The 465223-nt window shown below is 44.0% G+C and overlaps 4 protein-coding genes across 12 annotated transcripts; 2 read left to right on the forward strand and 2 right to left on the reverse strand.

The window, feature by feature from the left end:
- Window positions 1–9160: 9160 nt before the first annotated feature.
- On the reverse strand, window positions 9161–60486 carry UBE2J2 (ubiquitin conjugating enzyme E2 J2). 3 transcript variants are annotated; one of them, XM_040325840.1, is made up of 8 exons: window positions 60355–60486; window positions 38523–38587; window positions 35943–36073; window positions 29182–29222; window positions 26165–26267; window positions 21500–21638; window positions 12966–13046; window positions 9161–10151 (listed from the first exon to the last, which is right to left on the reverse strand). In XM_040325840.1, the coding sequence occupies exons 3-8, from the start codon at window positions 36071–36073 to the stop codon at window positions 9867–9869; spliced, it is 780 nt and encodes a 259-aa protein (XP_040181774.1). In that variant the 5' UTR covers window positions 38523–38587; window positions 60355–60486; the 3' UTR covers window positions 9161–9866. The 3 variants fall into 3 exon arrangements, with proteins under 3 accessions (XP_040181774.1, XP_040181773.1, XP_040181775.1); XM_040325839.1 differs by lacking the exon at window positions 60355–60486 and adding an exon at window positions 48001–48110; XM_040325841.1 differs by lacking the exons at window positions 38523–38587; window positions 60355–60486 and adding an exon at window positions 48001–48111.
- A 12789-nt stretch (window positions 60487–73275) lies between these two features.
- On the forward strand, window positions 73276–107729 carry SCNN1D (sodium channel epithelial 1 subunit delta). Its single transcript, XM_040325842.1, has 13 exons — window positions 73276–73351; window positions 78887–79205; window positions 84251–84506; window positions 86876–87063; window positions 89672–89778; window positions 93131–93294; window positions 95545–95643; window positions 96549–96666; window positions 99006–99084; window positions 99458–99515; window positions 102344–102399; window positions 104543–104618; window positions 106812–107729. The coding sequence occupies exons 2-13, from the start codon at window positions 78901–78903 to the stop codon at window positions 107100–107102; spliced, it is 1797 nt and encodes a 598-aa protein (XP_040181776.1). The 5' UTR covers window positions 73276–73351; window positions 78887–78900; the 3' UTR covers window positions 107103–107729.
- Window positions 107730–146057: 38328 nt separating this feature from the next.
- LOC120915389 (phospholipase A2 homolog otoconin-22-like) lies at window positions 146058–153314 on the forward strand. Its single transcript, XM_040325843.1, has 4 exons — window positions 146058–146166; window positions 148012–148156; window positions 150586–150695; window positions 151517–153314. The coding sequence occupies exons 1-4, from the start codon at window positions 146127–146129 to the stop codon at window positions 151663–151665; spliced, it is 444 nt and encodes a 147-aa protein (XP_040181777.1). The 5' UTR covers window positions 146058–146126; the 3' UTR covers window positions 151666–153314.
- A 16711-nt stretch (window positions 153315–170025) lies between these two features.
- On the reverse strand, window positions 170026–441750 carry ACAP3 (ArfGAP with coiled-coil, ankyrin repeat and PH domains 3). 7 transcript variants are annotated; one of them, XM_040325845.1, is made up of 26 exons: window positions 441366–441750; window positions 309729–309786; window positions 298751–298870; window positions 297682–297735; window positions 277367–277425; window positions 269361–269544; window positions 267600–267644; window positions 261362–261457; window positions 260631–260705; window positions 255113–255124; window positions 230435–230547; window positions 227100–227151; window positions 226526–226626; window positions 222212–222323; window positions 221268–221476; window positions 220246–220315; window positions 219079–219173; window positions 215146–215357; window positions 213070–213168; window positions 204040–204141; window positions 200778–200870; window positions 198296–198516; window positions 191422–191531; window positions 190182–190292; window positions 188745–188806; window positions 170026–170875 (listed from the first exon to the last, which is right to left on the reverse strand). In XM_040325845.1, exons 1-26 carry the CDS (start codon window positions 441410–441412, stop codon window positions 170769–170771), a joined length of 2619 nt encoding a protein of 872 aa, XP_040181779.1. In that variant the 5' UTR covers window positions 441413–441750; the 3' UTR covers window positions 170026–170768. The 7 variants fall into 7 exon arrangements, with proteins under 7 accessions (XP_040181779.1, XP_040181783.1, XP_040181781.1 ...); XM_040325849.1 differs by lacking the exon at window positions 204040–204141 and having other exon boundaries at window positions 441366–441749; XM_040325847.1 differs by lacking the exon at window positions 204040–204141 and having other exon boundaries at window positions 200778–200882; window positions 441366–441749.
- Between the last annotated feature and the right edge of the window lie 23473 nt (window positions 441751–465223).

Genomic DNA, 465223 nt, shown 5'->3' on the forward strand with positions numbered 1-465223 from the left:
CTCCCATGGTTGAGACCCAGGTTCTTTCATTCTATTACTAGGGTAGGACCCACTAATTCGGGGTACTTTGTCGCAGTAAGTGGGCTTAGCACTATATGACTATATAGTGTGACCAAACCCCCGTATTTTTGAATATGTTCAGGTGTTTTTAACTAGCCTTGCAGGATAAATGTCATTTTTGCATGTGTGCGCTATAATCTGTTTTGGTCCTAAAAAAGGTCTGGCGGTCTCGTCGGACACCATTTCTAGGTGGATCAGACAAGTCGGGCTCCAGTCCTATGCCCTAAAGGGGCGGGTGCCTCCCTTTCAGGTCACGGCGCATTCGACCAGGGCGATTGGTGCCTCTTGGGCTTTCCGTCACCAAGCGTCTGTCTTACAGATTTGTAAGGCGGCGACCTGGTCGTCAATCCACACCTTCTTAAAATGTTATAAGGTGGATGTGAGTGCATCTTCGGATGCCTCCTTTGGCCGCAAGGTTTTACAGGCGGCAGTTTAAGGTTGAAGTTCCTCCGTTGAGGAACTCTGGTTTGTTTGGGGTGAAGCTTGGTTTGCTGTGTTTTTTCCCACCCCTCGAAATTTTTGACACTGCTTGGGGACGTCCCTAAGGTCAATGCTGCTGTGTCCATCCATGAACGAAAGAGAAAATAGGATTTTTGTACTCACCGTAAAATCCATTTCTCTGAGTTCATGGACGGACACAGCACCCACCCCTTCTTTGTTTGTACTGCTTGTCTACGAACTGAGGCTGGATGCTTCTAGAGAGTGGGATCTACCATGGGGGACACGCCCCCATGGGAGGTGCTGTACTGAAAAGTGTTTTTAACACTAAAAGTGCTGTTTTTTTCTGCCTAGTCTCTCCTAGAGAAAAGGTACATAACCCTAAGGTCAATGCTGCTGTGTCCGTCCATGAACTCAGAGAAATTGATTTTACGGTGAGTACAAAAATCCTATTTTCTCAGAATATTAAAGCATGGATGCTTGTTTTGAATGTTAAAAGTGAAAGTGTTTGGTGCTCATATTTAGCGTAGTGTCACTTTAACTTGTGATTTCTTAAAGCCTCAGTGGATAGACTTTTCCCCTATAGGGGGATAAACATGAGACCAGTTGTAGGAACGTTGCCATGATTGCAATTGTCTTTCTGTGCAGGCAAAATCCAGAGACCAGGCGACAGAGCAGCGGGAAAAGTACGGCATTCTCGAACCCCCAGAGCCTAAACGCAGGAAGATGTATGACAACACAGCTGTGTAAGTATCCATGACGTGATGGGTGTGTGCGGATTTTTTCTATGCAGCTTTGTGCGCATATCTAAATGTTTTTTTTCCCTACCGCAGGAACTACGAGCAGCCAACCAAGGATGGCATTGACCACAGTAACATTGGAAACAAAATGCTCTATCCGGGCGCCAGATCGCATTGGCGACAAATTGTGGCCCGCGCCTGCCAGTAGTTGAGGCCGCGGCTTTGCGGCCTCAATTACCGGCCGCCGCGATCGCATCCTGTGTCTCCGTGCGCCCCCACCTCGCGCGGCAGGTCCGCGACGGCCGGTAATTGAGGCCGCGGTTTTGCGGCCTTGTGAAGTCCCAAGCTCTTCGGAAGCTTCTGTAAGCTGGCGCCATCTGGTGGTGGCCGTTGGCATTACATTATATTGGCATTGCAGCAATTTTAATGTGTGTAATTTTTCACTATTTTCACTGCCATCTCCTTCCCTCTAATTAGAACCCCCAAACATTATATATATTTTTTATTCTAACACCCTAGAGAATAAAATGGCGATCGTTGCAATACTTTCTGTCACGCCGTATTTGTGCAGCGGTCTTACAAGCACACTTTTTTGGGAAAAAAATATACTTTTCAAATATACTCTCCATAAAGAGTACCTGTCACACACATTCCTATTACAAGGGATGTTTACATTCCTTGTAATAGGAATAAAAGTGATAATAAAAAAATTAAAATTTTTTTTTTTTTTTTAACGCCCCTGTCCCCAGTAGCTCGCGTGCAGAAGCAAGCGCACACGCAAGTCCCGCCGACATATGTAAACGCCGTTTAAACCACATATGTGAGGTATCGCCGCGTGCGTTAGAGTGCCAGCAACAATTCTAGCACTAGATCTCCTCTGTAAATCTAAACTGGTAACCTGTAAAAAATTTCAAAGCGTTGCCTATGGAGATTTTTTTAAGTACCGAAGTTTGGCATCATTCCATGAGTGTGCGCAATTTTACAGCGTGACATGTTAGGTATCTATTTACTCGGTGTAACATCATCTTTCATATTTTACAAAAAACTTGGGCTAACTTTACGGTTTTGTTATTTTTTTAATTCATGAAACAATTTTTTTCCAAAAAAAGGCGTTTGAAAAATTATTGCACAAATACCGTGCAAGATAAAACGTTTCAATGACCGTCGTTTTATTCCCTAGGGTGTCTGCTAAAAAAATATATAATGTTTGGGGGTTCTGCGTAATTTTCTAGCAAAAAAATTATGATTTGTACATGTAGGAGAGAAGTGCCAGAATAGGCCGGGTATGGATGTGTGTATAAAAGCCCTGTATGGAATTAAAGGGGTTGTAAAGGTTCCATTTTTTTCCCCTAAATAGCTTCCTTTACCCTAGTGCAGTCCTCCTTCACTTACCTCATCCTTCAATTTTGCTTTTAAATGTCCTTATTTCTTCTGAGAAATCCTCACTTCCTGTTCTGTCTGTAACTCCACACAGTAATGCAAGGCTTTCTCCCTGGTGTGGAGTACCATGCTCGCCCCCCTCCCTTTGAGGGGGCGAGCAGAAGAGTCAGGATGCTCTCTACGTTGCAGATAGAGAAAAGGAGCTTTGTGTTAGTGGGTGTCCTGACTTTCCTGCTTGCCCCCTCAAGGGATTTCTCAGAAGAAATAAAGGACATTTAAAAGCATAATGAAGGATGAGGTAAGTGAAAGAGGACTGCACTAAGGTAAAGGAAGCTATTTAGGGGGGAAAAAAATTGTACCTTTACAACCCCTTTAACCACTTCCCGCCCGGTCAATGTACAATTGACGTCCGGGAAGTGGTTGTGAAATCCTGACTGGACGTCTATTGACGTCCTGCAGGATTTCATGCCGGGTCGCGCAGCGCGACGATCTGTGATGCGGGGTGTCAGTCTGACACCCTGCATCTCTGATCTCGGTAAAGAGCCTCTATTTACATCGTGATCAGCCGTGTCCAATCACGGCTGATCACGATGTAAACAGGAAGAGCCGTTGACCGGCTCTTCCTCACTCGCGTCTGACAGACGCAAGTAGAGGAGAGCCGATCGGTGGCTCTCCTGATGGGGGGGGTTCGCGCTGAACAATCAGCGCAGCCCCCCCTCGGATCCCCACACTGGACCACCAGGGAGTGCCCCCCGGAGCACAAATAGATAAAAAAATAATAAAATAAATAATACAAGCGATGCCAATCAGTGCCCACACATGGGCACTGACTGGCAACATGGGCACTGACTAATGATGTCCAGCAATGCCCTCAGTGTCCATCAGTGCCACCTCTTAGTGACCAGTGCCCATTTGTGCCACCCATAAGTGCCCATCAGTGCCACCCATATGTGCCGATTAACAGAATTTTTTTTAAAAAAAATCTTCAAAAAATTTGGTCTTTTTTTAGTTGTTGCGCAAAAAATAAAAATCGCAGAGGTGATCAAATACCACCAAAAAAAATCTCTATTTGTGGGAACAAAATGATAAAAATGTCATTTGGGTACAGTGTAGCATGACCGCACAATTGTCATTTAAATTGCGACAGTGCTGAAAGCTGAAAATTGGCTTGGGCGGGAAGGTGCGCAAGTGCCCGGTATGGAAGTGGTTAAGTCACATAATCCAAAAATGTAGAATCACGGATCTGCACAGCTGACCGGCAATGACTTGGAGACTTATTCCACTCCATACTATCCCTGACTAAAGCAGACCTAAGTTTACAGTTTAGGTCAGCTTTACTTGCATCTATGTTACCATGGAAACACACTATGGAACTGTACTCACTGTGGTCCCATCAGGTGGGTCCTTGTAAAAATTGGCAAGTTATGGAATTCCAATTTATGGCCCCACTTACCTCTCAGTGAATCTTTCTTCAGTGTTGGCATTCCCCCTTGTAAAGCCAATCGCTGCCATCTTCTCCCGGTTTCCTTCCTAGTCCGCAGTCTTCTTTCTCTGCCTTTGAGTGGCCATAGATAATGCTTACACATTACAGGAGTGTACACTGAGCTGCACATCCGCGGCAGTCAGCATACAGTTGAAAAAAAAAAAAAAAAAGATCTTATGACAGTCGCTTCTGCCATAAAAGCTTACAGTAACAGCTATACATTTTTTTAAATTGCAATTAGTTTTGATTTAAGACTGAACTACAGACTTGCCTTCAGACTTGCACAGTTGTACAGGCTCCTCTCTAATCCTGAAATTGCTTAAAGTGGAGTACCACCCATAAATATAACATTACATCAGTAGTTTTAAAAAAATGTCATTAGTCCTTTAAGATTTTTTTTTTTTTTTTTTTTTTCAGATGCCTTCAAAGTGTTGTTGCTAGGCAGAATAATTAATCTTCCCTCTTCCTGCACCTAGGTGCTTAAGCTTCCTAACCTACACCGCACAGACTCCTGGAAATGTAGTGGGTGTAACTTTCCAAGAGTCTGTGCACTCCCCAGTCTCGAAGAATCATGTGACTTGGGACAGTACAGGTGCTGAAACCTGATCTGAAACCTATTACACTGCTTGTGCAGCACTGAGCATGTGCAAGATCTGCAAGGATGAAATCCAGGAAGTCATACAGTCTGGCTTCATGATGCCCACACTTAAGATGGCCCCAGTCAATTTCTATTTTCTGAAGTGTCTAAATGCTGTAGCAACCTAACAAAACGGACCTTAGTTTACAGACTAACTTTACTAGAATACATTAAGCTTGTGTATTACAGGGGTATTTATATTTAAAAAGTGAAATTGTGGCCGGAACTCCGCTTTATTCGGATGTCACAGCACAATGTGAGCCCATCATAGTGTTTATTAGACGCTACAGCAAATTAAGTAGAGCCAGCCTCATTTCCGGGCTGGAGGACATTTAGCATCATCTAGCCTTTTCTTCCCAGCCTAAATGCTGATATGGGGAGGGAAATGTATACCAGAGAAGGCAAAATATAAGCAGATTATTCTTTAGCTTTAACAAAAACTTGTGCAAAGAAAAAAAGGTTTGTTTTTCATTTCCTATACATCTCCAGCATATAGTTTCCTTTCCTTCAGTCCACTCCTGCTCTATTCATGTTCCAGTTCTGCCAGGTATGGAGGAGAAAGTGACAAGGGCCATCATGTGTCCACCACTTGCGAGTCACTTGAGTAGCCCACCACCAGGGCCGCCATCAGGGGGGTACAGGCAGTACACCTGTAAGGGGCCCGGATGGCAACCCCCCTTTTTTTATTTATTTTTTATAAAAAAAAAAATGTAATATATTTTTTTTTTATTATATATTTTTTTTATTTAATATATATATATATTATTATTATTATTATTATTATTAAAGGGCCCAGAGGTCCCCAGGGCCCCGGATGGCAACCCCCCTTTTTTTATATAAAAAAAAAGATAATTTTTTTATTTTTATATATATATATATATATATATATATATTTTTTTTTTTTTATTAAAGGGCTCAGAGGTCCCCAGGGCCCCATGTGGCAAACCCCCTTTTTGCATGAACGCAAACCTGTTTGGCTCTTCATTGCAAAGTAGAGATTCACTTTAGCCTAGTGTATGGGGACTGCAAGATTAACTTCATGGTGTGCGATAGACAAAAACTAAACATCGACCAGGTGTACAATATATTGTCAAAAGTATTGGGACACCTGTCTTTATACACACATGAACTTTAAAGGCATCCCAATCTTAGTCCATAGGGTTCAATATGAAATTGGCCCACCCTTTGCAGCTATAACAGCTTCTGAGAAGGCTTTCCACAAGGTTTAGGAGCGGGTCTATGGGAAGGTTTGACCATTACTCCACCACAAACTCGCTCATCCGTGTCTTTATGGACCTTGCTTTGGTGGGTAGTCAGGTTTGAAACAGAAAGGAGCCATCTCCAAAATGTTCCCACAAAGTTGGGAGCATGCAGTTGTCCAAAATGTCTTGGTAAGCCGATGCCTTAAGAGGTCTCTTCACTGGAACCAAGCCCAACCCCTGAAAAAGAACCCCACACCATAATCCCCCCCCCCCCCCCCCTCCACCGAATGATTTGGACCAGCACACAAAGCAAGGTCCAAAAAGACATGGGGCCAGATTCAGATAGATCAGCGGATCTTTAGATCCGCGTAATCTATCTGATTTAAGATCCGCCGCCGCAAGTTTTAGAGGCAAGTGGGTAATTCACAAATCACTTACCTCCAAACTTGCGGCGGCGGATCGTAATTCCTCCGGCGGAATTCAAATTCCGTAGCTAGGAGGAGGGTGCTATTCAAATCAGGCGCGTCCCCGCGCCGATCGAATAGCGCATGCGCCGTCTGGAAATTTTCCCAGCGGGCATTGCTCCAAATGACGTCACAACGACGTCACTGGTTTCGACGCTTACGTAAACGACGTCCATCTGTATTCGCAAACGACGTAAAAAATTCAAATTTCGTCACGGGAACGACGGCCATACTTAACATTGGCTGCGCCTCATAGAAGCAGGGGTAACTATGCGCCGGGAAAACCCTTACGTAAACGTTGTAAAAACACTGCGTCGGGCCCGCGTACGTTCATAACACAGTTATACCTGTCGGATCTTAGGCATATCTATGCGTAACTGATTCTATGAATCAGTCGCATAGATACGACCGGCCTAACTCTGAGATACACCGTCGTATCGCTCTCTGAATCTGGCCCATGGAGTCCTGACCTCAACCCGATAGAACACTTTTGGGATGAATTAGAGCAGAGACTGTGAGCCAGGCCTTCTCGTTCAACATCAGGGTATGACCACACAAATGTGCTTCTGGAAGAATGGTCAAACATTCCCATAGACACACTCCTAAACCTTGTGGACAGCCTTCCCAGAGGAGTTGAAGCGGTTATAGCTGCAAAGGTTGGGCCAACTCAATAGTGAACCCTAAGGACTAGGATGCTTTTAAAGTGCGTGTAAAGGCAAGTGTCACAATACTTTTGACAATATAGTGCATCTTTGGTCCTGAAGTACATTTGCGATCAAAAATAAAAATGTAAAATATATTGTAGCTTTAAAGTCCTTGAGTGTGTGTGGGCCCAATTAATTTTTTTTTTTTAGGCTTTTCTTTCTTTATTTTCACCTGGTGATGCTGCACCGACACTTCCTGTCCGGGAATGACTACACCAACTCACTCCACTCCAACTATTGAGAGGGACATGGTGGCCTCTCAGGCCAGACTTCAAATAGGTCTGATTTTGTTCTTCCCATTTCTGTGCAATAGTGATGATTAGTACTTAAAGGGTCACTAAAGGAATTTTTTTTTTAGCTAAATAGCTTCCTTTACCTTACTGCAGTCCTGGTTTCATGTCCTCATTGTTTCGTTTTTGCTTTGATGTTGCTGTAATTCCTCTCTGTTCTGGACACTTCCTGGTTGTCTGTTTCCTGATCACCACAGTACTGGGAGATTTCTCACTGTGGTGACTAATCAAGGAGGTGCGATTACTGTGTGTCTAAAACCCCTCAGCACCAATCCAGTTTCATTTTACAAACCATCACTGCCCTATATTGGCTCTTTGTCTCTGTACATCAGAGAACCAGGAAACAACAGCAAAAACGAAACTAATTATATGATTGGTTATCTATTTTTAAAGGGAATCAGTTAAAGCGGGAGTTCACCCGAAAAAATTTTTTAACATTAGATTGATGCTCATTTTGTCAAGGGGAATCGGGTAGTTTTTTAAAAATCGAAGCAGTACTTACCGTTTTAGAGAGCGATCTTCTCCGCTGCTTCCGGGTATGATCTTCGGGACTGGGCGTTCCTATTTGATTGACAGGCTTACGACGGTCGCATACATCGCGTCACGAGTAGCCGAAAGAAGCCAAACGTTGGTGCGGCTCTATACGGCGCCTGCGCACCGACATTCGGAAAATCGTGACGCGATGTATGCGACCGTCGGAAGCCTGTCAATCAAATAGGAACGCCAAGTCCCGCAGCCCATACCCAGAAGCGGCGAAGATCGCTCTCTAAAACGGTAAGTACGGCTTCGATTTAAAAAAAACTACCCGATTCCCCTTGACAAAATGAGCATCAATCTAATGTTAAAAATTAACTTTTCGGGTGAACCTCCACTTTAACTATTATGTCTCTATACCCTGTAAACAGTCATTTCAGCAAAAAAAATGTTTTCCTTTAGTGACCCTTTAACAGAAGAAACACAATATATTATTTTATGCTTCCAGTTTAGCTCACAGGAAGTACCGTATTTATCGCCATATAACGCGCACCCCAATTTTAGGAGGGAAGTTTCAGGAAAAAAACATTTTAAATAAAGAACTTTGAAACCCCCATCATTGCAGCCTCGCCAGTGTCAGATCCCTGCTGTCTCCGAGGGAAGAGGAGGAACGAGTGCCGCTGAACCAGAGCCGCGATCTTATGTGTACCGGGCGCTCCGTGCCGCTGAATTACAGAGCCGCGATCTTCTGTGTACCGGGCGCTCCGTGCCGCTGAATTACAGAGCCGCGATCTTCTGTGTACCGGGCGCTCCGTGCCGCTGAATTACAGAGCCGCGATACCCTGTGTACCGGGCGCTCCGTCACCCACAGCCACGCCTCCCGGCCCCGCTCATATGATAGACAGTTGCCCAATGCGGGGCCAGGAGGCGTGGCTGTGAGTGGCCCAGCAGATCGCGGCTCTGTAATTCAGCGGCACTCGTCCCTCCTCTTACCTCGGAGACGGCATGGATCAGCGTATAACCCCTGATTTTCCCCCTATTTTCAGGGGGAAAAAGTGCGCGTTATACCCGGATAAATACGGTAACCTGGAAACTGCATGTCCAACATGATTAGGAGGTTTTTCTGTACTTGCTAAATATGTTCTTAGCCTGAAAAACAACAAAAGTAATGCACACACCGAAGGACAGTTATGCTGCAATATAATACATTGATGTTCTTAGATTTAATTATCCTTTAAATCTCTACCTGATCAATGGGTCATGCAGGTAAGTACCATTCAAATATTCAAAAGTTTCCTACGTTCAATCTCACTGAATGAACCTTTTAATATCCACTTCTAAACGGGATATAAATCAAGTGATACAATCATTCCATAGTTGATTTTAAAATTTTACCTCACTTTCAGAGCTAAAACTTACACACTAAAACAGGAAAAATAAAATAAAAAAACAGGACATGTGAAAATGTCAACATTAAACTTTCAGACTTTATCACCGGATAGCCGACGTACAAAACTGGACCAATCTTTTTGGAGCCTGTATGCTGGAATGGAACAGACTGTCTATACAGCAGATGACAGGCCCACATCTCATCGCGGATCCAGTACAGAGAACATAGCCCTCTCCCTGACAGCTTTTAAAGAAGAGCTTGAGGAAATTCATTGGATTAAAGCAGATGTTGGAAATGAAGACGCCCGGCTGATTCAAGCACCAGAGGCTGCAGTGAACATAGTACAGGGTCTCTTTTTAGTTTGCAGTCATGGAAAATACACAACCACTCATCTCATGTTCTAAAAAAGAAAATATATATATGTATATATATAATAATAAACCCATGAGCCAACTGATATATCACTTTGCACAACTGTAGCACAAATAGAAATGACCCGAGCGTGGTGCTGAGCGAGTCCGTCTTCTCCTAGCAGTTCATTTGCTCTTTCCCGACTATTGCTAGTTTGGTCTCAGATTCTTCTTGATGCCCCTGGTAAATCTCATCATTCCTGGGCTATGCTTCTTAGTACATACTTGACTGTGTAGGCGAAGGCTGCAAATCCCACTATGACAAAGACATTGGCCAGGGCACCCCCTAAAAGTCCATGGTTACGGTTTGGCTGTTGTAGACCGGGGTGATTTGCTGCTGCCAAGGGGGCATGGCCGTTCAAGAGTGGGGCTCCGTTCTGACCAAAGTGGGCTTCTGTGTCTGGCACTACGTCTGGGAGAGGAAGGGACTGTGGCCGGTTGGTTAGTTCTTCTTGTGCGCGCTGCTTCTTCTTTATTTCCTAACAAAGCACAAAAACTGTCAAACAGGCAAAACAAAGGGGAGAAATAATCACACAATGCAAGGAAAGTGGCTATGGCCACTACTCAGAACATTTTTTTTTTTTTTTCAACTGATCAATTGGCATGGTTTACGTTTTTCATGATGCAGAACTGTTGGTTTCCGATGTTGGGGCTCAGGAGGTGCATAGGCTGCTGTATAGGTTAGTGCAGTGTTAAAAGATTAAAGTGGATGTAAACCCACTCTCATCCTTTCTAAACTACTGCCATAGTGCTGATCTATAAGGCTATACATGCCTCCTGCATGTATCCTTACCTGTCAAATGTTTCCCCTCTGTCTGTTATAGGAACTGAAAAACTGCAGATTCTGTGGGTGGGTCTGTTGTCTAGAGCTCTGTGGGTGGAGTCTATAACCTGTCACTCACAGCAAGGGGGCGGAATGGACTAAGGTTTTTCTCTGTAAGTTCGTTTGATTTTAAGGGACAATAAAAGGAGGATTGCTCAGAGCTGGATTAATTCTGTGTGGCAAGACTGGGCACAGATGATAGGAAATCTGATACTGTACGTTGTGACATCAAAAAATGTTCAGGTTTACATCCACTTCAAGTAGGTTAGTATTAGGCTGGCAGTCAAAAGGTTTCTATCCTGAATGCAATTTTTCCACATTCAGGAGGGGAGGTTCCCCCAATCGCAGCAGCTCCTAAATTTTGGTAAAAGCCTAGGTGTACATTGACACATAGGCTTTTATAGAGTTGAGTTTAGGAGCTTTGCCAAAAAAAAAAAAGCCAAAAGCTCCCAAAATCAAGATTAGGAGCTGTAGTGTACATGAAGCGTTAGGGTCAGGAGCTTAGGGGGGGGGGGGGGGGGGGGGGAGGGGGAGGGTTGAGTTTACTCTAGCAGAGCTGTCTCTGAGGCTGTTAGATCGTTTTTCTGTGTGTGAGAAGTGCACTTCTCCTGGAGGAAGCATGTTCTGAACTTCTGCCCCAATCTCTGCTACATCTCAGTCCCTACAGATTACCTGCCCACCAAAACACAGGCTAAGCCTCCTCTCCTGTATTACCACCGAATGTGTCTGTGTACTGCTGTTGAACTACAAGTCCCAGCATGCCAGGAGATGGGGGCAGCAGCAGTGTGTTCAATTATGCTGATTTATAGATGAAAAGTGTGTATACTGTGTGTGTGTATGTATATGCTTAATGTGTCTGTGTGTATACTGTGTGTGTCTGCCTGTATACTGGGTCTGTATACTGTGTATGTCTGTATACTGTGTGTGCGTGTGTGTGTCCGTGTTTGTATATTGTGTCTGTATACTGTGTCCGTGTTTGTATATTGTGTCTGTATACTGCGTGTGTGTGTGTCTGTATACTGTGTGTGTCTCCGTGTTTGTATATTGTGTCTGTATACTGTGTCCGTGTTTGTATATTGTGTCTGTATACTGTGTGTGTCCGTGTATGTATACTGTGTCCGTGTCTGTATACTGTGTCTGTATACTGTGTGTTTCCGTGTTTGTATATTGTGTCTGTATACTGTGTGTGTCCGTGTATGTATACTGTGTCCGTGTCTGTATACTGTGTCTGTATACTGTGTGTTTCCGTGTTTGTATATTGTGTCTGTATACTGTGTGTGTGTGTCCATGTCTGTATACTGTGTGTCCATGTTTGTGTATAGTGTGTGTGTGTGTGTGTGTGTGTGTCCGTGTCTGTATACTGTGTGTGTCCGTATACCGTGTCTGTATACTGTGTGTGTCCGTGTCTGTATACTGTGTCTGTATACTGTGTGTGTGTCACTGTGTGTGTCTGTATACTGTGTGTGTCCGTGTTTGTATATTGTGTCTGTATACTGTGTGTGTCCGTGTTTGTATATTGTGTCTGTATACTGTGTGTGTCCGTGTTTGTATATTGTGTCTGTATACTGTGTGTGTCCGTGTTTGTATATTGTGTCTGTATACTGTGTCTGTATACTGTGTGTGTCCGTGTTTGTATATTGTGTCTGTATACTGTGTGTGTGTGTCCGTGTTTGTATATTGTGTCTGTATACTGTGTGTGTCCGTGTTTGTATATTGTGTCTGTATACTGTGTTTGTATATTGTGTCTGTATACTGTGTGTGTCCGTGTTTGTATATTGTCTGTATACTGGGTTTGTATACTGTGTGTTTGTCTGTGTGTATACTGTGTCTGCATACTGTGTCCGTATATTGTATCTGTATACTGTCTCTGTATCATGACATCATGGCACCCATCAAGCATGGCCTTTAATCACATGCCTAAATGCCAACCACAGCAGTTCACTATTCAGCTGGCTCCATGACTCACTTGTGCAGTTTGGAGGCGGCAACAAGTGGGTTTTTAAAGCCTTTACCTGCCAGCTGCCTGCCACACTAAGGTGCAAAGGTGTGTGTAAAGGGACACCGATAAAAGGTGACACACTGGGGGGGGGGGGGGGGGTGCCACTGTTGGGGCTCTGCTGTAAGGGGAGATTCTGATGTAAGGGGGGACTGACCCTGCGGCCTGTGATGTATAGGGAGAATGTTGGGACTTTGATGTAAGGGAGGACTCTGATGTGAACATGGTGCTCATCCTGACTGCTATACTCTATATGTTGTTTTGTTTGTTACTCCTGACCCACATACTCTGTACATTACATTGTACATAGACCTGACCAAGGTGTTGTCTCAACAGTTGCTGGTTTTAATTGAAGGGGTTGTAAAATCTTGTTTTTTTATTTATTTTTAAATAACAAGCATGCAGCTTGCTGGGGGGCCCCATAATCTCCTATTGCCCGGGGGCCCCATGAGTTGTCAGTCCACCCCTGCTTACCTCAACTACTTCTGGAAACAGCTCACAAAAAACTTTATCTTTCAAGTTAAACGCTAAACTTTGTGCTGCAAGTTGTCGTTTCTGTGAAGACAAGCAGAAAGAAAATATATCATCTTGCAAATTATGCATTTTATGTGGCCAAAATGCTCCATTGTTAAAAAAAATATATTTTTTATATATCAAATAAGTTTACTAAAAACATTCAAAACAATCAAAACCATGTATGAACAGCCATAAATCAAAGTGTTCAATCACCAAAGTATTTGGAGACTCAATCTTAACAATCAGATACTTATGCCATACCTAAACCACATTAGAGTTGATAAAGCCTCACCCCCTCTCAATCAGCAGTTGAGCATTAAAGCGGGGGTTCACCCTATTAAAAAATTTTAGCATAAAATTCGGCATCGTAGCGCGAGCTACAGTATGCCGGTCTTACATTTTTTATCCCCGTACCCACTGTGCTATTGTACATTGAAGATTCCGGGGAATGGGCGTTCCAATGGAGAGAGAAGGTGATTGACGGCCGACCCTGGCACGTCACGCTTCTCCGGAAATAGCCGAAATAGGCTTGGCTCTTCACGGCGCCTGCGCATAGCCTGTGCACAGGCGCCGTGAAGAGCCGAGACCTACTCCGGCTGTCTTCGGGGAGCGTGACGTGCCAGAGCCGGCTGTCAATCATCCTCCCTCTCCATAGGCACGCCCATTCCCCGCGGGAGTCGGAATCTTCAATGTGCAATAGCACAGTGAGTACGGGGATAAAAAAATACAGATAGGCATACTGTAGCTCGCGCTACTATGCCGAATGTAATGCTAGACTGATGTTAAAGCGGTGGTTCCCCCTTAAAAACAACATTTTTTTATTCCACTGCCCCCCCACATTCCATCACGATTAATGCTCTTAATATTTTTTTCCTGCTGTACATACCTTAGTACAGCATCTTCACCCGTCCATCCGGGTTGCGAGTCCCGCGGGTGTGGGCGTTCCTCACAGGCTGTTGATTGACGTTTTGCCCAAAAACGAGCTCTCCCCCCGTCGCGTAAGCCGCGTCACGATTGGCGAAAGGAGCCGAATGGCGATGCGCATGCGCAGTATAGCGCCGACTCGCCGTTCGGCTCCTTTCGCCAACCGTGACTCGGCTTACGCGACGGGGGGAGAGCTCGTTTTTGGGGAAAACGTCAATCAACAGCCTGTGAGGAACGCCCACTCCCGCGGGACTCGCAACCCGGATGCACGGGTGAAGATGCTGTACTAAGGTATGTACAGCAGGAAAAAAATATTAAGAGCATTAATCGTGATGGAATGTGGGGGGGCAGTGGAATAAAAAAATGTTGTTTTTAAGGGGGAACCACCGCTTTAAGGAGGGTGAACCACCGCTTTAAGATGGCTCATATATTTTGCTTACTAAGATTTGTAAAGGAGTTACCAAAAATAGTTAAATACAAAAAAGTGTAGTGGATGCTTGGAATAGAATTCCAGCAGAATTAGTGAGTCAGTCAACACTAAGTAGATTTAAACTTGCTTGGGACAAACATAGGTCTAGCCTAGTGTTTCTCAAGGCGCCCCAACAGGTCATGTTTTTAGAGACTTTCCATTATTTTGCACAGGTGATTTGATCAGTTTCACTGCCTTAGTAATGACCACATCCTTGCATCCGAGGCAAATTCTGAAAACATGACCTGTTGGGGAGCCTTGAGGACTGGAGTTGAGAAACACTGGTCTATACTCGGACAAAAAAATATATAATAATAATATACATACATAAATCTTACATTGTAAGCTCCGACAAGCAGGGCCCTCTGATACCTCCTGTATCGATTTGTATTGTAACTGTACTGTTTAAGGTTGTAAAGCGCTGCACAAACTGTTGGCCCCTCTATAAATCCTGTATATATATATATATATATATATATATATATATATATATATATATATATATATATATATATATATATATATATATATATATATATATATATATATAAATAAAACTTGATAGACTACTGTACCTTTTTTCTGCCATCACTCTTCTATAAAAAGAGTTGGGGGACATGTCAGGACCACGCTACATAAAATAACTATGAAAATAAAGCAAGCCTACCACCAGCAAATTACCCAAAGTACCCAGGTCATCTGTAATCTCAGATCAGAATATATTGGGTTGACTTGGGAGAACTAATGACCTTAAAGCGGTGGTTCACCCTAAAAACGACTTTCCCCTATTACACTGCCCCCCCACATTGCAATACGATTATGCCTTTAATTTTTTTTTTGCTGCTGTACATACCTGGGTACAGCTATTCACCCGTGTCCTCCGGGTTGCGAGTCCCGCGGGAATGGGCGTTCCTAACATGGCGGTGATTGACGTTTTGACAAAAAAAACGAGCTCCCCCCCGTCGCGTAAGCCGCGTCACGACTGGCGAAAGGAGCCGAACGGCGATGCGCAGGCGCAGTATAGCGCCGACTCGCCGTTCGGCTCCTTTCGCCAATCGTGACGCGGCTTACGCGACGGAGGGAGCTCGTTTTTTTGTCAAAACGTCAATCACCGCCATGTTAGGAACGCCCACTCCCGCGGGACTCGCAACCCGGAGGACACGGGTGAATAGCTGTACCCAGGTATGTACAGCAGCAAAAAAAAAAATTATAGGCATAATCGTATTGTAATGTGGGGGGGCAGTGTAATAGGCAGGGCTGTGGAGTCGGAGTCGAGGAGTCGGAGTCGGGGGAAATTTTGGGTACCTGGAGTCGGAGTCGGCAAACAATGCACCGACTCCGACTCCTACTAAATTTAGATTGGAATTAAAAAAAAAAAAAGCAAGTTTAAATGTCCCAATTCACAAAAAGTTATAATTAATGACTTCTCTACTGTAAGAATAAAGACCAATGCATGCAGTGCCTCACGTAACCGCAAAACGAACACGTTAAGTGACCGTGAAGAAGCATGCTTTTCATGTGCTTCACTATATGGCACGCAACGCACAATTAGGAGCTGCAATACTTCTACTTTCCATAGTGTTGTGTTCTGCTTTTACAGGGAACGCATGTTAGAGAACCAGTAAGTGTCCAAATAAAAAAATTCCAACAGGAGTTTTATAAAGCACTAAAAGAAGTTGAAAAGTATGATCGCTCATCAAAACTTACTGTTGAAGAAGCCATCCTTGTTTATCCAGAGATCGTTAGTGATGTGGCCAGAATAGTTACTGCAATGCCACCCACCCAAGTCAGTGTCGAAAGATTATTTTCAGCCCTAAAAATAATAAAGTCTGACTTAAGAGCCTCTATGAAAGAGGATCTGGCAGAGGCAATTCTCTTCCTTAGAACTCTACATTGAATTGATTTGCATTTGCTAAGCCTATAACTACATTTCAAGATTAATATAAACCATTTCTAGGTTTTGCAGATTTTGTTTTTGGTTCATTATAGATAAGCTTTCTTTTTGTTCTAAAACAACCAAATAATGTGGTTTGTATTTTTGAACTGGTAAAGATCCTGTTCCTGATGTTTATGCCTGCTGCTACTATCCAGTCACTTGATTGTTTTCATTGTGTTTGTCTTTTGCAATACAGTAGACTGTTGGCTTCCCAGCCAGTAGTCCTGTGGTAGGTTGCGTTTCTTTCCCTCAAGGAATGTATAAAATACATTCGCATATTAATACAGAGGAGTCGGAGTCGGAACATTTATCTACCGACTCCACAGCCCTGGTAATAGGGGAAAGTCGTTTTTAGGGTGAACTACCGCTTTAACTTTTAACTGCAATACTGAAATGTACATTAGTTCTCATTGTACTATTGGGACGCCACCTTTTTTTATTGTCTTATATACACTTGAAAAAATTAACAACTTGTTGATAAAAAAAAAAAAAGAATCTCCTCTTGGTAATTAAAAGGGTTGTAAGCCCTCATGGTTTTTCACCTTAATGCATTCTATGCATTAACTGCTTGCCGACCGATGCACGCCGATATACGTTGGCACAATTGTAGCAGTGGGCAAATGGACGTACCTGTACATCCCCCTTAAATTGTAGCATTGTGGGGGCGCACGCCGCATGCTCTGGGAGCGTGCCTGCGGGTCCTGCGAACTCGAGGTCTGCTGGGGGCCCGCAATCATGTCACCGAGCAGCAGAATGGGGAGATACCTATGTTAACAAGGCATTTCCCTGTTCTGCCTAGCAACATGACAGGGATCCACTGCTCTCTGTCATTGGGAGCGGTAATCTCCGTCATGTTGTTGTGAAACCGTCCCCCCTACAGTTAGAATCACTCCCTAGGACACACACAACCCCTTGATCGCCCCCTAGTGTTTAACCCCTTCCCCGCCAGTTTCATTTACACAGTAATCATTACATTTTTATAGCTGGGACGATGGTCCCAAAATAGTGTAAAAAGTCTCCGATGTGCCTGCCGCAATGTCACATTTTCTTATTTTTTTTTCTTCATTTGGTGTGTAGGACACTCTGGTTTGCTAAGGACTTATTGGACTATCAGGTGGTGTGAAATTAAATAACAAGTAGTAAAATAAAAAGGTGTTGTCATGGAATGTGAAGGGGATAGGGGGGAAAAGACCAGCAGTTTTTGAAGCAATCGAGTTTTATAAACCTGAAATATTTTTGCAGGAGACCCATTTCGGGCGAGAGGACACAACACTCTTTGAAAGATCAAGATTTTCATATCAAATTCACGCTGTATATTCTACACATTCTCATGAAGTTAGTGTATTGGTCTCTCGCTCAATTCAGTTTTTATGTAAACAGAATTGTAAGGATCCGGAAGGTTGTTACATTGTGTTATGGTGTTCACTAAATGATAAAAAAACTTTATGCTGGTGAATGTCTATGTCCCTCCTCCCTATAATGACGAAGTGTTGAAAAATGTCTTTAGGAAAATGGTGCAATGGCAACTTTAGTCATGAGAGGGACAATTATCTTCTCCACCTTGGAAAATGAATCCACAGTGGCCGTCATTGATGTCGGAGGAGGATATGATACAAATACAGCTGATAGAATAAGAAAATAAAAATAAGGACTCAACATCTTCATTAGTAGTTTGGGACACTATGAAGGCTTACCCTACAGTGTAGGGCCTACACGGAGTAATGATTAAAGAATTTGTAAAATTAAGAGCTCATCAAGACAGTGAGAGGAAGTAATACAAATGGTGAATTAAACAGAGCAGGACTATATCACGGACCCTACAGAAGAAAGACTTTTAGCATGGCAGGAGGCCCAAAACATTTATAAAAAACTTTATTTTTAACCAAAGCAAAGAATAGTAATTTTTTTCAAATTCAATAACACTAGGAGATGGCTGTGATAGCTCAAGTGCAAGAGGGCCCGATGGCTATCGCAGCAGTTAAAGATGCAAAAAGGGTTCGTGAAGTAGGATACAAGGAGTATCCAAAATATATTTGTTAATTTCTATACCTCACTATAGGAGTCTAAGGTGTCAAAGTTAACGAATCAAGCTAAACAATTTTTGGATAAATTGGAACTTTCAAAAAACTTAAACCAACAAAAAAAGAGAATTTCTTGATATTCCCATATCCCTGGAAGAGCTACAACAGGCAGCTGGACAGAGCCATAATAACAAAGCGCTAGAGATGGACGGACTACTGACGGAAATTTATAAAAAAAAATTGTAAGATCCTGTTACCTGAACTATTGGAATGTTTACCAACGTAGCTGGGGGGCTGGCGATTCCCCATCCTAAAAATTATTTATTTCTTAGCCTCACAGCTACAAAATTTTGGAGTGTCAAATTCTGATCCTATACAGGGTCTGTTGCTATCAGTATACGACGAATATTCACTAATTTCTTTACTGTAAACTAAAACTCAATTGTCCGATAAAAGTTTTATAAACGGGCAAATTTGTTTTTGATAAAGTATGTCAGGAAAAGAAAAACATTAAGAAAATAAAGGGCTAGTCGATACATACTCCAATATGGTACAGCAGTAGTTATGGGGAATTTATGAAATCGGAAGAATATGAGATGTGGAGGCTTAACTTATATGGTACAATTATTTTTAGGAAAATGTGATGAAAACCTTTGATTTAAGAATTTCCGACAACAAATGTTGGCTGTGCATGCTCTCAAATTTTCCGACTCATGTGTTCCGTTGGATCATCCGATTGTGTGTACACAAATCCATTGGACCAAAGTACAAACACGCATGCTCCTTACCAATGATAAACATCAGACAATAGCAGAAGTTGTCCAAAGGGTGGCATTAAAGAGCTGAAAAAACACGTGGTTTGGTGTTCTGCCGTGTGTATGCATACCAAGTTCACAGCCAACGCCCCTTCAGACAAAAAAAAAAACAAATGGATGGAAGTCCGATCGTGTGTATGAGGCTTAAGTTTTACTTTAACCACTTGCCGACGGCTGGACGTCTAAAGACATCCTGGGCTTTGTGGTGGTATATCTGAATGATGGGCGCAGCTACAGGCATCATTCAGATATTGCCGTTTTCAGCCGGCGATTCTCTACACCATAAGAACGATCATAGCGGCTGGTCAGCCGCTTCATCGTTCTTACGGGCGGCAAGAGGTGATGTCCCCCCCCCTTCCCGTCGCCCTCTCGTGCTTCTACCGACTCACCTCTGCGATCAGTGAGTGGGTGAAAGGATCCGCCGGCCCCGGATGTCCACCATAGAGATTTCCGGCGGACCAGATGGTCACCGAAGTCTCTGTGATCGGAGGCCGGGCAGGATGTTATGACGTCACGCCCGGCCTCTGCATTCAAAAAAGCGTTGCCGCCTCGGCTGGGAAGCCAGGATCGTTTTTTTTTTTCAGGCTTCCCAGCCTAGAGGTGAGATGTGGGGTCTTATTGACCCCATGTCTCACTGTAAAGAGGACCTGTCATGCCATATTCCTATTACAAGAGATGTTTACATTCCTTGTAATAGTAATAAAAGTGATATTTTTTTTTTTTTTAAAGTGTCAAATTAAAAAAAGTAAATAAAATTAAACAATAAAAAAATAAATTAAAGTGCCCCTGTCCTCGCATTCAGAAATTAACGCATACCTAAGTCCCGCCCACATATGAAAACGGTGTTGAAACCACACAGGTGTTGCTGCGAACGTTAGAGCGAGAGAAATAATTCTAGCCCAAGACCTCCTCTGTAACTCAAATCATGCAACATGTAAAAAAATTTAAAGCATCGCCTATGGGGATTTAGAAGTATCGACGTTTGGCACCATTGCACGAATGTGTGAAATTTTGAAGCGTGACATGTTAGGTATCTATTTAGTCAGCGTAACTTCATCTTTTACATTGTGCAAAAAAATTGTGCTAACCTTACTGGGTTTTTTCTTTTTTTTTTTAAAGCATAAAACTGTTTTTTTGCCCCCAAAAAAACGTGTTTGAAAAATGTTGCAATGACCGCCATTGTATTCTCTAGGGTCTCTGCTAAAAAAACATATACAATGTTTGAGGGTTCTAATACAATTTTACATGTAGGAGAGGAATGTCAGAATTGGCCTGGTTAATGCAGCAGAAAAAAAAAAAAAGAGGTCTCCCGATTCACCTGAATTTGAAATGCATCCTGCAAGACAATGCTAGAAGGGGTGAGTGGGACAAAGCTTCTCCTGCAAGTAATTTCGAAAATGCGAGCTTCTGCAGAAACAGCAATGTGCCTTCTATCTAAAAGGCTGTGGCCAGAGCTCGGTGTGACTTCACTGATTGGGCTATCAGTGCTGCCAACATCTAAAGCAGCTACAGCGGCAACAAGGATGATACCGCTAGAGATTTCACTACAGAAGAAAAAAATAAATAGTTTCAACCCATCAGTGAAAAGTACCCATCTATTGGTTCTACTAGTAGTCTAAACCAGTGTTTCTCAACTCCAGTCCTCGAGGCGCCCCAACAGGTCATGTTTTCAGGCTTTCCATTATTTTGCACAGGTGATTTCATCAGTTTCACTGCCTTAATAAACTACCACAGCCGTTTCAACTGAGGGAAATCCTGAAAACATGACCTGTTGGTGCGCCTTGAGGACTGGAGTTGAGAAACACTGGTCTAAACAACAGGTATTTACAGAATGTTTTAGGGGGATACCAAGAAAAACACAGCCAGGACTTATTGGTAGGGGCAGCCTACAAAATGTTACAGGGGGTACCAAGAATAGATGTATCATTATAAGCAGCCTACATCACACACACATCCATCACTTATTTTTCCACTTTAGTGCAAAAATACACACAAATGTAAAAAGGGGGAAATGTTAAGGGCTAGCCTGCCCATTGTTTTTTGCACCGCCACTCACTGAAAAGTCATCAAGAACTCTACTGTCTGACAACCAGCAGAAACAACCTGCCCTTCTGTATGATTATGCAGTCCCAACAAGCTAGCCTTCTTGGGTGGTAGTGGGTCTTTACCCTGCCTATCTCCTACAAGTGTCACTGCAAGCAACAAACGGACATTAGGTTCCAAAGGAGTATTCCAGGGAAGCAAATCACACTTCTCCAACCTCAGAACTACAATAACATTTAACTACAGATCCCCTTTATCTTAACTCTGTAATCACACACACTTACAGTAAAATCGGAGGTCTCTATGCTACCCAGGGTGGGTCCTTTCTCCACCATAAAGCTGAGTAGACCTGTGAGTATTGTTGATACCGACCATGCTGGATTCCATGTGTCTGGGTGGAAGTCTGTGATCGAAAGGCAGAGTCTGCAGAAGGCAAGGGAAAAATACATCAGGATGCCGACATGGTAATTAAATGCTAGAACCATTGCGTTTTTTCAATCTTAAAATTACAAAAAAACATTGAAAACATTGTACATTTCTTGGGTTTGGCCTGAAACGAACAATATGTACTTTAACTGCAAACGTTCAGCTTTAATTTGAGGGCATTTACATCCAAATCAGGTAAACGGTGTAGGAATTACAACAGTTTGTATATGTGCCTCCCACTTTTTAAGGGACCAAAAGAAATGGGACAATTGGCTGCTCAGCTGTTCCATGGCCAGGTGTGTGTTATATTCCCTCATTATCCCATTTACAAGGAGCCGTTAAAAGATCCAGAGATCCAGAGATCATTTCAGGTGTGCCATTTGCATTTGGAATCTGTTGCGGTCAACTCTTAATATGAGATCCAAAGAGCTGTCACTTTCAGTGAAGCAAAACATCATTAGGCTGAAAAAACAAAACAAACCCACAAGAGATAACACAAACATTAGGTGTTGCCAAATCAACTGTTTGGAACACCAAAAGACCCGGAAGACCATGAAAAACAACTGTGGATGACCGAAGAATTCTTTACCTGGTGAAGAAAACACCCTTCACAACAGTTGGCCAGATCAAGAACACTCTCCAGGGGGTAGGTGTATGTGTGTATGTATGTCAAAGTCAACATTCAAGAGAAGACTTTGCCAGAGTGAATACAGAGGGTTCACCACAAGATGTAAACCATTGGTGAGCCTCAAAAACAGGAAGGCCAGATTAGAGTTTGCCAAACAACATCTAAAAAAACATTCACAGTTCTGGAACAACATCCTATGGACAGATGAGACCAAGATCAACTTGTACCAGAGTGATGGGAAGAGAAGAGTATGGAGAAGGAAAGCAACTGTTCATGATCCAAAGCATACCACCTCATCAGTGAAGCATGGTGGTGGTAGTGTCATGGCGTGGGCATGTATGGCTGCCAATGGAACTGGTTCTCTTGTATTTATTGATGTGACTGACAAAAGCAGCAGGATGAATTCTGAAGTGTTTCTGGCAATATTATTATCTGCTCATATTCAGCCAAATGCTTCAGAACTCATTGGACGGCGCTTCACAGTGCAGATGGACAATGACCCGAAGCATACTGCGAAAGCAACCAAAGAGTTTAAGGCCTGGTTCACACTGGTACGATTTGAGATGTCAAATCGCATCTCAAATCGGCGGCATTGGCACCGTCCTAATCGGTGCGACGCCGCATCTGCGGCGCTGCACCGATTTCAAAAACTAGTTTCTGTACTACTTTTCGCGATTTTGGGCCGCGATTTACATTGACATCTGCACAGATGTCTCTGAAATCGCGGCCGAAATCAGGACTGCCAGCGGGAGTGAAATCATGCAAGTTCAGCTGAACTCGCACAGCTTCACTCCCGCAGCCCAGTGTGAACCTGGGCTAAGGGAAATAAGTGGAATGTTATGCAATGGCCAAGTCAATCACCCGACCTGAATCTGATTGAGCATGCATTTCACTTGCTGAAGACAAAACTGAAGGAAAATGCCCCAAGAACAAGCAGGAACTGAAGACAGTTGCAGTAGAGGCCTGGCAGATTATCACCAGTGATGAAACCCAGCGTTTGGTGATGTCTATGCGTTCCAGACATCAGCCTGTAATTGACTGCAAAGGATTTGCAACCAAGTATTAAAAAGTGAAAGTTTGATTTAGGATTGTTAATTTGTCCCATTACTTTTGTTCTCTTAAAAAGTGTGAGGCACATATACAAACTGTTAATTCTTACACCGCTCACCTGATTTGGATGTAAATACTCTCAAATTAAAGCTGAAAGTCTGCAGTTAAAGCACATCTTGTTTGTTTCATTTCAAATCCATTGTGGTGGTGTATAAAGCCAAAAATATTTAAATTGTGTCGATGTCCCAATATTTATGGACCTGACTGTATGTCTGCATAACAAAATATGATCCAACAACTCCTCCACACTTGCTTGTCATTTGTGTTTGGCATTTTAGTAGCTACCCCAGACATACTGGGTAGGTGCTGCTGGACCTTGAATCAAGATATACTGGGGGACACCACACGTCAAAGACTACGATTCACAACCTTGCCGGGGAACAACTTGGGATATTGAGTTTAAAAAAAAAATGTATGTGTATAAAAGGGAGAGAGGAGAGAGCGTATGCAGCCTCCACTGACAACCACGGTCACTGATAATTCCTGTGAGGATTGATAGTGTCAACCAATAAAAAAGGGAAAAGGAGGTGGAGCACCCGATTTTAGCCACTAAAACTAGGTGTAAATATCAGAAATATAGTGTATATCTCCCGATGATAGCGCTCTTATAGTGTGTTCACCAATTGGAATTATACCTCATCTATGGGTAAGGGAACCTTATAACAGGATATATGATCTTCCTCATTTTGGGGTTCGCCAGTAAAGCCAGACCCGCATACCCTGTATAGTGTAGATGTCCCCACAGCTTATCCCCATAAGCTGTGGGTTCATCTATACCATACATAGAATACCCATGATTAAGTCACGTGACGAGTGACGATGCGCGTGGAGGGGGGAGGCTACAGTGACGGACCATCGGATGTCTATCCCGAGTGAGGAGTCCACTTAAACTGACCGGCAACATACCCTGTCTATAACATAAGCGAGGATACGTGAGTGCACTAAGTGCAGCCTTTATCCACTTCTATATGGTACAATATTGCGCTATGTTTCCTTTCCTCCTCTTTTGCATGTGACTGAATGAAACTGGAAACATCTGATCGCTGCTGGAGGTTGTTGTAACCTGATCACATTGAAGTGAGAGCTTGGCAATTAGGGAAGGATCACTGCAGACTGACTGATTCAATCATCAGGACTTTTTCATGATCTACTCACATATATTAAGAGTTTCTTCACCAGGTTTTTTTGCTTGATTGTATATGTACGATTCACATTGCACATGAGTTAATACGAGCGCATCAGTTTTTATTCATTTCTCCCATGATGATCCACGTGGCTGCACGTTTTATCTCTTCACTGTTTTTCCATATGTTTCATTGATGGACATTCTTTTTTCCTTTTTTATATGTGGGACTTATTAGCACATTCACTTCACTTATTTTGTTTATAGATTATCACTGTTTTCAGTATAGTGATCACGTATGAACTCAGCGAGACATCACTGTCTCTCCTCAATCACTAGCGCTACATTTTTATAATATATATATATATATATAATCTTCTCAATCTTTGTTGTGTAGCAGCTTCCTCTTTTTTTTTTTTTTTTTTTATTTCTTTAGATTTTTTTTGTACATATCATATAATCATTGCCTCATGATATGCCCATAGAGACCGCTTTTTCTTTGGGAAATATTCTGAAACCTTACATACAGTTTACTGAAGTGTCATGCAGTGGCCATACTGTCTCCCAACATCAAGCAGCAAGGGATTTTAGAACACAAACGTCTCTTCAACAAGCAGAATGCCTGTACAGTTATGTCATTTGTTATCATATCTTTCCTACATCGTAATGCTTTGTAGAGACATGGACTATTGACCTCTTTGAATGGCTATATTTAGGGTTTTCTACAATTTTTTAAAGTGTATTTACAGTAAAAAATAAATAAATTCTGGAGCCTTGAATAGAAGAAGAAGAGCAAGGTTAAATCATCTGTCAGGTTATATTTTTGCTGCTTATGTCCCCCATCAGAGATATTTTCCTTCACTTTCTGTATCAAAGACGGAACAGGAAGAGAGAGGAAAGCTCTATAAACTGAGGGTAAACCCCTTCCCAAACAGCTCCCATATTGAAGACTTTCCCTCACCTATTTTTCTGTCCCAGTGACAGTGGTCAAATGACAATTAGGCCCGGCTCACACTGATGCGCTCTGAATTTGGTCAGTTTTTTTGTCCATTCTGAGGTGCGAATTTACTGCGATTTTAAAGCAAATTTCAGGAGTGGGACATAGCTGTGATTAATGTTCTAGCCAATGAAATCATAGTGTAAAAAAATAAAAAAAGGTGTTAACTTCCCGTGTACTCCGTTTTTTTGTGGAGAATCGCATGGTGAAATTCGCACATGTGTGAACCATCACTGCGATTCCAGAACGACTTACAATGATGTCTATGGAGACTAAATTTGCAACGCAGCGCAGTAAAGTCAGACAAGACCCTTTTTTTTTTTTTTAATCGCATCGCATTCGTAGAGGAATTGCAATGCATGTATGTGAACGTCCGTCATTGAAAACAATGACTTTAGGGATGATATGCGAATTCAAAGTGTTTTTGACGCATCACATTCGTTATGAACTCACACGAGTGTGAACCGGGCCTTAGAGAGGAGAATCTGTGGAGTGGAGTCACAGTTAGAAATAAAAACCTGACGGCTTGTAATCCTCCTCCACTTTATTAAAAAAAAAATACATTTTAACACCCTATTTTATAATCAGGCCAGAGCTCTTTTATGACAGTTTCTATGAACTCATCCCCTGACAGTGTGATGTTAAAAAAAAAAAAGGATTCTTACCGTGTGTTGCATTTAAACCGTCCATTAGGAGTGATCATATAAATACTAGGTGGTTTAAAAGGAAATTCTCTTGGAAATATTAGTTTCCCATGGTAGTAACCACCTGCAAGAAAGATAATACATACTTTAATTAGAAGACAAAAACATCTCAGCTGCACAATAAAAAAAAAGTCTCTATATTAAGACAAAGCAATCAAAAAGACATTAAAGAGCACCTATCCTAGATCAAATCAGGAAAAACTGACATTCAGCTCTCTTTGTTCTGTGCAACACAGAGTTATTTAAAGCACAGTCCACCTTTTGGAAAAATGTAGCAGAGTGCACCAATAATAATACAATTTTTGCTTGCAGTAGCATGCTTTGCAGGCCTGAAATCAGTGTGATGTGGGTGCAATGCACAGGCTCTTGCATTGTGTACCCCCAGCTCCGGGACTGTACGGCAAACAGCCATTACTACCTTGCTGCTAGAATTCTCTACTCAGTCCTTGTGTTACGGGTGTAGAGAAGACTTGCAGTATTTTCATCTGAAATCTCTGTGAATGGATGATGCAGTTGAGTGGGAAGAATGAAGAAACAAGAAGCAACCTAAGATTCTGGTAAGGAGTGAATGGCATTGCGATTCTGGGAATGGTGTATGGTACCATGCATTATATAACACTCTTGATAAAATAAAAATATGAAACATGGTCAATAAGGCTGAGTTTAATCCTGATCTTTCTCTAACATGCAGAAGTAATTCAAGGAAAGCAGTTATAAGACAATAGGACTTGCTGTCATGCTGATCCTACGGCTTCAGTACAGAGACAATGCACCAAAACAGGAGGTAACAAATTCTGACTTGTCTCAGACTTGCATTTGCTACATGCTTGTTCTAGGTCTCAGACTGAAAAGTATTCAAAAGAGAGGGACCTATTTTAATGTGCATACAACGCGTGGTGACACCGCGAATGCACTAGTGAGTAATGTGCCAACGCCCCGAAATAACGATATTTGAGGAAAGGACTAATAAATTGGGCTTTAAGGGCACACAATACCAAAAGATGTAGAAAACTAGAGATTTATTTAGTATGAAATATCATAAAAGTGGAATGACATAAAATCAAAAGAGAATAGGTCAGCAACTAATACCACAACTGTGATTACAACACTATACAATAGTGTATAGTATTGTATAGTGTTGTAATCACAGTTGTGGTATTAGTTGCTGACCTATTCTCTTTTGATTTTATGTCATTCCACTTTTATGATATTTCATACTAAATAAATCTCTAGTTTTCTACATCTTTTGGTATTGTGTGCCCTTAAAGCCCAATTTATTAGTCCTTTCCTGAAAAGTATTTAAACCAAACACGGCCAGGCAACTAGCATTTTGAGAAGGAGACTAAAAACTCATAACAGATGTGCTTTTTCTTCCTCTCTCCTGTAAACATCTAATAAGGCAGTCCACAGATGAGTCCGCTTTCTTCATTAAGGCCCCTTTCACACTTGGGCGACCTGAAAGTCGCCTGACTTGAAGCAATGCCTGTGTAATCTTGAGGTCCTTTGGACCTCAAGTCGTGCAGGGACTACGTTGAAGTTGCACAGATATAAAAACGGTACCCATTGGAAATAATGGGGTACGACTTGTCATATGACTTTGCAGTCCCAAGACGCAGGACAAGTCGCACAAGGGTGAAGGGGGCCTTAAACAGCAGGTTGAAGTGAATTTTTTTTCAATTGTTAGAACAATTATAATCATCTTCAGTATTATTTATGATTTATTATTGTTCATTCATTGGAATTTTTCCACATGCGCATATATATATATATATATATATATATATATATATATATATATATATATATATATATATATATATATATATATATATATATATATATACACATACATATACACACACACACACACACACACATACATGTGGAAAAATTCCAATGAATGAATAATAATAAATCATAAATAATACTGAAGATGATTATAATTGTATATATGATATATGATGACCCATCACAATTATATATATATTGTGATGGGTCATCCCGTGTAGTGGGTTGCTTTGGTTTGTTTTGTTGTTTTTTTGGGAAGTTATTCATCGTCTTTGTAGCCCCCCCCTTATTTTATGCTTGCCTTGATCTGCATTGGTATTCGAGTGCTCTGGTGGGGGAGGGTGCTCAATGCTCCTGCAACATTTGCTTTGTTTACCGCTGACCGTTTATTTCGGACCGAGAGGTATTTATAGAGACTGTGAAAAAGATGACGTCAATCTCGAAATATGCCCTGCGTGCAGACTCCAGCAGTGCCGATCTGGTCAGAGGGGAGGATCCCGGCGGTAGTTTCCAGCTTTCCCCAGCTCAGGGTACCGATCCTCTCCTCTTTCTTGGAGTGCGGGCTTACAGCCCCAGCACGGACTTGCTGCACAGCTTCGCTATAGCTCAAGTTTGAGTAAAACAACTCTAGTCTTAATAAATTCCTTTTAATTTACCATAATGCCCTATGGGTTTTTCAGTCTCTCTCTCTCTCCCCCCACCTTCCCTGCTTTTGAAAGGAAAAAAAACTGACTCGATCACCCCATCCACACACTTGATGTGGATGAGAGAATCCTCCCGGCTGAGCCATTGTATTCCGACAGCGGGCACACTGCAGGCTATAGCCCGCAAAGCTGGTAGAACAGGAAAATATTACAAGGCACGATGTACAGAAGTCAATAAGTAGATCGACTTCTGTACAACTTCACTGCCCATACATGAATTGAAAATGTGGCCAGAACCTTCTAAACGGCCTAAATGTCCATCTATGTATGGACGGCTGAAAACATTCCAACCCAACTTGTTCAAAGCCCTCCCCTAATTCCAGGAGAGACGGGGACTGGGGGACTAGATCGGACCAAGGCAGATCCAGATAATCACTAAATAGTGATTTTTACTGTAATGCAGAATGTAAGCTGCCAACTACTATACTGGTATACTTCTCATTATGGCTATGAAATAAACATAAAATATTACAATCCTCATCTCACCTTCATAAGGGGTCATCTCGGGTCCTCGAACCACGTAGTGCCTAAAGAAATTAATAGAAATAATGAGTCTGAACCCAGGGTTTACTTTTCTTAATTCTTCATCTTATAAACTGGTCAAAATTTAGATGTTTAATGGAATTTTCTGTTGGAGAGTAATGTGAACATACAAATATAGATACTGAACTTTTATTTCCAGACCATCATCCTATTATTCTTTGGTTTTGTGTGTATACTCTCCTTGGCTGAAACTGTGCTCATTATCGTGTGCAAACCATGGCACTACCTGCTTGGAGATTACATGTTCACCCTGTGCAGGTTTCCTCCAGGTACTCCGGTTTCCTCCAAAAGATATGCTGGAAGGTTAAGTGGCTCCTGTCTAAATTGGGCCTAATATGTGTATGTATGAATGCGAGTTAGGTACCTCAGAGAGTGCAAGTTATTTGAGGGCAGGGACTGATGTGAATGTACAGTAATACAATATAGTAAAATAAATAAATAATAATAATAATAATAATAATAATAATAATAATAATATATATTTTATATAAGCTCAATAAATATTCACACACACAGTATATGTTTAGTGCTGTGTATATTGCAAATGTATGTTTACACACCTTTAAATAAAGATTTATTAAAACTAAAATAATAAAATAATGAGTCATAGTTAAAAAAAACACCAACATAAAAACTAAAAAAAAAAAAAAAAAAAAAAAAGAAGAAGAAATAGCTGCCGATGACATTCAAAACTATGTATATGAAGCACTAGAGAATTAAAGGGAAATCTCTGCAAACAGAAATGTTGACTGCAGGAAAAAAAAAACCCCAGAAATACCAAATATTAAGCTTTCCTTCCGATAGAAAAGTCTTGGCTGGAGCTCCTCTTCAAATATCTTCAGATTTAAATTGACCAAAGCCATTCCACCTACTACCCAGTCTAAAACAAACTGTGCATGGAGGCTGTTGTAAGCTGTGTATTGCCCCCCTCTCTCATTTCACAGCTCTTTAGGAATCGGTAGATATCAGCTGTGAAAACTGTGTATAAAAATAAATTTCTCCTTCATGAGTCAGTGTTCTCTCTGTCCGGAAAAAAATATGTCACCCTCCCACCCCTCCTTAAAGCAGAGTTCCACCCAAAAGTGGAACTTCCGCTTTAAGCACTCCTCGCCCCCTGACATGCCACATTTGGCATGTAATGTTTTTTCTTTTTAGTGGGACTTTCTGTCCCACTTCCTCCTTCCGGGTCCTAGGCTGCCTAGGCGACTCCTCCTGTCGCCTTAGGCGGCCCCTCCCTGCCAGTGATCTTCTGGGACACAACACAGGTCCCAGAAGATCACTGGCCAATAGCAATTTTTTTTTAATGACCCTATAAAGTCTAAAAGCATTGCAACTGTTATCAGTGGATTGTGGATGCAATGCCAGGCTCCTGCAGACAGATCCTCCAGCTCTATGTCCATAAGGAGGTACAGGCTTCCAGGTAGAGAGCTGGAGGAAGTGTCAATAAACTAAGAGTGCAGTGATCCATGTACTTGTGTTTGACTGAGAACTACAAGTTCCTCTCTTGTGTTGGCAGACCGAACCTGCAGAGTATTTATTCAGGAATCCCTGTAAATAATGCTGCTGTGTGGGTGAAACCCTGTATAGCTGTGCAAATGTCAAAAGTGACAGCCGCTGCGGGAAAGAACATTCCCTGTAGGCTGTCATGGATGAAAAGGGGGGTCCAATCTGCACCATGTTACACCATTAATACAGACATAAGATGGTCTTAAAGGTAATGTTAGCCTTTGATCTTTAAAGCTGAAGCTCAATACACAGCCCAAGATTATGATCATAGGTGCTATCTAGGCACAAATTAACCAATTTAAAGCACACCAAGATGAGCCTGCACTGCAAAAAAAAAAAAAAAAAAAAAAAAAAAGAAGGTCGAGCAATTTGAAACCCGATCCTTCTATCCAGCAAGAATCACAAGACGAAATGCCTCGGCTCCCGGATTTGTAAACAGCAGCACAAAAGAAAGAAAAAAAAAAGAAAAACACGTAACAAATTTAGAAAGTAACCAGACAGGAGAGCTGGGAAGAGCCGACGCTGACCGGACAAGAAGCTGCAACACAATAAATAGAGCGGTCAGACAAGCCAACAGTCACAACTGTTTGTGAGAGGTAAACAAACCTCACACACACACACACACGGCCTTTGAGATTGTTTGCGCCACGTGTGAGTATACATGCAACTGTTCTCTGGCCTTCTCACAGCCATAAGACGACCGACATGCTGCATACCAAACTATGTAATGATAGAGGCGCTCCTCTGCCATGTTATTAAAGCGGTTCTCCACCCTAAAGTGGAGTCCCGCTGATCGAAACCCTCCCCCCCTCCGGTGTCACATTTGACACCTTTCAGGGGGGAGGGGGGTGCAGACACCTGTCTAAAGACAGGTATTTGCACCCACTTCCGGCCACACGATACGGGCGAAAGACGGGCATTCCGTCACATCCCGTCTGTCGCCCATTGTGTGCTGGGAACACTCGGCTTCCAGCACACAGCATGTGAGCCAATCGGCGGGCGCAGCGCGACTCGCGCATGCGCCGTAGGGAACCGGGCAGTGAAGCCGCAGCGCTTCACTTCCTGGTTCCCTCAGCGTGGATGGCGGGGGGAGCAGCAGAGTGACGAGCGATCGCTCGTGCTCTGCTGCGATCGGCGCTGGACTCCAGGACAGGTAAGTGTCCTAATATTAAAAGGTCAGCAGCTGCAGTATTTGTAGCTGCTGGCTTTTAATATTTTGTTCCCATGGCACATCCGCTTTAACTAAAAAGGCAAAAAAAGGGTGGATATAAATCAATGTTTTTTGTTTTTTTTTTAAATCAGATTTTTTTTTTTGATTATCAAATTTATTTGAATAAAATGCTTTTGGAATAAAAAAAAAATCTATCTAAAAGATAGTTTTCTATTTAAGATACATTAATAATTTTGTTTATTCAGCATGAAATAGAGCTTAGTTATGTAGCATGAGGCTGTATATTCTGCAATATTTACATTTTTGGGCAAACTCATTCAATGAAGAAAAGCTCTACAAGCTGAGATAACATGCACTGCATTGATGCATTCACACAATTTCACAGTAACCATGAAATAAAACAAAGTTCAGGAATATACATTTATCCCATTGTTTTGCAAATCTATGTACATTACAAAGTGTGTGATTGAATCGGTTCTGATATCGCCGTTTTACTAACCTGACATCTTATTATTCTAAATAGGAAACTTTTGTTTTGTTTGCAAATATTAAAGATTTTAACTACCAGCAAGAATAGGTCCTTCCATTTAATGAGCACCTGACATTTCAGATCCATCATGGCAGCGCCTGTTAGCGGGCATCCACTCACCTGCTGCCGCCACAACCCTCACCTTGTGGTGTCACTGCCGCATCACCAGCTGTCCCATTAAAGTGAACAGGAGTGTCAGCGAGTTAAAAAGCGGTTCAGAGGAGGAGACAGAGATGACAGTTGCTCTTTAAAAATTAGGATTTAAAATCAATACTTTTTTACTAGCGATTTAAATCACGATTTAAATTGTGATTTAAAGCGACTTGATTTATCCACTTCGTACCGGGGGTGGACGTCCATGGACATCCTTGACTTTGAGCTGGGATATCTGAATGATGCCTGCAGCTATAGGCATCATTCAGATATCATCTTTTAGAGCCGGCGATTCTGTGCGCCATAAAAACGATCATATCGGCAGTTCCGCCGATTGATCATTCTTACGGGCGGCGAGAGGGGACATCCCCCTCCTCCCACCAGTGTTTCTGCCGACTCAACCTTTCTCTTTTAAGCAATTCTAAAAAGGGAAAAGAACGCCCACTAACTGTCCCTAAACACTTACCTGACTCCTGCCACCATTTCGGTGCGGTCTCCTCCTCCAGCCCCGCTCCCCTCACTTCCTGGCACAATCATTGAGGCGCCGGTACGAGCAGACAGGCGGGGAGGAGGTTAGAGACACACAGACACAGAAGAGCAGGGCTGCGAATGAGAGAGGCACGTACTCCGACAACGGTGCTCAGCAGCCCTGATATATCGTAGTCAGTGTACAGCCAGGTTTTTTTAGGTGTTACAGGGGCCAAATGACACAGCACAAGCACTGTGCTGTATAACATAGTTTAAGGGGACAGGATCTGTTTATTTTTTGGGGGGGTTAACAAATGCTTTAATGACAATATCTGCAAACAAAGACAGAACATAATCTTATGTCAACACTGTCGGCTCAACACTACTTTTTGAACAAAGAAAGGACGGTGGGACTTTAAATGAAGCAGTTCACAGGTGGGAAGTAAAAATTAAAATAATCAAGTTTAATGTATATATAAAACATTGATGTATTAATGTATGAAAGGTGACATGTGCCAGTGCACACGGTACAACCTACATGGACATATACATATAACAATAGACATAATTCATTAAACAATAAAAGGAATTATAATCATGAAGTAAATACAGATGTAAATTCAGCATCACATGACAACAGCCGGCTCGAGCTGGAGGCGGTGGCGCTAGTTGTGGGCGGTTTCATTACCACCCAGGCTGTGGCCCCGCCCCATGCACTGCCTGGGAAACGTGACATCGGTGGTGAGCTCAGACACGTGCGGGACGCATTTAAGGCGTCTTCCCGGATCCGGCGCCCATTTCCACCTACATCTGCAAACGCCATAGCTTTGACAAGCTCCTGCCTCCAGTATATTTAAGGTAATACTCGTGATCTTAGCACCAAGGTCACCCTTTACACTTATTCCCATTATCTTGGTGAATCCGAATTGGACATACTCTACTCTCTAGTTACCCACTCACTACCTGTAATAACCACTGACTGCGATGTGGAGATGTTTGGCTTGTGCTCCATGGATGATGCCGATGTGTGTTCACGCTGTGCTGGATTCCTCACCACCCCAGCTCCTGGAAGAGACACACACCCCCCCTGGTCCTTTTCCCATACCGTGCCCTGGTGTGATATACATTGCAAGTACCTGAATTGACATATTGTCTTTTCCGGTGCACCTAGTCAATACTTTGACGCAATCATACTTTAATATTTCAGATGTCCCTAGCATCCGCCCCTGAGGAAGCGTTTTCACAGAAACACGTCGGGCACCAAGGATGCAGTTATCTGCTTCAATAAGACGACACTCTCTTATACTTTTTATGATTCATACGATTTTATACCTCCACATCATGTTGTCATGTGTTGCTGAATTTACATCTATATTTAATTTACGATTATAATCCCTTTTATTGTTTAATGAATTATGTCTATTGTTATATGTATATGTCCATGTAGGTTGTACCGTGTGCACTGGCACATGTCACCTTTCATACATTTAGTAAATCAATATTTTATATATACAGTAAACTTGATTATTTTCATTTTTACTCCCCACCTGAACTGCTTCATTTAAAGCCCCACCGGGATGGAAGCACTTCCACATGCTTCATTTAAAGTCCCACCAACCTCCTCTTGTCATATAAAATTTTAGAAGGCCAATACATTAGTCATCCATAAAAGACATTCTAGGATACATGTCGTTGCTGGCCAGAAAAGGTGAAATAAGAAGTGGGTAACATGCCCTTATACTTTAAGTATACAAGGGCAATTAGCTACACATTCATGTTATTGGAAAGAATTCCCTGCAGTTTTATTTAGGCTGATGGCAATGCGCTGACTCAGGCTCCTGTTTGCCCAAAGTCACTCAAAATAGTTGGTGCCTGACAGAATCTATACATATATAAACCTTTATTGCCACATATGTTTCAATCCATAGTGATAGCTCCCCTTACGCGTTTCAGTCTTAGTCATAGCTTCATAGCAGATTTTGGATATTACAAGAAAAAATGCTTTCCTAACTAGTCCCTGCTTATGCAGCTATGCAGAGAAATATATGAATAAAGGACAACCGTAGATTTCTATGAACATTTAGTAAAGGAAAAACGCTAATGTAAGCATTTCTATGAGGCACATATACAAAATGTGATATAATGACACATAATAAATAGATGCATTTCATATAAAACTGTCTGCCGACAGCACCTAGTAACTTTTTTTTTTTTGGCAAGGGATGCTAGAGGTGCCTGGTTTCCTGACATCATAAGCAGTACCTTGAAAAAGTTTTTGTGGCCAGTACATGTCTCCAGCCTTCTGCCAATAAAAAGGCACAAAGCAGTCAGCAGAATAGCAACCAGGCAAAGGAGAGCACAAAGGATCCAGCAGAGAGCAGACAATAGCCAAAAGCGCTGAAAGGTAGTCACAGGATATTGACAATGAAATATGCCAGGAAATGATGCATCCAGCATGATGAGCCACCCTAAACCAATGATGGCGAACCTTGGCACCCCAGATGTTCTTGAACTACATTTCCCATGATGCTCAACTACACTGCAGAGTGCATGAGCATCATGGGAAACGTAGTTCCAAAACATCTGGGGTGCCAAGGTTCGCCATCACTGCTCAGGATCAATGGTCAGGGGTAGGAACATACACCCAATAATAAAAGTCTAGTAAGTTATGAGGTTCTCACAATACCAGACTACTAGCAGCAAAGTGGAAGGAGGGTGGCCTGGTGCACAATAGCTATACCTACATGGGAAAAAAAAGTACTATTGTGCTGCATACATTTTATGCCTTTATTTGTAGTTTGGATTAGGGACATACCTTTACCCGGGAGCAAAACAGCCAAACTAGGCTGGAAGAGCAATTTATCTTGAAAAACTCACCATTCCAAAATATTTGAAGGGAGGGGTTCAGCGCAGATATAAGGCACTGGGTCTTTTTTGATGCGCAGGTAGTCTTGCTTTAACCGTTGTGTTGCAGTTGTTGGTGCTCTTTTATTACTGTTGCTGCTCATCTGTTAAAAAATAAATAAAATAAAATAAAAAGTTAAACGTATACTTGAACATCTTTGTACCATAATTGCATTTTCTTTTTTTTTGCAGTTTTATTTTGTGGTCAGGTTACCACTAATGTTTAGTGTCCTATACTCGCAGTGCTGCTGGATACTGTACAAATGACAGTTTCATTCATGCCAGATATTAGTCAGTGCTTAGGGCTTGTTCACACGTTTCTAGCGCTTAACAAATGCCCTATGGGTAGCTTTTGATGAGCGTTAAAGCACGATAAAAACCGCTCCACAAACGCATAGTCCTTTACAGTTAATAAACTAAACTTAAACACCCCGGAACTGCCTGCCACGGCGTTTGCAAAGTGTTACCATAGACTTGAATGAGAAGCATTGAAAGGCTTCAAACGCCTTCTGACTCAACATGAGGCCTCAATTCTGAAGGGACGCAATGCTAATGCTTCATATTTTGATCGTGTGAATAGCACTGTGTGCTGCATATTGTATCATTTGCATAGGCATTTGAGGGGCAATGCAATGCCTCTCAAACACCTGCTTTTAATGCCAGTGTGAACTTAGCCTTAGAGTCATGGCTATAATATAGTGAAGGATCATGTTCACTCTCCCCTCATCCATTCTCGCAAATAGTGTTTATTCTTTTTTATTAAAGGGGTTGTAAAGGTTCGGTTTTTATTTTCTAAATGGGTTCCTTTAAAGTGGTTGTAAACCCATTACAACCATTTTAACCTACAGGTAAGTCTAGATTAAGGCTTACCTGTAGGTGCAACAAATACCTCCTAAACCTACACGGTTTAAGAGACATTTGCAAAAGAAAGACACCGATGTCTGTAGACAACGGCGCGCAGGTGCACGGAGTGTGCTTTTATTAACGGCGTTCATGCAGTTAGTGGCGGCACGTCATTGCGGCTCCGGCCAGTCACAGCAATGGCTCGTGGAGAGATGGCGCCAACGGAGGAGGTGACCGAGCACCGCTGCGGGGGCTTCGATCTCAGATAAGTACTTCATAATGAGCTAATATGCTATGCATACTAGCTCATTATGCCTTTGCCTTGCAGGGTGTTTTTTTTTTTTTAAGAGGGTTTACTTCCTCTTTAATACAGTGCATTGTTGGTTAACTAACCTTTTCCTTCGAATTATCTTCTAAATGTTTTTTTCCTTTGTCTGAAATTCTCACTTCCTGTTCCTCCTCAGTAAGCTGTTCTGGCTGACTAACCACCGCTCGGATGATGGTGGAAAGCTTACTGAGGAGAAACAGGAAGTGAGAAATTCAGACAAAGAAAAAAAAGGGAAATCGAAGGAAAAGGTAAGTGAACCAACACTAGCTTAAAAGGAACCCATTTAGAAAATAAAACAAACTTTTACAACCCCTTTAACTACCTCGTGTCCAGAGAATAATGTTGAGCCATCCTGTCGTTTACCAGGCCCTTCTCTCCCTTTGTCCATGAGCAGATTGCCTTGTATTTTGTGAAAAGAATACATGCCTCTTTGAAAATGGCTGAGGGGAGAGTGAACAATGCAATTCCAGTCACAGCGCCGGTGTTCTGTCAAGAAGTGCCCCCCATCGAAACAGTGCCCCCGCATGCGTAAGGACGGAGCCGCACTCCAGCCGAGTTGCCGATCAGCTGGTGTGACGTTCCAGGGCGCAAACGCACATCGTAGGAGGTATATCTTGATGGGAGATACCATTTCACTGCACAATTGAAACCTATACAAACAGTGGGGGGAGACTGTAGTTCTCACATTGTGCCTCGCTGTTAGCCGCCCTCCAGCAGCAGCAATGCACAATCTGACAACCAGCTGTTTGTATAGGTTTAAATTGTGCCTTTGAATTGCTATCTCCCATCGAGAGATACCACTTACGATGTGCGCATGAACCATGGTTACATCAGCCCCAGCTGATCGGCAAGTCAGTGGTTGCGTTATGGACGTACAGGGCCGCCATCAGGGGGAGGTACAGGCATTACACCTGTAAGGGGCCCCAAAATTTGTGATGGCTGCCCTGTGGACGTATGGCGCATGCCGCCGTTCATCCCGGGCATTATTCGATGGGGGGGCACTTCGACAGAACACCAGAAGTTAAATATTTTACATCATTTCTCTTTTGGAGTTCCATTTTAAAAAGGAAAAAAAATGGCTGTTCGCTTTTTTTTTTTTTTTTGTGGTCCTAGCCATACGAATCTGATCCCAGCTATCACGTTTCCATTTTTTAAAATGTGGCATATACCCCCGTTTTCAAAAAAACAAGCCATGTATAATTTAACATTATTACTATTTCTTGTGATATATTTTGTATTCTGCTGATATTTTGATACAAATCACAAATACTAAATTCAAATCTCACAAGAGTGTGAAAAGCAGGATAAAAGTGCAGTAAAAGGAGCAAACAGAAAGAAAAATGAGAAAAACTAAAAAGTAAACAAAATAAAACATCACATACTGTTGTGAAACTGGATCAGAAGTCAGGCAAATCCCAAGACTTCCATGTACAGTCATTCACCACCTCTGAAAAACACAACAATGTGGTCAGATTTCTTTGCATGATGTTAGTGGAATAAAGTATAAACTACATACTTCCTTATACTAATTCTCTATTGCATTTCTACATTTTTAAGAACAAACAAGTGAGGGAAACAGAAACTGCCATCAACAACTTTTTCCATAAAACTTAATGGCTTTCATATTTTCTGAAACACAATGCTTAGTTTGAGCCGGTGCTAAAAAAAAAAAGGATACAAGCCAGACAGTCAGGCAACCAGCATTTTCAGGGGGGAGGGGGGGCACAGCTTATCCCCCTATTTGTTTCACTACAGGATTTCCTTTAAAATGTCTTTCCAAGACGAATAACAAAAACAAAAATGAGACAGAAGTGGGCGCCAGACTAAGAGTCGGTTCACACTGCAGCGGCACGACTTCAGGGGCGATTTGCAAAACGACTTCTGTATAGAAGTCAATGCAGATCGCCCCGAGCTGCCCCCGAAGTTGTACAGGAACCTTTTTCTAAGTCGGAGCGACTTGCGTCGCTCCTATTAGAACGGTTCCATTGCTTTGAATGGGACGCGACAAACAGGCGGCTGAGCCGCCTGACGAGTCGCCCCAGTGTGAACCGGGTCCAAGTGTAGCAGATTAAAAAAACTATTTTTTGATATTAAAAAAGCCAAAATGGCAACTCAGTAACAGACAGGAAGGCACATACTTTTACACACACACAAACTTCCATAACCACTTCCCGCCCGGCCTATAGCCGATTTACGTCCGGGAAGTGGTTATGAAATCCTGACAGGACGTTCTAGAACGTCCTGCAGGATTTCATGCCGCGCGCGCCCGTGGGGGCGCGCATCGCGGCGATCGGTGATGCGGGGTGTCAGTCTGACACCCTGCATCTCCGATCTCGGTAAAGAGCCTCCGGCGGAGACTCTTTACCACGTGATCAGCCGTGTCCAACCACGGCTGATCACGATGTAAACAGGAAGAGCCGTTGATGGCTCTTCCTCACTCGCGTCTGACAGACGCGAGTAGAGGAGAGCCGATCGGCGGCTCTCCTGACAGGGGGGGTTCGCGCTGATTGTTTATCAGCGCAGCCCCCCCTCGGATCGCCACACTGGATCACCAGGGATGCCCACCCTGGAGCACCAGGGTGGGCAAAAAAAAAAAAAAAAAAAAGCCTGCAAAAAAAAAAAAAAAAAAGCATTAAAAGAAAAATGATGCCAGTCAGTGCCAACAAATGGGCACTGACTGGCAACCTGGCAAAAATCAGTGCTGCCACCCCAGTGTCCATCAGCGCCACCCCAGTGTCCATCAGTGCCATCCCACAGTGCCCATCCATGCCCAGTGCCCACCTATCAGTGCCCATCTGTGCCACCCATAAGTATCCATCAGTGCCGCCCATGAGTGCCCATCAGTGCCGCCTGTGTGCCCATCAGTGCCGCCTGTGTGCCCATCAGTGCCGCCTGTGTGCCCATCAGTGCCGCATACCAGCGCCGCCAATCAGTGCCACCTCATCTGTGCCCGTCAGTACTACCTCATCGATGTCCATCAGTGCCGCCATATCAGTGCCCGTAATTGAAAGAGAAAACTTATTTACAAAAAAATTAACAGAAAAAAATAAAAACGTAATTTTTTTTTCCAAATTTTCAGCCTTTTTTTAGTTGTTGCGCAAAAAAAAAAAAAAAAATCGCAGAGGTGATCGAATACCACCAAAAGAAAGCTCTATTTGTGGGGAAAAAAGGACGCCAATTTTGTTTGGGTCCAGTGTAGCATGACCGCGCAATTGTCATTCAAAGTGCGACAGTGCTGAAAGCTGAAAATTGGCTTGGGCGGGAAGCTGCGTAAGTACCTGGTATGGAAGTGGATAAAGACATGGATGACCGAGTTTGGGGTGTTGGAACTTGACTGGCCTGCACAGAGTCCTGACCTCAACCCGATAGAAAACACCTTTGGGATGAATTAGAGTGGAGACTGCGAGCCAGGCCTTCTCATCCAACATCAATGCCTGACCTCACAAATGCGCTTCTGGAAGAATGGTGAAACATTCCCATAGACACACTCCTAAACCTTGTGGACAGCTTTCCCAGAAGAGTTGAAGGTGTTATAGCTGCAAAGGGTGGGCCAACTCAATATGGAACCCTACGGACTAATAGCTAGATTCATAAAGAGTTAGGCCGGCGTATCAGTAGATACGCCGACCTAACTCAGAATCTGCGCCGTCCTAAATTTAAGTGTATTCTCAAACTGAGATACACTTAAACCTATCTAAGATACGACGGCTTGCGCCGTCCTATCTTAGGGTGCAATATTTAGGCTGGCCGCTAGGTGGCGCTTCCATTGCGTTCGGCGTAGAATATGTAAATGACTAGATACGCCGATTCACGAACGTACTTCCGCCCGTCGCAGTAAAGATACGCCGTTTATGTAAGGCATTTTCAGGCGTAAAGTTATTCCAGCAAATAGCTGGACTAGTAATTTTAAGTATGGCTGTTGTTCCCGCGTCGAAATTTGAAAATTTTACGTCGTTTGCGTAAGTCGTCCGTGAATAGGGCTGGACGTAATTTACGTTCACGTCAAAACCAATACGTCCTTGCGGCGTACTTTGCCGCAATGCAATATATATATATATATATTTAGATGGGAAAAAACATGCATCACACCGTCCCCTCACCCAACTGCAGGGAAAACTGGCAGCTGCCTGCACACCGAGGACCAGTTCACACACCATATGCACTGCAGTCCGGTGCGTTTTTTTAATGCATCAAAAATGCACAAAAAGTAGGTTTATATGGTTTTCAATTACATAGTTTACACCAGTGCTTACAGGGAAAAAAAAGTAAAACAACATGTTGCATATTTCCTGCACTGGAATGCTGTAAAACGCATCAAAAATGCGCTGTAACACATGTCCTTATTTACGGTAGTTCACACCATAGAAATGCAGTGCGGATGCGTTCCAGATGCTTTTCTGCATCCTTGTTTTTGAAGTGTTCCAGTGCGTTTTTGGTGCAGTTTAGTGCATTTTCCCCCTCTTTTCTTCTTAATCTTAAAGCGGACATCCACCCAAATATTTTTTTTCTTTTAACCACTTCCATACAGGGCACTTACGCACCTTCCCGCCCAAGCCAATTTTCAGCTTTCAGCACTGTCGCACTTTGAATGGGAATTGCGCGGCCATGCTACACTGTACCCAAACAAAATTGGCGTCCTTTTTTTCCCCACAAATAGAGCTTTCTTTTGGTGTATTTGATCACCTCTGTGATTTTTTTTTTTGCGCAACAACTAAAAAAAGACTGAAAATTTTGAAAAAAAAATACGTTTTAATTTTTTTCTGTACATTTTTTTGTAAATAAGTAAGTTTTCTCTTTCAATTACGGGCACTGATATGGTGGCACTGATTGGCACAGATTGGCGGGCGGCAAGTGGTTAAAAGCCAGCACCTACAAATACTGCAGCTGCTGAATTTTAAAAAATGTACACTTCCCCATCCAGCGCACCCGCGAAATGTTGTCAGCCGAGGCTGAGCAATCGCACGTCTCTCGGCTGCTACCGCCGCCATCCTCGGTGAGAGAATCAGGAAGTGAAGCGTTGCGATCTTCACTGCCGGTTCCCTACTGCGCATCTCTCTCCTGGGACCAGTGTGTTTCCCAGACGACAGGGGGGGGAGGGGCGGAAGTGGTGTGACTCCCTCGGGAGTCGATTCCCAGAAGTGGGTGCAAATACCTGTCTTGCACAGGTATCTGCACCCCCTCCCCCCTGAAAGGTGCCAAAATGTGACACCAGAGGGGGGGGGGTTCCTAAAAAGCGGAGGTTCCATTTTTGGGTGGAACTCCGCTTTAAGGGCCATTTCACACCACATGCAGTCCAGTGCATTTTTTTTTTTCTGCATCACAAACACATGGAAAGTAGGCTATATGGTTTTCAATTGCATAGTTCACATCAGTGCTTGCAATTCCAGTGCGTTCTAGTAAAAAAAAAAAAAGTAGAACATGCTGCATTTTTCCTGCACTGGAACGTTGTAAAACGCCTCAAAAACACACTGGAACGCATCAAAAACCGTGCAGACAGAAAAGAATCTGGAACACATCTGGACTGCGCTTCTATGGTGTGAACTGACCTTAAGGACACGGGTGTTCCAGTATGGGTTTGAAACGTTTTACAGCGTTCCAGTACAAAAAAAAAAACGCAGCGTGTTTTTCTGGAACTACAAGCACTGGTGTGAACTATGCGTTTTTGATTAAAAAAAAATACGCACTGGACTCTGTGTGTGTGAACCAGCCCAACTCCAGACAAAACCTGTTCGTTTTGGACAGAGTGGGGAGGTATAGATTCCCTGTCAGGTATTTATTGCACTCTGTGTCCACTGAATGCAACAATGTTTTATTTTCATTTTTGTAGCAGGGACAGCCAAGTCCTCATGCTGACCTCTTCATTGGGAGATGTGAACATCGATAGTGTGAAACCAGCGGTGGCGACACAGGATGACGTAAGGCCAAGTTCATTCTGTGCCTGCACATTGCTGATGTTTACATGTTGGTCCTGAATACATGCAGCGGCGCCCCACAGGGGTCGTTTACGCTATTCACATGTAAATGTTAGTATAAATGTGTATACACTTACAGTATAAAGCACGGTCAAAAATCGCATTGAAAACACAAATCTTCTAGGTTTTGGTTTACACAGCTAAATGCCATGACCGCCAAACGGCCCTTAGCATACAATTATGGATCTCAATGCAGTTTACTGTACGCCTGTGTGCAAGGCTCCTAAAAGCCAGGAAATTAATACAATTTAAATAAATAACAGACTAAATGATCCTAAAGTCTAAAGACTTGGTTCATGCTCGTGCGGGTGGTTGGGGGTATTTGCAACTGTTCCTGCAACCACCCGCAGCCAAAATGAGCTGCTTTTTACAGACACAGGGAGCTAGCATCTAAACACACAATGCATTTCGGGCGTGCAAACGCACCATGCAACTTCCCTGCCAAAGCTCCCGCCCCTCCACAGCCCAATGTGCAAATGAGCGCAGGAGGGGCCGAGCAGAGAGCCGGTAACTAACAGTCACCAGCTCTATTTTTTTAAGCTTTTTAAATATTTCCTTATTTTCTGCTGTAAAAAAAGGGTACCTTTAAAAACGCTTATAAACGCAAACGCAGGTGCCGCGTTTTGCGTCTGAAACGTGAAAACTTTTGCGTCTGAACCCATTTTTTGGCTTCTGAAAAAAACGAGCATAAACGCAACTGCCGAAAAACGTGACTGTGTGCATGGACACATAGGATAACATTGAATGTGTTCAGGGGGCAGTTGAAAAAGCTGTCCAAATGCCTCTGGACACGTGTTTAGCAGCGTCTTGTGTGCATTGGGCCTAAGACTCACATGAAACGTAAAAATCTTGCCATATAAATTTTAGCATAATAAAAATTTCAATCTATTGCTGTGAGTGTCACCAATGGGCAGGATCACACGTGTGAGATGGTTAAAAAAATAAATAAAAAAATAAAAGTATATGCATGGCTAGAAAGGTGGCCAAGTGGTTAGCACTCTTGCATTGCAGCTCTGGGGTCCTGGGATTTAGGCTAAACACACCAACAGCCTAGGGGATGATATTTTGCCACATTCAGAGGTGGCTAAAAGTCGCCTTTTGGCGCAGGAAGACTCTGTGCTATGGCCACATACAAACTGGGCAATTAGCTGCAGCCAAAATCCCACAAACACCAATCCTCAAAACTCCCTGTCAGCATCCAACAGGGTCCGTTGAAAGCTCTACCGGCATAAAACTGCTCAGATAAGATTACATGTGAACAGTGCTGATGCCGACCACTGAATTGTACAAATCTGACAGTGAATGCTGTTCCCACAGTGTGTGCTGGCAGCATTTAAAACCAACCCTGTGTGGCCATGCGACTATAGTCTGGGTCCAGTGGTCTCCAAACTGTGGCCCTTCAGTCGCCTCTGTCCAACCCCTGGAGTACTTTTCTTCCCTCCGATACAAGACACAATTCCCTCCACTAATACCAATGACAGGGCACCATTCCTCTCACCGCCACCAATGACGGGGCACCATTCCTCTCACCGGCACCAATGACGGGGGCACCATTCCTCTCACCGGCACCAATGACGGGGGCACCATTCCTCTCACCGGCACCAATGACGGGGGCACCAATGACGGGGGCACCATTCCTCTCACCGGCACCAATGACAGGGCACCATTCCTCTCACCGACACCAATGACGGGGGCACCATTCCTCTCAGCGACACCAATGACGGGGGCACCATTCCTCTCACCGGCACCAATGACGGGGGCACCATTCCTCTCACCGGCACCAATGACGGGGGCACCAATGACGGGGGCACCATTCCTCTCACCGGCACCAATGACAGGGCACCATTCCTCTCACCGACACCAATGACGGGGGCACCATTCCTCTCAGCGACACCAATGACGGGGGCACCCTTCCTCTCACCGGCATCAATGACGGGGAACCATTCCCCTCACCGGCACCAATGACGGGGGGCACCATTCCTCTCACCGCCACCAATGACGGGGGCACCATTCCTCTCACCGCCACCAATGACGGGGGCACCATTCCTCTCACCGCCACCAATGACGGGGGCACCATTCCTCTCACCGCCACCAATGACGGGGGCACCATTCCTCTCACCGCCACCAATGACGGGGGCACCATTCCTCTCACCGCCACCAATGACGGGGGCACCATTCCTCTCACCGGAACCAATGACGGGGCACCATTCCTCTCACCGCCACCAATGACGGGGGCACCATTCCTCTCACCGCCACCAATGACGGGGGCACCATTCCTCTCACCGCCACCAATGACGGGGGCACCATTCCTCTCACCGCCACCAATGACGGGGGCACCATTCCTCTCACCGGCACCAATGACGGGGGCACCATTCCTCTCACCGGCACCATTGACGGGGGCACCATTCCTCTCGCCGGCACCATTGACGGGGGCACCATTCCTCTCGCCGGCACCATTGACGGGGGCACCATTCCTCTCGCCGGCACCATTGACGGGGGCACCATTCCTCTCGCCGGCACCAATGACGGGGGCACCATTCCTCTCGCCGGTACCAATGACGGGGGCACCATTCCTCTCGCCGGCACCAATGACGGGGCACCATTCCTCTCGCCGGCACCAATGACGGGGCACCATTCCTCTCGCCGGCACCAATGACGGGGCACCATTCCTCTCGCCGGCACCAATGACGGGGCACCATTCCTCTCGCCGGCACCAATGACGGGGGCACCATTCCTCTCGCCGGCACCAATGACGAGGCACCATTCCTCTCACCGGCACCAATGACGGGGCACCATTCCTCTCACCGGCACCAATGACGGGGGCACCATTCCTCTCACCGGCACCAATGACGGGGGCACCATTCCTCTCACCGGCACCAATGACCGGGGCACCATTCCTCTCACCGGCACCAATGACCGGGGCACCATTCCTCTCACCGGCACCAATGACCGGGGCACCATTCCTCTCACCGGCACCAATGACCGGGGCACCATTCCTCTCACCGGCACCAATGACCGGGGCACCATTCCTCTCACCGGCACCAATGACCGGGGCACCATTCCTCTCACCGGCACCAATGATGGGGGCACCATTCCTCTCACCGGCACCAATGACGAGGCTCCATTCCTGTCACTGGCACCAATGATGGGGCACCATTCCTCTCACTTAATCACTGTTCGGCTTGCCTTTTGTTGACACAAGTGGTGCCAACAAGGGGCACTCATGGCTCAAATGTCAGACATTAGCTACCGAATTGCCAGACTTTTGAGCCTTTAGGTATAAAAAGCTGACAGGGGTTCACTTCTAACCTTTCACCAATCAATTCCCATTTGAAACAAAACCCTCCTAGTCTTAACAGCCAAGGAAGCTGCATCTGTTTGATCTGCAGTTGACATGGGATCAGTTATGACACCCTTCATTTGACAGTATAGTTGAGAGTACAAGCAACTGTGACAGTTATCATTCAAGGCACGCCTTGAATGTAGCGGTTTTGGGAAACGTATAATGATGGGTTGAGAAGAGTGTTGGCTTTAGATACAGTTTAAAGTGGATGTAAACCCTGACATCTACCCAGTGTAGTGAACAGGCTCAGGTGATACACAGAGATGAAACAAATCTTTAACAAAACTTGTTAAAAGTCAGTATTTTTTTGCTAGAAAGTTACTTAGAAAACCTCAAACATTATATATCATTTTTTTTTAGCAGAGACCCTAGAGCAGGGATAAGCAATTAGCGGACCTCCAGCTGTTGCAAAACTACAAATCCCTTCATGCCTCTGCCTCTGGGTGTCATGCTTGTGGCTGTCAGAGCCTTGCTATGCCTCATGGGATTTGTAGTTCTGCAACAGCTGGAGGTCCGCTAATTGCATATCCCCGCCCTAGAGAATAAAATAGCGATTTTTGTAATATTTTATGTCACGTGGTATTTGCGCAGTGGCCTTTCAAGCACATTTTTTTCACCTAAATGGAAGGTGACCCCCTGACATGCCACATTTGGTATGTAATTTCTTTTTTTGGGGGGGGGGACCCTCTTTTTAGAGGGGTTCAGCTCCCACTTCCTCCCAGGGCACCGCAAGTTCACCTCTCCCTCTCTGCAATCTTTTGGGACACGTCACAGGTCCCAGATGATTGCCTGGCCAGTCACAGTGCGCACCGCGGCTTGCGCATGCGCAGCGAGAGCCGGGCGCCCACAGTCGTGATCCCGGCGCCGCAGAGAGGAGCAGAGCTTCGTTCCCCCGCATTGCTGGACCCTGGGACAGGTAAGAGTCCGATTATTAAAAGTCAGCAGCTGCAGTATTTGTAGCTGCTGAATTTTTATTTTATTTTTTTAAGTCGGAACTCCAAAAAAACATTTTTGTATAATGTGAAAGATGATGTCACACCACGAGAAGAGTGATCTTTATTCTAAGCAAAAAATAAAATAGTGATTCTCCTTTTCTCCAGAATGGTGCAGCTCTATTATGTAGTGTGATCACAAGGCACACAGACATTTGGGGGGTGATGAGATGAGGGGTCTCCATAGCTCAGGGATTTGGGGATAATGGGCTCAGATTGGAGATTTAGGCCACATATGGACCAGCCCAGAACAATAACATGGGGGGGGGGGGTAGGAAAGGAGCTTCCCCCCACACAGCTGTGGAAGTAGAAGTCCCAGCATGCACAGGGTGACAGGCCACGCTGGGTGTTGTGGTACCTCCAGGGCCCCAGGAAGGAGGAAGACAGTCAGCAATGGATGTCAGTGCCCACAAACACCACAGTCCCTCCCTTCCTCCTCCAGGGCCTGAGGAGACATGAGCCCAGCGGCCGGTCCAACCAGCTCCTCCCCCACTCTACCCACCATCACTGACCACCCCTCCCCCACTACCACACACCACGACTGCCCCCTCACCTCTCTGCCAGGATCACCTAACCCCGTCTTCCCTTTTCTCCTCCTCGATGTCCTGTTTCCTCCCCCGCTTCCAATATGGCCGAGACGGGCACTTTCACTTCCGCTTCCGATTACGTGATTCTGGAAGGCGTCATCTGGGAAGCTCTCGTGGCCATGGTAACAGGCTACGTCTCTCAGACCTCTGCTTTCGCGTTGCGCGCCCTCTGCTGGATGAGCTTAGTCGTGACACGTTTTCATTATGTAAGCTCAGCTCCCTCAGCTGTGAGCAGGGTGACAACGGTGACAACGGTGTCTGGTCTGCATCCAGCTTGGCCTGCTTAAAAATAGCTGCTGCCTGTTTTTTTTTTTTTTTCAAAGCCAAATGTTTTACTTTATTGCTGCAAAAAAGGTTTACAAGAAAAGAGAGAAATGTCCACCTGTGCTTCAATGGAGACACTGAAGGGTTCATTTACACCGTAGCATTTTGAGGCGTCATGCACACAGAACATCTGACTTTCTCCTCTAGATGCCCGAAATCGCCAAATTGGTGTGGCACCGCAAAGTCGGCATTGCACCGACTAGAAGAGTGCATTGTGGGCACTAATCGCATGACAAGTCGCTCCAATGTGAACGGCGGCTCAAGCCCCATTTATTGCATGCTTGTCTAGGAGCGTTTAAGGATTTCATTGTCCAGAATATTTATTTATTCCGGCCATTGGAATGAATGGACACTCAAGCATTAAACGCATCTAGCGTTTAGGAACTTTTAGAATCGTCTACGCACATCAAGTGTTTTTCAGCAAGCAGCTTGGGGGCACAGAGCAGGCGCACTCCCGACCCTGAGCTCTGTGTGTCCATTCACACATGGAGCCGTGGCTCGGCCCCACCCCCTCAGTCTCCTGTTTGGCACACTGGCTGTGATTGACAAAAGCCAATCAGGAGTGCGAGTCCCCAGAGAGGCAAAGCTCTCGTGAACATCGTTGGATTGAGAGGGGCTCAGGTAAGTATTAGAGGGGCTGCTGCACACAGAAAGTGTTTTTGCCATGCACAGTGGCGGCCCATCCATAGGGACGCTCCTGTAGTCACAAAAAAAAAACACGGGGCCTTTAAGAATTTTTATTTGCCTTAAAATGTAATTTTTACATTTTAACTGCAGTGATGACGGCTGTCTATAGAGGGCACCGCCACCCCCTCTTGCAAATAACATACATTCATGCATTGTATTGCACAAATGTATGTTATTGTTGGTTGCCAGCTGCCGCTGGTCTATTCAGATAACTGGACATAGGGCGCCGGTTACCTGAATAACGGCAGCTGGTTGGCTGAGCGAAAGTGCCTATCAGAGCCAGCGGCTCTGATAGGCTTTTCGAGTACAGCCCTAGTCTCCCCGGAAGGTCTATCCTCGGAACGTAAGGGGGCTGCGTTCCTTGGATAAGACTGACGTCCGTTTCAACCAATCAGGTTCCCGGATTCTGGTTATCAGGAACCTGATTGGCTGAAGCGTCACCAAGGCGGGAGAAGACATCGAGGGAGGACATAGAAGCAGAAAGGTAAGTGCATTTTACAGGGATTCCACTATAACCTCTAGTAACCCCTTCAATGCCGCTCACTACTATACCCTCTAATAACCCCTTCAATGCCGCTTACCACTATACCCTCTAGTAACCCCTTCAATGCCGCTCACCACTGTACCCTCTAATAACCCCTTCAATGCTGCTCACCACTATACCCACTAATAACCCCTTCAATGCTGCTCACCACTATACCCTCTAGTAACCCCTTCAATGCCGCTCACCACTATACCCACTAATAACCCCTTCAATGCTGCTCACCACTATACCCTCTAGTTACCCCTTCACCACTATACCCCAGCGGCGACAATGGGCACAGAGGCAACAAAGGGCACAGTGGCATCAATTAAAGGGCACAGCACAGTGACAACAATGGGCACAGTGGCAACAATTAAAGGGCACAGCACAGTGACAACAATGGGTACAGTGGCAACAATTAAAGGGCACAGCACAGTGGCAACAATTAAAGGGCACAGCACTGTGACAACAATGGGCACCGTGGCAACAATTAAATGGCACAGCACAGTGACATGCACAGTGGCAACAATGGGCACAGTGGTGACAATTGGCACAGTGGCTGCGTTTGATGGCACGGCACAGTGGTGACAATTGATGGCACAGTGGCTGCGTTTGATGGCATGGCACAGTGGTGACAATTGATGGCACAGCGGCTGCGTTTGATGGCATGGCACAGTGGTGACAATTGATGGCACAGTGACTGCGTTTGATGGCATGGCACAGTGGTGACAATTGATGGCACAGTGGCTGCATTTGATAGGCACAGTGAGGCTGCAATTTTTTTTTTCGTTTGCGCCCCCCCAAATATTTTGAGCACCAGCCGCCACTGGCCATGCATGAATGTAAAAAAACTTGGGCCCTTACAAACACTTTAAGGTGAAAAACCTTTACGTGCAGCTCCCCCTGCAGCCCCCTCCAAATTGTCACCTGAGCCCTATATCGGTCCAACACTGTGCATGTCTGCAGCAGCTCTTCTCCCCTCTCCCCTGAATTACAGGCTTGGAGCCATTGGCTTCTGCTGCCGTCAGTCAAACCCTGTGAGCGACAGGGGCAGGGTTGCGGCCACCCAGGCTGTGTGTGATTGGAAGCAAACAGCCTGGCTCAGGTCCCCCATACGAAGTGGCTTGCTATGGTGGACACTTGGCGGGGGAGGAGCCAGGAGTGCCGGTGGGGGACCTGAGAAGAGGAGGATCGAGGCTGCTCTTTGCAAAACCACTACACGGAGCAGGTACGTGTAACATAGAAGAAAAATGTTACTGCGCTGATCTAATTATCCAGAGGTATTTAATCTCTGGGAATATGGACATAAGTGAAATATCAGGGCCACAATGTACCCAATCTTAAGTGTGAATAACCTGAATACAAACAATAAAAAATATAAGAAATATATGAGTCATACAAATGTGACACAGTGATTTCAAACTTAAATCATATATCTAGATCAGTGTGTCAGCATACAATCCATATGCCACAGTGCTTCTATGAGAAAAATGGCTGTTGCTGCTACTGACCAACCAAATCGTGAAAACAATACGAAAGATATTACAAAAAAAAAATATATTATATATATATGTGTGTGTAAAAACCCAATATGCAGTATGCCAACTGCACCGTGAGTTGTCCAATAACCGATATTGGAACAAAATAAAATAAATATCAATAAAAGTGAAATAATTATCAAACAACCATACAAATGTGCAATGTGCTGGCTGCACTTAAAAATAGTCCAAATGACAGGCAATCTTGCTCTTATACAATAGGTTCCAGCAAACACAAGGTTCAATGTTGGTAATGCTGTGTACAGGAAAGTGCCGCTATCTCTTCCACCCGACAAAGATGTGCCACCATCACCAATGGTTAAAATCAACACTCACCAGACCCCAGATATTATTAGGCTCCAAAGTGGTGTCTTTTCTTTGTCGGTCAGTGGGTGTTGCCTCCTTTTCCCTTTTACAAGGTGTCATCAATTCCTCAAAAACAAGGGGCTCATCATGGTGTAGTATATTAAAATATGTATTTATTTAAAAAAGGTAAAAAAATATAACACTTACAATATAAAGTGGGACCACCTCCACCACCACCACCCCAACAACACTCCCACCCCCCTTATTATGGCCAATACTCCAGGCCCTGGAGGGGAGGCCAAAGGGGTAGAGGGTAGAGGGAGAGGATACTATGGCCAAAACTATGGGCCACCCCAATGGCAGGGGGAATGGAGGGACTGGGGGGAGTCTTTCAGACCACCTATGCCGGTTTTTCAGACTGGCAGAGGGGGGTGGAATCACAACCCCCAAGAAGGAGAGGGTGCAGAGGGGGAAGCAAAAAGAAAAAGGGTGGGTTAGGTGAAGGGATCTTCAACCTAACTAACATTGAATTCTCCCAGGAGGAACTACTGGTATTAGACAAGGGCATTAAGTTTGCGCCAAGCAGGGCCTTTAACAGTTTTGAAACTTTTATAGATTTGCAAAAATTTATAAGAAAATTAAACCTAAAAAAATTCTTCGAGGGGAAAGGGGAGAATGCCCATAAGGCAAGTACCCCTGAATACGCACACAGTCAACTAAAAAACAAATCCACTTTTAATCCCAAAATCAGTTCCAACCACCATATAGAAGTATTTAAAAAGATGGTGGAAAAGGAAATAAAAAATATCAAACCAAAGAAAAACATCAAACAAGATAGAATATGGCAAGGGATAAGAAAACTAGAAAAACGTAAAAACATAGTGGTGAGGCCGGCAGATAAGGGGGGGGGGCTGGTCATCCTGACCAAACAAGATTATGCGAGTGAACTAAACAGGTTAGTTGATGACATCACCACTTATCAACTATTAAAAAAGAACCCCAATAAAGAACTAAAAAATAAACTGAGAGATTTTCTAAACAAAGGGATCGCGGATCACATTTTGAACAAAAAAGAGGGAAGATACATACTACCTAAGGCCCCCAGAATACCAGTGATCTATCAGGTACCAAAAGTACATAAAAATAAATCGAAACCTCCCGGCCGCCCAATAATAAGCGGCATAAACTCCGTTCATTCAAGACTGGGAGAGTACTTAGATGTATTCCTACAGCCATTGGCAGCGAAAGGTGAATCATTTATTAAAGATAGCAAAGACGTCATAAACGCACTGAAACAGGTACCTGTAGATAACTCCACACTATTAATAACCATAGATGTGGAGTCTCTGTATACGAATATAAAACAAGCAGATGCACTGGCAGCAGTGGCATGGGCTCTAAAAAAACACTCGGAACTCAAATTAAAACAAAGAAGGTTTATACTTGAAGGTCTGCGGATGGCCATGAAGAACAATTTCTTCTGGCACAACCATAAGTACTATAGCCAAATAAAGGGGGTTGGCATGGGGAATAAGTACGCCCCAAGTGTCGCCAACATTTTCCTGAATAAGTGGGAGAACGAGGAAATATTCGGAAAATGCTGGCCACACATACAAATATATAAAAGATTCATCGACGATATCCTAATCGTTTGGAAAGGGAATCGCGAGCAATTAAGTAATTTCATAGAGCATATCAACGCCAACCACTATGAAATTAAATTCACGGTAAACGTACAACCTGATGTGACCCAGTTCTTAGACCTGGAAATATTCAAGGTCGAAGGTGAACTGCACACGAAAACACACTTTAAAGAAACCGACCGTAACGGTTATATACCATTCGGAAGCTGCCACCATCCGCAGTGGAAGCGGGCTATACCCAAAGGCCAGTTCATCAGAATAAAACGAAATTGTAACTCTATGGCCGACTATCAGACACAGACAAACATCTTAATTGATAGGTTTGCTAACAAAGGTTATGATAGAGGAAGGTTGGAGCAAACTAGATTGGAGGTTGGATCTCTGAACCGGGATGATATGCTAAAAAAGAGAGTAATTGCACCCCCTAAAAAGAATGATGTCACCTTCATAACGGGTTTCAATGCAGACTACAGAGTGTTTGAAGACATCATTAGAAAACACTGGCCCATTATTTTGGGAGACCCACAACTCAGTACAATTTTACCAGCTAGACCAAAATTTGTGTACAGAAGAGCAAAGAGAATACGAGATTCCTTGGTTAAAAATGTACCGGACCCACCCAAAAAGATGATATCCTTCCTTGACCAGAAGGGTTTTTATAGGTGCGGAAGATGCAAACCTTGTCGCACCACAAAAGGATCAAGAAAGGTTGACCAGTTTCAATCTCACGCCAATAATGAACAATTTAAAGTGGGTAAACTGATCACGTGCAGCAGCACACACGTAACGTACGTAATAGAGTGCGAGTGTGGGCTGCAATACGTGGGCAGAACCACAAGGAAACTCTCGGTGCGAATGGGAGAACACATTAGAAATATCAAAAAAGGGTATATACATCATAGTGTGTCATTACACTTCAGAAATAAACATAACAGAGACCCCAGTAAAATGAAGTTTTATGCCATAGATAAAATTGAACAGAATTGGAGGAACATAAATTTAAGAAGGGAAGTATCGAGGAATGAAACTGAGTGGATTTTTAGATTAGACACATTAAAGCCTAAGGGAATGAATGTGGAATTAGATATAAATTGTTTTTTGGAAGATTTTTGATGTTTTAAGTATTCCGCACTTCATTCCCCCTAAGCATTCCATTAATAAGTTGATAACATCAATATTTCTAGTATGTATGCAATTAGAGCAGTTCCCCTTTAAGAAACAGCATTTAAGAAACAGCACTAGATCACTTGATGATGGATCACCTACCATCAAGTATCAGAAACCAACGAGTATGTGTATTAATTATATAGGGTTAAAATATCAGTAATGATATACACTGAGAAGGGTTTATATAGAAAAGTTAAAATATAGCAGCAGAAAAATGAAAACTGTATTTGTTTCCTGCTTTTTATGGCCTCATGGTGTTTGATTAATTTTTAGTAAATAAAACTTTTAGTAAACATAGTTTTTGACCACTTACAGTAATATAGGTGATAAAATGTTGTTTTTTGTAAAGTGTCCCTGGCAGCGTCAACCAGAGACGGTGACTGCTACACAGGGACTATTGCCAGTAGCTAAAATAACCAATATTACATCCTGTGTGGGGAATTAGCCATTACCTAAAATAGGCATAGACTAACACAGGATGCCAGTAACCAAAATGGCGGAACGGACACTTCCGGTAACGGAGGCAAGGTGGCCGCACAAGCACTTCCGGTTGCGGCGATAATACAGGGAATAACACACAGGGCGACAAGCGCCCGCACACGGGGGTGGGGGGAGGTGCACAAACGAACGGAGGTAGCAGCGCACATAGCGCCCCACACATACAGCCACCCTGGCTGCTGGGCATATTTATATTTATATTTTTATTGCTGACACCCAGTAACAACAGCCAGGACTGGCAAATAGCCAGGTATCCAGTAACCAAAATGTAGGAACAGGAACTTCCGGCACCATCAGCTAAGATGGCGGCCGGAAGACTTCCTGTTTCCTGTGAATGGCCAGGACTGGCAAACAGCCAGGTATCCAGGAACCAAAATGGTGGAACAGGAACTTCCGGCACCATCAGCTAAGATGGCGGCCGGAATACTTCCTGTTTCCTGTGAATGGCCAGGACTGGCAAACAGCCAGGTATCCAGGAACCAAAATGGTGGAACAGGAACTTCCTGCACCACCAGCTAAGATGGTGGCCGGAAGACTTCCTGTTTCCTGTGACTACCTTGCAGCATTTCAGGGAATCCACAGGGGTATAAATACAGCCTAAACAGTAGTGTCCACAGCTCTCCTGACGACGCAACTAGCGAAACGCGTAGAGGCTGTTTGGACACACACATTGAGGGTGCAGCACACCAGCGCGCACGGACCCCTTGTAGCAATACATGCGGAGCACAGCGGGGCAAGCACACCTCTTAGGACGCCACTTAAATGCTGGTCAGCGGCTTTTAACGGTTGACACTGCCAAAGACACTCAGTGCCGGTCAGAGGCACTTTATATTGTAAGTGTTATATTTTTTTACCTTTTTTAAATAAATACATATTTTAATATACTACACCATGATGAGCCCCTTGTTTTTGAGGAATTGATGACACCTTGTAAAAGGGAAAAGGAGGCAACACCCACTGACCGACAAAGAAAAGACACCACTTTGGAGCCTAATAATATCTGGGGTCTGGTGAGTGTTGATTTTAACCATTGGTGATGGTGGCACATCTTTGTCGGGTGGAAGAGATAGCGGCACTTTCCTGTACACAGCATTACCAACATTTAACCTTGTGTTTGCTGGAACCTATTGTATAAGAGCAAGATTGCCTGTCATTTGGACTATTTTTAAGTGCAGCCAGCACATTGCACATTTGTATGGTTGTTTGATAATTATTTCACTTTTATTGATATTTATTTTATTTTGTTCCAATATTGGTTATTGGACAACTCACGGTGCAGTTGGCATACTGCATATTGGGTTTTTACACACACATATATATATAATATATTTTTTTTGTAATATCTTTCGTATTGTTTTCACGATTTGGTTGGTCAGTAGCAGCAACAGCCATTTTTCTCATAGAAGCACTGTGGCATATGGATTGTATGCTGACACACTGATCTAGATATATGATTTAAGTTTGAAATCACTGTGTCACATTTGTATGACTCATATATTTCTTATATTTTTTATTGTTTGTATTCAGGTTATTCACACTTAAGATTGGGTACATTGTGGCCCTGATATTTCACTTATGTCCATATTCCCAGAGATTAAATACCTCTGGATAATTAGATCAGCGCAGTAACATTTTTCTTCTTAGAGCACTATTGACCCCCACTAAGGGCACACAGTACTGCAGCAGATCACAGTTCACATTTATTTATTTATTTTCTTTTGCGCCGGTGACACTCACAACCAATTGTTAGGTACGTGTAACATGTTTATTAATTTCATGAAAGGGAAGCATTATACCGTAATTTTTTGCAGAGTTTAGGGGTCAGTACCAGTGGTGGCTGGTGCTTAAAATTACATCACAAACTAACATTACCCCTCCTGCCACGGGAGACAAACGGCGGCGATAGCCCGCCACCGCCCCAAGCCCACCCCTTTTTGGAAGCCTATTAGAGCCTCTGGCTCTAATCACATGCTTCTAAAAAACATCCCCCCTCCCATTGGAATTCATAGTTCGGCAACCTGTATGTAGATCAGGGGGCTGGACGCATGAATGGGGGGGGGGGGGGGGAGGCAGAGTTTAGAGGTCAATAATAAGTGAGACAGATTTCCAGGGACAGTAGTAACAGAGTTTGGAGGTCAGTAGTAATAAATGGTCAACTTGGCTTTCAGACTAATGTGGTGTGGTACCCGTGGACCAAAACCACGGGACATGATAGAAGTCTACTGTAAAGTGCAGCTAACCAACATGAAAAGCAAGGGTACACTGCACCCATGGTGCAGAAAAATTGCATCAGTGTAAAAGCGCCCTCCTGGGTAAAGGGAAGACCAAAAGCCTATTTGATTGGGTACATGAAGGCTTTTGTTTTATTAAACCATGCCCCTTTAAAGAGGAAGTAAACCCTGATGGGTTTTACTTCCTCTTTTGCTATCTGAACAGCCTGCAAATGTAAGTCATAATGGGCTAGTATGCATCACATATTAGCCCATTATGTGACACTTACCTGCAAGCGAATCCAGCGATGTCCCCACTGCAGGAAGCGTCCATCTTCTGTGTCTTCTTCCTTCCTGACTGCGGACTCCGGCGCTGCGATTAGCCGGATCCGGGTGACGTCATTTCCGCGCATGCGCACGAGAGCCGCAATTCACGGCACAGGCTGGGGAAGAAACGGCATTCAGTTTCGTTTCTTCCCCGCGCATGCGCCGTTGGGATTTTTGGTGGACTACAAGTGAAATATCTCCTAAATGGTGCACATTTAGGAGATATTTCCACTACCTATAGGTAAGCCTTATTCTAGGCTTACCTATAGGTAGAAGTAGTCAGACGTGGTTTACAACCACTTTAAGTCCCTCCCACAGTAACCACAATTTGGCCTCACCCACCGTTTGCCATGACTTTGAGCTTTGGTGTGCACATCCTAACGCAATAGGCTGCGCACGCCTATAGAGCCACTGCTCTCATACACATCACTGTATCGAGATCAGGCTCAGATAAGTATAAGTTGGGGGCCTTACATAAGGATTTTTACCTTTAAAGTGGTTGTTAAGCCTTTCAAATCTTCATACCATCCTCTCTGTGTTCTAATACTGTGTGCCCCTGTGTGAGTGATTTATAAAAAAGAAAAAACCTGCTATACTTCATTTCAGAGCTCTTTTTAGCGATCACATGAGTCTTTCTTCTTTCCCCATCTGATAGATGCAGCGGGCGGGGCCAAGATTCCCCCGCTGACATGTGATCGCTTAGAAGAGCTGTGAAATGATTTATAGCAGACTTTATTTTATAAATCACGTACACAGGGGCACACAGGATTAGAACACAGAGGGGAGGGTATGAAGATGTGAAAGTTTAGTGGGCAGGCACTGTCGCAAGCTGACAGGCAGAGAGGGGGAAGAGGAGAGAGCACAGAGGAGACAGATAGCAGGCTGCAGATGACTGAGTCATGTACAGATGACTCCGGTGTCAGGGCTCAGCAGCCCTGATATATCGGAGTCAGCACACAGGGGGTAGGGTATAGCCATAGCTCCCAACTGTCCCTGATTTCGAGGGACTGTCCCTGATTTGGAGTAATGTCCCTATGTCCCTCTTTCCCCCTCAATTGTCCCTCATTTTGGTCTGATCTATATAGCTGTATATAAAATGCACTTTTTATTTTTCAAAAAGTGTTTTCCCAGTGCTAAATCTTTCATCCAATTTCTAAATTGCTGCATTAGTACATTTTAAAAGCCAATATAAAGGAATAGTAGTGGTAAAAAAAAAAGCCCTTGTAAATGTAATTAACCTTTTTTTGGGTTATTTTTTCCTTTTAACGGTGTGTGGCAGGGGGCGTGTCCCTTGACTACATACATTTGCTGGTAGGTGTCCCTCATTCCCATCTCAAAATGTTGGGAGGTATGTATAGCCAGGCAGGATCAGCCAGGTATTACAGGTTTTACAGGGGGCAAATCACACAGAACAAGCACTGTACTGTTTAAAAGGTTTTAAAGGAAAAATGTTTTAAAAAAAAATATTAAAAGCCAGCAGCTACAAATACTGCAGTTGCTGACTTTTAATAAATGGACACTTACCTGTCCAGGGTGCCCGCGCTGTCGGCAGCCGAAGCCAATCAATCGCTCGGCTCTCCACTGCCCCCGCCACCATCCTTGGTGAGGGAATCAGGAAGTGAAGCGTTGCAGCTTCACTTCCCGGGTCCTACTGCGCGTCCTCACTGGTCCCTGCTGTCTTCTGGTCTATGCCCAGAAGTGGGTGCAAATACCTGTATTATACAGGTATCTGCACCCCCTCCCCCCCAAATGTGACACCAGATGGGGGGAGGGTTCCGAAAAGCGGAGGTTCCATTTTTGTGTGGACCTCTACTTTAATGCAGAGAATGAAAGGTAAAAAAAACGTTCTGCCTTTAGAACTACGGCTGCAGGTCAGCTCTCCTGTGCAAATCGCCGTAGCTGTACGGCGGCTCATGCAGATATGATAGCGGGTGGGCGTGCGCCACCGCGGCATGCTGCGGGATGTCCGCCGGTGACCCGCGATAGCCTATTACAGAGGCAGAATGGGGAACTGCCTTTGTAAACAAGGCAATTCCCCGTTCTGACAGTGATCGGGAACAGTGATTTCTGTCATTTCCCTAGCAGCCTATCACCTACATAGTTGGAGCACGCTGAGGGAACACAGTTAACCCCTTGATTGGCCCCTAGTATTAACCCCTTCCCTGCCTGTGACATTTAAAGCACTAATTACTGTATAAATGTCAATTGTCAATGGTCCCATAAAAGTGTCAAAAGTGTCTGTCCGCAATGTCGCAGTCCCGTACTAGTAAAAAATGAATAAAAATGCCATAAATCGATACCCTATTTTGTAGACGCTATAACTTTGTGCAAACCAATCAATATAAGCCTATGCTATATGAGTTTTTTTTTTTTTAACAAAAATATTTAGAAAATATATCGGCCTAAACTGATAAAAAAAATCATTTTTTATATATATTTTTTTTTGAATATGTATTATTTTTTAAATTGTCGCTTTTTGTTTGTTTATAGCACAAAAAATAAAAAACCACAGAGGTGATCAAATACCACCAAAAGAAAACTCTATTTGTGTAAAAAAAAAGGGCGTAAATTGTATTTGTGTACAGCGTTGCATGACCGTGCAATTGTCAGTTAAAGCCACGCAGTACTGTATTGCAAAAAAAATGGCCTGGTCATTAAGGGGGCAAATCCTTCCGGGGCTGAAGTGGTTAAAGCGGAGTTCCACCCATTTAAAAGTCAGCAGCTACAAAAATTGTAGCTGCTGACTTTTAATAATCAGACACTCACCTGACCCAAGGTCTAGTCTCTTAAAGCTACACTTCAGGGATTAAAAACATTTACCTGCTGCAACTTGTTCCCCTTCCTGTTGCAAGGGTTAACTGCTCTGTTCATATTGTCTAGGCGCAGGGGTCTCCAAACTATGGCCCTCCAGTTGTTCAGGAACTACAATTCCCATCATGCCTAGTGATGTCTGTGAATGTCAGTTTTACAATGCCCCATGGGATGTGTAGTTCCGCAACAGCTGGAGGGCCGTAGTTTGAAGATCTCTGCAGGGGATGATAAACCAGCAGATATACTTGTTGTTATTATTATTATTAATATTATTATTATTGCTTACTTCCATAGGCTTCCTCCTCTTCATGCAACCTCTTCACTTTGCTGCTTGACTGGTCGCAGCTCTCTCATCGTGTACTATGCAGGACCAACATCGTACAGGAGGGTGCCGCATGCTCGTCCCCTTTATGGACATCAGGCGACGTAAGAGCTGGCTGCTTGGGGAGCGAGAAATAAGGACCGATGCTGCAGCCATCTAAGTGAGTAGGAATGTTTTTTTTCCCTGCACTTCCCTTTAAAATCACACAAGCTTTACAGTTTTGTTTGACCAGCAGATGGCAATGCAAAGATGTTTTATGTGTTTATAGAGAGCGTTTACAACTGTTTGTTTTACAAGAAGAATTTGTGGGTTGTCATTTCTGACCTCTTTTTGTAAAAATGCTATAACTACATATCATGTAGATCAGGCATGTCCAAAGTCCGGCCCGGGGGCCAAATGCCGCCCCCCTGTTGATTTAATATGGCCCCCCTGGGGATTTGGATATATATATTGTTTGTAGCCCCCGGGGGCCACAAAAGATATATACTGTATTTATTGGCGCTGCCTTGGAGGGGACAGGGAGGGGGCAGGACAAGCGCCATCAGATTACATGAAGAGAATCTCCTGTTTACTCAGCAGCGTCTCTATTGGAAGTCCCGTATCCTGGGATGCCATTGTTCTGTCTATCATAAGAGGCGGGACTTTGTATTAAAGAGGTCAAGGAGTAAACAACATTTATGGCACATGTGAGGCTGTATTTATGGCACATGTGAGGCTGCATTGGTTGCAATGTTAAGGCTGCATTCATGGAAATGGTAAGGCTGCATTCATGGCAATGGTAAGGCTGTGCGTGTTATACGACAATAAATACGGTATATCCAAATAACACGCCCAAGCTCATCCTTAGTCCTAAGCAGCGCTCTGGGATTCGTTGGGGCCACAAAAGAAATATATACAGTATAGTCAAATAACACGCCCACGCTCATCTCTTCAACACACACAGCCACAAAGGCAAGAGAATTCTTGTTGGGCCGTGTATTAGCGCTCAGACGAACACACTTTGACCAAATTTTAATGGTTCAAAGAATGTCAGGCAAAATGGTCGGCCCTCACACATGTTCACTTCATCAAATCTGGCCCTCTTTGAAAAAAGTTTGGACACCCCTGATGTAGATGTTTTGGCTATAATGCTTTCTAAATTACTGGTCAACTCCATGTGAAATGACAGTGGGCCGGATTCAGATAGAGATACGACGGCGTATCTCCTGATACGCCGTCGCATCTCTGAGTTCCGACGGTCGGATCTATGCGGCTGATTCATAGAATCAGGTTCCGCATAGATCTCCCTAAGATCCGACAGGTGTAAGTGACTTACACCGTCGGATCTTAGGCTGCAATTCCAGGCCGGCCGCTAGGTGGCGTTTCGTTTTTTACACGCGACGAATATGCAAATGAGGATTTACGCAGATTCAGAAACGAACGCCCGCCCATTGCTTTTTTTTTTATGTCTATTGTGTTCGGCATTTTTCGGTGTATAGTTACCCCTGCTATGTGAGGGGTATCCTATGTTAAGTATGGCCGTCATTCCCGTGCCGAGTTTTGAATTTTTACGTCGTTTGCGTAAGTCGATTCAGAAAAGAGCTGGACGCAAGTTATGCTCACGCCGAAACCAATGACGATCTAGCGACGTCATTTGGAGCAATGCACGCTGGGAAAATTCGCGGACGGCGCATGCGCTGTTCGATCGGCGCCTGATTTAAATTGTAGACGCCCCCTAGCCGCGGAATTTTAATTCCGCCGGGGGATTTACGATACGCCGCCGCAAGTTTTGAGGTAAGTGCTTTCTGAATTAAGCACTCGCCTCAAAAACTTGCGCCTGCGGATCGTAAATCAGATAGGTTACGCGGATCTAAAGATCCGCTAACCTTTCTCAATCCGGCCCAGTGTCTTTACAACGTATTGCCCTATAACCACAGAAACCTGTTGACATACCTCCCAACATTTTGAGATGGGAATGAGGGACACCTACTAACAAACGTATGTAGGCATAGGACACGCCCTCTGCCACACCCCCTTAAAGGAGATTTAACCCCCAACAAAAGGTTAATTAAATCCACAAGGGATTTTTTTTTACCACTACTGTTCCTTTATATTGGCTTTTAAAATGTACAAATGCAGCAATTTAGAATATGGATGAAAGGTTTAGCACTGGGAAACACTTTTTGAAAGATAAAAAGTGCATTTTATATACAACTACAGTGGAACCTCGGATTATGCGCATAATCCGTTCCAGGAGAATGCTCGTAATCCAAAGAACTCGCATATCAAAGCGAGTTTCCTCATTGAAGTCAATGGAAACTAACATAATTTGTTCCGCATTGACTTCAATGGCATGCAATACCGCATTTTATATACAACTACAGTGGAACCTCGGATTACGAGCATAATCCGTTCCAGGAGAATGCTCGTAATCCAAAGTACTCGCATATCAAAGCGAGTTTCCTCATTGAAGTCAAACTGACAGGTCACTGCTGCCCTCTCTCTTTGTGCAGGAGGTCCTGTCTCCACCCCCTCCTGTAGAGGACTGCATACAACCTGTAGTTGGTGGGCCTGCTGTGCCCCTCTCACAGTCCAGTCCTCTGCACTCTCTGCTCTCTACAACTTTAACAAGGTATTATCTGGGTTTGTGAAGGCATTTGGTGCACAAAAGGTAGAATTATACCTTTCAGACCATTGATGAATATACTGTAGGTATGTGAAAGTGTTTGTGCCTGGAATTAAGTTTTATTTAACATTCCTAAGTGTTCTGTATTCCTTAGAAAATCTCTGTGTATCACCTGAGGCCAGTAACTTTGCTTGGTATATAAGAGTTTACAACCACTTTAAGCCCGAGATTTCCCTGGCAATGCTAATTTCTGCTGGTAGATGTCTTCACTTAATGGGCAGCATTATTTAACACATTCTTCCTGAGCCCAGGTCTTCCTGGACCCGCCTCAATCTGTGACTGGACTGTGAAAGGAGAAGCAACATAGCGATGAACTGATCTCTCTGTCACCTTTTTTCCTTCTATCCGCACGTTGCTTGATATAATAATATATATATAAAATTATGAAAATGGTTTTGAAAACCACACATTTATGCACAGGCTAACAAAGAGAAACGATTACAAAAATATTCAGAAAGCAGAATTATAGCTGGTGGGAATGTTGGTATAGAATATCTCAGTCACAATAGAACCAGGCCAAAATTAGAATTCAGAGACATTGTAGACGGTATGACATCACATAATAATGCATTCACCCAATCTATACTTCCAGATCCTTTTACAATCTGTTCCTCTTGACAATTGTTTTGAGTCTGCAGCTTTCTTAGTCATTCCATGACACAAAAAACTTGCATGGAAAATGTTCACAATGGCTTGCTAAAAATAGGATATTCACAGGTATCTGCACCCCCCTGAAAGGTGCCAAATGTGACACCGGAGGGGGGGAGGGTTCCGAAAAGTTAAATTTTTGGGTGGAAGCTTAGATTTATGACTTAATGACCAGGTGTAGATCTAATTGTCTATTGATAACTAAACCTGTCCTCCATATTTACGTAACCAGAAACACCCCCTGTCTTATTTTCTATTCTATTATCCTATAAATACTCTATGGCCTCGTACACACGACGTGAAAAGAAACATAGTTTTTCTCGATGAGTTCCTTGTCAGGCTTGTCGAGAATCTTGTCAAGCTTGCTTTGCATACACACTGTCAAGACAAAATCTCGTTGTTCTCAAACACGGTGACGTACAACATGTACGACGGCACTATAAAGGGGAAGTTCGATTCCACTGGCGCCACCCTTGGGGCTGCTTTTACTAATCTCATGTTACTGCGTGTTAAGTAAAAGTTTGGTGAGAGACGATTCGCGCTTTTCAGTCTGTTACAGCGTGACGAATGTGCCATCTCCATTACGAACGCTACTTTTACCGAAGGTGCGCTCCCGTCTCATACTTTATTCTGAGCATGCGCGGGTTTCTAAGCATACACACGATCGTGTTTCTCGTCGTAAACCAGCCCGATGAGAAACACGACGAGGAAATTGACACTCCCGACAAGAAAAAAGAGAACTTGTTCTCTTTTTTTCTCGTCGAGATCCACGACAGTTTTCTCGAGAAACATACACACGACTGTTTTCCTCTGCAAAAAAGCTCTGCCACCAACTTTCTTGATGGATTTTGTCGAGGAAAACGGTCGTGTGTACGAGGCCTATGCCATCTCAGTAAAGTCGAATACCACATGAATGCTGTCTCGTGTATCATGGTGTTCCCAGATCTGCAAGGGCGCTGTTGTTAGACCTATTAAGAAGGATGGTTCGTCCAGAATAACTAATATTCCTTTACAGAATAGGGGCTCATTTCTGGGGTGGGTAGACCTTTGTCTATTTTTGACGAATTCTTACTTACCCTGGCTCTGATAAAATCTTAACCTTTTAAATTTAAAGAGAAAGGAAGGACAGACCACGCCTTAACCACTTAACCCCCGGTCCCGGAGCATATTGCTGGTCAATGACCGGGCCACTTTTTGCGATTCGGCACTGTGTCGCTTTAACTGACAATTGCGTGGTCGTGCGACGTGGCTCCCAAACAAAATTGGCATCCTTTTTTCCCACAAATAGAGCTTTCTTTTGGTGTTATTTGACCACCTCTGCGTTTTTTAGTTTTTGCGCTATAAACAAAAATAGAGCGACAATTTTGAAAAAAAATCATATTTTTTACTATAATAAATATCCCCCAAAAAATATATAAAAAAACTATTTTTTTCCTCAGTTTAGGCCGATACGTATTCTTCTACATATTTTTCGTAAAAAAAAATCACAATAAGCGTTTGATTGGTTTGCGCTAGGGTTGTCCCGATACCACTTTTTTAGGACCGAGTACAAGTACCGATACTTTTTATCAAGTACTCGCCGATACCGATTACCGATACTTTTTTTAAATCTAATGTGTCAGTACTTTTTTTTTTTCACATTTTTTTTATTTATTTTTACAATTTTTTTTAAATATTTTTACAATGCTTTATTTATTTTTTAAGGGGGTGGGGGGAAATGTACATTGTCAGTGTGTTTTTTTATTTAAATTTTTATTTTTTACAACAAATTTTTTTATTGCAATTCCTTTTTTTTTTCAGCCCTGTTGGGGGGGGGGGGTCTTTGGTGAGATATCAGGGGTCTTAACAGACCTCTGACATCTCCCCTCTGAGACAGAGAAAGGGACTAGGGACACAAATTCCCCAGTCCCTTTCTCTACAGCCTCAGCTGCGCTGAAAATGAAAGGAGAGAAGCCAGCGGCTTCTCTTCATTCATAAACTGAAACATCGTAATCACAGGAGGTTACAATGTTTCAGTTATGTGAATGGACAGAGTCAGTGATCACTGACTCTGTACATTCGCAAAAGGTAGGAGCCGGGTTTACCGGCTCCTACCGCCGCTCTCCATCCTGACAGATCGAGGGGGGACACGGCAGCAGCAAGGAGGGGGGCATGGCCGGGGCAGCAAGGAGGGGGGCATAACAGGGGCAGCAAGGAGGGGGACATGACGGCGGCAGAAAGGAGTGGGGAAACGGCGGCAGCACGGAGGGGGGCATGATGGCGGCAGAAAGGAGTTGGGACACAGCGGCAGCACGACGGCGGCGGCAGAAAGGAGACACTGCGGCAGCACGGAGGGGGGACACACGGCGGCAGGACAGAGGGGGACATGACGGCAGCATGGGGGGACATGGCAGCAGGACGGAGGGGGGCATGACGGCGGCAGCAAGGAGGGGGGACACGGCGGCAGCATGGAAAAAATTGGCAGCACGGAGGGGGACAGCAGCAGAATGGAGGGGGAATGGAGGAGGAAACAAGGACAGTCAGCGGTGATCAGTGCTTGTAACTCCCCCACCGCACTGATCACCCTGACTGTCCAGGTATCGGGTGAAGCATCGGAGCATTTGCACCGAGTACAAGTACTCGGGCAAATGCTCGGTATAGGTCCCGATACTAGTATCGGTATCGGGACAACCCTAGTTTGCGCAAAAGTTATAGCGTTTACAAAAAAGGGGGTTGGTTTTATGGCATTTTTATTCATATATATTTTTTTACTAGTGATGGCGGTGATCAGCAATTTTTATCGGTATTGCGACATTATGGCGGACACTTCGGACACTTTTGACACATTTTTGGGACCATTGGCATTTTTATAGCGATCAGTGCTATAAAAATGCATTAATTACTATAAAAATGCCACTGGCAGGGAAGAGGTTAACACTAGGGGGTGAGGAAGGGGTTAATTATGTTCCCTGGGTGTGTTCTAACTGAAGGGGGGGTGGGATTGACATGGGGAAATGACAGATCGCCAATGGCTGTGCTGCTTTCAATCAACCAATGAATGAGCCGAGAAGCCTGACCAAAAAGCAAGCACGTTCACGGCGCGGGACTTTCGAGGGGTCAGGTAAGTAAACGGGGGGTCTGGGGGAACGCTAATCCGCAGATGTTTTTTCACCTTAATGCATAGAATGCATTAAGGGCCAGTATCAGAGGAGGTCCTGCTGGGATGATCGGATTTGATCCGTTGCCAACTCTGGAAGGAAGCGCTAGCTCTCGAGCAGCAACACCAGGGAAAAGTTCTCCCCTCCCTCCATGTAAGGTACTGGTCGCAGTATGATGTACAAATGCCGTTATTGGGGGAACAACCGAAGCAGGAGTGGACAGCAGAGTTAAGCAGGCTGATTCAGGCAGAGATGCGGTTTGACGAGAGCTACAGAGCCCTCCGGTGGTATGTAGCCCAAGAATGCCCGTGGTCAGTGGATGACAGCCCCACGGAAGGCTTTGACTATGATGGCCTGGGATTGTTTTATTGGAAGCTGTCCAGTGACCCTGACTTTGGGAGTGATCGGGAGTGGCACTTGGAGGAAATAATGGAGCACAGAGAGCAAAAATTGAATGTCCCGGAAGGGCACTGGGTACAGGAAGATTTGGAGTTTCTGGCCGTGCAGGAATGGGAGCTGGAGATCGCCTACAGACAGCTGCTAGACTCTGCTCAGCAGCAGGGTGGAGCTCCCTTTACCTGGGACTATCAGGAAATATCAGCTGACAACTCTGAAATCCTGGCTGATGAATCGGCAGTGGAAAATCTGGAGATTGCCATCCCTAAAGCTGAAGCGGATAATGTGGAGTTCCAGGGAGCCGGGCAGTTGGCCCCTCTCTCCAGCAACAGGCTGAGGTGGTAAAGCTTTTACTCCCAGCTGAATCACTGGCAGCAGGGCAGGATGCTACTGGCCACTGCACACAACTGCAGCTTGAGCTGATATCGGGGGATGTGACTGTGGTCTCCACTCACAGCAACCCAGCAGAAGAGCTGGCAACAGAGCAGAGTGCCACAGGCCTCTGCTCTCAACTAACAGAAGAGGGAGTTCCTGTGGTAGTGGATGGGACTTCGATCTTCACTGACACAGCCCCAAAAAATGGTGCGGCACTGAGACAGGAGGATGTCAGCCTTGCTTTGCAAGCACCGGGGGATTTTCACCTACCACAAGTGGATGGGACTTCAGTCTCCACTTGTATACCCCAGGGATGGGGGGCAGTTGGCCCAGATCCCCAACAGCATGATGGACTGAGCCCAGGCACCCCGTCTTCTCTCCAGCAGCTGAAAGCACTCCAGGGAGAAGGGCCAGTCCAGGCCTCTCCCCAGCGGCGGGTATGTTCTCTGAGAGAGGCAGAGGTTGGCTGGGGGAGTAATGCTCTGTTTGGAGCAATTTATTTGGGGTACTGTGGGGATACCAGCACTAGAGGAATGGAACTATGGACTAACTTCAGAGTCAACCCGTCTGGGGTCTCCTCTTGTGTTAGTCTCCTGCCGAAAGGGGAGACATGTAACGGAATGACCCGTGGGACCCAGAAGCTCTTGAAAAGTATGAGATACTCCTGTTTTAGCTTCACCAATGACTCTTATGTCTAAAATCATCCTATGTCCACTAGGGGCATAGGATGACTGAGAAATTATATCCTGGATTGCTTTAACATTGGTCTGTAATTCACAATGTATTCCAGCATATCTGTAAGACCTATTTACAGGTTGTTGATTCTGAACTCAACAGGTTAATTCAAAGAGGGACTCATTCAATGTGGGAACACATACTGTTAGGTGTTAATGTCGTCTGCTACTGTGATGTAAATTAATCTTAGTAGGGCTCTTAAGAACCTTTCATTGTGTTGTGCTAACGGACACTAGTGTGTGAAGTTCTATTGATGATAAATGTGTATTGTGAGTTAACACAGTCTAAAAGTCAGATGTCTGACTTATCAGCTGTAGTTAATTAGCTCATGTAAACGATGTCTACTAAAGGAATGTGTATTGTATAGCAGGTGTCTATCTTGAAAGGTCATATCTCTGAGTCACCTTGTCTGGGTAAATTATTAGTGAATTAGCTCATGTAAATTAGATCAAGAGCTGGTGCCAGAAGGTTTACCAAAAAGATGTATTGAGCTCCTTGTGTCATGTGGTGGGTGGAGTTGAGTCATTGTTCATTTTTGGTTACTGACTGTAAATAAAGAGCCTGTATTTCTCATTAAAGAGTCTATTCGTTTTGAACCAGAAAACAGAGCTGTGTGTCTCATTTCTGGGGGAATCCGTATGGGTCGTGTTCGCCTTTTAGAGTGCAGAGTTATAGTATGGGACTGATGGGGAGAGAATGATGTACTACAAAAAAGCACCTTGTTAATCTCGGTTTGACAGAGGCAAAATGCTGTGGAAACTAGTATACAGGGAGGTGAGTCCCAACACAGTAGTATTTCCAAGAGGATGAGAGAGGAGGAGAGTAACAGGAAGATGGTTTAATATTTATATGCTGCCCTATCTGTGCCTGAGTGAATGCTACAGAAGGGCTGCTTTTTTGTATGACAATGTGTGCCAAAGAGTTCTGTTAGTGTAGCAATGTGATGTTGCGTGTCACTGCCAACTGTGTTTACTATGCTTCAGTTTGTTTTTGAATAAACAAGAAGCCTTATAGCGCTTCCTATTCATTAATTTGTGCAGCTGAGACTTCAGAGAAAGGAACTGAGTTCTCATTTCCTTTCTCCGTTTCAAAAGTGAGACATTAGGAGTCTGTTTAGACCCCTGATATTTCATCAAAGACCCCTAACAGAGCTGTTAAAAAAAGTTAAAAAACATAAAGATTAAAAATAAAATAAAAAAGTTAAAAAAATTCCAAAGAATTTCACATGCGCTTTGCTCTTAGCAGTCAGTATTTGGATCACTCTTCAGAGGGCATTTGACAGGCAGTGAGGAGGTCAGCTGCCTGGAGTCTTGCTCCTCTCCCCCTCCTGTCCATCATAGTAACTGTGGGCACCCGGCCGTGACAGCTTATGGCTTCACGGCCCGGCGCACACTGCACATGTGTGAGACGCGCTGCGCTCTCCTATTGGCAAGCCAATCTTTTGGGACCTGCGCTCTCGCTGGCAGGGAGGGGCGAGAGGAGGAGTCACCTAGGCGGCTGAAAAAAGGAAGAAGGAAGTGACATGCCAAATGTGGCATGTCAGGGGGCGGGGATTGCTTAAAGAGGAATTCCACTTTTGGGTGGAACTCCACTTTAAGGGTCCTAAGCTATAGAGCTAATAGGGTGGCCATTATAGCTCTAGGAGGAGTTCCTGGGGCTGGTGATGTTAAGTCTGGGGCAATAGGCACAGGATTAAAGCTATCAGGCACCATAGCCCCAGGGTGACAAGCTATACCTCTAAAGAATATCCCAACCAGGGGCAAGCACACTGTTTCTGTATACTGTAAAGCTGTACAAGCAGTGGTGGCTGGTGCTCAAAATTTTTTGGGGGGGTGCAAACAAACTGAATTCTGAATTTTCTGAAAAAAAAAAAAAAAACATCAATTGTAGCCTCACTGTGCCATCAAATGCCGCCACTGTGCCCCTCAAATGCCACCACTGTGCCCATTAAATGCTGCCACTGGGACCCCCGCCTGCTTGCCGTCTGCCCTATCTCGGTGGCGGGTCAGACTGCAGGTGGCGGTGGCAAGCTGTGGAACCTTGCAGCGGGTCAGACGGCGTCACCTGTGTCCTCTATGCATCTCCCCCCCCTCCCCTCCTCCTGATAGGGGTCCAATCACAGCGCCTGTCATTTCAACCAATCAAGTAATGGGTATCGCACCCATGCTAACTGATTGGTGGAGAGGTGAGTGGACTCCGAGCGCAATGCTTTGCGCTCTGAGTTCACCTTTTTTAAATCCTATGGCTCTAACCAGGTTCTTCAAAAATGCACCCCCGCCGCTGTAATTCGGGCACCTGGCATCCGAAAAGGTGGCGGATGCCTGAATAGGGGGCGGCAGCGGCGGCCATGACTAGATTCATGCTATGCATAAATCTATCCATTAGTCATAGAGTGGGTGGCTGGAGAGGGGGGGGCAGAGCCCATGCGCCCTTAATGGATGCACTGCCACTGTGCACAAGATTCTTGCTGGATTAAAGGGGTTGTAAAGGAAAATATTTTTTTCCCTAAATAGCTTCCTTTACCTTAGTGCAGTCCTTCTTCACTTACCTCATCCTTCCATTTTGCTTTTAAATGTCCTTATTTCTTCTGAGAAATCCTCACTTCCTGTTCTTCTGTCTGTAACTTCACACATGACATTTAAAAGCAAAATCGAAGGATGAGGTAAGTGAAGGAGGACTGCACTAAGGTAAAGGAAGCTATTTAGGGAAAAAAATGTTTTCCTTTACAACCCCTTTAAGGAACCTAACTGTGCTTCTGCTTTGTCATATAAATGTGGACAACAAGCTGCACTGCTTCTTCCTGCCTAACGGACACTGAGGCACTAATTTCCTCTTGGTGTCATTTCAGCAGGAAGTGGAGGGGATGTCTGCTTCCAAGTGTATATTATGATCTGTGAGAGATTTCCCTCGCCGTAGCCAGCCCATTGAGAAAGCGCAATGAGATTCGCACATGCGCATTAAGAAACTGGCTGTGAAGACGCCATGCTTCACTGCCAGTTTCTCTTACCCATGATGGCGGCGCAGCACCCGACAGCCGATTCAAGAATCGACTTGGGTGAGGACACCGCGGGATCCCTGGGGTAAGAACCCTAGCAGTAAAAGCAGGGCCATCTTTAAGGCAGGGCAAAAGGGGCAGCTGCCCTGGGCCCTATCATTGTTGTGGGGCCCAAAGCAGCTGCCTCATACTTGCCAAACTGCATGCAAAATGCATAAAACGAGGGTTTAAAAATGCAAAACGTGCATAAAAAAAGGCATAAAGCGCAGCCGCATAGATGTGAACCTAGACTGACACTCATGTATGTATGTAGGAACGTAGCCATGCTCTCTTGCTAATTTCCAAGATGTACTAGTAACTATGGACTATAGCAGCGGTCTCCAAACTGCACCCCTGGGGCCAGATGCATCCCTTTCCTTGCCTTTATCTGGCCCCTTGAGGCATTATTCCTGCCACTGACACCAACAGTGGGGCACTATTCCTTCCACTGACACCAACAGTGGGCCTTATTCATTCCACTGACACCAACAGTGGGCATGATTCCTTCCAATAACAACAAAAATGGGGCACTATTCCTTCCACTGACACCAAAGATCGGGCATTATTTACTTCCATTGGGCACAGTCCAGGCCCCCTAAAGTCTGAAGGACAGTAAACTGAAAGATTGGAGACCCCTGGACTATGGGATTTGTAGTGTGCTTAGAGCAGTGGATATAACCACAACTAACAACTAGGGCTTCATGTACACAGGACGTTGTTCAACCTCTCCTGAACGATTTAACTTGACAGCTAGAAACCGGCATCTAAAAACGGGCGTTTAGCCGCATTTAGACGCATTTGCGTCTAGAAGCGTTCGGAAAAAAAAATGCCTTTTTCTGGAACCCAAAAAAATGCGTTCAGAAGCTGTGTTTAGAGGCATTTCAAGCGCCAAACGCGGCTAAACGTGGCTAAACACGGTAACTCACTCTTGGCAGCGTTCCGTTTACAGATGTTTTTCATTTTAACCCCCAAAAAAATAAAATAAATTCCAAACGCTTCTAGACCTAACCGCGGCATGTAAATGCGGCTAAATGGCCCTTTTTTTTACACCCATTTCTAGCTGTCAAGTTAAATTGTTCAAGAGAGGTTGAACAATGTCCTGTGTACATAAAGCCTAACATGCACTGCATTTTCCAAGCTAATGGAAGTGACGAAGAAATGGAGAGGTTTGGCTCCCACAAAGGACATTGCAAGGAGGAAGTAAAGCACAGGAAAAAACGATTTCATGAGAAATAGATCACAAGGCCAGGTTTGTGTGTATAGATTGTTTTTGGAGAATTGGCATATCATTTATTGTCACTGATTGCATTAATTTGTGCCTTTTATATATTCCTTAAAGTGGAGGTTCACCCAAAATAAAAAATGTTAACATTAGATTTAGGTTAATTAAGGGGAGCAGAAACGGGTATTTTTTTTTAAATCAATGCCGTACTTACCGTTGTAGAGATAGATGTTCTCCCGCCGCTTCCGGGTATGGGCTGCGGGACTGGGCGTTCCTATTTGATTGACAGCCTTCCGACAGGCTTCCGACGGTCGCATCCAGCGCGTCACGAGTTTCTGAAAGTAGCCGAACGTTCGGCTTCTTTCGGCACCTGATGACGCGCTGTATATGCCCAGTCCCGAAGATCATACCCGGAAACGGCGGGAGAACATCGATCTCTAAAACGGTAAGTACGGCATTGATTTAAAAAAAATACCCGTTTCTGCTCCCCTTAATTAGACTAAATCTAATGTTAAAAAAAAATTTTGGGTGAACTCCCGCTTTAAGTATGGCTTTAATTTTTATTATCATGTGTGTTCATTAATATGGTAATCAGATAGAAGGGTTCATCGGTCCAGTATAAGGAAGTCTATCCAGCTTCCTCTATGAAGCATTCTTCCTCCAGCCTTTATAAAGCAGATCAGACTGGTAATGCTTGACAATCTCCCTGAGCTTCACAGAGTCAGCACCTAAAGAAAGTACAGCTGGGGGTAAGATGACACTGTTACCTAAATATGCTATAATAATACGTAATATATATGTAATAATTTGTTTGTTTATAAAGATAAGAAGCTATTAAGTCATAGTATTAGTATTGCTTTTTATTTTTTGTTTACAAACTTGTTTATTAGGTACAAAAAAGTGGTACAAAAAGTTTTAGTATTCCTTTTTAACATTACTCAATATTATGTCCTATAAAAAGTCACAGAGACTGGTCTGATGTATGCTTTACATACATTGAATAAGCTTATATGTGTATTGCTGTTACTGGTCCTGAAATGTGCTTCTCAGTAATTAAATATCCCAAGCAGTGATTCAGGAGCCTCTCAAAATAAAATGTAGGTTATTTGTTACATAAAGATTATTTTATACAGCTATGATGTGCAAATGATATTAGAACCTATTTCATTAAATATATCAGATGGATCAGACAGATAGAAACCAATACACTTTAAATAAAACAGTGATGTAGTGAAATAAAAAAAAAAAAAAACAGTGATGTAAAGATTGAAAATACTATATGAAAGTATATATAAAAAAAGTAATTTTGCTTTAAGGTATTAATCATATCTGTACCATATTGATGTACATATGGGCCCTGACAATTAAGGCATAGGACTTGGAGTTGGGTTGAGGATAAAGGTGCAACAATTGTACTCTGATCCTATAATTGCACTCTGGTCCTATAATTGCACTCTGAAATGTTCTGCTCAGTAATTAAATATACAAAACAATTATTCCCAGGAGCATCTCATAATAAAATGAAGGTTATTTGTTACATAAAGATTGTTTTGTAGATGTAATTATAAGGTGTGAAACTGATCTGAGAAAATATTGAATGAAATATATTAGTTGGATCAGAGAGATAGGAAAGAATAAACAAATATAATAAAACAGTAGACATGTGCATTCATTTTCTCAGGAATGCATTTTCATTGAATTTCAGGTATTTTCATTATGGTTTTAACAAACAAAAAACGAATGCGCAGAATACGAAAACGGAAAGATCCGACATAAATAAATGCTTTATTTTCGTTTTTGTTGCAACAACAGTTCGATATAGATAGGAGATTCGACATGACGCTGACAACAACAATCTGGGGGTTATTTACGAAAGGAAAATCCATTTTGCACTACAGGTGCACTTGGAAGCGCAGTCTCTGTAGATCCGAGGGGGACATGCAAGGAAAATAAAAAACAGCATTTTTGCTTGCACATGATTAGATGATAAAATCAGCAGAGCTTCCCTTCATTTCAGATCTTTTTCTCAGATCTACAGCGACTGCACTTCCAAGTGCACTTGTAGTGCAAAGTGGAGTTGCTTTTAGTAAATAACCCTCTCTGTGTCTATCGAATCTGTGGTCGAATGTGCCTATTAGTCCAAGATTATTCTACATAGAGAGAAAAGATTTGACATAGAGAGAAAAGATTCGACATTATTGAGAGGAAAGATTCGACATTATAGAGAGAAAAGATTTGACATTATAGAGAGAAAAAATCACTGCTGGAATTGGGTGGGGGAAGTAAAATAAAAATAATGATGATGATGAATGTTATTGGCTGATTGTAACCAAAGAGGAGGAGCAGTAAAATAGCTAGAACTAACTTGACAATTCAACATGAACGACAAAGATTCGACAAAGCATCGAAAAACATACAAACGTCAAATCTGTCATTGAAGGCTTATGGTGTCTGTCGAAAGTTCTAAGAAGATTCGAAGGAGCAGCTAAACTGTACGACGCCGCAATCGTATATTTCCCGGTCAAATTGCTCGGCCCATAGGCTATAGAAAAATTCTAATGTTGGTTGACTAGTAATAATAATTAATAAATATAATTATTTCTAGTCATACAACATTAGAATTCTACTATAGCTAGCTTGTAGGCGGAACTTTCGACCGGAAATGTACGATTGCAGCGTTGTACAGTTTCGCTGCTCGTCGAATCTTCTTTGAACATTCGACAGACACCATGAGCCTTCAATGACAGATTTGACCTTAATTCATTCAGATTTTCAGACTAATGCAATTTCTAACGAAAAACAAAATAAATAAAAACGAATTTTCGGGAGTAACTAAATAAATGTACTTTTCGGACGAAAACGAAATTCTGAAACGAAATATTTCAGTGTGCATATGTCTATTAAAAACAGTGACATAAAGCAAGAAAAGACACTTATAATATTATATAAGTATAAAATATTATAAAGTATAAAATATATAAAATATCATATAATATAATGTACACTTATACTGCGTTTTTTTCCTAAAGGATATTCATTATACTGTATATACATGCAATGCTGACATGCACATGTGCCCTTGTTCTAGTGAGATTACTTTATGGTTTAACCTCCTGGGCGGTGTTCCCGAGTCTGACTCGGGGTGAGATTTTTGGGCTAGGATCGGTAACCCAGAGTCAGACTCGGGCTTGCCTCGCTGGATGTACAGGGAGTTTTACTTACCTTGTCCCTGGATCCAGCGATGCCACCGCGCTGTGTGAGCGAGCGGGACCTCGCTCGATTCACAGAGCGTCCTCCTGTGCCGCCGATCTCCGTTCCCTGCGACGTTACGACGCACGAGGACGGAGAACGGCGCCAAATTTAAAAAGGTAAACAAACACATTACATACAGTATACTGTAATATTATAGATTACAGTACTGTATGTAAAAAAAACACACCCCCCTTGTCCCTAGTGGTCTGCCCAGTGTTCTGCATGTCATTTTATATAATAAAAACCTTTTTTTCTCCCTGCAAACTGTAGATTGTCCATAGCAACCAAAAGTGTCCCTTTATGTCAAAAATAGTTTTAGATCAGCTAAAAAACAGCGATAATAAATTATAATCACTTGCAGAATTGTGCGATAGCGATTTGTGGGGAAATTTGTCATAAAAAAAAAAAAATAATGACAACGACAATTCTGCAACTGAGCAAATTTCAGTGATTTTGATTTGATTACATTATTGAATAATTTTTATTATAATTATATTATTATTTGTTATAATTATTTATAGTTATTTATTATATTATAATTTATAATTTTGTTTTTAAAAAAATGTCATACCCGGGATGCCTATTAGAAGCTTGTTTGGTCAGATTTAAGTGAGTTATTTCTAAAAATTACAGGCCTACAATATAAAACGCCAAATTTCCTTGCAAATAATGGTACCGCTTTCAGCATGTTTTTTCTGAAAGAATCATACCGCCAGGGAGGTTAAAGAAACTAAAGGGGACAGTAATGTATTTTTGCTGGAGATAGTTCTGTACCAGCGTTTTGGGACCAATAAGTAAAAGAAAAATCCGCTGTGCTGTAAGCCTATTTAATGTCTATGGAATAATGCTGAATGGTCTATGCCAGGGCATACACTGTAAATTCTGTAGATTGCCATGAAGAAAGTAGGAGTCCTCAGTCCAGCACTGACACAACATAAGGTAAAATTGTAGCAGACTTTATTTATAGTACATCAAGTCATAAAAGAATCCATTATGTAAACATATTGACGTGTTTCAGCCTCAAACACTCCGGACCTTAGTCATATGACTAAGGCCCAGAGTTTGGGGCTGAAATGCGTCAATCCTTTTACATGATGGATTTTTTTTATGTATTGATGGATTATAAATAAAGTCTACTACAATTTTACCTTATATTGTCTTTTTTGGGGAAATTATTTTGCACTCACTGTACATTGGTGACCCAACTTTCCTCTTTGATATATTATGGCACAGATTTGATGCATTGGATTTTCACAGAGATAGTATAAATGGGGTTGAGATGATATGACCGCATACTTATTAGTTTGATAGTAGCACTTCTGGATTGTGGCTGAACTATTGAGAGTTAGGGCTAGGTGTTGGATTGAGGCTACAGGTGCTTAGGGGCATTAAAATGTCTGTTCAACCAACTTTTGGTTGCAGGAACCTATAAGACTCGGGAAGATCCTTTTGCCTGGATGGAAAAATTAATGGGCTGGGATGCATTTTTTCTAGACTCATTATTGCTTACTTTTAGATGGCCAGTGCCAACATGGCTACCCTCTTACTCCAAAGGCACAAATAGGTGTGTTCATCTCAGTAGTAGGATATCTAGTTACATTCATAACTGAAAGATTCAGACACACAAGCTTGCTCTTCTTCTTGCAGATATTGGGCCAGATTCACAAAAGGGATACGTCGGCGTTTCTCCTGATACGCCGTCGTATCTCTGTTTCTATCTATGCGACTGATTCATAGAATCAGTTACGCATAGATATCCCTAAGATCCGACAGGTGTAATAGTTTTACACTGTCGGATCTTAGGATGCAGTACCGCGGCCGCCGCTGGGGGGAGTTTGCGTCGTAAACCAGCGTCGGGTATGCAAATTAGGAGTTACGGCGATCCACAAAGCTTTTTCCCGTCGTCGCGAGTGTTAGATTTCCGTCGCAAAGATAGGACACCTTTAACATGGTGTAAAAGTACTCCACCATGTTAAAGTATGCCTGTCTTTCCCGTGTCGCTTTTGAATTTTTTTTAAATCTTTTATTTTTCCTGGCGTAAACCTTTTTTCATGTCGCGATACACAAATGTCGGCGCGTCGTAATTTCGCGCAAAGCACGTTGGGAAATTTGCGACGGGAGCATGCGCAGTACATCCGGCGCGGGAGCGTGCCTAATTTAAATGGTACTCGCCCCATTCTATTTGGCCCGCCTTGCGCCGGACGCATTTACGATACACCGCCGCAAGTTTCCAGGTAAGTGCTTTGTGGATCGAGCACTAAACCTGAAAACTTACGGCGGTGTAACTTAAATGGCTTACGTTTCCCCGGCGCAATTGTACGTGAATCTGGCCCATTGTACTCATCTGAGTTTTCAAGCTTCATAAGCTGTTAAAAAAAGGCAAAAATAAGTGATGGGCTTGTTAGAAAGCCCACCATGCTCAGTAGAGAGACTATCATGGAAAAAACGTATCTTAAAGGGTTTGTAAAGGATTTTTTTTTTCCCCTAAATAGCTTCCTTTACCTTAGTGCAGTCCTTCACTTACCTCATCCTTCGATTTTGCTTTTAAATGTCCTTATTTCTTCTGAGAAATGCTCACTTCCTGTTCTTCTGTCTGTAACTACACACCATAATGTGAGACTTTCTCCCTGGTGTGGAGAAAGCCTCTTGAGGGGGCGAGCAGGAGTGTCAGGACGCCCACTAACACACAGCTCCTTTCTCTATCTGCAAAGTAGAGAGTGTCCTGACTTGCCTGCTTGCCCCCTCAAGAGGCTTTCTCCACACCAGGGAGAAAGTCTCGCATTACGGTGTGTAGTTACAGACAGAAGAACAGGAAGTGAGGATTTCTCAGAAGAAATAAGGACATTTAAAAGCAAAATGGAAGGATGAGGTAAGTGAAGAAAGCACTAAGGTAAAGGAAGCTATTTAGGGAAAAAAATATTCCTTTACAACCCCTTTAAATGTGTATATGTAAAATAAAGATTTCAGTAAAATAATAAATACAGTTATATAACCCATGCAGTGGATTTTAACATGTTCCCTTTAATAAACAGAACAATTCCTGAATATGGAAGAAACAGAGAAGACTGAAGAAGGATGGTTTGATTTTTATGAATCCTTCACAGAGCTATTTGAATTCTTCTGTGACAACACCACCATTCATGGCACCATCAGGCTGAACTGCTCTAGGAGGAATAAAATGAAAACTGGCTTTTGGGTTCTTCTTTACATTAGTGCTTTCGCAACAATGTATTTTCAGTTTGGAGACACCTTCACCCAGTATTGGTCCTATCCCACAAAACTGGCCATAAATTTACAGACCAAGAAAAGCAATTTTCCTGCCGTGACCATTTGCAATCTGAACCCCTACAGGTATTTTATTTGAGTTATTAGAAACAGAGTAAATGATGCATAGTAAAATCTGCTCTCATATCTGAAATCTGGAAAGGGGAGGGTATGATTGGTATATTAGCTCATTAAATGTGTATGCTGTACTCCTGTGTGAATATTTGCCAGTTTAGAGATTACCTAATTACTCTTGTCTATGGTTTTGTGACTGCCAACACGAGGGAACTATGGGCCAGATTCACAAAGGGGATACGACGCCGTTTCTCCTGATACGCCGTCGTATCTCTGTTTCTATCTATGCGACTGATTCATAGAATCAGTTACGCATAGATATCCCTAAGATCCGACAGGTGTAATTGTTTTACACTGTCGGATCTTAGGATGCAGTACCGCGGCCGCCGCTGGGGGGAGTTTGTGTCGTAAACCAGCGTCGGGTATGCAAATTAGGAGTTACGGCGGATCTACGACAGATTTTTGCGTTCGCTACATCGCCGCTAGTCTAGTTTCCCGTCGCAAATTTAGTCGTCGTTTTAGGTGCCCTAACTTTAGTCAGCAAACGTATTGCTGTCTAAAGTATGGCCGTCGTTCCCGCGTCGAAATTTAAAAATGAACGTCGTTTGCGTAACACGTCCGGGAATACGGAAGTACGCTATGCGCGTCGCCGGTCGAAAAAATGACATCACGGCTCGCAAAGCACGACGGGATTTGCGAAACGGAGCATGCGCAGTAGGTCCGGCGCGGGAGCGCGCCTAATTTAAATGGCACACGCCCATTTGAATTGGCCCGCCTTGCGCCGGAGGCCGTGGGCGTAGTTTTCATCGCAAGTGCTTTGTGAATCAGGCACTTGCGATGAAAACTTGCGGCGGTGTAACGTATCTACGATACGTTACGCCGCCGCGATTCTACGTGAATCTGGCCCTATGCTCCGTAAATGGTAGACATGCCTTTGAGCAGAACAGGGATGTGCGTTGAGGTCAGTAGCTGATGATGCACTGGCTAGTATCAGAGCCAGATACACACAGGTTACATATGCCGCTAACGTTCGAGCAAGAGCAGTAATTCTAGCACCAGACCTCCTCTGTAACTCTAAACAAGTAACCTGTAAAAAAAATTTAAGCGTCGCCAATTAAGTTTTTTAAGTACCAAAGTTTGGCACCATTCCACGAGTGTGCACAATTTTAAAGGGTGACATGTTAGGTATCTGTTTACTTGGCGTAACATCATCTTTCACATTATAAAAAAATTGGGCTAACTTTTGTGTTTTTTTTTTTTTTTTTTTAATGAAACAGTTTTTTTCCCCAAAAAAATTCGTTTGAAAAATTGCTGCACAAATACCATGCAACATAAAAAGTTGCAATGACCACCATTTTATTCCATAGGGTGTCTGCTAAAAATATATATATAATGTTTGGGGGTTCTGAGCAAATTATGATTTTTACATGTAGGAGAGAAGTCGGCTTGGGTGGCAAATGGTAAATTAATTATAAGTAAGTAATATACAAATAATTATTATATATTGTTTTTAAGGTAATTTACTACATTTTCAAAATCTATACTCAAGCAGTTGGCTTAACGGACAAATTACTGAAGTTTGAAGTTATAACTTCAAACCTGTGATTTCACAGTAAATAGATAAATAATCTGACTTACAAACGACTCCTACTTACAAACAGAGGGAGACAACAGGAAGTGAGAGGAAATCGACCCCTATGGCCTCGTACACACGGCCGAGGAACTCGACGTGCCAAACACATCGAGTTCCTCGGCCAGTTCAGCCCTGAAGCCGCCGAGGACCTCGGCGGGACGAGAGCTCCCATAGAACAACGAGGAAATAGAGAACATGTTCTCTATTTCCTCGCCGAGCTCCTCGTCGGCTTCCTCGGCAGAAAGTGTACACACGACCAGTTTCCTCGGCAGAATTCAGCCAGAAACTCGGTCGGAAGCTGAATTCTGCCGAGGAAACTGGTCGTGTGTACGGGGCCTATGAAGGAAAATTCACTCCTGTAAGGCCTCGTACACACGACCGAGGAACTCGTCGTAAATGAAACATTGTTTTCCTCGATGAGTTCCTTGTTAGGCTTGTCGAGAAACTTGACAAGCTTTCTTTGCGTACACACTGTCAAGACAAACTCTCGTTGTTCTCAAACGCGGTGACGTACAACACATACGACGGCAGGGGAAGTTCGATTCCACTGGCACAACTCTTGGGGCTGGTTTTGCTAATCTCATGTTACTGCGTGTTAAGTAAAAGTTTGGTAAGAGACGATTTGCACTTTTCAGTCTGTTACAGCGTGACAAATGTGCTATCTCCATTACACACGCTACTTTTACCGAAGGTGCGCTCCCGTCTCATACTTTATTCTGAGCATGCGCGGGTTTCTAAGCATACACACGAACGTGTTTCTCGTCGAAAATCAGCCTTGACAGTTTTCTTGATGAAAAACATACACACGACTGTAGCTCTGCCACCAAGTTTCTTGATGGATTCTGTCGCGGAAAACGGTTGTGTGTACGAGGCCTAAGAGTTATTATGGGGAAAAGGGTACCTCCACTGATGCTTTATCACCAATCCTTGTTTCCACAACAACATTTTCAAAATCCAATTGTCATTGTGACAGAAAGTGAGGTGAAATCTTCTGAAGAGGGGCACAGACAGCAAAATAAACGTTACAAGAGTTTTACTGCTTAGAAATAGTTTGGCTGGAGCTACACTTAATTTTTTTTTTACCTGTTCTGACTTGCAAACAGATTCAACTTAAGAACAAATCTATAGACCCTATCTTGCCCCCTTCTATGACACTGCAGGGAGAGGAGAGCCTCCACTGCAGCATTTTTATTGGACAGCTTGGACCAATGGTGCTTTACTGTCCATTAAGCTCAGTGCCTCTGACAAGTAGTCACAGGCACTGTCAGCTCATCCTCTCAGTCTGCTGCAAACAGTGTGCAAGCTTGTATTTAAACTGGCCGCTTTGTATGTAGCTTTTGACAGGCTGCACAAGAAGCCCCGTATCTCCGAAACTATAGGTGGTAGGAACCCCAATTGGTGGAGTAGAACTTTAGCTGCACGTCTCTGGATTAGAATCTATAACCTAATAAACACAATTCTCCCTATTAATGTGTGTAGGGACTCCATAGAAGCGTTTTTCAATATGCCAATACAGTGAGCTAACCTCTTTTGTCCTCACGCCATCAAGCAAACAATAACTGTTTCCTGGAAAACCCTATCTGTAAGCTTTGCAGATCTTATTTGCAGGTTACAAGGCACTCTAGTCAATGAAAAACAGCTATGGCTTAACATACCAATGAAAAATTCCTAAAGGTCTGGACCTTGTGGTTCAGTTATACCCAGCTAGACATACCTCACCATAATGGCGGCATTTGAGGGGGAAAACTGGCGGCATTTGATGGGGCAAACTGGCGACATTTGATGGGGCAAACTGGTGGCAATTGATGGGCACAGTGGCTGCGTTTGATGGCACAGTGGTGACAATTGATGGGCTCAGTAGCTGTGTTTGATGGGCACAGTGAGGCTGCAATTGATGTTTTTTTTTTTTCAGTTTGTTTGTGCCCCCCCCAAAAAAATTTGAGCACCAACCGTCACTGCTCAGTTTGAGCCAATTAGTCCAGGTGCTGACAAGAAACTTGCTGATAGGAGGAGAAAGCAGAGGATTAAGTTCCTCTCTGTGCTGCTTCTTCTATTACTGTCCAGTCACAGGCTGAGACGGGGCCAGGGTGGCATGGGCTCAGCAGAAGTAGGTTGAATAATGCTGGCCATCAGACTGAGAACATCTAACAGCTGAAGAAAAGTATTGTGTGGAAACTCTCTAGATTGAAGGTGAGTATTGCAGCAAAAGCTGTATTTGCTATTTTATTTTTTTATTTTTTTATTTTTTTATTTTTATCTCTTTATTTTTGGCTGGAGTTTTGCTTTAATTCTGTTCTACCTTACATCAGAACATGTTCTTAAAATCCCAGGTCTGTACAGCAACCTCATCAGGTATCTTTTGCACCATACTCTATTTTTAGGTGAAACATTATTTTAAGGCCCCATACACACGACCAAACATGTATGCTGAAACTGGTCCGCGGGCCAGTTTCAGCATACATGTTCGGTCGTGTGTGGGCGCGAGCGGGCCGAATTCCAGCAAACATTTGCCCGCCGGGCCTTTTCCCAGCGGGCAAATATTCCTGGACGTGTTTTAAAACCGTCCGCTGGAATCCTGCCCGCTCGGACATGTACGGTCGTCAGTACAGACCTACCGTACATGTCCAGGCGCCCGCCGTCCCTCGCATGCGTCGAATGACTTCGACGCATGCGTGGAAGCCTTTAAATGGCAGGCCCGCCCACGTCTCCGCGTCATCGCCGCGTCATCGTCGCGGCGACGACGCGGACACGCCCCGCGTATTGTTTACGCGCGGACTTCTGTACGATGGTGTGTACAACCATCGTACAGAAGCCCTCTGGCAGGCATGTACGGTGAAAACGGTCCGACGGACCGCTTTCACCGTACATGTTTGTTCGTGTGTACCCGGCCTAAGAGGACTTTAAAGCCCAAATCTGGGCAAAACATTTTATTCCCATGGAGTGTTAACTGCTTATTTTGTCTATGGGGCGAACACAGAGCCTATACTTGCCCGACTCGTCAATCCTCTGGAAAAGGGTGCTCCCCCATGTTCAGCAGTGGACTGTTCCTGAAGTCTTCATGCCCAGAGCTGTTTTATGGGAATGATGACATCAGGAACTGTCCACTGCACAAGGCCGCTGGACCACAGGGGGGTAGCTGGAGCGCTCGCCGAACCTCTAGACATAAACAAGCAGTTAACTCATGAATGCGGGCACAGCCCTACTGCATGGGGAAAAAAATTTGATCTGAGTTCAGCTTTAACATAATATATAAATGTTATGTTTAATTCAATATGGGTATCTGCATTCATGTATAAATGTACATTATGTATGTAAAAACATATAAACAATATCTGTGTGTCTGTAGCTGCCTGCCTCTTTCACATTGGAATGGTGGAATTTATGACTATTGTTGAACTTGCATGTGATATATGTCTTCCTTTAGGTTTGACCAGGTTAATGAATATCTCAACCAGTTGGATCAGTTGGCCCAGGAAACTTTGCTTACTCTTTATGAATATAATGTGTCCCTATCAGTAAACCAGGACGAGGATGTTGTAGATCTGGAAGATATCACAGACAATTTAACAAGCCAAGTAAATGAAAGTTTTAAATTAGACCGTTCAATAAAACTGGTAAAACTGGAAGCGGATCAGAATCAAATGGCCAACGGAAAGAGGAACAAATTGGGTTTTAAGCTTGTAAGAATCAGCTTTTATTTTTAGAGTTAATTTTTAAAGCAATGTATCTGACATTTTACAAACATTTACTGCAGGTGAATCAATCACTGCAATTTAACCACTTGCTTACTGGGCACATATACCCCCTTCCTGCCCAGGCGAAATTTCAGCTTTCTCCACTGCTTTGATTTAACTGACAATTGCGTTGTTGTGCGACGTGGCTCCCCAACAAAATTTACGTTCTTTTTTTCCCACAAATAGAGCTTTCTTTTGGTGGTATTTGAATATCTCTGCGGTTTTTATTTTTTGTGCTATAAACAAAAAAAGCGTGACAATTTTGAAAAAAAAACCCACTATTTTTTACTTTTTGCTATAATAAATATCCCATTTAAAAAAAAAAAAAAAAAAAAAAAATTTTCTCAGTTTAGGCCGATACGTATTCGTCTACATATTTTTGGTAAACAAATCGCAATAAGCGTATAGTGATTGGTTTGCGCAAAAGTTATAGCGCCTAAAAAAATAGGGGACAGAATTATGAGGTTTTTTTTAATTATTTTTTTTTACTAGTAATGGCGGTGATCTGCGATTTTTATTGGGACTGTGACATTATGGCAGACACATCGGACACTTTTGACACATTTTTGGGACCATTCACATTTATACAGCGATCGGTGCTATAAATATGCACTGATTACTGTATAAATGTGACTGGCAGGGAAGGAGTTGACACTAGGGGGCGAGGAAAGGGTTACATGTGTTCCCTAGGAGTGATTCTTACTGTGGGGGGAGGGGACTGACTGGGGGAGGTGACCGATCTGTGTCGCTATGTACAAGGGACACAGCATCGGTCTCCTCTCCCTGACAGGATGTGGATCTCTGTGTTTACACACAGAGATCCACGTCCTTGGCTGTGTAACGGCTGATCGCGGGTATCCGGCAGACATCGCGGCCACCAGGGACGTGCTTTGTTACCTCAGTGACGTGGCGGGCAAGCAAGCCGCCAGCGGTGCTTGCGCTCCTCCCAGTGGCCCGGAGGAGCCAAGGATATCAATAGACGGCATTGTTGAGCCACCTTGTGGCCGTCAAAGTACAATGGCTCAGATACAAAGTGGTTAAAGAGGCGCTCCAGGCTGCTTCTAAAAAAAAAGTTTAAAGTCAGCAGCTACAAATACTATAGCTGCAGACTTTTAATATTAGGACACTTACCTGTCCAGCGGGGTCTTCACCCAAGCAAGTTTTTCAATCAAGCCTTTTGGGTGGTGCCGCCACCACCATTTCTGCTAAAGGAAAAGGCAGTGAAGACTTAACTTCTGCTATTGTTGGTTGATTTTAACATTGGTTCTAAGCATGCATATTTGTATGATCAGACAACAATAGCAGAAGTTGCCCAAAGAGTGGCGGTAAAGAGCAGAAAAACCACGTAGTACGTCAATTAAGTCACTACGTTCATGTTTGTTGGCTGAAAAAGTCCTGCCCTGTGTACGCATACCAAGTTCACGGCCAATGCCCATTCGGACCAAAATCCACGGGAAAGTCCATTGGAAGTCTGATGTGTGTATGAGGCTTAAAGCGGAGTTACAGCCCAAAAAGTGTAGCTGCTGACTTTTAATAAACAGACACTTACCTGCTCCACGGTCCAGCGACACGGCCGCCCAGAGCTCCGCTCCTCCCCCCACCTCTCCAGGGGCACCTTCATTCATAGTGCCGTGACAGCTTTCGGCTTCACGGCTGGGCACTCACTGCACATGCACGAGTCGCGCTGCGCTCTATGAATGGACAGGCGATCTCCTGGGACCTGTCACATGTCCCTGGAGATCGCCTAAAGGGAGGGACCACCTAAGGCGAGAGGAGGATTCATTCGCCTAGGCGGTCCCTGGGTTGAAGGAGGAAGTGGGACAGGAAGTCCCACTCCTACCGAAGCCCCCACTCCCATCAAAAAAAATGACATGCCAAATGTGGCATGTAAGGGGGCAAGGAGTAGTTAAAGCGGAAGTTCCACTTTTGGGTGGAACTCCGCTTTAAGATTCTGACATCATTAAGACTGATGCAGGGTCCATAGCATTGGTCATGATGACACAGAGGGACAGTCCACCACCAGAGAGCTGAAGAGCACCACATGCCTGGGGAGCGGAGGATTAGGTAATGAAAAGCATTTCTCCTCTTCTCTAGATAAAATGAGCAGGTAACCCTTGCAGTATGGGTCCAGCCTCACTGAAAGAGACAATATTAAAGTTGGGCTTTAAAACACAGGCACTAGGAAGATTCACCTGCAGTGAATATTGGTACACGTCACATTCACTACTCTATAACTATATCCCTATTATTAGAGTCTTTATACAGTTTATTCATAATATTAAGCATATCATTTATTTCATTTTTTGCCATAAAAGTGCAATTCCACTGGTGGCGATTGCTACTACCGATACTTCTGGTCCGGAGTGGATGCATTGCGTGAGTGGTACAAGTTCCATTTTATTAATATCATGTCCAAAATCCCATCAGTTTTGCCAATTTCCGATCAAGAATACATGGATAAGTTTATTTTGACATGTGAATTCAACGGACATATTTGTGACAGGTTAGTTTCTAAGCTTCTTATTTAAATCCAATCTAACCCCAATAACAAAAATGTAATATATTACAGCTTACCAGTCTCTATATGTGGTGCATTCATTTTCTTCCATTTATTTATACCTGCTGATCCTGCCAGTAACACACTCTGTTTTAGGGCGACAATGCTTATCTGTAAAGAAAAAGCATTGTCACCCTAGGACTACAGAACACCTCTCCCTCTCATCTTGTCCACAACGTAGGGAGGATATGTTCTCTAATTCTCAAAGTTTGCTGGAAACAATTAGCTAGATTCAGAAAGAGTTAGGCTGGCGTATCAGTAGACGTGTGTCTGGATGGGCGTAGATTACGTTCATGGCGTAGGCAGTGATCCGGCGTATCTTAGGTAGTTGTTCCGACGTGGTTATGAGCATGCGCACGGGGATGCGTCCACGACACGACGCATGCGCAGTTTGTTCAACGTACTTGTCTGGCTCTCATACCATCATTTGCATGGGGTCACGCCTCATTTGCATGGGTTTGCATGGCTCACTCCCACTTTCACCTATGCCGACTTACGCCTTCGAAACCCAGCGCAGTTTAGTCAGCATTGGCTTTGTGAATTCCATGCTTGCCTCTCTGCGCTGCGTCGGCGTAGCGTACAGGAGATACGCTACGGCGGCATAAATGTGCGCCGCTGTCTGTGAATCCGGGCCTATATTACCAAAAGCATTGGGACGCTTGCTTCTACATGCACATGAAATATACTGGCATCCCAGTCTTAGTCCGTAAGTTTCAATATTGAGTTGGCCCACCCTATGCAGCTATAACAGCTCCAACTCTTCTGGGAAGGGTGTCCACAAGGTTTAGGAGTGTGTCTATGGCTATGTTTGGTCATTCTTTCAGAAGTGCATTTGTGAGGTCAGACACTAATGTTGGACGAGAAAGCCTGGCTCTCAATCTCCACTCTAATTCATCCCAAAGGTGTTCTATTGAGTTGAGGTTAGGACTCTGTGCAGGCCAGTCAAGTTCCTCCACAGAAAACTCACTCATCGATGTCTTCATGGACTTTGATTTGTGCGCTGGTCCAAATCATTTGGTGGGGGGGGGATTATGGTGTGGGGTTGTTTTTCAGGGGTTGGGCTTGGCCCCTTAGTTTTAGTGAAGGGAACTCTTAAGGCGTCAGCTTACCAAGACATTTTGAACAATTTCATCCTCCCAACTCGTGGGAAAAGTCTGAAAAAGGCCCCTTCCTGTTCCAACACGACTGCGCATACTTGCACAAAAAAGGTCTATAAAGACATGGATGAGTGAGTTTGTGGTGGTGGAAATTGACTGGTCTATACAGAGTCCTGACCTCAACCCAATAGAACACCTTTGGGATGAATTAGAGCAGAGACTGCGAGCCAGGCCTTCTCGTCCACATCAGTGCCTGACCTCACAGATGTGCTTCTGGAAGAATGGTCAACCATTTCCATAGACACACTCCTAAACCTTGTGGACAGCCTTCCCAGAAGAGTTGAAGCTATTATGGCTGCAAAGGTTGGGCCAACTCAATATTGAACCCTATGGACTAAGACTGGGGTGCCATTATATTTAATGTGCGTTTAGATGCAGGCATCCCAATACGTTTGGTAATATGGTGTATATACTGTGTGTGTGTGTGTATGTATATAAATATACTGGGCCAGATCCACGTAGCGCGGCGCATATCCGCCGGGCGTAGCGTATCTAAGATACACTACGCCGCCGTAATTTTTTTTTTTTCGAATCCTCAAAGAATTTGCGCCGTAAGTTACGGCGGCCTAGTGTATCTTTGGCGGCGTAAGGGCGGGGAATTCAAATGGATGTAATGGGGGAGTGTTTTATGTAAATACGTTGTGACCCGACGTAAACAACGTTTTTTTTTAACGGCGCATGCGCCGTCCGTGGGGGTATCCCAGTGCGCATGCTAGAAATGAAACCGGAACAAGCCAATGTTTAAGACGGTGACGTCATTCTACGCAAATCCCTATTCGCGAACGACTTACGCAAACGACGTAAAAAATTCAAAATGCGAGGCGGGAACGACGGCCATACTTAACATTGAGTACGCCTCATAATAGCAGGGGTAACTATACGCTGGAAAAACCCGAACGCAAACGACGTAAAAAAATGTGCCGGCCGGACGGACGTTCGTGGATCGCCAACAAGCTAATTTGCATACTCGACGCGGAATTCGAAGGAAACGCCACCTAGCAGCCGCCGAAAAGTTGCACCTAAGATCCGACGGCATACTAAAACGTACGCCTGTCGGATCGATCCGAGATGCAGTCGTATCTTGTTTTGTAGATACAAAACAAAGATACGACGCGGGAAATTTGAAATTACGCGGCGTATCAAGAGATACGCCGGCGTAATTCTTTCGTGGATCTGGCCCACTGTGTATATATACAGTATCTTACAAAAGTGAGTACACCCCTCACATTTTTGTAAATATAATAAAATATTTACAAAAATGTGAGGGGTGTACTCACTTTTGTGAGATACTGTACATACGTATGGACTCAGCATATGTTTATACAGGTTCTTGAAGTAAAACGTGTATATGAAGCTGTGTGATATCTGTTTCTTACATTTACATATCTTCCCAACAGAAATTACACACAATTCCATCATCCAACATACGGCACCTGTTATACTATTAATGCAAATGAAAATAGTGATACGCCTGGGGATGGAACGATACCTGAAAAAAAATATGGTAAATATTAGATGTTACTATGTTAAGTTAATGTAACCAGTTTATCAGAGTGGGTTGAAGGGCAGCTCTAGTCTTGTTACCGTTTTTTTAGATGTAGGTAAATATGAAAGACATAAAAAAAATAAACTCTATTTTTTTGCATCTAGTGTATGTACTTAAAATGGGATTTTACTGAAAAACGTAAGTTACGCTTTTCTTCCTCCTTCCCCCTGCAAGTAATGATTTTTTTTTTTTTTTAGGGGTACCTAGTTTTGACAGGTACCCTCTCCCCACTTCCACTGGTATCGTCCAGTCGATCCCAGTAGAAAATTTACCCCCTCCCTCCCTGCCCACAATCACTTGGGATATGTCACAGGTTCCAGAAGGCTGCAGAACAATCCCTGCATGCGCAGTGGGGAGCCAGCTGTGAAGTCACAATGAGTCACAGCCGGCTTCCCGAACTCAACATGAGGGTGTCGGGGACCTGAAGACCGGCAGAGAACTGGCCTGGGTGAGGACAGCTCTGGATCCCTGCACAGGTGTTCTTTTATTAAACGTCGCCAGCTACAGTATTTGTAGAGTATTTATAGCTGCAGAATTTTTAAGTTTTTTTAAAAGGCACTGAACAGCCTCTTTAAATTTGACTTGTTATCAGTCTCTTTCAAAGCCCTATACGACAGCACTCTGGGCTCTGGAGATAAAACAAAAGCCAGCGTGTTTGGGGGGAACAGCTCCCCCTTCATCAGGGCTGTGGGTTTCAGGAAAAGAAAGTTCAGCTGAAGTTGGTATGAGCAGTCTCAAGGACAGTCTCATAAACTTGTAACCCTAGAAAAAAATCTTGTTCCTTTAAAGCTTCATAGTGCTTGTGCAATGTACAGTAATTTGTCCCTTTCTATGTCATAATATACCTGGTTTATCATGTCTGTTCCTGTGTCCCCCTTAGTGTACTGACCTTGGTAATCGTGGCTGCTGATCAGTGTACATGCCTCCGTCATTCGTCTCCCCCTCCCTCCCTGCCTGTCCTCTTGGGAGTCTCTGTGTAAGCCATCTCCTCTGTCCTCTGACCCCCCCCCCCACCGCTATTTCGCCTGGCAGTAAAGTTAGTGATTCCAGTTCCTGCCAGCCCCTCTGAAATAACAAGATGTACTACACAGTGTGTGCTATTTAAAAAATTCTGCAGCTAAAAACCTTTTTTCACAACGCCGATGTGCGGTTACGTGAACTCCCGGCTGACATCACAGGGCAAACTCAGCCCCTCTCACTGTAGTCCACAAATCTGTAATTTGAAGCTGCAGAATTAAAAAGACACACACACACTGTGTAGTACATCTTGTTCTTACATAGAGGCTGGCAGGAATTGGAATAACTGACTGGAATAATTGGCCTAGACTGTAAGAAGTTTGGCACGACCCTGAAACTGAGCTGCAGCACGATGGCCAAGACCATACAGCGGTTTAACAGGACAGGTTTCACTCAGAACAGGCCTCGCCATGGTCGACCAAAAAAGTTGAGTGCACGTGCTCAGTGTCATATCCAGAGGTTGTCTTTGGGAAATAGACGTATAAGTGCTGCAACTTTGCTGCAGAGGTTGAAGTGGTGGGGGATCAGCCCGTCAGTGCTCAAACCATACGCCGCACACTGCATCAAATTGGTCTACATGGCTGTCGTCCCAGAAGGAAACCTCTTCTAAAGATGATGCGCAAGAAAGCCTGCAAACAGTTTGCTGAAGACAAGCAGACTAAGGACATGGATTAATGGAAATAAGTCCTGTAGTCTGATGAGACCAAGATAAACTTATTTGGTTCAGATGGTGTCAAGCGTGTGTGGGGGCAACCAGGTGAGGAGAACAAAGACAAGTGTGTCTTGCCTACAGTCAAGCATGGTGGTGGGAGTGTCATGGTCTGGGGCTGCATGAGTGCTGCCGGTGTCTTGTCGATAGGTTCCCCTATCGAGATGGTTCCCTGCCTGACTGCGCAGGCGCAGACGAAGCCCATGGAAATCTCCAAACCTCGGGCGGCATCCAGGCTCATTCCTTAACATCCCAGTGGATTGGAGGATGTTAAAAAAAGAGCCAGTTTTTACTTAGGGGTGTACTCAATTTTGTTGCTACCGGTTTAGACATTAATGGCTGTGTGTTGATTTATTTTGAGGCGACAGCAAATTTCCACTGTTATACAAGCTGTACACTCACTTCTTTACATTGTAGCAAAGTGTAATTTCTTCAGTGTTGTCACATGAAAAGATATAATAAAATATTTACAAAAATGTGAGGGGTGTACTCACTTCTGTGAGATATTGTATATGTGTAGACACAAACAGACTCGTATTAGTACAACTTCAAGTGGTGCCGACTTCAAAGTAGCCCCTGCACTACTTTGGTCCGACTTTGATGTGTGTTACACAGGCATTCCCTGAAATCGCAGCAAAAATTTCATCAAATCACGCCAATGCCGCGGCCGCTATATTGCGGAAAAATTTTGCGACTTTGAAGTCGCAGTAGTGTGAAAGGGGCCTTAAAGTGCACACATACATTCTTATCCTTCAATCCTCTATTCCCAACTAAAAGCAAAATGTTGCCGGAGTTAGGTTTAGAGGGCCAGATTCTCTAAGATTCTGCTTTGGCGTAGTGTAAGCCATTTACACCGCAACTTACTGGAGCAAGTGCCGTATTCCCCAAACACTTGCTCTGTAATTTGCGGCGGCATAGTGTAAATGGCCCAGCATATGGCCGCGTAATTCAAAGGGGCGGCTTGTATTCAAATTAAGCGCGCCCCCGCGCCGATCGAACTGCGCATGCGCCGGGCGGAAAAAGAGCCCAGTGTGCATGCTCCAGCTCACGACGGAAAACGTCAATGACGCCGACGTGAGAGTCATTGACGTAAAGTCGTATTCGCAGACGACTTAGTAAAACGACATAACCGACGGAAAAAGACGACGCTGACCCGACGCCATACTTAACATGGCATACGGCGGACTGGCGTAAGGTTACCCCTCATATAGCAGGGGTAACCTTACGCTTACGGAAACGACGTAAGCGACGACTACGCGATGAAAATTAGTTTGGGAATCGGCGTATCAGGCTCATTTGCATAGTCAAATGAGAACTGAACGTAAACGCCACCTAGCGGCCGGCGTCGCATTACATCTAAGTTTCAACGGTGTAAGTGACTTACACCTGTCGGATCTTGGCCGTATCTATGCGAAAATGATTCTAGGAATCACTCGCATAGATACCCGGGGCCAAAAACAGAGATACGACGGAGTTTCCTGAGATACACCGTCGTAACTCTTTTGAGAATCTGGCCCAGAGAAACTATTTGAAGTAAAACATTATTGTCTAATACTTTTTATTTTATTTTCTTTTGTCTTCCAGGGATTAGCTTGATAGTTAAAGTAGATCAGCATGATAATATGCCACTTTTGTCGACGGCAGCTGGAACCACCGTGATGATTCACAATCCTACCCAGTCCCCCCTAGTGGAGCATCAGGGATTTGACATATGGCCAGGGACTGAGACCTCAATAAGCATTAGACAGGTAAGTGATTGCTAACCATGAAAAGCATGGTGTACACTAAGGCCCCATACACACGGGAGGATTTATCCGCGGATACGGTCCAGCGGACCGTTTCCGCAGATAAATCCTCTCGAGGATTTCAGCAGATTTTAATGCGATGGAGTGTACTCACCATCGCATTGAAATCCGCGCCGAAATCCTCTGGCGATGACGTGTCGCGCCGTCGCCGCGATTATGACGCGGCGACGTGCGCGACGCTGTCATATAAGGAATTCCACGCATGCGTCGAATCATTACGACGCATGCGGGGGATCCCTTCGGCAGGATGGATCCGGTGAGTCTATACAGACCAGCGGATCCATCCGTTGGGATGGATTCCAGCAGATGGATTTGTTTGGCATGTCAGCAAATATTCGATCTGCTGGAATCCATCCCAGGGGAGAAATAATCCGCGGAAACAGATCCGCTGGAGTGTACACACCATAGGATCTATCCGCTGAAACCCATTTGCTGGGATTTTTCAGCGGATGGATTCTATCGTGTGTATGGGGCCTTACATGACATAGTGAGCTGTTAATCTGAAATTAGTTTTTTTTAGAGATTATTATCAATCTGTAACATGCATGGCCATTTTTAACATCACCACAAGCATTCTTTTGAGTCTTTATTTTACTCCTACTTCCTAACATTTATTTAAAAATAGCCCTAAAATCAGTAGCATGCACAATGATGTAGATTAAAGCCCAAGCTTACCTTTTCACAACTTGTGTGCAAGCTCCTCTGTCTGTGTACTCACCTGTGTTTGTGCGCTCATCCACTTCCATTATTATTACCTAAGGCCCCTTTCACACGGACGGACCGTATGTCCGCTTTTTCATCCATCCGTTTGCGGATGAAAAAGGGACACATTGGTCCCTATGAGATCTCGTCCGCCTCTGCAATGATCCGATTCTGCAGACGTAAGAAAACCCTATTTTTCCTTCCGTCTGCGGATCAGATCTGATGAACACGGACATACGGTCCGTGTTCATCCGATCCCCCTATAGAGGAGAGCGGAGAAAAGACAGGGCGGTCCCTGCACAGTGTGCGGGGACCGCCCTGTCATCCGCCGGCTCAGCGGGGATTAACGGAGCGATCCCCGCTGAGCATACAGAGGCAGATCATTACTGATCCGCCCCGTGTGAAAGGGGCCTTAGGCCTCGTACACACGATAGGTTAACCAGAGGACAACGGTCTGATGGACCATTTTCATTGGTCAAAACCGATCGTGTGTGGGCCCCATAGGTTATTTAACCATCGGTTCAAAAAAAGCCAACTTGCTTTAAATTTAACCGATGGATTCCTAACCGATGGGAAAAAAACGATCGTTAGTAGGCACAACCATCGGTTAAAAATCCACGCATGCTCAGAATCAAGTCGACGCATGCTTGGAAGCATTGAACTTCGTTTTTTTCAGCACGTCATGTTTTACGTCACCGAGTTCTGACACAATTGTTTTTTTAACTGATGGTGTGTAGGCGCGACGGACCATCAGTCAGCTTCATCGGTTAACCTATGAAAACGGTGCATCGGTCCGTTCTCATCGGATGGACTAATCGTGTGTACAAGGCTTTAGTCATTTTTTGTAGCCACTGTGATTGGAGGCAGCATACACCTTGATTACATGATTCACAACAAATATCTTCCAGTCCAGGAAACAGGCATAAACGAAGTAATGCGCATTAACAGAGCTGCAGAGAGTCTTGTGATTTCTCTGCAGTTTTCCTCAGCAGTTCTTGTTCTTGACTTTTTTATTTCCGTATTAAAACTGGACTACTACTGACCGAACTAGTAAGGGAGGGAGAAGTTTACAACTTTAAGGTTGGGTTCACACTTGTGCGGTGCGAATTTCAGCTCCGTTTTCCCTACGAAGAGAGAACAGAGCTGTTCAGCGGTTCGTCTGCGTTGTAGCTGCAGATTAGCTGACCTGGAAGAGGGGGGGGGGGGGGGGGAGTGTAGTGAGCAGGGAGAGAATTCCTGTTCAGAACAGAAAACATCTGCGAATCAGATGCATTCCCATAGAAGATGATGTGCAGACAATTCGCACCGCAATGCCCAGAAAACGCACACGTTTTTTGGGCAATGCGCAGTGCGAATGCATCGCACATATGTGAACCAGCCTCATTTAAATAAATGTATTTTAAAATGTTATGCAAATTGGATGCAGTGTAAGCCGCAACCAATTCGCATAGGTGTGAACCGAGCCTGAAAGAGCTTTCTTCTTTATACCAGGATCATGTGAATCGCCTGGGGAAGCCATACAGTAACTGTACATTTGATGGGAGTGACTTAGAGTTCAGACTTCTCTACAATTCATCGTATACATTACAGGTAAGCTCTGCACTTCTGTGCAATCATTCTGCACATTTACATAACTATTCAACCCTACTGGTGAAATGTCGTCATAGTGTAAGGAAAAAGAGAAAGTAGAAAGGAAGATGGGCGGAATGGACAAAAGAAAAAAGCAGAAAGGGGCAACGGGAAAAAGGGAGGAAAAAATGGAAAGTGTAAGGAGGGAGGATCAAATTGAAGGAGGAGGGAAGGAAAAAAGGGAAAAGGAAGAGGAGAGAGAAAAGGAAGCTAGTAGGTACATGGTCAATAAGAAAAAAGGAAGGAATGCAAGGATATAGGGAATAAAAATGAGCGAGGGCTGGGCCATTGACCAAAGGGGTGTGAGCAGAAAGAGAACAGGGAAATAATGAGCCAAGAGAAAAATAAGGGAAACGGGGGAGGGACAAGGGGAAAGGCGAAAGAACGAGGCGTGGAAAAGGGTACAGATGAAAGAAAGGGCAATGGGAAAAGGAAGAGGCGTACATGCTATATGAGGCATACATGCGGCCTAACAATGTTAAGTATGGACGTCGTTCCCGCGGCGAATTTTGAAAATTTTACGTCGTTTGCGTAAGTCGTTCGTTTATAGGGCTGGGCGTCATTTACGGGTTCATTTGGATACGTTACGCCCGCACAAAGATACGCGCATCTACGTGAATCCGGGCCTTAGAGAATAATCTGTGCTGGATACTCAAAGGGTAAAGGAAGGAGGGGGGATAGTAGGGAGGTTCAGAGGAATAATGGGGGAAAGGGAGAACAAAGTTAAAGTATTAGAGAGGCCAAAAGGGAAGGGTACAAAAAAAGAATACAGTAGAAACCTTTCTAAAATGAAAAAATATTTGTATCACTTCCTTATGATGCTAAATACCGTAACTACATTTATGGTTTTCTTTGTTTGCTTTTAGGCTTGTCTTCACTCTTGCTTTCAGTACATAATGATAGAACAGTGTGGATGCAGCTACTATTTTTACCCTTTGCCTCCTGGAAGTGAATATTGCAACTACAACAAGTATCCAGGATGGGGTATGCTCTTTGTAAAGGCATTAACACAAATACATATTTATAGACAATTAGGCCTCGTACACACGACCGAGTTTCTCGGCAAAAACCAGCAAGAAACTTGCTGGGATTTTTTTTTTGCAGAGGAAACCGGTCGTGTGTACATTTTTCGACGAGGAAACTGTCAAGGATCCCGTTGAGCCAAAAAGAGAGCATGTCTTCTTTTTCCTCGACGGGAATGGAGAAACTTGCCTTGTCGAGTTCCTCGACAGCCTAACAAGGAACTCGACGAGGAAAACGATGTGTTTCGCCCGTCGAGTTCCTCGGTCGTGTGTACGAGGCTTGAGTCCCTATGAGCTTGGTTTGCAAAGCACATAGCAAAAGAGCTGGTGAAATCCATCTATTGATCTCATGGGGTAAAACATTTATGAACTAGTCTTTAAAAGTTTCTTCTGACAAATCTCAGATACTTACCAGACCACAGAGCCCTCCTTGCAGACGATTCTTTGCCTTTCTTCTGATCTTCAGCACCGCCATCTTATGCCGCGTACACACGATAATTTTTTGGCATGTAAAAAACAACGTTTTAAAAAAATGTCATTTAAAATGATCATGTGTGGGCTTTACATCATTTTTCGGGTTCTGAAAAACGAAAAAAAAAAAATTCGAACATGTTGCATTTTTTAACGACATTTTAAACTATGTCGTTTTTCGGGTTGTAAAAAATGATCGTGTGTGGGCTAAAACGACGTTAAAAACCTGCGCATGCTCAGAAGCAAGTTATGAGATGGGAGCGCTCGTTCTGGTAAAACTACCATTCGTAATGGAGTAAGCACATTCATCACGCTGTAACAGACTGAAAAGCGCAAATCATCTTTTACTAACACGAAATCAGCTAAAGGGTGACGTCATCCGAATGAAACTTCCCCTTTATAGTGCCGTCGTACGTGTTGTACGTCACCGCGCTTTGCTAGAGCATTTTTTTTAAATGACCATGTGTGGACAACGTAGTTTTAATGATGAAGTTGGAAAAAACGTTGTTTTCTCTACATGCTGAAAAACGTCGTTTTTTACATGCCGAAAAATGATCGTGTGTACGCGACATAAGATGGCGGTGCTGAAGATCAGAAGAAAGGCAAAGAATCGTCTGCAAGGAGGACTCTGTGACCTGGTAAGTATCTGAGATTTGTCAGAAGAAACTTCCATTCGTTTTAGGAGCTTTCACAGTTAGCTCCCTATTGCGCATATGTGAGACACAGCTGATCCTGCAGCCTCCTGGACGAGTGATATGATCCCAGAAGACTCCAACCAGTTAGGAGATTAAAGCGGGAGTTCACCCAAAAATCAACTTTCTGCAGTTAGATCCAGCATACTGCTGACATCTGCAGTATGCTGTTTTTTTTTATTTATTTTGGTACTTATCGTTATAGCAGTATTTCTTCTATGGCTCCGAGCGGGGAATCCTGCGGGGAATGGGCATTCCCGAAGGCAAGCAAGTTGATTGACGGCCTTCGATAGCGCGTCACGGCTTCCGAAAACAGCCGAGGTGACACTTGGCTGTTTACGGCGCCTGCGCCTGCCGTGTAGAGCTGACTGCGCAAGCGCCGTAAATTGACGAGTGTCACTCGTGTGGATTTTCGGAAGCCGTGACGCGATATCGAAGGCTGTCAATCAACTTGCTTGTCTTCGGGAATGCCTATACCAGGAAGTAATCCCCGCTCGGAGCCATAGAAGAAATACTGCTAAAACGATAAGTACCAAAAAAAAATAAAAAAAAAGACCAGCATACTGCAGATGTCAGCAGTATGCTGGATCTAACTGCAGAAAGTTGATTTTTGGGTGAACTCCCGCTTTAAGGACGTGGGAGCAAATACCAATAAAAAAAAATACTCACAGGAGAAATACAACAGATTCCGCCATCCATGCTAAAAAGCTTGGATTAAGGAATCTTTCCTGCTGGCTTTTGTATTCAGCAGACAGCGGGACCTGCAGCTGCTGGATATCTGAAAGGTGTCTTCACCTGATAGGATGTAGCCATTGTTTGGTCAACAATTTTCTACCCGGCTCCTTTGACAAAAGTTGATTGAAAAATGTACTTTTCTTGAGCCAGTAGATACCAAAAGGACCCAAAGCTTATGTAAGACAATTCAGTAGGAGCTGTGTATGGGCAGCAATGTATTATATTTGAATGCATCTAACAAGGTGACAGTTGACTTCCTTAGGGTGTTTCATAACTGCACAGAACAAAAAAATGTGCTCAATAGATGCTCCAGAGGTTTGGACCTATAAAATACACACTTTTGCTATAAGAAGATCCAAGTCACAGGAAGACTTCTTCTCACTGAATGTATATTGTGTTGCAGGACATTGCTTTTTTCGCCTCTATGAAAAACTGATAGCTCACCAACATACATGTTTCCAGAAGTGCCCTAAACAGTGCACGTAAGTAACCTGCCCCCTGTATCTTTCTACGTTTGTAAGACCAGAAGAAAGTATGCCAATGGCAATGTCATTTAGTAGTATGACCCCTCTGTAGGAGTTTTCAGACACAAGGTGGATACAAACTTTGTAACCTATGCCGCTTTATAATAAAAGAATGTAGCAGTTGGGGTTACAGATCATGGGTGAGGGTACAGGTCAGGTGGCGTTATACAGTTCAAACCCGATAATTACGCTACACTACATGAATACTACCTGCCAGAGCACAATGGGTGAGAATGTCTTCAACCATCTATATATTATGTATAGTCTTATAATTTTCTAAAAACATGAAGCAATATTCCCAATAATGACTTGTATTCTCATATTTTAACAGTGAGACGATGTACGATCTGTCAGCAGGGTTTGCTAGATGGCCATCACCTGTGTCTAAGGTAAATGGTGTTGATCCAAAAAAACGTCAAGCATCACGTGTGCTCTGTAGCTCTGCAACTCTGACATGCTAGGATAATTCAGCAAATTATTGATTATACTGGAAATAACTTTCTGTATAACTTTCTGTTTTGCTCTCCAGTCTTTTCCATGGTTATACACTTTTAGACCTCGTACACACGACCGAGTTTCTCGGCAAAAACCAGCAAGAAACTTGCTGGGAGATATTTTTTTGCCGAGGAAACCGGTCGTGTGTACATTTTCGCAGAGGAAACTGTCGAGAAACTCGACGAGCCAAAAAGAGAGCAAGTTCTCTATTTCCTCGACGGGAATGGAGAAACTTGCCTTGTCGAGTTCCTCGACAGCCTAACAAGGAACTCGACGAGGAAAACTATGTGTTTCGCCCGTCGAGTTCCTCGGGCGTGTGTACGAGGCTTTACAGACAGCGTTACATTCTTCTATTGTAGATGGTTGATAGGTTGGCTGCACTGTTGTAATCTTCTTTGTTTGGGTTTGGGCCTCATTCAAACAACCAGTTATAACCCAACAGAGAAAAGTTGGCCAATAAAAAAATTCTCAACATGATCCTTCAACAAGCAATCTACTTCTGTTGTGTGGAGATGGCCACTAGCTGTTCGAAATTCATCTGATCCCTATTAAACCAGCCACATTTTGATGAGTGTACAGCTAAAAGGGGTTGTAAAGGTAAAAAAAAATTCCCTAAATAGCTTCCTTTACCTTAGTGCAGTCCTCCTTCACTTACCTCATCCTTCCATTTTGCTTTTAAATGTCCTTATTTCTTCTGAGAAATCCTCACTTTCTGTTCTTCTGTCTGTAACTCCACACAGTAATGCAAGGCTTTCTCCCTGGTGTGGAGAAAGCCTCTTGAGGGGGGAGGGGGCGAGCAGGCAAGTCAGGACACTCTCTACTTTGCATATAGAGAAATTTGCTGTGTGTTAGTGGGTGTCCTGACACTCCTGCTCGCCCCCTCCCCCCTCAAGAAGCTTTCTCCACACCAGGGAGAACGCCTTGCATTACGGTGTGTAGTTACAGACAGAAGAACAGGAAGTAAGGATTTCTCAGAAGAAATAAGAACATTTAAAAGCAAAATCGATGGATGAGTTAGGTGGAGGACTGCACTAAGGTAAAGGAAGCTATTTAGGGATTTTTTTTTTTACCTTTACAACCCCTTTAACTTCCATCAGCACCAGAAATCAGCCAGTCAACTGCTAATGCACTTGAGCAAACTCTGCAGCAATGCTTAACTCTGCAGGTTAATTCAGGTTACCCCACTGCTGGAACCAGCGAACTTACAGGCCTAAGTTTTATTGGCCTAGATTCAGGGCTATTTGAAAACAAAGCATATCAGCAACTACTGGACTTTAGCTAGGGGGGCACAACACATTAATGTTTGGATACAATGAAATCTATCCAGCAGGAAGGATGTGTGCCGTTCTTCAGTGGGAGTAAATGCAACATTTTCATTTTGATTGGAGTGCACCTTTAGGCTTGGTTCACACTGAAGCATGGAGCGGCTCACAGCAGGGGTCCGGTGCGTCCCTGTTCGTCGTTTACAGGTCTGATTTCAGTCCGAATTTTTGGCTGTATTTGGACCTGAAACGGACCAGAAGATGCACAGGACTCCTGTGCAATTCACACCAGAGCCACTCCAAAGATGTGTAAAACGGCTCCATAGAACATCTAATTCGCAATAGTGTGAACCCAGCCTTAAAGTATATTTTCAAATACACCCTGTCACCCAAGCCCCCTGATCAACATTTGAAATAACAATACAGATGGAGACACTTCCTAATACCCATGGCCATGTTTACTTTTTCAAAGTCCTCATGCATGTTCATATCAAGCCCTTAGGCTCCATTCACATCTAGGCAGACAAATTTGCAGCGTTTTGTCCCGCGAATTGCGGCGGCAAATAGCGGCGTTTTGTACCGCGATTTGCGGCGACAAATTGTCCGCCTAGATGTGCCCCTAGATGTGCCCCTCTATGGAGATGGTTCCCGAATGCCGAAAGCCGCCTGAAAAAAAGGTCCGGGACCTTTTTTCAGGCGGCAGGCGACAGGCGGCAGGCGGCAGGCGTGGAGATGTGAACCATCTCCATAGAGGGCAATGTCTTTTCATCCCTCTGGCGGCAGCGGCGTCGCACTACAGGCGACAAAACGCCTAGATGTGATTGGGGACTTAGAGAATAATAGCTGTATCAGAATCTTTCTTAATATATGCTGTTGGATTGATTTACTAAAACTGGAAAGTGCAAAATCTGGTGAAGCTCTGCATAGAAACCAATCGGCTTCCAGTTCTTTTTTGTCAAAGGTTAATGGAACAAGCTGAAGTTAGAAGCTGATTGGCTACCATGCAGAGCTGCACCAGATTTTGCACTCTCCAGTTTTAGTAAATCAACTCCTATGTGCCATATTACAGACAGTTTTCCCTAGATAACAGCCACACAGAAAGTGCATTGTTTTTAAGGGTTCACCTGAATTATAGATTTACATTATGATAATGAGATTTAAGTAAAAAACATTGTGCTGCACTGCTAATACAGAAGCAGATTATGTGCATGGCTGCCCACGCATACAAATATAATTAGAAACTACAGTATACAAGATTTTTTTTTAAAACATATCATGTATTTATAAGATTATTTTTTTACCAACTGATCTATTTTATCTCTGTATATATAAAAATTGAGATGACCAAATGTTGCATGCCAGATATCCAAGCAGATAACCAATGAACCAAAAACGAGATTACATCTAGTTTATTACGGTCCTCATATCCCTAATGCTTTATACCCTGTTTACTGTTACAGGCATGGATCCTACAAGAATTATTCTCTAATTATGGATATAACCGCACTAGTAACAGGTAGGAAATAATTCATATCACTGAGTTGGTGGGACAAAATGTATCATAGCTTAACCCTGATCCCCCTTGGGACTGTCATGGATGCCCAAATGTTTGCAATGCCAACAATACCTTAAACTTGAGCTTCTTGTCTAAAGCCCTGTACACACGCTCGGTTTTCTCGGCGGTAAAAAGTCAGTCGAGAAAACTGAGGGGAAACCTGAGAACCTGCTCAGTAAGTTTCCCCGTGTACACACGGCCGGGTTTCCCGTCGGGAAACTGTGTGGAGAGCTTTGGCCGGGAATCCCGGCCGTGTGTATACTCCCTTGCAGTGTTTCCCCATAGGAAAACTGCCGGGTTTTAAACCCCCGGGAATCCCAGGAGGAAAATAGAGAGCAGGTTCTCCATTTTGTTTTCACTGAGATTCCTGGCCAAAGGCTGCATACATGGCCGGAATTCCCAGCCAAAAGCTCTCCCCGCAGTGTGTACAGGGCTTAAAGGAACACTAAAGGTTTGTTTTTTTATTAGATCAATTGATTGCTGTAAGCTAGAGCATTTAAATATCACTTACCTCATTTTTACTTTTGACCTCCAAAATACAGTAATCCAGGTTTGAAAATGCCATTTCCTGTCTCTCCTCTTCTTGCTTTCCACCAGCATCTGAGCCGTTTTGCATGGTGGAAAGCAGAATGTGCTCACCCCCTCCCTATGGCTACAGCCCTGCGTGAAGATGCTCTCTTATCCCTCACAGGCATGGAGGCTAAGCCTAATGGGAACTGTAGTTCCCATTAGGCCGTGATGTAGCAAGAATGAATGCGCACCGCAAACCAGGAAGTCAGTGAGAATAATGATTCAGGAGTGACGGAGGTGAATAAAACAGCTCGATTTCAACAGGTATCAAACTAGTTATAATGCAAAACATTACTTTTTACTTTATCAGCTACTGTCAGACTTTAATTTAAGAGGAAAATATTTTTGTCTTTACAACCCCTTTAAGGATGTAAAACCTCACTTATAGGCAGTTTTTAAGTTGTTTCATAAAATACATGGTGTTTTTGAGTAAATATTTTTTATATGCAGTATATACAGTATTTTGCAAAAGAAAATAAAAAATACTGGTACACTAGATGCTGTTTGTTATACACATATGCTATTAGGATGGTTCCCTTTCCATCACGAGATAAAACAGTGTAACTCAAACCAGAAGTGTCATACCACTAACGATTTGTTTGCCGGCGAGAACTGCTAGAACCGCTAAGTTTAAACTTGGCTTCTCATATGGTATTGCAACCTTGCCTCCAAAATCTATTTTGCTTCATTTTTGCTCCCTCCCTAGAGATGGAGAGTCTGCATAACGTTGGCCTGCAAGGGAGGGATGTCTATTAGACTGCATTCACATCTAGGCGGACGAAATCGCGGCGTTTTGTCGCCGCAAATCGCGGTAAAAATAGCGGCGTTTTGTACCGCGATTTGCGGCGACAAAACGCCGGTATTGTCCGCCTAGATGTGCCCCAAGATGACCCCCCTCTATGGAGATGATTCCCATCTCCTAGCCGAACGCTCGAAGACACCTGAAAAAAAGGTCCGGGACCTTTTTTCACGCGGCAGGCGACAGGCGTCCGGCGTTCGGCGTGGAGATGTGAACCATCTCCATAGAGGGACATCTGTTTTCAGCCCTCTGGCGGCAGCGGCGTAGCGCTACAGGCGTAAAAACGCCTAGGTGTGAATGCAGCCTTAGAGTAAATGGCAGTTGAGTTTTGGTGATTTCTAGTGTGATACATGTCATTTTTTCCAGGTACCAGGAACATTGGAAAATATTACTAGTAAGGATATATGTCATGTTTTCTGGATACCCGGAGGACTAGAAAACATTACTATGGGGGATATATGTCATGGTCATTATTGATTCATGTTTTCCAGATACCAGGAAGACTAGAAAACCTTACCTGGGAAACTGGAAAATATTACTAGTAAAGATATGCCATGTTCTCTGCATACCAGGAAGACTGGAGAACATTACTATTGAGAATAATAAGGGTTCATAACGCAAAGCTGATCATTTATTGCAGTGAGAATACTCTCAACAATATTTGGATAATTTTCTTATACATTTAATTCTAACTGTAGTATTATGGTTAATTAACCTGATTTTGTTCCACTCTAGGAGTGAAATATCAAAGATTAATGTTTATGTCCAAGAGCTAAATCTCCGATCTTTTGATGAAGGGCCAGCACTCAATGTAAGAGAACATAATATTTGTTTACAAGCTATTGTATTAGTTAGCCTGACATTAATAGTTAAAAACAAACAAGCAGATTTCGACCATCAATTGAAATTCATAGACAGTTTCCAATGTACTATAGGGTGATAGTATGTGCTGTAGATCAGTGTTTCTCAACCTTTTTTCAGTTAAGGCACCCTTTAAAATTATGGACAATCTAGAGGCACCCTCCAAAATTGTAGACAGTCTTGAGGCTCCCCATTCTAAAATGTAAAACTATTCTAATAGTTTTACATAATGCAGCAACATCAATAAACGTAGGAGACCCAATGTTTGCTCCCATAGCAAACTTTTGCAAATGGGTACTGACTAGAATTCCAATGTTTCTCTTCTCCCTAGGGTTTTCTCCATCACTTAGTTAATGAGACCCCAAAGCTGATGGAGAGAGGCAAGGGAGGGTCAAACAAGGATGATATTTAGGCAACTGACATTTTCCAACTGATTATGTCATTGGTTATTGGCAACTGGAAGGTTGTAATGATGTTCAATAAAAATCTGTGGCTTTGTGTAACTAAAAGGCAGGTTTCATTCACCCACTGGCTTTTATACAATTTCGGGGCAATTTTAATGCATTTTTGCCGAGGCACCCCTGAAGAAACCTCAAGGCACCCCAGAAGTGCTACTTATCCTGTAGGAAAATCCTGCAACCTTTTGGATTATCTCCATTGCAATCCTTCAAATTTCTGTGTAGAGGAGAGGAGGCAAGGATGGCCAGATATCTCCCAATCCACCATTCTCTGGGAGGTATCTACCCTTCATGGCCTATGGCATTTGTGATTGCTACAGATTCATACAATCAGCAGGGAAGAGGGAAATGTCTGTCCAGTGAATCCACCCTAAATCTATTGGATCCATAGAGTCTTCATTCTGGAAGCTCCAACTATTTGAAGCTTATTACCCTGCTTATAAAAATTAATACAAATGGCTGGAATCCTTGGAATGTTCACAAAAGGATTAAATATCACCTGCAAATTAAGCTTGAGAACTTAAAGCTATCTTGTTACAACATACACCAAAATGCAGGTAAAAGCTCAGAAATTTCAAATATTTTAAATGCTTGTTTGCAGGGTTTTTCCTTTCCATACATACGTCTTCGGGAAGAGTCAGTTGCTTAGCACAGCCCAACCGTTCTTGCAGGTCATAGCCCTCTTTTATGACTGTTTAATTACTGTCTGTACAGATCCAGCTCCCCCCCCCGTACCTCAAAGCATCAGGACACCTAAAATACACATATTTGTATGTCATCAGTCAGTAGACTAAAAATATGCTCTGGAAATTACATATGCAAAAACAGAAAGAAATAACAAGGGAGGCATCAATCCAAATATGAAGTGCACTTTTGCAAATATGGTGGTCAAATGAGATCAATAGCTTAGAACAGCCATACATGGGCTATTATGTGCAGGCAATATTACCAAGCATAGCAAATAGTTGGGTCATGTACAGGTTTCCCACAAAGCAGCAAACTCTCTAGAATTCATTAGATCTTTCAAAGGCTAAGGCCCGTACACACGGGAGGATTTATCCGCGGATACGGTCCAGCGGACCGTTTCCACGGATAAATCCTCTCAAGGATTTGTGCGGATTTTGATGCGATGGAGTGTACTCACCATCGAATCGAAATCCGCGCCGAAATCCTCTGGCGATGACGTGTCGCGCCGTCGCCGCGATGATGACGCGGCGACGTGCGCGACGCAGTCATATAAGGAATTCCACACATGCGTTGAATCATTACGACGCATGCGGGGGATCCCTTTGGACGGATTGATCCGGTGAGTCTGTACAGACCAGCGGATCAATCCATTGGGATGGATTCCAGCGGATAGATTTGAAGACATGTCTTCAAATATTTATCTGCTGGAAATCCATCGCATGGGAGAAAAATCCGCGGAAACAGATCCGCTGGATTGTACACACCATAGAATCTATCCGCTGAAACCCATTCGTTGGGATTTTTCAGCGGATGGATTCTATCGTGTGTATGGGGCCTTACTATATGAGCCAAATCGGCTATAAAATGTCTTATTGAGAGATCTGCACATTTTTTGGCCAGCCTTGGAGAGATATACATAATCAATGCCCATGTTCTTGTTTTTTTTTAAATTACATCTGAGCAGGTTGATAAACCCTACACACTCTTATGCTTTACAGAGCCATGATTTGCTGTCTACCATGGGAAACCAATGGAGTTTTTATTTTGGCTCATCTGTGCTTTCGGTAGCGGAGATAGCCGAGCTGGTTTTTGACGTTGTAGCCATGGTGATCATCATGAAATATGCCAAATACAAAAAGAATCAGGTATCCAAGAATAATGAGAGTCCATATGTCATCAGGATGGAGGGATTGACAGAGAGAACTTTACCCAACTCACCACAAGAGAACCAAGAACTGCCTAGCTATCTAGTGATCGGTGACCGTGACACCAAACCAGAAGAGTTATAAAGGATGGTGATATGCATTTCAAGAAACAGTACAAATAATAGTCATAAAAATGGCAGTGATAATATGTGAATAAAAGCATGACAAAGAAAGCAGATTAGGATAGTAAAAAGTTCACTGAACATGTATGAAAAATATTTTACTAGACAGAAGATGTGAAAAATAATGCACACAGACTTACAATCCACTCGCCTCTGCTGTTCTATACAACTATAGAAAACAAGGAGATTAACAAGATGTATCAAGATGCACACTCCTGCAGGTTTTATGCCACTACTCTGCCTCATATTTATGTTTATGATCATAAATGCATCAAGAGAACTGTACAAAAAAAGGAGTGCAGGGAATGTTGAGATGAAGCCTTTTTACATTTCAGGAAACACAAAGCTATTAATTGCATCACACAATGCGCAATCATTCACATTTGTCTGATAGTGTGATCTCTGAGCATGTCATACGTTTCCTACCGTAGCCTACAAAATGGCTTTGGAATAAAGGCTGTTGTTGCTCGATAGCTTATTATTATTATACAGGATTTTTATGGCAACAACAGTTTGTATAGCGCTTTACTACATTAGGGCAAACAGTACAGTCAGTTACAATACATTTCAATACAGGAGGAATCAGAGAACCCTGCTTGTTAGGCCTCGTACACACGACCAGACATGTCTGATGAAAACGGTCCAGCGGACCGTTTTCATCGCACATGTCTGCTGGCAGAATTTGTTCTGATGTGTGTACACACCATCAGACCAAATTCCCCGCGGACAAAATACGCGGTGACGTGGAAGGCGACGTGGCGGCGACGATGACGTGGCGACGTGCGCGAACCCGGAAGTTCAATGCTTCCACGCATGCGTCGAATCACTTTGACGCATGCACGGGATTTCGGGCCAGTGGACATGTCCGATGAGTCGTACTGACCATCGGACATGTCCGACGGACAGGCTTCCAGCGGACAAGTCTCTTAGCATGCTAAGAAACTTTTGTCTGCTGGAAACCTGTCCGCTAGGCTGGAAAACTGTCCGATCGGCCCTACACACGGTCGGACATGTCCGCGGAAACTGGTCCGACGGACCAGTTTCAGCGGACATGTTCGGTCGTGTGTACAAGGCCTTAGAGCTTAAGATGAGCTTATCTTCAGTTTAACTTGGCACTGAGCATTATACACCTCATGAGAAGCTGATGTTACCTAGACAAGGTGCTTACACTGTGGCTTGAAACTGGACCAGCTTTGGGGTTGGACAGAATCTTGTACGAGGTTCCAACTGTCATGGGTATGCTACTACCTTCAAATTTTCTCAGCACAGGTTTAATTTAAGGTGCTAATCAATCTTCTCTCCTGGGGATATTTTTGGATCATTTTAGGGGGACCCTTTGATCCTCACCCTTCTTAGTTTAAAGGAGACCCACTGAGCCCCAAACTTCTTAGTTTTAGGGGAACCATGTGATGTCCTCCCTCCTTAGCTTTAAGGAGGATCAACTGACCCTCAAACTGCTTAGTTTTAGGAGGAACATTTGAGTCCCTCCCTTCTTGATTTTGAGAGACTCCCTGAGCCCCTTACTTCTTAGTTTAGTCCCCACCAGAGCATACCGGTTAGAACTCACAGCCATTGGCTGCTGGCTTTCCAGCATGCCCACTTGACAGAAGCCAGACAGGCTACTGTACACACTGGCCAAATGTCGGACGGTTTCTGTTGAACCGACCAATATTTGGGCTGTGTGTACCAGTCTTAAGGCCTTGCAAGAATATAATAATATTAAAAGGCTGTCGCCCTCCAAAACCAGAATTGGTAGATGACAGCTGTTGGATCTTTGTAATAACTATTCTTTTTAGGTCACTGCTGGTTTCTGAACTGAGGTTTAGCCCTGATTCACATTGGAGCGATTTGGAACGTGATTTGACTTGTCAAATTGCATGCCAAATTGGGGCAATTGCCGGCAATGGCACCGTCCGAATCGGTGCACCGCCGTACAGTTCCCTAAAGTAGTTTCTGTACTACTTTTGGACGACTTCAGGGTGCGATTTCCATAGACATCTGTTCAGCAACCCGCACAGATGTCTCTGATTTTGCCCCCGAAGTCGGGACTAACATGTGGGAATGAACTTGCACGATTTCATTACAGCTGTCAGTGTGAACCTACACTCAATCAATGTGGCATAAGCAAATCATTTTGTGCTGTCACTGTGTACACAGGTCAGCAATGTGTTCCCTTGGTACAGTCAGCTTTCTACATACATAGGGCTATCACAATATCTTTATCGGAAGGTACTCTTTGTCTTATTATGTCCTTGGCATTGTTTCAGTACTATAAAATAATCATAACCATCACCACTCCTTTAACAATCCATTTCCCACCTGAAACCAGAACTAGCTAGTTACTAGATATATCTTCACAAGCTCAGCCACATTTTTGGGTGTATTTTTACTGAGTTAAATGTTAACTGGCTCTTTGTTCTAGAATGTTTCCCAGGATAATAATGAACACATGCTTTTAAGAAACCCATCAACCATGTGGACATTGATTTTATTGGCCTCAGAAATGTTATTGCATCTTATCTGATAACTGCACGGCAGTTTATGTAAATACGGGACTGACCCATATAGAGGACCATGTATGTTATCTGTAAAGATATAACGGGCATTATGACTATGGGGGGGGGGGGGGAATTATAATTTTTTTTACTGTTTTTACTGTTTGATATTTATACGTTATACAGTATATTTAGCTTTGTAAATTGCAGAGTTAATTGTGTGCTTTTTGGTGTTACTTAGCTTTAACATATGATCATTTTAAACCTGAGCTACAGTGAGATATAAATAAAAGTGTAATTCATGTATATATATATAAAGTAATTCAATTTTATTCTTACCTTTTTTGTACATCAGTACTCCCACTAGTGTCGGCTGGTGATAAACATTTTCGGGGGGCACAAACAAACCCCTCCAGGTCCTTTTCTGCAAAAGGAGCCTCCAGCCTGTGCTGTCACGGCTCCCTTGATACCCATCAGCTTCTGTGTTATAAATCTTTAGCCTTCCAATTGGCCAAGACGAAAAGCCGGAAATCGTAAGTGACACAATGGCGAATTTTGATTCTCTAGTATCAAAAGTGGGAGGGTTCAGGGCACAGGACTCTGCAATCTAATCACATGCTTGTTAAAGATTGACGGATCTAATAGGCACCTATTAGTCCAGCGCCCCTGCACAATACATCATAGAACTATTTATTTTTAAATAAATGATAGTATGATTAACATTTTTTTAACTTTAAAGTGGTTGTTTAGCCAATATAATAAAAACCTCCCACCCCCTCTGCAACCTAACGATATCTGTGCCTGTGTTATATAACTAAAATATGCCAATCTGTACACATATCAGAGCGTCTCCTGGCACTCGCATGACTCCTCGGCTCTCTACTCTGCCCGGCTGACAGCTCCAGCGGGCAGGGCTGAGCACTGCCACTGATGTCAGTCAGGGAGGAGGGGAGGAGAGAGGAGAGAGAGCCGAGGAGTCACATGAGCGCAGGGAGTCACTGATATAGGTACAGATGGGCATATTTTTTATATAACAAAGGCACAGGGACACATATTGTTATGTTACAGGGGATGGGAGGATTGTATGGTAGTTATAATAGCAGCAGGAGGGGAGGGGGCGGGCACTGACTCGAGCAGACAGGCAGATTGGGGGGGAGAGGAGGACAGAGAAGGACAGAGAAGGACAGAGAAGGGCTACGGATAACGGAGGCACGTAAACTGACCACGGCGTCAGGGCTCAGCAGCCATGATAAACCATGGTTAGTTCACAGGGGGGAGGGCATAGCCAGCCAGGTTTTTTAGGTGTATTAAATGGGTCAAATTACACAGCACTGTGCTTTATAAAGATGCTTTAAGGGAACAGGATCCTTTTTTTTTTTTTTGGGGAGGTAACGAACACTTTAAATAGTACATTTTATTTGTTATATCATTTATAACAAAATAAATTGTTTTATGTCTGGAAGTGGTTAAAGAGTAATTTTTTTTTTGTTATATCATTTATAACAAAATAAATTGTTTTATGAGGGGGTGGCGCCCCTGTGCCCCTTATGGACCAGCAACCACTGGTAAACCCTGTGAGAAAATAAGGGCTCTAATTCTTCGCACATTGCCAACAATTTAACCTTGTAATATGAATACAAAATAGAGGAGTACACGAATGGTCTCATTGCATATATAAGGCACCAAGCTAAAAAAAAAAAAAAAAAAAAAAAACACAATGCCCTTTGCTATCACCTTAATTAAAACCTTTTTAAAGATACAGAGTAGCACACAGTTACAATGTATAACACTGCGTCATTGACAACAGTAAAGTGGCCCCAATACATTCAGGGCAAAGTCTTTATCAGGCTAGCAAGCACGGAAAGCTTTTACTTCCATTCAAGAGCAAACAAAAACAAAAATGTCATGTATTGCAATGTATCAGATCTTAGACATGGTGGTTGCATTAGTTTTATCTTTTCATGCTTTTATTCTTTTATTAGCACCTGCTCTTTCTCTGAATAACACTCTTCCGGGCCTAGGATGGCTACACTCTCAGGCACCCAGGCTTGACTTTAAACACATCTTTCTCTCTTTATTTCCATTAGTAGTTTAAAAAGAAAGACAAAAATAATTGTAGCAACTCTTCATACCAATAGACTTTCCCCTGTGCACCGTGAAATGTGCGTGACTAAAGATCCAGGAACATTAAAAACAGAGGAGAGAACCCAATAACGTAGGACTGGGTAACTAGAATACATTTATCTTACTTCCATTAGAAGTAATGCCAACATTGTAGATACAAATCTGACCCAGGTTTTTCCTTACAGGCTTTCTCAGGTTAATTGTCCTAGATTTTCACATAGAAAAAGCAGCTATTATACTATTCTTGTATGTATTAATTTAGTACTTGCATCAAGAACGTACTTTTACAGTTGTACAGTATATGTACTATTTGCTTCTAATTTTTGAAGCTACTACTTTTTTATAACATTTTTTGTATCAGAAATCATACAATTGGCCTATTCCACACAGTAATGTGAACATAATGGGCCAGATTCAGGTAACACTTACGCCAACGTATGTGTAGATACGCCGCGTAAGTGCACAGATGCGCCGTCGTATCTATGTGCCTGATTCTTAATACAAGAATCGCCTGAAATTTGGCTTCATCCGACCGACGTAAGTTTCCTAAGGCGTCGGAGCCTGGGGGCATATTTACGCTGGCCGCAAGGGGCGCTTCCATTGATTTACGCGTCGAATATGCAAATGACATAGATACGCCGATTCACGAACGTACTTGCGCCCGTCACAGTAATATACGCCGTTTACGTAAGGTGTACGTCTGGCGTAAATTTAGTCCACCATATATGAGGCGCATCCCATGCAAAGGTATGGACGACGGAACAGCCGTCGTATATTACGTTGTTTACGTAGTAGTACGTGAATGGGGCTGGGCATAGATTACGTTAACGTCGTATCTTAGGGAGTATGTTCGACGTGATTCTGAGCATGCGCCGTTCGCTCGGACCATCATTTGCATGGGGTCACGGCTCATTTAAATGGAGCACGCCCACAGTCCACCTACTTTGAATTAGGCGGGCTTACACCAAATGATTTACGTTACGCTGGCGCAACGTAGGGAGCGAGTGCTTTGTGAATACTCTGCTAGCCTCTCTGGGATACGTCGGCGTAGCGCATATGAGATGCGCTACGCCAGCACAAAGATGCGCCGAGCTACCTGAATCTGGCCCAATGAAATTAATTTAAAGGGTCAGTCCATATGAAACAGAAATTTTGTATATACCATGTAAACAATTGCAATATTTACAGAAACTTTGGTAGATTTTGTCACTATGGGTTATATTAATAAGTGGTTTGAAATCTTACCTCTTTTGTAACTGTTGTTTAAAAAAAAAAAATAACAATATAAAAATGATTTCACACTGTCTGTTCTCATGATTTTTCACACGTTGACCCTCTCCCTGGAACTCCTTTCCATGTGTCATCTGCACTCACTAAACCCCAAAATAGAATAGAATATAATTGAAATAGAAATGTTCCAGCAAAGCAAAGTCAAATAGAAATTTACTGGAAATAGTTTTGAAATGTTTTAAGAAACGAAACACATTTCCTACAAATGAGGTCCATCCAACATTGCCTCTTCCTCATCTGCTCTAATCATCTACTGAAAACCCAGGTAACTGACTGTGTTAATGTGAGAATCGAGATTTTTTTTTTCTGCAACCATGGGAAAATGGCTCTGTCTATGGCTGGCTTTATATTTTACATGGCTTACTTTTCACTCCCTAATGCCGCGTACACACGACCGTTTTTCATGACAAGAAAAATTGCATTTTTTTAATTGGTCGTGAAAAACGGTCGTGTGTAGGCTCCAGAGCATTTTTCACGACGGGAAAAATGGCCATTAAAAATTTAGAACTTGCTCTATTTTTTTATCGACGTTTTTCACGTCGTCGTTTTTCTCGCCGTGAAAAACAGACGTGTGTAGGCTTTAACGATGGGGAAAAAAACGTGCATGCTCAGAAGCAAGTTATGAGAAGGGAAATTTGCATAATCAGCCCAAAGGGTGGCGCCATTCGAATGGAGCGTCCCCTTTATAGTGCCGTCGTACGTGTTGTACGTCAACACGCTTTGCTTGAGCATTTTTTATCATAATCGTGTGTATGCAAGGCAGGCTTGAGAGAAATAATTTTGAGAAAAACATATTTTTTTTCCATGACATGAATAACGGTCGTGTGTACGCGGCATAAGGCTGAAAAGAGGTGCGGGGGAAGGCATGGGAGGTAAGCATAAGGCGAGGGGGGAGGTGTCTACATTAAAATATATGTTACCCCAATATTTTATATTCCTATTATGTGTCTGTATTACCATGTACTTGTATGAAAAAGTATCCTGTTCTCTTTGTATTGCTTCCTTTGTGTGAAATACCTGGCGATCTTGCCAGTCCCCCCTGCTTTCCTATTTCAAAATGATCATGCCAGAGCATGGAAGCACATCCATCCCAGCAGCATGGTCAGTTTTCTTCTTCGCATGCTATATGGGAACACAGCATGCCTGTAATCTAATGGTTAAACTTGTGCTACAACACCCCCTGCATAGTTATTCATTTGGAAGATCCATGTACTAGTAGCCTAAAGTAAAACCTCTAAAGCCTTGTACACACGACCGGTTTTCCAGTGTATGCTTCATCGCAGTTTTCCCGTCAGGAAAACTGCCGGGAAAAAAAAGAGAACTAGTTCTCTTTTTTTCCGCCGGGATTCCCGGCGGTTTTTAACCTGGCAGTTTTCCTATGGGAAACACTGCGATGGAGCATACACCCGGCCGGGATTCCCGACCAAAGGCAGTTTTCTTGTTGGTTACAGAGCAGGTTCTCGCTTTTCCCCTTGGGTTTCCTGGCGTACTTTTTACCGCCGGGAATCCCGTATGTGTGTACGAGGCTTGACTCACACCCAGGCAACAAGCCTCTATCTATACTACACAACTATGTACACAAGAGGGCGCTACGTGTGTAAAATATATATATACAGTATATAAATATTTTAGGCAGGTGTAAAAAAATGCTGTAAATCAAGAATGCGTTCAAAAATAGAAGCGTTAGTAGTTTATTTTTATCAATCAACAAAATGGAAAGTAAATGAACAGAAGGGAGATTGAAAAGCGACTCGGTATTTGGTGTGACCACCTTTCCATCCATGGAAACTGCAGTTCAATGTTTCTAAAGGTAAAAGAATGCACCTAGGGAAAAATAATCCCATGAGAGAGTACAACATTGGGGGTACAGTGTTGGCCAGCACTACAGAACAAAAAGATTTGGGGGTACTTATTTCAGATGATTGCAAAAGTGTGGCCAGGCAGTGGGAAAAGCGGATAGAATCCTAGGATGCATCACTAGAGGGATCACCAGTAGGAGGAAGAAAGTTCTGATTCCCCTATATAGATCTTTAGTGAGAACTCATTTACTGAGTCCAGTTCTGGAGGCCTCACTTACACAAAGATATTGATAAAACAGAGTCCAGAGACGGGTAACAAAAATTATGAAAGGTTTAGGGGATAAAAAATATCAAGAGTGACTTCAGGAACGTAATATGTACAATCTGAAGAAAAGAATGCAAGAGACATGATTGAAACCTTTAAATACATCAAGAGGGTGAAAATGGTTCAGGAAAGCAATTCAAATATCAAACCAAAATCAAGAACACGGGACATGACTTTAACCACTTAAGGACCGCCTCCTGCACATATACGTCGGCAAAATGGCGTACAGGTACGTCCTCTTTAAGTGCCCAGCCAAATTGGCGTCCTTTTTTTCCCACAAATAGAGCTTTCTTTTGGTGGTATTTGATCACCTCTGCAGTTTTTATTTTTTGCGCTATAAACAAAAATAGAGCGTCAATTTTGAAAAAAATTCAATATTTTTTACTTTTTGCTTTAATAAATATCCCCCAAAAATATATAAAAAAAATTTTTTCCTCAGTTTAGGCCGATACGTATTCTTCTACCTATTTTTGGTAAAAAAAATCGGTTGGTTTGCGCAAAATTTATAGCGTTTACAAAATAGGGGATAGTTTTATTGCATTTTTATTATTTTTTTTTTTTTTACTACTAGTCACATTTATACAGTAATCAGTGCAGTTTTCGGAGTATAAATGTGAATGGTCCCAAAAATGTGTCAAAAGTGTCCGATATGTCTGTCACAATGTCACGGTCACAATAAAAATCGCAGATCGCTGCCATTACTAGTAAAAAAAAAAAATGCAATAAATCTATCCCCTATTTTGTAGACGCTATAACTTTTGCGCAAACCAATTAATATACGCTTATTGCGATTTTTTTACCAAAAATATGTAGAAGAATACGTATCGTCCTAAACTGTGGAAAAATTTAGTTTTTTTTATAGATTTTTTGGGGATATTTATTATAGCAAAAAGTTAAAAATATACAATTTTTTCAAAATTGTCGCTTTATTTTTGTTTATAGTGCAAAAAATAAAAACCGCAGAGGTGATCAAATACCACCAAAAGAAAGCTCTATTTGTGGGGAAAAAAATATGTCAATTTTGTTTGGAAGCCATGTAGCACGACCGCGCAATTGTCAGTTAAAGCGTCACAGTGCCGAATCACAAAAAGTGTTTTGGGAGGGAAGGGGGTAAATTCTTTCGGGGCTGAAGTGGTTAAGGGAACTCGGCAAGTAGGTTGATCCAAACATCTTGGAGAATTAACCACAAATCTTCTGTATATGTTGGCTGCCTCAAATCCTTCTGTTTCTTCATGAAATCCCAGGCAGACTTGATGATTTTGAGATTAGGGCTCTGTGGGGGCTAAACTATCACTTCCAGTACTCCTTGTTCTTCTTTACCCTTATGATAGTTCTTAATGACATTGGTTGTATGTTTGGGGTTGTTGTCCTGCTGCAGAAAATCTGTAGCATGTGCCATTTGAGGTAACAAGCCTCTTCAGTTCTTGTATGGCCCATGTGCTGAATCTGACAGCTTTCTACTGAAGAATAACAAACTGCTCCAGATCTGGTATGGTGCATGCGCTGAATCCTATGAAGATTTTTATTTAGTAATAAGAAGCCACGGCAGGTCTAGTATGGTGCATGTGCGAGATCCTGTGCAACATCGTTGGTGGGCCATCCAAGGAAACCAGGAAGTAGAAGCCAGACTCAGATGATGGGATGTATTGAAAATGAGTGGAGCACAGGGTGAACATATCCACTGAGAATGGAAACTATGACAACAAAGGAGAGATAAGTGTAAGTGCTGTTTGCCTAATTACCTGAAGATAGCAACGCCAGTTACATAGTTGCCAACATTTGAAAAAAATTTCCAGGGACACTTTGCAGCACAGCTATTAATTAATTACCACACTCACTTCCCCGAAGCTCCACCCACTCCGCATAATCTTCGCCTACTTATCAGATTATAGGGTCTACTCAATAAAGAGAGAATTACAGGAAATTGAAACGGGAATTTCAAACTTAAGACCAATGTAGCAGAGTTGGAATAATTCTCCCATTCAGCTGCACTACTTCTGCTTAAAGTTTAAAATTCTCATCACAATTGCCTGCAATTCTCTCTTTATTGAGTAGACCTTTATAACACCAAATTCCCACCAACAACTATGCTGATGAATAACATTAATATGCAAAAATACTGTACGTGTAAAATTAAATAAATGACCCTCAGAGAAATCCATGTATCGATTGTATTCCGCCATAAAAACCTTCTCTCCCTCCCCGGCCCCCAAACCTCCTGCCTGGGCAGCACTCTAGGAAAGCTCGGGGCTTCGGCCTATACAGAGGAAGCCGCATATCTGCTCTGCTCCTCCCAGGCCGGGTCACCACTGGGGCCAGTACGACTAACAGGGGACAGAGGAGGCAAAGCGCCACCATTTTGTTGGTCAGCCCACTCACCTGCTGTAGAAGCGAGTGCCCTGTGAGGGGAGGAGACTTCATTCACCCCGAGCGACCCTACTGACCGTCCTTTACTGCTGTCACCCTGAGCCTGCACTCTTATCCCTTGCCCGCTAGATGGCGCGCGAGCACACACACATAACATGTCTGCCTCCAGCTTCCTCATCTCTCATAGAGGCCAGGGGCGTACCTAGAGCATTTGGCACCCGGGGCGACTCCTATATCTGGCACCCCCCCCCCCAACTTTAAAATGTAAAAACACCCCACTGTGCCCCCTGCATATCTCTGCACCCTTCAATCTCTGTCACTATTGTGTACCCCCTCTCCACAACTGGACCCCTTTACATTACTAAACCCTCTGCATCTCCTGGACCCCTTTACATTACTAAACCCTCTGCATCTCCTGGACCCCTTTACATTACTAAACCCTCTGCATCTCCTGGACCCATTTAAATTACAAAACCCCCTGCACCTCTGCTGGATCCCTTTACACTACACAGCACCCTGCAACTCAGGACCCCTTTACATTACACAGCACCCTGCACCTCTGGGCCCCTTTACATTACACAGCACCCTGCAACTCTGGACCCCTTTACATTACACAGCACCCTCTGGATCCCTTTACATTCCACAGCACCCTCTGGACCCCTTTACATTACACAGCACCCTCTGGACCCCTTTACATTACACAGCACCCTCTGGACCCCTTTACATTACACAGCACCCTCTGGACCCCTTTACATTACACAGCACCCACTGGACCCCTTTACATTACACAGCACCCTCTGGACCCCTTTACATTACACAGCACCCTCTGGACCCCTTTACATTACACAGCACCCTCTGGACCCCTTTACATTACACAGCACCCTCTGGACCCCTATACATTACACAGCACTCTCTGGACTCCTTTACATTACACAGCACCCTCTGGACCCCTTTACATTACACAGCACCCTCTGGACCCCTTTACATTACACAGCACCCTCTGGACCCCTTTACATTACACAGCACCCTCTGGACCCCTTTACATTACACAGCACCCTCTGGACCCCTTTACATTACACAGCACCCTGAACCCTTTGGGTTCACACTGGTGTCCTGGAGTTCGTCGCAGTGCTGGGGTATACACAGTTTTTCTGCATTTAATCCCCATTTTTAGCTGCAGCCCCACAGACTTCTATTAGCTTGTGTAATTTTACGGTGTTTTCTGAAAGCTCACCAAATACTCAGTAAGGACAGTTGGTGCGCTTTCAGAAAATGTTGCCAAAATGTGTAACCTAATAGAAGTCTGTGGGACTGTAGTGAAAATTGAGGTAAAAGCAGGAAAACTGCGTATACACAAGCACTGCAACTGAACCGTAGCGCATCAGTGTAAATCCACTTGAGTGCTGGTTTACATATATGCGATGCAGGAATCAGTGCGATTCCTGCATTGCATGTTGCTTGTTGATCGTTCATGATGTCCTTTGCAAACTGCTACGGGTGTCAATATAAATGAATGACACCCCCAGATCGGTTGGCAGATCGCAGTGAGAACTGTGAAATGGTGCAGGAATCGGATTGCATAGGTATAAACACCCATCCAATCCGATTCCAGCGCAGACCAAAAAAGGGTTTTGGTGCAAATGCAATTTCAGCCATACAGTTTGTATGTCTGAATTCGCATCGCACAGCCACAGACGTCGCATGTGATCTGCACAGCAATGCGGTGCGAATCACATGCAATGTCTATGATCACACAGTAGTGAAAAGCCTGGCTAAAGGAATGGGCCAACTGTCAGCATAGGGTTAATGACAGGCACTGCTGGAGGAAAGAGGGGGGGGGGTGAAGGATTTGGGGGAGAGAAGAGTCTGGACACAGTGCTGATAACTTACTTTATGTTCCAGGATGGCCCCAGTCTCACACTAGTTCTGTCTCCAGGCTCTTTTGCTATCAGCTACTTGCTCGAATGTTCCCGCCCACACGTTCCTTTCAGACACACTGCTCAGCAGGGGCTGCACGGAGCATGGAGGACACAGAGGGGAGGGAGGAGGCTGAGCCTATGCAGACTCTTCCATTCCTGTAGGGGGGGGGGAGTTCTCACGGAGCTCTGTAAGAATTTAACAGAGAGTGAGGTGCACAGTAGTGTGTCAGTCTGCCTGAGATCTCCTTGCGCTGTCAGCATATAACATCGCCGCTGCACTACCAAGCCCACTCTCACTGTTTCATACAGGGGAGGATGAGGGAGCCGCCTGACAGCCCCCTAATGTTTGACACCTGGTGCGGTCCGCCCCATAGTTAGTACGCCTCTGATAGAGGCAGCTTACATACATGGCCAAAATTAGTTGCGGTTTCATGTTAGCCGGGACAAGTCCCGGCAGGCTAAATTAGCCGGGACTAGGTCCTATTTAACGGGACTGTCCCTTTAAAAACGGGACAGTTGGCAAGTATGCAGTTATATAAGGATCGAGAGGGGAGCTTTTATATTATGTAATCATCAGAGTCAATGCAGTTATGAACTTTTACCTTATCTATATCCAGTTCCACCTTGAGCATGTTTGGAGAGAAGTGGTAGATCATAAACCTATGTTCTTACTATTTCAGTACCTACTCTTATATTTGTGTTTACTCTCGTCTCCATCTTTGCCTAAACATTTTGTCATTGTTTCCTTGACTTGTGCACTGCTAGAGTCCTAGCTCATTAACCCATTATGTTAAACCCCTTACATAACCATTACCAGGGCTGGACTGGGACAAAAATTTGGCCCTGGACTTCATCGAGACTGGCCCACTTTGACAGATCTCTCCCATGGCGGCCTGGACAACTCCTGCACCCCCCCTGGCCACCCAAGCCCCCTCTCTCCCTTCACTAGCCACTAGCCGTTCTACTTTATTAGAGTAGAATGGCTGGTACTGGTACTCTTATAGGCAGTACCAGTGGGGTAGCTAGACATTATTTCACCCGGGGCAAAGAATCAGTTTGGTGTCCCCCCTTATGGGACAAGATTAGGCAAAAGTGAGAAACTCCCAGGCCATAGCTGTTGAGTCAGCTGTCTGTCCCCACCCCCATGCTCCTCTGTCATCCCCCCTTGCTCCTCTGGTCCTCCCCCTGCTTCTTTGTCCTCCCAGGTTAGTGCTGCGGGGAGGGAGAGGAGTTTAGCACTGCAGGAAGGGAGAGACAGAGGAGCGGAGGGGGGCGGCGGTCCGCTGTCACTGAAGCCGGCCCACTGAGCCATCGGCCCACCGGGAAACTCCCTGTAGTCCCAATGGCCAGTCCATCCCTGACCATTACCATAAATTAAAGACATGACACCTTATGGATTAATTGGCCAACAAAGGCCCCTTTATTAATTCCAAAAGATAACATATAAAATAAACTTATAAAATTAACCATTTTAATAAATATATATAAATCTTTAAATAAATATATATATTTAACCATAAACAACTTTATTGACCCAAACAACTTTTTCTAAGTGCTGCGTAAGAGGTTCCTGAGAGAAGGTAAAGAATGCTATGTCATCTGCTGTCCACCATCACCAAAGTATTCTGGCCTCTAGCCGTGATCCCACCAGCTCCGAGACAATGACTTGATCCTTCCTTCACTCTTCAGCCCGATTGACCAATAGCCCACTTAACCAGATAGGGAAGGTGCCCATCCCGAGACAGGCCCCAAACCCTACCAACCATCTCTGATATATACATACAATATATATCTACCAACCACCAACCAACCCTCAGGAACCCCATACCCCTGCCACAGACGCCCACCAGTGACCCCTTACGCGTGGGCGGCCCGCCACAGCCTTAAGGCCCGCTGCAAACCGTCCTGGAGCCCCAGGACCCACATGTCAATCCCCACCGAGGTCAAATGCACCCCGTCACCCCTAAGGAAAAGGCCAAAGTCCCCTTCAAGTTCGCAATGGCGAACCACCAACCCCCATTGCGGACGACAAATTTAGCCAACCGACCAGGCACCCCTCCATGCCAACCGTCCCACCATGTCTGACCATACGACAATGGTTTCCCGGAATGCAAACCTAAGTTGCAGAAAGTCCCACTTTATGTCCCTTATAAGGTCCCGGGATGCCCTAAGACATAGGACGTTACCCCCGACGTGCAATAACAGCACATCCAGGGGCCTGTCCAGCAGGGCCGGCGCAACCACCAGGCGGACCAAGCGGCCGCTTGGGGCGGGCAGGTCCGCAGCCTGGGATGGGGCGAAAAAATTAACTTTTTTTTTAAAACATTTTTTTTTTTTTTTTTTTTATACTTTGTCCGGAGTTGCCGGCGCCCGGTGTCCCGCTCCGGTGTGCTAATGCGCCGCAGCGCCTGTCAGCTGCTGACTGAATGTGGCCCGGCCGGGCGCAGCCAATCCAGTTACTGCCTGGTGATGGATGACGCCGGGTCCGGGCCTGTAACTGCACGGCACTTCAGTGACGACGTCCTCCTCCGCGCAGGAGGACGTCTGACGTCACTGAAGGGGCGGACCTCCGCTGCTGGGTGACACAGTGCCCAGTCCCGCGCCGCCGGAAGATTCAAGATTGCAGAAAATCGCACAGCAGGTGAGGGTGGGGTTGTGGCGTGGGGAAGAAGAATGGATATATGAAGGAAGAAGGAGCAAGGGGGGTTAATGGAGACTGGGTCGGGTGGATAATTAATAAAGCAGGAGGGCTTAATGGAACTGGAAGAAGGAGTGGGGCCTCCAGGCTCCACTCCTTCTTCCAGTTCCATTATGCCCTCCTGCTTTATTAATTATCCACCCGACCCAGTCTCCATTAACCCCCCTTGCTCCTTCTTCCATGATCCATCATCCATCCCCCCTGGGCCCTGCTCCGCTTCCGCCATTCCTCCCCCCCACAGTGGGGGGGGGGAGGAATGGCGGAAGCAGAGCAGGGCCCAGGGGGGATGGATCATGGAAGAAGGAGCAAGGGGGGTTAATGGAGACTGAGTCGGGTGGATAATTAATAAAGCAGGAGGGCATAATGGAACTGGAAGAAGGAGTGGGGGGGGGGGGGGGAATGGCGGAAGCAGAGCAGGGCCCAGGGGGGATGGATGATGGAAGAAGGATCAAGGGGGGTTAATGGAGACGGGGTCGGGTGGATAATTAATAAAGCAGGAGGGCATAATGGAACTGGAAGGAGTGGGGGGGGGGGGGAATGGCGGTAGCAGAGCAGGGCCCAGGGGGGATGGATGATGGAAGAAGGAGCAAGGGGGGTTAATGGAGACTGGGTTGATAATGAAAGCAGGAGGGCATAATGGAAGAAGGAGTGGGGGGGGGGGGGTTAATGGAAGAAGGAGTGGGGGGGGGGTTAATGGAAGCAGTGGGGGATAATGGAAGAAGGAGCGGGGGGGGAATGGATAATGGAAGCAGGGGGGTAATGGAAACGGGGGTGGATAATGGAAGCAGGGGGGGTGGATAATGGATGCAGGGGGGATGGATAATGGAAGCAGGGGGGATGGATAATGAAAGCAGGGGGGATGGATAATGAAAGCAGGGGGGATGGATAATGAAAGCAGGGGGGATGGATAATGAAAGCAGGGGGGATGGATAATGGAAGCAGGGGGATAGATAATGGAAGCAGGGGGGTGGATAATGGAAGCAGGGGGGTGGATAATGGAAGCAGGGGGGATAAATAATGGAAGCAGGGGGGTGGATAATGGAAGCAGGGGGATGGATAATGGAAGCAGGGGGGATAAATAATGGAAGCAGGGGGGATAAATAATGGAATCAGGGGGATGGATAATGGAAGCAGGGGGATGGATAATGGAAGCAGGGGGGATGGATAATAGAAGCAGGGGGGTGGATAATGGAAGCAGGGGGATGGATAATGGAAGCAGGGGGGATAAATAATGGAAGCAGGGGGATGGATAATGGAAGCAGGGGGATGGATAATGGAAGCAGGGGGGATGGATAATAGAAGCAGGGGGGTGGATAATGGAAGCAGGGGGATGGATAATGGAAGCAGGGGGGATAAATAATGGAAGCAGGGGGGTGGATAATGGAAGCAGGGGGATGGATAATGGAAGCAGGGGGGATAAATAATGGAAGCAGGGGGGATAAATAATGGAAGCAGGGGGATGGATAATGGAAGCAGGGGGATGGATAATGGAAGCAGGGGGGATGGATAATAGAAGCAGGGGGGTGGATAATGGAAGCAGGGGGATGGATAATGGAAGCAGGGGGGATAAATAATGGAAGCAGGGGGATGGATAATGGAAGCAGGGGGATGGATAATGGAAGCAGGGGGGATGGATAATAGAAGCAGGGGGGTGGATAATGGAAGCAGGGGGATGGATAATGGAAGCAGGGGGGATAAATAATGGAAGCAGGGGGGATAAATAATGGAAGCAGGGGGGTGGATAATGGAAGCAGGGGGGATAAATAATGGAAGCAGGGGGATGGATAATGGAAGCAGGGGGATGGATAATGGAAGCAGGGGGGGACTTCCACACTCCACCACCGGCCACCAGAACTCTCACACGCAAATAAATATAATGTAGTAGATGTGATCTGCAGTCCTATGTAACACCACAGATAACAGTGATAACCCTCAGAGTAGAGATAATGTAGTAGATGCTACCTGTGTTATCTGTGGTGTTACATAGGACTGTCTGCAGGTCACATCTACTACATTATCTGTACTCGGAGAGTTATTACGGTGTTATCTGTGGTGTTGCATAGGACTGCAGGTCACATCTACTTCATTATCTGTACTCAGAGAGTTATCACTGTGTTATTTTTTTTTATTCTAGCATAAAATTCGGCATCGTAGCGCGAGCTACAGTATGCCGGTCTTACATTTTTTATCCCCGTACTCACTGTTTAATCCTACCTAGACGATTCCGTCTGCCGCGGGGAATGGGCGTTCCAATCCAGACGGAAAGTGATTGACGGCCGGCTCTGGCGCGTCACGCTTCTCCGGAAATAGCTGTAATAGGCTTGGCTCTTAACGGCGCCTGCGCATAGCCTGTGCACAGGCGCCGTGAAGAGCCGAGACCTACTCCGGCTGTCTTCGGGGAGCGTGACGTGCCAGAGTCGGCCGTCAATCACCCTCCCTCTTGCTAGGAACGCCCATTCCCCGCGGCAGACGGAATCGTCTAGGTAGGATTAAACAGTGAGTACGGGGATAAAAAATGTAAGACCGGCATACTGTAGCTCGCGCTACAATGCCGAATTGTATGCTGAAATGTTGTTCAGCAGGGTGAACCACCGCTTTAAATCGTTAATAAAAACGCACTTAACAAAAGCACAAATTAGTGTGTTTTTTTATATATTAATATAAATTATTGAAAGAAACATTTTTGCAAGGGAGGTGGGTGGCCGTTGGGGGGGGGGGGGTGGCGCCAAAATGGAGCTTCGCTTGTGTAGGCAGAAATCCTTGCACCGGCCCTGCTGTCCAGGCGCACATAACGCTGAACCTCCGGCATAACCCTCGACCAGAGCATGCCTGGTATCCCAATCCACCGCACAGCGGCTTCTTCCTTGGGGAAACCCACCTGCCTACCATCAGGCCAATCTAAAGCCCTCTGAGCTCTGCAGTGGACATAAGAATGGCCCAGGATCCACATCAAGCATACTGGGCCTGCAAGAAAAGAACAGAAGAACATGGAAACAGAAAAACAGGCACCACACGAACACCCACAACACTGCACATCCCAGAAAAAACTCACAAAACACCATAAAACACAGAAAGCACCCCCCTCCCCTTTAATTCCGTCTCACAACAGATGAGAATGAACATAAAGCCTGAACCGGTGAGACTCCCAGCGACCAATCCGCTGCAAGATCTCATCACTCAGACCCCACCGTGAAGCTTCGGTTGCAGCACCAATTCTGAAAGAATGAGAAGAATAATCTGCAACATTGAAACCCCCAACTCCCAAACAACTTTTGAACACTGCCCGAACTGATACCTAGACAAAGGCAGCCCAGTACCGTGAACCAACAATGGGCCAGGCCGAAAACCCAACCAGTCTCGAAGCACCTCCACCGGGCACACGCCCAGTCCAGGTACCCTCCCCAACACCACCCTGGGTCCCTTCCCTAACTGGTCAGTTTTAGACCTACGAATCACCAACGTGACCGAATCCTCCTGCAACACCACATCAGATACCTGCAATCCCCCCGCCACAGCTTTTGAAGGGCTCACCAACTCGCCCACCCTCAATGCCCCAAAAAACGCCAGTATGAAAGCCGTCCGAAACAACCGGACTTCAAAAGACGAGGAGCACACACGGGTTAGCAACCAGCGCCTCCAGCATATGCAACCAAAACGGCCGTCTGGAATCCGGCCGCGTGCGACCCTTCCTATACCCCCGCAATGCCTTCCTTACCACAAAAGCCTTTGTGACATCCTCCACCTAGTTTAATTGAAACAAAAATGCTAACCCCGCCATTTTTACATTCAGGGATGCTACTGACACGCCACCCTCACAATTTCTACCCAGGAAATACAACAACACATGAAGCCGGCCCCCACCCGAGGAGCCAACCCCAAGTTCACTCACCAACTCGCGCCACTCACGCCAAACCCGCTCGTAAGACCGCCAAGTAGAGTCAGCCACCGATTGCCGAACAAAAGACATTACTGCTCCAACATGAGGTCCCATAAGCCACTGGGGCACAGAACCCCGATCCGCTCCGCCTCCGGAGCCAGCCGCCGGAATCTGTCCCACTGCAAATGAGAGAGGGCATCAGCCACCTAATTTTCGACCCCCGGGATATGCACAGCACAAACAAAAATATTCAGCGCTAAACATTTTAACAATAATGCACGCAACAAACGCACCGCCGGCAAAGATGATGCCTTCAGAGAAGTAATAGCCCGCACAACCCCCAGGTTATCGCAATGAAAACAAACTCCTGTCCCCAAAGTTCAACTGCCAACACTATGGGAAACAACTCCAATAGCATTAGGTTCCTGATCAACGCCGACCCCGACAACTCCTCAGGCCACTGACCAGCACACCAGCGCCCCTTGAAATATGCCGCAAAACCGACTTAATCAGGTCACATCCGTGAAGAGCTCCAAGTCACTTGCCTGCACCACCGGACCCAACCAGAACGACCTACCATTGTATTGCTCCAAAAAAGACTGCCACACCTTCAAATCCTCCCTGTGTTCCCGGCCTAAACACACAAAATGGTGCAGAGCCTTGACCCTGCAAAAAAACTCTTCCCATAGGCATGATGCGACGGGCAAAGTTGAGCTTCCCCACAAGGACTGCAAATCCCGTAAATTCATCTTTGAACATCGAACCGTCAACGCCACTGCCTCGCGCAAGTCGTCCAGCTTGTCCGCCGGAAGCCGACATTCCATCCTTTCGGTATCCTTTCCGCCCCTCCAGTCCTCTGCATTGCAGCTCCTCCCACACTACATGTACACAGGATAAATGAGGGAGTCCATGGAGTGACATGCCGCTGTGCATATCCCACGCTGTTCTGAGGTCTGAACAGTGTACTGTATTTGTACATGGACATATTCTGGGGGCGCTATGGGAGGGAGGAACTACTAGCACAAGTGGAGATGGGGGGTTTGCACTGAGGGGGTCTATGCTGATTGAGGGGGGAGTCTGCACTTAGAGGGGTCTATGCTGAGGGAGGGGGTCTGCACTAAGAGGGTCTATACTGATGGAGGGGGGTGTATATGCTGAGGGGGTATATGCTGATGGAGGGGGGGTCTGCACTTAAAGGGGCCTATGCTTATGGGGGGGTCTATGCCGATGGGGGGGTCTATGCTGATGGGGGGGAGTGTATATGCTGAGGGATGTGGGGCTGCATTGAGGGGGGTCTATGCTGATTGAGGGGGGTCTATGCTGAGGGAGGGGGGTCTAAGCTGATTGAGGGGAGTCTGCACTGGGGGGTCTATACTGAGGGGAAGGTCTATACTGAGGGGGGTCTGTACTGAGGGGGAGGTGTCTATACTGCCGGAGAGGGGTCTGTACTGCGGAAGGGGGGTCTGCACTGTGGGAGAGGGTCTGTACTGCGGGAGAGGGTCTGTACTGTGGGAGGGGGGTCTGCACTGTGGGAGGGGGTCTATACTGAGGGAGAGGGGTCTGTTCTGCAGGAGGGGGGTCTGCACTAAGGAAGAGGGGTCTGCACTGCGGGAGAGGGGTCTGTACTGCGGGGGAAGGGTCTGCACTACGGGAGAGGGGTCTGTACTGCGGGAGAGGGGTCTGTACTTAGTGGAGGGGAGGTCAATACTGAAGGGGGGCTATAGTTGGTGGAGGGGGGGGGTGACACCAATTTTTTTCAACACCGGGTGCTACCAACCCTAGTGACGCCACTGGGGTGGGGTCGGCACCGGCGCAAAGCGTCACCTCCCTGAAATTAGTTTGAAACCTCCCTGAAATTCGTTTTTGCAGATTGGGATGTCTGCAGTCCATAACACAAAAAATGTCTTAAAAATGATACAGTATCTGTGTTTTTAAAATATTATAAACTGTTATAATATTATAAACGTATGACACCTTTTTTTTTTAATAAAAATAACAACTCACTTATATCTAAAAAGCTTATTTGGCTCCATCTAGTGGCATATATCGAAAACAACTATTAAAAATCAGAAATAAAGCATTTCAAATCAAAATCAATATTTAACCCCAGTGGCGAGAAAGTGTTGAGCTCAAAAATCCATCTCGATCCGCTTTTACTAGCTCTCTGACTTTATTGCTCTTGATTGATCTTTGTGTGGATTTACATAATGAATTTAATCCATTTTGGAATTAGGCTGTAACATAAGATGTGTAAAAAGTAAAACACTGAATACTTTCCGGATGCACTGTAAAAGATGAGGTTGCACCAAGTAAATAGATACCCAACATGTCAAACTTTAAATTTGTGTGTGCCTTTGAAATGGCAATGAACTTCAGTGCCCTATATTTTCTATAGGCGGCGCTTCAAAAGCCCCTCTATATGTCATCAGTTTAGTGTTACGGAGTAGGTCTTGTGCTATAATTATTGCTCTCACTCCGGCGTGCGCGGGGATATGGAATGTGTATTGTAATTGACGCTTGCACACGTAGGCACCCCGGAAGCATGCATTTACCTTCATACATGCGTATATGTGGGATTAGGAGGTCTCCTATGTGCAGATTTTTAGGAAGAAGGTTCCATTTAATGAGACATGCGGGAACCCTGCATATCTCCTCTGGGCCCCACTGAGTGTTTTGCAATGGCAGATTGCATTGCAAAACATTGTTTCCCAGCTATGCTAGCCGGGGACACTGACAGGCTGACCCGGATGTGACATCATAGACTTCGCTTTTCAGGTCACAGCAAGAAGGGGAGGAGAGCCGACCTGTGTCTGCTCTCCTTCCTTCCCTCCTCTTGCTGGCACCCGCTATGTTGGTCCCTGGCCCGTAGATGAGCCTCACAATCGGGCAGTAACGCAGATGCCCGGATGCTTTCACCTGATAGGCAGGAGTCTGCCTGTCAGTTTTACACAAATCACAGTGGTTGCAGCCACCGGATTGTGTATGAAACCCCCTACTGTCAGATCCGTAGGACGTATGCACCTGGCAGCGAAATGGTTCACAAACATTTCCTTGTGGGGCACTGGCCGCATAAATCAACTGGGATAAACAGTGCACTGATGCTTAGTGGCACAATGCCCTCTCGGCTGACTTGGACTGCTGTTCTCACCAAGAGTCCCTTTTCACTGGTCAGCGAGCCATGTTTTAGTGAGGGGATGTGGGGGGGGGGGGGGGTGAAGAGTCCCAAATGCCTTCATGTAGGGAGGAACCAGGATGCAGTCTCGCTGTGCAATATATCCCCTTGGGGGTCAGTGTTTTCCCTGCGACTCTGACTTCCTTAATTTGTCTAATATCTTTTCTACCTCTGGCGCACCTTTCTCCAGCTTCTTTGGAACAAGGGAGGACTTTCCAACTTAGACCACCTTGGTTGCAAGTGGAAGCAAAAATTAAAAAATATTGTATTTTATTTCAAACTTGTCACTCTTCTTTTGTTTATAGCCCAATAAGTAAAAACCGCAGAGGTGATCAAATACCACCAAAAGAAAGCTCTATTTGTGGGGGAAAAAACATGACATTTTTATTTAGGTACAGTGTTGCATGACCGCGCAATTGTCATTCAAAATATGACAGTGCTGAAAGCTGAAAATGGCTTAGGCAGGAAGTGGGTAAAAGTGCCCGGTATTGAGGTGGTTAAAGATGCCTTGGACAATTGTCTGGAGAGCTCCTTTACTCTGGTGATGGCTGCTATACAATTGGCATATTACTCCCAAGAAAAGTATTTTATAGCAAAATTAAAAATCCTTATTTTAAGTTGCTAGAACAGGAATAAAGGAAATCTTCCAGTGGGAAAATGTGTTGTGGTGAGAACTGTCCAACAGGGGATTTTTACTTCTTTGGGAGTGATTCCTTCTTATTTCCTAAAGTACCTACAGGGCAGGAAGTGTGGAGAAATCTCCCCAGTGGGACAACCGCACAAAAGTCATGTTGGGTTTTTGACAATTCTTAGTCTATTCAAATGAAATAATAACGTACATTTTGGCTTTAGATATGCTTTCCCTTAGGCCTCGTACACACGACCGAACATGTCTGCTGAAACTGGTCCGCGGACCAGTTTCCGCGGACATGTCCGACCATGTGCAGGGCCTACCGGACCGGATTCCTGGGCTAGCGGACAGGTTTCCCGCGAACAGAAGTTTCTTAGCATGCTAAGAAACTTGTCCGCTGGAACCATGTCCGTTGGACATGTCCGATGGTCAGTATGACTCATCTGACATGTCCGCTGGTTATGACGTATAACCAGCGGCCCGAAATCCCGCGCATGCGTCGAATTGATTCGACGCATGCGTGGAAGCATTGACCTTCTGTGTCAGAGAACGTTGGTGTCGTATACGTCACCGCGTTCTCTGTCCGCGGGGATTTTGGTCTGATGGTGTGTACACACATCAGACCAAAACCTCCCAGCAGACATTTCCGATAAAAACGGTCCGGCGGACCGTTTTCATCGGACCGTCCGACCGTGTGTACAAGGCCTTAGAGGCAGAGGAAACTGTGGTAATAGACTGTTAAATGTTGACAGTCCTATTTTTTATTTTGTTTTCCAATATAAATGCTCTACCAGATTATTGGACATGACATTGGCTTTTAGTGGGCCCAATTTTTATTTTACCAATCCTTAGATACATTTTTTTTAGAGAAACTAGCAAAATTTCAACAAACCACAAGAAGAATGTTCAAATCGACTTTGAGGACCCAGAGAAGTATTTCAAGAAGAAAAAGCGAGCAGCATGTTTTTAGCATGGCCACAGTCCAAAGAAACTGCGTCTTGAAGCCTTTTGCGCTGCAAATCAATAACCTGGATCCTAATGATTCTGACAAATTGGCCTGGAATGAGGTAAAAATAGTGGGATCATCCCAAGGTATTGCTAAACCTTACCTGCATTTAACGTGCGCACCAGACCTGACCCATCAACTGTGAGACCAGTGGCAGTAAGGATAGGAAGAAAATTAAAACAACCTAACGTCCAGGACATTAAGCTAAAAGTGAGCATTTCCTGTACAGGGTCATATAGCCCACAAAGACAAACATACCCTTCGGCCCAATGTCCATCCCACAGGGCTGGTAATCTAGTGGTCTCATGTGCCCCATTGTACACTACATTTACTGTTTTGTTTCTTTTGACTTATTTTGCCTCCCAGGTTTTAAGAAAATCTATAACAATGGTGAATGGGGTACTTTAAAGAGAAGCAAGATTATGTCTAATATTTTGCTAATTTCTAACATTTATTCATTTTTCCATATAGTAATTTGGATTTCCATGGCTGTTTGGAATAACACTGTATCTTGTGCTGTGATGTGCCTTTTCCTGCACATCACAGAAAGCCCAGTATGAAGCCAATATAGTGAAGCTGTGGGGCCTGAATACTGAATGTGATAATTTGCTGTTTGTGATCAATTTAATAAAACAAGAGATAATGACACAAATACAAATCCCCTGGGTGAAATGGGCTTTGGATTCTCTCCGGTACTACCTCGTGGGTAGACAGTTTGAACTGGTGACGGATCATGCCCCATTGAAGTGGAGGGCACCGACCAAAGATTTAAAGGCACGGATTGAAGATTTAAATGAGCTACAACTAAAGCTTAAAGAGGCCCTAAAAACCAGCAAGGCTAGAGAGAATAACCTTGCAGAAGACCTTGAAAACCTAAACCAATAGTTGCGAACAAAGCAGAGAACCCTTAATAAGCAACAGAAGAAAATTAAAAAGCTTGAACTGGTAACGCATCGCCCCGGTGCTAAAATGGGGAATGCAGATGGGTTGTCCCGAGTGCATGCCTGCCTGGCAACCTGTGTCCCAACCCTAGGGTTGAAACAAGAGGGGGGGGTATGTGACAGGAAGTCAGGTAAATCTGTGGGTGTTGTCACAGACGGAACATACATTTCTGCCTTGTTTAGACGATACACAGATGGTTATCAGGCGTCGGCTACAAATGTGGCCAGGAAGGCTAAGGGCCGTTGGAAGACTCCAGCTGTTCAGAGTGAGGCAATTAAAGGCCTCTATAAAGTAGCCCAGAGGATTACCACTAATTGGCTGCGTCACTCCTAAGGCTGTGTGAACAGGAGAGCAGTGCCAGAGAGTCTCCTGATGAGGTGAGGAGACCATTGACTTTTCTGTGTGATAAAAAGTCCAAAGACTATTGTGTTGTGCTGTATGACCAGCACTGTCTACTCAGCAGTAGGCTGTGTTAGACTTCATAGATAGGTTCCTGTGTGGAAGGTAGACGCCCAAAGTGGCTAGGATTTACTTTAAATAAACCAGAAACTTTGTTTTCAACCTTTGACAGCCTGTCTGTATAAATTCAGTGTGTGGTGAACCCATCCAAGGGGTCACACACCCCGCTACCGAGCTAACCCCTCACTATATATATATATATATACATATATATAAAAAAAAATTATCCCGCTGGCCGCTAGGTGGCGTTTCGTTTTTTACACGCGACGAATATGCAAATGAAGATTTCCGCCGATTCAGAAACGAACGCCCGCCCATCGCTTTTTTTTTACATCGTTTGCGTTTGGCTTTTTCCGGCGGATAGTTACCCCTGCTATATGCGGCGTATCCTATGTTAAGTATGGCCGTTGTTCCCGCGTCGAGTTTTGAATTTTTTACGTCGTTTGCGTAAGTCGGTCGCGAATACGGATGGACGTAATTTACGTACACGTCGAAACCAATGACGTCCTAGCGACGTCATTTGGAGCAATGCACGCTGGGAAACTTAGCCGGCGGCGCATGCGCAGTACGATCGGCGCGGGGACGCGCCTGATTTAAATAGTAAACTCCCCCTAGCCGCGGAATTTGAATTCCGCCGGGGGATTTACGATCCGCCGGCGCAACTTTAGAGGCAAGTGCTTTCTGAATACAGCACTTGCCTCAAAAACTTGCGCTGGCGGATCGTAAATGAGATAGATTACGCGGATCTAAAGATTCGCTGATCTATCTGAATCTACCCCACAGTAATCACACCTTCTTGATTAGTGACCACAGAGAGAAAGCTCCCAGTACTGTTGTTATCAGGAAACAGACAACCAGGAAGTGTGGAGATCAGAGAAGAATTACAGCAACTTGAGAGCAAAAACAAACAATGCGGACATGAAAACGGCACTGCATTAAGGTAAAGGAAGCTATTAAGATAAAAAAAAAAATTCCTTTACAAACCCTTTAAGTAAGGATAGCCTGTATATCATTCAGTTATATCTAGAATGCACATGTTCCCTGTACTACCCGTACTAAACAGAACTTATTAAGAAAACAAGTCTGCAATTAATGATCCTTCTCCAGATGAACAGATATAAGTTAGGACTGTAACTGGAATATTGTATGTATTAGATGTGAACAGGTACCAGATATGACCAGACAAAACTGACTTGGACAATTAAAACTAAAATATCTGCAAGATCTGACAGCAATGGATGGCAAATAATTATTTAAAGGGAAAAGGATTGTGTACATTCAGATAATGCTTAGATTGAAGTATTATAATATTCACCTATATATCATTTCTGATGTAAATTTCATATTTTATATAGCTTACTCTGATATATTTTTGTTATAAATTAATAAATGTAGAGATTTGCAGATTAGTCACTGTATGGCGTGTGCATTAAAAGCTCAGTGTATAAAAATTACAAGAATATAGGCACACTTATAATACATCTTTTTCTTAAATGCATGTTGCTATTAGTCACTTGTGGAGACAGGAGCAGATTTTTATTTTTCCGACCGCTACTTGCTTTGCTGTGGTGGCTCCTTTCACTAGTGGTGTCTCTATAGAGCTACTGTTGTGCAAGTGTAAAACACCTTCAAATGCACATGTGCAGTCAGTTGTAAGACGACCACAAATACTCATGAAGTAGTCCTGCCGTCAGTGCATTCACGAGAATTTCTGTGTACACTTTAGGATCAAAAGCTGCGGGAAGCACTACACCTGATGAAAACTGATGATGATGAGAGGGGACAATTTCAAAAAGTAATAAAAAGATATAGACATGGAAAATAATTAATTAATATAAAGGCAAACATTTGTTTAATAAGAGAGGATCTGCTTTAACCACTGTTGAGATTAGATTTCCCCACAAGGGGGCAGATCCACGTACTTCGGCGCATATTTGGGTCGGGCATAGCGCATCTAAGATACACTATGCCGCCGTAACTTATTTCTTTTTTTCGAATCCTCAAAGAATTTGCGCCGTAAGTTACGGCAGCGTAGTGTATCTTTGGCGGCGTAAGGGCGCGGAATTCAAATGGATGTGATGGGGGCGTGTTTATGTAAATACGTCGTGACCCGACGTAAACAACGTTTTTTTTTGTACAGTGCATGCGCCGTCCGTGGGGGTATTCCAGTGCGCATGCTCGAAATTAAACCGGAACAAGCCAATGTTTACGACGTGACGTCATTCTACGCAAATTCCTATTCGAACGACTTACGCAAACGATGTAAAAAATAAAAAATTTGACGCGGGAACGACGACCATACTTAACATTGAGTACGCCTCATAATAGCAGGGGTAACTATACGCCGGAAAAAGCCGAACGCAAACGACGTAAAAAAATGCGCCGGCCGGACGTACGTTCGTGGATCGCCGTAACTAGCTAATTTGCATACTCGACGCACCTAATTTGCACCTAAGATCCGACGGCGTACTAAGACGTACGCCTGTCGGATCGATCCGAGATGCAGTCGTATCTTGTTTTGTAGATACAAAACAAAGATACGACGCAGGAAATTGAAAATTACGCGGCGTATCAATAGATACGCCGGCGTAATTCTTTTGTGGATCTGCACCATTATTTTTAAAACATTAATATACATCTCTAAGGCCCCTTTCACACATGCGAACCGTTCAGATCCGCCTGTCAGTTTTTTAGGTAGATCTGAACGGGCGCTCCATATACTTTTTATGGAGCGGCGGATGTCAGCTGTGACATGTCCGCTGACACCCGATCAGCCCCGATCCGATCCTCTACACTAAAATGTGACGGATGCAAACCCTATTTTGCATCTGTCTGGCGGATCAGATCGGATGAAAACGAACAGACGGTTCGTTTTCATCCGATCCCCCATAGAGGAGAGCGGAGATCTGACTGGTCCGTCTCTGCACAGTGTGTGCAGAGACAGATCTGTCATCTGTCGGCTCAGCTGGGATCAACGGAGCGATCCCTGCTGAGCAAGCAGATATTGAAAAGACTCATGGGATCCGCATGTGTGAAAGGGGCCTAACTGGATAACAGCTAGTTTGATAAAGCACTGTGTAGCAAAAACAATTATCATGTATTTTTTATTTTATTTTTTTAAAGGTTTTCACAGTTTTTCATCCTTTTTTTTACCTCATTACTGCTGATCTCCTTCAGTCCAGTCCAGTCCAGACCAGGTGACAATGTAGAGGCTTCAATAAGAGACAGGAACCGAAAATTGTCATCCTAAAAGATGAAGTGCCTGAACAAAGACATTCATGGCAGGATCACCATGTATTAGGTTAAAGAAAGCTACAGATTGTGCTTTAGACCTTTTTTTAACCAATTTCCGCCTGTCCTATAGTAGAATGCCAAGTGGGAGCACTGCCATCCTAGGTGGACAGCAGATTACATGGCAATTTTACACAATGAATTGCTTTCATTCGTAGGCATTCATTGTGTACTATTGTGTTGATCTCTGTGATTAGTCACAGTGATCACATGGTACAGACAGGGCCAATAACAGCCCATCTGTACCATGTGATAGCTGTGGCGAATGACAATTTCACAAAAGCACACACTGGATAAATGGATGGCATTCATAAAAAAAAGTGCTTGCTTATAACAGTAATTATCACTGTAATCAGCAATCATAGAGTGTAAAAAAAACAAAAAAATCCTAATAACCTCCCTAGAGTAGTACAGTGTCACTATCTTAACACTGTACTGCTCTGGTCAAAGTATGGAAGAAACAAAAAACGTAAAAACAAAAATTGTAGTATAAAAAAATAAAAATTATAATATTATTTTTATTTTTTACATACTGTCACCAGTCAGTGTCCCTGATCATTGCCACAACACTTATATGATGATGCTGTACTGCACTGGTGACAGTATGCAAAAACAATTATTTTTTAAAAATATACCTTTTTTCAATTAATTCATTTTCCAAAAAATCGTGACAAAATATATTTTGGCCTAAATTTATAAAAAATATTATTTATTTGCAAAATGTTATACCAGAAACAAAGAAAAACATTGTTTTTTTATTTATTTTCGGTCTTTTATCATTTATTGAGCAAAACATAAAAAAAAACCCAGAGGTAAAAAATAGCACCAAATGAAAGCTCTATTTGTGTGAAAAAAAGCATAAAAAGTTTATATGGGTACAGTGTTGCATGACTGTGCAATTGTCATTCAAAGTGCGACAGCGCTGAAAGCTGAGAATTGGTCTGGACAGAAAGGGAAGTAAAAGTGCCCAGTATTGAAGTAGTTAACTACTTGCCGACCAGCCGCCGTTATACGGCGGCAGGTCGGCTTCCCTGGCAGCCTTAGGCCTGGGGGGCAAGTCCAGTCAAGTGGCCCATAGAGCATGGAAAAGTGATGGATAGAGGAAAACAGTCTAAGATTTTTCATGATCACAAGAGTCCGCACAGAGGCTCCCCTTACATCAGAGTCCGCACAGAGGCCCCCCTTACATCAGAGTCCGCACAGAGGCCCCCCTTACATCAGAGTCCGCACAGAGGCCCCCCTTACATCAGAGTCCGCACAGAGGCCCCCCATTACATCAGAGTGCGCACAGAGGCCCCCCTTACATCAGAGTCCGCACAGAGGCCCCCCTTACATCAGAGTCCGCACAGAAGCCCCCCATTACATCAGAGTGCGCAAAGAGGCCCCACTTACATCAGAGTCCGTACAGAGGCCCCCCTTACATCAGAGTCCGCACAGAGGCCCCCCTTACATCAGAGTCCGCACAGAGGCCCCCCTTACATCAGAGTCCGCACAGAGCCTCCCCTTACATCAGAGTCCGCACAGAGCCTCCCCTTAAATCAGAGTCCGCACAGAGCCTCCCCTTACGTCAGAGTCTGCACAGAGGCCCCCCTTACATCAGAGTCCGCACAGAGCCTCCCCTTACATCAGAGTCCGCACAGAGCCTCCCCTTACATCAGAGTTAGCACAGAGCCTCCCCTTACATCAGAGTCCGCACAGAGCCTCCCCTTACATCAGAGTCCGCACAGAGCCTCCCCTTACATCAGAGTCCGCACAGACCCCATATACATCAGAGTCCGCATAGAGCCTCGATGGAGGCTGAGGCGCAGGCAGGCTGTCTGATGCTTTTTTGGGTTTAAACATCCTGTACAGTGCCCACAAATGACCAGGAGTGTGGGCAGGGCAGACTCAGAAGGAGGAGGAGCAGATGAGCTCTATCTCTCCTCGTGTCTGTGCAGAGAGGGAAGGCAATGTCAGCACTGGTGTGCGCTGAGGCTGAGCTATGTGTGAGACGAGACATAGCTCAGCTCTGCAGCCATCTACCTCGGAGCTGACACAGGCACAGCTGCACAGTGGGAGGTGAGCAGCGGCCGTGACCTGTGTTAACAGAGCTCCAGCAGGCATATTCCTGCTCTGCAAAAACAGCATTTGGTACAGGCGGCCGGTGGCTGTGCATAGTGTCACCAGCCCGGGGGGAGAATTCCACCCTGCCCCCCCTGCCAGCCCTCCCCTGCCTGCGCGAGAGCCCGTAGCTCTACGTCGCCTCGCAAAGCAGCCCCTAGGGGCACCCCCGATTGCTCGTTACAGAGCGAGGACCGGGAGCTGTGTGTGTAAACACACAGCTCCCGGTTCTGTCAGGGGGAGAAATGCCTGACCGTCTGTTCATACAATGTATGAACAGCGATCAGTCATTTCCCCTAGTGAGTCCACCCCCCCACAGTTAGAACACACCCAGGGAACATAGCCCCTAGTGTTAACCCCTTCCCTGCCAGTGGCATTTTTATAGTAATCCAATGCATTTTTATAGCACTGATCGCTATAAAAATGCCAATGGTCTCAAAAATGTGTCAAAAGTGTCCGAAGTGTCTGCCATAATGTCGCAGTACCGGAAAAAAATCGCTGATCGCCGCCATTACTAGTAAAAAAAAAATATTAATAAAAATGCCATAAAACTAACCCCTATTTTGTAAATGCTATAACTTTTGCGCAAACCAATCAATAAACATTTATTGCGATTTTTTTTTTACGAATATGGAGAAGAATACGTATCGGCCTAAACTGAGGGAAAAAATAGTTTTTTTTATATATTTTTGGGGGATATTTATTATAGCAAAAAGTAAAAAATATTATTTTTTTTCAAAATTGTCGCTCTATTTTTTTCTATAGCGCAAAAACTAAAAACCGCAGAGGTGATCAAATACCACCAAAATAAAGCTCTATTTGTGGGAAAAAAAGGACGCCAATTTTGTTTGGGAGCCACGTCGCACGACCGCGCAATTGTCAGTTAAAGCGATGCAGTGCCGAATCGCAAAAAGTGCTCTGGTCTTTGACCAGCAATATGATCCGTGGGTTAAGTGGTTAAACAGATTGACAAAAATGATTTACATCTCACACATTTCTTCTACATGTTAAGGCTAAAATCATTGAAAAGCTTATAGTTCTAGCTGATGATCTGCAAACATTGCCTGTCTTACAGTAGACCTTGCCTGTACAGGCTGTACACACACACCCTGTAGAGAGAGTTCTCATTTCTAGAAATATTGACGTCTGTACTGTGTCATTAGCCAACATTAAATTGACTTTATTAGGAGGGAATATTACATAATCATCACAAGAGCTGGTCAGATCCTGCGCTGAGCAAATATGAGGCCTGAAAAAAGAAAACAGTGTTATCGACCATATCAACCTTGTGTACCATTAAGGAGGTAATTATATTGGTCTTTCTTGGCTAAGCCCAGGGTGCTCCTGGAAATCATACAGGAAGCCTATGAATATAAACAGAAATGGGATGATGGACAAGAAACTGTGCCCGCATTGCTGTGTGTACTGGCAGACAACAGCGACCATATCCCTATTGGTCAGTCCACACAAAACCGACTTCAATTATGCATTAGGCTGTAGGTCATAGTTGCCCCATTGTGGACTTTTTCTGCAACATATCACATAGTGTAGGGAAGTGTTCTTTTGTACGCTGTCTGTGAGGTTGTTTACATTCCTGCCTGCTACCCACCATAGAGTTCTTGTTACAAACAGATTCTTCCTGTTAAGAGGTTGTTTCCTGCCCCTGCTTAAGCGTCAGGAAACCTTGAGGAGTTTCCTGACGCTCAGGGCTTTTTTTCAGGGGGAACTTGGGGGAACTCAGTTCCACCACCTTTGGCTCAGACCCTTTGGTGCCTGCTCACCACAATCACTTGTAAACACAGAAGTCTGGTTTATGTGTTTACAAGTGACAGCTCTGCACTCTGTGTGTAACCCCCCTGAACTCTGCACCCTGTATGTAATGCATTCTGGTATTTAATGCCCCTTTGATACCCTTCTACTGTTTGTGAAATCTGAACGGGGTTGTGGTTGAGTTCCTGCACCTATTTTCTGAGAAAAAAAGCTCTGCTGACGCTTGACAGGAAGTGAAGGAGAGAGTGGGCAGACACATGCTGAGCAAGCCAGGGGTGCTGGAGGCTGATTTTGTGCTGTATCTATCCTTCCAGGCTGAAAAGGCACAATAGGCAAGTGTTACTGTGATAGCTGTCAGAGGCTCCTCTGATTCACTGGAACTTTCTACTTGCATATTGCAATATACTTGGGCTATTCTCAAGTGTATGAGAGCAACGCTCATTTGATTATAACCTGATTTGTGTTGAAGTGCATATCTGCAACTTCATTATTTAAAGCAACAGTGTCCGTTTTTGGTCTGGGGGTTTCCTTGCTAGTATTGGCCTAGGGAATGGTAAACAACTCAGGGTAGGGACAGGATAATACCCGTTGGCAGCCATTGGCTCCCGCTGCTGTCAATCGAATCCAATGACGCGGGGGCGGGCCAAGTCCTGCTGTCTGTGTCAATAGACGCAGCAGCAGGACACAGGAGCGCGCCCGCACGTATGTCCCGAGGGAGAGCGATTCTCTGACGGGGCACTCGAGAAGAGGAGGAGCCAGGAGCACCGCTGAGGGACCCCAGAAGTGGAGGATCAAGGCCAGTCTGTGTAAAACCAACTGCACAGAAGAGGTAAGTATGACATGTTTGTTTAAAAAAAAAAAAAAAAAACAGTTAACATTTTTTTGGTAATATAGATTATATTAGAGCCAGATCTGATCTAAACAGGATTTTAGTAGATGCAATGATATAGCAAGGAACTATTGGGAAGTCTCTTTCCAGTCAAAGGGTGTCTCAAGTCTTTTTAGAATCCAGAGACACCCCTGACTTAGATTATTCTTTTTTTTTAATCATCAAGAAACAATTTGGTAGTCCGCTCTATCATATACTAAAACCCTTGTCGCCAGTGCAAGACAGTTAGACTATTGTTGAAGCAGTAGTAAAGAGAGTTCACTGAACCCAATGAAATAAGATATAACTACACGGGGCAGGAAGGATCTTTAAAAGCAACAATTAGCAGCTCAAAGAGAGTAATTATAGAGAGAAGAAAACAAAGACATATAAATTATACTTACTACTTGACGTTTATATGCAAACTTAACAGTACATAAATACTAAATATTTCAAAATTCGGAATTTAATTCCCAATAGCAAAGAAAAAATATTTCATTAGAATGATTATCTTGAAACCGTAGAATGCATTTTAGGCACACTGGCATTTGGCCCACTACACGGAATTCTGGCTTGTAGGTGTGGATGGAAGGCACAGGTGCGCCATCCAGCCCTGCTGCCAGCAACCTGGTAAACTCTATGAAAGGCTGACAGCTGCTGTGGTTGAACAGGGCTGGACGGCGCACTAACTTTTACGACAGTATGCCCCCAGGGACAAAAACCTGGTATGCAAGCAGTTTGTGTTCCAGGCATGCATCTCTGGGCACATACTCCCCTAAATTTTAGAAGCACTCGTTGCATCTTCCAGCCGCAGCAAGTCAGCCTCCCATAGAGCTCATTGTTTACATACACAAATCTCTAGCTATAAGTAACAGCAAAAATGTATATATCCACTTGCTGACCACCTCATAGCACATTTACTGGTACAGGGCGGCCGCGCTGCACAGGATCACTTATACATATGTGATCCTGCACATACGGGTGTCGGGCAGAAGTGCATGCTGCCGGCGGCAGTTAAAATCACAGCGGAAGATGATGAGCGGACCCAATGTCCGCCGGCACCCGCTGATCGTTAAGTACACAGATAAAACGTCAGTCTGCCTTTGTAAACAAAGCCGATTGATGTTCTGTCAGTACAGAAGGCATGGATCCTGTGTTCCTGTAAAACACCTCCCCACTACACTGAATCACCAGCTAGGCACACATGTAACCCATTGATCGTCCCTGATGTTAATCCCTTCCCAGCCAATAGTACATATTTTTAGCCTTGAAAACTGTAATAATGTCACTGGTCCCCAAAAAAGTGTCAGGCCCCGTACACACGACCGAGTTTCTCGGCAAAATCCAGCAAGAAATTCGATGGGAGACGTATTCTGCCGAGAAAACCGGTCGTGCGTACAAATTTCGCAGAGAAACCCGCCGAGGAACTCGTCGAGCCAAATAGAGAGCATGTTCTCTATTTCCTCGTTGGGCAATGGGAAAATTTGGCTCGCCGAGATCCTCGGCGGCTTCACAAGGAACTTGACGAGCAAAACGATGTGTTTTACCCATCGAGTTTCTCAGATGTGTGTACGGGGCCTCAGGTGTCTGATTTGTCTGATTTGTCCAACTGAATGTCGCAGTACCGCTATAAGTCGCTGATCGTCGCCATTACTAGTTAAATAAATAAATAAAAATTCCATACATATATACAATAGTTTGTAGACGCTATAACTTTTGCCAGATTAACCACTTCAGCCCCGGAAGGATTTGACCCTTTCCTGACCAGACAATTTTTTACGATATAGCACTGCGTCGCTTTAACTGACAATTGCACGGTCATGCAACGCTGTACCAAAACAACATTTCCCCACAAATAGAGCTTTCTTTTGATGGTATTTGGTCACCTCTGCGTTTTTGTTTTTTTTGCACAAAAAAAAAAAAAAAGCGCGTCAATTTAGAAAAAACACACAATATTTTTTACTTTTTGCTATGATAAATATCCACATTTAGACCCCTTTCACACTGGAGGTGTTTTTTCAGGGGCTTTAGCGCTAAACATAGCGCCTGTAAAGTGCCTGAAAAAAGCCTCAGCTTCAATCTCATTGTGAAAGCCCGAGTGCTTTCACACTGGGGTGCTGCGCTGGCAGGGCATCCAAAAAAGTCTTCTTTGCAACGATTTAGGAGCACTTTTGGAGTGGTGTAGTTCTTGTCCGAAATTCTGATCATCTGTATGCAATTCCGACGTGCAAAAAACACGCATGCTCGGAATCAATTTGACGCATGCTCGGAATCATTGAACTTAATTTTTCTCGCCTAGTTATAGTGTTGTACGTCACCGCGTTCTTGACAGTCGGAATTTTGTGTGACCGTGTGTATGCAACACAAGTTTGTGCCAACATTCCATCCGAAAAAAATCCACGGTTTTCTTGTCGGAATTTTTTCAATCGTGTGTACGCGGCATTACAGTTAATAACACATAAGTGATTCTCAGAAAGCTTGGTATATTTTTGCAAAGTACTGTACCATACAACTCAGAACAAATGGGGTTTCAGAAAGAATGAACCATACTCTAAGTAAGAGGGTAAGAACCATTACTCCTCCCCTTTCCCTTTCCCTCCATTTTTCCTCCCCTTCCCCTCCTTTCCCTTTCTGCTCCGATTCTTAACAGCCTTGTCTCTAATTTCAGACATTTATTTATGTAGAGAAAATTATTAATTATACATTTACATTGAGGCCTTGTACACACGGACGGACAGTCCGCTGAAAACGGTCCGCCGGACCGTTTTCAGCGGACATGTCTGCCCGGAGATTTCTGTCTGATGGTTGTACACACCATCAGACAGAAATCCGTGCGTAAACAATACGCAGGGACGTGGCCGCGCCGTCGCCACGGCGACGTGCGCGGCCCTGCAAGTTCAAAGCTTCCACGCATGCGTCAAATCAGTATGACGCATGCGAGGGATGGCGGCCGATCGGACATGTCCGGTGAGTCTGTACAGACGACCGAACATGTCCGACGGACAGGCTTCCAGCATGCTAAGAAACATTTGTCCGCCGGAAAACGGTCGGCTGGACAAATGTCCGCTGGAAACCTGTCCGGTCGGCCGTACACACGACCGAACATGTCTGCTGAAACTGGTCCGCGGACCAGTTTCAGCAGACATGTTCGGTCGTGTGTACGGGGCCTTACACCTTGGACTATCAGTTACACCTTGATTTATGTAACTATGGAAACCCATGCATATGTCTACCAGAAATTCTATTTGTATGAAAAATTTTCAAATGTTCAATACATTTTGTACATTTTATACCTTGTGGTTTGTGTCTCACAAAATCCTCTGGGAATTCTTCTTCTTTGTATATTTACATATCGAGACCGAGACACTCTCATGCCCAAAATATGTCAGCTCTCTTGTGTATAGAGCTAAGAAGCCTCTGAATTTAATTCATTCAGATGGAAAAATTTATACTGCGCCCTCCCTTTCCCAAAGATAGGTGCATATATTATATTTTCTTTAAAAGTGAACTGAGGTGAGTATTCTGTATACAATTGTACAGCTGGTGAAGTGGCAGAGAAGGAAGTTTAAAAAAGAATTCAATAAACAAATATAAATTGGAAAATAAAGAAACAAAGAGATAGTAAAAAAAATGAAGGGTAGAAATAACAGTAAAAAGAGGAGGGTACCCATCTGTCAGAAACCATGAATCAGACCGAGACAGAAGTACAGTTAAATCACACTTGTTTATTATTATTAATACTAATAATAATAAAAAGATAAACAGAGTAAGTGTAGTCAAAAAATAGCCAGAGTTCAGGAACCAGATCGCATAGTCAGCCGAGCCAAATGTCATAGAGCCAGAGAAGAATGTAATAGAACAGCAAGCAGGATCAGGATCCAGAAGGGATGTCAGCCAAACAAGTCTTCAACAGGAACGCAGGCACAAGTCTCTGTGTTGACCAAGGCGAAGGCAGAGAGCAAGTGAACAGGAAGGCTTAAGTAGGCAGGACTGATGAGCCGGATCATCAACAGGTTAGTCACTGTGGAGAGATAAGAGCTGGCAATTAGCTGACAGCTGAGCGGCCAGCTCAGAGAAGGAAGGGCTGAGCGCAGCTCTGACACCATCACTGCGAAGACCCTGCAATTGGTTGTAATTAGATTCATGTTTTTAGTGGTAGAAGAGATCCCATTGTGACTGTGCAAGTGTGTAACTAAATCCAGGGTCCCCAAGTTTTGAAAATGTTATCAAACATATCCTACATAGTTGCAGGCATTTCCTCCATGTATCTAAGATATTGCATTTCAACTATCCATTCATATATAGAAGAAATTGTAAGGGATTTCCAAAGCCTTGGGATGAGTGATCTACCAGCTATCAAAAAGAACCTTAAAGCGGGAGTTCACCCATTTATGAAAAAAAAAATTTTCTCCCATAAGGTTCCTGCTCGTTCGGTCTAGGGGAATCGGCTATTTGTAGTAAAATATGAGCTGTACTTACCCGTTTTCGAGCTGCATCTTCTTCCGTCGCTTCCGGGTATGGGTCTTCGGGAGCGGGCGTTCCTTCTTGATTGACAGCCTTCCGAGAGGCTTCCGACGGTCGCATCCATCGCGTCACTCGTAGCCGAAAGAAGCCGAACGTCGGTGCAGCTCTATACTGCGCCTGCGCACCGACGTTCGGCTTCTTTCGGAAAATCGTGACGCGATGGATGCGACCGTCGGAAGCCTCTCGGAAGACTGTCAATCAAGAAGGAACGCCCATTCCCGAAGCCCATACCCGGAAGCGACGGAGAGGATGCATCTCGTAAACGGGTAAGTACTGCACATATTTTAAAATAAATAGCCGATTCCCCTAGTAAAAACGAGCAGGAATCTAAGGGGGAAAAGTGCCCTCTAAGGGTGAACCCCCGCTTTAAGAACTGGATTTGGAAATAGAGTTGCCAACTTTCAGTAAATTTGTGAATAGTTTGTAACATCCGTAATTTTTGCATCTGTCCATTAATATCCGTTACGGACATGCAGTCTGCATGTCTGTAATGGACATTCACAGACAAATTTTACAAACTGTTTGTAATTTACTGAAAGTTGGCAACCCTGTTTGGGAATTGGATAGATATGTAATGTTTGAAAAATATACTTATGCTCAACATAATGCCTTTCTGAAGTTTTAAACGATATGGAGAAAATGGATAGATGCATTATGTTCTAATTTTAATTTCGATCCATAATAAAGGTGGGGTATTTTATTTTTTTACTAGAGAGGGTTGACCTTTCACAGAGATGTTTTCCTATACATCATGTGCTCTGGAGTATTTGTGAATTTTTTATATATTTTTTTTCTCTTTTTACATTTTCTGAATATCTCTATTTGTGAACATTCCTGGGAAATTTGTATGGGTGCTTCTTTTTCTTTTAAAAATAAAATCTTAAAAAAAAAAAAAAAAAACCTTAGAAGCCCCCTTTGGGACAATGCTGTGGAACCAAGTATCGTTAAAAGAAAGGGCGATTTGTGAAGTACGAGTCACTTTGGTAGCTATCATATGGTCATATAAATTGAGAGTCCAAAAGCAACAAAGGATTATCAGAGATCCTCTTTAATACTTCTTTCTTCTTCAGGGCATCAGACAATTTAATTTCCTCTGTAGATGTGTCCTGTGTTATTACGGGCGTATTACGCAGTTTCACCGCTGATGTCCCTGATTTCTCAAGCAGTAATATTAAACACAGTGTTTTTTTGTCTTTACCTACTAATTTTCAATGCAGGTGCAGGGTGTCATTACAAAGATTGAAAGGAGGGATATATCGGGGGGACGGTATATAAGGGACACACAAATGGCAGATTATCAGTTCCTGAGACCAGCACAGAGAACCCAAGATGGCAAGGTGTCTTATTCTGGGACTGACAGTGACATGCAGTAAGCATACTATCTACTTTTTATTTTATCTATTGCACTGTTTACCAAAAATTGCTTTACACATTGGGAGAAGTCAGTTTGGTAATTCTTTTTCTGTTTTTGACAATTGGTAAAAGCTTCTAAACATATACTCCCAGCATAGGTGTGCACAGCCTATTGGATTAGGGTGTGCACCCCAAAGCTCAAAACACACATGCATGTGTGTGTGTATGTGTATATATACTTACGTGTCAGTAGAACAGTGGGCAGTATCAGTAGGGAAGAGATTGTTGTCAGTAGGGTAGTGGATAGTGTTAGTATTTTTTTTATTATTATTATTATTTTGTACAATTGTTTTTTTTTTTAACTATTTTGTTTTACATTTTTTGCTTTTTTTTTTATATCAGGGGTCTAAACAGGAGGAATCTGTGCCACAAAGGGTGATTAGGGTGCACCCATGCACACCTGGCACCAGGGGCGGACTGACCATTGGGACTCTCGGGCACTGCCCGAGGGCCCCATGCCACTAGAGGGCCCCATCAGGGTTGCCAGGCTCAATAAAACCAGGGACAGTATGTAAAAATCTGTGTTTTTTTTACATCTGTCCCCGATATGTCCGAAACTGACATGCTTTTGATGTGAAATGCCTGAGATTTTAGCTACCCTGCCTCTGCACTGCCTCCTGGCGTGGTGGCCATCTATAAGCCCGGGGGCCCCATAATCTTCTATTGCCCGGGGGCCCCATGAGTTGTCAGTCCACCCCTGCCTGGCACACCCTGTGTGCACGCCTATGACTAGCAGACTATTAGATCACAGCATGCTGTCACTGTGTAATCTCAGAGTAGAATTGGTAGCTTTTCCACCTAAACTTCAACTACCCTCTCAGTTGAATATGATTCTTTAGGATTAGGTTAGAGAGTAGAACTAAAGGCAAAACTTTCTGTCAATTTGGATAGCATACGGGTGGGTTCTAAGCCTCTGTCAATTTTTTTTACGTCTGTATTCTATTGGGGAGATTCCCTTTGCTTCTGTCCCATAGCCAAAACATGAAGTGTGAGTATATCTCTTCACCAGGGTCATCAGAATTAGTGTACTCATTGAAAGAATTTGCCTTTTTTTTTTTTTACCTTTACTCTTGGTGATAGTGGAAACAGGACTATATGAGAGCATGAATCTCTCTAATGGGGGCACAGACAGCAATAAAAAAAGATGTTCAATTTCCTTTTCAAAACAAAAAGTTTTGCATTTAGTTATGCTTTAAAGAATCTCAGAAGTTTTTTTTTTTGTCCTTCTCCTTTCCATCATATCTTCACTGAGGTCTTTAGCCCACCAGAGTCGGGAGGTGGAAACCAAGAGGGTGTACTGTAACTGGAGGTCATGGGATATGTTTCTTTTGTGCACAATACCCAAATCAACCATATAATTTAATAGGTTCTGCAATGACTCCCAGCTGCTCATGGTTTATACAATGAAAGAAATACCTTAATATATCAATATATTTCTTTAGTGCAGTAAGCACTAAGTAAGGGCTTGCACTTTAAAAAAAAAAAAAAAAAAAAATGGGTATAGTTCTACATTAAGGTTTAGATTACAGTTAGAAAGGATTTTACTTTAGAGAGATTCTACTTCTTGCCTGGTATGCAAGATGGAGGGAATGCCCCAAGTGGAGCAATATAACCAGCATAAAATCATCTCATATTAAAAACATTCAATTTCTGAAACAAAACTACCTAGAGAACCATTGGAAATGTAGTGCACTCCATCAGAATCAGTTCCATCATAAATAGAGACATTTATCAATTCTGGTATCTTGCTATGTATGTGCATGTCTGGGTTATCTATTAGAAATCTCATCTTGTCTTGCAGTCATTGCCCTGGTCACCAGCACTCCAGTACAATTTGATGAAATGATTAAAGTGACCACCATCGTTTATGGCCTAGCTAACTTCTCTGATTATGGCTGCCACTGTGGTGCCAACACCGGAGGAAGACCCGTGGATGCCATTGACTGGTAATTCTGTTATATTTTTGGATCAATGAATCTTTTATAGAGCCCGTTTGTATAAACTGAAAACAGAAAGTTCTCCAGAAATTATGATCACAAAGTGGCCGACCAGATTCCTCTTTCATTTGACCAGTAATTAAATATAAAACCTATTTGGTTGTTATGGGTAAATTCTACACTTTTGAGGAACATTTTTGTTTTCTCTACAAAATTCTCATAAATAGGTTCCTCAAGATATGTACAATGTATTGTGTTTATCTGTATACAATGTTACTTGAGCCAGATAGTTCTTAAAGGGTCATTCCACCAACTAAGGTTTTTTTTCGTTGAAAACTACGGGGAGGTTAGATGGATCAGTGCTTGGCTTTGCTTTCTTTGATACCCCAGCAGAGGTCTCCTGACTATAATTCCTGGCTTTGTTCCAGTCCACCTTGAAGTTCTGAGTGATCCAATCCACCTTTGTGTGCTCCAACTCCTACTTTTACAATTTTTTCTAGTATTAAATTAAAATTCCAACAGGTAGATGGTAACTCCTCAATAATGCGTACCCAAGTGCAGAGCTTTTACTGATGACTGATGAACAGATTATATGTGGCTAAATTTAAAAGTTTGCATTTATATGAAGCTGCAAAAGGACAGAGGACAAACTAGGCATCCAATCTCATAAATATTGGACTAAATAAATTAATGTAGATGACTGTAAACATCATAATAATGATCAACAATGCAGGTGATCTATTTTAACGCATTTATATAATTTTAATGTAGGGCCTGCAAATATTTCAGCTTGCTTCTATGAATATATAATCATAAACTAACATGTCCACATTACTTGGAGTTACTTTGATCTAAGTCAATAAACTTCAACAAGTGTTTTGTCAATTGGTACAGTGTTGCCAGTAACATAACCTGTGAGTAGGGATGAGTTTCGTATTCGAGTCAAACTCATGTTCGACTCGAACATCGTATGTTCGATCGTTCGTCGAATTACAAAAGTTTTGGGCTGTTCGCGCCAAATTAGAGTTACGTTTCACAACCCATAATGCATTGCTGGCTGATGATTGGCCAAGCATGCACTATGACCCGCATGCTTGGCCAAACACAGCTTGCAAAAAATGGAGAGCCATAATTGGCCAAAGCCAGGGTGGCTTTGGCCAATTATGGCTCAGGGGGTTTAGTACACGCCCCACACTATAAAAGGCCGCCTGCAGGTCAGCCTTGTGTAGTGTGTTGCGGTGGTTAAGAGAGAACAGAGAGAGACAGAGAGAGTGTAATTTCTGCAGGTAGATAGAGCAGGCAGGCAGGCAGGCTAGTCAGTTAAAGTTACAGTGTGTAGAGGATATATATGCATCCCAGGTGTTGTATATATATTTTTACACTGTATAGTTTAGCTAGATCAGCTCTTCCTAATATACTGGCAGGCAGGTGATTGTGCTAGTTGCAGTATTCTCACGTGGTGTATTGCCTGTGTCCTCTACAGTGTGCACCATAAAGCTACTTGGTGTGTACTGCCTTTGTCCTCTGTAGTGTGCACCTAAAGCTACGTGGTGTGGACTGCCTGTGTCCTCTGCAGTTTGCACCTAAAGCTACTTGGTGTGTACTGCCCGTGTCCTCTGCAGTTTGCACCTAAAGCTACGTAGTGTGTGTACTGCCTTAGTCCTCTGCAGTTTGCACCTAAAGCTACTTGGTGTGTACTGCCTTTGTCCTCTGCAGTTTGCACCTAAAGCTACGTTGTGTGTACTGTCTGTGTCCTCTGCAGTGTGCACCTAAAGCTACGTAGTGTGTGTACTGTCTGTGTCTGTGCTATTTTTCTCAATGATTTCCATCCATATTGCAGGGACCAGACATTACATTAAAGCCGCAAGCAGTTTTAAATTACTTTTTCTTATAGTAATCTCATTTTGTGCAGGGACAGTTCTAAACATGTGCCACTTCACAGGCATACTATAGACACCCAGTAGGTACATCATTTAAAGAAATGTTTTTTTTTTTTATTTAAGCATCATTAAAATCACTGCTCCAAAAAAAAAAAACGACAGTTTTTAAAACTTTTTTTCCATTGATACATGTTCCCTGGGGCAAGACCCGGGTTCTCAAAGACGTTTTACGACAATAACTTGCATATTAAGCTTTAAAATGAGCACTTTTGAATTCGAACGTTCGAGTCCCATAGACGTCAATGGGGTGCTAAATGTTTGCGTGAACGGTCGGTCCGTTCGAAGTTTCTGGTGCGAACGGAACAGGGGTCGTGTTTCGGCTTATCCCTACCTGTGAGCAGTAGATATCAAAGTGATTTAATAAGTCAAGTGGGCATTTTGCCACACTTAGCTTCTCTGGTAGATAATTACACTGACCTTTCTTGACCTGTATTAGCTCAGCGCAGACAAGAAAAGTGATCACTTTCATAACCTATCTAACAAACATCTACGTTTCAGGTGCTGCCATGAACAGGCCTGCTGCCACAATGAGGCTGAAATGAGAGGATGCAACCCTGTGGTTCAGACATACCGCTTCTATACCGAAGAGGAACAAAAGGTTAAATGCAGTAAGTGTCTCAGAAGATACAACAATTTCTACCACTTTAAACTTTTGATCACAAGAATAAAGTAAACTCAGGCAACCTACCTTGGTTTTTATATTTTTAAATAATTCACAATAATCCTTATATTCAGTGGCGACTGGTGCTCAATTGTTTGGGGGGTGGCAAACAAAGCCCCCTGCCAGGTCCGCACTTACCCCATCCATGGTTGCGGCTTTCCTCGCTTCTACTCCTGGGTACTCCGGTCTTAAGATCCACCTCCTGTCCTGATTGGTCGGGAGGAGAAGCCTGAAGACAATTGCAAATATTGATGTGCTAATGGGTGGGTTCGAGGCGCAGTGCTCTGCGCCCCGAGCCCAACCTTTTTGATCCAAGCCCAATAGATCAATCAGTAGGAATTTGTAAAAATATCTATACCTGGAATTCTTCCTAAAAGTATTTCTAAACCCTAAAGTTTTTTTTTTTTTACCCTAATGCATTCTCTGCGTTAAGGTAAAAAACCTTCTGAGCCCTATTTCGATCCATCCTTGTGCATGAGAACAGTGGCTCTCTCCCTCCTTACAGGGCAGATTGACAGCAGTGGGAGCTATTGGCTCTTGCTGCTGTCAACCAAGTCCTATGACAAGGGAGTGGAGAGTGGGGAAAACCCCTGCTGTCTGTGTCTATGTATTTAGCCTGGAGTCCAGTGGAACTGCTTCAGTGACACACCAGGATAACTGGCCACTGGTTACTGGTGGCAAGTTGTGTATTCTGTAATCTTTTTCACCACAATGTGTTCAGTGGGTAATGCTGCTTTTTATGTGACACTTCTATATTTCCGTCCCCAGTGAAAGCTCGTGATCGCTGTGAGAAGATGGTCTGTGAATGCGATGAAAAGGCTGCAAATTGTTTCCGGAAAGAGCTGGAAAATTACAATGTATATTTCCGAAACTTCTCAGCCCTGGGAGTGTGCAGAGGGCCAAGGCCTTTTTGTTAGTGAAAACACCACATATCATATGTTCTTATTGTAGAAATTAGGATATATTGCTTGCTTAGTAGACTTGGCTGTTGTGGTAATCCAGAGAGCAGAAATAAAATAAAATTAAATATTCCCTCCATGCGCTTTATGTTTTATTATATTGCAAAGGGCAGTCAGCTATGATGGGCCCACCCATTGCGGATCATATGCCAAATGCTTATTATGATGACTCTGGAACATGATGATGCTCACTTATACTGACTAAACACCATACCATAAGAACCAACCAGACATAATTTTTTAAAAGTAGAGAGCGTAGTGTGACAAAAAAGAGAAATCTTATTGGTTACTGCTCTTACACATGTAGAAATGAAGGCATATATAACGATATAGACTATTATGCAGCTAGGTCAGCAATAGCAGCCTAAGTTCTTTACATTTGCTAACGATTGTTATCATTCCATCAACTGTGGCTCAATAGTGTGTGTTTTGTGGCTTTTCTCACAGCAGTTGTGATAAATTAGGCTCCAGCAGGGATTTATATTATATAGTCCAATTGAATGTTCAGTTTAATCCAGCTAAAGACATTCCAGGTGCATCAAAACAAAAGGTGTTCAAAAAGTTTTTCTTTAGAAAGCTGCCACAACCCAAGTAGACAATTATGCCCCTCACCAGTAGACTGCAGTGTGTGAGGGGGGTCTCTCTGCGGAGGTCCGACATGCCCCTCTCCTGAGTCAGAGCTAGAGCTCTCTAATCAGCAGGGAGCATGAGCTGTTTTTATTGCCAATATATAGGTCTGACACAGCAGAGGGCATGTCAGACCTCTACGAGGAGGCCACTGCTTCCATACTTAGAGCAAGGGTCCTTCGAAACAGCATGCTGGTAGAGGTGGGATTTTCTACTGTGATGTGCGTTGGGCTCCATTAGTTGTGTGTCTATAGGTTTCAGTGATGGAAATATGTTTCTGCTCACTGAGACGGACTTTTACCCAAATACGGGATCAGAGTAAGCATTGGTGTTGGGGATATGGGTAGCTTAGGAATGTAGTTTATTGTTTCCTCAGATTTGGTCTAGGAGTATTTGGGTCATGATATAGAAGCATGCTGTTGGGGGCAGTGCCATTGTATATGCATATGGAGTGGATTTAGGAAAAGGGGAGAAAATGGTGCAGATAGATAGTACTCCAGTTTTTAGAAATCGGCCTCATAGTTAACACAATCTTGCAAACTGCTGTAATAAAATCTAACATTCTGATTTATGAAGAAAATGGTACATTATTGCAAAATAAATAGTGCCTTCTGTAACCACACAATAAAAGAGACATTTTTCCATCCTGGCCTATAACCTTTGACCCAATCAGTTCATTTGTAATCAGTGACATCAGGAAGGAGTAACAATATGCAAATGTATTTGTAGGCTCAGTAATAGTTCAGGCCGCAACAAAATAGCTACCACTTGCCTCTGTAGTTAACACAAACTTTGTAAAATCTGGATAAAAAACACAAATAAACTGCTCTGTACATACAGTATTTGCTTTTCGTGCTTTCAAAATTATCTGAAAAGCCCAGCATATGTTCAGACTGCAATTATTAAAATAACTGGCCCAGTTAGTGTACTTGGAAAACTCTGATCTTATTGGAATTTTAATTAAAGGCTTAATTAAAACATACAGGTGTTGTTTGACTTTTTGTGTGGTTAATTTAGATTGAGTGTGGTTCCTATTTAAAGAGAAGGATATCATTAGGCTGAATGGGCAGTCTGCGTAAAGTAAGCTTTACCTTCAACATGGGGTCAGTGATATTATTATTGACAGCTTCAATAATGTATGGCTGTTACAATCAATGGAAACTAGTACAAAAAGAATACAACAAGAAAGTCTACATTATTCTAAATATTTCATAATAAGCCATCTCACCTCTTACTTTACATTAAAGGAACACTAAAGGTTCGTTTTTTATTAGATCAATTGATTGCTGTAAGCTAGAGCATTTAAATATCACATACATACGGAGGTCTGGTCGAGATACTTATAGTGGATGCACTTGATTATCTGTGCGGAGGTAAGAGTCCCGGGAGCTCAGGGAGGGATTATTACACCCATCTATCAACACTTTTTATTGGATTGTTTTGTGATCACATCAGCTACATCTCTTCTGGCAGCCTATGCTTATTTGAAGAATCACTACTAGCACTGGATCACCAGATTGATTTATTTATTTATTCATTTCTCATCCTATGAAGGGACACTCTTTTACGGCTATAGACTTCACTATATACATTCATATATTTATATATTTTTTATATATTTACTGCATATTATATTTTATATACATAGTATATATAGTATTGTTATTTTGATGTTTGGATATTTTCACTCTCTCACTGGATTGGATTGAGCTGTCATTTGCTCGTGTTTGTGTTATCACTGATCAGTATTTATATTTATTTATTTATTTATTTATACTTAGCACTTTCACCATGTCCGCGTGCTAGGTTGCGCGGAACCCCTCACCTCTTTCATTTATATATTTGTGTATTGTAAACACTTTAGGTTTTGCAGCAACTTATTGATACATTTTGTTTAGGGTTTATTCATTAAGTGTCTATAGTAGCGCATAAGCACTGTCACTTTATTCACCATTTAAAGATCACTTACCTCGTTTTTTCCTTTTGACCTCCAAAATACAGTAATCCAGGTTTGAAAATGCAATTTCCTGTCTCTCCTCTTCTTGCTTTCCACCAGCATCTGAGCCGTTTTGCATGGTGGAAAGCAGAATGTGCCCACCCCCTCCCTATGACTACAGTCCTGCGTGAAGATGCCCTCTTATCCCTCACAGGCATGGAGGCTAAGCCTAATGGGAACTGTAGTTCCCAGTAGGCCATGGTGTAGCAAGAATGAATGCGCACCGCAAACAAGGAAGTCAGTGAGAATAACGATTCAGGAGTGACGGAGGTGAATAAAACAGCTCGATTCCAACATGTATCAAACTAGTTATAATGCAAAACATTACTTTTTACTTTATCAGCTACTGTCAGACTTTAATTTAAGAGGAAAATATGTTTGTCTTTACAACCCCTTTAAAGGCCGAGCTGGGCATGTGAAAAGGAGTATGACATAAAATCTGATAAGTCACTGAGGTTTATTGCACTTAAAGTGGTTCTAAAGGCAGAAGTTTTTTTTACCTTAATGTATTCTGTGCATTATGGTAAAAAAAACTCTAATTTGAGTTATGGAATGGTGTGCCATGAAAAATCATAAACCTTGGGTTGACCTTCAGCAAGTAATAGTAAGCCTGCTCCTAGTAGGGGAATTTCCCCTTTATACTGCCCTGTGTGTTGGACAACACTCCACGGTAGGTGCCACTCTGTGGGTTACCACATATCTCTTGAGACTGTTTTTTTCTCTCTCTCTCTCTCTGCAACCAGTCATTCCTCCTGGGCATTGGAGATCCCAAATTTGATGAGCTGTTGTGACAAAATTATTATAGACGTTAATTTCTTTGATAACTAAAGACTCCTGCTGAGGTGCAACATCACTTCTCAGTTTCACTACCCACTTCACTTCCACTTTCGTGCCCAACTAAATGCACATCTCCAATCCCTCCCAGTCGATCATCGCACATTACACCAGCCCACTCCTTTTGAGCAGACCTGCCTAGACGGCCAACTGTTTTCTCACACTATCTCATTTTTATGCCCATTTAATTGACTTGGTAGATACGCCAGAACTCCCATTTTTGCATCAATGGGATTGAGATTTTAATACCTCTTTTTCACAAGACCAAAGGGAAATAATCCTTCTCTTTTCTCACATAGTTTCCCTGGCCAACATCTTCGATACCAGGAGGGGGCTATTAGATCCTCACGTGATGGTACAGAACTCCTTCAAAATTACACCATATGTTTCCCCAAGTACCTAACACATGCTGGCGCTGTGGGAACTTTGAGGGGACACTCCTCCATATAGGAGAAAATACAATCAAGGCCCTACCAGTACTGACCCTTAACAAAAAAAAAACAGCTGCTTACCTCCTGAATGATACTCCTTTATCTAATAAGAAATAAAAAATGTCTCTACTTAAACATCTACAAACAGCCACAAAGGCTTGTATTCCCGCATTATGGAAAAGCTCAACCCCCCCCCCCCCCCCCCCCCCTGACCTTAGCCCATTGGAAGGCGAAGATTGAGGAGATTCAGGAAACAGAGAACCTCGCTATGATTCTCAAGGAAAGTTTGGACTAATTTTTTCTACATCTAGATCTATAATACAAAAATTATCTTAGAATTTCCAGTTTTATTACTGAATGTTCCCATCTCCTGGTCATTCTTAGCGCCGTTTATACAGACTTAATTGAATGCCCTTTTTATTTGTGTATTTACATCATATGTCATCAATGTTTCTTAACTCCAGTCCTCAAGGCGCCCCAACAGGTCATGTTTTCAGGTGTTCCATTCTTTTGCACAGGTGATTTGATCAGTTTCGCTGCCTTAGTAATTACCACAGCCATTTCATCTGAGGGAAATCCTGAAAACATGACCTGTTGGGGCGCCTTGAGGACTGGAGTTGAGAAACATTGCTCTGCATTATTTGTTATGTTTCATACTGCCAGGTCTTATTTGATCATATGGAGCTGTTATATGTTCTTTGCTTTCTGTTCTATGTTCCATTGTTTAATTCCTTTAACAAGAAGTAAATAATTTATATATAAAGCTCCCCCCAACATTTAACTGAGCCCGACCTTGATCTAGCTCTGTGCCATTGGCTCCTGTTATTGTCAATCATAGCCTGTGTGGAGAGGGCAGGGGACAATTCCAAGCTATACAGTGTGTGTCAATGGACACACAGAACATAGCTCAGGTTTGAGCCTGCATGAGTGCCCCAATAGCAGGGGGCTTGCTTTGGGGGCACTCAGAAGGATGTAGGAGTCAGGAGCACTGGCTGGGGACTTGAGGAGCAGAGCTGCCCTGTGCACAACCATTGCATAGAGCTGTAGAGCAGGTATGACATGATTGTTACTTTAAAAAATATATATATATATATCTTTACAATCACTTTAATGTATTATTATTGCTCTTCATTATATCCAATAAAACTGTATGCGCACTATAAGGCCAAAGATTTGTGAACACCTGACCATCACACTTGCAGGTATATGAACTTGCTGGAAATCCTATTTCAACACCATGGGCAATTAAAGTTGACTCCTGCCTATGCAGCTATGCTATACCAGCCTGTCTCTCCCGGGAAGGTTATCAAAAGATTTTGGAGTTTGTCTGTGGCAATCTGTGTTAATAAAGCCAAAAAGGCATTTGTGAGGTCAACTACTGATGCTGGACAAGAAGACCTGACTCGAAAGCTGTGTTCCAAATTCATCCCAAAGGTGTCCAGTAGGGTTGAGGTCAGGGCTCTGTTTAGACCACTTGAGTTGCTCCATACCAGACCTATCAACAGATAAGGGCCGCCCCCAAATTGTTTGCAAAGGGCCGAAAGCAAACAATTGTCAATAAGAGGTGTCCATTTTTGGCCATCTGATGTATTTATTTACAGCGAATCTTCAGTTTTGAGAACCAATACCTGCTAGTTTAAATAAGTACATCTTAAAAATGTTAGTAAATTTAAGGCCCCTTTCAGACGTCCGCTCCGTCTGTCCGTTCATTACAAGTCCGTTAACGGACTTGTAATGAATCCCTATGGGGACGCGTCCGTTAGCGGATGGAGCATCCGCTAGCGTCCGCGTCAGTCGGGTTCCGCTTTTCCGAACGGAAGAAACACTATTTTTCTTCCGTTCGGCGGAACGGACCGGATGCAGACGGACAGACGGACCGTCTGCATCCGGTCCCCCATAGGGGAGAGCGGAGCAGAGACAGGGCGGTCCCTGCACTGTGTGCAGGGACCGCCCTATCCGCCGACAGCTCAGCGGGGATCCCCGCTGAGCTTTGGCGGACACACAGAGCGGACCGAGAAGCGGTCCGCTCCGTGTGAAAGAGCCCTAAGATTCAGCCCAGATTTTTTGATAGCATTGGAATATTTAGGACCCCTGTGAAATTTGAATTGATGCTATTGTGTTCAAAGTGGATATTTTTGTGTCCTTACCATTCTCTCAAATGGAGAAAGATAAGGAGTTTAGTAAAGGTGGGAAGAATAGGAATCTTAGGAGAATAGGTTTTTATCTCTGTCTGTGCCCCCGTAGTTAAACTCACTGGGACAAATGAGGGGCAGGGACAGAGGAAGCAATAAAACAGAGTTTCTAGCCCTTCCCCACTCTTTTAAAACTCAAAGCTGTCTTTCAAGCTGTATTTTAAATGAACTAGTACGTACCAGGGGGTCCTCGTCAAACACCTGAGTTTATACAGGGGTGCATAACTTAGTGTTAGGCATTGCATTAAAGTAGATCTAAAGCAAATTAATAACATTTCATAAATGTTGTATAAAGTATGTTATTGTAAACCCGGGGGTTATTTCCAATCTTTTCAAACATTCCGTTAAAAAAAAAATGGTGATCCTGCCATGAAGGTTTTTGTTCAGGCACTTCCTGTTATGGAATGTCAACTGTTGTCAATACCAGAAAGCCAGTGTAGAGCAACCATTTGATGCTGCTGATGCTGGAGCATTATGTGTATGTAGATATGAAGTGGGTTAAAGCGGCTGGAGATCAGTAGCACAGAGATGCAAAAAATAAAAAAATAAACAAAATAAATAAAAAGATATTTTTTTTTGAAAAACAAAACAAAAAACATGGCAATTGTTCATGATATGCAGTGCCTGAAAAAATACTTATTTTTATGTTCTTTACAGTATTTGTTAGCTGAATAAAAAAAGTTGACTCCATTATGATAGGGCTGGGGTGACAAACCCAGGACCCACAATATCTTACCATTTTAGTGCCCAAGACACCAATGGGTCCTTCCTCCAGGATTCATGTGTTACTAAAATACCAGTGTTGAGACCCAACAACTCCTATCTGATGCTAGGCATTGATTACAACAAAAAAAGCAAAGAATTAGACAAAATAAACTTTCCATTGAATCCACTTTAATGCTTTATTCTGTTTTTATTTGATTTAAGCTTTATTAAATAATACATTTTGCCAAAAGATATATTACTCAGCAGTATAAAGGTTTCTGTACATGATCGTCAACTGATAATGGTGTCCCACCATCAGGAACAAACAGGCAAATCACTGTAGGGAATATACCAGTATACCCCCCACAATGCTTCATGGCTAAAAGAAAGTAAACAATATAGAGCTGGTGTACAATACATAGCGAGCCATGCTGTAGAGAAAATGGCATATTACATCAATATAGTGGAGGGACTTTAACTTCAAGGAGGTAGAAGGTCTTTACACTAAAGGTGTGGATAGTGACTCTACAGCTATACCTGTAGCTGAACAATGGTTAATTGGAAGCAACTCTGAAGCCTCGTGCACACGACCGAGGAACTCGATGGGCGAAACACATCGTTTTCCTCGTCGAGTTCCTTGTTAGGCTGCCGAGGAACTCGACATGGCAAGTTTCTCCATTCCCGTCGAGGAAATAGAGAACTTGCTCTCTTTTTGGCTCGTCGAGTTTCTCGACAGTTTCCTCGACGAAAATGTACAGACGACCGGTTTCCTCGGAAAAAAAATATCTCCCAGCAAGTTTCTTGCTGGTTTTTGCCAAGAAACTCGGTCGTGTGTACGAGGCTTAAGATACACTTCATAATCCAGAACTTTTGTACTTTGTAGTTTTGCAGGCCAAAAGTTTGTGAACCATCACAACTATATAAGCTTGTTGGATGTCCCATTTTAAAGCTAATAATATGCAGCTGGCCCAACCTTAGCAGCTATAACAACCTCCATTATTCTGTGAAGGCTTTCCACAAGATTTTTTGAGTGTGTCTTTGAGAATTTATGCCCATTCGGCCATAATATAATTTCCTGGTGCCTCCATGGCAGCATACTAGTGATAGAGCTCCGCCTCGACTCCTCCCTCAGGACTAGTGAATAGAATAAATTAAAGGCATAGCCCCTCCCCCAACATTCTCCTTTTTTTCCTCCATACCTTCTTGTACTGGTGAAGAGTAGAAGTATGTCCATACCTCTGCAGTCGGCAGCGTCCGCCGGGTTTAGCCTTTCCCGGGCGCAGTCCCTGTTCTTGGGCCGCTATTAGCGCTAATAAGCTGGGAGACCCCTCTGTGGATCTGTTGGGGTCGCATCGCAGAGTTTCCTCATAGGAACGCAAACTGCCAGGAGCACCTATGAATGACATGGAAGCTGCGGAAGGATCGGCTCCACTATCCCAGGCCAGACTTTCTTTCCCTTTTTGTTTCATTTCTGCTGTGTTGTATATATGTTTTTCTTTTTTAAATTGTAATGCTGTGTAAAAAAAAAAAAAAAAAAACCTGGACTTTCAAAGAGTAGGTACCCTGTCGATTTGACAGTCTGGGGGGTCTGCCCTGTGTCAGATATCACTGGAGTCAGCTGGTCCCTCACTATGGCAGGGGGGGGCCGCTCTGATCAGCGCCCACACTGTTGGTGCTTTTGCACCTACATTCTCTGAGGATTCCGGCGCCCTGATACAGTACTTCCTGTGTCACGGGCGCCGGCGCTTCTGCGCATGCGCGGCTGTGCGCGGCGCATGCGCGATGACGACGCGGGACACGGCGGCCATTTTGGATTCTGGAAACAGGGCTCTTTTGCCCTTGTTTCCAGTCTTTGGCTGGGGGCGGATCCTGGGGGAAGGTTTTCCCTCAGGAAAGTTTAAATAAGGACCTAGACAGGGCTTGGCTGTCTGCTGCAGTAACGGATGCTAAGCCCTGCTAGGTTTTTCAGCCCCAAAATTGTTGGTAAGTAGGGAGAAGATGGGGGGGGAAAGTGCCAGCATAGCAGCACCTGTCTGAGAATTGCAGACAGGTGCCCTTTTCTTGTCCTTTGATTCCTCGTATTATCATTATTGTTATTATTTATTATTATTATTATTTATTTATTTTTTGCGGCCTCTCTACGCCTTTTTTGCAGCCGATCCTTCCGCCCAAGCTCTACAGATGAGTCATTCGCCGCGTAACAAAGATCCTCACACCATTAGGTATGGACCAACGATTCGTGAGTATTTAAAAAAAAAAAAAAAAAAAAGTGCCCTCACTGTTTTCTGACGTGAGTTCCTTACACCGTAGCCCTGCCCACTCCAAGAGGACCAGAAAGTCATCAAGATCTCGCGATAATGACAGCCCTGACCGCAGATCGGGTTCCTCGCGACACCGGTCCCACTCAAGACGAAGATCCCGATCTCTACGCCATGGATCACAGAGGTCAAGATCCAGGGGTCATGACCACTCTCCATCTTCTAGAGGCCAAAGAAGGAAGAAGTGTTGGACATGCGGGGCTACGCCACTACCCGACAAGGTAGTTTGTAAGGACTGCTTTACGGACTATGCGTCCAACCGCGAGCAGGAAAATCGGCAGGCAGTAGAACTGCTGGACAAAGCCATGAGGGACTCCTTCTCCAAGCTCTTGGCTTCTGTCCCTCTTCAGCCGACCTCGCAGGTACCACAGACTCAGAATGTGGAGCCCAGTCTCCCGGGGGCCCTCAACAGTCGGGCAACCTGTACTACCGACTGATCGGTCAGGCAGAGACTCCTCAACCGGAGATGACTCGGAGTACTCAGCAGAGGAGTCAGAACCCTCAGGGTTCAGCTTTTCCCTGGTAACCCCGTTTATCCAGGCAGTAAAGTCAGCAATCTCCTGGAAAGAGGCGGATGATCCCCCTCAAGAGGCGACAAGCTATTTTCCCTTTCTCAAGAGGAAGCAGATTCTTTTCCCATTAATGGGGGAGATTAGCCAGGTCATTCTCAACGAATGGGCAAAGCCTGATAAAAAGTTCTCCTTGACCCGGCTCAACAAGGTGTATCCCTTACCAGAGTCTGGAACACAGGCACTAAACTCCATGCCTGTGGTGGATGCATCAGTGGTACGCCTTGCCAAAAACGTGACCTTACCAATGGAGGATTCCACCTCCTTCAAGGATCCCCTAGACAGGCGTATTGACCTAGAACTAAAGAGGAGCTACTTGGCGGCAGGAGCGGCCTGTAAACCGGCCATCGCCCTCACGTCAGTCTCTAATGCCATTAGGTCATGGACGGATAACATTGAGACTGCTTTGCGTCAGAACGTCCCAACAGAAGACGTAATAAAAGCTTTAGAGGAACTCAGGCTATCAGCAGACTTTGTCGGAGTCGCTGCCATTGATACCATTAGATGCTCGGCGAGATCTATGTTACACTCCGTGATGGCAAAAAGGGCCTTATGGCTGAAACCTTGGTCAGCTGATCTTTCATCCAAACAGAGCTGGTGCAAGATTCCCTTTGATGGGAAGGCGCTTTTTGGAGATAAGATGGATAATGCAATCTCTAGGCTGTCAGGAGGGAAGTCTGGTATGCTCCCACAAGATAGGAGAACACGAAGATTCAGAGGCGGTCCCTCTAGGTTCCGCCGCTCAGATTCTAGCGACTTCAGAAGTGCGGGTCAATTCAGAGGAAGACCTTGGAGAGGCACTCAGCAATCCTTCTTGAACAGGAAGATGAAAGCCCCACCGGCTCCTCAGGAGCAAAAGCAGTCCTTTTGACGTCCAGCCATCCCTGACACTCCCGGTGGGAGCCAGGCTAAAGCATTTCATCTCAGCCTGGGCCACCCATTGCCAGGACCCCTGGGTTCTGTCCACTATTCAATGGGGGCACTCTTGGAAGTTTTTTCAAACTCCACCTCGGAGCTCGTTCAAGAGATCGGAAATTCCATCTTCTCCCCTGAAAGCTCAAGCTCTAAAAGACTTTTTAGTGTCACTCCAGCGTCAGGAAGCAGCCATTCCTGTGCCCTTGGCAGAGCAATTCACGGGTTTTTACTCCACCTTATTCCTCGTCCCCAAGAGGACAGGCGGATGGAGACCTGTGATAGACCTGAAGAGGCTCAACCGGTATATTCACACCGAGAGCTTCAGGATGGAATCCTTGCAGACAATAATCCAGGCAGTTCAGCCGTTGGATTGGATGATCTCTGTCGACCTCCAGGACGCATACCTGCATGTTCCAATCCAGCCGAAAGTCCAGAAATACCTGAGATTTGCAGTAGGTCATACTCATCTTCAATTCCAAGCTCTACCCTTTGGACTGTGCACCTCTCCCAGGGTATTCTCCAAAATCCTATTGTCTGCCCTAGCCCCCCTGAGGGAGAAGGGCTTAAGGGTGTATCATTATCTAGACGACATCCTACTCCTTGCAAGCAGCCCAGAGCAACTGATGTGCCATCGAACCATTCTGCTCCAAACTCTAAGGGAGTTAGGGTGGTTAGTCAACCTAGACAAGAGCCAACTCACACCAACTCAACAGATGGTCTACTTGGGCGCAGCATTCAACACCCTGAGGGGTACAGTGTCGTTGCCACCGCCAAAGAGGGAGATTATCATTCAGAAAATGATCAAAACCATCCAGAGTCCGGTTTTAACAGCCTCACAATGTCTGAGCCTCATTGGCACTATGTCTGCCTGCATCCCCATGGTCCCATGGACCCATTGGCACCTGAGATTCTTTCAGACTGGTTTCTTGGCGCAGTGGAGGAAACGTCGACTGTCCCAGACGATCCTGATCACAGGACTGATGCGAAAGAGTCTTCAATGGTGGACAGAACCAGAGAACCTCTCCAGACCCCGTCACTTGGGGTCCCTACATTGGACCACAATTACGTCCGATGCGAGCGGACAGGGCTGGGGAGCCCACTGCGGGGAATCCAAGGTACAGGGGAAATGGTCATTCTCCACCCAAGGCGTAGTGTCCAACATCCTAGAATTGAGGGCAGCCTTTATGGCACTAACTTCCCTGACATCCCAAGTCAAGGGTCAGAGGATTCTGCTTCGCCTGGACAACAGGGCAGCGGTTGCGTATCTGCAGAAACAGGGGGGCACACGCAGCAGATCGCTCCTCAAGGAAGTAGAGCCGATCATGCTTTGGGCAGAGAAGAACCTCCTGGACCTTCGAGCAGTATACCTCCCAGGCAAGCTGAATACGGAAGCAGACGCATTGTCCAGAAGATTCTGCGACAACAACGAGTGGGCGCTCCACCCACGGGTGTTCCGGCAGATTGCCAACTCTTGGGATCCCCCACAGGTGGACCTGTTCGCCTCTTCGGAGAACACCAAGCTGGACAGGTTTGTCTCCAGGTTTCCACATCCGCAAGCCGAAGCAGTGGATGCTCTGACATGCCCATGGAGTTTCTCCACGGCATATGCCTTCCCTCCGCGGTCACTGATACTCAAATTTCTCCTGAGGTTACTCAGGGAATCAGTGCAGGTACTGACGATACTCCCATACTGGCCGAAGAGACCTTGGTTTCCACTTGCCATGCGTCTCAGTGTGAATCCACCAATCAAGATCCCAGCATTCCCTCAACTTCTGCTGCAGGGCAAACTGCTTCACCCAAACCCTCAGAGGTTGGACCTTCGAGTCTGGAAGTTGAGAGGCGAAGGTTCGAGTCCCTAGGCTGCTCGTCAGGGGTCATCTCAACCCTCTTAAAGGCCAGGAAACCCACAACGAATAATATATATTCAAAGATCTGGGATAAATTTGTGTCCTACGCAGTCGATAACGGCTTTGATCCTATCGTCCCCTCTACAAACCATGTATTAGGTTTCCTTCAGACAGGACTTGACCTAGGTCTTAGTCTAAGCTCCCTCAAGGTTCAGGTAGCAGCAATTTCAGCCGCAACCAGTAAAAGGTGGGCAGAAGATCCTTTGCTAGTTATCTTCTTTAAAGGCGTCCTAAAGATCCGTCCGCCTGCTAGACGATCCTTCCCTAAATGGGATCTGTCTCTGGTCCTCGAGGCTCTGTCAATCCAACCTTTTGCTCCAGTAGAACAAATAACCCTTTGGAACCTAACGCTGAAAACAACGTTTCTGCTAGCCATCACCTCCGGTAGGAGGATCTCAGAACTCCACTCCTTAGGAATTGGGGAAGACCACATCTCTTTCTTCCCTGACAGGGTAGAACTTCGCCCACTCAGAGGGTTCATGCCGAAGGTCGCCTCTACAAGCCACCTGTTGGAACCTTGGGCTCTACCAATATTTGCAGATACTAATACAGAAACCTGCCACAAACTGGATGTGTCCAGAACACTCAAGGCCTATCTAGAGGCCACCGGCTCTTTCAGAACCTCAGAGAGACTGTTCATCGTACCTTTTGGTAAACACAGGGGCAAGGAAGCCTCCATCAGGACTCTAGCATCATGGGTCGTGAAGCTAATACAGAGGTCCTACAGGGCGAAGAATATGGAACCTCCATCTCGAGTGAATGCTCATTCCACTAGAGCAGTCGCTACTTCCTGGGCAACAAGGGCTAACGTATCGCTGGAGACGGTGTGCAGGGCAGCCACCTGGTCGTCTCGTAACACGTTTCTCAGGCACTACCACATTGACCCAGGAGCTCTCACAACGGTGGAGTTCGGAAGAAGGGCAGTTCAGGCTGCTATGTCCTCTTCTGATTAAAAACTCTTATTGTTAAGCATTATCCCACCCGCGTCAAGCTAGTTATTTATCACTAGTATGCTGCCATGGAGGCACCAGGAAAACGGAAAATTGTATCATACTTACCAGTAATTTTCCTTTCCTGGTGCCTATCCATGGCAGCATACGCTCCCACCCTCGGTATTCTATAGTACGGAGAATGTTGGGGGAGGGGCTATGCCTTTAATTTATTCTATTCACTAGTCCTGAGGGAGGAGTCGAGGCGGAGCTCTATCACTAGTATGCTGCCATGGATAGGCACCAGGAAAGGAAAATTACTGGTAAGTATGATACAATTTTCCGTTTTTGTAAGGTTTGGTAAGGATATTAAACAAGACCTGGCTTGCATTTGGCTTTCTAATTCAACGGAAAGGTGTTTATTAGAATTGAAATTAGGGCTCTGTGCAGTATCCTTGAATTCACTTACACCAAACTCATCAGACTATGTATTTGTGGACTTGAAAAATAAACATAAAAGGGCCTTCACAAAACTGTTAAGATTTGAAGTGTACGGTTGATCTTTATGTTTGCATACTGGTGCAATTATTTGAAATACGTTTGGCCATATAGTGTATGAAGGGCTGAAAAAGCCCTTTTTGGTTAAAGCGGGGGTTCACCCTAAAAAAAAAAAAATTTTTGTCTACCATGCCATCCAGCATACTAGCGTCAGCTACAGTATGCCTTTATTTTTATTTTTTTCGCTGTACTCACAGTTTAATCCATTAGTTACGTTTCAGACTCCCGCGGGGAGTAGGCGTTCCTATGAAGAGGGGAACATGATTGACGGCTGGCTATGGCGCGTCACGCTTCCCGAAAATAGCCGAAATAGGACTTGGCTCTTCACGGCGCCTGCGCAGTCAGCTCCTAGTCTGTGCGCAGGCGCCGTATAGCGCCGTGAAGAGCCGAGTCCTACTCCGGCTATTTTCGGGAAGCGTGACGCGCCATAGCCAGCCGTCAATCATGTTCCCCTCTTCATAGGAACGCCTACTCCCCGCGGGAGTCTGAAACGAAACTAATGGATTAAACTGAGTACATCGCAAAAAAATAAAATAAAGGCATACTGTAGCTGACGCTAGTATGCTGGATGGCATGGTAGAAAGTTGTTTTTTAGGGTGAACCTCCGTTTTAAGCGATTTAAAATGAGAAGTTTGTTTTGCACTCCTATGATCCATTTTCAGTGGGCTCAAGCCTGCTGGTAGCGGACATCACAGAGGCGGCTGGGTAAAGATTGCAACCATATAGTCAGATCCATCCAAGAGCCTGGACCGGAAACCTGAGCCAGCAGCTCCCATGAGAGCGGGGTGGGCAGTGTAGAGCGCTAGTGACTGACACAGAACATGCTGCATTTACCTAGGTAAGTATTACTTGTAAAAAATATATATATTTTTTTACATTTATAAAGGATATGGAATATGTTTTTTAAATGGTATCTTCTGGTGTAGTGTACATGCAATCTGACCTCCAACTGATCTCAAATGCCCATGTACACAAACCTCTAACTCTGTAACTAAGCCAGCCTATATAGGTTGCATAACCATACTGTGTGATATGTATACTAAAGCCTCGTACACACGATTTGATTTTCTGCAGACAAAGCGTAGGACTTTTGTCCGAAGTGTGTTGGCCAGGAACTTGTCTTGCATACAAACGGCAAATAATTGTCAGCAAACAAACACGAAACAACATGTTTTTTCAGCTCTTTGGTGCCACCCTTTGGTCAACTTTTGCTAATGTTGTGTTATGGTGAGCATTGCTTCTGAGCATGCGTGTTTGTACATTGGGGTTTTGTCCGAACGGACTTGTGTACACACGCTTGGAAAATGCGACAACACACAATTGTTGGCGGAAAATTTTAAAGCATGCTATCCAACATTAGTCCGCGGAAAATCCGACAACAATTGTCCGATTGAGCATACAAACGGTCAGATTTTCCGACAACAGCCTGTCATCACACAATTCCCGTCGGAAAATCTGATCGTGTGTACAAAGCTTTAGAGTAACTGAGATGTACAAAGGGCAGCACCAAGTCACAACTTTTCTACTAAGCAATCCATCTGAATAGATGCATCATTGTTTGCCGAGTTTCTACTTTTTTACTGCATTATATTATAACTTCTCTTTGCATGGGCTTACTAAGTGGCCAGGGAGTGTGATTTGAATGATTTGCATATGGTTTTGATGTAGTATAGTTGCACATTGTTGTACCTATTTTGTGAAGAGCAGAGCAACCCGGTTAAAGCGGCACTCTACCCAAAAGGGAAATTTACGCTTTAAGGCCCCTCTTCTCCAAATGACACTTTTTTGGGTGCAGGTACCTGGTTTTGACAGGTACCCACTCCCACTTAGGCAATGTGAGTGGAAGTTCTCCCCTCCCCTTCTGGCAGTCTTCTGGGACACATCACAGGTCCCAGAAGACTGTGGGACAATTTACAATGCCCAGCTAGGCTCATACATGTGTAGTGAGTACTCAGCTGTGAAGCCGCAAGCTGTCACAGCTAGGTGCTCACCGTTAAGGTGTCGTAGAGAGAAGCCCATGGTAACAGATGGTAAGGGTGAGCACATCATTGGATCCTGGGACAGGTAAGTGTGTGTTTATTAAGTCAGTAGCTACAGTTTTTGCAGCTGCTGACTTTTAATGAAAACAAAAATGACTGGCGCTACTCTGTAATGTCTGCATCAGCTTTCTAGTAAGAGGTGCTTCACGCTGCCAATGCTTGCATAGCGTGGGAGAGGTTTTATTTCTTAGTACCAAGAATCTAATTTAAGGATTTCCTGGTGCAAAACGCACAATAACCTTATAAGTGGCCTGCTGCGTACATGCATTAGATTTACTCAAACTTCACAGCATAAAAGGAAAGGTGCATCACTGGCAGTGGTAGTTCCATCAAGACAAATCTGATTCCACAGAGTACAACTCCTATTTGTAGTGTAAAATAATTCCTTAGGCTCGCCTAATAGTCTCTGTGGCAAACCTGCTTTTTCATTTTCTGATATATGTTATCCCACAGCTCTTCTCTAGACCAGCCAGAGAAACAATGGGATGCTCATAAAAGTTCATAAAAATTCATCATAGTAAAAAAACAAACAAAAAAAAAATAAACAGATTTCCAGCTTTTGAGGTGCGGTACAATGTAGGCAACAATTTGGGAGAAGGAAGGCTGAGAATAAAAAGAATATGCAACTTCCTCATTGCGGGGAATTTGAGAAACCCAGCCGTGCTCGTTTATTAATGCATATATACTGCCGATGTTTGTACTGAAGGTTTACAACCAGACATCTCTAGACACTTAGGGCCAGATCCACAAAAACGGGCGTATATTTAGGCGGGCGTAGCGCATCTCATATGTGCTACGCCGCCGTAAATCAGAGTGGCTCCTAGGGTATCCTCAAAGAACTTGCTCCCATATGCGGGCCGGTGTAACGTAAATCTGCCAGCATAAGCCCGAGTAATTCAAAGTAGGCTTGGAGTGGGTGTGTTGTATGGTAATCTGGTACGACCCCACGTAATTAACGCTTTTTACGAACGGCGCATGCGCCGTCCGTGAACGTATCCCAGTGCGCATGCACGAAATCACGTCACAAATAGTCAATGCTTTCGACGTGAACGTAACTTACGCAAAGCACTATTCGCGAACGATTTACGCAAACAACGGAAAATTCTACGCTGTGCCGACGTCCATACCCAACATTGCGTACACCTCATAGAGGCAGGGGTAACGTTACGCCGAAAAAAGCCTTACGTAAAAAAAAATGCGCCGGGAGGGCGTACGTTTGAGAATCGGCGTATCTAGCTAATTTGCATACTCTACACAGAAATCAACGGAAGCGCCACCTAGCGGCCAGCGTAAATATGCACCTAAGATCCGACGGCGTACTAAGACGTACGTCGGTAGGATCTAGACCACATTCAGGCATATCTTGTTTTGTGGATACAAAACAAAGATACGACGGCACATCGTAGAACTTACGTGGCGTATTAATAGAAAGTTCTTTGTGGATCTGGCCCTCAAGATTTAGCAGCTGACTGGTTTCTATACGTTGGTAATGTTACAATTAAAAGGAAATGCAAAAGGAAACCTGTGCGAAAATGATGTAGGGGGTGTCATTGTTCTAAAATTGTGGATCATGCCAATCCTCTTCAATACTTTCAGAGCTACTAAAACATGCCTGCAGCCAGGGAAGCTCAAAGGGCCAGATTCACAAATGAGATACGACGGTGTTTCTCCTGATACGCCGTCGTATCTCTGTTTCTATCTATGCGACTGATTCAAAGAATCAGTTACGCATAGATATCCCTAAGATCCGACAGGTGTAATTGTTTTACACTGTCGGATCTTAGGATGCAGTACCGCGGCCGCCGCTGGGGGGAGTTCGCGTCGTAAACCAGCGTCGGGTATGCAAATTAGGAGTTACGGCGGATCCACGACGGATTTTCGCGTTCGCTACGTCGCCGCTAGTCTAGTTTCCCGTCGCAAAGTTAGTTTTTTTTGGTGCCCTAACTTTAGACAGCAAGTGTATTGCTGTCTAAAGTATGGCCGTCGTTCCCGGGTCAAAATTCAAAATTTAACGTCGTTTGCGTAAGCCGTCCGGGAATACGGAAGTACGCTACGCGCGTCGCCGTTCAAAAAAATTACGTCACGACGCGCAAAGCACGGCGGGAGTTAAGAAACGGAGCATGCGCAGTAGGTCCGGCGCGGGAGCGCGCCTAATTTAAATGGTACACGCCCATTTAAATTGACCCGCCTTGCGCCGGAGGCCGCCGGTGTAGTTTTCATCGCAAGTGCCTTGTGAATCAGGCACTTGCGATGAAAAATTGCGGCGGTGTAACGTATCTAGGATACGTTACGCCGCCGCGATTCTACGTGAATCTGGCCCAAAGTCCATATTCACATATTTGTTCCAGGTCAGTAGCTCAGGAAATATTGCAGTTGATGGATCAGCATGAGAGTCAGGCAAATAGCATTTTTAGAGGGAATGGTCAGTAATTTCAGAATCATTATTTTTCTAAGCACAGGCTTCCTATAAAGGGATTTTTTAAAGAAAACCTATGGCTACTTGGATTTATGTAACACGGAGCAGTCATCAACATTTGCTGCTTCGAAAAAGCAGAAGTCAGAATTGCCAAGTTCAAATGAATGGTCACTTATTGTGAATGTGCTGCATGGCAGTTATAATGGTACTGAAAATTGTGGTCTTTATGTTTGGCTGGAGTTCAGCCATGAAACCTGATGTCCGTATGAGGGCTGTTGTAGGCTCCCCTTTCTGCTACTACACAGGGAGTTTCAGATCATTGAGGGGGTCGTTTCTTTTAGGCAATTAGATTGGTGCCAATTCGTCTTCTTTATGCATGTTGTATTCATAATTCTTGAGAAGAAAATGATTACTACAAAGCATGGAGGGAATCACATTTCCCATAACACCGTCATCAAGCTCCATCAACTTGAGGGCTTCCGTGGTTGCACAACCACAATTTGAGAACTTGTTCTCTTCTTCATTTAGTGATGTATCATGTCGATTTCAAGTCTTGTAGAACTAGAATATGCCAGCCTTTATAGAAAACCACCAGTTCTTTCCAATAAAGTCGTGCCTAAATCCATTACCGACAAGATTGCCTGAAGTGAGTACTTCGCCGGCTCAGCTTCTCGGGGTTGTTGGATGCCATGTGTGAAAACTCACGGAAAATATCCAAATAAGTGGTGTCACCTGCAATGCAATGAGCGAAAATAAAAAAAAATAGCCAAGTAAAATGAGACTAGAATTACCTTACTGAGAATCTCTATTGTTGTAAAGCTAAAACCTGCCCACTGCTAATTACATTTCCAAATGTTTTTAAGTTGAAAGCTCAGCTTAGAAAGAAAGTAATATTTATCCATGCAGTTTTTTCTTCAGAGAGACATAGCAAAGAGTTAAGTGTTAGGATTTGAAGCAAACCTGACAAAAAAAACAAACCCAAGTCAGACAATTGCATATCCATTTTGTGAAAATATTCTGGATCTGCAGCAGGGTCTCCACCCAGCTAGAACTGAAACAGCTACCTAATGAGCATCCTGGGAAGTGTCCATACAAAACACCCAACCAAACCTTTCCAGCTGGTTCCTCTCATTTCAAAGAAGCAATGGGCCAGATTCAGAAAGATCAGTGCCCTTATTTACGGCGGCGTAACGTATGTGTTGCAGCGTAAGGCAGCGTAATTCAAATGGGGATGTTGGGGGCGTGTTTTATTTAAATTTGACTTGACCCCGCGTTTTTTAAGTTTTTTTTGAACGGCGCATGCGCCGTCCGTAAAAAATCCCAGTGTGCATTGCTCCAAATTACGTCGCAAGGACGTATTGGATTTGACGTGAACGTAAATGATGTACAGCCGTATTTGCAAACGACGTACAAAATTCAAAATTCGACGCGGGAACGGCGGCCATACTTAACATTGAGTAAGCAATTATAATAGCAGGGGTAAATATACGCCGGAAAAAGCCGAACGCAAACAACGTAAAAAAAATGTGCGGGCCGGACGTACATTTGCCGTAACTAGCTAATTTGCATACTCAACGCGGAATTCGACGGAAACGCCACCTAGCGGCCGGCAGAAAAAATGCATCTACGATCCGACGGCGTACTAAGACGTACGCCAGTCGGATCGATCCCAGATGCAGTCGTATATTGTTTTGTAGATACAAAACAAAGATACGACGCGGGAAATTTAAAATTACACGGCGTATCAATTTATACGCCGGCGTAATTCTTTTGTGAATCTGGCCCAATGTCTCTAATTCCCTGTTCTGCAATGCTCCATACCATATGACTAAAAACTAGTGCAGCAGTGCTTTGGAGAAACTTGATTTATGTCATTTGTATGCATGAATCATTTCTGTAATGACCTTAAAGGGGTTGTAAAGGTTCCTCTTTTATTTTTTAAATTGGTTCCTTTAAGCTAGTGCATTGTTGGTTCACTTACCCTTTCCTTCCATTTCCCTTCTAAATTATTTTTTTCTTTGTTTGAATTACTCACTTCCTGTTTCTCCTCGGTAAGCTTTCCACCATCATCCGAGTGGTGGAAAGTCATTTAGAACAGTTTACTGAACACCTTACTGAGGAAGAACAGGAAGTGAGAAATTCAGACAACGAAAACAAAGGAAAAAAACATTTAGAAGGGAAATGGAAGGAAAAGGTAAGTGAACCAACAATGCACTAGCTTAAAGTAACCTATTTAGAAAATAAAAAACGAACCTTTACAACCCCTTTAAACTCATAACCCTAGTTGGAAGCATAATAAAATTGGAAGCATAATAAAAATAAAAAATAAAAAAAACATTTAGATTCAAAAGATTTATACTTTTTTTTCTACCCGCAAGTCTCACCCAATTATCATTCTCACTATTTCCATTGTTTGAGAAGATCCTTAACCACTTAAGCCCTGTACCAAAATGCAGCTAAAGGACCAGGCCCCTTTTTGCAATTCGGCACTGCGTCGCTTTAACTGACAATTGCACAATCATGCGACGTGGCTCCCAAACAAAATTGGCGTCCTTTTTTTCCCACAAATAGAGCTTTCTTTTGGTGGTATCTGATCACCTCTGTGGTTTTAATTTTTTTAATTTTTTTGCGCTCTATAAACAAAAATAGAGCGACAATTTTGAAAAAAATGCAATATTTTTTACTTTTTGCTATAATAAATATTCCCCAAAAATATATAAAAAACATTTTTTTCCTCAGTTTAGGCCGATACGTATTCTTCTACCTATTTTTGGCAAAAAAAAATCGCAATAAGCGTTTATCGGTTGGTTTGCGCAAAATTTATAGTGTTTACAAAATAGGGGATAGTTTTATTGCATTTTTATAAAAAAAAAATGTTTTACTACTAATAGCGGCGATCAGCGATTTTTTTCGTGACTGCGACATTATGGCGGACACTTCGGACAATTTTGACACCGCCACAGTGAAGAACGGGGAAGCTGTGTTTACATACATATAGCTCTCCCCGTTCTTCAGGTCCGGTGACCGATCGCGGGACTCCAGTGGCAATCAGGTCCGCAGGTTACGGAGCTTCGGACCGGGTCGCGGGGGCGTGCCCGGGACCCCACGGCTGGGCTTAAAGGGCAACGTACATATACGTTGATGTGCCCAGCCGTGCCATTCTGCCGACGTATATTGTTGTGCAGCAGTCCTTAAGTGGTTAAAGCCTAGAACACACAGGCCGAAAGTCAGCCAGCATCGTCCAGTTCAATAGAAACTCTCCGACATGTGGCCTGTGTGTATGGCAGCCGGTCAGGCAGAATTTCATCCGGCTTCTGTCAAAGGCTCATGAATGAAAAAGGTCTGGCGACGGATTCCCAATCAGCGCTCTCAGCCAACCCGGGGGAGGCCTCCTGATGTTGCCAACACAGGAGCACAATTAGGATTGTTGGCACACACTATATAGGAAGCGCCTGAACAACGATCTTTATGGTGAAATCACCAGCTATAAAAAAAAAAAAAAAAGGTAAACAATATCTAGATATGCCACTTAGTCACAAAGTTGTCAAGCCACACATATTGTATAGATGCTGCTATATCTGTATTGTATTTCTTTGTAATAATCCCCCATGGGAGTCCAACAATCCCCCCCAATTGACTTTGTTTGAACAATAGTAACTCTGGCTTCACTGCTCCACTGGACAGTTTGGGGTACACAATAAACCCTACATATCTCCCAAAGATTTTGAATTACTGAAACAGTGTTAGTGAGTGTTGTCCATCACAGGAAACGTGTGCCCTTGGGTTTAAGTACACTCTTGCATGCTTTTTAGTTATAACGAGCCACAAATATTTGCGCTATTTTTCAGTGTACTATGTATAAACAGTACTACAGTACTTTTTAAACACTGAAATGTACAATTAAGTGCTGCATTTTAGTAATGAATCTAAAGAAATGTGTGTGCTCATTAAGACACCTCATTTGGTGCGTTACCGGCATGTTTTTGGTGCCTTTTTGATACATTTGCATTGCATTGTTTTTTTTCCCATTCTATGGATTTTTGGGTTATCATCTTCGCTAATAACTTTCTAAACTCATCGTAAATGGGCCGTAAATGCCATAAGGGTGCTTGTGACGCAGTGCACACAATTTGGACAGGCGTTCGCAGAGCTTGAAAAGCGCTCATGAAAGGCCTGTTTTTGAAGCTAGTGTAAACTTAGCCTTAAGGCTTCAAAAAAGGTGTCCAACGCTTACTGCCATACACAATGCTCTTATACGTATGTGAACAAGGCCTTAAAGTGATTGTAAATCCTTTTTTTTTTTTTTGAAAACTTAAATTTTATTGAATTTTCAACATTTTCCAGGCAAAGGAAAAACAAAAGAAAGGACAAAGAAAAAAAAACATAAAAGGACATATAGCATTATAAAGAGGCAGCACTAGGAGGGACAAGCAAAGTTGCCGGTATAACAACTGGAACATAAGACAGGTCAATGCAAGATCCAATCTGGTTAACATAGGGCCAAGTGTCTATATCCCTTTTTTTTTTTTTAATGCTAAACATAGTATACTTACCTGCTCTTTGCAATGGTTTTGCACACAGCGGTCCCAAACCTCCTCTTCTAGGGTCCCCTGCCAGACCCCAGTCTCCTCCTCTTCTCTGAGTGCCCCCATAGGAGGCTTCTTCCTATGGGGGGCACTTGTGCAGGCTTCATCTCACCCCCACCTCCCTCTTCACTGGATATGAATAGCAGTGGCAGGAGCCAATGTATGCCGCTGCTGCCTCTGTTCTCTAAGGGGAGAGCAGAGAGAGCCTCTGCTCCAGATTAAAATCGGGCTAAGGTAATTATTTAGGGGGGCTCCTGGTCACACGGGATGCATTAAAGTAAAAACCTTCTGCCTTTACAACCACTTTAAAGGTTTTCTTTAACCAGAAGTGCTAACAGAGAAGACTGCAATGGAGCACATAACATTTATTTACTTGTGTAAATCACATATAACTGCATGTAGCTTTGTCAGAAATACTGACAATATTTTGATCATAGCCCCGCTTCTAAAAATATGTGATCTATGGGGGAAAAAAAAAAAAAAATGGGATAAAAATATGTGATCTGTTGACATATTTTCTGGTTAGGGACTTGTGTAGATGGGCAATTGCAGCAAATCAGGTGCACACTGCCAAGAACAGATTGGGATGCATCAAATAGACACCCAAGGTCCTTTAGAAATGGCTTCAGACCTACCTCTAGGCTGCATTAGACTGATTTGGAGTTCCCATTGACTTGGGAAGAAAAAAGGCAGTTTTGTTGTGGTAAACACCCATTTACACAAGCTGTTTTACTCCATTAAACCCAAAGTTCATTCTATCTTGATGGTTTCTCTATTAGGTCTGTGTTAATGTTGCTGTAAACCTCTGCTGGAGTTATAAACCACTACATGTGTCAAACACTTCAGAAGTAGACTATAGATTACAACAGGCAAAGCAGCCAAGTAGAACATAAAAGAATAGAGTGTGCTGAGTGAGAAGGTTTTAATAAAGCAAGACAAGAAAAGGCAATAAGGAGGCAAGCAGATCAGAAGAAGAGTTTGAGTATAATTTTATTAACAGTGCTTATAAGAAGGAGTAAAAACATCAGGATTGCGTGAATGTGCGTGTTCTATAGCAACTATATCAACACACACCAAACACCTTTGCATTAAATTGTAAACTCATTGTTCCCAATAGCCCCTTAGCCTTATCCTCTTTTTTTAGGGTCCATTTACGGTGTCCCAAGGAGCCCTTGCTTGGAACAATGAGCTGAAATAAGTACAGAGATCATGACATATAATATTCACAGGAAACATTGAAAAGTTGACCAAGCAAAAATAAAGAGCACCATCCATGGTGCAAGCAAGAAGTCAAAGGTATAATATGCATTAGCCTATATACAGCAAGAGGGGTTCCCATTGTGCAGTTATCTATAGTCATCATGCGTATTTAACTCCCTGACATAAACGTGGGGGCTCTGTCCCAGGACAGGGTACCATTTTCTCAAGAATTAACGTCATTTCGATTTACAGAGATATGTACACTTTACAGGATCATACAACTGATGGATGCACAAAAAGATCTCAAGAGGGTTATTCTTTCATAGTTTGACGGCGTACGTGCTCCAGAACCGAAGCATCATAACCAGATGGCCAAATACAAGACTTTATAGGTCATCTTCAATAGAAGAATCCAGTTTCTGTGCACCACGCATTTCGCTTTAATAGTAAATGCAAGCAGTTCTCGTGTTACTGGTAAGCCTTACACACACTTGTCCATAGGAGGGTAAAGATTTGGCCATCACAGTCCTTTAACAAGCTTTACAAGTGGCTGTAAATTCATGCCGAGTACAAACTCTCAGCAAGACGACTATTAGAAAAGTAGTCCAGATGTACACAAATTATCAAAAGGTCATACAAAATAAATAAAAATAATATTATTTCTAAAACTGAAAGTTTCACGAAGATAAATTGCCAGATTTAATGTCAATGACTATTAAAACACCTTTGTTTTATGGTTTTTATAGTATTCCTATGTTTTTATGAGCCTTTGATGGTACTGAAAGAGAACATAAGAATTGTTATTTGAGCAGAAAAAGGATTCTTGCGCTCTTGTGTGGTAGCAATGGTCTCCCTGCAGAGATCTGACATGCCCCTTGCTGAGCCATACCTATAATTCCGCAAATCGGCAAAGTATATACTCTCTGCTGATTGGAGAGCTCTATCTCAGTAAGAGGCATATTGGGCTGCTGGAGAAAATCACTACATCCACAAAGGGCACAGCGTGCTGGCAGGAGACAGGCTTTGCAACATACATTGTGGCTAGAGAAAGCAAACCGCAAGGCTTTGAATACGTTTTGTTTGAATGCACCTGGAATGTTTTTAGCGGATTTAAACAGAAAGTTCAATTGGGCAATAACATAAGATGCTGTTGAAAATGGTAAATGGCACTAAATAAAATGTTTACCTTCTTTCCCTGCAGCAGAGAAGCAGCTAACAATATCTGACACCCCATCATTCCCTATTCTAATACAGGAAAGGCTCGGTGTAGAATACAAAGAAAGGAAAGTCAACCCATAGCAACTGGTCTGTTCCATGGATAGCTGTTACAGGCAACACCCCTTCCTTTACAAAAGTTTAAATATTTCAAGCCTGGTGTTTAAGTGTGATAATTTCATATTCTATTTGAAAGCAAAACATTTGATTGATTACAGCATTTGAATAAAATATATACAAATTTTTGTGGTTTTTACAATTTTTTTCAGCAAAGAGAACATATTCATAGAAATTAGTCTAGACATCTGCTTCCATTCAAATAATATGTGCCAATATAGAATTGGGGTATGCTATAGCTGTCAATTGTCCTGGGGTTAGGTTTGTGGAAAGGTGCCCAGGCCTATGGCAACAGAAATTTCCAGCGGGAAGGGTAAAGCAAAGCACACTTCATTTTTAGTTAGGCTAGCAAGGATGGAACAATAAGGAACCAAATAGTCTTTACGTACAGAGTATGCTTATTTACTTTTCTCTAACCACAAATGAAGATATCATCTATTTAGCGGTTATGACTCCAGCCTGGGAAATTCATACATTTCAAATCACTATCTTTGGGAGATGTTCAGTCCTCATTCACATAGGTGCTGCCACCCATACACTGTGAATGGGCAGTTCGTTTTCAGCGTCTCCTTGATCCAGGTTCTGCGAGCAGGCAGCCAATCCAAGTATATTAGGATGCAGCGACTACACTGACACAGCTGCTTGTCCTAGTGTGACAGGTGTGCAGGTAAGTGGCCCTGAATGCACACTTTGTGTTAATGGCCGCTCACCTGCACTCACATACCTGTCACATTAGCACACGTGGTGTGCAGCTGCTACATCTTTATAGGCTGCCTGCAAGCAGCAACTGGAGACTAAAGATGCTGAAAAAAACAGCCTATTCATAGTATGTGGACGTCAGCGCCCATGTGAACGAGGCCTATGAGAAGATTCAATTGCAGACCAGCTGGCAAATACAAACTGGACATCACTGTAGCAGTCATGATTGAACCAGATGTATAAATGATATGGTAAAGGTAAAATACAAACACTGAACTCTAGGCAAACGTCAATCTATGTAGGGACATTGAGAGAATACACAACCATCCTCCACTTTCACGATCTCCTTAGGATCAGGTGCTGGGCTGGGCATCTTCAAGGCTACGCAGGCATGTGCTTATTTAAAAATCATTAAGTGTGTTTTTAAATGCAACTAGTGTTAGTACCTGGGTTTGACTTGGTATCAGCAGTCCTCTGGCTACGTGTTGCTTCTCTCTCCTCCATACAATCAGTAGTGCTCATGCTAACAATGAAAGTGCCGATACAAGGAGAGAACATAGTAACAGTTGACCTCACTGTCCAATCAAAGGCTAAGGCAGGGACAAGACCTAAAGCCAGCCATACACGTTTTGAATCTCAGCCAGGCTCAGCAGGAATCGGATGAGATTCAAACCATTAATGGGCAGGCTGAATGTACCAAGTTAATCAATTGATCAACTTGGGTACAACCAGCCTGCTGGATTCTCTTGCGATTATCACTAGAAGCTGCTATAGCTATAATTACCGCCTTCTTCCGGCGGGGACGCCTCCCCCCACCTGCCCCTGTCTCCCCGCCGGGAAAAGACAATTGCCAATTCCCCTGTCAGCACTGCCTGTGTTGATGGGGGATTTGTGTGAATTTCCACCGTGCATGGTCTGCCTAACTGTATTGTAAAGTCTTTTTTTTTTTTTTAACATGTCATACTTACCTCCTCTGTGCAGTTGGTTTTGCATAGAGCCTGGATCCTTCCTCTTTTCGGGTCCCTCTTCGCTGTTCCTGGCCCCTACTTCCCGACGAGTGCCCCCATAGCTAGCAGCTTCCTATGGGGCACCCGAGGCGAGTCACAGCTCTGTGTGTCCATTCAGATATGGAGCCTCGACCTGGCCCTGCCTCCTCTCTCCCCGATTGGCTAACTGACTTTGACAGCCGTGGGAGCCAATGGAGGCACTGCTGTGTCACAGCCAATCAGGAGGAGAGTGACGGAAGGCTAAGACACTTGTGGACATCGCTAGAGAGAGATGGGCTCAATAAAGTTTTAGGGGGTGGTGGGGAGGCTGCTACACACAGAAGTTTTTTTTTATCTTAATGCATTGAATGCATTAAGATAAAAACCTTCTGCCTTTAGAACTCCTTTACTGTAGCATAGACAAATCAGGTCTCCAGGCTGGCTGTGCTTGGCAGGATCTTATTGATCTCAAGACTGGAGGGAAAAAAATATAAATCATTTAGCAAATAAAACTGACCTTATATGATATATATGTTTCAACTGTGTATTAATGGTTTGCCTGGAGTTCAGCTTCAAAGGTTTCTGCATTATAAAATACTTTTTTTTTCTTTTTAATAAAATGTCCCAGGTATCCAAACTACAATATTCAAATTCATGGAAGAATTTGATTGTGGTTAGATTAGATCGGTTACCATATTCTTCCTTCAGATACTTTAATAATAAAGCCCAAATTATTTCGTGTGCCTTTTGATGTAAATATTTGTGCAGAAAACGAAAACATAAACATAACACACACACACACACAGAACATACATTAAAAAATGCAATAAAAACATTAATTTCTGAAAGTATTTTCTCATAAGTCCAAATTACATTTGCGTAACATGGAAAATACAGACTTCCTAGTGAAAGCTTAAAAATAAAACGAAACCAAAAAAAATTAAAAAGGAATTTGCAAACCCATTCTTATGGCAATTACACTGTAAGTAATATAGAACGTCCATGTGTTATACAGAATATGTATTTTGTTTCTTATGCCTAAAAACTAGCAAAGCAGTGCAGAGTTTTGATTGGCTCTAGCTAACTGGAGGCTCAGAGCCCAATAGATATATATATATATATATATATATAAAAAAATTAAAAAAAATACACAGTTTACCAGCAGATTCACAACATTCAACATAAACTAACAGTGTTTTTATAAAAAGAATATATCCTACAGAAAAAAAAAAAAAAGCAGCTCAAACCTTTAGGTAGCAGTATGTGACATGATTTAAACCGTCTCTCTGCAACACACTGCTTTGTGGTAAAATCCATAATAAATTATCATAATAAAAATAACACCTTCACTGAAGAAAAACAGAAGTGAAAAGCAGTACAAAACAATTTTTTTTATCACTTACAAAATTACATTTACACAAACGAAACATATACATATATATGTAATCTCCAATACTGCTAGGAGGAAAAAGTGCACAAGTAGATAGATTTTCCTTTACATAAAATGTACAACTTTTACCAGAAAATATTTTGACCATGGCATCAAAAATGGTGATTTGTGTAATGGCAGGCTGCATGGTTGGCTAAAGCCTGTCACAAAGGTTCTTGGTAAATGGTAGACGGTAAACGCCTAGTAACAAATCCTGAGGCGGACTGATAGTATTAAAATGGCCATATAGAAGAACCTCCAATAAAGTTAGCACCTTTTTTTTTTTTTTAAACTCCATATAAGATCAAGTCCTGCTGGTAAATAGATGGTATAAGAAGCCATGCTTCTAACTGGCAGTGCATTCTGGTGGTCTTATGACCTCTGTTTGACACCAAATGTCATTAAACTCTGATCCCAAATTGAATTAAATCTGGATGTTCTAAAGGATATCCACCTCCGTATTCTGAGTTAAATTCTAACCAATGTCCTTAATGCTTTTTACAGTGACAGTTATAATAATATGGAACTCCTCATTAAGCATGTTATAGGCCTTTGGAGACGAATAACAAATATGGCTCCCATTCCCGCTTATTTAAATTATTTTGTGATTGTATGACTAGGAATTTATTGCATGTTCTTCAGAGAGCATGTAAAATGATCTTAGCAATAATTCTGAAGGATGGAAATGTATTTTCTGTGCTTTTCTAAGAGGGTGCTGAGCTGCATCCATCACCCCAAAAAGACAGTATACTAGTGGACCCAAGGTGCATAATAATTTTAGACAGGGCTTCATTAAACCTGTGAGTGGATATTATAAAAAGGTATGCCAGTTGATAACCAGATGTTCTCAAACTTAAAAAGAAGGGATGGTTTGAATGCCATGGAAAACAAAGAACAGAAAACAAAAGTTTCACTTGCAGGCTAAGGAGTTACACATGAAAGATTAACACATATGTTGTAACTCCATGTTTTTGGATCTTCATGGCAGATTTGATGACCTAAACCAGGGATATGCAATTAGCGGACCTCCAGTCTGGCACCACAGATGTTTTGGAACTACATTTCCCATGATGCTCCACTACACTGCAGAATGCATGAGCATCATGAGAAATGTAGTTCCAAAACATCTGGAGTGCCAAGGTTCGCCATCACTGCCCTAGGGCAACAAGAAAAAACATTTTCCACAGGTATAGCACATGCTTCAAAACCTGTACAATTTATAAGATTTATAAAGCTGGCTATTTTTTATTGCCATGCCTTGCAACATAAAATGTGTTGAAAAGATGGAGTTACAGGGCAAGACCATGTCTTGATGAAGATTAAATACCCAAATATGACATAACAGTCCTCTCTATGACCCAGATGTTCTGGTCTCTTCATACAATGGAATTGCATAGCACTAGAGGTGACATAGAGACGCCCTTTAGGAAGCCTTGAGGGTTATTAATCCTGCACTGGGACCCAAGTGACACCTCTTCAGATTTAAACTTATCCAAAGTGAAGGCTAAAACCCCTGAAGTCTGATATGACAAACAATGCATACCAAGATTCTCTGGGCGTATTCTACATGGAGGGTGGTTGGACAGGACACTGAAGTTGGCTTTTATTTTTGTAGTAAAATAGGCCAATAGAACTAAACAGGTCTATTTGATGAGATTGGAACGTGGTTTGTTCCTACAAGCAAAAGCTCTGTTTTTCAATCGGTTGACCTTGACTGGTTTTGATAACTTAGCTTTAGGGCACCTAACCTTTACACTGCTAAAACACAAAGGCCCTCGTGAATAAAGTGTCTCCCACGCTGACCGAGGTGGTGACAGAAAGAGTTCTTTCTTCAGATTTTTCCAATCACATGGCCCCAAGAAGGAGCGAAGGAAAAACACGCAGCAAAAGATTAGTACAGTCACAAGCCACAAGAATCAGAAAGATTTTGCTAGAGTAAAAGAGAATGGAGCTTTCCATTGAAACTGCATTGAAGAATAGCAGCTCCCCTTTAGGTCTCTAGTGCACAGTGGGTAAATGTAGAAAGTTTGCTAAACTGCATAGTGTTACATCAATTGCCTTGTGAAGGGAGCTAAGCTGGTATTCCATACCAAACCCTATTCAGAACATACACACATAAGTGTACATTGGTGTGTAGAATCAGCACAAAATGCTAGAGAAATTTAAAGGGACTGAAAATGGGCAAAGGTGGTCCTTGATCTCATAAGCACTAGATACAAAACAATCAGAATTGTTGGTTAATGTAGGTCATTGTTACATGACGACATCTATTACTGCTGATCTTACCACCTGCAGATACACTATATGTCCCTATAAATGGGTACCCATGACAAAATCTAATTGGTACATGAAATTACTATTTTTATTTTTTAAGTGCCCATATTTACCATATGGAGGCAACAGGAACTGCAAAAGACACCGCCGCTTGGCACCAACTCACCTCAAGGGGAAAAGCAGCAAGCTGACAAGGTTTTTTCAAAAGTTGGTGCCTTTGGTAGAGCCTAAACACATAAAGGTAGTAGCTGCTGTCCAGCCTAAATGAAAGCGGTCATCTAATGTCAATGGCCAACTTGAAAACAAGAACAATGACAGCCAATCAAATGCCTAAAACAATGAACAGTCATCCATCAAGGAACCGACCTGAAAACAACCAAAACCTTGAATTTTTTTTATGCTCCATCTCAATCTTGGGTAACAATAATGAGTGGTCGTTGATATCCATTCCATGCTGACTGGCTCTTACCCCATGTATCTGTGTATGCACAGGTCAAGAGTAATCTTGAAATAAATGATTACTTTCCAATGTGACCGATATCGGCCAGATCATATGACAATCATTTCTTATCTATAGACAGACCAACAGTTACTTTACAATTGCTCCTAGACAATGTGATGCTGGCCACATATTAGGCCAGTTTGTGGCATTCATTTGACTTTCAGCCATATATGTTTGCTAATCTCCAGTGACCATGTGTTTGAAAATTGGATGAAAATCCATCAGCACCTCAATGACAATTGCAATTGAGTTTATGGCTAAAAGCCACAAAATTGTCAAGTGTATTACCAACATAAGAGCCGGTGTTCACAGGAAATTGATATAATATAAAGTCAATGGAAAATCTTAAAGTGAACCTGTAGATAGTCTAGGGTTAATAAGTTATCCTTCTAAATGGAGCCCAGGAGCTAGCCACAGCTAGATGACAAGAGGTTTGACACCCATAAAGCTTTTGGTAGCACTGAGTGGACATACTTGTGGGCAGTAATGCGCAAATTTGGCTTTGGAGTGGGCTTCATCTCATAGGTCCAATTACATTACCAGGCTTCAAAGGCCGTCATTAGACAGGCGTGTAGGATCTCCCCTAGTTTTGATCTACATAGGTGAACAAGGCAGGGCTGCCCTGTCTCCACTTCTATTCGCCCCTGCCATTGAGCTCATGGTGGCTCTTATTTGATCCAATTTGAATATATGTGGGTTTCATTATGGGAGCCTACAAGAGAAACTATGTTATTTGCGGATGACACCATGCCAATGTTGGGCGACACTACATCCTCTCTTAAAGAGGTAATGGCAGTAATCACTGAGTTCGGCACATACTCAGGCTTGATAATAAATTGGTCCAAGGCCTCCCTGATGTTTCAAGATGTGGCGCCAGACTCTCCCTCTCGGCCAATATACCTATATCTTCTGCATTAAAATAACTGGTTATTCAGGTGACTCCGCCCCCATTAGACTATATAAGCCTCAACTTAACGCCCCTACTCCAGGTTTCGGGATAGGGTTAAGGTATGGTCAAATCTTAAAAATGTCTTTGGTTGGTTGGACCAACCTTATTAAGATGATTCTAATGCCACAATTGCTATATGTCCTCCATAATTCCCCAGTGGTTATCCCCCTGAAAATGATCTGTATTATAGATATCGTCTTTAGGTCCCTTCTTTGGCAGTAAAAAAAACCCAAGGGTGAAATTGGAGGAATTTCAGAGACCCAAAGATGCTGGAGGACTGGCTCGCCTCAATCCTTAGCTCTATTATTTGGCTTCCCCAATGCAGCATATAGCGTGCTCCATGTGTTCCACCAATGGAATAAATGAGAGAGCTGGGGACCCCTCCACTAGGCTACTTATTCATACAATGGGTGTAGAGAGGATTGAATGCAGATTAGAGGGGCTAGCCTTCTGTAAATCGCACAAGTAATGCAGAAAAACCTGGAACAAGGGTAGACAACTGTAACAGATTACAGGGTTCACCAGGGTCCAGCCCTATCTGGAGTAATGCCTATGACCCAGAGCTGGTTAGGCTAAAGTATGGTGCAAGATGGACACTCTTTAGGGTTACTCATCTGCACCACATTTAAGCTAAAGGGAGGCAGCGCTTTTTTGCGGATTTACAAGAGCGTTTTCAACTCCCTGACTCAATGCTATTCTACTATAAGCAACTTTACCATGCGATAAAAGCACAAGGAGGGCCTGATTCTTGGATACAACCCCCCATATTTTATTACATGTATGAAGTGGACACCTATAAAGGATTCATCTCACAATGTTACTCAATGCTGTTGAACAATTTCCTATGAGACCATCGTTTTAGTGCGATATCTAGGTGGGAGACGGATGCAGGGGCATTTGAGGAGGAGCAGTGGGAAGAGGCTCTCTTAGGGGTCAAACAATGCTCACTGAATGTGGCTCTTGCAATTCTACCTGCTCTTGTGGGTTCACTACACACCAGCGAGGATATTCCACACGGGCATAAGGGAAACTCCTACGTTTACTAGATGCAGCAGAGACCGGGGGGGATCTGATCCATCTCATGTGGCACTGCCCAAAGCTACACAGATATTGGAAGGGGTTTATCGGTCCCATTAACCAGGTGTTTCAGGTACATTTACCAGAGGAACCAAAATAATGCCTATTGGGGATTCTGTGTGATTTACAGGTGGATGATGTTCCCAAACAGGCCACAGCTAGGGCATTCTTCCAGGCTCGTAAGTTAATACTTCGGCACTGGACATCTACTGACCCCCCCCCCACTATAAAGGAATGGATAGCCCAAATGGGAGATGCCCTCCAACTAGAAAAATACATCTTTGAACATAGGGGGTAGCTTTGGTAAATTTGATACATTTTGGTCTCCCTGGTTGAACACACCAGACCTGGTGCCTGCTGACCATGTAATGGATCGCCTTATAACTGGTAGGGGATCATAATGTTCCTGAGACGATGGTATTCACAGACAATGGAGTATACATACATGATTTATCATGTACCCTTTCTTTATTTTGTATTTTCTGTTCTTCTGTTTCTGTTCTGACTCAGGGACAGGGTACAGCACCATGGGTCATCTCTGCCTGTGCTCCCAGTGCCGGGAAGGTGCAATAATCTTAAGGCTGCTGGAGTTCTGGGGCTCAGTTTTGTACTGGCCAGCATCGGTTGGTTCCTTCTGTAAGTTTAACTTCAGAATTGAATACAGGTTTACTTTAATTGCATTGTTTGTGGATTTCTGGGCAGCTGGAAACAGTGGACTACAGTGACAAACAAACAAAAAAACAAACAGGCTTCCCTGCATATAACCATCTCTTTTTCTCTCTCATCTTCTTAGATATCCAAAGGCAGTGAAGACGTTAAACTGACTAATTCAGCAAGGCAGTACAAACAAAATGATGTTCAAGTGTAACAATCCACAGCAAACAATCAGAAATCATCTTTTCATTAATAAGACTACATTATCCTGAAATCCGATTGGCTGTATTGGGATACTGCACTATTCACAAGATCATTATTATTTTTCTTTATTTTGCAGTGCTTTACTATAAACAATCCGGTATGTAACAAGAGATCTTTGAGAGAACCACATAAGCTTTGAGTAAGTCACATGATCTGCGACGCAACGCGTCGGGAGGAAGCCGAGTGACGTTCTACTTCTGGTCGCGGCCGAGATCGTAAGTCCCTGTGTTTATCTTTGCTGAATACTCTGATTTTAAATGCAAGTTGCTGCTTTGAAATAAATATTTTTTTACAGAATGACTACACTATGGAGATCTCATTTTTCTTCTATGAGTTTTATATGGAGGAGAGTGGAGGAGTTAAAAGAGGACATATTTAATATTAGAGGGAGGACGCTGTTTTCTTATCCACCAACACTGCTGCTTAATCCTGCCATCCCTTATACTCCAAGGGGAAGACTGCGTGATTGGAAAGGATCCTTGTATTATTTACCAGAAGCGTCATTAGACCCATTGGGGTCTTTATCCGAGGTGAGAGGCTAGGGCACACCTATGGTGGATCACGGATGTGGAAGAGAGTGTGATTACACATTTAGGACTGGATGAACTTTCCTGCACATTTTACTTCCATATGTCTAGATGATATTAAAGATTGTGGATCCTTATTCAATTATGCAGGTGCACTTTTCTATACTTTAATGACATTTTGGACTATTTATGTATTTGTTGATTTTGTTATTTGATGTTTTTGCACTACGCATTTTTGTACCTACTGAGTCAGCGCCACATTCATTATTTTACATAAGCTGAAAGGGCAGTAGGGTTATTCAACAAAGCTTTACAGAAACCAATAATAGTATGCAAAGCTGGTAGGTCCCCACAACCCAATTTCACTTTGCTTGCTCTTTGCCTCACTGTGTTGACAGGCTTTTTTTCACATCGGGCGGGATTTGAATCACTGCACAAGTCTATGGGAATGCAAACCTGATTAAAGCGGTTGAAATGCAGGTCAGAAGGAGGTCAACCGCACCTATCAATGAATTCTGAATGATTTCAAGAACGTTGTCATCTGACGAAACATTACTACCTTCGACACAATCCCAAAGTATGCTTGTGTATGTACGCTACAAATAAAAACCAGGAAAAACAGAAAATACCAAAAGTGCTGAATCTATGGGTTTCTACAGATAGCCCAACCCCATCCATATAGCATTACAGCAAAGCAACAGACACCCCATCACTCTACAATGATGAGCTCTACACATCAGCTGGTAAACATTTCATCCAAACTTTCTACAGCAGGACAAACCCCCTCAAAGGGGCAGAATGTCTAAAATTGATTGTTCAGTCATAGGTAAGCACTGGCAGGTTGTATCACTTACTGCTGCTTACACTATTTGGCCAAAAGTTTGTGTAAAACTTTTTTCCCGATTTCAGGTGTTTCCCGATTTCAGGTGTTTCCAGAGAAGGGTACTGTTCATGATATATCATTAAAAGACATTAAAAAAAACTGTGCATTTTCAACTTTTTGCCAACAGTTTGGTGAAGGCCCTTTTCTGTTCCGGCATGACTGTACCCATGTACAAAGGCAGTTCCATAAAGACATGGTAATGATGTGATGTGTTTAGTATGGTGAAACTTTTGTGAAATGTCTTGTAATCCAACATCAGTCCCCGACATCACAAATGCTCTTTTGGCTAAATGGGCACAAATTCTCACAAATGCACTCCACAATCTTGTGGAAAAATCTTTCCAGAACAGTGGAGGCTGTTATACCTGCAAAAATCGGGAGCAATTCGATATTAAAGACATGGTTTTGGAATGGGATGCCCAACAATCTCTTATAGGCATGATGGTTAAGTGCTCACAAACTTTTGATCATATAGTGTGCATATCTCACATCAACTCCAGCAGCAAGTTTGGTCAGAATTCACCCATCCCCAGAATAGCTGCATCAGGTAGGTGGATTTAAAAACTCAAAATGGAAATATCCTCCCTCGAAGCCAGCAATTGACCAAAACTGCTGACTACAATATCTATTTCGGGTAGACCAAACCTTTATTTGATTAAGACAAGAACCCTAAGTTAAGCTAGGAATCAGATATAAGTCCCTATATGTATGAGTACCTTTCACTGGCTCAGCTGGGTCACTTCAGATTTACCACTAAATAAATATACAGTCAGGCACTATAGAGGCAGAAGAGCCAAGGCTTAACCTGCTGACTCGTAGTCATCTCAGTGTCTGCTCTGCTCTGATCTCAACACATTAAACCCTAAAAGAATCACAGTTTGTAAAAGTGCATAAATTACACATCACCATCTTGCATTTTGCTCTCGGCAGTGATGAGGGCAAAAAGAAAAAGAAAAATAGTTTTGGTCCAAACCCTTCCAAAAATGTTGGTTTTATTGTGCCCCTGGTCCACAAGTTTATTTTTCCCCACCCTTGGTGCCAGAAGATTTTCCCCATGCAGGTTTTTCATTAAAAAAAAAAGGATGCCAAGAGCAGCTAGTGGTGAAAAAAGTTCAAAAGTAGGGATCAACTCTGCCCCCTTGTGGGGCTTTGTCTAACACTCATCTATATTAAGGCAGATGAATTCCTGGATGCACTTCCTGTACTGCTGCTCTGTAGGACTGTTGCTGGGATATTGACCTGGTTGTCCGAATGGTCCTTCTGCTTCTCTCATCTCCTCGTTCATCCGAGCAAGTCGCAGCCTGCGGGAATAGAGGTTCTAATGAGCTTGTGTTCTGAACACTGAAGACTTTGAAAAAAAAAAAAATCTTATGTGGCACAGTAGTGAAAACATTGAATATCTTGTCTTAAAGTGTGTAGGAAATACTACTGGTGGTACATGTCAGGAAAGGAAGAATAATATAGTATAAGGGGACACTTCTAGGTCATAGCTGGTGCATTGTGACCATATGATGGTGATTTTTCTATGCTTCATTTCACATTTATAAACTCATCTAGATATCTATTTAACAAGTATACATATACACAATGCTAATGAAAAGATCAGATACCTGAATGCTTTATTATGGTGCATAGAATGCATTAAGGTGAAAATACGTTTACCTTTACAACCCCTTTAAACCTTCCTAGTTTTTTTTTTTTTAGCTATTCAAGCTTATCAATAACAATCTTAATCTTATTTTTCTCTGTGGTGGCTTTCCTGTCCTTTGCTTTCCACCTCTCTTCCTGTAGAGGGTGTCACCATAACCTCAAAGGTTCTGAGGGCAATACCTGGGTGTGTGTGTGCGCGCTCCCGTTTGGGACCTAAGCCGAGCTACGTGGGATCATAAACACATAAACCCCAGCAAACCTAGCCCCCTGCTCTCTCCTACAAGCAATCTAATGTCCTGTACACACGATCGGAATTTCAGATGGGATAAAATCCAATGGAATTCTGTTCAAGATGTCTTGCATACACACTGTCAGACCAAATTCCGACCACCCAAAACGCGGTGACGTAAAACACTACGACGAGCCGAGAAAAATGCTTAATGCTTCCGAACATGCGTTGACTTGATCCTGAGCATGCATGTTTTTTTCTCCATTGGAGTTTCACACAGACGATCGAAATTTCCAATAGGATTTTTTCCCATCGGAAAAAAATAAAACATGCTCTATTTCTGAACTCCGACGGAAAAAAAGACCGATGGGGACTACACACGGTCAGAATATCCAATGAAAAAAATTCCGTCTGACTTTTTTCATCGGAAATTTCGATCGTGTGTACAAGGCATTACAGACAACAGCCTATCACTCAACTCCCTTCAGTAACCTCCTCTGCAACCTCTAAATTCAAGGAAGCGACACAGATCGTCATGGACCTGGTGGCGGTGACTAGGTAAGTATTTGGGAACAGGTGGGGCACAGAAAGGTACTAGGGCATATTTACCCTGATGCTGAAAATGCATTAACGTTTAAAAAAAATCCTAGCATTTAGAATTACTTTAACTGAAGGGTTACAGTGGTGATCACACTGCATGATTAGGTAACTCCAGTGTCTATGAGGCCTTATTTTGTCTGTGTGTTAGTTGTACATATAAAAATCACAAAAGGCAAAAATTGTAATGAAAAACTCACAAAGTGACAATATCCGCATTAGCTGCCTGCACAGATATACTGAGTGGATCTTGTCCGTCTTCATCCACAGCATGTTGATTGGCTCCTCGTTTTAAGAACAAACACACCTGACTGAATAGGAAGCAGACAAAAATCAAGGCATTAGCGCTAAGCAGACACACCAACAGCATATATTATATACTTGTTGTACAGCTACAGGCTCTACATGACCGCAATAAACTAATAGGAAGATATAAATTTAACAAGCTGCTATACAAATGTGGAAGAATTCAAACAATTAGGGGCAGATCCACAAAGAGAGTACGCCGGCGTATCTACTGATACGCCGGCGTACTTTCAAATTTCCTGCGTCGTATCTTTGTTTTGAATCCTCAAAACAAGATATGACGGCATCTGGGTTAGATCCGACAGGCGTACGTCTTCGTACGCCTTCGGATCTTAGATGCAATTCTTCGGCGTCCGCTGGGTGGCGTTCCCGTCGTTTTCCGCGTCGAGTATGCAAATTAGGTATTTCCGACGATCCACGAACGTACGAGCGGCCGTCGCATTCTTTTACGTCGTCTCTAGGTCGGCTTTTTTCGGCGTATAGTTAAAGCTGCTATCTGGTGGCGTACGCAATGTTAAGTATGGCTGTCGTTCCCGCGTATAATTTGACTTTTTTTTTATCGTTTGCGTAAGTCGTCCGTGAATCGGGCTGGACGTAATTTACGTCCACGTCAAAACAATGATGTCCTTGCGACGTAATTTAGCGCAATGCACGGCGGGAAATTTAGGGATGGCGCATTCGCAGTTCGTTCGGCGCGGGGACGCGCTTCATTTAAATGAAACACGCCCCCTACTCGCCGCATTTGAATTGCGCGCCATTACGCCGCGAGATAGACTACGCCGCCGTAACTTACGGCGCAAATTCTTTGTGGATTCGAAGCTTCAAAAAGTAAGTTACAGCGGCGTAGCGTATCTCCCATACGCTGCGCGCCCATGCAATTCTACGAGGATCTGCCCCTTAGGAGCTGTAAGTGGCCACCTTTTTTCCGCATCATATCATAACTAGGCAAGTCTGAATTACTTCAAAAAAATTAAATAATAATCTCTGATCCCATGACCCAAAAGGTCGTCAGCTAGTCTACCTATTAGTATATCACTCCAGTTTTAAAAACCGAGGCAAAATCGTTAACATGCTATCTTAACAGATTTAATTATATGTGAGACCTGTATTCTGGCATAAAGGCCCAGTACCTACCCAGTATGCCCCAGATAGGTGGCGTGATGTATAGGTGCTCGCCCTCTAACATCTGTTTGGTTCACATCTGCAGCATTCTGTAGCAGAAACTCGCAGGCTATCAATGATCCCTGAGGATATACAATATATTTTGCTATAATATATATATACACACAAATACAATATATTTCATGTAGCAAGTTCAGGGTAAAGTACGGCAAATAAGGGTTATCTAGGCATCTTTTAAAAAACATGGAGGCTGCCATTACTGACGCCTTCTTTTAAAAAATACTAATTATATGGCCGTCATGCTTGCTTGCATCAGTACCCAGTGACCTGGCACAAGTATACAAAGATGGACTCCCGATTTTTCTCTGGTTTCCTGGTTTCCATGCTGGTTCCCAAATAGTAACTTAAAGTGGTTGTAATCCCTTACATATACTTTGTGAAGTGACTGGCCTCAGGCGATACACAAAATGAAACAAGTCTTCCTACATATAGTTGTACCTGCAGCCATCTCTCCTCTACATCTGTTTACATTTCAGAACTTACACAGCTTTTCTCAGCTCAAGCAGACAACAGTGTGGATCTGGGTGGATCTGACATCACACACTGCACAGCACAGAGAGGAGAGATGAGTGTATTTTGAGACCTGAGTGGGGGAAAAGGACACACCCACCCCCCCCTACCGTTTTTCCATAAGGGAACATGCACAGCTGAGGCTGTCAATCACATACTGTGTGCTGGGGCTCCCATCCCCCCTGGATCTTTTTGAGTCTGCACAGACTTTTAGAAATTACTCATGCAGATAGAGCAACTACAGTATCTCACAAAAGTGAGTACACCCCTCACATTTTTGTAAATATTTTACTATATCTTTTCAACACTGAAGAAATTACACTTTGCTACAATGTAAAGTAGTGAGTGTACAGCTTGTATAACAGTATACATTTGCTGTTCCCCTCAAAATAACCCAGCACACAGCCATTATTGTCTAAACTGCTAGTAACAAAAGTGAGTACACCCCTAAGTGAAAATTTCCACATTGGGTCCAATTAGCCATTTCCCCTCCCTGGTGTCATGTGACTCGTTAGTGTTACAAAGTCTCAGGTGTGAATGGAGAGCAGGTGTGTTAAATTTGGTGTCATCACTCTCACTCTCTCATACAGGTCACTGGAAGTTCAACATCGCACGTCATGGCAAAGAACTCTCTGAGGATCTGAAAAAAAGAATTGTTGCTCTACATAAAGATGGACTAGGCTAAAAGAAGATTGCCAAGACCCTGAAACTGAGCTGCAGCACGGTGGCCAAGACCATACAGCAGTTTATCAGGACAGGTTTCACACCTAAAGAAGTTGAGTGCACATGCTCAGCTTCATATGCAAAGGTTGCCTTTGGGAAATAGACATATGAGTGCTGCCAGCATTGCTGCAAAGGTTGAAGGGGTGGGGGTCAGCCTGTCAGTGCTCAGACCATACGCAGCACACTGCATCAAATTGGTCTGCATGGCATCCCAGAAGAAAGCCTCTTCTAAAGATGATGCACAAGAAAGCCCACAAACAGTTTGCTGAAGACAACCAGCCTAAGGACATGGATTACTGGAGCCATGTCCTGTGGTCTGATGGTGCCAAGCATGTGTGGCGGCAACCAGGTGAGGAGTACAAAGACAAGTGTGTCTTGCCTACAGTCAAGCATGGTGGTGGGAGTGTCATGGTCTGGGGATGCATGAGTGCTCCCAGTGATTTTTGGAATTACATTTCATTGACGGAACCATGAATGCCAACATGTACTGTGACATACTGAAGCAGAGCATGATCCCTCCCTTCGGAGACTGGGCCGCAGGGCAGTATTCCAACATGATAACCCCAAACACACCTCCAAGATGACCACTGCCTTGCTAAAGAAGCTGAGGGTAAAGGTGACAGACTAGCCAAGAATGTCTCCAGACCAAAACCCAATTGAGCAGCTTTGGGGCATCCTCAAAAGGAAGGTAGAGAAGCGCAAGATCTCTAACATCCACCAGCTCTGTGATGTTGTCATGGAGGAGTAGAAGAGAACTCCAGAGGCAACCTGTGAATCTCTGGTGAATCTCTGGTGAGCTCCATGCCCAAGAGAGTTAAGGCAGTGCTGGAAAATAATGGTGGCTGCACAAAATATTGACACTTTGGACCCAATCTGGACATTTTCACATAGGGGTGTACTCACTTTTGTTGCCAGTGGTTTAGACATTAAAGGCTGTGTGTTGAGTTATTTTGAGGGGACAGCAAATTTACACTGTTATACAAGCTTTACATTGTAGCAAAGTGTAATTTCTTCAGTGTTGTCACAGGAAAAGATACAATAAAATATTTACAAAAATGTGAGGGGTGTACTCACTTTTGTGAGATACTGTAGACAGAAATCACACTAATTGCTTTGGATTGAGGCATATACACACTATAGAAAGATATGCTTTGTTAATTTTTCATGTCAGAGGCTTACAACCACCTTAAAATAAAAATAATAACTTAGAACAACAGTATAGCAAATAGAAGTTATGAGTTGAAGGAGGTCAGCAAAGGCTTCCCACCATTTTTCTCTTTTTAGAGATTTGCTTCAAAGTTTTAACATAAAAGAAAAACAATATTTCATAACAAATATATTTATATATGCAGATTTAAATATGCAGCATTTCTTCCAATCTCCTTCCTAGAACTATAGTACATATCGCAACTGACCATCCTCACAACCTAGCCATATTGTACTTTGCTCTGTTCCTCCAGGAGTCAAACCTGTTAAGACTCTGTGTAGGATGCTGTCAGAGTTTATACAGGGTTGATGATGGCACCCTTATGTGACAGTGTTTGGGCCTAGCTGACAGAGAGGCAGAGGAACACAGCGAAGGTTTAGGGTATAAAGCATAAGTGGGTTGTGAATGTGATAGTAAGACTATTACTTTGTCCTGAATGAGCACTATGACAGATTTTCTTTAAAAAGATCAGGAGTAAACATTGTAGGAAGTGACTACAATGACAATGGGTACATGGTGACTAAGCACTGAGTTACAGTGTGAAACGCGTCAGCTTGCATCTGTTTTTTTGCTGTGGCATGTATTTTTTGTGATTTGATTTTACAATAAAAGGAACAATTTTTTGGAGTGCGGCTGTCCAACCCGTCTTTCTTATTTTTGCATTGTAGGAAGTGTGGTGGGGTTATAAGGTCTATATTAGGTAGCTTTTATTATAGATCAAATCCTAAGCATGCAGCCTGTATCTGAGGACTGCTAACGTCTCCCATCAACATTTCTGGGTCCTCCGATTGTTAGAAATCATATTGATTTGGTACGGCTGTATGAGATGCTGTTTTCAAGTCCCAAAATTGCATCGAACTGACCTTTTCATTCCCAAATAAAGAAACACCCTAACAATTGGGAACACAATGTGAAAAAGGAGGAGTAGCTCTTTATTTGGTAACTTCCTAAGGCCCCTTAGAAATAGAAATTCTGGGCCAGATTCAGAGAAGAGATACGACGGCGTATCTCCTGATACGCCGTCGTAGCTCTGAGATACGATTGTCGTATCTATGCGACTGATTCATAGAATCAGTTACGCATAGATAGCCCTAAGATCTGACAGGTGTAACTTGTGTTACACTGTCGGATCTTAGGCTGCAATTCTAGGCCGGCTGCTAGGTGGCAAGGCCATTGCGGTCGGCGTAGAACATGCAAATGACTAGTTACGGCGATTCACGAAGGACCGCGATGCCCGTCGATCTAAATTTACGATGTTTCCGTAGCGATACCCGTCGTAAAGTTAAGGCTTCCTCCTAGGTGGTCTAAGCAATGTTAAGTATGGCCGTCGTTCCTGCATGAAAATTTAAAATTTCACGTCGTTTGCGTAAGTCGTCCGTGAATGGCGCTGGACGCCATTTACGTTAACGTCAAACCAATGACGTCCTTGCGACGTCATTTAGCGCAATGCACGTCGGGTAATTTGACGGACGGAGCATGCGCAGTACGCTCGGCGCGGGAACGCACCTAATTTAAATGGTGCCTGCCCCATTTGAATTAGGCGGGCTTGCGCCGAGCGGATTTACGTTACAACGCCGCAAGTTTACAGGTAAGTGCTTTGTGAATCAGGCACTTACGCTGTAAACCTGCGGCGGTGCAACGTAAATGGGATACGTTACGCCGCCGCTGCGCAACGTAATTCTTTCTGAATCTGGCCCTCTGTACGGAGTGGTACCTGCATTTAGTGCTCTATGCATTCAGGGACGCAAGTCTCCTGGACTATGAAAATAAATAGATAGTGACCCCTGCGCTACCTGCTGACAAAAATGTTGTAAATAAAATTATTGTTCCAACCAATCATAACAGTGTAAAATATTATTAAACAGTTGCTGCAACACCTTATGTGTTCTCACAGTGTAATAGTAAATATGTGTAAATGGAGTTGCGCAGCCTATAAGTGTATTAACATGCAATTGCTCTATTCAAAATCCACCCATCGAAAAATAAGTAAATAAAAAAATATAGCATAAATGAAATAAAATAGGTGTCCAATAAACCACAAAACAAATCGGTGATGTGTGTATGATGGTGATAAAGAATATCGAAATGTAATTAAAATGATATTAAAGTCTTGTTTTTATTTAAAATAAAAATAACAAACATGTTATACTTACAGTGCCTTGAAAAGGTATTCATACCCCTTGAAATGTTACACATTTTGTCATGTTACAACCAAAAATGTAAATGTATTTTATTGGGATTTTATGTGATAGACCATAATTGTGAAGTGGAAGGAAAATGATAAATGGTTTTCAATTTTTTTTTTTTACAAATAAATATGTGAAAAGTGTGGTGTGCATTTGTATTCAGCCCCCTTTACTCTGATATCCCTAACTAAAATCGAATGGAACCAATTGCCTTCAGAAGTCCTTAATTGGTAAATAGAATCCACCTGTGTGTAATTTAATCTCAGTGTAAATACAGCTGTTCTGTGAAGCCCTCAGAGGTTTGTTAAAAGAACCTTATTGAAAAAATAGCATCATGAAGGCCAATGAACACACCAGACAGGGCAGGGATAAAGTTGTGGAGAATTTTAAAGCAGGGTTAGGTTATAAAAAAAATATCCCAAGCTTTGAACATCTCACGGCGCACTGTTCAATCCATCATCCGAAAATGGAAAGACTATGGCTCAACTGCAAACCTACCAAGACATGGCCATCCACCTAAACTGACAGGCCGGGCAAAGAGAGCATTAATCAGAGAAGCGGTCAAGAGGCCCATGGTAACTCTGGAGGAGCTGCAGAGATCCACAGCTCAGGTGGAAGAATCTGTCCACAGGACAACTATTAGTTGTGCACTCTACAAATCTGGCTTTTTATGGAAGAGTGGCAAAAAGAAAGTAATTGTTGAAAGAAAGCCATAAGAAGATACGTTTGCAGTTTGCGAGAAGTCATGTGGGGGACACAGCAAATGTGTGGAAGAAGGTGCTCTGGTCAGATGAGACCAAATTTGAACTTTTTGGCCTAAAAGCAAAATGCTATGTGAGGCGGAAAACTAACACTGCACATCACCCTGAACACACCATCCCCACCGTGAAACATGGTGGTGGCAGCATCATGTTGTGAGGATGCTTTTCTTCAGCAGGGACATTGAAGCTGGTCAGAGTTGATGGGACGATGGATGAAGCCAAATACAGGGCAGTCTTAGAAGAAAACCTGTTAGAGTCTGCAAAAGACTTGAGAATGGGGCAGAGGTTCACCTTCCAGCCGGACAATAACCCTAAACATACAGCCAGAGCTACAATAGAATGGTTTAGAGCAAAAGCATATTCATGTGTTAGAATGGCCCAGTCAAAGTCCAGACCTAAATCCAATTGAGAATCTGTGACAAGACTTGAAAATTGCCGTTTACAGACACTCTCCATCCAATCTGACTGAGCTTGAGCTATTTTTCAAAGAAGAATGGGCAAAAATATCACTCTCCAGATGTGCAAAGCTGGTAGAGACATCTTCAAAAAGACTTGCAGCTGTAATTGCAGCGAAAGGTGGTTCTACAAAGTATTGATCAGGTGGGCTGAATACAAAATGTACGCCACACTTTCCAGATATTTGTAAAATATTTTGAAAACCATTTATCATTTTCCTTCCACTTCCCAATTATGTGCCACTTTGTGTTGGTCTAGAAAATCCCAATAAAATACATTTATGTTTTTGGTTGTAACATGACAACATTTTGAAAATTTCAAGGGGTATGAATACTTTTTCAAGGCACTGTACCTGCTCTAGGCAGTGGTTTTGCACAGAGCAGCCAGGATCCTCCTCATCTTGGGTCCCACATCGGCACACTTGGTCTTTGCCTCCTGCTGGGGGCCCCCACAGTTTCTCCAGGACATCGCTAGATCGACAGGGAGCTCAGGTAAGTATTGCCTTTATGACCACTTTAAAGATACATTCCACTTCTGTAATGCACTACAATCCACTCATGGTGATGTAAAACAGGTGGAAGTGCACAAAACCTGCTTTACATCACCAAGAGTGGATTGAACTGCATTAGAGAAGTGGAATATATCTTTAATCACATTTGGACATTATTTATCACCATTATATACACATCACTGATTTGTTGTTTGATTTATTGGACATTTATTTAATTTACATTTATGTTATATTGTTTTATTTACTTATTTTTTGAATGGTGGATTTTGAATATGGCAATTGCATGTTAATAGGCTTATAGGTCTTTCTGGACTTCTAATAAAAAGCAATTAGTTTGCTGTAAGTTTTACAGTTCTGGGAAGACTCTAAAGATGGAGGCCGGAGAGCTAAAATAATGATACAGGTCATTTACTATAGAACCCAATGACATGTAGTAATGTCTTTGCACTGGAGATATGGCATTAATGCTTACTCCCATCACAGCCTGGATTAAAGGGGTCTTGCTCTCGTCCTCATCATTCACCCAGTTGACATTAGCCCCATTGGCAAATGCTTCAGCCATGACAGGCAGGTTCCTGGCCCGGGATGCCTTGTACATCAGCAAGCCAGGGTGCAATTCCCTCAGGTCTTCTGGATCCGACGGGTCTTGTTCAGTCTCTCCTTCTCCGCTAGACTCTTCTGAGATCTCACACTCTAAATTTATAGAGAAAGAAAAGTTGTCACTCATAAAAAATATTGAGCTTGAAAAAAAAAAAATGAATGTAGCTCAGGTTCTCAGGTAACCAAACCCTACTCAGCCTTATGCCGCGTACACACGGTCGTTTTTCGGCATGAGAAAACAAAATCATTTTCAGCATGTCCAAAAAAACAAAGTTTTTCCAACTTCATCATTAAAAACGACGTTGCCCACACACACCATCGTTTAAAAAAAATGATGAACAAAGCGCGGTGACGTACAACACGTACGACGGCACTCTAAAGGGGAAGTTCTATTCGCCTTTGGGCTGCTTTTAGCTGATTCCTTGTTAGTAAAAGACGATTCGCGTTTTTTTGTCTGGTACAGTGTGATGAATGTGCTTACTCCTTTATGAATAGTAGTTTTACCAGAACGAGCGCTCCCGTCTCATAACTTGCTTCTGGGCAAGTATAAAACGTCGTTTTTGCCCACACACGATCATTTTTTACAACACGGAAAAATTACATTTTGAATAACGACATGAAAAAATGCAGCATGTTCGATTTTTTTTTTGTCGTTTTTCAGAAGCCGAAAAACGATGTGAAGCCCACACACATCATTTTAAATGACGTTTTAAAAAAATTTGTGTGTACGCGGCATTATATATCCAAAATAAAAACTGCCTCCACAGCACCTGGGATCTCCTTTCCTTCTTTCGCTCAAAGACATGAAATTAAATTGTTGTTAATATAAAGGTTTTATATAGCGCCAAGAGTCTGTGCAGCACTTTACAAAAAAAATAAGTAAATGGTACAGTACAAGAGACAGTTACAACACAAGTCAATACCTGCTTGTGAGGGCTTACAATCTAAAAAGGTAGGGGGGGGGCATGCAATACAAAAAGTAATAGTCTGGAGATGAGTTGATGAAGAAAGTAAAAATTCAGTATTTTAGATAACGGTGGGATAGGTTTCCCTGAAGAGATGAGTTTTCAGGGATAACCTAAAGGCAGACAAAGTAGAAGATATCTGGACAGATTGGGGTAGAGAATTCCAGAGAATGGGAAAGGCTGGAGAAGTCTTGGAGAAAAGCATGGAAGGAGATGATGAGGGAGCTACAGAGCAAAAGGTCCTAGGAGAAGCAAAGAGGACAGAGTTGTGGACAACGTTGTATGTTGTTGTTAGGATTTTAATTTTGATTTGTTGGGCAAAATGCATGAAATAATATGAAAGGTCTGTGTGGGCAATTTTTTTAGACACAAATAGGACTACATTTCTGCCAATTTCTTTACACCTCTACCTTTCTTACGGAAGCTTTTCAACGCGGGTCCTCCCGTTTAGATGGTAATATTGGCAGCAGGTTGGATTTGGGGTTTCCAGATCCGGGACCCTTGACCGGCTGGTCTTGGGCCTACTAAGGCTGTGTCATTGACTATTTGGGGTGGACTACACTCCGTGCTTTACCCTGGAGTATTTTATTATGTTTTTTGCTACGATGATGCTGCCAAACAATATACGGTGTTATGTATTGTGATGGAGACCTTTCAGGTGTTTGTTAACACTTTCTGAATCTGTGGCGATGCTTTTGTATTGTTGTAATATTCTTTTTCTTTCAATAAAAACTATTGGAAATAAAAAAAAAATAGGACTATCAATACTTTGTGGCTTCAAATTAACCCTATCATACAGAGAGCAGCAATGAATATCAGACGCAGGGTTTGGTATTAACCACCACATCCCGATCCCGGTATTACATGCATAAACATAGAGGGTAATTTAATAAAGGTGAATAGGCTTTGAAATTTGCAAGGGAATTTGCCCCAGAGCCTACTGAATATGGTGAAGTCTCACTTTGCAAAGACCACCTTATCATGTATAAAAAAATAATACAAAAAATGCATTTTTACTTCCACATAATTTAATGATGGAAGTCAACAGAGCTTCGGCTAATTTACCAAGCTCGGGAGAACATGTCCTTGCTTGGCAAAAAGCCCATTTGCCTTTAGTAAATCAACCCACAATGTTATGACTTTATGAGAGGCATATAGTGATAAGAGTTTTTTTGCCAATATGGCATCCAAAGGCAGAGAAACGGACATGTTTAAGAGGGTTCTCCCTCGCATTTTCAAAAAACTACCTAAGAGCAATTGGTGGTGGTTTAAAAAAGGAAAAAAAAAAACAAAAAACATATTGCTTTAATTTATTTCTTTCTTGATAAATTCTGTAAATGGAGATGAAGTTATTTTCTAAGGAATAGTAACTGTAGTGTAAATATTCACCTTCCTCTGTGACACTGTCCACCACCGAGCCAAAGACTAAGACGTCATTGCTTCCATCTGTGCTTCCTCCAAGGCCACTGTCACTGCTCAGACCTGCGGGGCCAACAAGAAAAATACCAAATCCATGTTAAAAATTAATTAGACTGAAAAAATATCATTGGAACATAGAAAGTACTACAATGAAAAATTATGTTATACTTAAAGTATATCTAAAAGGTACCTTGGCATAAAAAAGCAAATCTCACCCTTTCCACCCTACTTATTAAAACATCCAATAGAATATCAGAGCTCAGATGAAGATGTCCCACTATTCTAACGGCTTTGGCGTTCCCAGGGCTAGGCAGTCTTAACAGCCTGTGGAATTATGATTTAGCTATAGAGCCACTGTGTCCATCACAACTGGGCCTTTGAAAACATCTATATACAAGCCCTTTTATAAAAGATTTATATAGGTTACCTTACTTAGCATGGTTGTTGTTATTTACTCTCAAGCCTCGTACACACGACCGAGGAACTCGACGGGCGAAACACATCGTTTTCCTTGTCGAGTTCCTTGTTAGGCTGTCGAGGAACTCGACAAGGCAAGTTTCTCCATTCCTGTCGAGGAAATAGAGAACTTGCTCTCTTTTTGGCTCATCGAGTTTCTCGACAGTTTCCTCGATGAAAATGTACACACGACCGGTTTCTGGCAAAAAAATATCTCCCAGCAAGTTTCTTGCTGTTTTTTGCCGAGAAACTCGGTCGTGTGTACGTGGCCTGACACTTCAGCTTGTGCTCTCTAAAATACATCCACATCTTGCCATGTTTTAACTCAAAAATGCTGCAAGTGCTGAAATATACCTATTGATATGACAGAAGTTCAATAAGCCCTCACCTCCCGGTAAGGACACAGCAGCTCTGCCTCTGCTGCACTAAAATCCCAAGCATCAGGATCTGCCCAGTTCCCTTCTCCAAGGCTACAGAACACCTCCCTCATCTCCATAACATGCCTGTCATCTGGCTGCTTACTATTTTATCTCAATGGCTAAGCAAAGTCTGCAAGCAAATACTGTGCTACCGTACTTTGTGTACTGTTTAAAAATATTTATGTTTTAATATGTACAGGAAATCCAATCAGAAATATTACATATTTAGCACAAAAACGTGACAAACCGTATTAATTTGTTTATCTGTGTCCCCTGCCATTGTATAACCATACATAAAATAACAATTCTGCCACATCTGTACAAGTTCTGTATTCTGTGAACAGATCTGTGGCAACATTGGCATTATAAGCGTGTTGTGTAGATTAAAGCGATTGTAAGAGCTCACTTTTTTTTAAATTAAAATAAGAAACATGTTATATTTACCTGCTTTGTGTAAGAATATTACACAGAGCGGTCCCGAACCTCTTCTTCTGGATTCCTACTTAGGGCGGCCTTCTATAGGGGTACATGTGTGGGGTGGGCTGCCAAGCCAGGCTGTGTGCATCCACAGACACACACAGTGCAGCTCAGCCCCGCCACCCTTCCTCTATCCTCACAGTAATTGATTGGCAGGAGCAAATAGCTCTCACTGCCCTCAGCCAAGTCAGTATGAGAGGAGAGAGAAGACCTGCAGTTGGGAACAGCACAGGATCGATACAGGCCTCGGGTAAGTGTTTGGGGGAGGGGAGTCACAGCAACTGGAAGGGTTTTTACCCAAATGCAAAGAATGCATTAAGGAAAAATAAAATTGACTTTAGAATCACTTTATTATTAAGCTGCTACAGTTACAAAGGATACATTGTTTTTCTATCTCCTACAGTTAGGCAATACTGACAGCTCTGTTCCTCCCCCAACCTTTGACTGAACAGTGAAAAGGGAATGAGAGGTATGATGAGCTCATTATCTCCATCACTCGGCTCGATCCTACTAGCAGCATGTTTCTGGTTAGTCCATATGTATCACAGCACAACAGAGCTGCATTTCCGTCTCCCAGGCCAGGCCAAAATTAGATATTTGCACTGCTTGCATATATAAAAATTAAATGTATTGATGCATTTATTCATTGCAATCAATTTCATTCATTAGCATTTATATATATATATATATATATATATATATGTCTAGAATTCAGCTTTAAGTACAATGCCAAATACACAGCATATCAACAATGGTGCCTGTTCTGTTTCAGGCAACAGTTTAAAACATTTGATTTAAAACCAAACATGTCTTTCAGCTAGAATCAACGTAGATTATTTTAGAAAGGATCTACAGTTAATTTTCAGTTATTGAATTTTAACACTTATCATGACAAATGGGAAATGATCAAATATTTAAACAAGACAATGCAAGAAGACCTGAACAACTAGGAATTTACAGGATCTGGAACGTAGGCTCTTCTTAGCAAGGTGGACGACGCCATCTTTCTTGTATTCTATAATTTGTCTTCTTTGCATTCTATTCTCATTATACTATCCTGATGTTGAAACAAAGTTTTACTATTGCAGAGTGACTCAGGATTAAATTGTATGATGCTTATGTAATGTATCCACAGCAGGGCTCAAGTCGCGTGGGAACGGAGTTCCTGCACTTTTTTCACAGCAGGAACTCAGTTCCCTTTGCAGGACTAGAGCAGCCGAGCCGATCCTTCACTAAGCGGCGATGCCCAGCTCGAGTCACTGTCAGGGGCAGGCGAACCTTAGAAAGCCTTTATGTTACTGGCCGCTTCCTGTATATGGACTCATCAGGTAGTGTGCGGGTATTCCGTCACTTCCTCGATGCCGCAATGTCTCCTGGGAGCTTATGTTATTGTTTGAACTTGCTTCTTTCTAAATCTTTCTAAAGGCAGACCTTCGAAATGTCTTCTGGGAACAATGACAAAAGCTCCCAGGAGACATTGCGGCATTGAGGAAGTGACGGAATACCCGCACACTACCTGATGAATCCATAGACAGGAAGCGGGCAGTAACATAAAGGATTACTAAGGCACAGTGGATCGAAAAAAAACAAAAAACATGCGGTTCTTGGGTGGGAGTTCCCACACTTTTTTTCCCCAGGACTTGACCCCTGATCCACAGCTACAGTAATCAGTCTTTATAAGCCTTCATTTCATACAAAAGTCGAAAAAGAAAGTTTATAAAGCCATACATTGCATTTTCTTGCTCAGGAACAAAATGGCCGACCTTTCTTGCATTCGGCCATGTTGGAAACCTTTATATCATTGATATCCTTTGATGCATTAACAGTATTTAATTTTGTAGGTATGTAAATGGGTGACTTTCTCTTGTCGCCGACCTTACCTCCATCCGGGAGGAACGGCATAGCGCTCCCACCGGGCTCAGCGCCACTGCCAGTCCACGGTGCAGCTGGCAGGGGGTGCTGCGCTGGAAGCTGGTTGGCACCTAAGAGGAAGGTGATGGCATAGTCAATGAAATAGTAAGGTCTTACATCTACTAGTAATACCATGATAATGGAACTACACATGCAATTGCTAATGAGGTGAAATCTTTGGGTTCAGAGGATTCTGACCACACAACAAACAGAATCAGATTTAAATATGGATAGTCCACATCCAACACTTTTTGAAAATTATATAATAATAATATTAATATGGTTTTGATTAATCTTTTATAAGGGGATCATACTTTAGCTCTAGAATATATACAGTAGTGATTGGTAGAAATAAAAACAGAAAAAAAAAAACAGCAGTAAACATGCACAAATCTACTAAGCAATGCCACATTACTTTTTTTGTTTTTGTTGTTATCCCCACATTGCCAGAACCTAGCAATTAAGATTATTTTGAATATTACGGGATGATTTACCTGAAAATTAGATGTTAAAATTTTGTTGAGGATCTTTATTCTAAAGCCAATAAATAAACCTGAAAAGGGACTCTCCTATGAGCTCCACATTTTTATGCTTACCGTACATTTAAACCGCCTATCAAAACAGATGTAAGCTATCCTTTGACAACTATTTTTACAATGCAACAGCTAGTGCAGCTTTCTTCTTTCCTGTTTCACAAATGGCAGTCTGCATTCTGAATTATCAGTATGACAGTTAGTTACAAAAACGCATAACAAAACTGTAAAGTCAGGTACACACTAGAAGTTTTTCTTCCGTTAAACCCAGCGGGCCGAATGAAAAAAAAACTGAGAAGGTCACCATACTAAGCGATATTAGTGTGAAAATCTCTCCACTGTGCTATTGTGTTCTGACAGGTGGACTGCCCCCCCCCCCCCAATCCCATCGGAACACAGTGATCAGCACTAGCAGCCAGTGGCTGCTAGCGCTGATCAGATGCTGGTATTCCAGCATGCCCGTTCGACAGGCTTCTGTATACACTGCCTGAATGTCAGCCAGTTTCTGTTGAACCAGCCAATACCGTCCAATATTCGGCTCACGTGTACAAGCCTTTAGAGTAAGGTATATGTAAAACCCATTATACTATGGACAGCAATGCCTAGGGATGGCAATATCAACAGATAACTTTAAAGTAGGACACATCGGCAGGTTGCTGAAAATTCTTTTAGGATATATGTATAATAACTAGAGCAAAAGAAAACGTGGAAATGCTACCAGTCAAATATTGCTTTTAAATTACTTGACTTGCTATGGAAAACAATTCCAACTATGAGACTCATCAGTTATCTAGAGGAGTGTTTCTCAAACCATCTTCAAGTACATTAAACACTGAGCTGATACATGTGCCAGAGAGACACATTCTCATTCATGTCAGGCTATACATAACCTTCTCCTTTGATAATCTGCATTGCTGTTCACACATAGTGCAGTGAAGCAGTGGATAGCAGCATGCACAATGAATGATGCACCATAGTCGGTATTCTGCTCACAGAGATCCACTGTAGGACTGTTGTATGCTGTACAGTTGTCTACCATTATATTTAGACCACTGACAGGCAAAGTGAATAAAATTGATAATCTTGTTACAATGGCATCTGAAAGTGGGTGGGGTGACCCTGAAGTAAATTTTGTTGTAAAAAAATGGGCAAGTGTAAGGATTTGAGCAACTTTGACAGGGGTCCAAATTGTAATGACTAGATGACTGGGTCAGAGCATTTTCAAAACTGCAACTTTTGTGGGATGTTCTTGGCCTGCAGCTTTTAGGACCTACCAAAAGTGGTCTAAGGAAGGAAACATTTGATGCATGTGGGGAGTCTGTTTTACAAAGATTTTATTGGGTTTTTGAACATTTTACAAATGCACAAAACAGTTAGATAAGAAAAAGAATGGGAACTATAGTAGAGGCAAACATACGTTAACAGGTTCACCTGGACATGAAAGCAATACATAACTCTTCACTGGGATGAAAGCAATTGGTGCATATCCAACATCAACCTAACTCATGAGACTATCCAATATGAATGTACAGTATATGCCTTATAGAAGCTCTTGACTCAGAACAAGTAAGAAAGAAGGGGGGAAAAGGGCACTGATGCTCAGAAGGGGAACACCAAGAAAGAAAGAGGCGAGTGCGGCCTATGATATTCTATGGCTTGCAGAGAAAGGCAAGAAGAAGAACAGGACAGTGAGAGATGGGGAGTTTGCCTGGGGAGGAGGGGGGGGGGTTACCATACGACCCAGTCTGCCGTCCTGCCTTGATTCGGGCCATCATATGGACATTAAGGAGCAGTCCAGGCCTAGGTGGTCATTGAAGGCTATCCACGGGTCCCAGAGTTCTGCAGGAACTTGACGTGGGTATCCGTAAGGATAGATGTAAGTTTCTTGTGAACCATTGTTCCCATGAGCCACTGTTTGACCACAGCAAAGTTCAGAAATGACTGGCTCCAGGCTCTGGCAACATCTGCTACGCCACCAGGAAGACAACCCCCACCAGCTTTCTCTCGGTCTTGGTCAAGGACGGTTGGCCCATGCGGTCTGATGCAATAAAAGAGCTACTGTAGCTCAAATTCCTCAAAAGGTAAAGCTGGTTGCCACAGAAAGAAGACACAGTGGGGTTGATTAACTAAACCTGTTGCACTCAGAATTTTGTGCAGCTGTGCATGGTAGCCAATCAGCACCTAACTTCAACTTGTTCAATTTAGCTTTGGCAATAAAACCTGGAAACAAAGCAGAGAAGAAGGCGCTTCTAAGTGCAGTAATAAAACCCTTTAATGACAAGGAAGGGTTAAAAACACTTACAAAATGGAAGTGAAAACAGGCCCATCAATTAGGGTTGTCCTGATACCGATACTAGTATCGGTACCGATACAGAGCATTTGCACGAGTACTTGTACTCGCGCAAATACCTCCGATGCCTGATCCGATACCTGGGAGAGAGAGGTAGCGTGTAATGCCTGTGTCCCTGTATAATCCTCAGACATCGGCCATCCAGTGTACAAAAGCCACGCCTCCTCGTCTGTCATAGGGGAACACTCCCAGCAAGTGAGTCAGTGTTCTGCCTATCACGGACACCCTCTCATCCTCATCCCATGGACGAGGATGAGAGGATGTCCGTGATAGGCGGGACACTAACTCACTGCTGGGAAACCGAGTTCCCCTATCACGGACAAGGACGGGGAGGAGGCGTGGCTTTTGTACACTGGATGGCCGTCGTCTGAGCATTATACATGGACACAGGCATTACACGCTGCCTCTCTCTCCCAGGTATCGGATCAGGCAATCGCCTTCTTCATGTAGTTTGACTCATTGGTGGTTACAGTACAGATTGTTACAATCCATGTTCTCTCACACGCTAAGTTTTTGATTATTACATTACAGTATTTTTTTAATTTCCAAAGGAAGCCCAACAGATTCCTTTTACAAGTTTGTCTCTGAATTTAATCCAAGTCTTTCCTAGTGCAGGTTTATTACTATAAAGCCAGAACAGTACCACCTATAAAACTGTAGGCTGCAAAGTGCCATTTTCACATCCTTTATTGTAATTTAAATCATATTCTACAGTTATGCAAGAGGATGAGAGGATGTCTGTCAGTGCCATTTGTCAGTGCCCAGCTGTCAGTGCCAGCCATCAATGCGTCACGGTCACATGACATTAAAAAAGTATCAGTAATCGGTATCGGCGAGTACTTGAAAAAAAGTATCGGTAAAAAAAGTGGTATTGGGACAACCCTACTATCAATGAATGCATAAAATTCATCAGGATACCTCCTGTGAGTAAAGACAGCTGCAGGTGGAAGTTCAGGCCGACCAGCGGTGCTAAAAGAACTGTCTCTCTGATCGAAGATGGAGAGCCATGCTGTAAAGACCAGCATGGAATCCAGGCGACCGGAAGGGACATGAGAGTGGGCACGGCATATTTCAGAGCATTCCCAGTCACTCCTTCAAACCAAATGGAACGACTGGGCATGCTCCGAAACATGTCCCACCCACTCTGACATCACTTCTGGTTGTCTGGATTCCATGCTGGTGGTGTAAGCACGGCTCTCCGTCTTGGATCAGAGATACAGCATTTACCACCGCTTGTCGGCCTGAACTTCCAACTGCAGCTGTCTTTACTCCCAGTAGGCATCCCGCTGAACTTTATGGATTCGTTGATATGCCATTTTTCACTTCCATCTTGTAAGTGTTTTTAAACCTTCCTTGTCATTAAAGTGTTTTATTATTGCACTTAGAAGCGCATAATTCTCTGCTCTGTTTTTTTATATAGAGTGTGCTTCCTTCTTTTGAAGTGCTGCTGTGGTGCATTAATTAAATTTCAAGAGCCAGTCATGTACTGTTTGTTAAAGTCTCCTTCTTATCCAGAGCGCCCTCCACATGCAATGAAACCTGGAAGCCGATTGGTTTCTATGCCGAGATGCACCAGATTTTGCATGCTCCGGTTTTAGTAAATAACCCCAATGTATCACAGTTTGTCGCGCATGGGGCTGTGTAGTTGCAGACTAGTTAGGGTGCCCGTGCTGGCCCATGTCCACAGTCAAAAGCTTACCGAGTGGGCACAAGAGCATCAGAGCTGGACCACTGCGCAATAAAAGAAGGTGACCAGGTCTGATTAATTGAAGAATGGTTTGAGGAACACGACTAGTCTGAAGTGTTGACTGAAGAGTTTTCCAGACCTCAATCAAACAAAGCATCTATGGGACATGCTGGAAAAACAAGTCTGATCCATGAAGGCTCTGCTACTGACGGCTTGGTGCCAGATACCACAGCATACCTTCAGAGGTCTAGTTGAGTCCATGACTCAACGGGTTGGTGGGTGGTCATAATGTTATGGCTGATAGACGTACAAGAATGAGGGTGCCAGGGGACAAGATACAGGGGGCACTCAAACTAGTTATGATATAATTAGTGCATTTTTGGTAAATGCAGCTACCACAATAAATGTGTGCTATTTCAGTTTGATAAGAATGAACCCTGGCAGAACATGTTCTCATGTTTTCAGACAAGAGTCAGTTATTTCTAATGATTTCATCTTTGATTCTGCATAGAGGTGAATAATTGGCATTGCCAAGCATCTGGTTTAGGGTAAAAGCCTACAGATGTCTTTACTATATAAAAAAAGGGGAGATAAAAATATAGGAAATTTGTCCTCATCCTCCTTTCTCAGATTTTAATCCTTCTTCCAAATAATACTTTGTTTCCTGTAGTATGTATTCTATTGTCAGTAGCCCCTGGTGGGTACTTTACATGCAGAGAACTCAATTAAAAAAGGAGAAATGTGGGTGTCACGGGAAGCCCTTAAGAGGATTTAACCTTTACCAATAAATGTCCAATACGTTTTGGGAGAGAGACTCATTTAAAGTTTTTACATTTAACAAACATTAGCTTTTTAAGATTTTCAGAGATACCACATAACTGCACTGTATCTACAGACAAAATCTACAGAGAAGAATTGTTTTATATTTGAAGTTGATTTACTAAAGGAGTAGAGGCTCCTTTCAAAATGAACGCAGATTTGGTGTGTCACCAAGGCCCCTTTCACACTTGTGTGACTTTTCCTACGACTTTGGACATCAAGGTCGCATGACAACTCGTACCCCATAATTCCCATTTCACAATTATAACAAATCATATCTGTGCGAATTTAAGTCGCACCGACTTCAAAGTAGTCCCTGCATTACTTTTGTCTGACTTTGATGCTAGGCGAGGTCCATAGTCCTCAAGTTCACACAGGCATTCCCTGAAATCGTGGAAAAAAATTGCATCCGCAAAATTGCGCGACTTAAAGCGGTTCTCCACCCTAAAGTGGAGTCCCGCTGATCGGAACCCTCCCCCCCTCCGGTGTCACATTTGACACCTTTCAGGGGGAGGGGGGTGCAGATACCTGTCTAAAGACAGGTATTTGCACCCACTTCCGGCCACACGCTACGGGCGAAAGACGGGCATTCCGTCACATCCCGTCTGTCGCCCGTTGTGTGCTGGGAACACTCGGCTCCCAGCACACAGCGTGTGAGCCAATCGGCGGGCGCAGCGCGACTCGCGCATGCGCCGTAGGGAACCGGGCAGTGAAGCCGCAGCGCTTCACTTCCTGGTTCCCTCAGCGTGGATGGCGGGGGGAGCAGCAGAGTGACGAGCGATCGCTCGTCCTCTGCTGCGATCGGCGCTGGACTCCAGGACAGGTAAGTGTCCTAATATTAAAAGTCAGCAGCTGCAGTATTTGTAGCTGCTGGCTTTTAATATTTTGTTCCCATGGCACATCCGCTTTAAGTCACGGCAGTGTGAAAGGGGCCTTAAGGCAAAATTATTCTTATTAGTTTTGGATAGAGAGGGATTAGAACACCTGTTAGTTTCCATTGCTGCCTGTGCCCCCGTTAGGCCCCTTTCACATGGACGCCTGTCAGTTTTTCAGGCAGACCCAATCAGACACTCCATTCACCCCTATGAGGCAGCGGTGACATATCCGCTGACACCCGTTGCGATCCGATCCAGTCTATGAAATCCAGATGGATGGAAACCATTTTTTCCATCAGACTGGCAGATCGTATTGCATGAAAGCGGACAGACTGTCCGTTTTCATCTGATCTCCCCATAGAGGAGAGCAGAGCTCTGACAGGTCCATATCAGCACAGTGAGTGGAGACAGACTTGTCATCCGCCTGCTCAGCGGGGTTCAGCAGATTGATCCCCCGCGCTGAGCAAAACGGTGTCCGTCGGATAAACCGCCCATGGGAGATTCACCCTTTTAATTTGTCCTGTTTACAGTAATCATCGAAAGTAAAAGAAAATCCTAAATTCTGGGTTGATATCCAAACAGGAATAGAGGGGAAATCTTCCAATGTCGACACTATTTCTGGTGACACACTGGGATTCCCTTACCTTGAAGGGATTTCCTCTCACTTCCTGTTTTGGGTATAGGACATTAAATTAAATGAAAGGGAAATCCCCCCAATGGGACACAAATGGCAAAAAAAAGTGTTATAACCCTCCCTTACTCGATTCAAAATAAAACATTTTTTTTTGCCTTTCATGACACTAACTTATTTAAAGCGGAGGTCCACCTAAAATAAAAATATTTAAAGCCAGCAGCTACAAATACTGCAGCTGCTGACTTTTAATAAATGGACACTTACCTGTCCAGGGTGCCCGCGATGTTGACAGCAGAAGACGTGCAATTGCTTGTCTCTCTGCTGCCCCCGCCGCCATCCTCGTTGAGGGAATCAGGAAGTGAAGCATTGCGGCTTCACTGCACGGTTCCCTACTGCACAAGTCGCACTGAGTATCTTTAACGAGTTCCTGCTGCGTTCTGGGAACTGTGCGTTTCCCAGAACACAGCGGGGGGGACGGGAAGCGGCGTAGATACCCACAGATTCTGCGGCTATCTATGCCCGGAAGTGGGTGCAAATACCTGTATTATACAGGTATCCGTACCCCCCTCACCCCTGAAAGGTGCCAAATGTGACACCGGAGGAGGGGAGGGTTCCAAAAAGCGGAGGTTCACTTTTTGTGTGGACCTCCGCTTTAAAATGTTTTCCTTTGATTGTGTAATGATTTCCACACTGCATTACACCCATGTAATAAGTGGAGATCACAAACTGCTAGAAGCAGGCAGCTAGCCTATGAGTTTATCTACAGAGTAGAGAGTTTGTGTCTCCACACCTGGATAATAAAGCCATTAGGGGTCCCTTTAGGAGTAAATTTAACTCTGCATAAGTGCTTGTGTTGGATTATATGGAATGGGAAGGGTCAAATAAATAAGTGTACCACAACTATGCAAAAAAGAAAAAAACAAAAACAAAACAAAATTGCTTAAGCAGGCAAAAGAAAGGTTGTGTCACTCAGTACTTTAATTACCAAATATAATTTTTTGAAGCAAATACTATTGATGACAAGTTAAAAAAAGATGAACAGATTTGCTGTTGGTGCTGGAGCAATGCTGAGCTGCAAGCCATAGCAACGGGTGCGTGCCAAGCTGGTTCAGTGACCAAAGATTCAGCCTCTTCTACAAATTACATTCCGCAAAGAATTGTATAAGCTTGGAAGAAAAATCTCTCCCCCGACATGTTGTGCTATGAGGATAAAAGTGTTCATGCACCATCTTATGCTTACTCCTAGACCTATGTACTACCATCCATACAAGTTCAATCCTCTCGAGTAGAGATATTGTGGGAGAAGATTATTTCTAAAGATAACTGTGGGTATAGACAATAATTTCTGGAAATGAGGGCCACATCAAGAAATTTGTGTTTACAGAATTAATGGTTAGGCCCAGAGGTGGGTGTCCTAAAAAAAAAGGGCCATACCCAGAGGTGGGCCTTCTCAGAAATAATATCCAAAAAGGTGGGTATCCTCAGAAAAGGGGCCAGACTCAGGGGTGGGTGCCATATGAAATAAGATCCATGTTCAGAGGTGGATGTCCACTAAATTAAGGGCCAAACCCAAAGATGCATGTCCTCAAACTAATAGCATTTATGGTAGATGTTATCAGTATAAATGAATCATACATGTTATACCAGTGTTGTTATTTATAATACTGGTATAATAAGTCAATAACATATCAATAAAATACATATATAGGAGCTGCAGATAAATGTATTTTTCTGTCTGCTCAATCAACCAGGGCCAGGGAACACAGACGGTCTGATGATGACTTTGCTCTGCTGTAGTTAAACAACAAAGCTGGATCACCTTCTATTCTCCAGCCTTGACCAGATTCCAATTTTATACTATGAATTACTTGTTTTTATCCTATACTTCCGTAATTATCCCAGCAGTTTTTTCCTACTACCATTGCCTGCTTATACTCCATTACTCAAGTCCCACCTCTCTTTATCCCAGTATTCCAAATACTTTTGTAAGAACATATCTGTGTGCAACAAGAGGGAGAGATTTTCTTACAGTGCATACTCCTGTGGGTCATAGAATGAAAATGGAGATTTTGGATGGTGAAGAACAGTGATATAGACTTACTACGTGGCCCGGCACCCGTGTCAAAGTAAGAGAAGAGGGAATCCAACTCATCTGGACAGAACAAGGAATCCCGACGGAACTTCCGCTCAATCTTTGCAGCTGAAAAGAGAAGATCATACAGATAGCAGCATATGCAATATTGCGCACAAAGTTGCTGTAAAGCAATTCATTTTATATCCGAGGCTTTAAAAAAAAAATATTATCTGTGCACAACGGGCCATATTCTCAAAGAATTACGCCGGCGTATCAGCAGATACGCTGACGTAAGTCCGAATCTAAGGCCGTCGTATGTTTAAGTGTATTCTCAAACTGAGATACACTTAAACATGCCTAAGATACGACGGCCAGCGCTGTTGTATCTTAGGCTGCAATATCTACGCTGACCGCTAGGTGGCGTTTCCTTTGCGGTCAGCGTAGAATATGCAAATGACTAGTCACGCCGATTCACGAACGTACGCTTGCCCGTCGTAGTGTTTTTACGTTGTTTCCGTAAGCGATACGCGGCGTAAAGATAAACATTCCCCCTAGGTGGCGTACTCAATGTTAAGTATGGCCGTCGTTCCCGCATCGCAATTTGAAAATTTAACGTCGTTTGTGTAAGTCGTCTGTGAATGGCGCTGGACGCCATTTACGTTACCGTCAAAACAAATGACGTCCGACGTCATTTAGCGCAATGCACGTCGAGTAATTTACCCGACGGAGCATGCGCAGTACGATCGGCGCCTAATTTAAATGATCCACGCCCCCTACCAGGATCATTTGAATTAGGAGTGCTTGCGCGGGTGGACTTTACGCTACGCCGCCGCAAGTTTACAGGTAAGTGGTTTGGGAATCAGGCACTTGCCCGTTAAACTTGCAGCGGAGTAACGTAAAGGAGATACGTTACGCCGCCGGATATCTACGAGAATCTGGCCCAACATTACCACTGTCCAAAGACCAAATATAACCATGCATGAATTTTGGAAAGCTTGTTGTATTTGGTACCAGAGAGTGAGAGTAGGGTTGATCTTACAGTTGTCTTTGCTATGACCTAAACTGTGGTCTGCTTTAAAGTGGAATTAAACCCAAAAGCAAACATTTATTCTAATGCAGGTTACCAATTCTTAGATGTGATAGCTGCATTCAGTTTCTTTTTTTAGGCATTATTTCTTCTGTTTTCATCTGGTGATCCTGCCAATATGTCTGTTGCTTTTAAAAAAACACAAGCTCTCCAGCAGAATGTATCAGTTATAGATGAGATAAACCATTTAAAACTAGCAGGGGTGCTTGCAGCGATAAGCTTTTATTTATGTAAAACCTTTATCCCAAAAGGAAAAAAAAAAGAAAACTTTGCTGTAACTCTTATAATGAATTATCTGGAGTTTGGCTTCAGTTTGCTAGTGTATGTAAATATGCTAGTCCATATAAACCGTCCGTCCTCCTCCACCCCCAGGCTGACAATGCTGCTGTCCAAAGGTGGTCCCTGTGTATATTCATCCAGAGTGGGGGCACTGTAATACAGGAGGTGTATTACTGGCCAGATCAGGTGAAACAGAGGGGAAAAAAAGCCTAAGGAAAGAAAAGAAATGCAGCCACCACATCGAATGGTTGGTAAGCTGCAATATACAGTATTTCATTTTTGGTTTTGGGTTTAATACCACTTTTAAAAAAAAATGTGTCTCTTTGCCTTCGTATAGGACAGGGTCCCTCTTCGCTCCGGCAAAAACCAAACTGTAGGCTTTGGCTGAAATGCAATAGTGTGTGGTCTTTAACATCGATACTCAGGATTGTTTGCATCTTTGATGCACCCATCATTGGTGTCAGTGGGAGGAATAGTTCCCCATCATTGGTGTCAGTTGGAGGAATAGTTCCCCATCATTGGTGTCAGTGTGAGGAATAGTTCCCCATCATTGGTGTCAGTGTGAGGAATAGTGCCCCATCTTTGGTGTTAGTGGGAGGAATAGTGTGCTATTAGTAAAGTATGATTGCCTACAGACTCCAGCATTTGTACAAAAAAAAACAAAAAACCAAAGTCTCATTATTGAAAAATATAGCCAACTATAAATGAACTAAAGCTTTGACCTGTCAGAGCCATACCTGAGGACAGCATTGCAGGCGACGTGTTTCCTCCGTCATGTCTGTACTTCCTCCTCGCTGTGGGTGCTTTAATGGAGCTGTTATTCCGCTGACACTTCTTTACACTCCACCTCTGGGAAGACTTCCTGTCATTTTCTACCTCTACACTACCCAGTCTCTTCAGGAACTTCTTCTCCACATACTTTGCTTTTATCCAGATTTCTTTGGCTTGTCTGATAAAAAAAAATGCAATTGAAGAGACTTATTTTCCTTTATTGTTGGGATTGTCAGTATTAAGAATTTCAAAACAACTATTTATATATAAAATGGCCACATTACACAACTCTTAATTTAGAAAAAGCGACAATAGTATCTGATGATTTGAGAACTTATTGCCTGTACTATGGAGATGTATAAAGACAACTGTTGGCCATGTGAGGTCATAATCTATAACAGGCAAGTGTGATTGTACATGCATTCTAATACTGATCACTGTTCCCCATTGTGATGTTCATTTTTATACTGTGGACTAGCAATTTGCTATTATGGCCGGAACCACCCGACATCATCCAGGCTTTATACATGCCCCATACACACAATCGGAAATTCCGACCGCAAAAGTCCGATGTGAGCTTTTGAACGGAAATTCCGACCGTGTGTATGCTCCAAATGGACTTTTGCTGTCAGAATTTCCGCTGGTTCTCAAATTTTCAGACGGAAAAAGTTCCTATCGGAAAATCCGATCATCTGTAGCAATTCCGACGCACAAAATTCCGATGCATGCTCGGAAACAATTTGACGCGTGAACGGAAGCATTGAACTTCATTTTCTCAGCTCGTCGTAGTGTTGTGCGTCACCACGTTCTTGACGGACGAAAGTTCAGAGAACTTTTGTGTGACCGTGTGTATGCAAGCAAAGCTTTAGCGGAATTTCGTCGGAAAAACCATCCAAGGTTTATCCCAAGTAAAATCCGGTCGTGTGTACGGGGCATAAGACATGGCTTGCTGACCAGTGAAAAGAGACTTGCTGAGAACAGCAGTCCAAGTCAGCAGAGAGGGCATTGTGCCACTAAACACCAGTGCACTGGTTATCCCAGTTGATTTATCCGGCCAGTGCCCCACAAGGAAATGTTGTGTGAACCCTTTCACTGCCAGGCCCATACATTGTATGGACCTGACAGCAGGGGGTTTCACACACAATCCGGTGGAAAATCCGATTGTGTGTACGGGGCATAAGGCACTTTTTTTTTTATCCACGTGACTGATCTGAAATTATGTGACCCTCTTTTTGTTAAAAAAAGTATCCTTAATCTGGTGGGTTAGCTTTGTGAACTGAGCCCAGAGTCTTGTATTTTGATCCACTCATTGTACACCTTCCAGACTGCCCACTTGGAACTGCCCATCAATAAAAAATGTTGCAATGCTCAAGCCCACTGTTTTGGCACAAACAATCATTTTTTTTTAACTCCAGCCAGAATGCTTTATTTTTATAGAGTTGAGAATGGATAGAGAGGGATAGAGGGTTGATTTACTAAAACTGGAGGGTTCAAAATCTGATGCAGCGCTGCATAGAAACCAATCAGCTTCCAGGTTTTTTTTTTTTTTGTCAGCGCTTAACCCCTTCGTGCCTAAGGGTAACATAAATCTTAATGTCTAAGCGCAACTTTGACATGTGTTGGCAAAACTGTACATAACTACTTTGTGTATTTTTTTGTATTATCAAAGGAAAGTGGCCCAAACAAGTAAAAAAATTAAAATGTATTTTTATTAAATTAGCTGTATATTTCTTGCAACTACCATAACCTTCCATCAAAGAACAACCCAAATTAAATTCTCCTGCTCCTGATGATCGCAGTGATACCACATATGTGTATGTTAGTTGTTGTTTATACCCCTAGTACAGCCCAGAAACAATAGTGCGCATTTGGCTGTTTTTGTATCCCAAACACACTGACACGGTCACTCATACTAATTTAAAAAAGAAAGAAACCCTGTCCAAAAAATACTGACCCTGACCTTGACCCAAACACGACCTCTGGCACTGGCCAAGATCAAACCTTAATCTAGGAATTTTTTTATTATTATAATTTGTTTTAGTTTTTTTTAACTCCGCAAGGACAGAGAGAGATATGATGCATCTCCATTCACAGATAAAAAACACGCGGGCGTGCTTCACAGTCAGGGCTGTGGAGTCGGTAGATAAATGTTCCGACTCCGACTCCTCAGTTTTATGTACTTCCGACTCCGACTCCCCGACTCCGACTCCTCTGTATTAATATGCGAATGTATTTTATACATTCCTTGAGGGAAAGAAACGCAACCTACCACAGGACTACTGGCTGGGAAGCCATCAGTCTACTGTATTGCACAGTTTAAGCAAAAGACAAACACAATGAAAACAATCAAGTGGCTGGATAGTAGCAGCAGGCATAAACATCAGGAACAGGATCTTTACCAGTTCAAAAATACAAACCACATTATTTGGTTGTTTTAGAACAAAAACAAAGCTTATCTATAATGAACCAAAAACAAAATCTGTAAAACCTAGAAATGGTTTATATTAATCTTGAAATGTAGTTCTAGGCTTAGCAAATGCAAATCAATTCAATGTAGAGTTCTAAGGAAGAGAATTGCCTCTGCCAGATCCTCTTTCATAGAGGCTCTTAAGTCAGACTTTATTATTTTTAGGGCTGAAAATAATCTTTCGACACTGACTTGGGTGGGTGGCGTTGCAGTAACTATTCTGGCCACATCACTAACGATCTCTGGATAAACAAGGATGGCTTCTTCATCAGTAAGTTTTGATGAGCGATCATACTTTTCAACTTCTTTTAGTGCTTTATAAAACTCCTGTTGGAATTTTTTTATTTGGACACTTACTGGTTCTCTAACATGCGTTCCCTGTAAAAGCAGAACACAACACTATGGAAAGTATAAGTATTGCAGCTCCTAATTGTGCGTTGCGTGCCATATAGTGAAGCACATGAAAAGCATGCTTCTTCACGGTCACTTAACGTGTTCGTTTTGCGGTTACGTGAGGCACTGCATGCATTGGTCTTTATTCTTACAGTAGAGAAGTCATTAATTATAACTTTTTGTTAATTGGGACATTTAAACTTGCTTTTTTTTTTTTTTAATTCCAACCTAAATTTAGTCGGAGTCGGAGTCGGTGCATTGTTTGCCGACTCCGACTCCAGGTACCCAAAATTTCCCCCGACTCCGACTCCTCGACTCCGACTCCACAGCCCTGTTCACAGTGACTGATCGCTGTGATAGCCAATCAGAGGCTATGACAGCAATCAGGTGACCTGGAATCGGGAGTTCCGGGTCCCGATCTGGGCCCCTGCAGGACTCTCCCAGCACAAATGAAAATACGCAAATATATGGCCCCACAGAAAAAAGCACAGTCCAGTGAGACCGTGTGTATTTGTGTTAGGTCAGCGTGAGGGGGTCTTTGAACAAGCTGAAGATAAACATTTTAGTAAGTCAACCCCAATGTTTTCTATTGCCGTTTATGTCCCTACAGAGATTTCCCTTGCTTCCTGTCAGGACAGGTTATAGAAAATGTATCCAATAAAAAGACAGAGAATGTATTTGTTGTAGTCTGTGCCTTCCTGTTCTTTGATTGCTCTCTTTTCCTATATGGGAATCACATGGACAAGAAGTGAAGGAAAATCTCCCCAATGGGGTCAAAGATGGAAAAAAAATCCTAAAAGAAATGTTAACTTTTCCTCACGTTATCCAAAATAAAAAAAAAATTGTCTCGAGTGAAGCTTTAAATCTATTCTTGGTATTCTGTCCATATGCATGGCAACTATAAAATGGAGTGTTTGTTGCAGTTCTCTATTTAGTTAGCTCTACTATCTAAATACAAAGGTTAGTCCACTTCTGCTGCAGAGTTTCTGTTTTTCTGGCCACTGAAGAAATTTTTTAAATAAATATTTATAATACCTACCGAGAACATCCAGCAGTTGGTTTTTTCAGACCTAGTTGTTCACATTTCGCCTCATAGATCTGGTTTATGATGCCGTTTCCCAGTTCACACATCAGCTAAGGAAAAGTCAGGGAGAGAAGCAAATATGGCAATTTATAAAAAATATTTAAAAAAAATGTAATTCTTGAGCTAAAGTGTCTATTGTTACAAATGCCAAGCCAAAAACATCAGAGTACTGACAGCAGCACTCACTATATCCACACACCAGATATAAAAAGTGAAACAAAGCAAATAAATGTGTTTTGCGCTACCAAATAGTGATATATATAAACAAATTCAAATAGAACTCATTAGCATGTATACATATAAATGAGTCCCAAAACATGAATAATGAATAGTAAATGAATAAATAGCTAAAACCTACAGTTTATGCCCCAGGACGACATCCGTTGGGATGAAACACGTAGGGGGGAGTTACAGCTGTGACATCATCATGCCCACAGGGGTGTTGAATGCGGTCTATGAAATATGCAGATGTACTTTTTTCTCATGCGAGTAGATTTTTTTTGATAAACTTGTTTTTAATACTGCACCATGAGCGTTTCCCTTACTCTTGCATGCTGAAGACCCAAGTTGGGATGTCAGCTGAAGCAGCAAGTAGTAATAGGTCTCGTGGAGGCTCGTTTTCCACACATCCACCCTTTAACCACGTTGGCTGATTGTGTGACCGAATGAGGTTGCCCTCATTCATTGTGGGATTTTTCCCTAAAATGCTATTAGACCTCTTATAATCAGAGGTCCAAACATTTGGTAAGCGGCTTTAATGCCCTTATTGGTGGTGTGCACAGTGGTGAAGATTGTATTTGCACTAGAACACCTAGGTGGTTTATTCCACAGCACTTTTTATACATAAAAAGTGGTTCTTTTGCACTTTATTTGGCTGGATTATTCCTTTATATATTTGTGGACTTTACATTTATTTAAAGAGCTTTATGTGGTTGGACTTTCCATGAACTGTAGGTTTTATCTATTTATTCGGGGCTGTCTCATTTATATGTATGCATGCTAATGAATAATTTGTTATAATTTTGTTTATATTACTATTTGGCAGCGCAATACATATATGACAATTTGTATTTTGTGTACTGATGTCAACTCACTATTGGTATAAAAATGTACTTCACTCACCTTTAATAACTCTGGTTCCCAAGAATCCAACGTGAGCGAGCGTACTTTAGAACAATGCACACCAAGACTCCTACAATACGAAAGTTATATATGCCAGTGAAATCCAACTGCACTCCAACAAAGGTATAGTCAATGAACCTTTGCACAACATTCCACAGCATTCTATGCTTAAACAAATTCTACATTTCCAAAATGTTTCCAAGACTAAATATTCGTATAGCTCTTTTGTAAGTGAATCTTAAGTGGTTAAATGTCTTGGATACGTCAACATCCAACAGCAAAATCTCCCTATCATAATTCCCAACTCTGTTCCGATCCACGTGAGTTTTGGGTGTCTTTTTTCCCTTTTGTATGTCCCAATCACTTACGCTTTCATTCTCAGTAACAAAAAGCCAACAAATGATCCAACAAGGAGAGTAATACACCTTATTGAGGGCACAGCAATGAGCAGACCCACATGAGAAACTGTCAGGTGGTTTACCTCTCCAGCATCTACCAAATACGGAAATATCAGATTTTTGTAAAGTAACTCTTTAAATGGAATTTTAGGTCACTAAATGCAAAATATTAATTTTAATTAACCATAATTTTCTAAATATAAAGTCAGAATTGTTTAATGTGAAGACAAACCCACATGCAGTCATCTTCAGCACATACTGCTGACTTTAGGATGTGTGAATATGCCTCTTCCATCACCGGGTTGCTTTAGTGATTTCTTTAAGTGGAGGAAGAGGTTTAGGAAAGGCTCTTCTTCTAAAACTTAGTTGACCCTGAGTAGAATAGCCATACTTTTATTCCCTCTCTGCACTTAACTCAGTGTTTAAGCAAGACTGAGGATTCTTCCTGCCACCATGTGGGCAAAGCACAGGTTTGCTTTAAAAATAGTAGAATTAGGATCCTTACAAGGGGGAAGTGAGACTTTGAACAAATGAATCCTAGTCAGATGGGGGAAGTTCCATTACTTTTTGAAAACCCATTCAATGTTATTACTATTCTCTCTCAAACATTATTTACTGATGTACCTGTGTATTCCTGAGCACTCAATGCAAAGTGTTATGCCCAAATTGATACTGGCCCACCGGGGATCTGTCTGGCCACAGTCACAGCACTGGTAATTTCCAGCGATACTCTGCACCCGCTGAAGTATGCTTTCCCCCTTAATGCTGCGTTCCCGTAAGTCACTGGCAGAGTCAATGCTGCTTGTGGATGGGGATGCCGTCCTGTCAAGCCTCTATATAGAAAGAAAAAAAGAGGTAAAAAATAAATGCATTTATAAAAGTTCCTGATGTAACAGAGCATGTACCGAACTAAAAGCTAAGATGACCAATCTGGCTTTATTAAATAATTTGATAATTTGGTTGCTCCTATATTTGGGCCAAACCAGTCATACGGGCACGCTGCTCATGCACATTTTCGGAAGTCTGTGAGAAAATAGGGTTCTATTTATAACCTCATTGAGAGGGACTCGCATTTCACCCTGGCTATGATTGTGGCGGCGATAGTGATAGATCTAAAATCATATTTATACAGTAGACTAGGGATATGATCTGGTAAATTTGTACCGAGGAAGTGCAAAATGTCTTGACAACATATGAACACTGGAAGTTGTCAATGATGTGTATTGAATACGAAGTTCCATCATGGATTGTAATATGTAGCCAATTCATGTGATTGTCTTAAACAAATATATTAAAGTGATTCTATAGTTATAAAGGATTCTCTGCATAAAAGGTAAAAACCCTTCTCTGTGCAGCCCATAATGATTGCATCTCTGCCCTTGTCTCCATGTTGCAACACATAGCAATGAAAAAAATAAATCAGAACTGATGTCCTCAAGCCAGCCCATATTTTATCGAACAACACCTGCATCAACAAGCCTATCGTATTCTGGGGTCAAATGTTGGGATAGCCCTTCTATGTAATGACATTTTTGGGTGTACCCTTCAGTTACATTCAGTTTCCTCACCTCTATGTAGTAGTTATCTGGCGTTTCCCGGTAGGCTGAGGCGATACTAGCCTGTACTGCTTGGATCCAGGCCTGTCTGAGCTTCTCGGAATCAGCCTGAAGCATGCAACTCCTGTAGAGAGCAGCACATCAACATTAAAAACACTTGCTTATCAATCAGTACTTTGTGATTAAATGAAAGTGCAATCTTACATAAAAGTACATGCAAAGCCAAATATTTTTTATTTTATTTGTGTCCCATCAGATAGACATCACCCCAACATTTGTCCCAAATCAAAAGACTTCCAGACCATTCCTGTTCCACATTAACATGGCGGGTAGGGGTACCATTTTAGTACGACAATGTGCCAAAGCAACATTACTGCAACACAGCATAGTGTTTCTACCCTTAGTCCAGGTAAAAAAAGGTTACTAGGACACATAGGGAGCGTAAATTTCATCAGAGAGAAGATAGATGGCAATTAAAACTGAAAAGGGTTATTAAGTCTTCCTGACTCCATCCAAAACTGAAAATATAAAAGTAATGGCTTTTAAACAGAGTTTAGTGTCACTTTAAAGCAGCACATTGGGTAAAACAAGCAGTGAGGAACGACTGGAAGAATATTTTTGTTTTGCCCTTTTTTCCTTTTAGTCTTTACATTTTGATTTAAAATGATCATATGAATTCACGTGCAAATCTATATTAAATAACATAATAGTTTTATTAACATTGTGAAAATACGCAGCTGCCATTACTGGTGGTGCTACAGAACGCACGTTATACAGACGGACAAATGGAACTATGAAGAAAGAGCACTGGATGAGCTGGACTTTAATTCAATCAGGCCTTAGCAGTCAGCTCCCTCCAGATGGTTTTAATGCATTTCTGAAAGGCCAAAAGGCAATTAAGCTGTAAAGGTTCAGGAGCTGGAGAATGTGAGGCAGATGCACCCAGACATATTCGCTATTGATATTTGAATGTGCACAGAAGTCAGTGGGTTCTATAAATAACATATGCGAGCAGGAGCCCAGACAAGGGATTTATAGGGTGAATCATAGAGGTTTGGGGTTCATGACCTGGTGTAAATCAGCAATTCCAGTGCTTCTGTGAATGCCTGCAGTGTTCTAGCAATGCTGTGTCCTACCACTAATGATCAGAGTACACATCACCTTGTGGTGCAGCAGGGACAGCCCAGTAATGATGCAGATAAACCCAGCAGGGTTGCATCAATTGATGCTGCAAGTTCAAGGTGCCTCCAAACAGAGAACATACACCCAACCTGGCCATTTACTATCTTTAATTTTTCTGGGTGACTTCTAACAAGCCAGGTGGCTGAACCAGCTTAGAAAAAGTTTGGGGCCTTGCCAGCTATCTGCAGCCCCCTACCAATACTTCCTGTTCAACAGACATAGTTCAAATGCTATAGGGTAATTAATGTTCAGATTGCTGCTAAAATCTGTCCCCTCATTTCAGGGTAGTGTGGTAGATTTTTGTTAAGACCTGTTCCCTCACCTTAGGGCAATATGTGAGATTTCCTCTAGGACCTGTTCCCTCACCTCAGGGCAATATGTGAGATTTCCCCCTAAGACCTGTTCCCTCACCTCAGGGCAGTATGGGATATTTCCCCCTAAGACCGTTTCCTCACCTCAGGGCAATATGTGATATTTCCCCTAAGACCTGTTCCCTCACTTCAGGGCAATATGTGAGATTTCCCCTAAGACCTGTTCCCTCACCTCAGGGCAATATGTGAGATTTCCCCCAAAAGCTATTCCCGCACCTCAGGGCAGTATGAAAGATTTCCCCCAAGACCCGTTCCCTCACCTCAGGGTATTTTGGGAGATTTCCCTCAAGACCCATTCCCTTACCTCAGGGCAGTATGGGAGATTACCCCCAAGACTTGTTCCCTCACTACAGGCTCAGGGCAATGTGTGAGCTTTCCCCTAAGAGCTGTTCTCTCACCCTCAGGGCAGTATGGGAGATTTCCCCCAAGACCTGTTCCCTCACCTCAGGGCAATATGTGAGATTTCCCAAAAAACTGTTCCCGCACCTCAGGGCAGTATGAAAGATTTCCCCCAAGACCCATTCCCTTACCTCAGGGCAGTATGGGAGATTACCCCTAAGACCTGTTCCCTCACCACAGGCACAGGGCAATGTGTGAGATTTCCCCTAAGAGCTGTTCTCTCACCCTCAGGGCAGTATGGGACATTTGCCCCAAGACCTGTTCCCTTATCAGGGTAGTGTGGGAGATTTCCCCTAAGACCTGTCCCCTCTATTCAGGGTATTGTGGGAAATTGTCACCAAGACCTGCCCCCATTACATATGGATCCCTGGTGTGTAATTCTTTTTCCATCCCCTTTCTGCTTCATTTAACAACTTGTGTTACAAAGTAGCAGTTTTTGAAGTTTTGTATTTGGTCTAAATAACACAGGTTGAAATGGACCATTAGATGTAATCTAATATGAATGTACAGTATGTAAAAGTGCTGTGTACATTGTTAGTGCTATATAAATACCCATAATAGATAAACTGACTTGCTAAGATTGCTTAAGCTATAGCTAGTGTTCCCTCTCACCACACTCTCTTCATATTGTATCTAAACATACTTTTAATGAAGGAAACCATTCCTGGAAGAGGGCAGCCATTGCAGATCAAAAACTTTACATTTTAATGTACAAAATAAGGATGTGGAGAAGATTATTAATAAATATTTGAATGTCCTCAAGCAAGATGTACACCTTAAGGCAGTGGTCTCTAAACTGTGGCTCGGGGGCCAGATGTGGCCCTTAGCTTGCCTTTATCTGGCCCTTGGGGCACTATTCCACCAACTGACACCAGTGATGGGGCACCATTACTCGTACTGGAATGTGAGGAGGTGGAGTCGCTTACACACCTATATTCATTCCTTCAACTGACACCATCAATGGGGCACTATTCCTCCATTGAAACCAATGATGGTGCCCTAATGCTGGGGCATTTTTTAGTCCCGGTGGCCACTGTCTGGTCCCCCTAAAGCCTGAAGGATAGTAACCTGGCTCAGAAAGTTTGGAGACCCCTACCTTAAGGGGAGTTTGTAAATAGTAAATAAAAGAGCCCCCAATTAGAGGGATAGATTGGTACATAATGTTGTAGAACCGCCCCCACTTAAGCCAAAGATTTCGGGACATCAAGGTCTTCCATGGCTGTGGACGATGTTACAGCTGTGTGAGGGTTCCTAATATTAAAAAAGTCCGATACGATTAGAGTGGTCTACGCAGTCAAATGCCCATGTAATTTTATCTATGTGGGCAGAACCATAAGAGTATTAAAGGATCATATGGGAGAACACGTTAGAAATATACGCAAGGGTTTTGACAAGCATTTTCTTTCGATACATTTTAGGGATGTTCATAACAAAAGTACAGAAGGAATGCAATTTTGGTGAATAGAGGCCCCTAAGCATCACTGGAGGGGCTCTTACTAGTAAGGGAGATTAGCAAGAGGGAAACATCAATCGAGTTGCAGGAGCCCAGGATTCCACTATTGCTGCAGAGCCCAGAGGTCACAAGCGTGATTTGACCAAACTTAATTGAGAGGTCACAGGCTCTGAGGTGAGCGTTTAATAACTAGGGGGGAGCACCAGTGTGAAGCATGTTTGGATCACTGAATTAAGCATTTATTGATTTATAGACTTTAAAAAAGTTGTTGCACTGGTTGATATGATATAATTCAGGCATCACACACATGCACAGTAGCACTTTATTACACTTGATTGCAGCGTTGTATATTTATGGTTATATGATTATTATATCACATTATTAGCACTTTATTGCACTATAGTCACTTTTGTTATACATATGTTACAGTATTTAATTTGATTTATGATTATTATGGTAAATGATTAGTATTTCATTGCACTATAGTCACTTTATCCATTTATGAAGGTTTTGTATGAATTTTTTTGATATATTCACTATAACACTTTATGCGTCAGCATATACCTTTTTGGTTTCTGTGTAAAAGACAGCGCAGCGTATTTTCTAACATTTAGCCACTGCAAATCCCTTTCTAAAAACTGGTTGCTTGGCCTTTTTTCTGACCCTTTACCTCCAATGCTTTCTGAGCCACTGTCCTGCAACATGCATTGAGATCAGTAAAATCCGAGTCACTGGGTTAGTGATCCAAAGTACTGCCAGAGATTTGGAAGGGCAGCCAAGAATGTAGAATGTGGCAATGGCAGCCTATGTGTTTCTCATATAGGAAAGTTGCCTTTAGTGTTATTCTTTAAGTTACAGAGGGTGATATTTAATCTGCCATATAGCTTGAGCTTTCAGAAAGCATTACTGCATCAGACTTACTTTGTGGGTGAGACGACTTCAAAGCAAAACCTCCTTTCTATATCTTCACAGGGCTTCACCGTACACAGTCTAAGGTCCTCCACCACCACCGTCAGGACATCCTGCCAGGAAAGTAGGTAGGGAGAAGCTTTTCAGGGTTGAAAACATTGCATTGTAATGCATACTAGCTAGGGTTGCCCCTTTACTACTAACACCACCGGCCATAGCTGCACAAGCTCTGCTCTCTGTAAGAGTCTAATGGACTTACAGACACACTTTCAGGTGTAGAAGACTGCCCTGCCATTGAGTACTCATCCCATGTCTAGACCTTGGCTCCTGCTCTAGAGTATTGACATTACTGTACATCTACTGTATCGTAGATCTTCTTTATTCCCTGCATATACACAGGATATTTTTTATTACATTTATTAATGATATCGTGTTTAAACTGACAGTTGAGCCCTCCAGGAAGTGGAAGAAAAAAAGAAACCACAAGGAGAATCTCTTTGTGTTCCAAATCAAAAAAGCCCTGCACGATCAGATTTGAATATGCAGTATATAGGATATAAAATATTCATAATAAGATTTTACATACCTTCAGTTTCTTCTGGTAAACAAGTTGACTGTTTTGAATAGAAAACCACCTCCTGTGAATAATAAAGAGCGTCAGTGATGACCAAAAGTCAAGACATGAGTGCAGTGTAAAAGCCAATGAATGGTAACCCAATGTGACCAATCTTCATTATGAGCAGGCTTTGTGTGTCCTCCCCAAGGGCTTTGTAATGGACTTTACCATTTGACTGTTCTATATAATAGACCCACCTGATAGACACTGTGGGGCAGATCCACATACATCTGCGTGGGCGCAGCGTATGCGAGATAAGCTACGCCGCTGTAACTTACTTTGCTATTCTTTGAATCCTGAAAGAATTTGCGCCGTAAGTTACGGTGGCGTAGTATATCTCTCGCGACGTAAGGGAGCGGAATTCAAATGCGGCGAGTAGGGGGCGTGTTTCATTTAAATGAAGCGCGTCCCCGCGCCGAACGAACTGCGCATGCCCCGTCCGTCAAAACTCCCAGGGTGCATTGCTCCAAATGACGTCACAAGGACGTCATTGTTTTCGACGTGAACGTAAATGGCGTCCAGCCCCATTCACGGACGACTTATGCAAACGACGTAAAATTTTCAAAATTATACGCGGGAATGACGGCCATACTTAACATTGAGTACGCCACCAGATAGCAGCTTTAACTATACGGCGGAATAAGCCGAACGGAAACAATGTAAAAAAATGCGACGGCCGCTCGTACGTTTGTGGATCGTCGGAAAAAGCTAATTTGCATACTCGATGCGGATTACGACGGGAACGCCACCTAGCGGACGCCGAAAAATTGCATCTAAGATCCGAAGGCGTACGCCTGTCGGATCTAACCCAGATGCCGTCGTATCTTGTTTTGAGAATTCAAAACAAAGATACGACGCAGGAATTTTTGAAATTACGCCGGCATATCAATAGATACGCCGGCGTACTTTCTTTGTGGATCTGCCCCAATGTAGTTAAATTGCACCTGTGGTAAAATAAATATGTAGACTACCAATGCTGATCTTCTAAAAATGGTGGTTGTCTGTCGATGCCTGACTTTAATATATCTCTGAAGCATGGATTCAGAACAAGCATGCAGAAAATTTAAATCTGGAGTTTCTTGTTCTAGGACAACGCAACAACAAAATTTGGAGACAATTGTTCTCCTATAACGGAAGGGGCTTGAACAAAGGAGCTGCATGACAGGCCACCAGGTATTGTTTTAATGAAAGCTGCAGATTTTAAAATATTGAAAACAACTTTATAAAGCTAAAACTGGTACAAGATTTTAGTGACTGAGATTAGATCTACTTTAAAGTGGTTGTAAAGCCTTAGCTATAACTAGTGAAGTGATTAGCCTCAGGTAGAGTTATCCAGCGCCCAGGGCAAAAAATTCAAAATTGCACCCCCTCTCCCCCACTAATAATACATGCCACAGAATAGCACCTTGCGTCAATTTTTTTGTACCTTTGCTTCACTGCGCCCAGGGCAATTAACCCTCCTGCCCACCCCTTGTCCCTAGCCTCAGGTAACACACATTTGTCCTGTACAGCCTTGTAAAACTCAGAGATAAAAAGGGTTTTTCACAGACTCACAAAGCAGGGGGTGGGGAGCTGCAGTTACACACTGTACAAATACTCTGACAGCTAATTGGAGGGAAGAGACACACCCCCTTTCACACAGCACACAGGAATATTACTGAGGCTGTCAATCAGCTGGGGGTCCCTCCTCTGTCACCTTTTTTCTCTTTTTCGTCAGGAAAACTTGTCAGAAGTGACTCAAGCTGATAACGGGAGAACTAGTAGAGAGAAATTACACTTTGGAGAAAGGAAAGTACACGCTATAGATGAATATGCTTTGTTCAAATATAATGTCTGAGGTTTACAACCACTTTACGTTATGTGATCTGAGTCCCAAGACCAATTTGCTTAAATTTAATTTTTTGTTCAGTTAATTAAAAATAAAAATTGAATGAGTAATTCCCATTATCCCAAGCCAAATCTTCAACCTGCTTTACCTTTACCTGAAGTCCTGGGGGTCAGGAGCCTGAATTGCGGATTTGCAAGGCCGCTTCTGGGCTCCCTGTACTTTAAACAAGGATATACTTAACCTGGTTAAGATCTGGAATATAACCTGTATGCCGCACTTGGCAACCAGTCAGATTTTCCCCTTTTATTTTCTAATCTGCAATGGCATTATTAAAAGAAGAGGCAGTTCTTATTACAGGCCTATTGCCAGTTAATATATCCAACTAAAAAGAGCAATATCCCTGCTCAAACCCACATGCTTAGAGATTTCACCATGAGAGGTCTTATTCATGTGACCTTCACCAGATTTATGAAGAATGAATATTTATTGTGAAGGCATTGACATCAAAATGTAACATCCATTGCTCATGTTTCTCTTAGGCTCCGTACACACGGTCGTTCCAAACCGATGAGAATGGTCCGACGGACCGTTTTCATCGGTTCACCGCTGAAGTGGCCTGACGGCCTGATGTGCGTACACACCATCGTTCCAAAAACCGATCGGGTCAGAACACGGTGACGTCAAACACACGACGTGCTGAATAAAACGAAGTTCAATGCTTCCAAGCATGCGTCGACTTGATTCTGAGCATGCGCGGGTTTTGAACCAATGCTTTTCTGTACTAGACATCGGTTTGGAAAGATCGGGCAGCGGTCCATCGGTACGGTTTTGAAGCATGTTTTAAAATTTTGGACCGAAGGAAAACAGACCGATGGGCTATACACACGGTCGGTTTGGACCGATGAAACTGAACCTCGATCCATTCTCATCGGTTTTGTCCGACCGTGTGTACGGGGCCTTAGTGTCTCCCTTATCTGTGGGGGCCTTGGGACAAAGCCCCCTGTGACTCGTTTTTAATGACAGTATACACATGTAGATGCCACTGCCAGAGCCGCCATCAGGAATTATGGGGCCCCTTACACAGCTTCAGGCATAGAAGCTGTGTAAGCTGTGGAGCAGAGAACCGGGAGGGGGTGGGGTGCTGCTGCCTCAAAATTAGAAGCAGGGAGGAGCCACCGCTATTTGAGAAAATTGAGAAAAGGGGGGTTTGAAGTCTAAATCCTTCAAACACCTGAGGCAGAACAAACAGAAGGTAAAAAGTCAGAGCAGTCTGAATTCCTCATGTGCATCCTTTGCGTGGCACAAGGATACAAATAAAAGTCACTGGATGGGGAAAAAGCCAGACCACTAGCATTTTAGGAGATCAGCAAAAGCAAAATGATTCCTTAGATCTAATTCTGTCACTACTCAAAAGACAACTCACACAGAGAAGCAAAGTGCTGGATAATGGAGGCGTTTGGGCAAACACTGTACTCACCGGTTCCACGTTTTGAATGCATTGCTCGCCCTCTTGAACAGGTAACCTTCCATCACCACCCCATTTGGGGCATCAACATTAAATTCTGCCTTGGAGTCATCATAGGAGAAATCCTGTAAAATACAAATATCAGTTTACTACTATTTCTTATTGATATACTCTAGGGTCAGTCCACCCAAAGTAATATTTCAGTGTTTAGTAGCTACTAGAAAGTTAAACAATGTCTCATATCTCTCAGGGGCTCAATTGGTGAGATCTTTGCTCTTGAGTTCCAGGGTCTAGACACCTGCTATGGTCAAGGTGAGGGGCTCCCATTCTCTGTGCTAATTTCTTTATTTTATTTTATATTTTGGATAATGAAAAAGGAAGAGCATGAACACACAAAGGTGACCCGGAACACCCAGAATTTCCAAGTAGATGGTAACAGAGCCAGGAATTATGGAAAGATGATCTTACTGTTTAAAGCAGAACTCTAGCGCAGTGGTGTCCCAGAGCTCCTTACCAAAATCTTCAGCCTGTTGGCTTCCAGGTACTGATCTCCGCTAATTTTCATTAGCCGGGCCAAGATAACATCACTCCCATGCATGCGCAAGTGTTCATTCATCTTGGCACCGTCAAAGTTGTACACCGAGCTGTGAATGCGCAACTCATTGTACAGTGCGGACAGGCAGGTAAGAAACATTAATGCAGAAGGTATAATCCTGCCAGTAACATAGTTATGCTGCGTACACACGCTCGGAATTTATGACAACAAATGTTCGATGGGAGCTTGTTGTCAAAAATTCCGACCGTGTGTAGGCTCCATCGGACATGTTTTGTTGGAATTTCCAACAACAAAAATTTGTGATCTGGTTCTCACATTTTTGGACAATAAAATCCGTAAATTCCAATCATGTGTGGACAATTCCGACGCACAAAATTCCACGCATGCTCTGAATCAAGTACAAGATGGAAGCGCTCGGTCTGGTAAAAGTAGCGTTCGTAATGGAGATAGCACATTTGTCACGCTGTAACGGACTGAAAAGCATGAGGCTGAAAAGCGTGAATCGTCTCTCACCAAACTTCTACTAACATAACTGGTACTGAACTTCCCTTTAATAGTGCCGTCGTATGTGTTGTACGTCACCACGTTCTTGGTGATGGGAATTTGCGACAACATTTGTGCGACCGTGTGTATGCAACACAAGTTTGAGCCAACATCCGTCGGAAAAAATAATCCACGGTTTTGTTGTCGGAATGTCCGATCGCGTATACACGGCATTAGGGCGAAAACACCATAAAAACAAATCACCATATTGTATCCATGGAGAGCAAGGTCATCACCCTAGGCTGCTCTCCTTATTTGGACTACACATATCTCCTCCTCTCCTCATCTACAATATAGGAAGGTGTGTGTGTGTGGGGGGGGGGGGGTTGTTTAGTTCACAGAAGAAGCATGAAAAACTGGTAACAGTTTGAGATTTCAGGTCGGTACACAGAAACTTACCAGCACACTGGATTTATGGCAGGTTGAACAGGTATGTTTGTGCACTTGCAGAAAATGTACTTGGCCTAAAAGAAGAAATCTAATGCAGCCACCACAAATAAGGACTTGTAAACTGCAATAGATTACAACAAGTGTTAACAAAAATGTAACAAGTTTGTTTCACACTGGCGGCCGTGCTTACTGCCCCCTGAAAAGTGACCTGGATCTTTTTTCAGAGGGTGGCATAGCAGCAGTTGGTAGGGGATCATGCCACCTCCTGAATGTGTTTTTTTATTTTTTTATATTCAATCCCTGCAACCGTGAGTCAGTGGGGCAGATCCACAAAAGAATTACGCCGGCGTATGTCTTGATACGCAGCGTAATTTCAAATTTTGCGCGTCAAATCTTTGTTTTGTATCTACAAAACAAGATACGACTGCATCTCGGATCGATTCGACAAGCGTACGTCTTAGTACGCCGTTGGATCTTAGGTGCATTTTTTCGGCGGCCGCTAGGTGGCGTTTCCGTCGAATTCCGCGTTGAGTATGCAAATTAGCTTGTTACGGCGATCCATGAACGTACGTCCGGCCGGCGCATTTTTTTACGTCGTTTGCGTTCGGCTTTTTCTGGCGTATAGTTACCCCTGCTATTATGAGGCGTACTCAATGTTAAGTATGGCCGTCATTCCCGCGTCGCCTTTTGAATTTTTTAAGTCGTTCGCGAATAGGGATTTGCGTAGAATGACGTCACCGTCGTAAGCATAGGCTTGTTCCGGTTTAATTTCGAGCATGCGCACTGGGATACCCCCACGGACGGCGCATGCGCCGTTCAAAAAAAACGTTGTTTACGTCGGGTCACAACGTATTTACATAAAACACACCCCCATCACATCCATTTGAATTCCGCGCCCTTACGTCGCCAAAGATACACTATGCCGCCGTAACTTACGGTGCAAATTCTTTGAGGATTCGAAAAAAAAAAGTTACGGCGGCGTAGTGTATGTGCGCCCGGCGGAGATATGCGCCGTGGTACGTGAATCTGCCCCAAAGTGTTTAGCTTGCAGCTGTGGTGCACTCCCATTGAACTCAATAGGCAAGTTTGATAGGTGGTGTCAAACGCTACAGCCCAAGGTAAAAATGCTGTAGCTGCGAAGCAGCATGTGTACAGCCCAGTCAGGCAGTAATGTTAGCATTTGGGCATGCAGTAAGGGAGGCATTACAACGGTCGCTCAGCTGTATATTTACAAAGCCGTGACTCTGACAATCACCAAATATTCACTGTAAGCAAATCTTCCAGGTGCATACATTTTAAATGGCAGCGATTGATTCACCACCAGTGAATCTTTGGCGCGAGTCACAGTCATTGCTTTATAAATATACACCTTAGCGGGAACCATCGGCATAATATATCTTCTGAGTTTTTCCTGGGAATATTACTCACATTAATAATATTAAGATAAAAATGTTCTAACTGCATAATACATGAGATTCTGTGTTACGAGTAATCTGTGTGTTGGACCTAAACCAAAGCTTAGCCTGTAAAGGGATAAAATGTCTCGTTTTCCTGTCATGGGGGTTCCGGGTATCTGGGACAGCAGCAAATTAAGATTTCATTCATTCTGGCTCTCCGCGGTAATTAAGAAGCCGAATATGTTTTTGCCCAGCATTCAATTTCCTCCCAACACTTTCACAGAGTATCTGCTGAAGCCTTTTGGCAGTGAATAGGCGCCATTGATAAAATTACTGAATATGGCATTTTGCGTTGCGGAAGCCATCTTTATTGAAGACGCTTAACATTCAGCTCAGGCTTTTCAGTTCTTTAGAAGGTGACCTTTCTGTCTGGTGGAAAGGGCAATATCTGAAGGGTAGAAAATGCCAAACTATAAAAAGGTATTGGATGGAATAGACTTCGATTATACACAACTATAAAATCCTTGTATTATTTATAAAACGAATAAAAACCTGAGCATGTATTGGCCATTAAAAACACAATTCCACTTTTCAGAAAAAGAGATATTAAGATAGAGCAGCATCTAAAGTCAAAGATGTATTTTTAGCTTTGGACTGCATATAGCTCTGCGAGGTTCAAAAATCTCCCCTGAATTTACACTAAAAGGGTGACAACGCTGCTTTTGCTTGCACTGTTGGGATCGTCACCATTGTCACCCTTCAATGCACACTCCTGCAGAATACTCACAATCCATTAAACGTCTAGCTACATGTATGCATAGCATCAGCCTTCATACTATCCACCACATCACTCAGACTCTGTACACGGGTGCATGATAGCACAGGAAATCCTCTGGACTGTGCTGTGGTCATATGAACAGCGATAAAGTTATTTTTTACGTCAAATTTTGATTTAGTTTTGGTCATAGTCATTTAACTAAAATGGCATTTTACTTTAAGTCATATTTTAATCGACCAAGATCAAATGGGTTTAGTTAAATTGTAATGCATTATTTAAAGTGGTAGTAAAGTCTGTATATCATAATGTTCTAGTAAGCAGCATACTAGCACATTATGAGAAACTTACTTTGAATCAAAGCCCTCTAGTGCAGGGGTCTTAAACTGGTGGCCCCCCTGCTGTTGTCCCACAAGGCATTGCAAGGCTGACAGTTACAAGCATGACTCCCACAACTTCAATACAGAACCAGGGCTGTCTTTAACACGGAGAAAAGGGGGCAGCTGCCCCGGGCCCAGTCATTGTTGTGCGGCCCAACGCAGCTTCCCCCTGAGCCTACACTGCATGCAAATAGTTCATAAGTGAATTCAGGAGCACCCAAGAAAGTGTTTTCCCAGGGTCCAATCAATATGAAAAATGGCCCTGTACAGAACTCTTATGCCACGTACAGACAATCGGACATTCCGACAACAAAACCGTGGATGTTTTTTCCAACAGATTTTGGCTCAAACTTGTCTTGCATACACATGGTCCTACAAATGTTGTCGGAAATTCTAAAGGTCGATAACGCGGTGACGTACAGCGGCACTAGAAAAGGGAAGTTCAATACCAGTCGTGTTAGTAGACGTTTGGTGAGAGACAATTCGCGCTTTCAGTCTCATGCTTTTCATCTCCATTAAGAACGCTAGTTTTACCAGACCGAGCGCTTCCGTCTCGTACGTGATTCAGAGCATGCATGGAATTTTGTGCGTTGGAATTGTCCACTCACAATCGGAATTTACGGATTTTGTTATCGAAAAATTTGAGAACCAGCTCTCAAATTTTTGTTGTCGGAAATTCCGCCCCAGTGTGAACCGAGACTTATGCCGCGTACACACGTTGTAAAAAATGAAGTTTTTTAAAAATGTAATTTAAAACAATCGTGTGTGGGCTTCAGAGCATTTTTCGGGTTCTGAAAAACAGGCACATTTTTTTTTAACATGCTCTATTTTTTCACGTTGTTTTAAACGTTGCCATTTTTTGGTTTGTTAAAAATGATCGTGTGGGCTTTAATGATGTAAAAAATCTGCGCATGCTCAGAAGTAAGTTATGAGACGGGAGCGCTCGTTCTGGTAAAACTACAGTTCGTAATGGAGTAAGCACATTCATCACGCTGTAACAGACAGAAAAGCGCAAATCGTCTTTTACTAACACAAAATCAGCTAAAAGCAGCCCCAAGGAATGCGCCATCTGAATGGAACTTCCCCTTTATAGTGCCGTCGTACGTGTTGTACGTCACTGCGCTTTGCTAGAGCACCTTTTTTTTTATAACGATCGTGTGTAGGCAAAGCCATTTTAATGATGAAGTTGAAAAAAAACGTTGTATTTTCTAGAGACTTTGGGCCAAATCCTCAAAAGGGATACGCAGGCGGAACTGCTGTTCAGCCTGCGTATCCCTGTGCCTATCTTTGGAACTGATCCTCAGAAGCAGTTTTCCAAAGATAGGCAGAAGATCTGACATCTGTAAGACACTTACACTGTCAGATCTTAGGATGCAGTACCGCATCCGCCGCTGGGGGCAATTCGCGTTGAAATGCCGCTTTGCGTATGCAAATGAGGACTTACGGAGATCCACAAAGCTTTTCAGCTTTGTTTTTTCTGCGTAAGTTTACGTTTGCATACTTAAAATTAGGGCTGCTTTTACAAGGTGTAAACTGTTTACACCTTGTAAAAACAGACCTTTTTTTCGATCGGCGCGATTTTTTTTTAAATTTGATTTTTTTTTTAACCCGTCGCAATTTTTTAACCCGGCGCGATCCTCAAAACTCGGCGTATCGTAAAAACACGCGATGCACGTCGGGAAAAATGACGTCATGGGCATGCGCAGTACGTCCGGCGCGGGAGCGCGCCTCATTTAAATTGTAATCGCCCCCTGGAGAAGAGGACCGCCTTGCGCCGGGAGAATTTAAGTTACACGGCCTGAAATTTCTAGGTAAGTGCTTTGTGGATCAGGCACTTAGGTAGAAATTTTAAGGCAGTGTAACTTAAATGGGAAAAGATAAGTTAGGCAGGATCTTTGAGGATTTGGCCCTTTGTGTTTTACAACCTGAAAAATGATCGTGTGTACGCGGCATTAGGCTGGCCATACACCATACCATTGTCTTATTCAATTTCCTTTAGATTTACCTTCAACTATGTAGTGCAAGGGCCTGCCTGACTGCATACAAATTGAAAGGGTTAAGATTTTTTTTTTCACAAGAAAGAAAGAGTTTAGATTTGACCTCATATTATTTGTTTTTGTTTAATCTAAAGGAAAGTTGAACAATAAAATTGTATAGTGTATGCTCAGCCTTACGCTCCATGCACACTGAAGCTGATAAACTGCAGTTTATTGGCGTTTTGGCTTTTTTTTTTTAAAAGCCCATAAATTGAACTCTATGTTAGCCTATGTGCCCATGCACACCTGGGCGTTTTTAGTGTTAATGAGCTTTGGAGTTTATTGGCTTTTTTCTGAACGCCCGAAATTTGCGTTCAAAGTGCCGTTTTTTGGCGGGAAAAACGCTGAAAAACGCATAACGCAGGTGCCAACGTTTTTTTTATGCGTTTTTTAATCCTTTGAAAAAAAAAAAAAAAAAAAAAAGCTACACTGAAAAACGCTGATTAAAGCTATTGCAAAAACGCTAAAAAACGTTGAAAGGCTCCCTGCAAAGCTACTGGCGTTTTTTTATAGCTTTTATCAGCTTCAGTGTGCATGGGGTTTGAAAATAAAACCTGGAAGATGATGGTTTCTATGCAGAGCTGCACCAGATGTTGTCCCGTGGAGTTTCAGTAAATAACCCCTTTAGATTTATTTTCTAAAATCTTCACCACACCAAGGAAGATATACATCAATGTAAGACTACTGAAAGAGTTAAGCTCATGGTCTGCTGCTTAGGGGGTTAACTCATCATTCCTTCACTTTCAGCAATATGCGCCGTCTTCCATCCGTGACATCACAATGGTTTCCGTGGCAACAAAATCCAATGCCAAAGAGGCCGCACAATGCGGTGTGAGTTTCCTTCTGAGTGCCCTCGTGGGAAATGTGCTAATTTATGCAATCCGACAGGACACAAGAAAAAAAATTTAACTGTACCCTGATGTAGGTTAATGTATTCTGATGCACAGCGGCTACCCCGAAACAAGCGATCAAATCAGGCGAGAGATATACTGTAAAATGGCGATTTCCCATACAGGATTATGAATACCAATCTCGGTTTATGATTTTTTGGAAGAAGTATAAAGATAAAAGTAAAATATACCCCAACTAAGGCAGGGTTTAGAGACTATCAATGACACCTAGACACTACCTGGGCTTTCATACATGAAACTGTCCCATTTACTGTAGGTCGCAATTTGATTTGGGATACTCTAATATAATAGAAGATTATATTCTACATAAGCCTTTGATCAATTCAAAGCCAAAAGCCTTGTTGTGTATATTGTAAAAATAGCAAGCCAATAGAAATTTAATCGCGTCAAAATTTCACATACCTACATATAAGGAATATACACAGCTTTTTTACTTATTTTTTACCAGGGAAAAAATGCCAAAAGTCATTTTTCATTTGTGCATCAAAATATAATAAATTTTTTTATCTGCAACAAAATGTGCATTTATATATTTTTATGGAAATGTGAACTTATTCTTTAGGCTGGGTTCACATATCTACAATGAGGGCCCGGATTCAGAAACAAGATACCTCTGAGTGCGGGCCGTCGTATCTATGCGCCTGATTCAGAGAATCAGTTACGCATAGATATCCCTAAGATCCGACAGGTGTAAGTGTCTTACATCGTCGTATCTTAGGCTGCATTATCACACTGGCCGCTAGGTGGCGCTTCCGTATAGTTACGCAAGGATTATGCAAATTAGGTATTTACGCCGATTCAGAAACGTACGTCCCGCCCGCGCATTTTTTTACGTCGTTTACGTTAGGCTTTTTTCGGGGGGAATAGTTACCCCTGCTATATGAGGCGTAGCTAATGTTAAGTATGGCCGTCGTTCCCGCGCCGAGTTTTGAAAATGTTACTTCGTTTGCGCAAGTCGTTCGCGAATAGGGATTTGCGTAAGTTACTTTCACGTCGATACCAATGAGGCTTTGCGGCGTAATTTTGAGCATGCGCACTGGGATTTTTTCACGAACGGCGCATGCGCCGTTCAGAAAAAACTTCAAATATGCGGGGTCAAGTCAAATTTAAATAAAACACGCCCCCAACAATCCAATTTGAATTAGGCAGGCTTACGCCGCAACACATACGTTACGCCACCGTAACGAAGGGTGCAAGTTCTTTCTGAATACAGAACTTGGGCCGAAAGTTACAGCGGCGTAACGTATCAGAGATACGTTACGCCGGAAGAAAGATGCGCTCATCTTTCCGAATCTAGCCCGAGATGTGGAACCGGCTCTCACAAATATTTTTGGTGGTGGTGGTCCGCATTCCAAAGGGTCCTGTGCGTGTTTGGGTCAAGTTCAGGTGAGTGAACATGAACGCACCGCACCCTGTGTTGGGAACCGCGGCCACACATATGTGAACCCGGCCTTAAGGGGGGAGATTGGGGAGCGCTAAAAACAAAGCCCAACCAAGCGTTTTTTTGGGTTTTTTTATGTCACAATTTAGAGTATAAGATTTCCTATCATCTGTGCCCAGTCTTGCCACACAGTTAATCCAGCTCTGAGCAATCCTCTTATTGTTCAGTGAAATAAAACAGACTTACAGAGAAAAATCTTAGTCCGTTCCACCCCCTTGCTGTGAGTGACAGGTTATTTACATCTCTCATGCACTAGCCTGGAGACAGGCATTCATTTTTAATTCCCACCCCCACTCCTTTTCTGAAGTCATGTGGTTACTTTTCTGGATTTTGACTGGATATTAGTGATCATAGCAGAATTTAGTGTAAGGAATACACAGGAAAAAATGCATGTTGACAAGGGGAGTGTAGAGGAGGGCGCGGAGTCTACTGACATCACGACTCCACCCACAGAGCTCCAGACAACAGACCCACCCACAGAATCTGTTTTTCAGTTCTTATAACAGACAGAGGGGAAACATTTGACAGGTAAGGATACATGCAGGAGGCATCTATATCCTTAAAGATCAGCACTATGGCAGTAGGATGAGAGTGGGTTTAGATCATATTTAAGGCTGGAGCTTAAGTCTCCATAATTTTGACCATTTCTTCCAGTCTTGGTTGGTAGACTTTTCAGGGTGACCATAGCAAAAAAAAAAAAAAATGCTTGCAATCATGCAGGTTTATGGAATTATCACAGTGGTCTATATAGAAAAACACACAGCAGTCATATGTAGTTACCCACATCAACCAACTGCAATCCACCGTTCATAGGTAGACCAGATGAATCCTTTCTAAGCTGAGCTCAAGGTGCAAAAAATGTAAAATATTATGCTTAATTGCCACAAAGGATATCAATCCACTGTGTGCACCATATGCATTTGCAAACCCAGACATTTCCTTGTAAAAGTAGTGGTGATATCATCACTGTGCTGTACATAGCCTGTGCAAAGAGCAGGACTGTGGGAGAAGCACAGTAGCTCCACCCACTAAAGGCGGGCTGCAGAAAACTACAGGAGAGGGCGGAGACAAGACCAGTCACCCAGCACAAGGAGAGAGAGCAGCAATGACTGGTCCTTATTACAGGAAGCTCCGATACAGATACAAAGTTCCACACTGGATTACTGCACGGGTCTGAGAAATGCATACAGTACACCAAGGTTCAAATGAGAACACACATGATTCAACAGCCGCTTATCCTGGAGTTCAGCTTTACAGTTGATGCATGATGCAGGTTGGTAAATAGTAAAGCACATTAACTCATTCACACAGGGCTCCTGCATTTGTTTTATTTATTTGTATTCATACCCCTTGACATTCTCCAAATTTTTCACGTTTTGTCAGGTTACAACCAAAAACTTAAATGTATTTTATTGGGATTTTATGTAATAGACCAACACAAAGTGGCACATAATTGTGAAGTGGAAGGAAAATTATAAATGGTTTTCATTTTTTTTTACAAATAAATATCAGAAAAGTGTGGTGTGCATTTGTATTCAGCCCTCTTTACTCCGATACCCCAACTAAAGTCTAGTGAAACCAATTGCCTTCAGAAGTCACCTAATCCATCTGTGTGTAATTTAATCTCAGTATAAATACAGCTGTTCTGTGAGGCCCTTAGAGGTTTGTTAGAGAACCTTAGAGAACAAACAGCATCATGAAGGCCAATGAACACCTGACAGGTCAGGGATAAAGCTGTGGAGAAGTTTAAAGCAGGGTTAGGATATAAACAAATATTCCAAGCTCTGAGCATCTAACGGAGCACTGTTCAATCCATCATCCAAAAATGGAAATAGTATGGCACAACTGCAAACCTACAAAGACATGGCCGTCCACCTAAACCGACAGGCCGAGCAAGGAGAGCATTCATCAGAGAAGCAGCCAAAAGCCCATGGTAACTCTGGAGGAGCTGCAGAGATCCACAGCTCAGGTGGGAGAATCTGTCCACAGGACAACTATTGGTTGTGCACTCCACAAATCTGACCTTTCTAGAAGAGTGACCAGAAGAAAGCCATTGTTGAAAGAAAGCCATAAGAAGCCCCATTTGCAGTTTGGGAGAAGCCATATGGGGGACACAGCAAACATGTGGAAGAAAAGGGTGCTCTGGTCAGCTGAGACCAAAATTGAACTTTATAGCCCAAAAAACTAAACGCTATATGTGGCGGAAAACTAACGCTGCACATCACCCTGAACAAAACCATCCCCACTGTGAAACATGGTGGTGGCAACATCTTGTTGTGGGGATGCTTTTCTTTAGCAGGGGCAGGGCAGCTGGTCAGAGTTGATGGGAAGATGGATCTAGCCAAATACAGGGCAATCGTAGAAGAAAACCTTTTAGAGTCTGCAAAAGTCTTGAGACCGGGGGAAGAGGTTCACCTTCCAGCAGGACAACGACCCTAAACATACAGCCAGAGCTACAATGCAATGGCTTCGATCAGAGCATAATCATGTGTTAGAATGGCCCAGTCAAAGTCCAGACCTAAATCCAGTTGAGAATCTGTGGCAAGACTTGAAAATTGCTGTTCACAGACGCTCTCCATCCAATCCGACTGAGCTTGAGCTATTTTGCAAAAAAGTATTGGCAAAAATGTCACTCTCTAGATGTGCAAAGCTGGTAGAGATCCCCAAAAAGACTTGCAGCTGTAATTGCAGTGAAAGGCGGTTCTACAAAGTATTGACACATAACATCCCCCAAAAAATTATTTACATTTCTGGTTGTAACATGACAAAATGTGGAACATTTCAAGGGGTAGGAATACTTTTCCAAGGCACTGTATGTATTTACATGCGTTAAGAGTATCTAATTTTCCCCTGGATGCACAGATTTTTTTTTTTTTTTAATGCAACTAAACTAAATGGACCTAAATGTATCTAAGCACACAGTGTAAATTTTACAATAAAAAAAAAACATGCATTTATATGGGCTTAGAAATGTTCTATAAATGCATATAAACGTGTCTCTCAATATCACTACAATCAGTGTTCTCCCTTTCTCCCTGAGACCTCTAGGATTAATATTTTCTCTTTGGCATATAAGCACGCGAGTGTGAATGAGGCCTGTCACTGCTCTGAAGGTTTCATGTCATCACTGTTATATAATAAATGGCATCCATATACGAAACAAACGCTATTTGTCTAGTGCTGAGATTTTCCAGCATGCTGGAAGATCTCTACAGTTGACTCCAAGCTTGAGGTTGATCATTCTCCATCACGGTTAGGCCCCTTTTACACAGGCTGTCAGATCGGGTGCGTATGTCCATTTTTCAGGCGGACCCAATCAGACACTCCATTCTCCTCTATGGGCAGTCGGATGTAAACAGACTTGTGTCCCCTGTCAAAACAGAGGGCAGTTGAATGTCAAAGGACTGCTGGTCCATTTCCATCCGACTGCCCATGGAGTAGAGCGGCCGTGTCTATGTCCACTTTGCATAAGCTGAGACCTGACACCCGGGAGCTCTGCTCAGCTCAGCAGGGGATGAGCAGACAGATCCCCTGCTGAGCAAAACCCAAAACTGCATCCGGGCCGTGTGAAAAGGGCCACCCCCCCAGGGTCACCATTCGCTATTCTAACACACCTGGGTGGGATCCGAGTGCAATGCTCTGTGTCCGGAGCCCACCCCATTTTGAAGCCCATTAGAGCCTCTGGCTCCAACCAGGTGCTTAAAAAAAAACGTTGCCACTGTAATTGATGTGCCCGGCATCCTCAAAGGGGCCGGACGCATTAATAGGGGGTGACGGTGGTGATAGAAAGGGGAGGCGGTGCCCGTGCGCCCTAATGGACGGACCGCCCCTGACTGTTGGTAAGAGGTTGATCCATTCGGCTTTTTTTGTGACCTTCGGCTAAATGGAAGAGGTCGAGGTTCCATTCTAAGCAGTCTTCATGATGGGCCAGCCATGGGCAGGTATGGCAAGTCTTTGTGATGTAATGAAGGCTGTGCAATCCTGAAATCTACCCAAGTTTCTCTTCACAAACGGCCAGTGAATCACGTATTTCCTATTTTTGGTAAAAGAATCAATCCTTTATCACATATTTTCCTCCAGCTATTATTTACAAGCACTTCTGAGGCTCCTGTCATTCCCGATTACGGCATGCAATCTACTGTATGTACTAGAAGCAACCCTTGGGAAAATGGCCAACATACACACAAACACCTCAGCACATTTCAGAGATGGCCCCTGCGAGAAGCAAACAATTAACACAAAATACCAACAAGAAAAACGAATTTGCCGCAAATTGGAATGACTTACCAGCAAGTATTCCAGCCGGCCAAATATCTTCATTTTCTTTAGAGAGCTGCGTTCCTGGCGGTCAGACTGATGTATAGACAGCAATCACGTCTCCGTGGTTAAATGTCCAGAATACTAAACAGGCATCCTTATAATGTTTGCGGTCCTTTTTGATGATGAAAAGTAGCAAGATCTACATCCTTCCTTGAGATCAACTAATATCCACAAAAGGAGGTAGCCTTAGAACCCTGTTCCCCTAGCTCCAGCTCAGACAAGAGACCAGGAACATTAGCATACAGCTGTCACTTGTAGAGCCAAATGAGAAGGACGGGACACAGATAAAAGCTGTGGCCAGCACATGTTTATTGACTTACTCCCCAGGCCATAGAGGTGATGCTGCTGCTAATGTTTTCTCATCCTAAGAGTCCATAGAAAGAGACCACACCTCCCCTACCCCCTGTTCAAATCACAAAGGAGCTCCATCCTTTCTCAGTGAAAGGCAGCCATGCCGATAGGCTAAGGAAGCACACGCCAATGTGTTAATAAAACAGACCCATCTGTCTCTGCCACCAGCCCTGGTTTAACCTTTTCAACACTAGAATGACCATTTCATCAAGTGGAAAGAGATGCCGAATCAGAATGACTATATACTGCCTCTCAGGAACATCCATCTAACAGCCGTTTGCTGCATCCAAGAGGAGGAGGAGCAGTAGACATGTGTATGGATGGCGGTGCTCCAAGACTGAAGCCTCGTACACACGACCGAGGAACTCGACGGGCGAAACAGATCATTTTCCTCGTGGAGGTTCTTGTTAGGCTGTCGAGGATCTCGACAAGCCAATTTTCTCCATTCCCGTCAAGGAAATGGAGAACTTGCTCTCTTTTTGGCTCGTCGAGTTTCTCGACAGTTTCCTCAACGAAAATGTACACACGACCGGTTTCCTCGGCAAAAAAATATCTCCCAGCAAGTTTCTTGCTGGTTTTTGCCGAGAAACTCGGTCGTGTGTACGAGGCCCGAGAGTCTGTATCATCCAAGCTGTCCTTTTTTAGGGCAATTTTATCAATTTTTTTTGACTTGAGACATTAAAGACAGGAGGCTCCTTTTAATACACATGCCTTTCATCCCTCTCTTTCTTATAAAGTCAGCCATAGACATAAGATCTCAGGGAAAAGAAATAAAAGTGAGTCTAAAATGGGTTTTGCTGTATTTACGTTTCCACCAGCTAAACGCAGTGGTTCTCAACCTTCCTAGTGCCGTGACCCCTTGATAAAATTTCCCAAGTTGTGGGGACCCCTAACAGTAAAATTATTTTTGTAGCGTGGGTTGTCAGCACCCGAGGCAAGACAAGTAATTTGCGGCCCTAACCCACAGTCCCTTCCACTCTAGGAAACCGATCACAAACAGTGAAACTGGGATCCTTCACGTCAGAAAAACGCACGGTGACATGTGGGGTCCCCCAAGGATCCCCCTTATCACCAGTGCTGTTTAATATCTATCTTCGTCCTCTCTTTGATATTATCAGTAGCCATGAACTACTTTATCACTCTTATGCAGACGACACGCAGTTGTATTTTCGCATCTGCCACAAAAAGGATCATCATCTAAGTTTAGAGAATTGTCTCTCTTCAATAGAAAACTGGATGACTAAGAGTTATCTCAAACTCAATAGTGCTAAAACAGAACTCTTTATCTTCGATGCCAGTCGGAAGAAATCACCGACAACAAACTGGACACCATCTCCCATCCTGGGACAAATCATCGCCCCTAGCTCCAAAGTCAAAAGTCTGGGAGTCACGTTTGACACCTTCATGACAATGGACGCACAAATAGGGTCAGTAGTCAGCGGGGCGCACCATTTGATGCACCTACTACGCAGACTGATTCCATTTATTCCCAAAGAAGACGTAGCAGTCGTGGTGGGATCTATCGTGAATTCCAGACTGGACTATGCAAATGCCCTTTACCTCGGGCTACCCAAGTACCAAATCGCTCGTCTCCAAGTCGTACAGAATACGGCCGCTAGACTGGTGACTGGGAAAAAATCTTGGGAATCAATCTCACCTTCACTGAGATCCCTTCACTGGCTGCCAGTGAAAGACAGAATTGCATTCAAAGCACTCTGCCTGACACATAAGTGCATCCATGGGAAGGCTCCTAGATATCTATGCGACAAGATCAAACCGCACAATTGCAGCCGCATTCTGCGTTCCACCGACCAAAATCTGGTCAAGGTTCCTATAACCAAATACAAGTCCAAAGGAGAAAGAAGGTTTGCTTTCCAGGGCCCCAGGCTTTGGAATGCTTTACCAACCAGCATTCGGTTGGAGCAAAACCACCTGTCTTTCAGAAGGCAGATCAAAACCCTGCTTTTCTGAAAGGCATGAGACACTAACAACAAGCGCCCAGAGGCGATTCAGTTCGCATGTGCCGCGCTATATAAGTTTTTTTCATTCATTCATTCATTCATTGTACAGTATTAAAACCCCTTATGGCACATTTTAGGATTTACCACTTTTTCTCTTTGTTCTCCTTTCTTTCCTTTTTATCTCTCTCTATCCTAATTTCTTTTTTTCCCCACATCTCTCTCTCTAGCCATCTTTCTTGTTCTTTCTCTTATTCTTTCTCTCCCTTTTTTTGTTCCTCCCCCTCTTTTCCTCCCCTTCTATGTATTTTTTATTTTTATTCCTTCTCTTACTCCTTGGTGGGGGGTGGAATGAGTGGCAGTGCTGGGGGGGAGTTGGAAAGAGTGGCAGTGCTGGGGGGGAGTTCTGATCAGCCAACATAGGTGCTCTTGATCAAGGTCATCTGCTGATCAGAGAAATGTAGTGGGAACATTTAATGGCAACTATAATCACGGGCAGTGTTATTCACTGTGTCTCCGATTTTGTGGTGTCTCGTAGCAGTGACACCTATACCAAAATCAGGAGATAGGGTCTCCTCCAGCCCCTCCCACTTCACATTCCTCACCAGTCAGCTGACCTCTAGTCATTTTGCCCCCCATCAATGCCATGAACTGAATGGGTGACCGCGAAGAGGCTGAGTGGGCAGCCACAGGCTCTACGGACAGCCCTGCTGGGTGGCTGCAAAAAGGCTGGGACATCGGTGTGGGCTTCAGAAACAGCCCAGGATTCGGTGACCCCTGGCAAATCATCATTCGACCCCCTAGGGCAGGGCCGGCCCTATGATGGGACCGGGTGGTACCAGGCAGCACTTTTAGGGGGGCAGCATACTGATGCCCGCCAGCCCGTTCCGCCAGCTCCGCTACCCAAATAAAATTGATGTCCTTTTTTCCCAGAAATAGAGCTTTCTTTTGGTGATATTTGATCACCTCTGTGGTTTTTATTTTTTGTGCTATAAATATATACATTTTTTAACTTTTTGCTATAATAAATATCCCCAAAATTTAGAAAAATAAACGATTTTCTTCAGTTTAGGCCAATATGTATTCTTCTACATATTTTTGGTATAAAAAAAAACACAATTAGCGTACATTGATTAGTTTGCGCAAAAGACATTGTGGCCGCCGGCAATTCACAGGTCCCTTTATACTCCTGGATACATGTATAGAGCCATGGCAGGTCCTTTTATACACCTATATGCATGTATAGAGCCATGACAGGTCCTCTTTATACTCCTATATACATTTATAGAGCCATGACAGGTCCTCTTTAGATTCCTTTACATGTAAAGAGTCTCTACAGGTCCTCTATATACATGTATAGAGCCATGACAGGTCCTATTTATACATCTATAGAGCCATGACAGGCCCTCCTTATACTCCTTTATACATGTATAGAGCCATGTCAAGTACTCTTTATAGTCCTATATACATTTATAGAGCCATGACAGGTCCTCTTGATATTCCTTTACATGTAAAGAGTAATGACAGGTCCTCTATATACATGTATAGAGCCATGACAGGTCCTATTTATACTCCTATACATGTATAGAGCCATGACAGGTCCTATTTATACTCCTATACATGTATAGAGCAATGACAGGTCCTCTTTATACTCCAGTATACATGTATAGAGCCATGACGGGTCCCCTTTAGTTATCATGATATAAAATAATGAATGTGGGGGCCTTTTGGTTGGTGTGATTTTTTTTCTGGGGGGGTGGGGGGCAGCATTTCATTCTTGGTCCCAGGCAGCACAATGTCTTGGGCCGGCACTGCCCTAAGGGGTCCCAACCCCCAGGTTGAGAACCAGTGAGCTAAAGCCAACATCAAGGGTGTCTATTTAGTTCATGAACATGCATGTCCAGGCAAAGCAAACAGGCATATTTATGGTAAGAATTTCTGTAGGATTGTTCTTTCATTGGTCAAAATCTGGACACAGATGCTAAAGAGTAGTTGGGCAGCCAGTCATGAACCAACTACCTTAAGTCATCTTTTCTAGTTGGTGTTTTCTGAAACATGAGTGGTCATATTGTGGTGTCTCTGCAGACAGCTTTCATTTATCAAGAGGAAGACCGTGATATGACAAGGTTTTCCCAACACGTCTTATTTCTATTCAGTAAAGGATGCCACGTTTGGCATCTGTAGGTGCCCTGACAGCATCTGATTGTTGCTTTATCCAATCAGATTGTCATCTAATGTCTATTCTGCACATCAACTTGCAGCACACTAAAGCAGTGTTTCTCAACTCCAGTCCTCGGGGCGCACCAACAGGTCATGTTTTCAGGATTTCCCTCAGATCAAACTGCTGTGGTAATTACTAAGGCAGTGAAACTGATAAAATCACCTGTGCACAATAATGGAAAGCCTGAAAACAAGACCTGTTGGTGCGCCCCGAGGACTGGAGTTGAGAAACACTGCACTAAAGACACCTACTAACATGATTATTGGGATTTCGGATAGATCAAGTGCCAATCACCAAATCAAATCCAGTAATAACTATTAATAAAATATATATTCAGAACTAAAAAAAAAAAAAAAAAATGAAATATTTTAATAATATTATTAGAAATCCTGTAATTATAATTATGGAAATGACCATTTAGTCTGCAAATTACAGCAGAACTTGGCGCCTATTCGTCTCCACACACTGCAGAACAAAATAATTGGAGGGGGGAAGAAACAGGATTTATGATTTGCCTTGCGCTGGTAATGAGCCTTTTTTTCACTGATGACAGGTCCTTGATCACCTCTGACCTCCTATTGACTAATGTCTGTTCCTGGCTGTCTTGGGTATAATAAGAAAAAGACAATAGAGGCAGCCCTGCTTACCAAATGTCACAGCTCATTCCAGGGCTGCTGGAACAGGCACTTGTGGATGAAATCAAGCAAGAAAGGACTTTTACAGGGACATGCAAGGAAATAATTCTTATGTACTGAGAACTATTAAAAAAAATGCATAAACAAGCTTATTAATAAGCAGGTTCAAGTAACTAAACCAATCCTCAGTTATATTCGATCAAAGCACACAATGCAACTGTGCTAAGGCATGAAATCATACATGCTGTACTTATTCATCGTGGCCTCCATTCAAGGTAGGGCTTGTCAGTCAGCTTGTCAGGCTAAAAGTATACTCATCATGTAGGCCTTTGCAACCAGGTTTTAGAAGGTACTTTTGTGCATCTGGGTGGCACTGTTGCCTCTTATCACATGATTCTATGGGGTCATCTTCTCTCCCACAGAGAGCAATGAGCCTACGAAGAACATAAATTACCATTATATTATACAACCAGGGATGGAGGTGGTTTACTAATCGCCTCATATAAAGTCCCAAATTTAACCTCCCCCTTTTTCCCATAAATTACCATTAACAAGGGAACTTTAAGCAGCAGGACAGCCTAGTCCACCACTCTAGCTATGCCTCGATAAAAAAAAACAATACCTGAATATACTATGGTGTTCGTTTTTAGGTAGGGCAGTCACTTTTGTATACTTAAAAGGGAAAGCATCTACACTTTAAATAAGGAACTATGGGAGCGACAAAATGGGACAAAACCCCAATATGACAGACATTAAAGTGGATGTAAACCCGAAATGTTTTTTTTTTTTTTTTTATGTCACAATGTACAGTATAAGATTTCCTATCATCTGTGCCCAGTCTTGCCACACAGAGTTAATCCAGCTCTGAGCAATCCTTTTTTATTGTTCAGTGAAATAAAATGGTCTTGCAGAGAAAAACCTTAGTCTGTTCCGCCCCCTTGCTGTGAGTGACAGGTTATTTACATATCTCATTCACTAGCCTGGAGACAGGCATTATTTTTTAATTCCCACCCCCACTCCTTTTCTGAAGTCATGTGGTTACTTTTCTGGATTTTGACTGGATGTTAGTGATCATAGCAGAATTTAGCGTATGGAATACACCGGAAAAAATGCATGTTGACAAGGGGAGTGTAGAGGAGGGCGGGGAGTTAAATGACAGCACGACTCCACCCACAGAGCTCCAGAAAACAGATCCACCCACAGAATCTGCAGTTTTTTAGTTCTTATAACAGACAGAGGGGAGACATTTGACAGGTAAGGATACATGCAGGAGGCATCTATATCCTTATAGATCAGCACTATGGCAGTAGTTTAGAAAGGATAAGAGTGGCTTTACATCCACTTTAAACAATGCTTCTACAATATAATGTGAGAATTCACCAGTAAACATGCACAATATGAAGCTATATATACATGGCAACACTATCCATTGAGCAAATTTTCCATTAGAAATTAGATCCATGTAGCTTTGCAAATTTAACACCAAACGTGTAAAAGGCCCCACTAATGGATTACATCACACTGCCTGCAAAGTCTCTAGATTGTATGATAGGTAGCTGCTCCTACTCATAGGCTTTTAGAGAGGTTGCAGGCCCAAAATGTGTGGAAAATTGCTTTTCCCACCTGATTCATATAACAGACCAAACTGGCAGAATATTAAATGCGTCCACACAAAATATTGTTTAGGATTGGTAGTATTCTGTATAAACTACTTTTACTTCCCTTGAAACATCTAGCAGAACTGGACATCAGAGAATGTGAAAAGGACTGGTATTGGAGGTTGGAATGCAGCTGCTTGACACTATATGCATGGTATTTAAATAATGACCCCCTATGGTTGTGACAGTGTGAAGTTAATGAGATAACAGAGTTGCTTGTATTTTGACATATGTTACAAGTAATGGAATTACCAGCAAACATATGAGACCAGATAATAAGTGGTATAGCGTTGTCATATGATGCCAACAATCAAGTGGGTTATCAGAAGAGAAAGATCATTTTTTACTAATTTTTTACTAATTTTTCACCTTCTTTATTAATAGTATAGTTGTCTATATAGACCAGTGATGGCGAACCTTGGCACCCCAGATATTTTGGCACTACATTTCCCATGATGCTCATCCACTCTGCAGTGTAGTTGAGCATCATGGGAAATGTAGTTCCAAAACATCTGGGGTGCCAAGGTTTGCCATCACTGATATAGACTATCACCAACTTTAAAGACCCTCCGATGATCACTTGGGTATTAAACAGCAAGGATGAAACTTGTGATCATCCATTGGCACTTTTAAACGCATACTTACATTTCTTCAATGACTGCCTTCATTAGCCCCATATGGTGGGTGGTTAACACCTTCCTGGACCACCCTCTGCTGTCACATTTGATCACTATAATGGACTGCTAAATTTGCTGTGTATGGAGGAGGTGTCCTGTGTGGCCTGACCTACCCCCTGTAGAAATAGCTAAAAGTTGCTTCTCGTAGTAAGGAAATAAAGATGCTGCCACTGCTAACCTTTTCAATGAAAAGATATTAACCCGCTGGCTGTCATACTGATCCTGTTTTTTTATATTATGAGTCAGTAACATGGAATAAGCATGTAGGTAAAGAGCCACTGTCACACTGGTCATTTATTGCAAAGTGAACGCCTATCCCCTCGATCCATTTATACTCACCAATTCATACCCTTTTACTGCCTCCCAGCTTCAAACTCTCTCCTTTGTTTAAATGAGTTTCTGGGCATACAGGAGCTGAGAAGCCAATAATCACCTGGGTAAGCTCCAACACCATCAGACACTGGAGCGTATCCAAAGTGGAATCCTACAATGGTCAAAGAAGCATGGATCTGTGAGTATAGGTGGGCAAGGCGGTGGGCTAACAGGAGATGCTTTCCCTTTGCCCTAAATGGGCACTTCTGACTTTTCATCAACTTTCAAGATCTGCAGACTTGCATCGGTCAGTGATTCAGAAAGTACTGAACCTTGAACAAACTCATCACAACAGCCATTAGCATTTTCTGGGGGGACCACCAATGGCAGCCTTCATATTTCTCTTAAAGGATAAGTTTAACGTTCATGACCTGTTAACACCCATTTTCAGGGTGTAACAGGTTATGAAAGGATCAGCCTCTGCTCCCTCGATGTGACAACTAGCGGGGGCTAACTGTCAAAATTTAAAAGAAATGCAGCTGAGCAAGACTACTGACCAAGTCGGCCAATATGAAGCATCGGAAGCCTCGGAAGGGGGGTCGTCCTATACGGTGAGTACAGGGAAAAAATCTTAAAAAAATGTAAAATTAGGGGGTCGTCTTATACGCCCGGTCACCTTATACACTGGCAAATATGGTATTACCATTTGTGAATGATAATAATGAGCCAAAATGCACAAAAAATGTGGGATAAAGGACAACAAGCCTTCACGAGGCTGGAATTGGATTAATATAATATTTTTCTTAATTTCTCCATTGAACAAGCCAAAATGTCATTATTGTCTATAAACTATAACCGCCTACTGAATCAGCACCAGATTGTAGAAAGAATTTTTAAAGATAATGTTACAAGTCCGGATGACAGCCTAATTCAAGCGTCTCCCACCATTGTTTGGTGTGCATTTAAATCTTTAAAATGTGCTGGAATATTTGTGTGCGATTGGGGCAATGGTGAACACTACATGTCGGCTAAATTGTACAGGAAACCGCTTTGTAGACTTTAAAATGTCTCTGCACCATCCAACTAACTAGATGAGATATATATTCATCATAGAAAGTGTGTAGGACCTCTATACTGTACATATATTTCCTTTTCTGGGTGGTCTATGTTGGTTTGCACAGGGATTTTCCAACTATGCACAACAACAAGCAGCTGAAAGTAAATATTACTGCTCCTGAAAGTCCCAAATGTCCTGATCCTTTCATAATTTCATACGGGGCTGTTCATCTTTGGTGGCCTGCATGGATGAACTAGGTCCTTACCGGGCACTGCAGGCTTTTCTAGGAGTTGGCAAGTCGGTCTCTAGAATAAATTAAGCAGTAAACTTGTTTTGACTCTAATCCTAGACAGACCTCCATGAGTACTGCCTGGTGACCTTCGACCCCTTATCCAAGCTCTCTTTAATACGTAGGTGTCCACAGGCATTACACATCTGTCTACTATTCATTATCCTGCAAAGCTTTCAGGAGGATCATGTTCACAGCCTGAACACTTGTAAAACTGATGATCAATGAACCACTATGATAAACAAAAGACAGATGGGCCATGAACTCTGCATATTGTTCAATTAGGCCATCCAGAGTCTGCTCAGAACACAGCAAGATATTTTTGAACATTTTTCATTTTTATTTGCCCATACCCACAAGGTAAGAAGGTCTTTGTTTTTTTTCAGAAAGACGTAGAAAGATGTAGAAAACCCCTTAAACCAGTGTTTCTCAACCTTTATTCAGTCAAGGCACCCTTTAAAAACGATGTACAGTCTCAAGGCAACCCCAAAAATCATAATCAGTTTTGAGGCACCCCATTCTAAAATGTAAAAACTATTAGTTTTACATAATTCACAACATCCACAAGTCCAAGTAGGACACCCAACGTTAGAGGTGATTTATTCTTCCAAAGCAAATATAACGTTTTCAAACTGGTACCGACTAATATCTCAATGTTTCTCTTCTCCCTTTTGTTTCTCTTCTCCCAATTAGCTAATGAGACCCCAGTGCTGACGGAGAGGGGCAGGGGAGGGCAAGCAAAGATGCTATGCAAATGACCGACATCCTCCTTATTAAGGCCCCTTTCACATTGAGGAGTTTTTCAGGCGGTACAGCGCTAAAAATAGCGCTGCTATACCGCCTGAAAAACTCCTGCCCAGCTACCTCAATGTGAAAGCCGGAGGGCTTTCACACTGAGGCGATGCGCTGGCGGGAGACAAAAAAAATCTCCTGTCAGCAGCATCTTTGGAGCGGTGAGAGGAGCGGCGTGTATACCGCTCCTTCCCATTGAAAACAATGGGAAACCACGGCAATACCGCCCGCAATGCGCATCTATAGAGGCGCATTGCGGGCGGTATTAACACTTTATCGGCCCGTTAGCGGGGGTTAATACCGCACCGCTAGCGGCCGATTCCCGCTGCAATCTCGGCTATTTTTAGCGTCGATATACCGCCACCGCGGCTACAAGTCCAATGTGAAAGGGGCCTTACTGATGATGCAATTGGTCACTAAAATGTCTCATGAGCTACTTTGCCACGTGAAGTGCAGGCTATTGAAATTATTAGGCTGCCCAATGCATGTTGTAGTAAAAACTAGCCAAAAAAACATGCTCTCCCACTAGGCTAGATGCTACAAAACCCCCCACAAAATGAGATTTATAAGAGTGTAACTGGCTGTGGTGCCTAAACATAAAAATATATAGGGAAGGTGCATCCAAAATACAACACAGTAAGACAAACCACTACTAAGGCTACCATTAGTCTTTTATAATAATTGGGACATATAGCCATAAAACGCCAGTGCGAAACAGCGAATGGAGCCTGAACTGTGAAATTGGTGTGATTACACAACGAGGCTCCATTCACATCTGTGAAAAATGACTGCTTTGCTGTGCGTTTTGGAAACGCGTATCGCACTTGCGTTGCCCTAATATATTAATGGCACTCCAAGCATGGGCAGCAGGCGTGCGTTTGCCGAGTGACAAACGCACTGCAAGCATACCAAATAGTGTGGTAAAAGCTGAGCCACACTCGGCTCTAGAGCTTCTTTGGGGCATTGGTCATGTGTATGCCTTATGTGTGATGGGTGGAAATGCTCTAGAACAGTGTTTCCCAACTCCAGTCCTCAAGGCACACCAACAGGTCATGTTTTCAGGCTTTCCATTATTTTGCACAGGTGATTTGATCAGTTTCACTGCCTTAGTAATTACCACAGCTGTTTCATCTGAGGGAAATCCTGAAAAACATGACCTGTTGGTGTGCCTTGAGGACTGGAGTTGGCAAACACTGCTCTAGAATGCCCAAAAAAATACACATGCGGGAACGTGAGTTTCCACTAGATTTATCAAAACTATGGAACAGGGAGACCCACCTGAACATTCTATTAAATTTGTAAAAAATCAGACAGACACTTTGCATTCAGTCTAATAGCTGATGGTAGATCTAAGGGAGATTAGACTGTATGTAAAGTAGCTGGAAATAAAACAAGAGGAGGTGTAGTAACAAGGGAGGCATGCTCCAGAGTGGTAATACACACCTATTCTGTGAAAACACTTCCATTTATTATGAAAAGTGAATTTCTGCTTGAAGAGGCGATCTTAACCTTTAGCCCTGGTTCACATTGGTATGATTTGACATGTGATTTGACATGTCAAATCGGCGGCAATTGCCGGCAATGGCACCGGTCTACTCGGCCCTCCTAACCCTCTTGCCTTGAATCGTATTAGAATCATATTAGAATCATATTAAAACTGTATTGTCTCTATTTTGCAAAGCCCTCCTTTATAATAATAACAGTGTTACTGATTATTTACATTCTGAACTATAAGCTGCCTTTGCTCAAATTGTTGCAGAAAAACCTCACCACTGATACCGCTGAGAGACACAAGAGGCCACTGATGCCCATTCAAAATCAATGAATATATAAAATAATCAGATTTTTCACAGAGAATAGGAGATTAAATCTGTCAGGTGCCTTATGGGTACTTTCTTCCCTTTTGCTAAAGTTTTTGTTTTCTAGATTTTTTTTGTAAACAGGAATATTTTGGGGTAGTATAGGTTTGTAATAGGAAATAAAACACTCACCTGTAGGAGGGTCTGTGCATCGTAGATTGATCAGCAAGGTTGTTAAAAGAAAGAGTAAAAAAAAAAAAATTACGTGTTACTCATACATTTTTACCAATTGTTTTTTTTTTAATCAGCACAAGGGACAGTGCTTACATTTAATGTGAAATGTCCCTTGTACCAATGGCTGCTGTGTTTGTTGACATTTTTGGCTACCATGAGGAGCTGCACCAGATTACCCACTCTTCAGTTTTAGTAAATCAATCCCAGTGTCTGGACCCACTCTTTTTTCCCCCGCTCCCCTTCCCCAGTCTATGAATAGAGGACAGACATTTCGCTCATCCATCCTTCATTATTAGATTGCGTCTCATTACTGAACACTATAGTACAGTTTATAGGAATGGAGGAGGTGAGCAGAAAGCGTGGTCATGGTTGGCATTCTTGATGCGTTACTAGGACAGGTCCAGCAAGGCTGCATTAACCCCCGCAGCAACAGAAAATGACAGCTGCAGGTGTATTGGGGGGGGGGGGGGCAGAGGGCTGAAGATTTCAACTAGGAGAGCAGCCACCAGTACAATTGAGACTTCTCATTGAATGCAAGTACCATCCCATGTGCGAATTGCAAAACAAAATAACCAAACTTAAACTTTCTATGTCTGAAGCAGGTATTCCCCAGGTGGCAGATCTATGCCAACTGCTCCAATAAGGCCCCAATAAAAAGCATACATTATGCAATACATTCGTCCAAATGCCTTACATGTTCTGCTGGCTCTGACTGGCTAAATACTGTGAAATGACAGGCGTGTATCTGATACTTCATAGTGGAACTCCTGCCAAAGCAGGAGTTCCACTATTTTAGCTTTGAACGGAGATAGGAAGTAAGGGTTTCAGTCCTCTGTATTTTTACCACTAATGCCTCGTTTCCACTGAGCGGAACGGTTCGGGTCGGTACAGTTTGGAAGGGTTAGAATGGTCCGGCCTATTCAGGTGAGCGTTTCCACTGCAAGTCGGACCGTCAGGGGTCATACAGGGTTTAGAAAAAATGCCTAGCGTGTCCGTCAATCAGTGGAATGTATTGTAGATCCACCCAAACCGTACCATTTTCTATGGCCCCACATCTGAAGCAGGACCCAGAATGGTATGGTATGGTTCAGTTGTATGGGCCGCTTTCATAATGGAAACACTCAAAATAGCGTACCGTACCGAACCAACCCGGACTGATCCGCTCAGTGGAAACGAGGCATAAGTGTCCCCATTTGGGGGAATTTCTTCCTTCCTGTCCACATAAAACCCAGGGCACTGATGTGAGCGATGCCCCTGTTAGGAGTGACTTCTCCACATTTCTGAAGCCTTTTACTGGTGCTGCTGTATTTGACACCATCTACAAACATTTTAGAGGGAAAGCAGAAATAAACCTTACAACACGCATGCCCTAATGGTCATCAGGCAGAAAGTAAGAAAAATTGTCCTCACCAAGGTCACAGACAGCAATAACAACCTAATAGACAATCAAACCTTTCCCCACTCTATCCTTTGGCTAACGTTAAGTACAAAAGGTGAGCCACCTCCCTACTATATGGACAAGCTTCAGTCGTGGATCAATAATCCAATAATCACCACCCCCCCTTAGTAAGAATGAACATAAGTTATCGATTAGTTTTCCTCTTAGACTGTACTATTCCTCACAGATGTCAATACATGTGCACGCCATTAAAGGCAGACAGTACTGCTGAGTATAGCAGTGGTCATTGTTTTGCAGGGAACGATGCGAAGATAAGGAGTCATATAATATAGTGAGAATGGGAGTAATACCGAATACAATGAAACAATGGCACAATGAAAAGACCATTTCAGTTCTGCTCTTATCTATAGTGTAAAAATTAGATGAGCTCCTCCAAGCAGGACACATAATTACACCAACAGCCCTAAAGCACTAAAACAGTAACACAAGCAGTTCTCAAACGAATTATGTTTAAGAAATACTAATTTGAAGTTGCAGCTGCAATGCATCATAATCAGAAATATTAATTTAGAGGCCCATTCACACTAGCCCAGACACTAAACTCTCAGCAGTTTACTGTCTCAGCAGCTGTACATTCCCGTCTGCACTGAGATCTCTCCTCTGGTGATCCACACTAAAATATCTGCCAGGGTCTCTAGTACACATCCAAAAATTCATGTCACTTCACAAACATGTTGCATAATATCGCACAACTCTAAAACCCAGAGAAACGCCAAGTTCTGATGTGAGCATGACATATAGAAAACAATTGGTTTCAGTATGTCATAGCAGTTAACTGCATTTACCCATGGAGGGAAAATGCGGGTAACTCTACATAGTGTGAACAAGCCTTCAGGCTGCATTCACACCTGAGCGTTTTGAGCTTGTAAAACGCCAGAAAAAACACATAAAAAAAAAACCCAACAAGCAAAATCCCATTCATTTTAATGGCACCTATTCACATCTGAGTGTTTCGCCACATAAGCAAAATGCCTGACGCTCAAAAAAGTACATGGGCTTCTTTTTAGGCAGATTACAGGCGTTTTTCTGCTTTTTACATTGGTGACCTTTTGACCTGTACAATTTACATTGCAGCAAAAATGGTGGCAAAATGGCGGTAAAAACATGTGACTTTCTGCCTGAAAAAAAATACGCTCAGGTGTGAATGCAGCCTAAAAGGGAATGTATAGTACAAGTATATCCAAATAGAGATGCGAGTTCAAGTGTTTTCAATGAAGAGTTAATAAAGCTAAAGCAAAAAAAAAAAAAGTTTTAGACAATTGTGCGCTTTCAACCTTATGGTAATAGTTTGGGGAATGCTTGTGTTCCAGCATGACTGTGCCTCTGTGCACAAAGTCAGCTCACCAAAGACATGGGCCCAGATTCTCGTAGAAGAGCGTATCTTTGTTCCGGCGTAGCGTATCCTATATAAGCTACGCCTCCGCAACTTAGACGGTCAAGTGCAGTATTCACAAAGCACTTGCTCCGTAAGTTGCGGCGGCGTAGCGTAAATAGGCCGGCGTAAGCCCGCCTAATTCAAATGTGGAAGATGTGGGCGTGTGTTATGTAAATTGTATGTGACCCCACGTAAATGACGCTTTTTACGAACGGCGCATGCGCCGTCCGTGAAAGTATCCCAGTGCGCATGCTCCAAATTAACCCGCAAGAAGCCAATGCTTTCGACGTGAATGTAAATGACGCACAGCCCCATTCACAGACGACTTACGCAAACGACGTAAAATTTTCAAAATTTGACGCGGGAACGACGTCCATACTTCACATTGGTACGCCTCATCTACGCCTCATATAGCAGGGGTAACTTTACGCCGGGAAAAGCCTAACGTAAACGGCGTATCTGTACTGCGTCGGCCGGGCGTACGTTCATGAATCGGCGTATCTTGCTCATTTGAATATTCGACGCTGCAAACAACGGAAGCGCCACCTAGCGGCCAGCGTAAATATGCAGTTAAGATACGAAGGCGTAAGATAAGATACGATGGTCGTATCTTAGTGAAATTTGGGCATATCTGATTCTTTGAATCAGGCGCCAAGATACGACGGCTCAGACCCGTCGTATCTCCTACGAGAATCTGGGCCACGGTTTGATGAGTTTGGTGTGGAGGAATTCAAATAGGCTGCAAAGAGTCCTGACCACAACCATTCTGAACACCTTTGTGATGAATCCCAATGCCGACTATGAAACAGATCTTCTTGTCCAAAAACAGTAGCTGACGAAGAAATGTTCTTTTGGCCAAATGAAAATTAAATTAGAAATCCTTCCAAGAAGAGTGGAGGCTGCTACAGGCACAGAGGGTTGTCAAGTACATATGAAGGCTCATGGTTTTGGAATAGGATGTCCAACAAGCTGATTGGTGTCATGGTCAGGTGTCCACAGACCTTTGGCTAGATACAGTGCCTTGAAAAAGTATTCATACCCCTTGAAATTTTCCACATTTTGCCATGTTACAACCAAAAATATGAATGTATTTTATTGGTATTTAATGTGATAGACCAACACAAAGTGGCACATAAAAAAGTGGAAGAAAAATGATAAATGGTTTTCATTTTTATTTACAAATAAATATGTGAAAAGTGTGGTGTGCATTTGTATTCAGCCCCCAAGTCAATTCTTTGTAGAAACACCTTTCACTGCAATTACAGCTGCAAGTATTAGTGGGGATGTCTCTACCAGCTTTGCACATCTAGAGAGGGACATTTTTGCCCATTCTTCTTTGTAAAATAGCCTAAAGCTCAGTCAGATTGGATGCAGAGCGTCTGTGATCAGCAATTTTTAAGTCTTGCCACAGATTCTCAATTGGATTTAGGTCTGGACTTTGACTGGGCCATTCTAACACATGAATGAGCTGTAGCTCTGGCTGTACGTTTAGGGTCGTTGTCATGCTGGAAGGACAAGTCTTTTGCAGACCAAAAGGTTTTCTTCTACGATTGCCCTGTATTTGGCTCCATCAATCTTCCCATCAACTCTGACCAGCTGTCCCTGCTGAAGAAAGGAATCTCCACAACATGATGCTGCCACCGGCATGTTTCACAGTGGGGATGGTGTGTTCAGGGCAATGTGCAGTGTTGGTTTTCTGCCACACATTTTTGTCTCATCTGAACAGAGCACCTTCTTCCCCATGTTTGCTGTGTCCCCCACATGGCTTCTCGCAAACTGCAAATGGGGCTTCTTATGGCTTTCTTTCAACAATGGCTTTCTTCTTGCCACTCTTCCATAAAAGATCAGATTTGTGGAGTGTATGACCAACAGTTGTCCTGTGGACAGATTCTCCCATCTGAGCTGTGGATCTCTGCAGCTCCTCCAGATTTACCATTGCTTTTTTGGCTGCTTCTCTGATGAATGCTCTCCTTGCCCGGCTTGTCAGTTTAGGTGGGCGGCCATGTCTTGGTAGGTTTGCAGTTGTGTCATACTCTTTCCATTTTCAGATGATGGGATTGAACAGTGCTCTGTGAGATGTTCAAAGCTTGAGATATTATTTTTATAACCTAACTCTGCTTTAAACTTCTCCACAGCTTTATCCCTGACCTGTCTGATGTGTTCCTTGGCCTTCATGATGCTGTTTGTTTACTAAGGTTCTCTAACAAACCTCTGTGAGCTTGGCAGAACAGCGGAGATTAAACTATACACAGGTGGACTCTATTTACTAACTAGGTGACTTCTGAAGGCAATTGGATCCACTAGATTTTAGTTAGGAGTATTAGAGTAAAGGGGGCTGAATACAAATGCACACCACACTTTTCCGATATTTATTTGTAAAAAAAAATTGAAAACCATTATCATTTTCCTTCCGCTTCATAATTATGTGCCACTTTGTGTTGGTCTATCTCATAAAACACATTTACGTTTTTGGTTGTAACATGACAGAATGTGGAAAATTTCAAGTGGTATGAATACTTTTCAAGGCACGCACTGTAGTGTATACCGACTTTCAGTAGGCTTCTATAATGTGTACAGAGGTTCAAGGCTTTGCCAGGTTTACTGATTCCGAAGGCATGCAAGCTGTAGAATACTGAACTCACCCGTTGCTGTATTGTTGCATGCTTATGTTCCATTTCTCGCTTCTCTACAGCCGAGTCAATGACTAATTGGTCCAGCTATAAAAGGAAGAAGAAATTATTATCTCATATATTTGAGATTTATTAAGAATGTCCATGATAAGCCCATCACTAGGAATATGATGTACAGTACCCAATGATTGTTTTCAATTTTCAGTATTCCTAAAGCATATGTAATGTTTTCAAGACTAGCACGCAATGAGTCCTGCATAGAATGTTAAATTATAAATAGCTTTAAGTGTTAATTCCTAAATTCTGAAGCGCACAGCAACCAATCAAAATTACAGTAATTTGTATTGGTTTTTTTTCCAGCAGAGGAAATTATAATGGGTTTCTATAGGATACTCCAGCTCAAACTTGTTATACTGGATAGAGTGGGAAAGGATTATATTGCTCTCTATGATCTTTTTGAACACATTTGGGAAGAGTAAGGATGCGATGATGCCTGCATGTCGGTATTTGCCTAGGCAAATTTTGGGGGATTCAGAGAGGGGAATTGGAAAATAAACAGCTGTATGGACAGGCATTATGGTGCCCCTTTATACACACAGATTACATGTTATGCTCTGGTAGCCCTAGATTAAATTTAAAAAGATAAAGAAAAAAATTATAATCTAAAAAAAAAGGGCACAGAATGCATGATGCTGAAAATGATCAGTTACAATATGGCAAAGTCCACATACAAACACGCATACCTCTGAAGCCAGCTTCTTCATGTATGGATTCAGTTCATTTAATAAAGTGTAGCCTTGTTGAAAGAAGGTGTACTGGGCATGCATGAATGATAACATCTGTGGATAGTAAAGAAGAATAAAGGATTTAATCTTTTATCCTACCTGCAATATTCACAAATATACATTCAATTATTCAATATAACAATCATTTCAATAAAAGCCCACATTTTTTATTTTTATAGTGATGTCCTATTGTATTTTTACAGTGTAGAGTCTTCCCCACCACCAGTATACACTTATCAAAACAGGCCTGCTATAGCCGGTGGGGCTGATCAAGAGAAACATTTTGACAGGCTGGTTGCACACAATTTGATCGATAGATCCCATGTTGCCCCACTGCTGGGGTCAGTGGAAAGAATTGTGTGCCATTGTTGGCGTCAGGAGGAGCAATATTGCCTCATATCAGTGGGGGGAACAGTAAGCCAAGGGCCACATTCGGCCCGCAGGCCACAGTTTGGAGCACTGCTTTAAATGATCAAATCTATGATTGATCAGTTGTTGATAGTTACTGTTTGGACCGGGTTGCCAGGATCATAAAATTGTCTGAAGAAGATTAAACATTCTTGGTCAGGTACCAAAACTCCTATATAGAACCTTTCATCCAATTTCTACATTTAAAAATCCAATTTGCTGCATTTGTAAATTCAAAGGCCAGTATAAAGGAATGGCAGTGGTAAAAATAAATAAAAATAAAAATAAAAAGCACTTGTGGGTTCAACTTATGTTTTTTTGGTATAATTTCCCATTAACCTCTTCCATACCGGGCAGTTATACACACTTCCATACCAGGCCTATTCTGGCACTTCTCTCCTACATGTACAAATCATAATTTTTTTGCTAGAAAATTACGCAGAACCCCCAAACATTATATATGTTTTTTTAGCAGGCACCCTAGGGAATAAAACGACGGTCATTGAAACCTTTTATCTTGCACGGTATTTGCGCAATAATTTTTCAAACGCCTTTTTTTGGGAAAAAAATTGTTTCATGAATTAAAAAAATTTAAAAACAGTAAAGTTAGCCCAATTTTTTTGTAAAATATGAAATATGATGTTACACCGAGTAAATAGATACCTAACATGTCACGCTTTAAAATTGCGCACACTCATGGAATGGCGCCAAACTTCGGTACTTAAAAATCTCCATAGGCAACGATTTGAAATTTTTTACAGGTTACCAGTTTAGATTTACAGAGGAGATCTAGTGCTAGAATTGTTGCTGGCACTCTAACGCACGCGGCGATACCTCACATATGTGGTTTAAACTGCGTTTACATATGTCGGCGGGACTTGCGTGTGCGTTCGCTTCTGCGCGCAAGCTACCGGGGACAGGGGCGTTAAAAAAATTAATTTTTATTTCTTTTTTTTTTATATATATTTATTTCTTTTTTTACACTTTTTTTTTTAATTTTTTTTTTTTTTTATCACTTTTATTCCTATTACAAGGAATGTAAACATCCCTTGTAATAGGAATGTGTGTGACAGGTACTCTTTATGGAGAGATGCGGGGTCAATAAGACCCCACATCTCTCCTCCAGGCTGGAAAGCATGAAATCGGTGAAAAAAAATTCACCGATCTCATGCTTGTGGTTGCTTAGCAGCCGCAATCGCGGCTTTGTTTACTTACGGGGACCCGGGCGTGACGTCATCACATCGCGCCCGGGTCCTCCGACGGTCATAGAGATGACTGGTGACCATCTGGTCACCAGTCATCTCTATGCTTCCTGCGAGCGCCGGACGATTCGTTCTCCGGGCCCCCGATGGCACGGGAGAGCCCGGAGAAGCACCGGATGGCGGCGGGAGGGGGGGGATGTCCCCTCCCGCCGCCTGTAAGAACGATCTAGCGGCGGAACCGCCGCTATGATCGTTCTTACGTTGTGCAGAATCGCCGGCAGTTTAGAAGGATATCTGAATGATGCCTCTAGCTGCAGGCATCATTCAGATAACCACCCGGAAAGCCCAGGACGTCACATGACGTCCACTCTGAACGGCAGAAGTTCTTTGTGGACGTCATTTTACTATGGGCCGGTAGGGAAGTGGTTAAGGGGGTGTAGCGGGGGTGTCCTATACCTACAAACTCAGGTGTGTCTCGTTCCCATTTAAAAAGTTGTGAGCGATGCAAATGGACCCATTAATGGTTCACTATAGTGCTGCAGTGATTGAACACAAGGATCGGCATTCCTCCATTCTATACAGGCTTAACAAACAGCAGCTCACTTTCAGGGTACTGATCACAGTTATTGAACAGCTTTACCATCAATGAAGAGTTTGCACGGACCGACATACATTTGGAGCTTCAAAAATGGCTGAATTTGGATGTGAAAACCCTTCAGTTAAAGGGCAAGATCAGTGATTTGCAAAAAAAAAATTTTTTTTCAACTTTAGAAATTTATAAACATGGGCACACTTAAATGAGTTGTAAAGGCAGAAGGTTTTATTTTTATCTTACTGCATTCTATGCAGTAAGATAAAAAACCTTCTGTATGTAGCAGCCTCCCTAGCACCCCCCTTATTACTTACCTGAGCCCCATCTCTCCCCAGCGATGTCCATGAATGCCTAAGACATCTGGGACATTCCTCCTGATTCGCTGAGACACAGCAGTGACGCCATAGGCTCCTCCGGCTGTCAATCAAAGATAATCAGCCAATCAGGGGATAGAGGGGGCAGGGCCGGGTCTGGGCTACATGTCTGAATGGACACACAGAGCTGTGACTCTGCTTCAGCGCCCCCATAGGAAGCTGCTGTCTGTGGGGGCACTCAATAAGAGGAAGGGGCTAGGAGCAGCAAAAAGGGACCTGAGAAGAGGAGGACCCAACTGCACAGAAGAGTATAACATGTTTGTTATTTATTTATATTTTTTTAAACAAGCCTTTACAATCACTTTAAACCATGGTAGCATGATATGCACTACTAAAAAAGGTAGGAGAATTCTTATAAAATACAGGACCTGTAAAATAAAACGAGTTTGAGGGGAAGGGGGGTACAAAAATTCAAGTAGAAGTTTACCCCAATACTCTAAACCTACTGGCATCCACAATCCAAGACTAACCTATATGGCCCCGAAAAAGAAGAAATCGCTACATATACACCTTTTTTTAAGCCGCTTTGGTCCAGTCCCATGCTGCGCCGTCAGCGGCAGTTTCTTTGTGGAGGAGGGTGTAGATGAGGCAGCCAATAATGGAATCCCCATAGTAACTATGGGTGACGTCACTTCCCAGCTGTCTGTTCTGAAGAGCTTCTGCTGCTGGAGACCGGACCAGAGCAGTTTCAGAAAAGGTATGTATAGCAATTTCTTCTTTACAGGGCTAGATAGGCTAGTCTTAGATTGTTGATGCCAGTAGATTTAGAGATTTTAGTATTAGGGTGAACTTCCACTTTAAGGCCAAAGGTGAGTTTCCTTTAAATAATTTCTTTGTATGATGGGAGCGGGTTTACCAGGTCTCCGTAAGTCAATATCATACATAACATTATCACTCCCTCTGTGGTCCCTCTCTAGGTATTTTTAATTTGTTTTTCCTGTTTGCATGCTTTGTTAGCCTTAATACCACAAAAGGCCAACAAATACAAAGAGAATCTAACAAAATGAAAAACAGAGGTGGTGGACCATAGAACTATCTGAATTATTAACATTCTACCTAGAGGCATGCGGGAGAAGCATAGTAAGGTTAACAAGTCAGCACAAGGACACAATGTAAGAAGCTAAAAATAAATCCAACCTCCATAAAAAGGGAAATGGCCTGCGGGAATAAACCAGAATCCTCTGCGCACACAGACATTGGGTATATAAAAAATATGGACAGAGATAAGCTATTAGAAGTCTCTGATTACAGGAATGAAGGAAAGAGTCTTGTGAACATGGACTGTGCTACATTGTATCATCAGGACAGTAATGGAAAGCATGGAACTAATGTACACAGAGAGCCTTGACGGGGCCTGCAGCATACACATGTATTTGCAGATGCGTGCAACTAAACCTCTGTTTTTAATGCTTACTGTTAGACAGGTGAATTTTGTTTTGTTGCTGATTGGTCTGTAATTTTGAGCCTGGATATTATGGAAACATTATATATATATATATATATATATATAAAAATCTTTTTAACTATTGCTTATTGCTAAAAAAACGCATCTCATTCAAAGTCCCAAACCCCCCTTCTTCTATCCATTAATAGGGATGGAGACGTATGTTGGTTCATATGCTTCATTTAAAGTCCCAAACATATCCTCTTTATGCATGGAACTAATGTAGCAGATACCATCTTTCCAAAATGCTTAGCAGTACAAAAAAAAAAAAAAGACATTATACTTTGCCAGGATACTGGCCATACTTTAAACAGACACCGTTATAGTACCTTTAAGAGCAAGGCAACAGCATGTCTGTAAAGATGTAGCATTTGTCCAATCACAAGTCCCGTGCACTATCACAAGACCAGAGAAGTGACGCCCTTGCTTCCCTTAATGTCTGACACCAGCTGACACCTTGGATTTTGGCGACAGCTAAAGCAAAGGTAGGAGCTGCAAGGAAGGTTTCCTAAGGTCTACAGGCTTCAAGAGAACAGGTGAACCAACACCATGATGCCCATATATAATTCAAATTCCTGTTTTGTGTGGTGTATACATATTTGGTACAGAGCTGCACTAAAGCCACTAAATAATAGGATCAGTCACACTTGGAAGTTTGCAGAAGAATCAGAAGTTTGCATTTTATACTGGTCTTCTTAATGGAACCGTTCTTATTAAAAAAAAAACACCACAGGCTAGCAGAGCTGGGGCACCCAAAGGCAACCTAGGCATGAGCCTAGGGCTCCATGGATCTCTAGGGGGTCCAGCTACAAGCTTCATGCTCCTGCAATAAACCAGGGAGTGCAGTTGGGCAAAGCTGTGCACCTGCCTGTGACTTCACAAAGGAGTATGGAGTTGTAGTCAACTGGTGTCTGATAAAGCCTTGCTAGTTAGGATAATGCAAATAGGGCTTCTTTATGCCTACTGCAATCTCTAGCAATGCCAATCAAAGTAAAGGAGGTAGGGCGACGATGCCATCTTGCCTAGGGCCCCATTCTGCCTTAAAGGATAACTACCCCAATAATGAAAATGTGATATTTTGCAGCCCTTACATATGGTGGCTGCATTAGATTTCTTTTTTTCCCCAACTAACATTTTCAGCAAATGCAGAAAATCCTTGTTGATCTTGCCCAGAACTGCAGTGTTCCTGTGACTTCTCATGAGCTGCACCAAAGAATATCTTCCTATCTAGCCATCTTCTGTAAACTACCAACTGCTCTGCCCCCTGATGTAATGGAGATGCAGAGATGTTTGTAGTTCATACCAGCTGCCAAGGGTACCGAACATGGCTCTCTCTATAAAGTTGAGGAGTGATGATGTTTACCATTTCCAGGTAAAAATAGAGCAAAATAAGCTTGAAAAAAGAAAACAAATGCAGCCACCACACCAAGGACTAGTAAGATGCAATACAGTATATTCAATTTTTTGTTTTAGTTTAGACACACTTCAAAGGTAAACGCCAGTCTTGTCATCAGTCTTGCACAGTTGTACAGACTCTTGGGGCCCCTTACAAAGCTTCAGGCCTGGGCCCCCTGGAGCAGAGAACTGGGGGGGGGGGGGGTTTGCTGCCGCCTCAAATTGAGAAGCGGGGGCTGCCGCCGCTAATTGAAGAGATTGAGAAGCGGGGGGGGCGTGAATTGAGAAGCGGAGGGGGGGTGCCACGCATTGAGAAGCGGGGGCTGCCGCCGCTAATTGAAGAGATTCAGAAGCGGGGGGGGGGCGTGAATTGAGAAGCGGAGGGGGGGTTCCACGCATTGAGAAGCGGGGGGTGCTGCCGCCGCAAATTGAGGTTGGGGGCTTTGGGTGCTGACGAACAAAAAAAAGGGGGGGGGGTTGCCCTGGCGACCTCTGGGCCCCTTACAAAAAAAAGAAATAAAAAAAATATATAAAAAAAGGGGGGGGGGGGTGTAGCCATCTGGGGCCCTGGGGACCTCTGGGCCCTTTAATAATTCTTGGTCCCAGGCAGCACAATGTCTTGGGCCGGCACTGGAACCAGGGAAGGCAAAATATAAGCAGAACAAACATCATTGTTGATCCGTCTCTGCAGGCAAGTCGGCTTCCTGCAATGATCACCAGACTGATGGCTGTGTTGCATAAAGGAAAATGAAATTAATTACATATTAAAATCAATACTCACAGCATCCAGAATTTCAAACTTCTTTTTGGCTTGTAAGACATTGATCTAGATAAAAGAAGCAGACAAGGTTTCATATTGCAATTACCAGCAGATTAAATCAATATACGGTGTCGCATAGAAATCCACAACAGCGCATACTACTATAACAGTAGGTGTGCTTCATATTGCAGTAAACTGATAGGTTAGATATTAATTAGGGTCACACAATGGCTGCATTTGTGGCATGTGCCACAAACATGAGCACCAGGGACAACAAGGGCCGCCATACAGTGAGGAAAATAGTATTTGATCCCCAGCTGATTTTGTACGTTTGCCCACTGACAAAGAAATGACCAGTCTATAATTTTAATTGTAGGTTTCGTTTAACAGTGAGAGACAGAATAACAAAAATATCTGGAAAAAAGCATTTTAAAAGAGTTATAAATTGATTTGCATTTTAACGAGTGAAATAAATATTTGATCCCCTATCAATCAGCAAGATTTCTGGCTCCCAGGTGTCTTCTATACAGGTAACAAGCTGAGATTAGAAGCACTCTCTTAAAGGGAGTGCTCCTAATCTCAGTTTATTACCTGTCATCTCCCTCGGCGTGGACCGGCAGCGGTACCGACACCTCGTCCCAAGGGAAGTATTTCATAATGAGCTAGTATGCGTCGTATACTAGCTCATTATGCTTTTTTAATTACAGGTGCCAGGAAAAAAATATTTTTTAGCCTATACAACCGCTTTAATGATTTTGAGAGGATCTGCAACGAGGAGTGAGTGAGTGAGTGAGTGAGTGAGAAACTTGTAGAGCGCAACACATGCGAACTGAATCGCCTCTGGGCGCTGTATCCATTTCATGGGTAAGGAACCCCTTGACCTTTAGAAGAGATGGGTTTTAATCTTTCTCCTGAAGGCCAAATGGTCCGACTCCAGTCGGATGGTGGTTGGTAGTGCATTCCACAGGCGGGGTCCTTGGACTGCAAATCTTCGATCTCCTTTGGACTTGTATCTGGCTTTGGGTATCTGGAGGAGGTTTTGATTGGTGGATCGCAGAATGCGATTGGGGTTATGGGCTTTTATTTTTTTGCATAGATATTGGGGGGCGTTGCCTTGAATACACTTATGTATTAGGCAGAGTGCCTTGAAAGTGATTCTGTCTTTTACTGGCAACCAATGAAGGGATCTCCCTCCTGAGATGTGTGCAAACCTGGTGGCCAACTACAAGAAACGTCTGACCTCTGTGATTGCCAACAAGGGATTTGCCAACAACTACTAAGTCATGTTTTGCGAAGGGGTCAAATACTTATTTCACTCATTAAAATGCAAATCAATTTATAACTTTTTTGAAATGCGTTTTTCTTTTTTGTTATTCTGTCTCTCACTGTTAAAATAAACCGGCCATTAACATTATAGACTGATCATTTCTTTGTCAGTGGGCAAACGTACAAAATCAGCAGGGGATCAAAAACTTTTTTCCTCACTGTATTAAAGTGGAGGTCCGTGTTAAAAAAAATAATAATTAAAAGTCAGCAGCTACAAACACTGTACCTGCTGACTTCTAATAAGAACACTTACCTGTCCAGGGTGCCCACGATGTCGGCAGTAAAAAAAAAGTGCATCATATCCTTTAGGAAAAAGCACCTTTCCCAATGTGCCCACCAAACACTGTGACAGGACTTGGATGTGTTTGCCCCCCAGGCAAAAGGTTCCCAGTCCTCAACTGCAGGTACATTTGCAAAGGTTCTTATAATTAATTAACAGAAATGAACATCACTCACTTGTAGTACATAGTCTAGGGCGAGGTGCCGGAAGCACTTCCTTGTAATTGTCAGGGTACCCGTAGCTTCTTCCACTTCATGCGGTTTATGGCGAGGGGCCTGAGCGTTTTTCACTAGTGCAATGTCCAGATCTTCCCGGACTTTGTCAAAATGCTTCTTTGACTCCTTGAATTTCCTCACATCTCTGAAATGAATGCACAAAAGCACAAAGGAGCACATGTGAAACAGCCAGGGCACAAAACCATCATTAAGTAACTTGACTGGTTTATTGGGCAATGAAAGGAGCTCCTGGAGCTTTCGCGATCTTAATCCTGATATCAATAACAATGATTACCTGGAATCACAGCAGACAAATAAGAGATCAGACTTTTCTAGATAAAACAAGTACAGTACAGTAAAACCTTGGTTTGAGAGTAACTTGGTTTGAGAGCGTTTTGCAACACAAGCAACATTTTTTAATAACTTTTGACTTGATATACAAGCGATGTCTTGATATAAGAGTAGCATCATGTCACAACTGAGTATAAAAGAGAAGAGAGGCGCCTCCAAGTGTAGCAATATGGTTACATTTAATGGAGGTACAACATTTAGCAACATATTGCTACACTAAGGCTGCATTCACACCTAGGTGTACTGAATCGTGGCGTTTTGTCCCGCGAATTGCGGCGGCAAATAGCGGCGTTTTGTACCGCGATTCGCGGCGACAAAACGCAGCGATTGTGAATGCAGCCTCACCCCCTCTATGGAGATGGTTCACATCTCCTATGCCGAACACCGAAAGACGCCTGAAAAAAAGGTCCGGGACCTTTTTTCAGGCGGCAGGTGTCAGACGTTCGGCGTGGAGATGTGAACCATCTCCATAGCCGACCATGTAAAATCACCCCTCCAGCGTATGAGGGGCGGCTGCGGCGTCGCGCTTCAGGCGTATATACGCCTAGGTGTGAATGCAGCATTAGAGGCGCCTCTCTTTTCTTTTATACACTGTAGCTCCTGTTGGATTTTGCTTCTAATCCCCTTGTGGATAGATATTTTATGGTTACACAACCTATCACATTGCTATAATCTTTTCATATGGTATAAACTGATGGACCTATGAATAAATGGTTGTGGAACAAATCATTTGAGATTCCATTATTTCTTATGGGGAAATTTGCTTTGATATACAAGAAGTCCTTTGGCTTACAAGCATGTTCCTGAAACAAATAATGCTTGCAATCCAAGGTTTTACTGTATTACCTTTTTTTTTAAGGTTTGGGGTTTTTGAGTTGTCATCACTGATCTTATGAAAAATACTAGTTGTCGGTCATGTCGATACCCTGATCATTAGTGCTTTTAGGACCAGCCATTGAAGAGTTAAAGTCTTTTAAATAATGACAGGCAGGGAGACTTAGGGTTGCCCTCTGTAGTCCTGGGACCTACTGACTTCTGTTATGTGACTAGCCCAATGGACTGAAGCAGTACACTAGGGCTTCTGTAGGAAGGAATGCTTAGCTAGATCCCAGATATTCTAACAAGTTGGGAACCTCTGGTAGCCATGAGCACTTCTGATGGTTGTAAGCAAAAGTTCCTGTCCTCTAGGTTACTCATAAAAACCCTGGACCTAACCCAAGCATTGTATTGGGTGTTAAATCATAGGCGTGCACACAGGGTGTGCCGAATGTGCCCAGGCACACCCTAATCACCCTGTGCAGCACAGATTCCCCCTACTGTGTGGTTCCCAGTACATGGAGTGCCATTAGGATTAGGAGAGAGCTCCGCCTCCCTGACCGACTTATCCAAACTGCAAATGTCAGTGAATGCTTAAAACTGTATATCGGTATGTATTGAAACGCTGTGACTTATGATTATGATGTGAGATTTTCCCATTTATAAAATGATCAGAAGAAAATGGTGCAGAATGAGCAGGGCTGTGATATAGCTATGGAAGTCTGATCTGAGAGTCGCTCAGGACAGGAAGGAGGAAAAGTAAATATGGAGGATGTCGAGATCCTTTACGTGCCCCTCCCCCAAGCACACAGGGCTTCTGCTTCTGACAGATTCTCACTTAATTACCCGTTACTATGGAAACTGTCTCCCTCGGCCTGCCAGCGAAGCTGCTACTCTTGTGGCCTACATACATCGATCGCACTGCTGAACCCGGGCAGAGCCAGCCTCTGTTCTCCTCCATAAAGCCTCATAACTTCCAGTGACGTCTGAATTACGCAGAGCTGCCTAGGAGGAAAGCTTTTCCAAATACACCTGTTATTTGTATTTCACTCTCACCATGCACCCTACATAGGCATGGATGTGTTCCTTCTCACCACATTTCATTTTTAATACACATGGTTGCTACAAGCAACCCAGACAAGGCTTAGTGATGTTTTTAGCTGGAGCAAATGACAGCACAGCCGGGTGGCGCGCCCCCTTCCCGGAAATACAAAATCTCGTACATGTACGTGATCCACTGCAGTGGGGCCATCCTGCCACAGTATAAGTGCGATGGGTGGTCCTGAAGTGGTTAAAATAGCCAATGGTCTGACATGAAGGTCCTTGTTCAGGCACTTGTGACAATGCTTTGCCCTGGTCTCTAAACTGTTCTTCTGCATTCCCAGCCAGTCACATGGGCTTCTGATGGGGGCTATATGTGGCTGTGTTGAGGCCCAATGCTCAAAGCTGAAGTCTAGGTGCGATCTTTATTTGGATTGTCGCATTGGTCCAGCTGGCATCAATGACAGTGGGCCAGATTCAGAAAGATCAGCGGATCTTTCTGCTGGCGTAACGTATCTCATTTACGTTACCCCGCCGCAAGTTTTTCAGGCAAGTGCTTTATTCACAAAGCACTTGCCTGTAAAGTTGCGGCGGCGTAGCGTAAATCACCCGGCGGAATTCAAATTCGGCGGGTAGGTGGTGTGTATTATTTAAATGATGCGCGTCCTCGCGACAAACGAACTGCGCATGCGCCGTCCGTAAAATATCCCAGTGTGCATTGCTCCAAATAACGTCGCAAGGACGTCATTGGTTTCGACGTGAACGTAATTGACGTCCAGCCCCATTCACAGACGAATTACGCAAACAACGCAAAATTTTTAAATTGCGACGCGGGAACGACGGCCATACTTAACATTGGATACGCCACCTAGGGGGCGGCATACCTCTTTACGCCGGCATACCTCTTACGGAAACGGCATATCGTTTCTGCAACGGGCAAGCGTACGTTTGTGAATCTGCGTATCTACTCATTTGCATATTCTACGCCAAACTCAATGGAAGCGCCACCTAGCGGCCAGCATAAATATTGCACCCTAAGCTACGACAGCGCAGGCCGTCGTAACTTAGGCAGGTTTAAGTGTATCTCAGTTTGAGCATACACTTAAACATACGACGGGCTTAGATTCCGAGTTACGTCGGCGTATCTACTGATACGCCGGCGTAACTCTTTGTGAATCTGGCCCCGTATGTATATCTCACCGGGGAAGGTGAACATCACTGTACTAGTCATATTAAGATCCTCTGATTTGCTAAATGTTTTAATTTTTGCACCAGGCATTGGTTAAAGCGGAACTAAACAAAACTAATAAAAACTCGGTGCTCTTTATTGCAAAAGAGACATACTATGTCTCCTCTGCAATAACAAACACTTACCAGCCTGCTCGCAATCTTCTACTGAATGCACACTGAGCTCCGCATGCATTCCCGGCACACTCTGGCTGTACCAGATCGACAGACTTCTGTGCGTGGGATGACGTCATTCCCTGACCAGTCAATCAAGAGTACGTAGGCCACAAGAGTAGCAGCTTCGCTGGCACCCAGAAGTAACCGGGGAGAAGAGGGCAGTGGCCCACGAGAAATTTAACTGCTGCATCGGGATAAGGATCTAAACATTTCTTCGAGTTCTGTCTGTCGGGGATCTGAATGGGAATCTGTGTTTACGCTGACAGATCCCCGTTCTGGCTTTCTGAGGGTCGGCGGTGGACATCTCGGCCGCCGCCAAGGGGCATTGGCTCCGGTGTTGCGCTGCACGCGCCCCCTATACCACTCTGAGCGGCCGCCGTACAGCTACGGTGATTCGCGCAGGAAAGCCAACCTGCCGCCATATAACGGTGGCGGCTGGACGGCAAGTAGTTAAAGCTGAACTCCAGGTATAAGCTTGGCACAATGTAAGTGTGTATACAGTATCTCATGAGGCATGGTCCCTGAGGGATTCTTGTGGGTGGTCCTTATTCCCCCTATAAACCTTTTTATTTGGTTTAGAAATTTACTTTATCAGTACATTTAGCCATTTTTATTATTGTGTTGTAGCTGTGATTGTGTGGCCAATCGTGGCCCTCGCTTCCCCTCTATCGGTGTCCGGTCTACCTTCTTCTAGGCCCTATTGGGGGGGATTGGTTTTCAGACCTTGCATATGACATCCTTTCAAGAACCAGCAGTCAGCTAAACTTTTGTTTGATGTTGTACTCCACCGCAATTTTTTTTAACAGTATTTAATAAATACATTGTTTTATTTACTTGTGTTGTTACTTTGGTGCCTAAAGGTCCATTCAATTTTGAAGGTAACCCTTCCTTTGTTGTTCTCAAAGTATTTGATACCTGTGGGACTGCTGTGGACGATGACTATCACACTATAGTAGTTGCTGCTACTACAGCGATTGCATCATTCTTCCAGGCCCTGTGTGGGGGGGAGGCTGCCTTATTGCATAGCTCAACATTGTCTCCATTCTCTTGCTCAGCATTGTCTCCATTCACAGAAGGCCTTGTATTTTGTCAGTGAACATAAGGCATTCTCTGACTGCACATGGTGGAGATCGCAATGTCACCACCCTGCCTCTCCACCTCGTCTATCTAGAGAACAAATTGTATTTAAGGCCCTCTGTGAATGGCGGCAGTGCCAAGCGCGAGACTCCCTGGGGTAGGGTGACCACATTTCCAAACTGCCATTCAGGGACACCCCCCCCCCCCTCTTCCTAAAAATAGATCATTTTTATACCTTTGTTTGTGACCCCCATAGATTTCACTGGTTCATCCTGGGACCTGTAGTCCTCACTGGTTGGGGGGGGGGGTCATATCTTTAGCTCTGAGGGGTTCATGGTGGGACCCCCCAAAAGTGAAGGACTACAAGTCCCAGCATGAAATACTAATATCTAAAGATGTGACTCACCGCCCAAATTTGAAGGACTACAACACCCAGCATGAACCCCTGTGATCTAAGGGTAGATTTCACAGGTTTATGCTGGGACTTGTAGTTCTTCACTATTTGGAGGGCAAGGGTCTCACATCTTCCGCTCTTTTGGGGGGGGGGGGGTCATGCTGGGACCTGTAGTCCTTAACTTTAGGGAGGTCACACACCCCCAAAGTAAAGGACTACCAGTCCCAGCATGAACCCCTGATATCCAACGATGTGACTGCCCCCCAAATTTGAACCTCCCAGGATGAACCCCTGAGATCTAAGGGTGTGACCCCATAGATTTCACAGATCTATGCTGCGACCTGTAGATCTTCACTAGTTGGGGGGTGTCACATCTTAAGCTCTGAGGAGTTCATGCTGGGACCTGTGCCAGTTTCATTCCTGGACACTGTATTGTCCCAGAGTGAAGGTGCCCGGGACAGACCGGAAGAATGCGGGACTGTCCTGGGCAATCCGGGACACGTGGTCACCCTACGCTGGGGTCTGTAAACAGGACCCAGAAGACTGCAGAGATCTACTTCAGTGATTGTCAGCTTTCCCAGCGGTCCCTCAAGCTGGACCAATGTAATGATGCAATAAGTATCATATCTGGAAATCAGCTTTAAAGGGGTTGTAGTACTGGAGCGCAAACCTTTTTGTTTCCTATAATAAACATGTCATACATACCTGCTCTGTGCAGTGGCTTTGCATAGAGTTCCCCCCAAACCTCCTCTTCTGGGATCCCCCGCTGGCGCTCCTCCTCTTCTCAGTGCGCCCCCATAGCAATCTGCTTGCTATGGGGCACTCATGCGGGCTCGCTCCTGAGCTGGGCTATGTGTGTCCATTGACACACAGAATGGGGCTCAGCCCTGCCCCCCTGTCCCATCCTCACAGGATTTGATTGACACCAGCAGGAGCCGATGGCTCCCACCGCTGCCTCCATGTCCAGTGAGGAGAGAGACGGAGAGAGAGAGAGAGAGAGAGAGAGAGAGACCAACGCTGCTGCTCTTGGGAACAGCAATGGATTGATTGGGCTCAGGTAAGTATTTGGGGTTGGTCTTTTTACAGTCTGTGCAGCAGAGGCCAGTGGGGGAAGGGGAAAGAAGCACAAGGAACCAGTCAGGTATGCTGCAGTGCAGGGAGCATGCAGACAGGAGGATAGAGTAGAGCGAAAGAGAGATGAGCTCATCAGTGTTCTTCTCTTTTCACTTTCCAGTCACATGGTCAGAGTATGGAGGGTAACTGCAAATCAAAGTGAAGCTGCAGTAGAGAAAGAACAGGCCAACTCATCTGATAGACAGGAGTGCGCTGGGTGGCAGAGCTGTGTAAATCTTGGGAATGGATGGACAGAAACACAAATTCTTGGGCAGGAAAAACAGCTCTCATATTTATTTATCTGCCTACATAGCCGTTTGGAGTTCAGCCATGAGGCCTAAATCTACAGTTTAGTTTATTAGGGATTCAGTTGATGGTGCAGGTCAGTATGTGACCATAATTTAATAAAGCGTGATAAACCAAATGGCTGGCCTCGGGTGATACACAGAGATGAAGCAAATCTTCCTACATAAGTTGGACCTGTTTGTCTGCGACAGAATTTACACAGCATGTCTGAGCTTTCGGAAAGCAAGGAGCGGGGAGCTGAAATTACACTCTGCAGAGCTTAGTGAGGGAAGCTCTAAGGCCCCGTACACACGATAGAATCCATCCGCAGATAAATCCCAGCAAATGGGTTTCAGCGGATAGATCCTATGGTGTGTACACGCCAGCGGATCTGTTTCCGCGGATATATCTCCCCTGGGATGGATTCCAGCAGATCGGATATTTGCTGACATGCACAACATATCCATCTGCTGGAGTCCATCCCAACGGATGGATCCGCTGGTCTGTACAGACTCACCGGATCCATCCGTCCGAAGGGATCACCCGCATGCGTCGCAATGATTCAACGCATGCGTGGAATTCCTTATATGACAGCGTCGCGCACGTCGCCGCATCATAATCGCGGCGACGGCGCGACACGTCATCGCCAGAGGATTTCGGCGCAGATTTCAATGCGATGGTGAGTACACTCCATCGCATTAAAATCTGCTGAAATCCTCGAGAGGATTTATCCGCGGAAACGGTCCGCTGGACCATATCTGCAGATAAATCCTCCCGTGTGTATGGGGCCTAAGAGCTGATTGGAGGGAAGGGACACACCCCACTGTACATAGGAACAGAGCTAAGGCTGTCAATCACAGGCCGTGCGCTGGAGATCCCCCCCTTACCCTTATCAGAAGTTGACTCATGCAGATAGAGGAACTAGGCAGCAGACAGAAATGAGACTTAGTGCTGCGGAACATGATAACTACACATTATAGAGGCATTTGCTTTGTTCATATTTCATGTCTGAGGTTTACAACCACTTTATTTCTGTAGCAGATATCTTTTATCATGTGACCACGCTGGACTTTATATCTTCTGGTGTAAAATATCATCAAAGTACACAAACACAAAACAGAGAAAATACTTCTTATATAAGATAGCTATATAGATCCCAGATTGTAAGCGCTAATAAGCAGGGCCCTCTGACTCCTCCTGCATTGAATTGGATTGTAACTGTACTGTCTGCCCTCATGTTGTAAACGCAGGGATCCTCAAACTACAGCCCTCCAGCTGTTGCGGAACTACACGTCCCATGAGGCATTGTAAAACTCTGACATTCACAGACATGTCTAGGCATGATGGGAATTGTAGTTCCTGAATAACTGGAGGGCCATAGTTTGAAGACCCATGTTGTAAAACGCTGCGCAAACTGTTGGCGCTATATAAATCCTGTATAATAGTGTTACAATCCAGTGATAATACAGTAAAAAAAATGACTTACTCTTTTACAAAACTATGAAGCTGCTGTCGCACTGACCGTTGGGCCTGATCAAAAAGGATCTGAAAGAAAAAATAGATACATTACACAGGGCATGTATAAATATTGTATGTGTTAATAAGAAACATAACATAATGACAAGAACATAGGACACCAAGGCCCCTTTCACACTGAGGTGGGAGATGCGGTGGTGATATAGCGCTGCTATTTTTAGCGCGCTATACCGTCGGAATTGCCTCGGTATTCGGCTGCTAGTGGTGCAGTTTTAACCCCCGCTAGCGACCGAAAAAGGGTTAATACCGCACGCAATGCGGCCTGCAGAGGTGCATTGCCGGCAGTATAGCCGCGGTGTCCCGTTGTTTTCAATGGGAAGGAGTGGTGGAGGAGCGGTAAACACACCGCTCCTCTCACCGCTCCAAAGATGCTGCTAGCAGGACTTTTGGAGCGGTCCCTCCAGCGCATCGTCTCAGTGTGAAAGCACTCGGGCTTTCACACTGAGACTGTAGGGCAGGAGTTTTTCAGACGGTATTTAGGTGCTATTTTTAGTGCTAAACCGCCTGAAAAACTCAGTGTGAAAGGTGTCTAAACTCTGGTTTCCAAAGAAAGCATTCTATTCACATATGTATTCTTTACGCAAAAAGTCCTTTATATTGCTCTCAATCCCCTGCAACTACCTTTGTCTTTGCTGCTGTGATCTGACTTCTTATTGGAGGGTGACTACGTACGTCTCCATGGTCCCACTTGTATGTAGGAACCTAGCCACACTCTTCTGAGATGGACTATGGACTATGGAATTTGTGGTGTGCATAGAACAATGCACACAATTGCAACTGCTTATTCCAAACAAACAGAACTGGGGGGAAATAGGAGTGATTTGGAAGCTGACGGCGGACGTTACAAAGAGGCAGAAAGACACTGTAAGACACTATTTAATGAAAATAGATTACAGAACCATTAGGTATAGGTGTATGGATTTCTTTTTTTTGCAAATAAGGATATTGTGTAGTGTCCCTTTAAAACCGAACTTCGCACACAAAAACGTTCCTTTAAATACTGGATATTCCCCAATAGCCACAAAGGATATAAATTACCTTGTAAAAGTAGCAATGACATCATCATTGTGTTGTACACAGTCTGTGCAGGGATCAGATTGTGGGAGGGATCAAACAGGCTCCACCCACTACAGGCTGCCTGTCATCTTATAACAGGAAGGATGCTCACTGAATTTCTAGCAAATCAATTGGTATTTTCTATACTTGAGGAGCTAAAACAAAAGGAAGCGTGTGTCCTGCATAGATACTTTATACTAAATAGGATTTCTTCATTTTAGGCCCCTTTCACACGATCGGACCGTTCAGGTCTGCCTGTCAGTTTTGACGGCAGACCTGAACGGCCGCTCCATGCAGTCCTATAGAGCGTCGGATGTCAGCGGAGATATGTCCACTGACATCTGACCCGATCCGCCGAAATCGGGAGCAGGCGGACTCCGCCTCATGTGTAAGAAGCCTTACCCAGTCATACACTTTAGGCCTCCAGCTTACATTACTTTTACTACTGTGTGTGATTGTTTTTATTTTATTTTTTTTTTTCAAACATTTAAAAACATTTATCTCGATATACGCCGCGTAAGTGTAAATGTGCGCCTTCGTATCTGTGCGCCCATGCCCACAGAACTAGATACGCCTGAAAATAGGCTTCCTACGACCGACGTAAGTTTCCTACGCCGTCGTATCGTGGGCGCATATTTACACTGGCCACAAGGGGCGCTTCCATTGATTTACGAATCGAATATGCAAATGAGGGAGATACGCCGATTCACAAACGTACTTGCGCCCGGCGCATTCATATACGCGGTTTACGCAAGTCGTACGTCCGGCGTAAAGTTAAGCCTCATAAAGCAGGGGTAAGTCATGTTAAGGTATGGACCAGGGAACAGCCGTCGTATTTTACATTGTTTACGTAGTAGTACGTGAATAGGGATGTGCGTAGGTTATGTTCACGTCGTAGGCAGCGATTTGACGTATCTTAAGGAGTATTTCCGACGTGATTCTGAGCATGCGCACTGGGATGCGTCCACAGGACGGCGCATGCGCCATTCGTTCGGCCCATCATTTGCATGGGGTCACGCTTCATTTAAATGGATCACGCCCACCCTCCACCTACTTTGAATTAGGCAGGCTTACGCCGACGAATTTACGTTACGCCGGTGCAACGTTGGGAGCACTTGCATTGTGAATTCGGTGCTTGGCTCTCTGCTTTACGTCGGCGTAGCGCATATGAGATGCGCTACACCCGCCTAAAAATGCACCGATGTCTGTGAATCCGGGCCAAAATGTTTGATTTACTAGAGGTTTTAACACATAGGCCTGTTTAATTTTCTGCAAGCAGGTTCTATGTATATTTTAGTCAAAATATTCCTAACTCCCGACTTTTAGGAATTTTCTGTTGAAGAAAGCAGAAAACTGGATCACTCCAGGTGAATGTTTAAAGGGTAACTCCACTTTCACAGGGAAAAAAAATAGCAAATAAAGAAAAAATAATATAGTGTATACAAATTGCGACAAAAGTCATATTGTAATTGAATGTTATTAAAAATAACCTTTGCTTTCCAATCTGCAGCCACTGTAATTTTCTGAGAATATAATGCAATATGGCTACCTGGAAGTGTTCTGTACACAGAGGGCCAGATTCTCGTAGGAGCGCGCATCTTTGTGCAGGCATAACGTATCCTATTTACGTTACGCCTCCGCAACTTAGACAGGCAAGTGCAGTATTCTAAGTGCGTAAGCCCGCCTAATTCAAATGTGGAAGATGTGGGCGTGTGTAAATGTTATGTGACCCCCACGTAAATGACGCTTTTTACGTACGGCGCATGCGCCGTCCGTGGCCATATCCCAGTGTGCATTGCTCCAAAGTACGCCGCAAGGACGTATTGGTTTCGACGTGAACGTAAATTACGTCTAGCCCCATTCACGAACGACTTACGTAAACGACGTAAAATGTTCAAAATTCGACGCGGGAACGACGTCCATACTTAACATTGGTACGCCGCATGTACGCCTCATATAGCAGGGGTAACTTTACGCCGGGAAAAGCCTAACGTAAACGTCGGCCGGGCGTACATTCGTGAACACGCCCCTAGCGGCCAGCGTAAATATGCAGTTAAGATCCGACGGCTTAAGAGACTTACGCCGGTCGGACCGAATACTAATCTACGCGTAACTGATTCTAAGAATCAGGCGCATAGGTACGACGGCTCAGACCCATTAGACCCACTCTACACAGGGGCACCGAGGAACAAACAAGGATTTCTTCAGATGACAAAAAGTATGTTATAATCCTTGTAATGTACATAGATCGACCAGAAGGGAATGTTTTTTGGAATTAATGTTTTTAGAGTTAGGCTTTAATATTGTTTTATGAAAAATAAAGGGTTAAACTGTTAATTTAACGTTAATGTAAATAACGAAATATTAATGCATGTGAACTGACCAGTTTGATGAGCAAAGAACAGAAGAGATACACTGATTAAATAACTCGTACAATCTAAAGAACAAACTCATAGGAGATTCGGATGAGCAAGTCAGCAGGTTATCGCATTCTGCTATATTGCCACTAGAGGTCAGTAGAATGACACTAGCATAGCACAAAGGCACACGTGCATAGCCTATTATTGTGACATGTGGATTGTCAAAACTGAAGAATTATCTAGAAGTGACAGGGTCATTATGCCAAAGATGTGAATGTTCACTACAAAAAGAAAAATCACCTCAGTCACCAAAAAAAAATCATCTCCTGGATCCCCCACTCACACTTTTTTTCATGGCAGAATGATGTTGAATTTAAGAAGATACAAAAGAGGTTGATTTTGCCGACTTTTAAAAAATATTTTTTTTAAAGAATGAAGTGTATTGGTAATTGTGGCTGGTCAGTACATCACTTCAAGGGGCATCAAAATATGTTACAAATGATGCAGGTATAGCAAAAAATAAATAAAATAAAAGAGAAGTGTCAGCCTTCACAAAACCCAGTTTCAGAAACGCAAAGCTATTAAGATTGTCAAGCCTAGGATACGTCTTGATGACCTTATCCCAGGGGTGAAATATGGCAGAGTTGTGGTCTAGGAATACAGAGTCTTGGGCATCTTGGGCAAGGACCAGGGCAATTCAAGGACCCAATAGGGGATGGGTCCATCTTAATAATGGCACTGGCAGTCAACCTAATTGAATTGGCAGTTGAGATGCCTCCTGAATGGGTAAAGGAAGGGTAGAAGTTTAGCAAAATATGGAAAAGTAGTCCAGTTCCAGGAACTTGGAGTTTACGGCGAAAAAAGTGTAGCTGCTGACTTTTAATAATCAGACACTCACCGATCCCACGGTCCAGCGATGCGGGCATACGAAGCCCCACTCCTCTCTCCCTCATCTCCACGGCGCTGGCATTCTTACTTTGGGTGTCTGGCTGTGGCTTCACAGCCAGTCACGCACTGCGCATGCGCGAGCCACGCTGCGCGCTGTGAATGGCCGGGCAATCTTCTGGGACCTGTTCCACAGACCCCCGGGAGGAAGTAGGAACTGGATGCCTCTAAAAATAGGGTACCCACTCCCCCCATAAAAAATGACATGCCAAATGTGGCATGTCAGGGGGTCACCATCACTTAAAGAGGAAGTTCCATTTTTGGGTGGAACTCCGCTGTAAGATAGCACCTATGAAAGCAAGCGGTCAGCTCTTCCATCCGAAGTTAAATTATTCAAATAGTGTTGTTTCCTAAAATGAGGTGTTTTGTGCTCAGTGCGGACAGCTTTGGCATGGCAGGTACTTTAAGCAATCCTTTGAGTTGCACCAAGGCATTTAAATCTCGGTATCAAAGAATAAGGTGGCAGCACAGTGGGCCAAGTGGTTAGCACTTCCACCAAGCAGCACTTGAGTCATTGGTTTAAATCCCAACCATGGCACTACCTGCCTGGAGTCTGTATGTTCTCCCTGTGCCTGCGTGAGTTTCCCCGGGATACTCTGATTTCCTCCCACACTCCAAAGACAAGCTGGAAGGTTAATTGGCTCCTGTGTAAATTGGTCCTAGTATACGTATAAATGTGAGTTAGGGACCTTAGATTGTAAGCTCCTTGAGGGCAGGGACTGGTGTGAATGTACAATATATTTGTAAAGTGCTGACTGGGCTATATAAGTAGCTGTCATAAATAAGGTTACATGCCAACTGGGTGCTTCGTCCATAAGCGTCAAATCACAGCGTTTTCCAGGGCATAGGTGCAGCGTCCAGGAGTTTATCATAATCTATGGCAACCCGAAATACACTGCGGCTGGACACTGAACCGAGTGATGCTGGCATTTAGGAACATATGCCATTGGTGATATATCCCAGGAACGCACATATTGAAGATCTAAGCAGCTTTGACAGGAACAGATCTGAGAAGACTGTCCCTCGGGTGACCTCACAACCACCATTGATAGCTCTGGCTCCCAGCTATCGCCTCAGGTGGTCCCCTCACCCAGAGGCTCTCCTGGGATTGTCTGAGGGGCACACCTGCAGCTGGCGAGGGATTTAGTGAAGTCGGTGGAAGTGCAGGACCTCTTCATAATACTCCATGGAAAGGTCTGAAAAAGGTGTCCTCTTTTTAAGGTGGAACCCCCTTTAATTTCTGTAGTGTAGGTAAACTCATTAAAAAGCTATATAAAACAACATGCTTTGTTGAGTCTGATAGTGAACAGGTGGCCATTGTTTGATGTGACAAATGCAATATCAGCTTACAGAAACCTCTCCAAGAAAATACACAACCCACCTACAGATGAAGAATCCGAATATCAATAACAGCATCTCAGCAATCTGTTTGGAGTCTGGTGTCTGTCCCTGTACGGTAAATAGTGCGAAGGAAAGAAAAGTGCGATTCCCCCATCAACAAAGTCAGTTTTAATGGCAGAATCCCTCCTGCAGCACTATTGTGTTACCTGCTTGGCTGGCAGAACACAATGTTTATTGCTAGCGGCTTCAGCCACCGGCAGTAGTCGCATGTAAAAATATGACAGGCTGGTTGTACTCAAGTCAATGGATGGATCGACTTGGGTACAACCAGCCTGCCCATACAATCTCGGCCAATCGCTGCTGAGCCAGCTGAGATTTGATCCATCTAAGGTCAGCTTAAATCTGGTGCTCCAAGCCACTGCCAGAGCAATATAATCCTGTTATTGAATAGGAGCATCTTCTGTGCTGCTCTATGCTCTTCTCTAGTTATAACCAGGGGCGGACTGACAACTCATGGGGCCCCCGGGCAATAGAAGATTATGGGGCCCCTGGGCTTACAGATGGCCACCACGCCAGGAGGCAGTGCAGAGGCGGGGCAGCTAAAATCTCTGGATTTTCACATCAGAAGCATGCTTGGTTTCAGACATATCAGGGACAGATGTAAAAAAAACAAAGATTTTTACATACATATCCCTGGTTTTACTGAGCCCGGCAACCCTGATGGGGCCCCCTAGTGACATGGGGCCCTCGGGCAGTGCCCGAGTGACTCAATGGTCAGTCCGCCCCTGGTTATAACCCCTGCTGGTCTTTCAGTTCCAGATTTAACCATTTGCCTGAACTGTCCCCTGATGTGTTTGTGCTGTGAGGCTGCAGAGCATAAGTAGAGTGACAGCACTTTTCAGAACCATCTATCCTGTAGACTCTGTGGCACTGGCCTCCTCCCGCCTTCTCTTTACAATCCTAGTGGATTTTACCACACTAAGGACACCAGCCTTGAATGCTCCATCTCCTGTATGGCCACCAAAATGCTTCACTCCTGGCCACTGGCACTCCCTCTGCAAACTAGAATTTAGCTTGGTGGCAGAGCAATATACAATGATCAGCCATCACAGTATGATCACTGACAGGTAAAGTGAATAACAATGATTATCTTGTTACAGTGGCATCTAAAAGTGAATGGGATATATTAGTCAGCAAATAAACGTGTTGTCCCTGAAGTTGATGTGTTGAAAGCAGACAAAATGGGCGCAAAATTTGAGCGACTTTGGAAGGGGCAAACTTGTATTGGCTAGAAGGCTGGGTCACAGCATCTCCAAAACTGCACCTCATGTGGTCTGCAGTGGTCAGCACCGACCAAAAGTGGTCCAAGGAAGGAAAACTGGCAAACCGGAGACAGGGTCATGGGCGACCAATGCTCACTAATCATGCGGGGAGGGAAGGTTGGCCTGTGTTGCTTGATCCAACAAAAGGGCTGCTGTAGCTCAAATTGCTAAAAAAAAAGTTCATACTGGTTCTGATATAAAGGTGTCAGAACACACAACGCATCAGTTTGCCGTGTATGGGGCTGTGTTATGCAGACCAGTTGCCCATGCTGACCCGTTTCTATAGCCAAAAGCTCCTACAATGGGCATGTGAGCATCAGAACTGGACCACAGTGCAATGGATGGAGGTGGCCTGGTCTGACGAATTCAGGAGTGGTTTGAGGTGTTATCTTGGCCTCCAAATCACCTGTGGGATGTTCTGGAAAAACAAGCCCGATCCATAGAGGCCCGATCCACCTCACAACTTACTGGACTTAAAAGATCTGCTACTGACTGCTTGGTTACAGATGGCACAGTGTACCTTCAGAGGTCTAGTGGAGTCCATGACTCCATGGGTGATCATAATGTTATGGCAGATCGGTGTAGGGCAGACTTCCATAAATAAAAGCCCAACAGAAAAAGATTTCTTGATTTTAAAAGGAATATATGAGTAAACTAAATGGGCGTTATGTATTAACTTCCCCTTATAAGGACCGGTCAGTGCTGATCCCTCTCCTTGTGCAGTGTGACTTGTCTGGTCTCCACCCCCTCCTGTCGTTTTCTGCAGGCAGCCTATTGTGGGAGGGCTTGCAGGGCCCCTCCCACAAATCTGCTCTCAGCACAGGTTATGTACAGCACAACAATGATGTCACTGCCACAATGTAAAATCTGAGTTTACAAAGGTGTCCGGTGCACACAATGTGGATTTACTGCATATCCTCTGTGTCTATTGAATAATGTATTTAAATGAAAGTGCATGTGCCTGAGATTTAGCTTTAAGGCTCGACATTGTCACATCATCATTCCCACTGCCTCGCTGTCAGTGTGACACGTTGCTCGCGCTCACATGGGCCTGTGTTTTCCAACTACAAAGAAATGCATATGCAAACAAAGCAAGCTGCCAGATCCGTCAGATGCTTTGCATTTTGAACAGTCTGTGTTGACTCATTACCGATTCATCCTGGATAAGAAAGTCCAGTGACAGACATTAAAGTCAGGAATGAACAGCAGCCTCAGGAATCTCCAATCTGGATATTATAAAGGAGCCTCTCCCAACCAGAGTGCCTCCTGAGGTTGCTAGAGGTTCCTCAAGCAATTGGCCTCCCACCTTCATTGACCACCAATGCAAGGTGGAACTTCTTTACTGATCAGCAACATTAGGGGACACCATTATTTTTATTCATTTTAAAATGATTGCCGACGATAATTGTAGAGAGCAAAATGTTATGCCCTGGGTGTCAAATACTAGAATTACCCACACTTTTTATTCTTTGATTTGAACATTGTTTTGCAACATACTAATTGCATTATCAACAGACTGCTTGTGTAATCCGACCTAAACGGGGAGGTATAAGAAAGGCTATTTAAGGGCCAGTTCACACCAGACGCAGTTCCGTTCGTTTTTTTTCTGCACAAAATGCATGCACAGCGTTTTCTATGTATTTCAATGGCTCTAGTTCACACCATGCAGTCAGTTTCTGCACCGGAAACTGACTGCATGGTGTGAACTAGAGCCATTGGAATACATTTGCGCAGGAAAAATGCGCACAGAACTGCGTCTGGTGTGAACTGGCCCTTGTACAACTCCAGGAGGAAACTTAAAAAATTCTCTCACTTACATTGGGGCTGTGCCTGCAATGCGAGGGTTAACTGCTCATTTAGGTCTAGGGGGCACGGAAAGTAGCCCTACTTACCTGCACCTTCATGCTGTTAAAGTGGTCCTCACAGTGCCTTCTCCCCTGTGCTCCAACTATCTAAGGTCCTCTGTCATCATCAAGGCCATTGGTCTCCAAACTGCAGCCCTTTGCTTGCTTTTATTTGGCCTTAAGGCGCTATGTCATTCACTATCAACAACAAAGGGGCACAATTCCTACCAATGACACGAATAATGGGCTCAATTCCTTGCAGTGACACCAATGGGGCACTATTCCTCCCTATGACACCAATTATGGGGCACAATTCCTACCAATGACACTAATAATGGGCTTAATTCTTTGCAGTTACACCAATGATGGCGCACAATTCCTTGCAGTGACAATGATGGGGCACAATTCCTTGCAGTGACAATGATGGGGCACAATTCCTTGCAGTGACAATGATGGGGCACAATTCCTTGCAGTGACAATGATGGGGCACAATTCCTTGCAGTGACAATGATGGGGCACAATTCCTTGCAGTGACAATGATGGGGCACAATTCCTTGCAGTGACAATGATGGGGCACAATTCCTTGCAGTGACAATGATGGGGCACAATTCCTTGCAGTGACAACAATGATGGGGCACAATTTCTTGCAGTGAGAACAATGATGGGGCACAATTCCTCCCAATGACACAAGCGATAGAGCCCAATTCCTCCCAATGACACCAATGACGGGGCACAAATCCTCCCAATAACACAAACAAAGGGGGGGCGGCTATTCCTTTCACTGACACCAAAGATGTGGAATTGTTTACTCCAACTGATGCTGAGACATTTTCTGCTACCACTGGCCACAGTCCGGCCCCCCTAAAGTCTAAAGGACAGTAAACTGGCCCTTGGTTTAAAAGGTTTGGAGACCTCTGATCAAGACCAATGCAACTTCCATAGCCCTGCACTGAGCTTGAGCATGCGGAGGAACAGTCCACTGTCGAAGTATGAGGGAGAGCTGTCTGTTGGAGGAACGGAGGATCAGGTAATTAAAAATTCATTATACAGCCCCCTAGACTAAACAAGTGGTTAAACCATGCAGTGCTGGTCCATCCCCACTGCAAGAGAGTAGTCAGGCTTCCCAGAGTTTGGCTTTAAATTAAAAAATTCTCACAGTTTATTCCAAATTTAGACAGATTAATGTCATCTTCTTAGGCCTAGTACACACGAGAGGATTTATCCGCGGATACGGTCCACCGGACCGTTTCCGCGGATAAATCCTCTCGAGGATTTGCGAGGATTTGGATCCAATGGAGTGTACTCACCATCGGATCGAAATCCGCGCTGAAATTCCCTCGCGATGACGTGTCGCGCCGTCGCCGCGTCATCACGCGGCGACGTGCGCGACGCTGTCATATAAGGAATTCCACGCATGCGTCGAATCATTACGACGCATGCGGGGGATTGATTCGGACGGATTGATCCGGTGAGTCTGTACAGACCAGCGGATCAATCCGTTGGGATGGATTCCACCGGATAGATTTTAAAGCATGTCTTCAAATTTTTATCCGCTGGAAATCCATCCCAGGGGATAAAAATCCGCTGAAACAGATCCGCTGGATTGTACACACCAGGGGATCTATCCGCTGGAGCCGGTCCGCGGATCAATTCCAGCGGATGGATCCTCTCGTGTGTACGGGGCCTGAGAGTCGCTGTTGCAAAAAAAATAAAAAAAAATAACCCCCAAAGGATGTAAAAACAGTGAGACCTGATTATTAAGATATCATTGGCTGCTTGAAACCAATAAACATCAAACTCAAACTCATAGGTCAGAGGGGGCAAGGGAGTGGGGTTTTTTTTTGGTGGGGACTTTTCACGGCACTGATAGGAAACGGAAATAGTAAAAAATAACAATATTTATTAAACATAAAACAATTACAATAAAACGACATTTAGGGACAGACCCCACATTGCACATCAGAAAACAAAAACCGACTTTTGTCGTTTTTCACAAGACATAAAACGAAGTTTTCCCCCACACACGGTCATTTTAATTGACGTTTTTCAAAACGTCGTTTTTTTTCATCACATAAAGTGATGGTGTGTACGCGGCATCAGAGGGTCACCAAGACAGCCAGGAAATAGAATTCAGAGAGTTCTGCAATGTCAGCCTCCATGTTTCTCTCATGAGGTGTCGGCAGCATACAGAAGGGTTGAATCGATTATTTGGGGGTGAGGCCTGTGCGTGTTTTTACTGATACAAGACCAATTTTCAGTGAGCAACAAATGATGAGGTCAGCGATGAACAAATGTGCCGTTAGGAGTCATGACAGGGGAATGCTGCATGTAGAAGCTTTATTTTACTGCAGGCAGCCGGAAGGAACACAATTATACAATCGCATTGTCTGCATGCCCCAAACAGTAAACATCACTACACAAAGCAATCATGGTTCTAGTCACCACAGCGGAACGCAGCACTCCATACTAGCAGGTTCATACAGGCTTTAAAAGTTTCACCATCTTAGGCAGCTTATATGGAAGGAATGTATACATTGTGTCATGAGGCAAGGACGGCTTCTCAGGGAGGAGTTCTATAACCTTCATACAGCAATGGGCTGCCATATAGCTACGTATTCAGGCTGTTTGAGAACCTCCAAAGCATGGAGCGCGATACAAGATGGAGGAGTTTGTGCGTGAACTCGAGTGCCACATTCTTTTTTTAAATCAAAAAAGTTTTTTTATTGAACAATCCAAAAATAAGAGAAGAGGAAATGTAATGGCTGCAGCTCCAGCACTGACTCCTACACCGATTGTCAGCTTTCCCAGTGGCCCATCAGCCATGAGATATACATAGGGGTGTGCAGGGTGTGCCTGGGTACACCCTAAACACATTGCGCGCATTAGCATTATCGAGATGGGAAAGATCTCCCCAATACCGGCTCTTCCATAAGAGAAGTGCTTATGCACTTCTTTCACTGTGGCGCCAGAGAGATCAATGTGTCGGGCCAGGGCTCGACAAACCCCAGGCGCCAGGTTGCATTGGTGACTAGAATTAGCAAACTGGCCCCAGGCATGTACTGGCCATTGGGACTTCAATGACAGCAGATCGCCGCTCATCATACGATCCAGAAGGACGGCGTGCCACACACAGCTGTGGCATAAGCTTCCTCGGCACTCGTTCTCCCAGTCTTTCCTTCCCCTGCTCTCCATCCTGTCTGCTGCCGCGTAAAAACTAGATGGAGAGCGGGGAAGGAAAGACCGGGAGAACGAGTGCCGAGAAAGCTTATGTCACAGCTGTGTGTGGCCGCCGTCCTTCCGGATCGTATGATGAGCTTCTCAGTGTGAATCCCGAGGAGCATGTCTGTATTCAGTCATGCTGAAGTTAACTAGCCAGGGAGAGGAGGTGAGCGCTGCGGGGGAACCAGAGAATCATTGGGGGGGGGGGATTGAGGCGCATTGGGGGACCAGAGCAGCATGGAGGAGGGCGGATAGAGTATGGGGGACCAGAGCAGCATGAGGGGTAGAGCATGGGAACCTGAGCAGCAAAGGGGGGAATAGAGGAGCATGGGGACCAGAGCAGCATGTCGGGAATAGAGGAGCATGGGGACCAGAGCAGCATGGGGGGGAATAGAGGAGCATGGGGGGGAATAGAGGAGCATGGGGACCAGAGCAGCATGGGGGGAATAGAGGAGCATGGGGAACAGAGCAGCATAGGGGGGAATAGAGAAGCATGGGGACCAGAGCAGCATGGGGGGAATAGAGGAGTATGGGGACCAGAGCAGCATGGGGGGAATAGAGGAGTATGGGGACCAGAGCAGCATTGGGGGAATAGAGGAGCATGGGGACCAGAGCAGCATGGGGGGGAATAGAGGAGCATGGGGACCAGAGCAGCATTGGGGGAATAGAGGAGCATGGGGACCAGAGCAGCATGGGGGGGAATAGAGAAGCATGGGGACCAGAGCAGCATGGGGGGAATAGAGAAGCATGGGGACCAGAGCAGCATGGGGGGAATAGAGGAGCATGGGGACCAGAGCAGCATGGGGGGGAATAGAGGAGTATGGGGACCAGAGCAGCATGGGGGGAATAGAGGAGCATGGGGACCAGAGCAGCATGGGGGGAATAGAGGAGTATGGGGACCAGAGCAGCATGGGGGGAATAGAGGAGCATGGGGACCAGAGCAGCATGGGGGGAATAGAGGAGTATGGGGACCAGAGCAGCATGGGGGGAATAGAGGAGCATGGGGACCAGAGCAGCATGGGGGGAATAGAGGAGCATGGGGACCAGAGCAGCATGGGGGGAATAGAGGAGCATGCAGCCGAAAGACTGGCTCCTAGATTCCAAGAAAATTAGTCAAGCCTTGTGTCGGGTCATATATATGTAGACACACACATGCATGTGTGTTTGAGCTTTGGGGTGCACACCCTAATGCAATAGACTGCGCACACCTATGGAGATATACATACATACATACATTGTACCAAGCTGGACCCAGGTAAGTTTGCAATAAAGGTCATAACTTTTTTTTTTACTTCATGAATTGTTAATTAGTGTTTTTTTTTTTTTCATATGTGCTTAGTGTTTAAGCTGTAGCGTGCATGCGTCATTATTACCATCTTCAGAATTCCATCTCATTCAGGAGACTGAGCTGGTTTCCCTCTGATTTGGAAGGAAAATCAAAATAAACGGATTTAGCAGTTTGCTCACTATAATCCCTCTTCTATCCTCAGAATAGCAGAAGCTACAATGCCAAAAGCTGTGGGCCTCCTGCATGTGCGTCAAGAGCAGGACTGATACCAGGCTGTAGAGGTGGGAGGCAGCGGAAGGTCACCCGGCAAATCCCCTCTCATTTCCTGATGACTTCATGTAAAGGGTTTAGCTGAAGACAGTAGGGAGGAGTAAGGGGAGATGCCTGGAGGGGGGCTGCCACACAGGAAACATTTGGATATGAAATACACATCCATTGAGCTTTTCCTTATCTCCTGGCAGTGCTTTTTTTTACGGGAAAGGGTCTTCCCTCATCCGGTCTCTGCAGGCATGATTAATGCATAAGGGCTGACAGTGGGGGAGGGAGACACCTAGCCAAGGCTATACAGGAAACACTATGCTATCCATGCTGATGGTCATCTGGAAATCAAGTGACAGGAAAAATGGGGTAAAACTTTAATGTCCGTCATAAAGGAAGGTAGTATCCTTACAGACTACTGGTCTGCCTTGACGCCAGCGCCTTAGGCCTCATGTACACTGTTTTTTCATACGGATGCACGAGACTCCAACTGTAGGTGAGGGAAGGCGGAAGGCACAGGTGCACCATTCAGCAGCCTGGTAAACTCTATGAGAGGCTGACAGCTTCTGTGCCTAGACGGTGCACCAAACAGCACTAATGTTTAGGGCAGTAAACACCCAATGACGTATGCCCAGAATGCAAACAAACAGTGCACCCTAAATGTTAGTACCACTCTGTTCAGCCCTGTCCAGCCACAGCAGCTGTTAGCCTCTCCTCTCAGAGTTTATAGGCTGGTTGGTGCACCTGAGCCTTACATCTGCACCGGACTGCCTAGTCTCGTGCACCAGGGCCGCCATCAGGGAGGCACAGGTAGTACACCTGTAAGGGGCCCGGCCACCCCCCGCCCCGTGTTTTTTTAATTAATTAATTTATTTATATTTTTCGTCTGACCCCCCTCACCTTTAGCAACTCGCGACAGGGGAACACCCCCCCCCCTGTTTTTTTTCTGTCTGACTTTAGCAACTCGTGGCAGGAGACAGAAGAGAAGACTTGACTGTTTGTCAGCACCAACCCCTCTGTCCCGCTTATCGTGTGGCAGGAGATAGAAGAGATGACACTTTCGTTACCACATCCACCCCCCCCCCTTATCTCGTGGCAGGAGAGAGAAGGGACCCCCCCCCCCCGGTTCTCTGCTCCAGGGGGGCCTTGCCTAAACTGTGTAAGGGGCCCCAAAATTTGTGATGGCTGCCCTGACCAGGGCTAAACACTAACTATGCATGAGGTCTTAAAGTGGATCTTTCGTTAACTTTGAATAACATAATAACATCTTTCAAGTATAACTACGCCAAAACCTTTTTTTTTTTTTTTTTGGATAGAGATCGGGAGGGTTATAACACTGTTTTTTTTTTTGCTATATGTGTCATATTGGGGTGATTTCCCTTCACTTCCTGCCCCACAGCCACAGCAAGAAGTGAGAGGAAGCTCCTCCATCCTCTTAGACAGCCGACACCAGAACAAGTGTCCCTATTATATTTCCCCTCTATTCTTTTTTGGTGGCAACTCAAGATCGAGGATTTTTACCTTCCAAGAGGTTGTAAACCTTGGAAATAACAAAAAAACAAACCCTGCAAGAGAAAGGCATAATGAGCTAGCATGCATCGCATACTAGCTCATTATGAAATAATTATCTCAGAATGATGCCCTGAATCGGAGTCGGCACTCCGAGTACAGGGTAGACATCTCCCACCGGAGTTACTTCCGGGTTCGCCGGTCATGGCACGGCTACTGAAGAAACGCCACCAGTGCCCCATTTCTTCAGTGAGCATGCGCCGATGATGTCGGGAGCAGCGCATATACTGTGCAAGTTTAGGAGATATTCAAGGTACCTATAGGAAAGCCTTGCTATAGGCTTACCTGTAGGTAAAAGTGGTGTAACAGAGTTTACAACCAGTTTTATTCGAGTGTTCTAATTCCTCTCTACTCTATCCAAATCTACAAAATTATTGTATTTAGATAAACTTTAAAGTATTTACATAGACAAAACTTTTTTTTTCAATGTTTTGAATAAAAAAAAAGGGTAGAGTTGAAAATCTGAATTTTTTTGCGTGTGTCTTCTCCTGAGAAGAATTTATTTCACTTCCTGTAATTAGAGACAACAGGAAGTCAGAAGAAATCTCCCAAAGAAAGAATTCCCTTCCTAGACAACTTATCAGAACATTTGTCCCCCCATTTGAAGATGTACCCTTACCTCCTAGTCTCAGGACAACTCTAAAGTTTAAGACTCCTCCCACTGTGTCTCGATTCACAGGCTCAATTCTCACTAATGCATTTGATTACCACGATTTTTCTATTTTTTTTACATTCACTGTATATAGCTGGTTGCTATTACATCCCCGCTGACAGCTGAATGTAAAAAAAAAAAAACGGTCTGGTATGGACTTGGGCTTGACACCCCCATGCCAAAATGAAAAAATAAAGGGCACGGGTTCCCCCCAAAATCCATACCAGACCAGGTGGTCAGGAATCGGAGAGGAGGAGCGAGAGTCCCCTCCTGAACCATACCTGGCAGCATGCCCTCAACATGTTCATGGGGACAAGGGCCTCTTCCCGACAACCCTGGCCGGTGGTTGTCGGGGTCTGCGGGTGGGGGGACGTATCGGAATCTGGAAGCCCCCTTTAACAACCCCCCAGATCCCGCCACCCCATGTGAATAGCCATCCAATGAAATCACCTGGAGAGCCCACCCCTTGTAAGATTTGTTTGCCATCTGTGTCCCATTGGGGAGATTCCCCTTGACTTTCTGTCTTATTGGGGTAGATTTACTAAAACTGGAGAGTGCAAAATCAGTCTCACTTGTGCAGAGAGATCAATCAGTTTCTAACCTCAGCTTGTTCAATTAGGCAATCAAACCTGAAAGCCGATCGGTATCTATGCAGAAGTGAGACTTTGCACTCTCCAGCTTTTTAGTAAATAAACCCTGTAAACCCTGTGGCCACAACAGGAAGGGAGGAGGATTCCTTGCAAAGTTAAAGCGGGAGTTCACCCGAAATTTTTTTTTTAACATTAGATTCATGCTCATTTTGCCAAGGGGAATAGGGTCGTTTTTTTTAAAAACAAAGCAGTACTTACCGTTTTAGAGAGCGATCTTCTCCGCCGCTTCCGGGTATGGTCTTCGGGACTGGGCGTTCCTATTTGATTGACAGTCTTCCGACACGCTTCCGACGGTCGCATCTATCGCGTCACGAGTAGCCGAAAGAAGCCGAACGTCGGTGCGGCTCTATACGGCGCCTGCGCACTGACGTTCGGCTACTTTCGGAAAATCGTGACGCAATAGATGCGACTGTCGGAAGCCTGTCAGAAGACTGTCAATCAAATAGGAACGCCCAGTCCCGCAGCCCATACCCGGAAGCGGCGGAGAAGATCGCTCTCTAAAACGGTAAGTACGGCTTTGTTTTAAAAAAAAAAACTACCCGATTCCCCTCGACAAAATGAGCATGAATCTAATGTTAAAAATGTACATTTCCGGGTGAACCTCCACTTTAAGGAATCCACCATTAGCGAATTTCAACTCTACTCCTGTCCTGTGACAACCAAAATTTAGGATCTACTTTCACTGATAACAGTAAGCTAAACAGAAAAAGAAAATTTATGTCCCAAATAGGGGGCAGAGGCTGCAATAAAAACTTGACAAGCGTTCTAATCCCTCTCCAGTCTATCCATAACTAAAAATGCTCTTTGCCTTTCTTCCACTTAGGCGGTTTCCACGATTGCGATCTGAAAGTCGCACGATTTTGCTGCAATTTTGATGAGACTTGAAGCAATGTCTGTGTATTCTTGAGGTCTATTGACCTCAAGTCGCATAAAAGTTGGACCAAAGTAGTGCAGGGACTACTTTGAAGTCGCACAGATATGAATGGTACTCATTGGAAATCATGATGCAAGACTTGCCATGCGATTTTGTAGTTCCAAGTCGCACAAGTGGAAACGTAGCCTTACACTTGAATGTGCATTCCCTTACTAGTTGCCTTTTTATATTATTGATTAATGAATGAAGCTTTCCCGGCCCCTCCAATGCCAGTATTTATAGGTGCCAAGACTTTCGAATAGCTGTCTGCCTGAATCCCTCTGCTAATCACCCACACAGCAAGCTTAATTTTCTAAAAGATCATCCTTTGCCGCTCCGAGCCAAGAGACTTATCTCCGCACAGCTCTCTGTCCCCCTTAAAACTGTCACTTGTCTGATTCAGGGTGAAAAACTGGAAAGAGATGACATGGTTGTTCTCTCATTTCCTGGGCTGCAAATTCTGCAACATCTGGCACCCCATCACTGAGAGATTATGCAACACCCAGCCGGGCGAGCAGATGTGCTCAGCAATCGCTAGAATAATCCAGTCTCTACAGGCAAATGAGATGAATGCTTTAAATAAGCACAGCGCACAGTCCTACTTGCCCGATTCACCCCGGTCACAGTTAAGAAAAAAAATCTGAAAACGTAAATGCCAGTTAAAGGTCATTTTCAGCTATCAATGCACTTCAACCCTCAGGGCACGTCGCAAATAAATATGGCAAGTAAGTAGTATGGTGGTTGTGGAGATTCCCTGCCAGCCAAATTATTTTATTTTGGTACACAGAATTTGTTACCAGTAGCAAGGTACACTAGGTGTCAAGGCATTTGTCAAATGAGGTTTCCAATGATATACAATTTTAGCCACTAGTATTGGTATGACCATATTAATCACTTTGACACATCATAGTATTTAGATATAAAATGTAAATTTCACCAGAGGTGTGGACTAAAGATTGGAATAAGACCCCAATGCACACTGGGAGTTTGCCCAGCTCTTCTAAATGCCTTTCTCCTGGCAGGAAAAAAAAGTGTAAAAAAATTTCCATAAAGAGCGTTTACACACATTCAGGTGTGTTGGGCTTTTTTTTAGCAGCAAAACGCTCCTCTCCATCATAAAACACCCTTAACGATGGAGTTGTCATCCAGTGTGCATGAAGCCTAAGGCTTAAAGTGAATATTTGTCCAATTAATGGACATTCAAGTATTTAAATATTCTTAACAAGCAGTAAATATGTTGATCCATGTAGATACAGGCACCGTGGAGTAATTCATTCTCAAATTTCACACTGAAGGAGTCCAGTTGTTCTCCCCTTGATCCCCTTTCCCTGCAAGTTACTGAGTAACTTTTCAACGTTCTGATCTCGAATGTAAACATAACATCAGTGTCCTGTAAAGGGATGAACAGGCTGAGAAATAAAGAGAAACTCTTAAAAAGCTTTTTTCACTCTAAAAGCTGAATGAATATTTTTTTAACCTATTTCTCTGTCTACGCTATGCAGCAGGAATGGACAAATCTCTTGCTGTGGCAATTGTATTTTGACCAGTGATAGCGGCTGACAGAATACCCAAACTGTGTCTGCACCTGATTGAATGCAGCCACTGTTTCACTAGAAATTTTCCATCAGAAGATGTTTTCAATTAAAAGAGGTCAGGCAGGAGGGTGGCAACAAGGCCCCAACTGACCAAATTTCAACCGGTTCATTAGATGTATGGGCAGCTTAAGACTGTACCACCTGTAAAAGGGGACTGGCTCAACTGGTAGTGGCAGCGGTAAGCCGTGCACGAGACATCGACTACCAGGAACAGTCCAAACAGAGCTGAGGTTCTTTGTGTGTGTGTGTGTCATCATTTCCCAGGATGCAGTGCGCTACCCAATTATCACTCCCCATCCAAGACTTCCAGGAAGTAAGTGCTTGTGGGCTTCACAATGCCCACAAGCAAAATGACAACGGTGTGGACATAGTTTTATAAACTATCTTTTTTGAATAACTATGCGGAGCGGCGGCAGATTGTAAAATAGTAAGTGACCGGATTTATATTATAAAAACGCAGGATGAAAGGACATACATTTAAAAAATGCTAATTGTGGTTGGAACCCCACTTTAAGAGAAGTGGAAGAGGGAATCCTCAGAATCAGCCAGCAAATACTTAGGGCTCTTTCACACTGAGCGCCCGTACAGGTCCGTCTGTCAGTTTTTTTTGCAGACCTGAACGGGCGCTCCGTGCTCCTCTATGGAGCCGCGGATGTCAGCGGTGACATGCCCGCTGACATCCAACCCGCTCCGATCCGCCAAAGTGTGACGGAGGAAAAACCTACTTTTCCTTCCGTCTGGTGGATCGGATCGGGTGAACACGGACATACGGTCCGTGTTCATCCGATCCCCCGACAGGGGAGAGCGGAGAAAAGACAGGGCGGTCCCTGCACAGTGTGCGGGGACCGCCCTGTCATCCGCCGGCAAGCGGAGGTGCATGGGGCGGATCATTACTGATCCGCCCAGTGTGAAAGAGGCCTAAGGATACAATGTGGGGAACAGGTAGGATGTGGAGATAGATGTTTTATTTTATTTATTATGTTCCAAGCTCTACAAAGTCTCCAGGATCCAGGACCCAATGATTGTGTATAAGTACAGCCATTTTAACCCAAGCAGATCCCAGTCTTCAGAGTAATGAAGGAGCACAGGTCGCGATGTTGATTACTAGGCGGTTTATGTTGGTGGTATAATGTTTAAAACAACAACAGCATTGATTTTCTCAGTCCTAGAACCAATGTAATTTTCACAGTCGACAAGCAGACATATGCAGAATACAGTACTTTTTTTATCTTTTAAAATTGGCATGCTCTTACCATGTGATAGTTAACCATTTCCTGCAGGCTATCCCCAAATTTGTCCAAACATTCCTGAAAATAAATAGAAATAAGGAACAGATGAGTTGCCAATATGATTCTATGTACAGGGTACAATGCTGATTGGTTAAGTACCAATAGACTGTCAATGGCAGTTCAATGAAATATTGGGTGCAAGAGTACTGTATACTATTATGACAATGTTATAGATGCATTCCATATGTTTTATGTCTAAACTTTTTATACAATTTACTTAAAGCGGGAGTTCACCCGAAAAACTATTTTTAACATTAGATTCATGCTCATTTTGGGAAGCAGAATCAGGTGTTTTTTTTTAAATCGAAACAGTACTTACCGTTTTAGAGATAGATCTTCTCCGCCGCTTCCGGGTATGGTCTTCGGGACTGGGCGTTCCTATTTGATTGACAGGCTTCCGACAGTCGCATACATCGCGTCAGGAGTAGCCGAAAGAAGCCGAACGTCGGTGCGGCTCTATACGGCGCTTGCGCACCGACGTTCGGCTACTTTCGGAAAATCGTGACGCGCTGTATGCGACTGTCGAAAGCATGTCAATCAAATAGGAACGCCCAGTCCCGCAGCCCATCCCGGAAGCGGCGGAGAAGATCTCTCTCTAAAACGGTAAGTACTGCTTCGATTTAAAAAAAAACACCCGATTCTGCTTCCCAAAATGAGCCTCAATCGAATGTTAAAAATTTAGTTTTTGGGTGAACCTCCACTTTAATAAACAAATATTTTATTCAAACACTTTTATTTTTGTTCGCTAGCTACAATGAAATACTGAATGATCCATCAGGAAGCAGCTATGCAGGTCACAGCTTGTATTGTGTCTGGAGTTCAAGGTGTGACTGACCATCCTGATAGGTCTGGCAATGACTATATGTATCTGTCCGTCCTGAATAATGCAACGCCTTTCTGTAATCATCAGCTTTAGGAGACAACTTTGATAAAAGAAAGAAACCTTCAAGTTATGGGGAAAGGCAATAAAAAACACTAGCTATGCAATGGGTTTCTTCTTAGGTGTTAAAAATACAGCACTGCTGAAACTTACCGAGATCATCTCATCTTTCTTGCACTGATGGGCCAAATCTCGGATGCCGCTCACAAAGTGCTTGTTGGTAGTAAGGTAGGTTTTCCCGGCTTCTAACATTCCACTGCATAGTTTCACCAACTGACAACAAAAAGAAAAAAAGCAGAGAAGATAGTTGTTACCTGGCACAGGGAGAAGACTGTCGAGCCTCTTAAATAGCAAAGCTATCAGTGTGTCCCTGTAACGCTTTACCTCAGACTTGTAGATGCAACGTGACTGCTATGGCTGAAGTCCAGCTAGGCTGCCGCCTATATTACCTTCAGAAAATAAAGGTAGTTGAGGGATGGCCGCAAGATAATGTCAACACAAATGCAGGGAGGATGGAAACAAAAATGCACTGACTCAGCCTGGCTGGCAGTGAACCACAATTGGGAACCACTTATCTCTTTAAATGCCTCTTAAACTTTGAATGTCTCACTGGAACAATTCAGACACTGTCACGATCCACAGATCCTGAACTGGTCACCAGAGGAAGTCACGAGATCTGTGACTAAACCGGTAGGAGGAGCCCAATTGTCTGACGTGTGGGAAGCAGGAAGTGGTCTGGAGAGGAGGTATAGGATGCATTAAACGCTGTGAAACCGGGGCTCGGGAACCGGGATTTAGGTGACTCTATCCCCCCTCGGTACTACAGCACTTTATAAGCGATTTTCTGACTATGCTAATGTTAGTTGAATGTATATTGAGCGTTTTTTTTTTACCGTCCTGCCAGTGCACCGCTCAAGTGTGAAAGCCCACGGGCTTTAACACTGGAGTGAATGGAGCCACTCTTTCAGGGCGCTTCGCAAGCACTACTTTTAGCATTATAGGCCCAGATTCACAGAGTGTGGGCGCACATTACGCAGCCGTAATTGCATTGCATTCAACAAGCTATTGCTCCCAACGCTGCGTCAGCGTGGCGTAGATTTCGAGGGCGCAGGCCGGCGTAGGTGGGCGTGACCCATGCAAATGAGGCGTGACCCCATGCAAATGATGGGCCGAGCGCCAGACAGATACGTATCACGAACTGCGCATGCGCCGTGACGTGGACGCATCCCCCTGCGCCTGCTCACAACCACGTCGGAACAACTGCCTAAACTACGCCGGATCACTGCGTACGGCGTGAACGTAACCTACGCCCAGCCAGACACACGTCCAATGTAAAATACGCCGGCTTGTGTTCCCTGGTGCAGACCTTTGCATGTCTGCTGCTGGGTTGCACCTCCTTTATGGGGAATAACTTTACGCCGGACGTACAACTTACGCGCACCTTGCGTAGCCTGCGTCGGGCGCACGCAGGTTAGTGAATCGCCGTATTTCCCTAATTTGCATGTTTGAATGGCTAATCAATGGGAGCGGCACCATGCTCCCAGCCTAAATGTACGCCCCACCCTACGCCGGCGTAAGCAAGCTACGTTGGCGGGGTGTAGCCTGGTTTTAGGCGCATATCTGTTTGTGGGTCTGGTGCACAGATACGACGGCGCACATTTGCACTTACGTTGGCGTAACTTATTCTACGTCGGCGTAAGTGCTTTGTGAATCTGGGCCATAGTGTCTGCAAAGCGCCTCAGTGTGAAAGCGGTCTTAAGGTGAGGGTACACCCGGTGGGTGAGGAGTACACACTGCATGAAGACACCTTATTACTCAATTCATGTTATTCTTATGGACTTTTGCGAACCATTATTTTATATCATTAAGGACTGTGTGTGATTCATGGAGCACAAGCACTTTATATTGTTTTCATTAAAATTTATTGCAAGTCACGTTTTTATGTTACGCATTTGAATTTATATTGTTTTATAGCACATGTTTTATTAATTGATGAGTACTAGTAGCGTGGCACAGTATAACAGTATATATACTATGTTAGTTTTTTCACATTGTGGGGAAGTGTGGGAAGTGCAAGCAGCTGTTCTTAATTTTTAGTTTAGTTCATGATATTTCTTCAGTTTTGGCAGCTCACAAGGTTTTACCTACCTGGTCACCAGAGTGGCAACACCCAATATTATCACTAAAAGCCGTGAAGAAGTGGCAATGCCCTGAAACTCATTGGCTGCATTCTTTTTACCTCCTACAAATAAAGTCTGAGCTTGAGTTTATGACTCTTCACTCAAGGTGCCCTCATCGCACACACATACAAACTTTCAGCCTGAGGAACAAGTGTCCTGTTGGGTACCTGCAGGAGTTGAGTAGCCTTGGACTCTCACAAGGTCCCACAGACCACCCATCAGGGAGCACCCAAATGGTAGCCCTGGTTATTGACCAAACAGGATCCTGAATCTGGACCAGTGCTGCCACACAACCAATAATTTTGTTTATTCTGGACAAACTGTCAATGCGCCCATTAAAAGGAAAATTAATGGTGTGGGGCCACATACTGTAAACTGAAAAGACCCAGGAAATTTCAGTAGGTTTTAAAGATGGAAAGGCTCTTTAAATTGATATCAATGTGCCACTATAATTTCCCAAGTCAAAGTACACCTGTCATGAATGAACAATGGGCTCTTCCGTTACTGAAAATTGACGGATTGGTTGTGTCTGACCTACATTTTTCTGAAGATACCAACCTGGAACAAGCATGCAGCAAATGCTGTAAGCCAAGTGCTGTTATTTAGGAATTTTTCTTGATAAATATACTCACCTGCCCCGTGAATCCATCTTTGGCACGCTGCAATTCGCTGTTCTGGCGTGACAGCCCGGTCCTATGCTGCCATCTTGATCCTCCTTAGCCAGCTGCCACTTCCAGGTTTAGGAAGTTACCATGACGTGCGTGAGCTCTGCTAACTGACTGCTTTGTGTCCCACCCCTGCAAGCTACTGGGAGATGTGATGTAGCTATCTCAGGAGGCTATGAGAGTGGGATATGCCATTCTTGCCTAGGCGAAAGTAGTGGCCATGAAGGGGGGGGGGGGTGGTCTTGGGGTAAAAAAAACAAAACGTTTTATACTGTGGTGGCGGGAGGCATGCAAGGAGGGACACCGAGACTCTCTAGAGCAGTGGTTCTCAACCTTTCTAGGTCTCCTAAAGCCGTGACCCCTTGATTAAATTCCCCAAGCTGTGGGGACTCCTAACAGTAAAATTATTTTGTAGCGTGGGTTGTCAGCACCCAAGGCAAGACAAGTAATTTGCGCCCTTAACCCAAGGACATTTAGCGATTCCTAAGTCCCTTCCACTTGTACAATATTAAAACCGCTTAGGCTGCTTTCACATTGCAGCGTGGAGCCGCGGTGACGGTATAGCCGCGCTATTTGTAGCGCGGCTATACCGTCGTATTTACCTCAATATTCGGGCGCTAGCGGTGAGGCTTTAACCCCCGCTAGCGGCCGAAAAAGGGCGGTATTACCACGCTTTCCCATTGATTTCAATGGGAAGGCGCGGTGAACACACCGCTCCTATACCGCGGTAAAGATGCCGCTAGCAGGACTTTTGGTGCGCTCCTGCTAGCGCACCGCTTCAATGTGAAAGCCTTCGGGCTTTCACATTGAACACTGCAGGGCATGATTTTTCATGCGGTATAGCAGCGCTATTTTTAGCGCTGTACCGCATGAAAAACGCCCCAGTGTGCAAGGGGCCTTATGGTACATTTTAGGATGTACCAATCTTTCTCTTTGTTCTCCTTTCTTTCCCTTTAATCTCTCGCTGTCCGAATTTTTTATTTTCTTCCCCCCCATCCCTCTCTAGCCATCTATTTTGTTCTCTTATTCTTTCTCTCCTTTTTCTTTGTTCCACCCTCTCTTTTCCTCTCCCTTCCATGTATTCTCCATTTTTATTCCTTCTCTTACTCCTTAGTGGGGGGAATGGGATAAGTGGCAGTGCTGGCAGGGAATGGGATAAGTGGCAGTGCTGGCAGGGAGTTGGAAAGAGTGGCAGTGCTGGGGGGAGTTGGAAAGAGTGGCAGTGCTGGGGGGAGTTGGAAAGAGTGGCAGTGCTGGGGGGAGTTGGAAAGAGTGGCAGTTCTGGGGGGAGTTGGAAAGAGTGGCAGTGCTGGGGGGAGTTGGAAAGAGTGGCAGTGCTGGGGGGGAGTTGGAAAGAGTGGCAGTGCTGGGGGGAGTTGGAAAGAGTGGCAGTGCTGGGGGGAGTTGGAAAGAGTGGCAGTGCTGGGGGGAGTTGGAAAGAGTGGCAGTGCTGGGGGGAGTTGGAAAGAGTGGCAGTGCTGGGGGGGAGTTCTGGTCAGCTAACTTAGGTGTTCTTGATCAAGGTCATCTGCTGATCTGAGAACTGTAGTGGGGACTTATAATGGCAACTATAATCACAGGTAGTGTTACTCACTGTATCTCCGGCTTTGTGGTGTCTCGTAGCAGTGACACCTATGCCGAAATCTGGAGATAGGGTCTCCTCCAGCCTTTCCCACTTCACATTCCTCACCAGTCATCTAGTCTCTGCCTCCCAGCCATGCCGTGAACTGAATTGGCGGCTGCATGCTTCAGGAACAGCCCAGCTAGGTGGCAACAGGCTCCAGGGACAGCCCTGCTGGGTGGCAGCGAAAAGGCTGTGAGAGCAGTGCGGGCTTCAGGAACAGCCAAGGATTTGGTGACCCCTTGCAAACTGTCATTCGACCCAAGAGGAGGTCCCGACCCCCAGGTTGAGAACCACTGCTCTAGAGTGAAAGTCTGCTTTAAACTGTTCTGATGCCAAAGCATAAATGTGACAGTAAAGCAACTAGAATGGTCAGCTACCGTCTACATGTTTCTCTCATGACAGGTTTGCTTTATGGTAGAACAATCTCTGTAAATTCTGATGTTGTAAACTGAATTACCGAGTTGTTTTGTTCAGTTATTTCCTGCACAGACATGTGATGTATATAATCTACCTAACGCATAATGTTCACTGTTGGCTTAAAGCCAGAAAGTCTCTTTTCTTCTGTCTACAATTAGTTTGGCATGATCACACAGCATGGCCTACAGTTCACACTGGGCAACAACATACATTTCAGAGTCATAATATACCACCATTGACCCATATACCCAAAAAGTATAACTACATCCACTGGAACCCTTCACTAGCTTCAAGTACAGGAGTTACAAGTTTTGTTCTTCTGCATGGACTGTCTTAGCTGGAGCGCTCGCACAGATCCCATGATGCAGCCAGTGCTTATCCTGCAGTGCTGCTTCATTGTACCTTCAGTGTGCATCATCCAGTGGATACATTATATCGTAATACTGCTGATTAAAAAAAAAAAAAACTTCCAATCTGCATGAGAAAGAAGTGTGCCACCACTGCTTGTTACCTGATTATTAAAGAGTATCTATGCTTTTAAATGAAATCCAAACAGTGGGATTTGTTTAATGTTCGCTCTCAGAACATAAGAAAAAAAAAAACACAACTGCTCAGCCTGCAATATTTACTTTCAATACCAGCAGGACGCCACAAGATGTCTTCTTGGTTGAATGACAATAGGTGAAAGTTTTAGAACAGACTGTGAATGCAAAATGTAGAAGAATGAGCTCCACAAGTTGGTGCCAGTCCAGAAAAAGCTTAATATTCTTGACAAAAAAATAAATAAACCAGACTATAAAATGCAAACATAGGGCCAGATTGAGGTAAATTTACGTTACGCAGTGGCGGCGTAACGTATCCCATTTACGTTACACCGCCGCTGGTTTACATCGTAAGTGCCTGATTTACAAAGCACTTACCTGTAAACTTGCGGCGGTGTAACGTAAATCCGCTCGGCGAAAGCCCGCCTAATTCAAATGGGGCGGGCACCATTTAAATTAGGTGCGTTCCCGCGCCGAGCGTACTGCGCATGCTCCGTCCGTCAAATTACCCGACGTGCATTGGGCTAAATTACTTCGCAAGGACGTCACTGGTTTGACGTTAACGTAAATGGCGTCCAGCGCCATTCACGGACGACTTGCGCAAACAACGTGACATTTTAAATTTCGACGCGGGAACGACGGCCATACTTAACATTGGCTAGATCATCTAGGGCAGTGGTTCTCAACCTTTCTAGTGCCGTGACCCCTTGAAAAAATGTCCTAAGTTGTGGGGACCCCTAACAGTAAAAATATTTTCGTAGCGTGGGTTGTCAGCACCCAAGGCAAGGCAAGTAATTTGCGGCCCTAACCCACGGACATTTATTGCTTCCACTCATACAGTATTGAACCTCTTTATGGTACATGCATCTCTATAGGACACTCACTTAGCTAGATTCAGGTAGGGCGGCGCATCTTTCAGGCGGCGTAGCGTATCATATTTATGCTACGCCACCGTAAGTCAGAGAGGCAAGTGCTGTATTCACAAAGCACTTGCCTCCTAAGTTACGGCGGCGTAGCGTAAATGGGGCCGGCGTAAGCGCGCCTAATTCAAATGAGGATGAGGGGGCGTGTTTTATGTAAATGATTGGTGACCCAACGTGATTGATGTTTTTTACGAACGGCACATGCGCCGTCCATGTACATTTTCCAGTGTGCATTGCTCCAAAGTACGCCGTAAGGATGTATTGGTTTCGATTACGTTCAGCCCCATTCACGGACGACTTACGCAAACAACGTAAAAATTTCAATTTTCGACGCGGGAACGACGGCCATACTTAACATTGACTAGGCCAGCTATTTGTTCGACTAACTTTACGCGGGAAAAAGCCGTACGTAAACGACGTTAAAAAAATGCGCCGGGCGCACGTACGTTTCTGAATCGGCGTATCTAGTCATTTGCATATTCTACGCCGAACTCAACGGAAGCGCCACCTAGCGGCCAGCCTAAATATTGCACCCTAAGATACGACGACGTAGGAGACTTACGCCGCTCGTATCTTAGCCTAATTTAGGCGTATCTGGTTTCCAGAATACGCTTAAATTTAGGACGGCGTAGATTCAGAGTTACGTCGGCCTACTGATACGCCGGCGTAAAGCTATCTGAATCCAGCTAACTGTCTCCGACTTTGTGGTGTTTCATAGCACTGACACCTATGCCAGAATCCAGCCCCTCCCACTTCACATTCCTCACCAGTCAGCTGACCTCTAGTCTCTGCCCCCCCAGCCATGCCGTGAACTGAATGGGCGGCTGCTGAGCGGGTGGCCGCTGGTTTCAGGGACAGCCTTGCTGAGCGGCCACAATAAGACTGGGAGAGTGGTGTGGGCTACAAGAACAGCTCAGGATTTGGTGACCCCTGGCAAATCATCATTTGACCCCCGAGGGGGTCCCGACCCCCAGGTTGAGAACCACTGATCTAGGGCTTAGCTTTATCTTTACGACGCGTATCGCTACGGAAACGACATAAATTTAGATAGACGGGCATCGTGGACGTTCGTGAATCGCCGTAACTAGTCATTTGCATATTCTACGCCGGCCGCAATGGCCTCGCCACCTAGCGGCCGGCCTAGAATTGCAGCCTAAGATCCGACGGTGTAACACAAGTTACACCTGTCGGATCTTAGGGCTATCTATGCGTAACTGATTCTATGAATCAGTCGCATAGATACGACAATCGTATCTCAGAGATACGCCGTCGTATCTCTTCTGTGAATCTGGCCCATAGTTCTTTACATGGGTAATTGTATAATATGTCATCTTCTGGTTTATATGATGTTATATACTTTATCTGTTTTTTATTAGCCCTGATGAAGAGGAAGTTCTGATTCCCCAAAATGCGTTGGCTTTATCTTCTGATTTTTTTCTTAAGAAAACTGGACTGGTACCAACTTGTAGGATTTGTCATCCTTTTACACATTGCTCAGACTTTTTTGGGAACTCTGTGAATACCCCTATTTACCGAGAGATGCTTTTCCTAAACTAGAGACAAAATGTGACTTTTTCGCTTGGGTCCAACACTCCTACATGTCTTGAGTGCATGGATCATGGGCCTGCCTCCTAAATCCCCATGGTGCCCTGCACTCACTGTGGTGTGGAGTGTGGTGCTGATCATAGAAGAGCTGCTCTCTACATTAAGGATCAGCCCCAGCCAGAGGAAGTCAGAGAAGCAAGATGTTCCCATGAATTGCATTGTAATGCTGATTAGTCTACCAGCCTGTAGGTTGGTGCAATATTTGCTACCCACTGGCATTCTAACCTCTGACCAGACGTTTGCACTCCCTCTAAGATGGGTGGGGTCTGTGGCTGGATCCACCTCCTGTTTTAATATAGATTTAAATATTGCACACTGAAGGATGTAATCACTGCATTGGTCCAGTATGAGCCTGGCCATGCTAAGCAGTTTTTAGCACAAATAATTACAGTATATATATTACTTTGATTTAAATTGGACTTGCAGATCTCCTTTGCAATATATCTCTTACATACAAACAGTTCATGTAACATGGAGAACAAAACAGTGCTATCTAGCTATTAAAAGGATAAGTACAGCCAAAAGCTAATTTAGCTGTACTTCTCTTGTGGATCATAGGAGTGCAGTACATTTTGCACTCCTGCGACCCGTTTCCAGCAAACAGCGGGCTGAAGTCCGTTGTCTGCTGTAATCGCCAAGATGGTCCAGGCTCAGGCTATATAGTGACACAGGGGTCAGGATCCACCCACATGCCTGGACCCGCACCCAGCTCAGCCTCTCAGTGAACCGCGGAGAGCCTGAGCCAGCTGCTCTCGCCCTCTCCAGCCCATCGCTCCAGTGGGCGAGGAGAGGGCAGAGCAGGGAGCCGTGACTGACAGTCACCAACTCTCTGCTCCGGGATCTCCGAGAACTGAGCGATCTGCGGTTTTAGATTGCTTGGTTCTTAGAGTTAAAGGCGCCGGGGGACCAATGCTGCATCCAGCTAAGCAAGTATGAATCTGCAAAAAAGCAATACCCCATGCTTCGCTTTTAAGTGTGAATATGCTTTATTTGGTGAAGAGGAAAAAAGTGACAAGCACTTCTAAATCAGGGTCAGAGTTGGGTCTCCCAGGGACAGCCCTGTAGTGGTCACCGAGGCAGGAAGCAAGGGGAGGGGGAGAGAGAGAGAGAGAGAGAGAGAGAGAGAGAGACTTGTAAAGCGCAACACATGCGAACTGAATCGCCTCTGGGCGCTGTATCCATTTCATGGGTAAGGAACCCCTTGACCTCAGAAGAGATGGGTTTTAATCTTTCTCCTGAAGGCCAAGTGGTCCGAATCCAGTTGGATGGTGGTTGGTAGAGCATTCCACAGGCAGGGTCCTTGGACTGCAAATCTTCGATCTCCTTTGGACTTGTATCTGGCTTTGGGTATCTGGACAAGGTTTTGATTGGTGGATCGCAGAATGCGATTGGGGTTATGGGCTTTTATTTTTTCGCATAGATATTGGGGGGCGTTGCCTTGAATACACTTATGCATTAGGCAGAGTGCCTTAAAAGTGATTCTGTCTTTTACTGGCAACCAATGAAGGGATCTCAGTGAAGGTGAGATTGATTCCCATGGTTTTTTTCCAGTCACTAATCGAGCGGCCGTGTTTTGAACGACTTGCAGACGAGTGATTTGGTATTTGGGGAGTCCTAGATAGAGGGCATTTGCGTAGTCGAGTCTGGAATTGATGATTGTTCCCACCACGACTGCAATGTCCTCTTTCGGGATAAAGGGCGTGAGTCTGCGTAGTAGGGAAAATCCCAATATAGCTGACCATACACTAGTAGATTTTCGAACAAACAGTCGTATGGACAACATTTTCATCATGGCCCTTCAAACTTTCTCATCACTACAGTTGAAAATGAATGTTAATTTGACCCACTATCAATCAGAAAATCAAATAAACATTTTTGTAAAACCAAATTAATTCAAATGAAATTCTACTCGTGTATAAGGCCAGCTTAAAGGGGATCTTCACCCTAGAGAAAAAACATGTAAAGTCAGCAGCTACAAATACTGTAGCTACTGACCTTAAATAAAAGGACACTTACCTGTCAAGGGCTCCAGCGCTGTCCTAACTTGGGTTGGTTTTTCGCCAGTCTTCGGGGCCTCAGCACCGGCATGTTTACAGTGGAACGCCGGCTGTGATTTCTTGTGACTTCACAGCTGGTTTTCCACTGTGTTGCACTGCAGCCCTCTGAGACCCCAGAAGACTGTGGGGGAAAAAAGAGGGGAGGGAGAACTTCCACTTGAAGTATGAAAACTAGGTACCCGCTACCCCAAAAAAATGTAATGTGCCTAATGTGATGGGGGGCATAAAGCAGAACTTCACCTTTAGGGTGAAGCGTTGCATATCCTGGCAGCACAGACAGTTAAAGTAGGGAGAAAGTTAAAACGTCTGTCAGGTTTTTATTGCACTTTGTGTCTCCACTTGACAGATTATCCCTCAATTCCTGTCAATTGCAAAAACAAGTGAGAAAATCCTCAACAGGGGCATCCTATCAGCATGCCCCCAACTGACTGGCACTGCTGCCTCTTCCTCGCCAAGTCTGAACTCTGCTGTACAGAGATTACACAATACCAAATCAAATCCAAGTACTGACACGGCATACATTAAAGTTCTATTCCAATACGTTAAGGCTGCCTTCATGAACACAGCGCTCCAATATCAGGTGTCTTTATCTGCCAGGAGCCTTTAAACAATGCCATGCTTTATATTTAGAGCAGAATCCTTCCATATTTCTCCCTTGCAGGAATTTTGTTTTCTGTATGAGCTCTAACAGCCTCATGGCTTTTATTTAAATGTCTGTTTGTCAGATCCAGTAAATGTGGGTGTCTCGTGTGCAGACGTGGGAACGGTTTCCTTCTCATCTGGTGTCCAGACGGGTAGCAGGTCGCTCCAGATCTGTAATACGTGGAGATATGGCTGTGTGGGGATACATACAACCCAAGAATGCTCCCTCAGCACAAATGTCTGACATGCTCTACAGCTCTATGGAAAACACTTTCAGGAATGTTTCCAGCTCAGTGGCTGCAGATGTTGTGTCCACGGCTGTCTGTCAGTGGTAACAGTGTGCTTGCATTAGGGATGAAGAGCCCAGTGATGAGGTCACCTACTCCTATGCTGGGAGATGGAGGCTAGAAGGGCAGTCAGGCTGCGTGTGACAATAGTGACCTTGAAGTGCTCAGCACACGCAATGTATTCCTCACCTTGTCAAGTTTGGCTTCAATTTCCACCACATCTGTTTCCACCTCATCTATTGCTGCCCTGTAGAAAAAAGAAGAAGAACAGTTAATACATTTGGTCAATTGCTAAACACAATTTTTTTTAACCCCTTCGCGCATAAGGGTAAAACAAATCTAAATGTCCAAGTACCGTACATATCATCACAGCTACTTTGTGTATCCAGACGGATTACACCAGGCTTTTTTTCAGGACAAATTGGGCTTTCATTTGGTGGTGAATGGTAAAGGATATCTCCTGATTTTTTTTCTTTTCAAAGAAAAACTAGACCAAAATAGCAAAAAAAAATAAAAATAATAATAATAATAAAAAAATAATATATATTTTTTTTGTATTATTATTATTATATATATATATATATATATATAATAATACAAAAAAATATATATATATATATATAATAATAAATATATAAATATATATATACACACACACACACGTTATTATTTTTTTTATTTAGCTTTATATATATATCGTACTACTACCATTTTGAATAGAAGATCCCTCGTTGTTTTTTTTTGCAGCAAAGTGGTGTTGGAAACAAGTAACAATGATTTTCTTAAAAATTTCATTTTGCTTTATTTATATCATTGATATGATATAAATAAAGCAAAATTGAATTTTTAAGAAAATCATTGTTACTTGTTTCCAACACCGCTTTGCTGCAAAAAAAAAACAAAAAAAAACACGAGAGATCTACTATTCAATTTAACGCACCAACAACCAATATATATTGTATGTGTTATTTATTCTATTTCGTGCTACTACCATAACCTTCCAACAGAGCAACCCAAATGAACTTCTCCTGCTCCTGACAATTGCAATGATACCACATATGTGTATGTTAGTTGTGGTTTGTACCCGTAGTACAGACCAGATACATATGATGCATCTCTCTTCTCCATTCACACAGAGAAAAAATACAGAAATACAGGGGTGGGTTTGCAGTTACTGATCTCTGTGACAGCCAATCAGAGGTTATCAGAGCGATTTGTTGATCGGAATTGGGAGTTCTGTGTCCCGATCTTAAGTACTGGACCCGGGGGCTCTCCATGAACCCCGGTCTCTGTGCTGGGCGAGAGCCGTGCGTTGCGCTCCCAGCAAAAAAACGGAGATATGCAAATATGCGGCCCAAAAGAAAAAACCCAGTCTAGTAAAGCCGCAAATTTGTGTTAAGTCAGCGTGAGGGGGTTGAGGAAGACACTTTACAATTCCATCACTGACATAGTTACTACCACCTAGGGCACAGCCAGCTTAAAGACAACCTCTGCTGAAAAAGCTCACAAACTAAGTCTGTGATGTATATCAAAAAGCCTATAAAAGAGCAGAAAACATTTTGCTAGCTAGTAGTAGTCACATTTAACTGGACTTCTTCTGGCTTATCCAAGCCACTTGAACTGATAAGGTTAACTTAAAGCTTAGGTGATTTTTCAAGTAGGCCTGCTTAAAGGTAGTTTGTATAAGACAGGGCTCGACAAATCCCGGTCGCCAGGGCGACTAGAAATAGCCTCCTGGTGACTTGGCTTGGAAGGTGGGCAAAAAAAAATAAAAAAATATATATATATATTTTTTTTTTTGTGAAGTCCCCAGCTCTTCCTTGTGTGAGCTGGCGCCATCTGGTGGTGGCCGTTGGTATTACAAGTTAAGCATTACAAGTTAAACAGCAATTCTAATGTAATTTTTCACTATTTTCACTGCCATCTTCTTCCCTCTAATTAGAACCCCCAAACATTATATATATTTTTTATCCTAACACCCTAGAGAATAAAATGGCGATCGTTGCAATACTTTCTGTCATGCCGTATTTGCGCAGCGGTCTTACAAGCGCACTTTTTTGGGAAAAAATTACACTTTTTTTAATTAAAAAATAAGACAACAGTAAAGTTATCCCCATTTTTTTTTATATTATGAAAGATAATGTTACGCCGAGTAAATTCATACCCAACATGTCACGCTTCAAAATTGCGTCCGCTCGTGGAATGCCGACAAACTTTTACCCTTTAAAATCTTCATAGGCGACGTTTAAAAAAATCTGCAGGTTGCATGTTTTGAGTTACAGAGGAGGTCTAGGGCTAGAATTATTGCTCTCGCTCTACCAATCGCGGCGATACCTCACATGTGTGGTTTGAACACCGTTTACATATGCGGGCGCTGCTCACGTATGTGTTCACTTCTGTGCGCAAGGTCGTCGGGACGGGGTGCGTTTTCTGGCTCCTAACTTTTTTAGCTGGCTCCTAGATTCCAAGAAAATTTGTCAAACCCTGGTATAAGAAATACATAAATTTGCTGAGAGCCCTCTATAGAATTAGAGAAGGTTCCAGCGTTCTCACGGTTACTAGATAAACAACAGCAGGACCCCAATGTTGTTTGAACAGCTTGGTGGGGAAAAAAAAGCCTGACTTTAAAAACACAATGGTTTCCACATAAATCATATTTTGCAGCAGCATCACAATACCTAATTTCACCAACAGGCGGTGCTACAAGTGAAATATGAAAATCACAGTTCAAATGAGGAGAAGCAGCTGTGTGAGCAGCACCTCTATGAGCCACAGACAAACAGATAATGTCCTGTTTTCAGGAAATCTCCTATAGGTATACTCCTTTATCAGCAAAGTCCAATCCAGCTAGTGCTTCCCAATGAGCGTTTGCTGACACTGAGCTATCTTCACTTTCCTTGCAAAAAAGTGAACTTGATTAGTTCCTGCTATTAGGAGGCGCAGCCAATGTTAAGTATGGACGTCGTTCCCGCTTGGAAATTTGAATTTTTTACGTCGTTTGCGCAAGTCGTTCGCGAATAGGGCTGGACGTAATTTACGTTCACGTCGAAACCAATACGTCGTTGCGGCGTACTTGGGAGCAATGCACACTGGCATATGTACACGGACGGCGCATAACGTCAATCACGTCAGGTCATCATAGATTTACATAAAACACGCCCACCTTCCACATTTGAATTACGCGCGCTTACGCCGGCCCCATTTACGCTACGCCGCCGCAACTTACGGAGCAAGTGCTTTGTGAATACTGCACTTGCTCCTGTAAGTTACGGCGGCGTAGCGTAAATACGATACGCTGCACCGCTGTAAGAACAAGCGCAGGTACCTGAATCTAGCCCAGTATCTTCAATTCAGATCTAGGAGGCCCAGATCATGTAAAGACAGGAGGTCCCAGAGGTCATGGAGAGCCAAGCAAACATCTGAATGTATGCTCCATGTTTCATTAAGTTACAGAGGGTGTTCTATCAAGTTTTACTTAAAATTCATTATGAATGGGCTGCCAAAGCACAATAGATAAGAAAATGTACACAACTCTTTTTGTTGAGCTCTAATGCATTTGGGGACCATTAACAATGAATGGCGCCGCAACACGCCGCACACAAAGTAGGTGCGCTGCCACAAAGAATAAGTGTGAATGGGCCTGTAAGATCTATATAAGCTGTTTTGCAGCTGAGGATAATGCCGCGTACACACAATCGGAATTTCCGACAAGAAAAGTCAGATATGAGCTTTTGGTCGGAAATTCCAACCGTGTGTATACTCCATTGGACTTTTGCTGTCGGAATTTCTGTCAACCAAAGATTGAGAGCAGATTCTCTATATATGGTGGGCAGCCTAGGGCGATAATGTTGCTCTTCCATAGATACAGTGGAGGAGTGAGTGTAGCCACCCTATGGCAGCGAGTGTGTTATTAGCAGGATTACCATCTAGGCTCTGAAGAAAGGGGTGCGCCCCAGAAACGCGTCAGCCATTCAGACGTAAGAGGTATCGTCCAATCCTCCTTGTCAGTAGGTCCTGCTGGCATGTGCCAAGAGACCAAGCTCAACTATCATAAAAGCTCTTACCTAAGCTAATTTTGTGACTAGGATTATTGCTTTTATTCTCTTTTTAATAAAACTTTTAAGTGGAAATGCACTAGGTCGGTACGCCCTCCTTTTTTATTTTCTTTCAATGTAAAATCCTCCAGCTTTGTGTCTGCAACGAAGGGCAAGGGTGCCCAAAACGGTCTTCTAGGTGTACATGTACCAGAACAGTTGCAAGATACATTTTTGATAACTTTATACACACATACTATTTTTTTTAATACCGTAGTAGAATGCATATGTGTTTATTTGTGTGTATCTACTCGGCGCTAAGAGCCCATTCACACCTAGGCGTATATACGCCTGAAGCGCGACGCTCGTGCCGCTGGAGGGGCAAATTTACATTGATGTCTATGAGATGGTTCACATCTCACGCCGAAACGGCGTACGCCTGCCGCCTGAAAACAAGTCCCGGACCCTTTTTTTCAGGCGGCTTTCGGCGTTCGGCATAGACATCAATGTAAAATGTTTTGTCAAAAAAAAAAAAGTTTACAAATCGCGGCAAAATACGCCACGTTATAGTGTGAATGCAGCCTAAATGTATTAGATAAAATAAACCGACCACTATTTAAAAAAGAAAACGGATGTACAGAATAACCTGGCTATTTACTGACTTTCTTGGTGTAAAAGTCATTTCAGACAATGCCCTGACACCGGGCCAAGCTGTCCGAAGCTGCTGACAGAAGGATAGTAACTTTCCTGTTTCCTCTACAAATGTTTGCAGCTATTCTTGCCGCTGGGTATATTTATGCCTTTCCCAATCCGGCTGACAGCAACAATCCTGTCACAATAGTGTCTGTTCCCTCGTTGTACGCAAGCACGCATTTCCTGGCGCTAAGTTTCCTAAATGATTTGGTGCATCAGGCACACGTCTATGAAAAAAAAAGAATTCTCATCGCTGCTACAAACCATTGTAGGGACAATCTGGGGAGAGTTATCGTGACAATCTGAAGGATTGCTATGGACAACAAGCACCCCTTTTCCTTCTCATACTTTTACATATCAGGTCCAATGTTTGGGGGACATTTAAAAATAAGCACCAATAGGATGGAGGATCTCTTATCATCTCAAAACCGACATGAGATCTATTCCAAGACATGGGGCTCAATGGAACACTGGAGGAAATACTCGGAGGAAGGGAAGTCCCTCTTTGCACCGTGAGAAGGGGAAAGCGTAGGAAGAGGAGGCTTCCAACTCCCCTGCCGATCGGATTTATTTTATTTTATTGGATTTGGAAATTGTATTTACTTTTTCTCTTTTTTATTCCAGGGGGTTTCTTTTTTTTCTTCTCTCTTTTTTCTCATCTTGGTTGATTCGATGCTATTTAAAAAAAAAAGAAGAAAAGTATGTTGTTCAGGATTAGGGGAGGGGGAAGGACCAATGGAAATGGAATCCTTCAATATAATTAGGATAAAATGCTTTTGGAGTAAAAATCTATCTAAAGATAGTTTTCTGTTTAGGATACATTAATAATTTAGTTTATTCAGCATGAAATGAAGCCGAGTTACGTAGCATTAGCTGTATATTCCGCAATATAATTTTTTTGGGCAAACTCATTCAATTAATCCAAGTGCTGCATGCACTGCATTGATGCATTAACACAATTTCACAGTAACCATGAAATACAACAAAGTTCAGAAATATTCCTTTTTCTAATTGTTTTGCAAGTCTATGTACATTGCAAACTGTATGACTGAATCGGTTCTGATATCGCTGTTTTACTAACCTGACTGCTTATTGTTCTAAATAGGAAAGCTTCATTTTGTTTGCAAATAATAATGTATCTAACTACCAGCTAGAATGAGTCCTTACATTTAAAAAAGAACCTGTCATTTCAGATCCATCATGGCAGTGCTTGTAAGCGGGAATCCACTCACCTGCTGCCACCACATCCCTCACCTTTCTGTGTCACTGCTGCATCACCAGCCGTCCCATTAAAGTGGATGTAAATGTCTTCGAACAAAGATTCTCTTGGATCAGACTCACTACTGGATGGAGAGCAAGGACCCTGCAGTGGGTGTGTCTGGGAATGGGTCTTCACAAGAAGGGGGTTCTCAAATCACGACCCTGCAGTGGGTGTGTCTGGGAATGGGTCTTCACAAGAAGGGGTTTCTCAAATCACGACCCTACAGTGGGTGTGTCTGGGAATGGGTCTTCACAAGAAGAGGGTTCTCAAATCACGACCCTGCAGTGGGTGTGTCTGGGAATGAGTCTTCACAAGAAGGGGGTTCTCAAATCACGACCCTGCAGTGGGTGTGTCTGGGAATGAGTCTTCACAAGAAGGGGGTTCTCAAATCACGACCCTGCAGTGGGTGTGTCTGGGAATGGGTCTTCACAAGAAGAGGGTTCTCAAATCACGACCCTGCAGTGGGAGTGTCTGGGAATGGGTCTTCACAAGAAGGGGGTTCTGAAATCACGACCCTGCAGTGGGTGTGTCTGGGAATAGGTCTTCACAAGAAGGGGGTTCTGAAATCACGACCCTGCAGTGGGTGTGTCTGGGAATGGGTCTTCACAAGAAGGGGGTTCTGAAATCACGACCCTGCAGTGGGTGTGTCTGGGAATGGGTCTTCACAAGAAGGGGGTTCTGAAATCACGACCCTGCAGTGGGTGTGTCTGGGAATGGGTCTTTACAAGAAGGGGGTCTCAAATCACGACCCTGCAGTGGGTGTGTCTGGGAATGGGTCTTCACAAGAAGGGGGTTCTCAAATCACGACCCTGCAGTGGGTGTGTCTGGGAATGGGTCTTCACAAGAAGGGGTTTCTCAAATCACGACCCTGCAGTGGGTGTGTCTGGGAATAGGTCTTCACAAGAAGGGGGTTCTCAAATCACGACCCTGCAGTGGGTGTGTCTGGGAATGGGTCTTCACAAGAAGGGGGTTCTCAAATCACGACCCTGCAGTGGGTGTGTCTGGGAATGGGTCTTCACAAGAAGGGGGTTCTGAAATCACGACCCTGCAGTGGGAGTGTCTGGGAATGGGTCTTCACAAGAAGGGGGTTCTGAAATCACGACCCGGCAGTGGGTGTGTCTGGGAATGGGTTGTCACAAGAAGGGGGTTCTCAAATCACGACCCTGCAGTGGGTGTGTCTGGGAATAGGTCTTCACAAGAAGGGGGTTCTCAAATCACGACCCTGCAGTGGGTGTGTCTGGGAATGGGTCTTCACAAGAAGGGGTTTCTCAAATCACGACCCGGCAGTGGGTGTGTCTGGGAATAGGTCTTCACAAGAAGGGGGTTCTCAAATCACGACCCTGCAGTGGGTGTGTCTGGGAATAGGTCTTCACAAGAAGGGGGTTCTCAAATCACGACCCTGCAGTGGGTGTGTCTGGGAATGGGTCTTCACAAGAAGGGGTTTCTCAAATCACGACCCTGCAGTGGGAGTGTCTGGGAATGGGTCTTCACAAGAAGGGGGTTCTGAAATCACGACCCGGCAGTGGGTGTGTCTGGGAATGGGTCATCACAAGAAGGGGGTTCTCAAATCACGACCCTGCAGTGGGTGTGTCTGGGAATGGGTCGTCACAAGAAGGGGTTCTCAAATCACGACTTGTACTCATTTGAAGTACAAGAGGAGTACTGTCACACGCACATAAAAACGACTAAACGCCAAAACTCAGTTTATAACAGATCAGTGTATGCTAGCTGACTAATGTAGGTTAAGGAACATGCACACATTTGTATTTTTATCCACATAAGCCAGCACAGCATCTGACTTTCAATGCAGATTTAAGGTGACCTACTTTATAGGAACGATTCTTCAGCGTGTAATGGGATCTAGAACCTTAATTACAATTCTTTTCATTTTTTTCAGTTTCCAGGAGGCATTAATTAATATCATTATCTAGCTGCATGCATTGTATTTGCAGAGAGACCTAAATCACTAGTTACATAAGAACCCGAGGCTGTGAACCAACGTCCCAGTGCAGAATGACTTTTAATTGCATATACAATGCGGGTCCTGGAATTTGTATCTAAAAAAGACACTATTTATGGCATACACAATAATTTGAGCTAATAATTAAAGGGAATTTATTAATCATTGCCCTATATTTTATCCCCCCATCCCTACTTTTATCCATATTCCTTTAGATCATACCAGCTCCTCGTTTCACTCTGTCTAATTATCTGGTTGCCAGAAGCAAACCTCAGCATACTGCATGCATTATCCTGTTTATGGCTGTCATAAACATCATGGCTTTGTATCATACTGGGAATTATTACAGAAAAAGCACCAGAGCTGAATTATGAAAAATGTAGGCAAGGCATTATAACCCCAAAAGGAGACTTTGCTAAAGCTAGCGCCAGGGGTCAAGTCCTGGGGAAAAAAGTGTGGGAACTCCCACCCAAGATCCACTCCCCCACCAAAAAAAAAAAAATGATACGCTCATAAGCAAAATTACTAAACCGCATGTTTCTTTTTTTTTTTTTTGATCCACTGTACCTTCGATCAAGGAAGTGACGGAATACCCGCACACTACCTGATGAATCCATATACAGGAAGCAGCCAGTAACATAAAGGATTACTAAGGTTCGCCTGCCCCTGACAGTGACTCGAGCTGGGCATCGCCGCTTAGTGAAGGATTGGCTCGGGCAGCTCGGCTGCTCTCAGCTGCTCTAATTCTGCAAAGGGAAAAAAGTGCAGGAACTCCGTTCCCACGCGTTCCCGCAGGACTTGAGCCCTGGCTAGCGCCCTCTAGAAAAGTCAGTCATTCTTAAGCACTGGGCTGTGGGCCCCCCTCCTCCTGGGCCTCCACCCAGTTGCCTCCGGCCCCCTTAGTGCCCCCCAACCAGCCGTAGTGGCACGCCATGCCCCTCAACAACCCACAGTGCACTCAGTCCCCTAAAGAGCCCCTCTCCCTATAGAAATAAGCGGTCTTGTCCAAGTCACGGACATGTCATCCGTATGCTCAGCGGGGATCAGTGGAGAGAATCCGCTGCCAGAGTCCACTCCCTGTGAAAGGGGCCATAAAGAGAAGGTTAATAAAAATAAATAAATTGGCTTTTCCTTAAGTTTACTGCAGATTTAGGGTCCTTTCACACCAGCGGACCGTTCGTTAACGGACTTGTAATGAATTTGTAATGTAATTTGTAATGAATCCCTATGGGATCGCGTCCGTTAGCGGATGGAGCATCCGCTAGTGTCCGCGTCAGTCGGGATCTGCTTTTCCGAATCAAAGAAACCCTATTTTTCTTCCGTTCGGCGGGACAGACCGGATGCAGACGGACAGACGGTCCGTCTGCATCCGGTCCCCCATAGGGGACAGCGGAGCAGAGACAGGGCGGTCCCTGCACTGTGTGCGGGGACCGCCCTATCCGCCGACAGCTCAGCGGGGATCCCCGCAGAGCTTTGGCGGACACATGGAGCGGACCCAGAAACGGTCCGCTCCGTGTGAAAGAGCCCTAACACTTCACACTTTTGGCAAATCAGTGCTGGAGTTGGTCTTTTAGAGTAGGTTTTATTGGCTACTGTGAGCAAAAAGTTCCACTTTAGCTACCATTTTCATTAAAGGGGTTTTCCACCCTTTTTTTAAGTTTATTAAAAGTCAGCAGCTACAAAAAGTGTAGCTGCTGGCTTTTAATAAACTGACACTTACCTGCTCCACGGCTCCTCGCCCCCCCTCGCCGGCTGGCGTCTTCATTCTTGGTGTGGGCACCCGGCAGTGACAGCTTTCGGCTTCACGGCCGGGCACCCACTGCGCATGCGCGAGCGGCAGTGCGCATGCGCGAGCGGCGCCGTCCGATTGGACAGGCGCTCGCCTACAGGGAGGTGCTGTGAAAAGGCGATTAAGCTAAATCGCCTTTCCAGCCCCTCGGCGGAAGGAGGAAGTGGGACAGGAAGTCCCCTTCTCCTGAAGCCCCCACTCCCCCCCAAAAAAAATTACATGCCAAATGTGGCATGTAAGGGGGCTAGGAGTGGGTTAAGAGGAAGTTCCATTTTTAGGTGGAACTCCTCTTTAACTAGCTTTACAATATGTACACGTTTTATGCAAATTGGTTTCCATCTTAAAACCAAAAAAACAATGGTGGCCAAAGGCAATGGCACTTCTGTCAAGGTAACAAGTGTTCCCATCGGAAGATTTCCCCTCTATTCTTATTATGGTGGCTACTCAAATTTTGGAATTACCCTCACTTTAATTCCTGGTGACCGCGGTGATCAGGAAAATTGGAGAGAGGTATTCTCCCTAATGGCTACACAGACAGCAATAAAAATCGGACTGCGATTTTGTATATTAAACAACAATTTTACTCTTGGTCTATGACAGTTTTTAGAGTTCAGGGAATCATAGGACATCCTTCCGTCAAGACGCCTAAGAATGCTGAGTATTTCAGAAGCAAAAAGGATCATCTTCTCACGAGATTGGTCCATTAAACTTTCCCTGGAAACTCATTGGATACAGAATGACATCACTCTAAGCATATTATCTAACTTTTTTATACCTACTTGTGTTCTTTATTCCTAAAGCATTTCGGAATCCTCCCCCCCTCCGGGGTCACATTTGGCACCTTTCGGGGGAAGGGGGGTGCAGATACCTGTATAATACAGGTATTTGCACCCACTTCCGGGCATAGATATCCGCAGAATCTGTGGATAATCTAAGCCACTTCCTGCCCCCCCCCCGCCCTGCTGTCTACTGGCAGATAGAAGACAGGAGGGACCTTTTCGATTGCGCAGCGCGACTCGCGCATGCGTAGTAAGGAACCGGGGAGTGAAGCCGCAAGGCCTTAGTTGTTTCGGCCCTATAAGTGTCCATTTTTTTAAAGTCAGCAGCTGCGGTATTTGTAGCTACTGGCTTTAAAAAAAATAAAAAAAATTTGGCGGACCCCTGCTTTAAGTTTAAAATGGTAGTAAACCCTTGCATATGCGAAGTGAGGCGACTGGCCTCAGGTGATGCATGGAGATTAAAAAAATCCTATCACATAATTTGTACCTGTCTCTGCAACCATTTCTTCTCTAGATTCATTCAAAGTGCTGAAATTATAAAGCCTGTCTGAGAGTTAAAAAAGGAGGTGGAGAGCTAAAATTACTCTCTGCAGAGTTCAACGAGGGAGGGAGGAGACACCCCCCCCCCCTCCACCTAGCACACAGGAACAAAGCTGAGGCTGTGTCCCTCCCATCATCTTTTTTCTCTTGGTGTCAGGAAAACTTGTCAGAAATGATTCAAGCTCATAGTAGAGGAACGAAGCAGCCGAGAGAAATTACACTTATGCCACGTACACACAGGCCGAATATTGTACGAAAAATGTTGTCCAAGGAAGAATCGTCCGATAATCGGATCATTAGTACAGGGCTTCCGTGAGCCGATCATGACAGTTCATCCGATATTTTATCGGACATGCACGAAAATTTTCCTTGTACATCGTACGATTTTCGTTTGGTCAGTACAGTTGTCGTCCGAAAATACAACACAAATACATTACAACACATGACATCACTTCCGATTTTTTTTTCTGTCGTACGAGAATTTTCTTGACTTTAGCAACCTATTCAATTTCTACTTGCGACTAGTAAACGGAAAAAGTCGGACGATACGACGTCCTATCTTAGGTTGCAATATTGAGGCTGGCCGCTAGGTGGCGCTTCCATTGCGGTTGGCGTAGAATATGTAACTTAGTAGATACACCGATTCATGAATGTACGCCCGGCCGACGCAGTACATTTACGCCGTTTACGTAAGAGATAGGCCGCCTAAAGTTATTCCATCAAATAGATGGAATAGTAAATGTTAAGTATGGCCGCCGAAAATTTTACGTTGTTTGCGTAAGTCGTTCGTGAATATGGATTTACGTCCACGTCAAAATCAATAGGCCCGTGCGGCAGACGTAGCCGCAATGCATACTGGGAAATGTAGGTGCCCGGCGCATGCGCAGTTCAAAAAAACGTCAATCACCTCGGGTCAAGCCTCATTACCATAAAACACGCCCCCTCAGACTAATTTGAATTAGGCGCCCTTACGCCCACCCGCTTTAGGCTACGCCGCCGTAACTTAGCAGGCAAGTACTATGAGAATCAAGTACTTGCCTCGCTAACTTACGGCGGCGTAACCTAAACACGCTAAGCTACGCCGCCGCAAAGTTGCGGCAATCTCTCTGAATCTACCTACTTATGTCCAGAACTGGCCTACATTTACTACTATAATTGAAGCCCCCACAAGTGAGCGGTTGCCTAATACGTCTATGTTAACAGAGGATTAAAGGATCAAAAAGCAAACTAGACAATTTATTTCCAAATGTTTAGACTCATTCTTTGGAATATCGAGGTCCATGTAAGAAATTTGGGATCCGTTTTCACGCCAGTTTCCCCTGAACTTCTGCCTGTCTGGGCCGCCTTCCTTTCCAAGAAATCACTTCTTAAGAGAAGGCATCCGGGCCTCATTCCGTCAGTAAAAGCCGATGTCAAGGGAGAGATTATTGACTGGGAACCCTCAATACTATAAAACACTGTTCTCACCATTCTGAGCCAGAATATTTAACCCCATCTAAACCCGTACTGAGTCAACACAGATAGTTTTTTTTTGTTATGTTATCAATTGAGTGATATCATTTATAACTAAATAGAGATGCAGAAAATGACAGAACTCAGGCAACACATAGAACAATCTGGGAGCCATTCTACTGCCGCAGAGTCTGGGAAAGTCTTCACCCAGGGGGGACAATAGGCACATGCTTTCATCGATCTGATAACTTTCAATTTCAATCGTTTCTTAAAGAAGAAAAAAAACAACAATTGTCTGAAAAATGACCCAAAATGCTCAGACCCTGTCCATCTCATCTGACTATATTTAATTAGACTAGAAAGGTAACTTCAGACCAGGATCTGCATGTATTTGGCCAGCATATCGAAGTGCAACCAATCAAACGTGCATGACTTTTCACCCATTTGTGGCTAGAAGGTGGTAAAAAATAGGCAGTCGGGCTGCTGTTGCCAACATTGCAGCCAGGGGGTGGTACAGATGCCACAGCCGCGAGGTCTGGCTTTGCAGCCGCAAGAATTACTGTATGCCCCATGTCACCGCCACCACACATGATCCATTCAAGTGAAGGTCCGGGCTATCAAAGGTAAAAGCAGACATCACCTCCTAGCTGCCCAACAACTTCCCTCTGTTCTGCCAACAATGGTTTTTAAGACCAGAATTTAATAATCTGACTTGGAGTTACTAGCCTTTCCTTACTCCACTACAGAAAAGCATTTTTATTTCTGTCTATTCCTGTTGAGAGAGAGATGATCCCTTGCTTCCTATCTGATAAACATTGTCAGAAGGTCAGAATGTGAGGGTAAAGCTCTCCAACATATCCCTGGATAGCGGTAAAAACCAGACAGGGGTACTAATCCTTCTCTTCTCTATCCAAAGCATTTTGCCGGCACGTATACTTGAACTTTTATCACAACTGCCCCTTGCACTTTTTTACTAAATAAGCCAAAAGAGTACATTTGTGTTATTGTAGCATATAAGAACTGGGGGTGTATCCAAAACATCAGTTTAGGACAAGTTAGTGGCGGTTCACACGACAGCGACTTGGGATCTGACTTGTGTCGCCCCAAGTCGCACGACATGAGAAATTCCATTGAAGTGAATGGGAGCCGTCTTAATGTACGCTACTGAAGTCGCTCCGACTTCAGAAAAAGGTTCCTGTACTACTTGTAGCCAAATTGTACCCATTGATTTCAATGGAAGTTGCCTCCAAAGTCGGATCACTAACTGAAGCAACTTTACAGGAAGAGAACATGGTTTACCCAGGCAAACCCCTCCCTCCCACAGAGCTGATTATTCTGTGATTGGCCACAGCCAAAGTCGCCTGTCCTGGAGGCAACTTTAAGTTGCGCAGAAGTCACCTTGCAAAGTCGCGCTGTAAGTCGGGTTGCCCCTGTGTAAACCAGCACTTAGGCACAAGGATTTCATTGCTCTTCTTAAAGTGTATACAAAGCCCTAAACATAAAATTCTCCTATTAGCTAATTTTTAGCCTGATAAATACGATAAACATTTAAAAGCATTTAATTAGATCTGTTCAATATGTGTAAAAACTAGCTGTTGATCAGAAATTCTGAGCGGTCATGTGTATTGTGCACACCTCCTATGTCATTTCCAAGGAGTCTAATTAGCCCTCCTAACGCTTAGCCTGGGACTACAGAAGGTTTAGCCTTTATGTTGTATAGATGGGAGAGTGGGAGGGTCTGAGTAGGTCAGCAAGAGAAAACTTGGCAGGGCTGATACCACTCAACCCACAAAAAAGCTGTGTTGTCAGTCCACATCAGGAGTTAGGACATGAGTACATTTCTTGCAGATCAACAAGTATTCTTCTGTACTTGCAGGGTCTTTGAAGAGGTTAGACGGGGGAAATGTGCATGGACTGCACAGATTTACTGCATGATTTTTTTTGCCTGTAAATTGTGTACCATTTAAAGTGGGAGTAAATTCCCATGGTTGACATATGCCTATAGGTAAGCCTATAATAAGGCTTACCTATAGGTACAGTAAATATCTCTTAAAACATGCACGGTTTAGGAAATACTTGTGAATGGGCCAATGACATGACTGGCGCATGCGCTCTGAAAGAATGGCCACCCGTGCCATTCCTTCAGTGAACTGTGAATAGCGGCTTCTGCATGTATGTGTGGGAGTGACATTGTGGCGCAGCCAGACGGCCAGAGGACCGGAAGGAAGACTGTGGGGAGGTTGGAAGCCCTGACAGCAGTGCCAGTGCGTCGCTGAAGGTCCTAGTTTTAAGGCAAGTTTCACATAATGTGCTAGTATGAGATGCATACTAGCACATTCTAACTTTACTTTGCAGGTTTAAAAAAAAAAGCATGGCGGTTTAACACTGCTTTAACAGTGTCATGAAATCCTGAAACGGAGAGATTTTGAAGTGTGTCAGCCAACATCCATACATTGGAGGACATTCTGGGCCAGATTCACGTAGAATTGCGGCGGCGTAACGTATCGTAGATACGTTACACCGCCGCAAGTTTTCATCGCAAGTGCCTGATTCACCAAGCACTTGTGTGAAAACTTACGCTGGCAGCGTAAGCCCGCGTAATTCAAAGGGGCGTGTGCCATTTAAATTAGGCGCACTCCCGCGCCGGACCTACTGCGTATGCTCCGTTTTGAAATTCCCGCCGTGCTTTGCGCAAAGTGACATCATTTTTTCGAACGGCGACGACGTGCGAAGCGTACTTTCGTATTCCCGGACGTTTTATGCAAGACAAAACATTTTTTACATTTAGACGCGGAAACGACGGCCATACTTTAAACAGCACATACGTGTGCTGTCTAAAGTTAGGGCAGGTCAAACGAAGCCTAAAATTGCGACGGGAAACTATACTAGCGACGACGTACCGAACGCGAAAATCCGTCGTGGATCGCCGTAACTGCTAGTTTGCATACCCGACTCCACCCAGCGGCGGCCGCGGTACTGCATCCTAAGATCCGACAGTGTAAAACAATTACACCTGTCGGATCTTAGGGCTATCTATGCGTAACCGATTCTATTAATTAGTCGCATAGATACTCTGAGAGATACGACGGAGTATCTGAGATACTCTGTCGTATCTCTGCTGTGAATCTGGCCCACTATTCCTACCATGTATAAGAAATCTTAGCTTTATTACCACATTTCCCCAAAAAATTGAAGAAAAAAATGTAAGTATCAAGTGCCCTTTAGAATCAAGTATAGGTTTTACGATTAGTCAGTGTCCAATTATTGAGCGTGCAGTTACCCCCCAGTGTGACAGATACAAATAACGGCCATAAATAGTATTTCTTGCTCGTTAATTTATTGCTGCAAGGCGCACCCTGGAACCACGCATCGCAAAACTTCTAGGCATGCCACCAGCATTGAGGATGTGGAGGAACACGTTCAGTACATCCCACAATGTAAAGCGGAGGTGCCTCTCAGTAGGGTGGTATGAATAGTGCTGGGGGCCTTCCTTATCACCAGCATTTTAGTAAAGTCAACATTTGCATACTGCGGGGGCTGCTAAATGCTCCCTGCAGCAACATGTTCAACACGTTACACATCGGCACTGTGCAATGGCCATGTTGATTGTAAAGCATTGATTATACCTGAAGTGACAGTTATTCTTTGAGGCTGGTTTCACACTTGCTGCAGCCACGACTCACAGCATGGGGTCCAGTGCGTCCCTGTACACCGAATTAGGTGTGAATCAAGCCCAAATCTCTGTCTGAATTCGCACCTGATTCAGAGCCAAAAGATGCACAGGACCCTTCTTCAATGTGGACCGGCGCCGCCCCGGAGGTGTGTGAACCCGCTCCATTGAGAGCCAGGCACACACTCCTGTCCTGCGCACAAGAATGAGCCCAGCCTAAAGGAAACGTGGATGGGAAAAATACTGAAAATGCAAGTTTTATGGCCCTTCCATATCACACAGGATCACTAAAGCTGGACATACATGGATTGAAATTCGGCCAGTTCAGCAAGGACCATCCACATTTCTATTTATGTATATGGCTGTGGTTGAACAGAATTCGATCTACAGATGGACTACTGTTCAATCACCCTATCAGATTTTCCCTGCTCAATCAGCACTACAGGCTGTAGCCTTCAACGCTTATCTGTGAATTCGGACCTCGAACATGTGGATAGGGAGGAATCCAGTCAGTTTTTTTTTATTCAACCCACTGGTTGAACGATAAAAAACGACTCCTCTATGGGCAGCTTATGAGAAGAGATAACACTCATTTGCTTCTACAGCAGGGATCAAGTCCTGGGGAAAAAAAGTGTGGGAACCAAGATCCACTCCCCCAAAAAAAAAAAAAAATGATACGCTCATATGCATAATTACTAAACCGCATTTTTTTTCCCCCACTGTACCTTAGTAAGCAAGTTCTTTCTAAATCCCACGATAACTCACGGCAGACCTCCGCAATGTCTCCTGGGAACAATGACAAAAGCTCCCAGGAGACATTGCGGCATTGAGGAAGTGACGGAATACCCGCACACTACCCGATGAATCCATATACAGGAAGCAGCCAGTTACATAAAGGATTACTAAGGTTCGCCTGCCCCTGACAGTGACTCGAGCTGGGCATCGCCGCTTAGTGAAGGATTGGCTCGGGCGGCTCGGCTGCTCTCGGCTGCTCTAGTCCTGCAAAGGGAACTGCGTTCCTGCTGTGAAAAAAGTGCAGGAACTCCGTTCCCACACGTTCCCGCAGGACTTGAGCCCTGTTCTACAGCACTGGCCCTTGACCAAACTGGGGTGGCATTGTACTGCTACTGGCAAGCAGCATGTGGAAGAAGTTCTGACTTTGTTCTAAAGCTGGGCATACACAGAGCAAATTTTGGCAGTTTCCTGATGAGCCACATAAAATGTCTTTCATGGGTGACCCTGCTGCCAAAACCAATGGCTCTCAAACCACTACATGAGCAATGTTCTCTATAGCTTAGGACCGGTCACCACCGTTGCAAGGAGAAGAGGACCCCAAATGTCATATCACATGACAGAGGAAAATGGGTAAAAAAAAGGAATATGGGGCGGATAGGAGAGGAGCTAACTGGGGCAGGGGGCTTCCAAAGCCTGAAGCGGGCATTTGACATTTTCAAACAGAAAGCAATTCCAGCATGGACCTCTATTTTCAAGCATCACCCTGTATAGCTCTCTGAGAAGGAGATGGCATAGGGCAGAAACATCTGCCAAGAAGTTGCAGTTCCTCCCAGAAGCCCTGCGAAAAGCCTGCTGGACCTAGCGGCAACAGCTGTAGTAAAATGTAGATTAAAGTGAGTGAACTCTGACCCCTTATAAGTAGTATTAACAATTTAAGATTATCTGTAGCTTGGAGTTGCTCCTTAAAAAAAATCAATATTTCTAGCGGAATGTTAAAAAAAAAAAAAAAAAAATATTTTTTAAATTATACAAAATAATAATTAATTAATATAATATAATATAATATAATATAATATAATATATATATATATATATATATATATATATATATATATATATATATTTTTTTTTTTTTTTTACCTATTTAATTTTCTACTGCTTCTGAAAGTTACACCATGTGTTCACTCAATGCTAAAAAAAAAAAAAAAGAGGTTTTGGCGAGAGTTCCACTTTCATTCTACTATAGTATTTGCTTTCGATAACGCACAAAATTCCTTCGGTATCAAGGGAGATCACAGTCAAATGTTTTGCTTTAGGTTGTTTTTTTTTCCGTTCTGTGAAGTTGTAATAATATCCTCTTAAAGTCTGCGTGCATAGGAGTGCTCAACTGCCGCCACACTTGCTCTACAAGTTCCATAAGACCGTCCAATTACACAGTGCAGGTACGGCCGACAATGCAACCTTTGTACATTCATCTGCTTCACCTTTCTAGATGCGAATGATTCACAGTCTACAAATGAAGCACCCAATGCTGGTCTCACTTCTATTACCCGCAGCCAGACCAGACCCACACTCACCAGTCAGGTCATAATACCAGCAGCTAATAGTATGATAATAGACTCCAGTTAAGAGTAAACAGCCTCTCTGAAATTCCAGTAATTCATCCTAGGATTGACCAGTGAGCTCTCTGTTCTTAAAGCTGAACTTCAAGGACATTTGAAAAGTAGGGCTCCCCCTTCAATGCAAGGATTAAATGCTCGACTTTGCCTAGGGTACCAGTTTTACTTGCCTTATCCCTCGCAAGCCGGGTAACTGGCACGTTTCTCTTCCCTTCAATGCTCCAGGTTGTATATCCTCACAAAGCGCCCAGAGGCGATTCAGTTTGCATGAGTAGCGCTATACAAGTCATTCATTCATTCATTCATTCATTCATGCAGGGCTGCTGGTTCTAGAAATGTAGCATTTCCAAAAATTTTGAAGCCATGGGGGAAAAAATAAATAAAAAATTCCCCTGTTTTTACCCAGAAAAAAAATGAAATTTTGGAAAAAATTAATAAAATAAAAAATATTGTGGAGTAGTAGCTTTACAAATTGAAAGTACTGTATTTATTGGTGTATAACACTCACTTTTTCACCCTGCAAATCGGTTGCAAATGGTGTGCGTGTTATACGGCGATACTGCAATATGGGCTGCCTTGGAGAGAACGGGGAGCGCCGCCAGATTACATATAGCGAGAATCTCCAGTTTACTTAGCGGCCTCTGTAATAGGAAGTCCCGTCTCCTGGGCCGGCATTGGACCAGTGTTCTGTCTATCATAGAAGCCGGTCCAGGAGGTGGGACTTTGCATTAAAGAGGCCGCTGAGTAAACAGGAGATTCTGGCTGTATGTAATCTGACGGCGCTCATCCCGCCCCCCTCCCTGAGACGGGCATTGATCAGGCTGCATTCATGGCAATGGGGAGGCTGCAGATGGGCATTAATCAAGCTGCATTGATGGGCAATTGTGAGGCTACAGATGGACAATAATTAGGCTGCATTGATGGGCAATGGGGAGGATGCAGATGGGCATTGATCAAGCTGCATTGATGGGCAATTGTGAGGCTGCAGATGGGCATTGATTTAGCTGCAATAATGGGCAATTGTGAAGCTGCAGATGGGCATTTATGTAGCTGCATTGATGGGCAATGGGGAGGTTGCAGATGGGCATTGATCAAGCTGCATTGATGGGCAATTGTGAGGCTGCGGATTTGCATTGATCAAGCTGCATTAATGGGCAATTGTGAAGCTGCAGATGGGCATTGATGTAGCTGCATTGATGGGTAATTTTGAGGCTGCAGATGGGCATTGATCAGGCTTCATTGATGGGCACTGACCCTTATTTTGCTTCAAAGTTCTTTATTAAAAACGTAAAAAAAAATCGGAAACTTCCCTCTTAAAATGAAGGTGCGTGTTATATGCCAATAAATACAGTAATTTTGTTAAATTGGGAAGGTGAAATTCAGTGTATATAAAAGTATTATGGTTGAAATAAAAGTACAGCTTTTTCAGTAAATAAACTAAATTTGCTTTTTAAAATGTAATTTATTACAAATAAAACAACAAGGACTGTATGTTAAGAATGTTCCACCTATGCATGAGAACAGGTAACCACCCCCTTTGCCTCAAATTAATTTAAAACCTTCCTGCTAATATGCATTTTCAGTTATTGACAATGCTGATCCAGAAGCATATATTGCTCTTGCAAAAGCTTGGGTCAATGTTCTCCTGATTTTTAGGTGTCATTTTATCTATAAATAAAGGGATTGTGTATTGTTGTGTCCCCCCCCCCCCTGCAGTGCCCCCTAGTGGCAAAAATGTATTTTTGTTTGAGAAGTAGTGTTACTTGAATTGTATTCCAGAATTTGCTTGCATTCAGCTGAGAGAACTTGCAATAATTTAAGACTTTACATGAAGTCTCAAATCTTAATTAAGGTCTTAATGTTATATAGTTTGAATACCATTCATAGACATATATATTTTATCATTGTAAAAACATATTCCACACTTTTTTTCAACCCCCCCCCCCCAAAAAAAATTATGATGGGAAGGGAGAGGAAATCTCCCCACAATGGAGGGAAATCCCTCATTAGCCTGCTGACACCTCTAAGGCCTCGTACACATGACCGAACATGTCTGCTGAAACTGGTCCGCAGACAGATCCGACCGTGTGTACAGCCTAGCAGACAGGTTTCCAGCAGACACAAGTTTTAAAGCAGGCTTTAAAACTTGTCGGCTGGAAACCTGTCCGTCCGACATGTCCGCTGGTTAGAACACCTAACTAGCGGACAGAAATCTCCCGCATGCGTCGAATGGATTCGACGCATGCGTGGAAGTATTTTACTTCCTGGTTTGCGGACGTGGCGGCGTCAACGTCACCGCCACGTCACCGCGCTGTCTGTCCGCGGGGATTTCGGTTTGATGGTGTGTACAACCATCAGACCAAAATCTCCGAGCGGACATGTCCGATGAAAACGGTCCGCGGACCGTTTTCATCGGACATGTCCCCTCGTCTGCACGGGGCCTAAAAGTTTGAACCTCACATAATTTTCTGTCCTATGGCAATCATCACCAGGACAAATAGAGAGGGTAAAACGTCTCATTGGGGTCACAGCAATGGAAATCTCTTTATTCTACCCCAAATTAAACTAAACTAGAGATGCACTTTCAAGGGTTAGTTAATTTTTCTAAATTTTTTCCAAAAAAAATCCCCATGCCACCATCCCAAGCACATTCTAAAGCACTGAATTGCTCCTTTACCATTGGGCAAGTATGGGTGAAGTTGAAAGAGCAGAGAGTGGCCACACATCTAACATTATGCGAATCCTGCCGTTTGGCCAAGACAGAGGGGGATTGACCACCTAACGCTTTTTTGCTGATCTGGTCCTGTGTTTAGAAAGTTTGGAGACCCCTGTTTTAGAGAATAGGAAACCTATCACAGCTGTCATTCCGCCCTGATAACCTGCAAAGCAATGTTGCCACCAGCCTTTCTACAGTTAGCAAAGGCAAAAAATATCTATTTTGTGATGGGTTAACCGCTTGCCGACCAGGCGCCGTATAATACGTCGACAGGTCGGCTCGGCTGCGCGAGATAACGTAATATTACATCATCTTGCGATTCAGCCAATAGGGGCACGTGCGCGCCACCCCGCTCACTCCTGGTCCTGAAGCACGTGCCCGGCGGGCGCGATCACTCGTTACAGAGAGAGAACCGGGAGCTGTGTGTGTAAACACACAGCTCCCGGTCCTGTCGGGGGGAGAAATGCCTAATCGTCCGTTCATACAATGTATGAACAGCGATCAGTCATTTCCCCAAGTCAGTCCCACCCCCCCTTCAGTTAGAACACCGGGAACATAATTAACCCCTTCCTCGCCCCCTAGTGTTAACCCCTTCCCTGCCAGTGGCATTTTTATAGTAATCAAAGCATTTTTATAGCACTGATCGCTATAAAAATGCCAATGGTCCCAAAAATTTGTCAAAAGTGTCCGCCATAAGGTCGCAGTACCGCTGATCACCACCATTACTAGTAAAAAAAAAATATTAAAAAAAAATATTAATAAAAATGAAAGACTGAAAGACTATGCCCCATCTTAACTTTTGCGCAAGCCAATCAATAAACGCTTATTGTGATTTTTATTTCTATGAAAAATATGTAGAAGAATATGTATCGGCCTAAACGGAGAAAAAAAAGTAGTTTTTTTTATATATTTTTGGGGATATTTATTATAGCAAAAAGTAAAAAATATTCATTTTTTTTCAAACTTGTCGCTCTATTTTTGTTTATAGCACAAGAAATAATAACCGCAGAGGTGATCAAATACCACCAAAAGAAAGCTCTATTTGTGGGAAAAAAAGGACGCCAATTTTGTTTGGCGTCCAGTCGCAGGACCGCGCAATTGTCAGTTAAAGCGACGCAGTGCCGAATCGCAAAAAGTGGCACGGTCATTGACCAGCAATATGGTCCGGGGCTGAAGTGGTTAAGGACTCATCATAGAAAAAAAAAAAAACAGCATAAAACTAGGACAGCCTGTGGAAAATGAAAACATAAAAAAAAAAAAAAAAAAAGACTCATTGCTTCTCCTGTATCTGCCAGACATGTCAAAGCCATGTCCACTTGTTCAGTGTTGCCCATTGTTCACTACAGCGAGAGGCTTACAAATGAATCCCACTCGAGCAGTTTAGCAGCGTGTGGGTATGAAACCTGCCAATTACACAGGACGATGGGTGAGAGGAGATAAAAGGATCCGCGGACATCAAGGGCCTGGACGCAGGTGCAGCTGGCAGGGAGATGGGGATTAGGATGAATACTAGGCTCAGAGGACTCTGCTGAAGATCCGAGCACCTCTCCTCATTTATCAGGGGAAAGCGCTTCATGAATTAGCAGGTCTCATTCACCCTGGAGGATGCAGTGACAGCTGACGGAGACTCTGTGATGTCACTGCAGCCTTTCCTTTACCTCGTCACGTGACTGCGAATGTGACTGGAATAGTCAGCACACTGGAAGAGACATGCTGAAAATAGTAGCAGCTGCAGCCATTTATAGAGCCAGCCGCCACTGGAGGGTTATTTATAAGACGGTACCAAGGACAATCCTGTACCGCCAGGATTCTAGGATAAATACATCACATCTAATTTATGAAAATATATCAAGAGGAAGCCTCAATATTGGCCAATGCAGTCAATCCAATGCTGATTTTATAAGGCAAGAGTACAAAGGGAAAGGTCTGAGTCACTGCTATAGGAAAGGCAATTGTTCTCCCCTTCACTCACTTTCATGCATAAAATCAAATATATTTATATATATATATATATATATATATATATATATATATATATATATCTCTCTCTCTCTCTCTCTCTCTCTCTCTCTCTCTCTCTCTCTCTCTCTCTCTCTCTCTCTCTCTCTCTCTCTCTCTCTCTCTCTCTCTCTCTCTCTCTCTCTCTCTCTATATATATATATATATATATATATATATATATATATATATATATATATTTATTTATTCATATTCAGGGCTCGACAAATCCCGGTCGCCATGGCGACTAGAAATAGGGTCCTGGCGACTTGGCTTGGAAGGGGGTCAAAAAAAAAAAATGTGTAAGCTGGCGCCATCTGGTGGTGAGCCGTTGGTATTACAAATTATAACCACCAGATGTGTAAAATGGCGCCATCTGGTGGTGGCCGTTGGTATTACAAGTTAAGCATTACAAGTTAAACAGCAATTCTAATGTAATTTTTCACTATTTTCACTGCCATCTTCTTCCCTCTAATTAGAACCCCCAAACATTATATATATTTTTTATCCTAACACCCTAGAGAATAAAATGGCGATCGTTGCAATACTTTCTGTCACGCCATATTTGCGCAGCGGTCTTACAAGCGCACTTTTTTAGGAAAAAAATACACTTTTTTTTATTAAAAAATAAGACAAGAGTAAAGTTATCCCCATTTTTTTTAATATTATGAAAGATAATGTTACGCTGAGTAAATTCATACCCAACATGTCACGCTTCAAAATTGTGTCCGCTCGTGGAATGCCGACAAACTTTTACCCTTTAAAATCTTCATAAGCGACGTTTAAAAAAATCTACAGGTTGCATGTTTTGAGTTACAGAGGAGGTCTAGGGCTTTTTAGCTGGCTCCTAGATTCCAAGCAAATTTGTCAAACCCTGATATATATATACACACACACACACGGTCAGATGAAACCAAAGTAAAACTGTTTGTTCGAAACACAACTCGTGTTTGGAGGAGAGAGAATACTGAGTTGCAACCAAAGAACACCATACCTACTGTGAAGCATGGGGGTGGCAACATCATGCTTTGGGGCGGTTTCTCTGCAAAGGGAACAGGACGACCCATGTACATGAAAGAACGAATGGGGCCATATATCGTGAGATTTTAAGTGCAAACCTCCTCCCATCAGCAAAAGCATTGAAGATGAAACGTGGCTGGGTCTTTCAACATGACAATGATCCCAAACACACTGTCCGGGAAACGAAGGAGTGGCTTCGTAAGAAGCATTTCAAGGTCCTGGAGTGGCCTAGCCAGTCTCCATATCTCAACCCCATAGAAAACCTTTGGAGGGAGTTGAAAGCCCCAAAACAATCGCTGCTCTAGAGGAGATCTGCATGGAGGAATGGGCCAACATACCAGCAACAGTGTGCGACAACCTTGTGAAGACTTACAGAAAACCTTTGACCTCTGTCATTGCCAACAAAGGATATATAACAAAGTATTGAGATGAACTTTTGATACTGACCAAACACTCATTTTCTACCATAATTTGCAAAAAAATTATTTCCAAATCAGACAAATGTGACTGAATTTGTTTCCACATTTTGTCTCTCATAGTTGAGTTATACCTATGATGACAATTACAGGCCTCTCTCATCTTTTTAAGTGGGAGAAATTGCACAATTGGTGGCTGACCAAATACTTTTTTTGCCCCACTGTGGAGATAGATAGATAGATAGATAGATAGATAGATAGATAGATAGATAGATAGATAGATAGATAGATAGATAGATAGATAGATAGATAGATAGATAGATAGATAGATAGATAGATAGATAGATAGATAGATATCCTTGGATTTCCCTTCAAAAAAATGTTTGTCTTTGTTTTCTTTGTCTGAATTTCTCACTTCCTGTTTCTCCCCAGTAAGCTTTCCACCATCATCCGAGCCGTTTTGGCTGTGGGTTAGTCAACGTGCTCGCCCAGCAGCGATGTAGTGCCAAGGGAGGGGGCGAGCACGCTGACTAACCCCCAGCCAGAACGGCTCGGATGATGGGGGCAAGCTTACTGAGGAGAAACAGGAAGTGAGAAATTCAGACAAAGAAAAAAAACATTTATAAGGGAAATGGAAGGAAAAGGTAAGTGAACCAACAATGCACTAGCTTAAAAGGAACCTATTTAGAAAATAAAAAAACTAACCTTTACAACCCCTTTAATTTGTGAAAAAATAAATAAAAACTTTTCTGTTAAAAAGAAGAATCAATTTAGATGCAAATAGCGTTTAGCGGAGTTCTTTACAGATCGTGCAGAATCATCTGTAATCACCTTCCTTCCCACCCAGATTCTCTAACATACATATACATCTTCCCCTAGGCGCTACCCCCTTTGACTCCTCCAGGCAGTAAGTCATAAGTAGAAATCCAGTACCTCTTTGGCATTAAGTGTTGTCTCCTGAGTACCGCACACTCCTTTCAATGTTAGTTTAACTTTTTTCTTTTGCTATTATATTTTGAAATAACACAGAACCACCTGACAGAGAGGAATGTACAGCAAGGATAGCATGTAAACTTGACATTCCTCTGAACACAGTTAAGTATTGTCTTTCATACAAGCTTTTGGGGGTGGCTAAATCCTTCTTGTTGGTCCACACAGAATTAAAGAAGGGGGTAGACCCCCCAAGTACAGGTACAATCACCTCAACCATTCCTCATAAAAATACACATCTAAAAACATTGGATTTTATGAATACCAATTCACAATTCTGTCTGATGGTCCATGTGTGAGAATCATGCAGCTCCCAATGGCCTGTGTGGTTCCTCCCAACAGTTCTATTCTTTGCATATATATGACCATGATGCGCCATCCCTGTGCCAGCTGTGAGCGAAAGCACTACCCATAATGATGTATATTGGGGGAAACTAATGCGCAAAACCACGCTAACTAAGGCAATAAATAAAATAAAATGTATTTAAAACAAATTAAAAACTAAGCAGCAGCCACAACTAAATAGTGCTCACACACTGATATATGTTAATAAAAAGTAGGGGTATTGGCGCTTGCTAATAAACAAATTCCATAGGATCCTATGATTAAGTGGCGTGTGCAGCCACGTAACGCGTAAGGAGGAGAGCCGTTGGTGACGTCATCTCCACTCGCGGCCGAGAGCGGAGACAACCCTCGATACACGTTACATGCTGGCTGTTCATTATTGTACTGTAAGTGCATCTATTTATTAATTAACAGTGTCATACGACTTTACGCTATGGAGCTTTTATTGTTTGTTTGTTGAGCGCCACCCATCCGGGGAGCGTGTACTGCTGTGAACCCTATACCTGGAGGATTGAAGCAACAGGCTGGCTGTGAGACGGTGATCTTCTGCGGAATCTGCTGTGCTTGTCAAGCCAGCAGCATTATAGGCTTACTTTTAGCCTTTTTAAGGTGAGAGGCTCGGGGGAAACTGAGCACCTATTTTGCACTTTTGCACCGTGGGAACTTTGGTGTATTCCATTATTCCTGTATTTTGAGTGGAGAACTTATGCACTTTGAAATCAAGTTATTGATTGGAGCACTTTGTTGAAATTGATTTTGAACACTTAATCAATTATTCCATTTGCACGATTGTGCACAGAGACTCACTTTGCTATTATAACATTTTTTCTATTATGCATGTTTTTATTTGCGTCTAATATTTTCACTTTAAAATTATTTATTGTTGCAGTGGACCTTGTGGTTCCACACACAGGGCCAGATTCACGTAGCGCAGCGGATCTATAGATCCGCTCGATCTACGTGAATTAAGATCCGCTCCCGCAAGTTTAGGAGGCAAGTGGCTAATTCACAAACAACTTGCCTCCAAACTTGCGACGGCGGATCCTAAATCCCCCGGCGGAATTCAAATTCCGCGGCTAGGGGAGTGTACTATTTAAATCAGGCGCGTTCCCGCGCCGATTTAAATGCACAGGCGCCGTCCGTGAAATTTCCCGGCGTGCATTGCTCCCACTGACATCACTAGGACGTCAGTGGTTTCGACGCTTATGTAAACGACGTCCGTCCGTATTCGAGAGCGACTTACGCAAACGACGTTAAAAAATTTAAATTCGACGCGGGAACGCCGGCTATACTTAACATTGGCTGCGCCTGATAAAAGAAGGGGTAAGTATACGACGGGTACGCCGCTACGGAAACGTCGTAAGAAGACTGCGTCGGGTCCGCGTACGTTCGTGAATTTGCGTATCTCGCTGATTTACATATTATTTATCGTAAATCAGCGGGAATCAGCCGGCGCCATTTTTAAATTTAAAAAAGATCCGACAGTGTAACACTGTCAGATCTTAGTCCTATCTATGCGTATCTGATTCTATGAATCAGGCGCATAGATACGACCAGTGTAAGTCAGAGATACGATGGTGTATCTGTAGATACACCGTTGTATCTCTTTGTGAATCTGGCCCACAGTTTTCGTTTGTTATCACTATTTATTCATCAATTTTTTTTATACTTTTTATTATTATCCTTATTAGTGCGTTATTGCATAATTTTGGGTGGTATTTTACATACCACCTATGATATTCATTATCCGGTTGATGTTTGGTGGGCATTATTGAATTTGGAGTGAAACAAATTTTTTCTGACTCCCAGGGATTGTTAGACCTATTTTTACTTACGTGGTATTATATTATTCAATATTAATATGGAATTTGTTTATTAGCAAGCGCCATTACCCCTCCTTTTTATTAACTACCCATAAGGAAGGCACGATGCTTATTCTCTCTTTATACACTTCTCTTATGATTATCCAAAGTACATCACTTGATCACTAATGAGCAAGGCTATGACCCCTATAAACAGATGGCTTTCCATCCAGCATGTTCTATCTGTACAGCGGAGAGCCAGACGTGGGGGACTCTGTCTCCACTTACTAAGTCACTTGTGCTCCAAAAATAAACCCCACTGCTAACCATAACACTATACCAAACACTCAGTAAAAACTTTGGACTTGCAAAAAATGTGAAAGAGAACCAGTCACGACTGGACTTTAAGGCTGGGTTCACATATGTACCTGGGGTCCGGAGCATTCCTGGTCATTGGTTCAGGCGAGAATCGGGTCCGAATTTTTGCCTGAATTCGCACCTGAATCAGACACAAAGACGCACAGGACCCTTTCTGAACGCGGTCGGCGGCCACCCCGGTCACACTCGTCTGTCATGCAAATTGGATGCAGTGAAAATCAGCATCCAATTCGCACATCTGTGAATCCAGCCTTAATGTCAGCAAAGTCTAAATATGCTGCAAACATACTGGCCCGGATTCAGAAAGATTAGCCTATCTTTCTGCGGGCGCAACGTATCTCGGATACGTTACGCCGCCGTAAATTAGGGCGCAAGTTCCGTATTCAGAAAGAACTTGCGCCCTAAGTTACGGCCGCGTAACGTATGAGGGCCGGCGTAAGCCCGCCTAATTCAAATAGGGATGATGTGGGCGTGTTTTATTTAAATTTGATGTGACCCCGTGTATTTTACGTTTTTTACGTGAAAGAATCCCCGTGCGCATGCTCGAAATTACGCCGCAAATCGGCATTGCTTTAGATGTGAACGTAACTTACGTACAGACCTATTCCCGAACGACTTATGCAAACGACGTAAAATTTTCAAAACTCGACGCTGGAACGAAGTCCATACTTAACATAGGATACCCCTCATATAGCAGGGGTAACTTCACGCCGGAAAAAGCCGAACGTAAAGCGCCGGGCGGACGTACGTTTCTGAATCGGCGTATCTACCTAATTAGCATATTCCTTGCGTAAATATACAGAAGCGCCACCTAGCGGCCAGCGTAAATATGCAGCCTAAGATACGACGGTGTAAGACACTTACGCCAGTCGGATCTTAGGGAAATCTATGCGTAACTGATTCTATGAATCAGTCGCATAGATACGCCGCCGCACATCCAGAGATACGACGGCGTATCCGGAGATACGCCGTCGTATCTCCTTTCTGAATCCGGGCCACTGTATGCAGGATGACTTCGGGAACATCAAGGCCAGGATATATTTATAAAGGAGAGCAAGTAACATTATTCATTCTGTGTTAGGCTTAGTACACACTATGATAAAATAGAGCGAAAAATACTGCTTTCAAATCGATCGTATGATATTCTGATCGTTTGTACACAGCTTTTAAGAGCCGATCACGACAGTTCAGACAACAATATCCAAACGGACAAAACACAAAAATGTCTTGTATGATACCACTACTAAAGATTTTCATTTAATCAGCACAGTATACATCCGAAAAAAATCAGAAGACAAAGACCACGCATGCTCGGAAATGAAAGAATAAATTGCAATACAATACAAAACGGCTTTGCCTATAGTTCTACTTTAAGGTCCACCACAGCACACATTTTACAGGCCATTCATCCAACGTGGGACGCAATGTAGAACCTGCGCTTATCGCAGCAAAGAGAGCTCCATGATTGAAGGAGAGGTCACATGACTAGGCTATCCCCCTGGAATCTTTTCCTTCCAAATTCTCATTCCTTTGCCAGTGAAGTGTTACAGCAGTATGGCCCCTTTTATTTGTTCCCTTTTCGGTGTTGGACAGCTTGAAAGTGTAGCGCCCTGCTCCCATTGAGTAGGCGCTATGTGTCAAATTATAGTTTCCTGAGCAGTAGTTTTGGCTCAGAATAATAATTATTCTAAATTGTTGGTTCTGTTCAGTTCAGCTGGGTTGCATAACTTTCCCCCTGACAGTGGGTGTCGCTGTCACCGCAGGTCACGGTTGGAAAGGCCACAGGCTGGATATATTGGGTATCTCTCTCACAGAAGTGGCTCAAGGGGCGTGGTCAACCCGCTGTGCATTCTGGGGAGGGGTACTTAAGGAACAGATGCCATTTAGCGGGGTTAGTCTTCTGATCCTGATCTGATGGCCCTCCTGGCCTCAGGGATGTTGAGCTATTTCGTTCGTAGCCTCGGGGCCGGCTGGCTTGAGGCCTAGCAGCTGAGAGTAGGCCCAGGAGTTTCTGGGGCCTACTGATCCAGGGATGGTCCTTTGCTACCTTATCTATAGAAGGAAGCTGAACCAGTGGGATTCAATTGATGGACGTACCCTGGCGGATTTACCTCACTGTGCTGCCAGTCCGGCTGAAAGATTATTGGCACCGTGAGTTGTCCAACTTTTGTTGGAACTATATCGAGCGTGCAGTCGGTTACACGATCTTGTGGCAGAAGATCGTTGGACGGCCTGACTTATCAAGTCTGTGGCAGAGACTTTGTGGAGCTTCGCACCGGCTGCTAGGCCGGTGAGAGTAGGCCTATCTGGTGGTTGCTGAAATCCAGTGTGGAGCCAAGTTAATCCTCTGGATCTAAGTGGTGCCCGTGATCCGCAAAGCAAAAGTACCCGAGTCTTTTCCTGTCCCTCTACCCCTCTGTTGGAGAACTTTGTTTAATAAAACCCTTGAAAGAGACTTTGTGTTTGGTGCAGACATTCTTATGGACAACTCTTCAGGGACAATCCCTGAAACAAGCATATGGAACAGCAAGGCAACGGCAGGCCCAAATCTAAACCAGCAGCTCCTTCAGTGGTAGTGCTACAAAAGTAAAAAGTCAGAGGTCCCGTGAAGTCCGACTATGACTGCACTGTCAACAGAGGAAGCCACTTGGGTTAAAAATCCCATAAAAACACTAAGGCCCAGATTCTCGTAGATGGGCGTAAAACTGTGCGGGCGTAACGTATCTGATTTACGTTACCCTGCCGCAAGTTTTGCGGTCAAGTTCTTTATTCACAATAACTTGCCTGTAAAGTTGCGGCGGCGTAGCGTAAATCACCTGGCGCAAGCCCGCCTAATTCAAATTAGCCGGGTAGGGGGCGTGGAGCATTTAAATTAAGCACGTTCCCGCGCCGACTGTACGGCGCATGCGCCGTCCGGAAAATATCCCAGGGTGCATTGCTCCAAATGACATCGCAAGGACGTCATTGGTTTCGACGTGAACGTAAATGGCGTCCAGCCCCATTCACGGACGACTTACGCAAACGACGTCAATTTTAAAATTTCGACGCGGGAACGACGGCCATACTTAACATTGGTTGCCCCCTCATATAGCAGGGGCAACTTTACGCCGCGCAAATCTAACGTAAATGTTGTAACTTCACTGTGTCGACCGCGCGTACGTTTGGGAATTCGCGTATTTAGCTAATTTGCAAACTCGACGGGGAAAACGACAGTCGCATAGATACGACGGCCCAGATTAGGACTTACGACGACGTACATTGCGTTGCGCCGTCGCAAGCCCTTTGAGAATCTGGGCCTAAGAAATTTGATCACAAAGCCAGTGATCATTTGCATATTACAGCACCCCTGGTTTTGGGGTTCTCAGGGAGCAGAGAACAGCCTGGAAGATTCAGTCACATGAGGGTCCCTGGTTTTCACGGATGGCCCCACTCTTCCAGTCCTGAAAGACTTCCACTATCCTCTGTTATTATGAAGCACACACAGCCATGATAGATAACAGATGCTGCATCTGGCAGATAAGAAAGGTGATGAGCCACCCACTGCTCATGATGAGCTCATGGCTGCCCACCTACGATGATGATTCACTGCAATCTGCACTGCGCCAACATCTGAAAAGCCTACTCTTTATATAGGGGAGGCGCACCGCTTAAACGAGAAGTTCTATTATTGTAGGTTTTTCTGCATACAGAGAGTAGATACGTCCCTGGACAATGATCGTTGGTTTTTATCGTGTATGCATAGGTAAACCAAACCTTCCCATTCTCATAGAACACTTGTACGCCTCTCACAATAAGCCCAGTCATTTGTATGTGTGAGTGCTCCGTGTAGGAATACACATCTGTTGATCCTGCCAGAAACTTTGCCTGGATGTCACTACATTGCATAGGGCGACGACCTCACACCGTGCCACTTAAATGGCACTTAAAGTGGATGTAAAGTGGATGTCTTGCCACACAGAGTTAATCCAGCTCTGAGCAATCCTCTTTTATTGCTCAGTGAAAATTAACAGACTTCCAGATAAAACCCTGTCAAAATAAAAAGTCCTTTCCTCTCTCCTTGCTTTGAGTGACAGGTTATTTACATATCTAGCATGGACATGTTTATCATATGTTATGTTATGTTATGTTTATCATAATATGAGGTGATCCACAGTTCATTGTATATTACCAGGATGTGTTATGTGGGGGGGGAGGGGTGGATTTCTCACTTTTTATACTGTGGATCACCTCATATTATGATTAACATAACATATGATAAACATTTCCAAGCTAGATATGTAAATAACCTGTAACACAAAGCAAGGAGAGAGGAAAGGACTTTTTATTTTGACAGGTTTTTATCTGTAAGTCTGTTAATTTTCACTGAACAATAAGAGGATTGCTCAGAGCTGGATTAACTGTCCACTGGGACATCAAAAAAATAAAAAAATTTTTTTGGGGTTTACATTCACTTTAAGTGCCATTTAAGAGGTCGTCGCCCTATGCAATGTAGTGACATCCAGGAAAAGTTTCTGGCAGGAATTTTAATGTTAATTTTCACTGAACAATAAAAGAGGATTGCTCAGAGCTGGATTAACTCAGTGTGGCAAGACTGGGCACAGATGATAGGAAATCTTATACTCCACATTGTGACATTAAAAAAAAAAAAAAGGCGTTTTAATAAATGTCGTTTTTCGGGTTGTAAAAAATGATCGTGTGTGGGCTAAAACGACGTTTCAAACCCGCGCATGCTCAGAAGCAAGTTATGAGACGGGAGCGCTCGTTCTGGTAAAACTACCATTTATAATGGAGCAAGCACATTCATCACGCTGTAACAATCAATCAAAATGTATTAAAAAAATTAGCTCGTCTTGCAAAACGCTTTCAAACCAAGGTTTTACTGTAATCAAAATCTTTTATTGATTAAATCAGTTTTTGAACTTCTCCAATTATCTGAATTCGTTAAAGCGGGGGTTCACCCGGAAAAAAAATTTAACATTAGATTGAGGCTAATTGTGGGAAGCAGAATCGGGTGTTTTTTTTTAAATCAATGCAGTACTTACCGTTTTAGAGATAGATGTTCTCCGCCGCTTCCGGGTATGGTCTTCGGGACTGGGCGTTCCTATATGATTGACAGCCTTCCGACCGTCGCATACATCGCATCACGAGTTGCCAAACGTCAGTGCGGCTCTATACGGCGCCTGCGCACCGACGTTCGGCTACTTTCGGCAACTCGTGACGCGCTGTATGCGACGGTCGGAAGGCTGTCAATCAAATAGGAACGCCCAGTCCCGCAGCCCATACCCGGAAGCGGCGGGAGAACATCTATCTCGAAAACGGTGAGTACTGCATTGATTTAAAAAAAAAAAAACACACACGATTGTGCTTCCCGTAATTAGCCTCAATCTAAAGTTAAAAATGTTTTTTTTTTTTTTTTTCGGGTGAACCCCCGCTTTAAGATATTAGCCTCCAGTAAACCTCTGTACAACGGCACTTACACTGAGAGGGAGGGGCAGCCCTAGGAGCCAATGTGCAGAGGAGCAGAATTATGACTCAATGAGCTGCTCCTTCACTGTCCAATCAGCAAGAGGGGGTGTGTTCCTGACTAAGCAGTGGAGGTCGAGGATCTGGCTATGTTGTTTGGCTGGATCACAAGGCTTGCTAAAAAATAACAATAATAATAATAATATTACATGCTTTGACAGTGAACAATTCATAGATAATGTACTGCATGTCAACTGTGTAGTTAGCCGCTTGCCTGAAGAATAATCTCGGCTCACACCAATAACAACCACAGTATACATTTCAATGGAAATTCTTTCCATGGAATCTCTGCTGTCTTCAGGTAAGGGTTAAATATGTTCTCTCTCTCTCTATATATATACCCATATCACGGAGTCGATAATTATTACAGTGGAAAGCATGCACGCCTGCCTTGGGTCTGTGTGCACATGTGCGTCACGCACACGATTAATAGGACAGTAGTTGAAGAAAACAGATTGTGTGACAGAGAGAACGCCCCGAGCCAAAATCATCTTCTCTTCTCCCGGATCAGCAACATATTCCTCTGTTATTTAAAGATGAAATGCCGGCATCTCCAATACACCAATTCCAATATCCTTGTGCAGCCTTTATCTTTTTATTATGGAACTCCATCAAAGCCCAAGTGTAAGCTGATATTTTGCCTTCCTGGTTCCGCAATTTCCCCTCAACAACTTTCCAGTTCTCATTCAATACTTTATTTTAGACCCGTTAATATCATCAGTAGGTCAAGCAAATCAAAAGGCCTTGATGGACGGTGTCAGTCTGGAGGAGCAGGCTGTATGTGACTGAAAGATGCCAACGCCGACATGTGATGGCACTATTCCTCCCACTGATACGAGACACTAGTCTGCCAACTACCAATAATGGGGCACTATTCATCCTAATGATGTCAATGATGGGGCACTATTCCTCCCAAAGATACCAGCAATGGGACACTATTCCTCCCAATAATACCAGCAATGGGACACTATTCCTCCCAATAATACCAGCAATGGGGGCACTATTCCTCCCAATAATACCAGCAGTGGGGCACTATTCCTCCCAATAATACCAGCAATGGGGCACTATTCCTCCCAAAGATACCAGCAATGGGGCACTATTCCTCCCAATAATACCAGCAATGGGACACTATTCCTCCCAATAATACCAGCAATGGGGCACTATTACTCCCAAAGATACCAGCAATGGGACACTATTCCCCCCAATAATACCAGCAATGGGGGCACTATTCCTCCCAATGATACCAACAATGGGGAACTATTCCTCCCAATGATACCAACAATGGGGAACTATTCCTCCCAATGATACCAACAATGGGGAACTATTCCTCCCAATGATACCAACAATGGGGAACTATTCCTCCCACTGATACAAGACACTAGTCTGCCAACTACCAATAATGGGGCACTATTCATCCTAATGATGTCAACAATGGGGAACTATTCCTCCCAAAGATACCAGCAATGGGGCACTATTCCTCCCAATAATACCAGCAATGGGGGAACTATTCCTCCCAATGATACCAATAATGGGGAACTATTCCTCCCAATAATACCAGCAATGGGGGAACTATTCCTCCCAATGATACCAATAATGGGGAACTATTCCTCCCAATGATACCAATAATGGGGAACTATTCCTCCCAATGATACCAACAATGGGGATCTCTTCCTCCCAATGATGTCAACAATGGGGCACTATTCTTCCCAATGATAACAATGGGGCACTATTCTTCCCAATGATAACAATGGGGCACTATTCCTCCCAATGAAACCAACGACGGGGCACTAATCCTCCCACTGATACCAACGATGGGGCACTAATCCGCCCAATGATACCAACAATGGGACACTACTCCTCCCAATGATACCAACAATGGGACACTACTCCTCCCAATGATACCAACAATAGGCTACTACTCCTCCCAATGATACCACCAATTGGGTACTATTCCTACCAATGATGGGGGGACTATTCTTTAGATTGTAAGCTCTTCTGAGCAGGGCCCTCTCAATCCTCTTGTATTTTATTGTATTGTAACTGTATTGTCTCCCTTTTATATTGTAAAGCGCTGCGTAAACTGTTGGCGCTATATAAATCCTGTATAATAATAATTCTTTCCCCATATCAAATGTGGTGATGTTTACTCCCACGGATGCCAAGAAAATTTCCCCCCGCGCTGGCCACAGTCCAGCCTCCCAAAAGTCTAAAGGACAATAAACTGGCCCTTGGTTTAAAAAGTTCAGAGACCCCTGGTCTAGACTCTAGATCAGGGGTCTTCAAACTACGGCCCTCCAGCTGTTCAGGAACTACAATTCCCATCATGCCCAGTCATGTCTGTGAATGTCGGAGTTTTACAATGCCTCATGGGATGTGTAGCTCTACAACAGCTGGAGGGCCGTAGTTTGAGGATCCCTGCTCTAGATGATGCTGGACATCCAGCCAGGCTCTATCTGACTGGCTGCAGCTTCTAACGCACACTGTGAGAAGTTCACAATGTGCATTAAAATCAGAGTAAAACAACTTCAGTAAAGGAGAGACTGGTGCAAGACTGAAGGGAAGGCTGGAATTCAGCTTTAAACATTATTTACATCCAACTGCATAACCTGTAACATTGTTAAACTATACATTCAAACCATACAGCCTTTTATTTAAACTACAAAAAAAAATGTATGGCATCAGCATTGCGCCAAGCCAAGCCCATCACCAGAAATTGCCATCTTTTGTTCCTTTACAGGGCCATGCTATGTGACACAAAAACGTATACCCAATAATGTAACAGGGGCCTTCTGTCCTCTGCCGCCGCATCAGCAGTCCTGTCAGTAAGTACAATATATTGGAGATCAGCAGATACCTAGGGGCATGTGTATAAAATAGGCTGAACCCAGACACTTTGCCATGGCGCATTCTACTTCATTGTCTGCCCGTTGCCTCTGCTATATGCAGAATTCTGAGCTGGAGTAAAAGCCAGAGTATGAATAAGACTTTAAAAGGGTATTTAAAAAAAAAAAATGAAAAAATAAATAGTATAGCACAGTGATTTTCAACTCTTTTCAGTCAAGGCACCCTTTAGAACCGTGCATAATCCTGGGGTTTACCAGTCTAGGGGCTCATGCACAGCAGGAGGTGCACCCGAGCGCTCATGCTTTTTTGTAGGATCCTGCATACTGCATTTTTTAATGGGTGCAAACATGCATGGATTTGCTAGATGCATGGGGGTGTTATGAAAAATTAATGGCACCCACATATGACTGCCGTACAGGAAAAACATGCAAATTAACATGCGTTACCAGCTTGTCATGACTAGACTTTTGAGGTGCCTGTAGATGTATACGTATGTGGGATTTGTGAGGCCTGTCCAATGTATTATTGATGGCGGGAGGGAGGGCTTGTATGTTGGAAATACGGGGAGAACCGGTTCCTGTGGGTGGAGTGAGGGATGAGTCTAAATTTATATGTATGTTATATGTTGGTAAGGACTCAACTTGTGTATGTGCAATGGAGAGCTGGAATATTTGTGTGAACTTGTGTATGTTCAATAAACACCTTTCTGATTTAAAAAAAAAAAAAAAAAAAAAACATGCGTTACCACAATGCACCTGGTGTGAACGAATCCTAAAATGTGAGGCAGAGTTCAGTGATCTTAGGTTGCAACTCTTCTCCCCTCAAACCCCCCCAAATTCCTCCTCCTAGCACAACCCCCCCAAAATGTAACCTCCTAGCACAACCCCCCCAAAATGTAACCTCCTAGCACAAACCCCCTTCCAAACAAAAATCCCCTCATATTCCTCCTCTGTGCACAAATCCCCCCCCCCAAATACCTCCTCCTATCACAACTACAACCCCCCCCCCCCCAATCCCCTCTCCTAGCACAAACTCTCTGCCCCCCTCCCAGGACAACCACCCCAAATGCTCCTGCCTACTACAAACCCCTTGCTCCCAAATTGCTCTCCCTCAGCCCAAATCCCCCCCCCCCCTCACATTCCCCTCCTACTACTTGTACTCTGGGTAACAGGAGCAGAGTAGGGAGGAGGTAGGGGGCAGTAATCAAGTCCTGCACACCGAGATGCGAGTGCGACTCTGTGTTAGAGGAGAGGGGGAGCACACCCCGCACCTCCTCCCGACTCTCTTCTCCTCCCTGCTGCTATGTGTACTATTGGCGGCAAAATAGAAAGCGGTTTGTGCTGCCCGCCATGGCCTTAGATGAGGTCATTGATTGGTAGGACGCGGGCGGGTGGCACGTACAGCTTTCTGTTTTGCGGGCAATAATACACATAGAAGTAGAGCGGTGAAGAGAGCCGCAAGGGGGTGTGCGCTCTCTCTTCTCTCTGTGCACAGGAGTTTACACAGGGTTGCCACAGTACCCCTGAGAATTCATTGAGGAACCCCAGGGTTGCACAGCACCCGGTTGAAAAACACTGGTATAGTATATACAATTTATATGTTGTAATTTAAAGTGGTTGTACAAGCATAAAGTTTTTTTATCTTAACGCATTCTACGCACGACGATAAAAAGCCTTCCTCAGCCCCCCCTAATGTTTACCTGAGCCCCATCTCGATCTAGCGATGTTGCACAAGAGACTCGGCTCTCCGGGACACTCCCTCCTCATTGGCTGAGATGGCAGCAAAGCGCCATTGGCTCCTGCTGCTGTCAAAGTCAGTGAGCCAATGAGGAGAGAGGGGGCGGGGCACGGTCGCAGTTGAGTGTCTGAACAGACACAGGGAGCTGTGGCTCGGGTGCCCCCATAGCAAGCTACTTGCTGTGGGGGCACTCAACAGGAGGGAGGGGCCAGGAGTGCCGAAGAGGGACTTGAGAAGAGGAGGATCCGGGCTGCTCTGTGTAAATCCACTACACAGAGCAGGTAAGTATAACATTTAATATTTGAAAAAAACACACAAACACAACTTTAGTATCACTTTAATGTTATAAAAAAAATTCCTTTCCTTTTTAATCTGCAGCTGCTATCATTTTCTGTAAAAGTTAATGCATTATGGCAACTTGCAGGTGTTCTGTACAGTTTAGATGTACAGAAAACCAGAAAGGTAATTTCCCGCTTGTGTGATTGGCTCACTGATACTCCCACAAATCTGCACATTTTATAGGACACATTTTAGGCCTCCTCTGCAATAGAAATTTCAGTTTTGGTAGGATAATCCCTAATAGTTAAAAAACTAAGACGCAGATCCTGCAGACCTTTTTCATCAGAACACAGGGAGTTTGTTATTTTCTAAATACCGTATTTATTCGAGTATAACGCGCACACGTGTATAACGCGCACCCCTAATTTTTGATTAAAAATCTGTATAAAATCATTGTAATTGCCAAAAATCATTTATTGTATTTATTGTATGTCCAGCCATGTCCCCTGTATGTCCAGCCATGTCCCCCGTATGTCCAGCCATGTCCCCCGTATGTCCAGCCATGTCCCCTGTATGTCCAGCCATGTCCCCCGTATGTCCAGCCATGTCCCCCGTATGTCCAGCCATGTCCCCCGTATGTCCAGCCATGTCCCCCGTATGTCCAGCCATGTCCCCCGTATGTCCAGCCATGTCCCCCGTATGTCCAGCCATGTCCCCCGTATGTCCAGCCATGTCCCCCGTATGTCCAGCCATGTCCCCCGTATGTCCAGCCATGTCCCCCGTATGTGCAGCCATGTCCCCCGTATGTCCAGCCATGTCCCCCGTATGTCCAGCCATGTCCCCCGTATGTCCAGCCATGTCCCCTGTATGTCCCCCGTATGTCCAGCCATGTCCCCTGTATGTCCAGCCATGTCCCCCGTATGTCCAGCCATGTCCCCCGTATGTCCAGCCATGTCCCCTGTATGTCCAGCCATGTCCCCCGTATGTGCAGCCATGTCCCCTGTATATGCAGCCACCTACTGTTAATCACCGCGGCGCGGGAACATTACAGACATCGTTCGTTTGAACAGCTGTTTTCCCTGCCGCGCATAGACACTCCCCCTTGTTCGCGATTGGACAGATCCGTCCAAGGGGGAGTGTCTATGCGCGGCGGGGAAAACAGCTATTCAAAGGAAAGCTGTCTGTAATGTTCCCCGCGCCGCGGTGATTAACGTTGTAGCGGCGTTGGTGGCATTGGTGGTAGCAGCGGCGGTAGCGGCGGCGGGGGGGGGGGAGGGGGGGAAGTATTCTATTCTAGTATCGGCGGTATTAGCGGGAGTACGAGTACTCCTGCTAATACTCGGTATCGGTTTTGCCACTGCCACCCCAGTCCAGTCCTCGTTTATAACGCGCACCCAAACTTTGATTTCTTTTTTTGGTATAAAATGTTGCGCGTTATACTCGAATAAATACGGTAGGTTCCTTTAAGCTAGTGCATGGTTGGTTCACTTACCTTTTCCTTCCATTTCTCTTTGTCTGAATTTCTCACTTCCTGTTCTTCCTCAGTTGGTTGGCCCCATCATCCGAGCCGTTCTGGCTGGGGGTTAGTCAGCCAGAACAGCTTACTGAGGAGGAACAGGAAGTGAGAAATTCAGACAAAGAAAAAAAACATTTAGAAGTGAAATTTAAGGAAAAGGTAAGTGAACCAACAATGCACTAGCTTAAAGGAACCTATTTAGAAAATAAAAAAACAAACCTTTACATCCCCTTTAAGGTTAAGGAGACAAACACAATTAATGGACAGCTCAGGACCTTCAAATTTCTTTTTTTAGAGAAAGTGAGAAGAAAGAAAAAAAAAAAAAAACTTGCACATCAGCCAGTGAGCGTTTTTTAGGCTCTCACAGCTGTAGAAACCCATCGCCCAGTGTGATAGATTCTCACTGTTCCAGGCCACAGTTAAACATGCTGAGGAGGGGGTGGGAGGGCTGTGCATGAGAGGAAAAATGGTCCGACTACGATATTCATCAAGACAAAAAATGTCCTCAATGGAATTCTTTCCACATCCTTTTCTGGCCAAATCCAATGGCCTCCAAAATGTATGTGCTGCCAAGAGACCAGCTTCAAATTCATACAAAAATGTTATGCAATTTAAGCTCCTCGTGTCACCATAATGTATTACTTGGATGATATATGCATTCCTGATTATAACCAAGAACTGCCTTCCTATTCTGTTCCATGGTATTGGAACACATTTTCCCAGTCAAAGTTGTTAAAATGAGCAAACTTCCTGGAAAACAACATGACCAGATCATTACCTCCCTTGTGACCCATGGCCGATTGATGCAGAGGTGAAGGTATAAGGAAGAAAAACCTTCTTCCACCTTGGAGAAATAATGCCAACAGATGAATGGTGAGGAGAAACTGTATTGGTTTGGTTTACCAGCACAAAGTGCAATGATATGCAGATCAGACCATAGAGTAAAGTCAGAATTATGTGATAAGCCATTTGTGTGTGTGTGCATATATATATATATATATATATATATACACATACACACACACATATACACACATACACACGCGCATGAGGCTGGATCAAATTGTCAGGACAAGCTACTTCAACTGTGAGATGATCTGACCCGGTATGGACACAAAGCGATCTTAAAGGGTCACTAAAGGAAAAAAACATTTTGCCTAAAATTAATGTCTGCAAGGTAGACAGACAGAATAGTGTAATGATTCGGTTAAAAAACGAGTAAATACCTATTCAATTCCTTCATCTATATCACCTCCGGCATTCTAGTCTCTGTTCTCTCATTCACTTCCTGGTTTGCATCGCTCGTTCATGTAAGAACTACATTTCCCAGTATGAATTGCGGCACGCCCAGTAATTCACACCTCCTTGAATTCTCTAACAAGTAGAGAGTGTCCTGCCGCACAGATGTAGTTCCCAGGAGGGGGCGAGCACGTCACTGACCACCGCAGTAAAGCCTCCCATCATGGTGGTGAGTAACAGACAAGCAGGAAGTGAACAGAACAGAGAAGAAATAGAGCAACTTCTGAGCAAAAACGAACAATGAGGAAGTGAAAAGAGGAATGTCTGCAGGTAAAGGATGCTTATTATGAACATTTTTTTTTCCTTTACAACCCCTTGAAAAGAAAAGTGCCAGCCGTTTGTATGCGAGAAAGCTTGGCCAATCTTCAGATGGCACAGGTGGACTGAGGCTGCAGGTAAAGATCAACCAGAAAACTTGCACTAGTGAGCAAATGAAGAATGATTATTAAATGGGTCAGATCACTCCTCATATAAAAAAAAAGGTGCTGTTGCACAGATGAGAGGATAAGAAGTTGAGAAGGAAAAGTGAAAGGGGAGAAGGGGGGGGGGGGAATAAATAGGGAAAGCAAAAAGAAATAGGAAAACGGAGTAGGCAAAGGAAAAGGAACTAGGGAAAGGAAAAAAGGTAGGAAAAGGGAATAGGGAAAGGAAAAAAGGATAGGAAAAGGGTAAATGAAAATGGAATAGGGAAAGGGAAAGGAGAAATGGGAAAGGAGAAAAGGGAAAGGGAAAGGAAAAAAGGGAAAGGAGAAAATGGAAAGGAGAAAAGGGAAAGGAGAAAAGGGAAAGGAGAAAAAGGGAAAGGAGAAAAAGGGAAAGGAAAAAAAGGGAAAGGAAAAAAGGGAAAGGAAAAAGGCAAAAAGGGAAAGGAAAAGGAACTAGGGAAAGGAAAAAAGGTAGGAAAAGGGAATAGGGAAAGGAAAAAAGCAAAGAGAAGGGAAAGGAGAAAAGGGAAAGGAGAAAAGGGAAAGGAAAAGGAAAAGGCAAAAAGGTAAAGGAAAAGGAACACAGAAAAGGAATAGGGATAATAAAAAAGGGGGAGGGAAAAGGGGAAAGGACAAAGGAAAAAGAAAGAAAGGAAAATAAATAAATAAATAAACAAACAAACAAAAAAATAAGGATAGAAGAAAGAGAAAGAGGGATAGAAGAAAGAGAAAGAAGGATAGAAGGAAAGAAAGAAAGAAAGAAAGAAAGAAAGAAAGAAAGAAAGAAAGAAAGAAAGAAAGAAAGAAAGAAAGAAAGAAAGAAAGAAAGAAAGGAAAAGAACATGGAAGGAAAAAGAAAAGAAAAAAGGAAACGGAAAAGTAAGGTAGAGGAAAGTAAAAAATAAAAGAGAAACCAAAAACAACTGGAAAGTGAAAAAAAGAAATGAAGACAAAAAAAAAAAAAAAAAGTAAAAAGAAAAAAAAAAAAAAAAAAAGGAGGAAAAAAAGGGAATCTAGTCTTTTTTTCCAGCAATAACCCAAGCAGTATCACCCTCCCACTTGTGGCTCAGATCCCGCCCCACTCTGGAGTGCTGCCACTCTTCGCCCCAGTGACTATGTTTTCAATGATTTCTGGGAAATATAGTGCAGACACACGCAGCAATATGGCATTGCTACAACACCGCAAGACCCTTCTGTGTGCATCCCTCCTCCTATATGACTATGCTTTAAAAAGTATTTACACCAAATAGTTTTTCTCATTTTGGATAGCGTGTGGAAAGATTAGAACTGCTGTCAAGTTTTATTGCAGTCAACGCCTCTGTTGGAGAGATTTCTTCACTTCTTGACTGGTAAAAAATGTTGTCCTCAAAACAGGAAAAGGGGAAATCTAACACCACAGACAGATGTATAAATGCCTTTTTTTTAAAGTTAAGTAAGAGAAATGCTAGAACCTCGGTCAGCTTTTTACTGTTGGGAGTTTCCATGTTGCAGATTTCCCATCACTTCCTGTCTGGTAAAGGGTTCTCCTCAGAATCAGAGGCAAGGAAATATCTCTGTAATGCCTGTACACACGGCCGGATTTCCTGACATGCCAAACCCCAACGTTTTTCCCGACGCGATTCCTCTCAAGCCTGCCTTGCATACACACATTCAGTCAAAAAAAACGCTCGACCAAAGCACAGTGGCATCCAACATGTACAACGGCACTCTAAACGGGACGTTTCATTCCAATGGTGCCACCAATTGGGCTGCTTTTGCTGATCTTCGTGTTTTTCAGTCCGTTACAGCGTGACGAATGTGCTATCTCCATTATGAACGCTAGTTTTACCAGAACGAGCACTGTCGTCTCATACTTGATTCTGAGAATGCACGTTTTTTTCCCCCTCGGAAAAGCATACACACGAGCGGTTTATGCGACGAGAAAAAGACTGACGGGAAAAAATAGAGCAGGTTAAAAAAAAATTTGCGGGCAGTCTTCTCATCAGGAAAACTGCTATGGAGCATACACACGACCGGTTTTCCCGACCAATCTAAAAAATGGCAGTTTTCTCATCGGGAAAACCGGTTGTGTGTACGAAGCATAAGGCCCACTTCATACCAGCAGACCGACTGGGTCCGCCGTCCCCTGATCACCTGTGGAAAGGGTCACCATCCGTTGGGTGGATCAGATGACAATTGGACGGAAACGGACATGCAGTGACAACGCAACACAAGTGTCACACAGCTACGATGCAACTTTCAGGAAGGGTGCTGTGCTAATTTTTTGCGACGCAGTGCAATTTTAAGGGCGATGGTCTTCAATGGACATGCATGAAAAACGCATGTACATGCGGTTTTGGCAGGAACAGCAATAAATGTCACCAAAGCCATAAAATAATGTCCAAAAACAGCAGGAAAAGTGCATGATAATCGCAAAGCACTCACACTTCATAGCGCCAATGTGCACCAGGCCTTAGTGCATTAAGGTTCCTGGAGTTGAGAATTATATTCTGCAATTGACACGTATAATAAAATGTGAAGACCATAACACAGCGATCTCTAAAATGTAGTTATATTTTAAATAGATAAAAACTGTATACTTAATTTTTAGCTTTCAGTGTCACATATATGGCTTCTACTCCCTCGGCCTAAATGATGTATGGAGCTTTCCTAAGCTTTTATCTTTTTGATTATATTCCCTCTTTTTCCTTTTCATTTCCCTTGGGCCATTTTTTTCTGCTTTATCGGAGTCGGGAAACATTAATTGTGCTATACGTCTTCTATTCCTTTTTGTTTGCCTTGCCTGCAGAAACATTCCCATGCAAGGCCTCGCCATGTGACGGCCACATGTGAACACGGGCACATTTTTGGTTTCTCACTACACAGATAAGAAACTTTTAAAGCGTTCTAATTCTATACTGCTTTTCCGTGGGCTATGGAACCGTTCGACCTACCATGAGAAAATGTCAGCATGTCCAATCTAGCAATTCGCTTCCCAAATTCCATTCAAGCCTGTGCCCCACTGCGTTTCCTTTTACCATCCAGAGAATGAATGAGAAGAAGCGGTTTTAGGTTTCAGTAACTCTCACAGGAAGCAGTAAAGTCACGAAGGAGTCAACACACACACACATAAAAATTGCCAGTGGGAAATCGGAGAGTTGTACGCGGTAGGGGATGCTCATGGCTAATGTGGATGACCTCTAATGATCCTTAAAGCCAGCTTATCTGATGGTGGGTGCTTACAAGTTTTATGTGTGCTTTGTAATGCCTGAGAAAACGAGATGTAGCCATTTCATATGAAGCCCTTCAAACACACTTCAGTTCCAGTTTGGAAATGTTGAATGCATAATGGGAGCACTGGTTGTATAGAGGGACTCTGTACCTTTCAGGCAGCGGACACGTTTGGAAAACCCAGCTAAAAGGTTGCTTAAAGCTACAGCCAATACTTCCTTTTACCACTTGCTTACTGGGCACTCAAACCCCCCTCCTGCCCAGACCAATTTTCAGCTTTCAGCACTGACGCATTTTGAATGACAATTGCGCGGTCATAAAACAATGTACCCAAATTTAATTTTTATAATTTTTTTCCCACAAATAGATCTTTCTTTTGGTGGTATTTGACCACCTTTGCGATTTTTAAATTCAAAATACTGATTTAAAAAAAAAAAAAAATTATATAATATATATATATTTATTTTTAAAATAAATAATTATATATATTTTGTTATATAATTTTGCAAACGGGTAATTTTTTTTCCTTCATTAATGTACGCTGATGAGGCTGCACTGAAGGGCTGCACTGATGGACACCGATGGGCTGCACTGGTGGGCACCGATAAGGCGGCACTGAGAGGTGGCACTGAAGGGAATTGATAGGTGGCACTGGTGGACACTGAGAAGTGGCACAAAAAGGTGGCATTGATAGGTGGCAGTAATGGGCACTGGTGGGCAGCACTGCTAGGTGGCACAAAGGAGGCATTGATAGGTGGCACTTATGGGCACTTGCAGGTGGTACTGGCAGGGGTTACTGGCAGCACAGAGAAGGCAGATGTGCCTCCCTCCTCTTCTGGACCAATGTCTTTTTCACATAAGCCGGTGATCTGCTTTTTTTTCTCCTCACGAAAAAAAAATGATTACCGGCTTTTGTTTACATCACATGATCAGCTGTCATTGGCTGACAGCTGATCACGTAGTAAGGGGCCGGTGACTTGTCCTGAATGTTCCACTATGGGGGAAGTTCCTGCACTGACTGCGCAGGCGCAAACTTCCCGACGGAAATCCCCGAACCTCGCCTGGCATCCAGGCTCATTCTTTAACATCCCCGTGGATTGGAGGATGTTAAAAAAAGAGCCAGGAGGCCGAGCGAGCGAAGCGAGCCGTCCGAGCGCAGCGAGGACGTGAGGCCGACTGGCCACTTTCCTCTAAGTCCACGTCGCCCTGGATGCCGGCCGCCGTTCGGGGATTTCCGTCAGCAAGTTTGCACCTGCGCAGTGCTTGAAGGAACTTCCATGATACATGGAACCAGCACGGCAGATCACCGGGACCAGTACAAGGACATACTACACTGAACACCAATACAAGGAGATACTACACTGAACACCAATACAAGGAGATACTACACTGAACTACGCTGAACACCAATGTTAGAGGAATTTAATGACTCCTTATGTACTGGGGCACTAAACTGGCCCCTAATGTACTTACATTACTCACTAATGTGCTGGGGCACTACAGTACTTACCAATGTACTAGGGCACTACATTGCTCACCAATGTACTGGGGCACTACACTGACTACCAATGTAAGGGCATATAATATGCATAAAAAAACAAAAAAGTGAAAAGAAAAAGAAATGAAATGGGCTAAACACATCAAATTAAAAAGTAGAACAAGGGAGTGTATGTAAAGCCAACATAATTACAACCTTTCAGTGGGGAAATTTGTTCTAGTGACACCTGTCTATCTAAGAAGGGATTACTACCTGCAGGTCCCATCTACCCATTCTATAGTGGAGAGGTGGGGTACAGCGTGGTGTGACAGTGCTCACACGGTCATCCATGTAGAAATTCCCAGAATACCCCTCTGACCTCATCAAGGAGACAGTCATACTAACCCCTCTGCATGGACAGACCCATTCATCCCACCGGAAAGCAGATCTACATACTTTAGGTAGAGCACAGCATGGACAAACTATCCCGAGCAGAGAAGCAAGTTCTATTTCTAGATTTCCTGCACACATATATAGGAAGATTATGGGATAACAGACATTCAAAGACGACGGTACATAGCAGGAAGGAAGCCTTCACCAGCACAATGTATTGTAGTAAAATGGGTTACTGACATGTACACTGTAATGTAAGAATGTCGTAGGGCTTTACATCTGCGGCTTGCATATACAGAACAGCTACACATTATCCCAGGCACTTCCAAAAGCCAGGCCTTCAATCATGAAAGAACCAAAAGCCACAGCATATTATTCCAGTCTTTAGATGGCATGCCCTCCTAAAACCCCAATCATAATTTCACATATACACACACGCGCAACGCAATAAGAAATAAAAATAAAATTGAAAATGTTTAATCTGCCGTTGTAATTAAACCCACTCTCATCCTTTCTAAACTACTGCCATAGTGCTGATCTATAAGCATATACACGCCTCCTGCATGTATCCTTACCTGTCAAATGTCTCCCCTCTGTCTGTTATAAGACCTGAAAAACTGCAGATTCTGTGGGTGGGTCTGTTGTCTGGAGCTCGGTGGGTGGAGCTGTGAGGTCAGTAGACTCCCCGTCCACCTCTACACTCACCTTGTCGACATGTATTTTTTCCTGTGTATTCCTTACACTAAATTCTGATATGATCACTAACATCCAGTCAAAATCCAGAAAAGTAACCACATGACTTCAGAAAAGGAGTGGGGGTGTTAATTAAAAAATGATGCCCGTCTCAGGCTAGTGCATGAGAAAGTGAGGAAGTGAGAAATTCAGACAAAGAAAAAAAAAGTTTTAGAAGGGAAATCGAAGGAAAAGGTAAGTGAACCAACAATGTACTAGCTTAAAGTAACCAATTTAGAAAATAAAAAAACAAACCTTTACAACCTCTTTAAACTAACCCTTGAAAGTTCTCCAGCAGCTGGGAGACATTTACAGCCCAAGTCCGCCTTATTGCCAACTCTGAAGATTGTAGGTTTACACATTTGATTGGTAAATAAAAGTTGCCTATAAAATATTCCCAAATGCAGGTCTAGCATAAAACAAGCCAAGTCAAGTTCATGGCACCATGCCAGGCTAGCTAAAACAACATGAGTGTGCACAATATCCAAAGAGCTAATGTTGGAAATGTTACTGGCATCTCTAGGACAAGAGACATGAAACAGAATTTATATATTTCAAAAGAAAACACGGTGTACCAATAGCATTGCAGTTCATCTCCTGGATTTTGAGGTGTAACTATTTGTTCCATCTGAAGGGTTGCTCCATTCAAAGAGATATTTCAGAGTTCAAAATTAAAGTAGAAATAAAGCCAAAACATGTTTTTTCCCCACTTTGGATTAAGGGAGGATTATAACCCCTGACAGATTTTTTTTTTTTCACCATCTGTGTCCCATTGGGGAGATTTTACTTCACTTCCTGTCCCACAGCCAAACAGGAAGTGAGAGAAAATCCCTGCAAATTAAACCCCCAGATCACCAGATCTAGTGTCCCCATTGGAAGATTTCCCCTCTATTACTTTTCTGAGGACAACCCAAAATGTGGGCCTTTCTTTTACTTTCACTTTCAATAATAGTAAAACAGTCTCCACCAAACCTAACAAGTTTTGCCTTAAAAAGGGGTTGTAAACCCTCAAGGTTTTTCACCTTAATGCATTCTATGCATTAAGGTGAAAAACTTTCTGTAGTGCAGCTGCTCCCCAGAGCCCCCCCTTTTACTTTCCTGAACCCCATTGTTCCAGTGATGGGGACGAGCACAGTAGCTCAAGCCGCTGTCTCGGGTCCCCATTGGATAGATTCAAATCCAGTGGTACAGGAGAGGGGGCAAAATCCTGCTATCTGTGTCAATGGATGCAGCAGCAGGACTCGGGAGCGCACCCACACAAGTGTCCCCATGGAAGAGGAGGAGCCAGGAGCGCCACTAAGGGACCCCAGAAGAGGAGGATCAGGGCTGCTCTGTGCAAAACTCTTGCACAGAGGAGGTAAATATGACAGGTTTGTTATTTAATAAATAAAATTAAATGAACCTTTAGACCCCTTTCACACTGAGGCGCTAAAACTAGCAGCGCTTTACTGCTAATGCCACCCCAGTGTGAAAGGGGTCTTAAGGCTTGGTTCACACCAGTACGAATTGGATGTGGTGGAACTCTGCATCCAATTCGCATAGCAATAGATTGTGACCGGCTCTCTATGGAGTTGGTTCACACATCTCCACAGCGGCTCCGGAGAGAATTGCACAAGTGATTTTCCTGCAAGAAAAATGCTGATTTTCAACAGTACGAGAGAAATGTCAAAATAAGCCTGGATGGCAAGTGGTTGAAGCAAATCTGTTGCTTGGCCTTCATGTTTCCTTTAAGGTACCGAACTGCGGATCCCTTTAAAAAAACATTGCATGACTTTAATGGATGTATAACTGTATACATATTTTTGTATATCTGCTTGGAGTTCAGCTTTAAACCCCTTCCACAAAAATAAAATGGAGAAAGGATAAGGAGTAAACAGCCAAAAGAAAGTCAGAGAAGTTACTGTGAATATGATAACTAGGGAACAAAACGCTTACAGAGACATTTTTGTTATCTGCGTCCCATCTGCTTCCGGCGCACAGGAAGTCCCCAGACCTGCAGGCCCAGCTGCAGCTTCAGCCTTCCCTCGGGAAGACGGTCAGTGAATGCGTTCTCTTCTTACTGGCAATGTCACCCGGCACAGAGAAGTTAATTAATGCGGCCCTTTTTAGAATCCTCCTCTGCTGTCACCGGAGAAGTAAGTTGTAAGATCTCCAAGCTTACACAGCATTAATCATAGCAATTCATGTGGTGTTCTAGTCAGTAAAACAAAGGGACAAAGTAATCGTCTCCTTCAGTGTCCTTAAAGCGGTAGTTCACCCTCACTGACTTGATTTTACCATCGAGACAGGCATTGTAGCGCGAGCTACAGTATGCCTGTTCCGATTTTTTTAACCCCGGACTCACCTTGTAATCGGACATCGTAGATTTCGGCTCCCGCGGGGAATGGGCATGCCTATGGAGAGGGAGGATGATTGACGGCCGGCCCTGGCACGTCACTCTCCCCGAAGACAGCCGGAGTAGGTCTCGGCTCTTCACGGCGCCTGCGCACAGGCTATGCGCAGGCGCCGTGAAGAGCCAAGCCTATTTCGGCTATTTCCGGAGAAGCGTGACGCGCCAGAGCCGGCCGTCAATCATCCTCCGTCTCCATAGGCACGCCCATTCCCCGGTATCTTCGATGTACGACTACAAGGTGAGTACAGGGGTAAAAAAATCGGGACAGGCATACTGTAGCTCGCGCTACAATGCCTGATTTTATGGTAAAAGAAAAAAAAATTTTTTTTTTGCGTTGATAGGGTGAACCCCCGCTTTAAAGGGGCACAGGACATTAAAGTGATGATCTGAAGGTACAATACATGAAAAACTGTAAAGATACCTATGATAAAATACAATAAAGCAAACCTACATGCAATAAATATCTGTGTAATTTATTTTTTTGGATGATTAAAGTGGATGTAAACCCAAAATTTTTTTTATTTTTTTTTATGATGTCACAATGTACCGTATAAGATTTCCTATCATCTGTGCCCAGTCTTGCCACACAGAGTTAATCCAGCTCCGAGCAATCCTCTTATTGTTCAGTGAGATAAAACGGACTTACAGAGAAAAACCTTAGTCCGTTCCGCCCCCTTGCTGTGAGTGACATGTTATTTACATATCTCATGCACTAGCTTCAGACAAGAATTATTTTTTAATTCACATACCCACTCCTTTTCTGAAGTCATGTGGTTAATTTTCTTGATTTTGACTGGATGTTAGTGATCATAGCATTTAGTATAAGAAATACACAGGACAAAATGCATGTTGACAAGGGGAGCGTAGAAGGGGGCGGGGAGTCTACTGACATTGCGACTCCACCCACCGAGCTCCAGACAACAGATCCACCCACAGAATTTGCAGTTTTTTAGTTCTTATAACAGACAAAGGGGAAACATTTGACAGGTAAGTATACATGCAGGAGGCATCTATATCCTTATAGATCAGCACTATGGCAGTAGTTTAGAAAGGATGAGAATGGGTTTACATCCACTTTAAAGCTGAACCCCTGGAATTCTATTTTTCATTAAAATCTCACATTAGTCCATCTACTTATTCATATATCACATTCAGAGGGGTGTTGGGGATGCAGATATTCACTGTAGTACAGGGGCGGACTGACAATTCATGGGGCCCCCGGGCAATAGAAGATTATGGGGCCCCTGGGCTTACAGATGGCCACCACGCCAGGAGGCAGTGCAGAGGCGGGGCAGCTAAAATCTCGGGATTTTCACATCAAAAGCATGTCGGTTTCGGACATATCAGATACAGATGTAAAAAAAAAAAATATAGGTAGATTCAGGTACAACAGCGTTAATTTAGGGCGGCGTAGCTTAGCCTGTTTAGGCTACGCCGCCGTAAATTAGCTAGGCTAGTAATGATTCTCAATCAACTTACCTGCTAATTTACGGCGGCGTAGCCTTAAACGAGCGGGCGTAAGGGCGCCTAATTCAAATTGGTTGGAGGGGGGCGTGTTGTATGGTAATGAGGCTTGACCTCACGTTTTTGAAGTTTTTTGCAACTGCGCATGCGCCGGGCGCCTACATATCCCAGTGCGCATTTGCGCCTAAGTACGCCATACGGGCCTATTGATTTCGACGTGGACGTAAACGACGTAAATCCCGATTCGCGGACAACTTACACAAACGACGTAAAAATTTTGAATTTCGCGGCGGAAACGGCGGCCATACTTGACATTACTATTCCACTAGAGCCTAGCTCCAACTTTACGCGGCCTATCTCTTACGTAAACGGCATAAAAGTACTGCGTCGGCCTGGCGTACGTTCGTGAATCGACGCTTCCCTCATTTACATAATCTACGCTGGCCGCAATGGAAACGCCACCTAGCGGCCAGCAGAAAAATTGCAATCTAAGATATGACGGCGCAAGCCGTCGTATCTTAGATATGTTTAAGCGTAGATTCTGAGTTAGGCCGGCTTATCTACTGATAATATGTTTAAGCGTAGATTCTGAGTTAGGCCGGCTTATCTACTGATAAGCCGGCCTAACTCCTTGTGAATCTACCTAATAGATTTTTACATACTGTCCCTGGTTTTACTGAGCCTGGCAACCCTGATGGGGCCCCCTAGTGGCATGGGGCCCTCGGGCAGTGCCCGAGTGACTCAATGGTCAGTCCGCCCCTGGTCCAAATAAGCAGGCGGGCCGTTCAAAACCAGAACGCGGACCAAGATTGGCCCACGGGCCGGACTTTGGACATGCCTGCCTTATACAATAAACTCAGAATACTACATGTAGTTTTTTCCTCCATCCCAAAAAAGGCAGAAAAGAGAGTTACAAATATAGGTCAGCCATAGAAATCCTTGTTTTATATTTAGTCATTTTCATGTGTGAATGTTAAAATACTACCCATAATTCCTGCCGTCATATTAATCCGGCACCATTGTAATTTGGAATCTCAGTAGCAGACGGATGTAATTGGAGTGACACACACAGAAAATTGGTTGCAATGGTATTAGTGGAAATATTAGAAGGACGTCATCAGACAAAAGCTTACTGGCCTCCAGGCATCAATATGCCAGGAATAATCACAGACTATCTCTGCAATCTGATCTTGCAAACTGTTAATTTAGCCAGCAAAATCCCTTCGCCGTCTCGCTGCATTTGTGAATTTTAAGAGTCGAGTTTGTGAGTCAATTTCGATACATAGATCCGGTTTTATTTCACTTTGTTATGTGTTGTTAAAGCGGTTCTCCACCCTAAAGCGAAGTCGCGCTGATCGGCACCCTCCCCCCTCCGCTGTCACATTTGACACCTTTCAGGGGGGGAGGGGGCTGCAGATACCTGTCTAAAGACAGGTATTTGCACCCACTTCCGGCCTAGCATACATGGGCAAAAGATGGGCATTGCGTCACATCCCGTCGCCCCCCCCCCCCCGTTGTGTGCTGGGAACACTCGGCTCCCAGCACACAGCGGGAGCCAATCGGCGACTCGCGCATGCGCCGTAGGGTACCGGGCAGTGAAGCCGGAGCGCTTCACTTCCTGGTTCCCTCAGCGTGGATGGAGGGGGGGAGCAGCAGGGTGACAAGCGATCGCTCGTCCTCTGCTGCGGACGCCGCTGGACTCCAGGACAGGTAAGTGTCCTAATATTAAAAGTCAGCAGCTGCAGCATTTGTAGCTGCTGGCTTTTAACCACTTGCCGTCGCCGCACCGTCATTATACGTCCACAAGGTGGGTCTCCTAGGCGAGACCACGTAAATGGACGTCCTACCTCTTAGCCGCCACTAGGGGCCCCCGACTCCCGTGCGTGTGCCCGGCGGGCGCGATCGCCGCCGGGCACACGCGATCGCTCGGTACAGAGCGGGGAACGGGAGCTGTGTGTGTAAACACACAGCTCTCGTTCCTGTCAGCAGGGGAAATGCTGATCTTCGGTTCATACAATGTATGAACAGAGGATCAGTGTTTCCCCTAGTGAGGCCACCCCCCCCCCCCCACAGTAAGAACACACCCAGGCATACTTAACCCCTTCACTGCCAGTGGCATTTTTATAGTAATCTAATGCATTTTTATAGCACTGATCGCTATAAAAATGGCAATGGTCTCAAAAATGTGTCAAAAATGTCCGAAGTGCCCGCCATAATGTCGCAATACCGAAAAAAAAAATCGCTGATCGCCGCCATTACTAGTAAAAAAAATATTAATAAAAATGCCATAAAAATACCCCCTATTTTGTAAACGCTATAACTTTTGCGCAAACCAATCAATAAACGCTTATTGCGATTTTTTTTACGAAAAATATGTAGAAGAATACGTATCGGCCTAAACTGAGGAAAAAAAATGTTTTTTTATATATTTTTGGGGGATATTTATTACAGCAAAAAGTAAAAAATATTCATTTTTTTCAAAATTGTCGCTCTATTTTTGTTTATAGCGCAAAAAATAAAAAACGCAGAGGTGATCAAATACCACCAAAAGAAAGCTCTATTTGTGGGAAAAAAAGGACGCCAATTTTGTTTGGGAGCCACGTCGCACGACCGCGCAATTGTCTGTTAAAGCGACGCAGTCCCGAATCGCAAAAAGTACTCTGGTCTTTGGGCAGCAATATGGTCCGGGGGGTAAGTGGTTAAAATTTTTTTGTTGGCGGAACATCCGCTTTAATAAAGCCACTCTGACTAGAACTCTATTGCCCTAAGTGTCCTCATTAAAGAAAAAGTCCAGACAAGCAGCTAAACGCAGAAATGAAATACATTTGAGGCTACATGTAAACTGCCCACCCTAAACTTAACTCTTCTGGGAGCAGAAATAGGCTAAACGTGGCAAAAAATCTTTTTTTTTTTTTTTTTTTTCTGCATTTGCATTATTTGCCAAAACGTTCCTCTCCTGAATGCGATTACATTTGGCATTCAGGGATGTTTAACTGCCCCTAATCTATGCTCCGAGCTGATTCCCGGGCTTTGGCAACAAAATAAACTGCAGTGTACATGAGGCCTAATCCTCTTTCAAATGGGCTGGCTGGGGGTGGTAAAAACAGCCAGATGAACCATGGTTTTACCTCTTCCTAGGCAGCCATCTGAATTCTAACAATATAGCCTGACAGGGCTGTACACAGGGCTCAAGTCCTGCGGGAACGGAGTTCCTGCACTTTTTTCTCAGCAGGAATGCAGTTCCCTTTGCAGGACTAGAGCAGCCGAGCCACCCGAGCCAATCCTTCACTAAGGGGCGATGCCCAGCTCGAGTCACTGTCAGGGGCAGGCGAACCTTAGTAATCCTTTATGTTACAGGCCGCTTCCTGTATATGGATTCATCAGGTAGTGTGCGGGTATTCTGTCACTTCCTCGATGCCGCAATGTCTCCTGGGAGCTTTTGTCATTGTTCCCAGGAGACATTGCGGAGGTCTGCCGGGATTTAGAAAGAACTTGCAGTGCAGTACTTAAAACGTTCCGTGGACGCATCCCATTGCGCACGCGCAGAATCACGTCGGAACTACTCCCTAAGATACGACGGATCACTGCCTACGACGTGAACGTAACCTACACCTAGTCATATTCACGTACTACGTAAACGACGTAAAAGACGACGGCTTTGTTCCCTGCTCCATACCTTTGCATGAGTTGCGCCTCATATATGGGGAATAACTTTACGCCGGACGTACGACTTACGCAAACCACGTATATTATGCGCTGGGCGCAAGTACGTTCGTGAATCGGCGTATCTCTCTCATTTGCATATGTGCATAGAAAATCAATGGGAGCGGCAAATGCGCCCAAGATACGACGGCGTAGGCAAGTTACGTCGGTCGTAGGAAGCCTATTTTTAGGCGTATCTCAGATTGTGGGCACGGCGCACAGATACGACTGCGCATAGTTAGACTTACGCGGCGTATCTCGAGATACGTCGGCGTAAGTGCTTTGTGAATCCGGGCCTATATATATATATATATATATATATAAATATAAAAAAGACACAATAACTATAGAAAAAGAACATGACACTAGAGACGCATTATTAATGCAGCATGTCTGCTTGGGCAACGTCCCCGATGTCATGTCCTATAATAGGAGATCTAACCCTAGAACGGCAGCTGAAGATGCCCTGAGATTTCCTCTATAGGCGTTGCAGCGACCCTTCAGAATATCTGAGCCGCTCTAACGTCTTCCACCATCTCTTGAGAATTCCATGCACAGAGGCCCGGAGCGGTCATCCAAGGACGGTCTAGGAGCGTCTCACATAATCAGCATCAAGGCCTGGAGACACGACCCTCGCTATTCCTATAGTCCAGCTGTTCCCGATAATTTCCAAACACATCCAACAAATGTCGTCAGGGACAATGTTTACAAAAATTTTAGTTGCATCCAAAATAACTTTATAAATGTTTGTAAATATACAATGACCTTACAAAGCACAGACATGGACAAAGCCAGTCTAAGAGCTACCATAAAAATAAAATGAAAAATTAGGATAGCTCTGTACAGACTTTTTTTTTTAGGGCCCTTTTTATTTTTATTAAAAATAACCACAGGCTTGCTGGCTCCACCGAGTTGTTTAGTTTTGCTGGAATGTCACTGAGTGTTTTTTTAATCTAGGGGTGGGGGCTCCCAGATAAACACCAAAAATGTAATGAAATGCAACCCAACCATGTAGCATGAAAGGTCAACCCCAGCCAAAATGTATATTTAAAAGGATAAAGTCATGGTAGACAATCCCATAAAAAGCTATGGGGCCTGGAATCGCAGACACAAGTCAAAAACATTGTGCCAGCCAAGGCCATGGGATGCAGATGAGTTAACATCTGGGTCAGTAGAGGGGGGGATGGGGGGGGGTTCGTTTAGGTGACAACATCCTCTAGAATAGGGGTGTCAAACTCAATTTCATCGTATAAACAAAAAAGTCAGTGTTGCAACCCATACATCACATGGGACGCAGAGCTCCCGGGTGCTCGATCCACAGTCGCTGGCTGAGTAGAAGTAAATGAAATAGTGGACTGCATCAGCATTATGGTTGCCATCAAAGGGCTGGTTGAACACCCCACTTCCCCTTACATCACATGTCAAGAGCCCCCTCCCACCCACCACCAGCAGTCAAAAGTCCCCCACCATCCCTCACATAACAGTGCACCCTCTTTACCTTGTGCTGGTGTAGGGAAGAAGCTGGGAACCAGAGAAGGGCTGAAGTTAGCGGATAGAGTCTAAACAATGCTAAGACCAGGGGAAGTGGAGATGAGGGGGTGCCGCTGGTGCACGGAAAATCGCAGAATCTGGTAGAGGACTTCTGTCCTCTTCTCTGATGCCGACTTCTAAACACCTGTACACACGACCTGGGATTCCCGGCAGTATAAAGTCCAACGGGAAACCTGAGAACCTGTTCGGTAAGTTTCCCCGTGTACACACGAGAGGTTTTCCCGTCTGGAAAACTGCAGGGAGAGCTTTGGCCGGGAATCCCGGCCTTGTGTATGCTCCATCGCCGCCTTTCCCCATAGGAAAACGGCCGGGTTTAAAACCGCCGGGAATCCCGGCAGGAAAATAGAGAGCAGGGTCTCTATTTTCCCGCCGGGATTCCTGGCAGTTTTCCTGTCGGGAAAACTGCTAGGAAGCATACACACGGACGGTTTTCCCAGCCAAAAGCTCCCCCCGCAGTTTTTCTGGCAGGAAAACTGGTCGTGTGTACGAGGCTTAGGCCGTGTACACACGGTCGAACATGTCCGCTGAAACTGGTCCGCGGACCAGTTTCCGCGGACATGTCCAACTGTGTGTACGGCCTAGCGGACAAGTTTCCAGCGAACAAAAGTTTCTTAGCAAGCTAAGAAACTTGTCTGCTGGAAACATGTCCGTCGGACATGTCCGATGGTTAGTACACCTAATCGGACATGTCCGCTGGTTATGACGTGTAACCAGCATCCCGAAATCCTGCGCATGCGTTGAATTGATTCGACGCATGCGTGGAAGCATTGCACTTCCGTGTTTGAGAATGTCAGTGTCTTCTACGTCACCGCGTTCTCTGTCCGCGGGGATTTTGGTCTGATGGTGTGTACACACATCAGACCAAAAGCTCCCAGGAGACATGTCCGATGAAAACGGTCCGCGGACCATTTTCATCGGACATGTCTCCTCGTGTGTACGGGGCCTCAGGACAAGGTGGGAGTGGAGATGAGGGGGGTGCCACAGCTGCAGGAGAGGTGCGAGGGCCACATAAAATGGCCTGGTGGGCTGGATTTGGCCCACGGGTTTAATGTTTGACACGTGTGCTCTTGAGGGTTCTCCATAATATAGTCTAAAGCTTGCAAAGCACAATTAGCTTTTTTTTCCCTACGGGTTGAACAAACAATCTAACATATTCCTCCATCCATGCCATTATACTAGTTGTAATTAAAAATATGTTCAATTACTTAGAATGCATATAAAAAGTGGAGTACTCACACTATGAGAAAAATTCTGTACGAGGCACAATCGTTCAATTTTCGTATAGTGTGACTGTGTACACTATAAACTATATAGTGTATACACTTTCCAAACAAACATTTCCGAAGGGACAAACTCCAAAAACCTTTTTTATACGTGGACAGAACTACCGATCTTCGTTTTATATGTACTGTTTTCATATGAGGAAAATCGCATACGAAAGACTGTGCATGATCAGAAATAACAAAAAAAAGCCTTTGTCGTAGGAGAATTTTTGTACAATTGATACCATCCTAGGTTTCGACCTGCTGCGAAACATGGAGAAAAACCAGACGATCGTTCGCTCAATTTACTTATAGTGTGTACTGGACTTAAAGAGGTGTTCCGGCTCCCCCACGAAAAATTGAAAATCAGCAGTTGCAAATACTGTAGCTGCTGACTTTTAATATTAAGACATTTACCTGGCCAGGGTTCCCCTGATGTCGGCACCACAGCAGATTTTCAGATCGGCCGTCAGGTGCTGCTGCCGCCATTCCTCTTAAAGGAAACCGGCAGTGGAGCCTTTTGGCTTCACAGCCGGTTCCCTACTACACATGTTCGAAGCGCACTGCACTTTCTAATTGGCCCAGCTGCAGAGGAAAAAGGATAGGGGTCGGACTTCTGAGGGGCGACACCGCGACGCCCTTTCCGGAAGTGGTGAAGGGGGATATGTCAAAAACAAGCCCCCCTTCCCCACTCCCCCCGAAAGGTGCCAAATTTGGCACCAGAGGCGGGGAGGAGACAGATGAGCGGAAGTTCCACTTTTGAGTTGAACTCCGCTTTAACCTGCATTTACTGAATTGTCTAACACAGGTGTGTCCAAACTTTTTTCAAAGAGGGCCAGATTTGATCAAGTGAACATGCGTGAGGGCCGACCATTTTGCCTGACATTCTTTGGAACCATTAAAATTCGGTCTAAGTGTGTTCCTCCAAGTACTAATACACTGCCCAACAAGAATTCTCTTGCCTTTGTGGCTGTGTGTGGTGAAGAGATGAGCTTGGGCGTATTATTTGGATGTACCGTATTTATTGCCGTATAACACACGCCTTCACTTTAAGAGCAAATTTTCTGGGAAATTTTTTTTAAAATGTAATAATGAACTGTGAAGCAAAATAAGGGTTAGTGCCCATCTGCAGCTTCACAAGTGCCCATCTGCAGACCCACTATTGCCATGAATGTAGCCTCACCATTGCCATGAATGTAGCCTCACTATTGCCAGGAATGTAGCCTCACCATTGCCAGGAATGTAGCCTCACCATTGCCAGGAATGCACTCACCATTGCCAGGAATGCACTCACCATTGCCAGGAATGCAGCACGATTTGCCAGGAATGCAGCACGATTTGCCAGGAATGCAGCACCATATTTGCCAGGAATGCAGCACCATATTTGCCAGGAATGCAGCACCACATTCGCCAGGAATGCAGCACCATATTTGCCAGGAATGCAGCACCATATTTGCCAGGAATGCAGCACCATATTCGCCAGGAATGCACTCACAAGCGCCAAAAATGTATTACAGGAGAATCTCCTGTTTACACAGCGACCTCTTTAATAGAAAGTCCCGCCTCCTTTGATGGACAGAACAGTTGTCCAATGGCAGCGCGGGACTTCCTATTACAGAGGCTGCCCATAAACAAAAAATTCCCCTGTGTGTGTGTATGGCAGCGGCACTCCTGCCTCCTCCCTGTCCCGTTCCAAGGCACAAAAGATATATATGTCTAAATAACCCGGCGGGCCGTTCAAAAACCAGAACGCGGGCCAGACTTTGGACATGCCTGGTCTAACTGAAGATTCACATTTTTGTCTGTTGCAGCAAAATGCAAACAGTTTAATCAAAATTAGAAGAAATTATTTTTTTTATGTTTTCCTACATTTCTGAACACCTGCTCAAAAGCACAAAGCATGTTACGTGTAATTCAAGTGGTGTACTGGGATACTGCACTTTGGTTCATTCTCAAATTGTGATCACCTCTGGCCTTCAAATGTGAACACAGACGCCAATAACCCAGAAGTAATCTTGAAGAGGCTTTAGAAAGCTCTTTTTAAGGTCAAATCAAGCTGCCTGGGGAGAATTTCATTATAGGTTAAAATGTTGGCAAGTGAAACTTTTAAATGTCTTCTTGCGAAATCTCCTTCATGGAAATGACAGACGTAATGGGCCTTGTATAAAGACGGCCTGCAGCAACCAAAGCGTTTCTGGGATTCTAGAATCTGATTGGTTGCTATAAGCACAACTGACCCACCATATGGATATTCTGATTAGTAATACTAAAACACGAATATACATTTCATCAGCAAGTCAAAAAGAAAGGGCAATAACCAATAGTAGCCAATCAGAATTCATTTTTTAGTGGCCAGGACTTCAGCATTGGATAACTGGATTAAAACGTTTTTTTACCTTAACCACTTGACAACTGGGCACTTAAACACCCTTAATAACCAGACCAATTTTCAGCTTTCGGTGCTCTCACATTTTGAATGACAATAACTCAGTCATACAACACTGTAACCAAATGAAATTTTTGTCCTTTTTTTCCCACAAATAGAGCTTTCTTTTGGTGGTATTTGATCACCTCTGCGGTTTTTATTTTTTTCGCTATAAATGAAAAAATAACGAAAATTTTGTAAAAAAATGAATTTTTCTTCATTTCTATTATAAGATTTTGCAAAAAATGAATTTTTCTTCATAAATTTGGCCTAAAATGTATACTGCTACATATCTTTGGTAAAAAAAAAAAAAAAAATTTGGATATTATTTAGTCTGGGTGAAAGTTATAGGGTCTACAAGCTATGGTACCAATTACTGAAAATTGATCAATTTGATCACATCTGAAGTACTGACAGCTTCTCTCATTTCTTGAGACCCTAACATGCCAGAAAAGTACAAATACCCCCTAAATGACCCCTTTTTGGAAAGAAGACATTCCAAGGTATTTAGAAAGAGGCATGGTGAGTTTTTTGAAGTTGTCATTTTTTCCCACAATTCTTTGCAAAATCAAGGTTTTTTTTTTTTTTTTTTTTTTTTCCACAAAAGTTTCATATTAGCAGGTTATTTCTCACACACAGCATATGCATACCACAAATTACACCCCAAAACACATTCTGCTATTCCTCCCGAGTATTTGCGATACCACATGTGTGAGACTTTTACACAGCGTGGCCACATACAGAGGCCCGACATGCAGGGAGCACCATCAGGCGTTCTGGAGCACCCAGACCAATTCTGACATTCCTCTCCTACATGTAAAAATCATAATTTATTTGCTAGAAAATTACATAGAACCCCAAAACATTATATATGCTTTTTTAGCAAAGACCCTAGAGAATACAATGGCGGTCGTTGCAACTTTTTATCGCGCATGGTATTTGCACAGCAATTTTTCGAACGCATTTTTTTGGGAAATAAAACAGTTTTGTGCTTTTTTAAAAAAAAAACATTAAAGTTAGCCCAATGTTTTTGCATAATATGAAAGACGAAGTTACGCCGAGTAAATAGATACCCAACATGTCACCCTTCAATATTGCACACGCTTGTGGAATGGCGCCAAACTTCGCTACGTAAAAATCCCCATAGGTGACGTTTTAAATGTTTTTACTGGTTACATGTTTTTAGTTACAGAGGAGGTCTAGGGCCAAAATGATTGCTCTCGCTCTAACGTTCGCAGCGATACCCCACATGTGTGGTTTGAACACCGTTTTCATATGTGGGCGGGACTTACGTACACATTCGCTTCTGTATACGAGCACGCGGGAACAGGGGCGCTTTAAATATTTATTTTTTATTTTTATTGTTCATTTTACTTAATTTATTTTAGTTTGACACGTTTTTCCCCAAAAATAAATGTTTTGATCACTTTTATTCCAATTACAAGGAATGGAAACATCCCTTGTAATAGGAATATAGCATGACAGGTCCTCTTTACAGTGAGATATGGGGTCAATAAGACCCCACATCTCACCTCTAGGCTGGGAAGCCTGAAAAAAAACAAGAAAAAAAACGATCCTGGCTTCGATCGCAGCGGTGAGTCAGAAGAAGCACCGGAGGGAGAAGGGAGTGGGGACGTCCCTTTTTGCCTCCCGTAAGAACGATCAAGAGGCGGAACAGCCGCCATGATCGTTCTTATGGTGTAGAGAATCGCCGGCTGAAAAAAATGATATCTGAATGATGCCTGTAGCTGCAGGCATCATTTAGATATCCCTGCACAAAGTCAAGGACCTCATATGACGTGGGCGGGAAGTGGTTAAAACACATTTTTTTCCCCAGAGTATTTTCTGGGTATTGCAAAGTATTGGCCGGGGTATTGCAAAGTATTGGTGCGGGGGTATTGCAGAGTATTGGTGCGGGGGTATTGCAGAGTATGGTGTGGGGGTATTGCAGAGTATGGTGTGGGGGTATTGCAGAGTATGGTGTGGGGGTATTGCAGAGTATGGTGTGGGGGTATTGCAGAGTATGGTGTGGGGGTATTGCAGAGTATGGTGCGGGGGTATTGCAGAGTATTGTGTGGGGGGTATTGCAGAGTATTGGTGCGGGGGTATTGCAGAGTATTGTGTGGGGGGTATTGCAGATTATTGTGTGGGGGGTATTGCAGATTATTGTGTGGGGGGTATTGCAGAGTATTGTGTGGGGGGTATTGCAGAGTATTATGTGGGGGGTATTGCAGAGTATTGTGTGGGGGGGTATTGCAGAGTATTGTGTGGGGGGTATTGCAGAGTATGGTGCGGGGGTATTGCAGAGTATTGTGCGTGGGGTATTGCAGAGTATTGTGCGGGGGTATTGCAGAGTATTGTGCGTGGGGTATTGCGCGGGGGGTACTGCAGAGTATTGCGCGGGGGGTATTGCAGAGTATTGCACGGGGGGTATTGCAGAGTATTGCGCGGGGGTACTGCAGAGTATTGCGCAAGGGGTACTGCAGAGTACTGGCAGGGGGTACTGCAGAGTATTGCGCAGGGGTATTGCAGAGTATTGCGCGGAGGTATTGCAGAGTATTGCAGAGTATTGCGCGGGGGTATTGCAGAGTATTGCGCGGGGGTACTGCAGAGTATTGCGCAAGGGGTATTGCAGAGTATTGTGCGGGGGTATTGCAGAGTATTGCGCGGGGGTATTGCAGAGTATTGCGCGGGGGTATTGCAGAGTATTGCGCGGGGGTATTGCAGTGTATTGAGCGGGGGTATTGCAGAGTATTGCGCGGGGGTATTGCAGAGTATTGCGCGGGGGTATTGCGCGGGGGTATTGCAGAGTATTGCGCGGGAGTATTGCGCGGGTGTTTTGCAGAGTATTGCGCGGGTGTTTTGCAGAGTATTGCGCGGGTGTTTTGCAGAGTATTGCGCGGGTGTTTTGCAGAGTATTGGGCGGGGGTATTGCAGAGTAATTGCGCAGGGAAGGCAGAGCATTGCAGAGTATTGCGCGGGTGTTTTGCAGAGTATTGCGCGGGTGTTTTGCAGAGTATTGCGCGGGTGTTTTGCAGAGTATTGCGCGGGTGTTTTGCAGAGTATTGTGCGGGGGTATTGCAGAGTAATTGCGCAGGGAAGGCAGAGCATTGCAGAGTATTGCGCGGGTGTTTTGCAGAGTATTGCGCGGGTGTTTTGCAGAGTATTGCGCGGGTGTTTTGCAGAGTATTGCGCGGGTGTTTTGCAGAGTATTGCGCGGGTGTTTTGCAGAGTATTGCGCGGGTGTTTTGCAGAGTATTGCGCGGGGGTATTGCAGAGTAATTGCGCAGGGAAGGCAGAGCATTGCAGAGTATTGCGCAGGGAAGACAGAGTATTGCAGGGGTTAATGCAGGGATGGCTGAGCAGGGATGGATGGATCTGTGACTGCAATAGTCACAGATCCATCCCACACTGCTGCTGCCATCCGCGCTCTCCTCTCACACTGTACCGATCGGTACAGCGAGAGGAGGGAGGAACCGGCGTCATCAGATGACGCCGGTTTGTTTACCTGTGATCGCGCCGTCATTGGACGGCGCGATCACATGGTAAAAGACCGGCGTTGCCGGTCAGTTACCGTGATCTGTGTAGCGCCGGGTCTCATAGACCCGGCGCGCACAGAATTTTCTGTGTGCGCGCCCGAGGCGGCGCGCATTACTGCTTCTGGTGGGCGCCGTTTCAGAACGGCGACCCCCAGTTAAGCAACCACCTTGCCGCCGTTTGTAGACGGCGGCTGGTGGTTAAGTGGTTAATAATGTATTCTCTGCATAAAAAGGTAAAACATGTGGTCCTCGTTAGTATAGTGGACAGTATCCCCGCCTGTCACGCGGGAGACCGGGGTTCGATTCACCGACGGGGAGATGACGTTTCGTTTTCTACTTACTTACCGACACACTTCACCAGCTGCGCTCAAGTCCTTTAAATGGTCTTTCAAGAGGGGCCTTTTTGGTCTAGAAATGTATCTTATGGCAACCCCTCTCAACGCCAAGTCTAAAGGGGGTCAAATTTAAAAAAAAAAAAAAAAAAAAAAAGGTAAAACATGCCCCAATACCTACCATATCCGCCTCATCCCTAACCACTTACCTGTCTCTTGTCACTGATTCACACTTTCCTGCCTGCAGCATCGCTCCCTTCGCTTTCTGGTTTCACAGAAGACACAGAGAGCAGTGGGAGCCATAGGCTCCTGCTGCCGCCAGTCAAACTCCTGTGAGGAGGGAGTGGGGGAATGGCTTACTGGCATTGTACGTGTCCATGGACAAATGCAGCCCGGATCAGTAGCGCACATGCACGGGTGCTTCCACAGACCCCAGCTTGCTATGGAGGTACCCAGTGGATGAACCTCCCCAGGGGGTTACTTCCTGGTACTGCGGCTCTGACGCTGTGATTGGCCGAAACCACGATGACGTCACTCCTGCGGAGCTACTGGTAACTTCCTGTTCTTCTGTCTGTAACTCCACACAGTAATGCGAGGCTTTCTCCCTGGTGTGGAGTGTCATGCTCGCCCCCCTCCCTTGGACTACGGGAGAGTCATGACGCCCGCTAACACACAGCTCCTTTCTCTATCTGCTACGTAGAGAGGGTCCTGACTCTCCTGTAGTCCAAGGGAGGGGGCGAGCATGACACTCCACACCAGGGAGAACGCCTTGCATTACTGTGTGGAGTTACAGACTGAAGAACAGGAAGTGAGGAATTTTCAGAAAAAATAAGGACATTTAAAAGCAAAATGGAAGGATGAGGTAAGTGAAGGAGAACTGCACTGAGGTAAAGGAAGCTATTTAGGGTAAACATTGTACCTTTACAACCCCTATAAACTGGATATAACATTTAAACAATTTGCGTGTTTTTTTTTCCCTCTCTAGTCCATGGTTTCATAAACAGAATTCCAGTTACAACTTCTGTCTGGATATCATGGAGACGTACTACAACCTGTGTCACATTTTAACACATTAGGGGCCAGATTCTCGTAGGAGCGCGCATCTTTGTGCGAGCGTAACGTATCCTATTTACGTTACACCTCCGCAACTTAGACGGGCAAGTGCAGTATTCTCAAAGCACTTGCTCCGTAAGTTGCGGCGGCGTAGCATAAATAGGCCGGCGTAAGCCCGCCTAATTAAAATGTGGAAGATGTAAATGTTATGTGACCCCACGTAAATGACACTTTTTACGAACGGCGCATGCGCCGTCCGTGGACATATCCCAGTGTGCATTGCTCCAAAGTACGCCGCAAGGACGTATTGGTTTCGACGTGAACGTAAATTACGTCCAGCCCCATTCACGGACGACTTACGCAAACAACGTAAAATTTTCAAAATTCAACGCAGGAACGACGTCCATACTTAACATTGGTACGCCGCATGTACGCCTCATATAGCAGGGGTAACTTTACGCCGGGAAAAGCTTAACGTAAACGGCTTATCTGTACTGCGTCGGCCAGGCTACGTTCGTGAATTCGCCTATCTAGCTGATTTACATATTTCTAGGCGTAAATCGGCGTACACGCCCCTAGCGGCCAGCGTAAATATGCAGTTAAGATCCGACGGCGTAAGAGACTTGCGTTGGTCGGATCTAATAGAAATCTATGCGTAACTGATTCTAAGAATCAGGCGCATAGATACGACGGCTCAGACTCAGAGATACGACGGCGTATCTGGAGATACGCCGTCGTATCTGCTTTGAGAATCTGGGCCTAGGTGTTTAACAAAAAGCAATAAAAACCCGCTAGAGGTTCCAACCTCTGCATAAAAAAGGTTTTATTGGGGTCTTGTTCCTTCAGCTTCCTGTCCAGGTCACTTACCACCAGGAAGTAACTGAAAATTCTCAAGCTTGACTCCAAAAATTAGCTTAAAAAAAGTCCAGCAATCATTTCTCACTCTATCCAAAATAAAAAAACTCTACCACAGATGGCCAAATACCAGGAACCAGGCCATGTGAACAAAGCATGGCCATAGATGTGATCACTCAGCATTGACAATGGATCTAGAGATTTCCTATCATATTAAAGAAATTGTGGGTTAGAACTGCTCCAAACTTTTCCATCCCAAAACCATAGAATAGATGAGGCATATCAACTGGGGAACTTCACAGAAAAACAGAAGATTGGTGATCGCCCATGCAAAGGGTTTTTTTATGAAGTCAGGAAGTCTCAAAATGCTGAAACCAATGCTTCAGACACTTGGAAGAACATATCATTTCTATGGTCCGATTGTTTGATTCAGTGATTGAAAACCGTCATGCCAGTAGCTTTAATTCAGTTACACTGCCAAGCTAATAAATGAAGACGACTGGTAGTCAGTATGGTAGAGGGTCTTCCTTTCATACAGGAATGGACAACGGATTAGTAACTGTTGAATAGCTGTGCCATGGTAAGAGTCCACTGATCCTGAGGACATCAAGTAAAGGTGGTCTTTGTTGATGGTGATATCAAAGAGGGTTATGAGAAAGGAAAGTAAAAATTAAAAGCTGCAATAAAATAGGCAGCTGGAAATTGCAGGCACATAATCCTGCTGGTACCCTGTGAGCACGCAACAGGGACATTATCCAGCCAGACGACCCCTCAGCAACTGGATATGGACATGTGGCAGCAAAAACCAACACCAAATGGCAATTCAATGTAAGGTGGCCATATACATACTAATTTGTGATTAATCTAGGCGTAATCCTTGCTGACGGAAATCACCGAACCTCCAGGGCGATGTGGAATTTGAGGCAAGTGGCCAGTCGGCCTCACGTCCTCGCTACGCTCGGCCTCCTGGCTCTTTTTTTAACATCCTCCAATCCACAGGGATGTTAATGAATGAGCCTGGATGCCGCCCGAGGTTCGAAGATTTCCATGGGCTTTGTCAGGCACGGAACCATCTCGATAGGGGAACCATATCGACAAGACACCGGCACTAGGCTCCTATTTGGCATGCGATTTTGCCCAATGTGAACGAAAGCTCAATGATGGATTGAATGATCATATCAATATGTGTCATACGCCATGGAGTAAAAAGTAGTCCTACCCGACAAACTAAACAATGAGCCGATTGGTTTTCATGGGTTATCGCCCTTCGCTTTATTAAACAAGCCTGCATGTTTTGCTGAACCCGTTTAAGGTAAAAAGTATGAGATTCAGCAGACAACATTCAGAACAAGCAGACCATGAAAAAGCAATACAAAGAAAAAACAGAAACCATGAAATCTGAGCAACAGGTTGGGCGAAAGTGAAATGTTTAAAGTAGCTTGAATGGAATCTCACCAAGGACATCAGCCAACTCTATTATGTTTGAGTGTCTTGTTTATGTTTAGACTAGATAGAATGAGGTGTGTGTATATAGCAGTTATGGGGATGGAAGGCCTGAAAGACAAGTCATTGAGGAAACTCTTGAATGAAAAAGCCGTGCTAAGCTGACCGTGGATATGAGAAGGCGGCGAGGACATGTGGACATCATCCAAGAGCCAACAATCACTCTGTAAACATTCAAGCGCAGAACACCCAAATGTTTATGCCAACATGATAATGCGTTGACAACAGGTAGACACTGGACTAATCACTTCACTGAAAAGATTTGACAAAAGTTTCTCTGAGAACATACAATCCCAATTCCAAAAATGTTGGGACACTGTGTAAAATCTACATAAGAAATAGACATGTGCACACTGAAATATTTCATTCCGGAAATCGTTTTAGTTAAAAAATACATTTATTTAGTTACTCCCAAAATTTGTTTTGATTTATTTTGTTTCGTTAAAAAATGCATTCTTCCGGAAATCTGAAATAATTAAGGTCAAATCTGTCATTGAAGGCTTATGGTGTCTGCAGCTAAACTGTACGACGCCGCAATTGTACATTTCCGGTCGCATGTTCCGTCTACAAGCTATAGTAATAATTATATTTATAAATTGTTATTACTGGTCAACCAACATTCGAATTCTTCTATAGCCTATGGGCCGAGCATTTGCCCGGAAATGTACAATTGCGGCGTTGTACATTTTAGCTGATTGTCGAATCGTCTTAGTAGACATTTGCACTGCCAAAAATTTTGTTTTTTGGGTTAATGTTATTTTCGTTTTTATTTTTTTTGAAATTCTGGAAATTCAAAAAAAAAAAAGATTTCTGTTTTTTCGTTTTTTTGCTTTTTTCGTAAATTCGTAAATTCTGGAAATTCGGAATTCCAAAAAAAAAACGAATAAAACGGAACAAAATTTCAGAAAAAAACGAATGAAACGAAAATGAAAAAAACAAAATTTTCGGAAATTCTAAAAATTCGGAAAATTTCAGAAAATTAGGAAATGAAAAAATTCGGAAGTACGAAAATGTTTAGTTAGTTCGTTTTTTAGCGTTTTTTCCCGCCGAAGAACGGCACTTTGAAAGCAAATGTCGGGCGTTCAGAAAAAAGCCAATAAACTCCAAAGCTCATTAACACTAAAAACGCCCAGGTGTGCATGGGCACATAGGCTAACATAGAGTTCAGTTTATGGGCTTTAAAAAAAAAAAGCCAAAACACCAATAAACTGCAGTTTATCAGCTTCAGTGTGCATGGAGCCTTAAAGTTTATTAAAAGTCAGCAGCCACAAAAAGTGTAGCTGCTGGCTTTTAATAAACATACTCACCTGCGCCACGTTCCAGGGACGCGCTGGCCGGGGCTCCGCTCCTCTCCTCCCCTCTCCGGACAGCGTCTTCATTCAGAGTGGGCACCCGGCCGTGACAGCTTTCGGCTTCACGGCCAGGCACCCACTGCACATGCGCGAGCGGCGCTGCGCCATTCGATTGGACATACGATCGCCTGGGACCCGTCACGTGTCCCAGGCGATCGCCTACAGGGAGGGGCTGCCAAAAGGCAATCTGACGTATCGCCTTAGCAGCCCCTCGGCGGAAGGAGGAAGTAGGACAGGAAGTCTCACTCCTCCTGAAGCCCCCATTCCCCCCCCCCAAAAAAATGACATGCCAAAATGTGGCATGTAAGGGGGCGAGGAGTGGATTAAGCGGAAGTTCCACTTTTGGGTGGAACTCCGCTTTAAATGTAACTATATTGCTACACTTAGAGGCACCTCTCTTCTCTTTTACACTCAGTTGTGACATGACGCTACTTGTATATCAAGACATCGCTTGTATATCAAGTCAAAATGTATTAAAACAGTTTGCTTGTCTTGCAAAACGCTCTCAAACCAAGTTACTCTCAAACCAAGGTTTTACTGTATTAAAATGTCCCGATGGGTGAATGTCAGTTTGGAGGAAGTGGCTTTCCTAGGAAGGCTGAATTTTCATGGAGACCACCCTATGTACCATCAAAATGGGATTCTGTGCCTCCTTAATTGAAAGAACTGGAATCCAATGAATGAAAGGGCTGAGCCAAAGGCAGAAAGGCTGCGGAGAAACAACTTGATGATGCTGCTGCAGGTTCTCCAGCCAGGAAACGGGAGCCCTATCTGACTTGCTTCATCTTCTAATGCACATTGCGAGAAGCTCACAGTGTGCAGTGAAATCAGAGCAAGCAATTTCAGTACAGGAGGAGAGGAGCCTGTGCAACCGTGAAAGACTAAATCAACGGCTGGAGTTCATCTTTAAATGACAATGATTGATTCACCACCAGTGAATGTTTAGTGAAAGTCGCATTCCCTGCTTTATAAATGTGTTGCACAGAAATGACAACCATTCAGGAAATGTCGCTGTGCAGACGGGGGGGGATCTGAGATCCAAGCATGCCTGAACAGCTGCTGTTTACACTACAACCAACGCTGCTAACTCAGTGCACAGATGTATGAGGCTGGCCCCGTGCTGGTCCCCATTGTGGTATTCACTCTGCTGTTAATGAACAGTTATGGGGCAGGAAGCCAAAGAGTTGATATAAAGGAGAGTTCCACTTTGGGGCCCAATTTTAATTGGCCTCCTGTCTCCCTTCTGCTCTGTCTCTGCTATATGTTGGTTCTGTTTAGACTGGAACTCACCCCTCACTAATACATTTTGAGGTTCTCAGTCTGCAAAACTTTTAGTGAACTGCCGAGACTATCCAGGAAACATCACCCATGCACTACAATCAGGATGTCCACTGAATTTAAAGTGTTACTAAACCCAGGACCCTGCATTCACTATATCTAGTCTCCCATGTGTGACAGGAAGTCAGGTAAATCTGTGGGTGTTGTCACAGACGGGACATACATTTCTGCCTTGTTTAGACAATACACCAGATGTTATTAGGCGTCGGCTGCAGAGGTGGCCAGAAAAGGTCTAGGGGCGTTGGAAGACTTCAGCTGTTCAGAGTGAGGCAATTAAGGCCTCTATAAGTAATCCAGAGGATTACCACTGAATTGCTGCACCATGAGGCTTTGTGAGTAAGGAGAGCAGTGTACTGAAAGTCTTCTGAGGAGGTGAGGCGGTGACTGATTTTTCTGTGTGATAAAAATCAAAAGACTATGGTTTTTCTGCTGTATGACCAGCAGTGTCTGCCCAGCACTAGGCTGTGCCAGACTCCATAGATAGGTTACTGTGTGGTGAAGATAGACGCCCCAAGTGGCCAGGGTTTATTTTAGGTTTATTTTGTTTATGCTGTTTGGATGCTTGCACTTGTTTCCAGCAAGATGGAAGAATAAACCAAAATCTTTGTTTTCAACCGTCTTCGACTGCCTGTCTGTATAAATTCAGTGGGTAGTGAACCCATCCAAGGGGTCACACACCCCGCTACCGAGCTAACCCCTTACACATGGTACAAAGAACATGGAAATGCAATTATTTTAGAAAATACTAAAGTAAAAAGTAAATACTATAGTAAATATACTGCTAAATACATTTTCCCCATCAGCAGTTAGAGCAGTCTTGTGACTTCTAACAGTGTCCGGTTAAAGCTTGTAGGAGGAGTTTTCATTCTCCCCTGACTGTCCTATGAGGATGCAGGACCCTCTGCCTGGACAGTGCTGATCACATGCACTCTCCCAATAAAAAATAACTCTCTAGCAATACATACCAAACTGAGCATGTGCCCCAAGGTTCTGTTTTATCAGCAGATTGGGGACTGTGGAAGAAGGGCAGGATCAGAGAAGACAGGATCAAACAGCCTTTTTACAGAAAGATGCATTAAAAAAAAAAAAAATAGGATTTATACGTACCTAGCTGCTGCCTTGATGCATTATCTTTCCTTCGATGCCTCCAACACTGAGAGCCGAGCAACCTAACATCGCTAATCGCTTGGTTCCCAGGGCTCCCTGACTGGTGACTGTCAGTTGATGGTTCTCTGCTCTCTCCCCGTGCTCACTGTGCTTTGAAGAGGGCCAGAGCAGCAGGCGGCTCAAGGCTCTCAGCAGCTTGCTGAGTAGCTGAGCTGGGTGCTGGTCCATGCATGTGGATGGATCCCAACTTCACTGTTGCGATCTTGCCGGAGCCTGGACCGGCTCTGTGTCGTCAGCCGACAGCGGGCTTTAGTCTGCTGCCTGCTGAAATCAGGTAACAGGAGGTGTGCAGAATGAAATGTACTCTTGTGATCCACAGGAGAAGTACAACCAAATGAGCTTTGGATGTACTTTTCCTTTAACCCCTTAGGTTCCACATTGAGTATGACAAGCATGCTTTATTGCATATACAGACTGATTTTACTGTTGTGGGTTTAGGAACATCTAACATCTAACCAATACAACACCACCAGAGGCCTATGAACTACCAAGCAACACCATCAGAGCCAAGTATGCCACAACCAGGGCCGGGACAAGGGGTGGGCAGGAGGGCGGCTGCCCCTGGTGCAATGGTTTATTGCAGGGATGGGGTGGGCACCCTGACCCTAACCCTAATGGAAAGGGGGGCGCAGTTTGGCATCTTTGCCCTGGCCACTGGATGACCTTGTCCCGGCACTGGCCACAACTAATGGCCACTATGTATGTACAATACAGCACTGCCGTCAACTCCATTCTGACATGAATGTTTGTGTCATAGAAGCAATTTGATTTCATTTCATTATTGGAATTTATTATGATAAATAGATTCACCAAGGTTATGCTAATAAAAGGCAAAAGGAAGCTGCAATCTACCAAAGTACCCATCTACATGCGGGAACACGCGGGTTTGTTTACAGTGAAAATGAATGGATCATGCAAGCTTAGTAAATAAAAATTGGAAGAAGTCTTGCGTCAGGTATACCAGTATGACCTGAAATACCCTCATCTCATAAAAGCTTGCTTCCGTCCCGTTCCTCTGAGCCTCGTGACTTTACACATTTCTAATTAGGGGGTATCTGGTGTCTCTAGTTATTTGATGAAAGAACAAGCAGCTTTGGGCACCCCAGCTGTCCCGTCTTATGATGGTCCACTACAGGCTGATGGGTGTCCAATACTAGAGCTCAGTTTATAATCAGAAATGAATGGAACATCCTGGAGCATTGATCTCTTTAAGTAAGGTTATACTAAAAGACTTGGTGGCCCCATTCTTTGCTTTGGTGGTTTTTTTTCCTCCTATGGGCTACCGCCACATATGCACTTATTGTTGTTTTTGGTTTAGGAGAGAATAGACAAAGCTTGTAATTTCTTATCTATTTTTTTACTGGAGCCCATTTGAAGATTTCCCTTCCCAGTTGTGCGACAATAGCGAATAAATATTGGTGGATTGTTTACCGCCCCCCCCAAAAAAAAGGCCGCCACTGGCAAAGAGAGTGGGCGACGAGGCACAGGGGGAGAGTGTCGACGACGAGGCACAGGGGGAGAGTGTCGACGACGAGGCACAGGGGGAGAGTGTCGACGACGAGGCACAGGGGGAGAGTGTCGACGACGAGGCACAGGGGGAGAGTGTCGACGACGAGGCACAGGGGGAGAGTGTCGACGACGAGGCACAGGGGGAGAGTGTCGACGACGAGGCACAGGGGGAGAGTGTGGACGACAAGGCAGAGGGGGAGAGTGGACGACAAGGCAGAGGGGGGAGAGTGGACGACAATGCAGAGGGGGGAGAGTGGACGACAATGCAGAGGGGGGAGAGTGGACGACAATGCAGAGGGGGGAGAGTGGACGACAATGCAGAGGGGGGAGAGTGGACGACAATGCAGAGGGGGGAGAGTGGACGACAAGGCAGAGGGGGGAGAGTGGACGACAAGGCAGAGGGGGGAGAGTGGACGACAAGGCAGAGGGGGGAGAGTGGACGACAAGGCAGAGGGGGGAGAGTGGACGACAATGCAGAGGGGGGAGAGTGGACGACAATGCAGAGGGGGGAGAGTGGACGACAATGCAGAGGGGGGAGAGTGGACGACAATGCAGAGGGGGGAGAGTGGACGACAATGCAGAGGGGGGAGAGTGGACGACAATGCAGAGGGGGGAGAGTGGACGACAATGCAGAGGGGGGAGAGTGGACGGCAATGCAGAGGGGACGACAATGCAAAGGGGGAGAGGGGACGACAATGCAAAGGGGGAGAGGGGACGACAATGCAAAGGGGGAGAGGGGACGACAATGCAGAGGGGACGACAATGCAAAGGGGGAGAGGGGACGACAATGCAAAGGGGGAGAGGGGACGACAATGCAGAGGGGGAGAGGGGACGACAATGCAGAGGGGGAGAGGGGACGACAATGCAGAGGGGGAGAGGGGACGACAATGAAGAGGTGGAAGGTTGAACGACAATGATAAGGGGGGAAGTGGACAATGCAGAGGGGGAGAGTGGACGACAATGCAAAGGGGGGAGAGTGGACGACAATGCAAAGGGGGGAGAGTGGACGACAATGCAAAGGGGGGAGAGTGGACGACAATGCAAAGGGGGGAGAGTGGACGACAATGCAGAGGGGACGACAATGCAAAGGGGGAGAGTGGACGACAATGCAAAGGGGGGGAAGTGGACAATGCAGAGGGGGAGAGTGGACAATGCAAAAGGACAGGGAGTACAGAGCAGAAATTCAAAAACAGACAGTGCACAGATTCGAGGACAGAGAAGCACGGAAAGATTAACTTAAATAGATTCAAATATATATTCACATGGCCTCATTTATCACTAATGTACTTGTGTATATAGTGCAAAAACACTTACAGAGCTAATGGACTTAAAAGCCTGTAGCAGTAATAATGGACAAAAAGGAGATCCCTACAGAACTTTGAAAGATAAAATTGAAGGGTGTGTTAATGGAAGACTCATAAAATTTCCTCTCCAAGAATAACATGAGCAAAATATGTAAACAGACACTGGGACCTCACCTTCTTCTATTACCTCCCATGGGATGGAATACTTCTTCCCTTGTCCACATAAACCACTTCCAGCTGTGAAACCCAATAGACGGCACCATCTGCATGATTACCAAAATATTTTCCTTATGACGCCTGAGCTTAGTCACATGTGTCTCCTCCACCCCATGATGTAGCCGTTTTACATACAACGAAGAACTGCCAAGATATCATCCACCCATAGACAAGCAAAACATGAACCCTCCAAAGGGCCATCCTGACCATGGTCACTAAAGTTCATTTTTTTTGCACAGAATAGAATTTGAACCTACAGCTAAATCTTCAGGGCTGGTGGTTTGCAATGTTACTGTACACGGGTTTCATTACACCCCAAAATTAGATCTACAGTCAACTTGCAGGTAAATCACTTACTTGGCCCGAAATTATAAATGTTCCACTTTATTCAACTGAAGAGCACAAATAGAAATGATAAATTCATGGATTTGTGTCATGCTTAGATCTTCCATAATGATACTGTAACGGTCACCACCATTTACGACCTTCCATCAACCCACGACAGCTTATCGACACTCCACAATCAGGCAGACGAAAGCGACCCATAAGAATTCCCCCCAGACACGAGACACACAGCTCAGTTCTGGTTTCAAACGCAAGACCACTTTAATGGCTAGCTCTCAAGTTTATATACAGTTTAAGCATGAAAGGAACAATCAAACTCTCCACCCACACCTCACACCCTGGGGGGACTTCAATACACCTTCAGATGGCTAATTGCTAAACATTCCAGACATCTCGGTGCCGGGATCTAATCACTCCACCTGAGGAGTCACATTCCTTCATTAACAGAATTCAAACAAAACACCATCACACAATGAATTCCCCTCAAACCATATCTTTAGACAGACGTTCTGTCTCCGCATACAGCTTGACAAGTTCCATTCCACACACAAAACAGTATTTAGCATACATAATTAGAGATCCTGGACCAGACTCAATTAGCATGTCAACAGTCTACACAGAGAGATGAGTCATAGAATAAACCAACACTTTGCAATATGAGCTATCAGTAATGTCCCCTGTCCTGTAATTTAGGATATAATTTCTCAGTCACCCTATGGCCCTATCGGACATAAGGTGACCCTAGACATAAGAGTTATTAATGACGCTGGCACAGGAGTACCCCTCATCCTTCCAAAGTCTCTGTTTGTCCCGGGTCATTCCGTTACAGATACCATATTCTAAACCAGTGGTCGCCAATATTTCGGACTTTATGGACCACTAACATGCCTTATACACACAATACTCCGGCTCTCTGCCCCCCTCCGACTGGATCACACTGCTGCCTTATACACACAATGCTCTGGCTCTCTGCCCCCTCCCCCTGGATCTCACTGCTGCCATTATACACACAATGCTCCGCATCTCCACCCCCCTCTCCCTGGATCACACTGCTGCCGTATACACACACAATGCTCAGGCTCTCTACCCCCCTCTCCCTGGATAACACTGCTGCCTTATACACACAATGCTCAGGCTCTCTGCCCCCCCTCTCCCTGGATCACACTGCTGCCTTATACACACAATGCTCAGGCTCTCTATCCCATCCACCTACACAAACACTGCATCACACTGCTGCCTAACACAGACTCATCATTGGATCTCACCTCTCTATCCAGCCATGTGCTCAAGCTCTATGCTCCCTCCCATAGTCTGATGAGCTCTGCCATTGGAAGTTCCCTACTTCACCTCCCACTCTCTGAACTACTCCCGGCACCTCCCTTCGAGTTCACAGGAGCCAGAAAAAGGTAGCATTGAGTATCAATGCACGCCAAGAGTATTGACCGTCAGTGTGCATTAAGAGCAACACTGGAAACAACATTGGGCGGTATACATCCGTCACAATGTTCATTTGCAGCAGAACCCCCCTGGGGACCACCAATATTTTCCCGTAGGCCAGCAGTGATCCACAAACCATTGGTTGGCAACCGCTGCTCTAAACTTTAATGACCAGATCTTTCAAACATTTTCACCTCTCCTCCGATCTAAGGGCTACAGCTGGAGGAGCCAAGTTCCCATCTGTCGTAAGTCGTAGGTCACGTAACCACTGTGCTGTGCGCTCAGCCACTCCCTCTGTAGCCCTTAGATCGGAGTAGGAGAGTGGCTGGAGGTCATGTGACCAGCCAGAAAAAAAATTAGATATGGTATTTAGAGGCATCAAATTATACAAAACATTTAAACAGTGTAGAATGAATTGATAGAACAGAGGAGCTGGCAGCTATTAATAGCGACAGGAGGGGGAGGGGCGGCTCACACACACACACACAGGAGCTGACAGGCAGGCAGAGAGGGGGAGAGAGGAGAGCGGCGGGATGACGGAGGCACATAACATGACCATGGTAATGATAGATCGGCAGCCATGATTACTGTGGTCAGCACACGATGGGGGGAACAGGAACACGCAGGAACAACCAGGTATTTTACATCATAGAGAGGGACAGATTAGACAGCACAAGTACCGTGCTGCTGTTTAATCTGCTATAAGGGATCTTTTTTTTTTTTTTTTAGGGTTGCAACCGCTTTAATTACATTTTTTCCATTTCCCTACTAAATGTCATATTCAGTCAACCACACTGGAGGCATCATATCCCATCAAATTTAAAAATGGAATACTTTTTTCTGAAGTGCCAGAACATTTCTCTTCATTTGACTATCGTTTTGCTCTCCTTCATCTCCTTTAATCACAAAGGTAAAGAATTATCCTTATGTACTTTATGTAGTGGCTAGTGTTGGAGGGTCTGCCCAATTCACCAGAGACCCCAACATCCCTGTTGACCACTACTGCAGACAGCCATTGGATGAGCAGAATCAGAACTAAAGTCTGAGGGCCAGATTCACAGAGAAAGGTGTATCTTTGTGCGGGCGTAGCGCATCGCATATGCGCTACGCCGACGTAACATAGAGAGGCAAGTACAGTATTCACAAAGCACTTTCTCCCTAAGTTACGCCGGCGTAACGTAAATGGGCCGGCGTAAGCCCGCCTAATTCAAAGTAGGCAGGTAGTGGGCATGTTGTATTAACATGAATCGTGACCCCATGTAAATGAAGTGCCGACCGAACGGCGCATGCGCGCGCATGCTTAGAACCATGTCGAATTTACTCCCCAACATATGCCTGTGACATGAACGTAACTTACGCCCAGCCCCATTCACGTACGACTTACGTAAACAACGTAAAATTCAACGGCTGTTCCGACGTCCATACCTTTGCAATACCTGCGCCTCATATAGCAGGTGTAACTTTACACCGGACGTAAGCCTTACGGAAGCGTCGTAGCTTACTGCGACGGGCGCAAGTACGTTCGTGAATCGGCGTATCTAGCTAATTTACATATTCGATGCGTAAATCAACTGAAGCGCCCCTAGCGGCCAGCGTAACTATGCACCCAAGATACGACGGCGTAGGAGACTTACGTCGGTCGTATCTTGGCAAAATTTAGGCGTATCTTGTTTCTTGAATACAGCGCATAGATACGACGGCGCATCCTTGAACTTACGCTGCGTATCAACAGATACGTCGGCGTAAATTGTCTGTGAATCTGGCCCTGGATATTCAATCCATACAAAAACAGTGCAGTAAAGGTAAAAAAAAAAAAAAAAGGAAAATAACTCGGCCTCTGGTAATTAATAAAATCGATAAAGTACATAAAGGTTTCGGACTCAAGCCGATAAAGAATTGGCTCCAGTAGGTGTGAGTGATGGCAATGGGCGCCAGACAGCATCATACAAGCGCGCACGTGGACTTCTTTCCCTATGCCTGTAAGAGAAAAGCATTTGTGATATTCATCTGCACACAGTTACAATGCCCTTTCTATTCTCCAGGAATGCTACCATTATAACTCATGTCCTGCCAAGTCAGAGGGAAAGAGGAGGGAGGAGGGGTGCAACGAGGGAGACAGCAGTCTTTTAACTACAGAGAGTGATCTATCTAATGGGGGGAACAGGATAAATCCCCTGAGCGATGGGGATGAAGTACAATGCATCCATTCGCTAACCATCACAACACAGGAAATGCACTATAAATGGAAGCCCCTTAACCCCAATGCCATTCCGGCAATGCCACGACTCTGACAGCATAGTAACCCCTTCTCCGCTGAAGACCAATATGGTCATTTTTCAGATATAACCCATTTTCAAATACGCAGTTTTTGATATGCTTAACCACTTCAGCCCGGACCATTTGGCTGCCAAATGACCAGGCCACTTTTTGTGATTTGGCACTGCGTCGCTTTAACTGACAATTGCGCGGTCGTGCGATGTGGCTCCCAAACAAAACTGACGTCCTTTTTTTCACACAAATAGAGCTTATTATTGTGGTATTTGATCACCTCTGCGTTTTTTGTGCTATAAACAAAAATAGAGCGACATTTAAAAAAAAAAAAAAAACAATATTTTGTACTTTTGCTATTATAAATATTCAATAAAAAAAAAAAAGGAATCTTTTTCTCAGTTTAGGCCAATACATATTCTTCTACATATTTTTTATAAAAAAAAAAAAAAATATCGCAATAAGCGTATATTGATTGGTTTGCACAAAAGTTATAGCGTCCACAAAATAAGGGGTAGTTTTTTGGCATTTTTTTCCCCCCTTGTTATGGCAGCGATCTGCAATTTTTTTCAGGCTTTTTTCCTTTAGTTCTACTTGGCGAGCCAGCCATTAGCATACTTCCTGTCTTATGGTGTCTAATCTGGATAAAGGAGCAACAGAGACATATCTGGACAGCAGCATTGTCAATCTGGGCAGAGGAAAGTGTTAGATGTATTAGCACAGCGGTTCTCAACCACTGGGCAGTGGCCCGCTGTCAGGTTGCAGCTTCCCCAGCCAGCTGCAGATGCCCTAACCTCCCACAGTGTATCCTAGTTCCTATAGTGACCCACCAACCTTCCATAGTGGACTGTAGTATGCGTTAACCCCCGCAGTACCCCAACTCCTGCAGTACCCCACAGTCTCCCACAATGCCCCTGCAAATCCCCAACCTCCTGCAAAGACCCCCACCCCCTCTAAAGAATCCATCCCCCACAGTTCCCCCCCAATCCCTTCTAGAAGCCTCATCCTCTATAGCAGTGGTCCCCAACCTTTTTGGCACCGGGGACCGGCGTTGTGGATGAAAATTGTGCCAAGGCCCGATGATGTGGGCCGACGATGCGGTTTTTCGTGGCCAATTTGTCAGTAAATGGCTGGGGTTAGCACTTCAATCATCACAACTAGAGGTCGACCGATATATCGGTCGGCCGATATATCGGCCGATATTTGGCAGTTTTTAAGAAATCGGCATCGGCCGATTATTGTAAAAAAATCGGCCGATTTTCGGCTGCCGCGCTAAACCCCGCTCCACGAGAAATGAATCCTTCAGCCACGCTGCTGGTAGCCTGCGCGCCGGCCCCGCCCCCCCTACCTCGACGGGCTGTAGCAGAAAGCAAACTTGTCACAAGCCCGAGCAGCTGCAGTAGTTGCTTGTCTGCGCGAAGAGATCACAAAAGCTTCCTGCATGCTGGGACGGTGGCGGGATTACTTAACATGGGCTCTAGGCTACGGCTGCCGTAGCCTAGAGCCCATGTTAAGTAATCCCGCCACCGTCCCAGCATGCAGGAAGCTTTTGTGATCTCTTCGCGCAGACAAGCAACTACTGCAGCTGCTCGGGCTTGTGACAAGTTTGCTTTCTGCTACAGCCCGTCGAGGTAGGGGGGGCGGGGCCGGCGCGCAGGCTACCAGCAGCGTGGCTGAAGGATTCATTTCTCGTGCTGCTGGAGACTGGGGTAATGTACAGTATTCCTATCATCTCTGATAGGTGCCTCGGCTCTCTAGTGATTGTACTCCAACTCACGTGGGAGCTCACAGGTGTCATCCAATGGACAGTGCTGGAGGGAACAGTGTGTACATGTTAGAGCACACACCTCTCCTGTATACACACTCATTTTATCCATCCCCACCCACGGCCAGCTCCATCCATCCACCCCCCTCTACAAAGCATCTCCCACCCACGGCCAGCTCCATCCATCCATCCCCCTTCACAATACATCCCCCCACCCACGGCCAGCTCGCTCCATCCATCCATCCCCCTTCACAATGCATCCCCCACCCACGGCCAGCTCCATCCATCCATCACCCTTCACAATACATCCCCCACCCACGGCCAGCTCGCTCCATCCATCCATCCCCCTTCACAATGCATCCCCCACCCACGGCCAGCTCCATCCATCCATCCCCCTTCACAATACATCCCCCACCCACGGCCAGCTCGCTCCATCCATCCATCCCCCTTCACAATACATCCCCCACCCACAGCCAGCTCCATTCATCACCCTTCACAATACATCCCCCACCCACGGCCAGCTCGCTCCATCCATCCATCCCCCTTCACAATGCATCCCCCACCCACGGCCAGCTCCATCCATCCATCCCCCACCAACGGCCAGCTCCATCCATCCACCCCCCTTCACAATGCATCCCCCACCCACGGCCAGCTGCATCCATCCATCCCCCTTCACAATTTATCCCCCACCCACGGCCAGCTCGCTCCATCCATCTATCCCCCTTCACAATGCATCCCCCACCCACGGCCAGCTGCATCCATCCATCCCCCCTCTACAATGCATCCCTCACCCACGGCCAGCTCCATCCATCTTCACAATGCATCCCCCACCCACGGCCAGCTCCATCCATCCCCCTTCACAATACATCCCCCACCCATGGCCAGCTCCATCCATCCACCCCCCTTCACAATGCATCCCCCACCCACGGCCAGCTGCATCCATCCATCCCCCTTCACAATTTATCCCCCACCCACGGCCAGCTCGCTCCATCCATCTATCCCCCTTCACAATGCATCCCCCACCCACGGCCAGCTGCATCCATCCATCCCCCCTCTACAATGCATCCCTCACCCACGGCCAGCTCCATCCATCTTCACAATGCATCCCCCACCCACGGCCAGCTCCATCCATCCCCCTTCACAATACATCCCCCACCCACGGCCAGCTGCATCCATCCACCCCCTCCCTCCATCCACAGCCAGCACCATCCATCTCTTCCCCTCCACAAAGCATCCCCCCTCCAAGGCCAGCAACATCCAGCCATCCCCCTCCACAATGCATCCCCCAGGCACAGCCAGCACCATCTTTCCCCCTCCACAACGCATCTCCCACCCACGCCCAGCACCATCCATCCTCCTCCACAATGCATCCCAATCCAAAAATCGGCCCAAAATATCGGCCGCAAAAATCGGCCTCATATATCGGCCATCGGCTGCCCCGATTTCTAAATATCGGCATCGGCATCGGCCAGAGAAAAACCCATATCGGTCGACCTCTAATCACAACAATGGTTGATATGGTGTCAGGATTATTGAAGCAAGTTATTTTTATTATTATATTGCAATATAAAATTAAATAGTTAAACTCATCATAATGCAGAATCTGCCACCAGATGCAGATTGCCACAGTGCCTGCCATCAGATGCAGATTGCCACATGCCATCAGATGCAGATTGCCACATGCCACCAGATGCAGATTGCCACATGCCACAGTCCGCACATACTAACCCCCCTGCCACAGCTCACCTCTTGATCTCCCTGCCCTGGATGTCACAGCGCCGAGCGCTGCCCCTGTTGCCTGGCTTCACTCACGGAGGGCAGGGGGGCGCCGGGCTGACATCCCCCCCCCTAATGTGTGGCATCCAGTGCAGAAAGCACCCTCGCCCCCCTCTTGGTACGCTGGCCGGGCTGTGTGGGCGGAAGTGCGGTGATGGCGGTGTGTTGTCATATTCTGCTCCCTATCGGCGATCTCTCTGCTCGCCTGCCACCAGTAAACAGGCTGCGGCCCGGTAGTGGGCCACGGACCGGGGGTTGGAGACCCCTGCTCTATAGGACCACCAAGTATACAGCAGACACCCCTAACCCCCTCCAGAACCCCTATCCCCCCACCACACAGTATCCAAGTCCCATCCAGAGCCTTCTACAATGTCTATGCATATTTTAGATTCCCACACTTTTATTGTGCAAGTATAAACTTGGGGCATGGAAAGTTTTAGAAGAATTTACCAGGTCTTGGTCTCGTCAATGTTGAGAAGCACTGCACTAGTAGAATTAGACAGACATCGTAAACAAATTAAATCTGAAGTCTAGCCAACATAACATAAGCAGTTACAGCAACAGTTTTTTTTACCCTTTTGGGATAAAGATTTTACATAAATAAAAGCGGATTATTGTAAGCACCGTCAGTGTTAAATGGTTGGTCTCAACCTTCTGACTTTCACTTTTGCTGGGCAACGTGGGTCTGTGAAAGGAAGTTGGAAAATAAAAACATTTATCTGCAGGATCAATGTGAAGATAAAAGGAAAAAAATAAAAAAGCTTAAAAAAAAACATAATGAAGCCATCACATCTACGAATTGGTAAAATTGCAATATAATACACTTATTTTGGGGTTTAGCACCCCTTTATGGAATTCTGTACCCAGTTAATTAAGCAGAAGCATCGTGCAGAGAGGAGGAAGGGTCCTTTTTTTGATGCAATTACTTTGCGCATAATGGCCACCTTAATCTGCAAACAAAATCTGCTGCAACAGAGAAGCTTTCGAAATTATTACAAAGGCAAAAATTGGAATAGAACATCACAAATTTGCATGAAGAATACAAATTCTGCCCCAAAGCTCAGTGAAAAGTAGACAATACAATTTTCCAATGCTCGGGCCAGAGTACATTTTTTACTTAAAAGTGTACCATCATGAAGTGAAGTCCGCAGAGAAGCACTGAAATCCAGTAATTGAGTCACTGGGTCTATAATAAAAGGTATGCAATCAAAATAGAAAAGTTTAATAAAAAAAAAAAAAAAACATTTTTGTTATTAGCATATTCGTTGGGGAAGGGGCAGATCCAGGGGCAGGGGCAGATCCAAGGGAGGGGGGGGGGGGCAACGGGGAAATTGGTGCCAGGATGATTACCAGCCATTTCCCCGGTAAATTGCCCCCAAAAAAACTTTTTCTGGCAGTGCCCCTCTCAAGACTAGACTCTGGATCCACCCCTGAATTTGGGGGGGGGGGGGGGGAGCAATATTTAAAAAAATATTTAAAAAAAATAAAAAAAAAAGTGGGGGATGTATGGGAATGTTTTTTTTTTGGAATGAAACTTACCTAGGTGGCAGCTCCATCTGTCTGCCGCTGGTTTCAAGACTGAGAACCGAGCGATCAAACGCCGCCAGTTGCTCGCTTCTCAGAGCTCCCTGACCAGAGACCTGGTGACTGTCAGTCTCGGCTTTCTGCTCTGCCGGTTTAGGCTCTCAGAGAGGTTAAGCCGGGTGCCGGTCCAGGTATGTGAGCGAATCCCGACTTTATGGTTGTGATCTTTCCTGAGCCTGGACCGGCTCTGTAAAAAAAGGGGCAAAGGAGTGCAGAACGAACCACACTCTTGTGATATACAGAACAAGCTTTGGCTGTACTTCTCCTTTAATAATTAACAACTCTGTATAGTATAAGGCTGTATGTGTCAGATAGTACTGCAAAAGAAATGCAGACAAGTCAATCAGAATGACTATTTTATATAGATATTTTGTGGTCACCCATTGCGCAGTGATGCACCAATAGACGTCCCCATAGTCATGAGGTGTGGTCAGCTGCACATTAGAAGACAAGAACCTTTGTGTCATACAAGACAGATCACAGTGTTCAGTCGCTTTGTATTTACACTAATAAAAGTTATATAACTTTCAAGTATGTCTACGGTACAGACAGAAAACAAATACGTCATGCATTAATAGTCCATTCATTAAAACAAGGCTACTGGCAATAATACATTTATCCTCAAGAACATGTGAGTGTAAAGAACGAAAAGCAATAAACCAGAGGGCTTAAAAACAAAAAAACCTTGCTTCAAAAAAACAAATAGCTGCTCCCCAAAAGGTGTAGATCAGGGGTGGCCAGCCAGTGGTCCGGGGGCCACATGTGGCCCACGGAGCCCTCTGATTAGGCCCGCGACCTCCTGCTCTGGAATGGCGGGTTGGCAAGCAAAGATTGCAGGTTGCCGACCCGTCATACCACAGCATCAGTGTTGTGATATGAAGCTAGTAGTAGAGGAACAAATCGGCTGCGAAGCAGAGCCCCCATAAGCCGATGCTTCCACTACAGTGTCGGCTTTTGCCACAGGCAGAGTCTATGGCAAAGTTCAGCTAACCTGCAGGATAGACACAGGTGCACTCGCGGTGTCGGTAAACCACAGCACATCAGCGTGAAAGCAGTATTAGGCCATTTTCACCCGACAAAATGGGACCCTCAATTCACCTCTACAGAGCGACAGATGTCCGTTTATACTTGCCTACCTCCAATCCAAAAAACATTTGTCCCCTTCCATCAAATGGGATGTCCTACTCACTAGACAGACAGGACCTCTTCATTTAAAAAGGTCAAATGGTGCTTAATTGAAAAATCTTGGGGCTTGCTTGGATATTCTTATACCGCGTACACAGGATCGGAAATTCCGACAAGAAAACCGTGGATTCCCCCCCCCCCCCCCGACAGAATTTTGGCTCAAACTTGTGTTGCACACAAAATTCCGACCGTCAAGAACGCGGTGACGTACAACACAACGACGAGCTGAGAAAAATTAAGTTCAATGATTCCAAGAATGCGTGTTTTTTTGCGTGGAATTACATACATACTATCGGAATTTCCGACAAGAACTTTTCCCGTCAAAAAATTTGAGAACCAGCTCAACTTTTCAGAAAGTTGTCGGATGGGACCTACACACGGTCAGAATTTCCTAACGAAAGCTCACATCCAACTTTTCTTGACGGAAATTCCGATAGTGTGTACGCGGCATTAGGGATAAATCAGGAGACATATTTGCATCCTCCTCCCCACTATGGTTTCCCATTGAAAATCAAGGAAAGCAAGGGAACCAATAGTGTAATACTGCTTTATTTAACATAAGCAGGGAACAGAAGAAACACTTGAAATGGGGTGGGGGGGGTGGGGGAGTATGGGAAGCCTGACAAGCGGGGGGGGGGGGGGGGGGGAGTATGGGAAGCCTGACAAGCGGGGGGGGGGTGAGTATAGGAAGCCTGACAGGCGGGGGGGGGGGGGACTATGGGAAGCCTGACAGGCGGGGGGGAAGTATGGAAAGCCTGACAGGCGGGGGGGGGGAAGTATGGGAAGCCTGACAGGCTGGGGGGGAAGTATGGGACGCCTGACAGGCTGGGGGGGAAGTATGGGACGCCTGACAGGCTGGGGGGGGGGGGGGGGGGAGTATGGGAAGCCTGACAGGTGGGGGGGGGGGGGGGGGGAGTATGGGAAGCCTGACAGGCGGGGGGGGGGGGGGGAGTATGGGAAGCCTGACAGGCGGGGGGGGGCGTATGGGAAGCCTGGCAGGTGGGGGGGGGGGGGGGGGGAGTATGGGAAGCCTGACAGGCAGGGAGTATGGTAAGCCTGGAAGGCTGGGGGTATTGCCAGCCTGACAAACAGGAGTGTGGATAGAATGACAGATAACTGTATGGATAAGCAGACAGAGCCCGATTAAAATATGTTAAAAATCAGAATTACAAATTGGTATGGACCACATGTATAAATTACTGCATATCATTTTACATAATACTTTTGTATCACAAATTACAGACAGTCACTGGCAGTGACATCATTTGCTGCTAGAAGACTGGAAAAGATGTCGTAATAGGCAAACCACAAGGCCATCGCAGTCGGCAGCGGACGGAGCATCGGAAGCTGCCTCTGGGCAGTTTATGTTCCAAGTAGGAAGGAATGTCTAAATAAAGTCATCTATATTCAGAACTGGGCAGTGGAATATATTATAAAAAGATGGAAAGATTATCCCAACATATAATAAACTACAAATAGCTCCCAACTATAAAGGGGCCAGACATATCCATGCATCTAAAAGAAAGGCTATGATAAATGCAGAAACCAGATTCGAAATTGTCCTTCTATTTCCATATGGACAATAGACATGGGACAGCAGATTAGTTATTAGTGCCTGTTGGCAACCAATTTTTTCTATATATATTCAGGCAAAAAAAAAAAAGCATAAATACAGATCTGACATCATTAATTCTTAATTTTTTTAAATGCAAGTAATGTAGGCACCGGAATATGGAGGAGGGTACCAGAATAAGAGGGTAGAGGGGTTAGTCCCTTGGGCTCACCGCCTTGGTGTCCCATTAAGGAACCGACCATAACATTGGCAAAATCTCTGTATAAGAACCATGGGGTCCAGACTTTGAAGTGTTCAGCCGATTGTTCCTTCAGGTCAGCCGTTAATTGCTCCATAGACTGAATATCAGCCAAAAGATCCAGCCACTGCTCCAAGGTGATCAGCAGACATTGGTAGAAGTCAGAAAATATTTATAATTTTATAAAGTTTTGGCTTTAGATACACTTTAACCTCAACTGTCTGATTTCCTTGACCAACTCATTCTGACATCTCAAACTAAAAACTCCCGGTGAGTCACAAACCACAAACTCAACAAGAGCCCGCCATCAAACACAGCTCCTGGAAGAAAGAGGATATATTGAAAAGTAAAAATAAGAAAAAATTGTACTTCTTAAAGTGGAGTTCCGGCCACAATTTCACTGTTTAAATATAAATACCCCTGTAATACACAAGCTTAATGTATTCTAGTAAAGTTAGTCTGTAAACTAAGGTCCGTTTTGTTAGGTTGTTACAGCATTTAGACACTTTATAAAATAGAAATTGACTGGGGCCATCTTAAGTGTGGGCATCATGAAGCCAGACTGTATGACTTCCTGGATTTCAGCCTTGCAGATCTCGCACATGCTCAGTGCTGCACAAGCAGTGTAATAGGTTTCAGATCAGGTTTCAGCACCTGTGCTGTCCAAGTCACATGATTCTTTGAGACTGGGGAGTGCACAGACTCCTGGAAAGTTACACCCACTACATTCCCAGGAGTCTGTGCGGTGTAGGTTAGGAAGCTTAAGCACCTAGGTGCAGGAAGAGGGAAGATTAACTATTCTGCCTAGCAACAACACTTTGAAGGCATCTAAAAAAAAAAAAAAATCTTAAAGGACTAATGACATTTTTTTAAAACTACTGATGTAATGTTATATTTATGGGTGGAACTCCACTTTAATTCCTATACAAAGAATTAGAGCGACACCGAAGTAGCAAGCCTGGAGTTCCCTTTTAAATACAAACTTCTACTAGACATCAAGGTTCAGCCAGTTTTGAAGCATCTTTGGCATTTTCCAAACGTTCCACAAGCCAGTGCCTTTGCTTTGTCTTACAAAGAATGGACATTGGTTCTGTGTGGCGTTTTCAGGCTGCTGAGGCGATGAAGCATGGCGCAGAGCAATGCTTTAATAACAAGACACATCACCCCAGCATTCCCAGTATCAATGTCTCGTCCATCACCTGCCTGCCATTCAGAGTCAGCCAGCTGAGAAATGCATATACAAGAGTAATGTGTGCAGAGCAATGGGCGAGGGAGGGAGACAAGGTCAGAGAGAGCGGGCAATGCAGGCAATCCCTTCAGAGGACTTGGATACCCGCAGAATTAAAGGGGTTGTAAAGGTTTTTTATTTTCTAAATAGGTTCCTTTAAAGGGGTGTTCCAGACAATTTTTATGTTTATTAAAAGTCAGAAGTTACAAAAAGTGTAGCTGCTGGCTTTTAATAAACATACACTTACCAGCGACGCGCCAGCCGGGGCTCCGCTCCTCTCCCCCCCCCTCCCCGGCCGGCGTCTTCATTTCAACTGTGAGCACCCGGCCGTGACAGCTTTCGGCTTGACGGCTGGGCACCCACTGCGCATGCGCGAGTGGCACTGCGCGCGCGGCACGGCGCCGTCTGATTGGACAGGAGATCGCCTAGGACCTGTGACGTTTCCTAGGCGATCGCCTACAGGGAGGGGCTGCTGTAGGCGATTAAGCTTAATCGCCTAACCAGCCTCTCGGAGGAAGTGGGACAGGAAGTCCCATTCCTCCTGAAGCCCCCACTCCCCCCCAAAAAAATGACATGCCAAATGTGGCATGTAAGGGGGTGAGGAGTGGGATCAGCTCGTGCATTGTTGGTTCACTTACCTTTTCCTTCCATTTCCTTCTAAAGGTTTTTTTTCTTTGTCTGAATTTCTCACTTCCTGTTCCTCCTCAGTAAGCATGCCCCCATCATCTGAGCGGCGTTTAGTCAGCCGGAACAGCTTACTGAGGAGGAACAGGAAGTGAGAAATTCAGACAAAGAAAAAAAACATTTAGAAGGGAAATCGAAGGAAAAGGCAAGTGAACCAACAATGCACAAGCTTAAAGCGGAGGTTCACCCATATAACATTTATATCAGACCAACTTCTTTATACTTCCAACATGTACAGTCCGCATTTTTTTTTTTTAGGCTGTACATACCTTCTAATCTATATTTGCAATCCGGCTTCCGGGTACTTCTCCCCGCGGGAGTAGACGTTTCTATGCTAAGCCGGCATGTCCTCTGGGAGGTCAGCCAGATGATTGACGTTGTTTCAAAAAAAGTTCTCCCCGGCGGATAAGGCCCTGCCCCCCGTATTGCGTAGGCGCGTCACGAATCACGGCGTTTCCGAAAGAAGCAGAACATGCAGAGCTGCGAGTCGGCTCTGCACGGCGCCTGCGCACCGACTAGGAGCCGTGTAGAGCTGACTGTGCAGGCGCCTTATAGAGCTTCTTCATGTTTGGCTTCTTTCGGAAACGCAGTGACTCGTGACGCGCCTAAGCAATACGGGAGGTGGGGCCTTATCCGCCAGGGAGAACTTTTTCTGAAACAACGTCAATCATCTGGGTGACCTCCCAGGTGACATGCCTCCTCAGCATAGAAACGCCTACTCCCGCGGGGAGAAGTACCCGGAAGCCGGATTGCAAATATAGATTAGAAGGTATGTACAGCCTAAAAAAAAAATAATAATAATTGCGGACTGTACATGTTAGACGTATAAAGAAGTTGGTCTGATATAAATGTTATTTGGGTGAACCTCCGCTTTAAAGGAACCTATTTAGAAAATAAAAACAAACCTTTACAACCCCTTTTAAGTGCTGGATAGTAGCCTGAATAAGTCCCTACCTTCTACAACCCCAATTCCAAAAAAGTTGGGACTTTGTATAAAATCTACACTACATAAAAAACTGAAAACAATGATCTGCAAACCTCATAAATCAAATATTTTATTCAAGAAAATAGAAAACATAGCTTTTAAACTGAGAAAAAATTACTATATTATGCTGTTCTAAAACCTACACACATATATATATATATATATATATATATATATATATTCTATCTATCTTTCAACAATGATGATGCCTTTCCAGATGCGCAAGCGGCCCATTCCATAGACATTAATGCACCCCCATAACATCAGAGATGCAGGCTTTTGAACCGAGCATTGACAACCAGCTGGAAGGTCCCTCTCCTCTTTAATCTGGAGGATGTGACAATCATGGTTGCCAAAATTAATCGATCGGTTTGCCGTGTGAAAGGGGCATTACTGCTGCTTCCAACATTGCAAGTCTAGTGGTCTTCCGACTGACAACAATGCACTCCATATGCTGCTTATAATTTCTTATCTTAATTGTTTTTAGTTTTTTTTCACACTGCTGCGACCTGAAAGACGTGCGACTTATGCTACGACTTTGCCAGGTGACTTGAGTACTATATTTGCTCAGGTTTTTAGTGGGGCTAATTTTCTAATTACCGTAATAAAATTCTATAACAAAAATATGCAGCAAAAAAAAAAAAAAAAGCATATTGATATGGTTTATTTTCTATGAAGCACAGGACTGTTCAGCATATTTGCATTTCCAAACTCGAGTGGGAGCGTCTCCTGTCTGTAGGATAAGCACAATGTACTTCTACCGTACCCTAGATATCCATTTCAGCTACAGCCACCTTATTATCCCCAACTGTACAATCTGCTGACCGGCAGGCTTTGCCAAGACTTTTTTTTTCTTAAAGGACCAGAAAATGAAGGAGAATACTTCAGAGATTGATGATTAGTGTATATTGAGCAGCACACACTTGTTACTGTACAACGTCATGGGTGCTCAACCTGTGGACCTCCAGCTGTTGCGGAACTGCAGGTCCTACGGTGCCTTTGCCTTTGGAAGTCATGCTTGAAAACTGTCAGCGACCTGCAATGCCTCATGGGACTTGTAGTTCTACAACAGCTGAAGGGCCGCAGGTTGAGCACCCATGCTGTATGTGGTCAGCCTAGTAGAGCCCTTGCCCACTAAGCCACACACTTGGGTGTCTGCTTCTTAAGGCGTTTTTGAAGGATTTTTACACGTGTTTTTCACTTGCTGACAGGCAAATGCGTTTTTCCTTTAGGTCAATGGAAAGCAGGTTACTAGGAGGAGGAGGAGGCTGGGTGTTAGAAATAAAAACATCTGTACTATGACACAACACGTGACGGCACATCACTCTCAGATGTGAACATGCCATGTAGAAAATAATATAATATAATATATAATTGAAATCGTTGTCTCACTTCTGGAAACTGCCCAGGTGTGGACAAGGGCTTATGGTCTGTAAAATATACCGTTGGAACCATTTAGGCATTTTGTTATGTTTTGATCACTTGGAAATGCCTGTTGATCTGCCAGAAATCCAGTGACCTCCTAAGTTCCAGTACTCAGTCAGTGCTGCACTGAAATCTCAATTAGCGTTTTCAGCCCTGCCCATTCCATCTCTGAACTACGGAAAACTTCCCCTCATGTTATAGAAAGGATTCCTTCTGTTCTGTAGTCCAGCTCAGGAGCGAGTAGCCTAGTGTGACCGCCTTTTTCCTTCATACACACAGCACAGTGAAGGAGCATTGTCACCCTAGGACAGGAATTGTATTGCTGCCATTATTGCCAGAAAACTAGTGCAGCCACCTTATCTATAAAAAAAATGTATTTATTTTTTGTTCTTGGGTCCAGATACATTTTGAGATCAGATCCCCCCCCCATCCTATTGTTACAAATTGATACAAATATTAGTGAATTTGTATGCGATTTTCAGAGAACAGTCGCCTAAAAAGAGCAATGGTTGTTACTTGTATTTACAGAAAGCCTTCATATATCTCAAAAATCTTGTCCTTTAAATGTCAAGGTGCTGACGTCACCAGTACACATGCTTTTAGCTAAAAATGATTACAAAATCAATGTAGTGCCCAGGTTAAGATGCAAGTAGTACAGAATGAATGAGTAATGGCAAATTCCATTTCAAGTACAAGACAGCCTACAGTTAAAAACCACAGTTGTGTTTGGCTCTTGTGGAGACAAGTCTGATGTATAGGTTTCTGAATGCAATACTTGGCCGAATGCCCCTACTAGCATTACCACTGCTTGCCATGTAGAGGACCTATGATGGCTGTGCATTGTTGTCCATCTATCGTTACTGCCGCAACCTATACCAGTAATCCGAGTATTGGAATGTATGTGTATACAGTGTGTGTATGATATAGATTTGGATATTATCGTTTTTTTATGGTAAGGTGGATAATAAAGGTGGCTGTAGCTAAAGTGGATATCTAGGGTACGGTAGAAGTACAGTGGGGTAGATTCAGGTAGGGGCGCGCAAAACTGCAGCAGCGTAACATATGACATTTACGTTACGCCGCCGCAAGTTTTATGGGCAAGTGCTTGATTCACAAAGCACTTGCCTATAAAGTTGCGGCGGCGTAGCGTAAAAGGTTCCCGGCGTAAGCGCGCGTAATTCAAATGATCCTGTAGGGGGCATGGATCATTTAAATTAGGCGCGTTCCCGCGCCGAACGTACTGCGCGTGCGCCGTCCCTAAAATTTCCCGACGTGCATTGCGGTAATTGACGTCACAAGGACGTCATTGGTATCGACGTGAACGTAAATGGCGTCCAGCGCCATTCACGGACGACTTACGCAAACAACGTAAAAATTTCAAATCGCGACGCGGGAACGACGTCCATACTTAACATTGGCTGCGCCTCCTAATAGCAGGAGCAGCCTTACAACGAAAACAACGTACGCAAACGATGTAAAAAAACTACCGCCGGGCGCACGTACGTTCGTGAATCGGCGTAAGTATGTAATTTGCATTACGCCGACATCTATGGGAGCGCCACCTAGCGGCCAGCGGCAGAATGCACCCTAAGATATGACGGCGTAAGAGACTTATGCCAGTCGTATCTTAGGCTAAAGTCGGCGTATCTAGCTTTCTGAATACAGAAAGTAGATACGCCGGCGCTACTTAGCAATTACGCGGCGTATCTATGGATACGCCGGCAGAAATTGCTCTCTGAATCTACCCCAATGTGCTTATCCTACAGACAGGAGACGCTCCCACTCGAGTTTGGAAATGCAAATATGCTGAACAGTCCTGTCCTTCATAGAAAATAAACGATATCCATATGCTTTACAGTCTGTTAAACAAAAATAAATTACTTTTAGGACCGGTACATACTTTCCTTTGGAATAAAACAAATCTGTTTATAAAGCATCTTAGTCATATTTCCCTTCTGACAAAATAATCCTCTCGCTATGAGAGATCAAATAGTACCATATGAATTCGAGAGATCAAATAGTACCATAGGATTCCCACTGTACTGACAAAAGTGTAATGTTACCCTATTGCCTTATATCCTTGAGCCTAGGTACACATTGGAGCGATTTGACATGTTAAATCGCATGCCAAATCCGCCACCATTGCACCATCCGAATCCATAATCTGAAACGGTGCAACGCTGCATTTGCTGTACTAGGCCGCATTTCTGTACTACTTTTGGCAACTTTGGGGTGCGATTTCCACAGCAGCAACCCGCACAGATGTCTCTGAAAATGGCCCCCCGAAGTCAGGACTGACATGATGAGTTCAGCCACACTCGCATAATTTCATTCCCGCTGTCAGTGTGAACCTGGACTGAAGGAGAATCCATAAGGATATTTAAAGCTAAACTCTGGGTATGATCTTTATTTAGCTTGGCACAATGTAATTATGTGTACATCTCATACCTGAGGGACCACTGCAGAAGATGACCACCACTGTGGTAGTTGCTGCTACTACAGAGATTGCGTAATCTTCCAGGTCCTGTGCCAAGCGGCTCCTCTTCTGCATAGTGACCACAGGCGGTCACTCACTTGGCATCACAAATCGGAGAAAAGAGCCAATCAGTGACTCTTTGCCATGTGATCAGTTGTATCCAATCACAGCTGATCATGGGTGTAAATAGAAGCCAGTTAGTTAAACAGTGATTAAAAATACCACCAAAAGAAAGCTCTATTTGTGTGAGTGTAGCATTACCCTCGGAGGAGCTGCTGGGTTTTTGGGCGGCGTGTTACCTCGTGGCTCCTCCGAAATTCCTAGGGGTGAATGATGCGTATTGCATGTAGTAGAAGTAAAGGAATGTCCAGACAGGTGCTCTTTGCTGTGCTCTTTATTACCCAGCCGGTAAAAAACAGTAAACCTCCTCCTTGGTGAACTTGAACTTGGGAGAAAGTCTCTGCCACAGACCCCTCTCAGTGAGCCTCAGAAGATACTTCTGCCACAGGTCTCCTCTGGGTTGAATTATCGGAAGTATATGCCTCCTTAAAGCGGAGCTCCACCCTAAAGTGGAACTCACGCTGATCGGAAACCCTCGCCCCCTCCGGTGTCACATTCTAAAGACAGGTATTTGCATCCGCTTTAATTGAGTTACGTCTGGATCTCCTTCAACTCGTCGCCCAGGTACCGACCGACAGGTGATCAATCCCTCGGTGTCCGGCTACCTTGATCCCCGGTGGTTTATCCAGGCCCTTTTGGACTGCCAGCCTCTCAATGGCGCTCCTCAGACCGACTCCCCACCAAACAGCCGTACAGCTTGGGATCTTCAAGAATGGGGACCCAGTCACTCGCTGGATCCCTGTCGCTGTTCAGATGCTCCGGGTCAGCATGGCCCTGGAACCAGTTAACACCGCGTGGCACGCACGCCACGGCCAGGTAAGCCGTAATGCAGGGGCGCCGTGATGTGGCCACCCTAAAGGTGGGTGCCACACTGGACGAAGAAGAACACAGAACCAATGGCATCTGTCCCATAAATAGCCCTCCCCAGCATGCACAGCTGGGACAAACCCCCGTGATTGGCTGCTGGGAAGAGCACCCAAACCTTGACTCCACTGCTGCCACCTGCAGCACCGGGGCTGGAAGAACACCCCAGTACAGCATAATGGACTCACAGCACAGCCAAGCTGAGACCGTATTTTGCTACTAACAATCTGGATCAGAGTTTAACTACACTCTGATCTACGCATAAATTTAGATAGTACCCGTACTGTAAGGTACATAGGCGCTACATGAGAGAAAAAAATTATAGCACTGAATGCTGAAAATTGGCCTGGGCAGGAAGGGGGTAAAAGCGCCCAGTTGGCAAGTGGTTACGTAAACCTATCACCAAAGAAATATGTTAGCATGTTCTGAAGTAGGCCAACAATGGGAGCCCCCGTATTTTCATCCTGACAGGTGTACCTTATAGAACCAACTTCACCACAGTTATACCTTAACCTAGACTTCATTAGACATTCACTAATAGAAACTGTGCCGATGCACATTTTTTTTTTCTTTTTGTTAGAACTTTATTGAAATGTCAAATGTGACATTTTATTCAGTTCTGTTCATTGCATCGGCGTCGCAATGTGATGGTTTATATCACAACACACTACTTGGAAGTATGCAGTATTTGTGGCAGTGCAAACCACCATGACGCAGTGGTAGTGTGAAATGACTTCATAGCAAACAAGGCAAAATTGCCTTGTTATTGTATTTGGAATGCCATGGGTAAGGTTGCCCATTGCAGCAAAGCACAAATGGTGTGAACGGGCCTTTACTGATTCTTCTTGTTGGCTTGCATTGCTATTTAATTCGCTGCCTTACAGTGCTAAACTTGCAAAAAAAATAAAAAACCTGGAGATATGCCTTAACGTTCACTGAGGAATGTATTAAACAAAACCTATCACCACAGGAAAATGCACTCATTATCCAATACCATCTCCAAGCTCTGTGTGGTATATTGTAACTATTCCAGCAAGCCAAGTATCAAAGGGCCAGTGTATAAATAGAAAGAGAGGATGTGATACTGTGGAAGACGTCCGCTTAGTCTCAGCGCTAAACATATGCTATTGGGAAAGCAGGAAAAGAACAGAATTAAACGATTTTTTATATTGTCGGGCTGCCAAAGGCAGCATGTGGAGGAGTAATGACTGCTTGGAAGACAAACAGCTTTATACGCACTTATGTTGAAAATTAGAATTGTAAGGCAGAGTCCTTGTAGCAGCATAAAGTGCAACCATTAAAGCCGGACTCCTTGGGGGGGGGGGGGGGGGAAATAAAAATGACTCCATGCAGTGGGGCTCCTTCAGAACGGCAAGGTTTTAACTACTTTGGTTTTCTGCAGGGAGGGGGGTCTGCAACCCGTTGATCGTGGTCAGGCGACAGGTAGACTGTGATCTACCATGTCATGCCACTAGTTTGTGTACCTGCCCACTGCCTCTCAGACCTTCGGAGAAGGTTGAACATTGGAGCAACATTGCAGTGCCAAGGGAAGCCAATTTGTTTCTGCTGTGGCCTCTGCAATCCTCCTCTCACTTCTAACTAGAGCTGCACGATTAATCGCGATCTCGATTCTCCCCGCCTGCGATCTCCCCGCGGGCTGACCCACCATTTTCGGGTGCGGCCATAAATTATTCTCACCTGTCTCATGTGCATGTGTCCCGGAAGTCGCTCACATTCCCCATCACCACCATCCTCCAATCCGCAGCAGGAACGTCATCATCCGCCGCCCGCTGCCGCGCTGCATGGCATGCCGGGATATGTAGTCCCGCCTCTGTTGTTAGTGAAGGGGGAGGTCTCCTTGTAGAACTAGCAATCCCAGGATTCCTAGCGGGCCTGGTTCCAGACAGGGAGTGGAGCAGAGAATGCTGACCAGAGTTGGGGAGATGAGGGCAGATGCTGGGGGAGCCCGGCCGGAGCTTTACCACTGGAGGAGGCAGAAGACGGGGGGGCACCAAGTTGAGGGCCGGCGGAGGGGTTCCATGTAACCTGGAGCCTGAGAGAGAGAACCATTGTACTACCTGGGGGCCTGAGCGAGAGTATACATATATGTATAGGGGCAACAACATGGGCAATGGTGACAACATGGGCAATGGTGACAACATGGGAAAAAACAGGGTTTGTGATCAGAGTCTTCAAGTCTTCGAGTAAGGGATGCGAGAACCCTAATAACCAATGGCCTGGATTGTGCCCATTTGGCCCACCGTAGGTACGCCTGAAAGTGGGCAAGAGACCCATATTTAGGTGGAGAGGGGTAGATGAGCGACCAAGTAGTAAAGCAGCACGCACCCGGATGGCAACCGTAAGCATACCTGTTAAGAAGCTGTTGTGACCGGAGAAGCTACTGCCTCATGACCTGTGAAAGAATGAAGCCCCTGCCGAACGCCTGAATGCAGCCCCTGAACTCGACCAATGCCCCGAGAAAGATTGATTCGATCCTGCTGCCCTGCGACAAGCCAGCCGAAAGCCTGAAGCGTTGACGATACGAGGATACTAGGGGGCAACTCAACCAGAACTGGCCCGAGACGCCCCTGCGACCATGCCTAACAATGAATACTACAACCGGACGCCAGACTTAGCTCCGTGAGGAAACCCCCCCCAACCCCTGACCTACCCATACTTGATATGGAAAGTGAGCGGGTGAGTAGCAAATACCGCCCTGCGGCCAGCCTTCTTACTTACTAACGCTTTATATATATAAAAAAAAAAAAAAAAAAAGAGAGAATCGTGATCTTTATTTTATGCAAAAGAATCGCGATTCTCATTTTTCCAAGAATCGTGCAGCTCTACTTCCAACTCAGGCATTTGAATGTTAAATCATATGCAGGTGCATAGGAAGGTTGTGAGAAGTGGATCCGTGGGGACCAGCACACCATAACAGGTAGCTATGTCTTGCTGCCACTTCCCACCGGGGGAAGGAGAATTATACTTCTAACAGTAAACATGATGGTGGCACTGAGGAGACCCAACTGTGGCACTAGGAAGTTGGCACTAGGGGTATTTAGTAATACTATCATTCTGAGCAGCACTAAAATGGCGACACTAGAATAGGGGGCTCAATGGCCATCAACATAAGATAGACTTTTACTAGGGCTTCTCACAGACCACCATTACTTGGGGGGGTTAGGCGAAAACCAATGCACAATTTATCTTTTTGCCCTACCTTACTGATCACACACTTTATTTTGATCACAGCCTACCTAAAAACGGGCTTGGTAATCTTTGGTTTCCGCCATGTTTTTAATATAAATCTCTGTGGGGTTGGCTCTGGTCTGGGAGGAACAGAAAAAGAAACTATATGTACCATATATATCCTGCTTCCTGAGGCGCCAACACTCCTCTCCCCATCACCGTTTTGTGCTGGAAGCTCACTCATTCGGTGCCCCCAGCACTGTGACAGTGCTGTCACCAACAGCTCCCGTTCTCCATTTACAATCAGAAGCCAGCGGCGGGATAAACACTCAATCACAGAATCACTTTGACAGGTGATCACATGACCAGGATCTTGAGACTTGTTACCTTTTGTTGCAAAGTCAACACAAGTTGACTTTAAGTAGAGCCAACAAATGTTTTAAACGCACTTGTCTACCATTTAATTAGACAACACTACTGAATTGTCCAATGTAGGAGAAACATTACTGTCTGGCATTTCTGCAATACTGCAATGCAGAGTTCAGCACTTTTTTGCGAGACGAGGACTCTGGGCTCTTTTCATTTTCCCTCCTGCAGAAACTACTTTTCAATGACTTAGCCATTATAGAGCACTTGAGTCTAAAATGCCAAGGTGCCCTAACTGTTGCCACGTATACCTGTGCTCCAGTTGAGTTGCAGTTCAAAATGTTCCTGTTATCAACACAATACAACAGCTCAACCAAGGAGGAAAAGCAGTGGGTAAGTGACCCTGGTACACGTCAAAGGTTTTTCAAATAGAGAAGACAGATGCAAGGTAAGAACTTGATGGAGGAAAGACCTACAGAAGCCAACATGCAAAGCTTCAGCTGGTTGTGGGCAACTTAGAGAACCCTATAGAAGCCCCTTTTTTTAGTTCCTGCCGTGTTATTTTACTGAATGGCCATGTGATGGGTATTGTCAGAGGACACAAGACCACAGCCGCTTCACTGTATATCAGGTACTGCCACTCTAAAAAATTACACTGAAGTTTTCCTGATAAAAATGTATTTAATTGATTGGGTCTCTTGGGTAGAAGCTGCACCAGGCCAAAAAAGGCAGCCAACCAGTAGTCACTGCAGAATTTTTTTAAAGAGGAAGGTTTTAAGACTGGTAGTTTTATCCTTGGTTTACCATTTACTAAATTAAATTCAGAATAGTCATGTGAATTTTAGGGTGCCCCATATTTGTTCCTTGTCAGCAACTAACGAAGAGGTGAAAAAAGAATGAAGAGAACAGCCTGGTGCGCCTTAAAACTAGCAATGGCAGTTCCCATGATTCTTACTTGACAGGTTCCGTTTACTATAGAAAAAAAAAAAAAAGGATTACAGGCAATTACACATGACATTAAATGTAATTACACAGAAACAAGTTGACAATAGGTTTTCAAGTTTTAAAATCACGCTTAAGTCCAGTTACAAACTGTAAGTATAGATTACAGTATATATCCCGATACTGCAACCTCATGCACCATGAGATATTAGGCTGAAATTAGAAGGTCATTCACAGTGAGCCAGGCTCTATTGCAGGTGCCTTCAGGGGTGCCTTGGCAAAATGCCTAACAATTGCTCAAAAATTGTATACAAGCCAGCGGGTGGATTAAGCATGCCCTTTAGTAGGACAAAGCCACATGTTTTCATTGTGCACCATTACAACCTTCTAGCCACCAGACATCATTGGCTGATAAGAGGGCCATCAGGTGCCTGCACAGCATCCTTGTTTACCCTTCCCCTTCTCCATCAGGACTGGGGTCACATGAGCTGAGTAAGGGTGAGGAACTAAGGGAGAAGGGAAACAATGGAATACTAGTCAGTACCAGTGTGCAAAGGAGTATTTGCTTTTGAAGAATAAATCTCCTCTAACTTTGGGTGTTCTACGTGTGTGGATGTTGCCGTGTTCTGTAAACTAGCTTACATTTTAGAATGGGGTGCATCAAAATTGTGCAGAAGTTTACATGGTGCCTTGACTGAAAAAAAGGTTCAAAAACACTGTTCTACTGCAATGCATGATGCTGACATCCTAGAACATTTTCAGGCCTTACTGGGAGCTGGAATGAGAGGCATTTAGGCTGCTTATTGGAGGAAGAGAGCAAAGGGAGGACACTGTGATGATGCTCACTGATAGTCCAATGATCAGGCAGAAGAAATATAATTCTATAAAGCCGCCACAGTCACCCAATTATAGCAGGGGTGAGAGAATCAGAAGACCTGCTAAACTGATCTACAAATATCGTATATACTCAAATATATGCCGAGTTTTTGCGCTGAAAATGCCCCCCTCGGCTTATACTCGAGTCACCTTTTTGCGCCCAATATCCCAGACTTTGGGGACCCGGTACCGGCCGGCCGTAGGTCCCCTGGACCCCAAACTTGGCACACATATAACACTTCCTCTACAAGTGTGCAAAGTTTGTTGTCCGGGGAGCTCCAAATTTTCAAAGTCGGGCACCCCTTCCATGGACTCCCATGTTAAAGGGTAATTTCTCGAGTAATTTTGGGGACCCGGTAAAGGCCGGCCATAAGTCCCCTGGACCCAAAACTTGGCACACATGTAGAACCAGTTCTCTACAAGTGTGCAAAGTTTTCTGTCTGATGGACCTATGGCCATGAAGCACCGATTTTTCAAAGTCGGGCACCCCTTCTATATACTCCCATGTTAAACGTAAGTCTAGTCATGGACACAGTGAGGCATGGGCACAGTGAGGCATGGGCACAGTGAGGCATGCAGATGGACACCCTAGGCTTATACTCGAGTCAATAAGTTGTCCCATTTTTTTGTGGTAAAATTAGGTGCCTCGGCTTCTATTCGGGTCGGCTTATTCTCAAGTATATATGGTATCTTGTATAGCGGGGATATGCAATTAGCGGACCTCCAGCTGTTGCAGAACTACAAATCCCATGAGGCATAGCAAGGCTCTGACAGCCATGAGCATGACACCCAGAGGCAGAGGCATGATGGGATTTGTAGTTTTGCAACATCTGGAGGTCCGCTAATTGCATATCCCTGTTGTATAGGAATGTAAAAACAGATTGCATAAACGCATTTCAAAATTAGCTGTCTAACTGGAGTTCTGCTTTAAATCAAACCTTTCTCAACCTTTTTAAAATGGAGGATGTCCGGTTTAGTTTTAGGGAACATGTGCTACTAATTACTACAGGTATATCTACAGTTCACGATGCATTAATTTGAAAGTCACTGGAATAAATGCTCCTTACATTGGTGGTCAATGGAAAAAAATGTTCGTTATGCTGGTGGTAAGGGAGAAGAATGCTCCTTATATTTGTGGTCATTGAAAGTGGGAGGTCATTCTTCATAAGCCAGGCTCTACCGCACTGAGTATTGTCGATAACTTGGTACGCTTGCTGGAATCGGAGGTATTGAGGCTGCTTATAGGAGGAAGAGCGTATGGGCATCATCATAGCAGTGTGATGATGCCCATACAGATACCTAAAAAGATTACAGATGTCAATAGATACTTATCTGAGAAACAGGAATTACTCCTTGTTTACAGAACCCCAAGTATTCTCTAGAGAACGTGACACACACACACACACACACACACACACACACACACACAGGACTCGTGGGCCGAATACGGCGCTCCAGACCATTTCATGTGGCCCTCGCACCTCTCCTGCAGCTGCGGCACCCCCTTTTTCAGTGTCCTAACCTTGTCTCAGCAGTTGGCAGCAGAGGAGGACAGAACTCCTCTGCCAGATTTTGCGCTTCTCCATGCAGCCATGGAGAGGATCGTCTCTGCCCCCCGTTTCAGCATTCAGCAGGAGAGAGGAACTTTATTAGAGACTGCTCAGACAGAACACCCTGGCATAAACATGCTCTGTCTAAGCAGTCTCCAATAAAGTTTATTGTGGATGATACCAGTGGTGTGCGATCCTCCTTTTTAGACTTGCATCATCTACTATGGGAGTGTGAGCGGACTCCATTCCAGTCTGCACCTGCCCCTTACAGCTTTAGTCCCAAGTTATTACTAAAACCAGCATCAATTGAGTGCAGGGGCAATTATTTAATATGATAAAGAGTATATACTGTAACGGTCACCACCGTTTACGACCTTCCATCCCAGTCACGACAGCTTATCTGACACACAGACAAACCAGCAGGCCTCCCATTTCCCAGAATAACGAGACTTGCTCCGTGTTCTCTGGTTTCAAATGAAGACAATTTTAATGGTTTCTTCTCAGTCTTAAATACAGTACAACCATGTGACAGTATTTAAAGGGACAATGAGATCTCCACCCCCCTAATCACACACTAAGGCTAATTACTTAAACATTCTAGACAGGTCGGCACCGGCCTATAATTATCATGTCTAATTACTGCACATTCCTTAATTAACAGCATAACAAACAAACCACCTTCACACACTGAGTTTCCTAGGCAGATGTTTCGTCTCCGCATACAGCTTGACACCTATTGACACCTCTGAGCATCAATAGGTTTTAGACAGTGTTATCACACAATTAAATGTCTTCCAGGAGCCTGACTCAATTAGCATGTCACTAGTCAGGGCTAATCAGAGAATGAGTCACTATTGACTGGTTGAGCCAACATCCTGCAGTATCTCAAAATCCTGCAATACGAACTATCAGTGATGTCAAATCTAATGTAATACATGAATTATGATTCACTTGCCACCCCATGCCCAAATGGCACAGGGTGGACTCAGACCCAAGAGTTATCAGTGACGATGACACAGGAGTATCCTCCATCCTCACAAAGTCTTTGGGTGTCACGGGTCATTCCGTTACATATACATTTATACAGTCTTAAGACGCGTACACACGATCAGGCTTTTGCCGGGCCAAATCACATCGGAATTCCATTGCAGAAAAATAGAACATGTTCTCTATCTAAACTCCGATGTAATTCATCGGAATCTCCGATGAAAAAACTCTGATGGGGCTACACACGATCGGAATATCCGATGGAAAAAGTTAGAGGAGTTTCCTTTGGAAATTCCGATCGTGTATACGCGGCATAACAGATAAAACTGGCCCTTTGAGGGCAACCAGAATGCAGATGCGGCCTGCAATGAAATAGGCTGCTCTAGCACATACTTATATTCCTTCTACTTCTAAATGTATTCGCCTTCCTGGGTATGGCAACGCACGCCACTCACTCCACTGCTAAACCAACCAGTCCTGTGAGGGCAAAGCATAGGTTCAATTTCAGATTTTTACATTTTTCCAGTTATCCTTCAGTATTTCACAAATGGAATTTGGTGACAATAAGACTTCTACCACTCTGCTTTGGAATAGTGATTTCTGGAATGAATGTAGACCCGGCAATGTGTTCATCGTCATGCTAATGTCTACAAGACATCAGAATAAGCAAAGAAGCATTCTTGTTGGTGTTGTGCGGTTAAACTGTCAGTGAGGATAATGTAAAGCGCATTGTTTAAATTATTTGGAATGCTCATGGCAAGACAGAGAAAATTTTCAGTTTTAAGTGCTTCTGGAATTAAATAGAGCCCGACGATTGTGACAGGACCCAAAAAGCAGAGTTTCACCCTGGCTGTGTCTTCAGAGAGAAAGGATTCTGCGATATTCCAGAAGTTAAGTATACTTAGCTGTATAGTTGCGTTGTATCTTCCTCTCATATTGAGTGATTTTATGGAAAAAATAAATAAAATTAGAAGCGTGAAGAACATTGCAAAATCCTTTAACCGCGTGACGCCAAGTCAGGCAACTTCAATGCCAAGGAAACGTGTAGTACACTAAGCTTTCTTCAACACTCCATAAAAGTACAGACATTAATAATTATAGTGTTTTAGATCTACTAGTCTCGTTGTAGAAATACACATGTTAACCATTATACTATCCAAGATCTACTAGTCTATATGCTGAAGGACAAACATTAACAACTACATTAGCCTATATGCATCACGAGACCCTCCACCATTATTGTTAGGGTCCAAATATCAGGAATGGGGGGTGTGGAAGGCCCGACCTGAGCTTGATTTCAGGAACAGAAGTCTCTTTTTGCATAACAGGGCACGTCAGGTTCTTTGAGGATCTCAATGAGCTGTGGAACATTACTAGATCAATATTATAGCCCTGATAGTGGTTTGTCAATGTTTTGGTACGCTCATGTTTACTTTAAAGTGGAGGTTCACCCGGAAATGTTAATTTTTAACATTAGATTGATGCTCATTTTGTCAAGGGGAATCGGGTAGTTTTTTTAAAATCGAAGCAGTACTTACCGTTTTAGAGAGTGATCTTCTCCTCCGCTTCCGGGTATTGCCTGCGGGACTGGGCGTTCCTATTTGATTGACAGTCTTCCGACAGGCTTCCGACGGTCGCATCTATTGCGTCACGATTTTCCGAAAGTAGCCGAACGTCGGTGCGCAGGCGCCGTATAGAGCCGCACCAACGTTCGGCTTCTTTCGGCTACTCGTGACGCGATGTATGCGACCGTCGGAAGCCTGTCGGAAGACTGTCAATCAAATAGGAACGCCCAGTCCCGAAGACCATACCCGGAAGCGGCGGAGAAGATCGCTCTCTAAAACGGTAAGTACTGCTTCGTTTTTAAAAAAAATACCAGATTCCCCTTGACAAAATGAGCATCAATCTAAGGTTACATTTTTTTTTTCGGGTGAACTCCCGCTTTAAAGGGGGAAAGTTAAAATTAGGTGAAATTATTTTAAGGTTTCAATTTCTGCCTGTTGGAACGGTTTCCAAATCACTAGTCAACATGTAAGCAAATAGGATTGCACAATAGAATCAGCAGCTGAGAGGTAACAAGTAAATATATCAATCAGCAACCTGCCAGTGCTCCCAGTAAACACTGTAAACTATTCAGAACGTCCAATCAATTTACCTTTGATCTGTGTAATGCATAATATCTTGCAAGTAGCTAGATTCATTAGGGTTTTTTTACAACGCTTCTGGGTATCTCTGAAGCCTCTTATCACATGATTATGTATTAAGCAACCAGCATGGTTTTGTAGGACTGTGGCCTCCTTCTAGGGTCAGCTTTACCATTCAGTAGAGGAAGATTTTGGCAACCATGGGGGATTTACAAAACTGACCCAACATGAACATCACCGAGAGGTCACCTTGCCCGTAAGCGATTTCAGTGTCTATACTTTTCCAGAGTTCACCTTTAGCATGTCTGCAACTACAGTTATACCGCAGCCATTAAATCTTTAATTAATAAAAAAAAACTCAGCTAAGAACTGCTGGGATCCAAAATAAAAAGCATACGTATGGCCTAACATAGGGCAAGTGTGCACATGCACAAGAAGTAAAAAAAAAAAAAAAAAACACAAAAAAAAAGTAAAAGTTTGTTTTATTTCTATTTAATAATTCAATACAAGCACATACTTTAGATTAAACCTTACGGGACAAACTGTATCCTTTATCCTTTATCCAGCCATCCAACACAGTACAGCTTACCCATAGGAATAAGAGCTGCCGCACACATGCGCAGTAACAAGCAGACCTTGCTTGGAGAAGCTTTTGTGAAGACAGAAATGGCCTCAATGCTAAAAAAAATTGATTTCAGAATTTCATCTGAGGTCTGCACTATTTTTCTTAAATACAATTAATATATGATATAGTAATCTGGACTACACATATTGAATAACTAGTTTATAACACTAGGCACAAGGGAAAGCTGCTTCTTGAAAGCATTTAAGATGAAAAATTTTCAACAGTCATTGTTTCTATTGGCATGTAATTCTATCCCAAATTCGCAGGTGAAATGGATGATGAAATGAATGATCTAACCAGTCACGTGATCACGTTCTGTGCCACAGCCTGTGTTGTTCTGCTGATAGCCTCTCCATAGAACAGGAAATTCAGGTATATTGGGTATCCACTTAGTAATCCTAATCATGGCGTCAATGTTGAGTTGAAGTGAAGAATGTTTATTTAAAGAAAAATTAGGTTACTGGTCTGACGGCTTAATTACAATTACTCACAGACAACTTGCTGTAACCTCTGACCCATAGCCCAAAAACGACTTTAAGTCATGAGACGTCAAGTCCACCTAAACAAAATATTTCAGTTTTGAGATGGTTAAAAGTTTTGGCCTCATTCATAGGCTTTCCAACACTTAGATGATGATCTTGTTCATCATAGTTTGTGTCTTCTCGCCCACTCACAAAGGTCATAATGAAGGGGTGACTCTTGCAGCTGACTGGAAGAGGGTTTATCAGAGTTATCATTGACTCAGACATGACGATGGACGCACAAATAGGATCAGTACTATCTTCTCCACTTGCTGCGTAGACTCATCCCTTCATCCCGGAAGAAGACACAGCAGTAGTAGTTGGAACACTCATCAATTCCAGACTCGACTATGCAAACTCCCTCTACCTAGGACTACCGAAATACCAGATGTCTCGTCTACAAGTCGTCCAGACCACTGCAGCCAGACTGGTAACGGTCACCCCGGTCCTGAGGACCCTCCACTGGCTAGCCGTAAAGGATCGGGTGACATTTAAGAACCTCTGCCTCACCCACAAATGCACGCAAAGAAACGCGCCTCAATACTAATGCAAGAAAATAAAAACACTACACCCCAAATCGGGCCCTACGATCAACTAACCAGAACCTCCTCCGCATCCCCAAGTCCTGCTACAAATCAAAAGGACAACGAAGATTTGCAGTCCAAGGACCACGGCTATGGAATGCTCTACCTACAGACATCCGCATGGCAGGAAACCATCGAGCCTTCAGAAAAAAAAAACTTAAGACCCATCTATTCTGAAGCGTGGCTGGACGACGACATTGGATACAGCGCCTTGAGGCGATTTAGTTCGCATTTGTAGCGCTATACAAGTTTCTCACTCAGAGTAGTGTTTCGCCTTATTATGGCTTTGTTATGGCTGTAGCAGTTGTTTTTACACACATGACTATTACAATTATAATGTTTAACACAGTCATTCTCAACCTGAGCTGTGGCTGATTGATCTCCAATTTGAAGGTGCCTGCAGGGTCAGCAGTGCGATACTAATGACCTTTTTAGATGACTGTAATGCAAATCATACATAAGACTCCTTTCACACTGGGGCGTTTTTCAGGCGCTTTTGGGCTAAAAAATAGCATCTGTAAAGCACCTGAAAAATGCCTCCCCCGCAGCCCCAGTGTGAGGGCCCAAATGCTTTCGCACTGGGGCGCTGCGCTTGCAGGACGTTAGAAAAAGTCCTGCAAGTAGCATCTTTCGGGCGGTGGAGGAGCGCTTTTGTATACTGCTCCTCCACCACTCCTGCCCATTGAAATCAAATGGCAGCGGCGCTTTTAACCCTTTATTCGGCCACTAGCGGGGATTAAAAGTGCTCCGCTAGCAGCCGAAAAGTGCCGATATTACAGCAGTAAAGTGCCACTAATATTAGTGGCCCTTTACCACTAACGCCACAGTTTAAAGTGCCCTTAGTCGAATTCCAAATTAATTTTCTTTTGCAAATCAGAAATTTTGTGCGTTTTGTGATCCGATGGTGCTTCCACTGTTTTAGACCAACCAAGCCTTCAATTTCACCTCATTTTGGTACAGAAAATAATTTTTGTGGCCGGGAATCTCAGTTTCTTGCAATTGTGCGCAATTCCTTTTCGATTATATTTCTCACACGATTCTCCCATCATGGATTAGAAAATCGCGAATTTTTCAAAGAATTTCCAACATGCCCGCTCACTCAAATTGGATGGCCACATGAAAATCGCCCGTTGCTGCAGTTCACTAATGGTGCAAAATTTGAACGAAAATTCTTAGTTAAGATTTTCTAAAGAAAATCCTTTTGGAATAGGATCTATGTATGGCCGGCCTAAGGAGACATTCGGACCACCACTGTAAAGGTGCAGAGTCCTGGGTGCGATCCTCCACAACTGTATGTCATGATCATATTAATTGCTTGATGGGAAGCCCTATATATTTGGTTACTTAGAACCTTTTGGTCTTTTCACTGGTCAGTCCTGGTTGGGGAGACTTGTTGTGTATGAGGCTTGCATTTTTATATAAAACTTGCTTGAGACCTTTTTTTGTTTTTTTTCCCCCCAAAATGCACTTTTTAAATTTTTTATACCGTACTTGTATTGTATTACCTATGTAGGCTTTAACATATTCTGCACCTGAGAGCCCTACACCAGTCTAACCCTTATCTGGATGTTATTTTCTAATGATTTTGTTTCTTTCATTTATTCATAACATCTTAGTGGGCAATCTCAAATACTTGATACACATTTGTTTTTTTAATAAAATTTCTGCTGTGGGGGTTTGGTGACTTGGACCTCTTGCCATCAATTACAGTGACCCCTCGTGGTCATGTGGCCTGGCACAAATCCCTAGGTGATTTAGGAGGATGTGGTTTCCTAAATACAACTCTGGGTAACTCTAGTGATATTTTGTAATTGTGAAAAACACAATTTTATAGTTTTGGATAACTATATGCTCGTCATTGCTTTATGTTATTACTTTTACTTTTGTAGAAATAACCATGTTGCTCCCTGATGAAGCTTGTGAAGATCAACTGAAACACGGTGGGGATTCACTGGCAGAATGAAGTTTACACTATAATATTCTTCTGCTCTTATCTCAGGAGTTATGCATCTCTTTTGTGATGCTTTTAATTTTAAATGTCAGAGTAATATGTATACACAAAATGAATGCATTGTGTAACGGAATAGCCAGTGATACCCAGAGACTTTTGAAGGATGCGGGGTACTCCTGTGCCAGCTTCACAAATGACTCTTGGGTCTAGGGTCATCCTATGTCCAATAGGGGCATAGGATGACTGAGAAATGATATCATGAATTACATGATGGGACAATAATGATAATTCATGTATTGCAGGATATCTTGAAGTATTGCAAGTTGATTATTCTGACCCCAACAGGTCAATAGGACAGTATTCATTCATGTGGGGACACATAGACTGTTGAGGTGCTAATTAAGTCTACCTGGCTGTAATAAAAAAAAGCTTGCTGGGATTGTATTTCATTGTCTATTGTGCAAATTAAGTCTGCCTCTCAAGAACCTTTCATTGTGTATGCGAATGACACTGTATTGTGTGAAAGTTCTGTTGATGGTAGATATGTGTTGGCAGTCTGAAAGGTCAGATGTCGGACCTTTCAGGTGTAGTGGATTAGCATGTCAATTAGGTTTACTAAAGGAATGTGGATTATGTAGCAGGTGGGAATAGTTTATCGCGGAGTCAGAAAGTCTGTCTAAGATGTGGATTGAGGGGGACTCGTTAGCACCCCTTTGTGTGATGTTGTGGGTGGAGTGTGTCATTGTCCCTGTGATTCCTGCAGCATGCTTTGCAACTGTATATAACCAGCCTGAGTTTACCATTAAAGTGTCATTCGTTTGGAACCAGAGACAGAGCTGTGTGTGTCTCGTTTCTGGGGGAAATCCAATGGGTCCTGTCTGCTGGATTGTGGAGTGTCGGATAAGCTGTCTTGGGTTGGTGAAATGGAATATTGTAAATGGTGTTAACCCCTGACCGTTACACATTATATAAATTTAATAATTTTTATCAGAGGTTCCTATAACTATTTTATGGGTCCTGTGGAGAGGGAAAAAAAAGGTTGAGAAAGCTTTGCTCAATCTGCATTATTACATGCATTAAAAACCTTGAGAATGGTGAGGTTACGTTTTGGATAGAATGTGGAAAAGTCAAAACCTCTTCTATCTCCCAGACTGGACATAGACAGAAAATGAAAAAAGCTAAGAGAGGTCTTAGCCATTCCCTACATAATCCAAAAAAATATTGGCTTTACATACACTTTAGGCAGATATATTTCTGCTGATTTAGAGAGCTGGTCTCTAGCAAAGAGGAATGACAGAATACCACAAATGGTTGGAGTGCCAGGGAATAAACCCCATAGTTGGCCATTATTCACGTCATTTAAATTGGAAATGAGTAAACCCCTTAGGCGAAATTGTGATGAACAAGTCTGATGGGAGCTGATCTAACAAATACATAAAAACCAGATGAAAAAAAGATCACCCAAAGTGGAAGAAATACCACCTACCATAAATATACAAACAAAGCCTATAAATTTAGCAGGAAATTACAGTATTGTGAGTGCAATAGATACAAAATGGCTGCCACTAATAGACACATAACCACATAAAGTAAATCATTACAACTTAGACCCCTTTCACAGTGGGGCCACAGGTGTGCTTTTGCGCTGCTTTTGCGCTTCCAAAGCACTGCCCATCCATTTCAATGGGCAGGGAATTTTGGGAGCGCTATATACAGAACTTCCAAACTGCCGCAAAGATGCTCCTTGCAGGACTTTTCCTAACGTCCCACAAGCGCACCGCCCCAGTGTGAAATGTCACACGGTAATGAGAGGTGGTTTTCAGGAGCCATTTCTAGTGCTAAAACGCATGAAAACCGTCTCAGTGTGAAAGGGGTCTTAAGAACGCTTTATGAGAATGTGCGCCATGTAAGAAAGCTAATTGTTACAACTTCTACACCATTGTTTTACAATTACATAGTGGCATATCTTGTCCTAAAGACAAAGATTCTTTGTGCGTTTACCTTGTTTGAGGAAATACTAAGCCAAGATTGCCTTCCTTCCAGTCAAACATGTTTGGCTTATTTCCAGTACAACAGTTCTGACATACAAAGCCAGGGCACCAGGCATGCATCTACAGTAACTCACAAAAGTGAGTACACCCCTCACATTTTTGTAAATATTTTATTATATCTTTTCATGTGACAACACTTAGAGGCGGTTCACACTGGGGCGACTCATCAGGCGGCGGAGTCGCGTCCCATTCAATGCAATGGAAACGTTCTAATAGGAGCGACGCAAGTCGCTTCGACTTAGAAAAAGGTTCTTACACGACTTTGGGGGCGGCTCGGGGCGACCTGCATTGACTTCTATACAGAAGTCGTTTTGCGGGTCGCCTCTGAAGTAGTCTTCAGGATGACTTGCAGAGTCGCCCCCAAAGTCATGCCGCGGAAGTGTAAACCCTCCATACACCCAGTGAAGTGAACAGCCTCAGATGATACACATTGATTAACCAAATCTCCCTACATAGGTTTTATATGTATATCTGCTGTCTTCACATTTATATACTGTTTAGAAAGTTCAGATCCTGTTAGGAGATTTTCTCTTCCTGGTTAACACAGAGTGTGATGTCTGGGCATACAGCCAAGATAGCCAACATTGCTGATTGGAGGAAAGGCACACACCCCCTCTCATCATAGGCAGAGACTCTCAGAGCTGTTTTGTAATAGGAGCTGATCTCTGTCAAAGCGATTCCGAAGCGCGGTAACACGGGCACTTTTAACACCTTCTTTGGCCGCTAACGGGGGTTAAAAGCGCCCCTCTAGCGGCCGAAAAGCACCGCTTAAACAGCACTAAAGCGTCTCTAAAACGAGCGGCACTTTAGCGAAAACAGTTAGGCGGCCCCAGTGTGACAGTAGCCTTAGATTTTCATTGTGCATCATAACAACGTTGGGCCAGCTGCCTGCTTCCTAACAACTCATGACGTCATTGGCTGATGAGGACGACACTGGGCACCTGCACAGCATCCTTGTTTGCCCCTCCCCTGCCTCTCTCTGCCAGCACTGGAGTCACGTTAGCTGGGTGAGAGAAACCAAGGAAGAAGAGAAATTCTGGAATACGACCAGTGTGCAAAAGTCTATTTTCTTTGTAAGAATAAATCACCACTTAGGCTGCCCATACATTATACAATTTTCACACAATTTTTTGTACAATTTTCTTTAGATTTACCTTCAACTATGTAGTGCAAGGGCCTGCCAAATTGGATGCAGTTGAAAGTGTTTAGTTTTTACCTCATATTATATGGTTTATAGTAAATCTAACAGAAAATTGTACAAGAAAATTCAACATGAATGGCCAGCCCAACGCTGGGTGTCCTATGCATGCGTGTGTGGAAGCTGCTGCATTATGTAAAATGATTCGTTTAGTATGTTACATTTTAGAATGGGGCGCCTCAAGATTGTGCAGAATTTTGGAAGTGTGTCTTAATCGAAAAAATGTTGAGAGACGCTGAACTAAACAATGAATAATGCGATCTATTTTATGCAGTAAATTGTTTCAATCTCCAAAAAAAAAAAAAAACACACCACACTAGCATCGACAAGATACATTTTTATTAAACCCGAAGTTACGTCATCTTTGCTTGGCGCTCCTTATAACAAAGAGGTTAAGATACTCACAGCTCTGAAAAGACGGCTCCATTCACAAGATGCAAATGTTTAATCTTGCATAGAGAATGCCATCTGCCACACCTGCACACCGAGGGCAAGGAGGCTGCAACGGCTGTGCTTTCCCTGACTTGCTGGCCCTGAATTAACTCCTACTTTAAATGCATTACCATGACTGATTACATAACGAGTTGTATGAATATAAAACCACAAAAATATCTCGTAGATGAAAAAAAAATAAAAAAAAAATTTTAAAAAAAAGGACCAGTTCTCATTAAAATCGCCTAAAAATGATATTTCCCTTTTAAAAATGACCAGGCAAATAGTAAAGTCCCCACAAAGTCATGACTTTACATATTAGCAGTGTGACTGCAGGTATTCTTTTAGGAATTTCCTTAGAGTTTATACAGGAAGACCAAACTCCTTACAAGTGATTGAAGATAAAAGGATACCATCTGGCTAGTCTGAATAAAGACATCCCCTACAGCTATAAAAAAATAATAATACTTCAAAAATGCACTATATTGTCAAAAGTATTGGGACGCCTGCCTTTACACAAGAACTTTATCGGTGGGCCAACTCAATACTGAGCCCTATGGACTAAGGCTGGGATGCCGTGAAAGTTCATGTGTGTGTAATGGCAGGTGTCCCAATACTTTTGACAATATAGTGTATGCCTACGGTAGACAAGTCCGCTCTTCAAGCTTATGACAACCTTTCTGAATGTTGACCAACCTTTACCTTGAATTTGATCAATCGGTCTGCAACATACACAGTATCATGCTTAAAGTGGGGGTTCACCCTAAAAAAAAAAATTTACATTGAGATCATTTCAGAGATTGACCGTATGCCGATCTTTTTTTTTTTTTGTCGTACATACCGTAGAATCGCTATTTCCCCCCCCGACTTCCGGGTGGTGAATCCTGCGGGACTGGGCGTTCCTATCCAGCAGGCAAGTGATTGACGTGATGGTGAATCCTGCGGGACTGGGCGTTCCTATCCAGCAGGCAAGTGATTGACGTGATGACGAACACTACCCCCGTCGCATACGGAGAGTCACGAGTTGCCGAAAGAAGCCGAAACGTTGGTGCGCAGGCGCCGTATAGTAGCGCCGACTCGCCGTTCGGCTTCTTTCGGCAACTCGGGGCGCTCCGTATGCGACGGGGGTAGTGTTCGTCATCACGTCAATCACTTGCCTGCTGAAAAGGAACGCCCAGTCCTGCAGGATTCACCATCACGTCAATCACTTGCCTGCTGGATAGGAACGCCCAGTCCCGCAGGATTCACCACCCGGAAGCCGGGGGGGGGGGGGGGAATAGCGATTCTACGGTATGTACGACAAAAAAAAAAAAAAAAAGGATCAGCATACGGTCAATCTCTGAAGTGAGCTCAATGTAATATAATTTTTTTTTTTTAGGGTGAACCCCCGCTTTAAAGTACAATGTTAAACGATACCATCACAAGTGATAATAGCTATGATTCATCGAAGAATGAAAAGTTTCAAGTATTCTTGCGAATGTAGAATTCTAGAATTGCAATGCTTTTTTTTTTTTTTTACTAGATGAAAAAAGAAAAAAAAAAACTTGGGTGTTAAGATGACTTCAGCTTTTCATCTGCATTCATTTTTGCTCTGATGCAGACTCAAGGCACCTGAAGAAATCTTCACATCCCACATATTCCTGGATATGTCCCCCGGCTCGATCTATGGTTCCTCCCGCTGGCCCCATGTCACTGCTGTGTCCTGTACTGATGCCATTGGAAGGAACCATAGAGAGAAGCGAGGGACGCAGACATCCAACACACTTCCAGGAGTATGTGGGATGTGAAGATTTCACATGACAGGTCCTCCCTCAGTACTTCTCCCAAGAGCCCCTCAGCCATGATGTAAGCAGTGGGCTGGCTCCTTGGAGGAGGTATCAAAATGCTTTGATGGGCAGTCCTATTATACTCCTCATATATCCACTCTATCTTACCTCCTTTAAAGTGGAAGTAAACCCTCCTATCTTTTTCAGCCAAGGAAGCTGCCATCTTGGCCTTTGTTCAATCTTCAACTGCCATGAAGCTGCACATGTGATCAGTTATGACACCAGCCATTGGATGGTTTGACAGTTTGGTTGAGAGCACAACCAATGTGCAGTTAGCATTCCCGGCATGCCGGGAATGTTAACAGTTTTTTTAAGTGTTACATCGATGGGTTTACTTCCGCTTTAAATAAGAAAAGATGTGAATAGTATGAGAGAAGAGGAAAAGCATCAACAAGCCTTTACACACAATGCAATTCCGGAGATCACAAAGCAGCCAATCAGAATTCCTTCCTTCACCTGCCTATGGGACAGGGATTCTTAATTGGTTGATGTGTATAACTACATTAGAAGAAACATAATTTCCCTTTGTGCTGCCTATGTAAGGGATTCAGTACAGACCCGTGAAAACAGAGTACTCAGAAAGCAATGTGGGCTCTGTGACATTTTTATACATCAGGCTTGTTCAGCATGCCCTTGAAATAATAGAAGCACTTTGCCCGCTTTTACAGTGGCCTAATCCTTTGAAACACAGGAAAAGGGATTAAACTGTTAATTTGATTTATATACATATATATGTATAAAAATAGAAAGGATTAAAGTCATATTTGAATAGATATTATTTCCACACTCCATACTTCCCCATAACTGTGTATTGCGCATTACTAGACTGCCAATACTAACGTAATAAACGTCGCCATGATATTAAAAATTACACAAAAATAATGTAAATTAGAAAAACACATATGTTCTTAGGCAATTTAAAAAATGTATTGGTAACAAAAGAAAAAAGAAAAAAAAAAAACAACGATACTTATTCCTTTTTTTAGTATTGAATAAATTAATTACTTTAAAGCGGAGGTTCACCCGTATATATTACTTTTTACCCTTGGATTGAGGCTCATTTTGTCTAGGGGAATCGGCTAGATGTTTTAAAATATGAGCCATACTTACCGTTTACGAGATGCATCTTCTCCGTCGCTTCCGGGTATGGGCTGCGGGACTGGGCGTTCCTTCTTGATTGACAGTCTTCCGAGAGGCTTCCGACGTTAGCCTTTTTTACAGCTTAAAAACGCCTGTCCAGGTTTTTTTTTTTTTTGAGCTGGAGCTCAAAAACGCAGCGGTAGCGTTTTTGCACGTTTAACGTCTGGCGTTTTTACAGCTCTAAAGCTGGAGCTTCAGAACGCACTGGTCCTGTTTTTTTTTTGCAGCTTAAAAAACGGCTCAGCCATCTACAGCTCAAAAACGTCATGGTGGGAATGAGGCCATAGACTAACATGGAGAGCTGTTTTTAAGCGGCAAAAAACGCTCAGAAAAGTGGCTGTAAAAACGTCCATGGAAATGAAGCCTTAATTATACATTTCAATTAGTAAGAAAAAGCAGTGAATTTAAGATTTATTAGAAATATATTTTTTCAGATCAAAGCTAATTTTATCTATTTGTAGGCTTGGCACCTGAAAAAACTCCCAAATATATTTATATTGTCTAAATTTGAATTATAATTTATGATATTCGTTAAATTATAAATGACTATTATTATAAATGTTAGTTTCATTATATTTATATCACAGCTTCTTGAATCCAGGTTTTTTTTTCTGGTGGAACATGCCGGAACGGCATTCAGGCACCTCCCCCGAGGACAGTGTGGGAGACACTGGGAGCAAAGCCCGCTGCCACGCTGAAGTGATCATATGGCAGAGCAGAAGATGCAGCTCAACTCTGGCTGGTGCAGCGGAAGCTCGTTTTGGCGCACCTGCACCAGTGAAGTCGCTGTCGCTGTGTAGCAGAGGCGCTGAGCAGATCGACCATGTGTCTTCATGGAGACTTTTCGCCTTTTTTTTTTTGGTGCTGTCTCTTTGCTTGAGATGGGGCTGTTGAAATTGTCTGGAAGTGCCTTTCACTTTGGTAAAATTTGGGATATTTCTATTCGCATTTTTTTTTTTTAACAACTTCCATAAAAATGTCTTGTTTAGCCCCTTAAATTATGCTTGGTTACCTGTTCTCTAAAAGGAGCAATGCTAGGCGGTGTGTAGTGGTGGCGACAAGGGGGCAGTCTTAGGGGCAGTTCTAGGGAAGGGTGGGGGCGGAGTCAAGCATTGCCTAGGGAAAGGGGAGAGTTCCTGCACCTTCTCTATGACAAAAAAAGCCCTGATAGTATCCATTTGTAGCTTGGCGCCTGAAAAGCTATAAATCCAATTTTCACTTAATTGTAATTTATATTATTATATTAAATATTCAATAATCTTAATTCCAATAATACATATTTTTATCTTATTGAATACTTTGAGTAATGTGGTGCCTAGACCAACCACCAAGCCTACTGTTCCAGTAAAAAAACAAAGAGAATATAAAAAAAAAAAAATTTCTCAGCATGCTGTAGCTGGATATCTCAAATCCCATGATACAAAGCAGCTTTCCCCCGCTCCGGTACTGCATTAGTCTGATAAAGTATATAGTAAAGGCGTAAAAATGTCTGTAAGAGTTTTAGGCTCTGGAAAGTATAGTACAGCAATAAGGCCCCATGTACACGGGACGCTGCCAAACGGACAATCAGAGGCAGTTGGACGCTTTTTTTCAACTGCTCCTGAACTCAATGTTATCCTATGTGACCATGTACACACCATGTCTCATTTATTGCCACGAGCTCGCATGGTGGTTAGTTCTTGCAGGCGCGCTCTAGTGATACAGCCGGAGGCTATAAACGCTCACTGTATCACTCGGGCCCGCCCCCCGGCGCACTGTGAATGCGATTGACAGCAGCATGAGCCAATGGCTGCGTTGCTTTCAATCAACCAATGAATGAGCCGAGAAGCCTGTGCGTTCATGGCGCGGGACTTTCGAGGGGTCAGGAGGCCGCTAATCCACAGATGTTTTTTCACCTTAATGCATAGAATGCATTAAAAGGTGTTTTTTTTTTACCTTTACAACCCCTTTAATCATTTAGGAGCAGTTGTAAAAACATCCCGTGTACATGGAGCCCAAGTGGCTTGACGCAACCCCAGGAAACAGACAGGAAGTGACATCACGTGGATGCATCACACACTGCCTCTGAGCTTCGCCCACCAATCACTCATTGTGGTGCGATGGGGAACATCGCACGACCAAACAAAAAAAAATGAAGCGATCTATACACAAATTACATTATCGTAGACCGTCAACCTTCGCAACTACTTTCCATCATTGCGCTACTTATTTTTTCCCTAGGACCCCTCCCAGCACTTCCAGGGTTCTTACCCAGCAATATCCCAGTCTCCTTTAGCCTTCTGGGTTACTGACACCATACATCCGAGGAAGCCTCAGGCTCTTCTACAGAGCATGCCCCGCTGCGCGCCATTAGGAAGGCGGTTGTCTTTCCCAGGTTCTTGCAGCAAGCCCCCCGATGACATGCATGAGCTTCATCAGAGGACCAGCTGCAAGAATCCAGAGGAGACATCCATCCCTTGATGGTGCAAGTAAACAGATAGCAGCAATGGAAGTTTGGTGACAGATTGCAGGACAACTCTGGAATTGCTGGACATGCGACTGTCTATTTTGAGGATAACAAAAGGGGATTAAAAAAAAAAAGAGCCAGTGGGATTACATACACTTTAACCACTTGCCGCCCGCCAATGACACATTGACGTCGGCAAAGTGGTTGTAGAATCCTGACTGGACGTCATATGACGTCCTTAGGATTCTAAACCGCTGCGCGCCCGATCGTTGTTGCAGGGTGTCAGTCTGACACCCCGCAACACCGATCAAGGTAAAGAGTCTCTCACGGAGACTCTTTACCACGAGATCAGCCGTGTCCAATCACGGCTGATCACGATGTAAACAGGAAAAGCCGGTAATCGGCCTTTCCTCACTCGCGTCTGTCAGACGCGAGTAGAGGAGAGCCGATCGGCTGCTCCTGTGACAGGGGGGGGTTTGTGCTGATCGATTATCAGCACAGACCCCCCGAGGATGCCCACTGGACCACCAGGGATGCCCACTGGATCACCAGGGATTAAAAAAAATGAAAACAAAAAGGTATGCCACCCTAGACCACCAGGGATGAGGACACAAAAAATGGATGCCAATCAGTGCCGCAATGGATGCCAATCAGTGCCCACAATGGGCATCACTGATTGGCAGGCATTGTTTGGCACTGATTGGCATCCATTAGTAAAACACATACAATAGTGCCCATCTATGCCCATCTTTGCCACCTATCAGTGCCCATCCGTGCCGCCTATCCGTGCCCATCCGTGCCGCCTATCTGTCCCATCAGTGAAGGAGAAAAATGTACTTATTTACAATGTTTTATAATAGAAACAAAAAAAAAAAACGTTTTTTTTCTAAATTTTCGTCATTTTTTATTTATTTTTTTGCAGAAAATAAATATCCCAGAGGTGATCTAATACCACCAAAAGAAAGCTCTATTTGTGGGAACAAAATGATAAAAATTTAGTTTTGGTACAGTGTAGCATGCCCGCGCAATTGTCATTCAAAGTGCAACAGCGCTGAAAGCTAAAAATTGGTCTGGGCGGGAAGGTGTATAAGTGCCCTGTATGGAAGTGGTTAAAAAACACATTTCTTTTATTTTAATACATGCATTTGTTATTTTATAAAGGGGTGGTTACAAAAAAAACGGTCACTCAAAATTTGATCAGTTTATTTATTTTTTACTAAAATTCATAAGGCTGAAGAAAAAAGAAAAAACTCCTGGCACTCTATAGAGTGATGACAATACCTGTCTGTGTGCCCGGGCGCTATCACATGCCAAGCACGTCAATATGGAGTGTGAAATAATTCTGCCCATCCCTGATTTTTCCATACAATCCAAAGCTTTAAGCAACAGCAAAAATCATAGAATTTCCTCAATGCATGCAGCTCCAGCCAGGAAGAGATCGATTCTGCCGATCTCAGGCACACATCCTCTGTGATACCCCACCCAGCACGTGACCCACCAAACAGCCCCTTTGTTGTGTGATCACAAGTATGTAAATTTCCGACAGTCCCTAAGGTTTGCAGGGAATCTTTTGCTACTATAGATACCTCATGCTTTCCGCCCCGTCCCCAAGGCCTCCCTAATGCAATGAAGGAAGATGAAGCACCATTTATTTCCAGATAGGAGGAGGAGTGTACAAAGGATGACACAGGGAAACAATGCAACCTGAACACTGCACAAAGGCTGAGCTACCCCTTCATAATCAAAAACAATTACAACATCATTACATGAATAAATAAAATACAATTATCACTGCGGAAGTGACAATGTAAAAGACTACCTATACACTGCACAAAAGAGCCAACCTGGCCATACATGTTACAATCTTACCGTACCATGTACAATCTCCTTTAGATTTACCAACAACTGCAGTATATGCCTTGGTAGATCTGCTATCCTGACCGCATCAGGGCACGGAAGTACATCCATCATGGCGTGGTCAGTTTGCTTCTTTGCATTCTACTTGGGAGCCCAGCCTGCCTGTACTCCAGTGGTCAGACATCTGCTGACACCCCCCTGTACAACTACTTACTGAAAAGCTCTGTACTGCCATTTCTCTGCCTTCTGCTGACATGCCCTGCGCAGTTCGTCACTGGAGAGATCAGTGTACTGCTGTTTCTCTGCCTTCTGCTGACACGCCCTGCGCAGTTCGTCACTGGAGAGATCAGTGTACTGCCATTTCTCTGCCTTCTGCTGACATGCCCTGCGCAGTACGTCACTGGAGAGATCAGTGTACTGCTGTTTCTCTGCCTTCTGCTGACACGCCCTGCGCAGTTCGTCACTGGAGAGATCAGTGTGCTGCCATTTCTCTGCCTTCTGCTGACACGCCCTGCGCAGTTCGTCACTGGAGAGATCAGTGTGCTGCCATTTCTCTGCCTTCTGCTGACACGCCCTGCGCAGTTCGTCACTGGAGAGATCAGTGTACTGCTATTTCTCTGCCTTCTGCTGACTCGCCCTGCGCAGTCCGTCACTGGGAGGATCAGTGTACTGCCATTTCCATGGCTTCTGCTGACATGCCCTGCGCAGTTCGTCACTGGAGAGATCAGTGTACTGCCATTTCTCTGCCTTCTGCCGACATGCCCTGCGCAGTTCGTCACTGGAGAGATCAGTGTACTGCTGTTTCTCTGCCTTCTTCTGACACGCCCTGCACAGTTCGTCACTGGAGAGATCAGTGTACTGCTGTTTCTCTGCCTTCTGCTGACACGCCCTGCGCAGTACGTCACTGGAGAGATCAGTGTACTGCTATTTCTCTGCCTTCTGCTGACATGCCCTGCGCAGTACGTCACTGGAGAGATCAGTGTACTGCTATTTCTCTGCCTTCTGCCGACACGCCCTGCGCAGTTCGTCACTGGAGAGATCAGTGTACTGCCGTTTCTCTGCCTTCTTCTGACACGCCCTGCGCAGTTCGTCACTGGATAGATCAGTGTAGTGCTATTTCTCTGCCTTCTGCTGACATGCCCTGCGCAGTACGTCACTGGAGAGATCAGTGTACTGCTATTTCTCTGCCTTCTGCTGACACGCCCTGCGCAGTTCGTCACTGGAGAGATCAGTGTACTGCCCTTTCTCTGCCTTCTGCTGACTCGCCCTGAGCAGTTCGTCACTGGAGAGATCAGTGTACTGCTGTTTCTCTGCCTTCTGCTGACTCGCCCTGCACAGTTTGTTACTGGGAGGATCAGTGTACGGCTGTTTCTCTGCTTCCTGTTAGCACACCCCTGAACAGTTTGTTGCTGGGAGGATCAGTGTACTGCCATTTCCCTGCCTTCTGCTGACACGCCCTGCGCAGTTCGTCACTGGAGAGATCAGTGTACTGCCATTTCCCTGCCTTCTGCTGACTCGCCCTGCGCAGTTCGTCACTGGAGAGATCAGTGTACTGCCATTTCCCTGCCTTCTGCTGACACGCCCTGCGCAGTTCGTCACTGGAGAGGATCAGTGTACTGCTGTTTCTCTGCCTTCTGCTGACACGCCCTGCGCAGTTCGTCACTAGAGAGGATCAGTGTACTGCCATTTCCCTGCCTTCTGCTGACACGCCCTGCGCAGTTCGTCACTGGAGAGATCAGTGTACTGCTATTTCTCTGCCTTCTGCTGACACGCCCTGCGCAGTTCGTCACTGGAGAGATCAGTGTACTGCCATTTTCCTGCCTTCTGCTGACACGCACTGCGCAGTTCGTCACTGGAGAGATCAGTGTACTGCTATTTCTCTGCCTTCTGCTGACACGCCCTGCACAGTTCGTCACTGGAGAGATCAGTGTACTGCTATTTCTCTGCCTTCTGCTGACACGCCCTGCGCAGTTCGTCACTGGGAGGATCAGTGTACTGCCATTTCTCTGCCTTCTGCTGACTCGCCCTGCGCAGTTTGTCACTGGAGAGATCAGTGTACGGCTGTTTCTCCGCTTCCTGTTAGCACACCCCCTGAACAGTTTGTCGCTGGGAGGATCAGTATACTGCTGAGATCTCACACTGCAGATATACAGCTATGAGCCTGCAGGCTCCAGAGTGCCTAGGCACACTCATATACTAGGAAGTGCACTGCTATTTTTCAGGAGGCGTGCCAGACGAAATGGTATCATTTTTCAAGGTCCAGCTTGAGCACAATTAAGTTCCAGTGCGAAATGTGAAAGATCATAGGAATGAATGGGGTTTATACTTGAAATGCATTGCCACTCAGGAAAAGTAAACAGTTTTACAGCAGAAGAAAGGACGAGGACATTTGGGCCTGAAGAAGATTACAGTGCCTTGAAAAAGTATTCATACCCCTTGAAATTTTCCAAATTTTGTCATGTTACAACCAAAAACATAAATGTATTTTATTGGAATTTTATGTGATAGACCAACACAAAGTGGCACATAATTGTGAAGTGGAAGGAAAATGATAAATGGTTTTCAATTGTTTTTACAGATAAATATGTGAAAAGTGTGGTGAAAAGTGTGGTGTGCATTTGTATTCAGCCCCCTTCACTAAAATCTAGTGGATCCAATTGCCTTCAGAAATCACCTAATTAGTAAATAGAGTTCACCTGTGTGTAATTTAATCTCAGTATAAATACATATGTTCTGTGAAGCCCCCAGAGTTTAGCATATTCATGTGTTAGAATGGCCCAGTCAAAGTCCAGACCTAAATCCAGTTGAGAATCTGTGGCAAGACTTGAAAATTGCTGTTCACAGACGTTTTCCATCCAATCTGACAGAGCTTGAGCTACTTCGCAGAGAAGAATGGGCAAAAATATCACTCTGTAGATGTGCAAAGCTGGTAGAGACATCCCCAAAAAGACTTGCATCTGTAATTGCGGTGAAAGGTGGTTCTACAAAGTATTGACTTGTGGGGTGAAAACAGATGTACGCCACACTTTTCAGATATTTAAAAGAAAAAAAAAAGAAAAATTGAAACATTTTTTATTTTCCTTCTACTTCACAATTATGTGCCACGTTGTGTTGGTCTATCACAGGGGTATCCAAACTGTGGCCCGAGGGCCAGATGTGGCCCTTTACTAGCCTTTATGCGGCCCTTGGGGCACAATTCCTTCCACTGATATGAGGGACTATTCCTCCCAGTGACACCAACAATAGGGCACTATATCTTCCAAGGATACCAATAATGGCATACTACTACTAATAGAGGGAATACTCCTCCTATTGACCACCAACCCTGAGGCCATATTTATTCTCACTGATGGGCCCATGACATTTTCTGCCCCCGCTGGCCACAATCCGGCCCTCCTAAAGTCTAAAAGGACAATAAAGTGGCCCTTTGTTTGAAAAGTTTGGAGACCCCTGGTCTATCACATAAAATCCATTTAAGTTTTTTGGTTGTAACATGACAAAATGTTGAGAAATTCAAAGGGTATGAATACTTTTTCAAGTTACTGTATATAGAAATGTAAAGCCAGCAGGCCAAGCTTTTAAGATTCTAGTTGTGTTTTAATAGCCCATGTCTACAGACCTTGGTAAGAATCTAGAAGTAACGCTGTCTCATTATCTGTAAATGCAGGCTCACAAGCTTACACATAGTATCGTCCACATAAACTATGCATTACACCGCCTCATAAAGTCATCCATTAAGATTTTTTTTATAGTGTGCGGTATGAGAAGAGCACATGAATAAAATATGGAAAGCACTCAAACTAGTCGGGTTAGATCCCAGCCCAGACTATGTCAGACAATCACAACCCTGCTATGCAATAATCTGCTACTGTACGCCAGATAGTAAACACCTAGACATGTCTATTGCGTAACATGTGCGACTATAATTCAATTATTACCACTAAAGCTCCAATGAGTTTACACTGCAGGAGCAGATTTAGGCCATTATGGGTTCCAGTCTGAAGCCTATTAATCCCCATTCACACCTGTGCGATTTGTCACGCAATAATAAGCTATTCACACCGATTCAGCACACTTCGGTGCACCTTGGAAAAAGGCGAAGGCGCCTCTTTTGGCGTGGCACAGTGGGGGAGATTTACTAAAACTGCAAAATCTGGTACAACTGTACATGGTAGCCAATCAGCTTCTAACATCCGCTTGTTCAATTAGGCTCTGCTCACACCTAGGCGTTTGGTTTTCAGGCAGAATGTCCTGCGATTTCGTACAGGTCAAAAGGTCACCAATGTTAAAAGCAGAAAAAAACGCCTGTGATCTGCCAAAAAAGAAGCTCCTGTACTTTTTTGAGCTTCAGGTGACAAAACGCTCACATGTGAACAAAGGCCATTGAAATGAATGGGATTCGTCTTGTTGGGCGTTTTTAGAGCCGAGGCTTACAGCAGAAAAACATTAAAAAACGCCGAGGTGTGAACAGAGACTTAAAGTGGATGTATATAATATGTTTGGGGTTCCAAGTAATTGTCTAGCAAAAAATATTGATTTTAACTTAAGAAACAAGTGTCAGAGAAAGATTTAGACTTTAAGGCCCATTTCACGCAGTCGGACCGTTCAGGTCCGCCTGTCAGTTTTTCGGCGGACCTGATCGGCCGCACCATACATCTCTATGGAGCGTCTGATGTCAGCAGTGACATGTCCGCTGACAGCCGATCTGACCTGCTAAAATCAGACGGATGGCGATATGTCACCATCTGGCATGGCGGATCGGGTGAGAGCTGATGAAAACGGACATGCTGTCTGTTTTCGTCCGATCTCTCCATAGGAGACAGTGGCGCTGGACAAGCCCCTCCCCGCTCAGTGAGCAGAGAGAGACCTGTCATCCGCTGACTTAGTGGAGGGATGCAAGCGGATTCGTCCCTGTGTGGAAGGGGCCTAAGTGGTTAAACTTCCTGCCTTTTCACACAGAAGTTTTCTCTAAAGCCCCGTACACACGGTCAGACTTTTGCCCAACCAACTTCAAAATCCGGCACTTTTCGTATTTGTCCGACCGTGTGTACGTTCCATCGGACCAACTTTTTTGGCTTCATTCGGACAAAAAGTTGGGTCTGTGAACGGACCAACTTTCTGTTCCGAAAAGTCCGATTGTGCAAAGTGCGACCGTGTGTACAGCAAACCATCGGACTTTTGGACAAAGTACAAATGCGCATGCTCAGAACCAATGTTAAACTCAACCAACAATAGCAGAAGTTAACCAAAGGGTGGCGGTAAAGAGCAAGTAAAACCACGTGATGTTGGGAAAGTGTTAGAAAAGTTTGCAGAAAAGTCCGAGCGTGTGTATGCTATGGGTGTGATGGGACAAATCAATTAAGACAAAAATCCAAGGGAAATTTTGTTGGATGTCCGACCGTGTGTACGAGCCTTAAGAAGGAAGTTAGTTACAATGTTTCATGTTGTTACAAACTTGGCAGACTGTGTGGATTTTTTTCTTTACACACACACACACACACACAGAAGTTTATCCCTTTGATCCAAGAAAGAAGCATTAGTTACAATGTTAAAAACTTGGCAGACTGCCCAGATATTTTCTTTTGACAGCTGAGTGAACAGATAAAGTCTCTCCACTTGTTATATGAAAGAATCAGCTAACTGCAATGGAGATCGTCAGGGGGGGTTGAATCGAGATCATGATTTTTTTTAACAATTAATTATGCATCTCTAGATCAGACCAAAATGAGGGACAAATAAGGAGGAAAGAGGGACTTTTTTTCCCATATCAGGGACACTTGGGAGCTATGCATTAAATTCATATTCTAACTTTTGTAAAAAAAATCTGTATATATTATATATTTATTTTTATTCTCAGAGAATAGGCGCAGGAACTTCCCCCTTCCAAGTCGAATTCTTGTTCCCCCCCCACCGATCTCCGAGCACCATCCTTTGATTCCTCCTCCGGCGGTAAAGCTCCGGCCGGGCTCCCCCAGCACCTGCCCTCATCTCCCCGGCTCCGGTCAGCATTCTCTGCTCCGCTCCCTGTCTGGAACCAGGCCCACTAGGAATCCTGGGATTGGTAGTTCTACAAGGAGACCTCCCCCTTCACTAACAACAGAGGCGGGACTACATATCCCGGCATGCCATGCGGCGCGGCAGCGGGCGGCGGATGATGACGTTCCTGCTGCGGATTGGAGGATGGTGGTGATGGGGAATGTGAGCGACTTCCGGGACACATGCACATGGGACAGGTGAGAATAATTTATGTCCGCACCCGAAAATCGCGGGTCATCCCGCGGGGAGATCGAGGTCGTGATTTTCTCCGCGCTTAATCGTGCAGTTCTAATATGCAGTTGCAAAAAAAAGGATGAAAAAAATAAATTAAAAAAAGGAAAAAAATAAGTATACAAAAAAAAAATACAAACAAAAAATATATTAATGATGCAAAGGCTTTAAAAGTTTAATATCTTCCATAAAGGGCGTAGAAAATAATGTCAAGTGTCAGCAAGACAATTTAAAAAATCTATCCATTACTAATGGTTGCTTTACCAGAAACACTTACAATGGTTTCAATACAAGCACCACATAGGGTTTGAAAGTAACATTTTAAAAGCCATTATTCATGGATTCCTGTAATTTTTCCTGCCATTCTAGATGCGGAGATGACCTCCGTTTCCACTTCAGCATCTGATCCACACTGACTGTCACAAACCAACTCCATATGTTCAAGGCCAGCCTCTGCTCCTGATTAGCTTGTATTGATTGCATACTTAATCCGATTAAAAGATCCCTCCAGAATTAATATTGTAATGGATGTTAAAAGAAAATACTCTGCTTTACAAGCCATAGATATTTAAAGGGGGCTCCCACTTTTTATTGGGGAACTCCTGCCTATAAACTGCCCTGTGCCAGAAAAATCGATTGACAGAGGGGTAAGGGTGTCACCCAAGTCACCCAACACGTCTCAGCAATAAGGAGTGCAAGAAAACGATGCCATGTAGAATAGAAGACAATGTCCTAGCTTCTTTTTTAAATTTAATCTCTGGGCAGATTTGTTTTTGATTTTTTTTAATTGATTAATTAGAGTGGTGAAGGAATGGTCCCTCTGTCGGGTTTTTAATGGCCGTCTATGTCCCCATTGAGAAGATTAACCTCTTCATTTGTACTGGTGACCAATGTCAGAGAAACTGGTGGAAATCCAACATTTTAGAGATGTCAGGAGAAGATGTCACTGCTACTTTTATAAGGTAATATCTAGGTTTGCTAAAGCATTTGGTGCACACAACGTGGATCTTACATTTTTATGGCTATTGAGGAATATATTTTAATGAATGTTTTTGCACCTGGAGTTCAGCTTTAAACTTTACCTCTTCCATACAAGTCTGCTGTAAGGTTACACTGTAAAATCGCATTAAAAAGAAGAATGACAACTGGGTCGGGCCTTTAACGCCTAATCTGTTGCCATAGTAGGTACATGGGACCAAAGCAGGTCTTGAACATGATCCTTTCCTACCCTTTCTTACCATGTGTTTCTGTTTGTTTTTGCACTAGCAACAATAGGCCAGATTCTCAAAAGAGATACGACGGCGTATCTCCAGATACGCCGTCATATCTCTGAGTTGTGCCGTCGTATCTATGCGCCCGATTCTTAGAATCAGTTACGCATAGATTTCTATTAGATCCGACCGGCGTAAGTCTGTTACGCTGTCGGATCTTAACTGCCGCTAGGAGCATGTACGCTGATTTACGCCTAGAAATATGTAAATCAGCTAGATCCGCAAATTCACGAACGTACGCCCGGCCGACGCATTACAGTTACGCCATTTACGTTAGGCTTTTCCCGGCGTAAAGTTAACCCTGCTATATGGTGGCGTACCAATGTTAAGTATGGACGTCGTTCCCGCGTCGAATTTTGAATATTTTACGTTGTTTGCGTAAGTCATCCGTGAATGGGGCTGGACGTCATTTACGTTCACGTCGAAACTAATACATTCTTGCGGCGTACTTTGGAGCAATGCACACTGGGATATTCCACGGACGCCGCAATGCGCCGTTACTGAAAAACGTCAATCACGTCGGGTCACAAGTTATTTACATAAAACACGCCCCCCTGTTCCACATTTGAATTAGGCGGGCTTACGCCGGCCGATTCACGCTACGCCGCCGCAACTTACGGAGCAAGTGCTTTGAGAATACAGCACTTGCCCGTCTAAGTTGCGGAGGCGTAACGTAAATCGGATACGTTACGCCCGCGCAAAGATACGCCGAACTACGAGAATCTGGCCCAATGTCTATGCAAAATGCTGCAAAAAAAAATTTTATATACATACATACATATACATTATAAATAAAACTGGCTACGTACAGCACAGTTATGGTGTCACTGCTACTTTTACATGGCAACATCTGATCTGCAAAGGCATTTGGTGCACACAAAGCAGATTTTTATTCTATTCTTTCTGGCTAATGAATTACAATTAACAATTTTGAGTCTGGCGTTCAACTTTAAAAAACATTCAATGTATTTTAAAGCCGAGTTCCACCAAAAAAAAAAAAATAATAATAATTAACAGGCAGCAGCTACAAATACTGCAGCTGCTGACTTTTAATACATGGACCTGGGCGCCCGTGATGTCGGCACCCGAACCCGATCTGTCCCTCAGCTCTTCAGTGGAGGCGCCGCCATCTTCGGAAAGGGAATCAGGAAGTAAAGTCTTGCGGCTTCACTTCCTGGTTCCCTACTGTGCATGTGCGAGCCGCGCGATCCCACTGGTCCCTGCTGACTTCTGGGACCCGTGTGTCTCCCAAAAGACAGCAGAGGGAGAGGGAGGAGGCGCCGGACGTGGCGTAGGTCGCCACAGCGTCCTATGCCTGGAAGTGGGAGAAAATACCTGGATTACACAGGTATCTGCTCCCTCCTCCCCCGTGAAAGGTAGGGGGGGGAGGGGATTCCAAAAATCGGAAGTTCAATTTTTGGGTGGAACTCCGCTTTAACCTGGTATAAAAATGTGAATAGTTTGGGAGATTACAGAGGGCCTTACAAGGAGGCGGAAAAACACGGCAAGAAACAATGTTATGAAAATTGATTACAGAACCATTAACTACTTTAAGACCGCAATACGTATGTATGTATGTATGTATGTATGTATGTATGTATGTATGTATGTATGTATGTATGTATATATATATATATATATATATATATATATATATATATATATATATATATATATATATATATATATATATATACACACATATACACACACACACAATATTGGTCTATTGGTCTAAGGTGAGGTGAGGTGTTAGATCACCTCCTCACAGCCCGATTTAACCCTGTAAATGCCACACTACCGCACTGTAATCTCACGCAATGGCCGGTTGCGGTGCGGCCCCCGTTGATCTCAATGGGTACGGTTTGGCAATGGGTGGCACCTGTCAAACTCTGCGGTCTGAGTTTTAAATGCCGCGGCACAGGAACACTGCACTTCCTGTCCCAATGCCAAAACAGAAAATTAGAGGAAATCCCAGGTTGTCACCAGAACTAGTGTCCCCATTGAAAGATTTCCCCACTATTCCTGTTTTGGTGGCAATCGAAAATCTTTCGCTTTTCTTGCACTTTCACTGAGACAAGTAGAGAGGGTGAATCTCCCCATCGGGGACACAGATAGCAATAAAAAAAACAGAGAGGTGTTCTAATATCTCTCTCTCTCCTTTATCCAGAACTAGAAAAAGTTTTGCCTTTAGGTATACCAAAAGATAAATAAAAGTACATGGCGGTCAAGCCTATTTTTTAACAACTACATCCAGAGGAGTGTAGGTGTTGCCTGCAGCCACCAATCAGATTTCAGGCCATCTTTTTAGAGGAAATGAAAGTATGACAATAGAGTGCAGATAGTAGATAGGGGGCAGCCGACAGCTCCGCACTAAACCGTCTGCAGTTCATTATACAGAGAACACTGGGAGAGATGGAAAAGCTGAGCGCCCTTCAGGAAACGCACATTCCACAGCCCATCAATCACCACATTTCTCTTATTTGTTGCAACACAGATCTCATCTACAAAATGGAAACTCGGTTACCCTTCAAGCATCTTATTATTTATGTATGTAGCACTGACAGTGTACACAGCACTCTGCATACACATCAGCCCCTGCCCTCAAGAGCTTACAATCTAAGGTCCCTAACTCACATACCAGGGCCCATTTAGCCAGGAGCCTATCAGCATGATTTGCAGTGTGGGAGGAAACCCATGGACACCCCATGTAGACAGTGTCCTGGCCGGGGCTTGGACCGAGGGCCCCAGTGCTGCCCTATATACCTTCTATATATTTACAAGTCACAGATGAACCTGAGTTACCTATACACCTATGTTAGCTGTAGGTGCCATTAATAGGGACCCCTCCCAGCCTTCCTGGGACCACCTTACTTATCATGGACATCTTTGTCTTCTAAGCTGCAGAATTTGTTCACAAATTTTATTTAAAAACTTTACAAACCAAACTGGAGCCACCCGGCGATATTCGGCCCCTCGCACACCCCTGAGCCTCCCACGCACTGCGATTATCACGTGTTCCCCCAACACATGCAGCCGGTCCAGTCTCTTCTAATTGCTAGGAGGCTTTTGTTGGTCATGAGTACCAGGACACACAACAGATCATCTATACAGCACTACACAATATCTGATGACAGTATACACACTGCAATCACAAGGAAGCAAAAACCAGGTGACAAGCCTAATAATCCACCACAGCCAATCAGAATACAGGATCTCACCGATATGACATGAAACTGATTGGGTGGCTGTGGTCTGTAGATCATCAGTGCTGTTTGTACTGCATTACTGAGGCTGACAATACATCTTACAATCTGATTGTACAATCTCTTTTACATCTATTATCACACGTGGTGCAAGGGCCTGCCCCCGACTGGATACCATCCAAATGGATTGCAGGTCTGTCCTCATATTATGTGGCTTTTGGTAAATCAGATTGTACAGTGTTAGGGTGAGCCTGACTATTGTAGAGGATACGTCTAATATTAATGTGTAAAATGTATTACAGGACAGTTTTCTCTGACACAGAGACGATTCATTTTGTATTATAAAACATTGATAGGTAGGTTGATTGTGGAGGGGACATCGAATGTGCGCTGCTAAAGGTCTTTGAGCCCCCACATGTTCATGCTTTGATTTAGGTCTGTGAGACGCTAAAAGATATATATGTGCTGCTATAGATCTATGAGCAGATTTAGGTTGTGTGTCCCTAAAGGTCAGGAACCCCTAAAGTTCTGTGAAGTGCTATAGGTCTGTGTTCCCCCAAAGGTTTGTCAGCTGCCTTAGGTTGTGTGCCACTAAAGGTCAGGAACCCCTAATCTTTGAGCTGGTTCAGGCCATGTGCCCCTAAAGATCTGTTAGCTGGTTTAGGCTGTGTGCCCCTAAAAGTCAGGAAACCCAATAATCTGTGAGCTGGCTCAGGTCATGTGCCCCTAAAGGTCAGGAAGATCTGTAAGCTGGTTTAGGTCATGTGCCCCTAAAGGTCAGGAACCCCTAAAGATCTGTTAGCTGGTTTAGGGTGTGTGCCCTAAATATCTGTTAGCTGGTTTAGGATGTGTGCACCTAAAGATCTGTTAGCTGGTATAGGGTGTGTGCCCCTAAAGGTCAGGAACCCCTAAAGATCTGTAAGCTGGTTTAGGTCATGTGCCCCTAAAGGTCAGGAACCCCTAAAGATCTGTTAGCTGGTTTAGGTCGTGTGCACCTAAAGATCTGTTAGCTGGTATAGGGTGTGTGCCCCTAAAGATCTGTAAGCTGGTTTAGGTCATGTGCCCCTAAAGGTCAGGAACCCCTAAAGATCTGTTATCTGGTTTAGGTTGTGTGCCCCTAAAGGTCAGGAACCCCTAAAGATCTGTTAGCTGGTTTAGGTCGTGTGCCCCTAAAGGTCAGGAACCCCTAAAGATCTGTTAGCTGATTTAGGTTGTGTGCCCCTAAAGATCTGTTAGTTGGTTTAGGTTGTATGTCCCTAGGGGTCTTTGAGCTGCAATAGGTCTGTGTGTCCCCAAAAATCTGTGAGCTGCTTTAGATTGTTTGTCCCTAAAGGTCAGGAACCCCTAAGGTCTGTGAGCAGCTAAAGATCTGTGTGTCCCAAAAGGTCTAGACATGAGCAGCTATGAATGTGTGTGCCTTTAGGTCTGTGGGCCAATGCTTGAGAATAGAGAGACAGAAGGCAAACAATGATGGGAGATTATATATATATATATATATATATATATATATATATATATATATATATATATATATATATAATGTACTGTATGTAAGGTATGTATATAAAGGAAGGTATGTATATAAAAGGTATACATGGTATGTACTGTATATAAGGTATGTATGTAATCATACATTGGACAGAGGTCAGAGAGATGTCAGATCTATAGATATAGTATATAGTGTATATAGTGCGGATGATGACATGTGGTGTATATCCTCCATGTATGTGTGCATCCTCCATGTCTCTCCTCCTCCCATACAGATGAATGGTGTCCCCTATAGATGGATGGATGCTGTGCACACACACACACACACCGGGCGATGTCCATAGGATCTCATTCTCTTACCGGAACCGGGGCGAATCCTTGATACATTCTTCAAAATCCACCGTCATGTCTGCGGCGGGTGTGCTCAGTGCATTGCAGGCGGAGATGAGGGTCCAGAGATGAAGGGTCCAGGGATGGAGATCACACGGAGATCAGTGCACACACCTCTGCTTGCATAGGAAGGAGATCCCCGAACACAGACCGATCGATCCCGGAGCAGCACACCGCACAGAGGCCGGCCGATCGGAGCGCTGACTGTCGGAGAGTGCGTTCCCTCTTTCCCCGGGATCCGACTCCTACAACCGGCTACGAGCCCAGCCTGTCAGTGCCAGGGAGCGTCTGCAAACTCCCCTCCTGTCACTAATTCTCTCCCAGACTGTCACGGCCAGGGAGCGTCTGAAAACTATCACCCGCGCACTGTGACACACAGGCAGGGAGCGTCTGCATGTTCCTCCATACACTGTGTTATTGAGGGAAGGTCTGCAAGTTTACCTCAGCCTGGCTCAGGCAATGTCTGTCACATATTTCTGGCTTGGCCCTACGCTTTACAATCTGATTGTACAATATGAACAATAAAAAATGAATAAAGATGTACACAGAATCAGAATGCAATTTATTGTTCAAACACAGACCTATAGATACGCATTATTAAAGGAATGAAATGAATATACACAAGAAGACCATCTCCATAAAATGACTATTGAAAATAAATGGTGCATCCTGTAAAAGAAGCAGCTGTTACCCTTCCAGTGATCAATGTAGTAAATCTTTAGTAATCTGATGCAGTGTTTTGGCGCACATGCATTAAGACAAGTTATTGCGCATGTTAATGTGCATTGTATGTCACTAGGCAGCCCATTCTGTTCATTATTTATGGGCTGCAAATGCATTGCAACAGATTAAACAACACTTATGACCCTTTTTTGGCAACATAGAGCACCACAAAACATGGCGTGTGTATTGTGGTGCGCTGCAGTGCATTGCGCGCTACTATACAATGCCTTCACAAAGACTGGCACCAGGATAGCCACAGAGAAAACAACACACAGGTGTGCGTAGGCCCTCACTCTAAGGCTATAGCGCCTGCAAAGCGCCCTGAAAGAGCAGCTCCTTTTACTCCTTTCACTCTAGTGTGAAAGCCCCGAGGGCTTTCACACTGGAGCAATGCGCTGACAGGACACTCAAAAAAGCTCTGCCAGCCACATCTTTGAGGCGCTATAGGATAGGGTGACCAGACATCCCCAGTTTCAGGGGACAGTCCCCTGTTTGAGGACACTGTCCCTGGACCAAGTCTGTCCCTGGTTTTGTCCCCAGATTGGATTTAATAAGGGGCAGGGACAATTTCAAAGAAATTAGAATTACACACCCCCCCTCCGCCGTGCCTACTAGCATAGGGGGGTTGTATTTTTCCCATTATCTGTGCCCCTTTCTGATGATCATGTGCTGGTCGGAGCGGAGGGAATATTTCTTCAGGTTTGCTTGCATGTTCTTCTGCTTTGGCTCAAATCCTGGCCAGCCACCTGCCTATCTCCTTGCCTTCCCTGGCGGAATGATCTTCCTCCACTCCCCATCCAGTAGTAGCCGGGGCCCGAAGAGTGAGACTTGAGAGGCTGTGAGACGGGCGGTGGCGGCGACGGGCAGAGAGTCGCTGATTGCCGCCATTACTAGTAAAGAAAAAATATGTCCCCGGATTTCATTTTAAAAATCTGGTCACCTTACTATAGGAGCAGTGAATACACCACTCCTAAAGCGCCCCTGCCCATTGAAATCAATGGGCAGCACCCTTTTTCGGCCGCTAGCAGGGGTTAAAAGCGCTGCTAGCAGGGGTGAAAGCGCTACAAAAATGGCGTTAAAACCCCGCTAAAAATAGCGGGGCTTTACCGCCAACGCCCGCAGCGCTTCAATGTGAAAGTAGCCTAATGAAGAGCTCCAGGGGCCACTGTTAGGCCTCATCCAACCAGGCATACAACAGCACCGTGCACCCTTGTGAGGGCTACAGTTGCCATGCTATCCCTTTAAACCTGAACACATATTACACAGGTTCTGAGGCAAATTTAATGCAGATAAGGTACTAATTGAGTTTAATTTTCACCTTAATCAGCCACAGAACCTGTGTAATTAATGTGTTCGGGTTTAAAGAGATGAAGCGGCAAGCCTTGAGGGCCATGTTTACCTTCACAGGTGTGCCGTACATCCCCATGAAAGTAGTCCCATTCATGTACATTTTACATCTCCCAATTTGACATCCATGTAGGTGCACAGCTTCTGAATGCACACTGTCTGCATTCAGGGTCATGTACCCACATTCACACATCTGTCTAATTAGGAGCAGCAGCTGTGTCCATATAACCACTGCGTCCCAATTGACATGAATGGGACATTGGGACTGCCTGTATGGGGAAGCAAGGACCGCCTGTGCATCCCCATGCAGGTAAACACAACCTTCACACAGGAGCTGTAGTATGCCCATGTGACCAAGGTCCTATCCAACACGTTAAGATTTGTGTCAGGGTACAGTGTTGCGCTGCAGTAATGTGTGCAACTCAATTTATGTAGCCAATGGCTGTACATTACAGCACAACACATAACACACTATCATGTGGTGCCAAGGCCGCTGATAAGGCAGTGCAGCCAGCCCTCCTGTACCAGGCCCAGTTCTGTACCAGGAGTTGGGGCACCTGCAGAGCAGGAGCGACGGCTTCACTGCCTTATGGCCAACTATTGTGGCTCCCCCTGCAGCTTTTCCTAATTTTTCTGGTTGCACTGCAGGGGGATTGGTATCTGTGTGCCCAACCTCCCTGCTGTCGGGGCCTCCCTGTGTGCCCCCCTCCCCTGCAGCATTGCCAGCTTCCCTCTTCTCTCCTCTCATGCCAACAGCTGAGAGGAGAGGAGACAGGGGGATGTTTCAGGATGGACAGCGGAGGGTGTGTGGTAAATATGTTCTAATTACCAGCCTCTTCCTTTCTTAAAGTGGTTGTAAACCCATTTTTACAGGTAAGCCTATATTAAAGCGGGGGTTCACCCATACATAACACTTTTTACCCTTAGATGGATGCTCATTTTGTCTAGGGGAATCGGCTAGTTGTTTTAAAATATGAGCCGTTCTTACCGTTTACGAGATGCATCTTCTCCGCCGCTTCCGGGTATGGGCTGCGGGACTGGGCGTTCCTATTTTGATTGACAGTCTTCTGAGAGGCTTCCGACGGTCGCATCCATCGCGTCACGATTTTCCGAAAGAAGCCGAACGTCGGTGCGCAGGCGCAGTATAGAGCCACACCGACGTTCGGCTTCTTTCGGCTACTAGTGACGCGATGGATGCGACCGTCGGAAGCCTCTCGGAAGACTGACAATCAAGAAGGAACGCCCGCTCCCGAAGACCCATACCCGGAAGCGACGGAGAAGATGCATCTCGTAAACGGTAAGTACAGCTCATATTTTAAAACAACTAGCCGATTCCCCTAGACAAAACGAGCAGGAATCTAAGGGGATTGTTTGAAAAAATTGTTTTATGGGTGAACTCCCGCTTTAAGGTTTACCTGTAGCTACCCTGGATATCTCCTAAACCTGCACGGTTTAGGACATATCCCCTTGTGTCTGCATGAGTCAAAGTGATCGGCACATGCGCACTAAAGCAATGGCACGTTGTGCCGTTACCGGTGCCGCGATACCCGGAAGTAAACTCTGGGAAAGATGTCTACGGCTGGAGGGGGGGTCGAGGACGGCTGCGGGGGCTTCGATCTAAGGTAATACATAGTTAGCTAGTAAGCTGTGCATACTAGCTCATTATGCCTTTGTCTTGCAGGTTTTTTATTTTTTTTTTACTTTCAATAAGTTTTTATTAAATATTTCATATAGGAATACAGTCATCATATATACTTTTCAAAAATAGATATGGCACCTAGGAGCATCACATAGCCGAATGCTAATAATTTTTATTTTTTTTAAGGATTTACAACCACTTTAAAGTCTTTTTTTTTTTAAACCTAATGCATTTTATTCATTAAGATGAAAAGCCTTCTGTGTGTAGCAGCCCCCCCCCCCCCCCAATACTTATCTGAGCCCCATCTCGCTCCAGTGATGTTGCAGGAGTGTCTCGGCTGCCCGGAATCTCCCTCCTAATTGGCTGAGACAGCAGCGTGGCAATAAGAAGAGAATGGGGGTGGGGCCGGGGCCTGGCTCCATGTATGAATGGATGCAGGCAGTGTAATGGGGAGCTCCCATGGGGTGGGGTGCTTCCATAGCAAGCTGCTTGCAGTTGGGGCACTCAACAGGAGAGAGGGGCCAGGCGCACCAATGAGGGACCCGAGAAAAGGAGGATCCAGGCTGGTCTGTGCAAAACCCCTGCACAGAATAGGTAAGTATAAAATGTTTGTTATTTTTAGAGTCAAATATATTTTATTGCGTTTGACAAAATAAAATAGTACAGACAAGGTTCAAATGTCCGCGACACAAGGAAATACAATGCAAATCCCACTGTCTACTCTTCGCAGGAAACATTATCAACATAAACTCAAAGACACTGCCGCCTTCAAGGAGCGGACAGTGCCATTCCATACAAAGGGCAGTGAGGGCTTAGAAGATTACATAGTACGACACTTGACTGACTTATTAACTTGAAATTACAAACAGAGAAAAAAAAAGAGAGGAATAGAGCATAGTGGAAGAAAGAAAAGACGAAAGAGAGGACAGAGAGAAAGGAGAGACCGAGCAGACCACGGCATGTCAGACCTACTTAATCAGGGTAGGTGGTTGGGTTGACCCAGAGGTGCCAATAATGTTTTCAGGGAGTCCGAGGCAATGTTTGTTATTTTTAACTAAAAGAAAATGAGACTTTACAATCACTGTAAATGAACACAGTAAACAATTGGTACCGATCACTCGCCGTGTCCATCCATCACTGAAGCATAGTAAATTGTGTTTAATATGATTCAGCTTGTGAATGAACATGGAGCCTAAGAGCACTTTTCATTCATTCACTATCCAGTGCAGCTGAGGCTGCAGAGACTGGGTCTGGGGAATCTTTGTCCTCAGTCCCTTGTCTGTTTCAAATGTGAGATATCATGGGTCTGTTTACATCCCTGATATTTCATCAAGGGCCCCACAACAAGGCTGTTAAAAAAAAAAGTAAAAAAAAAAAAGGGGGGGGGGGCTTTTCGGTAGGCTGTACTGGACCCAGTGATTTCTAACAGCAGCCCTGTGTGGTGCACTATGTTACAGAAAAGTAAATGCACCTTTTTTCGATGCGTCATTTCAGCCCGTTCAAAGGAATTACCATAACAAGGTTCATTAGAGGCATAAAATGGGTCAATGCACAAAAAACAGTCTAGACCCAGCTTGTTGGATGGCAAGTACCCCAAAGTGTGCTAGGCTCCTCCCGCCAGCCTCTGCTTCACTTCTCTTGCCATGGGGGACACATAGGGAGTCCTCCCTGCACTCTGGGTTCAGCTGGTAGGTCTGCTCCATTTCTGCCGTATTCTCTGAATATCCAGGTACCTCAGGGCTGTAATAGAAAGGGACAGAACCAGGCCAAAACATGGCACCTCATACAGCCTACCTGAGAGGCCATACTGGGCAAAATACAAGTGGCATGGCCAGCATGAGTCTGACAGATGGTACCCCAACCAGTCAAAATCATCCTGGTTAAGAGCCACCACAGTCTGACCAAGACCCAGAAAGGGCATAGGCTTGGTACAGGATGGCTGGCTGTACCCCCTTTCCCATCAATGGCCCTGCCACCCTTTACACCTGAGTCAGTTGTTCTGTCATAGGTATGACCCCCATTCTTACACCCCTGAGAAATCACATTTATTATTAAAACTGCCTACTCCAATATAATGGTTTAATACATAATGATAAAATTATTGTAATGGGCCATGTATCTCATTGTCCATCATTGTATTTTATATCTAGATATTCTCTGCAATGTATGCAATGCCATTGTGTGCACTGCTATTTACTAAAGAAAAAAAAAATACGTGGGTTTTGAATTGCTTTTCTCACAATCCTGCGAGCTGTTCTGTCTGATATTTTTCTTGGTCTTCCAGATCTTGCTTTAACTTCCACTGTTCCTGATGACTGCCATTTCTTAATTACATTCCGAACAGAGTATATTGACATCTGAAAACGCTATGCTATCTTCTTATAGCCTTCTCCAGCTTTGTGAGCGTCAACTATTTTCAGTTTCAGTTTTCTAAACAACTGCTTAGAAGAACCCATGGTGCTGATTGTTGGGGCAAGGTCAGATGAGTCTGGGCATTTAAAACCTTTGAGATTGACATCACCTGGTCTTCCCAGACGATGATTGAGAACAATCCATGACACTGGCAGGTCTCAGCTTTGCAAAGGGGGCAGCGCATGCTATAAATTCTGCAGGGTGCCCAAACTTTTGCAGACACCATTTTTTTTGTTTTCTGTAATTTTGAAAGTGTAAATGATGGAAATACAATCTAACTTTTTTTGACATATTATAAGAATGTCTAATCTGTAATTTGATGCCTTTTGGAGATTTTTCCATCTTTCCTTGGCTTCGTTATGCACATTAATACAAATGTTTACTTGGGGTGCCCAAACTTTCGATCCCCACTGTAGGTGCTTTACACAACCCCTGGTACACAACCCATTTTCTATTGCATCTAAATGGGCAGAGCTCTACATGGCGGCATTGGGACCCAAGAATGTCATTACGCGGGCTATACATGCTTTATGACCGTGTGCATAAAGCCTAACTATGTCTATTTTATTGCCACATACAATGATATATTATATTGTGCACTGAGATATAGTTACCACCTGTTCTTTAAAAAAAAATACCTGTATTATTAGCAGTGTTTTCATTTTGAATTATTAAAGATTAACCGCAGGCAAGTAGGTAAATAGACAGCCATAATACATATAAGGAAATTATTTAATTGCCAAGACACTTATAATTATGGTCTGCCAGTCTTATGACCCAGGCACCCCTGCCAGATAATACAGCCAGATCCTGCCTGCTGATAGGATACTAAGGGAGCAACAGAACATTGATAGTGTAAGTCCTAACATAATACCTTTATATCACTTGTCCCTCCCTTTTAGATTGTAAGCTCAACGAGCAGGGCCCTGCTTGTATTGAATTGAATTTTACCTGTACTTTCTTCCTTTACTTTACAAAGCATTGCATAAACTATTCACACTAAAGAAATCCTGTATAATTATAATAATTATTTATCATTCTTCTCACCTTGACTTCTACTCCTATCAGCATGTTCATGCCATCAGACACATGCACTACTTTTTGCCGATTTCATTGCAACTTGCATAAACTTCTGCTGTATGAAGCTACAATTGGCAATGCAATTTGCACTGATGTGCATAAGATGCATTAAGGTGAAAAAACATTTAACTTTACAACCCCTTTAAGTACAGAAAATACCAGTTGATACTGCCAGAAATGTAGTGTAGCGCCCCCTTATTTTCAGTATGGGCACTACACTAAAGTTAGTGGGGAATGGGAGAGTTACTTTGCTCCCATTCTGAATTTGTTAAAATTGGCACTTCTGTCATTCCAGAAACATCCACTGAGTCAGTCTGTGCTCCAGGGATGCAATACCATCCTTGGCCGGCAGTTGGCGCCAGAGGGGTTCTGGCAGAGCAACTTTCCCCAGCAGCCAATCAGAGAAGTTTCTCCCTCGCAAGGCATGCTAGGGAGGGGTATATCTGTGACAGGTGTCATGTGCTAACCAAGCTTAGCGCAGCCACATTTTTACTGGCATTTCACAAAAGTTACTAAATTACATTTTTAGGTGCAAATTTCAGTGTTTAGGCTACAAACAAGTACACTAGGCAAATAGCAATGTGATTTAAGGTAGATATTAAAGTAAAAAAACATATTTTTGTTATTTTCAATATAATAAGGGCAAATTATTTAGTCACATCACCCCCTGCCTCCATCCCCCTCTGCCACCAACACCCCCTGCCTTCACCCCCCTCTGCGGTGCCACAATCTCCCCCTGCCTCCAATCACCCCCAGGCCCCCTGCCTCCATCGTCCCCTACCTCCATCCCCCTCTGCGGTGCCACCAACAACCCCTGTCTCCATCCCCACCCTCTGCGAAGCCACCATCCCCCTCTGTGGTGCCTCCAATCTCCCCCTGCCTCCAATCTCCCCCAGGCCCCCTGCCTCCAATCACCCCCTGCCTCCAATCTCCCCCAGGCCCCCTGCCTCCAATCACCCCCTGCCGCCATCCCCCTCTGCGGTGCCACCAACAACCCCTGTCTCCATCCCCCACCCTCTGCGGTGCCACCAACACTCCCTGCCTCCAATCACCCCCTGCCACTAACACCCCCTGCCTCTATTGCCCCCTTGCCTCCATCCCCCTCTGCAGTGCCACCGCAGTCACCATCACCCTCTGCCTCCAATCTCCATGCGCAGTTCAAAGCCGAACCGATCTCGGCTATTTTTACTGGCACATTCCCGCAACCACGGACATTTACGAACGGGGGAAAAAAGTGCCAGTTTTTACGGACTGTCCGTAAAAATACGGTCGGTTGGCAACACTGGTCTACCTAAACCCTCATCCTGAGGTAAAAAAGGGACTCCAGTGACTTACTGGATTCCCGGTTCTATTGAAAGGATCCCAGGCTGGGTGCCGTTTGATTGGGGAGTCGGCTTGAGAGGAACCTGGAGGCAGGTTGTCCAACAGGGCTTGAACGAACCAATCAGGGATCTGGTGACCGGAATGGTGACAGGTACGTGCTGCTGTCATCCGGTGACCTATGCTAAAACCTACTGGGAGGATTCGCTCAATCTATCCATCTAGCTCACCTAAAAGTAATTGGCCTGTGGCAGAGGCCCTAGAGCCAGGTCTGTGAGAGGGATCTGTTCCTCCCAGAAAATCCTAAGTGACACTTCGGCTGCCAGGCTCGTGAGAGGGGTCTGTCCGGTGGCACTTTACCCACTCCAACTAGAGTGGCGACGAATAACAGTTTGGTACTATATTGAGCAAGGACTGCTCAATTAATATCCGGGCCTGAGCCCTGGTTCACACTGGGTACGATTTGGTACGATTTGAGATGCGATTTGACATGTCAAATCGCATCTCAAATCGGCGGCATTTGCCGGCAATTGTCGGCAATGGCACTGTCCTAATCGGTGCGACGCCGCATCTGCGGCGCTGCACCGATTTCAAAAAGTAGTTCCTGTACTACTTTTTGCGATTTTGGGCCGCGATTTACATTGAACCCTGCACAGATGTCTCTTAAATCGTGGCTGAAATCGCGGCAAAATCACAGCCGCGAAATCGCGGTAAAATCGCGATTTTACCGCGATTTTCAATTCGCAGCAGTGTGAACCTAGCCTAACACTGCAAGGTTCTTCTTTATTATTCTTCATCAACCTGCTCTTCCCACTAAATGTTGATGTTGGCCATGTTTGGTCTGGAATAAAGCATTGGAAAACTCTTTATTCACTGTCTGGACTTTCGCTCACTGCTTTGTTATCCACCTGCACCCATATGCCACATTAGGGTAACTCAATATGCCGATCCCAAAAACAAATCAGCGGCTCCTGCGGGGGTAGCGCTACAGTAGTGTTCTTGTGCACTGAACTCATATCCCAAACAATATCAACTTGCCAGATATCTTATGTGAACTACAAAGCACCTCCTCCCTATATAATAGAGGTAACAAAAGGCAGATGAGTGTAGTCCGTATCAGGAAAGCAGACTAGGTTAACAACACTGCTCCTCCTTAGATACAGTGCAGTAAATTGGCATTGTCACCCTAGGACAGAATACGGGTTACTTGCATAATAACAAGGTTAAAATAAAGGCAAAAAAATTGGAAAAGGGAAAACTAATGCAGCCACCACATTTGAGGTCTTATAAACACAAATATGAGACAACTGTCATTTTTTAAATGCCTCCAAACACAGCTGCATGTTTGCTAATGTTCCCATGCAGAAGCTTAAATCCATATTTGACAGCTGCATTCAAGAGCGTAATAAAAAATCCCCAAACCCATGTTCCTGGAGAAGTGAGTATGCGCTTTTTACATGTAAACACATTCTAGTGGCTAGAATAAGTGACTATTCTAATAGCCTGAGTTTAAACGCATATGCTTCTAAAAGACATACGCCTGTAAACGTGCAGAAACACTTGTGATTACGTGTTAAAATTTGTATTTTTTATATGTATTTTTCTGCCAGCTCCCGGCAGAAATATTTAGTGTAGCTAGGAGTATATTAATATTTCAGAGTGCATGAGGCCAAAGAACTGATAGGCCCAGATGCACGTAGATCGGCGCATCTTTATACCGGCGTAGCGCATCTCATATGCGCTACGCCGACGTAACTCAGAGAGGCAAGCACAGTATTCACAAAGCACTTGCTCTCAACGTTGCGCCGGCCTAACATAAATTGGCCCGCGTAAGCCCGCCTAATTGAAAGTAGGAAGGAAGTGGGCGTGATCCATTTAAATGAAGCGTGACCCCATGCAAATGAAGTGCCGAACGAACGGCTCATGCGCCGTCCCGTGGACGCTCCCAGTGCGCATGCTCAGAATCACGTCGGAACGAACGCCTAAGATACGTCGAATCACTGAACGTAACGCCCAGCCCTATTCACGTAGTACTACGTAAACAACGTAAAATACGGCTGTTACGTGGTCCATACCTTTGCATGGGATACGCCTCCTATATGTGGAATAACTTTACTCTGGACGCACGCCTTACGTAAACGGCGTATATTACTGCGACAGGCGCAAGTACGTTCGTGAATCGGCATATCTAGGTCATTTAAATATTTGACGTGTAAATCAATGGAAGCGCCCCTTGCGGCCAGCGTAAATATGCGCCCAAGATACGACGACGTAGGAAAGTTACATCGGTCGGAGGAAGCCTATTTTCAGGCGTATCTAGTTTTATGGGTACGGCGCATAGATACGACGGCGCACATTAACACTTACGCGGCGTATCTCGAGATACGTCGGCGTAAGTGTTACGTGAATCCGGCCCATAGTCTGCAAAATATAACATTTTGATTCATGGATTTAGATACACTTTATATGACCACAAGAGGGCAGTGTCACAAAGCTTCAGCAATGTCTGTAGTCTGTCATCTGTTGTGTTGTGCCTCCTGTCTGCCAACTGCCTTTGTCATATTTCATCTACACAGACATTCCCCTCCATGCATTTAAAATAATTTACTCTCCTGTGCAAACTTTTGGCCGGCCATAGACAGAAACATATTTCTGAATGCGAGTGTTAGCCAGTGTATAAACATCTCATTCGATCTGTTTAATAAGACCACATATGAAGCTTTACTAAATAGCAAAACATTACAATATTTGGCCTGTGTTTGTTGTTATGAGTTGGATAATGCAGGACCAAACATCCCCTGGTGGAGCAACTCTTGTGGCCTGTCTTGTGAGGAACACAGTAATCATGAACTATGAACCAAGAAATCCAGTTCATGGTGATCCTTAAAGGTGAACTCTGGGCACAAAAACCTCCAATAATTAAACAAATAATAATAATAATAGTCACAAAATGAAACACAGACAGTGTGAATTGTAGTAAACCTCTACATTGGTGGTCAGTGTCGAAGAAAACCCCTTACATAGGTAGTCAGTGTAGAAGTCGCTCCTCACATTGGTGGTCAGTGTAGAAGTGGCTCCTCACATTGGTGGTCAGTGTAGAAGTGGCTCCTCACATTGGTGGTCAGTGTAGAAGTGGCTCCTCACATTGGTGGTCAGTGTAGAAGTGGCTCCTCACATTGGTGGTCAGTGTAGACGTAACCCTCACATAGGTAGGCAGTGTAGCCGTAAGCCCTTACATAGATGGTCAGTGTAGACGTAACCCCTTACATTGGTGGTCAGTGTAGACATAACCCCTTACATAGATGGTCAGTGTAGACGTAACCCCTTACATAGATGGTCAGTGTAGAGGTAACCCCTTACATAGATGGTCAGTGTAGACGTAACCCCTTACATAGATGGTCAGTGTAGACATAACCCCTTACATAGATGGTCGGTGTAGACGTAACCCCTTACATAGATGGTCAGTGTAGACGTAACCCCTTACATTGGTGGTCAGTGTAGACATAACCCCTTACATAGATGGTCAGTGTAGACGTAACCCCTTACATAGATGGTCAGTGTAGAGGTAACCCCTTACATAGATGGTCAGTGTAGACGTAACCCCTTACATAGATGGTCAGTGTAGACATAACCCCTTACATAGATGGTCGGTGTAGACGTAACCCCTTACATAGATGGTCGGTGTAGACGTAACCCCTTACATAGATGGTCAGTGTAGACATAACCCCTTACATAGATGGTCAGTGTAGACGTAACCCCTTACATAGATGGTCAGTGTAGACGTAACCCCTTACATAGATGGTCAGTGTAGACGTAACCCCTTACATTGGTGGTCAGTGTAGACGTAACCCCTTACATAGATGGCCAATGTATAAGTAATTCCTTAGGCCACTCTCACACTGCCCACTGCAGTTTCCCCACATCACAGGTGCAGAGCAGTGTACCTGTGGTTTTCATGCAAGTTACAGATGCTTTCCCATAGACTTCTCCTACCTTCCCTCACATAGGTAGTCAGTGTAGACGTAACCCCTTACATAGATGGTCAGTGTAGACGTAACACCTTAAAAAATGGTCAGTGTAGACCTAACCCCTTACATAGATGGTCAGTGTAGACTTAACCCCTTACATAGATGGTCGGTGTAGAACTAACCGCTTACATAGATGGTCAGTGTAGATGTAACCTCTTATATAGATGGTCAGTGTAGATGTAACCTCTTATATAGATGGTCAGTGTAGATGTAACCCCTTACATTGGTGGTCAGTGTAGACCTAACCCCTTACATGGATGGTCAGTGTAGACATAACCCCTTTACATAGATGGTCAGTGTAGACGTAACCCCTTACATAGATGGTCGGTGTAGAACTAACCGCTTACATAGATGGTCAGTGTAGATGTAACCTCTTATATAGATGGTCAGTGTAGATGTAACCCCTTACATTGGTGGTCAGTGTAGACCTAACCCCTTACATGGATGGTCAGTGTAGATGTAACCCCTTATATTGGTGGTCAGTGTAGACGTAACCCCTTACATAGATGGTCGGTGTAGACATAACCCCTTACATAGATGGTCAGTGTAGACGTAACCCCTTACATAGATGGTCAGTGTAGACATAACCCCTTACATAGATGGTCAGTGTAGACGTAACCCCTTACATAGATGGTCAGTGTAGACGTAACCCCTTACATAGATGGTCAGTGTAGACGTAACCCCTTACATAGATGGTCAGTGTAGACGTAACCCCTTACATAGATGGTCGGTGTAGAACTAACCGCTTACATAGATGGTCAGTGTAGATGTAACCTCTTATATAGATGGTCAGTGTAGATGTAACCCCTTACATTGGTGGTCAGTGTAGACCTAACCCCTTACATGGATGGTCAGTGTAGATGTAACCCCTTATATTGGTGGTCAGTGTAGACGTAACCCTTTACATAGATGGTTAGTGTAGACATAACCCCTTTACATAGATGGTCAGTGTAGACGTAACCCCTTACATAGATGGTCAATGTATAAGTAATTCCTTAGGCCCCTTTCACACTGCCCACTGCCGTTTCCCCACATCACAGGTTCAGCGCAGTGTACCTGTGGTTTTCATGCAGGTTACAGATGCTTTCCCATAGACTTCTCTTAGATCAAGCATTTTGGTGTGTTTTCTGAGATGCAGCATGCAGGACTTTTGGTGCACTTTCAGAAATCGCACCAAAAACGCTCAATTTAATAGACATCTATGGGAAAGCACAGGTAACACATACGAAAGCCATAGCTGCACTGCTCTGCACCTGCGCTGTGGGAAAACTACAGTGGGGCCTTGTGAAAGTCTCTTAACATTGGAAAGTCCCCTTACAATGTTAGTTAGTGTAGAAGTGACCCTTTACATTGGTGAGATCACTAAAGAAATAACCCTTTAGGGCTCATGTACACATAAACTAGGTCAGTGATGGCGAACCTTGGCACCCCAGATGTTTTGGAACTACATTTCCCATGATGCTTATCCACTCTGCAGTGTAGTTGAGCATCATGGGGAATGTAGTTCCAAAACATCTGGGGTGCCAAGGTTCGCCATCACTGGACTAGGTTAACCGCTGGCTGCGGGAAAAGGCAAAACGCAGCAAAATCACGCCGTGATTTTGCCGCAGTTTTGCAGCCGGCGGTCAACGAGATTCAGAGAGGTTGAATCTACCCTAACCACAGCAGCTTCTAAACTCTTGTAAAAGGTTGTGTGTATATTTACACATAGGGCTGGATTCACGTAGATCGGCGCATCTTTTAGGCGGCATAGCGTATTGTATTTACGCTACGCCGCCGTAAGTCAGAGAGGCAAGTGCTGTATTCACAAAGCACTTGCCTCCTAAGTTACGGCGGCGTAGCGTAAATGGGGACGGCGTAAGCGCGCCTAATTCAAATGAGGATGAGGGGGCGTGTTTTATGTAAATGATTGGTGACCCACCGTGATTGACGTTTTTTACGAACGCCGCATGCGCCGTCCGTGTACATATCCCAGTGTGCATTGCTCCAAAGTACGCCGCAAGGACGTATTGGTTTCGACGTGAACGTAAATTACGTCCAGCCCCATTCACGGACGACTTCCGCAAACAACGTAAAATTTTCACATTTCGACGCGGGAACGACGCCCATACTTAACATTGGCTACGCAAGCTAGGGGGCAGCTTTATCTTTACGTGGCGTACCTCTTACGGAAACGGCGTATCTTTACTGCGACGGGCAAGCGTACGTTCGTGAATCGGCGTATCTAGTCATTTACATATTCTACGCCGAAAATCAACGGAAGCGCCACCTAGCGGCAAGCGTAAAAATTGCAACCTAAGATACGACGGCGCAGGCCGTCGTATCTTAGCTAGGTTTAAGTGTATCTCAGTTTGAGCAACTGTCAGCTGGATTTGAATCTTTTCAGCTGTGATCAGAGAGACAGTTTGGTATTTGACACTCCTAGGCACAGAGGTTGGATGATCATACAACATACAGCTACCACAACGCCAGAGCCATGTAGCTGGGCATAGTCACTGCGTGTGTTCAGCACTGACAGCATCCTAGTGCAGCAGCTAACACATAAAATCCTTCTGCATGAATGAGAAATCATTTCCCATGATCCTCCACTGCTACAGTCTTTTCCCTGCCTTCTCTAGCGTGCGATGGCATTTCCATTCTGTCCTGATTTCCTGCCCACTTCTATCATGGTACTAATAGAGGGAATGTATAGGAGCAGATGGCGACAGACACAAACGTTATTTTTATATTTGGATTTTGTTCAGTAATGTAATAATGTCTGATATTAAATTCATAACTAAGCCAGTATATAGAAACTATAAAACACACACATATAGGCCCGGATTCACATACATTGGCGCATATTTATGCTGGCGTAGCGTATCTAATATACGCTACGCCGATGTAGCGCAGAGAGGCAAGCAGCTAATTCACAAAGCACTTGCCTCCCAAACTGCGCTGGGTTCCCTCGGCGTAAGCCGTCGTAGGTGGAAGTGGGCGTGAGCCATGTTAATGAGGCGTGACCCCATGCAAATGATGGGCCGAGTGCCATCTAAGTTAGGGTGACCAGACATCCCCGGTTTCAGGGGACAGTCCCTGGATTGAGGACACTGTCCCCGGACCAAGTCTGTCCCCGGTTTTGTCCCCGGATTGAATTTGAACAGGGGCTGGGGCAATTTCAAAGACAGTCTGTACAGAATAAAACAAAATTTCACAATTTTCCATTATCTGTGCCCCTTTCTGATGATCATGTGCTGGTCGGAGCGGAGGGAATATTTCTTCAGTTTCAGACGCATGCCCATTCAGCTCCGTTCACATGTTCTTCTGCCTTGGCTCAAGTCCCGGCCAGCCGCCTTGCATATCTCCTTGTCTTCCCTGAAGGAGTGATCTTCCTCAACACCCCACCCAGTAGTAGCCGGGGCCCAGAGAGTGAGACTTGACAGGCTGTGAGGCGGGCGGCGGTGGCGACGGGCAGAGAGTGGCAGAGATTGCCGCCATTACTAGTAAAAAAAAAATATGTCCCCGGATTTCAGTTTAAAAATCTGGTCACCTTAATCTAAGTACTTAAAACGAACGGCGCATGCGCCGTCCCGTGGACGTATCCCAGTGCGCATGCTCAGAATCACGTCGGAACTACTCCCTAAGATACGACGAATCACTGCCTACGACGTGAACGTAAACTACGCCCAGCCCTATTCACGTACAACGTAAACGATGTAAAATACGACGGCTGTGTTCCCTGGTCCATACCTTAGCATGAGTTGCGCCTCATAGATGGGGAATAACTTTACGACGGACGTACGGCTTACGCAAACCGCGTATATTATGCACCGGGCGCAAGTACGTTCGTGAATCGACGCATCTCCCTCATTTCCATATTTGAATAGGAAATCAATGGGAGCACCACTTGTGGCCAGCAGAAATATGCGCCCACGATACGCCGGCGTAGGAAAGTTACGTCGGTCGGATGAAGCCTATTTTCAGGCGTATCTCAGTTTAAGGGCACGGCGCATAGATACAAAGGCGCATAGATACACTTACGTGGCGTATCTCGAGATACGTCGGCGTAAGTGCTTTGTGAATCCGGGCCATACTGTATATTTTTATGCAAATCAGACAGACGTAGCTGAGTGATTACTCCAGACCCCGGGTCTCCAAACCTTTTAGTATGAGGGCCACATCATATCATTTTCAAATATTCACAGGCCAAAAAAATAAATAAAACTTAAACTAATTATTTTGGGCCAGATTCACATATAACTGCGGCGGCGTAACGTATCGTAGATACGTTACACCGCCGCAAGTTTTCATCGCAAGTGCCTGATTCACAGAGCACTTGCGATGAAAACTACGCCGGCGGCCTCCGGCGCAAGGCGGGCCAATTCAAATGGGCGTGTGCCATTTAAATTCGGCAAGCTCCCGCGCCGGACCTACTGCGCATGCTCCGTTTCGCAAATCCCGTTGTGCTTTGCGCGCCGTGACGTAATTTTTTCGAACGGCGACGCGCGTAGCGTACTTCCGTATTCCCGGACGTGTTACGCAAACGACGTTCATATTTAAATTTCGACGCGGGAACAACGGCCATACTTTAGACAGCAATACGTTTGCTGACTAAAGTTAGGGCACCTAAAACGACGACTAACTTTGCGACGGGAAACTAGACTAGCGGCCACGTAGCGAACGCGAAAATCCTTTGGGGATCTGCCGTAACTCCTAATTTGCATACCTGACGCTGGTTTACGACACGAACTCCCCCCAGCGGCGGCCGCGGTACTGCATCCTAAGATCCGAGAGTGTAGAACAATCGCACCTGTCGGATCTTAGGGATATCTATGCGTAACTGATTCTATGAATCAGTCGCATAGATAGAAACAGAGATACGACGGCGTATCAGCAGATACGCCGTCGTATCTCTTTGGTGAATCTGGCCCTTTATTTTTTTAATAAATCAGCAAGATATCTAACAACAGAGAAAAAACTTCAGTAAACAAAGAAATTTAAAATGAACTTGAGTCCCCAATTACATCAGAATCCCACCTTACATTAGGGTCCCTATCAGAGTGACCCTTTACTTCAAAGTTCCCATCAGAGTCCCCCTTACATCAGAATCCTCATCAGACTACCCCTTACATCAGAGTCCCCCTAACTTTAGTGTTCATATCAGAGTCCTCCTTATAGCAGGGATCTCAGGAGTCCCCCCTTACATCAAGGTCCCTCTCAGAGTCCCCCTTACATCAGAGTCCCCCCACTTAAATCAGGTTCCCTCTCAGAGTCCCCCACTTAAATCAGGGTCCCTCTCAGAGTCCCCCCCTTACATCAGGGTCCCTCTCAGAGTCCCCCCTTACATCAGGGTCCCTCTCAGAGTCCCCCCTTACATCAGGGTCCCTATCAGAGTCCCTCCTTATATCAGGGTCTCCATCAGAGTCCCCCTAAGGCTCCATTCACACCTATGCAGTTTGCTTTTGTGCATTTCTGCAGTGCTTTTTGCTGTGCTATCTTGTGTTTTTTTTTTAACAAGTGTTAAAAAAAAGTCCCTGATCCTTTCCAAAAACGCAGAGGTACAAAAATGCATTGATGTGACCATGTTCCTTGGGAACCCATGCCAAAAATAATGTCCTGTGTTTCTGCAAAAAGCATGAAAAAACGCATTGGAGTGAATGAAGCCTTACATCACACTTGATCTGTAGTCAGCAATCCCATTAAATTAATATGACACACATAGGGAAGAGAATTTTGATCGATAGTTGAAAGACACGATTGTAAATGATCAATCACATCTGTGTTTCCACCGTGTAACCTGATTGACTGAAATTGGACGATAGACTAGTTTTATTGACCTGATCTAAATCGCATCTAAAATGATCAGAAGGCAAGTTATAGCTAACTGATTGTTTGCCGATTCAACCATCAATCATATAATAAAGCATGTAAGGCCACTATTAGTATCACCATACATATAACAATGTTATGGTGGCCATACACATTTCGATAAATGATTGATTTATTTTCTGATCAATGTCCCCATATAAGAATAATCACTCTATATTCAACAACCCATTCAATCGATATGCCACACACAGAAAAGTGGATTTCAATTGATAGTGGATATAATCTCAATTTACAATCACTGCTAATTGAAAATAAAAAAATAAATACCACAAATATTTTCTGGCTGGTTGGCTCAGATTGAATCCGATTAAAATGGAGTCTAAGGCTGCATTCACACCTGAGCGTCGGTCGTTTTTTTGGGCGTTTTTTTTCCGGCGCGTATTCATGCTTATTTGCGCGTTTGCATACAGCGTTGTCCGACGTTTTTTACTTTAACGTTTTTTTATTTTAGCCAATAGGAAAAATTATCATCTTTTCATCACTTGTTGCTATGTTGGTAGATTTTTTTAATCTTCTGCATGGGCGACAAGTTCTATTGATTAAAGCAACGAAACGCCCGTAGCAAACGCCCGTTGTCGAGCAAGTCCCTTGAATCGAGCGTTTCCATTACTTTCTATGGGAAATGGAAACGCTCAAATACGCCCAAACCGCCCGATACGCACGACAAAAAAGGGTCCGGGACTTGTTTGAGCTTCAGGCGATCGTCGTTTCAGCATTCGGCGTTGAGATGTGAACAGTCTCCATAGAGACTAATGTAATTTCGACCCTCCGGCATATTGTAGCGTCGCGCTTCAGGCGTTAAAACGCCTAGGTGTGAATGGAGCCTAAATGAATTGGAAGGGAAGTTATGGCTATTTGATGGTTTGCAAATTTCGATTTAACGTACATCAATTGAATAGGGCTTCGAAGTGTGTTACTATCATTGGTACAATCAACTTTAGGTTTGCCAAAAATATTTAACATAAGCACCTACCTAATCTAACCAATACATGTGTATCCAATCAGGGACTACACTACACAATTTTTGTTAGGGTCACCATACACATTTCAACCTGATTGTACAATATGGAATATATGTGCGGATGTATATAATCCATTCAGTTTGTAATCAATGCACAGACTCTTACATTACATAGTTGTTGATAGATCTAATGGAAATGATACAATCTGATTGAAACATGTGTTAAGCCTTAAATAATCTACCACCCACGATATTGATTGACCACCACATTGTGGTCAATTGTGAAGTCATAGCTGGACAATGGATTGAAAGTTTTTAATAGAGGTTATTAAAAGACTGAGTACCGATTCACACCACTGCGTGGTGCGAGATTGCATGTGATTCACACACACTGCAGTGCAAATCACAAATGCAATGTCCGTGTGATGCGATTTCAGCCATAGATTGTATGGCTGAATTTGCAATCGCATTCGCACCCTTTTTTTGGTCCGCGTGTGATAAAGATACCCCCTGGCACAACTCCAGGGTAAGGATGAGCTCCGGCGTGTTTGCATAGAACACGTGCAGAGCCCGCCAGGAAGTCGGCACCCGCGCTGTGCTAATCACAGCCAGGCAGACATTGTCCGATGCTCGGCTGCAGAGATCGGGAAATGTCTGCCTGGCTGTGATTAGCGCAGCGCGGGTGCCGACTTCCTGGCGAGCTCTGCACGTGTTCTATGCGAACACGCCGGAGCTCATCCTTACTCCAGGGCATAACCCATTCTGCCTCTGATTCAAATTCATAATAGTAAAGCACGCAGACAAGAGGGAAATTCAGTCTACATCCTTCACCATCCCAACAGCAAGAGAGGCGGAACCTTTATTGGTATCGTAGCTTTATAGACAAAGTGACATAAGCAATCATCATTCATATGGGTACATCTGATTCGCTAATCCACATATGGTCTTCTCTTGTGACGTCTGTTTCTTCACCACATGTCTTACATTCCACACTCATGGGGGCCATCTTTCTTTGGTCGATGGGTAGGGCAGGAGGGGGCTGATTATGAGTAGGGAGTACAAAGACATCTGTTTTCAGTTTTACTTCCCGGGCCGAGATTTAACTCTATAATGACTCTTTTAAGGAAAATAATACTATTGTAATACACCCATATATATATATATATATATATATATATATATATATATATATATATAGATCAAGAAATATAAGAAATAAAACAATATAAGAAAGAAAAGCAATATTTGAGTGGTTAGGAGAAAAATAACATTAAAGCGGTGGTTCACCCTAAAATCCACTTTCTGTCACTAGATCCAGCATACTGCTGACATCTGCAGTATGCTGGATTTTTTTTTTTTTTTTTGTACTTATCGTTTTATCCGCATGTCTGCTCCGGCTCGAGCGGGGAATCCGTCGGGGAATGGGCGTTCCTAAGTAAAGCGCAGTTGATTGACGGGCTTGGATAGCGCGTCATACCTTCCGGAAATAGCCGATGTGACTCTCGGCTGCTTACAACGCTATACGGCGCCTGCGCCTGCCGTGTAGAGCTGACTGCGCAGGCGCCGTAAATTGCAGAGAGTCACGTCGGCTATTTCCGGAAGGTGTGACGCGCTATCCAAGCCCGTCAATCAACTGCGCTTTACTTAGGAACGCCTATACCCGGAAGGATACGCCGCTCGGAGCCGGAGCAGACATACGGATAAAACGATAAGTACAAAAAAAAAATCCAGCATACTGCAGATGTCAGCAGTATGCTGGATCTAGTGACAGAAAGTGGATTTTAGGGTGAACCACCGCTTTAACACAAAATAATCATTTTATCAAATCCATCACGCGTGAACACCCATGCGATCCGATTCATAACCGAACTGTTAGTTCGCAGTGCGATATGCGAGCTGAAATGGGGGTGTCATTAACCACTTCGGACCCGGGCCATTGTAGAATGACAGCCACAAGGTGGCTCTACAATGCCGCAGGGGGGCACGCGCCACTCAGGTGCCGATGCGTGTGCCTGGTGGCCGCAATGTCCGCCAGGTGCCCGCAATCTGCAGTCACAGAGCCAGGGACAACACACAGATCTATGTCCTGTCAGGGAGAGGAGACCGATGGTGTGTCCCTTGTACATCCGGGACACCCATCGGTCACCTCCCCCAGTCAGTCCCTTCCCCCCACAGTAAGAATCACCTAGCAGGGCACACATTTAACCCCTTGATCGCCCCCTAGTGTTAAGCCCTTCCCTGCCAGTCACATGTATGCAGTAATTAATGCAGTTTTATAGCACTGTTCGCTGTATAAATGTGAATGGTCCCAAAAATTTGTCAAAAGTGTCCGATGTGTCTGCTGTAATATCGCAGTCCTGACAAAAATCGCAGACCAACGCCATTACTAGTATAAAAAAAAAATAATAAAAAAATGTCATAATTCTATCCCCTATTTTGTAGGCGCTATAACTTTTGCGCAAACCAATCACTATACACTTATTGCGATTTTTTTTTTTTTTTTTTACAAAAAATATGTAGAAGAATACGTATCAGCCTAAACTGAGGAAAAAAATTGTTTTTTTTTTTAAAAGAATTGGGATATTTATTATAGCAAAAAGTAAAAAATATTGTGTTTTTTTTCAAAATTGTCGCTCTTTTTATGTTTATTTCACAAAAAATAAAAACCGCAAATGATCAAATTCAACCAAAAGAAAGCTCTATTTGTGGGGAAAAAAATACGTCAATTTTGTTTGGGAGCCACGTCGCACGACCGCGCAATTGTCATTCAAAGCATGACAGTGCTGAAAGCTGAAATTTCGCCTAGGCAGGAAGGGGGTATATGTGCCCAATAAGCAAGTGGTTAACATTGTATTGACACTCCCCGCAGTTCGCATATGGCAGTGTGAACTGCCTTGCGAGTCGGGTGCGATGCGGGAACCCGCAGTGGATTCGTAGGGTTCCCGCATCGCACAAGTGTGAAAAAATGTTATGGAAATAAGAAAAAAATCTGACAATATAATTGAAAGCAATTGTATTTTTGGCTCAGGGAAATTTCATCTGTTTAACCGAAACCACCATGTTATGTCACTGCTTGCTTTGTGACTCCAACAGAAGTAGAATTGAAAGACCTAAAGAAAGCAATGTTTGGACGAGATAAAGCTTCCTCTACGACAAAGCCCTACTGAGTGAAACACGTTAGAGGGTACTCTTTAAAGGGGTTGTAAAGATTTGTTGTTTTTTGTTTGTTTGTTTGTTTTTTAAATAACAAGCATGTCATACTTGCCTCCTATGTGGAAGGGTTTTGCACAGAGTGGCCCCGATCCTCCTCTTCTGGGGTCCCCCAGTGGCCCTCTTAGCTCCTCCCTGCATCAAGTGCCCCCGCGGAGAGACGATTTCCAAGGGGGTACCCGGGCGGGCACGCTCCCAAGTCCTGCTGTTGCATCCATCGACACAGAAAACAGGACTCGGCCCCGCCCCATTTTACTGGATTTGATTGACAGCAGCAGGAGGCAATGGCTCCTGTTGCTATCAATCTGTTCAATGAGGACCCGAGGCAGTGGCTGGAGCTGCTGGGCTTGTTCTCGTCAATGCAAAGATCGGGTTCAGGTAATTTAAAAGGGGGGCTCTGCTGCACTACAGAAGGTTTTTCACCTTAAGCGGCCGAAATGTGTTACAAATGCACCCATAGCGTCTGCGGTAAAAATAGTGGTGTTTTACTGCCGACGCTATGGGCAGCTCAGTGCGAAATGGGTCTTAGACACCACTAAGGCCCCTTTCACACTGGGGTGGGAGGTGCAGTGGCGGTAAAGCGCCACTATTTTTAGCAGCACTTTAGCACAAATTTCATGTCGCTATTCGGCCACTAGTTTTACCCCCCACTAGTGGCCGAGAAAGGGTTAAAACCGCCTGCAATGCGCCTCTGCAGAGACGCATTGCCGGAAGGGTGACCACATTTCCAAACTGCCATTCAGGGACACTCCCCCCCCCCTTCCTAAAAAAGATAACTTTTTATTAAAAAAAATGTGACCCCTCATGGTTTTCACCGGTTCATCCTGGGACCTGCAGTTCTTCACTAGTTGGGGGGGGAGTCGCATCTTCAGCTCTGAGGGGTTCATGGTGGGACCTGTAGTCCTTCACTTTTGGGGGTCACATTCCCCCCAAAAGTGAAGGACTACAAGTCCCAGCACGAACTCCTAATATCTAAAGATGTGCCCCCCCCAATTTGAAGGACTACAACACCCAGCATGAAACTCCTGAGATCTAAGGGTGTGATCCCATAGATTTTACAGGTTTATGCTGGGACCTGTAGTTCTTCACTATTTGGGGGGCAGGCGGTCTCACATCTTCAGCTCTGGGGGGGGGGGTTTATGCTGGCACCTGTAGTCCTTAACTTTGGAGAGGTCACACCCCCCCAAAGTAAAGGACTATAAATCCCAGCATGAACCGATGATATCTAAAGATGTGACCC

The sequence above is a fragment of the Rana temporaria genome, chromosome 10 (assembly GCF_905171775.1).
Source record: "Rana temporaria chromosome 10, aRanTem1.1, whole genome shotgun sequence".
Classification (NCBI taxonomy): Eukaryota; Metazoa; Chordata; class Amphibia; order Anura; family Ranidae; genus Rana; species Rana temporaria.

Coding starts and splice junctions, on each gene's coding strand:
- UBE2J2 (XM_040325840.1), bottom strand. CDS start 36,073: ATGAGCAGCAACAGTAATAAAAGAGCACCAACAACTGCAACACAACGG. Junction 13,047..21,499: donor TAGAGACCTCCGATTTTACT/GTAAGTGTGTGT, acceptor TTGTCTTCACAG/AAACGACAACTTGCAGCACA. Junction 10,152..12,965: donor TGTTTCCAGAAGTAGTTGAG/GTAAGCAGGGGT, acceptor GTGCTTTGTTAG/GAAATAAAGAAGAAGCAGCG.
- SCNN1D (XM_040325842.1), top strand. CDS start 78,901: ATGGAAGAAACAGAGAAGACTGAAGAAGGATGGTTTGATTTTTATGAA. Junction 95,644..96,548: donor ATTCATCGTATACATTACAG/GTAAGCTCTGCA, acceptor GTTTGCTTTTAG/GCTTGTCTTCACTCTTGCTT. Junction 96,667..99,005: donor CAACAAGTATCCAGGATGGG/GTATGCTCTTTG, acceptor ATTGTGTTGCAG/GACATTGCTTTTTTCGCCTC.
- LOC120915389 (XM_040325843.1), top strand. CDS start 146,127: ATGGCAAGGTGTCTTATTCTGGGACTGACAGTGACATGCA. Junction 148,157..150,585: donor CCCGTGGATGCCATTGACTG/GTAATTCTGTTA, acceptor TCTACGTTTCAG/GTGCTGCCATGAACAGGCCT. Junction 150,696..151,516: donor GGAACAAAAGGTTAAATGCA/GTAAGTGTCTCA, acceptor TTCCGTCCCCAG/TGAAAGCTCGTGATCGCTGT.
- ACAP3 (XM_040325845.1), bottom strand. CDS start 441,412: ATGACGGTGGATTTTGAAGAATGTATCAAGGATTCGCCCCGGTTCCG. Junction 226,627..227,099: donor TTTACCAGAAGAAACTGAAG/GTATGTAAAATC, acceptor CTTTCCTGGCAG/GATGTCCTGACGGTGGTGGT. Junction 190,293..191,421: donor ACCTATCTGGGGCATACTGG/GTAGGTACTGGG, acceptor CTTCCTATTCAG/TCAGGTGTGTTTGTTCTTAA.